This window comes from Polypterus senegalus, chromosome 13 (genome assembly GCF_016835505.1).
Source record: "Polypterus senegalus isolate Bchr_013 chromosome 13, ASM1683550v1, whole genome shotgun sequence".
Lineage (NCBI taxonomy): Eukaryota > Metazoa > Chordata > Cladistia > Polypteriformes > Polypteridae > Polypterus > Polypterus senegalus.
In genome coordinates, this window is record NC_053166.1 from 84,454,149 (window position 1) to 85,030,864 (window position 576,716).

The 576,716-nt window shown below is 38.6% G+C and overlaps 1 protein-coding gene and 1 pseudogene across 10 annotated transcripts; both read left to right on the top strand.

Annotated features, from left to right (window-relative positions):
- The first annotated feature begins 13,278 nt into the window (after positions 1-13,278).
- cxxc5a (CXXC finger protein 5a) lies at positions 13,279-330,245 on the top strand. Of its 10 annotated transcripts, none has more exons than XM_039773817.1 (3): positions 13,279-13,589; positions 26,079-26,992; positions 190,675-191,351. In XM_039773817.1, exons 2-3 carry the CDS (start codon positions 26,213-26,215, stop codon positions 190,717-190,719), a joined length of 825 nt encoding a protein of 274 aa, XP_039629751.1. In that variant the 5' UTR covers positions 13,279-13,589; positions 26,079-26,212; the 3' UTR covers positions 190,720-191,351. The 10 variants fall into 10 exon arrangements, with proteins under 10 accessions (XP_039629751.1, XP_039629753.1, XP_039629754.1 ...); XM_039773819.1 differs by lacking the exon at positions 13,279-13,589 and adding an exon at positions 13,651-13,689; XM_039773820.1 differs by lacking the exon at positions 13,279-13,589 and adding an exon at positions 14,640-14,661.
- Positions 330,246-372,334: 42,089 nt separating this feature from the next.
- LOC120543312 lies at positions 372,335-461,110 on the top strand (annotated as a pseudogene).
- The last annotated feature ends 115,606 nt before the right edge of the window (positions 461,111-576,716 follow it).

Below are 576,716 nucleotides of genomic sequence, written 5' to 3' on the forward strand. Positions count from 1 at the left end.
TACTCGCCTGTGCTGTAGTTGCGTTCTTGTATTCAGAACTATTTGTGCCCCTTAAAGTATATTGAGAGAATGCAATCAGAGACAGTCACTGATAACGAGGCAGTCCATGCTTTATGCTTACAGTTGATGAGGATTGCCTGCTAACTCATTGTAAATATTTAGTGGTTTGTTGAATTTTTTTTTCTCTCGCCTGCCACCGAAATAGAAATGCAACCATCTGTAGAGGATGTGCTTCATCACTTGATGAAAATTTTATATTTTGTATAGATATATACACTATGGCCATGTGGCTCAATTCCCTGAGGGTATTCTGGCTTGCAGGCTCCTCATTGTTGACGACCCCAGTGGCCGGACCAGGTCAAGGAGATGCCCACATAACACCTGGCTGCGGCAGATAGATGGTCATTTCCGGAGGGTGGGACTGGACTGCATTTCTATCTGGGGGGTTGCCAACCAGGATCCCAATCTGTTTCATCATGTGGTGGGTGCGGCAATGCACTGTATCAGTGCATGCTCCCCAACCTGAGCTGACCTGACTCAGCAGTTGCTTTATGAAGTATACTGTCCAATTGACTCAAATAGACAACTGCTCCACTAAATAGCCAATCAAGCAGCTACAACTAAATATACAAGGCATACAGACAAGGTCAAGAGGTCCAGTTGTTATCTTGACACACATTGGCAAGAACATACAGTGCAAACAATTTTGACGATTGTGTGATTGTTGGTGCCTGATAGGTGTAAAATAACAAAGTATAACTACTTCATCATTTTCCTTAAGTACATTTTTCAACTGTTTGTGCTTTACTTATGTAAATTTACTTTAGGGCTAGTTTTACTTTTATCCCTCTACATTTTTAGGTCAAATAGCATACTTTTTGTCTTCCAGGTGATCCCCCTTGCTGATTACACAGACCACATTTTTATAAATTCATAAAAGAGACCTATCAGGTATGTTGTCAACTTAGGTTATAATTCAGCATTGCTCACACACAGCCAGTAGAATGCTGTTAATCATTTGAAAATAAAAGTATAATAGCCAATAGAATGCTGCAAATCTTTCAAAAATAAAAGAGCAGTAGTGAGCCTTTCACTGCTCATTTAGTAGGCTGTTCCCATGCTTCTCACACACTGTTGAGATACAGAAACGGAATGTGCACTTTCCCTACAGTTGTATTTGAAGACAGCACCTAAAGAAATCTCTGCTTTCAAGAATTTACCTTATAATTTAAAGAACCATGTTGAAGTAAGTGTATTTTCCACTTCTTAAGCTATTTCATATGGAGCCCTTGATATCCAAAATAACAGGGTATTTTTAGTCTTGTGCAAACAGGACTTTATAGGCGCAAGTAATATCTTGAAACCACAACTTATATATGCTGTGAACAATATCCATATGTTGATGTTGGACGCACAAGATATTATGGCTGATTCTTATGAGCCCAGTTACTGAAATGCTAGAGTGAGCTCGGCTGTAAAAGTAACTGGGTAACATCAGAAGACAGACTTAGGGTTAGTGGCCTGTGATGGGCAAAGGGAGTGCCACCAGGGTCTTGCTATCCTGTGACATGTGTGAGCTGCTAAAAGGGGTATCAGCTTTACTTCAAGCAGATGTTTTTTTTTTTTTTTTTTTTTGCTACCTTGTGGAATTTGAGCTCAGTGAAAGCTAACAGAACACTGCCCTGCTGACTGGAATTTACTAGAGCCACTGTGACTAAGGAAAATATTGCAAAGTGTGTAACTTACATTTTCTCTGGGCTCTCCTTTTTATTAGTCCTTTACATGATTCAGAAGAAAGCATTTACATTTAAAAGAATGGAACCATGTCGTGAACATTCTTCAGTAGAACATTGAGTGTCATATTTTACTTACTATTTTATTATGTTGTATTGAAGCTGGGCAGCACGGTGGCGCAGAGGTAGCGCTGCTGCCTCGCAGTTAGGAGACCCGGGTTCGCTTGCTGGGTCCTTCCTGTGTGGAGTTTGCATATTCTGCCTGTGTCTGCGTGGGTTTCCTCTCACAGTCCAAAGACATGCCGGTTAAGTAAATTGGTGATTCTAAATTGGCCCTAGTGTGTGGTGGGTGTGTTTGTGTGTACTCTGCGGTGGGTTGGCACCCTGCCCAGGATTGTTGGCTGGGATTGGCTCCAGCACACCCCTGTGAAACTGTGTTTGGATTCAGCGGGTTGGAAAATGGATGGATGCATATATTGAAGCTGAAGTATTGTAGTTTAATATTAATGGAAGTTGATTTAATGCTTATGCGTTGTGGGAAATGCTATTCTGTGTAAATTAAATAGTTTTTAGGAGTACATTCAAAATATGAATATATATTATGAGACAACCAGCTGGTATACAACTGGTTATTCTGGAGAGTTAATAACATGTCTTGAATTCAACTGTGGTTAATTCTATAGTCTACCTGAGTTATTGAATCGGTGAGTTAAAGATAAAATTGGGTACCAAACTGAGCAAACGAAACCATAGCTTTCTTAAGATAATTTGTGGTAAAGATAAACAGCAATTGTGAAATTATTGCATTACTATTTAACATAATAATTGCTCTTCAAAAATAAATCAGTATAATAGTATAATAAACTCAATCTGTGTTGATTTTCACTCAGTTTTTAAAAAATTGTGTATCTATTCAAGTGATAAGGTTGTGAACTCTTCACTTTATTTTTTATTTGTATTTTTATATATTATTTTATTACTATTTTTTCTGAATGAGTGGCACCTCATCTACTGCTGCCAGGTACCCTATCAGAGTAAACACAGTGCATAACATAGCCACACTCACTAGTACCACACTTCAGGTCGACACTGACTGCACTTTTGTACTGGTCAAAGACATGATTGCTTTTGCATGATTCATTTTTCTGTAGTGCATTTATGTGGCAAAAATATTGCTGCAGAAAAATAAAATAAATATATTGCTTTTCTGCGGTGGACTGGCACCCTGCCTGGGGTTTGTTCCTGCCTTGCGCCCTGTGCTGGCTGGGAATGGCTCCAGCAGACCCCCGTGACCCTGTGTTAGGATATAGCGGGTTGGAGAATGACTGACTGACTGACTGACTGTATTGTTTTCTTTTTGTCGTGTGGTGGGTGTGGGAACGGACTGTATAAGCGCATGCTCCCAACCTCTCTCTCTCTCTCTTTAGACAAAGCCTTTCAACTTCTCATTATTATAAAATGTACTTTTACTTTTAATACATGAATACTTTTGAAAGCATATACTTTTTGTTACTATTACTAAAGTATTTTAACTGAAATACTTCTTACTTCAGTGAAAGTCTTTGACTTTTACTCAAGTATAATTAGTACTTTCTATAACTCTGCTGACGAAGTTGTTCAAACAATGCAAAAAACTGCCTACCTAAAGTATTTACAGTTTACACAGAATTATACAGTAAATGAACATCTAGAAAATAGATGTTTTACAGATGAAAATTAGGTTATAAGAGAATGACCTGACTCTTTCAAACTAACAGAAAGTCCACAAATACTCAAATAATAGATTTTTAAAACAGTGATGTGAAGAACGGCCTCTCTGAACATACAATATTCAGACCATGCTATATTGCACTCTAGTTACCTAAGAACAGAAAGATAGAACAACAGTGGGCATATGGAGACCATCCTTGGATAGTAAAGATTAAAAAAAGGTGCAATGAATCTTGATTTCAGCTGGAATATGTAGATATTATAACAAAAAAGTGGTGTAGCTAGAATGAATCCTTCATCTGTCCTGTCATGTGGTAACGGTGTGGGTCTGAGGTGTCATAATCTATATGGGAATCGGTAGTATTGTTGTGAGACAAATTTTGCACACATTCATTTTTTTTTATTAATATTGCAGTCATTTCACGTTATTTTTATTACATCATTTCATCACCTCTTCTTTCGTCTTTTACGGCTATTGATATTGTTAGTTGTTTTATAATAGGGATGTTCATAAAATAAAAGCCCAAAAAGTGAAATAATTCAGATAACACTTTGCAGCACAAGTGTAATATTAGACTGGCTTCAGGAATAAAATGGTGACTCCAATGGACTAAACAGTCAATAGATCTCAGTCCAACAGTATTCCTTTGAAATTAACAGGAACACTTTACTGAACACCATGATGCAAGGCAGGTGTTTATGGGGTACAATTTAAGATAGGAAATAATGAGAGATGGAGCTAAGACTGAATTGTCTAGAGAAAAGGCAGAATGTAAATAATAAGTAAAAAACAAAACCGATAACCAGTGTCAAAACAAATGGAAAATGAGGTATTTTGTAACTAACTTGATTATTGTCCCCTAACTATCTGTACAAACTGCATTTTTAAGAGAATCCGCCACTTGGATAACACACTGGTAGGCACTGCCATCTTAAATACATGCCAGGACAGTTACAAAATGGCAGTCACCATACAAAAAAAAAAAAAAAAACACAAAGTAACACCTCCAACATGACAATTAAATAAATAATGAAGAAGAAATAAACATGCAATTATTCCAAAAATCAAATGAGTTGAGTAATGGAAGTCACCATAAATAAAAATGACTGGAACTTTGCAGCACAAATATATGCCTAAAACAATTTGTGGGAAGTGGGTTCTACTGAGTCAGTATGTCAATATGGACCAAATGACCTACAGAAAGTTTGCAGCATCTTACTAAACACATGCCTCAAAAAGTCAAGATGTATTGTAGGCAAAAAATGGCCCTACCTAGTACTAAATAGGTGCACCACTGGGTATACATTTTATGTAAAAGATTTTTAGGTAAATAATTGGCTTTCTTGTTTTGATAACTATATGTGTTCCATACACATTTTAGGTGTACTTGATTACTCTCATGATTGACACCTCAATCAGTGACAGCAACTAATGCACATATAATATACTGTATTTAAAGCAGGTAAACATCTATGAAAGAAAGGGCAAACATAAAAAACTGAAATGACTTTGAATGCAGCATAGCAGGACAAAAACATACTCCAGTGTAAGTATAAAAGTATTTGTAGCTTTTTTGATACTTTCCAGGATGGCAATATCATAGGTACAGTATATTGAAAATAAGCTGCCATCCAAACTAACCTCTAGTCAGCAATTGTCCTAAGGTCAAAAAAGACCATTGATGAAAGGGGCCAAAAAATACAGAAAGGGCTAGTACAGAGTTAACAGAAGAGCTTCTGACACTCACCTAACAAAGGAGTACAATAGTGGTGCGGAAAGAGGCATATCAGAATATGCAATGTATCTTAACTAGTGATGGATCCTGCAAGGAATCTGATCACCTAAAAAATATTTGCTTCTGTCAGAAAAAAGCAAAAAGCTGTAATTGCAGTAAGCTAAGGAACAAAAAAGTTAAACAATGGAGTACTGGAAACATATTGCCTTGTTTGATAAATCCTAATTCCTGATGATTCAAACTAATGGGAGAATCTGGGTCATTGCAAAAGCCAGATGAGTGCAAGGATCCATGATGTTGGTTCTCAATAATGCAAAGAAGTAGCCATGATGTACAGCCACCTAGTGTATTTTCATGGTGAACACTGAGCCCCTTTATATGAGCAGACTAATGTATAAATGGCACAACAAATGTGAACATCATTGCCAAGCAGGGTCATGACTTTATGACTACAGTACACCAATATGTGTGTGGGATTCTTAAGCAGTGAAAAGTCCTGGTTTGGTTCTAGGAACATGGAATTGCCTTCTACTTAATGCAGTAACTAAACTATACAGTTAGGTCCCACTACACAAATGAGTTCATACCATAAGCATCCATCTTCCAAACCAAGCATTTTTATAGGGGAAATTCCTAGGGCATTCCAGGGTCACTTCAAAAGAGGCTCATAACCCTCCCAGTCATTAATGATTATGTCACATTTGTTGAAGTGTCCTCTAGGAAAATCCTAACTGAGTGGATTCTGATCAATTAATAATTTTATTAGAAAAAGAAACTTACCTCAACAAATCCTTCTTATTTCCTATTCAACTAATGTTGCCAAAACATCAAACATCAACATTTGAAGATTACACAAAGTACTACTTTTAACTACTCTACTTGGTAACTTGTTTACCTTATCTACCGTTCTGTAAAGGAACAAATATTTTTCAGCATTTGTGGAAAATGTATGTCTTAACAACTTCCGTGTGTGCTTTTGTGGTATAGAATTCTAAAGTATCAACTGGCATACTTGCTGCTTATTCTCTTTATAACTGTAAACATTGATATCCTGCCATTCATTAATCTCTAAGTGCTTAAGCTGAAAAGATTCTGTTAGTTAACCTGAAGCCAGGAGCAAAACAGTAGCTCTTCTATTGCTATTGTGTCCTTTTTTGTAATGTGTAGACGAAAACAGAGCAGCAGTATGGCAAATATTACCTCAACCATGTGTTGCAAACTTAATTTGAACCTTTCTTAACTTGCACTCCAACATTGTACAGCCATTTTAATTTCTTTTGCACACTATCTAATTGAGGACTGGGATGAGTTCACCAGCAATCTCAAGTATTTCTTATAGAAAGTACTGGGGGGCTTCACCCCCTGCTTGCTTCGCTTGCCAACCCCACCTGCCTGTGCAACATGTCAGCAACTTCGCATCTCTGCCACTCGCAAACAACAGAACTTTTAATTCTCGCGGATAGGCCTCTTCATTGGGAAGAAACACTACTTTTCCCTGATGGCAACGCGAATTAGATGATCTACAGTTTAAAGTCAAACAATATCTACATACTTCTGTCATATCACCTATGTCCATATATTCAATCTCATTTTGTTTTTACCTTCTCGTCAATATTGCATTGAATTTTGATTTCATGTTTGGAATTACATCGTGATAACACAACGTATAACTGCTCGTGAGTGAATATTGTTTCTTTCTCTCTACACGAGCTGTGTCTGACAATAGCATTCACACATTTGAGAAATGATTGAACCGTGTGCATGGTTGTAAGTGTTTTAGATGTGGGTGGGACTTTTTCAAATCTCTTTGCATAAAGTCTTGTCTCGTGGGACTTGAAATTTTCTCTTGAGGGATTTCACTTTCACCAAACAACCAATCTTTTAACTCTCGCAGATATGCCTCTTCATTGGGAAGAAACACTACTTGTCCCTGGTGGCAACACGAATTAGATGATCTACAGTTTAAAGTCAAACAATATCTATACTTCTGTCATATCACCTATGTCCATATATTCAATCTCATTTTGTTTTTACCTTCTCGTCAATATCGCATTGAATTTTGATTCCATGTTTGAAATTACATTGTGATAACACAACGTATAACTGCTCGTGAGTGAATATTGTTTCTTTCTCTCTAAACGAGCTGTGTCTGACAATAGCATTCACACATTTGAGAAATGATTGAACCGTGTGCGTGGTTGTAAGTGTTTTAGATGTGGGTGGGACTTTTCCAAATCATAACGTCTTGTCTCGTGGGACTTGAAATTTTCTCTTGAGGGATTTCACTTTCACCAAACAACCAATCTTTTAACTCTCGCAGATATGCCTCTTCATTGGGAAGAAACACTACTTGTCCCTGGTGGCAACAGTAATTAGACGATCTACAAGTCTCCAACTTAAAGTTTAAATCCGAACAATATATTCGATCACTTTTCGCTGTTCCGTTATTTCACCGAGTAATAATTTCCGTTTGTTTGCGCTAATGCGACTGCACATAAGACTGCACATTTATTTACATTAAAATGAATTTGCTACACAAATTTTCAGCACATATATTATTTTTAGGAAATTCTGTGTGCATTTTGCTCATTCTAAGATATCTGATGATCAGTCTCATATGTAGTATTGCCATCTGTAAACACTGCTTAATTACTGGGTGCATACGAATAATTTTAATAAACGGAAAAAGCAACTGCTTCTCTTTGTTGAAGTCCAGTTTGACCTCAACTAAACAGGTTCCTCATGCAATTAAAGTTTTTTTTTCTTTGCTTATGACAATCTGTTATAAAATCAAGGTATATAATATGACACAAGCCACTTACATTAAAAGCTTGCATATCTAACATGTTAATGAAACATAATCTTACCAAATTAAGAACTAATATACCTGTACTGGACAGTTGAAATTTTATCATGTTCCATTAATTTGGCTCTGAAGTAAGTTACACTGCTTATTATGTGTCATTTTTGTGCATATGTGCAGAGCAATCATGAACAACCTGTCGGAGTCTTCAACTTATTGTTTTTGTGACACTTCCAGAAACCCCATTAGGTGGGCAATTAAAATTGTTAACCATAGCAAAAGATGCATGTAATGGGAAGCAATTAACTTTATTTTAAAGGTAAACAGGCTTGTGTTAAATTTAACATGACTAAACTCCTGTATTTAAAAGTATTTAAATTTAAATACTTTCTGTCAGGTATGATTACCTACTGGTTTACCTTCAAGTGAAAATCCCAAATCTTATAATATTAGCTTTAAAAATATATCTTAAAGGAATTTGCTTCCTAGTAAACAATTATTAGAATATGTTGGTAATTTTTCATTTAGAATGTGTTTACCTATAGATTTGAATCTTATAAAATGACATCAACAAATCTATAGTGTTTAATTAAGGTAACATTCTATGTGGGTTTATTTGCTGTAGTGATCTGTTCTGCATGCAAAGGAAAGGTCAGCTTCTCTTCTCTGTGAAAAGTAAAAGAAAACCCTACTCGCCCCTGGTTATCAGATCGGCTGGCTCTGTGGGGAGACTGCAGAGGGATTTTGTGTAAAACAGGAAGAATGCAGTAGCTTGGAGAGAAGAAAGGTTGCTGGGGGTCATTGTGTAAAAAACAGGAATGCAGACAAGCTGTGAGAGGACAGGAAGAATGTGGTCAGTCTGGACTGTGTAAAAAACAGGAGCAGTCACTGTGAAAAATATGCAGGCCTTCGGAAAGAAGATGAGGATGGGGTCTGGGCGCTTTATGGACTTATGGTACAAAGGCCAAAGAAAGTGGCAGATTGACTTAAGAGTGATAGAAATGGTTATCTGTCTGTGTATATATGTATCAATCAATCAATCAATCAATCTATCTATCTATCTATCTATCTATCTATCTATCTATCTATCTATCTATCTATCTATCTATCTATCTATCTACAGTGTATGCAGTGTCAAAGCTGAGAATAAGGCAGCATCCTACTCATCTTGAGTAGTTCAGTTCCTCACACAGACACCCTGTCTCATTTTCTCATGCAGCGACTTGGGGAGTCACGGCTCTTGGCAGTTGTTCTTGCTTTGCTGCAATACTTTCCGCAGATCTAGAGGGAGGATTGCCGACTATTTTTGGCAAGATCGTCTCTGAACCATAGTTTATAGCAGGAAACTGATTTTGGGAGTAAAGGTGCTGGTAGCAATAGTGTTGGGGGGTTTTGGGACACAGTCTGGATAACACGAGATACGGCTAAACCAGGCACTTTGCCAGTACAAAAGAGGCAGCCTTTCCCTCTCAGGGATTAACGAGCAATGCGTGTCAAAACTATTCATGGCAGCGCTGTGAGGGAGTGAAGCGACCATTGTGTGGCGTTATCTTTCTGCCTGCGTTTTTTTCTTTCTTCCTTTAACTAGCCGCGGCCACGAACCGCGCTGGTCATAAAATGTGTCACCGCCGTTGTGCGTTCAGTGAAGCTGCACGTAGCCACTGCTCAAGATTTAATATGCAAGACAGAACGACGTCAGTCTTCGCGGTGCTTGGACACACTGATGTATTCTCACATCGAAGCGCCGATCCGTTACTTTAACCAGATGACACTAATTTAATAAGCCATTCATACATGTCCTGAAAAGGGAGACGTGGTATATTATTAGCGTCTATTTTTCAATCCTCCTAACAATGACGACATAAGCGAACTTTTTCTTGGTTTGTGGGAACTTTGCTTAGACGCCGATGAATGAGAAGCATGTATGAGCAGTTAGTGTGCAATACGCCACAAACTCACTAGATGGCGCCATATCAGGATGAGAACCAAAACGCAATGGAACGATTTGGGAAACCTCGTGCCTCTATTGAAATGTCAACCTGTTCACCTTACTAAAGTAGCAATAAGAAAATAGTGTGGAAACGAAAAATTGTACAACAACGCAATATAGGTTTACCCGTTATAGATTAATCCGGGTAAACTGACTACACTGACGGATGATTAAAGTAGTTGCATGTGGGATGATTTGTTGTAACAGAAATGGGGTGATTAAAGAAGTCTAAAATATACCAAATCGATTATCATGAAGCTTGTTTAACTTGCGATAGAATGACTGACACAACAAATATATTTCTTGGTTTTCGTAACCGCATGTATTATCTCATATCTTGTCAACAGCCATAATTACTCTTTCTTTTTCGTGTTAGTTTTCATATTCACGTTGATTAATTGTCGTAATGGAATGCAATTGTTTCTATGTCTGTTTTAATTGTAGTATATCAGCTGATAACCTGGGATTTGGTAGTTGTTTGCGTCGCAGCACATGCACACTCGGCTAATACCACCTTATGCGGGTCACAAAACCACCAATGCTGGGTTTGGAAGGCCTTTATTACACTGCCTGCAAATTTAACTTGTAAAACTGAACAAGCAACTAGATTTGTTTTTAACTGTGCATTGCAGCTCCCATACAATAAATAGCCACCCATTGTATGAATGGCCACAACACGTTTTGGGATGTGAGAGGAAACTCATTAAAAAAGTGAATATGGTACTGCTTTTGCGCTGACGAGATTTGGATCCGATATTCAGAGGAAAGGTGTGAAGCAGCAGCAGCACCAATCGATGGCGCCAGTCGATTTGTCCTCATTGTCATTAACCCATATTTATGCTGATTTCGGAATGATTTCAACGAAACAAACAAAGTTAGGTGTAGAAAGTCTGCGTCACCCAGAAAACATATGCCTACCGCGGGTAATTTTTTATTATTAAAAGAATATTACTTTACATATACGGGAGCACAGAAGTGAAACGGCTGATAATCATGTAATCACGATATACACAGTGACAGCAACGGATTTTCAAAGCTAGTCTTGACACATTAATTTAGAGATGGATACAACATAATTTTAGAAAGTTCGGAAATATCAACTTACAAATGTGCTATAAGCAAATAATTTGACATTAAGGTTTAAAATGTGACGAATTTAAGAAAACGAATCTGCGTGCAGCAAGGTAGCTAAGGGGGGAACTGGAAAAGCCTACCTGGACATGAACAGGGCTGGGATTTTTGTGGGGCAAAGCCGATTACAATATTAGCCAAGTGCATTTGAGCTGTAAACTAATGAGTGCTTCCCTACGGATGCAACCCCCACTCCCCTAGGACTTCCTGCTGATCAATCAGCAGTTGAAGTGTAAACTTCGTAAATCCAACAAATCCACAGGCCATATTGCCAAAAAGCCCCTTCTTGTTTCAGGGTCCTAATCACTACCCAACCGCGCACTTCGTTGCTGCTGTATCTGAAGTAAACTGCAATGAACATAAAAGAAGAGTTGACAGAGTTCTCTATGGTTTGCTTTAGAAAAAAAAATAAAATGCCAAAGACGACGTTTCAGTTGCGGGTACAGTGGGTTTGTTTACCTTCAAAAGCTAGAAGAATATATAACGCTTTTATTCCCGGTCACTAAACTAAATCCAGAATTATTTAGCATTGAACATCCCAGTAACCTCACAATAACAAATTAACTGTTTTCCGAGTTAGAAAACATTAGCTCCCCAGCTAGCTGTCTATTGTGCCATCACGTTTTAGGAAGCCTTCATAGAAATTACACTTTATTAATGCACACTGCTGCCAGGGACGACGCGTAGTCAAGACAAATAAGTCGCTTTAAGGGACAGGTTTTAAATAATTCAAGAAGCCATACACTTGAAATTACGTGACCGGTAAATCGTGTGTTCGCTGGGGATTGGAAAGTGACTCCAATACGGCCATTTGAAATTAGCTGCGGCGTCGGTGAGCACGGGAAAAAAAACGGTTTTACCAACGGCGTCTTTCACTTGGAAACTCAATTAAAAATCCAGCCACCTCACGGAGTGCGGACGAGACGCTGTATTAAAAGATAATGTCGCTTATTTTTAAAGCCCTCGCTGTCCATTCTGATTGGATTGACAGTCTTACCCTGTTTTCTCATTAATTTTATTCTACACTGCCTGATTTTATTTTTATTAAAATATTCACCATTCAGTTCAGTGGATTTTAAAATAGCTTTCATAATTGGGGCATGATCATATTATCATTTATAATCTGTGACCGATTTATCTTTGTGAAACAAATCCCTGAAAGACGACTAAATGAACAACAGAGGCTCTCCTAATGAGTTTGCAAAGCCATCGTGCCATTGCAGTAATGGGATATCGCGTACTACTTGCCAGATTATTCGCACTTTAATTTTTCAAAAAAAAAAAAGTAATGTGAGTGGTTTAAAAGTATTCCTTTCTTTTCGAAATAAAGCCAGAACTGCGCGCTGACTGAAGACTTTCATTACGTCTCCGGTTTTTAGCAGCTATGCAGGATATTTGCTGGTTAAATGAACCTGGCCACTTCCTCTAATACTGATTGATGCGCCGCCAGGGTTACAGAAGAATCCTTCTTTTCCCAGCAAACTTCACAGATCACTCATGCGCCAGACTTCGTATTGTCCCGATTCAGTTATGTAGCCAAACCTGCAAGGAGGTATTAAAAGTGAAGAAAACGAAACGACGTGATTTAAGTCTGTAAACAAGAACGACAGACTTCTAGAACTAATTATAGCACGGAATACATTTTTCTGCACGAGCAAGACAAACTATTTTGATAGCCACCCTAAATTTCGGGCATTCACCCAGTTGGATATTTACGTAACGAACCACATTCGACAGTATTTCCATCTTCCCATCCTTCAGTCTTTTCAATATTGACATCAGCGTCATCCTTGAAAACGGATTACAGGTTTAAGCAGATAAAATTTTCCGAAAGTTTTTTTTTCGCACTAGCTTGGTTAATTATTTGAGATATTCTTGCGTTGTGCGCCTCAAAAATCACTTGGTCTATGCTTAAACCATAAATGCTAATATCGCAGCAGCAGAAAGTAAACTTGATGCCGATAATAATAATTGTCACTATGAATCGGTAACTGTACGACTACACAATAAAACAGTGTGACCTACTGTGAGCAGAGCCGGTGTCAGCTAGAGAGAGAGAGATTGACATAAGTGTGTGCGTCTGTGTGTGTGTGTGAGTGCGTGCCGCCTGGCTGGTGGTGCTGCTCTGTGCTGTTTGTTATATTTCCAGCTCGGAGCCTCAGTCTGTGCAGCTCGATCGATTCTCATTGATTGTCCCTGACGAGCTGCTCCACTTTCCAGCCAATGTCAGCCTGTCTGCGATCGGGAAGGAGAGAAATGAAGGAAAATCTCTGCCGCCCTGGCGGTGTCATTTCCACACACTTCAATTGGCAGCCTGCCAGCACACAGGGCAGCGGCAAGAGGTGGACTGGACTCTAATGGGAGGGAGAGGGGAGCTGGACGAGCCCTGCGTATCTATATGGCACACTGACCAGTGGCATCATTTTTTTTATTGGGACCTCATGGAAAGCATAACTGCGCGATCCCCGATACCCAGGGAATGCAATGTAGGGACAATTGCCACTTCATATACAAATACTGCTAAGTATTTTTTATGTTGTTTCGTGTCTGAATTGATCAAGGTATCCTTTAACTATTTTCAAATCGGTAGGTAAATATGACGCAAGACAAATTTGCCGATGTTTCGGGGACTGTTACAAAATACAGCGGTGTCAACGTAATGACACTAGGACAAGTGTTTGTGCTTTAAAAATAAACTAGATCGAATAATTTAGCTGCTTTCGGAGGTAGTAGCAACAGCTAGCTAGGTATTCAAGTATTGATGTCTCATGAATTAAAAAAATGTCAGTTTAGGTATGTGTTAATTATAAAGAGCAATAAGGGACGGTCGCTACAAAACAACAAGAGTACTTTCTGAAACTTTTTTTTATTTTATTTTTAGTGCTAGTATAACGTGGTGCACGTTAAAGTATAAGTGAAACCCGCACAATAGCAGAACATTTTAATTTTGGTCATTCTTCATTGTAAAAGTGACACCTGCGTTTAGATAATGTGTAGTTTACACAGCCCGGTGCTGAATATTTAAATGCCAAAAGATTTATATTCATAGTTAAAAGTTGCCGATTGACGGAAGATGCTTATGTGAGAAGTTGCGTAGGCACAATGCTGCAGAAGAGCCGAATATTACCGTTTAACCTAAGCTTTGTAGTATACTCATTGCGTATTCTTAAACTGTTGCATAATTCTGCATAATCAGGCATTTAAAGTGTGTATTAAAATTGCGCAAACAGAACAATATACCGATTCAAAATAACAGTAGTTGAATACACGCAATAAAAAACACATTATTAATATTTTCGATTTTTATAATTATCTGCAAATCGTTTGACAGATTTTGCCTGTCGCGTTGTCCTTTCAGGTCCAAGCAGCCCCGATATTTCTGCTTTGTAATTCATTATCAACAACAATGTGTTAACTCCAACTTTGTTCTTAAAGAGGTATGACAAACTATTCAGTCTGATTTGTAGGGAAAAAAAATCAGTATCATTGATAAAACGGCGTGGAAAAGAAACAGACGGAATCCCGGGGAAAACTCGTGGTCAAGGAACTGTAAGTCAGGTGAGCAAAACACAAAAGCAATATAAACACGCACATACACCCATCGTTTTTTAATGTTATTACCTTTAAATAACACTTTTAGATGATCAAGAACACAAAATTATATAAAGATGTTTCTTATCGAGCTGCTTTTTTTTAATGCCCCCCGGCCCCCCCAGCTGGCGGAAAGTCCAGTTCGGTTTTTACGTGAAGCTCCAAAAATCTATGAAATGTGTTTGCATGTACTTCCAGAGCGATCAGGGATGTAGAGGTGGGTTTGCAAGAACCGAAAGGTTGGAACCCACTCGCTTTGCCTTCAAGAAGTGCGTTTTACGTTATTTTCTCATTCCAAACTCCTCGCGTTGGCTTTGTGCGAGGGTTTGAATATCTCCGTGGGGCGACAAGCTTTTTTCTGTCTTTTTGACATCAGTCTTCGTAGCTGCAGCTGTGAGCGACGGACTGGACTGGCAGATCCCTCCCCTCCGCCTGAATCGCCTTTGGTAGGTGCGAAAGAAAAGGCCCATGTTTGCAAATATGCAGATACATTGAAAGGGGGAATCACAGTTTGTTGAAGTCTGCGGAAAGTTGGGATGTCATGTTCATAACGAGCAAGTTTTGAGAGAACGGCTTCATGGTTTTTTTGCTCAACCAAAGGAGCCGTGGTGCTGCAAATATTGACAGGGCACTGCAGACATACTGGTTTCAGATCACTGAGTCTAGACAAAGGTATTATGATTATTTGCTTAAATGTTTATTGTTTCACGCGCCCGGCGAACTGCACCGAGTGCGTTCATTCCAAAGAGAATGGCAAAAAGCCGCGCTGTTATTTCGAACCATTGTTATGTGCATGACTGCATGTTATCTCCTTTACTTACGGTCCTTATTTGATACTTACAGTGCTTATTCGAATGACGCTTTTTTTGGAATAGGTGCTAACATTACCTTGTTCGGCTTGAGAGTGAATGCAAGTTTTAATGAGTTAAAGTATGTGCTTCTGTAAAGTTAACAGTTGTTTGTGACACGTACTGGAGTGAAAACATTAATTTTAGTAAGCGCGTAATGATGTGATGACACCGAACAATGAAGAAGCACGCTTTGAACCACAATAAGCAGAAATCCCTAACGTCCCGATTAAGAAAAGGGACCCGATCCGATCTGTACGTATACAATTTGTTGCATTATTTTATTTTTTCCTTTGCCTGCATTTTCTTGATTTGTGTTGTGGAGGAGCGGCTAAATCCCCGTTGCGCTTAGAAAGCCGAGGTCAGGAGTGATTGATGACTGAAACGCTCAGCGACCCCTCATTATTGCCGCAATCTGGTGCTGGTAGCGGCGCTGGCAGAGATGCTACGGGCACCTCACTATTAGAAGTAGCGCTATTATTATATCCAGTACGAGACACTGCGGTGTTTCGTCACGTTATGATGGATGGCAGAAGAGCGGAGAAGTTGCTGGTTGAACAGTTTGGTTAATCAGAAAGTTGCTACGAGCCTCCGTGTCTCTAGTCATCCGGCGCTTTTCTCTCCACTTTTTTTTCCTAATGAATCGTAGTTCAGATTGAGGAACGCGAATTAGAGGCGAGCAACTGCAGCATTCTTTGTGGTACCTTAGACAAACAAAAAATGAACCCCTGCTGTAAAGACTCAGGTGTTCTTTCATCAAAGTCTTGTGAAACGGGAAAAGCTAACAGAACCCAGCAGACAGTGTAGAGGTTTCTTATTGCCGCCGTGATAGATTTTTGAATTGGGTGGGGCGAGTGAACCCGGTGTAAAGCTCACCTTTCACATCGGCAAGCAACCCCCCCCCCCCAGTCCCGACACCGCCGCCTGCCCACTGTGCGTTGCCGCCCCTCCCCCTCCCCGAGGCCCTGTGGTCAGTTGTCATCTGGGGGGGTATGGGAGGGGGTCGACGAGAACTCGATCTTTGCAGCATGCTGAGCCGAGATAACCATAGCACTGAACAAAAGAGACCCCGATTTGGAGTAAACAGATTGCAAGAAGCCAGCGATTAGAGTAGCATTAGCTTGGAACGGTCACCCTCCCTCCCTTCTGCACCCCCCCCTCCCCACACCTCCCTCCCGCAGACTCTTGTGACACACACGCACACCGTGAGACTCGACGGCTGTAAAGCCGTAGGGGCTGCTCTTCCAGAAGGAACTGATCCGTGACACGACCCGAGAAGTGACAAATAAGGCCCTTTCAAACGACACTCGGGGTTCCTGAGCAGTTGCATTACAATAACACCACTAGAGCGATTTTAAAGATAGCGTTTCATTTTTCTCAACGCAGAAATATTTTAAAATTAGGTAAAATAATGTACACCTGCTGGATTTACTTGGCAGTCATCGGGCAGTAATAGTATTAGTAATAAAAACTTGATCTTTTGGGCAGCGTTATTAAACCCTGGAATTTCCATTTGAATGGATGATCAGAAAACAAAACAGAGTAGTGCCAGAAGCTGCTGACTTTTGGCTCAGTTTGTAAAACTTCATACAGTGCAGATAGATAACATATACTGAAGTATCAGTACGTATAATGTATGTAATATAGGAAAAGAAACAAATATCATAGGATTTTTGAAATCAAACACAGCCTGAGTTATAGATGGAGAACCCAATTCAGGGATTCATGTAAACGTATGGTAATATATTTTGTACAAAAAGTATATTATTAGGTAAAAAAGTGATGAAACAGGTAGAACTTTGACCCCATGACTCATGTGTGTCAATGTGCTGTTTACCTGTCAAGTCACTGGAAGACCAATAGTATCCAGGCTGTATTTGATGTAAGGCAGGAACCAGTCCTAAACATGGTACCAGTCTGTCACATGGCACACTTTTGGGCTCACTTACTCTTACTTGCTGTGTTGCAGTTTAGAGTCAGCAGTCAATCTAACCTCATCTCCAAATCTAGGGGGAACACCTGAGTAGGCAGGGAAATCCCACACAGAAACAAAGAGAACATGCAAAGTTCATGTAGGCAGTGACCATGCCAGAATTTAAACCTGATTTCTTGGATCTGTGGGGCTGCAGCAGAGTTTTTCTGGCCCCAACAACATTCATATTCCTCACATTTCATCCAGCAGTTCAGAAACATATGTTTGGGTTGATTTGCAAATTTTAAAGTTCCCTGGTTTGATTGAGAGGTTCCATCAAGTGAGCGGTCCTGCCTTCTCCCATTGCTGCTGGATTAGTCCTTGGTTTCCTGCGTCTCTGAATGGGATAAGCGTTTATGATAAAGGATGTAATGAACATTGTGATATTGATGCTGTTGATTAATTTAGATTCATTGATTTTCTGAATTTGTTGTAGCCATTGTGGAGTTAGTGGTAGCTGACAGCAACAGGTGCAAACCAGGATCCAGCTGTAGACAGGGCACCAGTCCATCACAGGGAATACACATATAGACATATAGTCACTCACACAGAGCAAATTCTGTACTAGCAGTTATCTTGACACGTGGGAGAAAAGATGTATACTGAGAAAAAAACCTTCAGACATGGGCTGCATATGCAGACACCACATAGACAGTGGCCATGCTGGGAATTAAACTGTAGTACCTGTATCTACTGTATGTTGCATCGGTGTAAATAAGTGCGTTACCATGGTGCCCTGAATAGATAATGAGTTCAATTTAAAACAATACTTTAGGATGTTAACATTTGCTTCCCCAAAACACAGTACTGCAAAACAAATTTGAATTGGCTAGTTCTGTTGATAGCATATTTCTGTATTACATACTTAAGTTTGTGCATACTTTAAAAGCTGAAATGGTTTCCCAAATTCTGGACGAGGAATAAAATTGAACTTGCAGGAAAATGCAAATGTTTAAAGTTTAACTCTTGTTTTGCTTTTCTAGGGGTTGCATGGTGGCACATTAGTTAGTGTAGCAGCCTTACAGGTACAGAGACCTAAGTTCAATTCTTGGCCTGGTCACCAAGTTGATTTTAAACATCCCCCCATCTCTGTGTATGCTGTCTTTGTGTACTTAGACTTCTTAGACTACATTCCAAAAATGTGCTTGTATCTTGCTGGCTCTAACATATTTGAGCCAGTATGACTTTCTGTGTGATAATGACAGATTGCTGTGCCATTCATATTTTATTCCTGCTTTAACGCTGATGCAGTCAGGAAATTCTTTCCAGGTCCAAACAGAAAAAAGTAGAATTTGAAAGTTGGTGGATGAATATGAATTGCTTTGTATATTTGTTTGCATCAAAGGAAATGCCTTTCATTGTTTCTTTGCAGTTGCTGTTTTCAGATATTTTCTTAGGAGCAGTTACAAATAAATTAGTTTGTCTCGAACAATATTGCAAAACATAATTTACAAAAGCACTAATTTTGAATAGATTAAGGAATGACTCAGTTCATCATCCTTACACTTTTTGTCTGGTACTGCACTCTACAGTGTGTTAATTTAACGCTGTCCTGCACTGTCTTTGAAAACACACCAAATGTGAAGTAATGTGTTTAATAACAACAACAACAACATTCATTTTTCAAGTGTTGTAAATTTTGCTTAATCTAAATAAGTCTTTGTGTTTTCATAATATTAAAGACAGGTTGTTGCACAATATAATTCATTTGTGTTTATCAGAAGAACAATCTTGATTCACCAAAACAAGGGGATCTATGTAACTTACTTCCTGGAGGGCAGCAAGTTCTTCTGTTTCTCATTAAAATCGGAACTGTCAATTAGCCCAGTTGTTTGGTATTTCTTGTACTTCTTCAGGTCAGAAATACCTTAAGAATCTGGATTTCTTTTTTGTACATATAATCAAAGTAATCTTCTGCAGGAGTCTGTAGTAAAAGTGTTGCATGAATATTATTTCAACACAGAGTGGCGTAGTGTTGCAATGGTAGTGCTTCTGTGTGATAGCTACAGGGACCCGTGTTCAATTCTTGATCCTGTTTGTGTCTGTGTGGAGTTACCACATTCTCCCTTGAGTTAGTATGGGTTCTCAACAGGTACTCTTACAGTTAGGTGAAGTAATTTTTGGGGTTGTTTGTGAGCGAGCCCTGTAATGGTGTGTTAACTTGGTAAGGGCTGGTTTCTGTGTAGCATTTAGTACTGTGAGAATAGGCTACGACATTCCAACATTCCGTAATGGAAGAGACGGGTTCTGAAACACTTTGCTTGGATAATTCATCATTTATCTGGGTATCTGAGAAAGTCCACTATAATGAAGCTGTAAAGCATCTTCCGTCCATTTTTTAAATGCTACTCCATTTCAGAGTTAGAGGGACCTGTTGATTGATCGGGGTCAGGTCAGGTGTCTGTAGCTGTGTGAGTACTGAACTCAGCTGATGTCCTTTACTTTGCTTTCTGCCTCACCTGAAGTGAGGATGGATGAGTAAAATTAACTCTAAAGATGACATGTGACTTAGCTTTAGGCATGTTAGATATACAAGGAGATCATTATTTAGAATAATTCTTTATCTAGAGCAATGTAATAGTGCAACAAATATGACAAGAACCATACAAACACTTCTATTCAAACACTTCAGAAGAGTCTAAAGATATTATAGTGTTTATTTGTTTGATGCTTAGTCCATTTTTAAAGTACTAGTAGTTTTATACCATATGTACCAAGACTGGTTATAACATTCTAGACCCATTTTATTCTATTTGAGAGCTTGGAACAACGCACTCAGTTAAGTAAAAAGTAAATAGAATTAAATATTACAAAAGCACAAGTTAAAAAATCAGCCCTGGCTGGGACACCATTTTCAGGAACACTCCTGCACATAGTTGTTTGGAAAATATAGTGTCATCATCAACAGTCAGAGTAACAAAATGTCTTTGGATTGTGGATGGAAATCAGAATCTTTATAGCATGGACAAAGGGATCCTAGATAAGAATCATACTGATTAGGCACGAGAATTAGAACTGATTTTACGCATGAAATCTGACTTCTTTTACTACTACTGTATAAAGTAATTTGCACTTCTCTAAAAAATGTGCTTTCAGGTTTTTTTTTGGGTATGGCTTGATGCACGTAACTTGTTTTCTTGAACTTTATTAGTCTTCACATCAAGATTCAGATAAACTGGATTCTTCTCATGAAGGTTAAAGATACTGAAATAAAATATCAGTTTGCTTTTATCAAGCCTCTTCTAACACAATTAATAAATGAACAAAATCCTATTTTAACTTTCCCTATCTTGCGACAGGAAGAGATGTAGCTTGCCATCATTACCCTTGGGCAAGCTCTGCCGCCCTGAAAGAACACATTTCTAGACGCCTACCTCGGATGGCTTAACTCCCACGACTGCGGCCTTCCTTTCTTTCCGTTGACTTTTTTTTTCTCAGTTTTTTTTCTATATCAGGCAACCAATAATTCACTAAGCCTTTTTAGGCATTGTAGGAAATCCCAAGAAATGAAAAGAAAAGTAGCTTTTGTAGCTTTTGTCCATTGATGAGCTTTATTTGATTTATTTAACAATGCATTAATAAATTAGGAATTTTTAAAATAATACGAGGAAGGTGATTTTTTTATATTGTGTTGTCATAGTTCTTTAGTATTTCACCTGTTGAAGATCATGTATATCAAAGGTGGAAAGAGAGCATCACTTCCAGTAACATTTTTGGAAGCATACTGTACATATGATTAAAGTATAACATCCCTGTGCCTGGCTCATTGCACCATTCGTAATACGTTACTGCTTTAGTGACATCATCTGAAATGATTGTTGTGATTTGTGCTGACGCATCAGGGAATCACAATGAAGTCATATGCAGTCAGGTGTTTTATTAATCGGCGCCACTGAGCAGCTCAAAAAATTTGACATGCAGGGAGACAGATTTTGCCGCTGTCAGTAAAGATTCACGGCCCTGCACAGACTTGAACAGATGTCAACATCTTTCCTGTTTACAATCATGCCAAGGTGTTTTTACGTTAAAATCATCCAAAGCTATCAAAGCATCTGCTGTCATTTTCTGCTGTGATGCAGTTGTGTTGATTAGACTATTAATCTGCCATTCTTACTTAGGCTCGGTACATCCTAAAAGGTGAGACAGGCTGGATTAAAATGTTGTAGTGGTATTAAACGCTTAAAGTGTTAGCAATATTTTTCATGAAGGGGAGCTGTTTATTGATTGTGATAAAACACCCAATATAATTTGAGAATCTCTGCAGATACTACGTACAGTATATAAAGGTTGCAAAGTTTTCTTAGGTAGTTTTGTGTACAGCGTGTTCGCAAGCCAGACTAAACAAGTACCATAAAGTGACTTCGCTCTGAAATGTGCCATTGTACAATATCCTTTCACAGCTGATTTTTATATGTTTGCATATTGCCGGTTAAATATTTGAAAACCTGCCACGAACTGGGTGCTGGGTTAGTTCTTACCCTGTGGCCAAAGCTGCTGGGATAGCCTCCAGCTCCTAGAAATCCTGTGGTGAATGGAAGGAGTTCAGAAAAGACAGATGGATTTGAAATCTAATATAATAAAGTAAAATACTAATATATTAGAAAAATAAGTAAAAAGTTGTAATTTCATTGTTGTCTCAAATGTAATATCTTAGTGATGTAGGCACGGATTTGAAAAATGTGATCAATATTTTAAAATCAATGTTTGAGTATGAAACGGAACTTAGTTTTTCAGATTTTTAGATAACAATGAGAAAATCTCAGTATGTATATTTCACTTTCATACTTTATGTCTGTATGTAAGAACGGTTGTAGATCTTCAAGCACTTGTGTTGACAAATCAACATGCATGAGTGGGCTTGTTGGAGTGGTGGGGCAAGAGGTGGAGTAGAATTTGTCCCCATTAACTTTTTGGAGGTGCTATGTTGTGATCCGTTTTAGTGTGCCGTGGCCTTGTATCATTTTTATCGTGACTTCAAACGCTGCCCTACTTCCCCCTGGTGATTCAGCACTCTCTAATTGCAAATCTGGCAACGCCACAGCTTTTAGAGCTAAAAAGGTGCTCACAACAAGTTTTGTGGTGCGGCACTTCATTCTTGATTTATTTTGTAAATCATTATCTGAAAGAAATAATTGAAGCTCTGCTCTGAATTTAAAAGATATTGTATTTTCAAATTCCGATCACCTTTTTCAGTGACCCTTTATAATGAAAAGTTATTTAAAAGAACAGTGAAGATGAGGTTAATGAAACTGGTAACAGCTTCCCAGATGGTTCAAGTTTTTGGTGCACTGAGTGCTTCACAAGTACTTACGCTATTTCACTATACTATATGTAGATCAACATGCATGTAGATGTCTTTAAAATAATGAAATCTGAACATAAATAACAACTTAGGAGCATTAATGGGATAATGTGGTGATGGAGAAATGACTCTGTATTAATGGAACAGAATCTGTAACATTTGGTTGTTAACTTTGGAGAGTTGTGAACAGTGACTACTAACTAGTGCATAAAAACACTTGTAGAGAAAGATATGCATTAGAGTTGATATGTAAAATGGCAACAACCTTTTAGAAATGTGGATAAAAATGTTTAGCAAAACATTGTGTCCAATAAAGTATGTCTGAACTTAAAGACTTCCATCCATCCATTACCCAACCCGCTATATCCTAACTACAGGGTCACAGGGGTCTTCTGGAACCAATCCCAGCCAACACAGGGCGCAAGGCAGGAAACAAACCCCGGGCAGGGTGCCAGCCCACACACTAGGGACAATTTAGAATCACCAATGCACATCTTTGGACTGTGGGAGGTAACTGGAGCACCTGGAAGAAACCCACACAGACACAGGGAGAACGTGCAAACTCCACGCATGGAGGACCCAGGAAGTGAACCCACAGTGCCACCATTCCGCTCTTGAACACATCAAGGTAGAAATAATTAGGAGTGAATCAAATGAGGCCAATAGAAGACAATATGCACAGATGCAATATATTATTACATTGGCAGATCAGAAAATAGAAAGAAGAGCCTAAGTAAAAGCTTTGTTAAGAACAGGTCCTTCAACTGCAGATTGTCTTTTCAGTTCCTGCCCACATTCTGTGTCCTGCTTATTGAGGTCACATTGAAATGTACAATAAAAGCAGGCAACACAAAACAATGTTTTCTGATGTTTAAGGGTTTAAGATGTTTAATTCCAATAAGTAGCTTCTGCTACTAAGTTACTTCAACTTAATTTACTGTTGTTACGTTTCTAACCATACCATCAGATCTTTTAGGTTTTTCTTACGTAAAGTGAAAATATTAAACCATTTAAATCTTTTTAGCTCATAACTGTCAATCCTGGAAGAAGTCAAAGGTATGCACACCTGGTTTAATATAGTAAGAAGACTAAGTATAGTGTGCCTAAGTAGGAAGAAACAAGAAAGGCAGCGAGTACACTTTGTTCACTGTGAGTGTAAAGATGATCAAAACCTTATAGATCTTTAGACTCAATCAGCATCAGCAACTAATGCAAATTGGTATATCCAAAATGCTTTGCACTTGATAATTGTAGTGCTAATAGTGATAAAGAGTAATTAAAATGTGCACTACCTGACAACACTAATTTATTTTTTCTTCTAAATGTCAATCCAAAGAGTACAAATTGGTCAAGCAGTACAAGCACGTTTCAGCATATACAGTATATTCTGCTTTTATCTACTGTAAGTTGGAGCACTCTGGTGTCAAGTAAGGACAAAGGCCTATAAACATGAATGAACTGCAAAGTACAGGATGTGTTCAAGAGTGTAAGAAATAAATAATCTTTAAAGACAGAACTAGGATCTAAACAGGTTATAATGTAAAAGGCATTGTGGTTGGATTACATTTTAAGGTTTTAACAAGTTTCAGTTCCTAACAAATTGAGTACTGTTCATAAGAGAAATTAGGAGAAATGTTAAACCCTTTCCCAATGTCTACTGTATGTCTGATGTCTTCTACTTTTGTTTCATTTAATTCAGATTATTTTATATTGTAATGTGTATTGCCATGCAGTAGTGCTTATTTTGAAAGTCACTATACAGATACCCTTTTTTCAAAACCCCAAAAAGTATATCTTTCACTTTGCCGCGGTAACTATATTCTGTTTTTGATTATTTCTGCACATTTAATTTTTTTTTTTGTCTTCCATTGTTCATAGTCCTTTTTTTTTTTTTGGAAAGCGCAGAGTGACTATCAATGTGTGTTTCCACAGCTGTAGGGGTTGACGACACAACGCTCGGTTGATGTGGTACTCACTGTGCCATGAATAATTACTTGAAACATGCTAAAAAGGCAGAATTTGTCTGCCAAACGTCTTTCTTTTCCAAATCTCGGAATAATTATACATAGATGTTAGTTTGCATGTCATTAAAAAAATGTCCACCCCAAGAAAAGGCTGTTGTGGATTCTTTGTAAGGGTTAACGTCTTCCTCAGAAAGCACACTCCTTGCTATGCTTGTTCTCACCAGAGCAACAAGAAGCGGTAAAAAGAGAGAGAGAGAGAGAGAGAGCCTTCTGTCACAGCTCAGTTATCTTGCAACATGGGTATATCGATTCAAATGATGTGTAGAATTAGAATAATTTCTGCCCAGAATTGGCTGCATTAATTTTAGTCCCGTAGTCGGAAAATAGTTTTATCAACCAGCCAAAAGCTAACCTGAAAAGGATAGTTTCTACATTGAGCGCAAAAAAAAAAAATCTGAAAAGGTTAAATAAAGGGGGAGCATGCATTCTTGTGCATTCATGCGCACTTTATTCACTGTGCTTGAGTGCTTGACCAGTTGGCTCACTCTTGTCCCTCTCACTCTTGCCCAGCTTTTTTCATTGCTGGTGAATGTTGTAGCTTTCAGTTAAAAAAAACAAAAAACTGCTCTTGGTGTTTAGCAACATTTACCTTTTTCAAGACAAAATGGACAGGGTTTTATTTATTGTGTTTTGAGGTAAGTTTTGAACTTACACCCTGGTTTTACCTTTGTCAGTTGTTTTAGCAGCTGGGCCGGCGATCATAGTTGTAACATTATTTTCTTTTATGGGATGTCCGTTCAGCAGCTTTGACAATGTTAGCCCATTGTCCTGTTGGCACGCGCATCATAATGCACCTGTGTGTAACACTGAATCTTTGTCCGAACAGTTTCTGTTGAAGAGTTTCTTAAAATTTGTAGTAAATTATGAAAACGACATTCTCGACTTATGTTTTTCTATGCCAAAATTGTCTTTTGCATTTTATGCATGAAGTATGGCCATCTGTCAAATTCATATCCTAGAAAGGTAGAGATTCGTCTTAGCTGGTTTTCGTCTGGCGGCTGTTACTCCAGGTCAGATCCGTTGAGTGGGTTGCAAGTTGCTAGACTTTAGTCACGGTCACATTATCTTTTCATACTGCTTTCATTTAAACAGACTGTGCTGTAAGAAAAATAGCTCCTCTGTGTCTCACGATGGCTTTATCAACCCCAAGCCTGTTGCTAAGTGTCCCCAAACTCTCATACAATAATATGATTTACACGCAGAGCATTAAGAACTGTTTCTTTTCTTTCATTTTCCAGCTCCTTGGATAAAGGATGCCCATTATGTCCGACATTTAAACTGGAACCGAGGGCTTTCCATTTAAGAGAGCAATTTGTCAAAAGCAGCCATTGTTTTACCTGCAGTTTGAATTACTTGCCTCGAGTGTTGTAACATGTCTAACGGTCATCAAGAAGAAAGCAAAAAAGCAGATGCATTGGACAAAAGCAACGGCGAAGACGATCAGACCACCACCACAGAAAGGAGAAACCGGAGTGGCATAATTAGCGAGCCTTTAAGCAAAAGTCTTAAGAAGTCCCGTACGTTGTCACAGTATTCCACAGTTGGCACTGCCAGTTCTCTAAATGGACAGCTACAGAATGGAATGACTGTAGGTAATGGAAGCGAGACAACCTCGGCTAAAAGTAACTCTACCTCCTCGACACACAAAAACATCTCTCAAGTGCTGAACAAATTGGACAGGGCTGTAGAAGTACCTTCAGAAGGACAGAATGGTTTACACTTTGCCCAGGCTGCGGAGCTTCTCAAAAGGGCAGGGGCAGAACATGTCCTTCTGCCTAACGAGCAAGGAGCGGGTATCGGTGACATCGAGTCTGTCGGTGTGACAGAAGCAATGAACAGTCCTGCTGATTTTCCTTACATGGGTGGCTTTCCTTTTAATCCCGGCCTTTTCATCATGACTCCCGCTGGCGTGTTTTTGGCAGACAGCGCACTGCACATGGCTAGTTTGGCAGAGTACCCGATGCAGAATGAATTGGCATCTGCCATTAATTCTGGGAAAAAGAAAAGGAAAAGATGTGGGATGTGCCCTCCTTGCCGCAGACGGATAAATTGTGAGCAATGCAGCAGTTGTCGGAATCGCAAAACAGGCCACCAGATTTGCAAATTTCGAAAGTGTGAGGAACTTAAAAAGAAGCCTTCGGCTGCGCTGGAGGTAAGCATCTTAGAGCAGCTAAAGTTTCACTCTAGCTGACCCCCAAAAAGGTGACCTTGTAAAAAGACAACAATGACTTCTTACTGTCCACAAAACAGTGCCTACTTTTGTCTGCTTTGCAATCAGCTGATCACATTTCTTTTATTTTTCTTTTTCACATTTTAGCAAGAACTCTTTTCTTTTGGCTAACTTTTAAATATTTCTCAAAGAATTTGAACCGTTCACTCCCTGTATGTGGTTGGTTTTTTTTTATTGCCGTGTGTACCAGCTGGTTATAATTTTCCAGACCTATACATGATGTATGTGTATGTGTTAACGTTGTTAATATTATGGAGTTAGAGTATGACATGTAGAAGTCTGGACCTTTGCACTTTGTTAGAGTCATTAATGCTGATTTGATGCCAAGTGATTTTCATAATTTCATCTTGTTGCTACTGAAGCAAATACAGGACCTGAGACGAAATGATGAAAATTTATGCTCAACTTGTTTGTCTGTACTGAAAGCATTTCTCTCCAGTGTGTGCCTGCTTTTTTATTTTAAAAATTATATATATTTTCACATGTATTTTTACAAAACTGAAAGGAAAATGAGATTTAAAGAGTGGTATTTGATCAAGAGCTGATTTTGATTAGAACATAAGCCAAAAATGTGGTGCTCATCCCAGAGACCCAATACATTCTACAATGCCAGTGGCTTGCTCATTAAAACCAATTACATACATTTGAACCCTAGGGCAAATACATGTTTAGTACGGAGAAGTCTGTGGTCTTTGGAGGTGGTGGTGATATAGGGGGAAGTAAAATAGAAAACTAATACCCAGGGAGTCTCAGATCTACACAGATGGCTTAAAACTTGTTTTGGTTGCTTACATGCAAGCAGATGGCAAAAAGAAAAAAAAAAAACCTCGGCACTTTTAAAATAAATGATTTGGCTTTCCTCACTAGCCCCCTCCGCCCCCCTCTGGTTCTTGTGAAATCACTGGGTTACAGTGCTGTCTTAGAGCTCAAACAGATAGCCTGTAGAGGGAAATAATGACTGCTCTTGGCCATTAGTTTTAAATCCTGTTAATTCTCACAGCAGACCCTTCTTAACATACTGCCCAAGAGGAAATGGTTCAGAGATCCACCAACTGCCATCATTTTTATTCCTGTGGGAAGTGGTCATTTATGCCTGGATATTTAAAACATTTTTCATTTATTCCATCCATTTGATTACATATACAGTACAGTATATGCTTTGAAATGTGTAATGTGCACGTACAATTTAAGCAAGGTGGCCCACTGAGGGACTGCACTAATAAATGGCCATTGGTGGTGAAAATAAATAACGGAAAAGCCTAAAAACTAGCTAGCAAACAGCTAGGTAAACAGGCTTCTTAAGTCTTAACGAAAGGACTGCAGCAGATTTGCACTGTTGGCACCCAATATGCACATTTCTTGGATACTGAAATAGTATGTAAGGTTTGTGTATGATCCATGGCTACATCATACATTTTCATGGCAGTATTTTGCACCACTTGTACCTACTTGTTGTGCTTTCAGTAAAAGCCACACTTAGCATCCATTTAACCTATGCTAAGTACATTCCACACATTTGTTGCTTATGCCAGCATACTTGCCCTTCGTATTGTATTATATATTACAGGACAGAATGATTCTTTCTGAAGTGGTTATGCTTTCTATGTATATATATATATATATATATATATATATATATATATATATATATATATATATATATATATATATATATATATATATATATATATATATATATATATATATATATGTACAGTGTATAATATATATCCAACTATTACATTGATAGATTGTGAAAAAGCTTATATGTAAAGTGCAAATCAAGTTTCATGTATTTTCTAATAGTTTGGGTGCCAGAAGGAAATTCTTATAGCCAGTGTATTTGGTTACAAATGTTCGGTTTATCATGATTGTGTAATAGTAATTGATGTGGAAGTTAACTTGGCTTTTTAAAAATCATTAGGTGATTATATGTACATTTCTAGCAGTTTCTTTTTTTAATAGTTTTAGAATCATTAAGTGCATTCAGGATCAGTTTTTACCACAATAAATACTTTGTTCCATTTTTGTTGATGTTGCATATTGTTCTCCTAGTCTACAGCTATGGAAAAAGAATTGAGATTGTTTAAAGTAAAAACAAAGCATTAACTTCCAATTTCTGCTCAGTTCGCTGATTTTGATGTAGTGAATGAATTGGTGCAAGGGTGCAAACTTGATCCTGGAGGAGTTTAACTGCTACAAGTTTTCATTGCTGTTAGACTCTACCAGAAGCTGATTGCTTTTCCTTTATAACTCATTAAATGATTTCTGTACAACTAAAATTATAGTGGAGTGTGCAATTCATTGTCCAATGGATTTGCGAGTGAAGGATTTAAGTAGTTTCTAAAATGGTGGTCATGCCAGAAGGTAAAAGTTATAGGGTGCCTCCTTCCAAAAACAAATCATGGTAAAACATAACAGAAGACTGTTAACAATTACGACTTCTTCTTCTTCTTTCGGCTGTTCCCATTAGGGGTCACCACAGTGGATCATCTTCTTCCATATCTGTCTGTCCTCTGCATCTTGCTCTGTTACACCCATCATCTGCATATCCTCTCTCACCACATTCATAAACTTTCGCTTAGGCCTTCCTGTTTTCCTCTTCCTTGGCAGCTCTGTCTTTAACATCCTTCTCCCAATATGCTCAGCATCTCTCCTCTGCACATGTCCAAACCAACGCAATTTCGCCTCTCTGAATTTGTCTCCCAACCATCCCAACTTGAGCTGACCCTCTAATGTACTCATTTCTAATCCTATCCATCATCGTCACACCCAGTGCAAATCTTAGCATCTTAAACTCTGCTACCTCCTGATACACTAAAAATGTGGATTTACAATTTAATGTGTCATATTTCATTTCGATCATACTCCTGGTCTCGGTGTTAGAGGCATACATACCTGTAAGAATCTTGTAGGATTGGCAGTACCCAACTCAAACTGTTGAAGCTTAAGATGGAATTTTACCACTTTGGCCAGGAATGAGGCAGATTCTGGATGAGAGCAGGATGATTCAGGAAGTGGGTAGGAACAATATTGAAATTTATATGCACTGCTCTCTATTTGATATTTTATTCATGTGTATATGCAAATGTTTGATCTTCACAGATTTGATTACCTATTTACAGTATATACACTACCACTATTCGGGTCACTCAACATCACAGACGTAAAACAGTAGCATTTCATACAAGGGTTGTTCAGTGCAGCTGCATCATGTTTGGGGATTGTGTGTCTCAGATAATTTGTGACTCTCCCTGATGTAGAGCATTTGATAATACATTCTAAACCTAATGCAGATAAGTAGTGATCTACCTGAGGCATTTGTAGAAAGCAGACTTTTCAAATAAAATGTATTTTATTGGAAAATAATCTCGACACTATCTGAACAACAAAAATTAAAAGAAAACACTGAGCCATTTTTTTGCAGGAATTGCACAAATGATATTAAATGATCTCCCAGCTTATACAATAAATACTTTTTTGCAAGAATTATTGTTTTTTAAAATGGCACTAGTCAAAATTGTAATTAAGAAGGAAAAATGAAATAATAACTAAAAATAAAAGTCACTGTTTTGTTTACTGAAAAGTGATTCAGGCTCTGTTAAATGGATTGCACTTTGAAGCATTGGAATGATTTCTTCCTGCATATGCAGTAATCATTGTGACAGAATATGAAGTGTCCATGATATGAACTTTAGGTTTCTGCTTTTACGGTTTCTCAGTAGCTAACTTTTGTTTTAATCGCCTTGTAAATCTGTAAATAGCTTTAGGCTATTTTTTAATCGCAAGAGATGTCCTTTCAGCCATTGAATTCTCCATAATCAAAATTCTTCAAGGACTAAATATTAATTTTCTTTTTTTTTTGTCCCTACAGAATTGTTAGCTTGTAATAAAATAAGTTTAGTTGTGGTCGCATGACTGAGGTTGGTTTTGATTGGAAGCAATCTGGTTGTGCAAATTCATTCATACAACTTTCACAGAAACAAAATAAAATTTTATGAGAAATAATATTACGAATTTGTTAGATGTTTTTCTGTGCTATGTTGCACAGCTTCTTCATTTTTAAATCAGAAGCAAACATTTTAAGTGCAGTTGTGTCTGTTTTCTTTTTTTTTTCCAAAAGTTATTTATTTTTTCTGTGTGCTCATGAAAAGTATGATTTGGTGTCTACACTAAAAACCTAAGAGAGGATCAGAAAACAACATATTATATAGAAAGAAACACAAATTATTGTTTTTATTACTGCAAATGTTTGAAACTTTCCCTACACCACAAACAATAATAAATCGTAAAGTTCTTCCGTTAGCCACAAAACTGAGCCACATTTTTCATGGGTAGCTGACAAGATTCTTTTTTTCACTTTTGCTGCTTGTTGCTTTCTTGAATGTCACTTCACGGTCTTTGATCCAGACCTGTGTTCTTTCTTTTTAATGTAAGAAAACTTCTTTCCAATACAAGGCAATATATTTTAAATAATCTATATGCAGGTGCCTCATTTATGTCTCTCATCTTGAGCTTTGAACAGTTCATCATGTCAGGCTACTATCACTAAATTTTATTAAACATAGAGAAAATTGAAAATTTAAGGTGCCTGAATGAGATTTTCAGCTCTACCACATATAATTTATTGATCACTAGTATGTAAAGAAAGTTCTTTGTGGTGTCCATATTGTCCACGCTACATAAATCTCTAAGTAACCTGATAGTGAACAAAATAGGACAGGCATGTGTTTTAGCTTTATGGCTTAGACCTCATGAAGCAAGTGAGTTGCATCATGGTCACTTTGAGGATTTACTTTGAACTGGGAAGTGTCAAGAAGATTTTCATGGCCTCAATGTTTTCCACAGATGGACAAAGAGTGAAGCAACACAGTTTATTGTAGTGACCAAGACTTCAACTATCTGTCGGAAATTGTTTTGCTGGAGCCATAAAAACATGTACTATACATAAGTTCTTTTTACAAGATAATTTTCACATTATAAGCTATTTTGCATAGAAGTGTTGTTATTCAGTAATAGTATTCATATGAATGTTAGCTTTTATCAAGTCCAAGAAAATAAGAAAACAGAAGAAAAACAGAATGAGTCATTACAGTTGTATACAAAGACAGATTTCAAATACAAAGCTTCGACTGAAAAAGCTGAACACCTGTCAATCTGGTGTTGTGCCTAGTTGGCAGGTTTAAATCTATTTGCCTCCAAAGTTTTTCTTTTCTTTTGGCTTATGTTGCGCTGACACTAGAGGCATTGTTTCAGATTGTTTCTTGTTTTGTCTTTTAAACCGCACCATTTCAGAAATGGCATTAATGTTGGTGTGAAGGCTAAAGCAAGTCAGGCTAATGTTGCCAACTTGTCTTGTCTGCATGACAGTCTAAAATATTATAGTCATGATTCATGAGTAGCATGGCCTGATTATGCAGACGACAAACACAAAAAGTGGAAAGTTAACCTGGTATGATTCCAGGATGTTGCCAGACATTTTTAGTTCAAAAAAGTTGTCTGCTGTTCTTAACTCTGTGGATAACTGCTGCATGTGTCCTGCCATAGTTGTGCATTTAATATAATTAAAGCAATTATTATTCTTATTATGAGAAACTAATGTTATGTGCTATAGTATAGTATTTGTTCCTAAGGGTCCTATAAAAATTACTTATTTGTTTATTTTTTGTTGTTTGTTACAAACTTCTTGCAGCTACTGATTGCCTGCAGTGATAAATTTCCTAGCTTAGCCTTGAATCGTGTCCTGCTCCCCAGATTCGTTTTTTTGTAATTGCGGAAACTCAATGGAAAAATCACATTTGATGAGCAGATTTCTATCTGCTAATATGGGAGACATATATATATATTCTTGTTTGGCATCCTCTTCTCGATTGTTTGCCAGAAGCAATTGGGAAATTGGGCTTATTTTATTTTCTGTTATTTTGGTAAGCTGATATAGCATCACGCCATTACGCTTTTCATTCCTTAAGCCTTCCGTTAACATAACAGGGTTTTAATTTCTCACACTACAAGCGTGTGGTTCCAGTTCATGGACATTGCAGACTCCACTTTATTGCAACCTGCCTCACTACAATGTTTTTATAGATCTGTCAGACAGTCTGTTATAAATGGCCTCTCTTTTACACTGAGGGATACAACCGAACTATGCTATCCTGCATCGGTAAAATTAAATAACTAATATGCTGGGCATCCTGGTATACTTAAGTATTAAAATCCTGAGCTGAGCTGATCATACTCATTTACAAAGCTGCTTTTATCCGGTGCTAACTGAAGCTAAAAATAAAAAAAAAGTCAAAACATAAGCTCCTTTCATAGCGACATGCTGTAGTGCGGTTGCGACCTGGTGTGATGTGGGTTGAGTTAGCACTTTTACTTTCGCACTGCAATTTGAAGAAGTGGGTCACTCTGTGAGTGAAACAGGCCATATACAGCTGGAGGACACAGAATAATAAGTGGAGGAGCCCCATGAGTAAAGGCTCCTAAATCCTTGTCATTAGGGTTTAATATTTGGAGGATCATGGATAAGACATTTCCCTTTCAGTGTTTGCTATGTAGGCATCCATCTCAACAGCAGCTCCTTCTCTTCCTCTGCACCTGCCGCAATACTAATAGACCATCATCTGGACCCACTTAAGGAGTGTGTCAACATGTTCAGGTGAAGGACAACCAACTGGGTAACCTGTTTCTCAATTCTCAGAAATTATTAAAGATACCATCTTAGTGTTTTGGTGGAACTTTTTCCATTTTCCAATTAAATTTGAACTTATGACCTCTCTTTTTTAGTCCTGTGTGTATTGTCATATTAATTGGCATCACATAAAACTTACTTCAGGAAAGAAGAAAACTTGTCTCTTAATCACAGAAGATTACTGGCTCCTACCTACCTTGTGTTCTCCCTTGATAGAATTAAAAGTAAAAAAAAGTATGCTTTTTAGGGGGCTGCACTCATTACTCACAACGTATAAATTATAGCAGCTATTTTAAGGGCTGAAGGAGAGCTCCAGTGCCACTGAGGAAATCGTGTAAGCTGCTGAAAGGTTTATCTTTTGTGAACTGTGTCTGGTTAAGGATGATGGTCACTGATATCACCATTTCAGCTTCATCTCTTCACCTGAAGACTGCTTTTCAAACCTAAGCACAAGAAGAACACTTTCAAAGACTAAGATGGCTTTAAATAAAGATAAACCTATACTGAGTTTTTTTTTTGTTTACTGTTGAGTGTCTTTATACTTTAGGGCAACCTTCTGGTATAGAGTACCTCAGTGTACTTTTGTTTATGCAGTACTATTATAAAGTGTATACTCGAACCATAGTTTAACTTCAGGTTAAGTTGCCATGTTCTTTTCATCTAGTTCTTCCAGTTAAAGGATGTACTGTATCATCAACTTATAGATGAAAATGATTCCATTATTAACTCTTTGAGGGCTGAATATTTTTTTTCCAAAAAAACAGTTTCTGAAAAGCAATGGTTTCACACAGAAATCAACATAAAATGTCTGTTGCTGCATGCTGTGGCAATCAGTTGGACAAGAATGTGCGGTAGGCTTGCTGCCAAACTGTCTTCATGTGGCTGAGGCATTGCAATCTAGTTTATACCTCTTATCATTGTTAATTGGCACTCCTCCCTGGCAAACATTGCCATAGGTGTATCAGCTACATGAACCCGTTCAACACCATAATTAGCTGGGGACCACTCAACTGAAGCTGGAACTGCACATTCATTTTCAATCACTTTTATCAAAATTGGAATCCGACAACTCATAGTCCAGTTCAGAGATAATTGGCAAAATGTCGTCCACGCAGTAGCTTGCTTTATGTATTCACTTTGATCTCTCGCTAGAGGTCAGTGCCATTTTTGCTGTTGTTTGCCCCTTGCTACTCGGTCTCGGTCACACCAATGAAGCTAACTTTCCTTCAAGCAACGAGAGTCCAGCTAAAACATAACAGTTTGTTTTGTCACAGTTTACAGTCAACTACCATCGTCAACTCCTCCTTTTGACAAAGGTCGACATCAGCCCTGAAAGACTTAATGCAATAGTATGACTTTTCTTGGGCCTGTGCTGCAATAGACTGGTGTTCCTTCCAGGATTGGTGGTTCTTGGCTTGGGTCTTTTGCTGGAATTCTGAGATGGTTAAGCAGGTTGGTGGATTAATGCATGGTTTTAGTGCAGCTTCTACAAAGTATAAAGTGGTTTTGGAATGTTGAGCAAGAAACAGAGAATGATTGGGAGAAAAGGTAAACCAAGATGGAGGTCAAGTGGATGGGACTAGGACTTGCCCTAAAGGAGGCCCAGGACCTCGGACATTGGAAGAAAGCAAATTGAGTGCAACCAACTAAACCTGGTAAATGGCTGTTAAACCAGTGATGACGATGATGATTATATACACTGGTACACTCCCTGGAGCCCTTGAGACTTCCTGCCAGTCCACAATATATTAAAAGCTGTTTCTTACGTTTATAGACAGAATTTATGGACTTATTTCCAAATGCCAGAGGGTCAATAAAAATGGGGAACTCTAAAATAAAATAAACACCTGTGTTTTAGTTGAAGTAAAACTCCATATTTTTGGTCTACCAGTGGTAAAGTGAAAACTTAGACTTAAATCAAACAGTAGGATTCTGCAGGTGTAACCACTTGTCAGTTTCTTTTACATAATGCGATGCCTTTCATGTTTCTCACCATTCAAAAGCAATTAAAGTCTGGGGAATTTAATGACTTTCTGAGGGTCACAAAGTGAAAAAGGGATTAGGTTTGAACCTGAAAGTTTGCTTTTTGTTAAGGTTACTGGAAATCTTAATAAACTGGAAGTGTGTGTATGTGTGTGTGTGTGCGTGTGAGAGGGGGTGGTCAGTAGTGAGATCTCAGAAAACAGGAGGCAAAAAACACAACTGTCCATCCATCCAGCCCAGTTATCTCATTCAGGATGACAAGAAATCAATGCCTATTTCAGCATCACTGGGAACAAAGCAGGAACCTAATGTGGATGGGACACCAGTCCATCTCATGGTACGCTTATACACACACATAAACTGACTCTGGGACAAGTTAGGATTGAAGCTTTATCTATCAAGCACACCTTTATGGTGCAGTGGGAAAAGAAAATAACCCGAGGAAAAATCCTGCACACATGGAGGGAATGTGCAATGTGCAGTAACCAAGTCTGGGATTTGAAGCCCTCCTTAGATTTAGTTGAAACAGATAGCACAAGTTTCAAAGAGGAAGTGGACATAAAAAGTGAAAGAATGGTTATTAATGAAGGTGGATCCTCTGCATATGGTGCTAAAGGCTGATATACTGTATGTAGCCTAGGACCTTGAAGTGTGCACATCATTAGAAATCATTTGTGTAACTTTCATGTGAGTGGCTATGTTGGGTGACAGTGTAGATATTAGAATGACTCCGTTTTGATCATGTTATTGTGTTTTCACATATAAACATAACAAAAAACAGTACCTCCTAAAAATAGATCAGTTAGAAAAATATAGTATGTATGTAAATTGTCCAAATTCTGCACTGAAATGCTTTTTAAGGCTTTCAGATTTTTGTTGGAACTGATCTCTTTAAATGGAGACTTTGAGTAATTTTTTAATTTCTAGCACTTAAACCTGCTAATATGTGGTTGTGCATAACATAGGTAACTAAATGACCAAATTAGCTTTGGCAAACATATTTTGAGGAATTACTTTTTGATACACTACTAACAAACTATCAAAGTGTTTAAATCTGGAGCATTCGCTAAAATTGAGCAAAACAGCAGTGACAGTTACCCTAAAGAAGACTGGTGAAGAGTGAGGGAACAGCAAGGAACAGCACCCACTCCTCCAAGTACAAACACATATTGCCACTGCCAGCCACACTTCTTTGTTAAATCGTTAACATCACTGCAGAAGTTGACTTGTATAAGTCAATGCAAAAACACTAGTTGCTAGAGTAAGTGATAAGTACAATGAAAGAAGTAAGAAAGAAAGAAGTAAGTTTGAGAACTGATTATTTCAATTGTCTCAGTTGGCACTTTTCTTATTATCAAAGTTTATTTAATTTAAAGTCAGAAGTAGTCATCCATTTTTAGTTTTGCTCAAACTAATTCTCAACACTGGGCACAAGGCCAGTCCAGGGTGTCCAGGTTATCTTACCTGAATTTTTTTTGTAAAATTCTGAAGATAAACAACAATAAAAGTATCCATCTGCCTAGTATATCCTATCTTCTTAAATGTTGAGACTCTAATAGATGCAAAGTTCATTTGTCCTTTGAAGGAATACTATACCCAAAAATGATATATTTTTTTATATGTTACCACAATGGGCGGCATGGTGACGCAGTGGTAGCGCTGCTGCCTCGCAGTAAGAAGACCTGAGTTCACTTCTTGGGTCCTCCCTGCGTGGTGTTTGCATGTTCTCCCCGTGTCTGTGTGGGTTTCCTCCGGATGCTCTGGTTTCCTCCCACTGTCCAGAAACATGCAGATTAGGTGCATTGCAATCCTATATTGTCCCTAGTGTGTGCTTGGTGTGTGGGTGTGTGCCCTGTGGTGGGCTGGCGCCCTGCCCAGGGTTTGTTTCCTACCTTATGCTCTGTGTTGGCTGGGATTGGCTCCAGCAGACCCCTGTGATCCTGTAGTTAGGATATAGTGGGTTGGATAATGGATGGATGGATGGATGGAAGTTACCGCATTTGGCTTGTAGTGATGATTGAGAAAAAGTTTTAATGTCATGTTTTCATCAAGTGGATGACTTGACTTGTGGATTACGCAACATAAATAACATGAGATTTTTTCATGGAGGTTCTTGATATTGCTTGCTGTTGGTCTCTGTAGCTGCCCATTCTATTAGAAAGTTTTTGTCCATTCTCCATGAAAACTTGAGATTACAAACTACATGTGTTAAGTAACATATAAATACATTTCATTTTTGGGTGAAGTATTCCTTTCATACTCTACAATCATGTAGACTTAGTAATGTTCGTGGGGTTTCTGCACAACTTGTATATTTAATTTGCTGCCTGAAGCACATAGATAGTCACCATTTTGATTTTGCTCTGTAAATCTAGATTGAAATGTAAATAGGACTGCCTTATATAGGAAATACATTTAAACCTGTAGATCAATACATATGCTGTCTTGTGATGGGAAGTTGCAGAAGTGGCACAGAACTGTCACTGCTTGTCAGGTGGCGCCTATGGACTGCTCTGCTGGCTGAACCCTGAATGCGTCTGTTGGGTCAGTCCCCTGTGACTTGCAACAGGCTGTTTACAAAGGAACTGGAGAAGCACCAATGTCCAGCTGTTGTCAGAGACTGGAAACTTTTTGTTACATCTTCGTGTGAGCAGAAAAGGTCAGTTCACTTGAAAAAGAGCCAGTGGGGTCTTTAAAGTGACGTTTGATTCACAAATAAATATGTTTGACTTTTGTCACACAGGTGGTTAGAAATTCATATGTATATATGTAAGTTTGATGGCAAAATACATCTACTGTAAATATCAAATGAATTGTGAAACCTTCAGTTGAGTTTTTCAGGGTGTAATATTCTTCAAGTCATTGCACAGATTTAAAAATAGAAAAAAAGTATTCAAATGCAAATCCATACAACCTTACCTACACATACTGTATCTTTATAAATAACTAATAATTGTAAAAATATTTATAGAATATGCTTCAGCTGCACCTAGACAGATGAAAACATTAATTTAGTAAACATAACCAAAAATTACCAATATGAGAGTAATTAAGATAACAATAGATATGAACAGTTGGTAATAGAAAAGAGGAAAGCAAAAACTGCTGTTGTGAAAAGTGCAATATCAAGGATTGGCTGACCTTAGCCAAATAAACAACTTTCCCATTGCTGGTTATTCTACAACATAGTACAGAAATGGCTACCTTTCAACCGGTTTTGTCATTTTTGTTCATCTTTTATTACGACCGACCACAGCAATACATTTAAAGTATAATTTAGCATATTAAGGTAAAAATGGAGGTCATTAGTGATTATTATTTTTGGCTTATTTTCATTTTTGTCTACCTGTCACTTTTGATGGTTTGTGGAGCCTGATTCTACTAAAGTGGCACCTTTTAGTCCATTATCAGATTTTCAGTTTATGCTTCCCACAAATTAACTCAATGCTTTTTCTTTAGTCTATCTAACAGTTTCATGGTCTCTCTGACACCCTCCACGCTTTGTTTTCAGCCCCCTAAACTGAGCAGTGCAGTCCGGGGTAATAAAGCTGTTAAAGTCTGAGGTGCGCATTACTCTGGGGCACTGATAAATTTAACGCAGGGGATAATGATAAGGTGGGAGCCATTCATTTGGAGCTTTATGACAGGGAAACTAGTGCAGGAGAGGATGACATAATGAGACTCTGTCATGTGTTGTAGGCTTATTCATTTGCCCCCCTTGTTTATTAGAAAACTCTGCATTCATGTATTTTTTTTTTCTTTTTAATAAGTTAAGCATTCCAGTTTATGGTCTGTCAGAGCAGAACTAAATGATTCCCCTGGGACCACGGAGAGGTTACATCCACATAACTGCTGAAAGCCTTGAAATGAGCTGAAGTCCTCTGCATGCACAGACGTGCATCCGCTCTGCAAATGTGACCCCGCAGCAAGGGGGAGAGAAACGTGATAGCGTTTACTCCAAGCGCCTGATCTGCAAAAAAGAGAGAGAAAAAACGCCCTCCCTAGTTGACCACATAACCTTCACGAACAACAGCTTGCTTTGCTCGGCATCTGCCGCTCTCTTGGTATTCTTCTCTTCTGTCCCTGGCAACATTGAGTTGTTTGGACTAAAATTAATCTTGGCTATTAAAAGCTAGTGGTTTACATTGTGCCCAATACACGCATTTCAGATCCTGTAGATCCCAGGCAATTTTTGAAAGTGTTATTTTGAATTTTCTTGTGTCATTTAAGGGGACATAGCAGTCTACTGGATTTGCACCCCTCCCCCTCTGTCTTAAGGTGAGGTCTTGTGCCAACCTGAAACCCCCATTTTAGGGAATGTTGGTTGCTCTATCATGCGGGAACGGATAAACATGTCAGCAGCTTTCAATGTAGGATAGCTAATATGTGCAAGAAGCAAACTTCCTCCTGCCTCGGGCACTGTAGCATACCACAGACGTCTTTATTCATGTGTTGACCCCCCTTCCTTCCGTTACTTAATGGGTGATGCTTGTTTGCCACCAATGAGAGGCGGGGGCACTGTGACAAAATTCCATCAACTCAAGATGCCCATGTAGGCATGTTAGCAGATAAATCTGTAGTAAATGTGTAAACCTGGAAAGTCTGTTTATCAAGTGTTCTTGGCTAATACATTGATCTATAATACACAATTGAGCCATAGATGTGTTTGGCCACTCCAGAAGTGCAAGTTCATGGATGCTGGCCGTATTGACATGAGGAAAATGCCCTGACCACAGTTCAGGTGGTTTTTCAAGAGCAACTTCAAGCTTTCTGTACTCGTGTGCAGTGGAGGCAGTGTTCATGTAGAGTCATAGAGGTCAACAGCCAAAGTTGGGCTGCTTCTGCCGCGGATGGTATGCAGATGGCCTGGGGAAAGTGACAGGAAGATTTATAGTCACCGTGGCAAAGGTATTCCTACTGGGATTGTGTGCTAGTGGGCCGTGCATCATTCCTGTAGAATTTATATCTCCCACAGAATGTACAAAATTATGAATTTGAAGATAGTTGAGCCACTTCCCTTTTTCATTAACGCATTACCACACATCTTCATATGTGTGTGTACTGATCTGCTGCTTCTGATCAATGTAGCATTACTCTGTTACGTAAGTATTGATTTCTGACTGACATAAATGTCAGAAGAGCCTAAAAGCCAGGTGGACAATCATATCTTCTTTAAGCATGCTCAGCCAGATGAAGAAAGATGTTTTTTTTTTTTAATTCCGGAATGACTTGGAGCCTTATTGTCTTCTCTAATATAACTGAAATGACCTCAAATTCCTATTATAAATTAACCCAATAAGGTTACCGACGGTTATTTAAAGGGGCCTTTGCTGACTATGAGTGTACGTGTGGCCCCAGTGGTCTGCTGTGTTTTTCTCTGGGCGTTCTGCTTCCCCCTCACTTCCAAGTCCATATGTTGCTGGGTTACCACATGTTATTATAGGGGACTTTTAAGTGACATCAAGTTTTTCTGAACTAACAACACTCATTTCCTAAAAGTCAACTTCAAAATAAGCTTCCTTTGAGAAACTTAACTGTTTAAAAATTGATTGTTTCAAACATCACCTTAAATGATTGATTTAATGTATAGAAAATCTTTTCAGCAAAGTGATTTTTCAAATGTACCCAATATAATCATGTTTAAAAGCACTTGCGTGGAGCAAGGTTCCATGAAAGCAAACATATCTTTTACCTGTAAGACAGATTTATAGGCTCAGTTTGGTTATGAGGCCTATCGGTGTCCCATTGAGTGATAATTTAGGTTACACTATTAAACTTTAATACCATTTTCAGTTCATTAAAGTACTCTTTGATAACCCTACTGTATACTGTACAGTATATATATGCAAAATCCAATGTCTGTCTGGCTGTCTGTATATTTGTCTGCTTTTCGGATTTGATCGTTTTTTTTTTATATAATTTGCTTGAACATTCATTTATTTTGCGACTTCTCTCATTGCTCTAAGTATCATAGTTCATTTGCTGTATCGATTTATTTGTGTGAATCCGAGAGAGACACTTCGGGCCCTGGGGGTGGGACTCTCCTCACTCACACACCAGCCTCGGTTTGAGTCGGTCTACCTCTTGGCACGTGTTGGAGTGTATGTACCTTGCCTCCGCTAGTGTTGTTCTGTTCTGTTCTGTTCTGTTCTGCAAATATTATCATCTACAGATTGTTAAGGAGTAACATTTGTTGTTTTTGAGAGAGAGCGATATCAGAGCTAGGTATGTTTTAAAGGGTAGCTGATGCTTGGCAGAGATATCACGGCCACATGCTTTTCTCCCCATGTTGGGGACTCTCTCCCATGAGAGCTGAACACAATCAGATACAGTGCCAATGTTTGATGCTGGAGCGTACCTACCTTCCGCTTGGCCAGAGTTAAATTTTTTTTAAATTGATTTTTAAAGATGGTGCTGTTTCACTTCTATGTGGGCAGAGCTGCAAGGGATAGCTAGTTTTAAATATAAAACAATAAAAATAATCCTTTCCAACACTTATTGCTGAAATATTTAAAACTAGTCACATTACCTGTGGAAGACAGGTAACAGAATACATTTTAAAAATTTTGATATTTCATATGTTATGTCCTTCATGTATCTTCACAGTTTGTCATATGCCTTTCCTCGGTATCCTCTTGTTTCTGACCCTCTCTTGCCTGCCCCCCCAACCCCCCTCCGCCAGAGTTCATTCCTATAAAGCATGTTTCTTATACTCTTATCATTTTGAGGCATCTTGCCTTCTGTCCTTTTTTTATCTACTACCAATGGTAGATGAGCTCTCCATTACCTTCTGTGAAAACATCATTCATATATCTCAAATGCTTCCTGTCTTTGAAGGTGACTCTCAGCATGCCTCCTACACCTTTACTCCTCCTTGTGTGTCTGAACTTTTCTTAGCTGGCACTTCTTTTGTTAAATGCACCATGAAAGCCAAAAATTACCAATCAGAACAAAACCAAACTGACCAATTTGATTGGTCAGAGAGACTGATCACACACAAACACACACAAAGACAGTAGTGCTTTATTATATAGTAGTTATTTTTTGGTATACAAAAAGTAACCACTATATTTGAAAGCTCTCGTCTTTCTTTATAATTGACCCCCTTTTCAGTGACAGTATTATGAACTTTTTATATTTTATGATCTTTTTATATTTGTATTAGGTAGTCTGGGTTTTGAAGCATGGAGAATTTGATTTTTGAAAATTATTTAACAGTGTTAAAATAACTTTGAATCGCTTTTGATGCCGTCTTTATTTTTTTGGGGGGCGGCTGTAAATTTTGGAATATCTGTTGTAGCAATATCTAGGAAATGTCCTAGAGATGAGTGGTGTGTGACGTAACTAGTGTGATGGAATAAAAAGGTACACTGGAGGCCCACCCGTGTTGAAGATTGCAGACATCCTCAGTACAAATGTGTCAATCCTTTTTGAAAAAGATTCCCTGACTTATGAACTTAGATTTTGTGTTTAGGGACTTTAATTTCTGATTAACAATTTATATTATAACATGGTTTGCTTGTTTACTACACCTTATATCCTGGTCCTATGAGTCAGTATAGACAGCATATGTCAAGACAGCAATACTTAGAGCAGGTAGGTGCATACCACATGAATTGTAATATTAAGTGAATGTACCAGAATTAAGTAGCTTTGAGCAAAGTATAGTAGTGGGCACCATTCACTACATCATTAGCGCATCAGTCACAGCAGTCCTACTGAAGCTTTTATGTGAGACAGCATCTATGGTACGTATCCAAAAAACTCCAGCCAAAAGTGGTCCTATGGTTAAAACAGAGCATTGAGGCAATGGACTTATGCAAGATGATATGAGTTTTATAGGATAACAGACTTTGTTACAGACAACCAGCTAACAGTTGAGTACAACTGTGTTGGTGAAAGAGGCCTATAAGTGTACACAACTCATTATATACTGCCACAGATGGGATGTGGCTGCTGGTGACCCAACAAATGTTAATTTCCTATAATCTAAAACAAGAGGGTACTGTTTCCTTGCGCTAAGACACATAGACCCTACACATAGAAGAAAAATTCTATAGATTGAAAAATTATTGGCTAGTTTGCACATAGTATTAGATTAAGGTATGGTAAAAACTCAGTGAGTCTATTGAACCACCCAGCCAGCTTTCAGTAATGCATGCTGTAAGGGAATACTATGTGGCTTCTTCGCTTGCAAACATTGAGTCCTTTAGTATGAATAGACCAACACTGCAATCCCTGAGGATGTTATTTCTAATTAGGTGCACTCTTTTATGGTAGTAGAAGAACACACTTCTATGAATGGGCTTTTGTAACAAGATAACTCTCAATAAAATAAGTCTATAAAGTTCTTGGAAAGTTTTTAGGAATACGACAGTCAGTTCATCTTAATGGAGTGGCCTCCCCAGTGAGAATATCTAAATCTAGCGGAGTATCTGTAGATTAAGGTGGACTATGCTCTTCAGAATAGAGATGTACTATCTAATTTTCAGTAACTATGAGACATTTTGCAGTCCAAATACTGTAGGTGAGCAATATATTAAAGTAAACATCCAGTACATGTATTCCTTCAGCATATCATGATTCTGTCACATTATAGCCTGAACCAAGAAATTGGATGGATGTGTGGATAAGTTGTTTGTCCTTTAAATAATAAACTCTCTGGATTTGAATGAATTTGTACACTTTCAGCACTCAAGGGTTCCATTCTCCAGGTTTAGCCTTTTGAAATTTTGTTGAGTGTCTAATATCTTCATCTCTTAGTTAATGGATAAACATCAAATTGGAATCTTTCTATTGCTACTTTATTAAAAAAAGGCTTTGAAAAAAAAAATTAGGTACATTTTTTGTGGAAACCGGTGAGCTTCATATTTTGCTAATTATTTTTTATGGTGACTTAGTAATTTTTATCTAAGAAAGATTAGTACATTTTAGCGATAAACAAGCTTATTTTCCATAATATGACTGGAAGTGGGGATGTTAGACCTTGGCAAATATTTATGCATTGCATTGAGGACTGACACCGGTGGAAGGCCGTGCTCCTCCACTTAGAAATCTGAAAGCATTACAGGAAAACAACAAGCTTGCCTGTAGAATTAGTCAAATCTATTCTAGGGTGAACACTTAGCTCTAATTCATGGTGTTTAATAAATAATTGAGAATAACACTTCATATTATAAAAATGACTCCATATGAAATGATTTTCATTGTGTTTTTGTAACACTATTTGTAATATTTTCTGTTTGCTGATAAAATGAAATGCTGAATTCAGAATTAGCTTCATAAGAATCAAATGGGGGCGGTACGGTGGCGCAGTGGGTAGCACTTCTGCCTCACACTTAGGAGACCTGGGTTTGCTTCGCTGTGTGGAGTTTGCATGTACCCCCCATGTCTGCAAGGGTTTCCTCCGGGTACTCCGGTTTCCTCCGACAGTCCAAAGACATGCAGGTTAGGTGCATTGGCGATTCTAAATTGTCCCTAGTATGTGGGTGGGTGCGCGTGTGTGTGCCCTGTGGTGGGCTGGCGCCCCGTGTCTCTGTAGTTAGAATATAGCGGGTTGGATAATGGATGGATGGATGGAGAATCAAATGGAAGTTGATTTTGAGTGATATTTACTATAACACCTGTTTTATGTTCTTATAATTGTGAGGAATTTTAACAATGAATTTGTGTCATATGAGACCTTTAGGAGCACATCAGCTATGATAAGTATAAAGAAATAACAAGGACACAATAGTAAAATGATGTTTAAATTAATTTGCATTTGTTACATATGTAGAGTAGATGACTAATACTTGCACTCACCATGTATTTTTCCAGTGGTTTCCTGTATCCTGGGTTGTATTCCTATGCCCAGTTCTTATTGTATGTGTGAACTTTGTATTTTTCCGCCATGCCTACATAGATTTCCATCTGGTTACTTCAGTTCCTGCCACATCTCCCAAGATGTGAGGTTAGGCTAACTAGTGATTCCATTTGAATGTGAGCATGGGTAAGTAGGCCCTGCAATAAGTTGGTACCCTGTAAAGGTTGTAGCAGATAGGGGCCGCTATCGCTCCCTTGAACCCCTGTCCAAGACTCCAGACGCCAAGTAAAAGTCCAAATATTGAATTTATTCTTATGCAACAGTGCACAAAGCACTCTCTCCTCCACAATACTCATTCAATACACTAATCAATAATCACAATAAACTCTCCACCACTCCCAGATGCGTTGCCCTCCTACCACCCAGCTCAGCTCGCCGTCTGGGAGCTCCCACAATCCTTTTATAGTCCCTGACCCAGAAGTGTTCCAATCCTTCAGTCCATGATTCCTTATTACTTCCGGGTCAGATAAAAAGTCCTTCTTCACCCTGGAAGTACGTCACTTCTGCTGAGCTTTGTCTATCACGCACTTCTGGGTTATAGGGCACATATGACTCTCTGGTCCTCCCTGCAGCGTCCTCTGTTGGCCCCTGGGGTATCCAGCAGGTTTGTAGGGGAAAACTCCATAGTCCATGATTCCCTGCTGGTATCCGGGCACCTCCATGCTGCAGGGAGAGCTCCATCTGGCGGCCTGGGGGTATTGGCTGTGATGACAAGCAGGCCATAGACCACATGGTCTATTTCCTGCTTTGTGTACAGGACTGCCAGGATAGACTTAGGCCCCTGAAACACTAAATTGGCTTAAGGGAGTTTGCCACGGTTGTGTTATGTAAATTAGATTAAGAAATGTATACACTTACTTCAGATGACACCAGTATATCTGGTTGGAATTAGACATGGAAATTATTTGGAAATTCGAACAGAAACGTACATTGATGGATGGACATATTCTCCAGGTAATGTGATAGATTTGTGTTAGTACTTTCTTTTTGACTTGCATCATTGTCTGACACATGAGATTATTTCATTGCTCAAACGTTAGCACATTAAACATAAACAACTTACAGGTAGCAGATTGAGATGTCAGCTGTGTGTAATTTTGTTCTCCTCGTTCCACAATAATTTTGCTGTATTTATTCACATTTTTAAGTGATAGAATGGTTTGATTTCAGGAAGAAAAAGTATTTAGTTACTTCTGACCTGAATAGGAGAATAGTTTTGAATAACAGCAATTTGGGCTCTGTATGTATCTGTCTATGTGTGATTATTTCACTTGTGCCGCTTATAGAGCAAGCACTAGTGTTTGATTTAAGCCTTATCTTATCTACACCATATAAATGACCACAAAATAAAAGCAAGCAATATATCACAAAATAAATGAATAAGGAACACATTTTAAAATAAAATATGTGGCTAAATAAAGTGCAGTTAGTTTGATAGTGATTACATAACAATTATACAGTCAATGCCAGTATTTCCCTAGATTTTTTAAAAATTTCACTCTTTCCTGTCAATGCGTCCTAGAAACATAATAATAAGCTGGGAATAGGTACATGAGAAAAACTGTAGCTTAGGCAGATACATTTGAAGACAAATTGAAAATATTCCTGTTTTCCTTATATTCAGCACCAGTAATGAGTGAAAATAGCACTCCAAGAAAAGAAATTGAGATGGCGGACACAGTCAGCCATATTGTACCTCTTAGGCTGGGGTTATACTTCACACGATGCGACGCATGCCGCAACGGGCGCTCCTGCTACGCAAGCATTGTGCTGTTTATACTTGCGCTTGTACTTTACGTAAATCTGGAGGAATCCACCAGGTGTCAGTGTGAGATATTATCACGGTCAGAACAGGTTCGGCTTCGCTGTGTTGTGAATTGCCTGGAACCCCCATTAAATTCCAATGACACCTTACCGCAATGTCTCTGAAAAGGATTTTTAATGATTAAATCCATCAGTCCAGGGATTTGTCCATTTCAGCTAGCATTGGGCACAAGGCAGAAACAATCCCTGGACAAGGCATCAGCTCATCGCAAGGTGAATACAAGCACTCACATACACTAGCGTCATTTTAGTGTAACCAAATCTGCATATCTTTGGAAGGAAACTGGAGCACACTGAGGAAACCCAGCAGGAAAACATGTAAACTCCAGGCAGGGAATATTAGTGATGTGACTCCCTGCAAGACAGCTGCGCTAACGCTCCGCCACCGTGTTACTCCCATGTGTGTGATTATTAATAGTATTCATTATTTAAACAAAATTACCGATTTATCTGTAACATGTAACATACATACTGTACTTTAATGCATTTCATCATGAAAGTGATATCAAGTATAAATCTAAGATTCTAAATGTGCAGAGAGTTGGAATATCATACATTTAATGTGCTCAATGTGGCGATCTATAGCTGGCGATCCGCTGCTGTCAGGACTGGATGGAAGCCCTAGAAAAAAAGACGGCACAGAAGACGGCATGTGAGACTTTTAAAATGTATCATGTCTTTACGATCGGAAATATGTGACCCTTGAATATAAAAGCACCACGAATACATCTGTATGTCGGCATTTTGCCTCACCACATCGAACCATTCATCAAACATCGAAGCACGCACACCGATCTCGTAGGATCCGCAAAGCTTTCTGTCACATGTAGATAGTAAACAGAGACTCTGACGTCACATTCCAACTTTTAGCACACTGCGCTTCCTGACTTTTAGCTGGTACCGCAACTCGCGCACGCGCATTTCTGAGGACCTGCACAGAGGACGCATCAAATGAATGCTAAGAACGCGTGGCAACCATGATGCGGGTGTGTACGTGTTCTGAGCGTGAAATATAAACGAGCCCTTAAGCAATTTCCACACTACTATATATTTATTTGTAAACAGCATTTTTAAACTAAAGCAATCTCCATCCACACTATAGCGTTCACAGCATTTACTAAAACACCTGAAAAGGGATATGACGTAAATCTTTGTCTGTGCTGGGCATGCATACATCGGCAGAAAACTCCATGTAGTGAAAAATTTAGAGCCCTGTGAAAACTGGATTCCTTTGTGATTCTGATACAGTTCTTTATGGAGCTGTAGCAAATTGGCCTAATGTCACATTAATGCGCTGATCACATTTGAAAGTAACACTAAAAACACCAAAATGTTAAAGCGACACTTTAAAAAAAAGTGTTCTGCTCTGCACTCATTTGCAAGAGGACTGATTATAAGCAGTCCATAGCAATCAGAGTATACTTGTACCAAACAACATTTGTAAAACTAACTCACTAGAGAAAATAAATAAATAAACCAACAAACAAATAAATACATGAATGTATCTATATTATCACTTTAATGCATTGTGCTTTTGTGTCTCTGTTTTATATTCTTCTGAGCTCAGCTGCGTTCTCCACCCATTCACTTTGTTAACTGCCTTATTGATAAGTTTGTTGTGGAAAACTCCCCTCCTTATCAAACTGACAAAGTATAAGTAATAAACATTGATAAGAGGCTGTCAAACTGATTTTCACGGGGCTCTGATTTTTTTTCTACAATTGTAATGCCACTAACAAAGGGATTAATTGCGAAGATGTGCTAACTGGTAAATTATTTGCCTTTTGTGTATGTTTGCAGCATTCAAAATGTACAGAAGGCAGTTTAGATGCATACAACTAAGCAATGCAACAAACACCACGGAAAGCAACTCTTCTGTGTCCGCTGTGTTGGAATTTGGTTTTCTTCCATTGATAGTTATAAGTCAGTGAATGAGACATTGTAATGAGTAGGATCCAATCGGGGAAGAGCCATGTAATAAGCATTTAGCCTACCAGAGTGCTTATGGAGTCAGCGTTCTCATAAATGTTTGCTTTTGGCTGTCTTCACTGAAGCGCTGCTCAGTCATTTTCAAAAGTCTCTGGGTTAGGAGAACATTTCAAAAGTATTTGCTTTCACTGGTTGAGTGCGGAGAAAAGATGAAATGTCTGAGTTTTTAATTGAAAACATAGTCATGTGGACAGGGCCTTAGTTCTACAACCAAAGTCATTCAACAACAAGGCCCTAACAATTTCAGTAAGCTAAATGACAGTGTCCCTGTACAACCCAGACTGGGAAAGTGTGTAAGATATGTGAGTATTAATATTCCATATTAAATGTTTATCAATTTTTCAAGAAATCTTTATTTAATTTCCATATCAATTTCTGTATGTATATTTTTCATCAGACTTAAATTTGGTAAAGTAGCATTAAAAACCAAGGCCCTTTGGTACAAGCAATATTCAGTTAAGAAGTCTAGCCACTTCCACTAGGCCATATGTCATGTAGATTCATTCCAGTCTTATCAGAGAACATTTTCCAGCACCACCCCAACACTTACATGTAATGTCTTTGCAGAGATAGGAAGTTAATCAATATCAGCTTTGTTAGCTTAACTTTAATGTATCTGGCCTGAATTACCACAGGTTGTGTGCCATCTGTGCCACTGTCCAAAAGCCTTTGAAAAAGATAATAATATAAAATAATAAAAAGACTATAACGTTACACTCTCAAACCCACTTAACGTGCTGTTAATTTGGAATTTATATTTATATTTTCTACTAGTTTACACATGATGATTTACTTCACATCTCATTGGTAAAATGAACAAAATAGCTAAAAAAATGGAAAAAACAGGTAACACAATCGACTTAACATATCCTCTCAACCCAAGATACAAGACAAATTGGACTGGACTGCCAATACTGATGCTCTATGTAAGAAAGGTCAGAGCAGAATATACTTTCTGAGAAGGTTGGCATCCTTCAACATCTGCAGTAAGATGCTGCAGATGTTCTACCAGACGGTTGTGGCGAGTGCCCTCTTCTACGCGGTGGTGTGCTGGGGTGGCAGCATAAAGATGAAAGACACCTCATGCCTGGATAAACTTGTTAAGAAGGCAGGCTCTATTGTAGGAGTAAAGTTGGACAGTTGTGGCAGAGCGATGACTCCTGTCAATCATGAAGAATCCACTGAATCCACTTAACAGTGTCATCTCCAGGCAGAGGAGTAGCTTCAGTGACAGACTTTTGTCACTGTCCTGCTCCACTGACAGACTGAGGAGGTCGTTCCTCCCCCACGCTATGCGACTCTTCAGTTCCACCCGGGGGAGTAAATGCTAACATTAATTTTATTTTAATTTTTTTCATTTTTTTTCATTTTTATTACTATTTAATTTAATATTGTTTCTTTGTATCAGTATACTGCTGTTGGATTATGTGAATTTCCCCTTGGGATTAATAAAGTATCTATCTATCTATCTATCTATCTATCTATCTATCTATCTATCTATCTATCTATCTATCTATCTATCTAGCCAAAGAAAAGACTGGAAACTCAGGATTTTGACTGCTGGATTTATTGCTTTGCAGGTTTTGTGTTTTGTTTAATAATATAAACCTGAGTTGTTTGAAATTATAACAGATGGAGGTAATTAACTGAAAAATAGAGATAATAAATACGCTAATGTTATTTAAGAAGTAAAATATCTTACTGTAAGTTTACTGCAACTCTTTTTCCTCGCTCAATTTTGAATTTTGATTTTGGTGAGGATGACTTTTATGAAGGCGCCAGTTGCATCTACCATCTCAAGTGAAAGGAGGGAAAGACGGAATTCAGCCAGTTATTGGTATTCAAAACAAGCTATACATTATTTTAAACAAGTTTAATGGCAATATGCAGCCTCTTATTTGACAATTTTTAAGATTTAATTCAAAAACCTCCATTACAAATCAAGAATCATGTTTTGTAGAGATAGATCAGGAGGTATGTTTTAATAGAGTTTTTTTCAATAAAGGACATGAAAGGGTGAACTTTCTTTTGATAATATTTTTTCACCGCTTATATTTTAATTATATTTTGCCATGTGAAAATGAGGCATACATAGAACATTACTGTTAGGTCACATGGCTCAGCTGATGTCTATGTGCTTGCATATCAGTGCCAAAATCTCCCTCTGCTTCATGTCTGTTGTTCGATTGATGCTTGGAGGATGAAATTAAATGTTTGTAAGTGATATGATTTACCCTCTGTGGACATCAGAATTGGATTTGCTAGTCTGATGCATATGCTTGTTGTGTCTCGTGCGTTAGTCTCGTTTGGCCACTTGGTTCACCATTAAGAAGGCTTATTCTAATTGGTCTTTGGATCATGCTGTAGAGCAGCAATGAGGACAGATGTTTTATGTGCATTATGTGCTCACTGTGGGCATCACTGTTGCTTTTGTTTCTTGTGATTTGTTGACTGTGCCCATCACTCCTATGGTGTAGGCAGCATTTACTTGTTTATGTGATTATGTTCGTGCTTGTCTCGCCTTAGGCTGTTGAGTCTAATGTGAGAAAACCTTTCTGCAAATGAATGTTTGGTGTGTGCTATTAAACAATAACAACTGAGCATATCATTCTAATGTGAAAACTTATACAATACCGAAAAAATAAACCTCCAAAAGAGTTGCATGACCTTAGTTCACAGTCATTACAATTGGGCATGCCATGCCAGTCTAATGATGTATATATGTTATACCTAGGTACCCCTCCTCCAGAGATCTTCAGTCAAGCAGTCTTAATTAATTTTATCTTCAGACCATCACATACTAAAATTTAAAGACATTTGTTGTGTTCCATGGTAGGCTTGCTCTGGGCATCTTTGTAGATTTCAGACACTATTTAAAGGATATAATTGCAAGACTGTTGATAAAATAATAGGTTTACTTGAAAGGAAGTATATCACAATTTTTAAAGGTAATACCCAAAGCAGACCTGTCATGATGGCACAGTAGTTGGCACTGTGGCCTCACTGCTACAAGGGCATGGCCTCCATTCCAGTACCTCTCACATTTTCTCTCTCCCTCCTGTTGTGTGTATGGGTCTTCTCTGGCATCTGTTGTATCCTGTCATAACCCAAAGATGTGCCAATAAGCATGTTGTTGGTATTGAATTGACATAATCCTACAAATGGACTGGCTGGGATAAGCATCTGTTTCATACAACCCCTATTTCTAAAATAAAAAGCATAATTAGAAAATGGGTCAATGGGCTTAGCCTAACTACTCTTGGGTCATCAATTAATTACACAACCATAGCATTTCTCTTGTATATCCAGCATCATCATTAACATCATTGCAATGTTAATAATAATATTATATAGGTAAACATGTTTTATTTTCTGCACTTCGTAATTTTGTGAGCTATACTTAATTTGTGAAGAACAGATGCATTCTCACCCTGCATTGCCCTCATTCAAAGCTGTTGATGGAGAAATTGTTTCTTTGTAATAGGGTGTCCGTGACAAGCATGGACTTAGCTAGTAGAGAAATGCTACCTCTTCTGAATACCAGAAAACGATTTTTAAAGCTGATTCCCGTACCTTAACTGTCTAAAGTAACTAATCCTAAAACTCTCGCCTTATTTTACATTAAGAGAACAATCAGTTTATCACATCAGCAAAGCAGAAATATATAGGAAATGTCAATGAGCTGGTGAAAAATAGTACGCAAGAATAATAAGAGGATATTAGGTCAACTAATCAGTACTAAAATGTTACCATTTTTCACAAAGTTTTAGAATATACTCAGTTCAAATAAAGCATCTATTCTTTGTCATAGCCTGCTGAATTCATTTATAGGGGCATGGAAGTCTAGGGCTTATCCCAGTAGTGTTGTGTGCAAGGCAGGAATTAACCCTGGATGGGACGCCTATTCATTGTGAGGTACAATCTCAAACATTCCATACAAGATCAATTTAGAGATGCTACTTAATCTGCAATGCATGTTTTTGAGATGAGAAGAAAAGTGGAGTACCCAGAGATAAACCTACATAGATATGGGGAGAACATGTAAAGTCCACACAGTGAATTGGAGAATTTGAAGCCAGTCATCTGAAGCTGTGTTCAAATTATCTTTATAAAGAAGGGTTGTAATGTGGTTTATTGTTAAGAATGGCTATTAACAAATTTTCATTGACCACTCCTTTTCCATTTTTAATTTTGAAAGGCACTCAATTATTGGACAGTGTATGCTAAAATATTTTGGCATCTTCCTGCAACACCAATGGGATTACAGTTTTGGAGGGATTATTATGGTGGATAAACTGTCACTAGGATTAAATGACCAGAAGTGTGTGCCACTTGACGTCATTTGCGTGATAAGATAAAAGTTGGCACCAGGCATTTCTGTGTTATCCATGTTTGTGGAGAACTAGAAAGTGTTTTAGGGTGTGCATCTCTTGTTTTGAATGCCCTTGTAAAGAATCTTGTGTTTGAACTTTCATCATGATTCACCTCACTGCTTTAGGCTATAAGAAAGACAGGATTGCTTTTTTGGTTCATAAACTTGGCTTGCTTTTTTGATCACATTTAACATTCTGCTCCTTCCATTAAAACAATCTTTATTCCTTCCTCAGTATGAATAGATTAGTTTATAAAGCGTTGGATAACTTGTTTCATTCCCAACCCCAAAAAATGACAAGCAGGTGAAATTCTACAAAAAAAAGTTAAAAAATGATAATACCAGAAGGAAAGACTTCTGGAAGAACAAGCTGCAAAATAAACTACAGAACTAATTAAACAAAGAAAAACTAATGGTACTCTGAGTGTCATGAACTAGGACTCACAAAGTGTGTAAGTTCCCAAAACACTTCTAGAAATGCTCACTAGAGTGGGAAATCCCTTCAAAAACCCCAGCTAGCTACAAGAAGGGCCATGTAGTATATTTATAAAATAAAACTGCCCTTAGGCACAAAAGAAAGCTCTGTAGGGCACAAAAGGCAAAATGGAATTACCCATGACACAGAGGCAATCCAAAACTAACAAGGCCCAAAACAGATTCCAATAGCAATGTCAAAGCATAGAGCAGAAGGCCGAAAAAATCCAGAATTTTATAAAAAGTATTAAGACGCACAAATTCACCAATTCCAGAGTTTATTCACAATGAACCACTAGGAACTGTCTGGGAAACCCACCAGATTTACAGTATATCCTGGCAGTGATTGGCAGGTAGTCCCACCTCTGTGGGGACCACCCACAGCATACATGGAACATCACCAAGGCACTGAAACATAAACACAATCAGTAGCAAATGAACATAACTAAAATTAATAGATTCAGAGGAATAAAAAATGAACAATGAAAATATAAAACATGAATCTGAACCTGAGCCAGTAAAGGAATCCTGGCTGAGATATGACATTGAGGCTTCCTACATGGGCTTATCCATGACTGTTAGGTTGGTTCCTGTAAATACCTCTGGCTCAGGTCTACTAACTTTTGCTCCTTCCTCTTCTTATCCTCACCACTCTTCACTCTGCCTGTCAAGTGCTTTTCTGTAGCTCTCTTCCTAGATTTACACTCTGTATTAGGATGACCATAATGAGTTTTTTAAGACTCAACTAGGAGTCACTTCCTCGACTGATTCTATGATTAGTTCTAGGCTTATGGAACATTTGGAGCCTTTTGGCTAAAACTCTGTCTAGTGGGTCCAGGTGTATCTGCAATCCTAAATACTCAGTACATGTTTTAAAAACCAGGCAGGGTCACCTGACCATTACAATAAGTGACAGGAATCCATACTATATATCGTATAAAGAAGTTCTACTGCTGTCATGAACTGGAATGGACAACTCAGACACCAACCTGTATGACCCCTACTTTCCTTCTTTTATCCTCGCTACCACCCCTTGGTGGCATCCTCCTAGCTAACAGATGGTCTGCAAGCCCAATTAAATACTGGGTCAATTGCCCTCTGGCATTTCAAGCATCCTGTATCATTTTGAGGCATAGCGCTCCCTACATTTGGTAGTCCAGTTTTCCTGGCATGACTACAATGGTTGTCAACGCCAGGAAATTTCCCTCTGAGTCCTTTGTGACAAACCAAACAATAATTAAAGAGCAGCAGCAGGACAAAAAAATAAATTACAAGAAAATTTAACCTCATGATAAATGAAAGAAAAACAATTGTGACAGTGGGAAAAAGTGGAAATAATGATAAACTGAATGCATAATGGAGCTGACAAACAGTGGGAGCTGAATGTCTGCTTTCACATTTAAAAAACTTTTTTGATGAGAAGCCAAAACACAGTAGACTTAGTACCCAAATATTACTACCTTAATGTGAGTAAGGCAGGTGAAATTAACCAAATTGAAAATGAACACCAGAGTTTCACAGTTATGAGACTGTTTGATCTGCTTGGCCCTCTGAGATTACTAAGTGACAAGAGGCTGTTATTGTCAGTCTGCTTCTATTGACAATCCACTCTTTTTATGTTTTGTATGTAAGATTTATCATTCTTTTGACTTATCTTATATTGCACTTGTTATCTGGTAGTTTTGCATTTTTTTTTCTTCTGTACTTTGTAAAAAATCTTCTAGCAGTGGGCTCTGTGAAACAGTTATATAAAATAAAAACTGATTGATCTGATTGATATCACATTTGTTGCGTTTATTAATTTATCACTTCACAGGCTGCCAAGAACCCTTGAGAAAATAGCATGTATGTCTGCTAGGCCCATGTAGCAAAGCATTTCGACATTTGGTAGCTGATGTTTTATAAACAGACTCATACCTCTGTAACCAGATTAATTCAATTCACTTCATTTAATGCCATCATTTCTTAGTAAACTGCATGTGTCACAGTTGTGAATTATCCCTTAGTAAAGAAGTACAGCTCAACAGCACACTAAAACAGTAGGAATTATTTAGAACTTTTTAATTCAACCCCTGCATTTTAATGGGTTCCAAGCGTAGCTCCAATAATTGCATTAGATGGCCATTCCTATTTTTAATTGCGTAAAATCAACAGTTACTGAGGTTACTTAAGCATTCAGATATGCAACATGGTCTAACAAATAGATATTTTTGTTAGATGTGACACTAATGAAACATATAATACTGTTCTGTTCCTTACAATATTGAATTTTACCACCTCAGACTCTGCTAGTAGCATTAATTGTCCATGTGGCATTTCTAGAAGGAGTACATTCTGAAATTAGAAGACAAAAGTCAAGTGGCTTTATTATCATACCATCCATTTTGTGCAACATACAGTAGCACAAAATAATGTTCCCTAGAACTGAGGTGGAAATATGCATACAGTAAACATAGCACCAGTGCAAGACAGGTGAAGAATTATACTATAGTATAATAAATAAATAAATAATTGAAAGTATATAATTTGGCTCCAGCAGGCCCCTGTGACCCTGTAGTTAGGATATAGTGGGTTGGATAATGGATGGATGGATGGATGAATAGAGTATTAATTTGATATAGGTAATAAAACTAAAACAGTAAAACTAATAAGAAATACTGTAGTACTGACATATGCAACAAATGTACTGCATATAAACTTATTAGGGGCAGGTCTGAGGGCAGGGGGCCAGCACAGACTTCAGAGCCCAGGCAGCTAAGGGGTAGAAGCTGTTCAGATGGCTACACTTATGTACAGGATGGAGATACCACCTTCAGCGCATCTCAGATGCAGACATTGAAGGACTTTTTCACATGTGAAGCACCTTCCTTTTCACAAAAGCGAAACATAATGAGAACTTTGGTAAATGTTTTTTTTTATTTTAAATCAGAATAGAGTAAGACAAGAAATTGCCACTATCCAAAAGGCTATTCAGTTTATGTGCAGCATGGTGGTACATTGGTTAAAGCTGCTGCCACGCAGTTACAGAAAAATTAGTTGGATTCAGATTTTGAATTTTACACATTTTTCCTGGATCTTCGCTTTTTAAGCAAGTTAAAAATGAAAGCAAGGGTGGACTAAGGATGAGAATGCGTACCAATACACAGTCTGGCACCCCATCCAGGGTTGGTTTCTGTATTGCAAGCAGCCCTGTCAGGATAAGTCACTGATCTCGTAACTCTGAGTTGGATTAATCTGGTATAGAGGATGGATAAAAGTGTAAAATAAAATAAAATTTACAGTTTATTTCTTTACTTTGTATAATGAAAAATATTTAGCTTTATCATAGTAATTTGAGAGATTTTGTTCTCGACAAAGCCAGCGAGACAGACTGTGGGGTACAAGGCAAGCTATTGGAAAGGGTGGTGTACAGACACTAAAGCACAGGGGGAAAGAAAGTGACACAAATTTGGAGTTTTAGGTAGACTTTATTATCCAAGAGAGAAATTGGTTTGATTATTTTTACCATGAAAGGTACTGTTTGTACAATAATTACTGCTATTGTCATATTGTCCACTTATACTTTGGAGGTCCTCATTGAGTATCAAAGGAGCAAACAGACAAGTCCTTCAAAAATCAATAGTGATAAGAATATCAAGATTATTCACTGAATGGACTTGATGAGGTAGTGCTGTGCTCTTTTCTAAATGTTTTTTATTCCTCAGTGCTCTCCTTTCACAGTTGGAGGACAGATGCTGTCACCACGTGCTCTCCAGCTTCATGAGGTGTCCAAGTAAGGAAGCAGTCTTCACAATGGCTCTTAATTTATATTTTTGACATGCACGTTTATCTGTTTTGTTTTTTTTTTTTTTACTTATGCCATTTTTCACTTTAACATAAGCATTAAGTTATTTTCTAGGTTTTCACTGAGCTTCGAATTGGAAGGAAATGAAGCAGTGGATGGCATACAAAGATTATAAAAAGAGTGACCATGAAAAAGAGGCAAAATTGCCGGCTTAGGTGTGGTGATTGTATCTGTCTTTCCAAATCTTTTTTGGCCCATTTAGCTATACTAGACTTGAAAGGCGTGTGATGGCATTAGAAGATGTTTACACCATAAACTGAAGTGTATTTTGTTTATTCTTACTTTGAAAACTTGGCACTTGTACTTGTCTAGGCATTTTGAAATGCCTGATTGTATTCTTTATTGAACTTCATCATTACCCCTCCTTACACATACAGAATAGTAATTCTGTTTTATTTACATTCTGCTCAAAAACGATCGTTATGTGAGAAAATGAGCTTACCTGGTGGTTCATTTAAAGCTTTTCCTTTTAATCTATAGACAGGCAAGTTTTGAATTCTTGTGCAAATGGCATTTATGGCTGTGATAATTCTTATTGTAATTACTCCTTGGGCACCACGGTAGCACAATGGCTAGCACTGCCACATCACAGGTTCAGGAACCTGAAATAGACAATCCAACAAATAGAATTCTACATCAAGTTTGCATATTTTCCCCCAGTTTACATGTATTACAAGTGTTTAATTCTAAGTCCAGGGGACCAGCAGTAGGCTGGTACCCTATCCAGGGTTAGTTCTTGCCTTGGTTGATGTTGATGTGATAGATTTAGGTTCCTCTGGGTAGCCTATACAGTGGTTTCCAACCTTTTTTATGCCCTGCACCACTAGAAACTTTTTGATTTATGTTTGCACCCACTACAAAAGTAAATTCACATTTGAAGATGAAGAAGTCAAACTTCTAATTTTTGAATCACAAGTTGAACCACATACGGTATTGCAGGTGAACAAATTAAAATACAAATTAAGTTTACAAATGAAATATGTCCTAGACTCTCGATTGACGATCCAGGGGTTGGGGTATCCACAATGAAATGACACACCTTCAACAGTCGAGGAGTTTGGGCAAATGGAGGACCCCGCGAAACAATTGGTGTCTGTATGCCAATAAGTAATGAAACACAGTCGACGAGCTTTGTCCCCCGATAACACCTGCACTGCAGCTCAAAAACAGACGTGCCGCACAGTTAAAATTGCTGCACTACTCACAGGACCGCCAGTAGGAGAGATGGACTGAGTGTAAGCAGCAGCTATTGCATCCAATTAAGTCCCCCTTGCACCCCACTGGCAAAAATGTCAATCAGACCTCAAGCTCAGTGATGTTTTACGAACAGGGCTTGCACAGAAATCAATACTAGACCTCACCCTTCTCTATGTATCATTGCAAGGTCCAAATTCCATTCTCTTATTTGCCTTTACAAACGCTTCGCCTGTAGCAGGGAACCTGCGAGAAAGTGTAGGTGACAATTGCATGCGCAATATTTGTTTCTTTTCATATCATAGAACAGGAGCACAATAATGACATACTGCAAGACACCAGTTATACCACAATAAAGTTGGACAACGCAACTCACTCATCTTTGGTGAACTGTGATGTAACCTGCCTCTTTGTCACACCCCCTGAAATGTCATCTTGTACTCCCTGGGGGTGTGGGCACCCAAGATTGGGAACCCATGCCCTAATAGAACAATTTAGTTCAGAAAAGGATGTATAATCTCTTTTTTATTTATGATTAAGTTTAACATAACAAAGTAAATGGTTCTGCACATTTTTTCTTCATTTTGTATATAACACTTGAGTCACAGAATTGCCAGAACAATCATTTTGCTGCTTATCTTTTATTATTTTTTACTTTTTAGATTTATTTTTATAATTTTGTTCCGTCACTCTGTAAATTTGCCATCATTGTAGAAAATGCGAAGTAATAATTGAGTATGTTTGGGAAAATAACAGTGATAAGTTACCATGGTCATTATTTTGCTGTTTTTCATTAACAGCTTACAGAAGCAATTGTGATATTTGGTTTGCAGGTAACTCTTGGTACCATTATATATTACAATTAAAGTTCTTCCCTTACTAACTCAATAAATTGTAACAGTAAAGGAATACATGTATGATCGTGCCATAAAATCAAATATTGTAGAATACAGGCCATTTAGACTAGTGTTTTCTTTGTGAAACTGTGCTAATTAAACACTTTTATCTTTAGTTAGTTTTCTCATGATGCCTAATTTTAGGAAAAGAAGGATAAAAATAAATTTGAACTGAAAGTGTACATGTGACCCTGAGATGTTCCTTCACAAAACCTTTTTCTAAGCTTGAGACTTTCTCATAAAGCATGAGCACAAAGTAAGCCACTACTGTATATAATAATTTATTTGAAATGGAGTGTGACATTTTTTTAAAAAGTCACACTTTATTTCAATTAATCCACATATAGCTGTCATCTGAAATTTTGTCCATATGAAACTAGCATGATGGCAAGCAACTTGTAATAAGGAGAAGTGTATATGCCATGTGGTATGACTACCATTTTTCATGCAAACCTAATGATGCTTTGCTTGTATATAACATGTGTTGATTAGTTACATTTTGACAACATTTAAAGTGGACTGGCATCTGATTATTGAGTTGCATATTTTTTAGATATCAGAATGCAATAGGATAATTACATTTGTCCATCATATATTGGGATATCCAGTGAACCGACTCTTTGTCTTTGAGGGCAAATACAGTGTAGGGGTCCTAGGAATCTGCCATTCCTGACTAGACATGTTTGTGCGCTAAGGAAAGACTTCTGACCTTGTACTTCATGGTATCTTACAGGAGGTGCTGAAAGATTGTGGGGTTCTGGGACTGCTCTGTGCCATTTCCTTCCTGTATTATGCAATGAGAATTGAATTCATTTACATGGCATTAAGTGAAAGTTGTTTAAAGTGTGCATGCAAAGTCTTTTCACCATTTTCATAAAATGGGCATTGCATTAAAGTCAAGACTGAAAGAATATCTAGTCCTGAAACCTGAGGACTGCATCTTTTCTTTTACAAGATATATTCTTGACATCATCATGCAGTCTTTACTGGGGTCTTCATCACATACTTGACCAGTTTGCAGGGTGGTGTTCAACACCACAAAATCTTAGATTATGGTCCCCTTATGAAAGAGAAGTTCTTTCTATTTGCAGGTGTTTGAGATGGGAGGAGCTGAAGGGCACATGTCTCAGGTAGAGGAGTTTTATGCATCTTGGGCTTCATGAGCCGTATAGCAGTACAGTAGGTATAGTGGACATTGGTGGTGACTTTAAATTGGTAAAGTGACCCTATAATGGAATAGTTTGCTACCTAACATCTCCCTTTGTTTCTTAAATAGACTATACATCACTATATAAAGGGTAAATGCATTCAGATAAATTGATGTGTTCTATCAATATGAGGTGTTGCTGAATTTACTGGAGTCAAATTGCTTTAAATTATGTGCACCTCTATTAGAGGCAGGCTCTCTGTATGGGGCAGGGGGACACCTCAAGCTGATCAAGACTGCAGTGCACTTATATGGGTGAACCAACCCCATATCTGGGATAACATGAGAACCTGTAAATATAACTTGGCAGTCTGGAAAAAAGTGAGGGACAAAAGAAGTATTTTCTAGGTAGAGTGAGATGATGATTTGAGTACCTCAGAAGATTTGTGTTTCAAGGCTATAATCTATAACAGTAGCTCAGAAGAACTGGATGATTCACAAGGGTGCCAGTTTCAGGATTTATTTGTTTTTATGTTATGTTGACATGTATCAGGTTGGAAGGTGCTGAAGTAAAAATGAACTGAATGAGTTATGCCTCAGTAGGACACTTGGTGATCTTTACCTGCCTCATCATTATCACTTTAGACGTGTCTCACACAGACCTCTTTCAAGTCAGCCACAGCATCTGTAGGTGTTCTTCTCAACCAATTTTTATTAAAAAGGCAAATTATTTTCTATTTTTATATAAGTTCCTTGCTTAATTACGTATTGAAATATCACTAGAAGTTTGCCTATGAATTTGTCTCCTGCAATATAGGACTTTCTTTCGAGTGCCCTATTAGAGAGCCCAAGAGACAGAGCAAGGAGTCTGAGTGTCTGGGCTTGTGAGTGTCCTGGATAAAAAACAAAATCCAGGCTTTTAATGACCTCTTGGGTACAGCCATCAGCAGTGTGTCTATCTGTGGAGAGAGTGTCAACCTTTTCGAGAGGTTTACTTACTTAGGCAGTGACATTCATGTCTCTGGTGACTCTTTCTATGAAGTCAGTAGACGGATTGGGAGAGCCTGGGGGGTCATGATTTCGCTGGAAAGGGGTGTGTGGCGCTTCTGATATCTACGCAAAAGGATGAAGGTCCAAGTCTTTAGAGTCCTGGTGCTCCCTGTCTTGCTATATGGTTGTGAGACATGGACGCTCTCCAGACCTGAGACAAAGACTGGACTCCTTTGGTACTCTGTCTCTCCGGAAAATCCTTGGGTACCATTGGTGTGACTTTGTGTTGAATGAGCGGTTGCTCATGGAGTCCCGAATGAGGCACATTACCTGCATTGTGAGGGAGCGTCAGTTACAGCACTACTGCCTTGTGGCGCGTTTTCCAGAGGGTGATCCAGCTCATCAGATCCTCATTGTTGGGGACCTGAGTGGCTGGACCAGGCCAAGAGGTTGCCCCACGTAACACCCAGCTGTGACAGATAGCGGGTCATTTCCGGAAGGTGGGACTGGACCAGGTGTCTACCTGGGGGGTTGCCAACTGGGATCCCAAGCTTTTTCTTCACGTAGTGGGTGTGGCAACACACTGTACCAGTACATGCTCCCTAACTTGACTTGACTTGAATATAGGACTTTGCCCGGTAGCCAGTCATATATTACAGTGTTATGTTAATAAAGATGTCTTCTTTTGGTTTCTGTATTAAAATAAATGCGTACTTACTTACTTAAACAAGTATTCATGTAAATGGGCATTACAGAATCACTTGACAGAATGTGTTTCAGCTACAGAAGGAAGTGGGAGTTAAAAAAGCACACACACACATAACACAGGAATGGCACCCATACTAAACACAGAAAGCTTCCTAGTGTAGAAGTGAAGATAACCCTTGGCATCTTTCAGACAGCTTTTCTCAGAGTTTGTTGGTTGATAGTTTGTAATTAAATATTGCACATTGCAGTTTAAAAGCAGGAGTTGTCATTACTGTTCTACGGGAATGTGGAGTTTTTGTAGCTTCAGGCCTATTAATGTGCTCAGACCTTTAAAGGTGGCTCAGAAAAGGTACACAGAGAGGTAAATTAGTTCAATGCCTATAATGAGAATTTCTAGCGACCATTGCTAATTTCCACCAAATGCAAATTTGAATATTACAGGATATGTGAGAGATTAAATCATATATTGTATACCTAAACTAAATACTGCAAAAAGACAAAAAATATTTATTGGACTATATCTGGAAAAAAAGTAAAAACCACATAAATATAGTACAGTTTTTTTACTGATAGAATTAGTCCGTTGGGAACAAAATTCCAACATGAATCCCGGGACAGGGCCTTGAAAGGGAGAAAATAATCCTCATTGGAGAATAAGCACGGTTTCCCTCAAAAGAAATTCACAGCAAGATTGCAATTGGACAAACATCTATAGATATTGAAGCAGCGGGCTTACAGAAATTGCATCCTGAGCCGAGGGAAATGGGAAGGTTCAAAGGGAGCTCACGCAATGAACGACCTTTGTGGGTGGGTGGGGGGGTGGATGCAGATCGGAAAGTTCAGAGCAAGCTAATGCCATGATCCAGGAGAACTCAGACTGCGGCCAATTGTGTGACATTGCTGACTGGAGCAGAGAATAATCTGTGCATGCCTGTTAGAGAAGAATGGGAAGAATGCTGAGGCTTCTTTGGGGGCACTCCGACTTGGCAGTAACCTTCAACAAGGAAAAGTCATTCACAAATGTGACAAAATTAAAGTAAAAAAATCACGTATATGGACGTCTCTCATTTCATCCAGATATAAAGCGTCTTGCAATGTTAGCCTTCTTGTTTGTGCATGTTTTTATTTCTACTCCTGTAACTGTTGTGATGTCATCCTTTACCCCAAAATATTGGCTTTTTGTCTGGTCTGGGATGTCCTGAAGGGAATATATTTCTTCCTGATCTGACATGTGACCTGTCTTTGCAGGAGTCCTTTCAAGGCATGAATCTATTGACAAAGGCCACAAAAACCTGAATGATTTGAAGGATGACATTTGCCTTAAAGTACTCACGTTTCCTGTGGATTTAATGTGTTCTTTTCTATGAAAAAATGGTGGCACATTGAGCACCTACGAACGCCCCTTGACAGCACACCCTATGGGGTTATAGTTTCGGCTGAACCATTCATCTTAGTCTCCTGTTGCTTGAACATAACATTTTTTAAAGTTTAGGACAGTAAGATGCCCATTTGTTTTCAATTAAACCCCTGAGTAGGATTTTATGCATTAGTTATTATTTTGATTGTTATTTTATTGTTATGGGAAATTCAACATTTAGACCCAGAGGGACACATTTATATCATTAAACAAGTATCACAGTAAGTAAAACAATATTTTAAAAATCTTATTATTGGAACTCAATGCATTTATGTAAAGAGATAAAAATAAGTAAATGTTGATTTGGCTTGAAGTAAAACAGGAAGAATGTGCAAAGCACCTTTTTATCTGGGTGAGTAAGTTCTTTCTGTCTGTTTGTCTGCCTGGTGACATACGAAGAGAAAGATTCTGTTGAGAAAACCAAAGTGATATAGAAAATACAGGCTATTATATTGCAGCAAATCTCAACTTATGTCACAAACTTGCATACTGCAATTTTCTAAACATTGATTATGAATTTGATTGTGTTAAGAGATGCGCTTCAAGCACTGTGCCATAAATAGCAAATTAACCTAATTGCTGTTTCATCCTGATTGGTTACAAATACATGGATGCACTGTAATTTTTTGAAGTAATATAAAGCTATACTGAGGTAGGTTTTCTATATCTGCTGTATGTATAGTAATACTGACTTCTTTGGTTCTGTTTTTAAAAACTTTACAAAAAGCAGACAGGTAGTGTGGACTGAGTATCCCTAATCCAAAACTGCAAAACAGGAAATGCTCCAAATTCAAAACTTTTTAAGTGACAACATGATGCCACAAGTGAAAAATTCCACACCAGGTGTCTGTTTATAAGATTTCTTGAGTGTGAAAATATGCTTATGCCAAAAAGTGGATGTGAATACCATATGTTTAGATTCAAAATGGATTGTTTCAGTGTAGGATGGAAGTGTAGGGGGCTCTCAATAAAAGTTTAGAGCACTACAAAGCAACTACACACAATTGACGATCTGGGAGTGGAGAGAGTGGGAGCTCCTATGAAGCATCAAGCGCTGTGAGATATTGATGTACAATCAGCGATGCAGGGTATATGTGAAGTATCGATTGCCACTAAGCAACGGAACATAGTTGACCAGCTTTGTCAGCTAAGTGGCACTAGTAAAATTACAGATGACTGGAATGTTACTGCTTGCTGTTAACAAAAGGAGCTTTATTTTCTCTAGATGCCCTTATTGCAGTATGGGTGCAGTAAAATGCTCTGATTACATTAGGAGAACAGGACACTGCTGCAAATTGCCTTTTATGCTGCCAGTTTTTTGTTTTTTTTTACGCTGGCAAAACCATGTTATGTTTTATGTATGTACACCCACACCATGCAAAAAATGAATGTAGCGACTCGGCGGTCGATCAATGACTTTCATCACAGCAGGCATGATAAAATGAAAGTTGGCTGAGATATTCCTGACCTTTCAGCCAGTTCCCTGAGAAGTGACAGCAAGTAGCCGATATAAACTGACGAAAAACAAATGAAGTTCTTCAGTGCAAATACGTGACATTTTCTGTCATGAAGGAGAACAAAAATACAGTCTGTACATCATATTTATCACTTTAAGGTTTAATGTGTTTGTCAGGTCAATACACGATATATCATTGATATGAATTATTATATTCGTGAGTCATCAGTTGGGTGGTTTGGCTGCTTTTCCCTCCCTGATCAGGGGTGTCCCCAGGATATCTCATTATGTATATGTAAAAATTTGAAATCTGAAAATATCCAAAATACATCTGGTCCCAGGCATTTCAGATTCGGGATTCTCTACTTCGACTAAATATTTGAAATGATTTCTTTATTAAAGTATTAACAAAGGGTATAACAGATTTGAAATGACTCATTAGGGCCAGCAGATATGCTGCCACATTTATTAAATGACACCTTTTAATTTCTTTACAGTCAAGGGGGTATTTTAAAGAACTGAGACACCCCAGTTAGGAAATGGTATATAAATATTGCTTTTTGTGGAATACTACCTTGTTTAGCTGGTGGCCTACACTCTGTGTTTGTGTGAATGTTGAAACCTGGACTCGTGATAATCTATTGTGAGTGACCCCCTGCTTATAAACTGAGGCCGGCTTTGGTATCCAGAGCAGTCGGATTCCCCAGCAACTGACTCTGCTTTGTCTAAACCTGTTTTTAATGCCGCTTGCTTTATAGCAGCTTCTGGCTACAATAAAGGTCCTGATCTTTGGGTCTTTTTTACTTCTTATTCACTGCCTGTACTCTGATGGTGTGCAGTCTGGTTACAGCACGTGTTTTGTTTCTCAAACTAGGTTTTTTATAGAAGTGTGCTGTAAAAACCGAAGCAATATTAAAGCAAACATACATTACTTCAGCAAAAACATGTCACTTAGGGTATTTGTGCTCTAATAGACCAGAAAGAAATCCTGGTGTAGTTTGGGATTCAGACGATGCTTGTGTTTCCAGTGAGCCTTTATGTGCATCAGGGGGTGTGACCATGTGACTGGCTTAGATGCCCAAAAGGCCCCCTTACCTGAGCGGGTCTTGAGGATTAGAAATATGCGCCCTCCAGCTGAGAAGTTCAAAAACGCAGAGTCAAACAGAAACGCTGTCAGATCTTAAAAGAAGGCCCATTGTAGGGTTCTGGCAATTGCCTCACTGAGATGGGCAAACACAAGGCCTCTGTGACAGAGATGCATAGAGCGTGGTAAACAGATTGAAGGTCAGAGTTGGGAGTTTAAAAATTCCAGCCAGCAAAGGAAAGGACAGTGAAAAAAAGAGAGATAACAGACAGAGCAGACCGTATAGAATGTGAACAGCTGTGCTAAAGTGGGGCTTGCTTGCGATTGGATGCATTGTTCTCGCTTATTTCCTCAGATTGCTTTAAAGTGGCACAGTAAATTGTGGCAGGCGCTACATTTTAAGGCCAGTGAGTTTATTTTATATTCAAATGATTAACTGTTTTAGAATGATAATTGAAAGTTTACTTGGTTGTTTTGTTTACTCTGAATGAACTCAGTTGAATGTATCGAGAAAATCAATGGGTTTAAAATGAATGTAGGTTATATTATATAGCTTATATTCCCAATTACATGGGGAATAGATGATACAGAAATGTATTTGAAGCACAACCTCTGCAGCAGCTTTCTTGAAATGGACAAAATGGAAAACTTCCATTGGAACTGGAGAAGGCAGTCAACTTGATTAGGCTCACACTTTAATGAAAGCTTGTACAAATTTAGGTTTAAGAGTTTTCTCGTTATTCTATCTAGCTACCTAGCAATGTTCAAAATGCTGTCAACTGGTCAGTAAGGACAGCTTTATTAGGAAAATTGAGGTCTGTTTGTCACTTTTTTCTGTCAATTTCAAGTGATTTTGTGTACATGTGTGATTCTATCTTCTTTGTGTCTGCATTGCTAGCCCCATCAATTGAAGAATCTAAAAAAAGGCTTTTCTAAATAATCTTTTCATAATTAAATTTAATTTTTAAAGTCATTGCTCATCAAAGGCGTGCATATATGTTTTTTAGTGTGGAATGAACAAATATACATACCATGCTGGAAATCCCGCTCACCGGTGGCTTATGAAGATAACATTCAGGGAACAGAAGCAAATGCCAGAAGGACACATGTGGGTGTTTTCCTTTTGCAATGTCAGCCCGGCTTGTTTGCATGCCTGGTCTTCAAAAGCATCCTGCCTGGTGGAAATCTATCATTTACATCAGCCTTGCCCTTCAGCTTGCTGTTGCCAGTTTAAATAGTTTGCAATCCCAGGTCAACTTAGGATGTGTGTCTTGGGTTCATTTCATCTGTTGTCACAGATGTTTTGTGATGTCTCCAGAGTTGGCTGTAACGTATTTAACAAAGAAGAGGACAATAACCTGGGTGTTATAAGTGAAAAATTCATCCAAAAATGCATTTCAGTCAGCTCATTTTACAGAGGTGGTTTGATAAGAAAAAGGCTTCTGCTGCTTTCAATTTCTTGGTGTTTTCTGCCTGATGTTCTTTGTAGGGTAGGCATGATGTTGGAAGAATGTCTACCTGTCAGTCATCTAAGCTAGTTATGTTTGTTGATGTATCAATATTTTTTGATGAAATTTACATTTTCCTTCTTGCCTGGGTTTTTTGCAAATGTTATCATGAAGTAAAACAATTTTTCTGTAGTTCTCATAAAATGAATCACCTTAATTTCTCCTGTGCAGGTTTTTCTTTTGTTGCAAGAAAATCACATTGAACTGTTTTGCCCCCAAAGGTTATTTTGCATTTTTTCAGAGGAGTAAAGATGATGAGGGATGGTCCATGTCAACAATCTTTATTTGCTTGTTGCACTGGAAATATTTTTTCTCAATAGGAGTGCAATTTTTATTATCTGGTAGCACATCGTTTAATCTGCCTTTGTGCAGTTGAGAAAGTCTATTCTAGACACCAAGGAATTTTCATTTATAATTCCTTACTAGGCCCTGACCCTGAATTGGATTGGAAGGGTTTGGTAGTGGGTGAATGGGTGCTATTTGTCGGTGCATACATTTAGTTTTATAATTTGCTTTCTATTACTGTCATCTTTACAAGTAATCTAACCTTTCTAGCAGGCTATTAAAATAATTACAAATACGCTCACTAAGTTGCACTTTTTATTCTTGAGTAAATTCACACTCTTACACTAAGAAGTAACTCTTACACTAAAATGTAGCCTGACCTATTTGTAGATGTTTTCTATCTATTATGTAAACTAACTTTATTTTATTGGCACCTTTCTTTCATCCTAAAACACTTAAAATATACAGACACATAATATAATTATTGACATATTTTTATTGCAGGAGCAAACACAGGTTAAGCTGATGTCATATTACGCATCTTCTGTTTGTGGGGTACGTCAGATTTGCCTAACACTGTCATTGACCTTGTTGCCATGTTAACTAACTGAAAATCAATGGCCGTGTTGCGTTTCGGCTTATGTGCCAAGTTTCTGGTGCAGTTGTGCTCACCCCTTTTTTCTGACAGCCAGTAGCAGGGTTGCCTGATGGAGCCAACGGTGTGCAAAGATTTAACATCAACGGTGGGTTCAGCTTTAATGCGCAGAGTTAACATCTATGGTGGGTTCAGCTTCAGTGTTAGTAGGTTTTTGCTTTTTTACGTTCTGTCATGGTATTTAAAACATGAGACACCAGACAGATGAGCTTCTGTTCTGTTTGTGATTCCTCAATGCTAGTTTAAATGCATTGTACTTCTACATGAGCACTGGTTGTCAGCTCTCATGCACAGAGACCCCGCCCTTATGACTAATGATTAAATCAAACCTGTTTGATTTTATCAGATTGAGTCACACACTAATTGGAGTGAGTTGCTTGGCATGTTTCATTAGGTGACTGGGTTTGTGCGAGTCCCCTGCCAATTCACTGAGATTATTTAAATGAAGGCAACAACTGAAAAATGCTGCAAAAGTCATGTAATATGAAACAGCCTTTAAATGAATTGCTCAGGAGTTTCATCCATCCATTCATTATCCAACCCGCTATATCCTAACTAATAGGATAATCCAAGCCAACACAGGGCGCAAGTAGGGAACAAATCCCGGGCAGGGCACCAGCCCACCGCAGTTGCTCAGGAGTTGATAGTGGGTATTGAGTAAGACATGCTTCTGGTTAGCTCTTTAAACTCGAAGCTGTACTATATGTACACCATCCTTCCAGATGCTGCCTGCTGTTGACCATGCGCCCCACATGTGGCTTGCACTTGCCTCCATCTTTTATTCTGAATTGCCTGTAAGTAATATCAGTTATTGACATATGATGTGACACTGGTGGATGTGGTCATAGGTGGTCCCTGCATCTGTGTAACATTTAAGCAGTGAACCCTTTTACTTGAGGATTACATCTCTTCTGAATGTTTACTTGTTTTAGTTTAATACTTCAGCATTTTGATGTTTGGACTTAAACATTCTTTGTTTCAAGTGTCAAGCTACCATGTTCCACGTTTACTTAAAAGCTGAACTTTGTTCACTTTAACATATTGGTCTGTTCTACTAATACTTCGAACCATGCTTTGACATAGTTCCTGCATTTTAATTATGTGAAATCCACCTTAACCTAGGTCATCAATCGTTTGACACTGCCATGTTCTCCATCCTCATGAATGGCCCTACTCTCACACAGGATCATATTAGGGACGTGTATGGACAAGGGAAGCAGTAACAACTGAGCTGAGAAGCTTTAAGTAATTTTAAACAGACAGGTGGTGCGCATGGTTTGCACAGACATCATATCTTTACCAATGTTTTAAAGAATACAAGCTAAAATATGCACTTAAAGCAGTTAGTCTGACTGTCACACAGGATTTTGGATTTGAGATAAGATAGTAATGCTGGCGACACTGCTTCTTTTTACTCCAAGTTAATGTTTGTTTTTGCTTTGTGTTGTTATCGTCTATTTCTTAAAGGTAATAAAACTAACAAGTTGCCTTATGCAAACTCCTTTGATGCTTGTTTTTCATGGCAATCATTATCACTTCTACTATAGTGTATACTTACTAGAGTGAGGTCAGCTCAACTGAGCTTTACTGAGTACAGATGGCTGTGATACAACACAAAATAATGACACAAAAAATTCACTCAAAATAATCCAAGAAACTAACCAACTGTGCATATTTTGATGTTTTCTGCCTGAAATTTAATGTTCTACCTTTATTTGAAAATTATATTTTTATTTTTAAAATTCAGTGTTTATTGTAGTCCAGTTTTCAGGAAGGCAATTGGCAAACTTTAGAGGAGTCTGAAACAAATATTATATAGGCAACCAGCCCCATACTCAACCTAACTACACATTGATTCATTTTTTTCCAGCAGACGGCTGTAGAAGAATCAACTCTCCTCCCTTTAGGTAGTCCCTTACTCAACTGCGTATTCACTGTGTACTGGAATTCAGCTCTCTCTGAAATGCACTCGTAGCAACACTGCCAGATGTACAACTAAAAAAGATGCTTACATGAGACCTTTTAAGGTACAATATATGTCAGTCAGTCATTTTCCAACCCACTATATACTAAAAAAGGGTCACGGGGGTCTGCTGGAGCCAGTCCCAGCCAGCACAGGGCACAAGGTAGGAACAAACCTGGGCAGGGCACACACACACCAAGCACAATTTAGGATCAGCAATGCACCTAACCTGCATGTCTTCGGACTATGGGAGGAAACCCACGCAGACACGGGAAGAACATGCAAACTCAATGCAGGGAGGACCCGGAAAGCGAACCCAGGTCTCCTTACTGCAAGGCAGCAGCACTATCACTGTGCCACCGTGCTGCCCTACAATATATGTGGTGATTTTAAATTATCTAGAAAATTTAACTAAATTTCATCTGTATCTTTAAGTCTTGGACATCTCCCACATACTATAGTTATGGAATTATATACAGTATATAAAGGTATTGTAGTGGAGAATTATAGTAAATAAGATAAAAATAAAAATGTATCTGGTAGAATTAAGACAATATGTATACATTATTTGCAAGAGTTTATAAGCTCGAACAAAAAATAGTCACCCCTGGCTAAATCTTTTCTAATAGCTTGTAACTCCTCTGTGAGACTGAAGAACATATGCAATTCTTTCTAGAATGGATGCCACCAGTTTGCAGGTGTATCAATCAATCAATCAATCAACATTTATTTATATAGCACATATTCATACAAAAAAAATGTAGCTCAAAGTGCTTTACAAAATGAATAGAGAAATAGAAGACACAATAAAAGATAAACATAAGTCAACATTAATTAACATAGAATAAGAGTAAGGTCCGATGGCCAGGGTGGACAGAAAAAACAAAAAAACTCCAAAGGCTGGAGAAAAAAATAAAATCTGTAGGGGTTCCAGACCAAGAGACCGCCCAGTCCCCTCTGGGCATTCTACCTAACATAAATCAAACAGTCCTCTTTGTATTTAGCGTTTTCATGGAAGGACCTGATGATGATGGTCACGTAGACTTCTGGCTTTCAGTCCATCATTGTTGGTGCATCATGATGCTTTGAGTAGGTGGTGGTGGCGCAGGCCGCCACCACAAAGAAACCGGAAAAAGAAACAGAAGAGAGAGTAGGGGTCAGTACGGATTTTAGAGCCACCATGAATAGTTATTATGAAGAATTGAACATACAGAGTATCAGGATTAAGTTAAAGTGAAGTTATAAAAAGGCCATGTTAAAGTAATGTGTTTTCAGCAGTGTTTTAAAGTGCTCCACTGTATTTGCCTGGCGAATTCCTATTGGCAGGCTATTCCAGATTTTGGGTGCATAACAGCAGAAGGCCGCCTCACCACTTCTTTTAAGTTTAGCTTTTGGAATTATAAGGAGACACTCATTTGAGGATCTAAGGTTACGATTTGGAATATAACGTGTCAGGCATTCCGATATATAAGATGGAGCAAGATTATTTAAGGCTTTATAAACCATAAGCAGTATTTTAAAGTCAATCTTGAATGACACAGGCAACCAGTGTAGTGACATCAAAACTGGAGAAATGTGTTCGGATTTTCTTTTCCCAGTTAGGATTCTAGCAGCTGCATTCTGCACTCGTTGCAAGTGCTTTATGTCTTTTTTGGGTAGTCCTGAGAGGAGTGCGTTACAGTAATCTAGTCTACTGAAAACAAAAGCATGAATTAATTTCTCAGCATCTTTCAATGATATAAGAGGTCTAACTTTAGCTATGTTTCTTAAGTGAAAAAATGCTGTCCTAGTGGTCTGATGAATATGCGATTTAAAATTCAGATTACAGTCAACGGTTACCCCTAAATTTTTTACTTCCGTCTTAACTTTTAATCCTAGTGCATTAAGTTTATTTCTGATAACCTCGCTGAATCCATTATTGCCAATTACCAAAATTTCAGTTTTCTCTTTATTTAGTTTGAGAAAATTACTATTCATCCATTCAGAAATACCAGTAAGACATTGTGTTAGTGTATCGAAAGAGTCGGAGTCATCAGGTGCTATAGATAAGTACAGCTGTGTGTCATCAGCATAGCTGTGGTAGCTCACATTGTAACCTGAGATAATCTGACCTAACGGAAGCATGTAGATTGAGAATAACAGCGGACCCAGGATAGAGCCTTGTGGAACACCATATCGGATATCATGTGTGTATCAGGTGTAGGTGACATCAATATTCATCTCCTCTTCCAACACCAAATCATGCTGTTTGGTAAGATTGGTTGGATGGCCGTGCCGGTGTTTCACTTGTTGTTCCAAATAGATCCATAGACATTCTATGGGATTTACATTTAGGGATTTTGTGGGACAGTCGAGATATGAGACTGCTTCAGAATGTACTTGGTGCCAGTTGTCATATGGAAGACTGAGGTAGCCATTCTGTGTTTACTCTGGAGATGAAGTACAAAAGGTAACACATGGTTTTCAAGAAGTTCAGTAAAGCCCTTCTGGTTCATGTGTGTCATCACCTTATAATTGAAACACCCCTAGAACATCAGAGAACAGCATCTTGCACACAGCCCTCATGGAAGGCTTCATGACATTTTCAATGTACCTGTCATCTCACTTCATTTGAGAACAAGCCAAAACATGATTCATCAGACCAGATAACACATTTTCAAGCATCAGCAGTCCAGTGTTTGTTGCACTACACCCACTGTAACCATGCAACTTTGTGAACAACTGTTAGCAAGGGCCTCTTCCTCGCTATTCTGATCCAGATATTCACGGAATACAGTTCACTTCTGAGTTTGGAAATGGCGTGTTGTGGGCCTGCTGTGACTGTCTGCAGCAGTTCTTGCCTGGTGGCAGAGCTGTTTACCATCACAATGTGAGACACACAGCAACGGACACTTTCTGTGAGTACCATCTTTCAGCCGCAGTTCTGGTGACAATTTGCAGTTGACTGTGATGTATGTCACTGCTGGAAATAGGCTTTAACACTTCTGCAACTTATTGCACACTAAGTCCTTTGGCACAGCCAATTACAATGACCACTTTTTACCAATCATTCAGGTCTGTCATGCAACCCATTTTTCACAGAGAGAACCAAACGCACATGGCACACCACTACTCCTCGTCACACTCCCAACACCATAGCATACAACAGAGCTATTTATAGGACGGTATTCAGAGCGGGTTGCCCTGTGTTGGCATCTGAAGTATGTATCACCTCTTACACGGGCAGTGACTAATTTTTTGTCCGGTGAGTTTATTTTAATAATACTTTCTGTGAGTCAAGCTAACAAGATGATATCTAAGCACCCAGGGCCTCCATTTGGCTCCCGTAATTAAATAAATTAAATGTATTTCTGTTCACAAAACGTATAAAAAGCATTTTTTGGCAATACTTGCCAACATCTTTTTTTAAATTGACAAGGTGAAAACATTGGCCTTAAAGAATAAAAATTAAAGGCCCTCCTAAGAAAGTTAGACTTGATGCTGTTTTTGGGTGGAATACTGAAATTAAATATTGAATGCAAATTTAGCTCTTGTAAATTCAATTTAAACTAAATATCTACAATTTACAGGTATGAGTACTTTGTTTACATGAATATGAATTACTTGAACAAATAATATTGTTTTAATAGTAATTAATTGTGATTTTTCATATCTGCACAGCTGCTTATCAATTTCTTTGCCAACTTTTAGTTTCAGTAATAATGAGTTGAGAGGACCATGAGCACATCCTTACAGTATTGTGCACAAGCAGGGTCCAGTTCAGGAAAAATCACCAGTTATTTACAAAATAACATAATAACATCCATCCATTATCCAACCCGCTATATCCTAACTACAGGGTCATGGGGGTCTGCTGGAGCCAATCCCAGCCAACACAGGGCGTAATGCAGGTAACATAACATTTCTAAATCCACCTAAACCATTCATTATAGGCAGCTGGGGAAAAGCAGCATCCTTTACCTAGCCTGGCAGCATTGGGAGTGCATCAGTAATCAATCCTAGACAGAGCCCCCACAATTTTGCAATGCCTCTTCTGTCAGTTTGTCTATCTGCTTGTTTTGTCCATATGTCTGTTAAAGCTGTTATATACATTTTTGGAGAAAAAAAAATTATTATAAAGTAAAAGCTATAACATTGCTTTTGTCAAAGCTATTAACTTTATATAGCTGTGGTAAAAACGTGGACAAATCTGCACTGATATGCCTTTTCTCTTGTTTGTCTGACAAAGCTAATCATGATGTCAGCAAGTTGTAGTGGACCTAGAAGAACTGGTTTATGATGAAGTCACAAAATTCACAATGACAGCTGGCTGGAAAAAAGAAAAATAATGTAACCACTCTCTAAGGGTTGTCTAGTAGGGCCACAAACAGCTGTGTCATTCCTCTAAATATTTCTGTGCAGCCCCCGGTCTCAGTCATAAGGTGCTGGGAGAGAGGGTGAGGTTGGTTGTGATTGCCTCTGCAATTGACTAGACCATCACCTCATGATCTCCTGGGTTTCCAGCATAGTTGAAGTTTCCTCTATAACTTATTGTATAAATCCTGAACTGTTAGAATTATTAGTTAACCGGGGCTATAATTTGCACTTTGATATATAAATGTTTGAGCAGTTTTTAAGTTTATTGGAAAGTTTATCCTTTTGGGCAAAACACAATAGTACTTTCAGATATACCAAACTAGGGTAGGGATGGGCTATATAGCAAAAAAAAAAGAACTTGATTTATTTTTTAACTTATGGACAATTCATGATATATTTTAATATGTCGTCATAGAAATCACTTTTAACTATTCTTGAGAAAAACAAAAAAATACAAAATGAAAAGGTTGTCCACATTTTGCTAACTGCAAACACAAAGATATCTTTCTTAGAAGTTTAAAAACATATTTTTATTTTCATTGTGTAAGAGAACTTGTTTCTGTGCAGACTTTTACGTACTTTCTTTTTGTAATTTGTTTTAAATTTGCAGCCCACATTCTTCTTCCTTTGTAAATTTTCCCTAGTGCGTGCTTGGTGTCTGTGGGTGTGTGTATGTGTGCGCGCGTCCTGCAGTGGGCTGGCGCCCTGCCCAGGGCTTGTTTCCTGCCTTGCGCCCTGTGTTGGCTGGGATTGGCTCCAGCAGCCCCCTGTGACCCTGAAGTTAGGATATAGCAGGTTAGATAATGAATGGATGGATGGATGGGTTCTTCTTCCTTGTGACTTTGACAGGTCGTTTCTCATCGCTTGCATGGATCTTTCCCTAAACTTGGCGGTTTCTTTACAACTTTTTCTTTTTTTTGCAGCCTACACTGCTCTTCCCTAAACATTCTGCATACCTTCACATCAGGAAGTTCTTTTTTTTAATACAATTATAGGCAGGGCTGGCCCTATCATTTTGTGGCCCTAGGCAAGGGTTTGCTGTGGGGCCTCAAGTAGCATAATGCAGTCATGCATTTTGTTATTTATATGTTTCATAAAAAATAGTCCACCTTTGAGGTGCAGGTAAAGAGGAGCTATAAAGCTGTCCAAAGTAGGAAACAGCATCTCTTTAGCTTCTGGCTGCATCTGCTACCACTAAATTTAGGGTTTGGGCAGAACACAGCACAAAGAAACCTTGAAGATTCTTTTGTAGTAGTCTTGACATGCACACCTTTGTTGTCACCAGTGTCGAATGATTGTCCTCTCAAATCATCAAAAGGAATATTTAGCTTCTCAAGTCTGTTCAAGGCAAGAGAACACAAAATTTCTTCTATTGTCTCTATTGCTAGAAGGAATCCCATAAAGTGCTGTGTAATCCTGGGTACTTCCTCCATCATGACAATTTTTTAATTAGTGTTGCTTGTGCCTCATGGCTAACACCAGGTGTACAATCCAAAACAATGGAGTAATATTTGGACTGCTTGATGCCACTCACTATACTGTATGTTCAATTACCTTCTCATTTATGGAATTAATGAGCAACATTTTGAATTGTTCCACCAGTGGGTGCTGGTGCAACTCTCAACGTGTTCTGTATGCTGTTTCATAAATGCTTTTTTCTTGAAACGAACAATGATAATCAGACTCATTAGACAGTGAATGAAAAAAGTGTGCTACAAGGATTGAATACAACAAACTTCCTATATATGTGGGAACAAACTTTATTATTATTATTATTATTATTATTATTATTATTATTATTATTATTATTACCTGAGAAATAAGTATTAGCAGTCCTAGCCCTGTTTTGTTTCTCATATGCAACGAGTCGTAGAGATTTCCAATTGATTGTTTGATACATAATTTGCAGATGAGTTGTCTTTCATGTGAAATGATTGTTGTGGAATATTCCATAGTGTAGAGAAATCCCTTGTGTGGATTACCAAACAAAAAATTTAATAATTAGCAAGTACAGATAAATATTATTAATCTGGCCCCACCTTTCTAAGTATGTGTGCTTTATATTTTATTGCAACATTTTCTCAAAGATAGGTAAGCACGTGCCACTAGTTATTAATCATAGTTGAAAGTTTCCTACCCGCCAACCCATAATGAACAGATAAGCTTCCTAAACCAATGTCACTCTGTTCTGTCTACACACCTCTAATATAAATGAACATTTTTTTTCTTTTATATACAGTGAGGATATATTTCCAAGAAAATCTTTGACGTGCAATTTGGGCCTCTCACGTAGTCTCTGCTTGTAAGAATATACAGTACCATTGTGTTCTAATGGTCTTGAATGTGACTGACTAAAAATTCACAAAGAAAGGAGCCATGTAAGGAAAGTTTCATTGATCATAATATTGAAGTGGTGTATTCATAAAGTATTGCCATAGTCACAATGCTCTAGAATCAGTGCATTTAGTATTTGTGTGCATGTTTGGAAGCTATATTACCCAAGGCATACTATTGTTTAAGAATATCAACAATTTAAATTTTAGTTGCACAATCCTAATTGAGGCTCTGTGTAAAATCTCCTTGTTTGTGCTATGTGAATATGTTTGTTATTCTCTTTAGTGCCATATATAAACACAAAGCATATTGGGGACATCCATCCATCCATTATCTAACCCGCTATATCCTAACTACAGGGTCACGGGGGTCTGCTGGAGCCGATCCCAGCCAACACAGGGCGCAATATTGGGGAAAGCGCCTGTCAAAAACGGTTGTGGCTAAACTGAAAAAGGCACAAAAATATTGATACTCTGTTACTAGTTCTACTTGAAATTGATATTAAAATATGAAACAAGCACAGTGGAAATCTTATTCATCTTTGCTCTCTTAGCAACAGTTATAAGTGTAAAAAACTGAAATGGCATCATAGTATAAAATAACAGACAGTATTAAAGTTAAAAGTATATCATTAATCAGTCCTTTTAAGAAGATATTTTTACTGTATGCCTCCTGTGTCTCAAGATTCAGAGTCCAACACATCCCAAGGAAGTCTGGAAGTCCAAGGAACCAAAACAGCCAGTTGAGGGCCAGCTGTCTCCTGAGTTTTAAAGAATAGTTTTTCTAGTTTTAGGTCATTTTCTGAAAGTGAGGAAGCCAAATCAGTTGAGGACATCTTCATCACCTCTCAATGAAACTTCTTTTTCAAATTTGGAGATCTGATTCTCAGGTTGCAAGGTCAGGGGTGGTTGTCCTTGGTCCAAAAACAACATGATTATTACAAGTACACACTTTCCTCAGCCATGTCTCACCTTCAAAGCAGTTGCAAGTACCTTTTTCCCTACTACTAAATCTGAACGTAATTAACTATGCCCGTGTACACCAGAAAATGTTGAACTGCATGCAGGTTTTGATTATTTTAAGAGAAAACGTAACACAGAAAGCAGATATTTACACTGAAAACAGTGATCCATTTACAAGATGGCTACTTAAGTTTGCTATTATCTTTTATTTAAATGTAACTAAGAATATTTTACAGTTAGACGTGTTGATGGTAGAAGATGAGAGAAGTGGCAATGTTGTAATGTTTATTTATTATTACTATCAGTCCTGCTTAATTATCTACTGCAACTGTACCATTTGTTTTGATATCAGGCCTTTTACATTAAGGGCTTTTTCAATTTTGGTTTAACCCTGCTGCTATTAAGAATACAGCATGAACAATAAAGTTTACTCTGCAAACATGCCAAGCAGATACCACCTGAAGAAGTGTTTGCTTAGCAAATCAAGTAAATGTTTGGTTCTTTTGTTAAATTTCACAGGGAAAACAGATGAAACTTCTTCATTCTCAAACTACATTTTGACCAAATGATCAGAAACCTACCTTGAAAAATGATTTTCTTTTACGCTGCTGCTATATTTCTACTGTAAATTTAGTCTGTCAACTTTGAAAATATCTGTTTTCATGATAAAACATATCATTTGTTCATTTATTCCTCTATTCATCTGTCTTCTTAAACCCAGTTTTCCATTATAGGATCACAGCGAGACAGATTAATGCAAGCAAGTCAATTATACATTAAGAAAAAAGATATATGTTGCATTTCCCCTTAATTGGAATATCCCAACAATGTATCAGTTATTGTTTCTCTTGCATTAACTATGTGTTAAACAAATTTAGTTTGTGGCATAACTGATGGTATAGGTGTAGACATCAAGTCTAGAACTAAACTCCAAAATCCATACCTATGTGGCAGCACTGGCTGGGCGCCTTCAAAAGTTGCGTTATCTTTCTGTATAGTAAAGTGTTTTCAGTTTTACCCCTTAGGTGTGTTTCTATAATATACATTCCTGTCCTGAAGATGAACATTTCAGAAACATTGATTTTTCAGTCACTCCAGAAGTGATATAAAACAAGTGGATTTTCTTGGCTAGTGCTGCCTCACATATCACCCGTTCTGGAAAAAGAAAACAAAGCGGCACACTGGAACTTCACTCCTGCTCTCCTTTCATGGATCTGTGATGGTCCAAATCTGCTCCATTCTCCCTGTTGTGTCCGCAGAGTCTCTTGAACCCAGAACTGTCGATAGTCATAGACCTAGATGAGCCAGGCAAATGAGGACACATACATTCAGCCCACTGTAGGGGCAAAGGTGACAAGTGCTTTCGTTAAAATTCAAACAAAACATCAAAGTGCAAATAGTGCAGTGCATAATCCGTAAATACATAAACCATAAAAAACAAACATGGTGTCCATGTGGAGGTTAAAATATGCATAATAAGTATGTCCTTAAAAAGAGGTTAAAAAACATGGCAGGAAACGTTTCTAAAAAGTTAGCCCTCAGGGCATCTTTTTAAAATCAACTTCTACTCTACTTAGACCATGCATGTTCCTGCAGTCAGAGGAGACGTCCCTTCAACAAGCACATCCAACCTTCTTCTATAAGCTCGGGTCACGGCTATCAGCCTGGGCTTCCAGCACTGTACCGCACCAAGCCTCATCTCGCTCCTTCCAACTCACACTGCCACTCCCCGGCCTTATGTGGGAGCAAGTATTGGGTTACTCCAGCAATCCTCAGAATTACACAGTTGGAGTGGCCCGCTTCAGTCCCTTGAGAGCCAGCCTTACTCACCTAGAGCCAATCCTCCCGGCTGCCTGCCTCCTTTCCGCTATACTCTGGCGACCCCCAATCCTGCCATTTCCATTATCTTTTTTCTTTTGTTTCCTCTTAACCTCCTACACATTTTTTCTTCCTTTCTCTATCTCTCTCTCTCTCAGCCATGCAGACTCCTCTTATATAGGCTTGATTGGGCGTGTATGTGACCCTCTGCCCCCTCCAAGGTGTGAATGCAGCACCTGACTAATCTGCTCGCATTTGCACGTGACTTGTGTGATCAGCCAAGTACCACAGTCTATCCTGGTGCAGCACCGTCATGCGCACATCTGCAGTCATTCTAAGCCTGCACACTCTCGGGACTCAAGTATTTATTTGCCCACCTGTTCTACACCACTGGCCACTTATCACACTCCTCTCCCCTTAAGGCCGCCAGCTGCATGAGAATGCCCCACACTCCTAACCCAGTGCAACTGGTGGCCCAGTTCCGTGATATGGCCCTGTCACTCAACTAAAAAGCACTAAAAAGCCCCTGCCCCTATGATAAAACAAAAACAAAGCCCCTGTTCTAAAAAACAGGACATTATCAGAACAAGAACTTTAAAAGACAATAAAATAAGCAATAAATAAACAGCCAAGTAAAAAGTTAAAAATTCTAAAATGTCCTTTTCTGGCTTGAGTCTGTGGGATCCTTAAAAACAGTATGGTTGCTGTTCTTCCTCTGCTCTTTGTTCCTCACAGCCACAGCTCATTCCACCACAGCTACCATTTGTGACGGTCCAGGTTGAAGAGGATTTCAGTAGCTACAGGGGAGTGTATTCACCAGAGCTGTTAGATGGTGATGTCATTGTATCCATTAATAATAGTTTGTGTGTGTATATATATAAAAAATGATAAGTGTCTGTGGCTGTATGTCCATCCAGGTGCTAAGGCTTTGAAGAAATATTTAAAAATAGACAAAATACTTAAAAGAAGGGTCAAAAGACAACAGTATGCACTGCTATGTGTTGGTAGCAACTTTCTTGCACTTGATCAGGCCACATGAGCAAGGTTTGTAACTGTAATGCTAATGACTATTAACTTTGCATGGTGGATAATTGATGAGTGAAAATAACAAAAAATCAACATGCATGTCGGGAAACCAAAGCCTTGACATGACTAGACTAGAGTTGCTAAACCAGACCAATGTGGTACCGACCATCACTGCGTTTTCCCTGCAAAACACTTTGACAATAAGAGTGGTCAATTCAATGAGCAGTGAAAACGGGCAGCTCTATCCAAATTGGAAAAGTCTGCTGCAAGTGAAAGCAATTGGGCGTCTGTTATTACACCAGTATAACTAGGAAACTCAGGCACAAAATAAAAAAAATTAGGTCTGCATTGACTACTTAGATTTCAACCTCATATACAGTAGCTACTATACATAAATACATTCAGTTCTTCTTGGAGTAGAATCCGCAAGATGTTGGAAACATTGCTTTGGTATTCTGATCCATTTATATACATTTATTTTTTGGAGAAGGGTTGCCTGGGCAGTAATACATCCTACAGAAAGCCTCCAGGGAAGACAAACAGACTATACTCACTTGAAGACAAGAATGTCTGGTCCTCTTTCCAAAGAGAGTAAGTGACTCTGAGGGGAGAAAGTGTGAAACGTCAACACTTGCTAACCAATATAACAGAATTATATAGGACCATGCTAATCCCCTAATAAAGCAGGAACCTGGGTCCTGCCTTGGAGACCTCATCCTTAAAGGAATACTAAAAACTCTGGATACTAGAGGTGGCCTGGTGTCCCTGAAGAAAAAAATTGGACTCCAAGATGATTCCTGGGCCTAGTTAGAAGTGAGTGAGTGGCTAGAAGAAAGTTAACCTTTCTGGTATTGATCTTTACGGAATGATTTTACCTCCCTATTTCCAGACTGTGGGAGCCTTACTTATGGTATTTAGGTTTATGTTTTTGTTCCACTTGTGTTCTTTTTTTCTGGCTTTGAGTGCTACTGAACAAAACACATTTGTGCGGGGAAATATTCAAATAATGGGCATTTTTCTACACTTTATCTTTGCACCATCAGGTTAAAATGTAATATGTTCATTAATCCTTCATTATATCCATCTTCTCAAACCCCATTTTCTATTATAGGGCCACCATGAGTAAGATGTTTATAAGCCTAGAGAGTACTAGATGAGCAACAACCCCTGCAGTACTTGGGTATGTTTTATTATATATTAGCTTGTTATATATGACTTAGCTATTAAATGGTGATACTCCACATCTATAAGCCATTCTTAAAGACTGCTTAGTGCACTAGTGAACTTTCTTTCTTTTTTTTTTTAATTTTTTTTGTGCTTACTCCATTGTGCCAAAGTTAGCGGCACTGGGCTGAAACTCCTAACCTGCTGTCAATGAGGCACTTAAGTTTAAGGTGAAGGGGATGTCCTTGGGAAATTTAATTAAATATGGTTCTGCGTTTGTGTGCTGCCTTTTTAAAAGTCTCAGGCTGTTTATCAGAAAAAAACAGTGTGGATTTGTCTCTACAGTTTCCTGTTCTTGTTCCTCTATGCTCCTAAGCAGGTATAGTTTTAGAATGTTTAAGGCTCAGTCCACACTAGTACATTTTTCTTTATAAACGAAGACATTTATCTTCATTTTTACCTTTCGTCAAGGCTTCCTGGGCATTTACTACAAATAAATATGAATACTTTTGAAAACACTCTCTTTTGAAAAAAACGGCATGGTGTTTCAGTGTGGACAGACAAAAACAAAGATTTCTGAAAACTAGCCTCTGCTTGGCTCATGCTTATTATGTAGCTCTTCCCTGATTGGATCCTGTTCATTACAATGATTACTGGATCTCATTACCAGATTGGTCACCCTTCATGGAAGAAAAACATATTCCAATATAGCAAGCATAGAAAAGTTGCTTTCCATGGTACTTGTTGCGTTGCTTACTTGTATATGTCTAAATCCCTTTTTGTGCGATATTTATAAATCATTGTCAAGTGACTACTCGTACTGCATAATAAGAGTCATTGGTCATATACTGTATATGCTTGAATCTGATTGACATACTACAATGTGAGTGATCAGACTGTGTTGTACTAACTGCTGTCGTGGCATAATGAATTTTGGGATATTTGATGGCAACATCAGAAACTCAGCTTGTGAGACTGCTCACAAAATAACTAAAATATTTGACATAACAGAACTTTTTCCAATAACGTGACAGTGAGAGGCAATTGGACATTGTAACCACCCTCATGCTTCCTGGGAAAAGACAACCAATGAAGCCAAAATTCAGGCGGACTCAAAAAATCATTTGACAACTGCAAATCGTGCACAAATTGTGCAGTGTATGCCCGATTTAAGGCATCAATGCTGTGTTGGTGGGTGATAACGTCAAATGTGTTTTCGGTCGTTTTAGTATGCATGAAAATAATTTTGCAAACGATATGAAAATACCGTGGACAGAGCTTTCATTCAAAGATAACATCTACACTATGCTTCTAAAATTTAAATTAAAAAGGCATTTCCAAAGATGAAGAAATATTTGGTGTAGAATCACAAGTGATGCTAGTGTTGCAACACATCCAATGGAAGAAAGCATATACATATTGATACTAGAGCTTTATGTTTCATTCCCTCAATGCATAAGTTTGTTTTACATTTTGCATGTGATTTTTTCTAGTACAGTATATCAAATACCAGGTTAGAATATCCAAATATAAAATTACTCAAGCTGCACAGTTCTTCTAGAGATTCCAATGTAAGCTAGCAGTCAAGCTTACCAAATCACTTACTTAAGCACACATAAGAAACATTATTTTAAAACCCTGTTTTTGTAAATGATGACAATTTAATCTTTTTTTTTTTATTGTGTCTTACACTGCCTTTGAATAAGCAGTATACAAAGAACATTAATAGTATTCCAGTATTCGGCCTGTCATGTGCATCGTTGCCTTACAGTCCACAGCTGGTTCCTGCTTTGTGACAATGCTGTGAAGATAGGCCCCTGCTCCAGGCCACCCTCAGCTGGGTAAAAAAGGTAAATTAAACAGATTGAAGTGACATAAAACTAACCTGAAGAAACTTTCGATTAGAATGTACTCAATTCTTTGTGTAGACATGGGAGTCGATGCTTTGTGTACCTTGGAGCTAGCTTTTCCTGGAGGCCAAAATGAAATTCTGTGCTAAATGCCCATGTGAAAAGCAGCAGGATGCTGTAGGTTTTACTGACTCCTCTTATAGAGAAATTAAAAGAATCAGACATGAATAAACAACTCTAAAATATTATTGCCAGCAGAGATCCGTCTGTTGCTTTGCTGCTTGAACTGCAGCATGGAGAGTCCAGCCTGCTGCCCCTCGGCAAGTGCAGCCCCATGGGCTGATTGCGACAGCTCCGGCATTCCCCAGTGACAAATGTTATTTTTATTCTCTTTTTTTTTTCTTCCAGCTGCCACCCATCAGTCATTTCTGCCATGGCTGCCAAGCTTAGACCATCTTTGTAGGGCGGCTCTTGTTTTTCAGTCTGCGTCTTGGTTAGGTGCTACAGAAAAAGGAATGAAAGAGGGAAAGAAAAAGAAAGCATAATGGTCCCAAATCCCAGGGCTCTGGCTTTCTGAAAGTCAACGAAGGCTCCATGCCTGCTGGTTGCGGGGGTGGAACTTTATTTTAAAGGCCTTCTCAACAAATTGCAGTCATGCCTGACGGGAAAAACGGTGGTGCGTTAAGGGGAAAGGAAGGAGTGTAGAGGTTAGAAATTAAAAGGTGCCTTGCTGGTTATCTGCTGGAAAATATGTGAATACAGGCAAAGCAGCTCTATAATGGAAGTAATGTCTACTAAATTTAGTAAATAGGTTGTCCTTCATCACTCAGGTGTGACTTTGGAAATGGTTAATAATAGATGCTTTGTCTTTCTTTCTTTGACATTTCTTCATTGGGCTGGTTTTTTTATGTTGCTTAGCTGATTTGCAAGTTTTGTATGCATGTCATAGCTCATTTTTCCAATGCTATATCTGTACTAGTGTCTATATAAACACAGGAAACTCCAGTTTCTGTATTACATCTTGCATGAAGAAGGGGTCTGAGTTACCTCGAACGTTTGCATATTGTAATCTTTTTAGTTAGCCAATAAAAGGTGTCATTTTGCTTGACTTCTCACTACATCCATAATGGCTAACAGGGTACAACCCCCTAGTACTATCTCATAACAGAAAACATAATGATCACTTGGTTCAACAGGCATATGTGCCTATGTGGTGACTTTTTATGCCTTATCTATTGTGACTCAGTGATGTAAATGTTAACACAAGAATTTGAACACAAAGGACTTAACTAACTGAGTTCTCCTTGTACCATGATATAGTGTGGCATGCTTTGAACACAACACTATCTCTCACTTAAGTTTGCTATCCCTAGCAAGGACATCCCATTACTGACACCACTGTAACCAAGATCGGGTTCACCTTCATGAACCTGATGGCCATCTTGCTTACATTCCTACCATGTATTGGACAGAGAAGTAGCCTAGACAGCTGAACTAAAAAGATCTACAACTCAAGCTGCTAACAGTAAGTGTGGTGCTGTCATCATTACCTCACATCACAGCAGGCTTGCCCGTTGAACAGTGTTACTATATATAAACCGTATGTGTGTGTATATGTATATATATATATATATGTGTGTGTGTGTGTGGGTGTATGTTTATAGATAGATAGATAGATAGATAGATAGATAGATAGATAGATAGATAGATAGATAGATAGATAGAATTTTATGTATATATATATGTATTTATTTATGCACATATAATATAATTTAGGATATGTCAGGGGTCCTCAATCACAGTCCTGGAGAGCCGCAGTGGCTGCAGGTTTTTGCTCCAACCCAGTTGCTTAATAAAAAGCACTTATTGCTAAAGTAACACTTCTGCTTCACTTTAGTGATTTTGAGCCCTTATTGCTTAATTTTGTCTTAAACAGCTATTTTAATTACTCCTTATTATCAATAACATGCAAATGACAAGAGAGAGCAGCATTTCTCCATTTAGCTTATTTACATTTACACCTGTGTGTATTTATCTGCACTATTGGGTTTAATTAAATACTTGGAAGAAAAATGAAGAGAAAAAAGTGAAGGACTGAGAATTACTCGTCCATTTTAGCCTTCAAATCATTTGCATGATAGAAAGGGAAAGAAAATCTAGGATATGAGAATGACCTGACATAGCAGAGTTAATTTAATTTCATAGCTTGTTAGTGCTTTATTGGCAAGAATTGCTTTCTAATTAAGCAACCAGGTCAGAACAAAAACCTGCAGCCACTGCGGCTCTCCAGGACTGGGATTGAGGACCCCTGGTATATGTGACTAGATGTGTGCATTTTTGTACAAATGTGGAAATGCACATTGCAATTACCCTTTAGTTCTTTTACTGTACTTGAATTATTAATATTTATTGTGGAGCTGTGGAGCCTTCTTCAGCAGCACTGGATAAAAAACAAGAAGCAACTTTGGACAGGTTGGTAGCACATCACAGAGTAAATCCACATACACTCACGCACTCATTCATGACCAGTTTGGAATCGTCAATTAATATAACAAACATATTTTTGGGATAATCAAGGAAAATGGGAATACTTATACCTGCAAACTCCACACAGTTACTAGACTAACTTTAAAACCCAGTCTCCTAGAGTAATACGACATCATTACCAACTGTTACACTACCATGCCTCCCCTCACATAACAAGTACCTTACAGTATCTAGGTTTTGTGTACAAATGTCATATTTCATGTTTTAAAACACATTACCAGATTTTATGAAAATGAGAATTATTTAGAAGATAACCTTCATTAAAATATCCCTACGTTATCAAACACCTTCCTTTCATTAGCAAACATGTTTAATCCACTTCAGGATAACGGGTTGGACTACTGCCTAGCAGCAGTGGATGAAAGACAAAATACATATGCCAGATGGGTCACCATTTCTTCTCTGGGAAGACTGATGCCCTCACCCACAGTCATTCATATGAGTCATAATTTTAAATATCTCTTATAAGAAAAACCCTTGAAGTTTTGGACTTCAAGTCCTTGATATATAGTTAGGGGCTTTGCATTTTTCTAATGGAATTCAATGGTTCCGCTATAACTGTTTCACATGTCAGTCATCTGACTCGTTTAAAATTCCCACTTTTCAGCCAAGGTGAAAGAAAGAAAATTGAATGAAAAAATGATATGCATAGGTAGTAAAAATATTTGCCATGTATAAGTCTAAACAGAAATTCTGATGTACAGAATCAATGAATGTCAAGTAGACATTGTGGTAAATGTTATTTCCTGAGACATGGGTTAAAGTGCTAATACTAATGTTTCTTAAATGATTTATTCTGCTGAGTAAGGCATTTGTCTAGACACAATATTCTTATCAAGAGAAAAAAGAGCCACTGGAAGGCACTTTTATTCTAGTAAAAATCCTACATCTAAGGATACAAAGCGGTACTAATAATACAGATATTTACCCTAAATGAAAATGCTTTCTTTTTGAAAGGTTTATACATGCTGAAGAGCTAAATGAAATAAGTTGACATAAAATAAGAGAACGGATGGGTTACAATAAAGCCCTTTGTAAACTGACACCCCCTTCACACACTTCTTTAATCAATAGGCCTTCTGGCTTTGCGTTTTTCTTGTCTCTCTGCTGAGTTGAGTTCAACATGCTACGACTATGTAAGAGTTGAGTTATTTTGGAAGGTTTTGGAGGTTGAGGATACTAGAAATGCATTCTGCAGATGTTGTTTAATTGCAGATAACTATCTCTTTTTCACATGTTAACAGGATTGGGAAATGGCATTTACTTATATTGTAAATAAAAACAACAGGTTACATTAAATTAGAATATATTTGGTGCATCTGCGTACATTTTTCAAATGTGCAGAGGTTGTTCAGGGGAAAAAATGTAATCAATAGATGTGTTTTTTGTGCTTCTTATTTAGGATCCATATAAAATGTAAGGTCACTGGAATAGTGACACCAATCCATGACAGGATGGGTGATGGGGATCAAAATTTTGTTCTTATTATAAGGATATGTTTGAAATTATGCATTTTACTAGAGTGGATTTATACGGTTACATTATAAGCAGCAAGGTGGTGCACTGGTTAGCACAGGGGCCTCATGGATCAAGTCTCCTAGGTTTGACTCCTACAAGCAGTCCCTGTTTTGGGGTGTTTGTACATTCCCTGTGTTTTTTGCGCTGGGTTTTTCAGCAGGTAGCTTAGTTTTCCTCTCATACTCTAAAGTTAGTGTTTGTATTAGGCTAGTCAGTGATTCCGATTTGGCCCCTGTGGGTTCAACAACGGAGTGGCCCTCTGCCCAGGGCTGGTAGACATCCTGTGGCTAATTTTACTGGGATAATTATCCAGCTGCCCACTACATTGAACTGATTTAAATAGGTTTCAGAACATAAAGTAATTAATATGCTATATTTCTGTAATTGTGTTTAAGCACTTTACTCCAGCATGAGGTGATTATCAGTGTTTTACACTATACTTCTCTCCTAAATAAGTGGTGACTCTACGGTCACATATTGCATATACTGTAACTGCAAAGTGCACTATAGTGGAGGTACAGTGCTGTTTTACAGGACCCTCTGTATATTAACAGGTATGGTTACCACATCAAACAGTGGTGCGCATATTTAGCAGTTTACCTCCACCACCTTCCAGATTTCCAGTTAAAACAGCTTGACTCTTTAGCAAGTCAGATGTTTTAAACATTTTGACTATCAACAAGTTTCATCTACTGTATATGATACATGTTTTATGGCATTTTGCATATAGTTTATAGATATATTTAATCATATAGCTGCATGAATTGTTAACTAATGAGCACATAGCATCGAGTCATGTTGCACTGCAGACCAGGTAATAGTCCCATAGGTTAGGAACCTGGAGCTGGATCTCATTTTAGGACAGCTCTGAGCACAAGTCTCAGAAAAGACTAAGAGTACTGGATTTATTATAGTCTGCAGAAGTATTGTCTAACAGGATACAGCCACTTGGTGCTTCTCCAAACCCAGAATAAGACCAAAAAGACGCATGTTTCATCAAATGTGTTTTTTATTCACCAGTAAATAAATATTAAATGGGAGAACATAATGTAACAAAGGAGCTACAAATACTAAAGCAGGTCCTGCTAACCCAATGGCAAGATGTTGTCCTGGCATTCTAGTAGTACGGCTTCTAAGTTTCCAACTTTTCAGAACTAAATAAACACAATCACACACACCTACTATATCTCTGTGTATTTCTGTTCAGATCTTAGTCTATCCTCCTCATATCAGTGAACTTTTAACCAGATGGGACTTGTAGGATTTCTAGCAGTGGGCAGTATTTAAATCTCCATCCTGTGGGTAGATGCATATCAAACTTTGGAATCACTTATGAGATTAAGGATGGGTCTGTAAAACTGTAGAGCTACCAAATGTTGGTATTCTGTGGTTTCCCTTGGTATCCCTGTGAATTCTTATAGACTTTTAGAGAGTGAGGCCATGAAGTCAGCTTCTGGAGCTGCCTGTCCTTTTTTTAGGGTAGCATGGCTCCTAGTGGGCTCTCTCTGCTCACTCCTCTCAGGCTGTGGAAGTATTTCTGGCCAGGCCTTTACTCTCTTTACCGAAGACTCAGGCATCCTTATTATGCATTGAAGACCCCTTCATTCAGAACAAAGCCATTTAGCCTTCGTTGGGTTTACCTGTTGCCATGCAGTGTCTTGGGAATGTCATCAGGCTCTACTGGTTCTTCTTTCCACTCTGGTGTTCTGCCAGCGTAGGTTCTTCTATCTCCAAGAAGCCCCTTTTCAGACAGTCTTAATTCTTATTTGATTCTGGCGACAGCTTTACCTTTGGCCACATCCATCATTAGGAAAATATTCTGGAACAAGCATATGTGTCAGTTTTACTAAAATATACCAGAACATGAATGTGAAGGCCACAATTTAAACAAATCCTTACTGTGGACACATTGCACCTTCACCCCTACTCCCATTCTACTATCTTGAAGGCATCATTGAAATAAATGCTAGAATTTTGTGATAAAAATGCTGGCTAGCAGGTACATCACTTCTGATCCTGGTTAAAAAGTAATTTAAGTACAGTATATTTATTTTGCTTTCCAAATGCTGTTAATTTTGGATTGCAATTTTTAAATTAAATTAAATTTTTAAAATCTGCACTGGTATCTCGAAGAACATATAATCAGGAACTAGCATCCTGCAACTAAATATTGTATCAAAGATGCATGTACCTCAGTACATGTACGTAAGGTAATTTTATTAAGGTTCCTTTATATTATTTATAATTTTTACGATACTTGATGCACTACTAAGAAACAGAATTTCCATTAGTTTTAACATTATTTCTATCTCTTGATTAAATCAAAGGGTTAATAAATATGTCTCATTAAGACTGCTTTGTCTAACGCTGGCTGCATCCGAAATAATGTGGGCATAGCTTACAAACTGAGCAGGTGTACTAGCTCTTCTCTGTGGATCACAGAAAGCAGAGTGTCTTGTTCAAGGCAGCATCTAAACAAGGACACTCCAGAATCTTTTAGAACGATGTCAGCATGCTTTTGAAAGCAGAAACTGAGTTGCAGGTTATAAATATCGACAGGGCCCAACATGCAGGCGTCACAACAAATGCTGATGACAGCAGCAGTTGATCAGGTGACCGGGATTTCAGTCCTGTTGGTTTCAGCCTGAACAGCATCAGGGCACGGACGGCATGGCAGGTTGAATTTCATCTGGCGCGTTAGTACAAGCACATTAAATTAAATGTAAGTGTAATGTTAAGGATTTACGTTACACTGAGGTCTTTCACGCTGTATGGTGAGGGTGTGTATCATCCCTCCTTTCTCTATTAAGTGCACTTCCAGACTGATCTCCAACCAGTAAAAAAATGCATTATAAACGCCGTAGTAAATAGTTTAAGCAGGAAATAATAATAACAGGAATGAAAACATATTAGGCTGACTTTTGCACTGTATTTTCCTATGCATTGAAGCACTCCTTTTTTGTGTAGTGTAAGCTAATGTAAGCATGCTAATATCTTGAATTTAAGTTATCTTGCTTTATTGACCAGCTATTTTATCATTTATAGGAAAGAGATGTCTTTTGCACTGCTTGGCCCCCCCACCTGTAGCTTTCCTTCTATATTAGACACCAAGACCATCCATAAATATTCATTTTCTATGGCAGTGTACATTAAGTGTATCAGATGAGGGATTTGGCACTTGGATGGTGCTAGTGGGCTTGAGCTTAATTCCTTTGGATTAAGTGTGGCATGCACTTGGGTGACTGGCATCCTGTTTAACTCTGGTTCAAACATTATGCGTGTGTTGATAGGACAGTGGTAGGGTTCAGGTTCAAAACATATTCAGATGGATGAATAGGATGCATGTGTAGATAATAAATACATTCCAAATATAAGGTGTGATGCATTTACAGACATTACAGTAAGCAAGTAACTTGAATACCAGAGGACTAAGACATTGACTGCAATGAAAGTTGTTTTCACTTGCCTTTCCCTCTGTAGTCCACTGACATTCTATCAGGCCAGTGTGTTCCTCTAAATCTGCCTGCTTTGAAAGTATGTAAATGGGTTGGTTGGTGTCCATCCGGCTTGGGTTCCTGTTTTGCAGCCAGGTTTGTCTTCCATTTCCGCAATCGTATGTAGGCTTTAAAGTAGATGAATGTATGTCACTATGACTTGGGATCAACTCAGAATATTTAAGAAACATGCTGGTATGCTGTGACTTATCCCACCCACATGTATTTAACCATTCATCCATCCATTATTGAATCTGATTTTCCAATTCACTGAGCAGCAGGTTGTAGACAGGTGTTAACTCTAGATATACTGTAGTGGCTGATCATCATAGACAGGGCGGCACGGTGGCGCAGTGGTTGCGCTGCTGCCTCGCAGTTAGGAGACCCGGGTTTGCTTCCTGGGTCCTCCCTGCGTGGAGTTTGCATGTTCTCCCCGTGTCTGCGTGGGTTTCCTCCGGGCGCTCCGGTTTCCTCCCACAATCCAAAGACATGCAGGTTAAGTGGATTGGCGATTCTAAATTGGCCCTAGTGTGTGCTTGGTGTGTGTGGGTGTGTTTGTGTGTGTGTCCTGTGGTGGGTTGGCACCCTGCCCAGGATTGGTTCCTGCCTTGTGCACGGTGTTGGCTGGAATTGGCTCCAGCAGACCCCCGTAACCCTGTATTCGGATTCAGCGGGTTAGAAAATGGATGGATGGATGGATCATCATAGACACACTCACACAATTCAGAGTGACTAATTGACCTGACACTTAAATCACTATAAACTGGAATATCAGAGGAAAACAGGGAGACTGTGTCTAGGGGAAAAGTGAACAGGCTGGGAACTGAACCTAGGATTTTTGAGTTTTCTCATCACCATGTTAAAAAATGAAAAACTTTAAAGCCAATAATGAGTAGCATGATAGTACAGTGTTCAGCACTGCCACTTCATAGATCTAGCATCAAAGGTTCAGATCCCATGCTGGTTCTCCCTCTGTCTGTGTGGGTTTTCCTCCAGCTATTTTGGTCTCATTCTCAAATTCCCAAGGATGTGTACATTAAGTTAATTGGCAAATGTGCAGGTACTATGATGGAATGGTGTCCTATCCAGGGATTGTTCATGTCCCTGATTGCATTAAGTAGGCTTGAGAGTTTTGTTATAGTAAAGCAGAAATACGTATTAAATGATCAAATTAAGGGACAGGATGGACAATATTATTTTTTTTTTATTTCATACATCATTTGGATGTCAGAATCGTGTACTTTAAAAAGGCAAAATCAGTTTGTTTTTTTTTTTTTTCAAATAGCCAAGTTTTCCTACAACTCCTTCAGTTGCAGACATTTTGTTGTGTGTTTACAGCTCAATTTAATGTATCCTCCTGGTCAATTTTCCTGTTGTAGTTCACTTGCGGATTAGCCTCAACTTTGATCTGAAACTGAAGTGTTACTGGTGGGTGCTTTTTGTTATTCAGGTCATCAAAAAAAATAAAAAGAGATGATAATTTTGCTTTGTCATGAGGGACTATGGCTTGGCAGTATTGGAGGACTGCAGTTGGAATAAGCTTTAAGCCGAGCCGTCCCTGGCAGCTTACCTTGCTTGCCCCCAGGCTGATCCTACTGTTATCTGGCGCCATCCCAGAGCTGACTGTCCTTAAGCTACAAAAAGGCACAGATGGGGATATACAAAGAATGCCCTGCGTGCAAAGTATTAATTGGCCTTTTTAAAAATATAATAACTAATGTTAAACATCAAATACATTATGCTGTTCTTCCAGGCTGAACACAAAATAGAGCTGCTTGTGTATGGCTAACTGGACGATAGCTACTGATTTCAGCTAGAGTGACCTACAACATGCAATGCTAGATGAACTAATATTCAGTGCCACAAGGGGTTAATGTTTTGCAGCAAAGCCCTTAGCTGGGTTGTGGGGCTCAGGTGCACGCAGCTGGACTTGGTGCTTTAAGGATGTGAGAGTGCGAAGGGAGAAAACAGTGAGCAATAAAAGCGAGGCGTCTTGCAACGTCCTGCAGGTTATTAGTCACGGCAGAAGGCGAGGTAGCCTGCTAGGCTTAGGAGACACTTGTGGTTGTCTGGACAGGAAGCAGCGACGAGAACAGTGCATTCCACACATGTGCCCTCCTCGGTGCCAGACACTGGGGCTGCGGCTTTGGAGGATGTTTTCTGTGTTTTGTTTCCTGTGGCCATGAGGCAAGACTTTAATGATGTTAGCTTGTTTGCTTCACCCTGAAATGTGAGCCGGACGTTAATAAGGCACACTAACTGCATACTAAATGCTCTGGGCTCAGCTGCTAAAAGTCAGGCTTGACTAAATCATTGAGAGAAGGCTTCTTCACAGCAGGGCTGGAAAGTTTCAGCCATTGATTGGTGTCTCGGGTGAAGCTGCTTTCGTCAAAGACATGGACATGCCTCGTATATGGGAGGATAATTCAGTGCACTATAAATCTGTCATGGCTCAGGCGATTTCGCATTCTGGCTGGCCTAGGCTCTTTATTTTGAGTCACGGAACTCCCCTTCTGATGTTCATAGTAGCTGAATGGTATGACTGGAGGAAACAAACATTGTTTAGGCATGCCATGGATAAACTGAGCCCCATTATTGGACATCTGTAATGCAGACAGATCCATATTGCCGTCTGAGTAAACAAATGTTTATTGTATGTTGCACCTTTTTGTAGTGAATGCTAAATTAAAAGGTATAGTACAGTTGTTAATACAGTAAATATATTTCTACGTTTAAAACACTTGCAAAGTAAGTGATCGGCTAAGAGTAAAACAGTGCAGCAGAGGTGGGGACTGAACTGATAATCTTCTGGTTTTATAGACCATCACCTTATCCACTAGATAAGACAACATGCCAAGGCCACTGTGGGGATACAAACCAGAAAATCTCCTGAGTGTGCTGTGTAGATGGGTCCCCGCAAGGAATGAGTGTGCCACTTATAAAACAAGCAGCGACATCAGCAAAGTGTAAAAATGACTTGCTTTTGTAGCTGCCTATTTTCCTAAAATGTCTTTAAATTGCATTTTCTTCTCTTGTTGTATATATTGCACCTCATTCTGAGTGTGCAAGCTTAACATTTAAAAATCCCATTAAAATGTGCGATTTTTATACTTATAAATGTTGGGCAAGTAGGCTTCTTTCATTTTTAATGAAAATTTTAAGACGGCTGATCAACATGTGCAGAGTATCTTTGGTCATATTTGCTGCTAGGGGGCACTCCCACACAAGCCAGTAGGGTGCCAGTCAGCTAAATGACAAGCAGAAGCCGTTGCTGCGCTTGCTAAGAGAGAGCCACAGCACACATTGATCCAAGCAGTCGCTTTTGTTTACATTGATTATATTTTTGACTTGCATTCGTATGAAATCACTAAACTTTCAACACTTTTTGACTTGATCTGATGAAGAGTCCTCTGCCCAGTGTTTTCTATACAGCAGGGCAGGAATTGGCCTTCCTGTTAAATTGTGTCAGCATTATTTATCTATTTAGTTGTGTCCAAAGCTCCCTGAAAGACATGTGCATGTGAGTACAGTATTTATACACTTGGTTTATGTGTTTCCATAAAAAATGTTTCATAGCATGCCCTATGGAAGGACAAAATGTACGTATGTATGTATGGAAGGACAAAATGTATGTGACCTAAAGCTCATATATTTTGCAGTGTATGGAAACATTTAATATGATACCTGTAATTTCTGGGTACTGTCTAGCCGAAGAGTGACAGCATATGGTTAGTTCTTGTAATATTCAGCAGATTCCTGTTCGCCTTATTTTCAATATTGATAGTTTGCGCTAGAAACAAACCTGAATCATTCTCATTGGTATGGAGAGACAGTAAGGCGCAGGTCCTGCCCTCTTTCTTTGCAATCCAACACACGTACAAGGCCTTGTTACTCGGCTTGAATCATTGGCAGAAAAAAAGCAATGCATTAAACCATCATTCTTTATTTTATATGGTGCCTTTTATAGAGTGCACTTTTGTACAGAATTGTACAGGAGCTAGAGTATTGAATATACAGTAATTAAACAGAAGAGCTGTTCCTGCTTGTGATTTTCGCTTGGCTGGTGTAGCTTGTAACCTGAACTACTTAAAAGCAGCATGCGTATGCCAGTAACTTTGACTGGGAGTTGGAAATGAACACCATTATCTAGCTGAATCTCTTGAATAATGCTGATTTGTCTACAAAAACCTTGTTTGCTCACTCTAAGCTGGCAGCATTTACTTTTTACACCCGCTTTTTTATTGTCTACATTTGGTTCCAAAATTAGTGGCCAAATAAGATGTTCTTAGTTTATTACCATTATATGAGATTATCCACACAATGGGATGAATTAGTCTTTTAGGATTAGATCATATGTAGCAAAGTTACCTGTCAGTCAAGGTAAACTAGAGAAGCTGGTAGTTTTATTAGTTTTTTTTGTTAACTGCTACTTCAGGGTTTATTGGTTTCTTTTATTAAATTACACATGCATTCAGAATACTTTTATGCCAGGAGTTATTTTTTGAAAATTGTTAATGTAACCTGGCTGAGGGTGTCTGTCTGAGCTATGTTCTAATTGTCCATCTTTGTGTGCTGAGGGGATCATAATCTTGATGCCCACAATAGCAGTCGTAGCTCAGTAAATCACTAAAGTTAACTACTGTATCTGGCTATGAGAGCCCCACATAATACAGACACAGACCAAAGGTCATAAGGCCACCTTCCTTATCCAACACATCTTTCAACATGTATTCATGTAAACCACAAACTTTGTTTTCCTTTGTTGCAGAGACCTAGGGTGGAGGTTATTGCCAGGAAAAAAAATGAAGATGCACTCTGACCTGTTATCACAATGACGTTCACCAGTGCTTTATATTTACCATTTGTTCCTCATTGAAATTGCTAGCTAGATGCCACTCCAGCGAGTGTTAATTTAATGGCAGAAAATGTGGAATTTCTATGTTTTTACTATAGTGTTCACCCTTTGGGTGGCACAGTGGTAGCGCTGCTGCCTCACAGTAAGGGGACCTGGGTTCGCTACCTGGGTCCTTCCTGAGTGGAGTTTGCATGTTCTCCCCATGTCTGCGTGGATTTCCTCTGGGTGCTCCTCCCACAGTCCAAAGACATGCAGGTTAGGTGCATTGGTGATCCTAAATTGTCCCTAGTCTGTGCTTGGTGTGCGTGTGCCTAGCTGGGGCCCTGCCCGGGGTTTGTTTCTGCCTTGCGCCCTGTCTTGGTTGGGATTGGCTCCAGCAGACCCCCCCGTTACCCTGTGTTAGGATATAGCAGGTTGGATAATGGCTGACCGTTCACCCTTTTGTTCATTTGTATTCCCGTAAATAGCATAGGGTTGACAACATTGATGTCAGACTTTCGTAATCCTACGTATATATCTGTAAAGAATAAATCTACAGGTGGAAGCCTGATCCTGAGTTGCTTTAGAACTCTTTTAGAGGTAGCTTACTGTTTTTTGTATGTGATAATTGGTTACCTGTCATGAGTGTAAAAGGGTGTATGTGCAAAATTTCTGTGGAACGTGTATTTGAATGTCTATAAAGTACACAAAATGCCACATCTTGCCTTCAGTGCAGGTAGGAATAACCTATGGTTGCATGTGACTCTACAATTGGATTAAGTAGGTTTAGTCAGTGGATGGATGTAAGGATGGATGAGATACACAGACAATACTGCCAAAATGTTAACAGTTATATACACCAGAACGTGTTTTGTTTAATTTGTTTAGTTACCATAAAGGTGTGAGCTTTAATTAACCATTCAACCTATTTGCTTAATGGTCACAAGGCAAATGTATCCACAGCAACAGTTCTAAAAGTCTGTTTGCAATTTTTGTCACTGTGGTTCTAATTTACTTGTAAGATATTTCAGACACAGGTCGTGTCTTTTTCACTTTGTCACATTGCATGTTAAACCTCGAGTGACATCATTGGACGTGCTTATTCATTATTCTGATAATGTGGCCCCCTTTTTATACATTTCCCACTTCTTACCTATTTTGTGCTGTATGCTGGGATAATTTGGGGATAGCCTTTTTTGACTGCACCTCTGTCACCAACTTTGCTTTGCCATAATGTATTCAGACAGCAGAAGCTGACGTCTGTCCCAGTGGTTATGATAAATTAAGAGCTTTGACGTCTTTTGACTCTCAAGCCCTACAATGATAAATACTTTGAATGCACTTGAAAGGCTGGATTTCTCTGATTGTGCATTATGCCAGGATGTGATCGTGGCTGGTAGCTTTGGGTTCTCTTAATGAACTAGGGACCAGCCATCTAATTAATCAATTATGACGCATGGTTTTATAAGCAATTTAGTCCCATCCCTTTAATGTCTGTAGACACTATTAAAAAAAAGAAATGATTGGTAACTCACTATATTTTATTTATCATATTAATGCACAAAGGAGAGGTAAACATTAGAATGTACACAATACAAATGGGGTCTGTCCCGCTAGTCCCTTTCTAATACACTGGTGGGGGATTCTTTCTGTATATGCAGAGAATGGTTACCATAGATCTTCAAACTCGGGTAGTCTTTTTGTTTCCCTTGATGCTGATTTTTCTTTGCTTCCAGCTCTCCATTCAATTCTGTGATTAAGATCAGGGTACATCCTGATGTGAAGATTAATCCCCCAAGACTTGGGGTTATAATATCATCACTATTTCACTGCATGTGATTAAAGGCCATTTAAAGCGGCTTGCATCAAGAAGGGCATCCTGTCTTAAACATTCTTCCCTAGTACTGCCAAATTGAGAAGTATAAAGCACATTCCGAGCATTTGTTGGAGCAGCCTGAAAAACTGGCTAAACCCCGGTAACAGCTATTAAATCCAGAGCATTTTTACAGGGATTGTACTCCCCTGGCCAGGTAGCATCCTGTTCTGTGATAAAAGAAAAATAATACTGTTAAATGAAAAAACAGCATCTCACAGTTTTGACGTGCCTTTATCCCTCTTCCATCTCAGCCCACAGAGGTATAATATGCCATTGCTGATGTCTCACAAGAGCTTCAGGGCCTGCATGTTGCTGCTGTACAAGCTCAGCTGTTTGGGATGCAGCAGTTGGAGCAGGGGCATCTCCACGCTCATCAAGGCGGCGTATCTGTTGTGGTCCTGCATGAATGAGCAGTCCATCACCCTGTGCAAGCGGATGATGAATTATAATGAAAGGTCTCTGATCAACGTTGGCCATTCTATTCAAACTTTTTAGCAATTAAAAAATACATAGAATGCAAGCATAGGTGTATCTATGCTTGATTTCTAGCACCACTGAATTTTTAGGAGTATCCTATCTTGCACCAAAACCCCGAACCAAACACGAGTGCTGACTGAATTTCATTTGGCTGATACATGCATTTTATAATAATTTGATTGATCAGTATTATCAAATCTCGTGAGAAAGCAAATCTCAGGCTGTTACTCGGGGATTAGAAGGAGTCGGAGAAGAGAGGAGGGCGCAAACATTTAGCTCTTCAGCCAATGAAACAATACAAGCATGATCAATTTCCATTTGACACAATGATTGGCTATTTATCTTTCATTTTATAACCTCTTTTTCATTTAAATGCTCCTCTGAGATGAGAGTAACAATCAAATAATGATAACGCTGGAATGGTGCATGCTGAAAGCACAAATCATCTAACGGATCAATAAAGAGAAAGCACTCGCTGTTTTGTGAATACAAGTGATAAATAGAAAAGACAAGGCATGGCTTTTCATAACCAAGTCTGGTGCACTTGCATTAACATTATATCATTATGATAGTTTATTATTATTAACTCTTTTTCTATTCCAGCAAGCTTTCACCAGTTTTAGCTGTTGATAATCATTTTGTGGTCATTAATATCACACCAGCTAGAGTGATGTCAACTTGTCACATGAATGCCTCTTTTAAAATGTGAGGAATTTAATTTTGACAGCCAATTGTTACACACAAAGTGTTAAAAACACTGACACTGTGTTCTTGAGCTCAGTGACCTACATTATATAGAGGATTTCACTTAATTTTAATAAACTATGTAAAATATATTTAGTAAAGAGTAAAATGGTGACACAGTGGTTAGCTTTGTTGCCTCACAATGGAAAGTCAAACAAAATGACACCTTTTATTGTTAACTAAAAAGATTATAATATGCAAGCTTTCAAGGCAGAATATTGTAATCTTTTTATTTAGTCAATAAAAGGTGTCATTTTGCTTGACTTCTCATTACATCCATAACGGCTAACATGGTACAATACCCTATTGCCTCACAATAAAATTCCTGGCCTGGACATTCTCTGTATGGAGTTTGGCATTTTTTTTGTACAAATTGGTTTTCTCCAGGTACTTTAGTTTAATCACTCATCCCAAAGACCAGCATGTTATGTTACTGAGTAACTCCAAACTGGCACAGTGTGAGTGAGTGTAGGCGTATGTGTGGCCTGCAATTGACTGGCATCCTATCCAATTTTAGTTTCACCCATCCATCCATTTTCTAAACCTGCTTTATCCTAAGCAGGGTTATGGGAAAACTGAAGCCCAATACTACTGTACTGATGCCTCATTATGCTAAGAACTCAGCTCAGGTTAAAGTTACTCACTGCTATTTCTTAAGATAATGGGGTCTTACTCACTGCCACCCTGGTTTACCCTTTCTGTGACAAAAACAAAACACCATACTTAAAATAGACAGTTAAATGCTCTGATTATGTTGAAACTAAACCAAAATCGACCCACACATGCACAATTCACAAACACAAGGAGAGCATGTAAACAACTCAACAGACAGTTATCAATCAAACTAATGCAACTCTCTGCTGGCAGGAGCATCGGCATGTGTCACCAAGCCACTGCGGATGATTCAAAATGCAGCAGGACATCTGATGTTCAGCTGATCATGGTGGGCACATTTCACTCCTCTGATCAGATTACTACACTGGCTTCCTGTAGTAGCACAGATTAAGTTCAGATCCTTGATGCTTACCTACAGAGTAATTAGTGGGTCTGCACCTATATATATATATATATATATATATATATATATATATATATATATATATATATATATATATATATATATATATATATATATATATGGAGACACTTGTGAGGTCCTGTGCTCCTTCTCAAACACTTAAGTCTGCTGTTGAATGGAGTCTGGTGATGGCACCTCTGCGTGGTATCAAATCTCAGTCCAGACTGTTTTCATCTGTAGCTCCTGGCTGGTGTAATGAGCTGCCGACCTCCATCTGAACTGCTGACTCCCACACTGTGTTTAAGAAGCATGTGAAGACTCTGTTGTTTGGTGAATTTCTGTCTCACTGATACTAGCTGTCAGGTTTTGTAATCTAAGAATTGTAGCTAGCTTGTATTTTGTTTTTTGTGTTCTTCACTTGTGATGTTCAATTTTGTACCCTTGTTCTGTAACACTTGTTTACCAAACAGCCCTCAGACTTATGTTTACAGAGTTCTGTTAACCTCCTTTGTAATGTCTGCTAAGAAAATAAATGTAAATATAAATGTTAATCCAGATGATGTGAAAGTTCCCTCATTAATCAGATGAAGCTCAGTTAAATGCCATAAGCAAGACGGAGAAGCGTTAAAGTTAAAAAATAACAATTTACTCCTACCGACTTTTTCATTACCTTCACACATCTTACTCCTTCAGTATTACCCTTCCCAGCTTGTTACACTGTGATAGGTAAACAATCCACCTCTGTGTGGCGCAGAACAGGCTTCTCATCTAAAGGTTGTATTTCCTTTGACCAAAATGTTTCTTACCTCCATTTTGGACAAGTGAACATTGTCAAATGAACAGACAAACAATAACGGTAGACAGCAACACTAAAAAGAACTCTGCAATCCTTTTGGCGCTATATGTGTAGATAGGCCATGTTTGCCCTGCCAAGTCTTCATCTCTGAATCAGGATTAATGAAAAAATCTAATCTGATGTGTGCGGTGTTTACATTAAATAGTCAAAGTGTTTGCAGAGTGTTTACCAGCTCACTTTGCTTATGTGGAATCCCTGCACTGTGCATATGTTTTGATATAGTGACATAGGTAAGGCATAAACATGGCACCCTTCATGTTTTTTCCCGCTGATGTTCTCAAATTTTTTTGTTTTAGTAGTAGAAATTGATTTTAAATATGGTGAGTCAGCACAATAGTGAAATTTAATCGTTTTTCCTGGTGCTCCATTGACTGTTCATCTGCATTGACTGTTTTAATGTATTGCATGATGTACAAAAATCCAATCAGACTATTCAAACTCAGAATGGATAAGGGCAATCAGAACTGAATTTGAATTCAGTGTCGCAAGAGAAGGCGGCCTGTATCCGATTTCAAACGTCTTTTTAAACTCAGATTGGATATGGGCAATCAGAACTTAATTAAAATTGAATACTGCATGTGAAAGAGGCCCATATCTGATCCCAAAAAGTCGGACACAGTGTAATTTTGGGTATTTACATAATCTGTGTCAAATATGTGCAAAAATTAGATGCAGATCATGTCAGCGTGGTAGTGTAAATGCAGTCTTGATGGCATTATCCAGAAGTGGAGGTGCTCAACGACTCGTTGTTTATTATTGAACTCGATTCCTCAATGTTAAAACTACACTTGAGTTTCCATGTCTTTCCCAATTGCATTACAAACAGGTGACCCCATTGTCCTACATCTTTAATCTACAACCATGTGCAGCCCATCATATGACCAGAAATATTATGTAATTTGTCTTACGCTTTTTTTATTGGTCAATTTGGGTGCTATGTACTTTTGGGTATTACCTACACATCATGATCTACAATAAGTTGTCTATCTACAGCATCAAATCTTCTTCAGTCATATAGGTTTGGTTGAACATGTGTGACTGTTAACGTGGCTTTGAAGAGACTCTTAAAGCTTCAGTGGGATGGCAGTGTAGCTGTCTATAGAACTCTGAAGCAAGAGTTGGACAGCTGTGCTGTGGGCAACCCCAAATATAAATTATATTGAAGGCTGTAGTTAAGATTTGAAATAGGTCATCAAAAGATGTGGCATGTATAAAGAGCTGATGTGATGAAAAGAAAGCAATATCAAATCCACAGGAGGAGTATAGGACCCTCCTAGCAATCAGTAGTAAAATGAAATAGACAAAACAATGGAAAACAAATGTCATTTTTAGGGCCTGAAATGAGTCATGGTCATACTACCTTATACACTCTAATGCCCTACAAACCCAAGATCCATGACTCTGGCTATTCATAAAGTTTTGAGAACTTGACAAAGTTATTCTGTATCCTTAGTCAGGGAATAAAATACACAGTACACAGTTGAAGAAGCTTTGTTCTTTTTTACCACCTTTACTGAAGACCTCTTTGCCAAGAAACTCAAAATCAATACACACTTCATTAAAATATTTATTAACATGTTCATTGTTCATGACTTTCTATAATCCAAAGTGATTGTTATATGTTGGCAATGTGCCCCATTCATTAAGGTGGAGGATTAAATCAAAGTACTTTCCATAGCCATTTATTTATTATTAAGAGTTTCAGAGTTTGATTGTTGCCCAACTGCTTTTCTTGGAGTTAGATCCTGTGCCTCACAGTCATTAGTCCCCAAATATAATCAGTGAAAGGATAATCATTTAGAACCTTGTCCCTCTGTTATACAAGATTTTTAAGGATAAAGAATCAAAAAGGAATGATATTTCTAGCCTCACAAGCAGCACTTGCTTGCATCCTTGACAACTTCTCTGTTGAAACTAAGAAAGTAATATGAAAACTATACCGAGTGAGTGAGAGTAACCCGTTTGACTCTGTTCCCATGTCTGCTTCCAGCTGAAACACTGGGCTGACAGCAGTCATCACTAAAGGACACAGCAGGATTGCCTCTCCTCCTTTTTCTCCTCCTGCACTGCCAAACAGGTAAAGAAACCAAGCTGTGTCTGATCCTGTGTCCTGTCCTGCACTGATAGTTTCCCGAATGAGAACTGTTTGGTGCTCTGTGTGCGCTTGATGATACAAAACACTGATTTTCCTGACTTTCTGTCAGTCAGTTTGTGCATAGGCAGCACAATGCATTTTTTCCCTCTGTCAGTCACTGCACATTGATGACCATTCTCTTCACAGGTATACCACTGCTGTCTCACTGAAAGTATCCTGTTTTTCAGTTGCTTGTGAATCTTTTGTGTGTTTGTGTTATCTTCTATTAAAAACATGATTAATGCCTGTTTATTTTAGTATTTGTATTTCTAAAGATTTTTAAATTAATGTGTTATTGGTTTGTGCCATAGAAAACCTAAGTTTTGGGAGTTTATATTTCTTGATTATGACTGCATGTTTCATTGGGGTTGTCGGGGAAACTGTGGCTATCCGTTGTGTCTCACAGCTCTTTGGACATGAGTGTGAACCATATCCTGTTTTTGTGGCATTTCCCTCACATGTCAGTGGAATTTTACATGTATTGCTGCTTCTAAAAACATGCCAGGGAGATGCACATTAGGTTCACTGGCCTGGCATATATAATTGTCAATACAAGTATGGCTTCTGCTTTGTACCTAGGAAATTCTTCAGCTGCCCATGATCCTCTCCAATAGCTGAACAGATTGATGGTATAATAAGTTGCTTCATAAAGACTGCATATGCTTTAAAGGGGTGCAGACAGGATCTGATTATGACTGCACAAATGAATATGAAGAGCTCAGAATGACACTTTGTATTGAAACAAGTCATACTGCTGTGAAATTAGACTCCGTCTTACAGGATGACATATTTTCCCCACCACTGGACACATCTCTCCCACTGCATACGCTTTTTCCAGGTGTTATGAGGTGGCAGAAACCGGAAAAGCATGTTGCATTGCAGGAAAACATTATATTTTTGGGGGGTAAAGTTATCAAATGAAAAGAACAAGAGTAGAGAAACAAATGGAGTTGCTCAAAGATTGAACTAGACAGCATAGTATTCTGAATTGAGTCAGTTTTAAAGCTTCATTGTTTTCATTTCAGGTAAGAAAGTTAGCCAGGAGCAAACTCGCAAAGCTTGGCCCGTAAATTGATTCTGGGCTGGCTGTAGTTTTCCTGTTCCCCCCATGTTCATTGCATTTTTTACATAACTTCTGTTCCCTCCCATACCCCAAAGAATATGATCAAATCTCATGTCATGTTTAAATTGTCCTTGTGTTCTTCAAATGACTGTTGACCCATCCGTAGCTGGATTTTGCTTTGTGCGTGTTGCTTCTGAGATTGAATCAACCTCCCCATGAGTCTGATTTTGATTAAGCAGGTATGAAAACTAAAGACTAGACGGATACCTCCCCTCAAGCCCTTGCATGCCAGGATTTTATATGAGGAACAAATTTTGCTGGTGCTTATGATGCCATTCAAAGTCAGTAATGGGTGTCTCAGCTGAAAAGAGATCAAATAAATAGTAGCAGGCAAATTAAACAATGACAGCAAATTTATAAGCAATGTCATATATGATTATTATTTTGATCTTTTTATTTTGCTGTTTTTATTAAATAATTAAGAGTTAATTTTAGTTAAATAATCACTTTTAATGTAGTTTAATTACATTAAACCAGTGTGTTTCTTCATCCCGGTCCCAAGCCCAGATAAATGGGGAGGGTTACATCAGGAAGGGCATCCGGTGTAAAATTTTGCCAAAGCAATATGTGGACAACAATACAAATTTCCATACCGGATTGGTCGTGCCCCAGGTTAACAACGATCACCACCAGTACTGTTAGCCAACAGGGTGCTGGCAGAAATTGGGCTACTGTTGGCCGAAGAAGAAGAAGGAGAAGAAGAGGGGGGAGACGTGTCCGGAGGCAGGAGGAGAGGAGGAAAGTAAAGAGAGTGGAACTGAGGGTAGGAACGTTGAATGTTGGCAGTATGACTGGTAAGGGGAGAGAGAGCAGATATGATTGAGAGAAGGAAGGCTGATATATTGTGTGCAAGAGACTAAATGGAAGGGGAGTAAGACCAGGTGGATCGGAGGTGGATTCAAATTGTTCTATCATGGTGTTGATGGGAGGAGAAATGGAGTAGGGATTATTTTGTAGGAACAGTATGTCAAGAGTGTTTTGGAAGTGAAAAGAGTGTCAGACAGAGTAATTATTATGAAGCTGGAAATTGGAGGTGTGATGATGAATGTTCTTAGTGCATATGCACCGCAAGTTGGGTGTGCAATGGGTGAGAAAGAAGAATTTTTGAGTGAGTTGGATGAAGTGATGAACAGTGTACCCAAGGGTCAGAAAGTGGAGATTGGAGCGGATTTCAATGGGCATGTTGGTGAAGGGAACAGTGGAGACGAGGATGTGATGGGTAGGTATGGTGTCAAGGAGAGAAATGAAGAAGGTCAGAGGATAGTTGATTTTGCCAAAGGATGGACATGGCTGTGGTGAATATGCATTTTAAGAAAAGGGAGGAACATAGGGTTTACGTAGAAGAGTGGAGGAAGATGCACACAGGTAGATTACATCCTATGCAGAAGAGTTGATCTGAAGGTGATTGAACACTGCAAAGTGGTGGCAGGGGAAAGTGTAGTTAAGCAGCATAGGATGGTGGTCTGTAGGATGACGTTGGAGATCAAGAAGAGGAGAGAGTGAGCGCAGAGCCAAGGATCAAATGGTGGAAGTTGAAAAAGGAAGACTGCAAGGTTGAGTTTAGGGAGGAGGTGAGACAGGTGGCAGTGGAGAGTTACCAGACAGCTGGGAAACTACAGCAGATGTGGTAAGGGTGACAGCAAGAAGGGTGCTTGACGTGACATCTGGAAATAGGAAGGAGGAAAAGGAAACCTGGTGGTGGAAAGAGGAAATACAGGAGAGTATACAGAGGAAGAGGATGGCAAAGAAGAAGTGGGATAGTCAGGGAGATGCAGAAAGTAGACAAGAGTACAAGGAGATAAGGCGCAATGTGAAGAGAGAGGTGGCGAAGGCTAAAGAAAAGGCATAATGATGAGTTTGTTTAATGGAATCTTGAAAAGTGAGAGAATGCCTGAGGAGTGGAGAAGAAGTGTACTGGTGACGATATTTAAGAATAAGGGGGATGTGCAGGACTGCAGTAACTACAGGGGAATAAAATTGATGAGCCACAGCATGAAGTTATGGGAAAGAGTAGTGGAAGCCAGGTTAAGAAGTGAGGTGATGATTATTGAGCAGCAGTATGGTTTCATGCCAAGAACGAGCACCACAGATGCAATGTTTGCTCAAAGGATGTTGATAGAGAAGTTTAGAGAAGGCCAGAAGGAGCTGCATTGCGTCTTTGTGTACCTGGAGAAAGCATATGACAGGGTGCCTCGAGATGAGCTGTGGTATTGTATGAGAAAGTCGGGAGTGACAGAGAAGTACGTAACAGTTGTACAGGATATGTACAAGGGAAGTGTGACAGTGGTGAGGTCAGCGGTAGGAATGACGGATGCATTCAGGTTGGAGGTGGGATTGCATCAGGGATCGGCTCAGAGCCCTTTCTTATTTGCAATGGTGATGGACAGGTTGACAGACGAGATTAGACAGGAAACCCTTTGGACTGTGATGTTTGCTGATGACATTGTGATCTGTAGTGATAGTAGGGAGCAGGTTGAGGAGACCCTGGAGAGGTGGAGATATGCTCTAGAGAGGAGAGGAATGAAGGTCAGCAGGAACAATACAGAATACATGTGTGTAAATGAGAGGGAGGTCAGTGGAATGGTGAGGATGCAGGGAGTAAAGTTGGCAAAGGTGGATGAGTTTAAATACTTGGGATCAACAGTACAGAGTAATGGAGATTGTGGAAGAGAGGTGAAGAAGAGAGTGCAGGCAGGGTGGAATGAGTGGCAAAGAGTGTCAGGAGTAATTTGTGACAGACGGGTATCAGCAAGAGTGAAAGGGAAGGTCTACAGGACAGTAGTGAGACCAGCTATGTTATATGGGTTGGGGACGGTGGCACTGACCAGAAAGCAGGGGACAGAGCTGGAGGTGGCAGAGTTAAAGATGCTAAGATTTGCATTTGGTGTGACGAGGATAAACAGGATTAGAAATGAGTACATTAGAGGGTCAGCTGAAGTTGGATGGTTGGGAGACAAAGTCAGAGAGGCGAGATTGCATTGGTTTGGACATGTGCAGAGGATAGATGCTGGGTATGTTGGGAGAAGGATGCTAAGGATAGAGCTGCCAGGGAAGAGGAAAAGAGGAAGGCCTAAGCGAAGGTTTATGGATGTGGTGAGAGAGGACATGCAGATGATGGGTGTAACAGAACAAGATGCAGAGGACAGAAAGATATGGAAGAAGATGATCCGCTGTGTTGACCCCTAATGGGAGCACCCGAAAGAAGAAGGAGAATGTAGTTTAATTACAGTTGGTCCATATTGGTTCTGTGATACACTAATCAAATAAAAATTCTGTTCATATTTTGGGATGCAATTCCCCTTAAAATCTAAATTTAATTAAAGATGAATAAAATCGGATTACATTTAAAAGCATAATTTTTGGGAGTCACAAAATGTTGAGCCCCTCCCTGTACCATTAGGTAGAAAGCAGGCTTACAAATTCCATTACAGGGCACCATTATACACACTGGGCCAATTCAGTAATTGCAAGACTTTAGAGTGACAGACAAAATGCATGTAGACAAAGGAAGAATGTGAAAAGTTCACACTGATGGTGACTACTTTGGAGTTTGAGGCTAGGATCCTAGAGTTGTCAAGCAGCAGTGCAAACTACTACACTATCATAATTCACTTATCAATTTAAGAAATAAATAATTATGCAGTGGATAGATAAGTAGGCAGACATATAAATAAATGAAGATATGAAATATTAACAATACAAAGTTGCATGTGCGTAACCTACTAGTCAAAAGCAAAGTTCTGGTGTGGTCTGCATAGCTCTTATATTAACCACAGTAATTGAATTTGCTCATTTGTACAAAGGTCATCATAACTCCTATATGTTTTACAGCAATGCAAATTACTTTTTCTATAAGCTAAAAGTGGTACAGCAGCCATCCAACCACTCTTGGAAATTATTTTCAACTGAAATCATAATACAAGTAGTCCCCAGGTTATGGACATCTGACCTACGACTTAAGAAAGAGGCCGCAGCTGTGATGCATGTGCCTCAGTAACTGCCACTCCGTCATCTTCAGCCTGCGGTTGCGGCAAGCAGTGGCTGGAGGGGGGCGATTTCGCTGCTCGCGCAGTGTAGTGTCCCTCAAGCGGCTTCCGCTGGCAAGCAATGACCCGTGGTCCATAGTCACCAGGGCCACAGCTACCGCTCATGTGCAGGACAATGGTTCGCTGCCCGCCCACTATGCCACCGCAGCTACAGCTCCTGACTGGGCTCAGGCTGGATGGAGCCAAGGGGGGACGTTTCACTGCCCGCCCAGCACACACGGCTGATAATGCTGCAAGCGGTGACCCAGTTGTGGCTGAACGGAGGCCATTGAGGGTGAACAGGGTGGGGGGGTAGCATTGTAATGTGCCTCAGATGGCTGCCTGTTGAATTGGGGTTGGGCGATTCACTACCCGCCTTTGGCCGCACCGTGTTCGTTTTTGTTGGGTGGACGCTGCAGGCAGCATACTGTAGTGGAAGTGACTGTGTGGTGGGCGAGTGATGAACCCCCCCTCGCCACCCTCAGTCATTCTCAATAGTAAGCCTGCTTGTACTGTTACACACATAGCAGGAAGTTGTCTCTTGTCAGTACATCAGACGTGTTGACAGGTTCCTTCCTGCTGTGATAGCATGTATAGTGCTGTGCAGAAGAGCTCATCTTAACCTTTTGTCTTCACCCTTCAAGAATGTCTCTGAAACACAAATCTGATGCAAGTGCTGGTGATACAGTAAAGAAGAGAAAAACCATCACCATTGAAAATAAAGTAGAAATAATAAAAATGTCAGAGGGGGTGAAACTCCATCATTCATTGGCAGAGCACTTGGTTACAGTCGGTCAACAATAGCATTTATTTAAAAAATGTACCTGTTCCGCCTTACATACAAATTCAACTTAAGTACAAACCTACAGTCCCTATCTCGTACGTAACCCGGGGACTGCCTATATACGATTACATGCACAAAATACTGGACAATCAAATACAAATTTACAATTAAATGTTGTTGGTATAAACACAAGTGTTCTATCAGTAAATAAAACTTTTTTTAGAATAACATGCCTAATATACATTTTCACAAGGTATTTTACTTCATTGTGTCTGAGCTAATCGACCATTGCCAACACTGGATAACATATCTGCTGTCCATTACTCTACATTTAAATAAATGAACCTATGGAAAATGAAGTGAAGTAGACCTTTGATAACCATTTGCAAAATATTTGTAAAGACGCATTTGTTAGAAATGTAAGAAAAGCTTATTTAGTCGTGGAAAAGAGCAAAATAAGCCCAGAATAGGAAATCTTACAAATTACTGATAAAACGTTGAATTTCATGAACTCATTTCTGGTTTTAAAAGTTATGTAATAAATGGTTTTTGTTCATAAACTCGGTTATAAACTTACCAGGTTAGATATCAAAAATTTAATCATTTAATGTTTTTGCAGTTTCTACTCTTTTCGTTAAAAAATATGAAACCTTCCTGTGTTGCAATTGGGAAAACATTGCATTTACAGTCAGTCACAAAGGAATCAAACAGATGGACAATAGTAATAAAGTGCAGAAGAGAGTGTGAGGTGAAATCCAAGTAAAAGCGGAAACATTCAGATGGCTGCCCAAAATCTGGACTGTAGCATTCAGCCTTCAGAATATGCATGAGGTTTTTTTTTAGTATTGGCATAGTTCGTTTCACTGTTTAAATTAAATTTCCAATGTTTCCATAGTTGCTTCAGTTTTTAATTAGCTTTATTACTCTGATTAGTTGAAACCGATTAAATCCCATTTGTTTTTGCTCTAATTTTTCCTGCTGTATTTTAAGATGTTACGGGCTATGGGACAGAAAGAGTCAACCATAATACAATTTTGGGTTAACAACCCATAAAAAATGTGTATAGGGGAGAAAAGCATGCTCAGTATACAGATAAACTAAAACGAAAGGGAGCAACAACGTCCCAGCAGCTGGAGAAATGTGTTCCGCTAGAGACAACTCCTGCAGTACCCCGCGTGATCACGACCAGCCTGCATCAGATCAGGGTAGTCGTCTGCAACGAGAACACTGCATTCTACACATGTGCCCTTGTCTGTGCCAGGCACAGCAGCTGTGCCTTTGGAGCGTGGCTCCATTTGCCATGAGGCAAAACTGTGAGGATTTTTTTTCCCTTTTTCGGTTAACCCTTACATGTAAGCTGGACATTATTAAGAATCTGTCATTGAATATATTAAACATTCTGATGCTGGCATCTAAAAGAGAGGGGTGATTTTGGTACTTCCCAGTGGATGGAAAGTCAGATTTGGATCATAATATTGCACGTATACTTATAAATTACAAATGTATTTTTAAGTAAAACTGATAATACATTGTAGTGCTTTGTTACCCAAGACATTCTAAGGAATCATCATGATAGCACCTTTGATAAAGCTACTGCTGCACAGTCAAAGGAAAGTTCAAATCCCATGACTGGGCACTGTCTCAGCGGAGTTTTTCACTAAATGATCTGTTTTTACTCCTACTCAGGTTAATGGGTGACTCTGAATTGGCAGTGCCTATGCGGATGTGCTTCACCCAGGGCTGGCTCAAACCTTGCACCTCATTTTGATGGAATACACTCTTTTTCCTTCTGATTCTGGGAAGATCCTGAATTTAGCTCATTTTTATTTGCCAGACATTGCTGGCACATTTTTATTGTGCTAATGTAAAATAGGTCCAAGATATCAATCAAAAAATCTCTTTGAAAAAATAGAAGGCATCACTTCTGAGACACATGTTGTCTTTGTTTGCACCTAATGTGTGTTGATTTGACTTGATGTAGATTTTTTTAAACATTGTAATCCTGACAAAGAGAAAACATAGGAAATGGATTGAATTTTTATATGAAAATGTCAGTTTTGTGATATGAAAAAGCTGATTGCTGTACTAAATAATACTTTCATGGCTTTTGATTTAATTATAAGGCATTATATTGCTGTTATGTCTCCGAGAGTATCTGGAACACAGTCCAGTGGTTTCTCGTAATGGATGGATAATTATGATTTGCTTTGTATCTATACTAATAAAAGGCAAAGCCCTCACTCACTCACTCACTCACTCACTGACTCACTCACTCACTCACTCACTCACTCACTCACTGACTCATCACTAATTCTCCAACTTCCCGTGTGGGTGGAAGGCTGAAATTTGGCAGGTTGATTCCTTACAGCTTCCTTACAAAAGTTGGGCAGGTTTTATATCGAAATTCTACGCGTAATGGTCATAACTGGAAGCAGTTTTTCTCCATTTACTGTAATGGAGATGAGCTTCAACGCCGTGGGGGCGGAGTTTCGTGTGACATCATCACGCCTCCCACGTAATCACGCAGTACATAGAAAACCAGGAAGACCTCAAAAAAGCGCTCAAGAAAACATGCATTATATAATTGAGAAGGCAGCGAAACAATAAGAAGCGAGTTCTGCTACTTCGGAAACAAAGCACGATGTAAACCTACACTTTAAATTAAGTTCATAGACAGGCTACGCTGGCGTTTGTAATTTAGTGCCTGCCCATAGAAGGCCGTCCGTCAGCGGCAATCCAATAGCAAACTGCCACGGGTAAATATTCACGGGTGAAGGACTGTGCTTATGGAGAGGAAGATGAGATGGTCAGGGTGGTGTTTGACACAAACTCAGCGAAACTGCGAGAGAAAGTTTTAAGTGCCAGGACTAAGGTAACATTAAATAAAGCTATGGACATAGCACGAGATGGCACCAGCACAGCTGGGAACCTTCGATGCAAGTACACCGAGTGGCTCACGTGAACTGACGCAGTGCACAGATAAAAGCAACAGTTCCAAAGAGCTGAACAAAACCGAATTACACAATTGAAAAGGCAGCAAAAATATGAAGCGCCTGATAAGCATATTCATAAATGCAGCTACTGTGGAAACAAAGCACACGGTAGAAAAAGTCAATGTCCCGCTAAAGGAAGACAGTGTAAAAAAACCCGTGCATGCAGTGTGTCAGGTCTCAGATAAAGAAGAAGACGAGCTGTTTATTGATGCAGTAAGAAACGAATCGATGAATGAAACCTGTCATCTTTACAACGATTGACAAACACGGAATGTAACTTGAACACAACACATCCTACAAATACGACCTGATTGAAAGAAATAATGATAATCAAATCCTTGATGACAGCAACATTCAATAACACTCACAAAACAATTACTGTATATTGACAATCATGTTACGTTATTTTTAAAATGTTCCCTTTTCTTTTTCATAACTTCTACTTCTCCACTGCGATACGCGGGTATATATTTAAATGTATATATATACCCTATCTACAGTACATACTCGCATAGACAAGCCACATGCTGTGGCTAATTGTAGAGTCTTAAGCCTCTAATGCCGACATTCGAGGTTCGATTCGAGAGGGATGCACTGAGTATGTACGCGCTACTGATTCATTTTACCTTGCATCTCCTTGGTTTGGGACGTATGAAAAATATTAGGTTAACGCAGAATCATGTTACGTTATTTTTAAAATGTTTCCCTTTATTAGCACAAGCACAGCTGAGAAGCTTCGATGCATGTACTCCATACGCGTTAAAAATAACGCATTTAATCACACTTTCAATTCCAAGCAAACGGGAACTTTTGTCAATGCATGATTTCCTGGTACATCCATTACACTGATGCACACATCACAGCTACAAAAATGTTAGAGTCGGAATAAAGCGCGTTCCTACGACTGATCATTTCGACTTCCCAAGTGAAGCCTTGATAAAAGCATGGTTTTGTGCACAATGAAAAGCAAGCAAAATTAGATGCATTACAGAAAGCAGACTTTGTGGCTCTTACTGGGGATCATTGGACTTCCGTGACCGTTAGTAATTCTAATTACATCTAATTACAAAATGTTCAATGATCACACTGTTTTAGCCTAATGTACAAAATAATTTTGGCTAAGGTTACTCAGAGTTTAAAGATTAAGTTGGTCAAATTACCTTTTATGTTTCTGACTTATTTTTTTAAGAAGAAAACTGCACTTTATGTTGAAATTTTGGTTATTATTATTTAAAGACAATACTATTCTGAAAATCTACTTAAAGTACTTAAACTACCACTTTATTTTTAAGTCTGCCCAATTTTAACCAGGGATGATATTTTTGTTTCTGTTTTGAATTCAAATGCAGTTTAAAGGCTTTTTTTTTTCAGAAATTAAAACAGCTTCAGTTTACAATATTCATGTGCATGTCTATTATTTGATTCTGTCGCCCACTAAAACACTTTTAAATTAAAAAAAAAAAACATTTGCGATTTGGGGCAAATTTACGTGTGCGATTACATACGATTAATCAAGATTAATTCTTACACAGCCTCTAATTAATTGGATTAATTTTTTTAATCGAGTCCCACCCCTAATATATATATATATGTGGATACAGTGGTGTGAAAAACTATTTGCCCCCTTCCTGATTTCTTATTCTTTTGCATGTTTGTCACACAAAATGTTTCTGATCATCAAAACACATTTAACCATTAGTCAAATATAACACAAGTAAACACAAAATGCAGTTTTTAAATGATGGTTTTTATTATTTAGGGAGAAACAAAATCCAAACCTACATGGCCCTGTGTGAAAAAGTAAATGCCCCCTTGTTAAAAAATAACTTAACTGTGGTGTCACACACCTGAGTTCAATTTCCGTAGCCACCCCAGGCCTGATTACTGACACACCTGTTTCAATCAAGAAATCACTTAAATAGGAGCTGCCTGACACAGAGAAGTAGACCAAAAGCACCTCAAAAGCTAGACATCATGCCAAGATCCAAAGAAATTCAGGAACAAATGAGAACAGAAGTAATTGAGATCTATCAGTCTGGTAAAGGTTATAAAGCCATTTCTAAAGCTTTGGGACTCCAGCGAACCACAGTGAGAGCCATTATCCACAAATGGCAAAAACATGGAACAGTGGTGAACCTTCCCAGGAGTGGCCGGCCGACCAAAATTACCCCAAGAGCGCAGAGACGACTCATCCGAGAGGTCACAAAAGACCCCAGGACAACGTCTGAAGAACTGCAGGCCTCACTTGCCTCAATTTAGGTCAGTGTTCACGACTCCACCATAAGAAAGAGACTGGGCAAAAACGGCCTGCATGGCAGATTTCCAAGACGCAAACCACTGTTAAGCAAAAAGAACATTAGGGCTCGTCTCAATTTTGCTAAGAAACATCTCAATGATTGCCAAGACTTTTGGGAAAATACCTTGTGGACTGATGAGACAAAAGTTGAACTTTTTGGAAGGCAAATATCCCGTTACATCTGGCGTAAAAGGAACACAGCATTTCAGAAAAAGAACATCATGCTAACAGTAAAATATGGTGGTGGTAGTGTGATGGTCTGGGGTCGTTTTGCTGCTTCAGGACCTGGAAGGCTTGCTGTGATAGATGGAACCATGAATTCTACTGTCTACCAAAAAATCCTGAAGGAGAATGTCCGGCCATCTGTTTGTCAACTCAAGCTGAAGCGATCTTGGGTGCTGCAACAGGACAATGACCCAAAACACACCAGCAAATCCACCTCTGAATGGCTGAAGAAAAACAAAATGAAGACTTTGGAGTGGCCTAGTCAAAGTCCTGACCTGAATCCAATTGAGATGCTATGGCATGACCTTAAAAAGGCGGTTCATGCTAGAAAACCCTCAAATAAAGCTGAATTACAACAATTCTGCAAAGATGAGTGGGCCAAAATTCCTCCAGAGCGCTGTAAAAGACTCATTGCAAGTTATCGCAAACGCTTGATTGCAGTTATTGCTGCTAAGGTTGGTACAATCAGTAATTAGGTTCAGGGGGCAATTACTTTTTAACACAGGGCCATGTAGGTTTGGATTTTTTTCTCCCTAAATAATAAAAACCATCATTTAAAAACTGCATTTTGTGTTTACTTGTGTTATATTTGACTAATGGTTAAATGTGTTTGATGATCAGAAACATTTTGTGTGACAAACATGCAAAAGAATAAGAAATCAGGAAGGGGGCAAATAGTTTTTCACACCACTGTATATATATGTAGATTTGTATATATAAATGTGTATATACAGTATATATGTAGATATGTATATGTGTATATACAGTATGTATATATATGTATGTGTGTATATGTATATATATATAACTGTGTATATATATGTGTATAGATGTATATATATATATATATTTATATATATATGTATGCCAGCAACACTCATGACAATGACAAAACAATTACATTGTCAATCATGTTACGTTATTATTAAAATGTTTCCTTTTCTTTTTACTTCTCCGCTGCCAATCGCAGGTATTTTGCTATATATATATATATATATATATATATATATATACAGATATATACAGATATATATATATATATATATATATATACAGATATATATAAATATATATATACAGATATAAATATATATATATATATATAAATAGATAGATATGACAACAACACTCAATATCAATGACAAAACAATTACATTAACAATCATCTTACGTTATTTTTAAAATGTTTGCTTTTCATTTTCATAACTTCTTTAACACACTACTTCTCCGCTGCGAAGCGCAGGTATTTTGCTAGTAATGAATATTATTGCTATTGCTTCCCAGCAGTTGCAGGCCTAGTGTTAAGGATAGGCTTTGCTTGAAGGTGTTTTTCATTATTGATATCACTTCATTCAAACTATAAATTGACTACACTTCTCAATATGTGTCAAATCAAGCTGTTATTGTAAGACAACAATTTCTATTTAGTAATGCACCAGTTTTATGAACCCGAGTGTTCCATTTTAGGAAAGCCAGTCCATCCTCAGTAACACATGTACATACCGACACAGAGGCAAATTGTCATCACCATTCCACCTACCATGCACTTCAATGGGAAATGGGAGAAAATATGAATACTGAAAACATGCGAAAAATGAACCCAATCTAGAGGCAAACAGGCAAAGTGACAGGGATTTGAAAGCAGGTCAACAGTGGCACTAGTCAGTATACTATAGCTCTGTTAATCACAATTCAGTTCAAATTATTCTTACTCAATGCCCTTTCCATTATATGGTTCAAAATATGTTACACCTGGGGGCACACAGCGCCCCAAACACCTTACACAACAGTCACACACACAATGCAGCACAGTCTTTTATTATTTACGTGGTGAATCACTTTCCTTTGCGCCCCACTTTAGCCCAGTACAAACAGTACACAACACTAAGACATCAGTACACACTCCCATTCTACTCCTTGCCTCTTCTTTCTCTCTAAATTCCACCTACACTCCTCCCTCAAGCTTCGTCCCCTTCTTCCCGACTCTGGCTCATTGAGTGAAGTGAGGCAGCTCCCTTTATGCTGCACCTGGGAGCACTTCAGGTGGCTCATCAGCGTTACATGGAAGTACTCGCAGGTGTGATGGAAACCGAAAGTAGGTCTCTGCAGCTCCCCCTGGTTGCCCCCACAGAACCCAACAGGGTGGAACCAAACTGCAACTCCCATGGAGCCCTGCAGGATTCCAAGGTGCCGCTGCACCCAAGGGGGGCTGCCATCTAGTGCTTCAGGGGAGACAGTGTCCTGTGCACATCTGCTCCCCCAGTCCTTCCCGTATATCAGCCTCATGGCCGGGAAACAGCCACAGCCATCCTTCACAGCAGTTACAGTAAAGCATAAAATTATCAGATAATACAGTACACACCTACAAATGCACACACGTGTACAAATAGAATATGTTCTTAAAACTTCCTACAATAATAATGTAAATAATTGGTAATACAGTGTACAGTAAGGTAAAGTGAGGTACTGTGACATAGAAACAGAAGAAAGCAAAATAAAACTGAAATGTGTATAGACACCAACAAAGTAGTGTGAATTTGGATCTTTTAATGGGGATGCCATGGTTTACCATTCGCTCTGAGTTTCCATTCCATTATGAGTCTAAACAGCAGTGGCGCCACACACTACTAGAGACACAGACAGAGAGAGAGGTAGCAAGAGTGGGAGAAACTTTATTGCAGAAGGCTACAATGAGCTCCACAATGTCTGGCCAGATAGATAAAGCACTTGCAGGTGTCCTGAAACAGTTATCACATTTTGTAACATTTTTGAAAATAGTGTCCTTGTTTAGTGTCTATTTAGACCTAGATGCTCAGATGTTTTTTTTTTTTTACTGTAGCTGAAGCGTTTTCCGCAGGAGTAAACTATTCAATCCACAGGCAACTGCACAAATCTAAGAACAGTTTTTGGACAGTGTCATATTTTGGCAGTATTCTCATTGCTGATATTCAATGAAAATGCAAATAAAATATTAGATTATACTGTAAAAACATTTTGAGAGTAAATTAAGGGATATTATGGTCAAATAATTTGCTAATGATACCATATATACTTCTGCTCATCATTCTACAAAAAAGACATAGCAGCTCTAGAAGTTGAGCAGAATAGTGCCCAGGACTAAAGGGTCTGTCCTTCTCTGACAGGAACAGGCTGAAGAAATTAAACCTATTCTGTTTAGAAGTGGGTATCAAATGTATGTCTTAGAAGAATTCATAGGCACCAGTAAAGCTGGTCCAAAGGAATTGTATGGTTACCCAGTGAATCACAAACAATGTGTTCAAGGCCAGGGAGCTTACAAAGGGCTGTAGAAATCTGGAATAAATTACTGAGTTATGTAAATTATAATGAAAATCTGGATGACGTCTAAAATATATCTAGACAAGATTTTGGGACACCGTAGCTAATTTAACAAATTGAATGGTCATCTCTCATTTGCCAAATTTTTTATGTTCTCTTTTCCCTGTGATTTCTGGTTCTGACAATGGACCTCTGCTGACACCGACAGATAGTTTCTGCTGCACCTTGAACAAGACCAAACCTTTGATTATTAAAAACATACTAAGCATACACTGTAGAGCTGAAATTCTCCTTAATTGTTATTTGACTTCCTAGATTGGCATAGAAATAATTTCTGTTAGATTAAAAATTTTTTATATTTTTGAGCTGACAGTATTTCTGAATTTAAATGGCGCAGTGGCCTAGTGGCTAGTGCAGCCATTTTACAACACTTAGACCCCAATTTGACTCTTGACTTTCCCCAGTCTTAATTTGTTTAAATCATAGTGTTCTCTAGTAGCCTGGAGAGATGCTCTTGATTTAAATGAAATGCCTGAACTAGCCTGGTATGACTAAATACACTATGTGTGTGCATGTGTGTGGGTATGTGTGCATATGTGCATGTGTATGTGTATGTAAATTCTGCAGTGGACCTGTGACCCATTTGAGATAAGTTCCTACTAATCATCTGATTATTTAGGCTCTGCTTCTTAGGTTTACTGCACTGCCTTGCTGCATTTACATTTTTCTTTATGTTTCTTTGCTGTTTCTTAGCCACCATCCTGTTTACATTTTATTTTGAGTTTTACATTCCTCTTGGTTCCTTATCCTCAGTTCTGTTTTCTGTCTTCAGGTCTCTTAGGTGTCAAGGTCTTCCACAGTACCAAACAAAAATATAATTGTATTCAAGCTATTTTAGTTTTCTCTGATACCAAAGTTTTGCTTAATGATGACTTCCTCCTCATTACAAATGAAGATACTCTCTTTTTTAGAACAACCAGCAATTTTTTAAGGATGCCTATTTGAGATCATTGTAACATTGTTTATGTTTGCTCACAATTTATTTCTCAAGAATAACACACACCTTATTAAAATAGCTGATATCACACTATAGTCTGCCTATTTAACTTTAGAAAGAAATAGTGAAGTAGAAAAGTTCAAATAAAGTAGAAGTGGTCAGTTGAACCCACTAGTGTCAACATCTATAGACATCATGTTACCATTGCCTGATATTGTAGGTAAAGCTTCTTCTACTTTAAGCTCTTGAAAAATTGACATTGATATCTACATTTTCAATAGAAATTAACTTTGTACTAAGTTCTAATGTTTGTGTTTATTATAAGTTTTTATTTAAACTGCACTAAGCCAAGAAAAACAGTTGAATACTTCAAAATATAGAGTAATCATTTTAAATTAGTGAAGTGATGTGACTTGATGTTTAAAGCAAAGTTTTGTTGAGATTCTTCATAAATGATACAGAAATTCTAATTCGTTTGCCAATTGAAACATGAACTATGTGTGTAGTGGTTCAAGGGGTGTGTATGTTCCTTGTTATTCCTTCATAGTCATAAGCATTGTCATCTCGTTGAGCTAAGTTAGTATTCCTTTAAAAAAACTCAGTACTAGTGTTTTTCTCTGAGTGAAGTGCTAGAGCTACAGAGGAGTGACATGTCCTCTAAACTATCTAGCTATTTAATATATATGTACCACCCAGGCAAGATGAGCCTTTATGCGGATTTTCACCAAGTGTATATTTGCTGTCATCTATTATCTTTAAGTTCAAATACATTTTGGTGTCTTTGCAAGTAGTTCATTTATTAGAGTTTATTATTTACAGTACTTCTTTTATTTTTGCGAGTTTTTTTTGTGACAATTTTATTTTTTTTATTTGTACAGGTAAATTGAAATAATAGCAGTAAAAGGCTGAGAATAATTCCAGGCATGGGAGCAGCATGGGGCAACAGTAGTTAGTTCTCCTTCCTCCTGGTTTCTGGGACCTGAGGTCAATATACCTATGGAGTTGCAATTTTATCCTGGTGTCTGCTTGGGTTTTTTCCCAGGTATTCTGCTTTCCTCTCAGATCATGCATGTTAGGTTAATGGACGACTCTAAATTAGTTTGATGTAAGTCAATGTGTTTTGTGAACAAATTGTGCATTATAGTGGACTGGATTTTTATCCAGGAATGGCTCCTGTCAGTCGCCTAATACTGGCTTTGGATGACTCTCTAATGGAATAACAGGCTCTGAAAATAAATTAATAGCTGAATACAGTGGAACCTCGGTTCACGAACGTCTTGGAATACATACAAACTGGTTTACAACCAAAAAGTTCGCCAAACTTTTGCATCTGTTCACGGCCACACACTCGGTATACGAACAAGCCAGTTTCCCTTTCGGTTTGTGCGCGCCAATGATTTCCACATGTGTTCAGTCTCTCCCTGTGCATTCCCTGTTCAGTGAGCGAGAGAGACACACACATACACGCGCACAAGAGGGAGAGAGACACACACAGACAGATGCGTGCGAGAGAGAGACACACACAGACAGACGCGTGCGAGAGAGAGACACACACAGACATGCGCACGAGAGAGACACACAGAGACGCGCGAGAGACACACACAGACACGCAAGAGAGAGAGACACACACACACACACGAGAGAGACACACACGCACACACACACACAGACGCGCACGTAACAGAGAGAGACAGCTGGATGCATAAGGCCGAGAAGGCAGTTAAAGAATGGACCAGGCTTGTTTTTAAAGAGACAGACCCGAGCATTGTTTTAACCTCATTGTATTTAATGAAGACTTTTTTCTATTGGATTTTAACCTCCACTTCACTTCTGTTTACAGCGATCGGTTCGTAGCGTGTATTGTTGCAATGTTACTTTTCTTGGTGGTTTATTAAATTACAGATTTTTCAAATGTTCATTTTTTTCCCTGTACTTAAAACTCATTCGGTTCGTAGCGCTATAGCGCAAACTCTTGCAGTGTTAGTTTTCTCTGTTGTTCAAGGTTTTCTCAGTGTTATTCAATGTTTTTACATTTAGTTTACTATTATGTTGTGCATTCTATGGTGTAATTAACTATATTTGTGCTTAAAAATCTTTAAAAAATATATATTTACATACAGTTCGTAAAGTCTGGAACGGATTAATTGTATTTACATACAATCCTATGGGGGAAATTACTTTAGTTCATGACCAAATCGGGTTACAACCAGAGTTTTGGAACGAATTATGGCCATGAACCAAGGTTCCACTGTACTTTGTATTTGTATTAAAGCTATTTTAAAACATTTGAAAAGTGTCATAATTTATTAAACCATTGGTTGTTGTCTTGCACTAGACAGAGACCATATTGGAATAAATGAAATGAAAAATTACTGAATGAATAAAAATGTTCTGCTTGATTTACAAGATTTATAAGAAAAAATAGATAGTTATAAATACATAGTTTTTATCAAGATTGTCAAAAACAATTGATATTTCCATAGATACAAATATTGCTGGTGTATATTTTAGTCCTAGGTCAGAATTGGGCTTTGTTGTTTTGTAAACAAAATAAACAGTGAAGTGCCCTTGCACTAAAGATTTCAAAAACATCATATTTATTCATTTTGAATTATTACAAATATGCTTTATTTTTGCTCTCCATCCTCCCCCATCATAACCTATTGTCTATGGAGGAGGAGCGAAAGTTTTAGATTGGTCAAAAATTTCGATCTCCAGTTTTCAATGGATCTCGTCATTTTAGGGTCCCGGATAACGAAAACATTGATATCTCAATGATGGGTGTGTGTCTGTGTGTGTGTGTATGTGAGTCTGCGTGTCACAGTTTCATGAAGACAGTCTAAAGGTAGAACAGCTGAATGGAAACATACCAAACTCGAAACTTAAGCCTGTTACAAGATGACAATGTGCTGATTAGTTTTTGAGCTAAATCATGCAAGAGAAAGAGGCACTCTAGAGGAACCCTCAAATTAATTTTTAATAGTATCTCAAGAATTATGGCAAATACTGTAATTCTGCAATTAATTATGAATTCCTCTTGTCAATTGCTATTGTAATAACCTATTTTATGATCAGAAAGATAAGCATCAGAGCGGTAAATAATTACTGTAATGTTATAGAATAGTTCGGGTAACTTGGTTCCTAGGGTGCAAAGCCTACTGATGCTCTTTCCAAAGTTTTCTGTGTTTTGCTAGTGAATACAGGAAAATGTAACAAAGCAGCACATTATTGACAAGACATAGAAAAAAATTATTTTTTAATATTTTTCAGAGTGGGCTGAGTGGAAATAAAATGACTTTTCTGAGCTCCCTTTTAACCCAATGCCGCAGAAAGTTAAACATATACTCTGTGACAAAGTTAAAGCAAAATGCAGTCCCTATGTTCTTAAAAACAACTGTGCTATGCTACTACTTTACTCTCCGGGTTCTTCTTAATAATAAGCTTACTGAAGCACTACACAACTGCCTAATATTTACTTAGCAAATGGTATTGAATTAAAATAATGATGGCTGAATGAAGCATAACATGGTTTCTCATCTGTAATTGCTAATGACATTTAGTGTTTCTGTAGCATGTTGTATTATTCAAACTGAATACAGGTAAATTTACTTAAGTTGTACCCATGTGAAAGACTAAAGGTGAGACCATACTTGCACTAGTATTCTGCCTTCCAAATTCAACTTGGAGAACCTATGCCATCTGATCTATTTTTATTTGTAGTGGGGGCAAAATGTGACTGCCAGATTCTCACAAGTTTTCAACATCCAGGCCATTAAACTCTTAATTCCAATATAATCATTTGCTTGACCTGTGGCCGAGACTCCATTATGTAAGCACCAGCACTACCATTCATTGTGAGATAGTCTTTCAGTTTTACTCTCTTACTTGTTTTGTCTAAGTCAAGTTGCATGTCAAATAAGTATCATGTATTTTTCTTAATTTTTGATTTGGAATGGTTGCATGTTTTTTATTAATTAATAACTGTCACTGCCCTACTTTTGTCCTTGTGATAGTTTCCTTTGCTTTATTGTTGTTGTATGTTCCTGTCTCAATGAAAGTAGCATCAAATGCTTTTCATTGTCCTATAAAGTCAGTCAGTCAGTCATTTTCCATCCCACTATATTCTAATACAGGGTCACGGGGGTCTGCTGAAGCCAATCCCAGCCAGCACAGGGCACAAGACAGGAACAAATCCCGGGCAGGGCGCCAGCCCACTGCAGGGCACACACACACACCAAGGACAATTTAAGGATTTCCAATACACCTAACCTTCATGTCTTTGGACAGTGGGAGGAAACCCATGCACACATGGGGAGAACATGCAAACTCCACGCAGGGAGGACCCGGGAAACAAACCCAGCTCTCCTTACTGGGAGGCAGTAGCACTACCACTGCGCCACCATGCCACCCTGTGCTATAAAGTAATATTAACAAAAATATTAATAATAAATAATAATAATTGTTTACTGTTACATGTTAAGAAGACCCTCTGACTCCAAATCAAAACCTGCAGGCATCTGATAAAATGTAGCAGGTACCTATTTTAAACATGTTAATAGTGTGATGGGCCACTCAGAGCCACCAGATCATCTTTATCACACCATGGCGTAGATTTGAGAGGTTTCTGAAGGAGTATGGAAGGAGTGTGATTCCATCTTTTAATGAAACATTGCATTATTTGGTGTTTTGATTATTGTTATGGAAAACACTGACTCCAGGGCCGTTGCAGAAGTTCCAATCAGTGCACAGTTGGGATACTTGAGACCATTGTGTAGGCGTATTGTCATTTTGAAAGATTTCCTTGTGATTAGGGTATAAATGGTTCACCATCATATGAATATGGTCACTCAGATTTTCTTTATATTTGATTGGTATTTGCCTTGCTTTCTGCGGAAATTGTTACACTAATCTGATGTCAGGAAAATGCACCACAGTCTACAGCATTACCAAGAAAACTATGTATTGTGGAAAATAGGTACTGTATTTGAGTCTGTAGATATTTTTAGGAATTATAGGCACTGCAAGGAGTTTACGCATAACAACCCAAAAAGCAATATCCATCTCTGTGAAGCTCCTGACAGGCTATTCTTGAATAACCATATTGGTTCATCATAGATAAACATTTGCATTTGTAGCACAAGTCAGGCATTTAATATAATAAATGCTCATGCCTTTATGGAGTCATATAAGTAAAATTTATTACAAACAACAGATAAATACATATAATATGATTTGTCAAGGCTTCCATTAAAACGTGAATAAAATTGAACTTCGTAATATGCAATAAAACCCCACAAACCTCCCCAGAACTAGTGAAATGATAATAAAACAAAACCAAAAAAAATCTGTAAGCAATCAGTGCATCAGTAATGCATGGCAAAATCAATCTAACAATATTGTGTAAAGAGTAAAGAGGAATACAACAAGCTCTATTTTATCTACAAAACTAAACTTAAAATTAGTTAAAATACCTTGAGACCCTTAAAAATATATCCATATATACAAAATTTCTTAAAATACCAATAAGAAATAAATAATTAAAACCGACCACATAAAAGAGAACATTTGAGGCACATAGATTTTACTTCCTCACTGCAACACCCACTTAGCCATTGGTCTCCTCAAACACCTGGCTTGAGACCTTTTCGAAGCCACTTGATACAGGTGGGTGAATTAGTCTCACAACACCCACCTTATTCATGGACCAGGTTTTACTATTTGGGCCATACATTCATGTTTATCAATCCTACACATTCAAATGATTGAGAGTTAGACATCTTATTTTACTAACTTGTCAATTCAACACACAGATATGATATTCAAGGAGTATACACTTTCTCTGCCTGATTATGACTGATCTCCTTGCCAGAATCACCTTAACCACAGTTCCTCATGAAACATCTTCACATTCAGCAGTTGTTTCTCAAGGCTTTTGCCTAACATGCCTCAGAAGTCAGCCGTCACTTAAAGACCCTTGTTGTAGGCATGGTAGCAAACATAATGAGCAGCTGGGCCTCCCCTAGTTTTGTATACGTGACCTTAAGGATGATGGGACATTTAACCCTTAAATATGGCAATGACCACATTTGCACTTGTTGTTAATGTCATTTGTATCTCTTGTTTAATTAGATATTCATTTTGTCATTTTTTGTTAGGATATGGTATACTATGTTGCACTATATATAATTAAAAAATGAACTATTTACCAAAATATGTCATCATTTATCTGTATTGGCAAATAGTTTGCCAAGTGTTTCAAATCAATTAGCCATTTAAAATATTTAAAATGTTTTGGTTAAGCAGACTTTGAGTAAAAATACAGTACTTTTGTCATTTATTTATACATAAAGACGTTCATTCTGCTTCTGCACAAAACAGTTTCAGACATTCTATACTTGAGGCTGCCTGAATATAAGACCTATCCTTAATATTTTCTACTTATCCAGTTTTGGAGCTGAAGCCTATTCTGCCATTACCAACCATATAGCAGAAATCAAGCCTATTTGGGTCTCTAGACTACCATAATACACACTCCACTTACACACCTGCATTAACTCACAATCTAGAGTAGCCAATCAACCTAATACAGTAAGATGTAGGGAGTGAAACAGAATTCTTACAGAGAAAACCCGAAGAATACACTGGAAGAGTAACCCCCTGGGATTTGAACCCAGTCTCCTAGGACTGTGAAACTGTAGCGCTTAGCATTACATCATCTGGCCACCCTGAACATAAAAGAAAAAGACATACATTTTCAAAGCTATTTGAAATAATAAAAACATGATGTAATGGGGGCCTTGCCTTGTTAAAATAATTAATTTTTCATGTACAAGGCGCTAATTGATTTATGATCTGATATTAAAAAAGATAAATGTGTTTTCCTGTATTTGTAGAACAACTTTTTTTACATCCAGTTGGTTTTAGTACATGCCATGTACTATAGTAGTTTGCATTTAAAACTAGATAAAGGCCCAATCATGCACAAAATGTGGCATGTTTATATGTTTGTCATGTTTTATTTGTGGTAGTGCCTTTCTTGAAATTTCTGGAGCATCTTGAAATTATTTCTATTAATGCCCACCGCCAAAAAAAATTAGAAGAATGCAATGCAGCACTCACATACTTTTAAGAGTTTTAGTTGATATCACTTGAGATATCTCACCATCCCATCTCATTGCATTCTTGTGAATTCTGGGAAAAACACAAAGTCGCTTGTAAGTGGCTATGTGATCTTTACAAAAATCAGTTAAGGACTACCTCTCATTTTTTTCAGAAAATTAAAAAGCAAACTGAAGGTTTTGAACATGTATTATTTCAACTCAAATACAATGTGATTAGAAAACTGTAATTTCTGGCTTTCCTGGTTATTGTTATTTTATTTTATGTTATTTGAATGAGGTGAGAGGTCAATATGTCATAGGTCAGCTAATTTGGATACAGTTGCTTTCTCTGAATTGTATCACTGCCAGCTACCTCATCAAAGGATGCCCAAATGAAATCTCCCACAGGGAAAATAATATATAGAATGTGAACCAGAAAAATGGAGAGGCTTAACAGATGGAAGGTATACACTTGTGATCAGTGTAAACTTCCATTATAAATACTGTGTGTAAATCCAGTAATAGTTGATCATTTATTGTTTTTCTTATGTATAAGTACAAGGCGCATCCAGGTATTAACTAGATTTTAACAAAAAAAAATTATTCAGAAATGTTTAAAAAAAAATATATATATACATACAGTGCATCCGGAAAGTATTCACAGCACATCACTTTTTTCACATTTTGTTATATTACAGCCTTATTCCAAAATGGATTAAATTCATTTTTTTCCCTCAGAATTCTACACACAACATTCCATAATGACAACGTGAAAAAAGTTTGCAAATTTATTAAAAATAAAAAAATTGAGAAAGCACATGTACATAAGTATTCACAACTTTTGCATCGTAGCTCAAAATTGAGCTCAGGTGCATCTTGTCTCCCCTGATCATCCTTGAGATGTTTCTGCAGCTTAATTGGAGTCCACCTGTGGTAAATTCAGTTGATTGGACATGATTTGGAAAGGCACACACCTGTCTATATAAGGTCCCACAGTTGACAGTTCATGTCAGAGCACAAACCAAGCATGAAGTCAAAGGAATTGTCTGTAGACCTCCTAGACAGGATTGACTCGAGGCATAAATCTGGGGAAGGCTACAGAAAAATGTCTGCTACTTTGAAGGTCCCAATGAGCACAGTGGCCTCCATCGTCCGTAAGTGGAAGAAGTTCAAAACCAACAGGACTCTTCCTAGAGCTGGCCGGCCATCTAAACAGAGCGCTCGGGGGAGAAGGGCCTTAGTCAGGGAGGTGACCAAGAACCCAATGGTCACTCTGTCAGAGCTCCAGAGGTCCTCTGTGGAGACAGGAGAACCTTCCAGAAGGACAACCATCTCTGCAGCAATCCACCAATCAGGCCTGTATGGTAGAATGGCCAGATGGAAGCCACTCCTTAGTAAAAGGCACATGGCAGCCCACCTGGAGTTTGCCAAAAGGCACCTGAAGGACTCTCAGACCATGAGAAACAAAATTCTCTGGTCTGATGAGGCAAAGATTGAACTCTTTGGTGTGAATGCCAGGCGTCATGTTTGGAGGAAACCAGGCACCATCCCTACAGTGAAGCATGTTGGTGGCAGCATCATGCTGTGCAGATGTTTATCGGCAACAGGAACTGGGAGACTAGTCAAGATAAAGGGAAAGATGACTGCAGCAATGTACAGAGACATCCAGGATGAAAACCTGCTCCAGAGCGCTCTTGACCTCAGACTGGAACGACGGTTCATCTTTCAGCAGGACAACAACCCTAAGCACACAGCCAAGATATCAAAGGAATGGCTTCAGGACAACTCTGTGAATGTCCTTGAGTGGCCCAGCCAGAGCCCAGACTTGAATCCAATTGAACATCTCTGGAGATATCTTAAAATGGCTGTGCACTGATGCTTCCCATCCAACCTGATGGAGCTTGAGAGGTGCTGCAAAGAGGAATGGGCAAAACTGGCCAAGGATAGGTGTGCCAAGCTTGTGGCATCATATTCAAAAAGACATGAGGCTGTAATTTCTGCCAAAGGTGCATCGACAAGGTATTGAGAAAAGGCTGTGAATACTTATGTACATGTGATTTCTCAGTTTTTTTATTTTTAATAAATTTGCAAAAACCTCAAGTAAACGTTTTTCACGTTGTCATTATGGGGTGTTGTGTGTAGAATTCTGAGGAAAAAAATGAATTTAATCAATTTTGGAATAAGGCTGTAACATAAGAAAATGTGGAAAAAGTGATGCGCTGTGAATACTTTCCGGATGCACTATATATATACATACATATATATATATATATATGTATATGTATATAGACCCAGCCGGGATGCCTGGAAGGACCGGGAGGCAGTGTGTACGTCCCCCGGGCCACGAGGGGGCAACCGCCCTGGATAAGGAGGGGACCACAGGGACAGAGCCAGGAGGCTCAAACCTATAGGGCCCCATGGCCACCGCCAAGGGGTGCCCTGAGCATCGTAGAGCCTGGGAAACCTGCACTTCCGCCACACCTGGGAAGGTGCAGGAAGGACCTTCCATGGACGCCCAGAGTGCTTCTGGGTGCAAGGGCAGCACTTCCGCCACACCAGGAAGAGCATCATCAAGCACCTGGAGCACATCCAGGTGGAAATAAAAGGGGCCACCTCACTCCGAGAGCTAGAGTCAAGAGTGGGAATGGGAGCAGGACGAAGCTCCCGGATGCAGAGGAAAGGCAGTCCAAGGACATTGGGAAGAAGGGCCGTGTTAACAGTGATTGGTTCTGGAGCACTGTGTGTTGTGTGGACTTTATTGAATAAACGTGTGTTTTATAAAGTGTTGGTGTCTGTCTGGTGCTGTTCGGACCCATGTCTCACATATATATATATATATATATATATATATATATATATATATATATATATATATATATATATATATATATATATATATATGTATGTATGTATATATATATATATGTATGTATATACAGTGGGTACGGATAGTATTCAGACCCCCTTCAATTTTCTGCAACAATTTCAAAAATTCTTTTTTTTGTCTGTCAATATGGGGTGCATTAATGAGGAAAAAAATTAATTTAAATGATTTTAGCAAATGGCTGCAATATAACAAAGAGTGAAAAATTGAAGGGGGTCTGAATACTTTCCGTACCCACTGTATATACACAAAGCGAGACACAAAAATAACCAGACTGGGCTTTGGGCTTTCCTAGAAAACTGTCTGGAGTTTGGCCAGACATGAATCATAGAACTATATCCCCTCCTACACACCCTCTCAAACCGCCTTATTAACTTATATTATATATATATATATATATGTGTATATATATATATATATATATATGTATATATTTACATATATATATGCTCTGTGACTAACTCTGTGGTTCTGAAAACCTCATCATACAACCTTTAAATAATTAGTGATTGTTTCATATTTTTCATTCACTTTTTTTAAAACTTGTTACATCTTGAATGACTGTTTGACATTACTGACAATTATTTCTGCTGTTTCAGTCTATTATTATAGACTATACAATAAATTATAAGTATAATTATAGTTTATACGCTGATATATTTTTAGAAGATTCATTTGATTAACAGATATTCACAATATGTTCACATATCGCCTCTTTTCAGCTTCTGTCTGATATTCTGTAAATCAGTTACCATTTCATCTTTGATCTGTGCACCAAGTAAATTTTATTACATTTCAAAATTTAATTCAAAATAAATTTAACATAAACATACCATATATGAGTAGAAAGAGACACTTGTTCACTCTTCATTCTTACTACTGATCAAAATGGAGAAACAGGCAGTGACAATTTACAGTAGGCAATGATATACCTGTAATTACAGGAAGATCTTGCTAAAGGTTATAATTGCCATTTACACTTGAACAGCTTTCCTAGTTCTGAGAAGCTGTTAATGTCAAGTACAGCAGGTTAACTAGCTGTAGATTTTCCTGTATTACCTGTGTTCGTCATTGTTGTCTTTTATAACTCATCCCATGTATTTGTTCATCTTCAATCCTGTGTAATTTATCTCCAAACTGCAGGTCTTTGTTGGCCTTGTCCATCCTAAAATTCAGTCCAGTACTCCAAACATGTCATTTGATATGTTTGGCTTCATATCATTTTTTATATTGGAAAGGCAGTACTCTTCACTTACCATCCAAAAGGTTTTTCCATAAGTTTTAATTGTATAAAACTACAGTCCTAAGCTACAAGAAAGCAGTCTGTGTATTGGAACAATTTTGAATATCAGGTTATTTTAAAAAACTATTTTCAGTTTTACACAGTCTGACAGTACCTGTCTACACAAGCAAATTTAGTTTTCGCATGAAATATCACCATTTGTGAATTTCGGGCTACTTCACAGTCTGTGTATGCTTTATTCAGTCAGTCATTATTATCTGCTCTTTGTAAGACTCTATGGTCTTCCTGTTAGACAGTTCCTTAAATGGGCTTTCTGCCATTATTAAGGCATGCGCTAATGGACAGCACTGCAGCCACAAAGCTCCCGGGTTTATATCCTGAACTGGGTACTGCCCATGGTACAACTACATATTCTCCCCATGGCTGCATGAGTTATACTTCAGACACTTAGGTTTTCATTCCACATCCTAAAGACATGTAGATTTTTAAATTAACAAGTAACTCTAAATTTGGTCCATTATCCTTGAGTGTGCTCTGTGATGGACTGATAACCCCATCTGGAGTTAGTTGTTGCTTTGTGCTCAGAACTGCCAGGAGAGGCACTGGTTTCCCTTGACCCTGAACTAGATATTCAGGTTATGGAAATTGGTAGATGGATGGAAGTTTAAATATAGTAAAATATCCTAGATTTGCTATTTTGAGAACCAGCTAATCCACTTTAACATTTAACATCACATTTGTTTTCTAGAGATTAAAAAAATAATGGCTTGTCTTAATTCTTACTTGTATCATTTTCGTTATCTGCCTTTACCAGTTATTTTTATTTTTCCACTCCAAACACAGTCTTATTGTGTGTATTCTGGGTTTAGAACTTTTATCAATTCGACTGACATTATTTCTGGAGTCTCCTTTTTTATTATAATGTTCTACTTTTGTCCCTCTCTAAGTCACAAACAACTCATGCATTTACAATCATAGATTACAATCACTAAAACAATTACACTTAAACAAATTAACCAAGAGTATAAAATATCACATATCAATTAGACAGATATTCACAGAACAGATGGGTCTTCCATCGTGTCTTAAATACATTGAGAAAATCACCAGCATGGATGGAGGTGAGCAGACTGTTCTACCAACTAAGATCTACACAGGAAAAGAATCCAGATTGAGATTTGACGCCAGGTAGAAGTGTCATCACCAGACGCTGTTGCCTGGTAGACCTGAGTGGGCAAGAATAAACATAGCACTTCACCAGTTTCTCCATTTACACAGGTGCTGACCCATTGACTACTCTGTGGGCAAGCATTAGGGATTTGAACATAATGCGCATTAATACGCATTAGATATTGTGATGGATTATTGTAATTGTAAATCATCTTCATCTTGTTCACTGGCTCATTTTTTATAAGTACTGTATTTCATCTGTCAATTAAAGAAATAGCACCAGTAGGCAGTCGGGTCACTGAGGCTTCAACATCCCAAGGAACCTACTTCAGAAGGAGCTCTGTCTCTGTTGAGGTTCAAGTTCAGTGTAAATGCCTCCTTTCAGAGACCTCCTGTTTTTATTATATCATACAGGAGGAAGGGGCAGAGCCTTCTCTCGGTATTGTGGGCAGGGCAAGGCATCATCCTGGGAGGTCTTCTTTGAAATGTGGTGGAAAGAGAAGAAATTGTCACTGCCGGCACCCCCTCTTGTCCCAAGATGGTATTGCTTACCTTTTCATAGCCTGCAAGGTGGTTCCCAAGTATGCATGCATAGCACGATATACATTTGAACAAAGTGAAAAAAGATGGAAAATACAACATACGCTGTGCTAAATCAATCAGGAGTACCCAAAGTTTCTGGATATTGTGAAGAAAACAAATGGGAGCTATACAAATTTAAGTCTTTAAAATTATTTTTTCCTATTTCTGCATAAGTCTTATTCATTGTTTTTAAGCTACACTTTCATATTTTATGCCACAACATTCTTGTCACAAAATGAAAAAAATGTTGTTTGTTAAAAAGCTTTGCACTTTGCACAACACAATGTTGCACCCCGTTGTCGTTTGCACTGTGACAGCACCTGTTTTTGTTCCATGAACCATCACATGCTCACACCAAAGAAGTTTAACCTCCGACAGAGACAGTAGGCCATGAAAAGTGCCGTCATTTTGGTTTCAAAGTGTACACAATTCCACCTTCTACCATAATAGATGTTTTTCACTAAGCAGTAATAGTGCTAGAGACAGTGTTTAATTACAGTTTATTATTTTTGACACATTTAATTGTGTTAATAAAACTGCCCTGAATTAGCATGCTTTAAGTGAAAGCAGAATTAAAACAGATACCATGCATATACTGTATATTTGTTTAAAAACATAGTAAAATGGTTTATCTGAATATTCAATACAGACTTCTACATATTTTTTTATTGTGTCTTGTAATGTGGCCGGGAAGCAGACAAGAATCAGAGAAAAGATTGGGATACTTACTGGTTCATCCCTTTTTCACGAAATAGATGGCTGTTTGGGCCTAGAAACAAAACTAATAAAATAATGTAGCTTGAGGAGTTGGAGTACTGTGCTCCTCGAATGCCAGGTCAGTCTGTAACACTACCTTCTGGGCGAGGCTTAGTTTTATTGCGTTGGTGCAAGAAGGGGCAGGACCTTCTCTTGCATTGTGGGTGGGGTTAGGCATTGTTTTTGAGCGGATTTTTGGTGCTATGGGCAAAAGAGAAGGTAGTGGAACTGCTTACCATTTTAGAGCCCAGAAGGTTGTCCCCAGACACACATCCGTGACAGTCTGTATGATTGATTTTCTTGCCCCAGTGGTAATCTCGTATTTTGGTACTTTTATCTCACAAAATGCAAAAAGCTATAATATAAACATAACTGTCTCTGTATTATATAAAAAAAAATCTTGGCAGGGAGACCAGGGAGATGAGACGTGATCATCTCGGAAGACAATTTGATGTCCCGCGAGAGACACTTTAACGTCACGCGAGACAAGGCAGTGAGACAGAAGGACAGCTGCTGTATAGGCTTTTAAAAGATTGACGCACAGCGCGACAAGCAGAACACGCACCTCGGCAGCACCAGCACAAAGCCAGCAGCTGATCCTCCTGCATCTCCTTAGCATGCGTTTAGCCCACCTCCCCCACAACATGAACAGCGTAATACGTCCCGCGAGAAAGAGATGCAACCATGCCCTGGGGCAGGAAATAAAGGAAAAATATTGTTTTTACAAAAGTTTTAAAGTAAAAGTGAAAATAATGAATATGTTACAATTCCCATGAAAATAACAATATCTTTAAATTGTATATCCGGTAAACCAAACACGGGGGAGGGCGAGCGAAACAAGCAGGGGGCGGAGCCCCCTATTTTATAATAAATCAATAAATGTTTGTAGTATTGAAAGTGGCACAGTGGATAGCAATGTGGAGAATGTCTTTATCTGAGTACTCTGGTTTTCTTGTCACATCCCAAAGATGTTAGATTCTCAAGTTTTCTTGTGGGAGTGTGTGCTTGGACCCAGCAATGACCAAAACTACCAGGAATTAAATGTTTTATTGTGTTTTGTTGTAGTATTGTTAAATTTGAATTATCCAATCCATTATCCAACCCGCTATATCCTAACTGCAGGGTCAGGGCGACTGCTGGAGCCAATTCCAGCCAACACAGGGCACAAGGCAGGAAACAAACCCCAGGCAGGGCATGCACACACACACACACTAGAGACAATTAAGAATCACCAATGCACTTAACCTGCATGTCATTGGACTGTAGGAGGAAACATGCATGTCCGAAGGAAACCCATGCAGACATGGGGAGAACATGCAAACTCCACACAGGGAGGACCCGGGAAGCAAACCCAGGTCTCCTAACTGTGAGGCAGCAGCGCTACCCACTGCGCCACCATGCCACCCCAATTTGAATTATGGTTATGATTAAAGTTTCCTTGTCACCACACCTTTTGAAATTCAAGAGTGCAGCTGTCACAAATAATTCAAGCAATGCCTAGGGTAACTAACCTTTTTCTGTGTGCATAAAGATATGTACAGAATCATTTTTTCAAAATAAAAGAGACATGATTTTTTTTACATCTGCTCTTATTTGAAGACTTATAGTAATACATATAAAAGTGTGGGAAACATCCTGTGTTGCATATTTTTTTTTTGCATTAGTTCATTGAAACGTTCATTGTCTAGCTCAAATGGCTATAGCTGATGGAGCTGGTTTTGGGATGCACGCACAAAATGTCTAGCATTTGTGGAGTAATCATTTTTCTCATTTGTCAGCTCTTCCGCCTAAAGATTCTGCTGAGTCAACAGTGGTCATCTTTGAGCTTGGGAATTATTTTTAGTGTCATTGTTTTTCATCAGTAAATGTGGGTATCCTCTCAAAAACAATATGTAATTTCTGGTACAAACTCGACTTTCTAGCAGTTTTCTTTTTTCAGAAAAGCAACATTTTTTTTGGAATTTCTAGTTGTTACTTTTCATTCTTAACCTACCACCACACTTTTTTAGAGGTCTAGACATCCAAAGATCTTAATATATTTTTACCTTGCTAAAGAAAACTGAAGGAGCAAACAGCTTGGGTGGTTTTAATATGTAAGTAAAAGACATATTTTAGCTGAACTAATTTCATTTTTTTCTTTTTCTCCTAGTAAAGTAAATAACAGGCTCACATTTTTCACATCTGTAACTTAAGGATGCTTCTGATTTGATAAGACTGTTTCTGCTATGTCAAGTAAAAGCTGCAACTGACTTTCTAAATTATATAACTATCTTTTTTACTGACTTTTGTTATTTTTTGTCAAGCTTACCCTTACAGTTTCCACTGTGCTATTGTTAAAAGTTATAACAGAAATCTAGTACTGCGTTATTCAGATGTGAAGCATTCACAATTTATTGAACATGTTGTCCACAATTTTTGTTAATATCAACAAAGTTCCTAGATTTCCATAGGCTTGAGTTTCCAAAATATTTTTTCCTTGTGTTCTAAATTAATTATGATGCTACGATAGACCCCAGGGGGAAATTTGGCTTTTTACAGAAGCTCTTTAAAATAAATAAATAAATACACACACTTTGGTCTGAACATACACCAGAATGACTTTAAAGCAAGAAAATTACAAAGAAAAAAAAAGTTCTGACGTGGCAGTCCTAGTCCCAGTGAGGCATTATGCGGGCGCATTGCTGTTGGGATAAAGGAGCCACCATAGCATTTCTTGACACACTTCAGCTGAATAATTCATTAACTGAAAGTCCGCAGTATTAGCCTGTCATAGAGAGGATGTGTAGCATTGTTCAAAATGGCACTCAGTTTTGTTTTAATATTCCCCTTCGCTACTATATCACCAGGGGGTGCGGAGTGCACCCTATAACTCATCTTGAACTTTTAATTAGCTTAATGATTTGGTGGGACTCTTTTGAAGTGATTTTACCAGTGCAGCACACTGCAGTGTAGACAACATTTCTGACATAATTATAACTGTCACATCTTACTTTGTATGCTTACTCAGCTGAGCTCCCACACACAATATACAGTCTATGAAGTACAGTTTTATACTGTATCTGCTAATTGTCTAACCTATTTCAGAATAATGGTAACCAGAGCTTATTCGGACAGCATTGGGCCCAAGGCAGCAGAGTCTTGCCAGTCTGTTGCAGGGTATAAGACACTTCCCTGTATGAACTCAAGCTTACTTTTACAGGGCCAATTTGGGATCACCAGTTAATTTAACATTTACTATTCTCGGATGTTTCAGAAAAAGCAGAGAACACAGAGAGTGCCTAGACTAACAATTTTAAAAGCTTAGAGACAGAAGAGCTAACCACTGTACTACCAGGTTCCTCCATATGAAATACAGTACAAATTAATTTAAAGTTTGCTTTGTGTGCCACATAGGCTATAGCTATATCAAGAAAATTCTTTTAGGATGTTCATTGTAGATGTCTAAAATATTTGGAAAATGTTGGCAGAAGAACGTCAATATTTACCATTCGATCACAGGGAGAATACACTGTGAGCAGCAGACAAGCAGAAGACTGTCTATATGTGCTATGAGGTAATAAAAATCATACAGAATATTGTGAGCGGTGGATACTTTTTACTAAGAAGTGGTTGGATTCAAGTAAACAAACTGAAAACAAATATCAATGAAAATAAGACAAATTGAAGATAAACTTGCAAAGCACACTACACAAGATGTCAGACTAGTCAAGAAATAGTTGCAGGGAAAATGTAGATTGAAAACATGAGATTCACTTGAAGATCTGCTACCTCTTTAATAGTTCAGGACCAGCTGCTCCTCTTCAACTAGTGTGTTGTCGGGGATGCCAGGGGCAACGACCCGGCCGGGACGCCTTGAGGGACCGGAAGAGGGTCAATGCCCACCCTGGATCATGTGGGGGCTGCCTTCCTGGTTGCTTTGGGGCCACGGGTAAAGGACTTGAAAGCCCAACCCTGTAGGGACCCGTGGTCACCGGCAGGGGGCGCCCCAATGCCTTGGGGACCCCGGACCTCAGCACTTCTGCCACACCAGGAAGTGCCGGGGGGAAGAAGAGAAGGGACACCCGGAGAGCTTCCAGGAGAACAGCCGGCATTTCTGCCACACAGGGGCGTGTCCAGGGAGGAATGCCGGGACACACCTGGAGCTCATCCGGGATGATATAAAAGAGGCCGTCTCCCTTCATTCGAGGCAGGAGTCGGGTGGAGGCAGGACAAGGCAGGAGAAGTGAAAGTGGAGGCGGCCTGAAGAGAAGGCATTGTGTGGCCAGGACTGTGTTGGGGTTCGTGTGTGCACTTTGACTTTGTAAATATTGTTGTAAATAAACGTGTGGTGGTGGAAAACAACATGTCCGCCTGTCTGTGTCCGGGCCGCGTCCACAGTGTCCAACATATTATCAAGTTGAGATTAAAATTTGCTACTACTGTTGTCAGTGTGAAGAAATATTTTATAATCTTTGGCAAAAATCGACTCTTTTTCAAGTTTCTGAATAATTTGACCCATAATGTAGAAGGTTAATAACATTTTTATTTTATTCTAGTCATTTTCCTGGAGCATTCCGCAATTTTAGATGGAATAATTCATCTTATTTGTCTTCTCCGACCTCCAGGATTTGCACCACTTGTTCCATCTATTGAAGTGAACTTACTTTTTTATGGATAGCACCCTTTATTCACAGTAAACTCTCTCCAGTATTGTCTTTCATATACAGTACATTGCAGTACAACCTTTATTCATAATTTTGTGTAAATACATCAAACAGCTTGCTTTGAATGATACAGCAACACCGTTTTGTAATGCATTAATGTTGTTACAGTTGTTATTTTTTATTCACTTATAAAGTATGTTTGCTGTTAACTTAGGTAAGTTTGTCTTCTCTTCATCATTGACTACTATGGAATAAAATGGTTACAGAAAATCAATAGATGAATATTATTAATTGACAAAAGGCTTCTTTACTTTTTCATAATTAAATAAAGAGTACAGTTCATCTTGTTAAAGTAAAGGTTTTTCAAGTTAGGTTTCGCTCCAGCACCTTGAGCACCATCTTATCTTCTCTCAGTGGTTATAAAAAGAGTGAGAAATCATGGCAAGACATATCTTGCCAAAACAGCCTACTCATCTCTCTCACTTTTCGTTATATGAAATGACCCCTGTGGTTCTACAGCACATTCCAAGAAATCTATAATTCTTCTTTTATAAAACTAGTTAGAATTTCAATTTTGGATACAGCATTAACAGTTAACATTTGAGTTGTTGTACCAGCAAAACAGGTTCAACTTGTAATAATGGTTTACTGGATAAACATTTTTCTTTACTAGGTGTGATTTATTTTTGCATATTGATGCTTATACCTCTAATTCAGTTTGACTGTCATCAGGTTTGAAGCAGATTATATAATGAAGATATTATTTTACTTGTAGCTTCAAGCTTATATCTAGTAATATATATATATATATTCACTAACTTCAAGTAACAAAGCAAGACTGCCGCGTAATAGAACGTTATCTTTACTTGCCTATTTAAATATTAGCTGCTTGTTGTGTATTTGTTAACATTTATGAACCCATTTTATTAAATTCTTTTTGTTCTGTAATTTATTTGGAAACAGTTATTTGGCAAAATGTTTGCAGATTTCAATGAACTAAAATGAACAAGGAACTGTTGAGGGGGGTCAAGGTAATTTTTCATTCCTATCTCTGAGTGCTTTGAGGATTTAGCAAAAGCTCATTATAATGAACCCTGTAATATGTTGTGAAAGGTGCGATCAGAGTATCGCAGTATGCCATTTGGTCTCCCTATTTGTGGAGCAAGAGTTGTGTTTGGTGGCACTTGTTCAATGTGAGGGTTTGATTCTATAAAGAGTGTGTTTTGCCTCCTTTTCTATTCATATAACCAGTTTTATTTTATTTTGTAAAGCTTTAAGTAATTGTCAGAAATGAAGATATATTGAGCAAATTTGCAAATGGAAATAAGGGTCTTCTTTAGGGAGTTGGTGTGGATGTGTTATTTGAGAAGTGTCATACTACCATTTTCTGTGTGTCTTTTTACTTTTTTTGAGGGTTATAATTAGATTCTGTGTGTCTGAATTTAGCTGACTTAGAGAGAATGAAAACACTAACCTGAAGCTTCCTTTAATGAATGGCTTGAATTGCTTTCTGTTTTTTTTCTGTATAGTAGTGTTCTGTTTGTATTTCTATTCATAATACCATGTTAATGTTAGTAATGCCACCTGCTGAGCACTGAAATAAACTACATTATGTTAAATTAGTGTTGTTTAAATATATTGCAGTCAAGCTGCATCCACCATTTGCCCACATTAGAAATAGTAATTTTTGCACAATAATTATGTTGAGGACAGGGTAGTGTCTTCTACCTTAAATCTGAAGAATGTTGTTGGTATTAAAAGCATACATATATGCAATTGAAAGTAAGTTTATTTTGTCAGTAACTGAAGTTATGATAATTGTTTTTAGATCTGTAGTGAGAAAATGAGGATTGTTTAGATATGAAAAAAGAAGTTTATTTACACACATATTTATAGTCCAATCATTGATATCCAGAAATCAAAGTATTCTTAGTGGGAACTGGATGTTTAACCTGGAATTTCAACAGTTGAGTTGTTAAACCGGAATCACTCCTTGTCATGTCTAAAATATGATTATGTTGAATAAGAGTCAGGTATTTAACTGTTAATGACAATAATGTTAATGATAAATGTCTTAAAAATGAAGTCAAAACTGTTTGCCATAGAACATGTTATATTTTCCTATGTTATATCAAATTGTTAGCTATTTTGCTTGTACTTCCCTAGATTATAAAATACTAGCTGTGTAAGCCCATTCTGTAAAAAGCCTGTGTCCTAGAAACTATTGAAATCATCAGAAAAAAAACTGTAATTTGGAGATGTCAGGTAAATGAAAGGAACTACTCTATGCATCTCTCTCCTAGGAGGATTCATTTTGCCAACGTGCTCGCATCGCTTTTGCATTACAAGCGAGAAGAAAAGTAAAAGGATGTCAGTGGCTAAGCAACTTTGTCTTTCTTCTGAGGTTTCATTTTGCTGACGTGCTGGCACCGCTTGTGTTATTAGCAGCTAAGCGAGCTTTCTGTTTCCTTGGAGGCGGAGCCCTTACCCCGACTCCACCTGTCATTTCCAGGCCAGACAGAGACGTACGCTTCCATGCGTAGACATTTATACATAAGACAAAGAGGGCTGTTCACATTGCTTCTTAACTTCTTAAATTTATCTTTTAAACTAGATCAATTTATCCGGGTAAAATGAAATACTTTTTTAGAGGTCTTGAATCATGGAAACTATTTTGACATTATTATTTTCCTTTCATATACATTTTAAACACAATTAAATGTTTAATAGAGCCAAATTTTTGTATTAATGCAATATCAGTTTGCTTTCGTTATGGCTGCTGCCGTTTTGAGAATTCATTGCATACATACAACAAATTGTTGAGGACATGTCCTGGGCGCTTGCACACCGTGATTACTTTAAGAGACGCTAATTAAGAGCAAAAACAGGTCACTAATTGAGTAAAGGGTTAGAATGAAAACCTGCAGCCCACCAGGACTGGAGTTGGAGACCCCTGCTTTATTTGAACACTTATTTAAAAGCATAAATTTAGACTGTGCTCCAGATGATTGTTAATCAGAACAAAAGTTAAAGAAATGGTGTCTAAAAAGGTGGAAGTTATGCCTGTCTGTGGGTATGCTTAACAGTAAAAAAAAAAAAAGAAAAAAAGCTAAACCATGTTGACACCAGATCCAGAAGAAGAACTCAAGGAAAAGTTTCTTTTTCAGTTATTTTTCAGTCAGTTTGCATTTGTATTAAATTAGATTCTAAAAACCAAAACTAAGCATCAGCTCCATTTCTTTAGCTTCATATAACCAGAGCTGTAGAGCATACAGCTAACTAAAAAATGTCACAAAGAAAATTGCTTCTTGAAGTTACTGCCAGTGACTATGCTAAATTTATTCACATGCTCAGGTGAAAGGATAATCAAGAAAACTTAGATCTCTTTTCAGAAATAGCCTTGTTTTGGACTGATCTAGTAGGTGTTCCCAGACATGCCAAATAATTACCATTAACAGTATGTGTTTTATATATAGTGCTTTGCACATTATTGCATTTTCTCAGAACACTAAACCACAGGATGAAAAGCCATCAGCCTTACATCTATCTTTTTCATTATTGTCACCGGTACATGTACAGTAAGTATACACACATGCATATAGCTAGCATGGTAAATGTTTGGTTGGAAGCAGAGAAGAGGAAAACAACAGCTTTAGCATGGCTCAGTTCCTGAATAAAACATTCCACTAGTTACCAATATTTTTGGACTAAGTGCATGTCTAGGCCTGGCATCTATGATATAACAAAGCTATCCCTGCAAATGTTGGTGTATTTAGTAGTGATATATGAAGTAGCAGAGCAGGTTTGTCTGTCTAAAGACTCCATTTTCGTATTTGCAGTGAGGTTGAAGTGGCACCCAGATGACCCAGTAGACATAGTATCTATAGATTATCATAATAAACCAAACTCGTGAAATACAAGAAACAGTGTTTTATTCACTGTTCCACCAGCAGGTCGTGTAGAGGGTGATTATTTTGGTGTAGCAAGGAAAGTTGCATGATTGAGATGCGATTGACTGACAATGTCACAGGTATTTTATTTAATGTTCAGTCATAAACAAGTGACCTTTGGATGCTTCACAGCAAACATTGGTTGTAGGATGTTGATAATGAAGGCTAGAAAGGGTGCATTGTCCAATATAGTATATCGTTTGGTGTAAATCAGATACATGTTGTCATTAATTAGAATATAGTTAATCTAGAGCCAGCCTAACATGTACGGTATATGCACAAATGTCTCTGGCCCTCCTTTTCCTGTACTCCAGGAAGTGATAAACACATTTGGAAAAAATATATCAAAAAAACATATTTCATATCTTGCTGGAGATATTTAATAATCTGCTGAGTAAATGGTAAATGGCTACGTGTTAACATACTAATGTTGTATTATATAGGTGACTGAATTTCAAGACACAAAGATGGTATAGCATGTTGACATTGGACTGAAGAGACCAACTGTTGAAAAGTGCTTTTATTAACTCTTTTAGGGCTCTTTTTTTTCCTTTACTCCCAGGGCTGAATATTTAAAAAAAAAAACTAAACTAAAAAGCACACAAAGCAATGGTTTTAACACATTGATCAACATAAAATGCTTATTTATGACAAATGGTCCTCCGTTTTTATGTTCCATGAGCCTTAACAGTGCGTAAATTCACATACTTATTATGTATTTATTAGATACCTGTTAGTCTCAACACTCAAAAAAAATTGCCATCTGTCTTTCATTTTAGATTTCCAAAGCACATACATCCAAATCAGAGTCCAACTCAGCAATAGTACACAAAAAAATCTTTATATATAATACGCTACCGTGGCTGTGTGTTTGTCTTTCCAGGATTTTAAATCACTTGTAGCTCGCAAACCGTTTAAATTATTGATCTGAAATTTGGTACACATATTCTACGTGATGTCTACTATCCGCTTTAGGGGTGATGATTGACTTCCAAGGTTATTCCTCTTTTTATTTTTATTTTATTGTCGAATGAACCCTCGGCCGTGGCCAGCAGGGCAGTCGTGCGGCGCATGCGTATTGGTGCCATTCTCATCATTACCACCTTCACCGTCACTTCCCCTACCTTCATATCTTAAATCATTCTTGAGGCAGATTGAAGACTTAAGTGCCAGCTTAAGTGAAAAATTAACGTAACCGTAATAAGTAACTGCAACACAAACACTAACTTAATCTGTTTTAACGCGAAAAGATGTCAACAGAAAAAGAGGAAGAGCGGGCCACTAGGGTGAAGAAAACAAGAGCTGCTCAGGAAGCAGCAAGAGCATCAACCTCTGAACAAACGAATGCTAAACATACAGAGAAAGAGGATGAAAACTAGGAATGCTCAAGTCAAGTGTATTCACTTCACGTTATCGCGCAGTGCACCATTACTGGTAAATAAATAATGCACACCGAGTATTTTGCTTTGTGCGTTCGCTTCACTCTCTCACAAGATGTCGATGCCATTCCAGACGTTGTTTACGCTACTCACACACATGCAGGTAGTCAATGTTAAGTCTACAGTAAGTCTAACAGTCCTCTTAGAAAAGGTGGTCTGCCGATAACTAAACGGTGAATTTTATTGACGTTTACAGCTGATTATTGTTCTCTACATCCGCCTTCAACCCCTGCCGTCGACATCTGCCCTAAAAGAGTTAATCAGCTTTATGTAGCTCAGAAATAGCTGGGATGAATTTTGATAAGTAGACTTTGTGCTCTGGGCAAACATAAGTGGTTCAGAAAGAATCGGGTGACTTAAGAGGTGTGTGAAAAATACAATACACTATATCATCAACACATTTAGGACAACTATTCCGATTTTTTCTTTCATTTCTTGTGTTTTCCATACTGTATTATCTATCGCAGAGTAGGAGCAATGGATTTTATTGTTACCTGTCTAACAAAATGTATTCCAAAAGTGGGCACACTACTAATATTAACACTGCTGCAGAGATTCTCATAACAAATGCTTTAGGATAAGCATTTGCTTTCTTTCTTTTACGCAATATCACAAAGAAGAAAGAGATAAATATGAAATATGCAGTTTGCAAGTATTTTCACATTAAAATCAAGGTCTCTAACACACTGTAAACTGCCTTTGTAACACCAGTTGACAGGAGCACTTAAAGGTTGATTTACACTGAATTTAGGATTCCCAAACTGATATAATCAATGAGAATGCACAGAAGAAATCTGTGCTGAAATTTCTTGTCAAATGTGCATTCTCTTGCAGACGCTATGTTTGTTCCAGTATTGATTGGCCAAAGTTCATCCAAAACAAAGCACCAAGCAAAAAAAAAATAAGGAGATGTTAGGCATCACAGGATGCTTGGAGTGCATTTAATAAAGAAGTCAGAAAGAACTTTTTTGCACAAAGAGTCATCTGACTCTGAAACAAACCACCAAGTCATGCATTTAAAGTGGAAACCTTGACAGCTTTAGGATGGGATTCTGGGACAACTTAGATATTAGCTAACCAAAAAAACATATTTAACTGAATGGGCTCCTGCAATTTGCCAAACTTCTTATGTCCCCCATGCTTATTTTTCCATGATTAATCAGCAGGAACATTTTTTTTAATATTTGAGAATGGAATATTGTTCACCCCCTTGGTTAGTGCATGAAAGTTTAATAATCTATTGTGAAAATAATGCAATAACAATATTTGAATGTGAACATTCTAACCTCAGTTATTGGTTCACAGCATTACTGTAAACAAAGAGCTCACCTGACAATAATTAGCTCAGATGACACACCGATCTGTTTGCAATGTATCATTCCCAGTCTTGCTATGGATGCTGCAGAGTTATTTGAAATCTACTGTATCTTAATAGGATTATTGAGTCAGAAGTGTTTCTTATTATGTGTAACTAACCGATTTCTTTGCCCTTCTGATTTCCTCTTTAACTTAATTCAAATAAAAAGGAATAATAAAATATAATATACCATAAAATAGAATCACAATACTTAATATTTTGAAACATAAAAAAATCACAGTACTATCATATCAAGGCCCAAGCATCAGGTAATATTGCATCATGGAGACATTCTGTGTACATAATACTAGTGCAAGAGCAGTGACCAATTTCATAATATGGGGAGACAATAGTGTTGCTGTTCACTTGAAGCTTAAAACTAAAACGCTAAAGCAGACTTAATTAAAATCAGAAGAGGAATATCTTATTTCTTTAGACAACTGATCCAAACACCAAGCATCTGCCCAGAGGCGACACCAGCAGACAATTAATTTATATGTAAGACAGATGGTAGTGTGAAAATGTCAAGTAGGCTTAAATCTCAGGGAGTGGAGTAGGGGCTCAAAAAAGTTAACCTAATTTATTAGGTCTACCTAATTGCCAAGTAAGCAACTCATAACTGCTTCACTTTGAGTGCAGTTATAAGAATCAGTGTACCACAAACTTTACTGGTTGCCTATCTATGAATGGTTCCTGCCTCAGAGACATTGCTGCAAGTAGACACCATAGCTTAACATGATCCTGTATCAGAAGTTAATGGGCTGAGAAAATGGATAGTTGGACCCTATTCTGAATAAGTGGATTAGAAAGATAGATGGATTGATGGATGGCTGGATAGATGAACCAGGTTATTTATGGTTCGACCAATTGGCATCCTTTCTCTACAGCTCTTTTTTTTGTTTTCTTGTGGTGGCGATCTGCGCCACAACCTGATCAAGGCACCATGCCTACATTGATAGATTGAAGACCAGATGTCCACATGACCATCATCATTTAATTCTTCCATGTGAAGCCTGAAAACCATGAGGACTGATTTAGATCATTTATGTTAGGTAGAATGCCCAGTGGGGGTTGGATAGTCTCATGGCCATGGAACCCCTGCAGATTTTGTTTTTTTCCTCCAGCCTTCTGGCCATCAGACCTTACTTTATTCTTTGTTACTTAGTATAGCCTAATCTTATTTTTTTATTTTTCTTTTTTCTTTCTTCATCTTGTAAAGCACTTTGAACTACATCATTTGATGATAACGTGCTATATAAATAAATGTTGTTGTTGTTGGGATTCTGTAATATTTGTGAATCTTAAGAAAAAGAAATCCTTGTGACTTAGGCTTGTATTTCCTTAAACAGTCTGTAGTAAGAAAAAAATAATTTTTAATAAATATACTTATAATAGATAGATAGATAGATAGATAGATAGATAGATAGATAGATAGATAGATAGATACTTTATTAATCCCAAGAGGAATCTTAGTTATATGTTATATGTACAATAACATCAATGTGTTTGTAATAGATCTATTATACAGTAACCCGTTTGCATGGTGCAGCGTGAAAAAAACTAGCAAATACACTAATGGAAACCGGCAGCGAAGTCAAAGTGAAACATGAAATGACAACTCCTTTTTATCTAGGTAGTGCCTGCTGAGAAATGGCCAGCATTTGCTTTGATGACAGAGGAAGGAGGAGGTGGTTTGTTGATGCTGCTGAGACTGGACGTCAGCATTACTATTCATAGGAAGAATAACTCCCCATACAGAGCAAAATGCATGTACTTCTATTAAATATTGCCCTCAGCATATTATTGCTGACAAATTATAGATTTCAAAGTATTTACTCGGTTAATACATTTGTGTTTTAATAGTTGCTATTCAAATAATAGTTGATGTGAATAATGAAAAATCAATGAAGGCTGACGGAAAATTAAGTTTTTATTTTGGCGTGTATTAACACCTTGAATTAAAAGATCTCAGTTGATTACACCTTGCTGACCACTTTGCTGGGATTGGCAAAGACAAGTTAATTAAGTGTGCCTCATTTGTTAATCTGCTTCACTTCTATTTTGAGATTATACTACATTGACTACATAAATTATTGCTACAGTAGCACTGGAAAAAGCTGGATGCGCACAGGCAGAAGAGATGTTCTTTGTTGGCTCCATGCCTCCTCATCAAGGAAAGGAAAGCAGGCGTTATCAACACTCACAGTATCAAAGCTGGGGTGCATGAAGTGGACCTTAAATGTTAGGGCATCTGTTAGAATGTTATGACTGTCTGTAAATTAGTGCACAGATGACAGCCTTCATTTTTGTGCTACTTGCAACCTTAGTAGTTATTCGGAAAATGAGCAGGATTCCATCACTCAGCTTGATGACAGCATGAAATCTAAGTGAGCATTGTAGTCTTCAGCATTAACATTTGCAATGCACCATGAAATGTGTATATGTCTTTTATATATCATTTGATATGGGAATTATGTTAAAAGAAGTGTTAATGTTTGTGAGGCTCCATCTATTCCAATGACAAATACAATGCTTTTTATTACTGAAAATGTTTGTGATGCACCATCTTTTGAAATGGCAGAGATCTAGCAACCGGACTGACACACACTGACACTTATCCTTTCATTAAGGTGTATAGGAGTTTGGTAGTAACAAGAGATTTTCTGAGAAGCTGGGCAGGAATTATTGGAGACAACAACATCTCAAAGAAATACTTGTGTGCATAAATAGCTGATCTGAGATAGTTAGTATATATCTAGACCAAAGACTTCCTTTTTCTGAAAACCATGTTTTTCAGTACAAAATTGCAGGAAGACAAAGTCCATGCCTGGATTAACCGCTACAAAGCAGGAAACAAGCATTGATAGGATGTCACAAAGAGCAAGACATCCTTAGCACTCACAGTTTGTTACTTTGAACCGGTTTAGTGGGGCCATCAGCCTAAAATTATACCTTTGATTTTCCTGAAGAAAATCTGTGTGTACTCAGATGTAACATTTTAATTTACAGGGCAGTGCTACTTACTAAAATGCCCTGTTGGTCCACATGGACACATAAGTTTTCCTTAAAATGTATTTTTTATTTTTTTAAACTCTTTACAATACAAAATATACCTTATTTACTTTTCTTAAAAAGAAACAAAAATATGTGATTATTTAGGGTGGTAAACTTGAAATTGGCCTTTCTGATTGAGTGAAATGTCAATGAGATGTAAAGTGTTGTTAACCAGACGGTGTGCAGATGTTTGTTGTAAGTGGCTGAGTATGATAAAAAATACATAATTATAAGAAACGCTGTGTTAAGTGCATGGTCTGCTGCTTCAGATATTAACAGTAATTGCCATCCACTTTCATAATAGCATTTCATCTGTACATAAGTTGAACAAATTAACTGAATAACATCAATCAGTATGTTATTATATGATTTATCTCTCACAGGAATCATTTTTTATCATGCAGTAACAAAAGAAGAATGTATATTACGTCCTCTCCTTATGTAATGTCATAGGCAATAGTCAAACCAAAACAAATATAGTAATCTAGTTAAATGTTTAAACAAACTATCCCAGCACAATCAGTAAACAGAAAAACAATGGCATTTCACAGTTTTGAGCAATTCCATAATGATCCAGTGATCTAGTGAGTTGCAAAATTGGCTTGTAAGCACTGTTCATGTCATCAGTTCATTGAACACTGTGAAACTAACTCTTCTGCAGTCTATGAAGACTACTAGTTATATCATTTTTTTCTGTCAAGAGAGCATTGCTGGAGCAATACAGTGATTAGCACAGTGAAGAAGGTCACTACTCCTTACCATGCTTAGCTTACCCATCAATATCAACCCTCCAAATTGACAGCTGCAAGGAAAAATAGAGTAATAGTTGTGTCTGCTGGAATTTCTTGAACCCACTTTATCCATTCTAGAATCACAGGGAGTTAGAGCCTGCACAGACAAGACCTAACTCTAACAAAACATTCAACCATAGTATACAGTACTTAGACACTTCAAAGATGTCAAAAAAAAGGTAAAAAATGTGTGTCCTTGGAATGTGGAAGAGACACAAATAGAGCATGTAAACTTCACATAGACAGTGACCTAGCTGGGAAATGAACACAGTAGCCATGAAATAAAATTACTAACAAGTGCTCTACGCCATATTAAAACAGGATAATGGAAGGCAACCATTTGGAGTATGTTGGGTAAACTGTTATTGTGGTGTCATATTGTTGGGCTTGCTCCTGACCTGTCATAAATTATAATTCATAGCCCATCTTATTTTTGATATTCTATTAAATCAATTTTGTAAAAGTCTGACAAGAGAATGTGAATTGTTGAATTTGAAAAAGACAAATAAGATCTGTTGTAATTCTGATTTTACCAGCACTTGGCTGGGGGTTACAAATATTCTGATTCATCTGAAAAGAACTTCACTGATTGCTTTCATTTTCCAAAGTAGTTGCTATTTCATCAAGAATGATACATTATAGTGTTTTTTTCAGAGACTACTCAATCAGTCTAACATTTATGTTGGAATTTTCATTTTGTAAGAACAAGCTTAATAAGTAAATGCCCATTTCAGATATACAAAATCAGTAACATGAGCATTGTAACTACAGTATACTGTAGATAGACTCTTAAGGTTAAAGGAAACTGGAACTGGCATCATCACTGGTTTGGGGCATCAGTCCATCGTTGTTATGATTAGTTGGGCTCATTCCACAACGGTGTGCTAAGAAGTCCTGTGGGGGTCTTTTCTGCCCACTGCTATCAGGCAATTCAGTCCTTCCACCCAATGTACTTGTTAAGTTTTATTTTTAGTTATTTATTTACTTATCGATTGATTGGCCATATTATCTGTCCTGTGAGTTTTTATCATTGGGTTTTATGCTTCTGCTGCTGTATTCATGTGAATTTCTCCATGGAATTAACATAAAGTTTAATCTAATCTATACTTGATGTATACGTAAATATAGTTTTTTTTGACCAATTTTTTAACATGTTGCTGCAATGCCATCTTTGTTTTCATTTGGGCACAGCCATTTTTGGACCTCTATCATCCTCCATACCATTAGTGACATACCCATAATCCCTCAGAGTGTGCAACGCTTCTAACATCGGGACAGCAATAGTTGACCCAGGCATTTCTGGGTTATTTGATTTTGCAGATAAAATGGTCTTTTGCTGTTGACATCCTGGTTAACAAATTTTTGCTCCTCCCCTGATTTTTGATTTGGATTAGTTTTTGTGGTACTGACGAAAGAAGGCTTGATTTTCGGTTCTGACCTTGGCTTGTTTCTATTTTTATTTAACAACGAGTATCTCTCAGTTATTATCATCCCTTTTACTGTCTCCTGCGAGTCATTATAATTGCGGAGAATACTCAGACACTGTTTGAATTCTAGCCTGGTTACTATCTGTTTGAAGTTTACACCTTCCCTGATGCCTGCGTGAATGGGGGACATGAATGTTACATCTAAAAAAGTTAACTATTTAATGTATTATAGCTTGTTTAATATATCTGTCACTTCATTATGTTGTGTTTTATGGTTTTTAATATATTTATGTGTAATTTCTTTTGGCGTTGACATGTTTTTTTATTTAGTATTTTCTTGTTTATTAATTATTTTTTGTTATCTTTTTGTCCTCAATTTATTTTAATTTAGTTTGTTACATCTTTTATGTTTTATATCATGAACCTAAGAGTTTCTAAGCACAATACATTCCCAAAATGACTCAGTAATGCCCACTAAAACACACCAATGCCAGCGAATTCAGTAAACCACAAGAAACTGTGGGTTTTCAGGCAGTCCCTTTACAGTGATGGGTAGGTGGCTCTTCCTCTTGGGGGTCCACCTACAAAATACATGGCACCCAAAAAAGATACATAAATACATATAGCTATTAAATGATCAACAATGTTAACCAAAAATGAACAAAAAAGACATAGGTGATAAATTTAAGTCCTAGCTGGGATGGAAGCCTGACTAAAATGTAAGTTTTACAGTATATATTGAGCCAAAGAGGGATGGGACCCACAACACTGCAGTCGTGGTTTACTGCAGCCTATTTAAGGACATGAATGGTGGCGTCTAGTGCTGAGACATTATCTATACTGCTTGTGTTATTCAGCTCTTCTTCATTCTTGGAATTAGAAGTTTTGAGTATTCTTGATTGTTTTTGAATGACAGTTTCATCTGCCCCCTTCCAATTTTTAAAAATCTTTTGCTATTGGCATTTATCTTTTGTAGTCTTCGTTCAGTGTGGATTTTTTTTGTTGTTAAATAAACTTTACATATTTGTATATTTTGCCATCCATTTATTATGAAAATAATTCAAAATACAAAAGACAGCTGCAACTTGGCACACACAGAACCATACTAAAATGTATCTCTTTTGCTTGAGAGAAATGTGAAAATGGGTTTGTAGAGCAGAGCGTCTGGGGTCCCTTGCACTCTGGAGATTGTGCATGTCAAAAATACTGATATTGTTTAAGCTGATGAGATGGCTGATATCTTTAAAATAAATTAGACTGAGTCTCATGACCATAAGATAATTAAGTTCGATCAAGGCTTGCCTTCACCTTGGGTATATTGTATGCTTAATCATTTTAATATGAATGGGGCAGCAGGTACTCAAGGTTAAATATAAAGTATCTATCTATCTATCTATCTATCTATCTATCTATCTATCTATCTATCTATCTATCTATCTGTCTGCCTGTCTTAATGGCCTAGTAAAACAAACCCAAATCCCCATATATTCCTACTCTTCACTGATGGTGAGAGCTGCTTGTCAAAGCCTTGGCAACATCACATTTTCCACTAAACCTACCCATAGCTGTGGCTAGTTCTTCTGGGAATTTGCAAAATCTGCCTGCCAGATTGGTGTAGAGCAGAAAATTGCACATTTACCAAGTGTGTCGCCTAGAAACTAAAACATTTGTTTAATAAGCTAGATGTAGTAGTGTAATACCTCTTAAAAGAATTCTGTAGACAGACAGGAATCCACAATGGGACTGCTCAATAAAATGTTGTGCCTGCAAGATAAAGGTGACTCATACCTTTAGAGATTTCATTTCCAGGTGCTCTCCTGACAACAGTTGGTGAAGGTCTCCAGACAGTGCCCTTAATTTACCCAGGAGAGCCTCGGAGGCAAGGTTCGGGTAGCCATTACAGCATGTTCAACCCAGCACCTGGCAAGTTATACTTCAGGAAATCCACTAAAAGTGAATGACATGATTATGGGCGGAAAATAGCTGTTGCTAAGGTTTGCAATTGGTCTTTAGCCACTTTCTAACAGAACAGGAAGGAGCACAAGCATCCTGTGGGATTCAACAAAGTTACCTGAATTGTAGAATCTATTGCGGGCTTCACATTACCTGTAATTCATTACTAGGAGTTGAGCTGAAACCAATTCAAAATTGATTTTGAAACATTCCCATGTCTCAGATGCTGTCATGAGGCATCCGTTATACAGGTTTGTTTCTCCATCGTATAATGAAGCTCTTTCATCTCTTCCAAAGTATTGCCCATTGTAACTGCCCTCCCCTCATTCTGGACTTTGATGTGTATAATCCTGGATACTTTAAATGTTTGGCTTTCCTAAAGTGAAAGTATCAGTTGTTTCATTCTGGAAGCCACTCCTCTAGTGCTGTGACCTCTCTTGTTTCAGGAGAACCTTTGCACAATCTTAGATTTCACTATCAATTAGTCATCTTTTTTCTTTTATCAAGCTAAGCAGCAGGTGACTCCAGACTCTGAAGGACAAGGTTGAGCAGAGCCTTTTTTGCTAGAATCTTTTGTGATTCGAATAAGGGCTGATCTATCTCATCCCAGGTTTGCACACTTGGTAACTGAGAGGAGTGCTATTGTTATTAACAGCACTTGCAGTGGCCCTGTTGATCTTTTACTTTTTATTATACACATCTGCTAATTATTAGCTGGTTAATTTGCAACATAAAATTAAATTGATTAATGATTATGAAGGGAAGACTCCATTCCAGAAAACTATCAAAAGAAACAGTTTATCAATAGACAAAAAATGCAACAAAACAAAATGAAGCTACATGTGTTATGAGTATCTTGGCAGTGTTATGTGTTGTCTGGCAACATTCTGAGATCATACCATTTAATTCTGAGGTCAGTCTATATCTATATAAGATAGATGGCACTATAATACTCTAGCCTGACACAAACAGACACTAGAGGCACAAGTCCAAAAAGCACACGTGAATTTATTTACTATACATACAGTGTCCCCAACAGCCCAATCACACACTTTCCTTTCTTTACTTTATCTTTGTCTCTCAGTCCTTTTCTTTTCTCCTCCACTCCTCCTCATCAAGCTTTGTCCTCCTCCTTCCGACTAGCTCATGGAATACTGCTTGCTGGCCCCTTATATAGGTCACTCAGAAGTGCTCCAGGTGCTCGTTGACCTACTTCCGGCAGCACTTCTGGGTATGGTGGAAGAGCTGCTCTCCAAGGCTCAGCACCTCCTATCTCAGCTGCAGCACTCCCTGGCGGCACCCACAGGGCAGCACCAAACTCCAACTTCCATGAAGCCTTGCGGAAGTCTGAGGCACCACTGCAACCCAGTAGGGCTGCCATCTAGCGTTCCGGGGGAGGTAATATTCTTGCCACAATTGCTCCCCCGGTCCTTCCAGATTGGAGGAGTCCCACCGGGCAAGGGCCTCGGCTGTCCTCCACACTATATATATATAACGTTTTTAAGAGAGAGATACATGTGTTTTAGAGGGTAGCTTCTGATTGCCAGAGATATCACGGTCACGTGCTTTTCTCCCCACGATCAGATACAGTGCTGTTTGACGTTGGTGTGTACTTACTTTCTACTTGACCAGAATTACTTTTTTTTTTTTAAATTGATTTTTAAAGTTTGTCCTGTTTCATTACTACGTAGGCAGAACCACTTGTATATATCAAATGAGGAATTCATGCAATTTCTGGTACTATCTACGGATTTCTTCCTGAAAACAGAATGATGCACATTATTTAGTACCTTACTAAGTGGAAGGCCTGTGTGGAGTTATTGAATTTAGGGGTAAAGGTGGAATGTATTAAATGAAAAATGTGTAAAATACTGTATTCAAAATGATTAATGCCATATGCATATATTTTCTGAATTTGCTTTGCCCATTACAGGGATTTAGGGAATCAGTGTCTTTCACTCCCAGGGGTTTCAGTCACAAGCCAGGAACCAGTCCTAGATATGATACTAGCTTATCAAGGGGCACATTGATCTGCACACCAGTACTCACCTGCATTGTTCTGGATTAGATTTGACAAGTACATTACATAAATGTTTATGGGTTAAAATCAGAAGAATGTGTAAACTCATCAAAGACAATGACCAGGAAACAGTCGGGTCTCCGAGGCTAAAAGGCCATAGTGCTAACTGCTGTGGCTGCACTGTGATACCCACAATCAAATAAATTTTCAATCCCATCTATCCTTTCTTCATCAGCCCTAATTGGTCTAGGCACCATAGTCTATCCTGGGAGCATTGGACACAAAGCAGGAACCAACCACAGCAGAACACATTCACAATGCACACATTTACAATACCAGTAGTGATTATCTAATAAGCCTCACACACATGACTTGGAGATATAAGTAAAAGAAATCCTGGAGTACGTGGTGAAAACCCCATGGAAGAACATGAAAACTTAACACAGACATAACCTGCTGTGAATCTGAACCTAGTCTGCTGAAGCTGTTAGATGCCATACTATCACAATTATAGGAAGACAACTCATAATTAGTAACAGTACTATATATACTTTCATATAAGTCAGGTCTTGAAACCCGAAAAATCAGTCTTAAAAATCTTATGGACTTATACGTCCATTCAAAAATGCGAAACGTTTTTTTTTTTAATATCTCCTTGCCTCCTCCAATCTTGCATCAGTTTCTCAGACACATCAAATTTTGTTGCAGCAGCGCAGTTACCAATTTCTTTTGCAACTTCAACAACTTTTAATTTAAAACCAGCTTCATATTTTCTTCTAATCGTATGCTGCATCGTAGATAAGGGATGCTCTTACGATAAAGGTGTATGAGGGTGTGAGATACAAAAAATACAAAACAGTGCAAACGTTGTCTTCAGAATAGTTCAGGTATTACCGTGTGGTCACGTAGGCACAATACATAGAAAAAATGGTAAAATCAAGCCCTGACTTATCCACGGGAGAACTTATCCGCGAGTATATATGGTAATCTGAAAGTTATTTTCTTGTTCTTTTGATACTTTTCACACTGTTTGCATCATTGATGCATCTTGCAACCCAAAGACAACAACTTGTGACCCATCCGGTGGATGAGAAACACTATTGTAAAGGACTTTGGTCCTTTTGCTCTATTTACTAAATCCAGTTTGTCCAGTTTAGGGTCAGTTAGATGGAGACAATCCCAGCAGCATCAGGACTCCAGTTCATTGCAAAGTGGAGACTCTACTATAATCCCACAGATTAGTTAATTGGGAATTGAGCGTTTCAGGTGTTTTTTTTAGTCTATACATCAGCATTTTTGCTTTGCTCCCTCCCCCACAATAACGTATTGTCTTTGGGGGATAAGTGAAAGCTTTAGATTTGTCAAAAATTTTTGACAGATACCGATGTTTTAGGGTCTCTGATACCGAAAACATTGATATCTCGATGATGGGTGTGTGTCTGTATGTGTGTGTATCTGTGTATCACAGTTTCTTCAGGTCAACCTATAGCTAAAATGGCTGGATGGAAAAATACCAAACTTGAAACTTAAGCCTGTTATGAGATGACGATGAGCTGATTAGTTTTTGAGCCAAATCATGCAAGTGAAAGATGTGCTCTAGAGGAACCCTAAAATACTCTAATTCTGCAATTAATTATGAATTCTATCCGTCGATTGGTATCATAATAACCTGTTTTATGATCAAAATGATCAGCATCAGAGCGGTAAATCCATCCATCCATCCATCCATCCATTTTCTAACCCGCTGAATCCGAATACAGGGTCATGGGGGTCTGCTGGAGCCAATCTCAGCCAACACAGGGCACAAGGCAGGAACCAATCCTGGGCAGGGTGCCAACCCAAGAGCGGTAAATAATTGCTGAAATGTTATAGAATAGTTTAGGTAACTTGGCTCCTAGGATGCAAAGCCTACTGACACTAAAGTCCAAATTTTTTTAAATGTCAGTTCATTACAGGGGACCATCATGCACATGACTTACTTAAACTGGATCAACACAAATTCCCTGATAATCCTAACTTGATTATCATGGGGTGGTGCGAGGAAACTGTGAACCTGGAGAACTCCCATTTAGAAATGGAGTGACCTGAAAGCTGGTCCAAGTCTTTAGAGCTCTGTGAAGCAGATGCACTAACCACTACGTCAGCCTGCAGACCTGCTTTACAAGTCTTCCTTGTAAAATCCTAATACTTATTTTAATACTCTAATGTAAATAATGTGCTATATCACAGCCTTATCCAATTACAGGTGATTGGCAGTTAATTGTCGGCTTTGTAAGGGTATGCTTTCTTGTGAACATTATCTCCAAAAAGTCTTGCCGTTATCACATACAATAAATCTGTGATTCTTAACTCATGAAAGAATTACAAAATGGCATATGGTGGATTAGTTTAAATACCATTTGTTTGGTGAATAGATGATAGACAGCAAGTTAGGCAAAGACAAGTGTCCTAAATCGGGGGCTGTCTGCTCTTACTGTAATTTCAGTCTTGTTTGGATTGTGGCTAATGCCTTTGCCACTTGCATCTTTGTAGATTATAAGCGCATTTTCTTCACTGATCCTGAAATGTGTGCAGGGTGACTACAGTTTTTCTAAGCATTTACACAAATCTAAAATAGACTAAGGCTCAGCCATCAACTCGATGTATGCCGCTGTCTGAGTGTGAAACGTTTTAAAAATGTTTAACAGGTAGATAGTGGTCTGTGTTTCTTACACTGACATGTTCATCTATTATGTTTGAACTGCTTTTTAATGTTCCATTTAAGAGTTTTTTGGAGGACTACTACCTCTCGTCTGTGCCTTTAAGGCACTAACCTTCCCTTTTTCCTTTAAATAGATAGACACTCAGTGGAAAATTAAAAAGGATAAGAGTGTCCACATACCCTACACCCCCCAAAATTTTAGGTGGTGGTTCTTGTCCAGTCAATAAATGGAGCATGTCGTCATCTGAAAATGTTTGCCAGGGGAGAAAAGAAACTTCAGTTCATAACTCACTGTTTATTTTAGATCAAATTCAGATTCCTTTAAACTAATTTTCTTTTTTTTTAACTGATTGGTGGAAAAGGATCAGTTTTGATGGCTAAAGGAGGAGATGATGGCATGTACTTTTTTTCAACATTATTACAGTCTAGTAATGGCCAGTAACTTTCGTTACAACATTGTTGCTGCAATTTTTACTCCTTTAATGGATTCATTATTACTTTACTGCTTATACTTCAAAATGTAGGAAGCCAAATTTTGCATTGTAACCTGAGACTCCCTACTTTAGGCTGGGATAGCATGGTGGTGCAGTGGTTACCAGGGCTGCCTCACCAATCCAGCATTTTGTTTTCAAATCTTTCTCTGGTCATGGTCTCTGTGGAGTCTGCATATTTTCTCACACCATCTTTCTATATATAAAATCCAACATCTGTCTCTCTGTCTGTCCGCTTTTCATGAGAGAACTACTTAACGGATTTAGTTTGGGTTTTTTTCTAAAATTTGCTTGAACATTCTGGTTGATTTTGTGACTTATTGACATAGTTTGCTTGCAGGAGCAATATATTTGCGCTAATCCGAGACAGAGGCTGCGGGCTGAGAGGAGGGGGAAGTGTCTCATCAGGAGTGGGGAGCCAGGTGGGGCCCTCCTCACTCACGGCCTACCGGTCTACTTCTGGCCACGTTTTGGAATGTACCTTGCCTCCACTTAGCTAGCGATACCTATTTGTTTATTGAATTTTAAAGTTTGTCTTGTGTCACTACTACGTGGGGGACAGCTAGTAGAGTATAATGAGGAAAAGATTAAGTAAGTAAGCAACTCAGATTTTCCTCCAACCTTCTTAAACGGGTATAGTGGTGGCTCTGAGGCTAGGGATCTGTGCCGGCAATTGGAAGGTTGCCAGTTCGAATCCCGTAAATTCCAGAAGTGACTCTACTCTTTTGGCCATTGAGCAACACCCTTAACCTGCAATTGCTTTGTCCAGGTTATGATGTTAATCTACATCCAGCCCTGCAAGCAGGTCCTCCAACTTACAGGGAAAACCTGGGGGTTGGTGGCAGATTGGCACTCCAGACACTGTAAAAAACTTTATACTGTTCCAGTGTGGTGCTGAGGTGTCACCATAATCCAGGTGGTTCATTGTGTGGTGGCTCATGCTCCCAAGCTCACTTTTCCTAAATATGTATCCTTACCACTGCGCCCTTTCAGCCAGGGTTTCTGCCAGCATTGTACCTGATGCTGCCAGAACTGGTTGCAGTCCTCTGATGCCCTGATTTAGAGTAATCAGGTCTGATAATATTATATTATGTTGTGGGTTACCTTGAGCTGCCTTGTGTAGGTAGACTAGGTTCACTACTGTTACTCACATGTAAGTGATTTTGCCGTTGTTATATAACTAACTTCTCAATAGCACTATTGTTTTATTATACTTTGAGATTGCTGCGCATTATGAGAGTAACACCAGCTTTTATATTTTTATTAACAACTAATCAGTCATACTCCAGGTATCTCCAGAGCACAGCTGCCAAGTTGGCTAGCTGCTGGCTCAAAGTCTGAGTTGCACATCCTTTTCCAATACAAAGTCACTTTAACCTTTGACCTGAATGATGGGAAGCAGTGAGATTAATGTCAGTTTATTATTGTTGAAAGGAGCACTAACAGCTTGTTTTATAGTGCTGTTTGCATTGGTGAACGTTTGAGAAGTTTAAGCCCATCTTCATTTGTCATTTTTACAAGCAGAATTGTTCTCACTGTTATTACATGTTTTGATTTGTGCTGATTTGTGCCTTATAACAGAATAGAAGGCTCAGAGTTTAATAGCCTTTCTAATTTGATTTAAAAAGCTCTCATATGTTTCTATGTTAATCTTAAGAAATGTTTGAAAGTACTTTTGCCCCAAAACAGTCATAATGTGATTATTGAAAATAGTGAATGCAGCCAGGGCCTTTGTTTTGTCATTTTCCAGTCAGCTGTTGTAGACTTTGTGAAAAGTCAACACAGGAAAGAGGTTTGGGGGCAGCCGCCCTTTTACTTGAAATTGGCTGTCAAATAGTTGGAAGAAAACATGGTTTCCAGTTGGTACAGTCCAGTCCATAACACAAGAACAAACAGTAAAGCAAACATGACGGGTATATATGTGGCAGGCGGGAAATTACGTTATCAGGTAGGAAGTGGCATCCTTTTGGCCGGAACCGGAAGTGAAGTCCTTGGGGGAGTAGCGGGGTGGGGTTGGGGGAAGTTGGAACTGGATGTGACGTCATCAGACTTAAGTGGAATTTCCTGTGATCTGTCTTTCATTGGAAAACAGCAAGAATTGATGCACTCTGCCATCACCTGGTCTGGCGAGAAATTACCGTCTTTTTAGCCTTTTAGGTGTCTCCCATGTGCACACGTGTGACAACTTACATTTACATTTACACTTATTTTCTTGGCAGATGCTTTTATCCAAAGCACCTTACAAAAGAGGTATACATAATCAAGTAACATTAGGCTAGGGCCTGTTTTGTTCAGTAAATGTAATAGGACAGGTAACAAAAGTTTATTGCCACAAGTGAAAAGATGTGGTAACTAATAATTTACTATCATAGTTTATAATCGATGAAACAATTGAACTTAAACAACAATATAAAAGAACACAGAGCATAGTTTTTTTTTCCTTTCAATAAATTAGAAACATATTCACAGAACAGATGTGTCTTCATTTGCTTCTTAAATACATTAAGGAAGTCAGCAGTATGGATGGAGGTGGGCATCTCGTTCCACCAACTGGAAACTACGCAGGAAAAGAGTCTGGATTGAGACTTGATAGCACACAGAGGTGGCATCACCTGGCGCTGTTCATTGGCAAACCTGAGTGGGCGAGACGTGTATAGCACATCACCAGTATCTCCATATACACAGGTGCTGATCCAGTAACTACTTTGTAGGCAGGCATCAGGAATTGAATTTAATGTGTGTGCTATAGGGAGCCAACGTATCGACCAGAAGAGGGGGTGACATTTACTCGTCTCGGCTGGTTAAATACAAGATGGGCTGCTGCATTCTGGATCATCTGCAGCGGCTTGATAGCACATGCAGGTACTCCTGCCAGAAGCAAGATGCAGTAGTCCAAACTCAACAAGACCAGAGCCTGGACCAGAACATGTGCTGCATACTCTGTCAGATAACACTAACACTGGATCACACTAGCAACCACTGTTTATTCTAAGCTATTTTTGAAGCTTATAGATTGTGATTTGGATAACTCTTTCTGAAACTGGATAATGGATTTCCTAAACAGACACACCATAGGTGGTAAAGATGGGCAACAAAGCCTTATCTACATGAGCCTCTGAAGGGCTCTTCAGAAACAGTCACGTCATCATAAGACACTATAAAAATCTATCGTAAAATCAGACCTTGACTTATATGCCCATTCAAAAATGTGACACTTAATTTTTTTTACATCTTCTTGCTTCCTCCAATCTCGCATCAGTTTCTCAGACACATCGAATTTTGTTGCAGCAGCACAGTTACCAATTTTTTTCGCTACTTTTACAAGTTTTATTTTAAAACCAGCTCATATTTTCTTCTGATCGAACGCTCCATCATAGATAAGGGGTGCTCTTACAATAAAGGTGTATGAGGGCGTGAGATACAAAAAACACAAAACAGTGCAAACATTGCTTCGGATTATTACCGTGTGGTCACGTAGGCACAATACATAGAAAAAAAGACAGTGTGCTCCGTAGTTAATCTCTCAGGTGTACATTATCATATCATAATCTCTTGGACCAATAGCGTGAGTTTTCTGCATTCAACTTTTGTGATCGACATTATAAAATACCGGTTATTATATAGTAAAATCAAGCCCTGACTTATCTGCTGGAGAATTTAAATGCGGGTATATACGGTAAAAGGATATTTACAAATTTGTAACTATTTGACACCTCACTAATGGACAGAAAGCCATCAATCAGTACTGCAGAGCCATAAACCAGTCCAGCAAGTTCAAAGTCTGCTTTACCTCCAAGAAGTACAGCTCTTGCAGAATTAAAAGAATATTGACTGTCTGACTGCTTTCCTTTAGCATCTGGAATATCAAATGAAACACTTTGCACTATATAGGCTGGGTGTTGAGTCATGCAGTGGTTAGCACGGCAACATCTCTAAATACGTCTTGGATGAGTAGACATAGAGAGGCATGGCAGCACAGTGGTAACCAAAGCTGCTACACAACTCTGGAGTTTTGGGTTTGAATCCCAGCCATGTCACTAATCTGCATCTGGTTCCGGCCTTGTACCCAGAGCTTACCAGAATAGCCTCTGGTTCCTGTGGTTCTGTTAAGGATTTTAGTGACTTTCAAAATGAAGGAATGTGTGAGTGTGCGTCCTGTGATAGTGTCAATGTTATATCCAGAGTTGGTGCATACTATGCAAGTGGCTTGGGGTCCTTGGAATTTTACAATGGAAAAAATATAACCCTGCACCAGTGCACATTTACCCTTAGGGGTAAATCAAATCTCTATTAACCCTAACCTAACTGAATGAACAGAGCGATATTATAAATACCAGTGCATAATAGTGGAAGTTTTCTTTTTCTTTGTTTATGCTTGATGACATACTGTATGACTGAATTACCCCATGAAGACTCTTTTTATGCGTTTCTCTTTTATGTGTTTAGTTTACTGAAAAAATAAGCTTGAACTTAAATTCACATGTTCTTATTACACCTAGCAAATTAAACTTGACCTTTCTATGCAGTCTGCTTACACTAGCCAAGTAGTTTTTTTTTTTTTAACTATACACCAAGGCAATTAAAAATGTGCCTTAAAATGGTATTTACTAACACGGGTTTACTCATATTCCCTAATAATATGCTGACAGGTTGATTGGCAACTCTAAATTACCTCAGCGTGAGTGGTTTTTGTGTCCTGGGATGAACTGCTGTCTCTTTTGCAGATGTCTTGCTGTCTTACTTCTGAGGTTGCTGAGGTAGACTTCAGCTCTTCTTGATGGTAAATTGCGTAAGAGGGTGAGAAAATAAATACATTCGTTGTTCTACACAGTTTGCACTGAAATCAGGCACCTTTCACTAAAAATATTTCCTCTTTATGTACTCACCTTGAGCTAAAAATAATCACTTGTTTGGATGCAATCTTTATTTTTCATTTATCAACACACAAAACAATTATTTGGGGGAGATTATTACATCTCTTAAGCCATTATAAATAGTGTATGCCTTTGTTTATTTTGTGTTTACCTGTACACAAGAAGGCCCATTCTCATATTTGATGTAACCAAAAGAGACACAAAGCCTTTCAGCTTTTCCCATGTTGTCTCAGGCAGAAACGTAAAGCATTCAGTGCCATATGTCGGGAAATAGATTTTATTGAACTCCTTACTTCCAATAGACCCATGCACAGAACATAGTTTGAAGTCCTTTGCTGTGATACAAGATATTCTTGTTTAATCACTGGATGAAGGGCAATAATTTCATATTATTTTAGTGTTTAAGGACCTTGGAGCCTGGTGAGGCAGAAATTGTATATAGTATTGTAAGTATTGTATAGCTGTGTATTGTATGCAATTTGTTTTCATTCATGATAATTATATAGCCAAGCTTATAAAAGGCTGACAAAAAAGTGTTTGGTGATTTTATATTTAAAACTTCTGTGTTTAAGAACAACCAAATTAGATGATGAAAAGAACTGTCAGGAAAATGAATGTACAGTAGGTAATGTATTTGTAATGACTCAACATGCGTTACATACTTTGCAAGCAATGTAATGATTTAGTTACTATAAAGCTTAATTCCGCATAAAAGACAACATAAGGAGGCATGGCATAAATGAATGACATTGGGCATAATCCACAATTATGCTCATATTTTCTGCCGTTGTTTTGGCCATATATGATTCTTAACCAGCTCTTTCCCAAAGAAGCAATTTCAAACACCAGTGTAAGAGATATGTGTGGTTAGTCTTGTTATGTCAATATGTGAGTTAAAGAAAGGCTTCTTATGCACCAGTTGGTGCAAGGTAGGAGCTAACCTCGGAAGGGGCGCTAGTTTATCAAGGGTATATTACTATTATTACTATTATTATTTACTCACTATTTGTGAAGATTTTACACATTCTGCCAGCATCGTCATGGGTTTTTCTGCATTGTTTTCCATCCACAACCCAAAGATATGCGTGCTAGACTAACTGGCATTTTAAAATTGACCCCACTATAAAACAGTGTAGATGTATGCCCTATGATGGACTGGTGATCCAGGTCTGGTTCCTGCCTTTTGCTCAATGCTGCCAGTGTGGGATCTAGCTACCTGAAATCCTGAGTTGAATTAACTGGGCTTTCCAACTAGGTAAATTATTATTAGTATTATTAGTTATACACACTTTGACAGTTGTTATCTCGGGACTTTTCCGAAGTTGAATCAAATTATGGCAATGATGTGTAGTATGAAGTTATCTCAGAAGATGTCTTTACTTACATGAATGAAACCAGCTACCCTGGCTGCTCTTCGAGAAGAAATTGAAACGTCATGTGCATCAATCTCATTGGACACTTTGTAGTAGATCACCGTAATCAGAAGTGCCTGGATGCTCATGCTAACCATTTTGTGAACCTGTTGTAAATGTAGAATTCAAAAGTGACTTAAATTCATTCCTTGATATCTGATAAATTTAATATCACAACTTTTGTTGAAGTGTGTATAATGTTTTTGATCCCCTCTGTATATATATATTTTTTAAACATCATCCATATTTCTTTTGTGCATCTTTTATAACAAATTAACAGAATGTGCACATTTTGTGTCATATTGAAATTAATCTAAGGAAAAGATTGCATTTTGTATTCTTAAAAATTAGCATTGCTTTAAATGGCCCAATATGCAGTTACACTATGGCTGCTGTAATTTATAAAGAATTAAAAGAGCAAGCAATAATTTATATGAAAATTAAAAACATAACAAATTGTGTCACCATCTCCGCCTTGTAGGCTACCAATTAAAAGTTATTAAGTGTACAGTATCATCTGAAGGCCAATTCATTATAAGCTTAGGTCTTATGGTATTACAGCAGAAAATGTTGTGGCAGCTTCAGGATACAAATGCACACCACTTCATTGTCTTTACATGTCAACACAAAACAGTTTAGTTGAGATTAGATGCGTCTTGAGCTATTTTTATGCCTTTAAGGAAGATTTTTCTTGTGTTGCCTGCTTAATTTCATTATTATTTATAACATTTGCATCTGTTTTCAGTATATTTTCAGTCATTTTAATAATTTTTCACTGTAGTAAACTTGCTTTGGTGTGTCTGTGAGTGTATCCTTGATAAACTCTTGAACAAATTTCTATTTGGGCTTCAAATTGAATGAAGGGGTCTTAGTAAATTAATTTTTCGGGTCTCTTCTGTTTTCTTGTGTCATTTTGGGTATTCTTTTTTTTGCTACATTCACATTTACTGTACTCAATAAACTAGTATATGATTCAGTAATTAAATCTTGCTTTTCAGGGTGCAGTGTTTCACTGCTCTATTTATTATTTCCTAATTAACAAGAGGGCTAAGTAAAAGGCTGTAACTGTCAAATTTCTTAACCGAGCACAGCAAGAATTGCTAGCGAATGGTCTGAAATGTCATGGACTACAAATTTGATATTAGTTTTTCCTTAATTAAGTTTTTTCTTGAGGTTGTGTTTTTTTGGGACCTTAAAAGTTGCTGCTACTCATTGATTTCAAATGGAATGATAAATACCTCTCATAAGAGAAGCACCCAGTGACTTTTCACATTTCATTTAAGAATAAATTACACCAGATTCAAAAATGTCAAATACCAAAAAAAAATATGGAACTCATGAGTTTCATTGCTTTTTAACTTTGAAAGCAGATATATTTCAGTTTAGCTTCTCCTAACATAACTAGTTCAATACTGACGCGATTTTATTTCATGTCAGTGCTGACCCACATCATGGACAAGTCAGGCACCAGCTCTGAATGGGATACCAGTCCATCAATGAGCATACTCATCCACGTAGCCACATTCTCTCATATTAGTGTGTGTTTCTGTATCTTCCACCACTGATCAATTAGAGTATGTATCCAGAAGCCCGTATTCTCAGATAATGTGTAAGGCAGAAGGCATCACAGGCTTATTATCAGAACCCATGTATCATTGGGATGTAAGATGAATTCACAAAAAAACTCACAACAAAGGAATGGACTAATTCCACATAGCATCTGCTTGGTCCAAAAATCCTCTTTCCTTAAGCTTTGATACAATACTAACTGCTCAGTGTGCTACCAAGTAAAAATACTTGTAATTTCTAATTGTAGCTCACTACTTACTTTTTAAAGTAAACCTGCTTATAAATAACTGGCTTGAGCAGTCCTGTGGACAGAAATCAATATATACTGCATATATGCTAAACATAGCATGCAGACATAATCAAGACATATGGTTTATCAGAATGGTCAAGATAACCCTGACCGTGATATGGGTGTTGATGCCAGACATGGTGGCTCCAGCATCACAAACACAGCAGTCTACCTTACATTTTCTCATGTTACAGTATCAAGAGTATACAGAGAATTGTGGGTTAAACAAAAATGACCAGTGAGCGGTAGGTCCATGGACAAAATCACCGTGTTAATTAGAAAGGTCAGAAGGGAATGTCAAGACATATAGCAGGAAGAGTGCAAATACTGAGATAAGAGCTTTTTACAACAGCGGTCTACAGAAGGGCATCCCTGAACACACGACATGTTGGCTCTTGAAGTGGATGGACCACAGCAGGTGAAGACCATACTGGGTTCATTTTCCTTCTAGCTAAGAACAGTGAGACGAGGCTACAGTGATCACAAGCTTACCTTAAAGCAGATGATTAAAAAATGGAAAAATGTCACCTAGTTTAATGCATCATAGTGACTGTTGTGGTATACAGATATAGAGTCATGGTTTAAAATGGCATGAATCCACGGATGTATTTTACTTTCTGTCAATAATACAGGTTGACAGTGGAAGTTTAATGGTTTGAGAATGATTTCTTGGCACACCCTAATGACAAATGTGGGTCATTTAAATCACATATCACACCTAAATATTGTTGCTAACCATGTGTATCCCTTCAGTGCTACAGTGTACCCCTTTTGAAGTGGATACTTGCAGCAGAATTATCTGTCATGTCACAAAACATGAATTATTTCGAGATTGTTGGATGAACAACACATTGACTTATGTTTGCTTCAGTGGCCTGCACAATGCATAGATCTCGAACTCAAGGGAGCTTCTTTAAGAATAGGAGTAATGCAAGGTTGATAACATTAATGTGTGGCTGTAAAAAATTTGTTGGAACTGCATGATACTATCAAGTCATCATGGACAGAAAAGTGTAATGGATATTTCTAGCATCTTGTTTAACCCACGCTTCAAAGAACTCCAGATGTTCTGGAAGCTAAATTGTTTGGTCAAGTACTAGATAGGTATACCTTATAAAATGGGAATACGTTATAAAATGGACATTAGCTAATTTAATTAGAAGAATAAAGCAGTGGGTTGTGATTTATGGATTCTAGTTTGTTTCAAAGGATTGCAGGTATCTTGGCTTATAGTGTTATGGAAGAAGTACTGTACTTGATTCCATTCCGCATGCTATGACAGCTGTCATATTTTGCAGCAGAAAGCTATGTATCAAAAATCATCTAAATCACTCTCCCCAAATTATATAATGCGAAAAAGGTCTTCTCTCCTTAGTTTTCTGTCAGCACCATTCATAATAATGGAATGCTTCTAGTATGTTTTATTTTCCTTACCGTGACATAGATTTGTGTTGACAATAGACAATACATTAACCTAATACATTTCTAAAAATCCTTGATCATTGGGAGTTAAACTGATCACAGCCAAAAAGTCACCAAAGGAACTTCTGATATTTAAAATAATGCAATTCATGACTGAATGAATAAATGTAAATGCTTGAGAAAAAACCAAGCATTCCAGTTTTACTTGATTATACTTCTAATTGTTCCACAAGGTGGAGCTGTTTCATAAACAGGATGTTGAAGTGCAGTCAGGTACAGTATATGTGAGGACATCAATTAAATCTTTTTTATTTTCCACATGGTATTTGAATAGATGTGTCTGTCTTATAATATTAATGAAACCTCTGTATACCATTCCTGACAGCAACAAGTTTGTGGCACAGTCAACTATGAATGGTATACCAGTGCACCATAAGGTACACTCCTGCACACAATAACCATACTAACTTACAAAAGAACAACACAGAATTACCAATTAACCTACCAAACAGAGATATCAGAGTAACTGGAAATAACCACACAGATACAAAGTCAAGGTGCAAATTCCATATAGACAGTGGCCTGGTCAATAAAAGAACCTAGGCCTGTGTCTTATAGGCAGCTGCAAGCAATTCTCACCATTGCACCACTATGCTTCCATTAATTATTCTACACTATGGTATATGAATGGTGATGAAAACAATATTTGACTACCAATGTTTTTAACGTTTTCAAAGAAATTTTATTTTTTTCTTTCAGCGGAATAAAGCAATTAAAACCACACACAGGACTTCATCCCTTGTTGTAACTAGCACTATGAGACCTGAATTAATTTATTATACTAAAATGCTTTTGTTTTATTTAAAAAATTGTAATTGTTTTTCATGACTTGTATTTCTGCAACATTGGCACTTATAATAACTTTTTTAATAAGTGAAGTCCGGACAGGATTTTAAGAAACAGTGATTGGCTCCTATAAGCTAGTTGTATAAATACAGGGTTTTAAGTCTTGTGGGTGGAAAAACAAAATGCTGATCAATGTTAGTCCTCATTTGCCTTTCGAATAAGTCTGATAATTCTTAGTGATTATTTTAAATTAAAGCAGTGATCAAAGAATTTAACATGATGTGAAACAGTGTATATTTGGATCTTTGTATGGATTTTGGAAGGTCCATGTGAAAGCTAAAGATCATAACAAAGTAATTTTTTGTTCTACAAATCACTCCACCAGGTTATTGGTTTAGATTTTTTCCAGGGGTCCCAAACTCTAGTCCTGGAGGGCTTAGGTTGCTGCAGGTTTTCATTCTAACCCTTTTCTTAATTAGTGAGCTGTTTTTGCTGCTAATTAACTTTTATTGAATTCATTTTATTTGGCTTGCTCTTGACGACTCAAACCCCTTAAATGTTTCTTTTTCCTTAATTAGCAGCCAAACAATAATGAGATGCAAAATGAACCAAAGCATGACCAGCAAACTGTGTCCCATCATACAATCTCTGAAAGTAAAGAAAGATGAAGGTCTCAGGAATGCTGATCTGCTCAGGTCCCCAAAACATTTTAATAGTACTATTAGAAAAGAGAAAATCAACAATGTACAATGAGAGCAGCAATTCCAAACCATGGAATTAAAACACGGGATTAATTAACAACACAAATCAGAGCCTAATTAAGCAATTGGTTAGAGTGAAACAGGAAGGAGTTTCAGGCCCTGACTTAGTTGGTCTTCTGTTGGCTTACTCATTTCACATTTCATGTATGTTTGGGTGCCGTTTCAGGAAAGAAAGGAAGCAATTCAGAGGAATAATGAAGAAATTCAGGGGAACAAAAAAAACAATTCAATTAAAATTAATTTAAAAGATGTTAATTAGCAGCAAAAACAGTGCACTAATTAAGAAAAAGGTACAGCTACAGGACCGTAGTTGGGGAACCCCTGGTATTCCATGTAAGGCTGAGGAGGGTGCTTATCTATCTATCTATCTATCTATCTATCTATCTATCTATCTATCTATCTATCTATCATGCCACTCTTCACTTAATACAGGCCCACAATGCTGTAAAAAGTTTGCAAGTAAACTATTGCAAACTTAACAAATTATTACTTTCATAAGGTTTCCTCCAGGGGCTCTGGTTTCCTCATATAGTACATATACATGCAGGTTAGGTGGACCGGTGATGCTAAATTGGCCCTGGTATGTGTATGTTCAGCCTGTGATGGTCTGCCTCCCTGTCCAAGTGTTATTCCTATCTTATGCCCAATGCTTCATAGGCATATGTTCCAGTTGCCCCATTACCCTGCCCTGGATAGGCACAATAGGAGGATGGATGGATGGATAATGCATACACATAAAGGTACAGATTAGTTTAACATACTGAAAAAGAAAGCAATTTCAAACTGATTAACATAAATGAGACCTAATAATATATTTCCATTAACATTATTTATGGTCAGTTGTATAGCAGTGTACAAAAAGTCAAGAATAGACAGCATAGCCGGCACATTCTTTGCCATGCACTGGAGTGTAAGAGTAAACCCCAATTTCACAAAGAAGGAACCCCAGATATGCACAAGTACAGTATGGCAAATAGTTCTTGTTTTTATTTAATTTTTAGCTTTATTCTTTTCATTAATATGCTGTCTACTTTTTGCTTTTATATTGTTTTAAACACAAAACAATTCATGAAGTCCACAAGTGCCTGTATACCTCTCCCCACTTTGTAATACCTGTGACACAATGTGCACAGAGGCAGCAAATAAAGCATTAAATTTTAGTTCTTATACTTGGACTCAGCAAAGAAAAAAATTAGCTGAAAGGTTGCATTCTGAATTTTTAATGTAAGTAGCTTAGGAACATGTACATGGTTAAATAATAACCTCGTGTAAGCGGACTGTGAAAGCAGTCATGTGTATTGCACCCCTTTTCTCAAATGCAAATGTGGAGTTAGCCATTCTAAAACAATGTGTCCCATCAAAACGAATGCCTCTGCCTTAAAGTGGGGTCTGCTAATCAAAGGCATCCCACCCCTAATATCATACACATTGTATACCCTCTGCTTTGTCCCATGTTATCATTTAGTCAGAATGTTTTTGAAAAGAGCATAAGCATATATGTAGCCCTTTGTTCGCACAGGCGATGAACAAGACCCAGAATGCTCTATTGTCTGTTTTTGAAACTGCTTATTCTGAGCAGGTCATCAGAGTCAATCCTGGCAGCAGTGGACGCAAGGCGGATTTTATCCTGATTGCGACACCAGTCTGTCACACAGACTCTCACAGACACACACACACACTATCTCTTCCTCGCAAGCATATGCACACACACACACACACAGAGAAGCAGTTTAATGATTCCAGTTCGACTGACTGCCTCCTCTGCCGTCTATTCTAGACTGAGTGTGCTCTTGCCCTTAATTGTGTGGCTTTCCTCCAGGGGTGCCATTCTCTTTACATAGATGAAAGGCATGGGGTCAGGCTGTCTGTTTGACACTTTATTGAAATTATTACCTGAAATAAAAAAGTCATTTTTTTCTTTGGTAAAGGACTCCACCTTTTTTTTCTGTGTGAATGTATTTTTCACTATAGAACTTGCAGAAGAGAAAACTAATGGCCACCTTTGTCTTACCAAGCAATGTCACCAGCATTTTTTTCACCTCCCTGCAGATCCGTCACACTCTTTGCTTGCTGCATGGTCAGCAAATCATGTTGAAGAGCCGTCCCTCCCTCTTTCCTCGGCCTCCTCTCTGGGCACCAACCAGCTAATTAAGTGTTGTTTCCCATTCCAAACACCCCCCCCACTAACCCCCCACCACCACCACACACACACCGACACCCGCAGCTTCCAGCCATCAAGAAACACAAGAGGAATTTGAAACCTGGCTGTGCATCTTGACATAGTGTGACACATTCAGTGCCTTTATTAAAAAAGACACCCTATAGAGGATTTTTTCCATTTTCTTGTATCTTCTGTCAGGTAGAGGACTTTGGTGATGCCACACACAGTAGGCACACCTTGGGTAGCTCGTGACGAGTGCCAGGGGACCAACTGGATTGGGAAAGTAATAATCATCATGCCCAGGAGCCATGAAGCAGTTATTCCCACTCTCATCCTGAGATGGACTTTACTCTAACCCCCCCCCTCGATTCAGTTTCTAGCAATTTCCTTAGTCCGCAGTGAGCTTGAAAGAGGAGGTGCAGTGATGAGTAGCCGCCTCTGCTCTCCACTATTGGCATTTTTTTTTCCTGTGGCCCCTGCTATCTCTGGTCATGGTCAGTGAAGCGATCCCAGCAGACATTTGAAATCCAGCTGTGAGGCTCACAACTGCAGTGTGCTCACATGGAGAGAGTCCCCCGGTAGGAATTTATAATTGAGCATTGTAGTTATGTGTCTCAAATACAAGAATATTTATAATCTTTATTTTTAGAAAGTTTTTATCCACCTCCCTAGGAAAAAGTCCCTAATTATGTGAAGTACAAATGAACCATATGACATATAGGGATTCATATATTTTTGGTCATTTATGGCTAACTGTGAAGACTGGGAGGAATACGCCAGCTTTTCATGACAGGCATGTCCCCAGGAAGGGATGTCATTATGTTCTTAAAAAAGAGAGAAAGAGAGAGGTGAGGGAGGAGTGAGGTGAATCTCTTTGTAACTTCTGCCAGATTCATCCCTAGTCCTTTTCTCAAAGGCGGACTTTTTAATGATTACCATCTGGTGCCATGGGGCTTCTGCTCACGGCTGGCCATCTACTAATGATGACTGGCCTCGAATTGCAGGCTGATCAAAGGTCACTACTATGTCTGGCTGTGCCACTTTTCTAATCATATAAGAAGAACAGTCAAAAAATAAATGGAAATCGTTTGTTTGTTCGATTTTACATTTGGTGTTAAAAAAAAATGAAGTGACCAATGATTTTATTTTCTCCTAGTAATATTACTTTTTGTGATGTCAATATTAAACTTAATGATGATGCTGTGAGAAGAAAAAAAGAAGAAAAAAAAAAAAAAGAATTTGCTGATTTAGCCAATCCTTTGGGAAGGGCGCTCTGTCTTTAATGTTTTTTCAAGAATTCTGCGGGGAGAGAAAGGCCAGCTTTTTTTTTTTTTTTTTTTTTTTCCAGCTCTACGTTGACTGTTGAAACTTGCTTGAAAACAGTTCCTATTCCCTCGCTGTCTGGAGAATCCTGCATTCTTGAGCACACAGACACACGTTGTTAAGAATTCATCGGCCTGCGCTTGCATATTCCCTCAGTACCAGCAGGGTTAATCCCTGAACAGTTCCTGCTGTTCTAAAGCAACTATTCCAACCACCAAAGTTCACAAAAACAAGACCAAATGTGATGCTGTTGCAGCAGGCAGAAGCTTTTATTTCTTCTCAGAACCCCACCTTCCTTTTCCTCCTCCCCATCTCTTCCTGTCTCTTCCCACACTCTGTGTGGTTGGCCTTTGATTGAAGTTTCTCACATTCCCACTGCTCTGCCTGGGGGCTGTTCTGCCAACATCTTGTACTCCCTCTGCTGTGGGCTGGTGGCTGTTATTCTAGTCGGACACATTCCCAGGGCCGTGGCTGTCCAAGCTGAAGACATTGCCTCCGCTGTTGACCAGGGACTTGCAAGCACGCCCTCGTCTCTGTGCTGCTGTTACGCTCAGTTTCCTGTCTGACAGAAATTAGTGCTGCTATCCAAGAGAGGTCAGCATCGCGCTGGAGGCCACTTCTGTCAGAAAGCCACACTAAACTGTATCACACCAAATGGCTGATTTTGGCAATTAATGCTGAATGCGTTTTAGAAATTTTTAGCGTGTCCGCATGTGGGCATGTCAAGTGTTAATGTACAGAAATGCTTGTACAAAGAAGGTAATTGGTGAAATCAAGAGAATTATTTTTTAACTGCTATATCTTGTTTTCTGTATGGAATTTATATATTCACCCCATATATATATTTTTTTTCAATGCTACACCTACACAATAAACTCCCCACACACACATCCTGAAGATGTGTATTTTAGATGATTTGTTAATTCCAAATTGGCCGTTTCTTTCAAGCAATCAAAAGAGGAAGAAAGAGCAAGTGTACGAGGAGGAGTAAAGGCATAGGAGGCATGCTGAGAGTCACCTTTAAAGACAGGAAGTATAAAAGCGGACAGGAGGCAAACAACACACCTTGATATGATAGGGTATAAGAAACAGACTTTAATGTAAACATGTTCGAGAGAGAGAGCCCCGGTCATGAGAGGTTCTGACACACAAGGATACCAAGGAAAAGAGCTGCAGGTACAGATAAATCAAGAGTTATCAAATATTTTTACATTTATTCTATTGTCTGTAATTGGGCTAGTAACAATAATTAAAGAATATGCTGTTTTTCCATATAGCTTTGACCTAGTATAGCGAGAAGTCAAGAAATACATTCATATATCACCTCTGTTACCATTCATCCATCCATTATCCATCCATCCATTATCCAACCCGCTATATCCTAACTACAGGGTCACAGAGGTCTGCTGGAGCCAATCCCAGCCAACACAGGGACAAGGCAGGAAACAAACCCCCGGCAGGGTGCCAGCCCACCGCAGGGCGTCTGTTACCAAAGAATGATCTAAAATATTTCAGGATGGTATATGGATCCTTAGTTCTTTTTTTAATAAAGTTTACCTTCCTGACTTCTGTTGTGTGCAGTAAAACCTCTAAATCCACACCTTCTAAAATGAAGGACTCTTAAAGTCTTCACACTTGCTTGTATACCTGTTTTGCTCCCTAGACAGTGCCGATATACCTAAAATGGCTTTTAGAAGGATTCTGTTTGGTATATCCCACTGTCACCTTTGTGTCCCTTTGTATCCCTTCTTTGGCTGAGCCATTTTCACAGTAGGAACACTTTTGAGAAAATAGCCCCATACAACAACGTTGGGCAGCCATCTTTTCATAAAATATTTTCTTCATAAATATCTAGTCATTTACCATACATGTGTGAAAGTTATCTCTCTACAGAAGCCAAAAGAAAATTTAAAGTTATACATTAGAATTAGAAATGGTAGCTGATTAACTGATCTTGACTACTTATTGGTGATTTAGTGGTTATGAATACCACCTGGTAGATCCTGTAATGTCAGATCAGTTCTTTGTCAGGTCATTATGTGTGTAGATTTTTCACATTCTCAAGCAAGTCTATCAGTGTAGGTGTGTGCATGACTGATTTGCAATCCAGTGTTCATTACTAGCCTGCGTTGAATCTTGCTAAGATAGACTCCGGCTAATCACCTGTGCTGTTAAAAAACAGGTTTAGAAATTAGATACATGGTGGAATGTTTACATCGGTAGGTTTCCCAGTTTCTTCTGGTTTAAAGAAGAAATTTGAAGCAAATTGTGGCACTAGTTTCTAAAAATAGTTTTTGAGTCGATAAATGATAAGAAGGGAAAACAGACTGAGCCAAACAGACATGAGGTAAGGTTTTGTTTACAAAGCTTAATGGTGGTGTCACCTAAAGGCCATCAGGCAGTGGATGGGCAAGCTTTATGAAGGCTATTACTTTGCCTTTAGGTCTCTGCTATGCCTTGGTGGCTGTCGAAAATGTTTGGGCTTTTATGACATAATTGGTACATGCCTGAAGAGAAGGATGTGGTTAATTAGGAAGAAATATTCAAAGATTGTTTTCATAGCAGTGGTTGTAAAGAGCGTTGTTCAGTGAAAGAAACGAGTGATTTTGTGCCGACAGCAGTAGTAGTAGAAATCTTACAGAGCAGGACCTTTTTAATTGCATGACTTCAGCTAAATTATATTAAAAGGGATCAACCTCCCTTGCAACTGATACTTTAATTTATTTATTTATTTTACACAAAATGTATTTTGCAGGTTTGTGAGAGTGTTTGTGTATCATTTTAAAACCCTAGTCACATTTTTGCCTGTCATTGTGTCCTGACTTTGGAAGGCTATGCATAAAAAAGAAGTTTCCTTTTTGTGCTTCTGTTCACCTGCTGAAGAGTGAAATTCCCTGAAGCAGATGAAAGAAGCAGGCCGTCACATGACACTGAACAAACTCACCCCCAAAGTCCCCCTGCATGCACAGAAACACACACACACACACACCGGCTGTTGGGTTCCTGGTTGAGGCCCAAGAAAGGAGAGGAAGGGGACTAAATTAGAAGCAGCTATAAATTTACCTCAGGTCCGCAAATCATTAACAAGATAACTCCCCTTTGAAACATTCCTCAGCTTGAGGAGGCTGTTAGCGCTGGCTGTCATTAAAGCTGTTCTCGGCATTAGTTTGACACAGCAGTGAGTATCCTACACTTTCAGTAATCAAAAAAAAGAAATCTGAACGCTTTGTTAATTTCCCACCTTGCTGACTAACATGCGTCAGGGTGGAGTGTAGCAACGCTGCACTGGATTGTGCAGCTGAAATGGATTCAGGCTGGGAGTCGATTTGGAGGGACTGGTTTGAAGAATATGCTGCAGGCTTTGTTTTGCTTTGCCAGGCTCAGACTTGCAACCTTTCCTCCTCATCTCACACTGTGCTGCCCATGTGCTCCTCCTCAGGTTTACTTGTATGGTATTTTGAACATTTTGTCTCTCAGTTTCCCTTTCTTAATCGCAAAACATTTTAATATTTCAACAGGCTCAGTTCCTGTAATTTATTTTTTCCAATCCTATCTGAGTTTTCAGTACTTGGCTGATGCCAGAATAGAGAGTCCCATCTTGCTTGAGTGTAACTTGAAGTGATTTCTTTCAAAATGGTATAGTCTCTGTAGATATAGTAAGTAACCCTAGTATTTTAGGGTTGGTGCTCTCCATTGCAGTTAAGAGGTGTATGTTACACATACTGTACATATTGTCTCAATGTCACCGCATCTGCGATTGGGACTTGCTCTTATTCCTGCAACACCAGAAAGGAGAAACATGGTCAAAAATCTCCTTCGGCTCCACCTACACACCAGCCTACTAAGCTATAGGAACACTTCTCCCACTTGATAAGCGATTGGTTGTTTGCCTTATTTAGGTAGGCCACTTGGCTGCCATCAGCATCGGCTCCAATATGAGTCATGCTGACTGATTGCATCCATATTGGCTAGTTTCCTTTACCTTTCTTGGCTGCAGATTTTAACCAACTGTCTGTAAGAAATTTACAGCAGAATAATCACTGAAGTCTCAGCAGGCGATGAGCAAGACAAAGTGTTTAAATCACTGGCATAATCCAATTTTGAGTTCTGCGAGGCGTGAAAAATGCAGATTATTTCAGTGCTGTTTCGACACCTTGACTTGTTTGTGCTCTTCAAAATCTGTCTAATTGACATTGGCTGACCACCGACGCAGCTGAAGACTTTATTCTTACAGGTGCTTTGGTAAATCATACTCTGTCAAAATTTTGCATCAAAGGTGAAGTGCCATGTAATACATATTAGTCATTACCTTGATTTCTTTTTATGCTGTTCTCTGTAATAAGAATGCTCTTTACAGATGTGCTGTGTGTATGTATTTTTATGTGTTCTGGCAGGATGAGGTACACTGGTAGCAGGGAAAACCCCAGAAATTCTAGCCTCATTAATCAGAAGACAGGGACTAGCTTGCGATGGGACTCCAAAATGTCATGCAGCATACTCAGTGCTTGAAGTGGGCCAATGCTCAGTGGAACACAGTATTACAATTTCTACATTGATTACTTTCTTAAAGTTTCACAGGGACCCGACCCACCAGTGCTCTTTAATTGAATGTTGATGTATCCTGACAATCGACACTTCATGGTGAATGTCCACCCTGCTCTTCGATCAAATATAAGTGTGATGGAGGGACCTGCCTAGAGAATTGGCGCCTTTTCTTAGGGTACCACCACAGTTCTTGAAGTGTTTGAAGGTTCACGGGGACCTTGGCACCCTTCCCACCAATGCTCTTCAATCGAATGATGATGTATCTTGGCACTCAGTGCTTCAAGGGGGGCCTCCACCCCACTCTTCAATCAAATGTCATTGTACAGGGAACCTACCTAGAGTACAGTTACCTTTTCTGACCATACCAATAAGTACCAGCATCTTTTCTTAACGTTACATAACAGGACTGGAAGCTTCACGGGGGACAACACCCTATACACCCACTTTTCTTATATTGAGTTATTTTATTGCTATATACAGGGTACCAGTAATTTGATTTCACTTCAGGAACTGTGAACACTCATACTCTGTCAATATTGTCAGTTCACCTAATGTTCATGGTTATAAAATGTAGAAAGAATTAGATTACCAGAAGAAATCATCAAAAAATACAAGAAGAATTATTAAATTCTACACAGGCAGGTACTACAAAACCTGTGCTAGCTGGAGCTGTGAGTCTGTGCGATTGTGCCACCCAAGTTAATTTGTGATGTTTTGCAAAATAATATTGTCCTTATTCCTTCCTTTTTTCTTAACTAGCTTAATGCAGTAAAGATTCACAATGAGTTCAAGTGCATCAGGTTCAAAGCAGGAAGTAATCCAAGATGAGACTTCAGTCCATCCAAGGCATATAGAATAGTCAAATATTTGTGCAAATATGAAATATCCATCAATCCATCCATCCATTTTCTAACCCGCTGAATCCGAATACAGGGTCACGGGGGTCTGCTGGAGCCAATCCCAGCCAACACAGTGGACAAGGCAGGAAACAAACCCTGGGCAGGGTGCCAGCCCACTGCAGAATAAGAAATATAATGTATATATTTTTTGTTAAAAATAATCACAAGAAACCACATCCAATAGTGTTGTTTATAGCGAGAGAAAGTAGTACTGTGATTTAGTATTTTTTTTAGAATAGCTTAACTTCATTTATGTTCATTTATGGTCCAAAGTGTGAATTAAGGTGAGAGTTGACACAAATTAGGAAAAGAATTTAAGTAAATGCCTACAGCCGTAGCGGCTTGGCCATATCAGTATAAAAAGCACAAGATCTGTCTCACAACTGACCTTTTTCAAACCTGGTGCCATGTTTGTCAGTTTGCACTCTCGTTTTCTTTTTGCTCAGGCTCTGGCCCCTATGACACCTGAGTTTAAGTGGGTGGATGAATTTTTTTTATTCCTTTTGTGGAACTTTGTTTACCAAATCGGTCTCAATTAATTTTAGTATTTTATTTTTCTTTAATTCTTGATGTATTATTAATGTCACATACACCTTCAAATGCAGCTCATGCAGGAATTAAAATAGGACTGCATCAGCATGCACCTGCAAAAGGAAAAAAAAAACAGGTGGAAGTAAATTTCATTCCAAAGAGCAAAATTAGGAACATACAGAGTTATTCTGCATTTTCTTCATAACTATACTATATAAATATACTATAAAGTATGATAAACAATGATGGCTATTTGTGAAGGGAAATTTGACATGAAATATTTAAAAACCTCAGTTATGAGGAAACAACAATAAAATATAACAAGGTAGTTTCAGGTATCACAAGTATAAAACACAGAGCTACAGTAAAATAGAAATATTTATGAATACCATTCTCAGTTTAAAAGTATTTTTGTTTAGCCTGAAAAATTTTTTTTAAACTAAAAGACCTATAAAATTATGAAATTAATTGCATGTTTTCCTCAATGATTCATAGCGAATTTAAGAATTCATTTTCAAGATCCGTTCACTATGCTGAGGATAAACCTAAAAGCCAAAGATATCACATAAATCAACACGGAGCCACAAGGCACCCCTATGTTTTTGGTTTCAGCACTTATTTATTAGCCACAATTTTCAGCCACACTTTTTCTTTGGTTTGCCATGTACAGCTGCAGTAATATACTATTAGGTAAGTGCCAAGCATATTTAAAGTTTATTATTTTGGTGAGTTTCTTGAATCGGACTTTCTCTACTGTGTGAATGGCCAGTACATTTTTTGCAATAAAAATTGCGTTTTCATTGTTATACATTTTGGTCAGGTGTTCACATCTGTGGAGGATCATGTAGCAGCCAAAGAGTGCATGTCAGGCTTTCCACATGCTTAACAGGCTGTTAGTGTTGTTTTAAATAATAAAAAAAGGATTTGTGGGTTTGCCTGGATTTCATGACACTAACTTTGGGCAGGGAGCTCCAATAAATATGGTTTTGTTATTCATCTGACCTTTTAAGACACCTTCCTTTTTTTAGTGTGCTGTAAAATCCTTCTCAGAATGAATCATTTATGTTTAGTACCTGAATCTTCCTCAGTATTGCTGCTCATTGTTTTCTTTCTCAGCGCTTCCCTTTAGACAAAGAAGGATGCAATAGTGGGACATCTTTGGAAATGTTCTAGTAAAAGTGTGAGGGGCTGTCTTTTCTTTCACATGAATGAATATATTTTGTCTCTTGGCAAGGGAGCAGATGTAGTGAACAGGGAAGTTTCCTGGTGGTGCTGTGCTTGACTGCCAGTAAGGTTGCATGTACCTGTTGTGGTATGCAGTGCTTCAGCTTAGACAGCATGATAGCAGTAATTTGCGCTGGACAGTAGAGAAGTCGTCTATCTAATCTTGAAGAAGGAACACGGCCTGTAGTGTACATTTTGCATGCAGTTTGCAAATGTATTTGTCCTGGTTTGTACAGAGCCATTAGACACCCTTTTTCAGTCTGAGCTTTAGTGAATAACCCCCTGCATGTGTGCTGCATTGGATGGATTGTTTATTCCCTTCGGGAGAAAACCCAGTGGTTGTTGAGAGGATGATAAACTACATATGAAATGTATGTAATTGTGGAATTGCTCATGATACCAATATCATTATCAGTACCATTAGATATTTCATAATTACTGTTATTTTATTAGCACTCAGTCTTTTCCATGTTATAGTAATTTTAGACAAACTGAGCTGATGGATGACTCACAAATTCCACTTTAAAAATGACTCCCTTTATACTGTCACAAGTGGCATAGATTCTTTATGTGTTGTTGCTTTGAAATGCTCCAAGTGTCAGATGCCACTCCTTCATATGATAAAAGTTCCGCTAATGTTTGTTGTATAGCTTTTATATTATCCGTTTATCAATTTGTGTTTAGTAAAGGCTTTCAACAAGACCAGATTAGATTTGATAGAGACTGAATTTATTAGAGTTGATCTGGAATGGGGATCATTGCCTTACACAGATTATACAAGTTGTCCATGCAGATGTATCTAGAACATTGTCGGGCAGGAATTTTCTAGGGGCGCCGTGAAAACTTTTGTAAAACATTTAAAATTGCTAGTGTTTTTGAACTTTTGGTTGATTAAAAAGATAATGTTTAAAAAAATATATTTTATGTTGGAAAAACAGATAACGGAACACTTACGGAAATGAAGTCTAAGAAACGTGAGAGACTTCAAATGATCGATAAGGAAATGCGCGTCTGTCTTTCGAAAATTGATCCTCGCATTAATCTCATATGTGCTGAAAAACAATCTCAACGTTCACATTAATTAAATTTAAGATTTATCCTTTGATTCCTTTATTAATAAAATGTCTTTCAAACTTGTAAAATGAACTGTTTTTATTGGCGATTGTCCATAGATTGTGTAGTCAGTCCCTCAGGTGCAGCGTAAAAGAAAATTTTTGGACTTAGTGCGCTGCAACTAGAAAAAGGTTGCCTTTCACTGATCTAGAATGTTGACTGAAAACCACATTGCTGAATATGACACAGTTTTGCAGCTCTTTGCACGAAATACAGTACACCATGAGAAGTAATGGATAGGATTGAAGAAGCTGTTATCTTATGATATTTTATCCATCCATTATCCAACCCACTATATCTTAACTACAGGGTCATGGGGGTCTGCTGGAGCCAATCCTAGCCAACACAGGGCAGGAAACAAACCCCAGGCAGGGCGCCAGCCCACCCACACTAGGGACAATTTAGAATTGCCAATGCACCTAACCTGCATGTCTTTGGAAGGAAACCAGAACACCCAGAGGAAACCCACGCAGAGAACATGCAAACTCCACGCAGGGAGGACCCAGGAAGCGAACCTGGGTCTCCTAACTGCGAGGCAGCAGCACTGCCCACTGCGCCACCGTGCCGCCACATGTTATTTATAGTCATTTTAATTGTAATAATAATTTTAATTTTTCATTTTAATAAAATGTAGTAAGAAATCATAGAAGTAACTAATTACCAAATACTAGAAAGACGAGTGTCATATTGAAAAAGTGGCAGCCTCTAACGGGAGCAGTGAATGAAGAAGAAGAAAGACGATGTTAGCTTTGCATAAACTGAAGTGGAAAGAAGCAATCCTGAAATTCACTCATCATTGCGTGTGATTATTTTAGTTTTTAGCAAACTTACTAATTTTGATTTCAAGTACAAGTATGCATAAGTGCAGGTATCCATCTGAGTTTAAGAAATTGGCTTGTGTTTTCCTTTCATTGCCCAACTGTTCTAAATACATCTTGTCGCCCATCCTTGTGTCACTGTATTATGGGATCATAGGTATAGCTTATAGCTTGTAGGTCTATTTCTCTGCACTGTTTCAGGGTTAGGCTCCAGCTTTACTGTGACCCTGCTTAGGATAAGTTTGAAATTGTATGGGTGGATTTCTCAGACCTTATTAAGTCAGAACACCTACAAATATTCTATTGCCCCCACTCCTCCCATAGTAGCTTACGCAGTAGTATAAAGAACTTACCAGAGGTGGTTCAGGCTGTGTTACTCTTGTGCTCACATTGTCCAACGAGAGGAACACTTGATCATGTTTTCAGCAGTTCCTGTTAAACCCAGAGAGAAGAGGGGCATCGTTGGTGTCATGAGCAGGTGCTGAAATTTATTTCAAACCCCATCAGTAAAAACATTGTCCACAACAAGCATCTGCATCTTCTTGGTCAAATATATTTATCAAGGCAGAGGAGAGGCCACAAACCTTAAAGAACACACCGACAGGTCTCCTGAGAAACTGGCAGCTCAAGGTCCAGGAAAGAAATTCAGACTTCCAGCCAGAATCGTACAAACCACAGATAGACCAGATATTGCTTTGTGTTCTGAAACAGTAAAGCACATCATTTTACTTCTGCTGAATGTCCCCTGGAAAAACCAAGGAAAAGAACAGGGCCAAATATGAAGACTTTGTTCCTGAATGGCATAGGCATGCTTGGAATGCTTGCTATATACTAATAGAGGCAGCCAGTAGAGTAATACAGGTGTTAATAAGAGCAGGGCTGTGGCCTCAGGATGATGATAAATCAAGAGAAATGATTCATGGACAGCAGTAGGCACAGGATGATTACCCAGCGAGCTACAGATAGCATGCCTGTTAGTCTGCATGTTAAGTTGTCAGCCTGCACAGAGTTTACACATACTCAGAAGAAAGGTTAACTGAAAGATCTGGTTAGCTGGGGATTGTAAGGTGCACGTTTGCAGGCTGCTCACAATGCTCACCACAGAAAGAAGAGTTCAAGCAGCCCTGGATGAGCATTGGAACACACCGTGACCCCAGGTTGCATCACAGATGATGTATCTGAGTGTACCATGAGATGAATTACTATATATATATATATATACAGTATATATTTCTTTTTTAAATTCCTTGTGAACAGGTAAAGTAATTATAACCAGGTTGAGACCTGAAGAGGTTTTAAGCGCTGTCCATCAGGCATTTTGTCTGTTTGTATTATTGTGAAATCCAAGCACACAGAAGTAAGACAAAATCACAAAAAAAGGTTTTGTCCTTCTTTTACTGTTCTCTGGTTCTAGTAGCCACTCTCAGTCAGTGCCAAAAGCTGTCTATACTTCATCTAGAGAAACTGTGGCATTCGCTGCTCAGGTGGCAAGCCAGCTGCACCTTCTCTTAACACATTTCACACACGTTGAAATGTTAGATGAAGTCAATAAATAAAAATAAAGAAACACTTTGGATGAAACAGTGCACTTGTCATAAGGCACTCTTATTTAATACTCGTCAAGCAGTGCACAATTCATGCAGGAAGGACTATAGGGAAGTTTTTTGACAAGGCTCTTTTGCATTATCATTTATTGAAATTGTGACATCTTAAGTAGCAAAGATTTGCTCTGCAGTCTCCTAGCCTCAGAGAAGCATTACATTGAAGTGTGACACCTAGTGGAACTTGAAGGTGATAAGTTTGAAACTTTTAATATTATAATGGCAATGTACTACTGTAGAGATTTAGGGCCACATTTTCAGTTTGAACATAATTTTGCATTTTTCATTTATCAAAGTATTATACAGTATAAGAAAGACATTTATTGTCTTTAATGTATTGTCAACTGAATTTAATATGATGTTTTCTGAAAAGAAAGTGAAGTTACAACAATGTAGTGAATGTATAATTAAAATACAGGAGTATGGTGTTTGCATTGAAAACTTTTCTATTGCTGTAGAATGATAGAAACCCACAAAAAATGAGTTATTCAACCACTTACTGCAATATTTCTACATAGATGCTGTATAAATAACATTATATATGATTATCATATTTATAGATTCATATGCTTTGTATATGTGTGCATGTGTGTATTCATGTTCTGTTTGGAATTCCTTTCTACATGACATTTGCTTGTTCTGCTCACTGTTCATATGGTTTTCCATCCACAGTTCAAACACACAGAGTTATGATTGATAGGGAACTCTAAATTGTCCTGATATTGTATAAGTGAGGTTTGACTCATGCACTTCAATGAAAATGAAACAAATTACATCGACTAAGTAAAATGGAATGGGCATTAATGATTTATTGTATGTGTAAGAAATTTTATATAATTTTAAAATATATATACAGTAAATATAAAATATAATGAAATTTTAATATAATGGTACGCAGAATTTATGAAATTCCATTTTAATGCATTTTTAGTAATTATTTTTTCAATACGCAGTGCTGGGAAGTACAAAAATATAGCGGGAATAACGGGCTCACGGAAAGGACTGACTTTAACTGGGATGCCAGTCAATCACAGGACACTCCCACACTCCCACTTATTTAAACTGGATGTTACCGATGTTGTAATAGCATGTTCTTAAACACTATGAGGAAACTGCTTTCCTGGAAAATAGCTTGTACAAGCTTAGGAAGAACATCCGCAGTGCATATAGAAGGCATCTCAACTAGAAATTAAACCACCATTCAGGAATTGTGAGGCAGTGTCAACAACCACTAGGCCACTGCTAATAATGAAACAAAATTCTAATATTTTCAAAGCTGCTTTATCCAATTCAAGGTCATGGGGAGACAAAATCTATCAAGAGAATGTTGAGTTCTGGACAGGGTGTTAGTCCATCATAGACAAAATCTTATCATTTGTAATTAGTTGAAAATCAAAGAGTATGTCCTAGTAGCAAGTGAACTAAACCAAGTTTGTCAACTCAATTTCTGTCTCTAACTGACTGTATGACCCTGAGCTGGTCACTTAACTTGTCTGTGCTCCAACTGACAAAGATATAAACAGTTATAATATACGGTTCAGTGCCCAATATAATTTTTGGGACAAAGACACATTTTTTTCATTGATATACCCCTCTTCTCCACTGTTTATAATTACAAGTCAGATAATTCAGATGTGATTAAAGTGTAGATTTTAATTTAAGGGTATTGGCATGCATTTTGGTCACAGCATGTAGAAATGACACTTTTTTGTGCATACTATATACTGATCTTGTAAAGTGAATAAAAGTGTGTTTCAAATAAAAAATAAATAATATTAACATGCTTGCAAAATAGGGCGGTGTGGTGGCTCATTGGAAGTGCTGCTGCCTCGCAGTTAGGAGACCCAGGTTCACCTCCCGGGCCCTCCCTGCATGGAGTTTGCATGTTCTCCCCATGTATGCGTGTGTTTCCTCCAAGTGCTCCGGTTTTTTCCCACAGTCCAAAAGCATGAAGGTTAGGTGCATTGGTGATTCTAAATTGTCCCTGGTGTGCGTGCACCCTGTGGTGGACTGGCACCCTGCCTGTGGTTTGTTTCCTGCCTTGCACCCTGTGTTGGCTGGGATTGGCTCCAGCAGGCCCCCGTGACCCTGTAGTTAGGATATAGCGGGTTGGATAATGGATGGATGGATAGATGCTTGCAAAATTCAAGTAGATTCCACAAGTATATAATATATGTTTCTGTATACAGTAATCCCTCGTTATATCACGCTTCGACTTTCGCGGCTTCACTCTATCGCGGATTTTATATGTAAGCATAACTAAATATTTAACATGGATTTTTCGCTGCTTCGTGGGTTCTGCGGACAATGGATCTGTTTACTTCCTGTACATGCTACCTCAGTTGGTTTGCCCAGATGATTTCATACAAGGGACGCTATTGGCGGATGACTGAGAAGCTAACCAATCAGAGCACGCAGTTTAGTTCCTGTGTGCTGAATGCGGTGTTAACCAGGAAGTCTCATCTCGCTCATTCCGCATCAACGTGTTTCGCTGTGTAAAGAGTTAACTTTTGTGCTGTTTTGTGTTTATCTTTGTGCGTAGTCAAGCCCTTCATTATGGCTCCAAAACGATCTGCTCCTGCTACTGCTTCAGGGGCCGTGCATCTACCGGCAACGGAAGATGTTAACGATTGCTGAAAAGGTAAACGTTTTGGATTTGTTGAAGGAAGGGAAAAGCTACAACGCTGTAGGACGCCATTACAGCATCAATGAGGCTGCATTTTTATTTAAAAAGTAGGAAAGGAATATAAGATCTACGGCCACAGTGTCCTTTTAACCAGGGTGCAAAACGAGTTGTAAGTGGATGTAATAAGGCAGTAGTCCGGATCGAATCTGCTTTAGAGATTTGGATTGAAGACTGCCGGAAGAAGAACAACGGTGGTGCTACATAGTCGCCTGAAGAGGCTCCTTTAGAAGAGCTGTAACGCTGTCATTTGTTGTGCAGTAAAATTAAACTCATTGTTATCGGACAAGTCATTGTGTCATTGTTGGTGAGTAACCATAATTAATTTTCTACTTACAGTACTTAGTACATGTACATACGTTTAGTGTCACTGTACACACATTTACTGTATACAATTTTTCTTGCATTGTACGTATTTATTGCTGGTGGCCTGTCTATCATAATGGCTGTAACATGTGATATTAGAGACGCTCGATATCTTTAAAATAATATTTAGGTTTTACTGTATATAAACAGTGTGTTTACATACATAATTTCAATGAATCTTACCTAATATCTAAGAGAATACAAAGGGATTATGCTGTATAACTCTGCAGGGAATATTTATAAACAGTGTGGGAGAGTTTATAAGGGCTTAAAATATATAAAAATAACCATAGAAACATATGGTTTCTACTTCGCGGATTTTCACCTATCGCGGGTAGGGGGGTCTGGAACGCAACCCCCGCGATCGAGGAGGGATTACTATACACGTATCCATGCAGACGACATTTCCCTTAGTAGTACACTATTATGTGAAAGATGTCTATGACAGAATATTTTATCTTTGACAAGGTTATGGTTCTAATGCCAAATTGCCTGTATACATTGTTAAAATTCAGAAAGAATAGATATGTGTTTGTTATTTGAGCTCAACAGTTCTATGTGGAGTTTGCATGTTCTTCTCTTATTTGCATGGGACAATAGGATCCTTTCATATAATCCTGGGACAGCCGAAACGTCTAGTTACCCCATTGTGTGTTTGTGCATCTTGTTATGGGTTACCGTCATTGTAACTGGTGGAACTGGACAAAACTTTTGACTCTTTGAGAACGTGAAAGGGTAATGTTAATGAACCATAAAAACAGAAAGATTAACAAGTGTAGTAATTTGCCTTTATAGATATTACGCTGTGCTACCTGTCTAAGACAGGTTGAAATCTAAGTAATCTACGTAGGCCTCAGCAGTAACGTTTGCTTTGTAACCTGTCTCATTTTTATGCCATTTGGTGTGAGATTCGTTAAAGATTTGTTAATGTTTATGATGCGCCATCTGTTGGAATGACAGAGACATTGCATTTTCTCCTGAACTACCTGTACAAACCTTTTTTATATCTTTTTTTTTTCCTCTCAAGCAGAGAGCACAAGCAGTAAAATAGAGTAGATTTACACAAAGGTGCCACTGAAAACGAGATGCTCCACAATGCTTGATACTTATTTCCTAACACTGGCAGGTTAAGGAAATCAGTGCATTACAAACTAGTGCTCTACCCTGTACAACATGATTGCATATACATGACATAAATATTCAGTAATTGATTATAAAGTATTAATCCACCTTACTGAAAGGATAAGTGTCTGTGTGTCTGTCTTTGCATACGTCTAGTTGCTATGTCTCTGTCATTCCAGCAGATGGTGCTTCACAAACATCAGCACTGCTTTTATAAATCCTATACCAAATGGCGTATAACAGAGACATAAGCATTGCATGGTGAGCTGCAAACATTAATGCTGAGGTTTACATTGATTACTTAGATTTCAACCTGATATAGACAGGTAGCACAGCTAGTTACATTATATTTTAAAAGTTCAATTGTATATTTGTAATCATATTGGTCAAGGGTTCTTTTCTAATGTATAGCATTTTACTTTTATTCTTGCTACTCTCTGAGAGTTTGCAAACATAAAAAATGTTTTACGCTTGTTCAGGGTCATAAACATTCCTTCTTTATTTTCCCCATTTTCATTTGAATATAAATTTTGTCTTGAATTAACTGATCTAATTAATTGCTGGGGTGAAAAATAGTTATCTGTCATGAAAAGGTTTCAATTTTTGTGTATAATATATTTTTAGAACTGAGAAGAGAAGTGGTAACTTTTAATCTGAACAGAATAAAATCAGGAAATTTTGTGCCCGTCTCATTTACTTAACTGTTAATGTCTATTATACTCTTGCTGTTTTCTTTTTTTTCTTTCCCTACTCAAAACAAATATGACTTCCTTCGGAAGTGTTCTTATTTAATGCTAGACCTCAAACACATTTGCTCCCTCACTTGATGCACTCTTGCTTTTAGGTACACCCTTTAGAGTCTCAGAGAAAGAAATGACATTGGTGCTTTTGAAAGAGCGAACAAGCAGTCTTCTCCCTGATTAAATAAAAACAGGTTAAAAGAAATCCAGACATCTGGACAAAAGCCAGATAACAGGCGGCTTTTACTGAAGCACATCAAATTCTGAATAGTTCACTTAAGGTTAAACCCTAATGACTTTAAGCTCAGCATGAGAATGATATTAGAGGGAAGAAATAGAATCTGAGGAGAAAGAGAAAATGGACTGGAACTGATAATAAATTCTCATGTTTTTGCTTAATTTCTGTAAGTTATATGGAATATCGTACCAGGTGCTAAAACACAGCAGTCTTTCACAGAACAAGTTGATTATACCCAGGGGTTAAGGAAACGAGCATGCCTCCAGGAAATGAATGAGTCTCGCTTGGCTGAATGGGCTTTTCTCATGCCAGTCACTTCTTATCACTCTTTGTTCTTAAAGAAGTGGGCGGGGCCAGAGTTAAAGGGAGCTTGGAAACACAGGTCAGCACAAAGACCAGGGGAAAACAAGCAGCTTGGAGATGCCGATAAAGTGAGTTTCACAAAGGGAGTATGATGCTTAAGACATGTTGTCACAAATCGCCCTACCAGCTATAATTTCTGTCTTGTGTTCCTTCCAAGTTTGGTTTCAAATGGTATATGCCATAGTGAGCTCATGTTCACAAGTTTGAAAGGTGATCATAACGATTTGTGCAGCCCCTATCTGGCACTGTTGATTTTCTTTAAGCCTTAATAATCATATATTCATTTATATACTGCCTTACAGAGTGAGCAGTTAGTTAAAGATGCTTTCAGTGAACAATATTGCAGAGCAAACCAATAGCCTGGAGCTTCACTTTTTTTTAATTATACTTGTGTCTACTTGGGTGGCAGTGTGGCACAGAGATTAGTGCTGCTGTCTTACAGCTCCAAAGGCTTACAATTATTATGTGAGAGCTTTGCATCTGCATTGGTTTCTTCCTCTTCCCACACACGTTGTTAATATCCATTTATTAATGGAAATAATGAAAGTATATGTGTGTGAGTGCCTTGCAGTGAGCTGCTTCTCATCCAGTGTTGTTTTTTCCTTCAGGCTGCCACAATGGACTAGATTCTTGCAACTCCATATGTCAGGAAGAAACTTAACAATTTTATTTTTGATCTTGATTTGATATACTTTGTTAATCCTAAGATGGATATGCGTTATCTGACGTCTTGTCCAGGGTTTGTTCCTGCCTTGCGACCTATGCTAGTTGGGGTAGGCTCTAGCAACCCCCACAAACCTGTTCAGGGCTGAGTGGTTTAGAAATTGAATGACTGACTGGCATGTATTTTTGATTAAATGCCAGATTTGTGTTTTAATGTTTTTTAAAGTAAATAAAATTGATTAAACTCTGCCAGCAGGATGTCTTTGTAAATGAACCGCTCACCTATGTAACACCTCGCTTCTTTATATGGCATGATTTCTACAAAAGTAGTACAACGTGCTTAAGGTTAGCCATTTATGCAATTTAATTATTTGTTTAACATGTGGGGACAGGACGTTGTAGTAGGTGAGCACAAATTGAAAAATACGGCAGAAGTCAAGGTAGGCCTCGGCAATGCAACACAAAATGAAAATCAGAAGGAGTGATGTTAAACTCCAGCTTGTAGTAGTAGTAGTAGTACAGTGGTATTGTCACAGAGTACCCTGATATTCTCAACTGCAATCAACATATGGGGTACTATGATAAATAAGAATAGATAAAAAGACATAACTCCAAATCTAAAAGAAAGTGCAACTGTCCTCATATTGTTTCAAAATCCATATCCTTACTTATATTATCATCTAGCCGCCTTTGGGCACTAAAATCGTACAGTTTTCATACTGTCAAATGTTGGTGTCACTGTTTGAAAGATTTAGCTATGCTGGCATTCTCATCTATCTATCTATCTATCTATCTATCTATCTATCTATCTATCTATCTATCTATCTATCTATCTATCTATCTATCTATCATGTTCAATACACGTTACAGACCCTTAATTGCTTTATTTAATTACTTACATTTTCCTCTCTATTAAATACTGCCTATTCCAGAAAAATTATGAATTTTTTTACATTTTTAATTTCATTAGTTCAGTTAACAAATTATAGGGCAAAAAGGTCACCTCTTGTCCAGCGCTTCCAGATAACAGAGTGCAGTTTCCTTGATATCTCCTTTAGATTTGGGTTTGTTGTTTCACCAACGTGTTTGCATCATCCCTCTGCTTTTAATATTTGAAAACTTTTCTGCCTTTTAAAGGTATTTGCTCTCTTTAATGCTTCAGTGGCTTGCTTTGACAGTGCTTGATAAAATGCTCAACAGGCTTCTGTTTGCCCTCTTCCAATGCTGCCTGTTTGTCTACTATTGATTTGAAAAATTGAGTCTCTGTCTTTTGTTTTATTTTATCCTTTATTCACGTGTGGAACAAAGGCTTCTCAGATAAGCTCCGGTCACACAATCCTTCATCACAGCTTTAATAACGCCTTTATTTCTTTCTTTGTTTCTGTTCCAGAAGGTGATGCTACCCACAGGAGCTGCATTTCGGTGGTTCCAGTAGGAGAATAATTCCAAAGCTGTCATCAAGTGCAATGCCATCTCTTGCTTGTATTGTTTCAGGCAAGGATATTTGGCTGAAACGAATGGATGCACCTACTTTTCCTGAACCAAAAATAAACAGAAGTCTATGGCAACTCATTCCTTTTTTTATATGTTCTGTTTGGTACCCTTTTTTTGTCTTTTTCCAGCAGTGATTTTGAGATGGATCTGTACATTGCCAAACTTGAGAAATAACAGACTGAGTATGGACAATCAAATCATTTCTGTGTTTGGTGTTAATGTTGTTTATGTGTGGAAAGATACAGTACTTGTGTAGAGAATGTAAATTTACAGCTATATTTTAAAACTAGTGGCTAATGACAAGCACTATTGTAAATGAGCACCATTATTACTACTTACCACATGCTCTGTATTTTTAATTTTTTTTTTTTTTTTTTAATGGGGTGGGATGGGTTCTTTTTTGTTACACCAGAAAGCTATAATTTTATACCATCCAATGAAATGTTTGTAATTAAAAGAGAAAGTAACCTAAATACAGTATGTAGTTTCCCCTTTTCTGATAGCAAAAATTTGTCAAATATTACCCTTGCATTATTCATCCAGAAAAAGTTACCTTTCTATACAGTATATATATATATATATATATATATATATATATATATATATATATATATATATATATATATATATATATATATATATAGTTTGTTTTTAAAAAATGCTGGAAAAATATTTGTGGACTGTCTTTAATTTGACATTTTCAAGTGTTGCCAGAGAAAACGATTACAACTTTAATTTGTAGGCATCACTTTTAATGCATATTGACAGATGCAGTGCAGTAATGGGTTAGAAACAGGATACAGGGTCTCTTGTTCAAAAGTTACCAGTTACATCCTTAAAACGGTGATGTTTGTAATATTTTAGCAGTTTGGGCTGTTTTTGTGAATAAACTGAATGCATGTACTTGTGTCAAGATTTACAGTTTTGAAGTCTATGTCTACTTTTGCATGGTGTATTTTTTAAAGACAAGTGTTTTATTCTGTTAAAAATAGCACAGTATGACAAAACGTAATGGAAACAGGTTGTTTTTTTTTTTTTTTCTTTTTCTTTTTCAGTTTTTTTCCCTTCCCATTTGAGCATTTCTGGTTTTACTTCACATCAGTGAATTCATTGAAGTGGTAAACACAGTATCAGAATATGTAATAACAATATTTCTTTGGGTGCTTACTATAATTTTATATTTTAATAATATAAAAATGTGAAAATAGATAGGATGTTTTAAAAACCATAATGTGAGAGTGATTGCAATTTAATTTCTATAAAAATAAAATTTGTTTCAAAAAGCGTGACAAAAAGGGTAGTATTTTTCACAAGTCAACACCGTTACACCAATTGGTCCATTGCTGCAGGTCCAGACAGCTGTGAAAGACACGTAAAACTTTATTGAACAATCTCTATCAATAATGAATGTTAACATATAGCAAGTAATGTACTTTGATTATAGAGCAGGAAAATTCAAAGAAGTAAATCAAAAATAACCGATCACACAATCTTTGATCATTCTGAAGTATTGGTAAGTCTGGATGTGTTAACATTTAAACAATAAGCAAACCAAATAACATAATGTCAAATTATTAGAAAAGTAAGTAAGTAATTTAGAAATTTAAAAACTTGTAACGCTTTGGAATTGTCCTCTATGCTGTATCCACATCTTGTATATCCGCAGGTCCTTCTCTTCTCTAGTAGGTCTCCAACAGAGATGCATCTCCTCTCCTGTTTTCCCCCTACAGGTCATGTACTTGACACCCAGCCGAGATCTGTGGTCTGTCTGAGGTCTAACTGGAGGTTTTTCCATTGCTGGTTTTACCACTACATCGGGTAGAAAGTGATAATTGAGGTCATTTCCTGTATAATGCAGCTTGCCTTCTCAAATCATGCGTCTGAAATATCTAGTATAGTAGGTCAAAACAATGATTTGTAGTTAAATTAAAATGATCTTTAACAGATATAGTATTTAAATAGTTTAAAATTATAACACCTGTACATGTTTCACACAGAAAAAATAAGCTAATACGCAAACAAATTTATATTAAAAGTATAAGTAACAACATAGTTATTCAAAATTAAATAGTTTTTAAATCAGATCCAGTCAAGCCTAGTTTTTCCAACTTAACCATATGTGGTATAGTAAGGTAGTTACATACTATATAATTATATCCTCTCTCAAGCAATGAACTGTACCAGTGCCGTGCAGCACTCACTATATAATATAAATAAGGTTGTTTAAAAAAACTCTGAAAAATGTATTTTATGTGTAGCCAGAATATGTGTTCCTCTGAATTCTTTAAGTTAGTGTTATAATACGTTAAAATTATTTTCAAGACATACAGTATAATGGAGTGTAAGGGTAAGGCAAAACTTTTTTGTGTATCAGTTTCTCTGTAAACACAAACGTTATTACTGCACTGTCTTAGTGTTGTGATTATAACTGTAAGCAGGCATATCATTCCCTATTCAAAATCTAGGAAAACATAAGGATATGCAGCATAGAGTTATGGTCAATTAATTTTAGTGTATTTTTAGATGATACATTTGTTCTGTTTTATTAAAATACTAGCAGAAATTCTCTCCCAGGTGCATTTCATAGTTTAATTTTTACCTTAGCAAATAGAAGAAGGTGTAGTAATTAATCTCATATTTATTAGTCAATATTATTAATAAACAGTATTGCTTTTTGTCTATGCATAAATAAACTATGTAATATACAGCATGTTTATTCTCCATTCTGGAGTAATATTTATGTAATTGTAGGAAAAAGCATTACTCTGTTTCTTCTGTATTTAAATCTTAATCTGAACTTTTATTAATTATCATTGCTAATGTTATTTTAATTAGAAATTGCAGCTTTTAAAGCTTAACTGAAAATTCAATTGGTACATTAGATATCTGGAGAGTAAAAATATTTTGGTTGGTCATTTTTCCAGTTATCATGATGACATCAATTACTACATTTCAGAATTTTTTAAATTATGGATCTTTTGCAGATGAATCAGGAGTTTTAATTTTCACAAATGTACAAAAGGTCTTCTGGTTTTACATGTTGCTGACACCATGAAATATGCAGAGTATTCTGAAGTTCTGCGTGGAATTTAAGAGGATTCTTCAATGCTTTCCACACTATCAGAAGATTTGGATTCTTTTGAAATCCTTTGATTGATACTACCTGTTTTGTTTTAACTGTTTATTGAAGATATTAGGAGAGTGACATTATGAAAAATGTATATTGTATGAGAGAGATTTTAGTAATATAAGTCACAATTATATAAAAATAACTTAAGGCACCACAGATCATGTAGTATTAGGTGGACTGATATGAAAACTTCTTTTATTTTTATATACAGATTAACATTTGATCCTAGAGAAATACTTTAAGCTGTAACCTCTCAACCACCTTATTTCTCCAAGTGCAGTCTCAATGTGTCACTGCTATCTCCTATCATCTAAATGTGTCACTGCTGTCACCTGTAAAAACCTCTAAAGAGACTCTTGTCCACCCCACGCATCTCAAGCCTCATAGTCGCTTTTCCACTCACCTTGTCATCCATCTACTGCTGAGAAAGCCACCCACAATAACATATTGCAGAACTGGCAGTTCTGGTCAAGACCAGGCTACTTCCAAAGAATCAATCATGCGTCTTTGTCTCTGTTACACAGGTGAAATACAAACTTTTAGGAACCTTGGCCGAAGGCTGGATATCAAATGACAATCATCTGGACTCACTCCTCACAAACAAATCTATTCCTCTGAACTCCGACATTTCTTGCATGCATCTCCTGCTGCAAGGTTAAAATACTTCTCGCTGGTGATCAGTGAGGGGTAATCCTTGTGTGTTAACTTAGATGATTGACCAGATTCTGCACATGTGGAAAAAAGCAAATTTTCATCTTCTCTGCTCTCAGTCTTCCATCTAATATGTTAAGATCAACATGCCTTCTTCTTTTCATTTTGTCATTTCACCAAATTCTTGCACTTTTCTACTCTGTTCCTATCTCTAATGTTTCAGAATTTTTGGGTACGTCCCTACACTTCTTCCTGGTCTTAAAACGACCTTCAGCATTGACCATAAAACTTGCTACATCACTTTAGCAATTGCTTATTTTTAGTAATGAAGCAAGCTATCTCCAGCCACTGTCTCCTGCGGTATTCCTCAAGGTTCACTGCTTGTGCAATATTTACATACTGTCTGTTGGCTACTTGGTTTTTCAGTTTAATGTGTCTCTTCTATACTGACAATACCTCAACCTACAGGTAAAATTCCGTTACAACAAACTCCCAGGGACCGAAAAAATATTTTGTTGTAATGACATTCTGTATTTGTTACTATAGTGCTTTCTTTAACTTTTGTCCAGGTGTTTGCAATTATTTCAATAGCTTCTTTCGCGTTCATTTTAATCTCCTCCTGCCTACAAGTTATTCTGACAAGAATTTTTCTTAGCATCTCCTTGCGATAATACACTTTTAGGGTGCGAATGATGCCCAAATCCAATGGCTGAAGCACTGCTGTGAAATTGGGTGGGAGGAATTCAATGTTAACATTATCTAAATGTCGTAGCATGTTGTGTGCAGCACAGTTATCAATCAGAAGCCGATTCATCCTTTTCTTCTTCATATTGTGACGTTTCTGAACACTTTTGGGATCCCACCCAACCGTAACGACACGCTGAAGTGCATCCCAAAGCGTGATTTCAGCGTCTGTGGAAGATTATGTGTCCGTTGCTGAGCAGGGCAATAGCAGGCACAGAAGCAAATCCTAAAAGATCGTTGTCGCGCTATAAGTCCCTGTCTTGCACCCCAAAACACGAGGCTTAGTCTCAGTACTTTAGCAAAACCATCTTTATTCAGCTGGAAACAGGAACGGCACAGTTATTTATTGTAGTGTGATCTGCCACTCTGCTATATACAGACACAGCAGTTAGGCAGGGTCCTGGCCAGGTCAGTGACCAGGTAATCCTGTTATCTGCATTTACAATGTACGTGTTCCTAACCATGCACCACCCATCGAGATCTTTTCTGTTTACTTTGGCGGAGAGATGCAGCATAGCTGTGAGCCTGCTATTGCCCTGTACAGACGCGGAGATCGCACTTCAGGACGCTCTTCACCATGCTGTCTAGCTGGGGGAGGTCCCAAGAGAGTTTACAAACCTCACATTTTCTTGAATGAGTGCCGAATTAATAGGAATATTTCTTGAATGAACATCACTGAACCATATAAATTTCGACATCTTCAAATGCAGCAGTTCACATACATTTGCAACCCGAGATTTTTCTTCTTTTTTTTTTGCTCAGTCTTTCAAAAAAGTTGACAGTGTCGATGCCGAAATTCCGAATTCACTGGCAATGTCTTTTTTCTTTTTGCCACAATCAAGAGCTGCAAAAAATTTTTTTTTTTTTTTCTAATATGAACTGTTATCGTTTTTTCGTGTCTGCTGTTTCTATAGGAGGGTGACAATGAGTTAAATTCTAATGTATGTTTTTCAAATGTTGACGAGCAATAAGCAAAAGGTATCACTGAAAACCGCAGGAAACAAAAAAGGCAAAAAAAAAAAAAAGCAGTACAAGGAAAGTTCGAAGAAAGAAAAAAATTACAGTGTTTTTGTTTGGGGATCGTTGTGCACAACTGAGCTGCAGCCACAGAACTAGCTGCTCCGTGGATGATTCATTCAGGCATTTCAAGGTCTTTTGTGCACTTCGTTGTAATGAAAATATCTGCTGAATGTACTTCACAGTAACGAGATTTCTGTAGACTCTTGTCATATGGAGAAACTGTAAGGACCATAAAAATACTTCGTTGTAATGAAAATTTTATTGTAAAGATATTTGTTGCAATGAAATTTTACCTTTATTTCTCCTAGGGTCTTCTGAAAGGTGCAAAACAAATTTTGTCAAGTTCATTGCCTGCATAAACAACATATATCCATGAATCCCCAATAAATTCATAGAAAGAATTTCTTCAGTTCAGTCAGCTTTGCAAATTCTAACTCAGTTTTGGCTCCTCCAAACTTCTACTCATTGTCACCAGTCCTGGGATTGATTTCAGTTTTACAAATAGCATCTCTGCAGATATCTGGTCGTCATTTTACAATTTGATAGAGTCTAATCCTTGTCTCCTTCTGTATTGTAGAAATAACTCTCCTCATTCTCCTCATCGCTTCAACTTTTGCTAACTGTATTACCATAATACACATTTTAATGGATTTCCTGTTTCAGGTATTGATTGACTGCATAGAGTTTAAAATGTTGCAGCTGGAGTTCTGACTCAAAGCAAACATTAAGTGCTCACCTCCACCTCATCTGACCACACTGGATAGCTTTGTAGTATCACATTTCTTTAAAATTCTCCTTCTTAAAAAGCTGTTAATCTCCAAATCCCATAGTACCGTTCATCATTACTTCCATTTTATCAACCTGCAAAACAACTGAGATCCTCTGATGCAAGGCCATCTCACAATTCCAAAGAGCAATTCTGCAGCCCTTTCAGCTGTATAGTCCCTGCTTTTTAGTACTTGCTTTCAAGGTTTGTTCATGAACCTGAATGGACAAACTTATTCATATTCCATTTAAAGACTTGCTTCTTTTAGCGCACACATAAATCATTTTAAGTGAAAACACGTGTTTCACTTTTCTGTACCCACTATAATAATCCTAATACTGCCAACCTATCATCTCAGGTTAATAATCTTTTCCATGTAAAGTTTATTCTACAAAAGTGACAAGCATTTTAAAGCTTGTTTGTTAACTGTTTAATTTTAGCTTGTTAGGTATGTAAAGCACCTTGTGACATCCTAATCTGTGAAAGGCACTATATAAAATAGAAATTGATTGATTGATTGACTGACTGGCTGGCAAGTGAATACAGTAAGGTCTGATATGTCCATTATTTTGTCTGTACTAATTATTACAGAAAAACCTGCCATTTCCTAAGTAAATTTATTAATATACGAATGAACTGGTTTTGCCCTAATAAGCAACTTTGAAAAACTTGCTCTGTGTTCAGCGATGTTTGGTTGACTTCAGCAATCTCTGAATATTCCATTTTTCGCAAGCTTTGCACTGCACTGTCCAAAGACTTGCTGAATATAGTTGAAAAATGTGAAATAAGTATCTAAGCGTTTGCAAGTAATTGCTGCCACTAATATACATACATTGACAGTTACTTTAATCTGTAAACTTTTTTGTAGTTTACTAAAACATCTTATTGCCAATTTAATTACTATATTTGGGAGTGCACTGTACTTTTTGGGCAGCACAGTGGCTAAAGTATATAGCAAGGCTGGCTGTCAGCTCCACATACCAGGGTTTTGTTCACAGCCCACTACTTGTTTCCAGGTATTCTGGTTTAATCCCACATATTAAAAATATGCATCTTAGTTTGATAGTCAACAGTAAACTGGACCAATGTGATGTAGTGTGGTTAGATGTGAACATACCCTGAGGTGAACAACCCTGAGTCCCATCTGAGCCTGTTCGCAGCCTTTCGACCAGTAAACATGGCAAGACCATACAGTGGCAAACTGTAAATCAGGCTGTATTACCATACTCATTTATGACTTGTCTGTCTTTATGGATAAAAATTCCAGTTGATTAAATGTAAGTGTAATTAAATATTTAACTCTCTTGAGGTACTGGTGACGAGGACACTTGATTTTTTCTATGGAAATATGCGTGTGAGTGTATCCAGGGATTGAACAACATCCTATTCAGGAATGGGACCTACTTAGAGATTGGAATTGCTACAATATTGTACATTTGTGATAATGTAGCTGGTAAGACCACTTCAGAAAAAGATGAAGGGGTTTAATTTATACTCTGGGCAAATATTGCCTTGTTCAGTGGCATGGACTTGTTTACTGTATTTGTGCTTTCAATGCAATGTAAATGTGTAAATATAACTATTCCATTGAAATCATGTCAACAATTGCCTTTAGGTATACCATTTCACTTTTAAAACGGATAAGTTAAGATGAAAGATATTAACAAATGTTGGATTTTTTTAGTATTTTATTGATTTTATTAAAATCAAATAACATTCCATGAAAGCAAGTCAAGTTTAACAAAACTAGGTTTAACGCAAATCAACGCCACCCATGAGAAAGAGAGCTAGGCCAGCAGAGAAAAAATTTAAACTAGTAAAAATAAGTAAACAGATACCGGTAAATTAATAAATAAATAAATAAATAAATAGAATAAAAAAGAGGGGAGAGAATCCGCTTCCTCAGTTAAAATTCTTATTCTAAAATGTTGATCCTGCCAGGTTTTGAAAGGTTTTGTACAGATCCTCTAAGTGAAAATTCGATTTTTTCCAATTTCAAATATTATACATCAGTTACCCACTGACTGAAAAAAGATGAATTAGGATTCTTCCAGCTGAGCAAGATAAGCCTGCGTGCCAAAAGTGGAGTAAAGGCAATCACAGTTTGTTTGTCCTTCTCCACTTTAAGCTCATCTGGAAGTACACCAAACACAGCTGTTAATGAGTTAGAAGGGATTGTGACACCAAGGCTGTCTGAAAGGCATTTAAAGATTTTGGTCCAAAATGATGTTAATTTGATGCAGGCACAAAACATGTGGCCTAGTAAGGCTGGAACTTGATTGTAACGTTCTTATATTGGATCTTGCACTGGAAACATTTTGGACAATTTTAAACAAGAAGTTGAATAATTGTATGCGTTGTGCATATGAAGCTCTAGTGAATTCTGTGCATTGCTGCCTTTCACTCCTTTTCTGAGATGTTGAGTGAGAGATCTTTTTCCCACTGTACTCTGGGATGTTTGAAAGGGAGGGACTGTAATATGGTTTTATATATTACGGAGATGCTGTCTGAGTCCTCAAGACTGATCAATAGTTTTTCCGGCAAAGATGTAGGTGCAAGGTGTGGAAAATTGGACAGGTTATGTCTAACAAAGTTTCTAATTTGAAGGTGAAGTAAAGGTGAAGTGAAAGAAATGTGTTGCTGGAAAGTTAAAGGAGGAGGAAAATTATACAGGTTTTGTTGGACTTTTTTTTATTATATACTAATCACTGGTAACTCTAAATATAAGCACAGTTAAGACTTCAAAATGAAAACTATTAAAGAACAGGTGGCTTATGTTGTTGGTTATGATATTTCAAAATATATATCACATTATATTTCAGTTCTTTACTTGGTTTAAACGGTACAACCTTCCAGCAATGGAAAATATGTCAAGTGTTACCATATTTTAAGACCTGGATCATTCAATAGCACAGTATTCAGCAAGAAGTTCCTTTATTTTTATCATAAGGTTCTCTGTACATTCATAGATCTGAGTCAATCAAAGAAAAGAAACATTTCCTAATGTTACCCATGCACATTCAATAATATTAATTTCAAATTTCTGTCAAAAAAGCCCAGGATTTTGTCCCAGCTGTCTGACCACAGTCTTGTCCTGCCTGCGAGCTCCTGCCCCAAATCCCACCTCTACACTATTGTTGATTACACGCTAATGCAGCCTAGTGGCAGCTCCAGTGTAGGCCATGTCTCTGTCTTGATAATAACCTTCCCTCACTGGATGCTGTAGGGCAAACACCCCACAGGGAACCTTAGACATGCATTAATCTCATTACCAAGGAGCTCAGCTTTCACATGTGTGGTTTAGTGTGAAAATCACAGTGCTGGAGTTGGTTATAACCTTCCATTGCATTAGAAAAATAAAAAAAATAGCATAGTTTCTTTCCCTAAATGTTTAAAGAAACTGTCATATTTTTGTTGATCTCTAATTTAAAATGTCATGTTGGACAAGCATTATGTCCAAAGGACAATGTTTTAATCGTGTAAATATTTAAAAACTCCGCTCTGCAAAGCAAAATTAACATATTTAATATTTTAAATGCTTCTGAATTGCTGTATTTGTAAGCCTGCTGTGTCTACTTAGGTTTTTATTTCCATTATAGTGGCATTGTTCAAGGAATTACTAGAAAAACACACATCTGTTAGGTGTTTTAGTGACAGGAAAGCATAAATTTCATCTAATTTAAATCCTTTGTGTGGTCGCTCATTATTAAAACCTAAAGATGTGCACATGGCAACAACTTATGCACAGACAGTGTTGCTTTCAGATATGCCCATGGGGGCCGGCAAACCCAAGCTCTTTTGTTTTCGGATTTTTTCCCTAGTGCTGACACTTCATCCCTCCATCAGGAACCATGCATGTCGAGACAGGCTAGATGGTGGTGATCACCTGTGAAACACACACCGCTTGCCAGCTCGTCGCATAGGCTAGCCCAGAATTGACAGAAGCTCTGCAGGGGCTGTATGATCCAAAAATATTCCCTTGTTCCAACATGGGAGACTGGCATCACACCCAAAGTTTTCACATGTTCTGAACATTCACCAAAGATGTGAGGTTAATTGTAGAGAAAAAGCTCAAAGATTACTGGCATCTTTTTCACGTTTCGGCACTCATGAATTTGCATATGTCTAAATGGTGATTTGCCTCAAGGAAGGAAAAAAAAAATCTTTTCATTAGCAGTTTTTAGTTTTACTTAAATTTGAGTCCTTCACACATCTGCAGTCTAGTGACATGAAGGGGATTAATCAAGATAAAATGTTCTAACCCACATTGACCTTTATGCGTTTTGTGTGCTCTAACATGCCTTTGATTAAAACTTTGCTCCATTTTCTTTGCAAATGACCTTATTTGCCTGATGAAACCGGCAGGAATTTGCCCCCCAAACTTAAATGTTGCAGAAATCTCTGACGAAGCAGCTCTTTACAATCCACAGAGGCTTGTTCCACGACCTGCACTAATAAATATATTCTAAGACAGGAAGATATATGCTGCAAAGCAACCTGACGCCAACATTCCTTTTTTCTTCTTCTTTATTAAAGGGACACATTATTGTATTCGCCTGTGACTGCTTTTGGCTTCTGTTGTGACATCTAGGTAGGCAGGCTTTGGCAGACAGATGGCACCATCTGGATTGTGGGCATCATTCTCCGCTGCAGGAATATAGAAGACAGAACCTCTGCCACACAGAGATTGACATGTGGAAGCAGATTGGCAGGGCGAGACTCCCTCTTTGTGGTCCCTGAATGATTCTCTGCATGAGCCGGTTGCCCACCTCCTGAAGGAAGCTGTCAGTGCCAGGCTGAGAGCAGATCCTGGGCATAATCTGTAGACGAAAGCTGTGCAATTCACATTTATGTGTTTCTTTGTGAAATGAATGTTCTTCATTTCTCATTTTTGCAAGAGTTTCAATGTTTATCAAAATATTATAAAATGTTTCATGTACACTCTCTAACAGGGTGCTGAAAAATAAATCATACTCCAACCTTCATATCATATCAGGGTCCAGGCTTTTATTTCAGATTGTATGATGGGTGATAAAGTGTTTGTTGATGGGAGAGACTAAGACACGTGAAGCATGAACCAAAACCCCAGAGAAAGACTAGTAAGGACAACGGCCTGTGTGCCTTCTTCTACCTGCTGAGCCGTTCTGTAGGAAAAGTAAGGTGATCTGGTATTGATGCCTGACTGATGAACACTGTTTACACTTGGATTTGTTTTTATTTTTAACCAAAGTAATCAAGGGCAGCTAATCTGGCATCTCCAAACACCTACAGTAATGCCAAGGTGACGCAGATTTCTTCAGTGTTTTCACAACTGCATTGCTATTGAAATGTTCAAGCAGTAAGTATAATGCATAACACATGAAATCCTAATGTCCACTTAAGGAGAATTTCAACAAAAAACATAAACAAAAAGGACTTCTTCTCTATGATGTTGCAGTTTTAGACTTCTGTATCCATGTTATATCCCATGCCAGTCAGTTACATGGTTTAGAATTAGAAACACTTATGCTCTTATACCTTACATTCTGCATAACTTACCGATTGCACTTATTGTAGAAAGATTTAGTGAGGTATGGAAGTTTCCATTTACATGTCAGCCTTACAAACCTATCCATAATATCTTCTTATAGTTATCTATTTGTACATGTTCTAAAGACAAACATTTCTATTGAAAGCATGCAAATGTATGTGTGTACAGCATGAACATTATATTTTTAAAGACATGTTTATTTTATCTTAAAGGAGAGCCACACAAATTAATAAAGGAAATAATAATGGAATGGGAACCCTCACAGCCCCTTAGTGGAGCACAACTATCACAGGGGTGTATATCCAGTGGTTCAGGTCATCCTATTGCTCATGTCCCAAGTACCCTCAAAGCCTCCTCCCTAAGCTCTTCACATTTCTGCCTTGAACCTTGACTCTCTACCTCCCACCAGTGAGCTTTCATCCCCACTATCCTTCAGAGGTGACATTGGAGGCAAGCCCCAAAGAAAAGTTCCTGAACTTAGCTTGAGATGACAGGCACCAGTTCCTTCTAGAAGCCCCTGGTGTCCCTGCCTCCATGAGCCCTTTGTAGTCTCAAATGGCTCCGTCCTTCAGAAAGGGTCCGGTCTGCTTACTTTCTTAAAGGGGAAGCACAGTGTGCTGCTATCTAGCTAACTGGAGGTCTTCTATCCATTTACCTCTGTTTTATTTCTTCTCTCTGACTTTCCAAAAGAGACACCTTGGCCTCAATTTTTCCAGAATGTGCCTACAAGTCTCCACTATCTCTGTGTGTCGGGAGTAATGCTTGTTGTGTCATCCACCGGCTAGAGATGTTGAAGACACTCTCAACCTTTTAACACTGCCTCCCCTCTGGTATCCTCATAGCATATGTATCTGGGACACTCTGGCAATTAAAAAAGCACATTTTCACACACACGCGCACACACCCAACCCCCACCCATTCACACCAGGGTTTACTATAAATGCTATTTGCCAACTCAGTGGCATTCATGTCCCTGGCAACTTCTTATTAGCTGGGCAACCCTTCACACATGCCAGTTTGAAACATGCCACATTTTTCAGAGAAGTATCTGACTGATCTTTTATTACTACTGTGTTATTCAAGGTAAGGTTGTGTCTTGTAGCATTTGCATTAAAATGACAAATGCCTTTAAAAATCTAGACTTTTGAATAAATCTTAGCAGTTTGAATAAATGATTATGAGTGTGTGTGTGTGTGTGTGTGTGTGCCCTTCGGTGGGCTGGCGCCCCGCCCGGGGTTTGTTTCCTGCCTTGCACCCTGTGTTGGCTGGGATTGGCTCTAGCAGACTCCCGTGACCCTGTAGTTAGGATATAGCGGGTTGGATAATGGATGGATGGATGGATAGTTATGGACAATAAAGAGTTAACTGTTAGGTTTCAAACAGATAATGAGCACTTTGGAGAAAGAAACTATTTATAATCTGGTAACACTTTAGTTCAGGTGCTGTAAAAATGCATTTATTACTCATTTTCTCTAATGTAACAGACCTTAACAAAGGTTTCTTTTGGTCTTCAGAACACATAAAATACCAGTAGACAGGTTATTCATCCCTGTCCAATGTATCATATTGGCATGATGGTAAAATGACTTGTCAATATGGGGGAATCACAGGTTTTATACTAAGTATAATATCAAGAGAAATGTTATCTAAGTTAAGCCACCTATACAAAGTGAAGTTTTATTAGTAGGTCACACTGCAGAGATGAATACACGCTGATGATGTGTAAGTGTTATGAAGACCCAAAGAAGTGTTTGTTAAGGTCTTGTTACACAGTAATAAATGAGTAATAGATGCAGTACGTAAAATAAAATAGAATTAATAAAAAAGAAGTTAATAAATATGTTACAAATAATTCATCATTATTCTACTGCAAACATCAGTACAATACCAAATCCGCTTAATCCCATTAAGGGTTACAGGTGACTTGAGCTATGCTGGTGTCATCAGGCACAATGCAATAACCTCAGGTTTATTGTACAGCACACTCGGGCATACTTCCAGAATTGACCAGTATGCCTATTATTTAGATGTAAAGGTGCAGCATACTTGGACAAAAACACAAACAAACTTGCAGAGATTGTGCAAACTCTAATGTTGGAGGAACCCTAGCACCTTGGGAGGGACTTTGGTTCACAAGCATCGTTGTAAGTCTCCATATTTTTACAGGAGAAAGTAACAGTGGCGGTATTAAAAATTGTTTTAAGTATTATTCAAATTTGATTTAAAATTGCTGATGCTGGATTGACATTAATGCCTAAATTTATAACTGCCTCATCATAAAATGGAAAGTTGTGAAGCATTTGTAGACACACAAAAGGAAGAGTGACTGGTTGAGTTTTGGCAAGAAAACCAAAAGTATTTGATATTTCTTTTGAAAAAATCATGACATGGTCTTCAAAGAAGAAATTCAAAGGAAAACTAGTGGTCAGGTACAAATTCCTGCCAAAATTACAGATTTTTACAGATTAACAGAAGTAATCCACTCGTTGTAAGAAAAAACCTAGTCAAGTGAACTTGGCCTACTATAAAAACAGAGAGACATCGAAATATCACAGTATTCTTCACAATATCAAAACCTTTGGGCACTGTAAAGATTCATCTGATGCTCTCAACATGCAATTACACACAGCTTGTTTGAAAGTGACATTCGTAAAGTTGCATAGTTTATGCCTGTCCTTTGTTGATGCCCATTTGGCACTACCAAAGATAATGCAGAGCCTGGGTGGCTGGCAGTTCAACACCCACATGGGAACTTATTATTATAATTTTTTCTAGAGGCTTTTTTTTTAACTTTTTTTTTGTGTGACGCCACTGGTTAATACAGATGTTCTCATGCAGCCATCAACATTCTTGTGAAATGTACGTCCCTTGTTTCGTGTTTAGGTTTTTTGGTGGCCATGTCCATATGATTACTCCAGCCGTGGCCACTGGGCACTACTTTTGGACCCATAAATTTCTCATAATAATTAATTTGCACATCGTAATGAGTGCTGCAATCGTGAAGACAGAGAGACAGACACACACATTTGGACCACCACAGCTACCAGGCTCCACATGTTTGAGAAGTTCCTCTGTGTACTATGATTTTTTTTCTGTCATTTTAACTATTACATCATTATAGGACATAACAACAGCAAACAGAGTTTAGATAAGCATTGTGGTCTATGAATTTACAATGTGTTAAAACGATGTAGTTATTTTGTCAAGGCACATTTGCATTTGCAATTAGCCAAGTAGTGTTAAATTTCTTCAGTTATTTGTTTAATTGTGCAGTCAGAAGGTGGATGTTTTGCCATCTAATTTGGGCATCTTCTGGTGTTGTAAGACAGCTTTGTTGAATCGGGTGTTTTGAGCAGGGCCGTCTTAATTTATGGTTAAAATGGACACTAGCTGGGGGCCCCAGGAGCAAAGGGGCCCACGATATTTCTGATGCCTATGCATGTTTCTGTTTTGCTATCAAAATAGGGGCCTCAGCACACTACTTTTCCTAGGGGCCTATGATGTTATGAAGACAGCCCTAGTTTTGAGTACTGAAATGTGCATCTCGTGCGGCTCTTCTTTTATCAGCTCTCATAACAGCAGTCCTTTTGATGGTGTGTGACACACTGTTTACTTCAAGTGCATATTTTGCAGTTCATTTCTTTTATGAATATAGCTGCCAGTTCTTTCAAGCTTACTTTCTTTACTATCGTCATAACACTGAACAACAGAGAGCACACAAAGCACCTGCAACGTCATGTTATTCACATGTACCATTCTTCCATTGAAATCTTAGAATGCCAATTATAATCTGATAATACAGAAAGGTTTTTCCCCTGCATCAGGTTATGTTTATTTTTAAAATGTACAATGTGCTGTCTGCTCACATGACACCCATTTATATGTCTTATAGTTTGATTGTTTTTAAGGATACTTTTCAACTGTAGATGGTTTATCATTAACAGAAACTTGCTGTCTGTAAGACCGGGTTCAAAAATCACTGCCCCTACTTTGACCATCGCCTTCATGAGGCGTTGGATTTGTTTGAAATGTGACACTAAGCGAGCCGTTTAATTCTTCCCACTGTAAAAGAATACACAAGTTAAAGAAAGTGAAATGTTTGGGGATCTAACCCATATACTTGAAAATGGTTTGGTAGGTAGGTCTTTACAGATGTAAGCTCAAAACAGAACAGAAGAAAAAAGAAAGATGGTTGCCATATACAGTATAGTTGGTAAACGGGAAATGACGTAATGGGATGGTGGAATTCTGAGAACTGGAAATTACATCAGGTGTAGGTGGGATCTTGAGGATAGGAAGAGGAAGTGATGTTAGTTCTCTTCTGTCGTTTTAAGGTTAAGGGTTTGTCAGCTGGTCTGGCGGGATCATAAAGGTATTTGAGCCCATAAATCCCAAGCACATGTGTATGACACCACCTAGTTTTAAGCAAAATATTTTATATGTATGGCTTCAGTGAAACTACTTTGCACTTTTATTTTTTTTGTTTATTTAATTCAAAAAGTATATTGGAAAATGTATATACAGTATGTATGTAAAAACTGGTTTTGTTAAAAATCTTGAAAAGGGGATTTAAGTTTTGAATGGCTTTTTGTTTACTTATTTTCTTATTATTATCTGCATTTTGAGGTTTTTCAGATAAGGAATTCAGATGTTTCAAGGTAAGGTAGTTACTGCTTAATCATGGTGCTGGACAGTGCCAGTGTGTTGCAAGTTGATTAGCATATGCAAGTAAGAATTTTGCTATACTCTATACATGTGACAAAAATGACTTTATAAACTTATAAACCTAAATAAATTTCATGTTTTATATTCTACAGACTCCATTGCAGCCCTAAATTCAGTACACAATGATTCCAAATGGAGGACACTTGCCAACAAGCAGCATGTGAAAAACATTCCCACCACACAAAGCTGTAGACCTCAGAAATACTCAGTCTTATAGAATATTTATTTTGGTAATGTCAGTTACAAAAGTGATAATAAAAGTTCAGTTTCATCACTGATTTTTTCAGTTCTTTTTCAGTTTTTCTCAATTATTGCCTTATTTTTTTATACACTGAAACCACCAAACTTAATATATAAAAGAATTCCATATCATTTGCATTATTTAGTACATGTTTATGTGGAGCCACATAAGGTACAGTGCAAGAACTGGCTTTAAATGGGATATGAGTTTAGCATGGGTAACAATAAGCAAACACATACATTCACTTACTAAATGGGATGTACCTTGTTTAAAATGTGAAAAGTGACATGTTTGCCCCGGGAATATGCTCACTAACATGTGCACACTTCACACCTGCAGTGGCTCAGTCAGGAAGTGAAGTTTGGTCCTTGGAGATATGCAGTAACAACTCTAACCACTGCATGACATCACAGCTTATTTAAAAAAAATCAAATGAAATGTATATAGAGTACATTAAACATACGTTATTTTGTTACTGAAATGTATATTTACTCTGACCACAAAGTGTGAGAACAAAAAGATTTGTGAACCAGTGAATTGGTTTCTCATTTTCATATTCAAACAAAAGTATTGTGAACCTCTATCCAGCTACTGTAAATGGGGTGTGTTATGTATATTATCAGAGTACAATATAAAGTTTTTTAAATAACATATGATTTCTGTTTAAAGAATGCAGAAAAAATACTATCCAAAGTACCTCTTTCCAAAGTGTTTCAGGGTCACAGTAGAACTTGGAGTTTATTGTGGCACCACTAGAAGAAAGCTGGTAACTCTCTTTGAGAAGACATTTCTAACTTTATTATGTTCAATACTATATGATTGATGAGAAATTCAATAAGACTCTTTGTATATTTCCATGTACACCAGGCATGTTTTCATCCAAAGTGACTTACACGTCTCGTTGCTTAAAACACTAGCACATTCAGTAGTCACAAAGGGAATCAAAAGCAGTGGCTGAATTGGCCATCTTGTGGTTTACAGCCAGACCTTAATACACGATGCAAGGCTGTTCTGAAAACAGTTATATATTTGGGGTACAGACATTACACTTTGAGTGACATGACCTTATTTAAACAGTGCATCTGCCCACAGTATTCATGGTTTTGAATTGGCAGCACTTCGCTAAACAAATGCAACTGTGAAGCCGGTTTATAGTTTCACAGTACTACTAGCTTTCGCTCTGAAACATGACAGAACCAGTTCCTAAAGGAAAAACAATGTGCAAAATCAGCACAAACCAGCAGCAAACACCATTAAGATGTTTCTAAAATAGCATTCACTTAAATCAAAGTTTGGAGGTTCTGCCAGCTGCATTTGCTGAGCCCTTGTTGAAGTAATTTGGAATGTTTTTGAAGGATTCTTCTAGAGCCCATGTTGTCACTACTTCCCCATTAGCTGACAAGTGTTTTGAGACAAAACAAGTTTATTTGCCATATCTAGCCAGTATGTTTTAATTCTTATGTGCTTGTGTGTTTTTAGTAATAGTAAAATCAAAGTGTAAAAAAGTAAAAAAAAAAAAACACTCTGGATTGGATATAATTAATTAATTAATTGATTGATTGCTTGATTGATCGATTAATTAATTAATTAGGCTTGGATAGATGAATAGTGTAGAAAGGCAATACTATATATGACAATATATAAAATATATAATACATAGTGCAAAAAGTATGATTTTTCATGATAGGCAATCAGGATGACGCAACCATTCACAACATGTACAACTTGGAAGCAATAACTGGCCTTAAATCTGCTGGTCTGGGCTTTCATTCTGCAGTACCATCTGCCCAACTGTAGAGGACTGGTAGTTGGATTCTCATACTACAGCACAGGCTTTATTATGACTGCATGAATCTCTATAATTAACAAAATCATATCCCATGATTTTATTTTATTTTTTTCTGTCCAGATGACACCATTTTCTGGATGGCCTTTCTGTCTTGTGTGGATGTGTTAACCACCAGTCAAGATACTTTCTGTGGTGCAAAAAGCAGTTTCAAAACTGCTTCTAAGAAAAGTGGTAGGCAGATTGTGTGAAGAGAAAAGGGTTTCTGTTGGAATCTGCAGCGAAAATATTACTCATCTTCATACTGATCTTCCCTCTCTGATACATTGATTAATATACTTTTGTCTGCATGGCATTTGGTAGATAGATAGATAGATAGATAGATAGATAGATAGATAGATAGATAGATAGATACCGTGGAGTATGGGATGATTGATTTTGTTTTTCCCGTATCCACGGACAAATTGTCTATGTATTTTTTTCTTTTTTTTTTTCTTTCCCAAACCTCCCAATTTATAGCTGGAGCCCCACATCCAACTAACGACACTAATAAGAATCCGGAGCTCCTGCATTACGAGCTGCCACTGTAGTTTTAGTGCATCCATGGTGACAGCACTGCAGACGACCCAGCGTGTGTCATTAAGAATTACTTCAGCGCAGTCTTCACAGCCGCTGACAGCGTGGTGCAGCTGGACGCTGAGCGAGTGTGTAGGTGGAGAGAGAGCGAGAGAGATGGAGGTGGGGGAGGAGGCATGTGCGCTTGTGGGGATCAAGCAAGTTGCAAGGGTAGGGGCAAAGCAGGATAAACGAGGTGTGCAGGCTTTCGCCTAGAGCCTATTGAGTAGAAAGAAACGAGAGCAAAGCCTGTAGGCAGGTGCCTTAATTCACATGGGTTTTTGTTCGTTCAAAAATATTTGTATGTGTTTCACTGTTGCAAACCAGAAAGAAAGCAGTTTCTTTTTCAGGTTTGTGGTTAAATATTTCTACAGTTGAAAATATAAATAATACAACTAGAGCGTCTTGGCGGTAAGGTATTTAAAAACCGTATAACAAAAGATGACATAATCTTTTCCACACAACTGGCTGCCCATTGGACAGATGAGGTCAGAATTACATGCACCAGTTTCAAATTGTGCTATGACGTCCAAGTCACAATGGAGTTCCATGTCCATAATGTGAAGGTTGGGGAGGAGTTTCAAAATAGTGATAGGTTTGGGGAAGCCCCATACACAGTGTCATGGATGCGTGTCAGTGGGCTCTGTTGAAGTATGTAGTACCACCCTAAAGCGAGAGGGGGCACTGTCACTAACTTTGTCACTTGTTTCTGCCTCCATGGCTCAGAGAAAATGCCCTCTGACTCAACTGACCCCACCCCTTCTGGGACATTTCCTATAAAGCCTCACACTTTAAGTTGAGCTAACCTGAAAGATAGAGCTCCACAAAAAGACATGACCTGCTCAGCCAAGCAATGACAACATTAGACAAAGGCAACTGTCTGTATTTTCAGTTTTGTAGTATCATCATGCTTTTATTTTATTTTCTGTTAAAAGAATTACAGTATGTGTCCCAACATTTCCTCCTTGAATGCAGGTTTCACTTCCATTCAACCATAGCCACCTATTATTGAAGGAGAATGATTTTTAAGCTTTTATGAAATTTTCTGATTCTTAACATGTCTTGACGGGACATCAAAGGGAAGCATAAGGCTTATGGCCCAAACCATAATACATTTTTGTATAGAGCTGGTCACTTCCACCTTAATAAAATGACAAGTGTCTGGTCTGTGTGAGTGTGTCTGTGTATCTGTGTGACTGTCTGGTTGCTAGGGTTAGGAAGAAAAATGTAAAAAAAGGAAAACGTAGAAGAAGAGTGAAAAAAATCAAAATGATAATAAAAATACCAAGTGTTTAATAAACAAAAGAAGAACATTGGTCTTGTTTGCCTATTCTGTTGTCCAGTGTTATACTCCGGCAACAGCAGCATGGTAGTAAATTTCTTGCACCCACCTGGACCATTTGAACAAGGTTTATAACTCTAAAGCTAATGACTGATAACGTCAAGTGGTGAACAATGGATGAGTGAAAATAATGATAAATGCAAATCAGGAAACCAATGCCCAGACGTGATTTGGCTAAAGTCGCTAAACAAGCCAATGCAGTAGTAATCATCAGCACATTTTCCCAGCAAAACATTTGATCATAAGTGTGTACAGTTCGATGAGTAACGCTGAGAAGAAGTGACAAAAGCAGGTGACTCTATACAAAGAAGAAAAGGGAAAGGAATTGGGTGTGTATCATTATGGTAGACCAAATGGACAACACACCTATCAAATAAAAAACATGAGGTCTACATTGAGCACTTCAATTTCAACATGTCTTAGATGAGTAGCACTGTGGTTTCTTAGATGGGCAGTTCTTAGATAATCAGAAGAGCATCAACATTTTTGAAAGTTTATTCATGAAATGCACAACATATGAATAGGGGAACAAAATCACCAAAAAAAAAAAGTACCTTATAAAAGACTTAAAATAATTGGCTTTTTAAAACCAGGCTCTGTTCAATCGAGTGACTGTAATTTTTATGATTGCTGGAAAAGTAAGGCAGTCAGCTTCAAAATACTCTCCTAGAGATGCAATACACCTGTCCCAGAGCTTCTTCCCAGAGGTTCTTCCTGGGAACCTTTCTTGCACTCATCTTTTGTTACCATGTCTAGATCCATCAGTGTTCTGTTCTGTCCTTCTGTTTGAATTTCAGGACCAAAATGAAGTCGCAAGGAGTGAGATCTGACAAATATGGGTAGTCCAAAGCAACAACCCCATTGATTGTTGGTCAACAACTCTTTGACTGACAATGTGGTGTGCACATGTGCATTGTCACTGCACAAAATCCTGTTTTGGGTCTGCCACTTCTCTGGATGTTTTTTTCTGATGCTTTCCTGTAGGTGCCTCAGCGCCTCAATGCACGAATAATCCATGTCAAGAGGAGTATTTTGAAGATAACTAAATGGGAATTGTTGTAGGTTTTATAATAAAGGTTTCTTTTTGGCAGTTCTGTTTGGCACAGGTTAGGGGGCCTAAAGATTAGGAGGTACAATGAAAATTAAATTGTGTTTCTGAAGCTGAAACCATAGAGAATTGTAATGATTTTTGGCCCCTTGAAAGGAGGCTTAGTTTTTGAGTAGGGAAGAAACAAGACATGACAGAAACCTCTGTAAAGTACGACTATTTTATTATTTACTATTTATTTGTTTCTTCTGTAGTTGTGTTATTTACTGTATTTAAGCCTAATGATTGGTATTAGCCAATTATTTATTTCAATTACAATATTAAACACAGAAAAGTTAATGGTTATAACATTGCTGCTTGTAGGTCTACTGAAATCAATCAGTCAGGTACATCTCAATGCGGGTTACAGTGCTGAATGTTTAGGGCACAGCTCATCAGTGTCCACAAAATATAGCACAGCACCATTCATTTGGCAATAGCGAAAACAGTCTCAGTCCGATCGAAAGAGTATTTTATAATTGAACGCAATAGGTGCATAGACTATTGGGCTTTTCCTATTTTCCAGTTCTCCACTTAAAGACTGCTATCCCAATTCAAATTATTCTTGTGTAAAATATTAAGTGAGTTCTATCTACCCAGCTAATATAATGGCATTATTACTTTGTGTTTGGTATCCCATTAAAAAAAATAAATATTGGCATTTAGCTTAATAATGAACTTTTTTTAATCTCTGTAGGCTGGTTCAGGCTGGGGGTTAGGATTGTGAAGGGCGCGATGCCTTGTCACTTTCAGGGGCCTGTAGACTTAGCATCCATCCATGATTTTTTTGAAAAGGTGGGACAACCTGTATAATTAGAAGGCATTGTTTAATAAAGGTACAGCTAAGGAACTTCCCTCCCATATTCTATACGCATATAAACTAGGTTGATTGACCTGGAATAAGTGAGAGGTATTGTAATGATGTTCCAACTAGAGATGGTTCTGACTTTGCATTGCTGATCGTCTTAATTTAGATCCTAACCTGATATCCTCTTGTGAAATAAGAGTAGAAAAATATTAATGAATCAATCAAGAGCTCCCAGCCTGATGTATGAAGATTATTGTATGTTTTAAATAAAATTATGTAATTGCACTGTATGTGATGATCATTAGCACCTTCTTTACTTAGTAAATCCTCAATGTACTTTGGAAACATAAACACAGAGCATAACTTATGAGAACATTAAGAAAGATGAGAGTGAAAGCAGAGCATACTGGGTTCAGCCTTTCTTAAGAGGGCACTTGAAAGAGCAAATGTAACTGAGTTTTTAGAGAACATGTTGAACTGAAAGAAAAAGCACAGTACTTAATGTGTGTAAAGGTATAACTGGTGGCAACATTAGAAATAAGTGGTAGGGTAGTAAAGCCTAACAAGAGTACAGGGACAACAGCCAGTCTGGCTCTTTCAGTACAACTTGATAGTATGGAGAACTTGCTGAAAAACTGGATACTGTTTGGAGAAGTTTCTCAAGGGTACCACCAAGTACCGCCTTGAAATACTTCAGAAGAGGTGCCCAGAAGTAATCTAGGCACAATATTTAAAGTCACTTCCAGACAGATTCCTTTTGATCTTAGAGATGGGAGTAACTGGTGGACAAGAGCTCACTTGGAGGAAGAAAGGTAGGCCAGAAAAGAGAGAGTGATCTGTGGTGAGGGTGAGCAGAAGAAATGGTTAGCAGTGGATAGTAATCAACCACCCTATGGGGTAATTAAGTTGTTTAGTTAGGCCTGAAAACTTTTTCGCTACTTTAATACTTATGTAATATACTGTATTATAACCATTTTACCTGTTCAAATGAATCCTTCATTTGTTAATAAATGTAATTTTATGTTATACTTTGGTCTCCTGGGTTATTGTTTGGATTCAGGGTTGACTCTAAAATGCTACTTAAAGTTCACAAATTAAATATCTAAAGTAGAATGGGCACCTTTCACGATCAATTCAATTAATAATTTCAGCCAATGTTTTCAAGAATGATGAACATTTCAAAAAACTAAATAGTGTTCATTCAATCATAGTTATAGCCCAAAAGATCAGGAAGGACTGGGTCACAGGCCAGGTGCACTTAAACCCTAAACACCTGGTTTGAAGGTCTATTTTTTAGACTGATGATTGCCTTACTTTAACTACAGAGAGAGGAAATGCACATAATGGCTATGACCAAAGAATTTTTTGAGATTGTCAATTAGAGAACAGAAATCAGACATTTATGGCTTGCTGACTCTTTTGTGTTGAGTACCAAAAACGAAATACACAGGCAAGAGAAGTATGAAGAAACAGTTGCACACACTTAGAGAGAAAGAAGCTGCTCAGCACCTTTTGAAAAAGGTATTATAGGATATATTGAGTGATATATGGAACGAAAGCTTCAGTTCTTGTTTCCTATATGACATTAAAAAGCTATAACAGGGAAGGGTTATCTATCTATTTTCAACAAAAAGAGTTTAAAAAAAGAATATGGTTACATGGTGTTGCCATGTGACTGAAGGAATAAGTTTAATTTCTGGTCCAGTTACTGCCTGTGTGTAGTTTCCTTAGTTATCTCCAAAATATCTGTGTTAAGGTAATAGGTGACTTCAAGTTAGCCAAGATTGAGTGAATGAACTGGCTATCCATTATGGCAAAGTTACAATCCTCAGTCCAAAGGTGCTGGGATAGGTGCCTGTTAGCAATGTTTTTGTAATAGATAAGTGAAAAACTAAATGAATAAAAACTTTATATGTGAAATTAATATTAATAGAATAATATTAAAAAGTAGGAACAGATTATAGCAGATAACAGAAAGAAAAAAACTAAGAACCTTTATTTTATATAGTACGAGGGTAAAACAAAAACTAAAGGCAATTTGAAAATGATGTGATAACTGCAACAGATAGAAGCTGATGCAATACAACACTTTAACAATGGCTTATGGATAGTTTGAACATGCACAATGTAGTGCTCTGCTGTAGGAGTTGAAGCCAAAGTCAAATGAACATGTACACTCCAATGCAGGATTGCAACATTGTTAAACAAAGCCTGGTAGTTGAGCAGATGATTGAAACCTGCTGCAAGTCACCTAAGGAGGTGGACTTGTGTAGATCAGTAAGATATTTGGATACTCATCTTACACAAACTTTACGGTACTCTAGGCCATCATGCACAACGGCATGTGCAGATCCATAACCGATACTCAAATGTGCAGCAATATCAGAAAACGTAATCCATCAGTCTTTTCTGATGAAGGAATTATTCTCTGTATAAACAGTGCTGATGATCAGCTCTGTCAGTTACACTTGTTCTTCCAGTTTTAACCCTTTCTACCCATTCATAAACTTTTCGTTGAGTCATCCTGTTCTAATTTCCATACTGAGCCAATATCTTTTGGTAAATTTCAACAAGTTTCACTCCCTCCACACAAAGAAATCTCACTATGATATGTTGTTCAACCATTGTGCAATTCCACAGCAGAGTGTGCATATTCATTTGACCTTGGCTTCAACTAAACTAATGGCAGAGTGCTGCGTTGTACATGTTTGAATTACCCATAAGCCATTGCAAACACGTTATATTGCATCAACTCCTATCTGTTGCAGTTACGGCATAATTTAAATTTGCCATTACTTTTTGATTTACCCTTATACCTTCCCAAATCACTTTGTATGTACAGATCCATGTTGCAATTGTTTACAGATATTGTTTACCCTAAAAGGATTAAGATGCTACACAAGGTCAGCGCATCACTTTTTCCACATTTTGTTATGTTACAGCCTTATTCCAAAATGGATTAAATTCATTTTTTTTTCTGAGAATTCTACACACAACACCCCATAATGACAATGTGAAGAAAGTCTACTTGAGATTTTTGCAATTTATTAAAAATAAAAAAATTGAGAAAGCGCATGTACATAAGTATTCATAGCCTTTGCCATGAAGCACAAAATTGAGCTCAGGTGTATCCTGTTTCCCCTGATCATCCTTGAGATGTTTCTGCAGCTTAACTGGAGTCCACCTGTGGTAAATTCAGTTGATTGGACATGATTTGGAAAGGCACACACCTGTCTATATAAGGTCCCACAGTTGACAGTTCATGTCAGAGCACAAACCAAGCATGAAGTCAAAGGAATTGTCTGTAGACCTCCGAGACAGGATTGTCTCGAGGCACAAATCTGGGGAATGTTAAAGAAAATTTTCTGCTGCTTTGAAGGTCCCAATGAGCATAGTGGCCTCCATCATCCATAAGTGGAAGAAGTTCGAAACCATCAGGACTCTTCCTAGAGCTGGCCGGCCATCTAAACTGAGCAATCGGGAGAGAAGGGCCTTAGTCAGGGAGGTGACCAAAAATCTGATGGTCACTCTGTCACAGCTCCAGAGGTCCTCTGTGGAGAGAGGAGAACCTTCCAGAAGAACAATCTCTGCAGCAATCCACCAATCAGGACTGTATGGTAGAGTGGCCAGACGGAAGCTACTCCTTAGTAAAAGGCACATAGCAGCCCGCCTGGAGTTAGCCAAAAGGCACCTGAAGGACTCTCAGACCAAGAGAAACAAAATTCTCTGGTCTGATGAGACAATGATTGAACTCTTTGGTGTGAATGCCAGGCATCACGTTTGGAGGAAACCAGGCACTGCTCGTCACCAGGCCAATACCATACCTACAGTGAAGCATGGTAGTGGCAGCATCATGCTGTGGGGATGTTTTTCAGCGGCAGGAACTGGGAGACTAGTCAGGATAAAGGGAAAGATGACTGCAGCAATGTACAGAGACATCCAGGATGAAAACCTGCTCCAGAGCGCTCTTGACCTCAGACTGGGGCGACGGTTCATCTTTCAACAGGACAACGACCCTAAGCACACAGCCAACATATCAAAGAAGTGGCTTCAGAACAACTCTGTGAATGTCCTTGAGTGGCCCAGCCAGAGCCCAGACTTCAATCTGATTGAATATCTCTGGAGAGATCTTAAAATGGCTGTGCACTGACGCTTCCCATCCAACCTGATGGAGTTGAGAGGTGCTGCAAAGAGGAATGGGTGAAACTGGCCAAGGATAGGTGTGCCAAGCTTGTGGCATCATATTCAAAAAGACTTGAGGCTGTAATTGCTGCCAAAGGTGCACCGACAAAGTATTGAGCAAAGGCTGTGAATACTTATATACATGTGATTTCTCAGTTTTTTTATTTTTAATAAATTTGCAAAAACCTCAATTAAACTTTTTTCACATTGTCATTATGGGGTGTTGTGTGTAGAATTCTGAGGAAAAAAATGAATTTAATCCATTTTGGAATAAGGCTGTAACATAACAAAATATGGAAAAAGTGATGCGCTGTGAATACTTTCCGGATGCACTGTAAACCACAAATATAAAGTCTCTATATTAAGCAGACCATACTGGTGGTTGGGTGCACAGCCACCAGTATGATTTACATGTCCACTTCTAACTAACATACACTCTAACCCTGTACCATTGTGAGGTAGAAATGGTTGAAAAATAGTAGAAAAAAATCTAGTGTGATTAATAAACTTTCACGATTTCCAGCCCTCAGTAATTCAAATCATGTTATCTCTCCATTTTAGCACTGTTAAGTTAACCCTTGAAACTAATCAAGGAAGTAATGATTCTGCGAAAATGAAGTAAACTCAAATTCTAGTTTACCATCTTACTCCCTTACAAAGCTACTTCGAAACCCAATTGATAATATCCTAATGTCCAAAGGAGCTCTTGAATGCTGCAACAAAACACAGAATAAGGCATTAGAGAACACTGCTACAACGTTATTGCATTTAGTTAAAATGGAGACAGAATTGACCACATTGCACACTGCAGGATTCAGTGGATGTTTTCTGCAGCCTAGTTTCTACATCAATTACAGTTACAGTAGGAACATAAATAAAACTCTGCTTCAGATACCTCCAGGTGTGGCCTTCGATAGCTCACCATCTGGTTTTGGTTACATCCCTGTCTCTGTTTTCACTCCCTCACTAAAAGGTTAAGACCCAACAGGTGGAAATCTACAAAAAAAATAGTCACATCTGTTTCAGCTTTATTTTCAGAGTTTTTTTTAATTTTTGTAACACTTGCTAGACTCTAGATGAGTCTTACAGACCTCCCTGAAAACTCTATACACATCATTTAAAATGATCTCATAAACTTCCGAATTAAAAAATACTGCATGTCAATAGGTTAGTGATGGAAAAAATAGGAAAGTGGCATCCAAATCATTATCATAAGGTTAATTACACTTTTATGAAAAGGTAATTAGAAGATTAAAAAGAAAAGAGAAAGATTCCGTTTGGTTTAACTCATTTCTTGTGCCACTCGCAATTTTAATATACTGTAATGTGGTAGACAGTGTACTACAAAGGTTTAGGCTGAGGATTTTAGAAGCATCAGCCAGAACCTATAACCTAAGTGGGCACAAGTAATGCCATGTTAAACTGATATGTACAGTCAGGTTTCAGCTTTGGCAAGAGATGTTAGTGATTGTTATTTTAAATCCAAGAACATAATGTAGCTCTTCTCAAAGGTGTAGAATAATAATATCAAACTCAGATCCTGCAGGGCCACAGTGGGTGCAGGTTTTCATTATGGCCACTTTCTTAATTAGTAACCAATCGCTGTTGGTAACAGAACACATGGATTGTTTGATTCCTTAATTTTAATTGACTTGCTTTTTAAGATTTCAAACCCTTAATTCTTTCTTTTTTTCCATAGGCATAAGCAAAACAATAGAAAGGTGCAAAGAGAGGTATCCAATGACCAGCCAACTCAGCAGTCTCAAATTCAGTTCCTGGAGGTCACCATTTTTACTGTAACCAATTACTTAATTAGAAGCCAATTCCTGTGGTTACTACAACCCATTATTTAGTTTTATGACTTTTTAGCACTCTCATTCTGGAACACAAAAGATTTCTAATACTGTTAAATTTCATTTTTTTCTGAGTGTACTACCAAAATGTATTGCATTTAGCACTAGATATTGTATAATTGGTACACAAATACGAAGAGGATCAGGTAGCTGGTCACCTGTTGGTTCACTTTGCATCTCATTATCCTTTAACTGCTGTTAAGGGTAAAAAAACAAGGTTTCTGAACTTATAAAGCAAGCAAATAAAAATTAAGGCAAAAGATCTGCATTCCATTAGCAGCAGTAATTGGCAACTAATTAAGGAAGTGGTTAGAATGTGAACCTGTCCTCCAGGATCAAAGTTTGAATCTCTGATACAGAAGGTGCTTGTCAAAATAAAATGTCAGCACTAGATAAATCAACTAATGACTTGCATTCTACTGTAGTTTACTGATAGATATATCATAGAGCAAAGAGGTTGAAATGAAGTGTGGCATTGAAGAACAGGAATGGCACTTGTAAAATGTCCATGGATAATGTATGTGTATATGTTGGCTATAAGTTTAATGTTACAATTATGCTAAAATTATCAGTGGACTTTGTCACATTGTTCAATAGGTGAGCACATTCATGGGTGTGGCACATGACTTTGGAGTAGCAAGATGAAGAGTATCAGAACATCTAAGATCAAATGTAATTTGATGGACTGTTTATTCTAGTGGGAGTAACAACCATGAAATAAATAAGGCCAGCTAAACTTTTCTTCTCTAAACCTCTGAACAGCAGTCTATTGAGTCCCCTTGAAAACCTCCATGTTTCTGGTGTGAGATATAATCTAACCAACATGTTAATGCCGTTTCACTTTAATAGTTTTTTTTCTGTCTCGAGCCATAGTGGTTCTGCTTTACACTCCTCCCAGACTTGCAAACTCCTTAGCCTGTCATTGAGAACAATATCACTTCAGGTTCATCTAATTGTGTTTTTATTCTTTTGGTCACTACATGAAGTTCGCAACCATATAAGGATGAGAATATGAATTAGCCTGTAATGTAAAAGCTTCATCAGGGGACTTAGCTGTCTGGTTCTCCTATGTCAGCTTAACTGTGATTTAATACCTACCTTTAAAAGATTCAACTTTACCTTGACAATTGATGGACCAAGTGCTCTCAACAGTTGCCAATAACCCTATACTCGATCACCAGGGTGCTAGGCTATAAACATTATTCAGATTATCAAAGCAGATGCACACAGAATTGGTATACTCCTGTAACCTTTCAAATATAAAGGATAAACAGTTGCTTCACTGTTCAGTAGACGGCACAGAATATGCATTGGTTCCCCTGAAAAAATTCTCTGAAGGGTACCTTCAAACTTCTGGGTTTCCCCAAGGAGGGTAAAAAGCTGAATCACACCATCATTTTTTAACTTTAGAAATATTAGACTCACTTTTGCCAAACCAAAGTTAACATTCTCTCCTTCTAATCAACTTCAAGGAGTTAACCAAATTAAAAAAAACAACAGTTTCCATAACCAGTAGCATTTCCAGTCACCTGTCAATGTTTTAACTGAGAAACTAATCATTTATACTGGAATTTGTAGTTTTCAAAATTGCTGCTTTCACCTCCCAACAAAGAGATTTAAACAAGAACTGGCAGGGGAACGTTTCTCCTTTAGCCTACTCATAGCTACTCTTATCTTGGTCATGGCCAAGTACAGTACCTCACATTCAGATTCAGAGACCTTCCAGATAACATTGCACAGAATGTTCATTTCTAAGTTAATGATCATGTCTTCTAACAGACCTTGGTTAGTGCTTATGACAAGAACCAACCACTGTTTGGCTCCTGATAGTACAGTTATAAAAATCCTTTAAGCACACATGAATCCATGCTAATCTAAGGTGAAGATCCTATGGTTGCTTTAAAATCTTTCGAAAATTACATTGGGAGCAAACAGTTCAAGAATATCATACACATGTAAAGATGGCATGGTAGTTCAGTGGTTACTGATGCTGAGTCACAATTCCAGGAGGCTGTGATTCTGTCAATGTCTGTGTGGATTTCCATTTTCTTCTACAGTATGTCTGTATGGATTTATGTGCCACTTCTCATCTCTGCATATTAGGTTAATTGGTGATGGGTATGTAATTATTAAGCTTGGGTAGGCTTTTGTGTCCCATAAACATAAAATTGGATTACTCAAGTATAGAAACTGATTAACAGTCATAATTCTATATCGAAATGTGAGGACTGGGCAATAAGTTAAAAATGTGTACTGTGTCACACATCAGCACACAGTGCATTGGTAAAATCTGACAGATTTAATAGAGGACACTTCAAATTCAAAGCTCTAGAATTATACATAGTACAAATTTTGGACATCATAAGTAGTGACTTTAGATGAGGACTATCCCTCATTAGTCAGTTTGCCTTTGAAACCAAGTAAAGGCATTTTACATCAGCATAACAATAGTATTAGAAAGAAGAATACTGCTACATGACCAGAGGAAGTTGAAGAGATTGTCCATGGGTGATATATTGAGTCAGAGGTGAGCATTGAACCAGTGACCTGGCTGTTTTGCATTCAATTTTCCAGCCTTTAGGTCTCAATGTGTACCAAAGGCATATTCTTTTAGAAGACAGATGCTTTACCCTTATACTCTAAGCCAGGGGTCCCCGACTTCAGTCCTGGAGGTCCCCAGTGTCTGCAGGTTTTCATTCTAACCCTTTTCTTAATTAGTGACCTGTTTTTCCTGCTAATTAACTTCTATTGAATTAATTTTATTTGACTTGCTTGTAAAGACTCAGACTCCTTAATTGTTTCTTTTTCCTTAATTAGCAGCCAAACAATAATGAGATATAAAATGAACCAAAACATGACCAGCAAACTGTGTGGATCATACAATATCTGAAAATAAACAAAGGTGAATGTCTCAGGGATGTTGATCTGCTCAGGTCACCAATACATTTTTACAGTGCTCTTAGAAAAGAGAAAATCAACAATTTCGGAAATGTATGCTATTGCACAATGAGAGCAGCAACAAGCCATGGAATTAAAGAGCGGGTTTAATTAACAACACGAATCAGAGCCTATTTAAACAACTGGTTGGAGTGAAATTGCTTGGAGTTTGAGGCTCTGGCTTAAATGGTCTTCTGTTGGCTCACTCACTTCACATTTCATTTCTACTTGGGCGCCATTTAAGGAAAGAAATGAAGCAATTCAGAGGAATAAATCTTAAAAAAAAAGTCAATTAAAATGAATACAGAAGAAGTTAATTAGCAGCAAAAACTGTGCACTAATTAAGAAAAGGGTTAGAATGAAAACCTGCAGTCACTGGGGCCCTCCAGGACCAGAGTTGGGGACCCCTGCTCTATATGATCCAATGCTTAGTTTAAAAAGTTCCTTAACATTAGGAGGACTGTGTGTACAGTAATGACTGACAAGACCAAATGCAATATCAGTTTGGCTACTAGTAATGTAGTTATGATTTTTACAATAATTTAGGAAACTTAGTCTGACACTCTTAAACAAATGAAATGCATGATATTTTATTCAGCAGGTGCATGAGCCAATAATATGCAAAGTAATGGTACTGATGGTGAAAAGGAGGACAAATGTGCATCTGTCCGGACATTGCTCCAGATGGAGGACGTTGGAGTTGAGCAACATTGAGTCAGACATCTGGCCATTCTAATTGACATGGTATCGGAAAAAAAAAAAACAAAGATCCAGAGACATACACCTATTTACCACCACATAGGCTTCTATTGAAGGGATAAGCAAGCTGTTCCAAAAAATACATTCAAATAGATTCAGGTTCTTGCCGTTCACATCAAGTCATTTTTGGAATACTCTGCTTTATGAAGATATGCCAAAACTCATGGGAGACTGAATGATAGGGCTGGATGAAGCTGGGCTGAAGGTTGCTTTGGGCAGCATGTAGAGTTAGCAGTGTAAAAAATGAAAAATATTAAGAATTAAATAGCTTTCTTTCATAAAGTCCAGTTTTAGTCACTTTTCATAGTTCAGATCTAAAGCACTTCATATCCCCTTCCTTTTAGAAAACTGAGGATCTGTTTCACAAAATAGCAAATTTAAATGGAGGCTTGGGAAGTGCTTTAGAGACACAAAGCCTGTTTTGCGCTTTTGCTAGCAGCTCCATGGAGAGACTGCACTGATTGCAGTTCCTACATGTTTTAGCTAAAGGCCTTGAACAAAAAAAAAAAAAAACGAAGGAAAGAATGAACCACTTTTGAGCCACTTTTAATTTAAGCCTTCCACTCCCTGTCATGAGGGAATGTAGATTTAGGTTTAAACGCAAAATAACTGTGTCATGTATTTGGTGGGTGATGGCAAAGTAAATTAATAAGCAGATTCTGTTTTGATAATTGTACATAATTACCAGTTAAATGCCATCTTAATGGGAGTGAAAGTAATAGACAACAGAAAAACATATTAGGCACAAATCAATGGTACAGCTCACACAGGAGAGAGATTTCACCCCAGGTTCTTGTTAAGGTTTGACGCACACAGCTGAAGCTCGGGGGAGTGTTATTACCGGGGTGATGGTTGACAAGATGCTAGTTCCTACACTGATGGTCTCAGGGGATGGATGCATTGCGAAGCCATGGAAACGGTAAGGCTAGGTGTTACGCTATAATTGGGCCACTGCTTTTAACATCACAGCTGCACAGGCAGGTGTGCTGTCTTTTTCAAATTAGAAATTATGGTGCACTGCGAAAAAAAAGACACAGCGGTCAGCTCTTAATATTTCTGCGTATTTTTGCAGCGTGTTCAGATTTAGGCTTAACAAAGCATTGCAGGGTAAAATTAAGAAGGCATAACCTTATTTGTCTTGAATGCGTTCGGTGAATTTAAACAATGAAAACAGACTGAAGAAATGTAAAAACTATATTTTTTTTCTGAAGACAAGAGGAAAGCTCTGCTTGGAAGAAAGAAGCCCCTGGTTTTGAAGTTAATTAATGTATTGTATGTATCAAAATAACAAAGCTAGTACAAATTCTCACCACCAGTTGGTGCTGTAAACAAAGTTACCATTCCTCAGGAAACTGAAAAAAATTCTGTGTGTTTCAGACAATCATATGTCACTGGTTACACTAAGTACTGTAAATGCTCCAAAAGCATTTCTCTTCATTTTTATAGTCACACACTTTACACGTGCATGAATAAGTCAAGCTGAAATGCACTAATGAAGCAACATGGCAGTTTAATGGTTAATACTGCTGCCTAATATTGCAAGTTTCAGGTTCAACTCTGTAAACTGTCTGTGGATCTTGTACAAGGGCATATACTATTAAACTAAAAATACTCTGGTTTTCATAACTCATCCCACTTCTCAATTTCTTATTTAATCATGCAGATTATTCTGATCACTGACATCTGTGATAGTTCCTGCTTTGCATCTCATACTGCTGTGGTACCGTCCAGTTCCAGCATCACTGCACTTGGTTAAGTTGGTCTAAAAATGGATGTTGTTCCATGTGTTTTCATGCATGGGTTATTTTTCCAGGTACTCTAGATTTGCTCCCACATCTCCAAAGATTTGTAGATTAGGTTGAATGGAGATACTAACAAATTAATTATATGATAGCTTTGTGCCCTGCCCAGAGCTGATTTCTGCCTTGGGTCCAAAGCTGCCAGGATAGGCTCTAGCACTCCATGTCTCTAAAATGGATTAAATAACTCTGAGAATGTTGTCTATTAAAATTACAAATCTTTTACAAAGGTTCACATCAGTTCATGCTGTAAACACAGTTACCATTCATCTAGAATTAAAAAATGTGTTTTTAATTTTCATAAATGATTCGGACTGACATATACTAACTGAATGAAACAATGTTGTAGTGTTTAGTATTGCTGTGCCCAGTCCAGCTCCTTTCTGTGTAGGGTTTGCATGCTCTGTCCATGTTTACATGACCTCTTTCTCCATGTGCTCTGGTTCTCAATGATGTACATGCTGGGTTTAACTGATGTCATGAGTGTTCCCTGCAATAGACTGGCAACCTTTAAAAATGGCGTATAGCCAGTAATACAAGGACACACTCCAGCACCATACAACCATATACTGTAGCTGGATAATTAAAGTTTAAAAAATGCGTCCATGAATGCAAAAATACATTGCATGCATTGTCCACTACCAATTAAGAGCCTACTTTTCCTTTTATCCCATTATACTTTATACTTTTTCAGTTGTTTTCATGTTGTAACTATATAGACTCCCAAGAGGGGTATTTAGTAAATACATTATTTACATCATAAAAAGGTAAGACTTGCCAGCTGTAGTTTGCTTCCTTTATCTGAAACATCCCATAGGCCTGTTTAAAACTGGCATTTGCCAGCACATGGAGATAGCAGTTGAAGAGTGACAGAAACCACTAATGGTTATAAGTATTCCTCATGGAGTCTGGTTCAACAGGTCATAAAGTATGCAGTGGGCCTCATCTTCTGCTGCAAAGTTGTGAAAGGAAAGATAGAGTAGGACAGCTGAAGAATGCTTCCCTAGACTTCCTTTTTGTGCTGTTTAGTCAAGATTGGCTACATGTAAAATGTCATATTTCTCCAGAAATAATCCAAAGTTCTTATTCTGCAAAGCAAAGATGGCAAGAGTGACCATACAAATAGCCACAAGATATCCAGCAAACAGATTTCATTGTGTCTCTCATGGATAAGCATGTACTGCGTGATGACCAAAGGAAGTTATAAGACACAGTTTGCCCAGCCAGTGACAAGAAGACAAGCGGTTCCAGTGTAGACTTTGAAGATTTTATATGGTAAACAGAACATAAATCTTTAGCTTTCCAAGTTACTTTTAGAGTGTTGTTTAGAGGCTGGATTCTTGTTTGTGAAAATGTATTACTACAGTATATCAATTATTATTGTGCTTGTGTGTTTTCCCATTTAATTTCAAAATTGCAATTTTATCTACTCTCAGCACATGCTCTCAAACCTCCTCCAATGAAGAACCTTCTGCGGCAGGCACTACAGAAACCAAATTCTATAGATTCTGTGAAAGACACTAAAGAAAGCAAAGAGATCTGTTCCTTACCACAGGAGTTCTGCACCTGCCAATTTCTATCCTGAATTCCATTATTTTGTCAACTATCTGCCTCCTTGGGCACATCTCCTGCAAATAACAGTTGACATACTAATGGCAGGAACATAAGATTTTAGGAACAAAATGTGAAAACACTTTCTCTAATACAACTCCATGACAATAATCTCACATTTTGTGAAGCAGTGCCACTTGCATGGGAGCACTTCCCAGACAAGTCTGCTCATTCTAACCATTCTAACCAAGAGATGGCTCCCTATCCTTTATTTTACTTGATTTTGAATATTTCATCATTCCTCTTTAAATCACTTGTGTACTAAGCGGCTGATAAAAACGACTGGTTAGGAGCTGAGCTAGAATTGTGGGCCAGCTGCCTGTAGGATTACAGAGAACAGGTTGGGCCTGCATCCTGGATTCTCCACACGCTATGCTTCTGTCTAATCCCAACACATCCTGGTCTGTGAATTTCTGTTGTTATCTGTAATGTCTGTCTACTGCCCATGCCATGCCTTCTTGAGTTTTCAATCTTAGTTTGAAATCTGGTTTATATTACTTTTAAATGAGCAGTGTAAAATTATTATCTAAATATGCCACTCTGTTTTGGGGATTCGGCATATTTAGAAAAAGCTTGTAACACACATTATAGTGAACACATTTTACTCTTCTTGTCAAAGATGCAGTAACACAATTACATTTTCAGAATTTAATACATCTGATTGTTCCTTTAATCATTCATCTATTTTCTACACCTATTTTTCCAGGTCAAGGTTACAAGGAGGATGAGTCTATGCAGGCATTAATACATGTAGGCCAAGAACCAGCTCTGAACAGGATGCCAGTCTTTCCATAGGTCAGAATTGTGTCTATACCCATGCTCACTAAGTTAAACAAGCAACCTAATAACATGCCTTAGAGAGGAAATTGGAAAATCCAAAGAAACCCTGGGAAACATGCAAGGTTGACACGGGTAACATCTCAGCTTTGAACTGAGCCAAGGTGTTACGCTCCTTGCGGTGATGATACCCTGCATTATTGCTCATCTTGTTTTATCATTTTCTTTAATTAACACATTTATTTTAAAAATTGGTTTCTTAAACCAAATCCATCATTATGTTCTCAAAAAATGTGTGTGAACTGATAATGACTTATTCTAGACAGGTTAATTGCAGAAAGACAAAAAAAAATACATTTTTTGACTAGGTTGTGAAACCTGGATTATGAGGTTGTCAAATGCATACAAATATTAATGACAATTTTAATTTTCACATTAATCGTGAGCAACTAGGATGAACTGGAACTGAATATAGCTAGGGACTAGACTAAGGTTATTAGGCACACATGTTGATATCAACAAACTTGGCAATGATGAACAAAATATCTTAGATAAAAAACAAGTCACATGAACATACTGTGGCCAGGCAGCCAGACTCTTCTGTACAGAGGCACTGATGCACAGAGAGAGAGCGAGAGAGAGATGAGAGGTCATCCTATCATTTCACTCCGAAGCCTCTGCAGTGTTTATCTCAGGGTTTGGAAGTCAGCCTCTAGCTGCATAATTATTACACTCTGCTTCTGTTTTGCCCAAGGGGGTGACATATTCCAGCATTTAGGTTTCACATTTTCTTGAAATATAACCTTGCAAGGTTACATTTTTGTCAGTCTAAATAATCAGTTATCAATTACTTAAGTACTACACGCACACACACACACACACAGACACATACACAATGCGTGACTCATTAGAAGCTTCTGGATAAAACGACAGTGATTCTTTAGGTAATGAGCTAATTGTCACACAGCTGAACGCACCCTAACACTTGCACAATGGCAATCTGGGCCAATCAGAGCTGCACTCCTGATGAAAGCGCCCCCGAGTTAACACAGAAAATGCCTGCCTGACATTAATGTGGCCATAATTTCAATACATAACCCAAATTAAAAGGTTGCTGGCGACCCTCGGAGGCCTGTCAGTGCTCTTGGACTCATTTTCGACAAGACAGAGAAGCTTAGCTGCTAACAATTATTTGAACGTATGCTTTATTATCTTTACAAAACAATTTCCCAGAGAAGTGGAGCTTCTTTACCACCTGTTATTAACATATTCTCTTTAACCTGTGGCACATATTTAATGGTGCTTCATGTCAAAAACAGAAATCTAGTGCATCATGATCTTGACCATGTTTCTGTAAACATTGACCATGGCCATTCAGTTTGAAGACTCTCAGGCAGCCAGGAGCTTCCCTTCTTACTTAATAACCCTAAAAAATCAAGAGCTTTACATCCAGTTTTATTCTATTTTAATAACAATATCTGATATTAATTGTTACAGTCATGCGCAGTCACCTCTTTTTGTGTTGCATACTGCAGGTCCTCAAATCCATGGCTCTTCACAATATATTTGTTAATTTAAAGATCTCTTTTTAGCCCTTTAACAAGTATATAAAAAATGTAGTAACTTATTTTAATAAGGAAACAGAAGACACTCTGGCACTTGCAGTAATAATGCAAAATAGTCAGAACACACACTGACTACTGGAAATGTTTTGTTACTGTTTATTCTTGTGAATCCAGAAGGTGGTAGCATACTATTTCAGTTCCCAAATAAATGTCTGAATGTTTTTTAATGGCACATTTTGAAGATAAATAGCATGCTTACTGTATATTAAATATTTATAGCGCTAATACAATATTATTTTGGGTGAAGTTAAAGTTTAAAAATATGATATTAAATAGTAGGTCAATTTTTCCTTTAACACCTTCATAATTTTTGATCACTTCAATTGTCTTCTATCTCTGAGCTTTTTTAAACTGTTTTTTCTGTATAATACACAAATCTCAATGTGATGCATATACGTATATAAATTAAAATCTATCCAAAGGGCAGCACATTGGTACAATGAGTAGTGAAGCTGCCTTAAGAATTCAGTGTCTTGAGTTTGGATCCTGGACCATGTGTGAAGTATACATGATCTCTCCTTGTCTATGTGGCTTTTTCACTGCATCTTTTAGTTTTTCTCCCACATGCCCCAAAAACATGCTGGATAAGTTGATTGGTGATTTCCAATCTACATGAGTGTGAGCGGTGCCTGAGATGGGCTGGCATAATGTCCAAGGCTGTTTACTCCCTTGTTACCATTCTTGATGGGAGAAGCTGTGGTCCCCATGACCTTTTGAATATGAAAATATTATATCTATCTATTTTTTCATTTTCAATGCCCTGCTCTTACAGATCATGCTGATAAGGGGGTTTTAGCATATTGTGGAAAACATCAGAGTTAAGGCTAGAGCTTGCCCTGCACTTACACACACACACATACACTATTGCCAATTAATCTAACATGATGAAGAAGTGGGGAAAAGCAAGATATTACATCTGAAAATATTAAAATTCCTAATCATATTCAAAAGACACATTTTTTGGGTATTAGTGGCAAAATAACATAAAGGGGGGCAGCATGGTGGCACAGTGGTAGCACTGCTGCCTCGCAATTAGGAGACCCAGGTTTGCTTCCCGGGTCTTCTCTGCGTGGAGTTTGCATGTTCTGCCCGTGTCTGTGTGGGTTTCCTCCGGGTACTCCGGTTTCCTCCCACAGTCCAAAGGCATGCCGGTTAGGTGCATTGGTGATCCTAAATTGTCCTTAGTGTGTGCTTGGTGCGTGTGTGTGTGCCCTGCGGTGGGCTGGCACCCTGCCCAGGGTTTGTTTCCTGCCTTGCGCCCTGTGTTGGCTGGGATTGGCTCCAGCAGACCCCCGTGACCCTGTAGTTAGGATATAGCGGGTTGGATAATGGATGGATGGATAACATAAGGGTCAACTTTTCTGCATCACAATTTCAATACTTTGAGTGAAACTCCTGGCATTGTCACTATGTTTATTCAGTTTGCATATTTCCCACCAAATCTGTGTTGGTTTTCTGTAGTTCTTCAGGTTGCTCTCTTATATTAAAGACATGCATTTTAAGTTTAATGCCACTCTAAATAGTCTTGGTAACGGATTGGCATCTAATATAGGGGTTGGTTTAGAATCTTCTGGGATTACGGTGCCACACTACACAACACTACAAAGTAACTTATAAAATACCCACTATAAGCCCCCCAAGAATCAAAGTGACTACTACAGCCTATGATGCTTGAAGTTTCTGTTAAATTATTCCTTTCATTTTTTTTTTTTAGTTTTTTTTTTTGGTGTCACTTAGCATCTCAATAGTGTATTCACGTTTCAGAACAGAATATAAATTTTAAAGTAAGGAAAGGAATATTAAAGCTGGTCTTCCATAGTGCTACGATTCATCTCAGATGTGATTTCCCACCTGTTAATTGGCAGTTTTTGAGGTCAATAGGCAGTAACTTAAAATGTCCTTGATTTATTTTAATAGGTTTAAATTAAATAACCTTAGCTTAACACAAAAATGTAGATTTTAATTAATTGGCCAAAATAGAAATATAAGTAATTTACTTTCTTTATTTCACACAGCCTCTGAAACTACACAGTATTTTGTATAAGATTATGTTAATAAACATTTATATTTTATTTTTGTGTTAAAAAAAGATTATATACTGTATAAAGATAATTCTGAGAGAGAAAGGAACATAGTTCAAGTATAAACATTATTATCAATTAATAAATACATTAATTAAAACTAAGTCACAGGGGTACATGATTTGGTAGGATTGAGTGTATAGCAGAATGTGTATAGCAGAAACCTACCCTGCCAATCAATATTTGAGCACACTCACACACACAAACCCAACCCATGGGTCAATTTAGAATCAATTAATGTAAAATGGACATCTATAAGAAGTTGTGAAGAAAACCCAGAAAAACCACTGCAAATATGAAAAGAGCAGGCAAATGTTACACAAATAGTGAGCACAACACTGAACTGTACAATGTGGTTACATCAATAAACTGAGGTATTAACTGAAATTAAGCCTATGTATTAGCATTTCATTTTATAATAAGAATAAATGACTTGTTCTCTATTAGAACATTAGAACAATCTACACAAGAACAGGGCATTCAGCCCAACAAAGCTTGCCAGTCCTATCCACTTAATTCTTCTAAAGAAACATTAAGTATAGTTTTGAAAGTCTCTAAAATCTTACTGTCCACCGCACTACTTGGTAGCTTATTCCATGTGTTTATGATTCTCTGTGTAAAGAAAACCTTTGTAATGTTAATGCGAAATTTACCTTTAACAGGTTTCCAACTGTGTCTCTGTGTTCTTGATGAACTCTTTTTAAATAACAGTTTCGATCCACTGGACAAATTTCCACCATTATTTTAAATACTTCAATCAAGTCACCTTTTAATCTTCTTTTGTTTAAACTGAAAAGGATCAATTCTTTTAATCTTCCTTCACAATTCATCCTTTGTAGCCCTGGAATCATCCTAGTTGCTCTTCCCTGGACCTTTTCTAACTGCTATGTCCTTTTTGCAGACTGGAGACTAAAACTGCACACAGTACTCCAGATGAGGCCTCACCGGTGCATTATAAAGCTTGAGCATAACCTTTTTGGGCTTGTACTCTACACATTGTGCTATATAATCTAAAACTCCCATTGTGTATTCAATCTAACAGTTTTACTTCCTATGTGTGATGCTTTACATTTTCTGACATTAAATTTCATCTGCCACAAATCTGTCCAAACCTGTATGCTATCCAAGTCCTTCTGTAATGATTTAATGGATTCCAAATTATGTGCCAATCCACCTATCTTGGCATCATTTGCATACTTAACCATCTTGTTACTTATATTCTTATATAAATCATTTATAGTACATATATTAAAAATAGCAGCAGCCCTAGCACTGACCCCTGTGAAGCACCACCTTTAACATTAGCCAGTTCTGACGAGGTTCCTCACACCATCACCCTCTGCTTTCTGTGTCTGAGCCAATTCTGCACCCATTGAAAAACCTCATCCTGAACTCCCACTTCTTTTAGTTTGATTCTCAACCACTCACAATGCCTTATCATAAGTCCAGATAAATAATATCATATGTTCCACTTCGAGTATATCCTTTTGTTGCTTCCTTATAGAATTCCAGCATGTTAGAAAAATATGACCTCACACTTCTGAACCCATGTTGACTGTTCAGAAAAACCCATTTACTTGCCATGTACTGCTCAATCGTACCTTTAATAATTCTTTCCATCAATTTTCCTGTGATGCATATTAAGCTTACTGGCCTATAGTTGCTTGGATCTGCCCGGTCACCTTTTTATATAAAGGGATAATATTTGCCATTTTCCAGTCCTTCCAGTTCTTTGGAATCTCCCCAGTGCGCAGTGATTTCCTAAAAATATGCGTCAAAGGCTTATTCTGAGTGTGATATTTTTGTATTAACATTCTATAAACTCTTGTCACACTAATCAATTTTCTGGTAATTTTTATCTTAGTGAGTCACAGACAGTTGTGGTAGATGCCTGTAACCACAAGATGTATAATGTGCGAGAGCTGACAACTAGTGCTTTTCCAGAAGTACAACGCATACAATACCCAGAAACAATCCAATCAAATCTACAAGAAAAACTAATAACAGAGAAGAGCAATGTCAGATCCAAGAAATGAAGGAAAACAGGTGTTCAGGTCCACACAAAAAGGAGAACATTGTAGAATTTCTGACCCAGCACAGATATCCATACCACATCTCATCTTTGTTGTAGCACTACAGAGTAAACAAAAAAAAAATGGATGTTGCATTTTGATTGGCTGCCAAAGTTGATCAACCTTGCAATTAGTTCATGGCACAGAAGGAAATTTGAAACTATGCTGAGTAATCATGTGAATGTCATGTAATTCACCATCTCCTATGACCCCTAGTTGTGTAATTTGATATCCTCAAGGTAACAGATTCTAACAACTGCTGCCAATCAATGCAACTTCTCCAAAGTCATGTAGTGTCATGCTGGCCTTATTTGGACTTCTAATTTATTAATTGTATTAATGAAACCAAACTGTTTTAAGTTGACTGTGTGAATAAAGAGTAAGCCACAAAATTGTGAGAAAACTGGCATGAGTTGACCTTTTATCAATTGAACAGATCTACACCAAACCATAATGCCTGCAACTATTTGAAAGATTCTAAACCCCACAGACATAGTCTGTGTTAAGACATATCATCTGGCAGACAATATCACAACACAAAAGATAGAATAACTAGATTTAGGAAGAGATTTTACATATGAGTGGCACTTGTCATGAATACTTTGAATGCTTCCTGCTCATTACAGTTGTAACTGCTGAATGTCATTTTTGCATTGTATTGGGTACTACTATGTTACATAATGATTCAGATTGCTTTTAATAGTACTTAGTATACTGTAAGATTTATACCATGTTTAGATGCTTTTATTCACTATTTTTTGTTTGGAAATCTGTTAATAAACATTTAAAAAACATAACATCTTGGAGCGGAGTTTGTGGATCTGAGACTAAGGATCTGTGCTGGTATCCAGAAGGTTGCCGGTTTGAATCCCTGTCATTTCCAAAAGAGATCCTATTCTACTGGGCCCTTGAGAAATACCCTTAACCTTCAATTGCTCCAGGGGCTGTACAAAGGCTGACCCTGTGCTCTGACCCCAAGGGGTATGCAAAAACTAACAATTCCCTACTACTAGAAATTGTATAAGGCTAAATAAAGAACAAAAAAAAATCTTCTATACGTTTGTTACAAATCACATTGGATCGTCAATGAACCACAATTTTAATAATTTGTATTTGTTGAAGAAAAAACTACAGGCTGCAAGTAAAATTTTTCTGACAGTTCTTACCTGTCAATCACAAAACAATATTACAACATTATCAGTTAATCAGATAGTCCTAGCACTTATGGATCAGTTAAGTTCCATTATTGGTTTATCCTGTGCCTGTGAGTCAAGAGGGTGATGTTAGTAGCAAAAGTCCCTGAGCCAAGGGATGTTAACCTTCCTCTCCATTCCTGAAGATCATAACTTAAAATTTAAAGGCAATGTCCATATTCCTTGTGGGCATTAAAAGGAGGCTACCATGGGATACGATTACTTTAGTGAGACTGTGAAGGACTTAACAGAAAATCTAATAAACTACTCACGAGTTGCGGGCTTCAGTAAAGACTCTTTCAGAAGGCATGAAGGGCTACAGTATGCCTCTCAAACATAAAAAGGTGTTAGTATGATTATTCCATGAGTATTTATATGCGAGAAACATACCACTTGTTTCTGAGATTAAGTCTCGGTACAGGACTGTGCCCCACCATCCTTAAACTGTAAAATTAGATTTTTTTCCCTTATTCCCCAGTTCAGACCATCAATAGACCTTGTGATGGCCATATACACATTTAAGAAAACAAGCCTGGGGCATTTTCAGAGTTTTCAGAATATCCTAGAGTTAAGCATACAGACAAACCAAAAAAGTGTGAAGAACTGGATTAAGAATCTAAGGTTTAAACCCTACTTCGAAGTCATTTCATGTCTATGAAAGATTAACTTAGCTAAGAATACATACATGGACAAAAAGTTTTACTTTGTCAGCACAGAGCAGTTGGGGAAGTATCACAATGATTATCTCAAATGCTACACAAATAGTGTTCTATAATAATGTCCTGAACCAGGCAAAATTGTTTGATGTCACTTGCTGATCACATTTCAGCAACCTGTCCACTTAAACATATTTTTCTTTTCACTGTGTATACACCTAAAATAATGGAGCAAACATATTATACTGACTACTATGTAATATACTCTGAATACTTGATGTTTCAATTCTCTTATCATCTACAATTTAACGATTTTCTTTCCAAATAAGATGTTGTAACCAAGCCAAGTGAAATGACTTTGTTAAGCGTCGGTGAAATTGAAATTATGCTTATTTTTAGCTAAGCCAAAGAAATCAAAGTAGAAGAGCAGCATCAACCAAATCATTCACAGCTAATGGAAAAAAGACAAAAAAACAGTGTCCATCTTATTAATAGGACAGAACTGCCTGCCCTCTGCACTGTAAATGGAAGAGAAGAAAAGTTGTTTAAGGTCATTATGTTGTTCACATACTGTAGAAGGAAGGAAAACATAATCCATAGGATGTGCCTTTGTAGCACTTGACAGTAACCTGTGGTTACTCTTTCATATAGAATTATTGCAGACACAGCAGCTAAATTTGATTAACTTGGCAAAGCTAAAGTGTTCTGACCTATATTATTTAATAGTGCAATATCTTGAAATGATCGGTAATGTTAAAGTAATACAAGTACAACTTATTGGTAACAAGATCAATTTATTTCCTCCCATGCTGTGCACCTTTTTTTTCAATTTCAACCATTTGCTTGTAATCTCATTCTTTCCTTCATTTTCCAGAGCTCATGACCATAGATGAGAAAGTGGAAGTAAACTAAATTATAAGTTTAAAGTTTCCTACACTGTGGTGGGCTGGCACCCTGCCTGGGGTTTGTTTTCTGCCTTGCGCCCTGTGCTGGCTGGGATTGGCTCCAGCAGACCCCCTGACCCTGTAGTTAGGATATAGCGGTTTGGATAGTGGATGGATGGAAGTTTCATACAGGGACTTAGATTCTTCTGCACTACCAGTGCCCACAAAAGTGCTGTGGTGTTATTAATTAGTTGGTCAATCTCACAATGATCTTTTCCCTCACTAGTGAAGAAGGTCATGATGCATTTGAATTCAAACACTCAGGACAGTTGCCCATTTCTTATATGAAGCAAAAAAAAAATCATGACATGCATGACCTCAGGTGAGGAGGTGCTGGTTCTCAGCCTAAATACATCACACTCTCTGTCCTCACTGGCTTTTGCTTTGGCCACTACTATAGCTGCTGCCTTTTTGAACTGCCAGCACCTACTAATCAGAAGTTTGAGGCCCTCCTGCTAACATTGAATAGAAGTCCTCTTTCGTCATCTTGACAGGTTCGCTTATTCCCTGACATGCACCATCATACTGCTGGTTATTGCTCCTTACAGCTACTTCAACTACTTCTTCAAAACAGTGCATTTAGATCATATGCGTGACCTCTTGATATATGATATGCTGTGTAAAGTTCTTCCACTAGTGACAGCTGAACTCATTATGAACAGAGCCTGTCTTTCCCAGAAAACCCCTCACTAACCATTTACATTTTCCAGGTCTGTCCAATGGACAGACTATTCACCAGAGTCAGATGTCACAACTTAGAGGTCAATCACTGACCTTTGGACCAAGGTGCTCTGGTACCAGATATACCTATACATTTGTCTCTTCAGAAATGGTGTCTTAATTAAAACCCATGGCTACTACAGAAATGAAACATTATTTTACCACTTAGATTCACACCAGACAAGCCACTTCTCCTAAGTGGAGCACTAAATACACTCAAATAGGACTACTGAGTTGGTAGATGGTACCCTCAAAATCAAAGAGTTCTAAGTCCCTAAAAAGAAGGCATATTGTGAATAGTTATTTGGTCCATACATTCAAATGATGGTCAGCATTTCCCTGCCTTTTTTTTAAATTGCATGAAGGCTGCCATCTCCTCTACTGAAATAGACTCCGATTCAAGAGTATACAGCTTGGAACTTAATAATATTCCTACACCAACTACATGTCTTTCCCATTAGTCAGATCTAGAGAAGACCATCTTTGATGAAAAGTCTGATTTCAGAGCTAATGGTGTGTATAAAGGTGTGTCCAAGTATAACTAACTAGTACTTTCAACCCCTTGCATGAGATGTGGCTACTTCTCAGCCGAAGAGGTTACATATCAATCCTCAAGATCCAGTGCTTACTGCCAAAGTTTAGCAACATTGGAACTGGCCAATGCTAGTCTTATGCCTGATAAGCATTGCACCTAACCCTAATTCTTCACCTTTTCAGTGACAATCTCCCATGACAGCTTCATGGACTGATCTTGACTGAGTTATGTGGGTCATCCAGCCATCAGGTGTTCATTAGCAAAAGCTGTTCCCAGGACTGGCTCAATGAATGGGCCCCCATATTCTTATTCTGGGCAACACTTTCATTAATTTAATTGAGACATGAGGGTTATTACCAACTGTTCTTTGTCTGGCCCCTCTCTTTAGCTCAATCTGCCAGAATCATATAACTGAGACAATATACTGTAGTTCTAAAGGCTCATAATTCTAAAAGATGTAGATAAAATTATGTTCCATTTAGATGTCAGGAGATAATGAATCTTCTAATGTCCTCACAAATACTTTCAGATGTATTACTTACTACACATTAGAAGTGAATCAATCTGTTATCTACACATTTTTATTCACTCATTTTCCAAAACTAATTCAGCTATGCAAGGTGAATTAGTAATAATTCTTGTAATATATAATTTGTTTTTCATACCAGTGAAACTTCTTCATTCAAGAAGATTTATTCAATAGGATGCCTAGCATGGAAATGAATGAGACAATGTTTAGCAGAAATGTCTGTCTTGAATAAAAGGAAGAAAAAGCAGACAACCCGATAATTAGGGATTTAAAGAATTATATTTCTTTTGTTGAGATGAGGAAGGGGTGTGTACGTTTCAAAGATGAATGCCAAAAACACAACCCTGATATATATATATATATATATATATATACAGTATATATATATATATATATATATATATATATATATATATATATATGGAATTTATTTGTATATTTGATTGATTTAAATAGTTCCTTTATCCTCTTGGACAATGTGTTGATTGTGTGTTGTTAGTTAATATTGTTCAATGCATTAAAATTGTTTCTCACATGTATAGAAGGAAAGCATTTTGAAAATGGTTGGAGGGTCACAGTTTAAAAATGCTCCTGAGCTGCTGTTAACATCTCATCTGTAATCAAGTGCCTTCATTCTGAAACTTACATTCTGAAACTGTACTGAATAGCAATATGTATTTTTTACTTGAAAACTAACAATCAAATAACCAGTATCAATTCCATCTACATTTGGAAAAACACAGGATCCACAACTTGAGCAGATAACCCACCAATTCAGATATGAACTGTGATTTAAGCACTTTTTAAATGTTATAGAAAAGTGTGAACTTACAAGAACAGAACATGGGGAAAACACGAAATCTTACATAATAGGATATGTTACAGGCCTGGTGGAGCTATAATAGAGAAAACAAAACTTACAGTGAAATACCAATATTGTAGATAATAGACCTCATTTTTTCCTTAATTTTGCTGTGGACACTCATGATTGTTAAGTTAATTGCTGTATGGTAGGGTAAATGATTTGCAGAGTATTATGCTGTTCGTATAGATCTCCACATGTATATTTTTTGATTAATTTAATTACAAGTCATAATGTTATCTACTATCTATCTATCTATCTAATATTATACACCAGTGTTTCATAAACTACAGTATGGGTTGCAACCCATTTTGGGTTACAAGATGTCTGAACTTGGTCATGAATTACAACAATACTGAACGAGAAGTTTTTGTGGACACCTTGCAATGGGCCACTGCTTGCAATAAGAAAATAATTCCCTTGGAGACATTTCATGGCAATTCCCCAAGGGTGATCCCAACTGGGACAATGATCGGCAGTGATTCTCCAAGAGGACCCCATATGGACAATGATTGGTGGCAATTATACAAGGGGGAAGGATCCCCTGGATGATGCTCTGCAGCATTTATAGGTTGCAAAGACATGCAAAAGGCAAAACATGCCTAAGAACCACTGCTATAGACAATATAAATAGTACCAAAGAGCTGCAATGTGTTGAGTAACAAAAGCACATCGAGTGTTGGACACTGTTTTCCGGGGGAAAAAAAGTTGCACTGTATATATAGATAATAAAACTCATTTTTTTGCTTCTGGCTTTTAAAACGTTTTTTGCCTTACAGTTTGAAAATGCTGTTTCTTTGGATTCAATTAAACATTTACTGTTTTACTGATTAAACATTTAATGTTTTGTTGGTGATCTTTGATGGATTTAGCTCTAAAATTAGATAATTCTCCCATTTATGGTCATTTATGCTACTATGGTAGTTTTTGGCCTTTCTTAGTGAAGGAATACAAAAGAATAATCCAGCAATTGATGGATTAAAAGATGGAGTAAAAACTCAGTTTGGCAATACAAGATTTGATATAGAAATGTTCAGTCTGGGTCTTTATTAATGCAGGCTTGAACAGAAACATCTCTCTATATATAAAGTGAAAATACATCTGTCCACTGCTGCCCTTGCTGGGTGTAAGGCAAGAAACTGCCGTAAGACAGTAAACTGTGCGCCATATTTTACTTTGTCTGGGCATCACACTGTCTAAAACAGGGTTGGAATGTCCAATGAAGAAAGGCAGTAAGAAGCACAAAGAAAGTGTGATGTAAGGGTTGGCATACCAAGTGAAAAGAGGTTAATAAATGCAGGAGGCAATTGAAACAGATCCCATAAATGCCAAAAGGGACTCTGTTCTGTCGGGACCTTGAGCAAGGCCCTAAACCTGCAATTGCTGAGCGCTTTGAGTAATGAGAACAGCACTACATAAATGCAAAGAATTATTATTATTATTATTACTTACCTTTGTACCATTAAGCTTGTTTAATAAAAGGGCTTTTTGCTCTACTAGTTACCGTATATACTCGCGTTTAAGTTCTCCCGCGGATAAGTCAGGGCTTGATTTTATTGTATAATTTTAAAACTTATACTATTGGTCCAAGAGAATATGATATGCTAATGCCCACCTGAGAGAGTAACCATGAAGCACACTGCCTTTTTTCTATGTATTGTGCCTACATGACCACATGGTAATACCTGAACTATTGCAAGTGATGTTTGCACTGTTTTGTGTTTTTTGTATCTCACACCCTCATACACCTTTATCATAAGAGCATCCCTTATCTACGATGGAGCGTTCGATCAGAAGAAAATATGAAACTGGTTTTGAAATAAAAGTCATTAAAGTGTCGAAAAAAATTGGTAACTGCACTGCTGCAACACAATTTGATGTGTCTGAGAAACTGATGCGAGATTGGAGGAAGCAAGAAGATGTAAAAAAGAATTAAGTGTTGCATTTTTGAATAGGCATATAAGTCAGGGTCTAATTTTATGATCAATTTTTCAGGTTTCAAGACCTGACTTATACGCAAGTATATACGGTAGTTATAACACACTGATATTCAAGACTTGTGTGATTTAGCTAAAGCTGATATTGTACAGGATGGTCCAGATCTAATTATGCAGATCCAGATCATCTGGATGACTTTGATTTATGCAGGGACGATTCCAGTTCGGTGCGAAGACAATTCTTCATGTCGTCAGTTCACACACTTCTCGATGGTCCGGAATTTTTTGGGTGATTCTCTATGTAATAAACTTAATAAGTTATAGCGTAATGAAAATTGCATAATTAGATCTGGACCACCCTATACAAGTGATACTTTGTGTTGTGGAAGATCAGCCCCGAGACAGACAGACTCAGACTCACAAGTCCCAAAGCACACATTTATTGCTCGAAAATCTTTTTGCACAACACACAATGTGCACAAATCACCAATCAAATGCTCACAGTCCTTTTCTTTCTTTTGTTCTCCTTTCTCTTCTGCCACCTTCAGACCTCTTCCGCAAGCACTGTCCTCTGCCTCCCGCCTCTGGCTCCTCAAATGGAGTGAGGCAGCCCCTTTTATGTTGCATCCAGATGTGCTCCAGGTGCTCCCTGACAATCTTCCAACAGCACTGTCTGGTGTGGCGGAAGTGCTGCAGTCCAGGGTTCTGGGATTGTCCAGATGCCTCTTGGTGTTGGTCACGGACCCCCACAGGGTTGAGCTTCTAAGCTCTGCTCCCCTGGCCCTAACACCAACCAGGGCAACTGCCCTCTCGTGTTCCGGGGAGATATTGTTTCTCTCCCAGCCCTTCCACTTTTCAGACATCCTGGCTTGGCAAGGGTCCCAGCTGTCCACCACAGTGTAAATATTATGTTCATGCAAAAATATTGCATACACAAATAAATATACATGCATTTTATTTTATGTGCTTAATTACAGCAGAAAAAACTTACAGTGATCATTTGTTTAATGATATGTTACCATAACTGTGTAGTGGCAGCATACAGACTGAGATATGAAAAAGTCAAGTAAATCCACATTATATTACTATATACGCTTGAGTGCCTATGTACAGTAGTTGCCCAGCCTTGTTCCTTGTTTTCTCATTAGACAAGATTAATAGTATTTTTTATCAATGCACCCCATTTGCACTATGTTGGACATACAAGATGAATATTCATAATATGTTTTAATAAACCTCAATAGGCACATGGGGTATTACTGAAGTGCTCAGTATGTATCAAAATAATGAATGCTGAATAATTCATGAACTGTAGTCTAGAATGGCTTTTAGAACCCGCTGAGTCACATTGTGAATTGTTTTAAATTTACACAATTAAACAAACCTGTACAATTGTGAAATTAAGGGGCCTATAAACTGCTTGGAAACAATAAAACAGCCAAAGAAACTGTTAAACGGCACTTTTGACAGCAAACATTCTGTGACAGGCTTAATAAAAAATAATCATCTGTAAACCACAGAAGGTAAAGCAAGATAAATATAACATTTCAAAAATGATACATTTCCCTAGCATTGCTTTTTGCTTCAAAGTAACCCTGTAATTGTAGTTATGTTCTTCCTTTCAACTGTTTAGACATTTACTCTAAGGCACCTTAACTCCAGCACTCATTGGTGTCACTTTTCAGGCATCTATCTTATTATTCCATCAACCAGTTTTCATGCAGCTTCTAATATTAACAGAAGGCTATACTGGATGTATACTGAAGCACTAACCCTAGTTCTCAGTTTTGTAAAACTATTGCAATGATAAAGCCAATGTACGCAGAGACTAAAATGACAGACCTGATGTTGAGGCCTAATCCAGGATAAACCTTTAACGTAGTTTTAGCAAAACATGGGTAGATGCACACAAATAAACCAAATAAGACTTTAAAAAGATTGAAACAGCAGTCCTGAGAACACCTGTGTGCCTAAGGCCAGATCTACCATAAGAATGACTCGAGTGCATACCTTGGGGCCCTGCACACCAAGGAGCCTTAGCATATATGAGAAAAAAGCTTAATAATAGGAAAAGTCTACACTATCACCATTCTTACCGAACTTGGATCCTCAATCCACAATTATAAACTTACCCAATAAAAATTAAATAAAATGCTTTCAAATAAAAACAAAAGTGGATAGGGTATGTTCAGAGTAGATGTCTAATAGGTCATTTTTATGAGGTGGAACATTTGCCGTGTTACCATGCAAAAGAGGGAAAGACAAAATGAATGGTCATTCCAAACGAGAGCCCAGTGGTACAGCGGAAGGAACAATTATAGAGAAGCTCTGATAATGTTTTGCCCAAAATTATACTTGAGATCTGAAACTTAAAAAAAAATTATGATTTGAACCAGCGATTAATACCATTGACATTAACAAGACAGACCTTACAAATAATTAAGAAATGGTTAATATTGTTGCTTCCATCAACTTTAGCAGCAATGTGCAGTCCGATAGCACCGACATACAGTAGATGTGAAGAACAACATGGTAGACAACAAGGCTGCTGTGGGAGATGTAACGCAACAAACAATGTCAAACCTAAACACAGGATAACCTTTGCGATCTTTCATTTTATTTGGGTGTAAATCTGCAACATCAAATAGTTTCAGTTATGTATAGCCTTTTTGCCACGAAGTGGAATAAGACTTTTTTTAAAAAAATGTTTAATTAAGGTTTGCTAACTGTGCTATCAGAAGAAAGTTGATTTCCGGTAAATGTGATGTTGCAATAATCAGTCCAGTTGTTAACATTCATCTCAATTAGGTTAGATTAGATAAATTTAATTAATCCACAAGGGGCATTTAGATGCATACAGCAGAAGTAACATAAAAACAATAAAAATGCTGACTCACAGGACAAATGATACAATTAATCAATAGATAAATAAATAAAAGATCATAAATGTATATTGTGTAGAAACAGCAAATTAGAGTATAAATATTTAGTCTGGGGTTTTAGGAGGAAGCATTGAATTACCTGATAGTAGTGGGTATAAAAGACCCCTAGAAGTACTTTTTATTACACCTTTCTGGAATGAGCTTGTGGCTAATAGTGATCCTAGATAGCACCTCCTGGAGGGGACGGAGGGGATTTTTCATGGTGGCATCCAATTGTGCCACGATCTTCTTTTCCACAGCAGCTTCCAGCGTGTCCTGGGTTAGCCCCATGATGGAGAAGGTTTTTCTGATAAGTTTATTTTGCATCATTTGAATTCAAGTTGCTTACCAAGGAGACCAAAGCATGAAACAATACCCTGGCTACTACCGTCTGGTAAAGCATATCCAGCAGTATGTTGTGTACATCAAATGACCAGAGACTCCATAGGAAGTACAGTCTGTTCTGGCCCTTCTCATACAGAGCCACTGTCTTGTCAGACCAGTCTAGTCTGGTGCTTATGGGAACCCTCAGGTACTTGTAGCTCTGCACCTCTTCCACATTCTCCCCCTGAATGCTGACTGGTGTCAAAGGCTTTATGGCACAATAGAAGTCACTTCTAAGTCTGTCTTGCTGATGTTGAGCAGCAGGTGGTTCTCCCTGAACCACAAGATGAAGTAATCCACAAGCTTCCTGTATACTGACTGTTCTCCATTATTAATGCAACCTGTGATGGAGAAGTCATCAGAGAATTTCTGTACATGGCAAGCTCTGGAATTATACTGGAAGTCTGTAGTGTAGAGGGTGAACAGGAATGTAGGACAGTTCTCTGAGGAATGCAGAAATTAACTAAAAAGAAAGGTGAAGTTGACCCAATGTAAGGTTTCCAATTTTTTTCCTCTTCAATCACTTTTCCTGATTTATTATTGACATATGTGAGCCTTATAGAGTGGAAGCATATGAATGTTTCTGATGGGGGCAGTGAGGTGAGGGGAAGCCTTTTGAGCTGGAACCCATTGATCTCTGGGGGTTCTTTTCTGGCCTTGTGTGTGCATTTTACTCATAGTGGGTTGAAACTGGACATTGTGTATATTCATTTGAGATGGGATGCTGATATGGTGCTCTCCAATTTTTTCCCATTTCTCTGCTTTTAGAATGCTGAGGGGCACGCAACCAGCTACAAAACAAACTTATGGAACAAGCGTCCATGTTGCATTTAAAATGTTTAGTACATAACAGATTCCATTTAGACAGTATTTGAAAGCAAATTGTTTATAAGTCAGAGTCTCTTTCATAAAGCCATTAATTGTGCACTCTAAAGTCACTCTAGACCCTTTTAAACATTACTTGTTCTTTACAAAGTGCAGTTAACTTGATAACTTGTGGACATTTCTAGGGTGGGTCCGCCTTTCACGGCTGCAGCTTAAAAGACCTATAGGCCTTTTTCCGTTCTTTAAATGTAATTTCACTACTTTAACTAAAAAATGGCACCTGTGAGTGAAATTACCATTGCTTAAAATAACATCATATTAGAAAGTGTGCACACAGAGGTGTAATAATGTGCATTGTAAATGCAGATTCTGGAGGATGCAAACTATTTTAATGCATTAGTCAGCTTTAGAAGTAGCATGCAGTGACATACAGAGATCTTTTGGTCTGCAGTGGCTCAGAAGCAGTTGTTTTCAACAGGTACTTTAAATGTACATTCAGATACATTGCAATATTCACAATCAGGAATCTGTACAAGCATGAAATGAAAGCTCAAACCCTTATGATATGACCAAGCCCAAATGACAGTGGCAAACTTGAAACCCAAACGCAAAATTGGTCACTCTGTTTTCATTTCATAAGAAGTAAATACATATATCTGGGACAGTTTGCAACTGAGGGTGAAGCAGCAGGAATGAGGATCAGACCCTCCAAATCTGACATCATGGTCCTCAGTAGAAAAAAGGTGGACTGTCCTCTTTGAGTGGGAGGTGAGTTACTGCTTTAAGTAGAAGAGTTTGTTCATGAGTGACGGAGGAAAGGGATGGTGAGATCAACAGATGGACTGGGCTGGCGAGCACAGTTATACAGTCACTATACTGTTCTGTAGTGGTAAAGAAGGAGCTGAGTAAACAGGCGAAACTCTCGATTTATTAGTTGGTCTGTGTCCCTACCCTTACTTATGGTCATGGGCTTAACCAAAAATTGACATTGCAGGTATGGGTGGTCAGAATGAGCTGTGGAGGACCGACTGGGAGGAGACCCTGGGGAAGACCCAGGACTCACTGGGAGAATTACTGTATATACATGGTGGCCAGAGAATGCCTTGGGATTCTACAGTATGAGTTGACAAGTGTGGCTGGGGAAAGGGACTTATGGGCCTCACTGCGAAGACTGCTGCCCCAGTGACCCGGCTTCAGATCTTTGGTGGAAAGGAATGAATGAATGATAAACACACTTACACACATGGATATGGAAGAGTGGCGCTAGCATTTTCCTCATTGATGATTATCTATACTAATAAAAGGCAAAGCCCTCACTGACTGACTGACTGACTGACTGACTGACTCACTCATCACTAATTCTCCAACTTCCCGTGTAGGTAGAAGGCTGAAATTTGGCAGGCTCATTCTTTACAACTTACTTACAAAAGTTAGGCAGGTTTCATTTCGAAATTCTATGCGTAACAGTCATAACTGGAACCTACTTATGTACATATATACAGGTCATAGCCTGCAGCTCCGTTGCCGTGTGAGCCGGAGTTGTGTCTCTCATTGTCACGCCTCCCACGTAATTGAGTGCCTGCCCATATAAGGCCGTCCATCACCGGCAATCCAATAGAAACACTTTACCGATAAATATTCCCGGGTTTAGGGCTATGTTTATGGAAACCAAGATGAGATGTTCAGGGTGGTGTTTGGCACAAACTCAGCGAAACTGCGAGAGAAACTTTTAAGTGCTGGGTCTTAGCTAACATTAAATAAAGCCATGGACATTACACGAGATAGCACAAGCATAGCTCAGAACCTTCGATGCACGTAGTCCGAGCGGCTCACGTGAACTGAATGTGAACGCAATACACAGACAAAAAGCAAGAGCTCTAAAGAGCGCTGAACAAAAAAGCATTACACAATTAAGAAGGCAGCAAAAGAATATGAAGCGAGTGACGCATACAAGCATATACATAAGTGCAGCTACTGCAGAAACAAAGCACATGGTGGAAAAAGTCAATGTCCAGCTAAAGGAAGACAGTGTAAAAAAAAACCCGTGCATGCAGTGTGTGATGTCTCAAATGAAGAGGAAGATGAGCTGTTTATTGATGCAGTAAGAAAAGAATCGATGAATGAAACTTGATATCTTTACAATGGTTGACAAACACGGAATGTAACTTGAACACAACACATCCTTCAAATATGAACCTGATTGAAAGAAATAATGATAATCAAATCCTTGATGACAGCAACACTCATAACAGTCACAAAACAATTACATTGACAATCATTTTACGTTATTTTTAAAATGTTTCCTTTTCTTTTTCATAACTTCTTTAACACACTACTTCTCCGCTGCGAAGCACGGGTATTTTGCTATATATATATATACACACACACACACACATATATATATATACCCCGATCTACATACTGTCAAATAAACGAACCACACACCGTGGCGCAACGCAAGAGACGCTGACATCCAAGGTTTGATTCCATAGAGGGGGAGCAGTGCGTGTGTACGCCTGATGAGCCCAGAATTAGGGCGAAACACGTGCCGCGTACTCTTTGCATTATTTGGCACTACCAACCCCAGTGCCTCCTGCACCGATCCCCCAAAGTCCAGGCCACACAGTCCTTTTGTCTTTCTCTCCTGGCCGCCTCCAGTCCTCACTCCAGCTCCGTCTTCCTTCCTCCCGACTCGCCAATGACTGGAGGGAGGCGGCCCCTTTTATGGGAACCCGGATGGGCTCCAGCTGCTTCCCGGCACTCCTCCGCAGACACGCCTTGTGTGGCGGAAGTGCCGGCTGCGCACCCGAAGCCATCCGGTGTCCCTGTCGTTTCCCCAGCACTTCCTGGTGTGGCGGAAGTGCTGGGCTCCAGGGCTGTTCAGGCAGCGGGGCGCCGCCTGGTGGTGGTCACGGGCCCCTACAGGGCTGGGCTTCCATGCCCCTTACCCGAGGCCACCAACATAACCAGGGCAGACACCCCCTTGTGGTCTGGTGGAGGTACAGGCCCTCCTCTGGTCCTCCTGGGCGCCCCGGCCGGGCTCCTGCCTCGGCCGGATGTGGCAGATAATGGTCTGGAAGTGGGGCGCCGCCTGGCGGTGACCACGGGCCCCTACAGGGCTGGGCTTCCATGCCCTCTACCCGAGGCCACCAGCGTAACCAGGACGGACGCCTCGGTCTGGAGGAGGTACAAGCCCTCCTCTGGTCCTCCTGGGCGTCGGTGCCACAATATATACACATATATTATATACTAGCAAAATACCCGCGCTTAGCAGCGGAGAAGTAGTGTGTTAAAGAAGCAATGAAAAGAAAAGGAAACATTTTGAAAATAACGTAACATGATTGTCAATGTAATTGTTTTGTCACTGTTGTGAGTGATGAGTGTTGTTGTCATATATATATATATATATATATATATATATATATATATATATATTTACACACACACACACATAAACATATATATATATACATATCTATACATATACACATACAGTATATACATACATATATATATCTACATATATACACATACATATACACACACACATAAATACATACACACACATATATACACACAAATACATATATATATATACATACATACACACACACATATATAAACATATATATATATACATATACATACATATCTACATATATACACACACAGCTATTTCGTATCAGTGCAATACGCTGCTTGTTAAAACGGATGACTCCCGCTCTTACGCAAGTCTGCGTGGATATTATGAACTATCGATTTGTTCAAGTTCTATTTAAATTTTAAATAGAAGGAATTTTTATTTAGTCGACAGAAATATCTTTGGTAGGAATGGTAAAAACAGACAGGAATATTATTCGTGAATAAATCAACTCAAACCTTAAACAACTTATAATATTTTGCTCTCCATAAAAATATATCCTGTCTAAATTATACAAGTTAGAAATAAAGTAAACGTTAAAAGAACAAACATTCAAATTTCTTTACTCTTATGTAATTTTATATAAAAATAAACTTAGATTTTAAATATCCCAAAAGATTTTGCTCTCCATAAAAATATATCCTGTCAAAATTATACAAATTCAAATATGAACATGCTGCATAACAAAACCTGGAAATATAAATAAAATGTGTTCCTTTCAGCAATAACAAATCAAATCATTCAGTTGTCTTTGCTCATATGTCATTTTAGAGCTGGACGCCTGGCATCTTTTTTTGGCCACAGGTTCGTTTCTGTTTGCTGTGAGGTTCTGTGTTGTGGAGATTCTCAGGATGGATTGCAGGTGCTCATCAGTGAGGCGACTCCTGTGTGCTGTTTTGTTAGTCTTTATCACTGAGAAGAGCTTCTCACACAGATATGTGGTACCAAACATGCACAAGGTTCGAGCCGCATGTAGACGGACTTTTTTTTCTTCAAAGTCACCAAAGCGCCGTGCAAACTCAGTGCGCCAGTTTATCAGCAAAGTGCGATTTGGGAACACCGTAGTGACGACTTGGTTTAACATTACTTGGCAACAGGGAAAGTGGGGCAAGTTGCACTGGTGCATTTGTATCTCCCATAAAAGCAGCTTCACTTGAAATCACTTTGTGATTGTGCACGGTAAAACGTCCGCTGAAGTGTCAGATTCTTATTTAATTCTTCTGCTTTCTGTATCTTCTGCATTGCATTCAGGTTACCCTGATGTTTTGTTTCATAGTGCCGTCTTAGATTAAATTCTGTAATTACAGCCACATTAGCTCCACAAATGAGACACACGGGTTCAGTAAACATATACTCAGCCTCCCATCGCTTTTAAAGGCTCTATTTTCAGAATGAACTTTTCTCTCCAGCATCGTGTGAGCTAGCTTCGCAATAACTTGCAGCATCATAAGCTAGACTTGATTAACGCGTAAGTGTTCGGCAAGGCAGCTGAAGCGCTGCATTATGGGATCTGTAGTTTATTGTGTTACCAGCGCTTCATATACCTGGGCCATTAATAACAATAATACAGTATATAAAATGATCTTGCGGGCCGGATATAATTACACGCCGGGTCGGATGTGGCCCGTGGCCCTTGAGTTTGACAAATATGGACTAAATAGAACTTGAAAAGATATATTTTTGAAATGTGATCGCAATTCAGATAGAGTTGACGCAAGCACTACAGCCTGCATCCTCCCTCGCTCTTACTTTTTACCGCTCATCTAATGAATACACTGAGTATGGCTTTACCAAAACAATCATTGATGGCGAATAAAGTATCCATTAATCGAGTATGTAGATCGAGTTATATATATATATACATATATATATACCCGCGTATCGCAGCGGAGAAGTAGTGTGTTAAAAAAGCTAGAAAAAGAAAAGGGAACATTTTAAAAATAACGTAACATGACTGTCAATATACAGTATTTGTTTTGTGAGTGTTACTGAGTGTTGCTGTCATCAAGGATTTGATTATCATTATTTCTTTCAATCAGGCTCGTATTTGTAGGATGTGTTGTGTTCAAGTTACATTCCGTGTTTGTCAATCGCTGTAAAGATGACAGGTTTCTTTCATCGATTCGTTTCTTACTGCATCAATAAACAGCTCGCCTTCTTCTTTATCTGAGACCTGACACACTGCATGCACGGGGTTTTTTTACACTGTCTTCCTTTAGCGGGACATTGACTTTTTCCACCGTGTGCTTTGTTTCCGCAGTAGCTGGATTTATGAATATGCTTATCAGACGCTTCATATTTTTGCTGCCTTTTCAATTGTGTAATTCGGTTTTGTTCAGCTCTTTGGAACTGTTGCCTTTTATCTGTGCACGCGCCAGTTCACGTGAGCCGCCGGTGTACATGCATCGAAGGTTCCCAGCTGTGCTGGTGCCATCTCGTGCTATGTCCGTGGCTGTATTTAATGTTACCTTAGTCCTGGCACTCAAAACTTTCTCTCGCAGTTTCGCTGAGTTTGTGTCAAACACCACCCTGACCATCTCATCTTCCTCTCCATAAACACAGTCCTTCACCCGTGAATATTTAGTGGGAGTTTGCTATTGGATTGCCGCTGACGGACGGCCTTATATGGGCAGGCACTAAATTACAAACGCCAGCGCAGCCTGTCTATGAACTTAATTTAAAGTGTAGGTTTACATCGTGCTTTGTTTCCGAAGTAGCAGAACTCATGAACATGGTTGTATATGTCACTCGCTCGCTTCTTATTGTTTCGCTGCCTTCTCAATTATATAATGCATGTTTTCTTCAGCGCTTTTTGGAGGTCTTCCTGGTTTTCTATGTACTGCGTGATTACGTGAGAGGCGTGATGATGTCACACGAAACTCCGCCCCCACGGCGTTCAAGCTCATCTCCATTACAGTAAATGGAGAAAAACAGCTTCCAGTTATGACCATTACGCGTAGAATTTCGATATAAAACCTGCCCAACTTTTGTAAGGAAGCTGTAAGGAATGAACCTGCCAAATTTCAGCCTTCCACCCACACGGGAAGTTGGAGAATTAGTGATGAGTGAGTGAGTGAGTGAGTGAGTGAGTGAGGGCTTTGCCTTTTATTAGTATAGATATATATATGTATATATGTCAATGTATGTATATATATATGTATACAGTATATGTATGTGTATATATATGTAGATATGTATGTATATGTATGTGTGTGTATGTATGTATGTGTGTAGATATGTTTATATATGTATATATATGTATATATGGATATATATGTGTAAGTATGTGTGTGTATATATATATGTATGTGTATATATATTGTAACAAACGAATCAACACACAGCATAAAGGTTTGGGGTTTCCAGCCCCGTATACTGTAAAGTTATCCACAACAAAATTAAAGTAAAGGTCAAATATATGAACATAAAGTCTTCACATATGCACGACACCAAAGATGGCGTCGGCGGACATTTTATGGAGGAGGAGCCGGAAGTGGAGGAATGCTGGGAAGGAACCATGGGGGAAGATGGGATCGATGACGTCAGGAACAATGGACGTAGGAAGGGCGGAAGTAACGTGCTGCCGGAAGAATGAGGCTTATGGCGGAGCGTCTTTTTTTCTGCAAGAAAGAAATGGAGAAAGGTTAGTACCCCGCCACTCCCTGCCGGCGAATGTCTTCCCAAGCGTATTAAGGTCCGTCCACAGTCCCCTACTCGCATGTGTGTGACAATATATATGTGTATATGTATATATGTACATATGTATGTATATGTATATATGTATATGTGTATATGTATATATAAGTTTATGTGTGTGTGTGTGTGTGTATAAATATATATATATATATATATATATATATATATATATATATATATATATATGACAGCAACACTCATAACAGTGACAGAACAATTACATTGACAATCATGTTATGTTATTTTCAAAATGTTTCATTTTCTTTTTCATTACTTCTTTAACACACTACTTCTCCGCTGCGAAGCGTGGGTATTTTGCTAGTACTATAAATAAAGCCATCAGTATTTTTCATTCAAATCAAAATGTGCCTAAGAGTGTATAAGCAGTTACAACAGAACTTCATCCTGCACAACACAGCACCACAGGTATACACCACAAGAATGCAAATGCAGATTGTACTGATGAAATAGGTGTAAGATGGCACTAGTAAGCACATGGCTTCACACATGCAGGGAAACAGCACACATCACTGAATATACATAATTTAAATTGTGATGTATATGCCACTTGTGAAAGGTGATTTTACCATTGAATTATTTACTAGAAAGTTATTAACATTTTTTAAAGTGATAAAAGAAAAACCAAACATATAACACAAGGAGAAACATTATTACGCATATGGAGGACCTTACTCATGTCCCACAAAGACGCAAGATGGAATTACCAATTAACCTATCCTGCCCATCTTTGGGAATATGTGGGGGATTCAGAACTCCTAAGAACTTGCAAACTCCACATAGAGATGAACATTGAACCCAGGACACTGAATCCATGAGGCAGCCATGCTACCCAATTCAGTCAGTCATTTTTCTTAGTCCTGAACAGGGTCCCAAGAGTCTGTTGGAGCCTATTCCCAGTGATCATAGGGCACAATGCAGGAACAAAGGCAGGGCAAACACACACACACACCCCAACCACACAACGGAGCCAATTAAGATCGCTAATTCACCAAACCTGCATGTCTTTAGACAGTGGGAGGAAAATGGAGCACCCAGAGGAAACACACACAGACATAGGGAGAATATGCAAACTCCACACAAGGAGGACCTGGGATGTAAACCCTGGTCTCCTTATTGCGAAGCAGCAGCGCTACCACTGCACCACCATGTCTCCCCTACTCAATTCAAACTTCAATTATGATCATTATTGTTGTCATATCATTTTCTTAATCTAGACCTGCTAGCACAGAGCGCAATGCAGGAACAAACCCGGGAGAGGGTGTCAGTCCATCGCTGGGTGAACACACACACACACACACCAAATACACACTAGGGCCAATTTAGCATTGCCAATTCACGTAACATGCATATCCTTGGACAGTGGGAGGAAACTGGAGCACCCAAAGGAAACCCATGCAGACACGGAGAGAACTCCACACAGGAAGGAAACAGGATGTGAACTCTAGTCTCCTGACTGTGATGCAGAAGTGCTACCACTGTGCCACCATCATTATTATTTTTCTGTGTTTAACAAAAACCTTTAGAGTAAGATGACTTAAAAAAGATTACACAAATATACAATACATCTTAATTGCACATGTATGAAATTTGCCATTGAGACTTTCCAAGGGAAGGAATATATATTTCTCAAGAGACCTGACTCAAATGTGTGTTTAGGGCTGTTTAGGGAGTTAGTAGAGTACTGCTTAAAGTAGAAAAAGAAAAGCACACTGGGCAGATAGATGGGACGTCAGCCAGTCTGGCAAGATTAATGCATTTTTTAATTTTATTTTCTTGTGAGAGTATCATGAATAGCATTAGTTCCTTGTGCTTTTGATCCTCTGATTTTTTTTTCTGTAGACATACCCCCTAAACATTAAATGAAACATAATGTGTGTAACATTACAGTACACGTAAAATGTAAATAAAGGAGCTGAACTGGATTTAGCCTGCCAAGTAAAGTGTGAATGTGTAAACTAATTAAAATATCATTAAGAAAATATTCTTCTTTAATCATTAGTTTATTGCATTGCTTTGATATTGAACAAACTGACTTTCTTTATAGGAGATTTCATTTTTATTGCCTCTAACTTAACTGGCTTATGTTTAACTAACCACCGTGGATTTCTGTTTCTTACGATTAACATTTTGATCATTTGAAATTGCAAGCTTATTTTCGTAAAATCTATTGACGTAAACGGATTAAGTGATTTTGCTGTTTGATACAGTATTATCAGTAACTTTATAGCAGAAATCTAATAGATATTTCCATTTTTCTTTGCACGTGTGGCAAGTGTCACAAAGACAAGACATACTCAGAAGAAGGTTTGGGGCAGCCACCTGTATATTCTGGTACCCTGGCTGCAAATGTCGTTATTTTTTACAATAAACAGCACTGATGTGCATACCATTGAGTAAAAAACATGACTGAGGGAAAAGGGAAAAGGGGCAGGCTTTTAAAGGGGAAGACAGGAAGTGAGGTCATAAGGATCGAGCACGTGTTCTGCAATCATTGGATCAAGCCCGGATGTGACAACAGAGGGGCCGGAGCTGGTAAGGTCTACTTCCATTGGCTCGGTCCCGGAAGTGACGTCAAGAGAGCCAGGTGGAATCTCCCGGGAATGGTCTACAGGAAAGGGAGAAAAAGAGTCAGTGCACTCTGCCACATCCCGGCATGCCTCAGAACTGCCTTCACTCAAGTCCTTTAGCTGCCTCCCATGCGCACGTGTGTGACACAAGTTACATAGCTCTGCAGAATTGTATGAACAATATCACAATGCACAAATACCGTTTTTAATGGATTTTGATGATCTCTCTTCTAAATCCATCTTGGTTACTAATTAAATGAACAATGTAAGAGTAATACAATTACACAAATCTGTCCTTTCTTTCACTCATCTGTTTATTCCTTTTCTGTACTTAATTTGTCCAGTTAATAAATGCAAGGCTTGGACATTATGCTGACTGGCAGCATTAGGTGGTAATGCAGGATCCAACTGTGAGTAGGGCACCAGCTCATTGCACTATGCACTCAGTGTACTGTATGTTGTGGGGATATGCAGTTTCCTTTCTTATTGTTTGGGACAAAGACAAATTACTCCTCTGCTCCAAAGTTTAAAATTACAAATCAAACAATTTAGATTAAAATGTTTATTACAGATCGTCATGTAAGGGTATTTGCATACATTTCAGTCGCACCGTGTAGAAATGATAATACTTTTTTATACATGGCCCCAACAATTTCAGGGCAGCATAATGTTTGGGACATAGCAATGGTAGGTATATTAAAGCAGTCATATTTAGTACTTTGTTCCATATCCCATGTATGCAATGATTGCTTGATATCTGCGATTCACAGACATCAACAGGTGCTAAATATCTTCTCTGGTGATGCTCTGCCAAACCTTTAATGCAGCCATCTTTAGCTCTACTGTCCACCTTAATGGAAGGACAAGGTTCCAGTGTGTGTCTGTCCAGTTACTATGTTTATTATACAGGTATATGCTACTTGGTATGGCAGTCATAAAAGCAGTGCTAATGTTTGTGCTGCACCATCTGTTGGAATGAAAAATGTGATACATTTTATTACTACATAAATTATAAAATACATTCCAATATGTGGCGCACTGCAAACATTAACACTGAATTTTTCAATAGAGACTACCTTCCAGACAGACAAAAATCAGGTTATTAGGTTTCATGTCATTTTACATGGGTAACACAGCTAGTGATCAAATGAACAAAACATTCTTATTTTTCATGGATGCACTTTATTTTTATGGACAGACTCTTTTTCAAAAATGTTACTTAAGGACAAGTAACTTATTTAATAGCTCTGCTCTATCCTGTTGATGGAAAAAAAAATTGTCAAGCAAATAAATGGAAGAAAAGCTGCAGCCTCGGAATATCATCTGACTTGACCTCATCTCGCACATTGTCATGTTGCTGGTACTGTAATTATAAACTGTAGTCTACTGCATGTACTAAATATCAGGGTTAAGGCCTCTTTTCTAAAAAAAGCACATTGGTTCAGGTGGAGTTCCTTCTATCTGCACTGTAAAAAGGGATCTGAGGACCGTATTTCTAGGATCTCCTTTCATTTCCATCTTTTGCAAAATGGAACTGGAAGGGATTGGACTCTGGGAATCTTTCTTGACTTTAATGGGTTTTATGAGTTGCTTTTATTTTAAAATTCTTACACATTTTTAAGCCTTTATTTGGAACTTTATATTTGCAACTTTGTTGTTCTAAACATGATGTTTGTATAGTTTTGGGATTTTGGTGAAAGATAGGACTGATTTTGGGCTTGGCATGTAGAGTTTGTCTCTTCTCTTGGCCCCATTATAAACATTTTGCATTATTTCATCGGGCTAAACAATTGTCACACACGCGCGCATGGGAGGCAGCTAAAGGGCTCGAGTGAAGGCAGTTCTGAGCCATGCCGGGATGTGGCAGAGCGCACTAACTCTCTTTCTCACTTCCCTGTAGACCTAACCCGGGAGGTTCCACCTGTCTCTCTGGACGTCACTTCTGGGACCGAGCCAATGGAGACAGACCTTGCCAGCTCCGGCCCCCCTGATGTCACATCCGGGACTGAACCAATGAACGATGAACACGTGCCCGACCCTTATGACCTCACTTCCTGTCTCCCCCTTTAAAAGCCTTCCCTTTTCCCTTCTGTGTCAGTCTTGTTTTGGACTCTGTTGTAAGCACTTCAGTGCTGGTATTAGAAAGAAAACAAAGTTGCAGCCAGGATACCAAATTACATGGGTGGCTGCCCCAAACCTTTTTCTGTCTTTGACTCGTTTTGTGACAGTGGCGTAGTCGGCAGGATGGAGAAGTCCCAGAAGAGAAGGGGACAGGACCTGCAAAACACCCAGGTGGGAGCGTACCGGGGCCGAGTATTCAGGCGGGGAGGGTGCCCCGTGGTTCGGCGAGACCGGTGCGGGCTCCGCTCCCAGCACGCAGAACTAGGCCATCTAGAGAGGCCAGGGAGTGTGCGGGTGGGGCTCACCGAATTGGGCTGCCCTGGAGGGGGGAGACAAGAGGGACTCAGTATGCTCTCTTGGGGGAGAGTGCCTGCCCCCCAGTGAAACCACAGCCCCTTTTACCACCTTGGGGTGCCCCAGACTGGCAGGTGAGTAAAATAACGAAGTGGAGGTTGGACCCTGAGAGGCCGACCAGTAAACAAGCCTGGTCCTTATGGGCAAAAGTATGGCAGTGGCTACGGCCCTTGGAAAACAAGCCCCACCAGGTCATTGAGCAGGTAGCGTGCTATCTGCTCCTGAAAGCACTTCCCCAGGGCTTCACCCAGCCGGTCTGGGGCGTGCAGTTTAAGAACATGTCTGAGCTCATAGAGCTTCTGGAAACACAGAGGCGGCCTCACACTCTGGGAGAGCGGAACCGTCCTTCTGCCAAACTCAGCCGGGGTATGTCCCAAGACCTAGCCCCTCCCTGTATAACCCGGAGCTTGCATCGGCGTCCGCGGCGGCGCGGGCACGCAAACCGCTTGGAGGCGAGGAGGAATGCAGGTGGAGGGAGGAGGGCTTGGTGTGCTCTGACAAACCCGTTGGCGGTCCCGCATACAGGCGTGGTGATCGTTAACGGGTTTAAAACTTCCGCTCTGCTCGATTCCGGCAGCAACATTTCCATTGTTGCCCGCCGTTTGTGCTACGCGACAATGGCTAAAATTCAAGACCAGTATAACCTGTGTCCACGGGAAACCGCTGGTACAGCACCGCCGCTTGTGTCATTAGCTACGGAGGATCAGTCCAGAAAGTAACCGTGGCAATCCTTCCTGATCCTCCGCACCCGGTGATACTAGGGCGGGACTGGTCTGACATTAAAAGCGGCGAGACACATACCACTCCCGGGGTTAAGTTGGGCCTCGTTATGGACGGAGATGAACCGTCTCAAGCTGCCTCCACGCCGTGTAATCAGCCGGCAGAGAGGTGAAGCAGCCGTCCTGGCTGGCGTGGCAACTCCGGGCCGTCGCAGGCTGACCGTCATCCACCAGCGCCGCGGCGGGCGGGAGAAACCACGCCCATTGAGGTCGGCGCTGACCCTCTCTCCGTGTTGCGGTTTCAATTTAAAAGACGCCGGCTTCTTTCAAAGGGAGCAATGGAATGACGACTCCCTGAAGTTTGTAAAAATGCAGTGGTCCTTGTCAATGGCCAGCGCACTAGTCAGTCGATGCCACAGGGCCCCTACTTTGTGTTAGATAATGACCTCCTTTACCGTGTAGCAATGCATGACGGGCAGGAGACGAGGCTGCTGCTAGTGCCGCGTACCTTCCGGCGGCAGGTCTGCGAGCTAGCACACGCCCACCTCCTAGGTGGCCACCTGGGCACCGAAAAAACTCTGGAGCGGATCAAGCTCCGGTTTTACTGGCCAGGAATTAATGAGGAGGTTCGCCGCTTTGGCGCTTCCTGCCCGGAGTGTCAACTGCGACAGATTCCTAGGAGGGACCGTGCTCCTCTTGTTCCTATTCCCTTGATTGGCGTTCCCTTCCACAGAATCGGGGTCGACCTGGTGGGACCTCTAGAGCCCTCAGCCCGAGGACACAAGTACATTTTAGTCCTCGTGGATTATGCTACACGATACCCCGAAGCTGTTCCGTTGCGCTCAGCTACCTCTAAAGCCATCGCGCGGGAATTACTAGGGGTATTGCGCGTGGGGATCCCCAAAGAAGTCTTGACAGACCAGGGGACCCCTTCACCTCGGAGACGTTCAAGGAGACTGCCAGATTACTGAAAATAAAGCATTTAAAAACCTCGGTGTATCATCCTCAAACCGACGGATTAGTAGAGAGGTTTAATCAAACTCTCAAGCAAATGCTACGTAAGGTGGTCAGCGAGGATGGAAGGAACTGGGATCAGCTCCTCCCCCTCGTCCTTTTTGCCTATCGGAAGTCCCACAAGCCTCCACGGGGTTCTCCCCTTTGAACTACTGTATGAGGCGACAACCTCGGGGCATATTGGATATTTTGAAAGAAGGCTGGGAAGAAGAGGCTCTTCCCACCACTAACATACTGGAGTATATCGCGCAGTTCTGCGATAGATTTGGAAAGATTCGCCTGTCCTTAAAAGTCACATGGAGGAGGCTCAAGCAGCACAGGTTCGCTACTACAACCGCACGCCTCTCTTGGGAGTTCCACCCGGAGATCGGGTCATGGTCCTAGTGCCTACCTCCCACTCTAAGTTGCTTGCCCACTGGCAGGGCCCCTCTGAAGTTAAGGAGAGGAAGGGACTGGTCGACTATTTGGTGAGTCAACCCAATGCGCCGGCCAAAGGAGCGGTATATCATGTGAACCTGCTGAAACCGTGGAAGGACAGGGACCCTGATCCCTCCTCCGGCCAGCCCGCTCACTCTTCGCTCACACACACGACCTTAACTTTGGCGCAGACTTGAGACCCAGGCAGCGGCAGGAGCTGGAAACAGTTATCCGGACCGTTCGAGAGGTAGTCAGTGAACACCCCGGAAGGACCTCTCTGATTGAGCACAACATTGTGACAGAGCCCGGGGTTGTTGTCCGAGAACGCCCGTACCGTCTTCCCGAGGCAAAAAAGGCTGAAGTGGAACTGAGATCAAGCGCATGCTGGAACTAGGTGTAATTGAGGAGAGTTATAGTCCCTGGTCCAGCCCCATTGTGCTCGTCGGTAAGCCTGGCGGAGTTGGAGGTTCTGCAATGACTTCCGTCGGCAACCAAGTCTCCCAATTTGATGCCTATCCAATGCCACGCGTGGGCGACCTCCTCGAGAGGCTTGGACAGGCTCAATACCTGACCACACTTGACATGACAAAGGGTACTGGCAGGTTCCTTTAACGGACTCCGAAGGAAAAACGCGTTTAGTACCCCTAGCGGACACTGGCAGTATCGTGTCCTTCCATTTGGGTTACACGGGCTCCAGCAACCTTTCAGCGTCTGGTGGACAAAGTGCTTCGGCCTCATAACTCATACAGTGCTGCCTACCTAGATGACGTGGTCATCTATTCCAGCACATGGAAGGAACACCTACAGCATGTCCAAGCGGTATTACGGACACTTGGTGAGGCCGGGCTCCGGATTAATCCCAAGAAATGTTTCTTTGGATTAAGCGAGGCCAAATATTTAGGCTACCTGGTGGGTCGGGTACCGTAAGGCCACAGTGCTCCAAAATTGATGCCATTCTGAAATGGCCCGTCCATGAACCAAGCGGCAGGTCCAAGCCTTTCGGTTAGCGGGTACTACCGCCGGTTTGTACCCGGTTTTGGAGAAAGCGCCCTTGACTGATTTAACAAAGAAGAGGGCCCCGAACATTGTGGTATGGACTGCAAAAACAGACGCTGCATTTGGTGACTTGAAGAAGGCCCTTACGTCCGCACCTATTTTGATGGCACCTAACTTTTCTTTGCCTTTCATCCTCCAGACGGACGCCGGACACAGGCCTGGGAGCCGTGCTGAGCCAAAGTGTCGATGGTGTGAACACCCGTCATGTTCCTGAGCGGAAACTGTTGGACCGGGAGACCAGGTATGCGGCGGTGGAGAGGGAGGCTCTGGCGATTAAATGGGCGATCACTCAGCTGAGGTACTACCTGTTGGGCCGTGAGTTCACCCTTGTCACGGACCATGCACCTCTACAGTGGATGGCCCTGCACAAGGAGTCGAATCCGCGGGTCACCCGGTGGTTTCTTGACCTGCAGCCGTACAAGTTTTCGCTCGTTCATCGTCGGGGTGCTCTCCATGCCAACGCCGATGCTCTCTCTCGGGTTTACGACCTCTCGGTTAAGGTCGCCCGACGACGGGTCTGGGCTGAGGGGGCCTTGTCACACACGCGCATGGGAGGCAGCTAAAGGGCTCGAGTGAAGGCAGTTCTGAGCCATGCCGGGATGTGGCAGAGCGCACTAACTCTCTTTCTCACTTCCCTGTAGACCTAACCCGGGAGGTTCCACCTGTCTCTCTGGACGTCACTTCTGGGACCGAGCCAATGGAGACAGACCTTGCCAGCTCCGGCCCCCCTGATGTCACATCCGGGACTGAACCAATGAACGATGAACACGTGCCCGACCCTTATGACCTCACTTCCTGTCTCCCCCTTTAAAAGCCTTCCCTTTTCCCTTCTGTGTCAGTCTTGTTTTGGACTCTGTTGTAAGCACTTCAGTGCTGGTATTAGAAAGAAAACAAAGTTGCAGCCAGGATACCAAATTACATGGGTGGCTGCCCCAAACCTTTTTCTGTCTTTGACTCGTTTTGTGACACAATGGACTTTTCTTTTCTCCTTATATGTCCAGTGTCCTTAATGAACATTACCTTCATAAACTGTTATCCATATTTCTAATAAAAAAGATGATCCATTGAGCTATTGGAAGGTTTTACCCCCATCCCACTCCCAGTATTCACTGTGCTAAAGACAACAGCAAGAATAAAGGTTTGGGGAAACTATCCTTGCTTACTTTAAAATGCAAATGATTAATGACAGTCTTTAAAGACTGGAGTCCAAAACAGAACTGAGTATGTTAGCAAAAAAATGATGGATTTATAGCTGGGGAGCAGGAAGAGGTGGAATCTTGGGGCTGGAACAATAAAGGATGTTATCACGCTGCAACTTCTCGGGAGGTAGAAATTACGTCATTAGGAGGTGGGTTCTTCGCAGAGGGAGAAAAGGGTGAAGCGTCAGAGAACAGCAGCAACCCCTGGCTCAGTGGAGAAATAAATTTGAGCCTGCAAACCGTCTCCCACGTGTGTGACAGCTCCTTAATATGTTTATATGGAATTTTTAAATGATTTCAAGCTTGTTTTATTTGTTATACACATTATATCTATGTATTTAGGGATTTTAACCCCTGGATAATTAAATTCTATTGCTATTTTTCACTTCTGAAGTTGTTTTGTAGAGGTTGAAAAGGTTTTATCACATATTTTGTTTGTTGTGTGCCACCATTTTATTTCGGTGCTCAATCATTTATTAACTGTTTGTTTTTGGTTGCTATCTTTGTTGCTATTGTGGAACAGAGGTACACAGTACATACAGAACAGTGCAATTCTTCCTAAGAATCTTGTAATTAATCGTGCTGTTTATTCAACATAGTTCAAAACAAGAAGGCATGCTGACATTTCTTTCACAAATCAAGTGCAAAGTTAATCTACTGTAGTGACATGTAAGGATTTCCTTAGCCGATATTGGAGAAATACAATTAATATATTGTTTGTTTACCTGTTGAAAGACATTAAAAAGCAGCTTTAAATATTTCCAAACATCCACCAAGTACTGTAAGTGATGTTGGAGTTACAAGACGTTATTTATACATCAGTACATTATGTATGACTATTCACAAATAGCCACAGTAAGAGACGGCCAGCAGCTCAACCCGGCCGGGACACCCCTGAGATAGATGGATGGGGGAAAACAGCTTTTGTAGGACACTGCCTCCCCCAAAACACTAGATGGCGGATACCCTGGACTGCAGTGGTGCCCCGGATTCCCGCAGGACACTATGGAACTTGAGGCAAGCAACACAATAGTGCTGGTTACCGTGGGTGCCTCCAGGGGACACTGTGGGAAGATGGTGGGAGAACAAATTCTTACCTAGCCTGGAAGTACTAATGGATTACGACAACGGAAGCCCCAAAGTACTTCCGGGCTAGTTAAAGAACTTTAATTCTCCGTCTGACTGGAGTCCAAAACAGAACTGAGTATGTTAGCAAAAAAATTATGGATTTATAGCTGGGGAGCAGGAAGAGGTAGAATCTTGGGGCTGGAACAATAAAGGATGTTATCACGCTGCAACTTCTCGGGAGGTAGAAATTACGTCATTAGGAGGTGGGTTCTTCGCAGAGGGAGAAAAGGGTGAAGCGTCAGAGAACAGCAGCAACCCCTGGCTCAGTGGAGAAATAAATTTGAGCCTGCAAACCGTCTCCCATGTGTGTGACAGCTCCTTAATATGTTTATATGGAATTTTTAAATGATTTCAAGCTTGTTTTATTTGTTATACACATTATATCTATGTATTTAGGGATTTTAACCCCTGGATAATTAAATTCTATTGCTATTTTTCACTTCTGAAGTTGTTTTGTAGAGGTTGAAAAGGTTTTATCACATATTTTGTTTGTTGTGTGCCACCATTTTATTTCGGTGCTCAATCATTTATTAACTGTTTGTTTTTGGTTGCTATCTTTGTTGCTATTGTGGAACAGAGGTACACAGTACATATCGTCATCATTAGAGCAGTTATATACATTGGCATTGGCCATTTATAGTTTGTCCAAGATTGTGTATAAAGCATTAACCAGTCCCTTTTGCTTTTTCTGTCTGATAATTTAGATCCCAATAAACTTCTGACTATAATTTTGTTTAGTGTTTTGGATTTTGGAGATTTTCTTTTAACCAAAGGGTTGACCTACTGAATTTGCACTACAATTTGCACCAAGCTTGAAGGTCGTAAAGAGAAACAGCAAACTCTGAAAGTCTATATTGTCATTTAACTAAACTGTCCAGGACAATTATAGTAGGCATTGTGGCTCAGTTTTCTTATGTCTTGATGTTTCATGAAATTCTTGGAGACAAGATAAAAGAAAATGCCTGTAGTGTCCTGCACCAAAGCCTTAAAAAAGAAATTATGGTCATTAACTAAAGTAATTAGCTTTCACTGGACTTACAAACGTGTATGTATTTTATGGGCAGTGCCAGTGCTGGGTTATATTGGGCCCCAAGCCAAGCTTATTAGTGCGCCAACCAACTGTTCAGTAGCTAACCCGTGTGGCTGGGTATTCCTTCCTTATGATCTGCACCCTAGTCGAATGCCTAATTCACCTTAATGATGGCTCCAGTCCTGGTTATGGGAGAACAACACTGATCCCTGGAACAATCTTTCTAACTAGTGGCCACTAGTGGTTTCTTAGTTTAGTCTGTTTAACTTAAACAAAAAATGCTATTGTACAGAATGCTTAAAAAAAGGTATGGTACATATATCATTATGATACAGATATAATTGTAAGAAGAGGATCAGAGTTATATAGCTGATTTCAGAGATGACAAGTTTTGGTCTCTACATGACAAATGTCAAGCTTATTAATCAGGTGTGTACTGTAATTGCACAATTGGACAATCATTTTGTTAAGAGTTGATTTGAACACTCCACCCACTGAATCGTGTGCAAATCCTTCAGGCAAACCAGGAGCTGTAACCGATCACATTCTAGATTGTAAACCTTACTTTTGCCAGGGTCATGCAGGTGTTTCATCCCTGATTTTTGCCTTGTTTTATTTTTTCAATTTTTTCCATTTTCTTTGATAATTTCAATCGGTTTATATTTGTTTTTTTACTCTCCTTAGGTATTTTTAATTGTATTCAATGTTGTACACTATGGAGCCAAAAGGATTGGAACTCCACACTCAAATGAGGGAAATACTACACTGTAAAAAAATAATGTTAAATTTACGGTGAAGTACTGGCAGCTGGGTTGCCAGAATTTTACCGTAAGAAAAAAAAAGTGCCAATATTTTTAGGTCTATAAAAAAGTTATTTTTACTATTAAAAAACTGGCAGTTGGGTTACCAAAATTGTACTGTAATAAATAAGGTGACAATATTTTTAGGTCTACAGTATAACTTTGTAGAAAATAACTGCTTTTTCGTTACAACACATTCCAACAGAAGGGAATGTTTAACCATAAGCAGAAATTCATACAGTGTAACTATGCTAATAAATAAATCATTAGAAAGTATTGTCAGAGTCAAACTCCAGTACACAGTTTACATTAGTAAAGTAACAGCCAATAGCAAACATATACCATTTAATTATACACATTGAAAACAATTCAGTGTTTAAGGAAGTTATGGCACATTGTCTGGTGGGGAAGTAAAGTTTGCTTTTGCGGTGTATGGTATCCTACAGGTGTGCCAGCTAATCGAATACAACCCACCATAAATCAGCTTCCATAACCTCAAAAAACCTTCAGCACGCAGGGAAAAATAAGTTTAACTTTGTTTAAGTTTTTTTCCCTACTATTCAAAGGTATTCAGTTCACCAGGAACAATATGGTAAAAGGGGGAGTGTCCTTATGCAAATATTGTTACTTCGGTGTTACTGAAACAGCACTTTACATTTTACAGTTGTTTACCTTCGCTATTTAACAGTTTTACACTGTAAAATTAACACATTTTTTCAGTGTAATCATAATGCATCAGTAAATGGTGTCGGAGATGGCTGGGATGGCGACCCGGCCGGGATGCCCAGGAGGACCGGAGGTGGGCTTGTGCCTTCCTCAGACCATGCGGGGGTAACCGCCTTGGTTGCTTTGGGGAGCATGGGTACAGAGCTTTGAAGCTCAACCCTGTAAGGGCCCATGGTCACCGCCAGGGGGTGCCCCGGTGCCTTTGGAGCCCTGTACCTCAGCACTTCCACCACACCCGGAAGTGCTGGGGGGGAAGAGGACCGGGAACACCCTAAGTGCTTCCGGGTGTGCAGCCAGTACTTCCACCACACAGGGGAGTGTCGAGAAGCACCTGAAGCCCATCCGGGCATGCATATAAGGGGCCGCCTCCTTCATTCGATGGCTGGAGTCGGAAGACAAGAAAGACAGAGCTCGGAGGAGAGGAGTGGAGGCAGTCAGAAGAAGAAAGGCATTTTGAAAGGCCAGGACTTAAGGGGTGATTGGTGCTGCGACACTGGGTTTGTGCACTTTATTAACTGTAAATAATTGTAAATAAAAGTGTGGTGGTGCAAAACATCATGTCTACCTGTCTGTGTCTGGGCTGTTCCCCACAATGGTATGCATATTTTAAAGGTAGATAAATATCGATTTTACAGAACTTGGCTGTAAAAAATAATGAAATGTATTGTTTAAGATATACCGGTAATTTTCAGTAGAACATAAGGCAACTTTCCTTTTTTCAGAAAAAATCTTTTACTTTCACCATTTACAATATTTTTACCATTAAATATACTGACATTTTTACAGTGATATAGTAGACATGTTTGTCACTGGTCTTTGCAGAAGTGTTAGTTAGTTTGCTTTGTTTACAGCTGCCCTCCTGCAGCTTTCCACCTAACTGTCTTTTTTATTGTTTAGTTAATATATTTTTTTTAACTCTGCTTTTGTTTCACCTTTGTGTTTTGAATTTGGCCTCTTTAACTTAGATATCATAGCTGGAGTTTGACCATTCTCATGGTTTCTTGTTGAGTTAATTTCTATATGTTTTTTACTTGGTAAGTTCTTGTCATTGTCATGCCCAGCACCTTTGTGTCTTTTCTTTAAATAAATTTATTATTGATTCCACATAAATTATTGTAATTAATTTTGAGTTTGGCAAATATTTTCACAGTTTTTGGATTCACCTTTCGAGCAATGTAATTATAATACTTTATAATAAGGCATTACTTTTTATGTTTTGTTTTTCATTTAAAAATAAATTTTTTTTTAGGAAATTGGGAAGAACAGTGCAATTCTTCCTAAGAATCTTGTAATTAATCGTGCTGTTTATTCAACATAGTTCAAAACAAGAAGGCATGCTGACATTTCTTTCACAAATTAAGTGCAAAGTTAATCTACTGTAGTGACATGTAAGGGTTGTTGACAAGTAAATTTCCTTAGCCGATATTGGAGAAATACAATTAATATATTGTTTGTTTACCTGTTGAAAGACATTAAAAAGCAGCTTTAAATATTTCCAAACATCCACCAAGTACTGTAAGTGATGTTGGAGTTACAAGACGTTATTTATACATCAGTACATTATGTATGACTATTCACAAATAGCCACAGTAAGAGACGGCCAGCAGCTCAACCCGGCCGGGACACCCCTGAGATAGATGGATGGGGGAAAGCAGCTTTTGTAGGACACTGCCTCCCCCAAAACACTAGATGGCGGATACCCTGGACTGCAGTGGTGCCCCAGATTCCCGCAGGACACTATGGAACTTGAGGCAAGCAACACAATAGTGCTGGTTACCGTTGGGTGCCTCCAGGGGACACTGTGGGAAGATGGTGGGAGAACAAATTCTCACCTAGCCTGGAAGTACTAATGGATTACGACAACGGAAGCCCCAAAGTACTTCCGGGCTAGTTAAAGAACTTTAATTCTCCGTCTGACTCGGAAGTGCTGGCAACTCACATGGACAGAACATCAAGATCACTCCTGGCTCAATAACTATATAAAAGACTGCTGAAGACCCAGCAAGGGAGCCAGAGCCAGGTGGAGGTGAACAAAGCTTGCTGGAAGGTGTAGAGGAGCTATATATATATAGAGAGAGAATTGTGCTGTATTGTGTTGATTATTGTGTTTATTTGCCTGTTTATGGTGGCTGTGGTGCCTTGGGCAACACTTTCAAGAAGACAAAATATTAAAATACATCTTGGTGCTTTTAATCTGTGTCCTGTACATCTGTCTGTTGGGTTAAAAGGGGCAACAGCGACCCCTAATGTCCACACCACTTTTATCTTTTTATTATATTGATGTAATTAATGCTGCACACCTTGCAGTTTTGGGTGTGTTAATAACAAAGAGGAAATCACTGAAACGTGTAAAGAATGTGAAAGATGCTATATAAGCGCCTGACCCGGTACAGACTGATGCAGAGGCACGTACAAAATGATAACACAGTTTATTAATTTTCTTCAGCTGTGGGACACGTCTTCACCGTGCCACACAGCCCAACACAGTCCCAAAGCACAAATACCACCAAAACACTCTCTTTCTCCTATTCCACCACTCCTCCACAAGCTTAGTCCTCCTCCTCCCGACTCTGGCTCCTTGAGTGGTGGTGGCTGGCCCTTTTTATAACCCACCCGGAAGTGTTCCAGGTGCTTGACCACCTGGTCCTGATTGCACCTCCGGGTGGGGCTGAAGAATCATCCAGCCGGGCTGCTGACTCCATGCAGCTTCCCCTATCGGCCATCCGAGCCCCCAACCAGGCTGTGGAGGACTCCATCTCCCATGGAGCCATGCGACAGGCTGGAGGATCACCGTCTGCCAGGGAGGCTGCCACCAAGCGTCCCGGGGGAGGTACTTAGCTGCCCATGGTTGCTCCCCCAGAACAGATGCAGCAGGGACGTCCCTGCCGGGCATGGGACCCAGCTGTCAGACACAAGAAATAATTTAAATTAAATATGCTAGTAGTAAAGATCTTAATATACAGTATGGATTATTTGACATGATTTGTTAAAGTTGCTGCAGTACACTGGCAGAAATAACATAATATTCTCAAAACCCTCTTAATCAAATTAAAGTTTATGGGTGCTGGAGTATATCCTGGCAGCACAGTATGCCATGCCATTGCAGGATCAACTGGAAAAAATGCCAGGCTGAAAAAGATAAAATTGACGCATGGTTAAAGGATACTAGCTGTAAATCTACAGCACTGACTGTGGTAACTATAATATATTTTACAACAAGATGGGTGTGGTTTTATAAAAACTTTCCTTTTTACATTAGCAAGAGGCCTTATGCACAAAATGTTCACTTTTTTGAGTGATGTATTTGGTAAAGGTGGGGTATTCATGAAATACTTCAATGAAAAACTGGTGAAACTCAGCAATATATAGATCAGACAGAGAAAATTATGCCTCATCTGCTGGATAATGAATGGCTTTCAGATCTTGCTGAAACAGAAGGTATTATAGTACATTGAGCTGTCTTAACACAAAGATTTAGAGATATGACATTCTGGTGACAACTATTTATGACACTCTTTGAGACTTTGGAATTAACCTTCATTTTTGGAGGAAGCAGCTTTAAGGAAATAACCTGAAGTCTTCTGGCCTTAAATCTATACAGTATATGATGATATTATCAAAAAAGCAACTACAACAATACTTTTAAAAATTTTATCAGAGAGTAGAATCAACATTTTAAAATGTTAAAGTAAACTTGTTTCAAACATTACAACATTGTCCTTAGTCTGTTAGTTATCTCCTAATAAGCTGTGTTTGGTACGCCTCCTGTCGGAAGTCCCCAATGAGCTTTTCAATAGATGGTTTCTTTTTCAGGCACAGATTTACATAAAAAAAACATTATGACATCTTTAAGCTATCTTAGAAAATAAACATGTAACCCTGCAAAAGAAATATTTTCAGCTACTACAATTTCATTTGTTTACTTTTTATTGAATCTTTATAGCCATAAATGAGTATTGTATAATGTACTGTAGATTGACCTGTCAATAAACAGATGTCCACCTCTTCACTACAGCTGCCCATCATAATACCCATTGTAACACATTTGTTTTGATCATTTTTATTATATCCTTGACCCTTAATTCTGAAGAATGCAAGAAAGCCTTTAAACTCATTTGACTTCTTCCTGCTTCTTCAACTTAACAATACAATCACAGATTAAAAGAGAAAATAACTCAAAAAACTCAAACTTAATTCAGAAGAACAATATAGATCAATTGATATACAAGTATACTGTGTCTCTGAAAGAGACCTTAGATATAGTAGGCCCTCTCAAATTAATTGATTAGAGCACAAAGAAACCAACCTTGGTTTAAAGATAGCAGACACACTCTTAAATCTGAATGACAAAAACTGTGTAGATGGAGGACAATGAAATTCAGTTCTTCTGAACAGCAAGGACTGCCAGTGTTAATGGGGATTTAAAAAACTCTTTCTGGTCCGCTCTGGATACAATTTAAGATTTTCAGATGAAAACAGATATAAGCATTGTGTACTGTTTAGAACTGATGCTAATATGATGCTATGTGAAATATGAACTGCCATGCAATATTGTACAAACAAGAGTACAATTCTGATATACAGAACTGAAAATGGTGTTGGGTTCTCACTTGCTTTCCTTGCGTCATTTAGTTTATACGAGAGGCATTCAAATATAAACAGGAATTTATGAGCTACACTTTGTTTATTGAATACAATGAAATGATTTATACATTATTTTTCTGTGTAGTTTCCTGGCACTGCAATACACTTGTTCCAGCGCTCAGGAAGCTTCTTAATCCCAGAAGAGTGGAAGTCTTTTGACTGCATGTTGACCAGTTCTTGCACAGTGTGAATAACCTCCTCATTCGACTTGAATTTCTTCCCTTCTAAAAATCCCTTAACTGGATTGAAGAGATGTCAGTCTCTGTCTGAGTGACTTACACCAATGAGACACTCATCCCAAAACTGTTTTTTAAGTCTTGAATAAATCTGAGCTGGAACTCCTTCATTTGTCAAAAATGTAATAATAATTTGCTGCGCAAAATTACTGTGTACCTCCTGCTCCGACATGTTGATTACAACTGGCAGGAAGGGGGAAAAGAGCAGCTAGCACTACTAATGATAAGTTCACACATGCATGTGTTTTGCCAATGAGTCATGTCTACCTTGCACTCTTTATAAAAACGGCATGACAATTCCTGTTTATAACTGAACGCCCCTCGTATTTATCATTGTTTTTAGTGTGTACAAAAATGTGATGATATACTCTGTAACTAAGTTTTGAAGTTACAATTGATACAATGTCCTTCATGGTTGAGTACTCAAACCACTATTATTTTAAAATAATATGCTGCTACTGGTAGAAATAACGAGAAAACCTAATATCTGCTTTCACTCCTATGCAGATGTTTTCAACTACACTTTTTTCTCCTGTTGTTTAGTTGTGTACACCAGTTAAAAGATTAGATGAGCAAGAACTACTTGCCTTTGAATACAAATAAATGTTACTAATCTGTAGAAATTAAATTGTTAAGAAGGCAGGCTCTATTGTAGGAATAAAGCTGGACAGTTTAACATCTGTAGCAGAGCGACGGGCACTAAGCAAACTCCTGTCAATCATGAAGAATCCACTGCATCCACTGAACAGGATCATCTCCAGACAGAGGAGCAGCTTCAGCAACAGACTGCTGTCACTGTCCTGCTCCACTGACAGACTGAGGAGATCGCTCCTCCACCACACTATGCGACTCATCAATTCCACCCAGGGGAGTAAATGCTAACATTATTCAAAGTTATTGTTTGTTTTTTACATGCATTTTTATTACTCTTTAATTTAATATTGTTTTTTGTATCAGTTTACTGCTGCTGGATTATGTGAATTTCCCCTTGGGATTAATAAAGTATCTATCTATCTATCTATCTATCTATCTATCTATCTAAATAATGCAGACAGCAGTAAGGTAAAGTCTTGTAACTCTTTAACTGAGAAATCATTTAAAGCATCCTCACTTCATCGTTAAGTGTTTGGTTTATCCACCTTCACTACTATGGAACTGCTGGAACAACAAGGAACACCTGTAAGCATTCAATTGCATTTCAATACTCTGTATCTACATTTTTAATTGTGTTAATAATTTCATCATATCTGTAAATAGTAAGGACAGTCGGAAGAAACACTGGAAGCCAATGGACTACCTTGAAAGGAGTACCTGACTCTGAGGCCAATAAGAGCTAAAAATGGGAGGGATTTACCATACATCAAAGAGTTAAAGAGTCATAGAGAAAGGGAAGAAGATACATGTAGATATCATCAAAAGGAACAGAAGGGAGTGAATTTGGGAAAGCTACCTCACATACAGGGAACCATGAGGTGAACCTGTGCTATTTTCTACATAAGGCAAATAATCTTAAGGAAATAGAAGATCTTTTTCCTTTTTGATTCTGAAATAGGGTAAGAACCTGGCAGTGTAAGTGACACTGATTAGAGGTATAGCTCAGAGAAACCCTTGCAATATCGAACATTAATGAAAACAGTAATTTTTCTGGTTGACATTTAAAGTACTTTTTTATTTACTGTTAATTCATTAGTATAATTGTGTATTAGAAGCTTATTTGTTGTATGTTTGGCATTGTAATCCTTGTGAGTGGGAGGGTGCAAAGCAGTGTGAGATTATGGCAAATAGCTGATTACATTGTTGTGTGTATTTTTCAGCATTTATAATAACATTTTTTTTCCATTCTTACATTTGCTTATTTTGGTATGCTGTGTACTTGATGTGGCTAGTAGGAACATAGTGGTGGTCACTCACATGTGGGATAATTTATTATTTTTATTTTTTTTGCTACTGTTATAAGGCTTGGCAGTGCATATTATCATCATACCATCTCATGGTGGGAGAAATGTTTCAAAGAGCGATACACTGATTGCTCAAAAATTTCATTAACGTGAGCGGTGCCTCTGAGGCTAGGGATCTGTGCCAGCATTTGGAAGGTTTCCGTTTTGAATCAAGTAAACACCAGAAGTGACTCTACTCCATTGGGCCCTTGAACAAGGCCCTTAATCTGCAACTGCTTCATCCTGGGTATGACGTTAATTTGCATCCAGCCCTGCAAGCCGGTCCTCAAATTTACAGGGAAATGTAAGGGGTTGGTGGCTGGACTGTATGATATATGGCCAGCAGTTTATCCCGGTCAATACCCCAACACTGCTAGGTGGAGTCGTCCCTGCAACATGGAGTGGCCCCAAATTCCAGCAGGGAATCATGGACATTGGAGTTTTACTTGACAGCCCTGCTGGATACCATGGGGGCCACCATGGGACACTGCCGGGAGGCACAGGGATTTGTATTTTCCATATAGCCCGGAAGTACTCTCTAGTCACGAGGACGGAAGAAATTAAGTACTTCCGGGCTGCAGAAAAAGTTTTCATTTGACCCAGAAGTGCTAGGAAATCACATGGACTGAGGGATATAAGCACTTCCAGGTCAAGGACTATAAAAGGACTATGGGAAATCCCAGCAGGGAGAGCGGAGTTGGGAGGAAGTGTGACGGAGCTGCTGGGTGTAGAGGATGATTTATTGATTATTATTGTGATTATTGTGGAGTATTGTGTAGGTGGAGGTGCTTTGTGCAGATTTTCAGAAATATTAAATTCATTTTTTAATTTTACCTGGTGTCTGAATGTATTGTCTGAGGGGTTCAGGGGTCAACAGCGACCCCTACTGCCACAACTGTCACTCCAGCCACTGTTAAAAAACTATCACTGCTCCAGTGTGGTGTTGAGGTGTCACCCGCTGCACTCAGGTCCCAATCCAAGTGTTCTTCTTGTGTGGTGGGTGTGGCTACGAACTATCAGCATATGCTCCCAACCTCTCCTCTCTGATGACGACGGTGACAACATCAATGTGCTGTCATGCGGTAACTCAGAAAGTCTAAACATTTTTTTCACTATATCAGCATCCAACTTAGGCTTTGACACCACTCCATCATAAAAGACTGTCTAAGCCTTGTTTTCCAGCTAAACATATATAAGAAACTAGCCGAAGCCAGCCGTAGTACAGCGGTGTAAGAATAGAAACGGAAAACAGTGAGAAAGGAATTCAGTATAACAAAGGCTTTGGAAACCACCGCTGCAATATAATGAAAATAGCAAGGAGCGAAACCAATGCCAATACTCGAGAGAGTACCTTCCTGTAGCAGGCTACGGAAAACATAGACATATATAGATAGACGCTGCATTCACTATGTTGCCCAGTTGACACGATAAGTCAGCGCGTCCGCCCTATTGTGAGTGGTAAAAGTGCCATTTAAACTAACACAGGTCGATGTGGAAACCGGGTTTTCTGATGAAAAAACAATAACGTTTTAAACAGTATCGCTTACATACAACAGATTTTGGCAAATTGTTTACATGCAATTATTTATATCCATTTATACACTAAATACATGCGTATCCCATGGTCTTAGAGTTGGCGGGCGGGGCTCTATGACTTGGCGGGCGGGGCTCTCTGTCTTGCTTGCTCTTAGTTAGAGTTGGTGGGTGGGGCTCTGTGAGTTGGAGATTGTGGCTCTCTGTCTTGCGTGCGGTGTAAAGTCAACGTGGCTCAGAGGTGCATGCGGACTTTTGCACAGACAAAAGCAACTGAGGCTGTGTTTGGTGAGTTGTTGCGTGCCTCGAGAGCGACGCTGGACTCGGGAGGAGGCTTACAGTTGGCGTGCGTGGCTCTGTCGTGAGTATCCCATGGTCTTAGAGTTGTCGGGCGGGGCTGTGTCTTGCTTGCGCTCACTGTCTTGCGTGCCCTTAGTAAATTATATATATAAAGATTTTTTACAGTTTTTTCACAGGTTGCTTGAATGGTTGTATTTGTAGCTTTCACTTAATTCAAAATTCTACGGTATTTCACATTCCTAGAACTAGGTAGTATAACCACATATGGTAACTACTTTTTTCAAGTCTTTAGCTTTACAGCTGATTTCAGAATCATTCTCACATTTAAAGCTTTAATAAGCATGGGTCTTATTTACTTAATGGAACTTGTCAGTTCCTACATATCTGAGCATCCATTACTTGTCTTCTATGTTGCAAAAATTATCTGTGGAATGATCAGCCTGTTTGATTAAGAAATACCACATCAGTATCAACATTTAAATCCTGGCTGAAGAACCAATTGCCTTAAGCACTTACTATGAGTGATGCCTGTATAGCCTATCACTCCTAAATACTCAACATAAGGAATTCACCAGCTTTAGTATAAACAACACACGGGTGTTGCTGGGTATAACCAGGTCTAAAGGCTGTGGTCCGCAAGAATAATCTAGACACATTCCATTCACCTCTTCATTGAGTGCAGGTACAGAGTACTGTGCAAGGTTTAAAAGTATATAAATAGTGAGATGCATAAAGGCTGACACACCTTCATAGTATGCTTACATATAACCTAGACCTAAGGCTGACAAACATTGGTCCCAAGAATTATCTACTGTAGACACAGGATGGCTGATTCACCATAGGTAATGACATTTACTAACCAATGATACATTAAATCCATGCCCCACTCAGCCTGCTAACCCTAAGAGAAAAAGAAAGTGGCAAACTCTGTATACATGGTGCCCTGTATCCATTTTATTTATTATCTACTAAATATGCACAGAGTATAGAAATTTAAAAGCAAATAGGTATTTATTAAGAATACAATAATAGTAAATTAACTAAATGAACTAAATGGTAAAAAATGGTGAAAAATAGTTAAGTCTGGATGTAAAGTCCGCTTCAAAGCAAAAAACATATACAAAGCTTTCCGTCAAGATAGGAAAATTGAATTAGCAGCAAAAGAAATATCAGCATTAGAGGAGGGACGTCATCCTAGGTGTCTTATTTAGATTCAGCAGTTGGTCAAATGCATGGATAGCATCTTTGACGTCCAGATGGATGGCGCCTCTCTCCCTAATTCTATCTTTTATCTCTCTCAGACAGGCCATTCTTTATGCCATGAGGCATGCATGGAATTCTGCACCTCGTGATGTTACATCCAGGTAACTGCCTAGTTACTCTAATAATGGATAGCTCTACCTAAACGCGTTGATCATAAAAGTATGCACCAGAACACTATCTTCTCTTACCTGTTATATCTTTACTACCCTTTACTCCTATCTAACATATAAATTACTGCCAGTAAATAATCAAAATACATACAATTCAAAATCAGAGTATTTCTCTTTGCAGGATTTTGCAGCACTGCTCTCTCCAAGAAAACTTCAGAAAGACTAGTTACTGGCCTTTCTGAGAAAAAAACTTTGAGGCAGATTGCAACTTGCTTTTAAAATAGTGCTTGCAGCCCCTAAATGATGATTGTTCACTTCACAACACAATTGATTGCCTAAAACTTGTCTGATTGAGTTACTGACAGTGCTATATACACACACTGGGGCATTTCTACAGTGGAAAAGGTGCCTATGTGTTTATAACTAAAAACACTTCATTACATTTAATATAAAGAGCAGAATATCTGTTTAGCAATACTATAACTGAAGTCCTTAGACAAACACAAACATACCCATCCCCTGACAGCTCAAACTGCCAGTTATAGAGAAAGTTCCTTATTTGCTTAATTCAATACTAAAAGAAATGCCTGAACAAATCGCACACACAAATTATCCTGAGAATCCAGACAGAGAGGTGAACTGAAAGAAGGGGCAGAATGTTAGGGTTAGGTAAAAGCCTTCCTGAACAGATGAGTTTTAAGTTGTTTTTTAAAGGAACGAATGGAGTCAGCTGATCTAATTAATTTTGGGTGCTATACAGCTGAAGGCCTTGTCACCCATAGAGTGCTGGTTAGTGTTGGTCACAACAAGATTGACAGAATCAGAGGACTTTAGTGGGCAAACAGGAGAACACTGATGGTGAAGGTCACTAATGTAGTCCGGTGCAAGGTCATTTAAAACTTTGTAGGTTATTAATAGAATTTTATACTCAATCCTGTAAGACACTGGGAGTCAGTGAAGGCAAAGCAGGATGGGTGTCATGTGTTTGCTGTTACTGGTTCATGTAAGGACTGTTGCAGCAGAGTTTTGAATTTACTGGAGATGTGATATAAAATTTGAAGGGGCACCTGCCAATAGGGAATTACAATAATCAATGTGGGCTATGATAAAAGTATGGACAAGTTTCTCAGCATTAGAAAAGAAGAAGAATGAGTGAACACGTGATATGTTACAGAGTTGGAAGTAAGAAAGATTCTTAATGTGGTTTATGTGGGTGGAGTAAGCAAGGAAGGAATTAAAGATGACACCAACATTCCATACATTAGAAGAAGGTCTAATGAGACCACAATCGAGAGTGTCTGAGAAGGAGCTCATTTTCTTAAGTTGTGCTTTAGTGCCAATTTGCAGGAGTTCAATTTTGTTGCAATTTAATTTTAAAAAGTTCTGCTCTACCATCCGGAGTCTCAGGAGGGGGAAGCAGTGCAGTGTCAACATCGTATATGGTGGGGATGGTGTGCTGCTGACCTCGACTCGGGACATTGTGGGTCGGTGGGGGGAGTACTTCGAAGACCTCCTCAATCCCACTAACATGTCTTCCAATGAGGAAGCAGAGCCTGGGGACTCTGTGGTGGGCTCTCCCATCTCTGAGACTGAGGACACCGAGGTGGTCAAAGGTGGTGGACGAGATACGCCCGGAGTTCCTCAAGGCTCTGGATGTTGTAGGACTGTCTTGGTTGACACGTCTCTGCAACATCGCATGGACATCGGGGACAGTGCCTCTGGATTGGCAGACAGGGGTGGTGGTCCCCCTTTTTAAAAAGGGGGACTGGAGGGTGTGTTCCAACTACAGAGGGATCACACTCCTCAGCCTCCCTGGAAAAGTCTTTTCAGGGGTTCAGGAGAGGAGGGTCCGTCAGATAGTCGAACCTCGGATTCAAGAGGAACAGTGTGGTTTTCGTCCTGGTCACGGAACAGTGGACCAGCTCTACACCCTTAGCAGAATCCTGGAGGGTGCATGGGAGTTTGCCCAACCAGTCTACATGTGTTTTGTGGACTTGGAAAAGGCATTCGACCGTGTCCCTCGGGGAATCCTGTGCTGTGAGGGGTGCTCCGGGAGTATGGGGTACCAGACCCCCTGATAAGAGCTGTTCAGTCCCTGTACAACCGGTGTCAGAGCTTGGTCCGCATTGCCGGCAGTAAGTCAAGCCCATTTCCAGTGAGAGTTGGACTCCGCCAGGGCTGCCCTTTGTCACCGATTCTGTTCATAACTTTTATGGACAGAATTTCTAGGCGCAGCCAGGGTGTTGAAGGGGTCCGGTTTGGTGGATTCAGGATTGGGTCACTGCTTTTTGCAGATGATGTTGTCCTGTTTGCTTCATCAGGCCGTGATCTTCAGCTCTCTCTGGAACGGTTCGCAGCTGAGTGTGAAGCGGCTGGGATGAGAATCAGCACCTCCAAATCCGAGACCATGGTCCTCAGCCGGAAAAGGGTGGAGTGCACTCTCAGGGTTGGAGGGGGGGAGATCCTGCCCCAAGTGGAGGAGTTCAAGTATCTCTGGGTCTTGTTCACGAGTGAGGGAAGAATGGACCATGCGATCAACAGGCGGATTGGTGCGGCATCCACAGTGATGCGGGCTCTGCATCGGTCTGTCGTGGTGAAAAAAGAGCTGAGCCGTAAGGCAAAGCTCTCAATTTACAAGTCGATCTATGTTCCTACCCTCACCTATGGTTATGAGCTATGTGTAGTGACCGAAATAACGAGAAATGAGTTTCCTCCGCACGGTGTCTGGGCTTTTCCTTAAAGATAGGGTAAGAAGCTCAGTCATCCGGGAGGGGCTCAGAGTAGAGCCGCTACTCCTCCGCATCGAGAGGAGTCAGATGAGGTGGCTCAGGCATCTGGTCAGGATGCCTCCTGGACGCCTCCCTGGTGAGGTGTTCCGGGCACGTCCAACCAGGAGGAGGCCCCGGGGAAGACCCAGGACACGGTGGAGGGACTATGTCTCCTGGCTGGCCTGGGAACGCCTTGGGACTCTCCCCGAAGAGCTGGAAGAAGTGGCTGGGGAGAGGGAAGTCTGAGCCTCTCTGCTTAATCTGCTGCCCCCGCAACCCAACCCCAGATAAGCGGAAGAGGATGGATGGATGGATGAAGTTCTGCTCTATTCAGGTTGTAATTTCATTGAGGCAAATTGCAAGCTGAGAAAGCTCTGTTAAAGTTTACTTTTAACATTGAAATAGAGTTGAGTATCATCTGCATAAAAATGATAACCCAGTCCAAAGGTAGAATAAATTGGCCATAGGGAAGCATATAGACAAAGAAGGGCAGAGGGCCAAGGACAGATCAATGAGGGTCTCCTTGTGTAGCTGGCTCTGAGCTCGATCCTTTGTTGCCAAGACTAACAAACTCTTGCCTGTCAGTTAGATAGAACTTAAACCACTAGAAAGCAATGCCTGAGCATGTTCTCCATTCTGGACAGTAAAATGTCATGTCTGACAGTATCAAATGCTGCACTAAGGTCAGACAGAATTAATATGCTGGTTTGTCCAGAATCTGCTGCCATAAGCAAATCATTGGTTACTTGAAGCAGGGTAGTTTCACATCTATGCTGCACATTGAAACCAGACTGAAAGGGTTCCATCAAATCATTAGAAGTAAAGTAATTGGTGAGTTGGGAGACTACACCATGCTCCAGAACCTTTGACTGAAAAGGTAAGTGAGAAATAGGCTGAAAATGATAAGACAGTCCACATTAAGACCACACTTTTTTAACATTGGAGTTATAGAAGCGATTTTACAGGTGGCTATCACAAAGCTCATGTCAAGGGATGTATTTTATTATTGTTGTAACAGTTGGGATCATGGCATGAAGACAGGATTTAAGAAGTGTGATTGGGATGGGGTTCAGTACACAGGTAGCCAGCCTCATCTTACAAAGCAGGTCATAAACAAATGCAAATGTGACTGGTAAAAATTTAATAAAGGAGCTGGATGGAGTGGGAAGACAAGGAATAATATAATGATGGATTTATGTTAGTTTAATTATTTAGATCTTTAATTTTATCTTGGAAAATTTTGGAGGAACTTTTCATGTACTTTGGTAGAGGAGGTAATTGGGCCAGATGATGGTTGAAATAGTTTATTAACTACAGAGAACAAAACCTTTGGGTTATCATGGCCACTTTCTATTACTTATTACTGCCATAATGTGTGTTCTTGGCTGCTGTTAGTGCATGTCTGTAAGCCCCTTTAATGGTCAGAGAAAGCCTAGATATGCACGGGGAGGCCAGTCTTACATGACAATCTCTCAAGGCATAGGCCATCTGCTTTCATAGACCATAATTCTGAATTATATCATGGAGCTGAACACTTAAAGGAAACTTTCTTATTTTTTAATGAAGCTGTTTGATCTAGTGCTGAATGAAGGGACTGAGTTGTAGAGATCATTAGAACACTCTAAACGAGAACAGGCCATTTAGCCCAACAAAGCTTGCCAGTCCTATCCACTTATTTATTCCAAAAAAACATCAAGTCAAGTTTTGAAAGTCCCTAACGTCTTACTGTCTACTTGGTAGCTTATTCCAAGTGTCTATTGTTCTTTGTGTAAAGAAAAACTTCCTAATGTTTGTGTGAAATGTACCCTTAACAAGTTTCCAACTTTATCCCAGTGTTCTTGATGAACTCACTTTAAATTTACAGTCTCAATCCACTGTACTGATTCCCTTCATAATTTTAAACACTTAAATCATGTCACCTCTTAATCTTCTTTTGCTTAAACTGTATAGGCTCAGCTCTTTTAATCTTTCCTCATAATTCAACCCCTGTAGCCCTGGAATCAGCCTAGTTGCTCTTCTCTGGACCTTTTCTAGCGCTGCTATGTCCTTTTTGTAGCCTGGAGACCAAAACTGCACACAGTACTCAAGATGAGGCCTCACCAGTGCATTATAAATGTTGAGCATAACATTGTACTCCACACATCGTGTTATATAACCTAACATTCTGTTAGCCTTCTTAATGGCATCTGAACACTGTCCACTATGACTCCTAAATCCCTTTCATAAGATGTACTCTCAATTTTCCGACCGCCCATTGTGTATTCTAACCTAACATATTTACTTCCTATGTGTAATACTTTACATTTACTGACATTAAATTTCATCTGCCACAAATCTGCCCAAGCCTGTATGCTATCCAAGTCCTTCTGTAGTGATATAATGGATTCCAAATTATCTGTTAATCTACCTATCTTGGTATCATTTGCAAACTTAACCAGCTTGTTACTTATATTTCTATCTAAATAATTTATATTATTAAAATAGCAGCGGCCCTAGCACTGACCCCTGTGGAACACCACTCTTAACATCGACCAATTCTGAAGAGGTTCCTCGCACCATCACCCTCTGCTTCCTGTGCCTGAGCCAATTCTGAACCCATCTAAAAACATCATCACCCTGAACTCCCACTTATTTTAATTTCATGCCCAACCTCTCATGTGGCACCTTATAAAATGCTTTCTGAAAGTCAAAATAAATAATATCATATGCTCCACTTTGATCGTATCCTTTTGTTGCCTCTTTATAGAATTCCAGCATGTTAGTAAAACACGACCTCTCTCTTCTAAACCCATGCTGACTGTTCAGAATAACTCCTGTCCTTGCCAGGTGTTGCTCAATCTTATCCTTAATAATTCCTTCCATTAATTTGCCCGTGATGCATGTTAAGCTTAATAGCCTATAGTTGCTTGGATCTGTCCTCTCACCTTTTTTATATAATGGGATGACATTTGCAATTTTCCAGTCCTTCGGAATCTCTCCAGTGCACAATGACTTCCTAAAAATATGTGTCAAGGGTTTATATATGTACTCACTAGCCTCCTTAAGAACTCAAGGACAGGGAATTGGTCTTGTCCGTTACGAGAGATGGACGTCTGAAGCAGAGCTCCGCTAGCAGTGGTGTTATTTTTCATATTATTGCTTATTATTCTGAGATATCCTGTATTTATCCGAGGTGAGGGGCACTACTCCAGTATATGCAAGCATATATAAACATGGCTAACAAGAATGGGGGTCCGAAAGAACCGAAAACTAAAGCTATATTCAAGCTAAGATCGGCAAGCCCAAGTTAAAGATACGGCCTTTCAGAGACTGACCTAGATTAGATGGGTAAAAGCCCAGACTCCTCTGGACCATGGTCTGCCAGATCGTTTTCGGCTGATAGCGAAATGGGGAGCGAATGTACGAGCGTGAGTGAAGCAGGTCTCGATAGCTTGACGATTGGAGAAGATCATCTGAAACTGGAAAAGGCCTTGCAGTCCGCGGCTTCAACTACTCCACGCGAGCCGGGAACAATGGGAACAATAGAGCCTGCCACCTCACCTACGGTGCACAAAAGCAGAATTGATCTGTCTGAGCTGAAGGTGATGATTGCTGAGCTCATGCAAGAGATAAAGAAAGATAAAGAAAAGCAAAAAGGGAAATGAGAAGCTGTGGGAGCAGGATAATAAAATCTTTAGAGATATGCTGGGTAAAATTGAAGAGCACATTCAGGAAACCTTGTTTAAACTGAGCTCGCTTGCTGATCAACTGGAGGATGTCAAGGAGACATACACGACTCGGACTGAAGCAGCCGAAAATCTAGCTGCCAGTGCTGAAGAAAAAGCAACAGCTGTCAGCTCCAAATGCAAAAAACTCAGAGACAGACTTGCTGCTTTGGAAGATGGAAGCAGAAGGAATAATATCAGAATTGAAGGACTGCCTGAGAATCGAGAAAGCCCAAACCCAGTGAAATTCGCAGCCAAACTGTTTTCTAAAATAATTGGAGAGGACTTTAAAGCAGATTCTGAGATAGCAGCAGCTTATCACGTGCGCGGATCAAATACCGTTAGACCTAGATCTTTTATTATTCGCTTTAAGAGATTATCATTTAAGATAGAGGTGATGGCACTCCTCAGACACAAGCAAGAGATTATATATGAAAATCTTCCATGATTTCTCTCCAGCAACAGCTACTAAACGTGCAGCTTTCTACAACATTAAACAGTGGTTACGGCAAGCCAATATCAAATACAGCCTCTTGTATCCTGCCAAACTGAAAGTGGAATAGCATGGTCAATTCTATGTCTTTGCCAGCAAGGAAGAAGCAGAAAAGGAATTAGGAAAGCTGATCCCGGCACTATTCTGAAACATAATAGAGAGTCATGATATGGCAAGGTTAAATAACCTACTGTCTGATCTATTTGTTAAGATTTGTTAAGATACAGGTTTTTATCATTATATATCCTCATTATTACTCAGACGCTATCTGTTTATGTTTTAATTACTGTTATAGACGTTTGTGGTTAACTACTTTTTTTTTAATCTAATTATTTTTTCTCTACCCTAAACGAGACTGTTCAACACCATACCCTTGGTTTATTGTTATTGCTATTATTGCATTAAGACTTATCATGCTTATTCTGGACCACTTTCTAACACCATTCCCTGGGTTTATTATACGGGTGTATTATCTTAATACATTAAGATTGCTGAAGATTATATATATTTTAAGTTCATAGTTTGTTAATAATTACATTTAAGGCATATAGTATTTAGACTATATTGGTAATAGATATCTCTATTTTTTAATCCTAAAACGCCGCTGCGTGGGGGCTTGTTTTGCTTTGGATGTGCTCTGTCTCTAGGTATGTCAGAACTGGGATTGTGTGAAGTGGGGTCTAGCCTCACGTGGGGAGGCAAAAAGGGAGGGTGGGGGGTTAAGGAGGGGAGAAAAAGAGAGCAGGCTATATCTATATCTAATCTATCCTTTTAATTTTTATAATTATAACTACCAATGTAATAATAGGCTGCATGGCAATAACTATTGGGGAAAATAGAAAATTAAGGCTGAAGCTGTCTCACTTCCAGTTAAGACTATAAAATGACATCAAAAATTCAGAATCAATGTCTCCATGATGGGACAGTTAACTTCGTGAGCTGGAATGTTAAAGGCCTGAATCACGAATTAAAGAGAAAGAAAGTACTCTCTCACCTAATAGGTTTAAACGCTAAAATAGTATTTTTACAGGAGACCCACTTACTAAACAAGGATCAGTTCCGGCTGCAAAAGGACTGGACTGGCCAATTGTTCCATTCTAGCTTTACAAACAAAACTAGAGGTGTGGGAATTCACATATTCCTCGGTTCACGAACGTCTCGGTTCACGTACAACTCGGTTCACGACAAAAAAAGTTTGCCAAACTTTTGCCTCAGTTCACGACCACACACTCGGTATACGAAGAAGCCAGTTTCCCTTTCAGTTTGTGCGCGCCGATGATTTCCGCATGTGTTGCATTGTTCTCGGTCAGACGTGCCTGCCTGCTGCTGAGAGAGAGCGGGAGGGGGAGGGTGCGTGCGTGCTTGCCTGGCTGGTTCATACGTGCTGATTACTGTGTTTAACACTAGAATTACCAGAGCCTACGAAAAAACTCGTAATTCCGTCCCACCTTAAACTGCTTCTTAAATCCCTTCACACCTCTCCGCCAGCGCCCTTTGTCTTCTAAATGTGCTGATAAAGAGAAGCCGGCTATTCCATCCCCCCACCAATTTAGAACGTGCACGAACTTCTCTCAGCTCATGCCTTGATTGAGTATCTGGGAGTGAAGTGGAGTTTTAGAGCGGAAATAATAGATCGTTGTTTGGAACACACGCATTTCATGTCTGTTCCGTTTCTACAGTAATCTGTGTCAACACATTGTTAAAACAGAAACTTTTTTATATTCTAGTAGTAGATGACAAAATGTAGGCATAAACTATATAATGTATGAAGCCTGAAGTCCAAATAGCAAAGAAACATTTTCACAAGAATAACACAATTGCACTTTTATTCAAACATATAACTGCAGAAACAAAAAGCCGCCTTAACATGCGACATTAACACCAGTTTACTGTAACTGACTCCGTGGCTCAATAGACTCAACCCCCGCTTGGGAATCAAGGGGTCGTGGGTTCGATCCTGCACCCCTCCGTTTTGAGAAGTAAACTGCTCTTGTCTTACTGTTTTACAATAAAAGCATACATTTGATTTCAGTCTGTAACAGCCGGTGCAGTTTATGATCCTTGTAAAGGTTAGCTTTTTTTTATTCACTTTTCACTCTCTCAGTCGCGTTCAGAATCAATCCATACAACCCCATCTGACACGGCTGTTTTCACTAAACCCCGGTTCTGACACACAAGCGCTGGCGAAGCTGCCTTCTTCGTATCTCACCGTCACTTGCTTTTCGTCTTATTGAGTGTTCCTGCCAGTCCCCGCATGTTGCTGTATGCTTTTTCTTTTGTACTACAGGACATGCAGAGGAAAGAATGGTAAAGACCAGTAACTTCGCGCTATATGCAATCATCAGACACTCCCCATCTGCCCGTGTCGTTCAAGCACAGGAACATATATTAGTGTAAAAGTATAACAAAAGTGCACTTTTATTCAAGTGCACTTTTCCATGCCTTTTCCTGTAAGAAGCAGTGTACACACTTCTCTCTATCCAGCATACAGCAACATGCGGGACTGGCAGGAACACTCAATAAAACTGAATAAAAAGAAAATCAAGTGACGGTGAGATACGAAGAAGGCAGCTTCACCAGCGTCTGTGTGTCAGAACTGGGTGGGGGGGCGTTAGTATGCATCGTGGTACAACGCAGAGCTATAGCGCGTCTGTATTCTGTTTCTTTTGTACTCGAGGGCGCAGAGGAGAGAATAGTAAAGAGCAGTAAGTTCGGCGCTATATGCAATCATCAGACACTCCCCATCTGCCCGTTGTTTTGTTATACTTTTCAATACTTTTATACTGCTCAAACTGGCATGCTCAAAAAATACACGTGTAATGCCACGAAAAGTGCACGCAGACACTTCATTTCTCAAACAAAACAAGTGCACTTTTATTCAAAACTACCTGTATAACCGAAGAAAAAGAAAGCAAGTTACAGTAGGCGATTGATCGACACCTTGCATGGTGCAATGCTAAGAAGTGCAGATTTTCATTCCGTGCTATATGAAATCATCACATTCAAATATTAACAGTTCCCACACACCCAAGGACCGTCCTTCCTACATTTACGACACGTGTACTTGTTGCCGTGTACACACCTCTCTGTGCTTATGGTTTCTATTACACTGAATGAGCACCTGACACTGTACTTTCTTCCCTGGGGAAGGTCCGCATCAGAGAATTTCCAGTTCTTGCATAAATTCACACCGATCTGGCGCTGTTCGTTTTCAAATAATATTGCATTAGTGCGATTATATTTTCACATATATTGTCTCTTTCTTTCAGGTGTGTAATAGAAACCACAGCATAGAGAAGTGTGTACATTGCTTCTTACAGGAAAAGCGATGGAAAAAGTGCACTTGAATAAAAGTGCACTTTTGTTATACTTTTACACTAATATATGTTCCTGTGCTTGAGCGACACGGGCAGATGGGGAGTGTCTGATGATTGCATATAGCGCCGAAGTTACTGGTCTTTACCATTCTTTCCTCTGCATGTCCTGTAGTACAAAAGAAAAAGCATACAGCAACATGCGGGGACTGGCAGGAACACTCAATAAGACGAAAAGCAAGTGACGGTGAGATCTGAAGAAGGCAGCTTCGCCAGCGTTTGTGTGGCAGAACCCTTTAGTGAAAACAGCCGTGTCAGATGGGGTTGTATGGATTAATTCTGAGCGCGACTGAGAGAGAGAAAAGTGAATAAAAAAAAAAAAAGCTAACCTTTACAAGGATCATAAACTGCACTGGCTGTTACAGACTGAAATCAAATGTATGCTTTTATTGTAAAACAGTAAGACAAGAGCAGTTTACTTCTCAAAACGGAGGGGCACAGGATCGAACCCACGACCCCTTGATTCCCAAGCGGGGGTTGAGTCTATTGAGCCACGGAGGCAGTTACAATAAACTGGTGTTAATGTCGCATGTTAAGGCGGCTTTTGTTTCTGCAGTTATATGTTTGAATAAAAGTGCAATTGTGTTATTCTTGTGAAAATGTTTCTTTGCTATTTGGACTTCAGGCTTCATACATTATATAGTTTATGCCTACATTTTGTCATCTACTACTAGAATATAAAAAAGTTTCTGTTTTAACAATGTGTTGACACAGATTACTGTAGAAACGGAACAGACATGAAATGCGTGTGTTCCAAACAACGATCTATTATTTCCGCTCTAAAACTCCACTTCACTCCCAGATACTCAATCAAGGCATGAGCTGAGAGAAGTTCGTGTACGTTCTAAATTGGTGGGGGATGGAATAGCGGCTTCTCTTTATCAGCACATTTAGAAGACAAAGGGCGCTGGAGGAGAGGTGTGAAGGGATTTAAGAAGCAGTTTAAGGTGGGACGGAATTACGAGTTTTTTCGTAGGCTCTGGTAATTCTAGTGTTAAGCAGAGCCGCTCCCTGTTCATTGTTCTCAGTCAGACGTGCGTGCTTTACCTGCGCTCTCTTTGTGCTCTACAGTATTTTGTGTGCTTTTGCAGTTAATTATGGCTTCTAAGCAAGTGAAGAGTGGTGAGAAGAAAGTTTTCAAGAAAATTGAAATTGAAGTAAAGAAAGAAATTATTGAAAAGTTTGAGCGTGGCGTTCGTGTTACTGATCTTGCCCCGAGTACAAGAATTCAAAATCTACAATTTCGACTATTCTAAAGTAGAAAGAATCTATTAAAGTAGCTGATGTTGCAAAAGGAGTTACAGCGTTAACCAGGCAGAGGCTTCAACTGCTGGAAGAGGTGGAAAAACTGTTTACCAGTTTACTCATTTACCAATTTGAAAACCCTCGTGCTTTCAAGCAGCACAATGTAGACAAAGCCAGACTGCCAGTAATGTGGAGGTCAAACATGAAGGGTTGGGTCACAAGGACTTTGTTTTTGGAATGGCTGCATGAGGCTTTCGCTCCCACCAGCTAAACAGCTAAAAACACCAGAAACCCAAGAAATCACAAGAGTGAAAACACCTGAAGAAAAACATCCCTCCATTGCGGAGCCAGACTCTCCCTTCTCTCTACCCAGTTCCTCCTCACTTCATGCCAGAACTCGACTCATGCAAGGTTAGTTTTCTTGGTGGTTTTTGTATTACGGATTTTTCAAAAGTTAATTTTTCAGTTCGTAGCATGAATTGTTGCAATGTTACTTATCTCTTTTTTCAAATGTTCGGTTTTTTCCCTGTGCTTAAAACTCATTTTAAAAAAAGTGTTTACAGCGATCGGGCTGTAGCATGAACTCCTGCAATGTTTTTGGTTGCTTGTGGTTGGTTTTTAAATTAAAGTTCAGATTTGTTCAAATGTTCCCCTCTGTTCAGAGAGAGAGAGAGAGAGCGCGTGCTGTTGACAGGGGGGTGTGTGTGCTACAGAGAGAGAGAGTGAGCATGTGCTGCTGACAGAGGAGGGGGGGGGTGTGTGCTACAGAGAAAGGGAGAGCTGGCTTGTGGCAGGCTGCATGCTGCTGAGGGGTGTGTGTGTGCTACAGAGAGAGAGAGAGCGAGTGTGTGCTGCTGACAGAGCAGGGGGGAGGGGGGTGTGTTCTACAGAGAGAGAGAGCGTGAGCGAGCCTGCTCGTGTAGCTGAGCAGGGAGCCTGGGTGTTTTGTGTCAGTGTTATTCAATGTTTTTACATTAGTTTACTATTACACTGTGCATTTTATGGTGTAATTAACTATATTTGTGCTTAATCTTTACATATATTTACATATTTACATACAGTTCATACGGTCTGGAACAGATTAATTGTATTTACATACAATCCTATGGGGGAAATTGCTTCGGTTCACAACCAACTCGGTTTACAACCAGAGTTTTGGAACGAATTATAGTTGTGAACCGAGGTTCCACTGTACATAGAACAGTCTCATTTGTAGCATCAGATGTAGTATTGGATCCTAAAGGGAGATATGTGATGGTAATGGGAGACTTATCTAACTGTAAAATGATTTTCATAAATGCTTATGCACCTAATGCTGATGATAAGGAATTTATTCAAAATTTATTTGCATCCATTCCCAATTTAAACACTCGTAAAATTATAATGGCTGGGGGCTTTAATTGTGTTTTAAATCCACTCTTAGATAAGACTTCTACCACAGGGAGGATGACATCTAACACTGCAAAGATAATTACAAAGTTTATAACTGATCATAACTTATCAGACCCCTGGAGGTTTTTAAGCCCAAACTCAAGAACATATTCTTTCTACTCACCAGTACATCATTGCTACTCAAGAATTGATTATTTCTTTATAGATAATATTTTCTTGCCTTTGATTAAATATTGCAAATACAATGCTATTGTTATTTCTGACCACGCACCTCTGATCTTGGACCTAAAGTTACTATGCCCAACACACTCATCTCGCAGATGGCGTCTCAACCCGCTTCTATTAGCAGACGAGAATTGTACAGAATTTATATCGAAACAAATCAGTTTCTTCCTAGAGACAAATACATCCTCAGAGATTTCTGCAGGAATACTCTGGGAAACTCTTAAGGCCTTCTTAAGAGGACAGATTATCTCATATCTTTCTCACAGAAATAAATTAGAAACCAAGAAAGTAGCAGAGCTAAAAAGTGAAATTAGTAGAATAGATGAAGAACATGCCAGGCTTCCAAGCAAGGCTCTACATAGGAAAAGACAGGCTTTGCATTCAGAACTAAACCTCTTGACAACTAAAGAAACTGAACAACTAATTTATAAATCCAGACATCATTACTATGAACATGGAGAGAAAGCTAATAAGCTTTTAGCTTAACAAAATCAAAAGCAAGAAGTCCGCAAAGCAATCCCAGTAATCACCAACACGAACGTAAACAAAATCATCGACCATAAAAATATAATGCACACATTCAGAGACTACTATAAATCCTTATATTCTACTGAGTTTAAAGACAATACACAATCTAATGCATTTCTGGATACATTACAGATACCACAAATAGACACTTTTAGTGTGGAGGAAATAGATAAACATCTGGCGTTATCAGAATTACTAGATGCTATAAAGGCACTTCAAGGCGGGAAAGCAGCAGGCCCTGGTGGCTTCCCTGCAGAATTTTATAAGAAATTCTCCGCTCAGTTGGCTCCCCTCCTATTGGCAACATTTACAGAAGCCAGAGATAATCAAACTCTTTCTCAAACTTTTTGCCAAGCATTAATCACAGTTTTTCCAAAACAAAATATGGACTTAATACAATGTGCTTCATACAGACCAATTTCACTTTTGAATAATGACGGTAAAATACTCTCAAAAATCATAGCTAGAAGGATAGAGAAGGTGCTCCCTTTCGTAATATCACAAGATCAAATTGGATTTATCAAAGGTCGACACTTATCTTCAAATCTTCAACGCCTGTTTAATGTAATATACTCACCAATTAAATCAAACATCCCAGAAATAGTATTATCAAATTACTGTATACCAATCCAGAAGCTTCAGCTTGTATTAACAACATTTGTTCAGACTACTTTAAACAAGAACGTGGTACCAGACAAGGATGCCCCTTGTCAACGCTACTGTTTGCAATCGCCATTGAACCACTGGCAATACACTGTCGAAACAATGATCAAATAAAGGGGATTATCAGAGAAAGACTGGAACAGAAAATTTAGATTAAAAGTATATATCAGACCCACAAAATTCTGTGCTAGCAGTCTTAACAGCACTCACAGAATTTCAAAAGATCTCTGGTCTCAGAATTAATCTGAATAAAAGTGTACTCTTTCCAGTGAATTCTCAAGCATATAATATTAGATTAGATACCCTACCTTTTATCATTGCAGAACAGTTTAAATACCTAGGGGTAAACATCACAAGTAAACATAAAGCTCTTTATCAACAAAATTTTGCCGTCTGCATGGAAAAAATTAAGCAAGACTAGCATAGATGGTTAACCCTTTATCTCACTCTAGCTGGAAGAATTAACACTGTTAAGATGAATATTCTTCCTAAGCTCCTTTTTTTATTTCAAAACATCCCAATATACATCAATACATCATTTTTTAAGCAATTAGATTCAACAATAACCTCATTTATTTGGAACTCAAAACATCCACGTATCCAAAGAGCAACCCTACAAAGACAAAAGGCAGAAGGTGGCATGGCTCTACCTAACTTCCAGTTTTATTACTGGGCAGCAAACATACAAGCTATAAAAACCTGGACACAAATAGAACAACATACACAGGCTTGGTCTGCAATAGAAGTAAAATCCTGCAGTACTTCTTTATATTCCCTGCTCTGTGCCCCAATTAATGCAAGTTATCGGCAATATAATAATAACCCAATTGTGCTGCACTCACTTAGAATATGGAACCAATGTAGAACCAATGTAGAAAGCATTTTAAGATGGAGAAGCTTCTATCTGTGGCACCTCTGCAAGAGAACCACCTCTTTCAACCTTCGCAAACATATGCAGTGTTTAATATCTGGAAAAAATTTGGTATTAACTTGCTTAGAGATCTTTATATAGACAACGTCTTTGCATCCTATGAACAATTACATTCCAAATTTAACATTCCAGCTACACATTTCTTTCACTATCTTCAAATTAGGAACTTTGTTAAACAGAACCTTCCCGATTTTCCTCATCTTGCACCCTCATCCATGCTGGAAAAAATCTTGCTCAATCTCAAGGACTCAGATGCCATTTCTGCAAAATATAAAATCATTTTACAGTCCCTCCCTTTCAAAGATCCAAGAGGACACTGGGAAAAAGATCTCTCAATTAATATATCAGAAAAGGAGTGGAAAATAGCAATGCAGAGAATTCACTCGAGCTCCATATGCGCAAAGCATACAATTATTCAACTCAAAATGATATATCGAGCACATCGCCTAAAACTCTCCAAAATGTTTCTAGGGCAAGATCCAACCTGCGAACGCTGCAATCAAGTCCCAGTCTCACTGGGTCACATGTTCTGGGCCTGCACCAAACTAACATTATTCTGGAGCAAAATTTTTAATTACCTTACAGACAGCCTTGGGGGCACAATCCCTCCTAACCCATTAACAGCTGTGTTTGGGGTTCTTCCAGATGGGTTTAAAGTAGAGAAAGACAAACAAACTGTGATTTCATTTACTACACTTTTGGCATGAAGACGTATTCTGCTAAATTGGAAGAATCCAAACTCTCCTCTTTTAAGTCAGTGGGAAGCCAATGTTTTATACTATTTGAAATTGGAAAAAATCAAATACTCAGTTAGAGGATCTGTACAGATTTTTTTTCAAGACATGGCAGGGTGTAATCAGTAATATTTTAAAATAAGCTCTTAAAACACAGAGGAAGCAGTTATTTCTGTATTTTTTTTTTCTTCTCCATTCATCTCTATTAACTTATCAAACTTATCAATTTAACTATGTTTACAAGCCTTAAATTTTACTCCGTTTGCCTTGCTCTCTCTCTCAGGGGTGGGGGTCAACTTGTACTCAGTTCTACTTTTTGTAAAAATGTCTTGATTTGTATGGAATGATTGCAATAAAATTAATAAAATTTCAAAAAAAAAAAAAGAACTTGAGGGTAAATATTATCTGGTCATGGTGATTTGTTCGATTTCAGCTTATTTAATCTGAGCAGCACTTCTCCCTCTACGATTTCCAAATCCCTCAGTACCTACTTAGTAGTCGCGTTTACCTCTAGGAGGTTGTCCACTTGCTCACTTGTGAACACCTCAGTGTAAGTTTAGGGCATCCACTATTTCATTGGCTGTATCTTTTAGTTCCCCTTTACTATTTCTGATGCATTTCACCTCCTCCTTGACTATTCTTTTACTGCTAAAATACTGAAAGAATCTCTTAGGGTCTTCTTTCGCTTTATCTGCTATATTCCTCTCCAACTGGGTTTAGCCTCCTTGATATCCTTCTTAATGGTTGCCCTCATATTCTCATACGTTCTACAATTCACTTTGCAGTCATTAGTCTTACATGCCTTATAAAGCAGTTTTTTTTTCTTTGCAGCTTCTTTTTTTAATTTTTTATTAATCCACCATGCAGTTTTTTTTTAATTTCTTATTAATTCCAAATGTAGGTATGTACCTGTCCTGCATCAACAAGACTATCTAGTGTTGATAGGAATAGGTGAAGACAGAACAAGATCAGAAATGGGTTCAGCAAGGACATAGGGACAGATAGTAGAAATTTGATGTTTACAGGTAAGAGGATGGAGAGGTAGTGAGACATTGAAAAGTACTGCTTTATGATCTGAGAGTCTAAAATCACTGCCATAAGTGTTGCCGACAGATAAGTCAAATGTGCGTATCAGGTCCAATATACTGTATGACCACCAGAATGGGTTGGAAAAAAAAAAAGACAGAAACATTTAAGCAGCATTTCAAGCTTTTTTAAAATGTATATAAAGCGGTGTAGATTTTTAAGCTCTTCAAATGAAAATGGTACCTTCTTCTCTGTGTTGCATTGCGTTTCTCTTTTTATTTTTCCTGTAAGATATTTTGAAAGCCTTGAAATCAGATACCTAATCTGTTATTTAATTATGTCAATTTGATTTTTCTTTTTTAAAGTAGATTTTTCAATTAATAATCAAAACATTCTGTACATTACTTGACTAATCTAATGTACAAGTCTTTGGGATATGGGAGTAAAAACCACATTACGAAGACAACAATCCATGCAAATAAAGACAGAACCTGTACAATGACTCAATCCCACCAGGTCACAGCACTACTGCCTGACCATTCCCTATAGAAAAATTTACTTAAGGCTCGAGACAGCTCTGAGGATGTCTGACCCACACAACCCTCTGATACCAAGGGTATTTATCTAGAAGGGTAAATTACTTATTGAGCATGGTGCATATGAGGTTACCATACAGCATTTAATGTACTATACTACTACAGTTAATGTACAGCTGGAATGCCAACAGTAAGTGTGCTATATGATACAGTATAGTAATGAGCATTGTGATATAACTCTAGAACAAAGCACACTGCAACACTGTTTAGCTATATACTGTAGTTGTATAAATATGAAATTACTAACCAAACATATTATTAACATAATGAATGAGAGTATATCCGGAATATTTTGAACATATGTGAGAATATCCCTCATTCTGTCTATATTTAAACCCACTTATGCAGGATGTTGACGGAGAAGTATAGAGAAGGCCAGAAGAAGTTGGATTGTGTCTTTGTGGACCTGGACAAAGCATATGACAGGGTGCCTCGAGAGGAGCTGTGGTATTGTATGAGGAAGTCGGAGTAGCAGAGAAGTACAGAAGAGTTGTACAGGATATTTACAAGGGAAGTGTGGCAGTGGTGAGGTCTGCAGTAGGAGTGACGGATGCATTCAACGTGGAGGTGGGATTACATCAGGGATTGGCTCTGAGCCCTTTCTTATTTGCAATGGTGATGGACAGGATGACAGACGAGATTAGACAGGAGGCCCTGTGGACTATGATGTTTGCTGGTGACATTGAGCCTTGGTGTGCAATCGGGGCGTAAATGCTGCTAATCTTCGCGCACTCACCCGTGCTCATCCTGCAATGAGATCTTCTACTTCTATCAAGGCTGCTCTCCTGAACGTGAGATCAGTGTCTAATAAAACTTTTATTCTGCAAGACTTTATTACATCAATCTGGATTTCTTCTTAATCACTGAGACTTGGATTTTAAATGGTGACTCTTCATGTTTTACTGACTTGGTTCCATCAGGTTATTCATTTTTAAACTCTCCTCGTTTGACTCGTCAAAGTATGTTCTTATGTCGGAGCCTTACAAGGGATCCATTTAGCAGCTTTGAACTTCAAGTTTTCGAAGTGTGCAGCTCCCCTTCTATGTTGTTTGTCATGGTTTATAGACCTCTTGTAATTAATGATACTTTCATTTCTGAATTCTCTGATCTCCTGGCTGATATCACCCTCTCCCATGACAAAATATTTATTGTTGGTGATTTCAACATTCACATTTGTTGTCAATCGAAACCTTTGGTCAAAGACTTTTCATCACTATTGGACTCATTTGATTTATTACAGCATATTAATACGCCAACTCACTCTCTCTGTCACACCCTTGATCTCATTCTTACTTGTGATATTTCAGTGAATAGTATTGATTTATGTGATGTTTCTTTCACTGATCACTTCTCTGGATCTGCATATTACTGTTGATCTCCTGACTAATAGCCGCCCACCACACTGCTCGCGCTTTTTAAATTCTTCCATTATATCTGATTTTAAAACCATTTTCTCTAGTCTTTATATGCATGACCAAAATAACGATATCGATGATTCTGTCGTAGAATTTAATCCCTCCTGTAAAACGGTTTTAGACGCAATTGCTCCGCCCAAGATACGCAGTATTAAGCTAAGACCTGCTCCCTGGCTAAATGAAACTACGCGATCACTGCGCCGCGCCTGTCAAACTGCTGAATGGCGTTGGAAAAAAGATGGACTGACTATCTCTAAACAGATATTCAGGTCTTCTCTTTTCAATTTCAGGCTAAGTTAAGAAATCGAAACATGACTTCTTTGCCGATTTAGTATCCCGCCATTCAAACAATCCTAGGGTTTTATTTAATTCAATTAATGCGGCCATTCACCCTCATTCTATGATGGGATTAAATAGTACTGTTCATTCATGTGAGCAGTTTCTATCATTCTTTGTCAGCAAAATTGATACTATCCGCCGTGGCATTGTTCAAACTGGTTATGAACTTCCTACTGTTAATCATGACATTGTTCTAGATTCCTTTGATCAAGTCTCACTTTCAATGCTAAAAAGAACTATTGACACCCTTAAACCAGCTTCCAGCCCCTCGATATTGTACCACCACATCTCTTAGTGGAAGCCTTTGATGTGTTGGGCCCATCTTTACTAGCCATTATAAATGATTCTATTAGTTCGGGGGTTGTGCCCTCATTTTTTAAACATGCTGCAGTCCGTCCCCATCTAAAAAAGGCAGGATTAGATCCTGGAGTTTTAACCAACTTTCATCCAATTTCCCAGCTCCCATTTCTGGCTAAAATTCTAGAAAAATTATTTATAATCAATTGGTCGATCACCTTAACTCCAATAATTTATTTGAGACCTACCAATCTGATTTTAGGCGCTATCATGGTGTTGAAACGGCACTCCTGAAAGTGTTCAATGACATCTCTCTTATTACTGACTCAGGTGATGCGGCAGTCCTTGTCCTCCTTGACCTGTCCGCTGCCTTTGACACCATTGACCATGAAATATTGCTGATGCGGCTTGAACATCTTGTTGGGATTAAAGGGGCTGCTCTTAACTGGTTCAGGTCATATTTAACTGGTAGACACTTTTCAGTGACTTTAAATTCCTCTTTTTCATCTACTGTTCCTCTTAAATATGGTGTTCCTCAGGGATCCATTTTGGGTCCTATTTTATTCTCTATATACCTTCACTGTATTGGAGCGATTTTTAGGAAATGTAACATTTCTTTTCACTGCTATGCTGATGATACTCAGGTTTACATTCCATCTGCAACTCTGCAACAAATCAACTCCACAACTGTCTTACTGAACTAAGATCCTGGATGGCTAATAATTTTCTTGATCTAAATCAAAATAAAATGGAGGTGCTTATAGTGGGTCCATCAAGTAAAGCCCAAATTGGTCTTGGACTTCTCGGCTCTTTCTCTGTCTTTTCCAAACCTCAAGTCCACAATCTTGGTGTTACCTTTGATAGTAACCTCTCTTTTGAGAAACAAGTAAATTCTGTAGTCAAGAGTTGCTTTTTCCAACTTCGTCTATTAGGTAAGATAAAGCCTTTTTTATCTTCTAAAGATCTTGAGAAAGCTACTCATGCTTTTATTTTTTCTCGCCTCGATTATTGCAATTCGCTGTATTCTGGGATTAACAAATCTCTGATACACAGGTTACAGCTGGTCCAAAATGCTGCCGCTCGCTTTCTGGTTGGGGCAAGGAAGTATGACTCTGTTTCTCCTATTTTAGCTTCTTTACACTGGCTGCCTGTCAGTTTTCAAATTGATTTTAAAATCTTGCTGCTAGTTTTAAATCTTTACATGGGCTTTCTTCTGCCTATTTATCTGAACTTGTGTTTTACACCAGCCATCCAGAGTGCTTAGATCTTCTGGTCAGTTGTCTCTTGTTGTCCCTCGTACCAAATGTAAAACCAAGGGGGACAGGGCCTTTGCAGCTGCTGCCTCTCACCTGTGGAACTCTCTACCTCATCATATTAAGGAGTCATGTACAATTGAACAGTTCAAAACAAGATTAAAAACTCACTTCTTTTCACTTGCATTCAGTGACCTTCAGTAATACTGATGGTTTCCTCTTTGTGATCATATAACATTATTTCTATTTATTATCTATCTTATTTTATGTTCATATATTTTATTACTCTTTATGTTTTATTGTGTTTGTTTTTTTTATTTTTCTTTTATTCTATTATTGTAAAGCACTTTGGCCACAGCATTACTATGTTGTTTTAAATGTGCTATATAAATAAATTGACATTGACATTGCCATTGACCTAACCCTAGATGGGGCATTAATTCATTACAATACTCCCACAATCAAAGCAGGTGAACCCAGAGTCACCACTTAACCTAACATGCATGCCTTTGGGACGAAGGAGAAAGACTGGAGTACACATAGGAAAAGACACAGTGGGAACAAGCGCTCTCCATAGAGACAGCCGCACTACTACGCACAATGGGTGTGAACTGTGAATCAAAATGTAAATGACATGCAAAAAAAGAAAGGGTTATGGACATGACATTGTTAAGCAGGTCTCATGTATGCCTAGCAACAATAAAACCCATGAAATTGGGTGTGAGTGATACTTTCTATGGAAGTGAAGGATTCTCAGATCTTGAAACATTGTTTGCTTGTGCAAAGACATAAGTACAGCTGACAGGTAGAGTTAACCTATTAATAAGTAATAATAATAATAATCTGTTTGATTAGAAATCTCCAACTAAAGGGTTTATCTAGGAAAATCTAACAATGGACTGCATGTAGCATATCACTTATTGAATATCTTTGAGTGACGTACTATTATATATTTAGAAGACAGTTAAGAATTTAAGAATTGAACATACTGGATAGAATGTGGGCACTCCAAAACTGAATGAGAAAGAGTTTCACTGTTATGAAAATGTCAACAGACTCAGAAAATAAAATAATTCTGTAAGATCCATCCATTTCTGTTTTGTAATCCTGCTTATCTAGAGTCACAGAGAATATTACAAGATTTTTAAGGAATTACAAAAAGAAAGAAACAGTCAATTTTAGCACAGCTAAGAATAATTCATAAAACAAATGTTTTTTTTTATAACAAAAGACACAAGGAAATTTCTCCAGCAACCTAAGTGTCTCTGTAAAGAGGCACTTTTCCCCTGCATTTTATCATCACTCCATTTTTCCACTCTACCCTTAGGAGCACTGCAGGAGGTGTTGCCTTGCAGATCGATGTCACATTGAGTTCCTGTCTGCTTTCTCCCTAAATGGACATAAAAGATCCCAAGGCTCTTTTTGAAGAAGAGCAAAAAAACACGCAATCCAAATCCATCAGTAACAATTTGGACGGTAACTGCTTAGGATAATAATCCCAAGGACATGAATGTCCTGCGATGTTCCACCCTATAAAAAAAAAAAAATATGGAATCAGAGTAATAGGCCACATGAAGTGGGAAGGTACTTTGGAAACAAAATGAAAACACATGAAGCAGGCCGGGGCTAAACAGGCATACTGTATCTGAAAAGAGGACTTCGCAAGCTACATTAAAACAAGCTCCAGCACCTTCAAATAGCATATCTGTCTTTTTAGTCAATGTAAGGCTTTGGTCTTGAATGGTGATGTACTGTATAATTGAGGTGGAAAAAAAAAGGAATGAATTTTGTACTTATTAAAGTAGCACAAGATAAAACATTGTACCCTATACACTTTAGCATTGTCATTATACATGTCTAATGAAAGTGACTGACTCTTAATGCAGGGAATGCTTGCCGCAGGCACTTGTTTTTAATGTAGGGAAACGCGCCTTCACAGGATGAAATTGATTGTCAATTTGTAAAGCTGAATCACACGTGTGCAAGGCCAAAATAAGAATGAGAGGGAATTTAAAAAGGTTAGGAGAAAGGAGGAGGGGAAACCTATTTTGTCAAGTCTGGGACAGAATGCCAATTCGTCTAATGTGAATTGACGTGAAACAGAACAGCGTAAAAGAAAAAAGTGGACCCCGGCAGATTTGCAGCGTTGCACTGCAGAGTCCCTGAGACCAAATGCACACTGAATCTGTAATAGCAATAAATCCATTGACTCTGGTAAATAAGGGCAGGTTTGTTTGGTGGGCTAAGTGCAATTTAAGTTGTCTTGTGTCTTATTCTTAGTTTAATATGTGCATTAATTTATTGCACTAATTTTATACATTATAAACTTAGTTCAAGTATTTTTGTATTACTATCAGTTTCTTTGATATTTTTGGGCCTCTCTGAACTACAGTAATAATGAAGCTGGCAACAAAACAGAAAGACCATTCTACCTTAAACTGGTGATAACAAGATGTTTGTAATGGAAATGAACAGAAAGCTTCACTTGGTCCTTGCTTTTTTTGTTTTAGGGCCCAACTGCTGCCAACCTTTTAGTTATTTTAGACTTTTTGAATGGTTCATTTGCTTTTTCTCAGTCTGCTCTCAGACATATGTGTCTTATTAATTGTAATAAAATCTCTTCAATCCTCCTGTCTTTTTTTTTAAATCATATGAATCAGTCCCTTCTATGGAAGTTTAATCCCACCACTCAAAAATAAGGTTTTATTGAGTTATTTTGTGATAGCGTTACATTATTTTGCAAAGATATTGCCTGCTGCTACCAGCATCATTGTGCACACACATGCTTTTGTCATCTGGTGAAAGCTTTGAGGGAGAGATTAAGTACATATGTAACATACAATTAAGTGGCAGACACTGAACAAAAGATACCGGTATACATTTATTTTTTTAATCAAGTTCAAGTTTAGTAAGTTTACTTAAGATTTTTCAACATGGGCAGAGTGGTTGGCTAGAGCTAGCAATAATGCATCATAGTGTCAGGGTCTACATGTGGTTTTCATGCTCTCTGTGTGCAAAGAGTGTGTTTAACCACAGATGATTACCTGTTTAAACACTAAATACTAGGAATAGGTCAGCTATACTTCTATAATAACAAAAAAAAATTTAGACCTTAATCAGTTGTAAAGTGAATAACATCCATTCCTTTTTCTATGTGTTACCTGAGCCCCCAAACAACAACACCAACATTTATTGATATAGCAACTTTCCATACAAACAATATAACTCAAAGTGCTTCACATGATGAAGTAAGAGAAAAAGACAAAATAAATAAGAATTAAAATTAGGGAACACTAATTAACATAGAATAAAAGTAAGGTCCAATGGCCAGGGAGGACAGAAAAAAAAAACTCCAGACGACTGGAGAAAAAAATAAAATCTGCAGGGGTTTCAGGCCACAAGACCACCCAGCCCCTTCCAGGCATTCTACCTAACATAAATGACCTCAATCAGTCCTCAAGAATTCCAAAAAATCCATAGTGTATGAACACTAGCCACAGAGCCACCAGATCACACTGTTTCAAAATATTTATAGCAAATAACACTAAATACACACTTTATTTATAGGTTTCTTCTACTAGACTGCATGCTGCATAAGCACTCAATGATTTTGTTAAGAAAACACCTCTCTCAAGATCGTGTTATTTGCCTGCACACAGTTGAACATACCTTAATGCTACTCATGCTGTAATCTTATTAGATTTAATGTACAAATCTCAGTCAATGCTTTATGACATCTACCACAAGGAACTCTCTGCCTTAATTGGTTCATATATGTTTTATACCCTCTAAAGAATAAAGGTTGTTTTTTTCAATATTTAGCTTATACACCTAATCCTTTTATGAGTATCCATCCATTATCCAACCCGCTATATCCTAACTACAGGGTGCAAGGCAGGAAACAAACCCCGGGCAGGGTGCCAGGCCCCCGTAGGGTGCACACACACACAAACCCACACACTAGGGACAAGTTAAAATTGCAAACATGCAAACTCCACGCAGTAAGCGAACCCGGTCTCTAACTATGAGGCAGCACATTACCCACTGCGCCACCGTGCCGCCCCCTTTTATGAGTATGTTACACTATTTTTACACTTGCACTACTCAGTAGCTGCATTTTTATAAATTTTATATTTTAGTTTTTCCTTGCATAATATTTATTTTATCATTTAGCCTTATAAAAGTTTTTTACAATGCACTGAAAGAATGCAGCACAAAAAATTGATGTTAACCAGTTCATGATGTACGGTTTGAGCTCTATGCACCTGTTTTTAAACAGAAGAAACTTCCCATCAGTTTTGCTTCTTTTCTTATTTTGATTCCACCTTGAGACAATCTGAATCAACCAGAACAAATCCTTAATAGCAATTATTTAGTAGGCGTATACTTAGGAAGCACTCTATAGAGAGGTTTGAAATGGATGGCGTGACAGTTGGTGAGTGCTGATGGCTTTGCACTGATGATGTAAGGCAATGATGGATGAAGCAGGCAGGCCGAAGCTCTTATAAAGAAGGAGAAGACAATGATGTCATCAATGGGTGTTTGTTGGATGAAGTGCTATTTTAGAGGCTGTCAGGTTCACTGATAGCAAGCATGTGTGTTGTTCACATTGTGCTTCATAAACAATGGTGATTTAAAATTATTTATTTTGCTAAAGATTATTATCATAATTTAGAACGTCTTATTACAAAATAATAAATAGCTTTATTATCTCAAAAACTTTAAAACTATTTCAGTAATAGGTTTATTTTTCCAAATTCTAAATCAATGTCTTAAGAATAAATATTTGCATTATTGCTTCAAATATGGAAATATGCACATATGCTGTATAAAATGTCAATATAAATATTGCCATTTATCTATCTATTTACTGAACCTGCTTATTTAACTGTTTATCACAGGCAGCCTGTGTCTGTTGTAGCAACCAGAAGCGCCAACCCTGTAATAAAGTGCAGCATGGCACACCAACTCATATACCCATACTTTCTCACAATGGACTAATTTATTTTCCCCTAATCAACCTAAAAGCATGATTTTGGATTGTGGGTATAAATCAGCACAAAATGCACTTGGACTGAGAAACTTATCCAAGATCCAGGCATTATAAGGTAGCACTTATTCCTATTGGGCTAGCATGCTTGACTGTGTTTATTATTTGTTGAGTTTTTTAAGCAAATACCATCACTTTTCAATTAGGAAATAATACGTGTTTATTACAGTTTTCACAAATATTAATTAATAATGAAAAGGGGATGGAGGGACATCGCTAGGTCAGAGACATTCCTTTCTTCCCTTTCCTTTCTCATTTGTTTGTTTCCCTTTTTCTTTAAAATTACTTAAAAAGGGTTTACAGAAGATAATAATACAAACTGATTAAAAAACACAAGCTATTACATATTCCTTTATTTTGCTGTTGTTTTATTCCTTCATATGTGCACATGATGGAGACATTATAGTGTAAAGGGGCAAGTCATTAAATAAGCGGAATTTATTGTCCAAGCTGGTATTTTGTTCCAGCCTATCACAATAAACAACGTCCGTTTGAGTGGTGCAGTAAATTAAAATCACTTCTCTAGTCTCAGTTGGATTGATCTTGAGTTAATACATTTTGACTTTTTTACAATTCCCAATGCTTATGGTCAATTACTGTTTGCAACAGTATAACCACAGTATATTTGATTAATGCTTAGAAGCAAAAAAAAGACCTGTTAATCTATCAAAACCTTTAGTTATTACTTAACTGATGGAAATGTTATAATTTTCCTATTAGTCTGCATGTCATCCCAGGCACGGCTCTATATTTTCATTATTTCTGTTAAAGCCATTTGCTCAAATATCCTCAAATAGGTCCTCCTTAATGATTGGCTCTTGCAGAGACTTGTCAGTTCTTTACATGCAACATTCTGGCATAAGGAATAAGACATATATTTCCTGTTAAATTTTTAAGTAAAAATCTTATGAATATAAAAATCAAAATGTATAAAAATAAAAGCAAATCAGTCCACAACAGACCTGCACTCACTAATACTATATATGATGACTAGATATTCCAAAGTTAATAGTCATGCATCTATGCATTTTCTGCTATTATGTCCATGTGTCTTCACAGAGAGTCAGAGCCTAGTTTTGTAAAATAAATCAAGAAATAGGAATTAAACACAAAAGCAGCACACATCAATTAAAAAGCACATTCACTCATACTAGTAGACAGAGAATCTGGAAAATCTAAGCAGAAAATGGTTGGTCTGCAAATTGAACCCAGGTTCTAGGGGCTGTAAAGTAGTATTGCTAACTACTACTGAGCCAGCAGTATTATGTGTATTTGTGAGGATTCTCCTGGGCAGACAATTTACTTTATATTCATTTTTCTTTCAATTGTACAACAGAGTTTTGGAAGAGCAAATCTGAGGGAAAAATATATCCACAGAAGGTGTGAATTGTTCCTTTTTTCTGCCATGAACGGGGCAAGCAGAAAGAAGAATAAAGGACAAGGAAAAGAATAAGAAGGGATCGTAACAGTGAGGAAAAGTACTAGTGACTAACTAAACAAGAGGCTGAATGTATGCGTAGTGTAAACAAAGCAAAGTTGTATTCAGAAAAAAGTACAAAGAAAGCTTATTCAACGTGCACAATAATCTTTTGAATCCAACAAGCTTAGACAATAAAGGCATCCAAGAGACGGATTTTTAAACTGCTGTGTTGATGACGATTTGGCATGACTTCTGTGGACATGCCTCTATCAACCTAGAAATGGTTTCACAACAATTAAGAAAAATAAAGACTGCAATTTTCTAACTTCTCAAAATTACTTGGAAAAAGTCCAAGTATGTTCATTCACACGTTCTGTGACATGAAGAACATTGAAACTAATGCACACAAAAATGTATGATTTCCAAAAAAAATTAGGTGAAACCAATTCATTACAGAATCCTTCTCCTAAGGTGTAAGTGTCATATGTGCATATTAGGGCTGTCAGATTGAAATATAATTTGAGTTTATTTAAAAAAGGTGTTATTCGTTGGCTGTAGCTGACATTAGACCTTTTTTTCTGCTGGCACAAATTTTGGCATCATATACCACCAAACGTGCTATGCAAAGCTGCAATATTTCACTGGTCTGTTTTTGCACTTTGTGACCAAGATCAGTCTTTTGGTATGTTTGAATGGTTATCTTGTTATCTTCACTAGTAAAACTTGTCCCAATTTCCTCACTCTGCACTTTGACCTATAAATGTACAAACAGTGGTTTTTCCAAATGCTCTCCTATGAACCACCCAATCTCACTGAGATTGCACAGGTGGTGAACCAGCTTGGGTTGGAAGGCTGCAGGGATACTGGTTTGACACATAATGCCTAAAACAACAAGGTGTAAACATTCTGGCTTGTTTTATTAAAATATTGCATATGTAAAGGAGAAAAACAAGTGGACAGATTGTGTAGACCGTGTGCTTTCCTGGGTTAGTCCACAGGTGGCAACCATCTTTTTTTTATCTGACTGGAATAATATAAATGGTGCACTGCTGCTATCTATTAGATACCTACTGAAAAATAAAACAATTCCGCCTTCCTTTTGTCTCCTCTTTTACTTTGCTTGCCATTCTCAGGGCTGTCTATGTGCTTTTTTGGCACAAAAGCACAATCCCTCACTCAAATGTTTCTGCAGAGGTGCCTTGTACCCTCTGAAAGTGCTTTCCTCTGGGCTGCACCTTAACCCTACTTCTCATTTCCCTAAGCTTTCCTTGCAGCACCAAGACATATAACAATACGTTTACATTGCAGGACACTGGGTGAGTGCTTCAAAGGTGAGCCACGCAACATTGTCATAAACGCTTCATGGTTTGCAGACGAATGAGTAAAAAAAAAGTAAAAATATTAATAACAATGCAGTGAAGTGTTGTGTCAGGGTGTGTGGTTCATAAGGATTTCAGCTCCTTTCATGGCTAGTTTTATGGCTTGATGTCCTGAGAAAGACTTGCGCATCCAGCTGTTAGAACTAGGCTGAAAGAAAAATGGCAGTACAGAAGCTAAAGATTCTGATGGCTCTTATATCTGAATAACATTTGCCCAAGTACTGCGAGGAATTTTTAGCGCTTGTTCTTTCTTGGCTGCCACTGCAGCCGTAACAGTATTAATAAAGCATAAAAAGAACAGTGAACCTAAGTTTGAAAGTATTATTTGGGATATTTGAACCTTCTTATAAGAATACTGAAGAATATTCAATACAATTTTTAAATGGTTATGGCAAAAATATAACATTTCATATAAAATTATGGACCTATGGCTAAACATTTGTGCTGGTATCTGGAAGGGTTGTGGTTCAAATCCCATTACTGTCAGAAGGGATTCTACTTCATTGGGCCCTTGAACAAGGCCCTTAACCTAAAAATTGCTCCAGGGGTGCTGTATAATGGCTACCCCTGCTCTCTGACCCCCAAAGGTCATGTAAAAGTCAATTTCCCCATGGGAATAACAAATTATATATATATGAAAAAAAATTAAACTAAAATTAAAAAAAAATGTTGTAATGTCAGTTCAGTTTATGTCATCCTCCCATGTTCAAAAGCGTTTTTTTAAAAGCATGCGGAGATATAATTAAAGGGGAATAAAACATGGATGGTAGAGAAAATGAACCCTAGGGAAGGCTACCATAAGTGTCAATGAATAAGTAAATTGAACAAATCACTGAAGAAAACACGTTATGGAAGTATGAAATACCTATTTACTAAATCAACACTTAATACTTAAAGTGGCTACCAGAATAAATAGATACTCCTAAGTAGATACATACATAAGTGTCTTTGTGTATTTGAGAATAATCATTGGTACATTTTAATATTTAATTGTGCTGCAAAGGTTCCACAGTTTATGTGAGTAGAATAAATATTTCTATTTACTACATTGTAAGAGCACACTTGTCAGTAATGTACATTAGTAGTAGTTAGTATTAAATATGTAAAAGTACCAGGCAGTTTAATATTGGCCCATTTGTGTACAATAATTAATAAATAAAAAGGTAAATCTGGTCTATATTCCTTTAGTCAGCAGAACATTTTAAATATAGAGATATTAGTAAGGCTGTCTGCTTAGAATATTTTCACACAATCAATAAATGACAGAAACTACAAAAGATTTCAATAGGGGATGATGTTACAAACACAATGCACAGATAAAATAAACAAAAAAATAACCAAAGAATATCACCCATACGGCTAAGTATGAAAGTCCTGGGGCCTCATGCATAAAGGCGTGCGTAGAATTCATACTATAACATGACGTAAGCACAAAAGCCAAAATGTGCTTACGCACAGAAAAATCTAGATGCAGGAATCCGTGCATACTCCAACTTCCACGTTCTTCCGCTACATAAATCCCGGTCAGCATGAAAAGTAATGCATGTGCACGCGCCTACTGTCCCGCCCCAATTCCTCCCACAATTACGCCTCTTTGAATATAACAATCAATATAAATAACCCTTAAGCTCAGCGTTCTGTGAAAAGACAATGGGAAAAGCACGGGGGAAAATATAAGAATTTCAGCGAATACCAAGTGGAGGCAAAGGAAAAACGTACTATTTGCTGATTTAAACAGTGGTATAATCAACAAAAGGAAGTTGATCGAGTGACATAGCGTGTCGGAGAAATTTGAAAGCTCAAGTTCACAAAGTCACACAGTGCCAAAATAAAAAAGAAGTCACATATTAATGTAGCCGTGAAAAGGCAAGTTGTAGCCCACCGTCTCAGTGTCATATGAAAGCTTATTAGGATACAGACAAAAAAAATAGGCACACAGTGGGGAAAAAGCATGAAATGTCAACTTTAATCACGAAATGTCCACTTTAATCACATAGTTTATTTTGTCATTAAAGTAGAACATCATAAACTTCATTTTAAAATCGTTTAATTTACTAGTTTCTCAAATCCCATCGTAACTAAAGTAGCACGTTAAATGCTTTGTTTTGTATTTGATCTTCAATGTGCTCTATGTGTGTGAATCACTACATGCTTACGTTCTTTCTCTTTCTCCGACAGGACACAGAATCCATTACATTCGTGATATTACAGCTCTCTGAATAATTAAAATACTGAAATGTATACGTGATATTTTCATGATGATTGGAATGAAGCATGTTATTAAACATGGGAACACGATGGCGCAGTGATTGTTCATGTCTCACACAAGATGCTGCTGCGCCATGCATGACCTTTGATAAAATAATTTATTGTTGCAGTACTGTCTCTTTCAAACATACTAACTTCCAATTCCTGTCCTTACTTTTCTTTCCCCAAATACCCAATCGCCACACAATCAGCTCTGTAATAGACGTTAAGCCATTTGTAAGCTTACAACGACGATTCTTCAAAACTTTTAAGGAACATTGAAATATATTCATAGTACGTGTTTAATTATTCTATCCATCTATCCTTCCAGTGTTGCACCCGCCTCAGCAAATATACAGCGCGAGGCAGGAATAATACGTGAACTTGCTAGCTCTGCAGCACCGTGTCCTCACATGTTTAATTATTAACAATACAGATTATTTAAATGAAGTTAAAGTTTTATCAGTATAATAAATCAACATATTTTGCTGCATTTCACCTTAAAAATGATATCGTCATCATATGTAAATACGCGCTTTATAAAGTGGCGCAGGTTGTGCAATATTATAACTGTAGTGCAAGTTTACAGCGGGGTAATTGTACTTATAAGTGCAAACAGTTCTACAAGGAGCAATTGATTGAGTGCGTTTATAGTTCTTGGGATAAAACTGTTTCTGAACCGCAAGGTCCGTACAGAAAAGGCTTTGAAACATTTTGCGTGACTGAGGCAGCGTGTGCTAGATGCTGAATACCGATAATTCTCTTTCCGATCAGCTGCTGCTGTGATTCCCCACTCAGATACAGTGATATAAATACTCCGAGTGGTGCAGTGAGAGTAATATGGAAAAAGATGATCCGCTGTGGCAACTCCTAACAGAAGCAGCTGAAAGAACAAGAAGAAGAAGAAGAAGGCGCAGTGAGAGTAACAATGCTAAAGCAGTTATGGTATTTGGAATACTATGGCTATTCCCTGGAAGTTATATTGTTATAAGTAATTTACAATCAGATGCATTACACCAATAAACAATATGCGATTAATTTCAGTGTATTTATAAAGCCGCATCAGGAAAAGAAAGGATAACCACACAGGAACAGTAGCACTGCTTTGATGCTGGGTTCCGCCAGTCTGCAAAACTGAACTTGCGTAGGACAGGGTATGAGGTAAGTTTAGGTTTTATACATCGCGATTTGAATGTGGAAACGTTCTTAAGCAACATTTCTGTGCATATGCACCGTTTATACATGAGGCCCATGATGTTCATCTTGATGTACACTTCACATCCACATATCTTGAAAAGCCCCTTTCAGTGACATGCGACATTTCTCCTTAACTTGAACTTTCTTGCACCATAATTGCCAACAGGCTTTGAGGATTAATGTATGTTGATTATACTTTTACCAATATGATTTTCTTGCAGCTTTGCCCATTATTTTTTTCTCTTCTTCCAACCTGTTTTGTGCAATATATGTCGTTATTTCTAAATCTTAGACATTGTTTTGCAGGAGTAGAATAGGAAAATATTGTTCCATGTCATTTTTCCACATTTTCTGGATTTGGACCACACCAAAGGTAAAGGCTCAGAAGTTTCTTATCTCATTTTACTATTACTTTTTTTAATTGTCATTAGGAGCTCAGCTGCAGTGGGCTGGCGCCCCGCCCGGGGTTTGTTTCCTGCCTTGCGCCCTGTGTTGGTTGGGACTGGCTCCAGCAGATCCCCGTGATCCTGTAGTTAGGATATAGCGGGTTGGATAATGGATGGATGGAGGAGCTCAGAAACAGTTGCCTGGATGAAGCAGTAGAATTCACTCTCATTTTGTCCATCAGATTGCAACAATTTTGAATATGACCAATATGACCAATCTTTCTATCCTTTCATACAACATACACATTAGAATTAACCTAACCCTTGCACACATCACTTAGGCACTGAGTCAACAGATACCACAGATGTGATAGCAAGACTAATAAAAGATGGAAAAGAAAACCAGAGGTTGCAAACACTATAACTGTGGACACAAACAGACCATTGGTTGTGGCTACAAAACCTTGCTTTGTCTAACTAACCATATGTGATCACAATGAGCACCTGATTAATATATCAATTTTCTAATTAGCAAAAATTAAAAAATTAAGATTTAAAAAAATGAGAATAATCTTAACCAAGCCATAGGTCTTTTATAAAGAAAAACTGGGAACAACTACATCACATGCTAATGTATGTTACCTTTCCTAGTGTCCTTATGGTAAATCAATCAGGTCAATAAATTGCTCTGGCCATCTTGGATCCCAGTAGTAAAGGAGTATTGACAACCAGTGAAAATAAAACTTAATGATAAAGAAACAAATGCTAAAATACAGAAACAGTGTGTTATGATTAATGTCTAATAGGGAAGGCAAAAAAGCAATAAAAAAACCTTGCCCAGTCAAAGCATTTTAATAGATAATTAATTAATTTATTGGAGAATTTCTAAATACAAGGTGTGAAATGATGCACACGATACTTCTAAAAAGGTCTGAGTGAGCCACCCTGCATACCTGAGAATTGGCTGCAAAAAAGACAAAGCTTACAGTATGAGTAATGGTCTTTACAGACATTAGTCCAAAACAGAAATGAGGTGACAGACAAAACATAGCAGGTTTAAAGCCAGACAGGGGAAATTATGTCATCTGGGCAGGAACCGGAAATGATGTCATTGGCCCCGGAACTGGAAATGACATCATCGGAGCCAGGCGGAATTTCCTGTGGTTGGTCTGCAGAGGAGAAAGAGAAGGGATCAGTGCACTCTGCCACCCCTTGGTCCAGAATGGAATTATCCTCTTTTGAGCCCTTTAGATGCCTCCCATCCACACGTGTGTGACAAAGGAAAAATCAAACTCTCTAAACAATCAACAATTCAAAAATCAAAATTCACAAATCACAAAGCTTAATTAAGAAATCCAAAAGAAAAATAACGAAAAAGCAAAAAAGCCCATAATCCAAATTACAAAGTCCTAAAGCTCAGAGCAATTGTCACAAATGAAGAATCTAAAAGCAAGAAAGGTAAAAAAAGCACAAACCAGTAAAAGGTAAAGAAGCAAATGGGAAAAAGTGCACAGTGTTCTGCTAAATTGGAAAGCCACAACAATTTTGGTTTCTTTTCAGAAGGGCTGGGAGATGGAGAGAGCAGAAACTGTAGTCAGAAGAGTAGCAGATTTTGAAACTGTAAATAAAAATAAAATCAATAAATGAAGTAAGCTAATACATAAATCAAAAATTGAAATAAAAATAGAAAAGAATGTGAATAAAATATTTAGCTCTAAATACTCCTTTAGAAAAATAACTTCTAACATCGCAAACAGTTATTTGTTTTGAGAATCCAAAAGTCTTAGATATCAGTAGGAGCACATAGTCTGCTCATATACTTCCCAGAAACAACATCACAACTTGCAACTTTCTGGCATTGCATGATGGCAACTGGGATGCATGCTTATTGACAGAAGCCAAAAGTAATTTACAAGTCTGTACTTTTTCCCTGTGCTTATTCCTTTAAAATTGAGAGGAATGTGTAGTACCAAATCGTTAATTGAGAGAGGGCAAGATATTAATTGCTTGTGTGCTGGGAAATCAGATGACTGGATGAGCATCGCAAAACGAAAACATGACTATCTGTGAATCTGTTAAACTTGGCACTGATTTTGTACCACTGTTTACTGTAACAACACGTAGATGTGAGGATCATCTTATCTTAATCACCATGCCACGCACTCTGGTCTTGGTCCACAGCTAGAATGGTACTATCTCAGGTACACTGCAACTGACCCTGGTGAACATCAAATCTGTTTGTCCGAATGAATCTTTAATGCAGTCCTCCTGAAAAATAAGTTATTTTTGTAACTGATTAGTTTGTATTATTAACATAAACCCTGTCTATAATGTTTTGTGATGATGTGATTAATTAGAAATTATTTAATTACCAGTAATGGCACACTGCACAATAACATGCAGTGAAAACACTTGACTAGTTTTCATCCTCTTTTCTCTGTATGTTTAGCATTCGTTTGCTCAGAGGTTGATGTACTTGCTGCTTCGTCAGCAGCTCTTCTTTTCTCCACCCTAGACGTCCATTTCTTTTCTTCTTTCATTGGCATCTTTTCACGTTAAAACTGATTAAGTCAGTGTTTATGTTGCAAGTACTTAGTATGCTTTTCTTAATTTTTCACTTAAGGCACTTAAGTCTTCAATCTGCCTCAAGAATGATTTAAGATATGAAGAGGTAGGTGAATGTGGTAGGGATGAGAATGGCGCCCGCCGCTGCTGAGAATTGATTCTACAATAAAATTAAAATAAAAATAGGAATAAGCTTGGAAGTCAATCATCACCCCGAAAGCAGATAGTCGATGTCACTGAGTACATGTGTACCAAATTTCAGGTCAATGGGTCAAACGGTTTTCTAGCTACAGGTGATTTAAAATCCTGGACAGACAAACGGACAGCCATGGTAGCATATTACATATTGTGACAGACAGGGGGCGCTGTCGTCCCCTTGAACCCTCGGATCAGACACCAGATAAAAGTCCAAATATATTTTTTATTTAGACTAATAAGTTCACAAAGCACCCTCCACTCCACTATATTCATATAATAAACAATAATCACTTCAATAATACAATCTTCCACTCTCCCAGACGCGTTGCCACCCTGCCACCCAGCTTAGCTCATCCGTCTGGGATTTCCCAAAGTCCTTTATAGTCCTTGACCCGGAAGTGTTTTGCTCTCTCTGTCCAGGTGACTGGCAACACTTCCAGGTCAGATAAAAACGGGTTGTAGGCAAAACCCTCGTGGCTCCTCCCTGCAGCGCCTTCTAGCGGCCCCTGTGGTATACAGCAGGGTTGTGGATGAAAACTCCAATGTCCATAATTCCCTGCTGGCATTTGGGGCACCTCCATGCTGCAGGGAGGGCTCCACCTGGCGGCCTGGGGGTATTCGCCGGGATGACTAGCCGGCCATAGTCCACAATATATAAAGATATCCATCCATTTTCCAACCTGCTGAATCCAAACACTGGGGTCTAATGGAGCCAATCCCAGCCAACAAGGCAGGAACCAATCCTGGGCAGGGTGCCAAACCACCGCAGGGCACACACAAACATATTAGGGCCAATTTAGAATCGCCAATCCACCTAACCTGCATTTCTTTGGGAGGAAACCCACGCAGACACAGGAGAACATGCAAACTCCACGCAGGAAGGACCCGGGAAGCGAACCCTGGTCTCCTAACTGCGAGGCAGCAGCACTACCACTGCGCCACCGTGCCGCCCTATATAAAGATATTCAACTCACAAAACAGTTACAATAACCTATCAAGGCTTCAATTGAATAGAATGTTTGGCTACCGGACCTGACTTTACATTCTTATTTTCTTCATTCTATGCATTGAATCTCTTGAGTCAAACAGTCAGACATGCATCCTATTTAAAAGTCATTTTGGATGACATTTCTTTGCATGGATTATAATTCATAACAGAATGAGTCAACATTCTCAATTTAGTACAAATACATATTAAGGACATGAAATGGTCTTTATGAAGATGGATTCTTTGCTTAATTTGAATATATAAAATATTTAATTTGCCAAAGCTGGACGTTCCAGTTATTTACAGTAAGTAGAAGTTTATTAGATGTAGTTTTGCCCACCTTTCTTTTACATCAGCTTCCTTTTATGGACTCTCTCTTCACTCTTGTGCCAGTTAACAAGGACATAACATTACAGATATACAATATACACTCATCTTGTTGTTAAACTGTAGCACACTATAGAGTTTCAAGAAAAAACTTGTTAACCAAACATGTTCCTCAGGGAGCAATTTCCTTTATAAGATGTTGACATTAAATAGCACATTTTCTTTGTTTTGTACTTTGTAGCAATGTATTCACAGTGGATTATAAATTTAAACCTTGAGTAAGATGGCACTTGGTGAGAGATATTTTTGAATTGCCTTCTTGCTCAATTTAGTGTGAAATCAACTACTAAAGAACAGCTAATAAAATATACAATGTGTTATATACTTTGTTGTTCCTAAAATGTTTGAATTCCATTCGGTTTCGTCAGCAATAAATTCAAGAGGAGTTATTTCATACCATGTTATATCAGAAGTGACATAATAACTCAGCTATGGTACAACATAAGCAATAGTCTTTTACAAAATACTGTAATTCACCTGAAGCATCAGTCTCTTGAATATATGCCATATTATAAATATATTATGTACTTTATATTTGGATTTATTGCTAGTGTTTTATATTGGGATGCATTTCTTATTTTTATCATATTTTCTTATCCATTTCAATTCATCTTGCAGAGCTTCATTTCAGATTAATAAGATTAGGTATATTTAATGCCTACTTTTCCTACATTTTGACAGTGAACATTTTAAATTTTGCCATTCTGATTTTTCCTTTTATGAAAGTACAATATGATGTTATACAGTCCATCTGCTATGTGGTAAAATAAGTAGCTTAAATAGTGGTACTAAAGAAATGCTCTTGTGGCTAAGCAACACCACAACTGTTTCAGTTTTACAAAAGAATAATCACTTTATTATGCGTTTGGTCTGCAAAACTGAAAAATATATCTATGCTATGAGTTCTTTGTTGCACCTGTAAATGGTTCCTCTATGCTTAACTGTTTGAATACCTTTATTCCTTCGCAAAGAATCTCAGGATTCATTTTGCATTTCCAGATTGGTGGATCCATTTCAGTGAACTGTATTTTATGCAACACTTTTGGGATAACTTAAATAGTTACATTATCAGAATAGGCTAACTATATGAAATTTAGTATGATGCTTTTTGTATTGCTCCCTAGAACCCATAATCTCACTGTGCTGTCTTTTCAACAAACAAAAAACTATTAATAGTCAGAGGCATTCCTTTGTCCATAATGCCAATAAGAACAAAGCATCCTTCACTGTGGTTTCTGTTATTCCCATATTTTGGTCCTCGTCTTTATATCGAACAGGAATGGTAAGATGACAGACATCTAAACAGAATTAGTGCACTTTAAATGTACATTTCATTCTCTTACCAAGAATATTCATTTTCTCTGTTTTTTTTCATACATATATTGTGGCAGCTGGCCAGATGCCTTCATAAAGAAAGGACTAGGTGGGGAACATGCACAGGGTATTATCTCCCCCAGAGCCCTAGACTGCAGCCCCTCCAGGGTTGCGCAGTACCTCTGATTCCACAGGGCTTCATGGGAGTTGGAGTTTGGTACAGCTCTGTTGGATTCCGTGGATGCCGGCAGGTGGCGCTGCAGGGATTGCAGACCCCTAATTTTTCAGGCTTCTGCCTCACTTGGAAGTGCTTCCGGACCACATTAATGGGCCTCCAGAAGTACTCCCGGGTGCAGGATGAAAGAAGCCCACTGTCACTGCTTCGGGAGCCAGAGTCGAGAGGAAGAGGGTGAAGCTTGCTAGAGGAGGAGTAGAAGTGGAAGGAGAGAAAAAGGCAGACAGAGAGAAAATGAAAAAGGCATTGCTGTGTACTGCTTGTATTACTGTGCTTCACTGTGCTTAGGTGAAACGTACAATGCTGTGGAAACAATTGAAAAGCGTTTTATATATATACATACGTATGTATATTATGTATGTATGTATATTATTCTCAGGAATATGTCTACACCGGGCGCGGAAGAAATAGGGGACGGAAATGGGACAATATTTTCCCTGGAGACCGCCAGGGGGCGCCAGGACATGCTTGAAACCTTGGATGACAACACTTCTGCCACACCAGGAAGTGCTGCCGGAAGAAATTCCAAGGTCACCCGGAGTGCTTCCGCCACACCAGGAAGTGACGTTAGGCGGTACACCTGGAGCCTATCCGGGTCATTATAAAAGGGCCCGCCTCCCTCAAGAACCTGAGCCGGAGTTGGGAGGAAGAAGACAAAGTCTATGAGGAGGAAAGAGGAGGTAATTGTATAGAGAAGAGAGAGAGAGAGAGAGAGATAAACTGTTAATATTGTGGTACTGTGGACTTAATTAAGTGTGCATTATGGACATTCTGATGTCTGTCAGTCTGTGTTTGGGGGCATGCTTTTCACTATATATATATATATATATATATATTGTCACACACGCACGAATAGGAGACTGCGGACGGACCTTAACATGCTTCGGAAGACGTTCGCCAGCAGGGAGTGGCGGGTACTAACCCTTCTCCTTTGCTTTCTTCCAGGAAAAAAGACGCTCCGCCACCATAAGCCTCATTTGCCCTCAGCACGTTACTTCCGCCCTTCCTCCGCCATTGTTCCTGACGTCATCAATACCATCTTCTCTCACGGTTCCTTCCCAGCATTCCTCCACTTCCGGCTCCTCCTACATAAAATGGCCGCCAACGGCATCTTCGGCGTCGCGCATATGAACCTGTTGTGTTTATATTTTGACCAAGTATTTTTTTTTGATTAATTGTGGATTGTCTGCAATATACGGGGCCGGAAAACCCCAAACCTTTATGCTGCTTATTGTTGCATCTTTTACAATCTATACTAATAAAAGGCAAAGCCCTCACTCACTTACTCACTCACTCACTCACTCACCGACTCATCACTAATTCTCCAACTTCCCGTGTAGGTAGAAGGCTGAAATTTGGCAGGCTCATTCCTTACAGCTTACTTACAAAAGTTGGGCAGGTTTCATTTCGAAATTCTACGCCTAATGGTCATAACTGGAAGGTATTTTTCTCCATTAACTGTAATGGAGTTTGCTGGAAAGACGTGGGGGCGGAGTTTCGTGTGACATCATCACGCCTCCCACGTAATCACGTGAACTGACTGTCAGCGCAGTGCGTAGAAAACCAGGAAGACCTCCAAAAAGCGCTTAAGAAAACATGCATTATATAATTGAGAAGGCAGCGAAACAATAAGAAGCGAGCGAGTGACATATACTACCATATTCATGAGTGCTGCTACCTCGGAAAGAAAGCAAGGTGTAAAGCTAAACTTTAAATTACGTTCATAGACAGGCTACCGCTGGCGTTTCACATGCCCACAGGTAATGCGGGATACAAGTTTAATGAGAGGGCGCGGGATATAAACGAGAGTTTTGATCACTTTGTAACTAAGTTAAAATTGTAGGTGAAGGGGTGTGCTTATGCAAAATCCGAGAGACTGTGTTTGTGGGGATTGACAGTTAAGGCGGGTTGGGGAGTCACATCATCATCACCCCTCCCATTTACCTCATTTCGCTCTGAGCTGAGCTCCGCGGCTAACGCCATCTTCCGAAGCAACTTCGTCACACTAAAACCAAATACAGAAAAATCCACAAGTTAATACACACGCTGTCTCTAGAGTTTCTACACACTGAATCCTCCAGGCACTACTTACAAAAGGTCACATTGACAATCGTGTTACGTTATTTTTAAAATCTTTCCTTTTCTTAGCACAAGCACAGCTGAGAAGCTTGATGCATGTGCTCCATAACGTTAAAAATAATGCATTTAATCACACTTTGCATTACAAGCAAAGGGGAGCTTTTGTCAATGCATGATTTCCTGGTACACCGATTACATTGATCAAGCATCCCGATTCATTTTACCCTCGCACCACCTTAGTTTGAGAAGTAGTATGAAAAAATATGAGGTTAACACAGAAAAACATCACCAATTCAAGCTTTATGAATAATCGATTCGCCTTCAATAATTGTTTTGGTAAAGCCATCCTCCTTCCATTTTATAATTTTTCCGCCACTAGCCATGATTAAATGAGCGGTAAAAAGTAAGAGCAAAGCGAGGGTGACTTATTTAGGCAGGCATATATATGACAGCAACACTCATGACAATGTCAATCATGTTACGTTATTATTTAAATGTTTCCCTTTCTTTTCATTACTTTTTAACACACTACTTCTCCGCTGCGGTAGCGGGTATTTTGCTATATATATAATATATGAATTACCTCCAAAGAGCGCTGAGACTTTTGATATCATCAAAATATCAAAAGTCGAGCAGCCAGCGTGCGTGCATAGCTGTGCCGGCCTTTGAGACGCTGACTGCGCTTCTGCCTTAAGTCAAAGTGAGCACTTTTAATTTTTTTCTTCCTCCCCCTGCGCTATAGCCCAGACAAGTGCAAACACGGGACCCCTTTTCTACACCACGGCAAAATAATATTAAGGCGATTCACACTTTCTTTTGCACGTATACGATTATAAGGGTCACTCGGATTATGAAGACACACACACGAGTGGAGGACTTACAGTGCCATCACAGCCGATTAATGGCGGGGACGTCTCACCAGTCTACACAAGACCCACCGCGACTGTCCCCAAAAGGCGATCATAACGTCAGCGAACACATCTCTATACTATATAAAAGAAAAAGGCAACTTTCCTTTCTTTACACTTTTTTTCCTTTTATCCCAAACCAAAGCCTTTCTCTCTTAACAGTGCAGAGGACACAAAAATAATTTTCTTTAATTGCCGGTAAGGCACATTACCAGAGGCACAAATTTGAGCGTTCACATAGAAAATGTAATTTCTATACCACAGCCGTCGTGTACGCCTTTCAAAAGGGATCTACTACCGAGAGATGATCCATATATATTTTAGCTGATGTTAGTTACTTACCTGTTGTGTTACACAGTCTTTAAAATGTAGTTTACCCGCAAACACTCCAGTAGTGCTCAATGTACCTGTACTTCTTAAAACGTTAATGTTTTACTGTTTAATAACTTATAGACTATATTTTATTATTTTTCCCTTGCACTCAGTGACCAAAGCTATACACACACATATAGACACATACAAACATACACACAAGTATATGTATGTGTATATATATACACACACACACCCCTATCTAGATTATATATATACATATATATACACACACACATACACACATACATACATATATACATACATACATACACACATATATATAATTTGTGTGTGTGTATGTATGTATGTGTGTATATATATATGTAGATAGGTATGTATATATATATATGTGTATATGTAGATATGTATATAGATATGAAGATATGTATGTGTATATATATATATGTATATATATATGTATGTATGTATGTGTGTGTGTGTGTGTGTGTGTGTGTGTGTGTGTGTGTGTGTGTGTATATATGACAGCAGCAATCCAAGCTGTGAGAAAACAGTAAAAAGGAGGCGTGTCAGACGTCGTGGTACATTTTCTGATGCAGCTAGACGAAAATAACTTTGTGACGCTGCCACCAAATACACAAAACAATTACTTTGACAATCATGTTACATTATTTTCAAAATGTTTCCTTTTCTTTTTCATAACTTCTTTAACACATGACATCGCAGGCGGGTATTTTGCTATATATATATATCACAGCGACACTCATAACAGTGACAAAACAATTACATTGACAATCATGTTACGTTATTTTCAAAATGTTTCCTTTTCTTTCTCTTTCCTTCTTTAACACACTACTTCTCGCTGCCAAGCGGGTATTTTTTATATATATATATATATATATATATATATATATATATATATATATATATATATATATATATATATATATATATAGAGTGAGAGAGAGATATGTAGATAGATAGAGATATATATATATAGATAGATAGATATCAGAACAACACTCATATCAATGACAAAACAATTACATTAACAATCATGTTACGTTATTTTTAAAATTTTTCCTTTTCTTTTTTGTACTTTCTTTAACACACTACTTCTCCGCTGCGAAGCGCGGGTATATATATATATATATACGAGGTGTGGCAGAAAAGTAACGAGACTGGCAACACTGCAAGCGATCTGGCAATGCTGCACTGTTGTCCTTGATAGAGCACATGTATCAGTACCCTCCCATAGCTCAGTGCGAGTTACAACTCCTTCCGTTAACTACGTGATTTTTGTGACTGCTATTAGCGAAGTTTGTTTTTGGTTGTGCGTCACAAAAGGGGAATCGTCCACAAAGAATTTGCTCCTCCAGGACAAACTGTCATCCAAGTTTTTTATAAAGACGTCCTTGAAAGGCTCAGAAAAAGGGTCATTCGCGTGAGACCAGACATTGCACGCAAATGGATGCTTTATCATGACAACGCCCCATGTCACACTGCCCTCTCCATAACAGAATTTTTGACCTCAAAAGGCATTCCTGTGGTTCCCCAGCCCCCTTATTCACACTCCTTTTTCCTAAACTGAAAAATGTCCTCAAAGGACGTCATTTGGGACTTTAGAAAACATCCAAAAGAGTGTAACAGACATGCTGAAGACCATACCGGTTGAAGACTTCCAGCGCTGCTACCAACAGTGGGAACAACGTCTCCATTGGTGTGCAGCTGCCCAAGGGAACTAATTTGAAGGGGATAACATTGATGTTTGAAAAAATAAAAACTTTGGTAAATAAAAATCAGTCTCATTACTTTTCTGCCACACCTCATATATATATATATATATATATATATATATATATATATATATAGTGACTGCTGCTGCAAGGGGATGCAGCCACCCTTCAGTAAATCCGTCTTAAGCAGTTTTTTCAATGAGAAACAAACACACTCTTACAGCTCCTCTTTGTGGGATCAGCTGCAGGCTTGCCGTGCAAGGGCTTCGTTCATTTAAAAGACTAAGCCGCGGCCATCCTGAGGTCTTACACTTTTGTCTCTCTTCCCCCAGACTCCCTCTGCTCCGGCCGCTGCTTCCAAACTGCTGTACCCCCTTGAAGAAGACTTTGTGTTCTTTTGAGCAGGAATTGGGACCGATGTGTCAAGTTTGAGAGCTGTTCCTTGTGAGGCCGGATCACCTCTGAAAGAGACTTGTGTTTGTATCTGCCTTAAGAGCAATACAGTTTCTACTCCTTGGAAAACCTTCTGTCCTGTCCTCTGCAACTTTGTGACCCAAGCTTGACAATATATGCACACACATATATCCATACATGCATATATATATATATATACATATACATACTGTACATATAGTATATGCATGTTATGATGCAACTTTCCATGTTCTATGTTTACCTGTCTTTCTTTATAAACAGACACGTATCCAAAATGTTAAGAAAGACAGATTGGGTCAGTTACAGTTTACCTGAGATAGTATTGTACTAGCTACAGAGTAATACCAGACTGCATAGTTCGGTACTACGCAGCTAGTCATCTTGTTGTTTTGTATTTCTCCTCAGTTTGCTTGGCTTGTTAACGGTGCCATGCCAGTAATTAATGCCTCACTCTGAATTAACAACTTGCAGCTGCACATTCTTCTCAATTTAAAGAAACAGAACACAGGGAAAAGTACATTTTCATTAAACTTAATAAAAATATTAGTTATTTAGCTACATTATCGAAATGAGTCTCGCTGTTGTTATTTAAAATGTTATTCATGTTGACTGCCTGAAAATGATATGAAATTTCATTCATTCATTTTCCACCACTTATCTGAAACCAGGTTGCAGGGATAACAGTCATAACAATTAGGCCCATACATCCATTTCCCCAGTCACACTTCCATCCATCCCGCTAAATCCGAACACAGGGTCATGGGGGTCTGCTGGAGCCAATCCCAGCCAACACTGGGCACAAGGCAGGAACCAATCCCGGGCAGGGTGCCAACCCACCACAAGACACACACAAAAACACCCACACACCAAGCACAATTTAGAATCGCCAATCCACCTAACCTGCATGTCTTTGGACTGTGGGAGGAAACCGGAGCACCCAGAGGAAACCCACGCAGACACGGGGAGAACATGCAAACTCCACGTAGGAAGCGAACCACTGCACCACCTCCCATTCACACCTGCTAACTCCTATTGTGGAATCCCAAGCCGTTACCAGGCCATGTGGGAGATATAATCCTCTCAGTGAGCCTTGGATCTTTCCTTGGGCCTCCCCCCAGCTGGTCATGCCCATAAAGCCTCTATAGGGAGAAGTCCAGATACGTCTGTATCTGATGCCCACCTCAACTGGATATGGAGTGTCAGTGCCTATACTCAGAGCCTCTCTCAAATGTGTGTACTTATCATCTCTGTCTCTAAGGGAGAGCCCAGCAACCCTTTAGTTGCTTGCTCGCATAAGTAAGGGTAGGGACATAGATCGACTAGTAAATCAGGAGCTTTGCCTTCTGACTCAGCTCTTTCTTCACCATTACATACCGGTATAGCAACCACATAACGGCACTCACTGCCCCAGTCCGTCTGTCAATCTCAATATCCCTTTTCCCCTCACTTGGGAACAAGACCCCAAGGTACTTATACCCCTACCACTTGAGGCAGTAGCTCACCTCACAGTCCATAATCCTCCTTTTTCCTATTGAGGACCATGGCCTCTGATTCAGAGGTTCTAGCCACATCCATGCCACTTCATACTCAGTTGCCAACTGTACCAATGAATGTGGGAGTTCACAGCCCAAAGAAGCCAACAAGGCCATGTCATCTGCAAAAAAGCAGTGACAAGATTCTAAGGCCACTGAACTGGACCCCCTCTGCTCCTCAGCTGCTCCTTGATATCTTGTCCATGAAAATCACAAACAGGACATGAAACAAAGCCAGCCCTGGCAGAGTCCCACATTTCCTGGAAATGATGCTGATGTTTTTCTGAGTATACAGACACAGCTCTTGCTGTGATTATACAGGGACCAAATAGCCCTTATTAGGTGCCACAGAACCCTATACTCTCCCAGCATGTCCCACAAAGAATCCTCCAAAGATCAAGGTCAAATGCCTTGTCTAGGTCCACAAAACATATGTAGACTATTAGACGTACTCCCATGCCCTCTGTCGAACCCTTATGAGGGTAAAGAACTGGTCCACAATCCCACAGCTTGGAGGGAATCCACATCGATCCTCCTGGATCTCAGGTTCCATAACTATGTGGAATCTCCTTTTTTGTACCCTGGCATAAACTTTTCTTGGCAGGCTGGGGAGTCTGATCTCCTGATAGTTGGAGCACACCCTCCTGTCCCCATTTTTAAAAATGAGGACCACTATACCAATCTGGTACTCCAGAGACACAGATCCTGATGACCATGCAACACTGAAAAAATGTTTCAGCCATGATAGCCCAACAATGTTCAGTGCCTTCAGCATTTCTGGGTGGGTCTCATTCATCCCAGGGCATTGACAGTGCAGAGTTGCTTAACTATCTCAGTGACCTCCCTCAGGGAAATGGGTATTGAACCCCAATCAGTTTCTGACTTTGCTTCCTACACAGAGAATATGTCCCTCGGGTTCAGAACCTCCTCAAAGTGTTTCTTCCACCGCCAAACAACATCCTCAGTTTGGTGCAGCACTTCTCCACCCTTGCTGAGAATAGCCTGGGTGAATCCCTGGCTTACTTTTCTGAGTCACCTGATGGTTTGCCAGAACCTCTTTGAGTCCAAATTATAGTCATTTTCCATGGTCATTCCAAACTCCTCCCAAACCTGGGTTTTTGCTTCCCTGACGATCAAGGCCACAGCCCTTTTGGTCTGTTAGTACCTCTAAGCTGCTTCATGAGTCTGCAGTGCTAACCATATATGGAAGGACTCCTTTTTCAGCTTGATAGCATCCCTCATTTCTGGTGTCCACCATTGGCTCCTTGGGTTGCCACCTCAAGATGCACTTATGGCCTTCAGGCCAGTGCTCTTTGCAGCCACTTCCACAATGAAGGCTTTGAACAAGGCTCATTTGAACTATATATATACATGCATTACCTGGGATTTGAGAAAAGCTGTTTCAGAGGTAGGAGTTGAATGTCTTCTGGACAGGGGCCTCCCCTAGACCTTTCCTGTCCAGCATCACTACTGCTTTCAAGGTCTGTCCAGGTGCCTTTCCCACCATCTGACCCAACTCACCACCAGGTGGTGATCAGTTGACAGCTCTGCTCCTCTCATCACTCGAGTGTCCAGAACATACGGCCACCAATTTGATGATGTAATTATAAAATCAATCATACTTCTTTGGCCTAGGGTATTCTAGTACCAAGTTCCCTTATGAGCAACCTTATGTTTGAACATAGTGTCAGTTATGGACAAACTATGCCTAACACAGAAGATCAATAAGAAAACACTGCTCAAGTTTAGATCAGGGAGGTAATTTCTCCCAATCACGCCTCTTCATGTGTCTCCATCATTACCTACATAGGCGTTGAAGTCTCTCAGCAGAATTGTGGGGTCCCCAGCTGCGACCCTTTACAGGATCCCCTCTGGTAACTCCAAAAAGGCTTGGGGCCTCATGTATAACGCCGTGCGTAGAACTCACACTATAACATGGCGTAAGCACAAAAGCCGAAATGTGTTTACGCACAGAAAAATCCAGATGCAGGAATCTGTGCGTACTCCAACTTCCACGTTCTTCCGTTACATAAATCCCGATCAGCGTGAAAACTAACGCTCGTGCACGCGCATTATGTAACGCCCCAAATCCTCCCAGAATTACGCCTATTTGAATATGCAAATCAATATAAATCGCCCTTAAGCGCAGCCTTCTGTGAAAAGACAATGGGAAAAGCACAGGGAAAATATAAGAATTTCAGCGAATACCAAGTGGAGGCAAAGGAAAAACATACTATTTGTTCAAATAAACCGTGGTATAATCAACAAAATGAAGTTGATCGAGTGACATAGCGTGTTGGAGAAACATGAAAGCTCACATTCACAAAATCGCACAGTGCCGGAAATAAAAAGAAGTCACATATCAAAGTTGCCGTGAAAAGAAGAGTTGTAAGCCCACTGTCTGAGTGTCATATGAAAGTTTATTAGGGTACAGAGAAAAAAGGCACACGGTGGGGAAAAAGCACGAAATGTCAACTTCAATCTCGACATTTCCACTTTAATCACGTAGTTTATTTTGTCATTTAGTAGAACATTATAAACTTCATCTTAAAATCGTTTAATTAACCAGTTTCTCAAATCACATCGTAATTAAAGTAGCACGTTAAATGCTTTGTTTTGTATTTGATCTTCTACTCGTATGTGATCTATGTGTGTGAATCACTACTTGCTTCTTAAACTGGCTCTCTTCCTCCAACTGGACACAGAGTCCATTACATTTGTGATATTACAGCTCTCTGAATAACTAAAATACTGAGATGTATATGTGATGTCATTTTCATGATGATAGGAGCTAAAGCACATTATTAAACATGTGTTTCATGAGCCTCGTGCTCATGACAAGCATTATCTTTTGTCGAAATTTGTCGCTGCGTTTTTAGCTGTGTTGTTATTTTCTCTTTCTGTTTTATATTCAATATATATTGGCGTGGCCGCCCCAAGAGTCCTTGCTTTTCTTTCCCCAAGTAACCGATCGCCATACAATCAGCTCTGTAATAGGCGTTAAGCCATCTGTAAGCTTAGCGCCGATTCTTCAAAGCGTTTAAAGAACATTGAAATATCTTAGTAGTACATGTTTAATTATTCTATCCTTCACGACACTCCCAGTGAAGAATATAGATTATTTAAATGAAGTTAAAGTTTTATGTGTATAATTTAACAAACATATTTTGCTGCATTTCACCTTAAAAATGATATCGTCATCATATGTAAATACGTGCTTTATAAAGTGGCCCAGGTTGTGAGATATTATAACTGTAGTGCAAGTTTACAGTGGGGTGATTGTACTTATAAGTACAAACCGTTCTACAAGGAGCAATTGATTGAGTGCATTTAAAGTTCTTGGGATTAAACTGTTTCTGAACCGCGAGGTCTGTACAGAAAAGGCTTTAAAACGTTTTGCAGTGGCTGAGACAGCGTGTCCTTAAAGCTGTATACCGATAATTCTCTTTCCGATCAGCTGCTGCTGTGATTCACACTCAGATACAGTGATATAAATACTCCAAGTCGTGCAGTGAGAGTAATATGGAAAAAGATGATCCGCTGTGGCAACTCCTAACGGGAGGAGCTGAAAGAAGAAGAAGAAGAAGAAGAAGAAGAAGAAGAAGGAGAAGTGAGAGCAGTTATGGTATTTGGAATACTATGGCTGTTCCCTGGACCATTATATTGTTATGAGTTAATTACAATCAGATGCATTACACTAATAAACAATATGCGGTTAGTTTCTGTGTATTTATAAAGCCGCGTCATGAAAATAATGAGTAATCACACAAGAACAGTACCATTGCTTTGACGCTGGTGCCGCCAGTTTGCAAAACCGGCGGAGAACTTGCGTCACGACAAGGCATGAGGTACCGTGGAAAAGTGCGTGGCTTTACGCCAAGTGTAGGTTTTATACATCGCGATTTGAACATGGAAAAGTTCTTACGCAACATTTCTGTGCGTACGCACCATTTATACATGAGGCCCCTGGTATTCTGAACTGACCTTTCATTCTCTGGTACAAACTCCAAGATGGCATCGACCAGGCTTGGATTGGATAAGAAGCCTACTCCAACTGACGTCTTTTCCTGTGGGAAACTCCAGAGTAAAGGAGAGTCCAGCCTCTTTTGAGGGGTTTGGTTTCAGAATCAAGCACGTGGCTGGACATGAGCCCACCTATATCTAGTTGGTAGCTCTCCACCTCACCCATCACCCCCAGCTCCCTCCCCCCAAGAGAATTGACATTGCCCATTCCAAATGTCAGATTTGTGTGTCTGGGTTCTAGTCCTCCAAGGCTTTTGCCTTCGACTGCTGCACAGGTCACATTGCACCAAGCCCCTATTTCCTCCTGCAGGTGGTGGGCCCACAGGATGATGAAATCTATGGAAAGTATACAGAAAGTAATGACAATGAAGGTGAAACATTAGTACAATTGCATGTGAAGCATAATTGTCTCTCTGTAATTCATAAGTGGATGATGATCTACCATCAGGGTGACCTGGGTATATACCTTGGCATATGCAAGAAAAAAATAATGCAGGTATTGTACCAAAAAACATAACCCCATGTACATGTGCATCACCTAAGACATGAGGTTTTATTTTTTATTTCTTCAGATAAATATGTAAGTGCTATTGATGAATTCTGTGAAATTATTAGGAGAGCCTGTAGTAACCGTAAGATCAAGATTATTTATATTTTGCATATTACTTACTGCATTAAACATTAGGCAGTTTCGGTTGACTGTAGCTGTAACAGGATTTTAGGATGTTAATACCGATGTTAAAGAAAATATACACATAGAAATATAGTAAAAATATAATGGAATGGCTGAGTCAAATACAAAATTTGTTCCTCCAAAAAATGGTGGTGCTAATGCGAGGCAGGTATTCTCACAAGAGCCTTGCAGAACCTCTGGGACGCAACCACATACTTTGCAGAGTAGAATGTAATTCTAGAGCTATGTGTGGAACTAGGGATAGTTCTGTACAGGAGAAAATAAAGTTTTACAAAATGGATGTAAGTTGTATTCAAAAAATATTAGACCCATGCAGCCCTCTAGTGTCAAGACATCAAACAAGCAGTTTATTTTGAATTTGAAATAAAATAAAAATAAAAGTTGAAGCATTCCACATAATAAGAAAGGGCCCAAACTGCACATCAACACATGATGAATTATATTTGTATTTAGAAACTGATCAGGAAATCTAAGAAGTAATCTTTTTTTCTTAATGTTAATATATTTATTTTTTTTTTGTCTCCTGGTCGCCGGAGTATAATCACTATGATTTAATCAAGAAAACTGTTCAAACAATTACACAAAACTAAACAGCAAATCAGAAAGGTGTAAGCACAAACCTACCAGAGTGCATTTCAACACAGTGGCAACTGCTGAATACTTTTGGACTGTACAATGTTAAACTTCCAGAAGAAGAGTTAGCCATCTACTTAATTTAATCTTCAAAACTGACATAAGCTGTTTTCACCAATTTTATATACCTTGAATTATATGCAACTTCATAATCTTTACATTTGCACTTGATTATTTTAATGAATGATTTGCATTTTGAGGTTACTTAGAGATTTACAGTGATCCCTCGCTATATCGCGCTTCGACTTTCGCGGCTTCACTCTATTGCAGATTTTAAATATAAGCATATCTAAATATACTGTATATCACAGATTTTTTGTTGGTTCGTGGATTTCTGCGGACAATGGGTCTTTTAATTTATGGTACATGCTTCCTCAGTTTGTTTGCCCAGTTGATTTCATGCAAGGAACGCTATTGGCGGATGGCTTAGAAGCTGCCCAATCAGAGCATGTATTACATATTAAATAAAACTCCTCAATGATATGCGATGTGCTTCCCGAGCAGTGTTTGATTGTCTGCTTTTCTCGGTCTCTCTCACCCTCTCTGATGTTCTCTGCTCCTGACGGAGGGGGTGTGAGCAGAGGGGCTGTTTGCACAGAGGCTGTTTGCCTAGAAGATACGGACGCTACTCTAAAAATGCTGAAAGACTACCTTCACATTGCTCCCTTCTGTTGTGGCTGCTTTATCGTGGTGCGCATACTTAAAAGCCCAACAGCACGTATTGATTTTTTGATTGTTTGCTTTTCTGTCACGCTCTCTCTCTCTCTCTCTCTCTCTCTGAAATTCTCTGCTCCTGACAGCGCTCCTTTGAAGAGAAGATATGTTTGCACTATTTAAATTCTGCGAAAGAACTGTCATCTCTGTCTTGTCATGGAGCACAGTTTAAACTTTTGACTAAAGGGCGTTATTTCATGTCTAGAGGGCTCTAATAATGTTAACAGTGTGGGAGAGTTTATAAGGGCTTAAAATATATAAAAATAACCATACAAACATATGGTTTCTACTTTGCGGATATTCACCTATCGCGTGTTCATCACCCAAAACTAATGTATTTCAAAGTGTAATATGTAAAATATGATGATCTTTCATTATTTGTTGAAAACATGCTTCACACACCTTACATTCTCACTTCCTCCCTAATTAACTCTCACAGATTTTATGTCTCATAGGTTGGGTATGCATCTCTCGTGTTGAGCTTCCCAAATGTTTTATATGGCTTTAATGGCCTTAACAGTATAAAAAATATTAATTCTTTGTGTAGCAATTTTATTTCTATGTGTTGTCACAAGACAGGACAGGAGACTGCAAAAAGGGTTGGATTTTGTGAGTTGTGTCTGGTTCAAAGTCCAAAACAGAACTAATAATATTTGGCAAAGATGGCAGTTTTAAAGGCCTGGACAGGAAGTGACGTCATTACGAGTGCCGGAACCGGAAGTGATTGATTGATTATGTTATGAATGAATGTTATGTTATGTTATGAATGTTTCTGTGGAAAATGTGGTAAACGTCTTGCAACATTTTTACTTTATTTCTTTACCTCCCAAAGCAACTGGAGATAATAATTTAATTTATACAGTACATTTAATTATAAAGTGTAATAGTTGTCACACATCAGAATCATGTCCCAGCCGGGTAAGACTCCCTATTTCAGTTTAATAGTAGGACGGGGGCAAACAACAAAATTTCAGTAGTTTATCCCCTCTCACATTAGATGGCATGTTGAAGTTTGAATATCCAGATGGATACATACAGGGCATCCTGAGAACTGGAGTCCAAGACAGCAGCCCTGTTTGGTTCCATGGGTGCTGCCACAGGGTACAATCCCTATTTTATGTGAGCTCTGCCTGACCTGGACGTGCTCCTGACAGACCATATCCTAGCACCGTAAGTACTCCTAAGTCTGAGGTAAAAGGAGTCACTCCGGCTCTCCCAGTTGAGTTGGTGTTGGGAGTGGAGGATGGACAAAGCTCAGATGACAGTAGTTGGGGAGAAGAGAGAGAGAGGCAAAGAGAAGACTTGGGTGATGGTTTGTGAAACTATACAGTATAAAAAAGCCTGGTTGGAGGTGTTTGTGTACAAAAAACCTTTTATTCAAAGTTGGACTTGCTGTGGTTGTGTCTTCGGTTCAGGGGGCTACAATGCCCCCTAGTGGTCACAAAAGCAACTAATATATACATTTTAAATTAGTAAGCATTGCAAAAAAAAGTAATGAGTTCTTCCAGGTTGGGTTTTTTTGGTAGAATCCTTATGATATCCAGAGATCAGCCTTTCCTTTGGGTACAATGTTTTTAAATTACAAGATTTATAACTCACTTTTTTCAATACTGTATTTCCTTTAAATGCATTACTTAATAGGCACTGTAAGAAATTTCCATATTTGTTTCATTTTGTATATATCACCTTTTACAATGATGCTTGATTTGAGCATCACTGTGAAAGAAAAGCGAATGTCTGTATTTTAGGATTAACTCATTGTAAATTAGAGCAATAATCCCTCATATTAATAATTTACAATGAGAATGGTTTCATTACTTACGGATTTCATTTTTACAAATGAAGGTTAATTTGAAGACATTTCATAATTCAGTATTATCTTCTTTATAGCTATTATGAAAGTAGCTAATGAATTAATTTGTGCAGTTGCAAAGACAAGTCCATAAGAATCAATTAATATAATTAGTTAAGATATTGATAATACGAAATGAAAACACTGAAGGAATAATAAAATGCCATCACAAATTACCACTGATTTGTTATTCATGCACAAAAAATTAAACATACAAATGAAGGCCCATTTTGTACAATGTAATATTTATGACTGGTTTATGAAATCAGAATTTGCAATTACAAAGTAGTATATACACACATTTGTTTTAAATGTGCAGTATTCATCTTAATTAAGGTTTTGTTTGGTTTTACTCGGGTATTAAAAAAGCTAAGGCAGTCCTTCAGAAGTGCCATTCACAACTCAAATACCTCTCATCATGCAATTTGCTTTGTACAGTATACCTTTTTAAATATAAGGTTTTAAAATATCTGAAATATTATAAAGATGTGAAGTATGGCTTCTTTCAGAAAGAAAATTAATAGGTTATATGGAGTTTTGTCCATCCATCCATCCATTTTCCAACCCACTGAATCCGAACACAGGGTCACGGGGGTCTGCTGGATCCAATCCTAGCCAACACAGGGCACAAGGCAGGAACTAATCCGAGGCAGGGTGCCAACCCACCGCAGTTTTGTTAGTTCCTTAATTTGAGTTTTATATTTTATTTATTATAACATTCAATTCCATGGATTTATAAAATACCCAACAGCCATCTAGTCCCCATCAAGTCCTAAAATTAGATCAACACAACTATACATAAGCCTTGTGTGAAAATGTTATGTACACCCTTACTGCTTCCATATCAGTTGAGACAGTATATATCACTACAGTATGTAGCTTTGATCACTACATTTATAATGACAATAATTACATTTACTTCCTATAAAAAAGATTCAAGTATTAATTTCTATTATATGTATCTCCTTCCCTGGCATCTTAGACAGATGAATCACCATGAAATAGAAAACAATTAATTTCAGGTTGAATCATATTCTCCATAATACATGCATACATATAGAAACATTCAATAAACATTACTCCATTACAAATATCCTTACCACCCCACCCTAACCCATAACCTAAATAAGCAAAGTCATAAGCAAATTAAATACCATATACATTCTGTTAAAATCTTAAGAGTCCATTTTTGGTTCCATCTCAATAATACACTGCAACATAGACAACCATTTCCTATTGTCACACATCCAAAATATGATAATATTGGAGAGACAAAGTATGTTTCTGCATAAGGCAACTTCTCATTCATCAGCCCACAACTGTCTGGTAACACAGTTCACTCATTGAAGCTGACAATGATAAAAACCTTTCCTTCCCAGGCCCGTCGCACAAGGCAGGCAAACCAAGCAATTGCTTGGGGCCCCGAGCCAACGACTGGTTAAGAATAAAATGCAGCGACAAACTGTGTGTGCGCCCCATTGATAGTGAATGCAGTAAAGTGCAATGACACTGTTATCGAGATCCCCCTCAAGGGGGCCCCCCTCGCTGACAGCAGCCAGCCAACCACGCGATCTCTGCTGCCGGCAAAATACAAAACTTCCTCGGCAGTCATGAAGCGGAATTATGCTTCAGGAAGCCAAAAAAGAAAGAAGAGAAAGGAAGAGGAGGATAAGAAAAAACAAGACAGTGGTAAGTGATAAATTACACACATAAAATAGCTCTACTTGTCTTGTACAAATGGTGCAATTTTGCAGCAGGTAGGCTAGCAGAAATATGTATGGCTATGCTGTGGTTCCTTTGCGTGCGTGCGTGCGGGGGGCATCCATGTCCATTTTGCTTGGGGCCCCCAAATTCCTTCAAACGGCCCTGCTCCTTCCTATCCTGTCAGTACAAATTCATAAATGCTGAAGAGGTTCGGAATGGCCCCTATGGACTGCTGAAAGTCTGGGAAGGCAGCCTCTTCCTTAGCATTGTCTATAAAAAGGCAAGCAAGCAATCCAGCTATCCATCTCCTCTTAACCCTGTCACTCCTCCATTCTATATAAGGCCTACACTCACTACACCGTCAAATTTACATTAAGATTAGACTTACAAAGTAGCATAAGAAATGCTTCATTAATGCAACAAATTAATCTTGTTACAATGCTTCCAATATGTTTACTTTACAGCTTACAAATGGTATGGATTGTCCATGAGTGAAAAGAAGGTAGCAGCCCTGACTGACATTTGGAAAGACTTCACTGGTATGTAATGAATCATTTACGTTCATAGCATTTGGAGCGGAAGCTGAGATGTTTGGAGTCTAACAATTTTTATAAACAAGGATTATAATTGATATGGGCAACAATGTAAGCCATAAGGGAAAACTGTACCCAAAAATTATATTTTTTAATGTTATTTACTTAATGAAATTTGTAGTGATGTGATGTCCAGGTTGCCCTCAGCTAGTATACTTCTCCTTAAATATGGGAATTGATAGACATAAACTAAAGATGTACAGGGGAATGAGGACACATAGCAACAAGAGGTTGGTGCATCTGCTCCCCGACTGCTTGCCTCCACTCTGCAGCACTGACTGTGCCTCAATCCTTACGCTTCTCCTTGTTTCTTTTTGTCTCTCCTTTTCTCTTTTGTGATCTTTTTTTTCCTTACCTTAGGCTTTCTTACACTAATGTAGGTGTAGGTGCCTTGATTACAAACCCCAGAGTGCTGATGTCGAACTGCATGAGAGGCCACGTCTGTACGTGAATGTGTGATTGGTCAGTTTTCTCATCAACAGTCTGGGGCTGCTCTGCTATGCAACTGCATGCACCTACATCTCTCCAAGCCTGAGCAGACTGTTTTTATTTAAAACCTGCACATTGCCACAGTCCCCTAAATATGTTTTCCCACAACTGATGGCCAATGTTCTCATGCAGGGCAGAGAAAATTGAGAGAATGGAGTGGAGGCCAATGGAGACCAATGCTGTACAAAAGCAAACGCTGTAAAAAATGTCTGTGGGTAAAATACAAATCTCAAATTGCGCATGTTACATAAGCCAAATGTCAGTTATTCAGTTGTGTGGTCAAAACAGGAAAAACATGAGTTTTTTGCTAAAATATTGTTAAATAGTTACTTCTGGAAAACTCGACACACATCATAAACAAGAAATGCAAGTCACATGAACTAAAGATCCACTACTCCCCCGATTCATAGGTCAAGAGTCTCATCATTAGTGTCAGTCACTATTGGCTTTTAATATATCATGCGCCCTTTTTTCTCCATTCTGCCTGAAAACATAAGAATATTTTTTTCTAGGCCATCACTACAAACTACAATGAATAAGTAACATAAAAAATATCAATTGGGGGAGGAGTATTCCTTTAATGTAAATGAACTCAAAATCACTTAGATACTTGGGAAAATGAAAGTATCTCTGCATAATGATTTGTTCAGATTTACAAGTTATTTTTAAGTAAATATATAAATACATTTTAAATATTTGCATTGTAGATAAATATTTGTTCTTTTTTGCAGAACTGGAATATTTGGGATCATAGCTGGTCAAAAAGCAAAGTAACAGTTTGACTCATACTGGATCAAGTCTTCTTAGCAGTCAATGCCAACCTATGCACAAACTGCACCTCTGGATTATATTCTTCTTACATTTACTGTTTGTGAATGTAGAAACGCAGTCTTACTAGTATTTACGTATAGCATTTATTTAGAATTCGTTATTATTTTGAACAATGCTGTGTTTAAACGTATTTATAGCTGATGTTAAGAGCTCCATTTTTTTCTACTTATGCAAGAGAACAATAATTAGCAGTTTAACTAAACTGCATTTCTTACTGCAGTTTAGTGAAAATTAATCACTTTGTTTTCCAGTTGTGTCTGCCTTAGTTGTACGATACTATGCTATTTTAAAAATCAACTTTAATTTGTAAAATATTCTTAATGAGATCTACAAAATTAGATGTGTTCAGAATAATAATGTCTGAGTGGCTGGAATTGAATTGATTTACTATTCTCTTTCTATAGATATCTTGTATTATCTGAATTTTTGTTGACTTGTTTATTTAAAAACAATGTTTCTGTATTTGTTTTTATTTACACTTAAATATTTTATCTTTTAATAAATTACAGTTGCATGTTTAGTGTCTGCCTTTTCAATGAGGAACTTAAGTTTGTTTTTCTTCAGAATTTGCTAATTCTAACCATATAAATCTCCACAAGGTTTTTCTTCCACTACTTGAAAGACGTTTGGTTACTTTTTTGATTCTTTATTCTGAGTATGTGTGAAATATACCCTGTTGAAAAGTAATAAATATTATAAACTAGCAAAATACCCGTGCTTCGCAGTGGAAAGTAGTGTGTTAAAGAAGTAATGAAAAAGAAAAGGAAACATTCTGAAAATAACGTAACATGATTGTCAATGTAATTGTTTTGTCACTGTTATGAGTGTTGCTGTCATATATATATACACACACATATAAACATATATATACACTAGCAGAATACCCGCGCTTCGCAGCGGAGAAGTAGTGTGTTAAAGAAGTTATGAAAAAGAAAAGCAAACATTTTAAAAATAACGTAAGATGATTGTTAATGTAATTGTTTTGTCATTGATATGAGTGTTGTTGTCATATCTATCTATTTATATATATATATATATATATATATATATATATATATATATATATATATATATAGCAAAATGCCTGCGATTGGCAGCGGAGAAATAAAAAGAAAAGGAAACATTTTAATAATAATGTAACATGATTGACAATGTAATTGTTTTGTCATTGTCATGAGTGTTGCTGGCATATATATATATATATATATATACACACACACACACACAGACACATATATAAACATATATATACATATAAACATATATATATAAATATATATATATATATATATACACATCTATACACATATATATACAGTTATATATATATACATATACACACATATATATATACATATACATATATATACAAATCTACATATATATATCTACATATATATATATATATTAGGGGTGGGACTCAATTAAAAAATTAATCCAATTAATTAGAGGCTGTGTAAGAATTAATCTTGATTAATCGTATGTAATCGCACGTAAATTTGCCCCAAATCGCAAATTTTTTTTTTTAATTTAAAACGGTTTTAGTGGGCGACAGAATCAAATAATAGACATGGACATGAATATTGTAAACTGAAGCTGTTTTAATTTCTGAAAAAAAAAGCTTTTAAACTGCATTTGAATTCAAAACAGAAACAAAAATATCATTCCTGGTTAAAATTGGGCAGACTTAAAAATAAAGTGGTAGTTTAAGTACTTTAAGTACATTTTCAGAATAGTATTGTCTTTAAATAATAATAACCAAAATTTCACCATAAAGTGCAGTTTTCTTCTTAAAAAAATAAGTCAGAAACATAAAAGGTAATTTGACCAGCTTACTCTTTAAACTCTGAGTAACATTAGCCAAAATTATTTTGTACATTAGGCTAAAACAGTGTGATCATTGAACATTTTGTAATTAGATGTATTTAGAATTACTAACGGTCACGGAAGTCCAATGATCCACAGTAAGTCCGCTTTCTGTAATGCATCTAATTTTGCTTGCTTTTCAGTGTGCACAAAACCATGCTTTTATCAAGGTTTCGCTCGGGTAGTCGAAATGATCAGTCGTAGGAACACGCTTTATTCCGACTGTAACATTTTTGTAGCTGTGATGTGTGCATCAGTGTAATGGATGTACCAGGAAATCATGCATTGACAAAAGTTCCCGTTTGCTTGGAATTGAAAGTGTGATTAAATGCGTTATTTTTAACGCGTTATGGAGTACATGCATCGAAGCTTCTCAGCTGTGCTTGTGCTAAGAAAGGGAAAATTTTAAAAATAACGTAACGTGATTCTGCGTTAACCTAATATTTTTTCATACGTCCCAAACCAAGGAGATGGGAAGGTAAAATGAATCGGTAGCAGCGTACATAATCAGTACATCCCTCTCGGGAATCGAACCTCGAATGTCGGCGTTAGAGGAAGACACTACAATTAGCCACAGCGTGTGGCTTGTCTATGCTAAAGTATGTATTGTAGATCGGGGTATATATATACATTTATATATATACCCGTGTATCGCAGTGGAGAAGTAGAAGTTATGAAAAAGAAAAGGGAACATTTTAAAAATAACGTAACATGATTGTCAATATACAGTAATTGTTTTGTGAGTGTTATTGAATGTTGCTGTCATCAAGGATTTGATTATCATTATTTCTTTCAATCAGGCTCGTATTTGTAGGATGTGTTCAAGTTACATTCCGTGTTTGTCAATCGTTGTAAAGATAAGAGGTTTCATTCATCGATTAGTTCCTTACTGCATCAATAAACAGCTCGTCTTCCTTTTTATCTGTGATGTGAGAAACTGCATGCACGGGTTTTTTTTTTTTTACACTGTCTTCCTTTAGCAGGACATTCACTTTTTCCACCGTGTGCTTTGTTTCCGCAGTAGCTGCACTTATGAATATGATTGTATGTTGTGAAACCTGGCCCGGACACAGACAGACGGACAGCATATTTTTGCCCAACACACTTTTATTTACACTATATTATTTACAATAATGGCTCACGTGCACCCCCAGTGCCTTCTCGCACCGAATCCCCCAAAGTCCAGGGCCCACAGTCTCTGTGCCTTTGTCCTGGCCGCCTCCTGTCCTCGCTCTCCAGCTCAGTCCTTCTGCCTCCCGACTTCCACCAGACGCTGAAAGGTTGCTGGAGCCCCGTGTAACCCAAATGGAAGGACACGATACTGCCAGTGTCCGCTAGGGGTACTAAACGCGGTTTTTCCTTCGCGGAGTCCGTTAAAGGAACCTGCCAGTACCCTTTCGTCATGTCAAGTGTGGTCAGGTATTGAGCCTGTCCAAGCCTCTCGAGGAGGTCGCCCACGCGTGGCATTGGATAAGCATCAAATTGGGAGACTTGATTAAGCCGACGGAAGTCATTGCAGAACCTCCAACTTCCGTCAGGCTTACCGACGAGCACAATGGGGCTGGACCAGGGACTATAACTTTCCTCAATCACACCTAGCTCCAGCATGCGCTTGATCTCAAGCTCCACTTCAGCCTTTTTGCCTCGGGAAGACGATCACGGCGTTCTCGGACAACAACCCCGGGCTCTGTCATGATGTTGTGCTCAATCAGAGAGGTCCTTCCGGGGTTCTCACTGACTACCTCCCGAACGGTCCGGATAACTGTTTCCAGCTCCTGCCGCTGTCTGGGACTTAAGTCCGTGCCGAAGTTAAGGTCGTGTGTGTGGCGAAGAGTGAGCGGGCTGGCGGAGGAGGGATCGGGGTCCCTGTCCTTCCACGGTTTCAGCAGGTTCACATGATAAACCCCGCTCCTTTGGCCGACGATTGGGTTGACTCACCAAATAGTCGACCAGTCCCTTCCTCTCCTTAACCGTAGGGGCCCTGCCAGTGGGCAAGCAATTTAGAGTGGGAGGTAGGCACTAGGACCATGACCCGATCTCCGGCGGAACTCCCGAAGAGACGTGCGCGTTGTAGTACCGGGCCTGCTGCTTGAGCCTCCTCCATGTGACTTTTAAGGACAGGCGAATTTTTCCAAATCTATCGCGTAACTGCGCGATATATTCCAGTATGTTTGTGGAGGGAAGAGCCTCTTCTTCCCAGCCTTCTTTCAAAATATCTAATATGCCCGAGGTTGTCGCCCGTATAGTAGTTCAAAGGGGAGAACCCGTGGAGGCTTGTGGGACTTCCGATAGGCAAAAGGACGAGGGGAGGAGCTGATCCCAGTTCCTTCCATCCTCGCTGACCACCTTACGCAGCATTTGCTTGAGAGTTTGATTAAACCTCTCTACTAATCCGTCGGTTTGAGGATGATACACCGAGGTCTTTAAATGCTTTATTTTCAGTAATCTGGCAGTCTCCTTGAACGTTTCCGAGGTGAAGGGGGTCCCCTGGTCTGTCAAGACTTCTTTGGGGATCCCCACGCGAATACCCCTAGTAATTCCGTGCGATGGCTTTAGAGGTAGCTGAGCGCAACGGAACAGCTTCGGGTATCGTGTAGCGTAATCCACGAGGACTAAAATGTACTTGTGTCCTCGGGCTGAGGGCTCCAGGGTCCCACCAGGTCGACCCGATTCTGTGGAAGGGAACGTCAATCAGTGGAATAGGAATGAGAGGAGCACGGTCCCTCCTAGGAATTTGTCGCAGTTGACACTCCGGGCAGGAAGCGCAAAAGCGACGAACCTCCTCATTAATTCCTGGCCAGTAGAAACGGAGCTTGATCCGCTCCAGAGTTTTTTCGGTGCCCAGGTGGCCACCTAGGAGGTGGGCGTGTGCTAGCTCACAGACCTGCCGCGGAAGGTACGTGGCACTAGCAGCAGCCTCGTCTCCTGCCCGTCATGCATTGCTACACGGTAAAGGAGGTCATTATCTAGCACAAAGTAGGGGCCCTGTGGCATCGACTGATTAGTGCGCTGGCCATTGACAAGGACCACTGCATTTTTTACAAACTTCAGGGAGTCATCATTCCATTGCTCCCTCCTAAAAGAAGCCGGCGTTTCTTTAAATTGGAACCGCAACACGGAGAGAGGGTCAGCGTCGACCTCACTGGGCGTGGTTTCCTCCCGGGAGTTGCCACGTCAGTCAGGGCGACTGCTTCGTCTCTCTCTGCCGGCTGATTACACGGCGTGGAGGCAGCTTGAGACGGGTTATCTCCGTCCATAACGAGGCCCAAATTAACCCCGGGAGTGGTATGTGTCTCACCGCTTTTGATTTTAGACCAGTCCCGCCCTAGTATCACCGGGTGTGGAGGATCAGGTAGGACGGCTACGGTGAGCTTACGAACTGACCCTCCGTAACTGATGACACAAGCGGCGGACCTGTACCAGCGGATGTCTCCGTGGACACAGGTTATACCGGTCTTAAAATTTAGCCACTGTTGCGGTTGCACAAAGCGGCGGGCAACAATTGAAATGTTGCTGCGGTCGAACAAACCTGTGGTCTTGTGTCCGTTGACGATCACCACGCCAGTATGTGGGACCGCCAACGGATTAGCCAGAGCACACCAACCCCTCCTCACCCTCCACCTGCATTCCTCCTTGCCTCCAAGCGGTTTGCGCGCCCGCGGCCCCGCGGACGCCAATACGGGCTCCGGATTGTACAGGGTGGGGCTAGGTCTTGGAACATGCCCCGGCTGAGTTTGACATGAGGACGGTTCTGCTCCCCTAGAGTGTGAGGCCGACCTCTGCGTCTCCATAAGCTCTATGAGCTCAGCCATGTTCTTGAACCGCTCGCCCCAAACCGGCTGGGTGAAGCCACGGGGAAGCGCTTCCAGGAGCAGCTCTATTATTTGGTAGGGCGTGTTTTCAAATGGCCGTAGCCAATGCCCTACCATTGCCCATAAGGACCAGGCTTGTTTGTTGGTTGGCCGTTCAGGGTCCAACCTCCATGCTTTTATTTTATTCACCTGCCAGTCTGGGGCACCCCTAGGTGGTAAATGGGGCTTTGGTTTCGCAGGAAGGCAGGCACTCTCCCCCAAGAGAGCATACTGAGTCCCTTTTGCCTCCCCCCTCCAGGGCAGCCCAATTCTGTGAGCCCCACCCGCACACTCCCTGGCCACTCCGGATGGGCTAGTTATGAGTGCCGGGAGCGGAGCCCGCACCGGGTCACGCCGAACCACGGGGCACCCTCCCCGCCTGAATACTCGGCCCCGGTACGCTCCCACCTGGGTATATTGCAGGTCCTGTCCCCTTCTCCTCCGGGACTTCTCCATCCTGCCGACTACGCCACTGTCACAAGAACGAGACATTGACAGATAAAGAGTTGGGGCAGCCACCCGTATATTGTGGTATCCTGGCTGCAAAAGTCGTTTTCTTTCAGCAAAATACAGAGCACTGAAGTGCACACAACCGAGTCCAAAACAAGACTAAAGAAACAAAGGAAAAGGGGCAGGTTTTAAAGGGGGAGACAGGAAGTGAGGTCGTATGGATCCGGCACGTGGTCTTCCACCATTGGCTCAGAGCCGGAGGTGACATCAGAGGGACTGGAGCTGGTGTGGCAGACTTCCATTGGCTCAGTACCCGAAGTGATGTCAGGTGATCCAGGTGAAATCCCGGGATGGTCTACAGGCAAGGGAGAAAAAGAGTCAGTGCACTCTGCCACACCCCGGCATGCCTCCGAACTGCCTTCACTCAAGCCCTTTAGCTGCCTCCCATGCGCACGTGTGTGACAATGTATAAGACGCTTCATATTTTTTTGCTGCCTTCTCAATTGTGTAATTCGGTTTTTGTTCAGCACTCTTTGGAACTGTTGCTTTTTGTCTGTGCACTGCGTCAGTTCACGTGAGCGCTTGGTGTTCTTGCATCGAAGGTTCCCAGCTGTACAGGTGCCATCTCGTGTAATGTCAGCTAAGACCCGGCGCTTAAAAGTTTCTCTCGCAGTTTCAATGAGTTTGTGCCAAACACCACCCTGACCATCTCATCTTCCTCTGCATAAGCACAGTCCTTCACACGTGAATATTTACCGGCAGTGTTTGTATTGCCGCTGATGGACGGCCTTATATGGGCAGGCACTAAATTACAAACGCTAGTGGCAGCCTGTCTATGAACTTAATTTAATATAAACTTACGGTTCACGCCGTGCTTTGTTTCTGCAGTAGCTGTACTTATGAATATGCTTGTATGCATCATTTGCTTCATAATGTTTTTCTGCCTTCTCAATTGTGAAATGGCGTTTTGTGCTCATCGCTGTTTGGAGTTCTTCCTTGTTCTCTACGTACTTACGTAGGAGGCGTGATGATGTCACACGAAACTCCGCCCCGCGCCATCTCCAACTCAAGACTCCATTACATTATATGGGGAAAAATAGCTTCCAGTTATGACCCTTATGCGTAGAATTTCGAAATGAAACCTGCCCAACTTTTGTAAGTAAGCTGTAAGGAATAAGCCTGCCAAATTTCAGCCTTCTACCTACACGGGAAGTTGGAGAATTAGTGATGAGTGAGTGAGTGAGTGAGTGAGGGCTTTGCCTTTTATTAGTATAGATATAAACATATACATATATACATACATATGTACATATATACATATACACATACAGTATATATATACATACATATATACAGTACAGGCCAAAAGTTTGGACACACCTTCTCATGCAATGTGTTTTCTTTATTTGCATGACCATTTACATTGGTAGATTCTCACTGAAGGCATCAAAACTATGAATGAACACGTGGAGTTATGTTCTTAACAAAAAAAGGTGAAATAACTGAAAACATGTTTTATATTCTAGTTTTTTCAAAATAGCCACCCTTTGCTCTGATTACTGCTTTGCACACTCTTGGCATTCTCTCGATGAGCTTCAATAGGTAGTCACCTGAAATGGTTTTATTTGCAAAGCAGTAATCAGAAAACGTGGACAGGAGGAATGACGTGCTTCCGGAGTGAAGAAAAGAACTTGTACCTGACCCGGAAGTGATTGAGAGTCACATGGACTGGGGATAGAGAACACTTCCGGGTCAGGAGATATAAAAGGACTATGGGAGCTCCCAGACGGCGAGCTGAGCTGGGTGGAAGGGTGGCAACGCGTTTGGGAGTGGAGGATTGTTTATTGTTAGTAATTGTGATTATTGTATGAGTATTGTGGAGGAGAGGGTGCTTTGTGTACTGTGGCAATTGAATAAAGTCGTATTTTGGACTTTTTACTGGTATCTGGAGACGTGGACAGGGGTTCAAGGGAGCGAGAGCGCCCCCTATGTCACAACACACATACATATACATACACATGTATATATATACACATACATACATTCAAACACACATATATATATATACACACACAATATATATACACATACATCCACATATATACATATATATATACATACCTACATATATACACTCATACATATACACACACACACACACATATATATACCCTTTGGGGTGCGAGCAGCTATTGCTGGGTGTGCCAGAATCCATCGAGGAAGAAAAATGAAAAACATTATTTGTACAAAATCTTAATTTATCTATCCATTCCTAAATAATTAAATGGGCAGGCTATTTCGTATCAGTGCAATATGTTGCTTGTTAATACGGATGACTTCCGCGCACTTAGTGCTGCCTGGGTATTACGAACTATCGTATCTGTTCAAGTTCTATTTAAATTTTAAATATAAGTAATTTTTATTTAGTCGACTGAAATATCTTTGGTAGGAATGTAAGTTAAATTTAGTCATCATTGCATAAATTTTTCTTCACCATAGAAATGTAAAGACTAAATTCAACTCAAAATAGAACCTACTTATATCCAAATAGAACTTGAAAAGATATATTTTTTTGAATCTGATCGCGCATTTTATATCAAGCTATTGTACTCTCGCCTGCCTGCCTCAATAAGTCACCGTCGCTTCGCTCTTACTTTTTTACTGTTCATTTAGTCATAGCTAATCACGATAAAATTAGAAAATGGAAGGAGGATTACACTGAGTATGGTTTTACCAAAACAATTATTGATGGCGAATAAAGTATCCATTATTCATAAAGCTTCAATTGGTGATCTGTTTTTCTGCGTTAACCTCATATTTTTTCATACTTCTTCACAAACCAAGGGGGTGCAAAATCAGCATCGTCCGTCACAGGGGGTGTGAGGGTAAAATGAATCGGGAAGCGCTGATATATATGTATGCGTGTGTGTATATATATATATATATATATATAGAAATAGTTTTACTGTCAAATAATGCAAAGAGTACGCGACACATATTTTTACCTAATTTTGGGCTTATCAGGCATGCACACTCACTGCACCCCCTCTCGGTAATCGAACCTCAGATGTCAGCACTAGAGGCTAAGCCTCTTACGTTGCGCCATGGCGTGTGGTTGATTTATTTAACAGTATGTAGATCAGGGTATATATATATCGCAGCGGAGAAGTAGTGTGTTTAAGAAGTTATGAAAAAGAGAAGGGAACGTTTTAAAAATAACGTAACATGATTGTCAATGTAATTGTTTTGCGACTGTTATGAGTCTTGCTGTCATCAAGGATTTGATTATCATTATTTCTTTCAATCAGGTTTGTATTTGGAGGATGTGTTGTGTTACATTCCGTGTTTGTCAACCGTTGTAAAGATATCAGGTTTCATTCATCGATTCCTTTCTTACTGCATCAATAAACAGCTCGTCCTCCTCTTTATTTGAGACATCACACAGTGCATGCACGTGTTTTTTTTTTACACTGTCTTCCGTTAGCTGGACATTGACTTTTTCCACCATGTGCTTTGTTTCCGCAGCAGCTGCACTAATGAATATGCTTGTATGCGTCACATTCTTCATATTCTTTTGCTGCCTTCTCAATTGTGTAATGCTTTTTTGTTCAGCGCTCTTTGGAGCTCTTGCTTTTTGTCTGCGTACTGCGTTCACAGTCAGTTCACATGAGCCGCTCAGACTACATGCATCGAAGGTTCTGAGCTGTGCTTGTGCTATCTCGTGCGATGTCCACGGCTTTATGTAATGTTAGCTAAGACCCGGCACTTAAAAGTTTCTCTTGCAGTTTCATTGAGTTTGTGCCAAACACCACCCTGACCATCTCATCTTCGTTTCCATAAGCACAGCCCTAAACCCGTGAATATTTAGTGGTAGAGTTTTTCTATTGGATTGCCGCTGACGGACGGCCTTATATGGGCAGGCACTCAATTACATGGGAGGCGTGACGATGAGAGACGCAACTCCGTCTGACACGGCAACGAAGCTTCAGGCTATGGCTGGTATATATGTACATAAGTAGGTTCCAGTTATGACTATTACGTGTAGAATTTCGAAATGAAACCTGCCTAAATTTTGTAAGTAAGCTGTAAAGAATGAGCCTGCCAAATTTCACCCTTCTACCTACACAGGAAGTTGGAGAATTAGTGATGAGTGAGTGAGTGAGTGAGTGAGTGAGTGAGTCAGTCAGTCAGTCAGTCAGTCAGTCAGTCAGTCAGTCAGTGAGTGAGGGCTTTGCCTTTTATTAGTATAGATTAACACAAACACCATTAGACAACAATTACAAAATAATAATTACACAAATAGTGGAAATGATCTATTATCTGTTATTTAAACCTTACATGTAGCTTTACATTGCTCCACACAAAGATATTAACGTTTTTCTTCACTAAGAAAAGAATTTTTGTTTGTTTTTTTCTACATGGGAGACTGCAAAAAAAAGTATCTCGATTATGGTTAAGTATCATAGCTTCAGAGTAATGTACAGTATTTGAATTCCCGTCTTACAAAACTGGATTTTTCTCAGAGTCCTCTGGATTTCCCAGCACATCACACAGATGTTTGTTATGTTAATTGGCAACACCTAGCTAGCCTGGTGTGGTGTATGCCTAATGCACCATCATCAGATGAAGAGTTTTGTTTTCATCTTAGTCACAATGGTACCAGAATATGTTACCCATTATCCTGTGCTGGATAAGTGGGTTAGAAAATACATGGATGGGCAATAAAGTAGGACACAGGTTGTCTTTATTGGGTTTTGGTAGGAGTTTCATTTTCAATTAAATCTCTACATGTAAAACAGCAAAACAATACATGTGCCTGGATGTAATCTCAGCTGGTGTCCACAAGAGGGCTGCAATGTCCAATGAACAAAGGTAACAAAAACCACAAAGAAAGAAGGATGTAAGGGCTAGCACAGCCAATGAACAAAGTTTCCCACATGCATGAAGTGATCGAAACAGACAAAACATTGTACCATTGTGCCTGTTTTACTAAGAGGGCATTTCACTCTGCTAGTTATTATATGATTTATTAAACTAACAAAATTATAATGAGATGTGGCTATCAGATGAACATTTAAAATCCAAAAGAACTGTTTCCCTTTGCTAAGAAAGTGGTTAAAGGTTTAAAGATCATTTCAATGGCAGTCATAAAGCAAAATTACTACATACAACAACAACAACAACATTTATTTATATAGCACATTTTCATACAAACAGTAGCTCAAAGTGCTTTACATATTAAAGAATAGAAAAATGAAAGACACAATTATAAAATAAAATAAATCAACATTAATTAACATCGAATAAGAGTAAGGTTCAATGGCCAGGGGGGACAGAAAAATACAGTATTTGTTAGTTAATCTGTCTCTTCTGATTTGAAGTTCACCAGCGCCAGCACCAACGTCCATTTCAGTATTTTAAATGTTTTGGATAAATTTTATGCAATATTTTGTTTATTTGTTTACCACTACTTTCATCATGCATTTATTCTGAGGTGGAATCTGTAATGCAGTATTTGTGCAGACTTGTGAATTTTCATAGAGAGACAGTGTTATTAAATTTGGTACAAAGCGAAGTATGGATAGAAGTGGCCAGCACAAACCTACTGGCATTAAAATAATTTATTTCCATCCCTACACCTTTTTTAACCACATTCAAACATTTTCTGTTTATGCCAGCTTTGAGCAAATATCGTAAACAACACACCAGCACTCAAAATTGTGCATCTTTTATTTTTGGATAAGGGGTTGTGGACCTTCATTGAGTCAGCATTCAGTGGATGTTTTTAGATTAAGTACTATAGTTCTAATCTTAAAACTGTGAGGACATCTGCCTGCTTAAGAAAAACAAGAAAAATCTCTCTTATAACAGGCATGTACTGTATGTGTCAGTGCTGAAAGGTTATGCCCTGATGCATTTGAGCTCTTTCAGAAACCTACTACACACCTTACATCATGCTCTTGAATGATGAAGAAAGTCAGGAAGCTCTCCACTATTTCTCAGACTGAAATATGTTTTTGGATCACATTTTGTGCATCAGGCCTCCAGGAAAACTTTACTTTCTCTTTAAAAAGCAAAAGGTCATTGGGGCCTAACAGTCAATAATTCTAGCCCTGGGTGTCTGGAAAGAATTCTGGATTGCTAACAAACAAAATGAACCACAAATATATATATAAAAGGCAGATGATCCAGAGGAAGGACCCTCATCTTATGTTCTCATCCAGTTTGCTGGGATGTCCCAGGTGAAACAACCATGATAACTGTACAGCAAGAATATCACCAGCAGGAATTCAAGATCTCTCTTCTTGACTACAATCTCACCAGTGGACAAGATAATACAATTGACTCGCAATCCTATGAGAGTTAAGGATCTTTTGTTCCTGGATGACCATGCACCAAAACTGATGTACTGAAGTGAATTTTAGGGCTAGTGGGCATGACAAGGTGATATGACACTGGATGGCATGTTTAATAATTTTATAAGGCCCAGATTACCATGGAGCTACTGTGGTTTCTAAATTGGAACTTTCAAAAATAGGTCCTAGGTGGAAAAACAATACCCACTTCCTTATCCTAATGCATAAGGAGACTTGGAGAAGGACCAATGTCAGTCAGCCAAGCTTTTGTAAATTAATGTAGGTTCCTTTGTCATTCAGCATACTGTAATATAAAAAAAGGTTGTTCCAGTGTAAATTACAGAAATATCTGAGGTTTGTAAGCATATTATCACAGAACAGAACACATATACATTATAGGAATGTTCTACCCAAGATACTGTAAGTACTCAAACCATGCAGAAGAAACATTTGAGACATAGTACAGAAGGTGCTATTTAAGCTCTTGGTCTGCTCTCTCTGTCTATCCATTTAATTTAGAAAAGGTTAACCTTAATGCAGTCATTAACAGACGGCTCTCTAAAAATCATGAAACAAACTTAGCTGCCAGAAAAAAATGATTCAAGAAGACCATGGAATACAAGGTATTTATACAGTAAATGAGACATTTGCTTGACTCTTCTTTTTATAGGCGGAGAGGCTAAATTTGACCAATCCAGTCTCTTCTGAACTGATTCCTGCTAGTAAAATATATCTCTTACAAAAATATTTTATTTCATCTCATGGAGCTGACATGTGAGAACACTGTCTTTCTTTTAAAGGGTACTGAGTGAACTTCTTTGGAGAACCAAACTGGATAGATACTTTCTTTTTGTTCTTCCATATAGCAAGACAAATACTAGGAAACAAAGACTATATAATTTTGATTTTACATTAAAGTTAGTAAAGTGAAATGCTGAAGGTTTCAATCATTGACAAGCGTCTACATCTCCAGACCTCCACAGCTCTGCGACTGAGGAGCTCTGCCGAACACCCAAAGGGATTACATGTTTATGTCATATGGTTTATGCAGCTGACATAATTCTAGTAGATAATATCCCCACTACTAGATAGACTTTATTATTCATAAGTTAGATAACTCTCCCAAAAACCTAATCTTAACCATAGTGTAAACATATTTTAAAATAATAAAGTGTGTTAAGATAGGTGTTTTGAGTAAACTGCAAATGACTTAGTGTGCCACAAAACTTTACTAACATGTAATGCAAACACTACTAAACATCACGTGTGCAACTTAATTGGTTCAACAGAGCGGAGCTCAAAAGAGTGTAGCTCTGGAGGTCTGCAGCTAGACTCTATTGCAGTCATGAGCCTAAAAGGAATCAGTTCTCAGTTTTGATTCTGAAGAGACTGGATTGGTCAAATGTTTCTATCCACCTTTAACAGGAAGAGTCAAATAGCGGGAATTGTGATATACAAGACAATCTTCTTCTTCATAGCGAAGATAAAAAAAAACTTTATGAAATAGTACAAGCCAACAGTGATATGAAAAATGAATCTGGGAAAAAGAAAACCTCACGTTATTCGTGTTGCATAATGCACACGTCAGTTATCCAGTCATTTGCTCACAACATGCAAAATACATGGATTTTTTGCTAAAATATGGTTAATAAGCCATTTCTGGAAAAATTATTGCACACAATAAATAGGAAACAAATCATTCACATAGGACTGTGTTTTTGAATTGAAGATCTATCTCTTCCTCTCATTCACTAGAATATAAAAAAACAAATTACGAAATAGAAAGGTTCAGATTATAAACGTGGATGAGATCAAATTTAGTGTACATAAAAAGTACTTAGTACATTTAAAGGGAAAAAATATATATTCTATATTACTTATTCCATGTAGATTGTAGTGATGGCCAAGAAAATTTTTTAATCTGTTTATTCAGAATGGAGATAACAGTGTTTCTGATTAAATAGATGTCTATAGAAAATCTCTGGAAAACACTACTGTTAGAGCATATGTTTTGGGAATGTCCAAAATTAATTTTTTTTTGGGTCAAGATATTTTTTTATCCGTCAGACAACATTGAATTTACAATCAACCCAAATCCTTTTACAGCGTTTGAAGTTAAATCAGACAGAACTAGACTAGTTTATCTAGTGATAAACTACATTACACTGTTACCACATTGACTAATCTTGCCCAACTATAAGGACTTCATTGAACCCTCCATAAATCAATTGGAAAATGATATATTACCTAAAAGTAGAAAAAATATATAACTTCCTTTGTATGGAAGAGATTCTTTACAGTCTGTCAGGAATTCATGAATGATTTCCGAAAATAGGTCTGCTGGGACCATATTTTTGCTTAACTCCTGTTGTAGTATAGTGAGCTTTACATTACTAATTAGCTCTCTGCATTGAGTTAGTTTGACATTTTTAGTGGGGTTTAAAGTTAGTAAATCTTAACTCTTTCTGTGATTTTCTGGACTGATTGCATTTTTGATTGGAATGACTTTTGTGCTGCGGTGGGCTGGCGCCCTGCCCAGGGTTTGTTTCCTGCCTTGCGCCCTGTGTTGGCTGGGATTGGCTTCAGCAGACCCCTGTGACCCTGTAGTTAGGATATACAGTAGGTTGGATAATTGATGGATGGATGACTTTTATGTTTAGTATATAGCAATGTGCTTTTGATTGCTGTATGGTAATGATTATATCTGAAAAAAAGTTACCATATGTCCTGCAGAACTTAACTTGGTAAATCACTGATAAAATTTACTGGTAAAATCTTCAGGGTCTCTTTTGTGCACACAGAGGCTGAAGTAGCTTTACTGGACAAGATCGACGGGCGCGTAACTTATTGCATATTTAAAAGACTTTAACATGAGGTTTAATGTCTGTAATGTAGTGAGCCATGGATACAACATTCAAAATACCTGTTTAAACTAATACAGGAAAAAACAATACCATTAGAGGAGTATTTTCAAGTGGTAACTCATTAGCTAGAGTGACCATGACACTCTTTGTTGGGTAACATTAAAGATGAGCAGCAAATAAAGTACTTTCAACCTCATACATGACTTCCTGTGTAACAAAGAGTACTACAAATCTATTTCCATTCAAGATCAAGGATCAAAACTGAAATCAGCAACATAAACCTTGCAAGAGAGAATTGACTGATTTATTATTTTACCTGTATGGTACAAAATAACAAAATCAGTACAGCTGAAAAATAAAACCGATCTGATTTCATGGGAGAGAACAAGTCCAACCATCATTATGACAAATTTCAGGAGTTATTATTATTAGTAGTACTCCAGTACTCACCTGTACAGAACATCGGCACCTCTTCCAATTTCATTGTAATGTTCCAGCAGCTTTTCCTAGCATACAGGAGAGTACCTTTTCACAAATCTTCATGGGGGACACCCACACCCAAAGCATCAACTGTGATCTCAAAGGGAAGATTGGGATTAGGGTGTTGTAAAGCATGAACTAATGAAAACAGAGTCTTCAAAAGTATAAAACCATATCAGCCTCAGGTTTCTGAAAGAATTTTTTGTTAAATATAAATGTGGAATGTTGTTTGTTATTGTTAAATCATCTTTATCTATAGATAGTGCTTAAATGAAGATTAAATCTTAATATGTCTACATACATTAAAAAAGAAAAAAAACTTTAATTGGGTGTAATTACTTTTTCATATAACTGCAGTACCTCATATCCAAGAAACAAAACTTAAACTTTGTAGAATTCACACTTCTTAAATTTACCAAACAGATTATTGTTCTATAGCATATGTATGTAATACATTCATAACAATTACATATTGTCAGTATGCACACACACAAAGATGTTTAAAAATATCATTGATAAATAATTGAAAACTGCATAAGAGTTTTCCAACCAATATGGCATAACAAGATATACATAAGCCAATTCACCCACTGTTTATGGCCTCAGATAGATCCTCATTAAAAACAGAAATAAGAGTACTCTTGCCCTCAGTCCAAGAAATTTCAGTAGTTAAGAGTTTTAAATTTCATTAAATAGTCTCCAGCGGTACAACTACCCTGTCTAAGATGTCAAATCTGACAATTTACCACAAATTTCCTCTCAAGGGATCAAATACTACTCAAAAATCAAGTAGAACCTTCACCAAAGAATATGCATTAGGGTGTATGATACAACAGTTTAACTATTAACAAATAATATAAAGAAATTGTATGCTTTGCTATTGAAAAAAGAAGCAGATTAAAAATTAAAGACTATCTGACACTGGATTCTGCTCAGATTGTTGCAAGTATTAACCAGTTCTGTCAGACTAGTAATCTCGTCAAACCAGAGGCCCAAATGCAGAAAAATACTATGGGTCTCCAGGTTACTCATAATGGTCAGTTCTTTTCTTATAATCATTCAGCACATAACAATAAAAATATTAATGATTGTACTGCTGAGGGGACTAGTTTTTAGAAATGACAGGGAGACAAAATTAAGGAGCAAAAGCACATGATGTAAAACTCTAATATGTGCTAACACTGGGTGGGGAAAATGCAGGAACCTAACAGCAGACCACAATGATCTCAAAGTTCCTGACTCGAATGTAGTTAACATGGGCATCCTAGCTGTAGCTTTTGAACACCACAGTGGTGAAAAAAGGTAACAGCCCTATATGAATGGAAAAAACAGGATCACTAAAAAAAAAGACATGCTAGAAGTATAAACAAAAGCTAATGCCCAAAGCGTGTGCACAGATGGTAAAATTACTTGAAAACAATTGTGAATTTTAATAAGAAAAAGACTGTCTAGCTTTTAGAAAAGGAAGAGCTGATGGTCTTACCATGCTTCTAGGTCACCTTATTGTATCCTAAAATGGCCGTCAAGCCTATTTGACTATGCCACTCAATATTAAATGTCCATCATGAAATCACATTAATTATAATATGTGACCACTGTCCATAATGTCATGATGTGGCTGCTATCTTCGTTTTGTGAGATTAAGATAGATCACCAACAAACGATAAAAAATTTAAATGACTAATGATTTGGATAGAGCCTCAAATTCAAGCACAATATTTGACCATGTAATCAATAATTACCTATTATTAGAAATTAGACTTATCTTGCTTAACTGGAAGACTCCTAACCCACCTTTTTTTAAGTTAGTGGGTAACTGGTGTTATATACTATTTGAAATTGGAAAAAATCTAATTCTCACTTAGCGGATCTGTTCAAAAGTTTTTTAAAACCTGGAAGGACCTAATCAATAATATTTTAGAATAAGCATTTATACTAAGGGAAAAGACTTCTTTCGCTCTTTACTTTTCTCAATAGTTTTATATTCAGCCTTATTCCTGTTTACTGGAATACTGGAATTCATATCAACTCCTTTTGGAAATATGCATTCTGCTTTAAAGCCCCATTTTAATTTTGCCAGTGTTGACCATGTTGCAGTTCACATACTGCATTTTATTTTCTGGCAATAACAAGTTTACAAAAGTATTTTACTTTAGTCACTTGAAATAATACTGATACATGCATGTATAGCACAGGTCTGCCATTTAATTTAATTAATGATTCCAATGAGTCTACAATGAGTTTTATTACAAATATATACAAAAAATACAACTTGTCAAGGCATCCTATAGTATTTAAATACAAGTGGAGTTCTATGAGTGCATAAAAACCAAACAAACTTTAAACTTTTAACATGTAATCATGTTAAAACAATGTAAAACAAATTGTGTAGCAACAACACGTAATCAATTATACAACACAATGAAAAGAGCAAAAAAAAGGCACATTTTTCTCTACAAAACAAATAACTTAAAATTATCCACAAAGTACCTTAAACATATAAATATTTACGTACATATTGTAAGTGCCCAAGGAGATGGACGGGCATCCAGGACAATTCCTTGCCCTAACGGGAGGCCAGAATAGAAGGACATATAAGCTTGCAGGCTGGACAAGGAAATAGCATTGTGCCTGGCTGAAGTAATATAAGTGATGGACCAGCGGAAGTCGTAGGCTGAGAGCAGTTCCATACCCCGTATTGCAGATGGCAGTGATCCTCTGGTAGCATCCCAATTTGGACACACACAGGGGTATTTTGTAATTGGGGACCGGAAGTTGGGACTCTCAGGGTCCATGGGTGCTGGTAGAGGGTACTATCAGGGGAGGACCTTCCTGCTTTCCATATCACCGGGAAGAGCTTCCCAGAGGACACACTGGGGCAACACTCTTAGAAGACTGAAAGAGGAAAAAACTGCTCTGTATTGTGTACTGTTTATTGATCTTTGCATGGGTGATTGCTAAAAGGTGTCTTGGATAAATAAATATCTTTCATTTGAATGTAAAATTGTGTTGAGCATTACTGTGTCTGAGGTTTGGGGCTCAGTGGTGCCCCTTGGTGGTTACAATATATAAACACCATTTAAAATCCCCATAAAAATTAAAACATACCATTTAAAAGTAAAATTTGAGGCATATGATGCTGCTCTGTAATCAAACAGCACATTAGCCCTTGATTTCCTCATACACCTGGCTTTAGACCTTTCCTTGGACATTTTATACAGGTGGGTGAATTAGCCTCTTAAAGAGACAAACCCCCCTTGTTTCCAGATCAAGTGTTGCTATTTTGTTTTCTATCCATGTTTACCCAACCTATATTTAATAACTTTCCCTTATATCTACTGGAAATTTGTCTATGTTATAGGCCATATCACAGATCACTTTGTGAAGGTATAATAACTTAACTATTTTTGTTAATTGTTGTATATATCCATCATGTGTCAATGCAGAGGAACTTTTTTGGCACACAAGCTATGCATTATACAACTTTAGGGATAGATGTTACAAGCCAATAACCATGTTGAGATACAGTCAAGTCATATCTAACTGTACATACCAGACATATCTCATTGCAACAGTACAGAAAAGCTATGGATCAGTTGAAGGAACACTGGAAAGTTTAGGCGAAGCTCAGAGAAAAGAACCCCAAAGAAGACATAGAAGTTCTAGGTAGTCTCACATAGGTAGCTCTATAATCAAGGTCTTCCACCTAGGATGAGGTGACAGCACTATTACAAGGGAAATGTTCAGATTTTATGAGAGCCCTTCACAAACCTAATTAATCAGACTTGCTGCTTAACTTAATTTAGAAGAAAAGAACACAAGGCCTTAAGCAGTGAACTAAATGCATTGTTTTCAGAATGCAGTACAATACTATGAATAGAAACATTAATTTTTAAAAATATTGCCATACAAGATGTGAAAGCTTCACTAGTACTACTATTGACTGCATTGCTTAATAATTTATGTACTGCTTATGTTGTTTTTAGTGTGAAGAATTATTGTCTACGGAGGAATATTTTTGACAAAATTAAATAAATAAATGCACAAATAAAAGTACTGTGAAATGTGAGCATAGATAAATAAATGTTTCATGAAATGTAAGCATAAATAAATAAAAGTGTCAAGAAATGTGACTATAAAAAATGTGTCACAAAATATGCTTATTTATTTATTTATTTAATTTTGTCCGTAATAGTTCTCCAAACACATCATGAACTGTGGCTTGAAATAAAATTGTCACTTTCACTCATCAAAGTTGAGAGGGTGGCCTGTAGCACATACTGTGTTTTGGTTGGTGAATCATCTTCTGTAGATTGCTCATGCCTAATTCAGTCGAAAAATGCTTACTATTGCTGATGAAATGTAGTCTGCCAAAATCATCACATATTTCAGAGAAATAATTGAAGATTTTTCAGAAGAACTTAAAATGTTGCCAACCCTTTTGGACTATGATATTGATGAAATTATTTTTGAAAACATCAAAGAACTGGTGCAACAGACTAGTCTACATGTCAATTCAGGTGATGAAGTTACCTGCTGTGGTTGCCCATCCTTTGACATGCTTTGGACTTTCCATGTCAAAGTGTCTAAAATGATAGAGGTGCAGCCTATCATATCTCACACTGGCTCATTCACCAATCATTCACAGTACATACAGCCCACCCTCTCAACCTTGATAAGTGAAAGTGACGGTTTTTAAAGCCATATTTCATGATGCATTTGGAGCAATATTATGTACAAAAATAAATAAGTAAATAAGTAACAAAAACATATCTTATGACACTTTTTTATTTATACTCACATTTCTTGACACATTTATTCATGCTTGCATTTCATGACACAGTATGTTTATTTATTTGCACATGTATCTATTTTTATCTGAAATATTCCTCCACAATTGTCTAAGGTTAGTGCAAAAATTAAAATTAACAAACCTCTTTTATTATTAATTTCAAAGACTGCACTTGAATGAGTAAGTCAGATGTCAGACTGACAAAGTATGATTCACCAAGTTATACCCATCTAGAAAACTAAGAGTAAACATTTTATTTCAATATTATCTAAGCAAGGGACACTTGCAAAATATTGGAGTAGGTGCCAGACCACACTGGTCACAATTAGTATTTTGATCAAGGTAAATTTTGAACAGCTTTCTTTATTCTGAAATTTCACCAATGAAGACTCTCAGGAAAACATTTGCCCAGTAAGATATGTGCTATTTCACTGTCCAGTTAAATCCTAATAGGGGGTATCAAAAATTGTGGTGTATAGAACCCGTGTATAAATTTGGTGAGGTTCTCCCCTTTCACTTTTTCAAGGATTCTAAAAATTCTAAGGTTCTTCTGACATTCCAATGTTCAAAAACTCTTACCTTTTCCAATAGTACCTGTCACTTGTACTGTGTATAAATGTGTTTTAATAAGGGATGTTACTAATTTTTTATTTTTTTTGCATTTTCCAACTAAGCACTAATTGCATTTATTTTATGCTCCAGTCTTCATTTTGTAAGTGTCATGTGATTTATCAGGCAGTTTTTCACCTTTGTTAGCCTGATAATAAAGACTTTTACTTCATTTTCCATGTTATTTTTGCATTGATTTCTAGTGGTGTTTCATATTGGAATTGAGTCATTGTTTCTGCTGAGCTTGGGGATGAACCACAGCTGTCAAGAGGACTGTCAGCTCATCTAGAATGAGAGAGATGTACTTGGTCTTCAGGTACTCTTTGGCCATGTGTAGTGATGGACTGACAAAGGCCATCCTGCATTCACTCCTTCAAAGTTTGCCTCTGATTATGATTGGTCAGTTCGAGTTACTACTGAGGCTCTGCCACCATAATAACACCCGGATGATCCAAATAGCCGCAGTACTTCTGGTTTCCTTTCTTCCCTCTGGTCCCCCAGTGATGACATCAGCTACCCATCTAGCACCACGATTTTCCAAGCATCCCACCATTTAACTTCCGTTCCGCCCCAATAAATTGTCTGTCTACCCCTCCTTCTATGTCTTTGAGTTATTTGAACTACTGACCTTGAAATTTTGTTACAGTATACTGGGCTAAAAAACCCAAACCTTTATATGACTCTGTTTTATTTATTATAATACAGTAATCCCTCCTCGATCGCGGGGGGTTGCGTTCCAGAATCCCCCGCGATAGGTGAAAATCCGCGAAGTAGAAAGCATATGTTTGTATGGTTATTTTTATATATTTTAAGCCCTTAGAAACTCTCGCACACTGTTTATAAATATTCTCCACACAGTTATGCAGTAAACCCTTGTTTATCGCTGTTAATCCGCTCCAGACAGATAAAGGAATTTCCATGAAGTAGGATTGTTTATTTATAACTCTAATATTTTCACAGTTAGAGTATAGAAAACCTGTTTACGACCTTCTAAATACGTTTTTTTAACATTATTAGAGCCTTCTAGACATGAAATAACACCCTTTAGTCAAAAGTTTAAAGTGTGCTCTATGACAAGAGAGACATGACAGTTCTTTCTCACAATTAAAAGAATGTAAACATATCTTCCTCTTCAAAAGAGTGCATGTCAGGAGCAGAGAATGTCAGAGATAGAGAGAAAAGTAAACAATCAAAAATCAATAGGGCTGTTGGGCTTTTAAGTATGCTTAGCACCGTGATAAAGCGGCCGCAATGAAGGGATTCAGCATTTTTTAGAGGAGTGTCCGTATCTTCTAAGCAAACAGCCACTGTGCAAACAGCCCCTCTGCTCACACCCTCTCCGTCAGGAGCAGAGAATTTCAGAGAGAGTGAGAAAGACAGAGAAAAGTAAACAATCAAAAATCAATACGGGCTGTTAGAGCTTTTAAGTGTGTGAAGCACCGCGCAGGAAGTGTATCGTATATCATTGAGGAGTTTTATTTAATACGTAATATGTGCTCTGATTGGGTAGCTTCTCAGCCATCCGCCAATAGCATCCCTTGTATGAAATCAACTGAGCAAACAAACTGAGGAAGCATGTACCATAAATTAAAAGACCCATTGTCCGCAGAAATCTGCGAACCAGTGTAAAATCTGTGATATATATTTAGATATGCTTACATTTAAAATCCGCGATGGAGTGAAGCCGCGAAAGTCGAAGCGCGATATAGCGAGGAATCACTGTATATATATTGTGTATATACACAATTTGATACTATCCGTATATATGGTGTTCGCTTCAATACCCTGTATGTATGGTGTTCCTGCCAATACCCCATATGTATGGTGTTCGTGTCAATACCTCGACTCAATACAAGTTAGAACCATGCAATGGGACTCTGGCTCTGTAATTAGAATATAACATGACAATCACGGATGCAGTATTGCATATTTGGCTAAGAATGTTTGAATGCTTCAGTGACGCCGCTGGACGGCCGAGTATAGTAAGTCGGTGTTGGTTCGAGCAGATAACAGTAAGTACGATTGGTTTTTGGAACGTTGGTTTGGTGGGGGGTACTTTCCAAGAATAACATCGTCGACTGACTTAAACCCTTCGACATGTACCATAAGTAATTTAGAATGTATCACCATTTGCTTGGTACGTTGAAATCAATCTTTGGGCAGTTCGGTTTTGGCATCCATCCTTCTGACATCTATTGTCAAACTGAGTAAAGACGGCTGGGTATTAACAATGGTCATTATTTAACTTTTAGCCGATCTCAGATCTAAAATGACTGCACCAACATAATTATTACTCTGACTCTGATTAGAGTTGTAAAATACGGTTTGTTTTGAAAATTTGTTTGCCGGAAAAAATCAAATGAGATGCGCCGAATAGCTGAGTTCATGTCTCGCAGCCCCGTTTAAACAGGAAGCTCTTCATTACGAAAAGGTCTATCTTAAGCACAAATCAGTGCCATGATAACAAAATCATTTCAAGGACTTAAAAAAACAAATAATTCTTTGCGGAGAAATTATGGATTTCACAAACGTAGAATTTGTAGCTTGATTCAATCAGTCGCTTATATACAGTATATATATATATTGTGGGGTACAGCCCGGACACAGAAAGGCAGACATGTTGGTTCACCACACACGTTTTATTTACAATAATATTTACAGTGCACAACCCAGTGCCGCAGCACCAATCACCCCTTAACGTCCTGGCCGCACAACAATGCCTTGCTCAGTCCTTCTGACCGCCTCAACTCCTCTCCTCCGAGCTCCGTCCTCTTCCACCCGACTCTTGCTCCCGATTGGAGGGAGGCGGTCCCTTTTATCCACACCCGGATGAGCTCCAGGTGCTCCCCAACAATCTTCCGCTGAGACGCCCCAGTGCCGGCTGTTCTCCCGGAAGCTCTCCGGGTGTCCCTGCTTCTCTTCCCCCCAGCACTTCCTGGTGTGGCGGAAGTACTGGGGTCCAGGGTTCCCAAGGCATTGGGGCGCCTCCTGGCGGTGACCACGGGCCCCTACAGGGAGGGGCTTCCATGCCCTGAACTCGTGGCCCCCAAAGCAACCAGGAAGGCGGCCCCCACGTGATCCCAGATGGGCGCACGCCCACTTCCATTCCTCCAAGGCGTGGCCCCTGGCATCCTTGACACTATATATATATATATATATATATATACATATATATAAAATCCCTTTGTCACCTCTCATTTTGCTTAAACTGTACACGTTCAACATCTTCCACCTATCCTCATAGTTTTTTAAGTATTGCTCTTGTGCTGAAAATCCATGTAATTTGTGCTAGTATTATACTTTCATATTGTACAATTATTTAGATTTTTTTCTCATTAGTTACCTTTTTAACATTATGAATTTTCAAGGGTTTCTTGTACATGTTCATTTGAAAACTTGTTGAGCATTGTATGTAAAATGCCTTTAAATCTATCCCAAATGGTCAATCATCTCCATAACTAAAAGTGTGTCTCAGTTTCTTTAAGACTTTGCCTCAGCTTTTTAAAATTAATCTGTTAATAATAATGAATGTACTGTACTAATTTCATATTTGTATAGTATAAATTTTCTGCCAAAATACACTTCAAGTTATATTATGAGCACTACCATATATTAGTAACGTGCATTCTGTCTTGATAAATATTGTGTAATAAATCAAAATTTGCCTCTTGTTTGTTTTTTAACTTAATATTCTGAACAAAACAAAAAAATAACAAACAGCGATTGAACAATAACAAGTGTTGCAATGTTTTTATCATACATGGATTCTGAAAAAAGCTGTATTCAGCAAACATTTAAAAAATAAAAACTTGCATTTAAAACAGTTCAATGACTGCTACATTGCCAGAAAGCTTGAATCATGTGTTGTTGTTTTTTTTGTTATTTCTACTATAGACATCTTATTAAGAATTACCTACAAATAACTAAAATGGTAAGTATACTGTAATTTGAATTTTACCACAAATGAGTGCAAATAGCAATTTTCAGCATAGAAGTGTTGTACTTCATTCATTTATGTGACTGTGGAAAAACAATACTTTAAGCTGCAAAGAAAAAACATAAATAATTGAGGTTAAACAGAAAAACAGTATTTCAATTAAAACTGATAAAAGTGTTGCAGATTAACCTTATATTTTAAATGAAATGTAAGGTATACTGAATAAATGTCTACTAATTAGAATTAAAAATAGTAATGTATATATAATATACATTTTTAAAGAAATATTCTAAGCATACACTTTCCTCAACTCTCTGAAAACAGTGCCATCTACAGGTAAAATTTCTAAAATGAAAAAGCAAAATTGCTTCACATGGATGGGAGAAGCATAATAAAAATGACATAATTCTACAAAAGTTAAAATTTACATTTTTAACATAGTCAGAATAAGCTAATATAAAACTTTCAATTTTATTGCCTGTTAAAACATATAGTTCTTCAGCCATAGCATTCTATGTGATTCACAGAGTGGGCCTAGTGTCTGGCATAGAGATATGGCAAATCCAGAATGCTGCAGGTACATTTTACCTGTCAGGAGGTAATGATCTTATGTCTCAATTGACAACTTTCAGATCATTCAGTTCCAGAAAAAAAAAGTCAGTTAAGTAATATTTTCATATTTTCCATGACTGTGTCAGTATTATGCAACCTTAAGACTACCTTTGTCATTCAGAAGAGTTACAGTAAAAACAAATTTTATAACGTGACAATAAGGTGTTGTGGGCTGAAACATTGATAATTTATTCACTATATGCTTTTGTGTTTAAGAACATTTAACAGTATTTACCTCTATTATATGAAAGATTACTACATTCATACCCCATAAACAGTAAATTAAAACATAGCTGCAGAATTATTAATATGATGTTGTGGACACCAATTGGAAACTTATTTTCAAGCTTAATAAAATGGGAAGCATATGTGTGGCTATCTGGTTGCTATGTGTCTGCTATTCCAAAAGATGGCACATCACAAATAATTGCATTGTATACACTGGATTTGTCATTCCAATAGATGACGCATTACAAACATTAACAGTACTTTTACGAACTCCATATTAAATCACCTATAACAGAGACATATACATTCCATGGAGCACTGCAAACGTTAACACTAAGGCCTACATTGACTACTTAGATTTCAATCCATCTTTGACAGGTAGCACACCTAGTTACTAAATAATCTGAACAAAAATCAAAATAATTAATTTTTCCCCACATAATATTATATTTTTACAATACCAGATATAACTTATGTCAGTAGTTAACTTAATTTTCATTAGTTTAATAATGGTGATAGAATTTTATTTGCCCACAAAGGCAAATTTGGCTATTTACAGAATCTCATTAAATCGTTCGATAGATACACACACACACACTTTGGTTTGAACACACACCAGAATAACTATAAAGAAAGAAATTTTAAAAGAAAGAAAACTTCTGACTTGGCTGTCACAGTCACAATAAGGCATTATGCAGACATACTGCTGTTGGTATAAAGTAGTTTTGCTGAATGATTCATTAGCTGAAAGTCTTCAGTGTTAGTGTGTCAGAAGAAAGATATGCAGCATTGGTCATAATGGCACTCAGTTTTGTTTGTCAATCTCAACAAACCAGAATTCAACTACCAGAAAAAGACAGGAGAGCCTATTGCAAGAGCAAATCTTTAAAAACAACAAAAAAGGGAGAATGTCCTTTCCTCAATATAAATGTCAATGTCATTTTATTTATAGAGAACATTTAAAACAACATCACTAATGCTGTACTTTACAATAAAATATACAATTAATATAAATACAATACCATACAATAAAACACAATACAAACCAGCAATAAATTGAAACTAACAAATGACTATGAGGAAGGAACCATCAGTATCACTGAAGGTCACAAAAACCTAGAGAATAGAAATGCGCCTTCAATCTCATTTTAAACAGTTCATTTTGAAGGTGACTCCTTAAGGTAATTAGGTAACGAATTCCACAGGCAAGGTGCTGCAGCTGCAAAAGTCCTGTCCCCCCCATAGTTTTGCACTTAGTACAAGGGATAACGAGAGCCATCTGACTGGTAGATTTAAGCTCTCTGGATGGCTGGTGTATAACACACAATTTATATAAATAACTTTGTGCATAAACATGTATTGATTAAGAAAAACAGCAGTAAAATTTTAAAATCAATTCTGAAATTAACAGCTAGCCAGTGTAAAAAGGCTAAAATTGGAGAAGCAGAATCAAACTTTCTTGACCCAACCAAAAAACAGGCAGAAGCATTCTGGACCAACTGCAACCTGCATATCAGGTGTAAGAGGCACTTATTTAGGTCATATTAAGTTGATATAAGTTTTTTCTTAGTTGTATTACATTTTTACCTATAAATTAATGCATAGAATATGGGAGGTTGTTATAACCCCCACAAGCTGAATTGAATTGGTATATTCTAATTATTTCTTGTCCCTTTGATCTTAGATTAGTTTCAGTTAGTGACCTGCCATGCTGTAGATAAGCCATAGAAGGCACATGGTTTCAAACTGTGCCTTAATGTGATCAGTTGTATGTGCAGAACCGTACGTTTAGAACATACGGAATGTGAAGTAAAGCATAGAAAAAATTGAAGTTTAACAAGAAGAAACATTTTTCCTTTTTTTGCCTTTTATTCTACACTAGCAAAATACCTGCACTTCGCAGCGGAGAAGTATTGTGTTAAAGAAGTAATGAAAAAGAAAAGGAAACATTTTGAAAATAACGTAACATGATTGTCAATGTAATTGTTTTTACATATATATATATATACACACACACACACATATATAAACATATATATACATATGCATACATATCTACATATATACATTGTGGAGACTGGCCCAGACACAGACAGGCAGACACGTTCATGTCACCCACAAACACATTTATTTACACTATTTACAACAGTCAAGTGCACCACAAACCCCCAAAGTCCCCAAAGTCCTGGCCACACAATGCCTTTCTCTTCAGACCGCCTCCTTCTCTCTTCTCCAGCTCAGTCCACTCCTGACTCTTGCCCTGAATGAAGGGAGGCGGCCCCTTTTATTATCACCCGGATGTGCTCCAGGTGGGTTTCCGGCAATCGCCCGCCGACACGCCCCTGTGTGGCGGAAGTGCCGGCTGCATCCCCGGAAGCACTCCGGGTGTCCCTGCTCTTCTTCCCCCAGCACTTCCTGGTGTGGTGGAAGTGCTGAGGTCCAGGGCTCCAAAGGCATGGGGACTCCCACTGGTGGTTTCAAAGCTCTGTACCCGTGGCCCCCAAAGGAACCAGGGCGGTCGACCCCAGATGGTCTGGGAAGGCGCAAGCCTTCCTCCGGTCTTCCTGGGCATCCCAGCCGGGTCGCCACCCCAGCCACCTCTGACAACATATACACATATATATATATATATACAGTATATACACACACAAACATATATACATATATATATACACACACATCCACATATATATACATATATATATATATATATATACTGTATATACATATACACATATACATATATACATATATCCAGAACCCATCAAGGAAGACAAATGAAAAACATTATTTGTAGAAAATCTTAATTTATCTATCCATTCCTAAATAATTAAATGGGCAGGGTATTTCGTATCAGTGCAATACGCTGCTTGTTAAAACGGATGACTCCCGCTCTTACGTGCAAGTCTGTGTGGGTATTATGAACTATTGTATCTGTTCAAGTTCTATTTAAATTTTAAATATAAGTAATTTTTATTTAGTCGACAGAAAAATCTTTGGTAGGAATGGAAGTTAAATGTAGTCATCATTGCATAAATTTTTCTTCACCATAGAAATTTAAAGACTAAATTCAACTTACATTCCAACCAAAGATATTTGTGTCGACTAAATAGAACTTGAAAAGATATAATTTTTTGAATCTGATCGCGCATTTCAGATCGACTTGACGCGCACTACATCGAGCTTGCGTGGTATTGTGCTTTCGCCTGCATGCCTCAATAAGTCTTTTTACCGTTCATCTAATCATGGCTAGTCGCGAAAAAATTAGAAAATGGAAGGAGGATTACACTGAGTATGGCTTTACCAAAACAATCATTGATGGCGAATAAAGTATCCATTATTCATAAAGCTTCAATTGGTGATCTGTCTTTCTGCATTAACCTCATATTTTTTCATACTTCTCAAACCAAGAGGGTGTGAGGGTAAAATGAATCGGGAAGCGCTGATATATATGTATATGTGTATATATATATATATATATATGTATATATTGAAATAGTTTTACTGTCAAGTAATGCAAAGAGTACGCAACACATGTTTCGCCCTAATTTTGGTCTCATCAGGCGTACACAATCAGTGCAACCCTCTCGGGAATCGAATCTCAGATGTCAGCACTAGAGGCGAAGCCTCTTCCATTGCGCCACGGCATGTGGTTTGTCTATTTGAGAGTATGTAGATCTGGGTATATATATATACTAGCAAAATACCCGCGCTTCGCAGCGGAGAAGTAGTGTGTTAAAGAAGTTATGAAAAAGAAAAGGAAACATTTTAAAAATAACGTAACATGATTGTCAATGTAGTTGTTTTGTCACTGTTATGAGTGTTGCTGTTATATATATATATATATATATATATATATATATATATATATATATATATATATATATATAGCAAAATACCCGCGCTTTGCAGCGGCAAAGTACTGCATTAAAATTAAACCTTTTTAAACTGAGGGAAAATATGCCAATAATTATTTGTTAAGGATCTCTTTGTATACCACATTGTCAGTTCAGCTCTCTGGTTGTAATATGACAAAGCTGTGCGCTCAGCTCACTCTTGAGCATGCAACTTACAGTTGGCCATGTGAACAGTAATCTTGCTGACAGCTTGGATTGCTGCTGTCATAATCGGTTTGAGTTTTATGGTTTGTTTCAATTACGACAGTATTTGCAGGACTTGTTGTGTTAAAGTGACATCCGGCATCTGTCAAGCGTTGTAAGCTGTGAACGGCACCCGGGCACAGACAGGCGGACATGTTGTTATCAAACCACCACACGTTTATTAACCACAATATTTACAATACTTAGGTCACACCGACCCAGTCACGTGCACAAACCCCAAAACAGTCACTCAGTCCTGGCCACAATGCCTTCTTCTCGGGCCGCCTCCACAACTCCTCTTGCCTCGTCCTTCTTCCACCCGACTCTAGCCCCGAATGAATGGAGACGGCCCCTTTATGGAGGACCGGATGAGCCCCAGGTGTTCCCGGCAATCTTCTGGCCACGCCCAAGTGTGGCGGAAGTGCCGGCTGTCCTCCCGCTGCTCTCCGGGCGCCGTCATAAATCTTCCCCCCAGCACTTCCTGGTGTGGCGGGAGTGCTGGGGAAACAAGTCCCCAAGGCATTGGGGCGCCTCCTGGCGGTGACCACGGGCCCCTACAGGGAAGGGCTTCCATGCCCTTGACCCGTGGCCCCCAAAGCAACCCGGAAGGCAAACCCCGTGGTCCAGGCAGGGCTCTGACCCTCTTCCGTCCCTCCTGGCGTCCCGGCGGGTCATGGCCCCTGGCATCCCTGACAGTGCCCCACAGCCAGCGAAGACCACTCGTGGGTAAGAGCGACCCGTCCCGCGAGGGCAGCAGAGCCCCGAAACGGGTCTCACTCGAGGATAGCCGGGGTCCGGCCCCGCACTCCTAGCAGGGACAGGGGCGGAGACACAATCCGAGCACCAGCCCTTGGTGCATCCCTGTGCCTCGCACAGGTTGTGCTCCCCCCTTTTACCGACACCCCGGGGCCTCCTCGATCGGCACCCCCTCCGAGACCTCCGCGCCCCTTTGGTCCGAGCCACTCGTTCCCCCGTAACATAAATTAAACAGTCCTCTTTGTATTTATGGTTTTCACGGAAGGACTTGATGATGATGATGATGATCACGTGGACTTCTGGCTTTTTGTCCATCAATGCTGGGGCATCATGGTGCTTTGAGTAGGTTGGTGGTGGCGCAGAGAAACCGGAAAAAGAAACAAGAGAGAGTAGAGCAGACTATCAATTGTAGAAAATAAGACTCTGGGATTACTAGCATTGTTATTTATAATCTAAGAGAAATAGCAGCGCCTCTCAAGACGGACTGTGTTATTGTATTCTGTTATTTTAACCTTTAGTTAGTTTAGTTTTCCTCCATTTACGCTCAGCTCTACTACATGTTCTCTTTAAATCAGACACTCTTCCAAGGTATAACAATGCTAGAAGATTTTTTAATTGTCTTTTCAGGTGCAACTATGTCAACAGCAGCTCTTACTTTAGAATTAAAGTTTTCCACTTTACTATTTACATCATCCTTGCTATTGTAGCTGGCACTATAACCGGACTGATTGCTTAGAATGTTTGTAAGTTTTACAGCTGCTGAGGAGTCAAAGAAGCGTTTTTTAACAATATGCTTCTCATGAATGTTTTCTATCATTATTTCTATACTGAATAGTAGAAGAAAATGGTCTGAAAGACCAATATCAACGATCTGCTTCACATCAACTGTTAGTCCTTTGGTGATAATTAAGTCTAACGTATGACCTGCTTTATGTGTAGGCTGATTAACGAGTTGTCTCAAATCAAAAGAGTCTAGGAGGTTCATAAATTCTTTTACTTTTAGGTCACACTGATTATCGAAATGAAAGTTAAAGTCACCTACAATTAAGAGTGTCATAATTCGTAATTAAAATTGACATTAGGTCTGAGAATTCCTCAATGAAAGACGCGTTAAATTTCACTCCATGAATAACAACGGCGAGATACTCAAAGGACTTAAATTTACCAAAATTAACATCTTTGCACTTTAACCGGCTTGAGTAAATGTTAGCCAAGCCTCCGCCCTTCTTTCCCTGGCGGTCTGCACGAGTAAAACTGTAATCCGGAGGCGCCGATTCGATTAAAACAGCTGCACCGTCTGAGCTGAGCCACGTTTCACTTAGTGCAATAAAATCAATGTTTCTATCACTAATAAGATCATTGATAAAAAACGTCTTGTTAGTTAAAGCTCTAACATTTAATAGCGCCATATTTAATGATTCGGGGGGGCAGAGCTGAATTCTATGCGCGTTATTAGTTATTGGAACAGAAACTAAATTATTTTTGTTAGTGCCGCTCTGTGTGTATTTTTTATGTAATCTACAATCTGTTTTTATAGTTTTAATGCATTGTTGATCTAAAGTAGTAATTGCAACTAAATTATTGGTGTTTATGCCGCACTGCCTAGACGTTTTACGTGCATTAAGACTGGTTATTAAAGTATTAATGTTGTGCACTTTTACAGAAGACTTTATTAAGCCATTATGTCCTAGCAAAGCAGTAGTATTACGGAGGGAGTTTAAAGTAGAAACAGACAGTCAATATAGACAAATTAACTTAGCGATGTTTTCGGAGAGGACCCGGGCGCCAAATCTATTCGGGTGCAAGCCATCCCGCTTGAAGAAACGCAGTCTTTCCCAAAAAAGGTCCTAATTATCGATGAACCCGATTTCTTGAGTCTCGCAGAAGTCTTTCAGCCAGTTGTTTAATCCCAGCAGACGACTATAGTATTCATTTGATCGTCTGACGAGAGGTAGTGGACCCGAGATGAAAATTTTTGCCGATGGGGTCCTCTCCTTCGTGTCTTTAATTAGTGCTGCGAAGTCAGCCTTGAGAATCTCAGACTGTCGGTGCCTTATGTCATTTACGCCGGCGTGTAAAATGATGGATCCAACTGCCCTCTTGTGTTTCTCGAAGATGGTCGGCGCCTGTCTCATCACGTCTCGGACTCGAGCACCGGGAAAACAAGAAACAAAAGATTTTTGATTAGGGCATGTGATATTAAGGTTTCGTACTATCGAATCACCTACCACGATTATATCACCCGGGGTTGAAGGCAAACTGGGGACGCGGAGAGGGTCGAACCGGTTCTGGATTGGGATGCTCGCCTGTGCCGATGGAGGTGTTTTAGCCTTGAACCCCCGCCTGCATGTCTGAAATACGCCAAAGTCTTCATCGGCGTCGTCGTCGCTCCTTCGAGGCGCGGGGGTGAAGCTTACTTGTCCTTGAAATTGGGCAGCACGAGGTGGGGTTAATATTGCATCGACATCAGATGTCGAGGATGGTTTATCCTGCAGCCGAGCCTTCAAACCTCTGAGGTACCTTCTTCTGGACAGGAGTTTCTGAATCTGCTTGTCTAGTGCCTGGAGTTCTTCGACGATGACAGCAACACGATTCGTCTCACTGTCGGCCATTGTGTGCTTGTACTTCCGCTTCTGCTTCGTGACCTAGGAAAGAAAGAAAGAGAGAGTGAGTGAGATAAGTGACGCTTGTGAGTTCTGCAGTCAAGGGAAACACAAAGTATCAAAAAATAAAATAGGTTAAAATATGAAAAAAGTCCAAGTTAGTCCAGTATGCAAGTATATGTAGATACCAAGGAGAAACTCAAATCTGGTTAGTCTGAAAAAGTATGTGTGTTTAGGTAATATGTAGTTTTAGCTTTCACCTCCTGAAAGCATTTGCTGGAGAGAAGTCTTTGGAATGGGTGGTACCCTGGGTGTTGGATCTGCAATGATCTTTGTGACATGCTTCCTTACCCTTAAAAAATGGACTCAGTGTTAGTGAATATGGGGGAGTGAATGTGTAATGCAATGGACTGGAATCCTATCTAGTGCTTCCCTTCTGAAGAAACTGGCCAAAATCTCAGTTAAGCTTTGATCTATCATGCCTGCTGTGCTGGGAGTATTAAACAACTGAAGAGTTCCTATATTAAGTATGGTCTGGGAGTACCTACAGTCACATACGTGTTCTTAGGAGGAAGCTGAATGGACCAAATGAAGGTATTTCCATGCCAGGCCAGGGGGTGGCGGGGTTCATTAAACCTTCCTCTGTTATTTCTGCAGACCGAATACGGGAAATTCTGCCTGATTCAACCTTGACAATGCCAATTCCGGTTCCAGCCCCAAGAAAGACGTCACTTCTGGTTCTGGCCTCAAGAAAGACATCACTTCCAGTTCCAGCCCTCAAGAATGATGTTTCTTCCAGTTTTAAACTTAATGACATCACTTCCTTTAAAGTCCTTTAAAGCCGACCATCTTTGGCTTAACAGTTCAGTTCAGTCTGGAACTTCAACTTATGCACATCAGTGCCAATTTTTATACCCTTTTGCAGCCAGGGACACTATACGGGTGGCTGCAACAAACCTTTTTGTGTGTGTCGAGGATGGTTCTTTCACAGTACATAAAACAAAACATGTACTAACATTAAAGGCAATATGCAGCAGTGTCTGTTTTTCCTAACATAAGTGAGCTATATTGCACTTATATTGCAATAAGATCACATAGCAAGAATAAAACTGCTGTTGTTAACTGTAGGCAGTAACAGTCCACTAACATAAAATTCATCTGCAATTTTAACAGAACTTTGAAAACAAGTGTGATTGCATCGCTTCACCGGGGACAAAACTATAAGCTTGTTGACTGTACTTTTTTGCTTAGCAGCACTAGATGCTTCACAAGGTATCCCCCCAAATCTCAACCCCTGCATCACTGATTGTGCGTCATTTGCTCATGACGCTCAATCGTCCATTGTTTGTAGTTGCTTTCTGACATGTTAACACTCACGATGGTCTCCCACCCAATCCCACACTGAAAGATAAAATTAATTTTGAATCAGTATACAGTATATATTTTTCACATCCACTGTTTGGTGTAAGCATATTTTCACACTCGAATCCAAGTAGAGTTTTATAAAAGAGAACCCTGGTGCAGATTTTTTCATTTGTGTTATCATGTTGGTGCACAAGATGCTTCTGATTTTGGATCTTTTCTTATTTTGGATTAGGGATAGTCAACTTGTATATTTATAAATATTGTAAAATAAGTAATGGAAAACAGAGATCATGAAGGGCTGGGGACCGTCTGGGTACCCTATTTAAAATAAGGAGATAAACAAAAGAGAAAATCCCAAATGAACTTGGGTGTGGATGTCTTGTGCCCTCTGTAGCCTATTGGTTCTCAAGGAGAATCTCACCTGTGCTCTGTGTTGTGGGTACCTGATTAAATGATGATTTCCAAAATACACTTTTGGATGAAAGCTTTCCTTGAATCTAGTAATGCAGATGCTTATGGTCCTATTTTTTAAAACAAAGAAGAACAAATCAGCTTACTCAGAGGATGGCCAAAGACAGTAAGGGAAACTCAGTGTCCTAGCAAGATTGTAAGATTGAGACCAAAGGCATGTTTAAATAAGAGAGCCTTAAGTGCCTCCCCTAATTGGCAGCACAACTGCTGTTGTATCTCGGTAAAAGACAGTGAAAGAGATTTTAATTAAAGGATCAGGAGAAATAAAAAGGTTTAAAGAAATACAAGCAGGGGTTGATACCAAAAAGACAAACCGATCTTTAGCAAAACCAGAAATGTATGACAGGAATTTATCAGTTTCTTCGAGATTGCAATTAACCCAGAAAAAAAAATTAAAGTATACCCCAATAATAAATCTTGGGGCACTCTGGAGTTGAAAATCCTAAACCATAAAAATGCCTGTTTCAATCTGGAGCCAAAGAAACGAGAGAAAACTGCTACAAAAGCAATTAAAGCAGAAAATAAAAGATTGCAAGAACACATACTGTATACGGGTATATTAGAAATGTATTTCAAGAATGGCACAAAGAAAATTTGGCAGGGTTTGCAAACAATGGCCAATTATGAATGAACTGAACTCAGTCTTTGCAGTTTTTACACATACAACATTACATCACTGCACACAGAAACTTAGAGCAAATGGAAAGCTAATTCATCTTGGACATGTACAGAAATCACTCTTGAGAATATTATTTCAAAGTTTACTTAAGTAAAGCAAGGTAAAGCCCATGGGCCAGATACTATCAGTTGTAAAATACTACAGGTATATTCTAATAAATTAGCAAAGCCTTTTTAAAAGTTGCTCCAATGGTCTCTTGCTAAGAGAGCATTTCCAGATCTCTGGAAACGAAATGTTATTTACCCGATGCCTAAGAGCAGTAAGCTAAAAGAAATGAATGAACTGCACCCACCAGAAATTAATGATCTGCAACCAATTGCATTAGCTTCGGCTCCAGCAAAATGTTCTGAAAGACTTATTTTTAAAGTGTCTACTTCAAAGGATTAACCTCCAACTTGATCCACACCAGTTTGCCTTTTGTGCTGGAAGGAGGTGGAAGATGCACCGTTGGTTTTTGCTAAACAGTGTCTTTGAACATCTGGAACAAAGTAAAAGTTTTGTTAAGATGATGTTTATAGATTTCAGCACTGCATTTAGTTATATCCAACCACGTCTATTAGTGAACACATTGTTAGAACTCGGGAGAAACTCTAAACTTATTTGGCTTTTCAATTTTCTTATAAATCACATCTAGCAATTGTTTGTATTTATCCATACAAACTGTTAACACTAGAATGCCCCAGAGCTGCAGGTTTCCTCCTGTACTGTACATTTTATATATAAAATAGTGCCAAGCTCTACCACCAGCCTGCATGTTTTATAAATAGGAAGGTGACAAGGCACTGGTGGGGTTCTTAAAGGCTGACACTTTGTCCAGTCAGTATTTTGACAGAGATGTAGAAGACTTTACCAAATGATGGTCTAAAAATTTCCTTGTAATAAATACAAAGAAAATTTATGAGACTGTCATTGATTTTAGGAAAACAAAGACAGAGGTCCCACCTACGGAAATAAATGGTGAACTAGTAGAACGAGTCACATCCTACAAATAATTAAGGGTGGAGTTTGTAAGCTAGTTTCAACTCAATGAAAGTGCTTTAGATACAGCTAAAAAAGACAGTTTCACTTGCATAAATTGAGTGACTTTAGTGTGAAAAGCCACATTCTCCATATGTTTTAGTTATCTGTTCTGCAAAGTGTTTTTTCTTTTCACTTAACCTGCACCTGCATGCCTCAAGACAATGTCAAACTCCTGTGCCTAATTAAAGTGGTGAATAGGGTCATTGGGGAGGAACCAAAATCAGTGCAACAGCTGTTTGAGAACCTGGGGCCTCATGTATAAATGGTGTGTATGCACAAAAATGTTGTGTATTTCCATTTCCATGCTCACATTGCGATGTATAAAAACTAGACTTGGTGTAAAGCCATGCACATTCTCATGCCAGCTCAAACCATTGCATATGCAAGTTTTCAGTTCGGTTTTGCAAACTGGTGGCACCCAGCATCAAAGCAGTGTTACTGTTCCTGTGTCGTTTCCCTTTATTTTTTAGAATCACATCCCTGATGCGGCTTTATCAAATACACTGAAATTAACCACTTATCATTTTTTTACGTAGTTTAAGGCATCTGATTGTAATCAACCTGTAACCATATAATGGTGCACAGAATGGCTAAACTATTCCAAATACCATAGCTGCTTTAGTGTTGCTACTCTCAGTGCACCACTCACAGTATTTTAACCCAGTGTGGAATCACAGCTATACAGCAGCTGATTGGAAAGCTGTACAGCAGACTGTGTCAAGAGCGGAGAGGATTATCAGGATACAGCTTCTGCACACACTGCCTCAGCCATGAGCACAGTCTATTTGAACTTTTCCATTTCGGCAAACGCTTCACAGCTTTTCCTGTAGGGACTTCAAGACTCAGAAAAAGTTTAATCACAAGAACTATAAACAAACTCAATCAGTCTATCAAGTGCTTCTGGTAGAACTATTTGTACTTATAAGTGCAATTACCTCACTGTAAACTTGCATTACAGTTGTAATATTGCACAACCTGAGCCTCTTATGCCTCCATATTGTATATTTTTCATTGTTTTCATCATATTATTATTATTATTATTGTTATTTTATAATTTTATAGGAAAATAAGTTTATGGAGGATTTGCACATTGAACCATACAATAACAATAAATGAATTCAATTCAATTCAAAAGAAGATAGCACATATTTACAGATGATGACAAGTGGCTTCTAAGTCGATTTAGATTTCCAAGTGCTATCTTCTTGGAGCTCTTGATATCTTTTTTAAGATGAAATGCAGTAAAGTATGTATATTACATTATACAATACAGATACATTTTTAACTTCTTTAAAATAATGTATACTGTTAATAATTAAATGTGGACACGGTGGACAGCGGGAATGTTCCTGTCTCGTGCTATATGCTTGCTGCGACTGGAGTGACCCTGGATGGAATATTTAAACATGTACTACGAAGATATTTCAATGTTTCTTAAAAGTTTTGAAGAATCTGCGTTCTAAACTTACAGATGGCTTGACATTTATTAAAGAGCTGATTGTGTGGTAATTTTGTTACTTGGAGAAAGAAAAGGAAGGACAGGAATTGGGGGTTAGTACGTTTGAAAGAGACAGTATTGCTGCAATAAATTATTTTATTTAGGGTTGCACATGGCGCAGCAAGCATCTTGCGGGAGGCGGGAACAATCTCTGGACGGGGAGCCTGCTCATCGTTACCACCGCGCCACTGTGCCCCCATGTTTAATACATTTTAATTTACAGCTTTAATTCCTATTATCGTAAAAATTATATCAAGTATACATCTTATTATTTAAATTGTTCAGAAAGGTGTAAAATCATGAATGTTACGTATTCTGTGTCTTATCGGCATAAGAGAAAGACTGTCCAAGAAGCGCGTAGTGATTCACACACTTAGAGGGCATAGAAGAACACATGGAATACGAAGCATTTAATGTGCTACTTTAGTTACAAAGGGATTTCAGAAATTAGTAAATTAAACAATTTTAATGACGTTTTACTGTAATGACAAAATAAAATAAACTATGTGATTAAAGTGGAAATTTGAACCTTTTTTCCACTGTGCCAATGTTTTTTTCTTTTCTCTGTACCCTAATATGCTTCTATATGACACTCAGACGGTGGGCTATAACTCACCTTTGCATAGCGACTTTGATATTTGATCTCTGTTTTTTTTATTTTGGGCACTGTGTGGCTTTCTGAACTTGATTTTTTGAGTTTCTCCGACACTCAATGTCACTCAATCAATTTTCTTTTGTTGTTTATATACCACTGCTTAAACTAACAAATGGCAAATTTTTCCTTGCCTCCACTTGGTATTTGCTGAAATTCTTCTTTTTTCCCAGAGCTTTTTCCATGTCTTTTCACAGAATGCTGATCTTAAGAGGTTATTTATTTTGATTTGCATATACAAAGAGGTGTTACTCTCGGAAAAGTCGGGGTGGGGTGGCAGGCACAAGTGTTACATTTCATACTAACCAGGATTTAAGTAGCGGAAGAACGTGAAGCTTGGCATAAGCACAGTTTTATGTATCTGGATTTTTTTGTGTGTATGAACATTTCTGTTTTGTCCGTGTGCCACGATTTAGTGTGAATTTTACGTACTGCCTTATACATGAGGCCCCTGATCCTTAAAAACTTCCATCAAATCCTTAACAATCCCACACAACCACTATATTGCAAATTTCAAAGATCTGTGGCATTAAACAGATTCATTCAATGTTGAATAAAAACTTTCAGATATAAGAGATCATTTGTACCCTCATTTAATGAGAACAGGTAATTGAAGTACATGTCCATCATTGAGATGGCAGATTAATAAGTGCCACTGTGTAGAGATACATAAAGTTTTTTAGCATAATTATTTGCATATGTGTATATTTATGTTTAATATATGCACTCATGTTGTTATTCAGTTATATGTGATTTCTTAGTGGAACCTCGGTTCACAACCATAATTCGTTCCAAACCTCTGGTCGTAAACCGATTTGGTCGTGATCTGAATCAATTTCCCCCATAGGATTGTATGTAAATACAATTAATCCATTCCAGACCGTACGAACTGTATGTAAATATATTTTTTTTAAAGATTAAGCACAAATATAGTTAATTACACCATAGAATGCACTGTGTAATAGTAAACTAATGTAAAAACATTGAATAACACTGACACAAAACACCCAGGCTCCCTGCTCAGTAGCAGGCGCCCTCTCTCTCTCTCTCTCAGCAGCACGCACCCTCTCTCTCTCTGTCTCTGTCTCAGCAGCATGCACCCTCTCTCTCTCTCTCTCTGTAACATTGCAGCAGTTCGCGCTATAGCCTTGCAAGCTGTATAAACACTTTATTTTAATGAGTTTTAAGCACTTTGTGGAGTGGAAAGGAACATTTGAACAAATCCGAACTTTATTTAAAAACCAACAACAAGCAACCAAGAAAATAACATTACAGGAGTTTGCGCTATAGACTTGCAACCGATCACTGTATAACTTCCTCTTGTGTTAGGGTCAGCACCGACCCTTTTTACTTTTTAAAATCATAAACACACTTTGAGGGGCTTCTCTCTTTGCCTGTGTGTCTCCTTACCTGAACAAACAAAACAAACAAACAAAGACAGACATGTAAGGCTTGCATAAGAGAAATTTAGTTTAGCGTTGGTGACTTGCAGAGTACACATCTCCTGTTTGCAGCAGTCAAAAATGAGAAGAAGATTTACAGTAACCCAAGCTCTGGATCATATCTTTTCTGAAAATGAGGCAGAGGACACAGAACAGCATAGTGATACAGATGAGCAGGTTTCCGAGGAGGAAGACATTGTAGAGTATTTACCAGAAGGCACAGACACATCTGATGAGTCTGATGAGGAGGTCACCGATGCTGAAATTGCACTCACTCCTGCTGAAATGTTCAAATCCAAAAGTGGTAACATCTGTTGGAGCTCAGTACCTCCTAATTTACACGGCAGGGCAGCTGCTGCAAATGTCATCAAAATGACCCCTGGAATCAAAAGGTTTGCTGTGACGAGAGTAAGTGACATCAAGACATGTTTTGATCTGTTTATGCCATTGTCACTAAAGAAAGTCATGATTGCTATGACAAACCTTGAAGGAAAAAAGGTTCATGGCGACATGTGGAATGACATTGATGAGGAATACCTGGATGCTTATATTGGTGTTCTTCTTCTTACTGGTGTTTACAAATCCAGCAATGAGGTCACTGATAGTCTCTGGGATGCGTCGACAGGCAGAAATATTTTCCGGGCAACAATGTCACTTCAGTCATTTTGAATGATATCAAGAGTTCTTAGATTTGACAACAGAGAAACTAGAGAAAAATCTGACAAGCTTGCTCCCATCAGGGATGTCTGGGAAAGGTGGGTGCAGCTCCTTCCACTGATGTTCAACCCAGGGCCAGAGGTAACAGTAGATGAACGTTTTGTCCCTTTCCGTGGGAAATGCCTTTTCCGGCAGTACATGCCTAGTAAGCCAGGGAAATATGGCATAAAAATTTGGGCAGACTGTGATGCAAAAACCAGCTATGCATTGAATCTGCAGATTTACACAGGCAAACATGCAAGTGGCATTCCTGAGAAAAATCAAGGAAAATATGTAGTCCTCGATATGACTACTGGACTGCGGGGTCACAATATCACATGTGACAATTTCTTTACCAGCTATGACTTTGGACAAGAACTTCTCAGGTGGAAACTTACCATGGTGGGCACAGTAAAAAAAATAAACCTGAGCTGCCTGCCGAAATTTTGCAGGTGAAGGACAGGGCTCCACTTTCTTCAAAATTTGCTTTTACAGACACCACCACGGTTGTTTCATATTGTCCAAAAAAACACCGGAGTGTGATACTTATGTCCACTTTTCACAAAGACGCAGCTGTGTCATCAGCAAGTGACAAAAAGCCCATAATTATCTTGGTCTATAGCAAAAACAAAGGTGAAGTGGACAACCTGGACAAGCTGACTGCCACCTACACTTGCCAGAGAATGACCAGGAGATGGCCAATGGTTGTGTTTTATAACATTCTAGATGTGTCTGCATACAATGCATTTGTGTTGTGGACCCACATTCACCTAGGGTGGAACTCAACCAGAAAAAACAAGCGGAGAATGTTTCTTGAGGAGTTAGGAAGTTCCGTTGTCAAGGCACACATTGAGCGAAGGGAACGGGTGACCTGGGACCCAGCCACTGCAGCCTTGGTTTGTTTGTTGGACAAATTGTTCGTTGTTTGTTTGACCTTGCAAATCCACATTTTGAGATTTACTTGTTTAGCTTTCCATTTATATTAAAGTTATTTTTGAAAATACTTTTTTTGCCTTTTTCTTTGAAATCTATACTAATAAAAGGCAAAGCCCTCACTGACTCACTGACTCACTCACCCACTCACTCACTCACTCACTCACTCACTCACTCACTCACTCACTCACTCACTCACTCATCACTAATCACCAACTTCCCGTGTAGGTAGAAGGCTGAAATTTGGCAGGCTCATTCCTTACAGTTTACTTACAAAAGTTGGGCAGGTTTCATTTCGAAATTCTACGCGTAATGGTCATAACTGGAACCTATTTTTCTCCATATACTGTAATGGACCAGCTCGATGGCCGTGGGGGGCGGAGTTGCGTGTCATATCATCACGCCTCCCACGTAATCACATGAACTGACTGTGAACGCAGTACGTAGAAAACAAGGAACAGCTCCAAAGAGCGCTGAAGAAAACGCATACAAGCTTATTCATAAGTGCAGCTAGTGCGGAAACAAAGCACGGTGTAAACCGTAAGTTTAAATTAAGCTTATGGACACGCTCCCGCTGCTGTTTGTCATGCCTTCGTCGAATACTTTATTCACGAGATACAAGTTTAATGAGAAGACACGAGGTATAAACGAGAATTTGGATCACTTTGTAACGGAGTTAAAATTGCTGTAGCGAGAAACATTTAAGTGCTGGGTCTTAGCTAACATTAAATAAAGCCGTGGACATCGCCACATCACACAAGAGAGCAGCTCACGTGAACTGACTGAACGTAGTACGAGTGATCACTTCCATGCATCAAACCTGTTCAAAAAACGCATTACACAATTGACAAGGTAGGAAAAGAATATGCTCCGAGCTGAGCTCCACAGCTAACGCGGTCTTGTGGAAGCAACTTTGTCACGCTGCCACCAAATACTCACAGAAAAATCCACAAGTTAATACACATGCTGTCTCTAGAGTTTCTCCACACTCAATTCCTCGCATCCCCGTTATACCCTCTGATCTCCCATTTCAATTCAAATGCTTCCAATTTCCAGTAAGGCTCTGCTTCATGATGATAAGTAGTAAGTTTCAGGGACAGACCCTACAAAAAGGTTGCCATTGATTTCAGGCAAGATTGCTTTTCTCCTGGACAACTATACGTTGCATTCTCAAGAGTAAGCTCACGCAGCTTCATCATATTACAACCGGAGTGCTGAACTGACAACGTGCTATATAAAGAGAACTATAACAATCGTAATAAACGAACAATAAAACAGCGGAGAACCCGTGGATTAAATAAAAAGGCAGCTTCCTTGGCGAAGCAAGGAAAAAGGATGGCCTTATATGTCGTTCGTTTATAAAACAGCGAAGAAGCTATGTAAAGACTGCTTCACAAAAATCCAGCGGAGTGCCTTATATGAGCAGGCAGTCAGCTAAAGAAGGGAATCAATAAATATCTATAATCGTAATAAACGAACAAAAAATAGTGTACAAGCCGCGGATTAAATAAAGGAAATGGGTACCTGAACAGTAGAGTAAGTCTCAAATAGCTACACAATAACTATAACAATCGTAATAAACGAACAATAAAACAGTACAGAACCGCGAAGCAAGGAGAAACAACGGCCTTATGGCGTTCGTATATAAAGCAGCAGAGAAGCTGTGTGAAGGCAGCTACACAAAAAACAGCAGAGCGCTACACTCTGAATGTATTCCTTGCATCACCGTTATACCCTCTGATCTCCCATTTCAATTCAAATGCCTCCAATTTCCAGTAAGGCTCTGCTTTGCGATGACAATTAATAAGTCTCAGGGATAGATCATACAAAAGGTTGCCATTGATTTGAGGCAACATTGCTTTTCTCCTGGACAACTATACGTTGCATTCTCAAGAGTAAACTCAGTGCACAGTTTGGTTATATTACAACCGGTAATGCTAAGAGTGCTGAACTGACAACGTGGTATACAAAGAGATCCTTAACAGATAGTTATTGGTATATTTTCACTCAGTTTAAAAAGGTTTTCTTTTCTTCTTAATAAAAATTTAAAAGCAGTATTTCGTCTCTGCGAAGCGGTGGGATTTTGCTATATAAAGTATATATATATATATGTAGATATGTATATATATATATATACTAGCAGAATACCCGCGCTTCGCAGCGGAGAAGAAGTGTGTTAAAGAAGTTATGAAAAGAAAAGCAAACATTTTAAAAATAACGTAAGATGATTGTTAATGTAATTGTTTTGTCATTGATATGAGTGTTGTTGTCATATCTATCTATTTATATATATATATATATATATAGCAAAATAGCTGCGATTGGCAGCGGAGAAGTAAAAAGAAAAGGAAACATTTTAATAATAACGTAACATGATTGACAATGTAATTGTTTTGTAATTGTCATGAGTGTTGCTGGCATATATATATATATATATATATATATATATATATATATATATATATATATACACACACACACAGACACATATATAAACATATATATACATATAAACATATATATATATATATATACACATATATATATACATATATATATATACATATACACACACACATATATACATACTGTATATACAACATATACATATCTACATATATACTGTATATACACATATATATACAAATCTACATATATATATCTACATATATATATTAGGGTGGGACTCGATTAAAAAATTAATCCAATTAATTAGAGGCTGTGTAAGAATTAATCTTGATTAATCGTATGTAATCGACGTAAATTTGCCCCAAATCGCAAATGTTTTTTTTTTTATTTAAAACGGTTTTAGTGGGCACAGAATCAAATAATAGACATGGACATGAATATTGTAAACTGAAGCTGTTTTAATTTCTGAAAAAAGCTTTAAACTGCATTTGAATTCAAAACAGAAACAAAAATATCATCCCTGGTTAAAATTGGGCAGACTTAAAAATAAAGTGGTAGTTTAAGTACTTTAAGTACATTTTCAGAATAGTATTGTCTTTAAATAATAATAACCAAAATTTCACCATAAAGTGCAGTTTTTCTTCTTAAAAAAATAAGTCAGAAACATAAAAGGTAATTTGACCAGCTTACTCTTTAAACTCTGAGTAACATTAGCCAAAATTATTTTGTACATTAGGCTAAAACAGTGTGATCATTGAACATTTTGTAATTAGATGTATTTAGAATTACTAACGGTCACGGAAGTCCAATGATCCCCAGTAAGAGCCACAAAGTCCGCTTTCTGTAATGCATCTAATTTTGCTTGCTTTTCAGTGTGCACAAAACCATGCTTTTATCAAGGCTTCATTTCGGGTAGTCGAAATGATCAGTCGTAGGAGCGCTTTATTCCGACTCTAACATTTTTGTAGCTGTGATGTGTGCATCAGTGTAATGGATGTACCAGGAAATCATGCATTGACAAAAGTTCCCGTTTGCTTGGAATTGAAAGTGTGATTAAATGCGTTATTTTTTAACGCGTTATGGAGTACATGCATCAAGCTTCTCAACTGTGCTTGTGCTAAGAAAGGGAAAATTTTAAAAATAACGTAACATGATTCTGCGTTAACCTAATATTTTTCATACGTCCCAAACCAAGGAGATGGGAAGGTAAAATGAATCGGTAGCGCGTACATAGTCAGTACATCCCTCTCGGGAATCGAACCTCGAATGTCGGCGTTAGAGGCGAAGACTCTACAATTGCGCCACCGCTTGTCTATGCTAAAGTATGTATTGTAGATCGGGCTATAGATATACATTTATATATATACCGTGTATCGCAGTGGAGAAGTAGAAGTTATGAAAAGAAAAGGGAACATTTTAAAAATAACGTAACATGATTGTCAATATACAGTAATTGTTTTGTGAGTGTTATTGAATGTTGCTGTCATCAAGGATTTGATTATCATTATTTCTTTCAATCAGGCTCGTATTTGTACGATGTGTTCAAGTTACATTCCGTGTTTGTCAATCGTTGTAAAGATAAGAGGTTTCATTCATCGATTAGTTCCTTACTGCATCAATAAACAGCTCGTCTTCCTTTTTATCTGTGATGTGACAAACTGCATGCACGGGTTTTTTTTTTTTTTTTTACGCTGTCTTCCTTTAGCGGGACATTGACTTTTCCACCGTGTGCTTTGTTTCCACAGTAGCTGCATTTATGAATATGCTTATCAGGCGCTTCATATTTTTGCTGCCTTTTCAATTGTGTAATTCGGTTTTGTTCAGCTCTTTGGAACTGTTGCTTTTATCTGTGCACTGCATCAGTTCACGTGAGCCACTCGGTGTACTTGCATCGAAGGTTCCCAGCTGTGCTGGTGCCATCTCGTGCTATGTCCATAGCTTTATTTAATGTTACCTTAGTCCTGGCACTTAAAACTTTCTCTGGCAGTTTCGCTGAGTTTGTGTCAAACACCACCCTGACCATCTCATCTTCCTCTCCATAAGCACAGTCCTTCACCCGTGAATATTTACCCGTGGCAGTTTGCTATTGGATTGCCGCTGACGGATGGCCTTATATGGGCAGGCACTAAATTACAAACGCCAGCGCAGCCTGTCTATGAACTTAATTTAAAGTGTAGGTTTACATCGTGCTTTGTTTCAAGTAGCAGAACTCGCTTCTTATTGTTTCACTGCCTTCTCAATTATATAATGCATGTTTTCTTGGCGCTTTTTGAGGTCTTCCTGGTTTTCTATGTACTGCGTGATTACGTGGAGGCGTGATGATGTCACACGAAACTCCGCCCCACGGCGTTGAAGCTCATCTCCATTACAGTAAATGGAGAAAACTGCTTCCAGTTATGACCATTACGCGTAGAATTTCGATATAAAACCTGTCCAACTTTTGTAAGGAAGCTGTAAGGAATCAACCTGCCAAATTTCAGCCTTCCACCCACACGGGAAGTTGGAGAATTAGTGATGAGTCAGTGAGTGAGTGAGTGAGTGAGTGAGTGAGTGAGGGCTTTGCCTTTTATTAGTATAGATATATATATATATATATATATATATATATATATATATATATATATATATATATATACAGTGGTGTGAAAACTATTTGCCCCCTTCCTGATTTCTTATTCTTTTGCATGTTTGTCACACAAAATGTTTCTGATCATCAAACACATTTAACCATTAGTCAAATATAACACAAGTAAACACAAAATGCAGTTTTTAAATGATGGTTTTATTATTTAGGGAGAAAAAAAATCCAAACCTACATGGTCCTGTGTGAAAAAGTAATTGCCCCCTGAACCTAATTATTGGTTGGGCCACCCTTAGCAGCAATAACTGCAATCAAGCGTTTGCGATAACTTGCAATGAGTCTTTACAGCTCTGGAGGAATTTTGGCCCACTCATCTTTGCAGAATTGTTGTAATTCAGCTTTATTTGAGGGTTTTCTAGCATGAACCGCCTTTTAAGGTCATACCATAGCATCTCAATTGGATTCAGGTCAGGACTTTGACTAGGCCACTCCAAAGTCTTCATTTTGTTTTTCTTCAGCCATTCAGAGGTGGATTTGCTGGTGTGTTTTGGGTCATTGTCCTGTTGCAGCACCCAAGATCGCTTCAGCTTGAGTTGACGAACAGATGGCCGGACATTCTCCTTCACGATTTTTTGGTAGACAGTAGAATTCATGGTTCCATCTATCACAGCAAGCCTTCCAGGTCCTGAAGCAGCAAAACAGCCCCAGACCATCACACTACCACCACCATATTTTACTGTTGGCATGATGTTCTTTTTCTGAAATGCTGTGTTGCTTTTACGCCAGATGTAACGGGACATTTGCCTTCAAAAAGTTCAACTTTTGTCTCATCAGTCCACAAGGTATTTTCCCAAAAGTCTTGGCAATCATTGAGATGTTTCTTAGCAAAATTGAGACAAGCCCTAATGTTCTTTTTGCTTAACAGTGGTTTGCGTCTTGGAAATCTGCCATGCAGGCCATTTTTGCGCAGTCTCTTTCTTATGGTGGAGTCATGAACACTGACCTTAATTGAGGCAAGTGAGGCCTGCAGTTCTTTAGACGTTGTCCTGGGGTCTTTTGTGACCTCTCGGACGAGTCGTCTCTGCGCTCTTGGGGTAATTTTGGTCGGCCGGCCACTCCTGGGAAGGTTTACCACTGTTCCATGTTTTTGCCATTTGTGGATAATGGCTCTCACTGTGGTTCACTGGAGTCCCAAAGCTTTAGAAATGGCTTTATAACCTTTACCAGACTGATAGATCTCAATTACTTCTGTTCTCATTTGTTCCTGAATTTCTTTGGATCTTGGCATGATGTCTAGCTTTTGAGGTGCTTTTGGTCTACTCTCTGTGTCAGGCAGCTCCTATTTAAGTGATTTCTTGATTGAAACAGGTGTGGCAGTAATCAGGCCTGGGGGTGGCTACGGAAATTGAACTCAGGTGTGATACACCACAGTTAGGTTATTTTTAACAAGGGGGCAATTACTTTTTCACACAGGGCCATGTAGGTTTGGATTTTTTCTCCCTAAATAATAAAACCATCATTTAAAAACTGCATTTTGTGTTTACTTGTGTTATATTTGACTAATGGTTAAATGTGTTTGATGATCAGAAACATTTTGTGTGACAAACATGCAAAAGAATAAGAAATCAGGAAGGGGGCAAATAGTTTTTCACACCACTGTGTATATATATATATATATATATATATATATATATATATATATATATATATGTATGTATGTATGTATGTATGTGTATATAAATATGTAGATATATGTGTATATATATATATATATATATATATATGTGTGTGTGTATATATGTAGATATGTATATATATATATGTAGATGTGTATATGTATATATATATATATAGATATGTGTATATGTAGATATGTATATATGTATATGTATATATGTTTATATCAGTGACAGACTTTTGTCACTGTCCTGTTCCACTGACAGACTAAAGAGATCGTTCCTCCCCCACACTATGCGACTCTTCAATTCCACCCGGGGGAGTAAATGCGAACATTAATTTTATTTTAATTTTTTTCATTTTTATTACTATTTAATTTAATACTGTTTCTTTGTATCAGTATACTGCTGCTGGATTATGTGAATTTCCCCTTGGGATTAATAAAGTATCTATCTATCTATCTATCTATGTGTGTGTGTGTGTGTATATATATATATATATATATATATATATATGACAGAAACACTCATAACAGTGACAAAACAATTAGATTGACAATCATGTTACGTTATTTTTAAAATGTTTCCTTTTCTTTTTCATAACTTCTTTAACATACTACTTCTCCGCTGCGAAGCACAGGTATTTTGCTAGTAAATATATATGGGTCAAATTTGACCCGTAACACCATAGATGTTACTATAGTAATTAATATTACAATAAAAATATATATAACAAATTTATTTAAGAGATGTGTTCTAATACCCCTCAGTAATATTTAGGTAACATAACAACCTTTTATTTATTTAAATAATTCTCTTGAGGTTCATTTAATCATTTTTTAAAATTGAAACGAGAGGTATGCTGTTAAAGTAAAAGCTCATGAGGTCACAGCAAAAATATTGAAAACAATATTTTAATGGACAAGGAAGCGTAACAAAGTAACCAAGAGGTAAGGAAAAAAATTGGATGATAAATAATTGTTTTGAGGGTAATATGGCTGATTAAAGACACGGGTCAAAACTGACCCGTTAACATAAGAGATAGTAACAGAAAGCTAACATAAGAGGAAGGATAAACACTTTTTTTTAATGAGTTTTAAGCACAGGGGAAAAAAATGAACATTTGAAAAAAGTGAAAAGTAACACCGCAACAATTCACGCTACAAACCAAAAAATGAACATTTGAAAAATCCGTAATACAAAAACTAACCATAAACCACCAAGAAAACTAACCTTGCATGAGTCGAGTTCTGGCATGAGGTGAGGAGGAACTGGGTGGAGAGGAGGTTACAGTTTTGAGGGAGAGTCTGGCTCCGCGATGGAGGGATGTTTTCCTTCAGGTGTTTTCTCTCGTGTGATTTCTTGGGTTTCTGGTGTTTTTAGCTGTTTAGCTGGTGGGACCGAAAGCCTCATGCAGCCATTCCAAAAACAAAGCCCTTGTGACCCAACCCTTCATGTTTGCCCTCCACATCACTGGTAGTCTGGCTTTGTTTACATTGTGCTGCTTGAAAGCACAAGGGTTCTCAAATTGGTAAATGAGTAAACTGGTAAACAGTTTTTCCACCTCTTCCAGCACAGAAGGACAACTGCTGCACAGGCTTTTAAATGATTGACGCGCAGAACGACAAGCAGAACACGCATCTTGGCAGAAGCAGCACAAAGCCAGTAGCTGATCCATCCGCTTCTCCTTAGTGTGCGTTCACCTCCCCCCTTTACAACGCGAGTGGGAAAGACGCAAAGTGGCAGGAGCGTAGAGCGAGACCAGATCATCTAGAAGAGACACTTTGACAACATGCGAGACTAGACATTACAACCTTAGGAAGCACAACCCGTGAGACGGTGACTTTTGTACGTCACCCTCTTTTTACAAACAATTTCAAACAAGGTCACAGACATCTAACCTAGCAGTTGTTGGAATGTTTTTGGCAGACACACTTCAGGTGCTCCCAGCTCTTAAAACAACAACAAGCAGCAGAACATGCAGCTCGCCAGCTGATGATCCGAGTGCATCTTCTTAGCGTGCATTCAGCCCTCACCCCATCCACCCCTTCAGAAGGCTAGCGGCAGAAACGCAAAGTGGCAGAAGGACAGCCGCTGTACAGGCTTTTAAATGATTGACGCAAAGTGCGACAAGCAGAACACATAGCTGGCCAGCAGCAAGACAGCAGCTGAACTGATCGCATCTCTTTAGCGTGCGATCAGAACCCTCTTTCACAATGGGAGCAGTATTAAAAGTCCCGCGAGAAAGAGATTTAACTACGCCCGGGGCAGGAAATAAAGGACAAATATTGTTTTTACAAAAGTTTTAAAGAAGAAATGAAAATAATGCATATGTAACAATTCCCATGAAAATAACAATCTCTTTAAATTGTTTATCCGGTAAACCAAACCTGGGGGTGGGTGAGCAAAGTGAGCAGGGGGCGGAGCCCCCTAGTAATAATAATAATAATAAATCTGTGATCTAGCAAGGGCATAATAGCTGAACCACGATATAGTGGGGGATCACTCTATTGTATTGTCTCCTTTCTTGTCTTTTTATATTTAAAATCTATGTGCTAGAAAAGCTTATTTTTAATACACAAACCAAATTAATTTTACTATATGGGATAATAAAGTTGAAGTTGAGCTGAGTAAAGTCATTGAGAAATGAACAAAAAGAATGTCAGAATACTAAGATAAGAAATATGCAGAGAATGCATGTAAATTATTTTTGCCCAAACATGGATAAATGAGAATAGGAGTCAGTATTTATAGAATAGAAAGATGTTTGTCTTGAAGGCAGTATATGTTACTCTAAAACCTCAATGTACTTTTCTCCATTAATGCTGACATCACAGAAGTACACATTACCGTTGCCAAGGGTACTAACACAGCCCCATAATATGACAGCCCCTTGCTTTTCGGACTTGTTGCTGATAACAATCTGGATGGTCCTTTTCATCTTTGATTCGGACAACACTGCTTTCATTTATGTTTTGATTTCCCATTCATCTGACCAAAATACATGTTTTCACTGTGTGATGGTCCATCCCAGATGCTTCTGAGCCAAGAGAGGTCAACTCCGCTTCTGGATATGGTTAACATAAAGTTTTTTTAGCACAGTAAAGTTTTATGTGGCACATGTGAATATAACTCTGTATTGTAGTGCATGACAAAGGTTTGCCAAAATAATCCCTTGCCTGTGTGATTATATCAGCTATTGATGAGTTACGGTTCTTTATGCAGTGCCATCTGAGGTGTCAGAAATGGCGGATCTTGAGATTTGGCTTGCGGTTATTGACATTTACACACTCAAATTCCTCCAGATTCCATGAATAGTTTAATGATATTATGCACTTACAGGGAGAAATATGCAGATCCCTTCCACTTTTTCTTTGAGAAACATTGTTTCTAAACATTTCAATAATCTTCTCACGCATTTCTTGAGAAACTGGAGATTCTGTGCCTATCTTTGCTCCTCAAAGGCTCAGCCTTTCTTAGATACTGCTTTTGTACCAAATCATGATTACAATCACCCATTGACATCACGTGTTTGAAATCACATAACTATTGAATTTTTTTTACCTCATTACTGACTCTAATTTGCCCATCCCAACTTTTTTTGGAATGTGTTGTAGGCCTGAAATGCAGGAATGAAAGTATATTAACAAATGAAGTGAAGCTGACCAGGCAAAACATGAAATATCTTGGGTTCATACTGTCTGCAATGAAATAAAAGTCAAAGTAAATTTAACATTTTTTTTATTTGCATTTTCCACACCATCCCAACTTTTTCTGATTTGGACTTATACATTTAATTGAAATGGCTTTAAAATTTCCTTGTCTTAATGTGCCGCATTTTTATACTTAAAAATCCTTTGTGTATGAGTTTGTTTTTCATAAAGATTATTTTCTTACACTTCTTCTGCAAAGGGTTGATTGATCATACCATTTATTAAATAGGTAAATCAAGAAAATGCATTTAAGTGTCAGGCAGCCAAAATCCTTAAACGAAAGTATAATTTTATTTCTTCAGCAAATCAGAGTCTTTACTTAAAAATACATTTCAGACTAGAGCTGAAAGCAACTACTGACTTTAACTAACATAGCTGTGGTTTTCCACAGTTATCTATCTATCTATCTATCTATCTACTTAAAAAGACAAACCTGGAAGCTTTGATGTCAGAGATGGCAATGATCAGGATGCAATTATAAAGAAAATAATGAATAAAAGAAATTTGTCATAAGAAAACTACAGAGTACAGTTATAGATAAATATAATTAATACTAGATTTTTGTAAAACCTTGTGATTTTAGTCAGTATACTCTTTAATCTTTAACTAATGGATGATTAGTTCAGTAAATGGATATAATCATTCTGTACAATAACACTTGTGCTTTTTATTTTTTGTATTAATACCTTCTAAGAATGAAAGTAGTTTAAGTAAGAGAGTGAATACTAAGAATGTTACAAAGTTAGAAACTACAAAAAATGAGATTTTTGTATGTTGTGAAAGTGAATGAAGGTGAGGACAAAAAGAAACTAACCTTCATGATGAAACCACGTACCAGTTCCACTCAACACATTTTTAAATGTTTGCCTTTATACCTTGTAATGTGTTTACTCATATCCCCCAATTTTTAATAAATGGCAGACAATAATGTGCGGAAACTGTGGGGAGGTATGTCATATCTAGACACTGTAAAACGGAGAAGAGTAAGGATTTATTCAATGAAGGCACACATATATATATATATATATATATATATATATATTATGGAGCCGACCCGGACACAGACAGGTGGACATGTTGTTCTTCACCACCACACGTTTATTATTTACAAAATATATACAATAAATGGTCACTCAGACCCAGAATAGTCCAAATAGTGCACAAACCCCAAACTCACACAGTCCTGGCCACAATCTTTCTTCTCTTGCCTTGTCCTGCCTCCACCCAACTCAAGCGCTAAATGAATGGAGACGGCCCCTTTTATACAGTCCCCGGATGAGCCCCAGGTGTTCCCGGCATTCCTCCCTTGGCCACGCCCCAGCGTGGCGGAAGTGCCGGCTGTCCTCCCGGCAGCTCTCCGGGTGCCGTCCTAAGTCTTCTCCCCAGCACTTCCTGGTGTGGCGGAAGAGCTGGGGTAACAGCTCCCAAGGTATTGGGGCGCCTCCTGGCGGTGACCACAGGCACCTACAGGGTGGAGCTTCCATGCCTTGTACCCGTGGACCCCAGAGCAACCAGGAAGGCGGCCCCCACGTGATCCAGGGTGGGCTTTGACCCTCTTCCGGTCCCTCACGGCGTCCCGGCCGGGTCGTTGCCCCTGGCATCCCTTACAATATATATATATATATATATATATATACACATTTAAGAATTATGAAGGTAACTGTGCTCTTGGGAATTTTATTGTGGCAATCCCGAGATCTGTGTTGAGACACGATCTTGTCTCTAAGCTGTGCATGTAATTCCTTTGACCTTATGGCTCTAATACATGTTTATCAGCTGTGGGACTTTATATAGACAAGTGTGTGCTGATACTAATCACATCCAACCAATTAAATTGACCACAAGAGGACTCCAAAGAAGGTGTAGAAACATCACAGTAATGAACAATAGAATTGGCTGTACCTGGGAGAAATTTCAAGTGTCATAGTAAATCATCTGAATACAGTCATGTGGCGATTTGCTGATGACCAAGTTGAGGCCATTTATAGTTACAGCTGAGGAAAACGATACAGTGAAAATGTTGTAAAAATTGCCAAAACCAACCACTACAGGCCACAAAAGGCCATATTCCTTTTGTTTATCAATTACTTGAGGCAGCACTGCCAGCCATAAAATGATCAACTCTGCATAGAAGCAGTGAGAGAAGCAGTGGCAGAGCTGCAGAAGTGACAGTATCTTAGCTGTATTGCTTCCTGTACTGACATTACTGTACAACTAACAAATTCCACAAACTAGCAGTAAGTAAAGAAATAAATATTGTGACAGTAGGGGGCGCTGACACTCCTCCAAACCCGCAGACAACACGTCCAGACACCAGGTAAAAGTATTAGAAGTAATTTTAATTTCTTCTATACTGTGCACAAAGCACCTCCACCCCCACAATACTCAATTATTAACAATAAATCAATAATAAACAATAATCAATCCTCCTCTCCACCCAGCAGCTCTGTCACACTCCCTCCCAACTCCTAGGTTGTGTTGGCTGGGATAAACTGCCGGCCATCTTTCACAATATTTATAACATTGCGCTCAAAGAGTTTCAAAGTTTGGAACTCTGTGTGGTACTGATTAGCCATGCCACATTTTTTGGAAGTCACACTTCACACAGCTGAAACTCCTTTATTGTTTCCCCTATGTACACCTGGTTGCACATTTCTTGCATTTTGAAGGTAAAAACACCTTTTGTTACTTATATATGTTTTCTGACTTTTGGAGAGCCCATTAAGGCTTTTTTTGCTTGACGCTGCTAAACATGGCTAATTGTTATGCATTTGGCCTGTATCGCCTTCCCTTACATGAATAAGGCATACAACCACCAATAACTGAAGATCAATTTGTACTCCTATGCACCAGCAGTCAATGTCTGTACCCACACCAGACCTTCAATGCTGAGCAAGTTAATGTGTACCTTGTTAATGACACTTCTTCCTTAGTGTGGCATAACAAAAGCCAGTAACCCCCACAACTGTAAGGGACACCCTGAAAGGTAATTCTGTTGGAAAACCAGAGTAATCAAAATGTCAAAAGAAGACTAGGAACAAGCCAATTCTGCCAGAATGTTGCGTAGTGTGGCTTGCAAAACTGCAAGGAATAAGTGAGTCCAAATGCCAAAACCAGCAAACATATAAAAATAAAAAAATGTATATATTCTAGTGGCAAGAAATAGGCTGATGTGAATAATTAAATATGTCATTAAATATGTTTTGTATGGCTTATTTTTGTGTTTATTTTTTATGCACCTTGAGCATGGGAAAGGCACTATATAAATACAATTTATTATTACTATTATTGTTATTATTTCAGGGACACTAATAGAAACATGTAAGATTCCCGGAAATTAAAACTATCATTAGCATCCTCAAATTTAAGGATGGATTCTGACAATTGCTCTTTGTTCTGGAATGCTCAGTAAATAGTCTTTTGGTTTATTTTATATTTTTAGCTTAAAGGTAAGTAGTTCTAGAGTGATCTTTTGAAAAATAATTTGTTCATGTCCAACAATGGCAAAAAAACATTGGAACTCTGGTGCAACAAAAAAATGAGAATTTATCAAAACAACAAAACTTATTTTTAATTTAATGGTTTTGTTTATCCTTTTGTTTGAAATTTCAGGTTTGTCTCCAGACTTCCTTTTTAACTTCATCTTAGAATATCATTTTTTGGCTTAGTCAATTTGGATTTCCTTTCTCTTAGATTTCAGTAATTTCTTTTGTCTCAAAAGATTTTTTTAAGGTAAGTTAAATAAGAAGGTCAATTGCTGTTAATTTATTGTACATACAGTATTATGTTTGCTTCATTAGAGTATTCAACTATTGTAGCAATACATTTAAATGTTTCCTTAAATTCTTGAACTTCAATTATTGTCTTGATTTTGAGAGGGTTTTTTCAGGTTTGGTTCATCCTTTTGGAATAAAGGATCACAGAAACAAAAGTGCAGAAGTAAAGACAAAAATAGCAAAACAAAATAGACTAGCTAGTGATTGTACTATGCTTCAAGGCTACTTTTATAGCTGAGAACATAGCTGCTATGACATACCTTGTTAACTCATCTGAAAGTGGAAAGTGACTCGCAAGGCCAGTAATGTCACAAACACTGTTAATCGACTAACAACCTTAAAACTTGCTGTCTAGAAATGATGGTAGACATCCTGGCAGCTGCAATAGATACTTGCTCCTTTAAAGTGGATTTGCTCAGAGATGGAGCATCTCCTGAAGAATCCAGAGTACACTGTCTGTATAAATGTATGCAGTAAAGTTCCTGATCTTAGAAACAGCTTTGGGGAATAGAGGTGTTGCCAGAACCATAAATATGACTAAAAGGAAACAATTAAAATGTTATTAGGATAAAAAAAAATAATCTGAGATTTCATTAAACATTCAAACAATCTTCAAGTTGTGGAAATGATTTTAAACAAACATATGTTAAACCTAGCTTGGCTCTCAATGCAGTTAACATTCTATAATTGCTAAGAATTAGAAAAGAAATCTTGTTTCTTAAACATCTTTTATTTATTTATTTTGGTCCAAGTAAATCACAAAATTTCACTTGGAGAAAAAGTTTGACTGATCAGGATAAGAAGAGTCCTTTTAAAGGGCGCACACACAAACTGGAGTTCTGTTGATGCTACTAATTACAGCAGCTCATGGACAAAAATCATTCATCATGACAACATGTTGCAGACTAACAATACAGATGGGACAAGAATGCTTCGCATGGTCAGGGGGGTTCCTCAGGTGTCTATCCTTGGACTGTTACTTTTTTGAAATTACAGTAATGACGATTGTGGTATCAGTAACCTTGTGAAATTGGCAGGTATTGAGGAAGTAGTAAAGAAGACTAGGACAATTTTCAGATCTTGGCAAATACTTGGAGAAATACACTTAATGTAGAAAAGTATAACTTACTACAGGCAAGCAAAATTAATATTGTTTATAAATACAAGCTCGGTGATGCTGTCTTACAGAATGAAATCGCTGAAAAAGATTGTGTGGTTGTTGTTGGCACAACATTCCAATTGTCTAGACGGTGTAAAAGCTATTAAAAAACAAAATGTGAGCCTACATTTTAAAAATTACTGAATACAAATTGAGGAACATTCTGACTAGACAGTACAATGTACTATTAAGATTCTATCTGGAGTACTGCATGCCATTCTGGTCACCATGCTACCAAAAAGACATAGCAGCACTAGAAGCTGTGCAGAAGAGAGCAAGCAAGTACATCCTGGACTACAAGACATGTTCTACTCAGGCTAAACATGTTACATGTGTTTACTGTTGAGCAGGAGACTTGCGTGGGGACATAATGCAGGACTTTAAAATTCTTGAAGGCATCAAGGCCACTGGTGGAAGTTAAGGGGAAGTTCATTTAAGACTTCTTTATGCAAAGAGAAATAGAAATAATGAAGAAATGACCAAGTCATGTGGTCAAAGTGAAATCTTAGACAACTTTTTAAAAGTATCTGGATGAGATATTATCAGTTAACCAAACAACCTGAAAGGACTGAATGGTCTCTTCTCATTTGTCAAAGATTTTATGTTGTGGTATGTTAAATTGTAAAATTTCTGAAACACAAAAAACTCACAGTGCCTTAATTTACTAAAAACCAAGACTGACATTGATATAATATATTCTAGCCTTTGGTAGCACATGGAGAGGCATACAGTAGCTATAAATAAGATTAAAGATTTTGTGTAACTTTTTGACCAAACACAAGTGATGCTTTAGGTGTTTGTTCTGCAGCAGATTCCTGTAGTTGTACCAGCTACAAAAAGTGTATTTTCCCATGATTACAGAATTTTATGCTCATTTAGTGTAAGAAATTCACATTCTTGTGACATATGAGTAGCTTTAATGCTTTTCACACCCACAAAGGAGCTATGCAAGGTGGGCCAAAATAGAAAAGGAGAAAAGGCGGGTTGAAAATCTGTGTTAGGTTCAAATGGATTTTAAAATCTTACTTTTCTTTAAATACATCATGTGTACTTTCTTTGATCTTTATTCCATGCATTCGATTTAATAAATTAATAACTTTTTTATACTTTTGAGTTATTTAGCTCATCCCTGGTTAGGAGAGCAAACAGAGAATTATTTTCATAACAAGTGTTTTATATGTGTATGTCCACATATTCCACTAAATTCAACACGCAGAATTGTAATAGTAACATCTATCTTTTGCTAAGTAGCTACATCTTACCCATGACTACCACGTTTGTATCACCAGTTCACCTCAAGCCCACCTCTTCAAAAACACTCTTGTACTTTCTTTGTGCAAATGTCTAGACACTCATCTATCACCCAAATGCTGCATTATATTCAATATAGAACTTCACAGAAAGAGTAGTACCTTCTTCCGCAGGTCATCAACTATTCTGGAAACCCAACTTTGATTTTTTTCTGGTTCCAGAGGCAAAAACACAAATAAAGAAAATCAGAAGTGACTTATTGCTAAGAAAAACTTGTTACTACTAAAAGTTGATAACATGGAGTTGTCAAATATGCTTGATCTACTCTTGTTAATAAGCAAATAATAAAGCATATGAAATGAAAGATGAGAATAGAGTTGTCAGTCTGTTAAGGTATTCAGTCATTCAATATACAAGTGCATCCAGAAAGTATTCACAGTGCATCACTTTTTCCACATTTTGTTATGTTACAGCCTTATTCCAAAATGGATTAAACTCATTTTTTTCCTTAGAATTCTACACACAACACCCCATAATGACAATGTGAAAAACGTTTACTTGAGGTTTTAGCAAATTTATTAAAAATAAAAAACTGAGAAATCACATGAACATAAGTATTCACAGCCTTTGCTCAATACTTTGTCAATGCACCTTTGGCAGCAATTACAGCCTCAAGTCTTTTTGAATATGATGCCACAAGCTTGGCATACCTATCCTTGGCCAGTTTCGCCCATTCCTTTTTACAGCACCTCTCAAGCTCCATCAGGTTGGATGGGAAGTGTCGGTACACAGCCATTTTAAGATCTTTCCAGAGATGTTCAATCGGATTCAAGTCTGTGCTCTGGCTGGGCCACTCAAGGACATTCGCAGAGTTGTCCTGAAGCCTCTCCTTTGATATCTTGGCTGTGTGCTTAGGGTTGTTGTCCTGCTGAAAGATGAACCGTCGCCCCAGTCTGAGGTCAAGAGTGCTCTGGTGCAGGTTTTCATCCAGGATATCTCTGTACATTGCTGCAGTCATCTTTCCCTTTATCCTGACTAGTCTATCAGTTCCTGCCACTGAAAAACATCCCCACAGCATGATGCTGTCACCACCATGCTTCACTGTAGGGATGGTATTGGCCTGGTGATGAGCGGTGCCTGGTTTCCTCCAAACGTGATGCCTGGCATTCACACCAAAGAGTTCAATCTTTGTCTCATCAGACCAGAGAATTTTGTTTCTCATGGTCTGAGAGTCCTTCAGGTGCCTTTTGGCAAACTCCAGGCAGGCTGCCATGTGCCTTTTACTAAGGAGTGGCTTGTCTGGCACTGCAGAGATGGTTGTCCTTCTGGAAGGTTCTCCTCTCTCCACAGAGGACCTCTGGAACTCTGACAATGTTCATCGGGTTCTTGGTCACCTCCCTGACTAAGGCCCTTCTCCCCCGATCGCTAAGTTTAGATGGCCGGCCAGCTCTAGGAAGAGTCCTGGTGGTTTCGAACTTCTTCCACTTACGGATGATGGAGGCCACTGTGCTCATTGGGACCTTCAAAGCAGCAGAAATTTTTCTGTAACCTTCCCCAGATTTGTGCATTGAGACAATCCTGTCTCGGAGGTCTACAGACAATTCCTTTGACTTCATGCTTGGTTTATGCTCTGACATGAACTGTCAACTGTGGGACCTTAGATAGACAGGTGTGTGTCTTTACAAATAATGTCCAATCAACTGAATTTACCACAGGTGGACTCCAATTAAGCTGCAGAAACATCTCAAGGATGATCAGGGGAAACAGGATGCACCTGAGCTCAATGTTTAGCTTCATGGCAAAAGCTGTGAATACTTATGTACATGTGCTTTCTCAATTTTTTAATTTTTAATAAATTTGCAAAAATCTCAAGTAAACTTTTTTCACGTTGTCATTATGGGGTTTTGTGTGTAGAATTCTGAGGAAAAAAATTAATTTAATCCATTTTGGAATAAGGCTGTAACATAACAAAATGTGGAAAAATGCACTGCAAGTTGACTATGAGGTCACCTAGATATCTAGGTATTTTACCCTCAGCAAAATAACAAAAAATGCAATTAACCTCCTTAGCATTAGAGCTGAGCATCACTCGGGCTGTAAAAACAGTGCTAAAATTGTTAGTCCCAAGTGTCACTCAGGCAACTGCATAGATTCATCTTGTGTAAGACCCGAGGTTTACCTGGGTGGTAAAACTGCCAACACTATTACTGCGTTTACAGGTGTATCTTGTGTAGGCTTCAGGCCCAGGCATTACACGGGCAACGGTGTAGATGCATCTTCTCCTAGCCTCATAATGGCATTTAATAAAAAACACCTCTCATCAGCAGGGATGACAGTAAAACCAAAAGTTATTCTGGTGTATCTGAAAGTGACACTTGCGTCACTCACACATGTGCAGTGTGCTGTTAATATTATTATTATTCATCATTATTATTATTTCTGTCATCATAATACTTTCTACACTTCTGACTTTGTACGTTAGGTGTTTTTTTTTCAAGCCAAAAAATGCAACACTTTTTAAATTTTTTTTTTTAGAAAAAATGTAACATTAGAGGATATATGATAAATAATAAATTATTCAATTATTCAAAATCAGTACACGTGTACTGGAACAAACCTGGAACAACAACTGGAAACAATAGCACCCAGCAGATTTGAAAAAAATGCAAAAATGTGAAAGATATTAAAATAAGGCAATTAATAAGGTACACAGTTAGGTGTCATTTGTATAGTGTGTTTGTGCTGTCATTTTCTATTTGTGTAAATAAAAAGGAAAAATACAATATGTTTTTATTTTAAGCATTTTCTTTTAAGATGACTTAAGTACTAAAAACAAAAAAACAGTCAAAAACAAATCAAGGAATCATTAAAACAAATCATATACACTGAAAATTATGAAACACTAGAGAGCAACCTGGACTTAATGTCAAGGGTATTCATATGTCAAAACAAGGCATCTTAAAACCAGAGAAAAACCCAAATCATATTTAAAAGGCATGTCAGGATCCAAACCAAGGATTTAAGATATCAGAATTCACAAATCAGGATGGTCGTCTGGAAAGACAAGACAGTTGCTATCCTTCTATTGGAAAATGTGGCAAACTGGCAACAAAAAATCGCCAATACATGGATCTTTTGGCTGTAATCTGTAAACTTTTGTTATCTGTATATGCATATAGAAATCAATTAAACTACTTAATATCTTTAATATTTAAACCATAAATATGAGATTGAAATATAAATTTAGTAATAACCATTACAATAAATTTAAAATTTGAAAATAATATTCAAAGAGGAGGACAGGAAGAAGACAGAAGCGATTGATGTGCTTTTGGGTTATTATTTGATGCATTAAAGCTAGCCTGTACAGGAACTGTTGTTAATAAATTGCTGTTCAGTTGAACTTAGAACTGTCTGTGGTTGAGTTGTGTCTGGAGCCGAGGCACTGAGATACCTGCTGGTGGTCACAGATGACTATCACTTGTTTTTACGATCAGTTTGCTACAAACACACAACCACAGGTCACTTTGCTTGTCATTTATTTATAAACTTTGATGACTGATGAACAATAAATGCAAGGCTTAGATTTGAGTTTGAGTTCTAAACATTTACGTATCGTGTCCTAGAAAATTATCAATAGAAGGGCTTGTGTTAACCATGCCTTTATTACAGTAAATGTTTCTGGCTTCCAGGTTGCTGTAACGTAACATTTTTTGAACTTCCAGAACATATCAGGCTACAGTATGTTCAGCACTACTTTTTGCTTGTCTATGTGTTTTAGTTTCTTGTCTTTCAATTTTTTCTTGTTCTTCATCACTCAATGACCTTTTGCAATATGCTTGATGCAGAGCTGATGTTGCTACTGTTCTTTTTCGTTTTGCCATTATCTTGGTTAACACTTGGTTTCTCAATCATCTTGCTGTAAACACATGATCACAAGTCATGGCCACTGCTACCTAAAATTTTTTACTTCTTTTAATTCGCTGTCGCTCTTGTATTCTTTGTCCTGCTCAGCAGATTCCACTGTTCTTCTTCTTCATATTATGGTGTTGTTCGTCACATAACCAGCTTTGGCAATTCGCTTGACATTCAGCAGATGTCACTGCTGTTCTTTTCCTTTCTGCTATGATACTGTTTTTTGTGTCACTTTTTCATTATAAACACAAAACCACAAGTCACTTTACTGACTTACCAATATCTAAATCTTTTTGACTTTCCAGGCTGTATAAGATTATACATTTTTGATTAAGACCAACATCAAAATTCTAGCATCAGTAGTTAGAATATAATTGCATGACTAACATAATATAGCATTTAGATAACAAAAAATACAAATTAAAAAACAATGTTCTACTATTTGTGAATGACAACCAATTATAATCTATATTAGATGCTGCAAACTTAGCTCATTAGTTATTTGCTGCAGATATTGTATATAAATTCATTCTGAAGAAACAATTACTTTGTTCCAATTTTTAACTTTACGTATAAGCAGATGTAAAATGTTGCCATTTTTATCGAGAATGTGATAATTATTTGATATGATTCTTAGTTATATTATTTCAAGAATTCAAGATCATAGAACATACTATCCAGTAGAATGTTGATTAAGAACAAAAGTACATTTTGACTCTTTAATTATATTTGCTTCACATTTAGAAATTACCTCAATCAGTATACAAAGATATTTTATTCACTGTGTTTAAAGCTGTAATTAAAGATTCTAAGCTGTAGGTTTATCTTTCTTTTTAGCAAAATCCACTTTATGAAGTTTAAATTACACATCCATAAAAAAGTGAGGAGAGTTTTAATTGATTATTTATCCATAGGCTCTTTGAACTAATCAATAAACTTAGTTCTGTCATGTACTTCTGTAGTTAAAATACATTAATATTTTTAACGCTACAAAATAAATATTGCAAATTCAAGGACCCCTAAAAAACAAGTTGCACAATTTACTTGGTTCATATTCAGTAGTGTCAGTTTTGATCTACGCTACTTCAGATGATGTAGAAATGTTTACTTTCTGTTAACATTTTATACATTTTATCAAGATAAATTGATGACCTTCAAAACCACATTTTTTTTTCATCAAATATATACCTGATACACTGCAGAATAGTTTCCCTATTCCCGTATTAAATTATTTATTTATAACTCTAGGGTAAGAGTGCTTTTTAGATGTTCTACACTCACCCAGCGGCTCTCAAACACAGTAAGCTCTTGAAGAACAGATTTGCACAGCTTAAATCTCTCCAGCCAGCTCTCTCTCCCCAGACATAATGGGGTCCGGTGCCTAGCAACACCTGTCCACTAGATTAACTCTTCACAAGCTGCTTCATACATTTTTAATGGACGCCAGCACATCTGATACCACTGCTTCAAAACAAAAGGACATGTGGATAAATGCAAATGCAAAAAGAATGGATACAGAAAGTTACAAGTCAAATACAATATTGTCACATGGTAATACCTTCAAAAAGCAGCTCCATGTTTTCTAAATGAAAAATAAACAGTTTAAGCTCAATGTGACATTTCCAATGGTAAAGTTTATTGGTAGGTGTCATGACTGATACTAGTCAGCATGCGTGTCTTTTGCTCTTTTCTTAGCCCAGTCATACTGCCATCTCATTTACTGCTATATCTCCAGGGGAGGGTCAGTTGATTCCATTATTTGACTTCTTCTGACCTTCAGCATTTGTCAGATGTGCCTCTTTCAACAGTGCAGCTCCATTTTGATGTGAATGTGAGAGGAGGATTGGCTCAAGAAAGAAGTTTTGTAATCTGGTCCCTCTATTTTTCTTTTTTAATATACTGCATATAAAAGCAATTGGTATCAATAAAACAAAACCTAGAAAATTATTGTTAAAATGTGATTTCTATATAGATACTTGATTTATAAGTAGAATTTTGTTCATTATTGTAAATGAATCCTCAGTGTCAGTCAGTCAGTAACATTGCAAATCTGTTGATAAATGCCAGAGGACAAGTCAAAATTCAAATGAGGAAAAAACTGCAACATCAACACATCATAAACTACGCTGTTATGGCAAAATAGACATGGGAGTATAAGGAGAAATGTAAGTATTGCAAATAAAGCAAAATGGTTACTTCTGATATGACGTGTAAAACATAATATTTATATTTCTAGTTCTATGAAATAACATAATCATGTTCAGTGTATACTGTGATATGCTTTACATCCTTTTTATTATATTCCTATTTTTTAGGAGCTGTAGTTCACACTAAGCATCTATTACTGAGCTATTATATTAGCACATTATGTATGAAGCATTTTTATGAATAGTATATCATCATGTAAATCTAAAATTACACACTGTAAATAGATTAGAGGACTTTCTGCCCCCCTAATCAAACACAAAAATAAAAAGTATATAAAATCATTAGTACTTCTATATTTACTTTAAAAAATGCCTGTCTTTACAAACTAAACATAACACAATCCTAAAAAAAATGCATTTATGTACCATTAATAATAAAATATGTTAATTATTCACCGCAAAGAACATAGCCATACATTTGTCAATTTTTATACCTGCTAATCCATTTGAGGTTTTTGGGGAACAGGTGACTAACTGGGCAATACGTTGAAAAAAGTGTAAAAGAACTTTAAATGTTACAATCAAAGGGATTTAAACTTTTGATCCAACTGGGCAAATTACAATGTCATTTTTTTATCCCTGTTGGGTTATAGCAGCTACCTTTGTGCAGTACACATCAAGTAGCCCAATAATGGTTTGTTAAGAATGAGACCTTATTTTTGTTTTTTTATTGGGGAAGTACTGTATATATTCGCAACAACATTTATTTATATAGCACATTTTCATACAAACAGTAGCTCAAAGTGCTTTACATAATAAAGAATAGAAAAATAAAAGACACAATAAGAAAACAAAGTAAATCAACATTAATTAACATCAAATAAAAGTAAGGTTCAATGGCCAGGGGGGACAGAAAAAACAAAAAAACTCCAGACGGCTGGAGAAAAAATAAAATCTGTAGGGAGTCCAGATCATGAGACCGCCCAGTCCCCTCTGGGCATTCTACCTAACATAAATGAAACAGTCCTCTTTGGATTTAGGGTTCTCACGGAAGGTCTTGATGAAGATGGTCACGTAGAATTCTGCCTTTTAATCCATCCATCATTGTTGGATAAGTTCTTCCACGGATAAGTCGGGACTTGATTTTACCATATAATTTCTGGTGTTTTATAATGTCGGTTGTATAAGTCAAATGCGGAAAACTCACGCTATTGGTACAAGGGATTATGATATGCTAATGCTAACCTGAGAGAGAGACCATGGAGCACACTGGCTTTTTTTTCTATGTGGGCGCAGCAATGCGCTATACTAACGTGTGCTCCTAACCTCTCTCTCTCTCGTGCCTATGTGACCACACGGTAATACCCGAACTATTCCGAAGAAACATTTGCACTGATTTGTGTTTTTTGTATCTCACACCCTCATACACCTTTATCGTAAGAGCATTCCTTATCTGCGATGGAGCATTCAATCAAAAGAAAATATGAAGCTGGTTGTAAATTAAGCGTTGTTGAAGTAGCGAAAGAAATTGGTAACTGCGCTGCTGCAACAATTCGTTGCATCTAAGAAACTGATGTGACATTGGAGGAGGCAAGAAGATGTAAAAAAAAAAAAACAGTTGCATTTTTGATAGGGTGTATAAGTCGGGGTCTGATTTTATGATCGATTTTTCGGGTTTCAAGTCCCAGCTTATACGTGAGTATATACGGTACATGATAATTTACTGTACTGTATGTTAAAAAAGGCAAATGTCAAAAAAGCAGGTGTGTTCACTAAGGTCTTTGCTGGCTGGAATGAAATACTGAAACTGCTTCCATGTCGTTGGATAGTTGGCCTAACAAGAGAAAAACATAGACTGCATTCAGCCAGCTCATTGGTACTTCACAGTGGCTGTTGAACAAGAAGTAGATGTCTTCACAGAGACTAGTTATTCACCACTCCACCAAACACAGATTGCTTCCAGAAACAAAAAAGTTACAAGTTGTATTTAGCCTATCAAATAAAACAATCTGGTTTTCTGGGATTCCTACTCAGGTCTTTCCTGATCAATAAAACAAAAAATATAAAAAGTATCAACATTTTTAAACAAATAGAAATACAAATTGAGAGTGTTTTATTTTGTTTGACACAAAAAGTCTTAATGTTATACTTATATTCCTTTAAACAAAATACAAATCTTTATTTTTTCATAGAAGCAATTTTTTTTTAAAAAAATTAAAATAATGCATCCTAATATTGCTGACAAGCATATTTCTATATATATAAAATCCAACATCTGCCTGTCTGTGTGTATGTCTGTCCGCTTTTCATGAGAGAACTACTTAACGAATTTAGATCTTTTTTTCTGTAATTTGCTTGAACTTTCCGGTTGATTTTGCAACTTCTTTCATTGCGCTAGGTATCAAAGTTCGCTTGCTTTATCCATTTAGTTGTGCGAATCCAAGAGACACGCAGTGGGCCAAGGGAAGGGGGGCAGGGTCATCCACACTTACGTGCTAGTCTTGGGGCATATATAACCTACCCTTAGCTAGTGAACGAGAAAACAACTTAACGGATTTAGATCAGGTTTTTTTTTATTCACTTGTTTGAATATTCTGAGTGATTTTGTGACTTCTCTCATAGCGCTAAGAATCATAGTTCGCGTGCAGGAGCGATATATCTGTGCTAATCCAAGACAGAGGCTGTGGGCCAAGGGTAGGGGCAAGTGTGACATGGGCCCTCCTTACTGTCCTGTTTCACTACTACGTGGGTGGATCCGCAAGAGACGGCTAGTATACACTAATTCATTGTCTAGATTTGCAGTGCCATTAAAAAGTATATTCCCCTTCCTTATTTCCTCTTTTTTTGTGAAACTTTTGAGGCTTGAAATTTTCATATCTTCAAAAAACTAATCTAATATTAATTGTTACACACCTGAGTGTCCAACGCCAGCTGGCACTGTGAAAAAAAGGTAGTTAAATACTTAGGGTCTCTTGATTGAGCACAGCCAGTCTCACCTTGCCATCAATGAAAACCATACTTATTTAGACCTTTGCCATCAGAGTCACATTGCCACCACAAAACTCTAGAAGCACATAAAAATATGGTTGAAAATAATTCCTGAAGAGATAATAAAAAATAAGTTGTTGATATTTGACAATTCTGCTGTTCTGGGATCTCAAAGAACCACAATGACAGCCATATCTACGAATGGAAAACACGTGGAACAGTGGTGAATTTTCTCAAGAAAGACCTGATGGCTTGAATTACTCCATGGGAGTGTAAGAAAATCATACCGGAAATCACATGTTTCTAAAATGTAAATAGATATAACTGTAGTCTACTATTGTCTCAGCAAGGAAAAGATTTATGTTCATGACTGTACCTTCGGAAATACATTGAGCAAAAAGAGGCTATATTTGAGAGTGTAAATGAGGAAACCACTGCTAAACAAGGTAAATATAAGTTCTCATGTTTCATTTGCCATGAAGCACCTGAATAATCCTTTGGAAAAATGTTTTATAGGGATTCAAGTGGGATTTTTTGATGGCATGTGTCCCATTATGACTAGCATTCCACTGTAAGAGCTTCATACCAACCATCAATTCTGGTGGCTGTAATATGATGGTGTGGGGATACTTTTTTAGCCTTAGAACCTGAATGTCTTTCAATAACTAATTCAGCCATTAATTTTACTTAAACAAAACCTTAAAATTCTTTAAAAAACTGTTTAGTCATCTGTCCATGAGCTAAAGCTGAAGTACAGCTGGGTCATGCAGCAAGACAGGGATCTAAAACACAAAACGGCAACTCCTAATCAGAATGGATGAAAAGAAACAATGTTTTGGACTGGCCTGTCTAATCAGGATATGCACGAGTCATTCATTCTCAATAGCCTACTAATGTTTCTGAATTAGATAGATAGATAGATAGATACTTTATTAATCCTAAGGGGAAATTCACATATTCCAGCAGCAGCATACTGATAAAAAACAATGTTAACTCTTGGGGAAATAGGAAATTAAGCTGTCTCACTTCCAGTTAAGACTATAAAATGATATCAAAAATTCAGAATCAATGTCTCCATGATGGGACAGTTAACTTTGTGAGCTGGAATGTTAAAGGCCTGAATCACGAATTAAAGAGAAAGAAAGTATTCTCTCACCTAACAGGTTTAAACACTAAAATAGTATTTTTACAGGAGACCCACTTACTAAGCAAGGATCAGTTCTGGCTGCAAAAGGACTGGACTGGCCAAATGTTCCATTCTAGCTTTACAAAGAAAACTAGGGGTGTGGGAATTCTCATACATAGAACAATCAAATTTGTAGCATCAAATGTCGTTTGTGATCCTGAAGGGAGATATGTGATGGTCATGGGCAACTTATTTAAGTGTAAACTGATTTTGATAAATGTTGATGCACCTAATGTCGATGATAAGGAATTCATACAAAATGTATTTGCATCCATTTCCAATGTGAGCACTCAGAAAATTATAATGGCTGGGGACTTTAATTGTGTTTTAAATCCACTCTTAGATAGGACTCCTGTCACAGGGGGGATGACATCTAACACTGCAAAGACAATTACACAGTTTGTAACTGACCACAACTTATCAGACCCCTGGAGGTTTCTAAACCCAAACTCAAGAACATATTCTTTCTACTCACCAGTACATCATTGCTACTCAAGAATTGATTATTTCTTTATAGATAATAATTTCCTGCCTACGATTAAATCTTGCAAGTATGATGCTATTGTTATTTCTGACCATGCACCTCTGATCTTAGAGCTAAAGTCACTATGCCCAACACACTTAACCTCCTCTTCTATTAGCAGATGAGAACTGTACAGAATTTATATCCAAATAAATCAGTTTCTTCCTACAGACAAATACATCCTCAGAGGTTTCTGCAGGAATACTCTGGGAAACTCTAAAGGCCTTCTTAAGAGGACAGATTATTTCAAATCTTTCCAACAGGAATAAATTAGAAACCAAGAAAGTATCAGAGCTAAAAAGGGAAATTACTAGAATAGATGAAGAACATTGCAGGCTTCCAAGCGAGGCTCTACATAGGAAAAGGCAGGCTCTGCATTCAGAACTCAACCTCCTGCCAACTAAAGAAACTGAACAACTAATTTATAAATCCAAACATCATTATTATGAGAGTATGGAGAGAAAGCTAATAAGCATTTAGCTCAACAAATCCACAAGCAAGAAGTTCGCAATGCAATCCCAGTAATCATCAACACAAACGGAGATGAAATCATTGACCATAAAAATATAATGCACACATTTAGAGACTACTATAAATCCTTGTATTCTACTGAGTTTAAAGAAGACAACTCACAATGTAATTCATTTCTGGATACATTGCAGATACTACAAATAGATACTTTTAGTGTGGAGGAACTGGATAAACCTCTGGTGCTATCAGAATTACTAGATGCTATAAAGTCACTTCAAGGCGGGAAAGCAGCAGGTCCTGATGGCTACCCTACAGAATTGTATAAGAAATTCTCTGCTCAGCTGGCTCCCCTCCTATTAGTAACATTTATAGAAGCTAGAGACAATCTAATTCTACCTCAAACTTTTCGCCAAGCATTAATTTTCTAAACAAAATAAGGACTTATTACAATGTGCATCATACAGACCAATTTCACCTCTGAATAGTGATGTTAAGATACTCTCCAAAGTCTTAGCTAGAAGAATGGAGAAAGTGCTGCCTTTGGTAATATCACAAGATCAAACTGGATTTATCAAGGGTTGACACTTACCCTCCAATCTTCAACACCTATTTAATGTAATATACTCGTCCAACAAAGTCAAACATCCTAGAAATATTATTATCATTTGGATGCAGAAAAAGCATCTGACATGATTAAATGTAAATACCTTTTAACTACATTAAAGAAATTTGGGTTTGGCCTGAACATTTGTGCATGGATCAAACTACTGTATACCAATCCAGAAGCTTCAGTTTATATTAACAACATTTGTTCAGACTCTTAAACTTTAACGTGGTACCAGACAAGGATGCCCCTTGTCACCACTGCTATTGGCAATCGCCATTGAACTACTGGCAGTTCACTGTCGAAATGCTAATCAGATAAAGGGGATTATCACAGAAGGACTGGAACAGAAAATTTCTCTATATGCAGATGATATGGTACTGTATATATCAGACCCACAAAATTCTGTGCCTGCAGTCTTAACAGCACTTACAGAATTTCAAAAGATCTCTGGTCTCAGAATTAATCTGAATAAAACTGTACTCTTTCCAATGAATTCTCAAGCATATAATATTAGATTAGATATCCTACCTTTTATCATTGCAGATCAGTTTAAATACCTAGGGGTAAACATCACAAGTAAACACAAAGCTCTTTATCAACAAAATTTCGCCGTCTGCATGGAAAAAATTAAACAAGACTTGAATAGATGGTCAACCCTTCATCTAACTCTAGCTGGAAGAATTAACGTTGTTAAGATGAATATTCTTCCTAAGCTTCTCTTTTTATTTCAAAACATTCCAATATGCATCAATAATTTTATAAGCAATTAGATTTAAGCATTTTCCAACCTGCTGAATCCGAACACAGGGGTCTGCTGGAGCCAATCCCAGCCAACACAAGGCACAAGGCAGGAACCAATCCCAGGCAGGGTGACAACCCACCGCAGGACACACACAAACACACCCGGGCTAATTTAGAATCGCCAATAACCTGCATGTCTTTGGACTGTGGGAGGAAACCCACGCAGACATGGGGAGAACATGCAAACTCCATGCAGGAAGGACCTGGGAAGCGAACCTGGGTCTCCTAACTGCGAGGCAGCAGCGCTACCACTGTACCACCGTGCCGCCTAACCTCATTTATTTGGAACTCAAAACATATCCAGAGCAAACAAAGACCTAAGGCATAAGGTGGCATGGCTCTATCCAACTTTCAGTTTTATTACTGGGCATCAAACATACAAGCTTCAAAAACCTGGATACAAATAGATGAACATACACAGGCTTGGTCCACAATAGAAGTAAAATTTTGCAGTACTTCTTTATATTCCCTGCTTTGTGCCCCAATAAATACAAGTTATCACCAATATACTAATAACCCAATTGTGCTTCACTCACTCAGAATATGGAACCAATATACAAAGCATTTTAAGATGGAGAAGCTTTTATCTGTGGCACCTCTGCAAGAGAACCACCTCTTTCAGCCCTCACAAACATATGCAGTTGTTAATACCTGGAAATAATTTGGGATTAATTTGCTTAGAGATCTTTATATAGACAACATCTTTGAATCCTATGAACAATTACATTCCAAATTTAACTTTCCAGCTACACATCTTCAAATTAGGAACTTTGTTAAACATAACCTGCCCGATTTTCCTCATCTTGCACCCTCGTCCATGCTAGAAAAAATATTGCTCAATTTCAAGGACTTAGACACCATCTCTGTAATATATAAAATCATTTTACAGTCCCTCCCTTTCGAAGATCCAAGAGGACAATGGATAAGATCTCTTAACCAATATACTGTATCAGAAAAGGAGTGGAAAATAGCAATGTAGAGACTTCATTCAAGCTCCATATGCACAAAACATAAAATTATTCAACTAAAACTGTCCAGAATGTTTCCAAGGTAAGATCCAACCTGTGAATGCTACAATCAAGTCCCAGCCTCACTGGGTCACATGTTTTGAGCCTGCACCAAATTAGCATCATTTTAGACCAAAAATTTTGGTGCCTTTCAGACAGCCTTGGCATCAAAATCCCTCCTAACCCATTAACAGCTGTGTTTGGGGTTCTTCCAGATGGGTTTAAAGTGGATAAGGACAAACAAACTGTGATTGCATTCACTACACTTTCGGCACGCAGACTTATTTTGCCAAACTGGAAGAATCTTAACTCTCCTGTTTTAAGTCAGTGGGAAACCGATGTTTTTTACTATTTGAAATTGGAAAAAATCAAATATTCAGTTAGAGGATCTGTACAGATTTTTTTTCAAAACCTGGCAGGATCTAATCAATAATATTTTAGAATAAGCTCTTAAAGCACAGAGGAAGCAGTTATCTCCACATTTCTTTTTCTTCTCCTTTCACCTCTATTGGCCTATTAAACTCATCAATTTAGATATGTTTACAAGCCTTAAGTTTTATCCCGTTGGCCGTGCTCTCTCTCTCAGGGGTGGGGGTCAACTTGTTTTCAATCCTATTTTTTGTAAAAATTGATCGATTTGTATGGAATGATTACAATAAAATTAATAAAATAAAAGAAAAAGCAATATTAAAGAATGATAAAAATGCAGGTAAAACAGACAATAACTTTGTATAATGTTAATGTTGGGTGGAATTGAAGAATAGCATAGTGTGGGGGAGTAACGATCCCTCAGTCTATCAGTCAAGCAGGATGGTGACAGCAGTCTGTTGCTGAAGCTGCTCCTCTGTCAGGAGATGATACTGTTTAGTGGATGCAGTGGATTCTCCATGATTGACAGGAGCCTGCTCAGCGCCCATCGCTCCGCCATAATAATATAATTATATTAATTCAGGATCTGCGATGAGTCAGTCATTCTCAATAACCTACAAATGTTTCTAAATTATAATAGCTCTACAATAAAGAGAAGGATAAACTTTTTCCACAGTGCCATGAAGCAGTAATAATGAATTGGTGGCACAGGCAATTATTAGATGTAAGGGGGGAAATACTTATTCACAAAGTGCACTTGGTGTTGGATAATTTTGTTACTTCAGTAAATGACAGAAGCAAAAAAAATATTATGTGGTCACTCAGGTGCATTTTTCTAAAATTAGATTTTGATTAAAGACCTGAAAATATTCACTATTGAAAATGTAAAATAAAAGGGCATTTGGCAAATACTTTTTCATGGCACTGCATGTCAGATTGTCTTGTCTGTCTTCAGTAATCTATCTTTCCGTACAGGGGCTTCAAATTCATGCATGACCTATACTAATTACATAGCATCCTTCTTTGCATATACTTATGAAAGCAAAGCCGATGATTAATGTTAGTATTTTTGGGGTGTTAGGATCTTCTTGTAAGTGTTCACTGTGTTTTGTAACCTTTTTTCTTTGTTTGGGTTAATTCATATTATACCCAACTACTATAGATTGTAACAATGCGAATCTCCTAAGACATAAAAATATACATCCAGTATTCTATTTACACATATTCAATACCTCATGATTATATGTTTATATTGCAGTATGGCACATATCCTTTCTGGGGGAGAATGGGTGAAGACGGTGCCATCTCAAAGATTTGGCAACACATCCACATACCATAGAGTAAGAAAAAAAAATCAGAAGAAGCGGTGGTATCAAGGAGGATCTATAAATTGAATTATATATCTCAGAGTGAGTGTGTGAGTTGAAATTATACAAAGTAAAAACAATCAAAGATTCTATTATGCCCAGCTATTGTTATTATGGGACATGAGGGTGGACATTGAAAGTAGGCTGCAGATTCCATAGGATATCTGAACAATATTAAAAATGTTGTGAAGTGGTCATCTGAAAGAAAGCTTTTTTCTTTTTTTATCTTCTTTCTTGTTTTCTGTCATGAAAAGAAAAATGTGAGGTTTTCAGATATGACTATGTTATGAATATGAAATAGTTTACAACGTTGTAGCTAACGTGTTGGTGTTACAATTTTTTCATAAAAAAGAAATAGGAATTTTTTAATGCCTTCATAATCAAAAAACTAATTTAATTAAGTTTTCAAAATCGAAGGTAAAGTATAGACCAAATATAGATATGATATTTAACTTACAATATTTATTCATATAGGAAAAATATTTAACCTTTAATTGATTGTAAAAGAATTTCAATTGGAACAGACTAATTGGAGATTCGTTCTTGTATGTCTGTTATCATCCACTTGATATTCGGAACATTAAGACAATCACTGAAAATTGCTGGAATCAATTTGGACACAACTTGTTTCTCACATGGACAACTTTAAGTGGCATGTTCAACAGTAGGAAGTCCTTAGAACATGTATATTATATATATTAGCTAAAGATATAAAAACTAAAACATATATAACAAACCATTTCAGTAAACAATACAAGCACATTAGTGAATTTTCACTGTTTGTTAATTTATTTTTATAGTTGTGTTTTTTATTGAATTAAATTTTTCTCAATTAAAAAAAAAAACTACTCTATGTTCTTACTGGGCAATGCCGGGTATTTCAGCTAGTGAACCAATAAAACTAAATTAAACTATTAAAGTACCTGAAAGGACTAACTAAAATAAAATAATAATTATCAAACAAGTTTTCATTTAACTGGTCTGCAGTAACCCAAAAATTAGCCAAAATACCAAGCCAAATTCATTCATTCATTAATTTTCCAACTCTTATCAGAAACCAGTCGCAGGGGCAAGAGTATTAGGAATGAGGCCCATACATCCCTTTCTTTTGCCAACTTATATTATGGGATCCCAAGACTTTCCAGGCACCCTGGGAGGTATAATCCTCCCAACTGGTCATGCCCATAAAACTTCCAGGAAGACATCTGTACGTCATGGTGACGTTTTAAAGCAGTTTTACCACTGCAAGGTAAACTGAACAAAATAAACAACATTTATTTAGCTTCAGGCATACATGCAACTTGTAAGCACTTTTCGGCAGCCCCAATCCTCTTTTTTATTACTTCCTTTCAGGAACGCTCCACCCGCTTAGTGATAACTTGTATCAATACCGTACTCAGTGACACCACTTTCAAAAGATAGATACCACAACTGGTTTCTCTCTATGCGGTGTATCTACTACTAGCCTCTCCCAGATGTCTGTGCTTCTCACCCTATCTCTAAGGTAAATTATATAAATGAATATTTGTTCTTTGTTTTTCATAAAAATAATTCTTGCCACTAGACTGGCAAAATCAAGTCTTCTTTAACACCCTTTAATATTTTTTCTAAGTTAACTCATCTAACACGAGCCACAGACACACATCATCCAGTGAACAGTAGTTACAGGGTAGGTTTTGACTCAGTGTTTGCAGTGTCAGGCCAAACTAAATACATTCACATGAATCCTTTGAAGAAGAAAGTGATTTACTGTGTGATAACTGATAATTTTTTAGAATTTGAGAGTGACAGTATGATAGATCCTAGTTCTAATATTAGTGTAGCATATTAAGGTGATAATTTTGCTCAACTGGTAAATGATGAAGCAGCTTAAGGGCACTGGGCAATTTTCAAAGCTGCTCTTTAGTGGATGTTAATAGCTTAAGGCTGATGTATCACATGCAGATAATCTCTTACTGAATTTTAGTTTTCACAAGTAATGGCTTGTCACCTGTAATTGTGACTGAGCCCAACATACCACTGAAATAAGTATGTACATTGGTTTCGGTTAGCGCAGGGAAGCCGCCTACCACATTTCGTGAAGATGGGGCCATGAATAAGAAAGTTCAACATGGCGGACGTTGTTGACCGTTATGACCGTTACGCATAGAATTTCGAAATGAAACCTGCTTAACTTTTGTAAGTAAGCTGTAAGAAATGAGCCTGCCAAATTTCAGCCTTCTACCTACACGGGAAGTTGGAGAATTAGTGACGTTGGAAAGTTCAATATGGAGGCTGACAGTGGCGTCATACCACCGAAATAAGTATACATTGGTTTCGTTAGCGAGGGAAGCCGCCTACCAAATTTCGTGAAGATGGGGCCATGAATAAGAAAGTTCAACATGGCGGACGTTGTTGACCGTTATGACCGTTACACGTAGAAATTCGAAATGAAACCTGCTTAACTTTTGTAAGTAAGCTGTAAGGAATGAGCCTGCCAAATTTCAGCCTTCTACCTACATGGGAAGTTGGAGAATTAGTGACGTTGGAAAGTTCAATATGGCAGCCGACAGTGCCGTCATAACATTGAAATAAGTACGTACATCGGTCTTGGTTAGCGCAGGGAAGCCGCCTACCAAATTTCGTGAAGATGGGGCCATAAATAAGAAAGTTCAACATGGCGGACGTTGTCGACCGTTATTGACCATTATAACCGTTACGTGTAGAATTTCAAAATGAAACATGCTTAACTTTTGTAAGTAAGCTGTAAGAAATAAGCCTGCCAAATTTCAGTTGGAGAATTAGTGATGAGTGAGTCAGTGAGGGCTTTTCCTTTTATTAGTATAGATTGGTATTGTTTATTGTAGGAATATATTGGAGTGTAGGGTGCTTTGTGCACTGGATTATTATAATAAATCATTTGGACTTTTACCTGGTGTCTGGAATCAACTCTGAGGGTTCAAGGGGATGACAGCGCTCCCTATCTACCACAATGCATTGTGTGTAAAAGCAGTACTAGTGGAATTCATGGATCTCTGATCGTCAATAAAAGGGAACTTGAAAAAATAAGATCAACATGAAGGATTAAAATGGATAGTTGTTAAGTTTTTTCTTCATTGCAGTAAATGACTTAATTGTTTTGTGATGGCGTTTGTCCATTGCTTATAGTGAAAATGGCAGCAATAGTATCTGATATTGAATGATTAAAACGTTGTTGGTTTTATATAAACTTCAATTGGAAGTACAGTACATTTTTACTAACCTGTCTTTGGTTTTTATTTTTCTTCTTCTTGAACTTATGTGTTAAATTTTTAAGCACTCAATGGGAAGGATTGTTAGCGTCAATTAAATTCTATAGTTTTTGAAGCAAATGAGGAGAGATGTGCTAATTTTCAGGCCTTGAAAGTCTTTGTGTAAGCGAATTATTAGGATTTATAATACAAAGATTGGTTTAGACTAGAGGTTGGTCTTTGTAGGGGTGTAGTCTACAATATAATGACAAAGTTGACTATGAATTCTGAACATGTAGGCATCATGTCCTGAAGGATTATGAACAGAGCCTCCCATGAATAGAAGGAACTGCTGATTTCACATACTGTATGTGCTGTAAATACTGGTGTCTTGTGCTCCGTGTGGAAGTTGTAATATTATTTACCAGTAAAGTAGACCTCTGCAAATGTATAAAGTACTGTGCATTATAGTGCCGCTGCTCTTGCAAAAAAGTGGTAATGAAGTATGTTTTAACATCTTGAACCTGTCTGTTGCCTGTCTGCACTTGTACATTGTAGTTTTCTTCTTATCTACCATGCAGTTCTGTTTCTAAAGGATTGGGCATAAGGGTTATCTGTGTAAATAAAATCCTTCTCTTTTCTAAGTAAATGAGGAGATATGTATGTATATTTAGGCCATAAAAATGTTATGTATGTTGTGAAAAGAACAGCCTCAACACACACAAAAAGGTTTGGGGCAGCTACCCATATATTGTCCCTGGCTGCAAATGGGTTTGCATAAGGCACTCCTATGCATTGTTTCGAGTCCTGAGTCTAACTGACTTGATTGGAAAAGATGACTGTGAAAGATGGAAGTGATGTCATCAAGTGCCAAAAACCAAAAGTGACAACAGTCTGGGTGCCGGAACTGGAAGTGACATCACTCTGGGCACCAGAACCAGAAGTGAGGTCAGTCTGGGTACTAAAAACTGGAAGTGGCATCAAGTTATTGAAGCTGACAGGCATGTGTGTGGTGTTTGTTTTTTTTCATCGTCAACTCATGTGAACACATATGCAGCATGTTCTTGGGGGATTTTCAAAAAAGGTTCTCATGGATGCAAAAGAAAAGGAACTATTGATACTCTAAATGTGTTCTAAATCATTTATTCTTGCAGTTATTTTTGGGATCAGAGTGTATTCTGTGTACTGTAGCTGACGTGTATGTCATTGGTGTATGCAATGTTCCTGACTGTGAGCGGTGGTCACACTTGATCTTGTAGGCATGATGGTGTGTACCTTGTGGAGCTGAATGTGGCCATATAGCTGTGCCGTCTGTTGCACTGAGGATCGTGTGCCTGCATTGCCACTTGAAATGAAAAGGACCCAAAGCGGCCCATGCCATGTGCTTCATAGAGTTGGTCATGGCTCCTGTCAGCAATATTGCATGCCTTGCGTACCTGTGCCTCCTTTATGATTTTATGCCAGTGATCTCTCAGCTATTATTTATGTGTCAGCTAAGGCACTATTGTGACAAAGAGTAGAAATGTAATTCTGGAGCCACAGTGGCTCAGACATCCAATTCATGAGTTGTGTCATATGTTTCACTGCATAAGCTGTTGAAATGAAAAGGACCCAAAGCGGCCCATGCCATGTGCTTCATAGAGTTGGTCATAGCTCCTGTCAGCAATATTGCATGCCTTGCGTACCTGTGCCTCCTTTATGATTTTATGCCAGTGATCCCTCAGCTATTATTTATGTGTCAGCTAAGGCACTATTGCCACATCTCCACTGGCTGTGACAAAGAGTAGAAATGTAATTCTGGAGCCACAGTGGCTCAGACATCCAATTCATGAGTTGTGTCATATGTTTCACTGCATAAGCTGTTGATTGAAGCTTCAAGAGCAACAAGTGTGCAAGTTTTTGCTTAACAGACAGATATCCCTTAGTAATTTATATATATGCTAGCTGTGCTACCCATTTAACATTGGTTGAAATTTAAGTAAATAACATAGACCTCAGCATTAACATTTGAAGTGCACCATGCAATGCATATGTCACTGTTATATGCCATTTGGGATGGGATTCATGAAAGCAATGTTACTTTTTGTGATATGCCATCTATGCCATATGCCATTTATTACAGGACTGTGAACGCTGGCCCGGACACAGACAGACGGACAACATAGTTTCACCCAACACACCGTTTATTTACAATATTTACAAAGTCTACCGTGCTCACAAACCCCAGTGCCTCTTGCACCGATCCCCCAATGTCCAGGCCACACAGTCCTGTGCCTCTCTTTCTCCTGGCCGCCTCCAGTCCTCACTCCAGCTCCGTCGTCTTTCCTCCCGACTCTCGCCTCGACTGCTAGGAAGCGGCCCCTTTTATGGGACCCCGGATGGGCTCCAGCTGCTTCCCGGCACTCCTCCGCCGACACGCCCTGGTACAAGCCCTCCTCTGGTCCTCCTGGGCGTGCCACAATATATACAGGTTGGGCCATTTATATGGATACACCTTAATAAAATGGGAATGGTTGGTGATATTAACTTCCTGTTTGTGGCACATTAGTATATGTGAGGGGGAAAACTTTTCAAGATGGGTGGTGACCATGTTGGCCATTTGGAAGTCGGCCATTTTGGATCCAACTTTTGTTTTTTCAATAGGAAGAGGGTCATGTGACACATCAAACCTATTGGGAATTTCACAAGAAAAACAATGGTGTGCTTGGTTTTAACGTAACTTTATTCTTTCATGAGTTATTTACAAGTTTCTCTTTGTTTACAGCCATTGACATGTCACAGAGGTTAACACGTGAGGAGCTGATAGAAATTGTGTTGATGCTTGGTGAATGCAGTAACCGGGTCATTGCAGCAGATTTCAATGCAAGACACCCTACGAGACCACCCATCTCCCATGCTACAGTTAGCAAACTGCTTGCTAAGTTTCGTGAAACTGGTTCAGTGTTGGATTTGCCAAAATGTGGATGCATGAAAACTATCACTAATGAAGAAACATCAGTGGCTGTCCTAGCTTCATTCAGCAAGAGCCCACAGCGTAGCACTCGCCGCATGTCATTGGAGAGTGGCATTAGTCGAACATCCCTTCGGCGGAAATTACCTACTCAAAAAAGGCACCCTTACAAACTCCAGCTACTGCAGCATCTCAAAGAGGATGACCCTGATCGGCGCACTGAATTTGCAGAATGGGCAAAACAAAAATTGGAACAGGACCCTCAGTTTACGCAGAAGATTTTGTTCAGTGATGAGGCAAACTTTTATGTGAATGGTGAAGTTAACAAACAAAACCACCGCTATTGGTCTGACACTAACCCACATTGGATAGATCCCTCCAAGACTGTTGGAACAAAAAATTGATGGTATGGTGTGGTATATGGGGTACAAAGATAGTGGGGCCATTCTTCATCAATGGAAACCTCAAGGCCACTGGATATGCAAAATTGCTACATGATGATGTGTTTCCCTCTTTATGCACTGAAGCTGGCACGTTCCCTGAGTTTTTCCAGCAAGATGGTGCACCACCACTTTATGGGTGTCAGGTCTGAGCATTCCTAGATGAACAGTTTCCTGGAAAGTGAATTGGTCTTCATGGGCCAGTTGAATAGCCCCCAAGGTCTCCCGATCTGACCCCCTTAGACTTTTATCTTTGGGGTCATCTGAAGGCAATTGTCTATGCTGTGAAGATACGAGATGTGCAGCACCTGAAACTATGGATACTGGAAGCCTGTGCTAGCATTCTCCTGCGGTGTTGCTATCAGTGTGTGAAGAGTGGGAGAAGAGGGTTGCATTGACAATCCAACACAATGGGCAGCACATTGAACACATTTTATAAGTGGTCAGAAGCCTGTAAATAACTCATGAAAGAATAAAGTTATGTTAAAACCAAGCACACTATTGTTTTTCTTGTGAAATTCCCAATAAGTTTGATGTGTCACATGACCCTCTTCCTATTGAAAAAACAAAAGTTGGATCCAAAATGGCTGACTTCAAAATGGCCACCATGGTCACCACCCATCTTGAAAAGTTTCCCCCCTCACATATACTAATGTGCCACAAACAGGAAGTTAATAGCACCAACCATTCCCATTTTATTAAGGTGTATCCATATAAATGGCCCACCCTGTATATATATATATATATATATATATAGATATTGCCTATAATCTCAGAAGAGGTTTCTGTTGTTTAGTGGGTGTCCTTACACCTGTTGCCTGCTCTTACTCTATGCTTATGGAGTACTTGATGTTTATGTGTAGTGGCTATTAAGTCTTGGCTACAACTAAGCCTTGACATTCCATACTAGTTTTTCTGTTTTCCTCAATACAGTTAATTGGGGCTTAATAATTCAAGCCCAGGGGCCCACTACCCCCTAAGTCCCCCATGGTTTTATGATCTTACGGTATCTGTCAAAACAGATGGAAATGTATTTTCTGATTTTTCATAATTTTTCAGGCCTGCAGGGTGGCAAAATTCTTTAAGTAAACTTTATGCGTTAGAGATGGCATCAGAGTTAAACATGGCTAGAAAAAAACAACAAAGTACAAACAGTATGGGAGTTTTTTCTTAATACAACATTGGAAGCATCAATTGTAAGTGCATTGCCTTGGAGCAGAATATGTTGTGTGCTGTAAACAATAAGTCTAAAAACACCACCATCCTTAAGATTCACCTACAGAGTCATCATAAATTGACCTATGACCTCTTTCTGGGGAAAGAAAAAAATGGATGAAAAGCACCAAAAATCTTAGCACAAATGAAAGTCCAAGCCCACATAATGCAAGACATTATGTCTGACAAGGGCAGCAGCTTGAGGAATGAACTCAATCGAACACAAAAAACCCAAAGAAGCCCAGGCTATTTTGTTCATTGAAACAGGCATGTCAGCAAGGTTATGTGATATGCCAAGGTTCAGAAAATTTCTACTTCTCTTATCCTCAAATTTAACATGCCATGTGTAGCACAAGTAAATGTTGAAGTAAGAATGTAGAAAACTGAATTGTGTAATGAAAAAAGAAGTAATCCTCTCCTCCACATTTTTTGCTGTATTAGTCTACTTCAACCATTTGTTATTTGCTTTATTACAGTTAAATTTGCATTGATAATTTGCATACAGAAGTGGTTTATTCTGCACAAATAAGCAAAACATATAAGCATCTTAAAAATGGCTTTTATTTATTATTTTGTTTTGTTTGTGTTTTTAACATGACATATTATATTTGTAGGCTTCTACTAACATTAAACAATACATGTATTATACCCAAACCCATTAAGTCCACAGTTCTGTATGATTGTTCCACAAAACTAAACTCCGTAATTTTATGCAGAATTTGATGTTTTAGAAGGCATATGTTAAAAACCAGGAGAATACAAAAAAAATTAAGGTATCTGCAATCTGAAGAGAAATCAGGATTTTAATCAAAACTTGCCAGTGTCACTACATTTCAGCAAAATCATTGCTTCCTGTCAAGCAGATCTTTTCTGTTCACTGTCTTTTGCTAGATGCCATAAATGTATTTAGCTTAGAATTTTAATAACGGCTTCCCCTATCCAACGGTTATGATATACTTTCCTTTGTATTTGTATCACTCCTTTGTGTTATTGTCAGTATTTCCAAGGGTTTTGATACTCAGAGAATTGACTGGACGCATAAATGCTACTGCTATGTAGTGCAGGTTGTTGATGGAATATTTTTAATGTCTTTCTTTGGATTCCTGTTGTTTACATTATGGGCATTGTCAGTTTGTCAATGTTGCTACAGCATTGCTTTCATAGATTGATTTGTCATCCATGTCAGGAGACAGCAGTCACATGCCAGTATAAAGTTTGGTCCCTTATCTTTTCTAGTCATTTAAGATAGTGGATTTCTACCACAAAGATTAATAACTTATTCTTCTTGTGATGGCATTACACCAATGCATTTTACTTACTGTTGCCAGTTTTTTAAGCCTGTATTATATGAATTACAGACAGACAAAAGGTTAATGAATATTTTTGTTAGAGATATTTTTTAATATCTTCCTTTTCCTGCATCCACCATCTTCGTTAGGATCACTGAATTCATATCTTGCTTCTGGCTTTTATTTTAATCCAAAACAGATCTTAGTGAATGTAAATTCTGGGTAATCGTCTTGAGTTGAAATGTCACATTGTAATAGGTAAGTTAGGATCAGAAATGAGACAGACAGATAGATAGAAAGAGAATCTGGAGAAAATCTAGAAAATGATTAAAGTATCCTTTTGCAGCAGTACTACACAATCCCTCAACATTGGCATATACTATTTTGAATGTACTTATAGACACAAATCTCTTACTAAGTTTGTTTCCCCAAATTTCTCCATATTTTCTATTGAAGGTGTTTATTGGTAATCAAGTAATTGTGTGTTCTGGAGTACACAAGAATGCTCAGTGTGCCAACAGTTGAAGGTAATGCTAAATGCAAACTAAGGCAATTTCACATATCGTAGATACTTGGGTATTAGTCGATCTCGCAGATATGTCGAGTGTTTTTTTAAGCCGAAAATTTCCGAAATTTGTTATGACCCGCATATAAGTCGAGGGTAAAACTTGGGTTTTTTCATGGCCCGTCTTAATAAGTACGGTCTTCTCACCAATACCTGCTACAGTTCGATTCCCTGGCATATCAAATGTCATTGCCGTTTCATCCATGTTACCAATGTTACTGAGATCAAAGTCATGCCTTTGTCTTTGCTTGATAATAAATTTATGAAATGAACTGACATTTTCTTCTAGATCTTTCGGCAGCTTCTGCGCGATTTTTGTTCGCTGACGAAGGCACAACCCATATCTCTTCATAAACCGCGTACACCAGCCAGCCGATGCTTGAAATTCTGACAAAGGCTTATGTGGTGTTATGGGTCCACAGCTCTCTTAGCAAAGGCCGTTTTTAAATTTTTAAATAAATAATCACCGCGCTCGTGACTTAGGGAGCCGCAGGGCGATCTGCAGTGTGGGCGTTTCTCATCTAGTGCACAAGTGAGGGACTGCCCACATCCGTGATTGTTCCTGTGGCTAATGTGCTGCAGCTGCTATGTCCTCTCTGCATATAAAGAGAAGCGCAAGTCAGTTAGAGAAGAAGGAAAAACGGAGTTAAAAAAAAACAAGGAAGAGACAGAAAGACGGAGGTGGCTGGAGAAAGCAGGAAAGAGAGAGAGAGACAGTGCGAGTAGGCAAACGAGCGCTCGCAGGCAGCTGTGTGGAAGCCAAAACGGAGTAAAAAAAAACAAGGAAGAGAAAGAAAGACGAAGGGGGCTAAAGAGAGAGAGAGAGAGACGGTGCGAGTGGGCGAGTGAGCGAACGAGCACTCGCAGGCAGCTGTCTGGAAGCCTGGGTGTTAGGCTGGGTTTTTAAAGAATTGTTTTTCTATTGTATTGATTTTTAAACCTCCACGTTTGCTTTATGTATTATTTATTTAATGAAGAGTTCTTTTGAGTCACTGCACTGTTTACTTTGAACACTGATTTTGATTGACTGTTTTAAATAAAAGCACTGTGCACTGTGCCATTCATTACCCAAATTCTATGGAAAATTGTGTTGCCCCGTGGATAAATCGACTCTGTTTTTTTTTAATGAATTTTAAGGCATAAATTTTTCGACTTATACGTGAGTATCTACGGTAAGTCAAAAGATGTGCCTCTCTGCTAGTAATTTTCCTGGAAGCCACAGTGCCTTCTTGTTCTTAACATCCTTAAAAATAAGAAGATCCAGTAACTTAAAGGCCGTCTCTATGAGACTTTTTTCATGACTTCTCTAATGTAATCTGTAAGCCTCATTACTAAAGTTTACAACTTCTTGTGGTTTCCATCTTCAAGGTCTTGTACTCTTGCTTGTGGTTGCTAATGGGTTTCTTGGGAATAAGATGTAGAGAGGTCTCAATTCTCACCAAATAGAAATAAATGACATTATTGAAAGTACTGTAAGGTTTATAGCCCTGGCAGTTAGAGTTTATTGTTCATTGTTTATGATTTGCATACAGCAGCTGTATAAAAATCAAGCAAGTACAAAAATGTAACATGAGCACAACAGAAGTTGGCTGGCTTAACAGGACCGGTCTCACAGCCTTGCTGTTTCAAACTGCTTAAGAGTCACTGGTCCAAACCACAGTAGTGGCAGTGCACTCACAAAAATGTTTATGTACAAATGAAAAGGTGGTCTCATTCCTATTAAGGAGCACTCAGTCTAAACCCCACTTTTTAATTCTCTTCTTGATTATGCTGTTCATTAATAATCTTTATCTCTTTTCTTAGTCTAGGGTTGGTCTCCATGCTGATTTTTTTTATTCTTTTGATAGTGCTAAGATAAAATTAACAGTTCATGTGTCCTCCCATCTGGCGAGTCTCAATATAGTAATAAAGTATACATAAAGGTACATTTAATGACTGAGAGGTGACCTTGCAAAACAGAAAAAGTCCTTACCTGGCTGAAAACAACCTAAGAATCAATGTGGTAAAAGATACTTAATGGCACCTTCTCTATAGAGAGTTTGTGTTATGTTGCAAATCAGCCAATGCTCTAACACTGTGTATGATGACAGGCTGTTTACTTTAATATTTTCAGATTAATTCAATTACTCATAAAACATCAATTAGTTGTTAATAGCCTGCTGCATATAGTAGGTAACTCCTGCCATGGCCCTCCCGAAGCAGGCGAATAAAAGGTGCATGAAGAATGTTCTTATTTTGCATGAGAATGTCAGCAAGGATAATGAAGAAAATGGCTTAACTGGATCATTAAGTGTGGGATCAGCCCACAGCAGGTCCAGATAATAAGAGGTATGCTGGGAGAACATGTGTGTTTATACTCCTGTCAAGGACAAAAAGAAGAGAAAGACGGGGGAAGGGAGCAATGCATCGCAATGAACTGTGAAAGCATTGCCTACAATTACTAGTCAAACGGTGCTTGTGGTTGTGTACTCGTTGGTGATAAAGCTATGTGGAACATAAATTAACAGCTTCCCGGAAAGTGACAAGTTTTCACTTTATGTGTTGTCCATTTTCACCTGATGGTGCTGTATAAAACAAGTGCAAAGAATTTTTGGGGTCATTGCAGCTGCAGTTAAGTCATCTTGCTAGCCATCTTATTTCATATATCTTACAACATTATTAAACATCTCCACAATTAATTGATTGGAAAGACACGTTTCTTCTTTTGAACGAATCGCATAACTGCATTTTAGTTTTGCTGCCCAGAAAACTACTGATGCAGCATTGCTCCTGGACAAAAAAATAACCATGGGTTTCATTGAAATGCTAGAAATAGCTCCAGTGACACAGCAACATGTTTCATTAATGTGCTACATGCTGTTCCTTTTTTCATTAATGCCACTTTTCACTCTTTCGATGACTTGGAGGTCAAGGAACATTCTGGTAAACATAACAAAAAAACATATTTAGTGAATAATTTTCTTTATAACGCAAGAGATAGGGTATGGGGGTAAAAGAAGAAAGCGTTTTGTTTTTTCAGTAAATTTTTTGCCTGTCTGATTTTAGTGTAGGGAGAAGGGCAAAGTAACATTGTGTCCCTGTGAATGTTAATAATTAAGAGCTGGCATGGCTGCTACCAGACTTGTGATTACAACAATTCTCTTTTTGTGAGATAAAAGGGCATTTGTGTGAAAAGCAGCTGGGAACAATATCTGTAGACAGAACTGTTTTTTATTGCTTGCAAAGACTTCTTTTTTGTTTGGCAATATTTTTACTGCCTCGTTTGTTGCCTGATGTAGTGATGTATAAGGTATTCATCTATTCTTGGTTTTACTCAATAATATAATTGAGCAAAAGCTACATATATTATTTTTACCTGCCTCATATCAGGTATTTTAGTTGCTCAGCCTCCCCATGAAAGGGAGGCTACAAAAAGGAACGATCCACAAACTCTGGATTCTAACTTTATAAAACAAAATTGCCAGATCCCAATAAAGTCTCAGTTAACTCCTAGAAATTGTGTTGGGTTTTCAGCAATCTAATGTTTCTTTTTATTTTTTGTTAGTTTTATTATCCCTCTCCCCTTTGTTTTGCCAAGTGAAAAACAGTGGATCTGGAGATGAGAGAAAATTAAGAAGGGGATACAAACCAAAATGTCAAAGATATTTGGTCACTTAATACCAGCATTACAAGGAAGCACCCGTAAGTAGCAGGCCATGACCATGAAAAATGCAAAAATTTGTGAAGTCAATGAACAAGAACAAAACACTAATTTTTGAAATAATCATAAACTGTATATGAAAAGGAAGTTACAAAAAATTGACTTATCACATTCAAAATCCCCAACTCATCATACTCTTTTGCTTGCACTTTGTTTTGGTTTTGCATTTTTAATTTATTTTCAAGTTTTTACTGTTTGTTGTGTTCATTGTTTGCAGGGATGTGGCTTCCAATTGATGCTGTGGTCATTAAGGTTTTGTTAACCCAAGGACTTTTTAAGACAAGTATTTGCTGTGATATTAGTTGTTAACCTGTGTTTGTGTTCTTCTGCTACCTTTTTGAGCTTTTTGTCTGTTTTTCCATGACTTGCTTTTGGTGGCTCTCATTTTCTGTAGATAGTTTTAGGTAGGAGATATACTTAATGCTATGCAATGCATGAGGTTGAGGATGCTCCTGCTATGCAAAACAGGGTACTATCTATACTTGTGCACATACAAGTCTGAAGAATTCCACCAGGTGTCATTGCATGAAATCATCACAGGGAGAAAACAACTTACCGTTTTGGTCCTGTCCTGTATTGTGAGTTGAGGGAAGAAAGATGTTAAAAATAAAAATTTTGTGCATTCTGATGCTGTTACTAAAGTGCAAAAAAAAAAAAAATGACAGCAACAGATACACAGAATTTCAAGACAGTATGTGATACCTTTAAGTGTCTCGCATCATTACGAAAAGGAATATGCAACGCTTGTATTGCCTATGTGAGAAATGGATGAAGAAAAACATCATAAAGGCATTAGTATGTCAGCAGTTAAGTTCGATGATTTGCTTCACCTCATCGAACCATTCATCAAACATTGAAGCACACAGATTGATCTTGTTATCACTGCAAGCCTGCTGTGGCATGATAGATAGTAAAACATGATGCCGGCGTCACATACCAAAACTTGCACACACATCCATCCATCCATTATCCAACCCGCTATATCCTAACTACAGGGTCACGGGGGTCTGCTGGAGCCAATCCCAGTTAACACAGGGTGCAAGGAAGGAAACAAACCCTGCCCACTGCAGCTTGCACACACATGCCACCCATATTTTTGCTGGCACTTTAACTCATGCACATGTCATGTTAATTTCTGAGGACATGCTCAGAGAATGCATCAAAGGAATGCTGGGAATGTGTGGCAGCCATGATTTATGTGCATATGCGTTCTAAGCGTGAAGTATAAATCGGCATTTGTGGCAGAACTCCTGAACTTTTGATTTTTGGATTTCCTGGGGCCTCATGCATAACGCTGTGTATAGAATTCACACTAAAACATGGCATACAAACAAAAGTTGAAATTTGCATATCCACAAAAAAATTTAGATGCAGAAAACTGTGCTTGAGCCAACTTCCATGAACTTCCACTACATAAATCCCAGTCTGCGTGAAATGTAATGCACATGCCTGTCACCCCCCCAGACTCCTCCCAGAGTTATGCCTTTTTGGATATGCAAATCAGTATAAATATTCCCTTAAGTTCAGCGTTCTGTGAAAAGACAATGGCAAACGCACAGGGAAAAAAGAAGAAAATCAGTGAATACCAAGTGGAGGCAATGAAAAACATACTATTTGTTGATTTAAGCAGTTGTATAGAGAACAAAAGGAAGCTAATCGAAAGTTCAAGTTCAGAAAGTCACACTGTGCCCGAAATAATAAAAGAAGTCAGATATCAAAGTCATTAAATAAATACAGTATATATATATATATATATATATATAAAAATAAATAAAATAAAAAGTCACTAAATATATCAGTTAAGGTCAAAATTGAAATCTGTGTTTTTTGTTTATCACTCTATACTTTCATTTGTATTGAATGAGTATGAATTGAGAAATTGCAGCAACAACTTTAGAACACAATGAGGGTGCGGAACAAATGGATAGAGATAGATAGATACTTTATTAATCCTCAAGGGGAAATCCACATACTCCAGCAGCAGCATACTGATAAAAACAATATTAATTAAAGAGCAATAAAACCGCGGTACATGTTAAAAAACGCAAGGTGGAAAGTGTGAGGCAGGCATAACAGTCTATAATCCTGTGTAGTGTTGATATTAACCCCCCAGGTGTAACTGAAGAGTCGCATAGTGTTGGGGAGGAACGATCTCCTCAGTCTGTCAGTGGAGCAGGACAGTGACAGCAATCTGTTGCTGAAGCTGCTCCTCTGTCTGGTGATGATATTGTTCAGTGGATGCATTGGATTCTTCATGATTGACAAGAGCCTGCTCAGTGCCCGTCGCTCCGCCACAGGTGTCAAACTGTCCAGTTCCAGCGCGTAGATGTAAGCGCTCGCCATAACCGTCTGATAGAACATCTGCAGCATCTTATAGCAGATGTTGAAGGACGCCAGCCTTCTAAGGAAGTATAGTCGGCTCTGTCCTCTCTTGAACATAGCATCAGTATTGGCAGTCCAGTCCAATTTATCATCCAGCTGCACTCCTAGGTATTTATAGGTCTGTATCCTCTGCACACAGTCACCTCTGATAATCACAGGGTCCGGGAGGGGCCTGGGCGTCCTAAAATCCACCACCAGTTCCTTGGTTTTGGTGTAGGTGTTTAGAGTCGCAGCATTTGACAAAGTTCTTTAGATTCCTATACTCCTCCTCCTGCCCACTCCTGATGCAGCCCATGATAGCAGTGTTGTTAGCGAACTTTTGCACGTGGCAGGACTCCGAGTTGTATTGGAAGTCTGATGTATATAGGCTGAACAGGACCGGATAAAGCACAATCCCCTGCAGCGCTCCTGTGCTGCTGACCACAATGTCAGACTTGCAGTTCCCAAGACGCATATACTGAGGTCTGTCTGTAAAATAGTCCACGATCCATGCCACCAGGTATGAATCTACTCCCATCTCTGTCAGCTTGTCCCTAAGGAGCAGAGGTTGGATGGTGTTGAAGGCACTAGAGAAGTCCAGAAACATAATTCTTACAGCACCACTGCCTCTGTCCAAGTAGGAGAGGGATCAGTGTAGCATATAGATGATGGCATCCTCCGCTCCCACCTTTTCCCGGTATGCGAACTGCAGAGGGTCAAGGGCGTGGTGGACCTGTGGCCTCAGGTGATGAAGCAGCAGCCACTCCATGGTCTTCATCACATGTGACATCAGAGCGACAGACCGGAAGTCGTCCAGCTCACCAGAACGTGATACCTTTGGGACTGGGGTGATGCAAGATGTTTTCCAAAGCCTAGGGACTCTCCCGCTCCAGGCTCAGGTTGAAGATGCGCTGTAGAGGACTCCCCAGCTCCAACGCACAGGCCTTCAGTAGTCGTTGTGATACTCCATCTGGACCCACTGCTTTGCTGGCACGAAGTCTCCTCAGCTCAAAGGCTTACCTGGGCTGCTGTAATTGTGGGTGGGGGGAAACTCTCTCCTATACTGGTATCAGTAAAAGGATGGGTGGAGGATGCAGTACTCCGAGGTGAGAGTGGGTTAGGGTGGTCAAACCTGTTAAAGAAGTTGTTCATTAGGTTTGCTCTCTCCACATCTCTTTCGATGGTGGTACTCTGCTTCAAGCTGCAGCCAGTGATGATCTTCATCCCATCCCACACTTCCTTCATGCTGTTGTTCTGCAACTTCTACTCCAGCTTTCTCCTATACTGCTCCTTCGCCTCCCTGAGCTGGACACGGAGTTCCTTCTGCATGCACTTGAGCTCATGCTGATTACCGCCTTTGAAAGCCCTTTTCTTCTGGTTCAAAAGGCCCTTGATGTCACTTGTAATCCATGGCTTGTTGTTAGCATAGTAGCGTACTGTTCTTACTGGAACTACAATGTCCATACAGAAGTTGACCTTATCAGTAATGCAGTCAATAACCTCCTCAATGTTCTTACTATATGATCCCTGCAGGATATCCCAGTCCGTAGTTCCAAAGCAGTCTCTCAGAGCCTACTCTGCCTCAGGGGCCACTTCCTGAATGAGCGTGTGGTTGTAGGTAGCTCCCTCACTCTTGGTTTGTAGTGAGGCTGAAGCAGAACCAGGTTATGATCTGCTTTCCCAAGCGTAGGCAGCGGGGTGGCGCTGTATGCATCTTTAACGTTTGCATACAGTAGGTCAATATTCTTATTTCCCCACAATCCACATACAGGAAGATGATAGGTAATGTTTTGTCCAGCGTCACATGGTAAAAGTCTCCAGAGATTAGCACAAGCGCCATGGGGGGCTGTGTTTGAAGTTTAGCAACAGCGGCATGAATGATGTCACCCACTATCTCCACGTCCGCCCAATGAGGGATGTAAACAATAACAGCAATGACATGTCCAAACTCTCTGGGCAAGTAGTATGGACGCAGACTTAAGGCCAACAGCTCGATGTTCCTACAGCAAGTGGAGATTTTGACGTTTATATGTCCAGAGTTGCACCACCTTGTGTTTATATAGAAAGCGAGTCCTCCTCCTTTCCACTTCCCGCAGATATTTGTGTCTCAGTCCGCTCTAACTGTGCTAAACCAGGGTAACTCCACGTTAGCATCTGGGATGCTAGTTGTTAGCCACGTTTCACAAAAACACATAAAACTGCATGTTCTTTAGGTCCTGACATTTTTCACCAGCGCAGCCAGTTCATCGATCTTATTTGGTAGTGAGTTCATATTTCTCAGGATCACAGAAGGCACCAAAGGCTTGTATCGCCACTTCCTCGCTAGCTGCTTAGCCTTTAGCTTATCGCCGGCTCTGCTGCCACGATATCGCCTTCTTACCTCATCAGGTAAATAGGGAACCACACCGACACGGGTCTTTGTTCTCAGTAGTAGAAGTTGACTACCTGAATAGACGAGTCTGGGTGTGTAAAAATCCATGTTCAAGTAGTAAAAAGTGTCCAGGAAACGAATCCACATAAAAGAAAGCGATACGAGTGATCAGAGAGAGAGAGAAAAAGGTGCAATATAAAGTTGTACACGGAGCTGCTTGAAAGGCTGCCACTCACGGCGGCGCACTCTTTCGCCGCTATAAATGTAACGTTCCTTTTTAGCCAAATATGTGCCTTATTTATATGTGTGTAAAGAATGCTGATGAGATTTGAAACATGACCAGTAGTTAATGCGCATGCTGCCGATTGAATAGTGAATAAGCTACTCTTTGGGGTTCATATATTTGTAAATCTGACTCTGAAGGAGTCAGTGTCTCACCAGCTTCAGTACTGGCAGCAGAAATCGTCAACATACAGTCTGCTGGTGCCAGTGGCCAAGGACCTTGTCTGTGCACCTGCATTACAGGCATTCGTCGAGCGAATATTTTTATTGTGTGACTATCTGTGCAACAAACGTCGCTGCAACATTGACAAATCTCTTGAAAGGCCTGCTTGTTTAAAGCTTAACGGTAATGTGCTTGAACAGACTGGTTTCTTGCGTTGAAACATTTGATCTTGATGAGTGTACTCATTAGGCTACTAATTTGTTTGATCATTGATAGTCAAGCTGTGTTTAACGGCATTATGAACTGTGAGTGTATTTTGTTAACTGAAACGTAACTTGCATTGAAATATGTGCAGGCCAGCATTTGTGGTCTTGCAACAGAAAAAAAAAATATATTATGTAGAAAGACCAGAACTAAATAAAATAAAAACTAAAATTTTAAACACAGAACTAAATAAAAAATAAAAATTGTTGACTCCACTGAAAACTAGAGCGAAATAAAAATAAAAATGAATTTTCTAAAATTTAAACTAAAACTACACACTGGTAGTATGTTAAATGCTTCATATTCTGTATGTTCTTCTATGTACTCTATGTGTGTGAATCACTACATGCTTCTTAAACAGGCTTTCTCTTACGCCGACAGGACACAGCATACATTACATTCATGATATTACAGCTCTATGAACAATTTAAATACTAAGATATATACTTGATATGATGAAATGAATTAAAGCATGTATTAAACATGGGGCCACAGTGGTGCAATGGTAGAGATGAGCTTGTGCCTCATCCAGCGATTGTTCCTGCCTCCCGCAAGATGCATGCTGTGCCGTACGTGACCCTCGATGTAATAATTTATTTCAGCAGTACTCTCTTTCAAAAGTACAAACCTCCAATTCCTGTCCTTCCTTTTCTTTCTCCAAGTAACCAATTGCCACACAATCAGTTCTTTAATAAATCTGTAAGCTTAGAACGATGATTCATAGTACATATTTAATAATTCCATTCATCTATCCATCCAGGGTCACGCCAGTCCCAGCAAGCATATAGTGAGAGGCAGGAACAATCCCTGAACGGTGGTGCCAGTTCATCGCTACCTCTGTACACCGTGTCCACACATTTAATAACAGTATACATGAATCTCAGTTAAAACAAATGGGTCATTTATTTAGTCTCTTAAAAATACTCATCGAGCATAGTGGACCTCAGTTTAACGGGAATACTCCAATCAGTAAGAGAGTAAATATTTTATTCTCATTTTATGATTTTTACTCCTTTAAATAATAATGAATTTTTCTTTTACATATTTATAGAATTTCGTGATTTTGAATAAATAATATTTTTTCTTTTCTGTATTTACAGATTTTACTAATATTTTGGCCACAGGGGACTTGCCCCCATAGTGTAATATATATACTTTACTGCATTTCATCTGAAAAATGATATCAAGAGCTCCAAGAAGATAGGGCCTGGAAATCTAAATCATCTTAGAAGCCAGTTGTCATCATCTATTAATATGCACTCTCTTCTATTGAATTGAATTGCTTTATTGTTATCGTATGGTACAATGAGATTCAATATGCAAATCCTCCAGAAACTTATTTTCCTATTAAATGGTAAGATAACAACAATAAAAAGATTAATAATATGATAAAAACGTTGAAAAATATACAATATGAAAGCATAAGTGGCTCCGGATGTGCAATATTAGAAATGTAATGCAAGTTTACAGTAATTGTACTTATAAGTACAAACAGTTCTACCGGGAGCACTTGATGGACTGATTGAGTGGGTTTAGAGCTCTTGGGATGAAACTGTTTCTGGACTGCAAGGTTTGTACAGGAAAGGCTTTGAAGCGTTTGCTGAATGGGAGAAGTTCAAATAGACTGTGCCCATGGCTGAAACAGTGAGTGCTAGAAGCTGTACCACGATAATTCTCTTTGCTCTTGACACAATCTGCTGCTTTAGAGCTGTGATTCCACACTCAGATACAGTGGGTTAAAATACTGGTGCACTGACAGGTAGCAACGCTAAAGCAGCTATAGTTTTTGGAATATTTTGGCCATCGTTATATGGTTACAGGATGATTACAATCAGTTACCTTAAACTAAAATACGATATGCGCGTAATGTCAGTGTATTTGATAAAGCCACATCAGGGATGTGAACCTAAAAAATAAAGGGAAGTCACCCAGGAGCAGTAGCACCACTTTGACATTGGGTGCCTCCAGTTTTCAAAACCAAACCGAAAAGTTGTGTACACTACGGTTTGAGCTGGCGTGAGAATGTGCATAGTTTTATGTCAAGTTTAGTTTTTATACATCGCGATGTGTGTGTGGAAATGGGCGTATGCAACATTTTTGTGTGTACGCACCGTTTATACATGAGGCCCCTGCTGTTTTTTCCTTTTGTGGCTGTTTATTAAAATTTTACATTTTTTATTTAAATTTGTGTATTTTGACATTTTAAAAATTAATTTAATACATTTAAATTAATTAATTTGTGTTACATTTGCAAGGTATTTCTGTTGAAGTTTGGCCTCCACTTCAATGCCCATTTACAAGAGCACAAACTTACTGTATTACAACTGATGTCTGGTGGATTTATTTAACTGGGCGAAACATTTTTATGAACAATGAGGAAGACTACACCACCACTGTTGGAATCTTTGTTCTGAAATCTCTTATTCTCAATTTTGCTCATTGTCTACACTTATTCTTTGTTTTTGATCTATCACATTCATTTATTTTCCAAATATGTGATCTATGTTTGGGTCTTTGCCTCCATTTTGTGGATGTCTCTTGTTAAGTATGGCCATATTTTTTACCATCTCTGAGCTAATTTTGTGTTTTTGTGTAGAGACCTGGGTGTTCTAGACTGAGTAAATGCTCCAAAGAACATAATAATGTGTTTTGAAATATTAAAATAAAAATATGTACAGTAATCCCTCGCTATATCGCGCTTTGACTTTCGCGGTTTCGCTCTATCGCGATTTTATATGAAAGCATAACTAAATATATAACGCAGATTTTTTGCTGCTTCGCGGGTTCTGCGGACAATGTGTCTTTTTACTTCCTGTACATGCTTCCTCAGTTGGTTTGCCCAGTTGATTTCATACAAGGGACGCTATTGGCGGATGACTGAGAAGCTAACCAATCAGAGCACGCAGTGAAGTTCCTGCTTGCTGAATGCAGTGTTAACCAGGAAGTTTCGTCTCGCTCATTCAGCATCAACGTGTTTCGCTGTGTAAAGAGTTGTGCTCTTTTGTGTTTATCTTTGTGCATAGTCAAGCCCTTCATTATGGCTCCAAAACGATCTGCTACTGCTTCAGGGGCCGTGCCCAAGCGCAAACTGAAGATGTTAACGATTGCCGAAAAGGTAAACGTTTTGGATTTGTTGAAGGCTACGATTCTTTTTATTTAAAAAGTAGGAAAGGAATATAAGATCTACGGCCGCATTGTCCTTTTAACCAGGGTGCAAAACAAGTTGTAAGTGGATGTAATAAGGCAGTAGTCTGGATGGAATCTGCTTTAGGGATTTGGATTGAAGACTGCCAGAAGAAGAACAACGGCAGTGCTACACAATCGCCTGAAGTGGCTCCTTTAAGGGCTGTAACGCTCTCCTTTGTTGTGCAGTAAAATAAAACTCATTGTTATCGGACAAGTCATCGTGTCATTGTTGGTGAGTAACCATGATTAATTTTCTACTTACAGTACTTAGTACATGTACGTATGTTTAGTGTCACTGTACACACATTTACTGTATACTATTTTTGTTGCATTGTATGTATTTATTGCTGGTGGCCTGTCTATCGTAATGGCTGTAACATGTGATATCGGAGACACTCAATATCTTTAAAATAATATTTAGGTTTTACTGTATATAAACAGTGTGTTTATATACATAATTTCAATGAATCTTACCTAATATCTAAGAGAATACAAATGGATTATGCTGTATAACTCTGCGGGGAATATTTATAAACAGTGTGGGAGAGTTTATAAGGGCTTAAAATATATAAAAATAACCATAGAAACATATGGTTTCTACTTCGCGGATTTTCACCTATCGCGGGGTCTGGAACGCAACCCCCGCGATCGAGGAGGGATTACTGTATTTTAAAATCATTCAAATGAACAAAGATCACATGCTGTCCTTTTATTGCGAAGTGATTCACTCTGTTGTCACTTTCTTCTGCAGTGTCTGGTTTGGTGGTCTGATGGATAAAATTTTTAAAAACTGCAGCAGGTTGCTAGACATGTATCCACAATTACTGGAGCTGATATGGATGACTGGATAAGCACGTGTAAGAAGATGATGAAGAAGACATTTGAAATCAACTAAGCTGATGACAGAAACCCATTACAGTGAACCCTCGTGTATCGCGGTTAATCCGTTCCAGACTCTACCGTGATAAATGAATTTTCGCGAAGTAGGATTCTTTATTTATAAATCAAATATTTTCATAGTTAGAGTATAGAAAACCTGTTTACGACCTTCTAAATAAGGTTTTTAACATTATTAGAGCCCTCTAGACATGAAACAACACCCTTTAGTCACCATTACACTCGTATTACTCAATATATTAGACAAAATAAGAGAAAATAAGACATATTAGATGTTACAAATATCATATTACTAGGCGCACTCGCCTTTTAAGGCGACTGACTTTTATCTTCAATTATTGTGCGCTCCATGTGTACATCAGGCATGTAAGTGTAGAGAATGAGAACATCAAAGTGTCCATTCATAACATCTTTTTTTTTTTATCCCTCAAGTGCCTGTCCAAAGTCGTACAATGTCAGCCCGAATCTGTACCGCTAAAGATGGAGTTTCATGCACTAAATAAGCTATAGATGAGAATAAGCAAGCACCATCTCCCCTGATATTTACTACGCGGTGAGGCATTTGTACTCCATCAACATTAATTATTTCCAGAGACATAATTTTTTCTATTTTTCCAGCGCATCACACACAAAAGCAAGGGAACGATGAGAGCACCAGAACTCTGCTCACATCGCGTCGCTTCATACCTCAAGCCGCAAGTAGTAAGTCTGTAATAAGCGGAATACCACTACGCTTTGCACTCATGGGACAGAAGGACAATCCCGAACGCTTTTCTATAGTAGATTATTGTACTGTACATTTAATTGCACACAACCACTAACCTATGAAGGCACGACCTCAGTAGGAGAGTCTTCAGAGGTGGTGCAGTATCTTCAGCAGGTGCGTTGTTGTCTTCTTCCGCTAAAGAAGTACTAGGAGTAGGCAGTGGGTGTCTGGGTGCGCGGCTGAAGAACATCTTGATAGGCAGTTGCTGGCGCTGTCTTTTCACATGCGTGAGGAGGCTTTTGTAGGGTATTGCCATCTTTAATCATATACAAGAGTTTCACCTTCTTCTGGATAGTATGCATCTTCCTCCGGCGCTTAGTTTTATTCTCAGAAGGCTTAGAAAAAGCAGCACGTTTAGGAGCCATCGTAGGGCTTAGATAAAAATTCTCAGAAAGCACATGCGTAGTGACGTAAGCGTGTATGAGAAAAAAATCGCGATAGAGTGAAGCCACGAAAGTCGAAGCGCGATATAGCGAGGGATTACTGTATATGCAAAATTTCCTATAAATGAAATATTTGCTTTAATGATCCACACAAACCAATCTAGATATTGTTTTCCACAATATGGCCTTTTAACATTTAAAAAAAAAGACATTAGCACCCCCATTTATACAGATGCTGAACTCTGCTCTCTTCTGTACCATAATGAAATGTTAACATGATCAAGGCACTGCAGTCCTCCCTATGGTGGTAATTCTCATCAATTTTACTATCCCACGACCTTTTTAGATTCATAAAGGTACTAGGAAAGTCTATCTTCTATCACCTTATTTTTAGTCTCCCCATTTAGTCTCCCTGCCTTCTTCATATGATCACTTCTATTGCTGCTTATAGTTTCCATAATATAATTTCTATGTGTAGATAACACTTTGCATTTTCACAGCAGTGCCATCCCTCATCTCACTCATATACTTTGCCTGTTCATTTCTTTTGAGAACTTGTTTAGATAAAATATTAAATGGTCTAAATCTGTCCCCTTTCCATTAAACTGCCTCCTACTTATAAAACAGCCAAGATTGAGGCCTATTTTGTGGGGTAGATTACTGGTCTAATTTTGAGGCCTTATCACCCTTTTGACCATTTTGTGTGCAGCAATTCATAATACCCCTCAGTATATGTACACATTTGGCATGTGTCTGTGTTTTGGTTGGATATGCTGTGGTCCTGGCAAACCTTTTATTTATTTATTTATTGATTTAATTTTATTGAATTTATTAAAAGCAAGTAACATTCCCAACAAACAAGTTAAACTTGACAAAACTAAATTCAACTCCCACAACCCATGAGAAAGAGAGGAAGGCTAACAGCCAGAGTAAAACTTTAAGACTTGGAAAGAGGGGAGAGAATCCTTTTCTTCAATATAAAGGCTTATTCTAAAATATTATTAATTATATCCTGACATTTCTTAAAAGTTTTGAACAGATCCTGTATGTGAGAATTTGATTTTTTCCAATTTCAAATAGTATATACTGTAACATCACTTACCCACTGACTTAAAAAAGGTGAGCTAGGATTCTTCCAGTTGAGCAAGATAAGTCTACAGTACCTGCTAATAATGAAGTAAAGGCAATTACAGTTTGTTTGTCCTTCTCCACTTTGAGCACATGTGGAAGTACACCAAACACGGCTATTAGTGGATTAGGAGGGATTGTGACACCAAGGCTGTCTGATAAGCATTTAAAGATTGTTGTGCACAATGATGTTAATTTGGTACACACCCAAAATATTTGGCCAAGTGAGGCTGGAGCTCAGTTGCAAAGTTTGCAGGTTGGATCTTGCCCCAAAAACATTTTGGACAATTTTGAACGAGATTGATGTGCTCCATAAAAGATTTTAAGTTGAATGATTGCATGCTTTGCGCATATGGAGCTCGAGTGAATTCTCTGCATGGCTGCCTTCCACTCCTTTTCTGAAATGTTGAGTAAGAGATCCTTTTCCCACTGTACTCCGGGATGTTGGAAAGGAAGGGGCTTTAAAATGTTTTTAAATATTATAGAAATTCTGTCTGAGTCCTCAAGACTCATCAATATTTCTTCCGAGAATAGAAGTAGGTGGGAGGTGAGGAAAATTGGGCAGATTTTGTTCAGCAAAGTTTCTAATTTGGAAATAGCCAAAAATTGTGTTGATGGGAAGCTAAGTTTAGAGTGTAATTGTTTGTAGAATGCAAAGATGTTACTAATGTACAGATCTCTAAGTGATTTAATCTCATATGTTTTACAAACATTAAAAACTGTATTAAGTTTGAGAGGGTGGAAAAAAACGGCTATCGTGCAGAGTTGCCACAGATTAAAGCTTCTCTATCTTGAATTGCCTCCCTCATTGGTTACTAATTCTAAATGAATGAAGCACAATTGGGTTGTTAATATTTTGACGATAATTTGTATTTACTGGACCACAAAGCCAGTAATATAAAGAGGTACTGCAGGAAGACCCGACAAACCTAAATTAGTCTAGTTTGGTTAAGGATGGATGGATGCAAAATTAAAGCAAGCAAATAAAGTCCAAGCAATTGAAAAAAAATTTATATTTTAAGTCATTAAATCTCATTTTGCTTGTTTTAAAATGTATTATGTTTGTATTTAAGAAATTTATATTTAAGGTTATCAGACATATTTTAAGAAATCTTGTCAAATAAATTTTCCTTAACCTATTGTCAGATTTCTCTGCTAAATAAAAGCAATCAACTGTTTTATTTATTTATTTAATAATAGGGTAAGCAAAATTTTTTTGACAAGGTCTGTTAAAATAAACTAAATTTAAGCTTAAATAATCATAAATACACATGTTTTTATAAGTCAGTTGATCTTACAATAAAGAAAAGAAAATGTAATGGATTAATATGAAAAGTTTTCACCTGCTTAGATATTTTTACAGTGTTAAAACTGTTTATTTTACAGTATTATTAGGAAAACAGTAGGCTGGTGTACATTTACAATATAGTGATGTCTACTACCTGCAGATTTTGCCATTACTCACAATAAACATGTTTCTTTTAATACTGTGATCAATATAAAATAATTCCAGTTTGCTGATTCAGTGAAGATGTACTGTTTAAGACTCATTGGAAACAAATTAAATTACCGGACACATTAATAGATAAAGGAGAGCACACAATGATAATCTGATGCCTTTTTGCTGAGACACAAACCAGGCAAGTTTGTTGTGAACTAATGCACCGAGGCTATCTCCTATGTAATTAACTACAAGGCTCAGGAAGTGTCTGAAGGTTATAGCCACAAGATGCAATCTACAGCAGTTCATGGTCGACAAGGCTGGGTCTGAACTACAGCTGAAAAAGTTAAGTGAATAATTAAAACCATTTAGTAGAAAAAAAAAGTAAGTGATCATAATAAAATATAAAAGAAGTATACAGTTTATGGTAGATCCCTTCTCAATGACAGCTCTCCAAGTGCCACTTTATTGGGGACCACACTCTGTCAGAACATCAGTAGGATTTCATTTATAATACACATAGTTCAATTTTGAGGACAGATGGCTACAGTGAATGGGAGATGGTAGTGTCACAGAATATTTTGGTTTGAGTGCTAAGTGCACCTGAACTAATAAATATCATTGTGTTTTCAAGGTGCATATCGAAAACCACAACTCCAGAGGTGTGTGTTAATTAATTGATTCAAAGTGACAAGTGTTTTATAAGTGAACTTAAGAGGTAGGTTAGATTTCTGACTGAAAATTTTCTCATGGAAATTGCATTGAAAGTGTGTTTAATTAACTGTAAACAGTTTTTTTATTTAGTTCCTTTCTCTCTGTTGGTGTTGATCCATTCTTTCCAGGGATTCAGATTGGCCAATAAAATGATTTCACAAGTGCGCATTTTGCGTGGTCAGCTGGTGAATATTAGATTCCTTGAGGAGTGGATCAGTGGCTGTCCTAACCATTTTGTAATTCTATTAAAAGCATGTTTGGGATGTCAGCTCTTCTGTTTTTTTTCTGACATTCAATTACCTACAGTTATCAACAGACCTTCCTAGGGCATACCAAAATTGTTGCTGGATAATCAAGATATATAATCCTTCCTGTATATCCTTGATCTGTCCTTGGGAAATGCCTTGGACTTTTCCTATGGGAGACACATAGAAGGACACTCTAATTACATGCTCAAACTACTTCATATGGCTTCATTTGATGTACAAGCAGTGATTCTATTCCATGGTCCTCCCATATTACCTGTAGTGATACACACTGAGAAGAAACAGAATGCACACTAGACATTCTGAGAAATAAGAACCAAGAGATGAAATGTAGAAGGCAGAATTGCAGCCAAAACAAAAAGAAGAGGTTTTTTTTTTATGCAAGAGAGATATTTGACAAAGCCAAAACTTAGCAACATTTATTGAAGCCAGAGGCAATAATATTCTACCTCAAGCTTTTCGCCATGCATTAATTTCCATATTTCCTAAGAAAAATAAGTACTTATTACAATGTGCATCATACAGACTAGTCTCACTTCTGAATAATGATGTTAAGATAATTTCCAAAATTCTAGCTAGAAGGATTGAGAAAGTGCTTCTTTGGTAATATCACAAGACTATACCGGATTTTTTAAAGGCAGACACTTAGCTTCCAATCTTCAAATCTGTTTAATGTAATATATTCACCCACAAAGTCTACCACCTCGGAGATCGTATTATTGTTGGGTGCAGAAAAACATTTGATATGGTTGAATGGGGCTAACTTTGGGTTTGGCATGAACATATGTGCATGGATCAAGCTACAGTATACCAGGCCAGAGGCTTCAGTTTGTATTAACAACATTGTTTCAGACTACTTCAAACTAGAATGAGGTACTACAAAAGGATGTCCCATTCATCGGCACTGAGCCATTGGCAGTTCACTTTCAAAATGCTTCTGAGATAAAGGAGATTATCAGAGAAGGACTTGAACTGAAAGTGTTACTGTATTCTTATGATATGGTACTATATATATCAGATCCACGAAATACTGTGCCGGCTGCACTATCAGGATTTCAAAAGATATCTGGACTCAAAATTAATTTCAATAAAAGTGTGCTTTATCTAGTGAACTTTCTAACACATAACATTAGATTGGACACCATCTCTTTTATCATTGCAGATCAATTTAAATACCTAGGGGTAAACATCACAAGTAAACATAAAGCTCCTTTTCAACAAAATTTTGCTGTTTACATGGAAAAACTTAATCAATACATGTATAGATGGTCTACCCTCCATTTCACATTAGCAGGGAGAATTAACAATGTGAAGTTGAATATCCTTCTTAAGCTTCTTTTTCTATTTCAAAGCTTCCCCATGTACATTAACAAATCATTTTTTAAGAAAATAGATTTAATCATAACCTCATTTAACCTCATTCAAAACACCCACGCATCCAAAGTGCATCCCTACCACTACCTAAAGCAGAAAGTGACATGGCTCTAGCTAACTTTCAATTTTATTACTGGGTGGCAAATATACAAGCTTTTAAAACCACACATATAAATGACACAAATAGATGAACACACACAAACTTGGTCTGCAATAGAAATAAAATTCTACAATACTTCTTTATATTCCTTGCTTTGTACCCCAGTAAATGCAAGGTGTCGTCAATATACTATCAACCCAGTTGTGCTTCATTCACTTAGAATATGGAACTCATTTATGAAGTACTTCAAGATTGAGAAGCTTTTATCTGTGGAACCTTTACACAATAACCACCTTTTTCCACCCTCTCAAACTTACATAGTTTTTAATGATTAGAAAACGTTCGGGATTAAATCACTTAGAGATTTGTTCATAGATAATGTCTTTGCATCCTATGAACAATTACACTCCAAATTTAGCTTAGCATTAACACAATTTTTTGGTTATTTCCAAATTAGAAGCTTTGCTAAACAAAATCTGCCCAATTTTCCTCACCTCCCACCTACTTATATTCCAGAAGAAATACTGATCAGTCTTGAGGACTCAAACAGCATTTCCATAATATAATAAATCATTTTAAAGTCCCTTCCTTTTAAATATCCCAGATACAGTAGGAAAAGGATCTCTTACTCAACATTTCAGAAAAGGAGTGGAAGGCAGCCACACACAAAATTCACACAGCTCCTTATACGTAAAGTATAAAATTATTCAACTTAAAATATTTTCTTGAGCACATCTGTCTCATTTGAAATTGTGCAAAATGTTTCCAAGGCAAGATCCAACCTGCAAACGTTGAAATCGAGCTCCAGCATTATTGGGGTAAATGTTTTGGGCATGTACCAAATTAACATCGTTCAGAAACAAAATCTTTAAATGCCTTTCGGACAGCCTTGGTGTCGCAATTCCTCCTAATCCATTAACAGCTGTGTTTGGTGTACTCCATCGTGGGCTTAAATTAGGGAAGGACAAACAAACTGTAATTGCCTTTACTTCACTTTTTGCACGTAGACTTATCTTGCTCAACTAGAAAAATCCTAGCCCACCTCTTTTAAATCAGTGGGTAACTGAAGTTATATACTATTTGAAATTGAAAAAAATCAAATTCTCACTTAGAGGATCTGTTCAAAACTTTTTTTAAAACCTGGCAGGATCTAATCAATAACATTGTAGAATAAGCTTTTAAAATGGGCGAAAGGATTCTCTTCCCTCTTTTCTACTCTTAAAGTTTTACTCTGGCTGTTGAATTTGGTTTTGTTAAGTTTGACTTGTTTGTATGGAATGTTACTTGCTTTTAATAAATTGAATAAAAAATAATGATAATAAAAAAAGAAAACACAAATCATTTAAACTGTCTGTTTTATATCCAGAAACTAGTATGACCAAGGTATTCTGATCTCCGGGCAATGACATCATAAATCATATGGTAACAATAACATGGTAGTGTAACAGTGCTGACAATCAGTGCTGATAGGTTGCATGAACCTGGGGATGACTTCATCACAGCAGCAGTATCGGATGGCATTTCATCATTCAAGTTGTAGCAGCCGCAGGGAAGACTATAAAAATGGCAAGACTGTCACAATCACACAATATCCATTCTAGTGCAGCTAAGCAAGCCATCTGTGTAAAGATACTAAGCTACAGTACCTAAAAGAGAAATGAAATAAGAAGATTCTATTGGACTGATGCTGGCAACCAGCACTTAAACAGCATAGGAACTGTCAAGAAAGAGAGGCAAGACTTTAATAATGGAGGTGACCAGGAGAAGAAATGTAAAAAAAAAAACCAAAAACATACAAATGATTGTTACCTTAATCTTGGTCTGGAATGAAAGCTTATGACTTGATACACATGGTAGTGCAAAATATGTAAAGTAGCAGCAACCTCACCTAACCGACATGTGCTTGTGTGCTTCTTCAGGCAAAGTGAATGGCCAATGAAGTGGCATGACATCTGCTGAGCATCAAAATAGTGAGGAAATTTTGGTGGAGATATGATAACTGGATGCCAGAATGATGAACAGAGGACTGAATATGACACAATATCAAAGCTAAAGGAAGACATGCAAAAAATGTTTTAAGTGTATCTCTTATTAATAATAATAATAATATATTTTATTTATTGGTAGGCGCCTTTTTAAACACACAAGGACACCGAACAATAGATGAAACACACATTCTAAACAAAACTAAAATACAAAATTTAAAATCCGACAGAGCAATTGTAGTCAAAGAGAAAAAGCAGTCTTAAACAAATGAGTTTTAAGTTTAGATTTAAAGAGTGAGAATGATGCAATATTTCTAAGCTCAGATATCAATGAGTTCCAGAGCTGGGGAGCAGAGCAACTGAATGCTCTGCTTCCCATGGTGGTAAGACGGACGAAGTGGACAGTCAAGTGGATTTATGAAGAGGATCTAAGGGTGCAGAAGGGAATTGCTACATGGAGGAGCTTGGACAGATATGGAGGGGCAAAGTTGTGGATAGCCTTAAAAGTTAACAGAAACATTTTCAATTGAATAAGGAACTTAACAGGAAGCCAGTGAAGCTGCTGCAAGATTGCTGCAAAAGTGGATTGTGACAGGTCACTGCTCTGACAATAACCAAGGAAGATCCTCCTGCTATGAGAATTGCACTAGACTCACCAAGGGGGATGCTCACCCACCAGTGGGTTGCAAAGAGACATACATGGGAAAAAGTAGGTTGCAACAACAAAAAGGTTGTAAAACACTAATGTATGTCACCCATTCACAAGAATATTATGCTTTCCCTTCCTTTGCTGCTTTTGGTTAATGGGTCTGATACTCCACCTTCTCCTTTCTTTTTATAAAGCCAGTAATAGCAGGCACTGTCCCTACCCAATCTGCCTGCTATTGTCGACATCTTGCACTGGTGTTAACAATTCACTTTCTTTGCTGTTAAACTGAAACACATGAATAACTAACCAAACACAGTCACATAACAGACAAGGAGAATATTGCCACAGCAATCGAAAGGGCCACCAAGCTTATGACCTGATATACACTAGTAATTTAACAAATTTAAGGTAGCATCAGCCTTTGCAAACTGAGGTGGATTTGTGTGTGACTGAGAAGGTGACATAGCAAAAAAGAAAAAAAAACAGCAGCAACATCTGCTGAGCATTAACCTAATTTCAAAAGTTGATTACAGGGTAGGAAGAAGAACAATAACAGCTATGGCGTCCACTGAGTGTCAGACACCTACAGCATGGCAACCTGCTTGTACTAGTGAACTACTGTGTCTAGAATCTTGATCTTAGTCTTAATTGAAAGTATATGATCTGATACACTTCAAAACATTTCATGTAATGGCAACCTTTGAAAAGTAAAGTGATTGACAAAGTGACATGGCAAAAAGAAAAGTAGCGCCATGTCCCGAGCATCTCCTTGTTGGGCAGACAAGTTTATTATGATAAAAATGAAAATATATTATTATTATTATTATTATTAATAGTAAATAATAATAATATTAATTATTATTATTATTATTATTATATATAATGATATAAAAAATATTGATGAACCCCCAGGACATGCTACGTACATATAGTATGTCTTCTGGATTCATAGTCAACTTTAAGTATTGTGTTTATTAATCATGGAATATGATGAAGAACTTAATAATAGTAAGATGGATACAGAAGAGCAGTGACGTGGTCTGTGTGTTTCTTATCCAGTTTGTCTGTCACATCTCTGCCGGTGCCCTTGGGTCAGCTTGAGTTTGATTTTCTACTTAAACATTTCCTCCTTGAGACAAATACAGTACAATCTATTGTCACACACGTGTGAGAAAGAATATATAGAATTAAGGAGTTTCAGAGTTCCTGAATAATCAAGTGTGGTGCTAATAGAATTATAAGAGTATGTCACTTATGTATTAAATAAGGATGTATTAAGCTAACCAAACAAATGTAATCTAATGCAGATACTAAAGCAATAAGAATGTAATTTCTGTGTAATTAATGTAATGTACTGAACTAACTTTTATTTGACCTTTGATATTGTATAAGCTATGTGCAAAGAATAAGGAAATAAGTATTGTCTGGTCTGCTGAAGTTGCACACACCCTGTGACAGTTAGGGGTCTTGTGTGTGTGTTGCTGACAGGGGCGTATTGCTCAAGGCTGTGGGTGTACTGATAACTACTTTATCTATAAGAAACACTGTTCGCTCCTGAATGTACCAATCCAGGGTGTGACCACAAGCTATAGCAATCTATGTATGACCTCCAAATGAGCTGCCACGCTTCCTCTTTTTATTGAAGAATACAAGCTGGGTATAAAAGAGGGAAACTCCCTGCTGACTGCAGGCTGCCTGTAGCAAACTGAGCTGACAGCTGCTGCAGCCTCCTACTCGCCAAGAATAAAGAAAGTGCTTTTTACTCTACATCCTGTTGTTCCTGACTTTCAGTGACCACATGTGCAACTAGGAATGGAGCTGAGAGGACCAAATGGAGGTAATTACTGGCCAGGCCAGCGGGTGGCATGGTGCACTAAACCTACCTCTGTTATTTCTACAGACGAAATATGGAAAAACCTGCCTGATTTGTTAACATTTTTTGCAGCTAGGGACAATATACTGATGGCTGCCTCAAACCTTTCCAGTGTGTTGAGACTCATTCTTTCACTCTATCTATCTATCTATCTATCTATCTATCTATCTATCTATCTATCTATCTATCTATCTATCTATCTATCTATCATGACAATCCTATTATTAGAGTTTGGCTTCTCCTTTTGTTTAGGGGCACCAATTTTAGTAAATACTCCTGGTCTTCATCCTACTCTTTTGATGATCCTTAGTTTAGGTTTCTCCCCATATTAACGTTTATTGATTGTGAAAGTCGTACAGGTTATAATCTCTAGGAATGTCTAGGAATTGGGCATTTGACCTCAACCACTCCAATATAATAAATTAATTTGACAGGTCTAAAATAAAGAACATATAGCTTTGACTTATTTTTTTATTCATCGGTGTGGATCATGACATCTGTGTGTGGTTGTGCAATTTCCTGATCCACAGCCAATAAACAGCTGCCGTATTTTTCTTGACCAGCCAATCCAATCTGCTGTTTTTATTTTTTTGCCTGTCCATACCTGATACTGAATGGTTCTTTATTATAAATAACACTATATTTTATGTGTTTGTAGTATTCTCCAGATACAACCCATTGCTTTGTTATTTGATACAATTTCTTTCAGCTCTTATTCACTTACTTTAACTTAAAAATAATAACAGTGATCCAGTGGAAATAAGGAAAAATGTCATCCTAACAACAAAGGACATAACAAGGTGCTAGTCTGAAGTGACCATACTTTTTGGTTTTGGCCCGTGTCCTCTGTTTTCATTCTGGTGCTGGAGGTCTTTATCTAAATAGATTCCGACTGACTTAGTACCAAATTCGAGCTGAAGGGCTCATGTCCGAATAGGCCTATTGTTGTCTGCGCAGCTTTTCAATCTAAATAGTAGCTGCCATATTTGTGTCTCATGTGCATAGCCGAGACTTCCTACTAGGATGGCAGTTGTCTTATTTTTTGTTCAATTCTCATGAATGGAAGCTGTTTGTTCATGCCACTCCAATCAGTTACACAAAACAATCCTGTATATTTGGTTCTGAACCCTATTTTTTGTGACTGTAATTTTTGTAATTCTGCAAGATTGCAGATGTTATTTTTGGAGTGGCTAAGGTCAGGTACTTATATGACAGATGGTATTATCATTGGAAAACAAGGAATAGTTTGTCAACCAGTAATTTGTGCACAGTGACAATGTCACACCTTGACACCTAGGGTTCACATGCTGGACAATGGTTGGTTTTAAAATGAGGTTGAGAAAGAAGCGGCTATTGTTATACTTTGCACTAGGAATGGCATACAGAATCTGTGCAAGTGAGACCAGCAGCAAACCAGAAGTCATAACCAAGAATTAAGCATACATTTCATCTCATCAAAAATCATAAGCCAAAAATCAAGTAAGAAACGTAAGCCAAAAGTTACGAACCAGGAAATCTAAATAGGACTACTACATACCATCTCCTGGGAAGAAGGCATGACAGCAACCAGATGGAAGGCTAGGGTATAAGCCATGTAGGTCAGATGCAAGGGCTTTGCTAGCAAATCAGTAGTTCAACTGCTCCATGGTACTGGCATGATGGGCTCTCCTCAAACCTATGAAAAGCAAAAATGGAGCTAGGAGAAGAGGCAGAGAAAACCAATTACTGGCTATGGCTTTTGAGGAAGGACAACATTTGGGGGTCAACACCCCTGTGAAGGCAGCGGCGGAGAGTGGTGGGGAGATGTCCCCAGTATGCCAATCGAAGGATGAATCAATTGTGAATGTTGGCCTGCAGCTGACCCAAGGGCACCAGGTGAGATGTGACAGGCAGAAATGCCAATATAGTAATCAACATCTAACCTGTACAATGGTCTGAATACACACATAAAGGATTTTTATTTTGTTATCCACAAAATTTAGATGCTGATGCATCTAAAGCACTTCTTTATACTGGATCAGTGCTACAATGACATTAATTGCATGATGTCCGGACTCCATAGCGACTGTTGTTATGTCAGGATGACAGCAGCACAAAATGGGGGTGCTTTGAGAAAAACAATATAGTGATGAAAATCTCTCTGTATATACAATCCAACATCTCTCTGTCTGTCTGTATGTCTGTCCGCTTTTCTTGAGAGGACTACTTAACGGATTTAGATCGGGTTTTTTTCTATAATTTGCTTGGACATTCTGGTTGATTTTGAGACTTCTCTCGTTGCGCTAAGAATCATAGTTTGCTTGCAGGAGTGATATATTCGCGCTAATCCCAGACAGAGGCTTCAAGCTGAGAGGAGGGGGAAGTGTGATATCAGGAGTAGGGAGCCAGGCAGGGTCCTTCTCACTCTCCTGCTTTACGCCAGGGATGGTTAGTACGGAATATATGGAATATAAAGTGCAGAAGACAAATAAAAACCAGAATATGAATCTGTGCTGCTAAAAAAATGGGACTTTAACACTGAGAAAGGTGCTACTTCCCAAATCATGACAGTTATGCATTGCCATACTTGCTTAAACAACTAGTCATTAGGGCAATATCTTTTTTTCCAAGATTTACAATAAGACAAATAGGTAAAGCATAGAAAATGAAAAAAATCCATAATTCAGAAAATGAAGAAAATTATGACCACTAGAGGGTGCTCTGTAAATGAAAAGATGCAACTTTTACTATTTCTTTCAGCCCAGGAATTCTGCCACATTTTTAACACACTTCCTGTGTTTCTCAGTACTGTTCTTTTATTTTCCCACCGGACACCTTGATTTTTATTCTTTTGCAGAGTACTTGTCCTTTTTGATAAAGTCAAATGAACTGTTGTTGACCCTGATGTTTAGCCTTCTATAGCCCATGCACATGGCACAACCCAAAGCCTTCCTTCTTGGGCATGTCATGGTGCTTGCATTTCCAGTAACTGGGCCCTCCTTTTAGTGCCCTAAGGTACAGTGACCAGACATCCCGGTTTACCCAGGACAGTCCCTATTTTTGGATCACCCGTCCCGGTGTCCCCGAAAGATCAGGAACTGTCCCGGCCTGTGGCGTTTTCCAACAAAATGCGTACTTTTCCCTAGAGGTCTAGACCCCATTCAGTCTTTCTGATTCCAAATCATACCTTCTACCCATCATGACGTCAGACGGTTAGTCAACCTTCTTCTGAGTCTGATACCTACCTGCTGGTGGCCATTGTTTGCAGTATGGAAACGCACAGAAGGTGAGAAGGCGGAAGCGGACGCATCGTCGGATAGTATCGGCCGTGCCTTGTGAGACGACATGTTTTGGCTATGCTACGCTCTGAGCCAGGAATTATCTTATTATTCCTGCTCTGAGTCTGATATAAGAGCTGATGCCTGATTAAGTCATTCATTCGTCAATACGGCGTTCGAGGTAAGCCGTTTTCACTGAAGTTAAAGCTTAAACTTAAAAGAGTTAAACTTGCCAATTTATTTTGTAGGACAAAATTGAAAGAGCCGACAAAGTTTATTTTTTTTAACTTTAATTTTAGCTCTTTATTCTTTAAGTAAGTACTGCTGAACACACTTTACTGTATAGTCTCAAGTCTGCAGACTGTACTCTGTAAATTTCTTCATAGTTGTAAATCTGATAATATTAATTTATATATTAATAGTGAATGAATATTTGACACAAGTCACAACAACATTTGCGGATGCTTGCCTGTTCCTTACACTTACAGCTGTATTTTACTTTGTTTTCCTTTAGTTTAGAGTGCAGAGTGACATTGTTTCTTCCCTTGCCTCTTTGGAATTTGGTTTGCTGTTTCTTCTTTTGAAGTCGGGACATGCACTAGCAGTAGCACATGTACATGGGATGCAATATTGTGAATGAAGCATGTTTATCCTGTAAGTATAACTGACCTAATAATGTACACTAATCAGTTTATTTGCTCTTCAGGAAAGCGTGTCTTTCAGTCAATTTTCACGAACTGTTTTTGGCAAGATCTAGCCTGTAATTTCACAAAAAATAACATACAATGGTATAGAACCCTACTTTGAAAATGGGTATATGTTTGTGGTTTAATTATATGAGTGTTTCAAATGGAAGAAACTCATACAGAATAAGATGCAGGAAACACGAAAATAGGCATTTCCATTATTAAAGTCTATCTGGCTTCTGGGGGGCTCTGCCCCCCTGGCCCCCCGCCTGGTGTCCCAGGTTGCCCCCAGAAAAATCTGGTCACTGTACCTAAGGGCAAGTGACGACAAGACAAATCCTCTTCTGGACTGCTATTAAAAGCAGATTTTTCATACAAGGTCAATTGCAATTGTTAATTAAGAAAAAGTAAATATTAAGATTAAGGGGTGCTACTTACCCTTGCTTCACTTACTGTATGTTGTTAAAAAGTAAATAAATACTGTTGGACATGAAAGGAAAAAAAAATATGAAGCCAATAATTAAATGCTTCATTTTCCAATAAAAAAAGAAGTAGATTCCACCTAAGAAACTGGTTGGAATTAATGTAAATTGCAGTCTGACATCAGAGATATCAAAAACTGAACAAAATGTATAAGACCAAGAGAATTATGTGTGTATACTCATTCCTTCCATAACATTGCACAAAGAAGATTTTATTTCCTGAACACTTTGGGTACAGCTTATGGATCTGGGCTTGCTAATCACAAAAATCACCTTCAACTTTTTGTCACATACAGTTTTTTGTGATTTCCTGTCATGTTACAAGTACACATATACAGTACAAGAACATCTGTGATGATCTAAACATGTTCACACTGCTACTAGAAATGATGTTTAGATATAGCAGGCACTATTGTTTCATTTGCAAATGGGACAGCCAGAGTGAAGAGTTTCATTACATTAATAAGAACTGGCTGCTCCATAAGCATTTGGATCCAGGGCAAATAAGTGCAGCACATAAACTACTGTACATGTTGTCCCAAGAAGTTTTTGCTTCTTTCTCATATAAAACTTGGGCTAATGAAAAACTTCATTAAAGCAATGGAAAAGAAAGAAAAAAAATTTGATATCTCAGACAGATGTTTCCACAATGTATTTATATGTGTTGTCACACACGTGTGAGTAGGAGGCAGCTAAAGGGTCTGAATAATTGTAATAAAACATCCGACCATGGGTCGGTGGACTGCACTGACTGTCTTTCTCAGTTCCCTACAGACTTTTCCCGGGAAATACTGCAAGGTTCCGGCGCCTCAGAAGACATGACATCCGGAGCCAGCCCCTGTGCTGACTTCACTTCTGAAGCCGCCCCCCGTGCTAACATCACTTCCGAAGCCGGCCCCTGTGCTGATGTCATTTCTGGTTCTGGCCATTTTGATTGACATCATTTCCTCTACGGGCCTTTAAAGCCTCCATCTTGGGCTATTGTAACCAGTTCTGTTTTGGACTCTGATATGCACATCGTGCTTCTGATTTAAAAACCTTTTGCAGCTGGAAAAAACAATATACGGGTGGCTGCCCCAAACCTTTATGATGTCTTGGACTCTTAATTTTTACAGTATATATTGAAAGTATACATGTACTTTAATAACCTAGTTATTTACAGAATCCTGGTTTCAAAAATGCCATGTATACTTTTGTTCCAGTTAAAGAAGCCATTGGGTATTCTTTACAAGCAACCCGGTTATATGGCCATGTAAACCCTTAACTGGGTTACAATAAAGGATTTTGTAGTCTGCACATGTCCTTATTATTCATTTTCAACACCATGCCTTTACAGAACATGCACACAACTTTTTTCTAGTAAATTTGTGTACACCAAAATTGGCGATCAGTCTGTACTCTCCATAACTACCTAGCCTATAATGAGCGATGGCAATGCACATTTCTAAAGACAGAGGTGCAAGCACCATCTCTTGATCCAGGCTCATCATATTGTTCAACTTACTGCACAATTTTACAAATGAACTTCTTGACATCCTGAACATTTTCTTCCATTCAGCTCTGTCATAAGAAAAATCTGTTCCACCAGTCTTTGTGTGGGATGAGTGAATACTTATAGTAAAATAATGAGTTAACTCCTCTTTGTTTTTTGTGAATAAGCTGGGTTTTGTCTTGTTAAGAGACTCATTTACAGAGCAATATAAAATGGCCTTGGAAAGGTCTGTAGCCTGGTGTGTTGTTGAGATAATGAAGAGCCAACTTCAGTCGGTGTCTGCAGGTCAGAGGGGAACAAAGAAAATCCATTGACTTCAAGTAAGAACTTTAATTCGCTTTATATGATGAACCGGTGCATCTTTAGCCCTTTTATTTTCACTTATTTTTAATTTACAGTGTATGTCGTTGTTCCACAGTTATATTTGGTGTGTATTCATTTTGTTTCATAAAATGTAATTTGATACAATTGCACTGATTATATTTATTTAGTATATTTATGAGAATACAGTTTTCTTTTAGACATATTAATAACATCACCTTTGCCATATTCTAACTTTATACCTTGAAGAGTTATCATTTTTATTTTACTTGTATATGTACATATCAGGCAGCATGGTGGTGCAGTGGGTAGCGCTGCTGCCTTGCAGTTAGGAGACCCTGGTTCGCTTCCCGGGTCCTCCCTGCGTGGCGTTTGCATGTTCTCCCCATGTCTGGGTGCTCCAGTTTCCTCCCACAGTCCAAAGACATACAGGTTAGGTGCACTGACCATTCTAAATTGTCCCTAGTGTGTGCTTGGTATGTGGGTGTGTGCCTTGTGGTGGGCTGGTGCCATGCCCAGGGTTTCTTTCCTGCCTTGCACCCTATGTTGCTTGGAATTGACTCCAGCAGACCCTCGTGACCCTGTAGTTAGGATATAGTAGGTTGGATAATGGATGGATGTATATATGATTAGTTTAAAGGCATGAGCATATTTAATGAATTAATATTTATTTAAACCAAACCTTTGCTACATATGCTTCGCACATTCATCCAGCAGCCACGAGTAGAAAATGGTTGAAGAATCTACAAAGATTAATTTCTTGAGGCAATTGCTCAGGTGGTCATTGTATTCCTTCTGTTGGATGAAATAATCTGTCTCAGCATTTCAGAAACCACTAAATTTATCATGATGATCTGAACGTACAGTGCTAAACCCAGCAGCAAGACCTTCGAAATCTTGGGAGATATAGCTTCATGATTGTTTTTGGATTCATGGCTTCTATTGAAGGGATCATTATTCAGTGCGTTTTTATAACATCGGAGTGTTTTTCATAGAAAAACTCCTTAAATAGACTCATGCATGTAAACAGGTTTTTTTTTTTTTTTTAAATAAATCAGTTTTCTGCCTTAGCCAGGTTTACACAACATTTGAAAAATGCACAATGGCATTAAAGGATATTTCTGAGAATTTTTTTGGCAACTACAGGGTACAAAACTACATCCAGCTGGTTGTGAATGTGCTTCATGCATACAAAACCACAATGTGCAACGTGTCGCTAAAGGTTCACTTTCTGCATTCACACTTGAACTTTTTCCCCTTTAATCCTGGTGCAATCAGTAACGAACATGGTGAGTGATTTCACGAGGACGTTGCAATGATTAAAAAGCAGTATCATGGAAAGTGGAAACCATCAATGTGTGCTGAATATTGTTGGGCACTGAAATGAGAGGCTTTAGATGCTAAGTACAAATGAAAATCTGCAGCAAAAAATTTTAGCTGAATTGAACTAATGTGTCAGCATCAATGAGTGATTAAATATATTAAATTCCATAAAAGTTCATTTAATGTCTTTCCAAATTCCTACATAATATAGTCAAGCTGAAATTATGTTTGCCTTTAGCTTGAAACTATCTATCATAACCAAAACATTTTTTTCAATATACTGTTTGAAAAAAAAAGTATTGTCCAATGATAATTCTTGTTTGTGAATACATGGGATGTGTTTGCCTTAAAATAACCATGAATTTGAGTTCCTTTTAACTGAAATGTTCAATCGGCTTTAAACTCTCCATAATTTAACTAAGCTAAACATAAATTCAAAAGAAAAGGAAATTACTCATATTTTAACTTAAACAAATGTCCCTGTGTAGATAATGGATATGTAGATGATCATTTTGATGTTGTGGGGGCTTGTGCACATTAGTGGTCCTCAGAGTCCAGGTCGTCTGGAGCTTTGTGCTCCTAGTAGGGTATGCCTTGTCAAACAGACATGGGTTGAAAGGTCATTGAACAGTTCACAATGACCCTCATGAAGGTACAAGATGAAAACAGTGTACACTGCCTGGGTTAGAGATTTATGGGAAACACTTCTGGAGCCAGGTCTGGTGAGTGCCTAGTGGTTAGGAAACCCACATTTGTAGATAGTGTAACAAAGGCACTATATAGGCACCTGACCCGACACAGATGGACATGGAGGCACATATAAAAATAAACCAAACTTTTATTTTTCTTCACCCATGGGCGCAAGTCTTCCCCGTGACCCACAGGCAATACACAGTCCCCAAGCACTAATAAGCACAGCAAACACACCAAAAATCTCCTCTACCACCACTCCTTCTGAAGCTTAGTCCTCCTCCTCCCAACTCTGGCCCCTTGAGTGGGGGTGGCTTGCCCTTTTTTAACCCATCTGGAAGTATTCCAGGTGCTTGATCTCCTAATCCTGATTGCACCTCCAGGTGGGGCTGAAGAATCGTCCAGCCAGGCTGCTAACTCCATGAAGCTCCCCCTAGCGGCCATCCAAGTCTCCAACCAGGCTGTGGAGGACTCCATCTCCCATGGAGCCATGCGACAGGCTGGGGTATCACCGTCCGCTAGGGAGGCTGCTACCAAGTGTCCTGGGGGAGGTACTGAGCTGCCCATGGTTGCTCCCCCGGAACAGATGCAGCAGGGGCGTCCCTGCTGGGCCTGGGACCCAGCTGTCTGCCACAATAGTTAAAACTCAAAATGGTTGCATCACTATAAAAAAGTATAGCATGTACTGCTGTGGGGCACATACAACTGCAGTGTTTGAGTTTGGAAATTATTTAAATTACAAATTAAGTTTAAAAAAATGGCATAGCAAACCTGCAAAGGGGTTGTAAATAGTTTGCTGTAATGGATTCTCTTGTTGAATTGGATTTTATTAAATAATCTAAGCTATTTGAGATGCATACAAAGCTTTTTTTTAAAAAAAGCATTTATTACCTAAATGGTAATAAACTACTGGGAAAGCAGACATATAAAGGATGAAAAGTGCAGTTGGTGGATTTAGGAAAAACTTTGAAAGCAATTTCAGCTTTAAATGTGAAACATCATTCAGTATTAATGTATGCTGATAGAGAAAAGAAGGAGCAAGTTTAGCTGGGATATAAAAACTAATAGACAAGGCAGCTGCAGCAAGCTTATTTGAAAAGTACTCTGCTGGGAAATGACAGGAGAGAAAGACTTGATATGCCCAAAATCCCAGTTTGAAAATGTGCTACTTGGAGTTACAAATGAGGAAAAAATTACAGAAACTAAAAATATTGCTGTGAAAGTAAGGTTAAGATTCACGGAAAGAGACAGAGAGAAGATTGCCTGACTGGGAGTGTTGTAGAAAGTGAACAGTTGTAGGAACAAGTAAGTGGAGCATGCTTAACCAACAAAGGGACACCAGGGGCCTAAAACCTGCTTACGCTTAGAAACGTGCGTAAGCCATTTCTTACGCAAAAGTCATGATTTATAAAACATGAACTCAACGTGGAAATTGGCTTAACATCATGAAAAGATTTGACCATCTGTAAATCCTACACAGACTTTTTTGGTGTTGGCATTTTAGCAACTCCAGGCAGTAGAACAATGAAGTGAACAGGAAACATTATTTCTTTGTACATTTCAATGATGTGTTGATCAAATTTTGATGTTCATCGATCCATTTTCTAAACCTGCTTTATTCTTAGCAGAATTCTTTTATTCTTTTTTCTTACGAAAAAGTAGCCCGCCTTCCTGTCAGAGTGGCGCGACGATTAACTACCCTCATCACGAAAGCTGTGTAGACGTAGTGCAAACGTGTGAGTACGAGTTGAGCGACATGTATTCCATTCCACAAAGAATCGCAATAGTGGAGGCGTACATTCTCATGGATTCCATTAAGGAAATGCGGGACATTTTTGCAACAAAGTTTCCTGCTGCTGGTGTCCCAACAAAGTGCGCAATACAGCAGTTGGTGAGAAAGTAGCATACGACAGGGTCAGTTGCAAACTCCAAAAAGAATCGTGCCCCGCCCGTTCGCACACCTGATGCGATCGCCGATGTTTTCACACGGATGGAGAGAAGTCCTAGGAAGTCTACACGTAAGTTGTCTCAGCAGGCGGACATTTCGCGCACTTCTTACCAACGCATTTTACACGACCGACGGATGAAACCATACAAAGTGTCATGTGTGCAAGAACTGAAGCAACCCGACAAGGAAAAACATGTGCATTACTACACGTGGCTATTTGAAACAATTGCGAGTGGGTTGATGGATCCACTGCTGTATTTCATGAGTGAAGAAGCCTGGTTCCATCTGTCAGGATATGTGAACTCACAGAATAGCAGATATTGGTCAGTAGTCAATCTGCATGCGATTCATGAGCAACCTCTTCACGATCAGAAAGTCAGAGTCTGGTGTGCTGTGTCTGCAACTCGGATTGTGGGTCCCATATTTTTTGAGACAACAGTAAACACGAACGTGTATATGGGAATTTTTGAGGAATTTTACGGACAGTTGACGCTGGAAGAACACGAGTACGCCTTCTTCCAACAGGACGGCGCGACTTGTGACACGTCACACGTGTCACTGTCACGAATTCAGGAGACATTTACAGAAGACAGGATTGTCACCAAAGGATTGTGGCCGCCGAGATTGCCGGACTTAAGCACTTGTGACTTTTATCTGTGGGGCAATTTGAAGGGAAAAATGTACGCTAATAACCCGAGAACTTTACACCAGTTGAAAGACAATATTCGTAATGCAATTCGGAGAATTGGCGCCCCAGAGTTGCATCGCGTATATGACAACATGTTAAGGCGCGCCCAAAAATGCATTGACGCACAAGGAGATCATTTTCAGCACTTTCTGTAAAGAGTGAGTAAAGATTTTTCAATTTCAAGTTCTTTCTTTCTTTACGGAAGGGAGCCTTTTTTCGCCAGGGAGGCGGGCTACTTTTTCGTGGGCCACCCTGTATTATTTCTATCAATACAGCAGTGTTTAATGTTGGTAATACTTAATATGCTTAATAAGCATATGCTTTATGTTAATTGCCTTAGTGTGTAGAATATCTATTTTGTCTATTGAAAAGGGTGTGCTGAGTGTTGTATGACATAACTAGTGATGATAGTGTTACCAACCTCCACAAATGTTCTTTCTTTCTTTCTTTCTTTAGGCTGCTCCTGTTAAGAGTTGACACAGCGGATCATCTTGTTCCATATCTTCCTGTCCTCTACATCTTGCTCTGTCACACCCATCACCTGCATGTCCTCTTTCACCACATATATACACTTTCTCTTAGGCTTTCCTCTTTTCCTCTTGCCTGGTCAGTGCCACCATCTCCAACCCATATAACAAAGCTGACCTCACTACTGTCCTGTAGATGTTCTCTTTCTCTCTTGCTAATAACCGTCTGTCACAAATTACTCCAGATGCTCTTCTCCACCCATTCCACCCTGCTTGTACTCCTTTTCACCTCTCTTCCACAAACCCCATTAATTTGTACTGTTGATCCCAAGAATTTAAACTCATCCACCTTCACCAACTCTACTCCATTACTCCATGCATCCTCACCATTCCACTGACCTCCCTCTCATTCACACACATGTATTCTGTCATGTTCCTACTGACCTTCATTCCTCTCCTCTCTAGAGCATATCTCCACCACTCCAGGGTCTCCTCAGCCTGCTCCCAACTCTTGCTTAAGATCACAATGTCATTAGCAAAGACCATAGTTCACAGGGACTCCTGTCTAATCTCGTCTGTCAACCTGTCCATCACCATTGCAAATAAGAAATGGCACAGAGCCGATCCCTGATGTAATCCAATCTCCACGCTGAATGCATTTGTCATTCTTACTGCAGACCTCACCACTGTCACACTTCCCTCGTACATATCCTGTACAACTCTTACATACTTCTCTGTTTCTCCCCACTTCCTCATACAATACCACAGCTCCTCTTGAGGCACCCTGTCATATGCTTTCGCCAGGTCCACAAAGACACAATGCAACTCCTTCTGTCCTTCTGTAAACTTCTTCATCAACACCCTCAGAGCAAAAATTGCATCTGTGGTGCTATTTCTTGGCATGAAACCATACTGCTGCTCACTAATCATCACCTCCCTCCTTAACCTAGATACCACTACTCTTTCCCATAATTTCATGCTATGGCTCATCAGTTTTATCCCCCTGTAGTTACTAAAGCTCTGCACATCCCCCTTATTCTTAAAAATCGGTACCAGTACACTTCTTCTCCACTCTTCAGGCATCCTCTCACTTTCCAAAATTCCATTAAACAATCTGGTTAAAACCTCCACTGCCATCTCTCCTAAACACCTCCATGGTTACACAGGTATGTCATCTGAACCAACACCCTTTCCATTCTTCACCCTCTTCATAGCCGTACTTACTTCCTCCTTGCCAATCTGTTACATTACCTGATTTACTATCTCTACATCATCCAAGCTTTTCTCTTTCTAATTTTCTTCATTCATCAGCCTCTCAAAGTACTCTTACCATCTTCTCAAGACAACCTCCTCACTGTCGAGTACATTTCCATCTTTATCTTTTATGACCCTAACCTGCTGCACATCTTTCCCACCTTGGTTCCTCTGTCTAGCCAATCGGTACAAGTCCTTTTCTCCCTCCTTAGTGCCCAGCCTCTCATACAACATACACTTTTTCTTTAGTCTTTGCCATGCCTCTCTTCACCTTGCACCTTATCTCCTTGTACTGTTGTCTACTTTCTGCATCTCTCTGAATGTCCCACTTCTTCGCCATCCTCTACCTCTGTATATTCTCCTTTACTTCCTTATTCCACCACCAGGTTTCCTTTTCCTCTTTCCTCTGTCCAGATGTCACGCCAAGCACCCTTCTTGCTATCACCATTATTACTTCTTCTGTAGTTGCCCAGCTGTCTGATAACTCTTCATTGCCTTCCTGTGTCTGTCTTACCTCCTCACTAAACTCTACCTTGCAGTCTTTCTTTTTATCAGCTTCCACCATTTGATCCCTGGATTTGCCCTCACTCTCCTCCTGTTCTTGATCTCCAGAATTATCCTGCATACCACCATCCTACGCTGTCTAACTACGCTTTCCCATGCTACCACTTTGCAGTCTTTAATCTCCTTCAGATTGACTCTTATGCATAGGATACAATCTACCTGTGTGCATATTTTTCCACTCTTTAACATCACCCCATGTTCCTCCCTCTTCTTAAAATATGTATTCACCACAGCCATGCCCATCCTTTTTGCAAAATCCATTATCATATGACATTCTTCTTTCCTCTCCTTGACACCATACCTACCCTTTACAACCTTGTCTCCTCTGTTCCTTTCACCAACATGTCCATTGAAATCAGCTCTAATCACCACTTTCTGTCCCTTGGGTACAATGTCCATCACTTTACCCACCTCACTCCAGAAATCTTCTTTCTCAACTATTATACACCCAACTTGCAGTACATATACAGTAACAACAGTCATCATCACACTTCCAGCTTCATAATCATTACTCTGACACTCTTTTCACTTCCAAAACACTCTTGACATACTGTTCCTTCAGAATAACCCCTACCCCATTTCCCATCCCATCCATCCCATGACAGAACAATTTAAATCCACCTCTGATTCACCTGGACTTACTCCCCTTGCATTTAGTCTCTTGCATGCACAATATATCAACCATTCCTTCTCTCCATCACATCAGCTAACTCTCTTCCCTTACTAGTCATACTGCAAAAACTCAAAGTTCCTACCCTCAGTCCCACTCACTTCCTTCCTCCTCTCCTCTTTTCTCTAGACACATCTTCCCCCTCTTCTTCTCCTTCTTCGGCCAACAGTAGCCCAATTTCCGCTGGTATTGGAGGTCGCTGTTAACCCGGGACTCAACTGATCCGGTATGGAAATCTGTATTGTTTATCACATGTTGATCTGCCAATATTTTACACTGGATGCCCTTCCTGACATAACTCTCCCCATTTATCTGGGCTTGGGACTGGCACGAAGAAAGACACTGGTTTGTGCATCCCATGTGGCTTGGTTGTTCTTTAGATTTAATGTTAATAAATATTGAAACAACCAATATTGAAACCATATATCTACAGGCTCTGATAGATGAGTTAAAACACAATATTAAAATATTCCACATACCACCAAGTTTGATGAAGTCAACAGGAAACAGAGCTTCATACACACAAACAAAAGAAATCAGATTAAAGTAGTTGGGAATCCAACTCAGGTTTCATGTATAAATGGCTTGCACATCCAAGAAACACACAAGCTTCTGAAAAATACAACCCCAGCTTGATTTTAATTCTTCATCTGCCTGCTCCTCTTCCTCCTGTATAGAGTATGGTTCTTTGCAAAAACCTACGATGTCTCTTTTTTCAGAAAGACATGTCACCCAATTGGACAGAACACAACATGCCCCTTTATCTCAGAATGGTTCAAGTGATTAATATCCAAAACCTTGACTACTGATGAGCTTTCTGTCCTATCCAAGAGTCTGTTCTGTATTCTGACCCATAATTAAAGTCTGTTTAAAGCACACATTATTTAATTTCTTCAGAAAAATGTGTTAGAATCACATACACGTCCCTTTTAATCTACCTTTATTCCTCCTTATCTTACTACTGCCCTCAAGATTGACACTTTTTGCAAACTAGTGTACTAGAATGTGGCTAACATAGAATCCTGTATTAAGAAACCATTTTTCAATCTAACTAGGAATGAACACAACCCTCTATAACAGTATTCAAACATCTCTATTAGACCTGCAGATAAAGGGGGAGCTATTGTTGTAATGAACACCTGCACTTACATTAACAAAGATTTAAAAAAATGGAATGACTTTTCCTGTTACAAAAGACCCCACTACCCACAATATTGCTTTCATTAAACTCATTATTTATTAATTATGCTCCTTAATTTAGACACCTTTGGGCAAACCAGCCCAACTTGGTGATAGTCCTTGGTGCTATTCTAAAAATCATTCTTTTTCTAACTCTTTTGTCTCCAATTTTTTATACCCCTCCACTAAAGCCTTTGCTGATGACATTGTGTTGTGTAGCACCAGAAAGAGGAAGTGGAGAGAAAGTTGGAAGAATGGAAAAGGGCTTTGGAAGAGAGAGGACTGAAGATAAATCGGAAGAAGACAGAATATATGAGGTTTAATGTTGATCGGGATTCAAAAGTCAGCCTTCAGGGAGCACTAGTGGTTACATTTGAATATCTAGGATCGCTGTAGCCCAAGGTGAAAATTCGATAGACATTACCCAGAAAGTACAGTATGGATGGAACACTTGGAAGAAGGTATCAGGAGTATTGTGTGATTGAAGATTAAAGGTAAGATTTTTAAGACAGTGGTAACACCACCAATGATGTATGGAGCTGAGACACAGGCAGGGAATGCTGGAGAAAGTAGTTGGATGTGGTGGAAATGAAAATGTTGAGAAGGATGTGCGAAATTACAACAAAAGACAAAATAGGAAATGAGACAGTCAGAGATACACAAAATTAGGATAGATATCTAAGTAAGCACAGGACAGTAGGTTGAAGTGGTATAACTATGTGATGAGACAGACAATGATTAGGTGGACAAATGAGTGATGGGAATGGAAGTACAGGGGAAAAAAAGAAAGGGAGGCCAAAGCAGATTGATAAAGTAAAAGTAGATCTGAAGGAAAATCGTTTGACTGAGGAGGGGGTGCATGACCGAGCTGTATCAAGAATGTTGATCAAGTACATTGATCCCATATAGAAGTGAAAAAAGATGATGACGAAGAAGAAGAATTAATCAGGTTCCTTCTGTTGAACTAATTGATATCAAGAATGAAACATTCTTATTCAATCCACATTCCCATTTTCTTATTTTTTTATGTTATATCCAAAGATATACAAGAATCTTTTGATTTCAAGCAGCACTCTTGCTATTAGAAAAAGAATGACATGTTCCAGAACACAGATTTTTCAAAAGGCATTAGTTGTTTAAATATACACTTTATTTATTTAGGGAAAATACTGAATGACTTCACACTCTTATAAGTCAAGAAATATATTTTCAGGAGATCAGTCATTTGGAAATTATAGTAAAAAAATGTGAGGTCCTGTAAATTTGACTGATAGTTTACTCTGTGCCATGCATTCAAATGATGAAAGTGTTTATTTTTATTCCTTGCACAAGGAATGGCAGAATGAGGAATGGGTGTAAATGGGAGAAGAAATTTTAACTAAAGCCAAAGTCAAAACCAAAGATCTGTCCTGTGAAAGGCCACTACCAAAACACTAATCAAAGAAACTCTGTAAAGAAACACAAGCAAAGAATAGGGAACCTTGGGATATTAAAGCAGGATAGTGACAGTTCTGATGTGCTGCTTTTTATATTGTCACCTCAATGAACTGACTCGAAATGCCAGTGCCCATAAAAACACAATACTTACAAAAACACAACAGTTATTCTTATTAATAACTGAATATGATAACAATACTAATAAGTGCAAAATTGTGATGCAGTGTTTCTGAAAACCCAAAATGGGATAGCTGAGAACAGCGTATAGGAATTCTTTAAAGTACACTGTGACTGATAGGGGCCTTCTTTACCCCTTGAACCCTCAGACCACTCGTCAGACACCAGGTAAAAGTCCAAATACTTGATTTATTAGGACAATAAAGTGCACAAAGCACCCTCTCCTCCACAATACTCATAAACCAATACAATACTGAATAATAATACAATCCTCCACTCCCAGACGCGTTGCCCTCCTACCACCCAGCTCAGCTCAACGCTCTGGTGTTTCATTGTCCTTTTTATAGTCCACGACCCGGAAGTGCTCCTTGACCTGCAGTCCATGTGACTTCCTAGCACTTCCGGGTCAAATCAACACTCTTCTTTCTTTGTCAGCCCGGAAGCACTTTATTCCTTCCGTCCTCGCGACCAGCAAGTACTTCCGGGCTGTAGGAAAACCCAACGTCTCTGTGTCTCCCTGCAGCATCCCCTGGCGGCCCTGATGTTATCCAGCAGGGCTGTGCACTACAACTCCAAAGTCCATGATGCCCTGTTGGAATTCGGGGCATCTCCACATTGCTGGGAGGGCTCCATCTGGCGGCTTGGGGGACTTGGCCGTGATAAACTGCCGGGCATAGTCCACAACACATAATCATAAGTTATACACATTACTATAGATTATAAAAGAAATTATTTATTTTTGGAATGTTTTGAGGGGTTGTTATTAGTCTGATTGTGTCTTTGAACTCAAGTCTATAGAGAAAACAATATGAATAAATATATCTGGTATGTTTAAAGGGCCATGACAAGATGTGGCCAGAGGTTTTGATCAGTTGATGCTTGCGTAATCATGAGTGTGCTAATAATCACAAATTATATGTTGTATTGTGCTAGTGTTACATTTTCTGTGCTGTGTTCTGAATGGATTTATATAGTAAATAAATCAAAGTATGTTTTGTTAATTAATGTATGTGAATGGTCAGCAATTGCACTCAAATAGTTATCAGCTATACCAGTACAGTATGTGCTTCTGTGTGTGCAGTTATATTCTGTTTGCATAGCACAATAATATAAAATATACTGGTGGATGTTTAGGATATTAGCTCTTGCCCACCTTGAGCAATATTACTGTTTTTCAATATAACAAGGACAAAGTCATGTAAAAGATACTTTTAAATTTAAAGGCAATACCTACTTCAGAAAAGTAATGTTACATTGAACTAATTGTTTCTTAGAAAATGGCATAATTATTTTGTCTTATCTGTTGTGTTAGAAATAATTGGTTAGTATGTTTTTCGGTATAATTGCAGCAATTTGAATTTAATACATCAAGGTTGACTAAACATTATAAACCAAATCCATAATTGTACAAATTGGTAAAGGCCTGCACTGAAACAAATACTCTACCATTAAAAGCCCCTTTTCATTCTCAATGTGAATAATTACTACGTAGAGAGTGATTAATTAGAAGAGTAACTAGGAATTATGATGATAATTACATTGCATTTATTATAAAATATTATTTTTTGTTATTCACCTTACACTAAACAATTCTGAAAATGACTTGAGAATGATTTCTGTTTTTCTTCCAGTGATAGTGCAGAGAAATATCCTTGCATTTTTGGTGATTACCTACCAGAAAAGAAAGATGTATCAAAGAATGGCTGCAGCTGGCAGGTGATATGTGAGAAGAAAGAAAGAAATTAAAAACAGAACATCAATATACAGTAATATAGAGTGAGAAATATATTATGATATGTTAATTGTACATTTTACAAAATGTATTCAGGGAAGATGTTTTTAATTCTAAATGTCATGTCATTTTCTAACCCGCTTAATTGAGACCAAGGGTTGCTGGAGCCTATCCCAGCTAGCACAGAGCGCAAGGTAGGAAGAAATCCTAGACAGGGTGTCAGTCCATCACAGGGCAAACACACACACACTTGGGTCAATTTAGTGTTGCAAGTTCACCTCACCTGAGTGTCTGTGGGAGGAAACTAAAACTCCTGGAGGAAACCCACACAGACACGGGGAGAACGTGCAAACTCCAGGCATGGAGGACCCAGCATGCAAATCCTGGTCTCCTTACTGCAAGATAGCAGCTCTACCACTGTGCCACCCTTCAACAGTTCAAACTGTTTTACACAAAATCCCCTTGATTGAACTTTCATGAATAGTGTTTTCAACCTTTTTCTGAGTTAATATCACTAAACGTTGGCTTCAGTGGACTTGGGCATAGAATTTTTTGGTACTCACAAAGACACGATTGCAATAAACTAATATTGTTTGCTAAACATTGCATATTTTGGTGTGCTGCAATAAAGTGTCTCACATTCCTGGGCTGGTTTCTGTCTTGAACCTGATGCTTCAAGGATAGGCTTTTCCTCACTGAGAACCAAATTGAATTAAGTGGGTTTAGAAACTCTGTGAATATAATAGGTGTAATATTTCAGTTATCTGTATAAGTCTACAAAAACATAATGTGCAGCACATCACAACACATTACATGACCTAACATTGGAGCAGAAGAGTGGGAATGGAGGAGCTGGTTCAAATAAATGACCTCTGGGCCAGTTCTGTCCCCTATTTGGCTTGATACCAATTACTCTCTGCCTTTTGTGTGCTAAGTCTGGCTTTGTGACAGCATTTATGGTCTGAATCTGGCAACCAGATCTGGGCCAGGCCACTTGGGCTATGAAGGCATCTGGATTCAATCTCATAGTGACCCAAATAGGACTAAACAGAGAAATCTGGTCCTGCATGCTCCATTTGGTTCCCAGCCATTTCAGAAATATTTGGCTACCTGGGTATAGAAACCTAAGTGTTTCTAATTTAAGTTGCCTAGCACACATTTGTTTTGGAAACGCATGTGAAGATGTCTGTGCATGGTATAGTTTTAGAATATTATTTTATGTTACAAAACATATGGTGGACAATCCTACTGCAAATGAAGATAACTATGTATAATAACTGCTCATTGTCTGCCTGTCCTCCCTACAGAATATGTCCTTGGATGAAAGGGAGCAGGATTGGGCACCCTAAACACATGCACCTGATAAACTAAAATATTTACTGATATGACAAAAGTTAATCTACTAAGTTATCTGAACAAATCTCTGTTTATCAGACATGATGAGGGTCATCACTCCATATAAAAACAGGAATGGAGTAGCATTAAATAGCCTAAATAAACAGGGCTTCAGCAATAGCAGGTGAAATCATAAAACACTTTGGGAGCAAAGCTCTTTTACAACATTTCTAAACCAAAAAGACAATGTTAATGTTCCTGAATTTAATTTGCTTTTTTGCATTGAAACTCTATGCTTTGCTTTCTTCTTTTGCTGTTGCCTTGAAAGCATCTAGATCTATTGAGATATGTGATCTACAGTATAATTCAAATATTTTCACAATATCTGATATAGAGTGGCAATAAATTGTCAGAAAGGACTGACAGACTACCTATTTAATGATAAAATATTCTTTTTTTTGTTTTTAAATTGAGCTTTAAAAGTCAGACTTCAAATTAAAAAATTCCAGACATGTCATGTTTTTCCCTCATTCTTGTTACAAATAAAGTTGTTGGTTAAAGTTGGATTTAGATGCAGGGCTAGGATTATGTCAGGGCTCATTCAATGCATTTACTTCTTGTTGGCTTTACAACACATGCTGGTGACAGTCTATGCCCACATATATGACACAAGGCCCCCTTAGCCCTGCCTTTGAGGTCATATCATATCTTCCTATGATGTCATAGACCCTAGAGATGGCAGCCAAGCTGGAGTGGAAGAAACAACGTTTATGTACGAGTTTGCATTAGTTTTGTTGAAATACAAGGAATGACTACACTACATGACTTGAGAATTTACTTCTTTGTGAGCCACCATTCACTGTAATATTCAATAAGGAAAACTCAAACCCAGTTGGCAGTTCTTTAGTTGGCTTACTGCCACTTTAATAGTGATGGCCTTCCCCTCCATGACAACATGCCTGATTTCTTGATCCAAACAATTTCCAGTATAGATACGTATGTTATTGAGTGTTTTTGCTGCTGAAGAGGACAAGTGAGGAGATGAAAAAATAGGGCCCATCATGAGGCCATGCTTTAAGTTAGCCTGCTCTATGCCAGAGTACCATTACACATATAATATATGTGTCATTATCTGTCAAAGGTGAGGTTTATTTGGAGAAGCAGGGCACAAACCATTAATTATGCTAATAAAGCGTATAGCCTCTTGTATTTTTGAAGTGGTCAACACTAAATGCAATAGAATAGAATAGATTCAGCATTTGATATCACGAACAATGACCAGCTTACTTTTATTATATACTATTTGCAACACAATATATGGTAGCTATTATTGTTCTGTGCATAAACAATTAGGTTATGCAATGTCAACTATTGAGAGTTTTGGTATCCGGGGATCAGTCCGCAAAGGCACTTGTCTTCGACTGCTGTTTGAACCACAATGCCATGGACCTTTATCACTTTGCTTGCAGGTGGCGGGCCCACTGGACAATGGTCCCAGGTTGCTCATTTGAGATGCTAGCCACGGGTACAGACCTTACACAGACATAGTACATAGTCCTTAGAGGAAAAAGCCCAACCACCAGGTGCTTGCTGACCAGCTCTGAGACCTGGCTCCAGGACAGAGCATTGATTTCCCTTTTTTGGATAAGATTACTCTGTTCCTGTACAACCAGAGCGAAAGCTTGCTTTGCATTGCTGGCAGAAGTTCCCAGTGAGTGTGGAACTATGTCAGGGCTGCTCTCTGTCACCGATTCTGTTCTTAATTTTTTATAGACAGAATTTCTAAGCTGAGCCAAGGAGTGAAGGATGTCCAGTGGTTTGTAGCCAAGTATGAAGCAACCAGGATGAGGATCAGCCCCACCAAGTCTGAGGTCATGGTTCTTAGCTGGACAATGGAAGACTACCCTCTCCAAATTGGGGATGTAGTGTTTTCTCAAGCAGAGTTAATGAAGGAGGGAGTTGGCGATCGAGTGGCAGATTGGAGTAGTGTCCGCAGTCATTTGTGGTGAAGAAAGAACTGAACTGAAAAGCAAAACAAATATTGATATACTGGATATGTGGAGGGTTCCTGTCCTCACCTATGGTCATGAGTTTAGAGTAATGAATAAAAGAACTAAATTGCAGGTACAAGTGGCAGACATGAATTTCCTCTGCAAGGTGCCTGGGCTCGGCCTTAAAGATAGGGTAAAGAGTGCAGACATTCAAGAGAAACTCAAAGTTAGTGCCACTGCTCCTATGCATTTCAAGGAGCCACGTGAGATGGTTTGGTCATCTGATTATAGTCCTCCTGGATGCCTCCCTGGGGAGATGTTTTGAGCATGTCTGGAAGGATGCCTCAAGGATGATCCAGGACACACTGGAGAGAATATATCTCTCAGCAGCGTCTGGAACACCTCAGTATTGTCCGGAAAAGTTGAAGGAGGTGGTGGGGAAAAGGGTTATATGGGCATCTTTACTCAGACTACGGCACCCATGACTCAGACCTGGATAACAGGTAAGAATCATCTCCAGACAGAGGAGCAGCTTCAGTGACAGACTGCTGTTACTGTCCTGCTCCGCTGACAGATTGAGGAGATTGTTCATCCCACACACTATGCAACACTTGGACAGAGGCAGTGGTGCAGTAAGAATTATGTTTCTGGACTTCTCTGGCACCTTTAACACCATCCAACCTCGGCTCCTTAGTGAAAAGCTGACGGAGATGGGAGCAGATTCATACCTGGTGGCATGGAATGTGGACTATCTTGCAGACAGACCTCAGTATGTGCATCTCGGGAACTGCACGTCTGACATTGTGGTCAGCAGCACAGGAGCGCCGCAGAGGACTGTACTTTCTCCGGTCCTGTTCAGCCTATATATCTCGGACTTCCAATACAACTCAGAGTACTGCCACATGCAAACGTTCGCTGATGACACTGCTATCGTGGGCTGCATCAGGAGTGGGCAGTAGGGGGGAGTATAGGAACCTAATCAAGGACTTTGTTAAATGGTGTGACTCACCACTTACACCTGAACACCAGCAAAATCAAGGAGCTGGTGGTGGATTTTAGGAGGCCCAGGCCCCTCCCGGACCCTGTGATTATCAGAGGTGACTGTGTGCAGAGGGTAGAGATCTATACATACCTGGGAGTGCAGCTGGATGATAAACTGGACTGGACTGCCAATACTGATGCTCTGTGCAAGAGAGGACAGAGCCGACTATACTTACTTTGAAGGCTGGCATCCTTCAACATCTGTAGTAAGATGCTGCAGATACTCTATCAGACGGTTGTGGCAAGTGCCCTCTTCTACACGGCGGTGTGCTGGGGAGGCAGCATAAATAAAAGGGATGCCTCATGCCTGGACAAACTGGTGAGGAAATCAGGCTCTATTGTAAGCAAGGAGCTGGACAGTTTGACATCTGTGGCGGAGCGATGGGCACTGAGCAGGCTCCTGTCAATAATGGAGAATCCACTGCATCCACTGAACAATATCATCTCCAGACAGAGGAGCAGCTTCAGTGTAAAAAGATAGATGTCAACAATAAACAAAGGAGGCAAATGACAGACAGAGGGACATTTCCCCTCTGACTACAAAAGAAGAAGTAACTGCACCTGGATGGCAGTCAAAGATCTATGGTGATTATTATCAATGAACCTAGAGAAAACCAACAATAAAAAAGAATACAGACAATAAAACTAACCATAGACAAAATGTCAAGTGTCAATCAGATTTAATTTTTATATGTTACTAATTTTATAAGTTACATTACAACAAATTAGACAGAACAAGGATACAATCAATACTACTGTAAATTTATGTTACATATGAAATCAAATCCAGCTAATCTCAGCATCCTTCTCCTACCGTATTCAAAGACTGTAATGAACAAAGAGTCCAATATAAACTTGTTCTTACTATAGGTTGAGGTAACATAATGATTAGCAGAAGAAATAGATTGTTTATTTTAGCGCAGCATTAAAAAATTCTTGCAAAATTCTGACAATTTGATCTTTTCTACTTTTAAGTAAAATAAAATGTCCTTCCTCAAATTTATGGAGGGTACAGTAGAAATCTTCCAACTGAGCAAGACGAGACGACTAGATAGAAAGACTTTCTTTATACAGAGCATGATACAAAACCAGGGATTACCAGAAAAATCAAAGCTCAGAAACATCTCTACTGGAGGAAATGTTGAGTGCTAACCTCAAAGATTCAGTCGATGAAACGAGTGCCTGTCACTCAAACCTTGATTTATAATGAAGATAAACAAGAGAAAACAAAACAAGTCGGATCTGCTGGCTATTTTGTGTCTGGATGTCTGGATGTTACAATCATATACATGAATGTTTTCCAGGACACATTAAGACCAGGGAGACAATTATATTGAGAAAACTACACATATTGTCGTACACTTCAATATGGTAATGCAATTTAGTGTTTCATAAAAAAGAAAACTACATAACTTAGTGGAGTCTGAATGTACATGCCAACCATTGAGACAGAAAGGTTTCAACTACAAGGGTATAACACATAACTCAAGAAGTAAAGTGGGACTTTCATTAAACAGATAAAAATGGAACATGGAACAATTTTACAGCTTAGTGTACAGCAATGAGACATGTTTACAGAAGGATGTATGTTGTTTGTTCAAGCTGTTGATATAAGTACAAAGTTTTACAAACAGAAGGAAACCATTGAGTCGATCAGGCTGTTATGATTAGCTAAACTGTTTCATTATGTCAACCAGACACTTTTTAAGAGCAGCAAAGGTATCCATTTCAACAACATGACACTGCAGCTTCTTCTGATTTCCACAATTTATGTTAGGTTTCATTTCCACTGGTATCCAACTATGTGATTCAATATTTCATTGAAAGGATTCTGCTGCACCAACTTTTTTAATGACCCTAAGAATTTCAAAGACCTGGAGTAGTTCTTCTCTTTTCTGCCCAGGGGATACATTTGGTGTATCTTCTTTGCACAGTTTATAGGGGCACTATGAGAGACATAACATTTCAGCTGTATAGTCTTCATCATGTGTTACTGAAATGTTGTGTTTACCTTCTTTCCTTTTCAGCATAATAACAACCTTGACTGTTTTTCCTTAACAGAAAGTTATGACACCACTAAAACCAATCACCACAATTACAAAGTTAATGGAGAAACACAACACATTTTGTTCACACAGGGACCATCTTTTTATAACAAATATGGTATCAAATGCATAAATGTATTTTATAGGTTAATGTTTTATTAAAATTGTATGCTTTCAAATATAGAAAGGATAATTTACAAGCCTTTTTGCTGGCTTTAACCTTCGTATTGCCAAAAAGTACAGAAAATATTAATAGTTTTAGGTTGGAACTATCTTCCTATATCTTCCTATACATTAAAAATATTTTTTAAAATATTGTTACATTTTTACCATGTTTTGAAAACACAGTCTGAGAGTAGTAGAGTTTCTCCAAAAATGCTGTTTGTCCTGCATTTTTCCAATGCCACCACATTCCTGTTGACTTTTGTCAGCTGTAATTGGGTAATTCCTACTGCAAAGCTCAATTTTATTTTTATAAGAGTAGCTGTGACTGCAAGGTCACTGGTTGATTGAACTCAGTGGTTGCTGGTGAAAACAAAATTTGGGTGGGGTGCAGTTTTTGGGGGGACAAACTGAAGCAGTACTTATTTATTATATAGTGCTTTTCATATCTACTTATCTGATTATGCCACATGCTCTCGTGGTCCTCATCATATTGTCAATGCATATCTTGGCCTGTTGAGTATCAGATCCATTGGACAAATCCAGGCTAAAATGTATTACACCCTTTCTGCCAAGTGGCCCAATCTGTTGCCAACTTACTCATTTCTACTGTGTTCCAAAACATCAGTCTGTGACATCCACAGTCCATTTATTCTTCCCATACCTTTCTATAGATGTGGAAAGGAACAGGTGCACCTGCCACCATAATTTTATACTACACCTGTCTCTAAATTGCCCAGTCCTCTGCCAACTTGCCTAGTTCCTCTTTCTTCCAAACCTACCCCATAACGTCCACACCCCTTCCTCCATAATCTTCCAGTAACATGTACTTCTGTCTGTACTATAACACATCCATAGCATAAGTCCAATCTAAATCTTATGCTGTCTCCACTAACAGAGAGCCCAGTCCTTGAACATTTCCACTGTATTCCATAAATCCACATCATAGAATCACTAATCCTCTGTTTTTTTTTAAGTCTTGAATCCCAGTTTGTCATTTACCCCACCCACAGAGTCATTTCCACCCTCATTTTATTCCACACTTGCTGACAGTCTGCTCAGTCTTATGCATGGTTGCCAAGCTTACCTCACCTGAGCACAAATTCACATTGTAAGATCAATAGACCCCTACATTTTAAAACATAACTCCCACCGCCAGCTTGCCTTGTACTACACCCACAGGACAAGTCTAACCTAAATGTTATTCTGCCTTTATGATCAGGATATCTATATTTCCTTGAACATAAATTTTGCCCCCCTTTCCTTCAGGCTTGAAAATTTCTCAATTACTTTCTGATTAAATTGAATGATTTCACTAGGTCTGCCAAAGAAATTAGCCTCATGCTATTGTCTAGGTTTCACAACCTTTTTGGTGGCACACATTTTGTAATTAAAACCAGACATACCACATTTCATAAACTACAAAAAGATATACAATTTGTATCTCATACATTTGCTCAACTCTCCGAAGAAGTGGGACTACCTGAGAAACCAGTAAAAAGCAGCTCTAAGATTAGCATTCACAGACACTGCACTTAGTGATCACTTTGCTGGTATCTTCCAGCTGCATCATCCCTTTGCCCATCCCTCTCTGCTTCAGTGGAAACTCATATGCCCACTATCTACTGGTCCTGAGAGACTAACTAGCAACCACACACCCATATGGCATATAGACTCTATCGGCCTGGAGATGTGTGTAAAGTTCTCAAAGTGCTGTATATGCAAATCGTGATTATTAATTTACACTGTTATTTACACGGCACACCTGGGTAGCTCTCACAGAGCATCACTGTGCCGCAGCATACTGGTTGAAGAACGCTGCTCTAGATGACTGCGACTACTTCAATGCTGCTTGCATTTTTCAAAAAGATGTTTTAGGTCTTTCAGTACAGACACTTTGAAACAACAAACAGGGAAAACTAAAAAGGGCATTACTTACACAACATCCAGTTAGCCAACTCCATTTGTCATAACAAAAGTCAGTGTGTAAGCTCGTCCTCGATCACTTGGCCGCTGCTATTATTAAATTAGTTCCCTTATAAATTTGCAAGATACTGAAAAATTAGTTCACGCTTTTGTTTTTAGTCAACTAGATTACTGTAATGCACTCCTCTCAGGGCTACCCAAAAAAGACATCAGTTGATTGCACATATTGCAGAATGCAGCTGCCAGAATCTTAACTAGGAAAAGAAAAGCTGAGCACATCTTACCAGTTCTGCTGTCAATACACTGGTTACCTGTGCCATTTAGAATTGACTTTAAAATACTGCTTATGGTTTACAAAGCCTTAAATAATCTCGCTCCATCCTATATTTCAGAATGCCTCTCACCTTACACTACAAATCTTCAAATGAGGGTCTACTTATAATTCCAAGAACTAAACTTAAAAGAAATGGTGGGGCAGCCTTCTGTTGTTATGCACCTAAAATCTGGAATATCTTACTGATAGAAATGTGCCAGGCTAATATGGTGGAGCACTTTCAAAAACTGCTAAAAAGCCATTATTTTATTTAAGCTTCATTTTAGTATAACCCTGATATTCTGTATATACATTTAATTATCATTTTTATCATGGCTCTGCAATCTGTGCTAACCCCTACTTTTCTCTGCTGTTCTTTTTCTGGTTTTCTGTTGTGTCGATCTGTGCCACCACCACCTGATCAAGGTACCATGCAGTCTTTACATTGATTGATTAAAGGCCAGATGTCCACATGACCATCATCATCTAATTCTTCCATGTGAACCCTGAAAACCAAGAAGACTGATTTAGATCATTTATGTTAGGTAGAATGCCCAGTTGGGAGCTAGGCGGTCTTGTGGCCTTGCAACCCCTGCAGATTTTGTTTTTTCCTCCAGCCCTTTGGAGTTTTTTTTTCTATCCTCCCTGGCTATCAGACCTTACTTTATTCTTTGTTACTTAGTATTGCCTAACCAAATTTTCTTTGATTTCTGAAATTCCACTTATAGTCGCCATCTCTCTTAAGCCATGCTCGCTCATCTGTAGTTACGTTAATGGTGGGTTTAAACTGTGAGCAATTAATGTGAGCATGAAATAGTGTGTCAACGATTGTCCAATCACATTACAATATATACTCTGCGTTTAAGTTCTCCTGCGGATAAGTCGGGCTTGATTTTACCATATAATTTCCGGTATTTTATAATGTCGGTCGTATAAATCCAATGCAGAAAACTCACGCTATTGGTTGAAAAGATTATGATATGCTAACACCCACCTGAGAGAATAACCACGGCACACCTTTTTTTCTATGTATTGGGCCTACACGACCACACGGTAATACCCAAACTATTCCGAAGCGACGTTTGCATGGTTTTGTGTTTTTTGTATCTCACACCCTCATACACCTTTATCGTAAGAGCATCCACGATGAAGCATTTGATCAGAAGAAAATATGAAGCTGGTTTTAATTAAAAGCCATTGAAGTGGCAGAAAAAAATTGGTAACTGCACTGCTGCAACAAAATTCGATGTATCTGAGAAACTAATGTGAGATTGCAGAAGGCAAGAAGATGTAAAAAAAAAAAAAAAATGAAGTGTCATATTTTTGAACAGGTGTATAAATCAGGGTCTGATTTTATGATCGATTTTTCGAGTTTTAAGACTTAACTTATACAAGAATATATGCTGTAAGTTTAAAAAAACTTAAAACAAGCCTAATTCACTGCCGGAAAATGTGGGAGTGTCTGGAGTGCAGAGAGGTGTGACTTCTGAAAAATCTGAAAGCAACAAATTGAAGGGAAGCCTCAGGTAACCTGCTTACTAAAAGATCAAGTACTTACATACACTTTTATTTGGAAGGCACCCTTCACTCCAAAAATATAGGAATTCGCACAGAAATAAAATACAAGTTGGAACCAATTTTTAATAGATGCTGACATTCTGTGACACCATACAAGGCTGTGCAAATAAACAAATTTATTTCATGATTATTTTACATTACCTAAGTAATTTAAATAAGCAAGCACAATTTCAGGAAAAACAGCCCAAAATGAAGTGTCACACCCAAACCATTTTTCACAGCTTTAAAAGTAGCTCAGTTGGGCATGAAACCACTGTGATGCCCCATACAATGGCATCTTGCACATACAGTAGCTCAGACTAGGGTCCCCTGTAAGTCATACAGTAGCTGGATAACCAGAGTTAGAGAATGGAGAGACGGTGATACAAGCTTCTTACGAAAAATTACAAAAGCTGTTTATTATATACTAGCAAAATACCCTCACTTCGCAGCAGAGATGTAGTGCATTAAAGAAGTTATGAAAAAGAAAAGGAAACTTTTAAAAGTAACGTAACATGATTGTCAATGTAATTGTTTTGTCACTGTTATGAGTGTTGCTGATTTGATTATCATTATTTCTTTCAATCAGGTTCGTATTTGGAGGATGTGTTGTGTTCAATTTATATTCCGTGTTTGTCAACCATTGTAAAGATAACAGGTTTCATTCATCGAAGTGTTCATTACCCAAATCGGTACTCGTGAATCTAAGATGTTTAACAGGCATTCCAGGTATTAAGTTGTGGATTTGCCTGTGAATATTTAGCATCAGTGTGTCTATGAACTTAATTTAAACGTAAGCTTTACACCTTGCTTTCCTATTGATATGTCTACAAAGGATTGTTCAGATTCAGAGGGTTGTTCCTTTCTTACTTCATAAATAAACAGCTCGTCTTCCTCTTTATCTGAGACATCACATACTACATGCACAGGTTTACCTTTCCCAGTCCTGCAAAGTCAGTTCACATGAGCCGCTCGGAGTACATGCATCGAAGGTTCTCAGCTGTGCTTGTGCTATCTCGTACGATGTTGCGATGTCCACGACTTTATTTAATGTTAGCTCAGACCCGGCTCTTAAAAGTTTCTCTCGCACTTTTGCTGAGTTTGTGCCAAACACTATTCTATCCCTGACCATCTCATCTTTTTTGCATAAGCACAGTCCTTCACCAGCAATTTTAACTTTGTTACAAAGTGATCAAAAGTCTCGTTTATACCCTGCGTCTTCTCATTAAACTTGTATCTCGCAAATAGCATATTCGTCGTAGGCATGACAAATGCCAGCGGCAGCCTGTCTATGAACTTAATTTAAACTTAAGGTTTACACCGTGCCTTGTTTCCGCAGTAGCTGCACTTATGAATATGCTTGAATGCGTCACTCGCGTCATATTCTTTTGCTGAGGTCTCAATTTTGTAATGCATTTTTTGAACAGGTTTCATTCTTTGAAGTGATCACTACCCAGATCGGTACTCGTGAATCTAAGATGTTTAACAGGCATTCCCGGTATTAAGTTGTGGATTTACCTGCGAATATTTAGCAGCAGTGTGTCTATGAACTTAATTTAAACGTAAGCTTTACACCTTGCTTTCCTATTGATATGTCTACAAAGGATTGTTCAGATTCAGAGGGTTGTTCCTTTCTTACTTCATCAATAAACAGCTCGTCTTCCTCTTTATCTGAGACATCACATACTACATGCACAGGTTTACCTTTCCCAGTCCTGCAAAGTCAGTTCACGTGAGCTGCTCGGAATACATGCATCGAAGGCTCTCAGCTGTGCTTGATGTTATCTTGTGTGATCTTGCGATGCCCACGGCTTTATTTAATGTTAGCTCAGACCCCGCAATGCGTCTTCTCATTAAACTTGTATCTCGCGAATATCGTATTCGTCGTAGGCATGACAAACGCCAGCGGCAGCGTGTCTATGAACTTAATTTAAACTTAAGGTTTACACTGTGCTTTGTTTCCACGCTAGCTGCACTTATGAATATGCTTGTATGCGTCACTCGCTTCATAATCTTTTGCTGCCTTCTTAATTGTGTAATGTGTTTTTTGTTCAGCGCTCTTTGGAGCTCTTCCTTGTTCTCTGTGTACTGCGTTCACAGTCAGTTCACGTGAGCTGCTCGGAGTACATGCATCGCAGGTTCTCAGCTGTGCTTGTGCTATCTCGTGCGATCTTGCGATGTCCACGGCTTTATTTAATGTTAGCTAAGACCCGGCACTTAAAAGTTTCTCTCACACTTTCGCTGAGTTTGTGCCAAACACTCATCTTCGTTTGCATAAGCACAGTCCTTCACCCACGAATACCCACGTGTTTTCTATTGGATTGCTGCCGAAGGACGGCCTTATATGGGCAGGCACTCAATTACGTGGGAGGCATGACGATAAGGGACGCAACTCCGCCTTACACGGCGACCGAGCTGCTGGCTATGGCCATATATATGTACATAAGTAGGTTTCAGTTATGACCGTTACGCGTAGAATTTCGAAATGAAACCTGCCAAACTTTTCTAAGTAAGCTGTAATTTCAGCCTTCTACCTACACGAGAAGTTGGATAATTAGTGATGAGTCAGTGAGTCAGTGAGTGAGTGAGTCAGTCAGTCAATCAGTCAGTGAGGGCTTTGCCTTTTATTAGTATAGATATGCCAATTCACAGACTTGTGCCACACAATAAATCTATACTAATAAAAGGCAAAGCCCTCACTGACTGACTGACTCATCACTAATTCTCCAACTTCCCGTGTAGGTAGAAGGCTGAAATTTGGCAGGCTCATTCCTTACAGCTTCCTTACAAAAGTTGGGCAGGTTTCATTTTGAAATTCTAAGCGTAATGGTCATAACTGGAACCTATTTTTCTCCATATAATGTAACGGAGTTGAGCTCGATGGCCGTGGGGGGGGCGGAGTTTCGTGTGACATCATCACGCCTCCCACGTAATCACATTAACTGACTGTCAACGCAATACGTAGAAAACAAGGAAGAGCTCCAAAAAGCGCTGAAGAAAACATGCATTATACAATTGAGAAGGCAGCGAAACAATAAGAAGTGACTGAGTCACACATACAACCATATTCATTAGTACAGCTACTTCGGAAACAAGGCACGGTGTAAACCTAAAGTTTAAATTAAGTTCATAGACAGGCTGCCGCTGGCGTTTGTCATGCCCATGGCTAATACAAGTTTAATGAGAGGAGGCAGGATATAAACGAGAGTTTTGATCACTTTGTAACTAAGTTAAAATTACTGGTGAAGGGCTGTGCTTATGCAAATTCCGAGAGACTGACTTTGTGGGGGGATTGACAGTTAAGGCGGGTGGGAGAGTCACGTCATCATCTCCCCTCCCATTCACCTCATTTCGCTGTGAGCTGAGCTCTGCAACGCAGTCTTGAGGAACCAACTTTGTGACGCTGCCACCAAATACTCACAGAAAAATCCACAAGTTAATACACACGCTGTCTTTAAAGTTTCTCCACACTCTAAATCCTCCAGGCACTACTTACAAAAGGTTACATTGACAATTGTGTTACGTTATTTTTAAAATGTTTCCTTTTCTTAGCATGCATGTTCTCCATAACGCATTAAAAAATAACGCATTTAATCACACTTTGCATTCCAAGCAAAGGGGAACTTCTGGCAATGCAGGATTTCCTGGTACACTGATTACATTGATGTACACATCAGATCTACAAAAATGTAACAGTCGGAAGAAAGCACGTTGCTACCACTGATTGGAGGAAAATTTCATTTCAAAAGACTACCCGACGGAAGCCTTGATAAAAGCGTGGTTTTGTGCACATATATATATGTATATATATGTGGATGTATATGTATATAAACTGTATATATGTGTGTATATATATATATATATATATATATATATATATATATATCCTCTTTAATAAAACCCTTGTGTCAGTCCAGTGTCCGTGTGTGTGTCTTTTGGTGAAGTGTGCATGCGCGGGGCCACACAGCACGTGTTCAGTCTCTTCCTGTGCATTCCTGTGCAGAGAGAGAGAGAGAGACAGATACACACACAGGCGCGCGCGAGTCACACACACACACACACACACACGAGTCACCCACACACACAGGCACGCGCGAGTCACACACACACACACACACGCACACGCGAGACAGACACACACACACACACACAGGCACACGCGACAGACAGACACACACAAACACACAGACGAGAGACAGACAGACACACACACAGGCAAGAGACAGACGGACACACACACAGACACAGAGACGTGCGCTTAAGAGACACACACGCGAGAGACACACACAAAGTCACGCAAGAGAGAGACACACACAGAGGCGCGCGCATGCATTGTTGCAATGTTACTTTTCTTGGTTGTTTATTAAATTACAGATTTTTAAAATGTTAATTTTTTCCCCTGTGCTTAAAACTCATTAAAAAAAGAGTTTTTAGCGAGCGGGTCATAAGGCTATAGCGCAAATTCTTGCCGTGTTAGTTTTCTCTGTTGTTCAAGGTTTTCTTAGTGTTATTCAATGTTTTTACATTTAGTTTACTATTACGCTGTGCTTTCTATGATATAGTTAACTATATTTGTGCTTAAAAACTTAAAAAAATATATATTTACATACAGTTCATACAGTCTGGAACGAATTAATTGTATTTACATACAATCCTATGGGGGAAATTACTTCAGTTCACGACCAAATCGGGTTACAACCAGAGTTTTGGAACAAATTATGGCCGTGAACCGAGGTTCCACTGTATTACTGTCAGACAAAATTACAGGCATTTCACGGAAATACAAACCAGTATTGCTGAGTGAGAAAATTAAAGGCACAATATACAGTGACACATATTACAGCCACATACAAGGTCCCTTGCCATTTAATATAGACTGTTCATACAAATGTTTATGTACTACTGTTCTAGCTTTAGTTATTTTAACGGGCTTGATGTCTAGTATACATATATATATGACAGCAACACTCATGACAATGACAATGTCAATCATGTTACATTATTATTAAAATGTTTCCTTTTCTTTTTCATTACTTCTTTAACACACTACTTTTCCAAATTCCAAATTCCAAATGTAATTTCTATACCACAGCTGTCGTGTAGCGCCTTTCAAAAGGGATCTACTACCGAGAGATGATCCATATACGTTTTAGCTGCTGTTAGTACTACTTACCTGTTGTGTTACACCGTCTTTAAAATGTAGTTTACCCAAAACCACTCCAGTAGTGCTCAATGTAGCTTTACTTCTTAAAATGTTAATGTTTAACTGTTTAATAACTTACAGACTACATTTTATTATTTTTCCCTTCCACTCAGTGACCAAAGCTATACACACACATATAGACACATACATATATTTTATATACACATATATATACCTGTGTGTATGTTTGTATGTATGTGTATATATATATATATATATATATATATATATATATATATATACACACACACACCTATCTACATTATATATATATACACACACACACACACACATATATATAATTTGTGCGTGTGTATGTATGTATGTATGTGTGTGTACTGTATATATATATATATATATATATATATCAAAATACCTACCTGCCGCAGCTTAAGTCGTGTGTTAAAGAAGTTATGAAAATGAAAAGGAAACATTTTAAAAATAACGTAACATGATTGTCATAGTAATTGTTTTGTGTATTTGGCGGCAGCGTGACGAAGTTGTTTTCGTCTAGCTGCATCAGAAAATGTACCACGACGTCTGACACGCCTCCTTTTTACTGTTTTCTCACAGCTTGGATTGCTGCTGTCATAACTGGTTTGAGTCTACATATATATATATATATATATATATATATATATATATATATATACATATATATATATATCTACAGTATATACATATCTACATATACACATATATATATACAGTGGGATGCAAAAGTTTGGGCAACCTTGTTAATAGTCATTATTTTCCTGTATAAATCGTTGGTTGTTACGATAAGAAATGTCAGTTAAATATATCATATAGGAGACACACACAGTGATATTTGAGAAGTGAAATGAAGTTTATTGGATTTACAGAAAGTGTGCAATAATTGTTCAAACAAAATCAGGCAGGTGCATAAATTTGGGCACCACAAAAAAGAAATGAAATCAATATTTAGTAGATCCGCCTTTTGCAGAAATTACAGCCTCTAAACCCTTCCTGTAGGTTCCAATGAGAGTCTGGATTGTGGTTGAAGGTATTTTGGACCATTCCTCTTTACAAAACATCTCTAGTTCATTCAGGTTTGATGGCTTCCGAGCATGGACAGCTCTCTTTAACTCACACCACAGATTTTCAATTATATTCAGGTCTGGGGACTGAGATGGCCATTCCAGAACGTTGTACTTGTTCCTCTGCATGAATGCCTTAGTGGATTTTGAGCAGTGTCTCGAGCCCCGGTGCAGCTTCAGCTTTGTCACTGATTCCTGGACATTGGTCTCCAGAATCTGCTGATACTGAGTGGAATCCATGTGTCCCTCAACTTTGACAAGATTCCCAGTCCCTGCACTGGCCACACAGCCCCACAGCATGATGGAACCACCACCATATTTTACTGTAGGTAGCAGGTGTTTTTCTTGGAATGCTGTGTTCTTTTTCCTCCATGCATAACACCCCTTGTTATGCCCAAATAACTTAGTTTCATCAATCCACAGCACCTTATTCCAAAATGAAGCTGGCTTGTCCAAATGTGCTTGAGCATACCTCAAGCAGCTCTGTTTGTGCTGTGGGCGGAGAAAAGGCTTTCTCTGCATCACTCTCGCATACAGCATCTCCTTGTGTAAAGTGCGGCGAATGGTTGAGCGATGCACAGTGACTCCATCTGCTGCAAGATGATGTTGTAGGTCTTTGGTGCTGGTCTGTGGGTTGACTCTGACTGTTCTCACCATTCGCCGCTTCTGTCTATCCGAAATCTTTCTTGGTCTGCCACTTCAAGCCTTAACTTGAACTGAGCCTGTGGTCTTCCATTTCCTCAATATGTTCCTAACTGTGGAAACAGACAGCTTAAATCTCTGGGACAGCTTTCTGTATCCTTCCCTAAACCATGATGGTGAACAATCTTTGTCTTCAGGTCATTTGAGAGTTGTTTTGTGACCCCCATGTTGCTACTCTTCAGAGAAAATTAAAGGAGGAGGGAAACTTACAATTGACCCCCTTAAATACTCGTTCTCATTATAGGATTCACCTGTGTATGTAGGTCAGGGCTCACTGAGCTTACCAAGCCAATTTGAGTTCCAATAATTAGTTCTAAAAGTTTTGGAATCAATAAAATGACAACGGTGCCCAAATTTATGCACCTGCCTGATTTTGTTTGAACAATTATTGCACACTTTCTGTAAATCCAATAAACTTCATTTCACTTCTCAAATATCACTCTGTGTGTCTCCTATATGATATATTTAACTGACATTTTTTATCATAACAAGCAACGATTTATACAGGAAAATAATGACTATTAACAAGGTTGCCCAAACTTTTGCATCCCACTGTATATATGACAGCAACACTCATAACAGTGACAAAACAATTACATTGACAATCATGTTACGTTATTTTCAAAATGTTTCCTTTTCTTTTTCTTTACTTCTTTAACACACTACTTCTCCGCTGCGCTGGTATTTTGCTAGTTATTAATAAAACCCGTCTTTGTGAACTGACACAATCAAAAGTCATTTAAGTGCAATTATAAATAAGACAACAGAATTACTTAAGGCCAAGAGACTTCACTGAGCTTCTCCTCAGGTTAACAGTCGCTCACATCACCAGTTCACCACACTGCCTCAGTTCCCAGAACTTTCAGGGGACTTCATTTTGCAGACACTGCAATACCTTCTTTCCCCTACAAGACATGTTAGAAGTACACAAGCAGTTCCAAGCGATTCACAGTAGCCACTGTAGTGTCTGTTCTTCCCAGGTTTTTGCCTCCACCTCAGTACATAAGTGGTGAATTTAACCCCAGAGCACTGTATCACCTTCTGCCTCTGTCATAGACCTCACAGAAGGTTGCTATACCTCATTCTCTATCCACACCAATAGCAGCTGACCCCTTTATAGGCCCTTGCAATGTTTAAGTATCATCACAGGATGTTTGCAGCCCATCCCAGTTGTTCAACTCTCCAACCCCACCCACAGACTCTTATGATGCTAAGTTCACACAGCTGTGATCAGTCTCCTAATCACTGCTCCTGTATCATTGGGGTCTTTAATCCTCCTTCATGCACTGGCACTCATGCAGAATGAAGGCATGGTGCAGTCTCCTCTTTTGAACCTCACTCAAGCAAAACCACTCTCTGAACTTTCCCTGGGCCCTCGTATGACTTTTCACTAGCCAGTACCTCACCTGTTGTACTCTTTCAACAAGCAATTTAGCACTGCCAGGATGTCATCACCTCCCATAGGTCTCTTGCACTTACACGCACTAGTCTGCCACCTCTGCTCTTGGAGCACTCCAATGCAACACTCAACCTCACATGCTAGCACCCCACACCACACCCTTGCAGCCATCCAGCCTCCTTCACATCCCAAAAAGCACCTTACGTCCTCCTTCCATCAGTATAAGTACAAACCTTTTTTTTTGCTTTCCATTACACAGAAGAGTAAACTAATCCACAAATTCATGCTATACTAGCCTCCAACCTAGCTCTACAACACAGCCTTACCACAACCACCTAATCCGGTAGTGAATGTGCTGACGCAGGATTGTTAAAAAAAGAGTGGACATTGTGATCAACGGAGGCACCAGAGAGCCCTAAAACCCAGACATGAATGCACTGACACAGTCCTGGGACCAAAACGCAAACTTTAATTTACCAGAATACCACAGCACAGCAATATATTTTTTCTTCTTCTTCTTCTCCATTGCTCCTCCCAAACAACTGTAGCCTGTCTCCTTTCCCAGCTCCAACTCACCAGGAACAGGAGGAGCAGTTCCTTTTATTGAAGACTCTGTAGTACTTCCCGTGCCAGGGTATTGCCCATTGGAATCACTTTCGTCAGGAAGTCCCTGGTTGACCCCAAAAGGGCTGCCCCGCTGGACTATAATTCCCAGTATACCTTGCAGGTGTCCCAATGGATAATGAAGCCCAAGTATTCTGCCCTCTAGCAGGTCAGGAGAGCATAAAGCCTTGATATGGAGCTTCCACTAATTTTTCCATTGTATTGACCTCCTAGCCTGTTAAGGAGGACAGTCCTGGCAGGGACACCAGCCCATGCACGCCGTCCAGTACAATATGCTTTTGGTTTGTTAAGTCCAAATAAGCCTACTTTTTGATGATAACTATTGAAAAGTTTTGTCCATCATGGTTGACAAAGATTAATTTATGATCATTTCCCTCATTGAACAAGGCAATAAATACTACCAGACTTGAACATGTCCATATCTGAATATTCCAGGAAAAGTGGGATTGATTCAGTCTTATTACATAAAAACCAAGATATTGCATGTGAAGGAGGCTGCTGTAGCAGTTCAACTCAGAAGCTCACACTTGTCTTAAGTTAAGTAAACGGGGGGAGTTTGGAGAGGTACATCTTAGGTTTGCAATTGCCACTGAAGTTTCATGTGTCAAAGAAAAGAGAGCAACGCCACTTTGAACAACATCAAACAGTATTTACATAAATCAACACACAAATCAAATATTTAATTTTCCATCCATTCATCCATCCGCTTCCATTTATACGAGATTGGGTTGTGGGGGTAGCAGCTTGAGTAGAGAGGCCCAGACTTCCCTCTCCCCTGCCACTTCTTCTAGCTCTTCCGGGAGAATCCCAAGGCGTTCCCAGGCCAACCGGGAGACATAGTCCCTCCAGTGTGTCCTGGGTATCCTCCCGGTTAGATGTGCCCGGAACACCTCACCAGGGAGGGGTCCAGGAGGCATCCTGATCAGATGCCCGAGCCACCTCATCTGACTCCTCTCGATGCGGAGGAGCAGCGGCTCTAGTCTGAGCCCCTCCCGGATGACTGAGCTTCTCACCCTATCTTTAAGGGAAAGCCCAGACACCCTGCAGAGGAAACTCATTTCAGCCGCTTGTATTCTCAATCTCGTTCTTTCGGTCACTACCCATAGCTCATGACCATAGGTGAGGGTAGGAACGTAGATCGACTGGTAAATTGAGAGCTTTGCCTTACAGCTCAGCTCCTTTTTCACCACGACAGACTGATGCAGAGCCCGCATCACTGCGGATGCCACACCGATCCGCCTGCCGATCTTACGCTCCATTCTTCCCTCACTTGTGAACAAGACCCTGAGATACTTGAACTCCTCCACATGGGGCAGGATCTCTCCCCCAACCCTGAGAGGGCACTCCACCCTTTTCTGGCCGAGGACCATGGTCTCGGATTTGGAGGTGCTGATTCCCATCCCAGCCGCTTCACACTCAGCTGCAAACCGATTCAGAGAGAGCTGAAGATCACGGCCCGATGAAGCAAACAGGACAACATCATCTGCAAAAAGCAGTGACCCAATCCTGAGCCCACCAAACCAGACCCCCTCAACACCCTGGCTACACCTAGAAATTCTGTCAATAAAAGTCATGAACAGACAAAGGGCAGCCCTGGCAGAGTCCAACTCTCACTGGGAATGGGTTTGACTTACTGCCAGCAATGCGGACCAAGCTCTGACACTGGTTGTACAGGGACCAAACAGCTCTTATCAGGGGGTCCAGTACCCCATACTCACGGAGCACCACCCATAGGATCCTCCGAGGGACACGGTCAAATGCCTTTTCCAAGTCCACAAAACACATGTAGACTGGTTGGGCAAATTCCCATGCACCCTCCAGGATTCTGCTAAGGGTGTAGAGCTGGTCCACTGTTCCGCGACCAGGACGAAAACCACACTGTTCCTCCTGAATCCAAGGTTCGACTATCCGACAGACCCTCCTCTCCAGAACCCTCGAATAGACTTTTCCAGGGAGGCTGAGGAGTGTGATCCCTCTGTAGTTGGAACACTTTTAAACCCTTTTTAAAGAGGGGGACCACCACCCCGGTCTGCCAATCCAGAGACACTGTCCCCAATGTCCATGTGATGTTGCAGAGACATGTCAACCAAGACAGTCTTTATTAAGATATTTAATTTTGATAAATGTTAATGAACCATGACAATTTAAGTCCAATCACATTTAAATTGAGATATAGCCAGTTCAACAGAGGAGAGGAAAATAAAAAGGTTGTCATCCTTTGAACTTAAACTTCACTTTAAGGACCGTAGACTAATTTTGCAATATTGCAATTTCCTTTTGCTGTTAATGTGGAGAATATTCTAGAAGTCTTGCAACTGAAAGTAACTGAATCTCAATGCAATTGTAAACTTAAATAAGTTTACTTTTTTTTGCTAAATTTCTATAGACTTTAGATTACTCAGGATTTTTTTCCAAGGCTTTGCAAGTATGTGCAGGGCATCATTTGGTGGTACATGCACTTATGAGCAGGACTTTTCACAAATTATCCATCCATTTTCCAACCTGCTGAATCCAAACACAAGGTCACGGGGGTCTGCTGGAGCCAATCCCAGCCAACACAGGGCACAAGGTAGGAACCAATCCTGGGCAGGGTGCCAACCCACCACAGGACACACACAAACTATTTAGAACTGCCAATCCACCTAACCTGTATGTCTTTGGACTGTGGGAGGAAACCGGAGCACCCGGAGAAAACCCATGCAGACACAGGGAGAACATGCAAACTTCACGCAGAGAAGACCTGGGAAGTGAACCCAGGTCTCCTAACTGCGAGGCAGCAGCGCTACCACTGCACCACCATGCTGCCCCCCTTTTCACAAATTAAACATACTAAAAGACATAAAAGTCTACTAATAGATGCAAATCTTTACTATTAATTAATTGTTGGAGTGTACAATCTCAGTTGATATTAACTTTGTGCAGAAGCAAGCAGTTTCATGTTCATGACTACAACAATGAGAAAGTGAAATGACTTTACTTTAAAGTACTCTCTTATTGATTTTAGAGCATTGCTAATCATTGATCATGATTATATAGCCTGTTTGTGTATGTGCGTGTGTGTTCCCCTACAAAGGTCCTAGGATTATTCCTGTCTTGCTCATGATGCTTGCTGAGAAAGGCTCCAGCTAACCCTGCTCCGAACAAGCAGTTTTAAGAAATGGCTATACATATATTAATAGCTTTTAATTAAAAGTTTTATTGTTAAACTTTTTCTTTGCTTGTCTTTAACACTCATGCTAAACTACCTAGTTTCAAAGGTTCACCTTCACTTTAAAAGTATATGGCCCACTGTTTAAGTTGTTATTGACTTCGGAAATCTATATTGAAAACGTTTGCCCATTTCTGTTCTAAGCAATTAAAGAGGAACCTTCAGTTACAAATGTGAGTAGCTGTAGTTGGGCTGTAGTGCCATAGGACTGCCAGTGAGCTGTTGATCTGCTTTCATAAAAACTATGGTGTCTTTGTTAACCTCCACAGTGCTTATTGCTACAGCCAGGATGAGATGCCTTGCTATACAAAGTAGTAATTTCCCACATGATAGATAGAACTTTTTTGCCCCCAGGGGGAAATTTGCCTTTTTACAGAAGCTCTTTAAATGGATAGTGTGAAGTCTGGGGTGCATGCACCCCCCAACCCTGACACAGACAGGCTGGATACAAGTTTGCCACATGGCACACAGTTTATTTACACATTGGGGCTCTTTCTTCACTCCCCACAGCACAGTACAGCACCAAATGGCACACAATGCTATAGCAGTGCTACCGTGGGGAGAACTTCACTTCCCAGCAGCCCAAGGGGGTTACCCACATAGGATGATGGGAATGGAAGTAGTGGCTGCTGGGGACAAAAGTGGCCAGCGGGAAAGTTTAAAAGGGAGGCCTGACGGAACAAAAGGAGATCCTTTTGTGTATCCTGCCCAACGTGTCATCTATTCAGTCAATTGTGCCCTGGATCGTTTCACATTGAATGAATGGACTGTCTCGTGTCTGCCTGTCGTGTTATAGTGGTGGATTAATTGTCGTGTGTCTTCAAAAGGAGAGCTCCTGGAAATTTCAACCCTCACTACTCAGGGCTACCGGTAGGACTGTTTCATTCATTTTCTACAGAAGCTATTCTCAGAATTCTCATCTTCACACCATATCATTTCACCTACTTTTGCTGTGTTGGATTGTATAAGGACATTGTCTTGAGTGTTTATTGTTGTTGTTTGTTTGTGGTTATTGTACATCGCCGTAAGGGGAACTAGGGTGGGATCATTTAGCATTTAATTATACTTCGTTTATCAGTGTTTAATACATTCTTTAATTGTTTTATTACCAGTTGCTTTTTTTTGTCTCTGTTTGTGAGTGTGTGTGGGTCAGGCTAATGCTGGGTGCGTCCCTGGAATCCCCATCAAAAAAATGAATAAATTACCTTCTCTTCGACGGTGTGAATCTTAGCAGCACCAGACCACTACAATGTTCAGTCACTTCTTTTCCTTTCTTCTCTTCTTGTCGGCCTTTACTCCTCCTGGCAAGTTTTGTCCTCCACCTCGCGACTCTGGCTTACTGAGTAGTGGCTGCTGGCTCCTTTTATAAGGCACTGGAAGTGCTCCAGGTGCTCGTTGACCTACTTCCAGCAGCACCCCCTGGAGACTCCCACGGAACCCAAAAGGGCCGCATCAAACTTCAGCTACCATGGAGCCCTGCTGGAGTTCTAGGCACCGCTACAACTCTAGGGGGCTGCCACCTAGTGCTCTGGGGGAGGTAATGCTCTGAATGGGTTCCCTCCCCCTGTCCCTCCCAACAGGGCAAAGGCCCCGGCCATGTGCCACAACAAATAGAATATGGCCATTGTGTTGTCACATGACTGACTCATGATCACAACCCTGTGTTTACACAATGCTGTGGTCATCGGAAGTCACTGGAGGGATCAGAAGGATGTGAAAGAGTAAAATATGAATAATAAAGAAAACAATACTTTTGCAATAAATATCTTGCTTAACTGATTGGAGAAACTGATTTCCTTTGTGTGTTAGTAGAACTGAAATGCAGTAAGCCCAAAATGAAATGGAAGGTCTTCTAATAATTTGTAATTATCCATGGATCTATTTTTGAACCAATAAATAAAATAAAATAAAACCAATTAAAATGAGGAGGCGATAGGTGCAGTCATCCATTAAAAAGTCTGTCGGTAGAACTCCCTACCAATCCCCACACGTCTCCCTCTGCCAGTTTGTCAGCGTTAAGAGGGAGACGCTGTACAAAGGAGCCACTTCTACCCATCTGGATTGTTCTAAGGAGTGCCCTCTTCTCAAATCTTGCAACTCAAGTGCAGGCCTGCTGCTCACTTAACTTGGGGCATTGTCCTAACCACCGCCTTTTTTTCTGATTAAACAGGTTCCTCACTGTCCTGCTTCTTTCTCCTCTCTCAACCTCTATTCTCTCTTTTATGTTCTCTCTCCCCCTTCTAAGATCTGATTTTTTCAATCTTCTTTTCTGATTTGATCTTTTGTTCCCCTCTCTGCCATACAGACTCTCTATATGCTGCCTGATTGGGGGCGGGTGTTGTCTTCCACCTACTTTGAGGTGTGAATAAGACACCTCACTGACCTGCTTGCATGTGAATGCACGGTCAGGCAAGCACCCCAATCAATCTTGGAGTGGAGCCAGTATGCTTACACCAGCACCAGTTCAGAGCCTGCACGCTCTGAAATACGATTATTTATTTTAAAGTTACGCTTTGCCATTTGCCTTTTATCACATGTTTGTTAGAGTATAGGGAATAGGAGCCCCAGCTGAACAAGGAGTAGATACAAACGAATCCAAACTTTTTGGAGCTAACAACCAGGCCCAGCAGGCTAGTACTTCAGCAGTGGTAACTTCCACTAAAGCCAAAGAAGCCACTGAACCACCAAACAACCTTGACATAGATATCATTGCACTGGTGAAATTGCAGAAATACCCAACTTCTTTATTTCAGGGAAAGAAATGCTTATTCATGAGCTCATTGTTTCACAGCAAAGACTAGGTTGAAAATTTAGTTAAAGCTGACATGGCATTCTGTTCCCCATGATGAAAGTTTACCGCAATGCAGGGCTTCAATTCAGCTTTTACAATAAAGAGAGAGAGAGAGGGTGAGAGCGTGAACTGATACAGTGCGTTGCTGGACCCACAGGAGTATTGTAATTGGGAACATGCTATGGAGTCAAACAGAGGTTTCCACAACCTTGTGCAACCTCAAAGGAATATCTGGCCTGTCATGCTATGTAGAAAGAATGAGAGACATGCAGTGAATCAGGAAAATATATACAATCTTGTGAATGTAGAACAGTTAAAAGAGAATAGATACTATATCTCAAATATTATTGACATTATTGACTTTCTTATATCTAATCAGCTGACTCTTAGAGGAAAGGTTGAGGCATTTCATAAAATGTCAGCAGGAGGTAACAGACTTTTTCTGTCAATGTTTGGTTAAACTTTGACATGATAGTGAGTTAGCCAGAATTGTGTCAACTAACCCACATAATGCTACTTACATGTGTTATGATGTGCAGAATAAGTTCACGGGAGTTATGAGTTGTATTGTCACCAAAGCAATAGTCAGCAAAATAGGGGAGTGGATGGCACAAATAAGGCAGGGGCTTCTTTTCTAATGACTGCAGACCAGTGGTTCTAATGTCTCACATCATGAAGACCTTTGAAAGGCTGTTCCTGGACTATATCAGTCCTCTTGTGGTAGACCGCCTGGACCCGCTGCAGTTTATCTATCAAACAAAGATTTTTGAGGGGAGGATACAATTATCTATCTGCTTCTCAAGGCTTATTCTCACCTTAGCAAAGCTGGCAGGAATGTGAGGATTCTGTTTTTTTGATTTCTCAAGCGTCTTCAGTACAATCCAGCCATCCGGTTAAGGAGTAAACTAAGAAATATGCAGGAGGTTGAGCCTATGGGGTCCTGGATAGTAGATTATCTGTTGGGAAGACCACAGTTTGTGAGACTCAAGACTTTGTTTGGGATATGAGATGTGAGCAACATTGGAGCACCACAAGGAACACACATGGAACAGTCCTATTTCCTTTTCTCTTCACTCTGTACACCTCTGACTACAAATATAAAACCAGGTCACATCACTTGAAGAAATTCTCAGATGATTCGATGCTTATGGGATGTATTGATAAGGGGGATGAGAAAGAGTATAGGAGTCAGGTGGAGAGCTTTGCCTCTTGGTGCAGAAAAAATCATCTGCAACTTAACAGCAAAACCAAGAAACTGTTTTTTGACTTTGGCAACACCAAAAATCCCCTCTCTGCACATTATTCAGGGAGTGGAGGTAGAGGTGGAACACTCCTACAAGTACTCTGGATCTACATCAATTACATGGCAGACTGGTCACATACAGTAACACAGAGGAACTACAGTATATTAGAAAGGGCAGAGCATGCTCTTTTTTCTTAGAAGACTGCATTCCTTTAATGTGAGTAGAGACATCCTTCACATCTTCTACAACTCTGTGATGGCCAGTGCTATTTTCTATGCTGTAGTGTGCTGGGCAGGTAACATCACTTCAAAAGAAGCCCACCAAATGAACACCCTAATTAAAAGGGCAGGCTCAGTTGTGGGACACAATCTGGACTCCATGGAGGTAGTGTCAAAGAGAGAGAATGAAAACAAAACTAAGTGCCATTACGAAGAATTTCTTCTGTTTTAGTCATTTCTGATGTATGGCCGGCTGTTCATCCCGGCCAATACCCCCACGCCACCAGGTGGAGCCCTCCCTGCAGTATGGAGGTGCCCCGAAGACCAGCAGTGCATTATGGACATTGGAGTCTTTATTCACAGCCCTGCTGGATACCATGGGGGCTGGCAGGAGTTGCTGCAGGGAGGCCCAGAGACTATTTGTCTTACGCCCAGGAAGTACGTCATAGTCACATGGATAAAGAGAACGATGTGCTTCCTGGGTGAAGAAAAAAAGTATTTTTTATCTGACCCTGAAGTGTTCCAGGTCACATGGACAGAGAGGGTGAAATGCTTCCAGGTCAAGGAATATAAAGGACTGTGAGAAATCCCAGATGGACGAGCTGAGTTGGGAGGCAGGGTGGCTAAGCGTCTGGGAGTTTGGAGGATTGGTTTATTGTGTATTTCTTTATTGAGTATTGTGGAGAGGAGCGTGCTTTGTGCACTTTATTATTATAATAAATCCTACAGTATATTTGGACTTTTATCTGGTGTCTGGCGTGGTGTCTTATGGTACAAGGGTGCGAGAAAGCCCTTATCTGTCACAGTTGGCGTAGTCTCGGCAGGATTCTCTGGCCATCGGTTTGGCAGAGGACCTGTATTTAAAAAATTTTACTGTGGACAGAACCCTAAGAAGGCAGCGTCACGACAGGCAGAGAAAAATCAGCAAAACTCACCTTTATCAAATCTGTCATGGGGAAGAAGAAGACAAAGCAGAGCGCCAGCAACAGCAGAGGTCTAGCGCTCGACATTGCCTGTGCTCAAGACAAGCCATGGAGAGGCTACACGTTTCAGGAGAAGACGATGTCTCCGACGAGGTATGTGCCGGGAATGTGCTTGAGAATCTTTTTAAATTAACAAATGTTATCCCGTGTACATACCTCCCAGATGTACATCCGAAAGCTCTGCGGGAGGCAGAAGACAAACCTGAAGGCGATGGCATGCTCTCGTTCAGGCAAACGAGTAACCCGAAGGACTTCCGCATGTCGGGTGCCAGCGAAGGATGGATGAGCTGAGTTGGGAGGCAGGGTGGCTAAGCATCTGGGAGTTTAGAGGATTGGTTTATTGTGTGTTTTTTTATTGAGTATTGTGGAGAGGAGCGTGCTTTGTGCACTTTATTATTATAATAAATCCTATAATTGGACTTTTATCTGGTGTCTGACATGGTGTCTGAGGGTACAAGGGTGCAAGAAAGCCCTTATCTGTCACTCATTCTAGTGTGTGTTCAGACCATAGTGTGTGTATATATATATATATATATATATATATATATATATATATATATATATATATATATATTGTCACTCACGAGCGCATGGGGAGCAGTTTAAAGACTCAGAACTCATCGCGACAACCCATGCCGAGGGACAGCGGCGGCGCACTAACCTTGCTCTTTTTATCTCATCAGCCAGAACAAGGACTCACCGCCATAATAAGCACGATGTAAATAAAAGACGCCAGGTTCCCGTCTGCACTCCAGTTACAAGATGATGACATCTATCTCCCATCATCCATCTCACCATTTCTTTCAATTTCCTGTTCCCCCGTATAAATGTTTCCCCATTTGTTTGTTACTTTGTCCATTGTGACCATTTGTTGTACTGTGGAGACATTACTCACTTTTTGTTGCAGTATACTGGGGCAGAAACCCCAAAAAGTTATACTCTCTCATTTGCTTCCTTCACAATATATATATATATATATATATATATATATATATATATATATATATATATATATATATATATAAACATACACACATACACACTTACTGGCCAATTTGTTAGGTACACCTTGCAAGTACTGGGTTTGACTCCCTTTTGCATTCAGAACTGCTGTAATTCTTCATGGCATGGACTCAACAAATTGCTGGAAACATTCCTCAGGGATTTTGCTCCATATTGACATGATAGCATTAAGCAGATGATGCAGATTTGTTGGCTGCACATCCACAATGCGAATCTCCTGTTCCATCACATCCCCAAGGTGCTCTATTGGATTGACATCTGATAACTGTGGAGGACATTTATGTATAGAGAACTCATTGCCATGTTTTTAAAAACAGTTTTAGATGATTTCATCTTTGTGACATGGTGCAGTATCCTGTTGGAAGTAGCCATCAGAAAATGAGTACACTGTGGTCATAAAGGGATTGACATGGTCAGCAACAATACTCAACAATAAATGCTGAAGCATTTAACTGATGCTCAGTTGGTACTAAAGAGCCCAAAGTGTACCAAGAAATTATCCCCCACACCATTACACCACCATCACCACAAGCCTGGACTGCTGATACAAAATAGGATTGATCCATGCTTTCAAGTTGCTGACACCAAATTCCGACCCTATTATCCGAATATCACAGCAGAAACCAAGAATCATCAGACCAGGCAACGTTTTTCCAATCTTCTATTGTTCAATTTTGGTTAGCCTGCGTGAACTGTAGCCTCAGATGATGGATCTTAGCAGACAGGAGTGGCACCTAATGTTGTGCATTCAGAGATGCTCTTCTGCATACCTTGGTTGTAACGAGTGGTTATTTGAGTTACTGTTGCCTTTCTATCAGCTCTAACCAGTTCTATTTATCTACAAGAGATCCCACTACAACTGAGAATCTATCCATAGTCGCAGCTCATCTGCGCCACACCACCCCACCCCACCCAACCTGTTTCATTTTCTCTGCTGTGCTGCTTAAGTGTGCACTACTGCTGCAAGATAAGTATTGGCTTTCTACTAATGCTGAAATACTTTTGCGATAAACTCCTGCATATTAAACAGTTTGTCCAGAGCAAATAGTCAGACTGGAATGTCCTAAAAGATATTGGTACTGTGTGGTGCCCAAAATATTTTAATCGTAGGTCAAGTCAACACCACTGCCAGGCTACGAATGAAAAGTTCACCAGCAGCATTTGTTTAGGAATATGCCATCCTACTCTTGGCTTTGGAAATAAGCGTGTCAGTGTGCTAAATCTGCAATATGTTGAAATAAACTCTGGTTACAGATCTGTGTATCATGAACCATCATTAGCCAATATTACATCGTTTAACATAAGATCTCTAATTAGTAAAAATTAGTGGTGCTATCAGAATTCATTACAGATTCCATCCTTGATATGCTATGCTCAACACAAACTTTACCAAAACCAGACTAATTTACATATCTTTCAGTGGCAACAACATTCAGATTTGTTTACTTCACAGAGGCTTGCAGTTCAAGACAATGCAGAGGAGTTTCAGTAATTGTTTGATCTGAGTTAAACATCAAAAGAATCCCAAATGACGGTCCGTTGTCTTTCGAGTGTCTGGCTCTTAAACTAATAATGAAATCTGGTCATGTCTTACTTGTTGTTCTCTATTGTCCCCCAATATACAATGAGACTTTATCTGACCTGACAGAATTATTAACCCACTTAAGTTCCCTTTCCCAGACAGTCATTCTTCTTGGCGATTTCAACATCCATATTAATACATGTAAACTAAAAAATGAGTTCCTGTCCTTGATGGACTGTTTTGATTTGGTGCAACATGTTGATTTTCCTACTCACTCTGGTAGTCATATGTTAGACTTGATCTGCACATCTGGCTTATCTGTCGGCAACACTTACAGCAGTGATTTGAGCCTAACTGAAACCAAGAACACATTATGGCAGAGTAGTAGAATCATCTACCGAAGTCTGAAAAATTCTTCCACTTTTTCCATACTAAAATCAAAAATCTAAATAACTCAATTAACATAAATCCATCATCCATCAGTATCTTTCCCTGTTTTCCCACTCCATCCAGCTCCTTTTCTAAATTTTCACCAGCCACATCTGCATTTTTTAATGACCTGCTTTGTAAAATAAGGCCGACTACCAGTGTACTGGAACCTTTCCCCACCACACTTCTTAAATCCTGCCTTCATGCCATAATCCCAGTTGTTACAAGAATAATAAATACATCCCTTGATACTAGCTTTTTTCCAGCCACTTTTAAAATCACTTCTGTAACTTCAGTGTTAATAAGTCTGCTCTTGATGCTAACAATCTTAACCATTTTCTGCCTATTTCACGCTTACCTTTCCTGTCAAAAGTTCTTGTTCATGTTTTAGCCTCCCAACTTACCAATTATTTTACTTCTAATAAATTGATGGAACCCTTTCAGTTTTGTTTCATAGCATAGCACAGCTGTAAAACTGCTCTGCTTTGGATAAGTAATGATTTGCTTATGGCAGCAGACTCTGGACAAATCAGCATATTAATTCTGCTAGACCAGCATTTGAAACTGTCAGACATGACATGTTAAAAGTGAAACTTCATCAGAGCTTTCTCAGCTCACAACTTTCCTCAGTGAAATTAAAACCAGGATGGAGCATAATTCGTTAAAATTAAATTTTAATAAAACTGAACTCCAGAAAATTGGCACTAAAGCGCAACTTAAGAAAATGAGCTCCTTTTCAATCACTCTTAACAATGATCTCATCAGACCTTTTTCTAATGCAAGGAATCTTGGTGTCATTTTTGATTCCTTCCTTTTGTATTCCACCCACATAAACCACATTAAGAAACTTTCTTACTTCCACCTCTGTAACATATTCCATGTCTGCACATTCCTCTCCTTTTCTATTGGTGAGAAACTTGCCCATGTTTTTATCAAATCCCACATCAATTATTGTAATTCCCTACTGGTAAGTGCCCCTTCAGTTATATCACAGCTCCAGTTGATTCAAAACTGTGGTGCAATAGTCCTTACATGAATCATCAACAGCAAGCACATACCACCCATCCTGCTTCACCTTCACTGGCTCCCTGTGTCTTAACAGGATTGAACATAAAATTCTATTAATAACCTACTTTGCTTTAAATGGCTTTGTACTGGACTACATCAGTGACCTTCTCCATTACTGTGCTCCTGTTCATTCACTAAGGTTCTCTAATTCTGGCAGTCTTTTGCCCAACACTAACCTGAACTCTGTGGGTAACAGGGCCTTTAGCTTTATAGCGCCCAGACTTTTTAACCTACCAAAATTAATTAGACCACCTGATTCTCTTAAAGAACAACTTAAAACTCATCTGTACATGAAGGTTTTTGAATTAACCTAACATTCTGCCCCTTCATTCAGTTTACCTAATTTGTGCATATGTTATATCACAAATCATGTTATTTGTTCAGGCTTTTCTTCTAGTATTGAATTTAGTATTTTAGTATTTTAGTATTTTACTCTGATCTACTGTATTGTCTTTGATTCTGTTTAATGTTTTGTATATCCTGTATGTATCCATTTTAGTGCTCAATTCGAAAAATATTTGTATCCAAAGTTACATATACCCGGCTGTGCTTTCTGAGAGTCTGTGAAGTGCCTTGAGCATAGGAAAGACACTATATAAATAAAATGTATTATTCGTCTCCTTCTTACTATTATTACTTTGTATACGAAGATACTAAACAAGTTACTGAGTGTTAGATTTCAATGTCTTCTGCCAGTGCAGGTGATGCAAAATTAATGTCAGATACTGTTACCATAATGGCCAAACTGCAGAAGGTTGGACTAAGAACATATAAAAATGTTTAAAAAGTTTTACAAGATGAACTACAGCTACATCTTGTTGTTATGCATGCACTGTCAACTGAAAAAACAGTGGAGGATTTGGTACTCAAGATACATTTGTTGCTGGATGCCCCTAACAGACTACTCCAGAGTAAAAGAGACAGACCTGTTGATGTCAAGTGCAACTGAGTGTGTATGCAAGCTGGGTTGTGAAGAAAAGCTAAGAAAGTTACGTGGTACAGTCACTAATGCTGCAGTGTTCTCAGCGGCTAAAAAAAGATGAGCAGACAACAGGATGCTAGAATGTTACAAGGTTGAAGAAACAGTCGGTTCCAGTAAAATAATGCAGAGGTCTTCAAACTTTACTTCAGCACTGTAGACTCTATGGTATTAGACATTTCAGTCACCATAACACTGTGTTGTAAAGGTGCTCAATGCTCTCAATCCAGATAACAAGACCCATCTGGATACATAAATTGTACAACCGATTATGAACTTAACTAATGTGACTATTGCTGAATCTAGTTGAGTTTATTGTTGCAAAATAGTTCATATTTATTCAAATGGAAAGTGAAGTGGAGAGTTAAAATACTGCTATTAACACAGCATAAAACCTTGGCAGACATCCCAATATTTTGATGGCAACAATAACAAAAGTTATTTCTATAGCACACTATTGTACAGAGGACATAGCTCAAAGTGCTTTACAAGATGTCAAAGAAAAAGCTGCAAGAAAAGAAGATCAAATTAAAATTAGGTAGGTGTAATAATGAATAAGTAACAAAAATAAATCAATACAGACACATGTTAGATAAATAAATAATTAGTAGAAAAGGTCTTTATATAGTACATATGCCGATAACACACAGCTGTATTTATCAATAGCACCTGATGACCTCGACACTCTTGATTCACTAACACAATGTCTCACTTGTGTTTCCAAATGGATGAGTAGTAATTTTCTGAAACTAAATAAAGAGAAAACAGAAATTTTAGTGATTGGCAATAATGGATATAATGAGGTTATTAGAAATAAACTTGATGGAATAGGATTAAAAGTCAAGATGGAGGTAAAGAATTTAGGGGTAACTATTGACTCCGACCTGAATTTTAAATCATATATTAATCAGATTACTAGGACAGCATTTTTTCACTTAAGAAATAGAGCAAAAGTTAGACCTCTTATAACATTGCAAGATGCTGAAAAATTAGTTCACGCTGTTATTTTCAGTCGACTAGATTACTGTAATAGCACTCCTCTCAGAACTACACAAAAAAGACATCAATCAATTGCAACTAGTGAAGAATCTGCTAGAATCTTAACTCGGAAGCAAAAATCCGACCACATCACCCAAGTTTTGATGTCACTGCATTTGTTACCTGTGTCATTTAGAACTGACCTGAAAATACTGCTTATGGTTTAAAAAGCCTTAAATAATCTCACTCCATTTTATATTTCAGAATGTCTTACACCTTACACTCCAATCTTCAGATCTTCAGATCTTTTAGATCTTCAAATGAGTGTCTGCTTATTATTCCAAGAGCTAAACTTAAAAGAAGTGGTGAGGCGGCCTTCTGCTGTTATGCACCTGAAATCTGGAATAACTTGCCAATAGCAATTCACCAGGCTAATACTGTACGGTGGAACACTTTAAAACACTGCTGAAAACATATTACTTTAACATGGCTTTCTCATAGCTTCATCTTAGTTAATCCTTATGCTCTATATATTCAATTAATTATCATCATTATTCATGATGGCTCCAAATCTGTACTAACCCCTACTTTCTCTTCTGTTCTTTTTCCGATTTTCTGTGGTGGCGATCTGCGCTGCTGCCACCACCACCTAATCCTGCACTGTGATTTCCTTACATTGATGGATTAAAGGCCAGAAGTACACATGACCATCATCATCAAACTCTTCCATGAGAACCCTGAATACAATGATGACTGATTGAGGTCATTTACAGTCATATGAAAAAGTTTGGGAACCCCTCTCAACCTGCATAATAAGTTACTCTACTTTCAACAAAAAAGATAACAGTGGTATGTTTTTTATTTCCTAGGAACATCTGAGTACTGTGGTGTTTTCCGAACACAGATTTTTAGTGAAGCAGTATTTAGTTGTATGAAATTAAATCAAATGTGAAAAACTGGCTGTGCAAAAATGTGGGTCCCCTTGTAATTTTTCTGATTTGAATACATGTAACTGACTTGCAACACCAAATTGGTTGGATTAGCTCGTTAAGCCTTGAACTTCAAAGACAGGTGTGTGCAATCATGAGAAAAAGTATTTAAGGCGGTCAATTGCAAGTTGTGCTTCCCTTTGACAGCATGGGATCCTCAAAGCAACTCTCAAAAGATCTGAAAGCAAAGACTGTTCAGTATCATGGTTTAGAGTAAGGTTACAAAAAGCTATCTCAGAGGTTTAAACTGTCAGTTTCAACTGTAAGGAATGTAATCAGGAAACGGAAGGCCACAGGCACAGTTGCTGTTAAAACCAGGTCTGGCAGGCCAAGAAAAATACAGGAGCGGCATATGCGCAGGATTGTGGGAATGGTTACAGACAACTCACAGGTCACCTCCAAAGACTTGCTGCAGATGGTGTATCTGTACATTGTTCTACAATTCAGTGCAATTTGCACAAAGAACATCTGTATGGCAGGGTGATGAGAAAGAAACCCTTTCTGCACTCATGCCACAAACAGAGTCGCTTGTTGTATGCAAATGCTCATTTAGACAAGCCAAATTCATTTTGGAACAAAGTGTTTTGGACTAATGAGACAAAAATTGAGTGATTTGGTCATAACAAAAAGCGCTTTTCATGGCGGAAGAAGAACACCGCATTCCAAGAAAAACACCTGCTACCCACTGTCAAATTTGGTGGAGGTTCCATCAAGCTGTAAGCTGTGTGGCTAGTTCTGGGATTGGGGCCCTTGTTAAAGTCGAGGGTCAGATGAATTCAATCCAATATTAACAAATTCTTCAGGATAATGTTCAAGCGTCACTCACAAAGTTGAAGTTATGCAGGGGTTGGATATTCCAACAAGACAATGCCCCAAAATACAGTTCGAAATCTACAAAGGCATTCATGCAGAGGGAGAAGTACAATGTTCTGGAATGGCCGTCACAGTCCCCTGACTTGAATATCATCGATAATCTGTGGGATGATTTGAAGCAGGCTGTCCATGCTCAGCAGCCATCAAATTTAACTGAACTGGAGAGATTTTATATGAAAGAATGGTTAAAAATACCTGCATCCAGAATCCAGACACTCATCAAAGGCTATTGGAGGTGTCTAGAGGCTGTTATATTTGCAAAAAGAGGCTCAACTAAGTATTGATGTAATATCTCTGTTGGGGTGCCCAAATTTATGCACCTCTTTAATTTTGTTATGATGCATATTGCATATTTTCTGTTTATCCAATAACCTTAATGTCACTTCTGAAATACTACTGTTTCCATAAGGCATGTCATATATTAAAAGGAAGTTGCTACTTTGAAAGCTCAGCCAATGATAAACAAAAATCCAAAGAATTAACTTTTTCAAACGACTATATGTTAGGTAGAATGCCTAGAGGGGGCTGGGCGGTCTCATGGCCTGGAACCCCTGCATGAAATCCTCTAGGAAATGACTTAAGAATGTTTATGATAGGTAAAATGCCCAATAGGAGCTGGGCAGTCTTTTGGCTTTGGAGCCCCTTTTCATGGTACTTATCTTTAGAGACTTAGAATACGATACTACAACAACAACAACATTTATTTATATAGCTCATTTTCATACAAACAATGTAGTTCAAAGTGCTTTAAATGATGAAGAAAGAGAAGAAAGGCAAAATAAATAATTAAAATTAGGGAACGCTAATTAACATAGAATAAAAGTATGGTACGATGGCCAGGAAGGACAGAAAAAACAGAAAAACTCCAGACGGCTGGAGAAAAAATAAAATCTGTAGGGATTCCAGACCATGAGACCGCCCAGTTCCCTCTGGGCATTCTACGTAACATAAATGAAACAGTCCTCTTTGGATTTCGGGTTCTCACGGAAGGGCTTGATGATGATGGTCATGTAGACTTCTGCCTTTCAATCCATCCATCATTGTTGGAGCATCATGACGCCTTGAGTAGGTGGAGGTGGCGCAGGCCACCACCACAAAGAAACCGGAAAAAGAAACAGAAAAGAGAGTAGGGCTCAGTACGGATTTTAGAGCCACCATGAATAGTTATTATGAGGAAATTGAACATATAGAGTATCAGGATTAAGTTAAATTAAGTTAAATTGAAGTTATTGAAAGGCCATGTTAAAGTAATATGTTTTCAGCAGTGTTTTAAACTGCTCTACTGTATTAGCCTGGCGAATTCCTATTGGCAGGCTATTCCAGATTTTAGGTGCATAACAGCAGAAGGCCACCTCACCACTTCTTTTAAGTTTTGTTCTTGGAATTCTAAGGAGACACTCATTTGAGGATCTGAGGTTACAATTTGGAATATAAGGTGTCAGACATTCCAAAATATATGATGGGGCGAGATTATTTAAGGCTTTATAAACCATAAGCAGAATTTTAAAGTCAATCCTGAATGACACAGGTAACCAGTGTAGTGACATTAAAACTGGAGAAATGTGTTCGGATTTTCTTTTCCTAGTTAGGATTCTAGCAGCTGCATTCTGCACTCGTTGCAAGTGATTTATGTCTTTTTTGGGTAGTCCTAAGAGGAGTGCGTTACAGTAATCTAGTCGACTGAAAACAAACGCGTGAACTAATTTCTCAGCATCTTTCAGTAATATAAGAGGTCTAACTTTACTTATGTTTCTTAAGTGAAAAAATGCTGTCCTAATGATCTGATTAATATGCGATTTAAAATTCAGATTACAGTCAACAATTACACAATCTGCCATTAATTTTTACTCCTTTTGAAATCATTAAATCCTGCATTTGTTCTCCGTTAGTTATTGACTGACTGATGAGCTGGAAAAGATCAAAGGAGTACAGTAAACTAATACATTCTCTTGCTTTAGGGTCACATTAGCTATCCATATGAAAATTGAAATCGCCTACAATTAGGAACCTGTCATAGTCAGTTATTATTATGGATACAAACTCTGAGAATTCCTCTATAAAATACAATTTATATTGTTGGAGGCCTAAAAAAACAGTCAATACATGTGACTGCAACACTCCTTGAATAACTACAGCATCGAAAGACATGAAAGCACAAAAAAGGATATCTGTACATTTTTAATTACCAGAGCAAAGAATCGGTTCAAATGCAGGCCATCAAATTTGAAGAATGTGGTCTCTACTAAAAACGATCACAGCTGTCCATGAAGCTGATGTTTTGCCTCTTGAAGAAGGCCCACTTACTAAGAAAGGATCAGTTCCGGCTGCAAAAAGACTGGACTGGCGAAATGTTCCATTCTAGTTTTACAAAGAAAACTAGAGGGGTGGGAATTCTCATACATAGAACAGTACCATTTGTAGCATCAGATGTAGTATTGGATCCTGAAGGGAGATATGTGATGGTCATGGGAGACTTATCTAACTGTAAAATGATTTTGATAAATGTTTATGCACCTAATGTTGATGATAAGGAATTTATACAAAATTTATTTGCATCCATTCCCAATCTGAACACTCATAAACTTATAATGGCTGGGGACTTTAATTGTGTTCTAAATCCACTTTTAGATAAGACTTCCTCCACAGGGGAACGGCAACTAACACCGCAAAGATAATTACAAAGTTTATAACTGATCACAACTTATCAGATCCCTGGAGGTTTTTAAACCCAAATTCAAGAACATATTCTTTCTACTCACCAGTACATCATTGCTACTCAAGGATTGATTACTTCTTTATAGATAATAACTTCTTGCCTAAGATTAAATCTTGTAAATACGATGCTATTGTTATTTCAGACCATGCTCCGATGATCTTGGAGCTGAAATTACTAAGCCCCATACACTCACCCCGCAGATGGCGCCTCAATCCGCTTCTATTGTATTCTATTGTACTGAATTTATATCCAAACAAATCGAATTCTTTCTAGAGACAAATACATCCCCTGAGATCTCTGCAGGAATACTCTGGGAAACTCTTAAGGCCTTCTTAAGAGGACAGATTATCTCATATCTTTCCCACAGAAATAAATCCGCAAGAAAGTAGCAGAGATAAAAAGCGAAATTACTAAAATAGATGAAGAACATGCCAGACTACCAAGCGAGACTCTACATAAGAGGAGGCAGGCTCTACATTCAGAATTAAACCTCTTGACAACTAAAGAAACCGAACAACTAATTTACAAATCCAGACATCATTATTATGAACATGGAGAGAAAGCTAATAAGCTTTTAGCGCAACAAATTCACAAGCAAGATGTACGCAACGCAATCTCGGTAATTACTAACACGAACGGAGATAAAATCATCGAACACAAAAATATAATGTACACTTTTAGAGACTACTATAAATCCCTATATACTACTGAGTTTAAAGAAGACAATATACAATCTAATGCATTTCTGGATACATTACAGATACCACAAATTGACGCTTTTAGTGTGGAGGAACTCGATAAACCTCTGTCATTATCAGAATTACTGGATGCTATAAAGTCACTCCAAGGTGGAAAAGCAGCAGGCCCTGACGGCTACCCTGCAGAGTTTTACAAGAAATTCTCCGCTCAGCTAGCTCCCTCCTATTAGCAACATTTACAGAAGCCAGAGATAACCAATCTCTTCCACAAACCTTTCGCCAAGCACTAATCACTGTCTTTCCAAAACAAAATAAGGACTTATTACAATGTGCATCATACAGACCAATTTCACTTCTGAATAACGACGTTAAAATACTCTCTAAAATCATAGCTAGAAGGATGGAGAAAGTGCTCCCCTCGGTAATATCACAAGACCAAACTGGATTTATTAGGGGCCGACACTTATCTTCAAATCTTCGACGCCTCATCCATCCATCCATCCATCCATCCATTCTCTTCCGCTTATCCGAGGTCGGGTCGCGGGGGCAGCAGCTTAAGCAGAGAGGCCCAGACTTCCCTCTCCCCGGCCACTTCTTCCAGCTCTTCCGGGAGAATCCCAAAGGCTCCCAGGCCAGCCGGGAGACATAGTCCCTCCAGCGTGTCCTGGGTCTTCCCCGGGCCTCCTCCCGGTTGGACGTGCCGAACACCTCACCAGGGAGGCGCCCAGGAGGCATCCTGATCAGATGCCCGAGCCACCTCATCTGACTCCTCTCGATGCGGAGGAGCAGCGGCTCTACTCTGAGCCCCTCCCGGATGACTGAGCTTCTCACCCTATCTTTAAGGGAAAGCCCAGACACCCTGCGGAGGAAACTCATTTCAGCCGCTTGTATTCGCGATCTCGTTCTTTCGGTCACTACCCATAGCTCATGACCATAGGTGAGGGTAGGAAGGTAGATCGACTGGTAAATTGAGAGCTTTGCCTTACGGCTCAGCTCCTTTTCACCACGACAGACCGATGCAGAGCCGCATCACTGCGGATGCCGCACCGATCCGCCTGTCGATCTCACTTCGCCCATTCTTCCCTCACTCGTGAACAAGACCCCGAGATACTTGAACTCCTCCACTTGGGGCAGGATCTCTCCCCCAACCCTGAGAGGGCACTCCACCCTTTTCCGGCTGAGGACCATGCTCTCGGATTTGGAGGTGCTGATTCTCATCCCAGCCGCTTCACACTCAGCTGCGAACCGATCCAGAGAGCTGAAGATCACGGCCTGATGAAGCAAACAGGACAACATCATCTGCAAAAGCAGTGACCCAATCCTGAGTCCACCAAACCGACCCCTTCAACACCCTGGTTGCGCTTAGAAATTCTGTCCATAAAAGTTATGAACAGAATCGGTGACAAAGGGCAGCCCTGGCGGAGTCCAACTCTCACTGGAAACGGGCTCGACTTACTGCCGGCAATGCGGACCAAGCTCTGACACCGGTTGTACAGAGACCGAACAGCTCTTATCAGGGGTCCGTACCCCATACTCCCGAGCACCCCCACAGGATTCCCGAGGGACACGGTCGAATGCCTTTTCCAAGTCCACAAAACACATGTAGACCGGTCGGGCAAACTCCCATGCACCCTCCAGAACTCTGCTAAGGGTGAAGAGCTGGTCCACTGTTCCGCGACCAGGACGAAAACCACACTGTTCCTCCTGAATCAGAGGTTCGACTATCGGACGGACCCTCCTCTCCAGAACCCCCGAATAGACTTTTCCAGGGAGGCTGAGGAGTGTGATCCCTCTATAGTTGGAACACACCCTCCGGTCCCCCTTTTTAAAGAGGGGGACCACCACCCCGGTCTGCCAATCCAGAGGCACTGTCCCGATGTCCATGCGATGTTGCAGAGACGTGTCAACCAAGACAGTCCTACAACATCCAGAGCCTTAAGGAACTCCGGCGATCTCATCCACCCCGGGCCCGCCACCAAGGAGTTTTTGACCACCTCGGTGACTTCAGTCCCAGAGATGGGAGAGCCCACCTCAGAGTCCCCAGGCTCTGCTTCCTCATTGGAAGGCATGTTAGTGGGATTGAGGAGGTCTTCGAAGTACTCCTCCCACCGACCCACAACGTCCCAAGTCGAGGTCAGCAGCGCACCATCCCCACTATATACGGTGTTGACACTGCACTGCTTCCCCCTCCTGAGACGCCGGACGGTGGACCAGAATCTCCTCGAAGCCGTCCGAAAGTCGTTCTCCATGGCCTCCCTGGATAAATCAAATGTTATAATATTATTTGCTCTATGATGCATCACATAGTAGTAACACATACATTAACTGAAAGGCTGGTAAAGAATCCGAAGAATTCTGGGGAAGCAGCCAGAGTCAAGTCTTATTTAAATTGACTAGATATATTTTTGCAACAAGACATAAGCACAACACATACTGTAGGTATTTATTGCCAATCCTATTCCTTATTCACCAATAAACAAACACATGCATAGTCACCTAGACTTGCTGTAACCTGAATACAATATTTCAGTGGAAGCAGTGATGAGGCACAGGGTGCAAGAAGAAGGGAGGTTTTTTTTTCTTTTTTAGTTCAGGTCAATGCACCTTTACACAAAAACATTCTTGCAACTCCAAAATATGACCATTGATACTTCAAATTTGAACAATCTTGAAAAGACATGTGGATCAGTTTTTTCTAGTATGCATTTGTCAAAGGACTTGAGTTGCATACCAATGAGAAGTTCTCAAGATAGTTCACATGAGGCTCATTTACCTGTTCCAGCAACTCTAGACTAAAATATACCTCTGTACATATCAACCTCAAAATTGCACAAAGGCTGTTGGCGTCTGTGCTCACTGTGGGTATCATTAAAGGTCTAAATGCAATGTAGGTTAAGGTAAGACACTGAACACTATGACTTCTGTCAGGGGAGATCCACAGCATAAAAAACTTCCAAATGTATTCACTGACTGTTATCATTTACTCACAGCATTAAAACACCTTTCAAACTTGTTAAAGCAGTTTTCCCTCTCTCCAACCACAGAAATGGTTTTTCCATTAAAAGAGAGGGGGGGATATGTTAAGTATTTTGGGCAAATGGGGTTTACATTGTTTTTTACATGAGGTTTTCCAGCACTCTGTGCAAAATTTAAAAAATGTAGTATTTAGTTCAGTATTCAAGTATGCATGTTTTTGTTGTCTCTGTGAGTTTTCCTGATACAGTTCACCATAGAAATCACATCTTCAATATACAGAGATATACTGTCAAGCTGTTCGGTGACACTAAATTGTCCTGCTGTGTTTGTGCCTTTGTTTGGATGTGCTTGGCAGACAGCGTAGCCTGGTTGCTAAGGCACAGGACTTTTAACTGCCGAATTGCTGGTTCAGTCCCAGCCTCTGACTCACTTCGTGACCTTCAGCAAGTCATTTAATCTGCCCGTGATCCAGTTGTAAAAAATCCATGTAAACAATTTCATGGATGGTTATTGTGGTCAAAAATCAGTATGTGCAGGGTGACTTAAGATGGAGTCTACTGTATACAGTAAGGAGCTGTAGAAAATTAAGGTTGGCAGTAAGTTCTTTGAAGTTACATTCTACTTATTCTCCTTTAACTGTTGGATAGGATTTGGCTTCCCACACTTCTTAAGTGAAAACAGATATGGACAGAAAAACAAAGCTGCAGGTCTTTCAAGTTGCATGGACAGAGAGCTTGCTCACACTACTATTCTAAAATAATAGATAACAATAATAAAAATCCTCAGGTACTGTTTACAACAGTGGCTAATTTAACAAATGGGAATTCAGATCTACAGTGCAAAATACCAACAGATATTAGCAGTACAGACATTATGAACTTCTTTATGAGAAAATTAAAAATATAAGATCCCAGATCTATGTGCAAACCACATAGTAGCTTGGCAAACCCTGTCTCACATTGCATTCAACACTTTAGAAATTTTAATTCTGTAATAGAGCAAAAAGTCTTGACTTTAATTTCTAAAATGATACCTACTACATGTTCCCTAGATCCAGTGCCAACAAAATTAGTAAAAACTTCAATGGATGTTATTCTTAACATTATTAATAGTTAATTATTGAATGGCACAGTACCTTATGCACTAAAAGTGTCAGTCATCAAACCATTACTTAAAAAGTCAGACCTAGACCCACACAAACCTAATAATAGACCCATTTCAAATTTATCCTCTTTCTCTAAAATACTTGAAAAAGTAGTCACCAATCAGCATCAGTCATACCTTACATATCAAAATTGATTTGAGAAATTCCAGTCTGGCTTCCGCACTGGTCATGGTACAGAAATGGCACTAACACATGTTGTAAACAACATTCTGATATCCTCTGATGAAGGAAACTCCATTGTAATTATGTTGTTAGACTTAAGCAGAGTGTTTGACACCATTGACCATTCTATTTTACTGCAGATGCTAGAAAATGATGTTGGGCTTATAGGCACTGTCCTTGCCTGGTTTAGTTCTTATTTATCTAATCGATTCCAGTATGTACAGAAATGTGCTGACAGTACTCCATCATTATACACAGAACTGAGATATTGTGCCCCGCAAGGCTCAGTACTGGGACCTTTTTCTATTTTCACTTCCACATGCTTCCACTTGGATCTATCATTAGAAAACATCATGTTAATTTTCACTCATATGCAGATGACACCCAGTTATACCTTTCTTTTAGACCAAATGAAGTTTGTCTGATTTTGTCTTTAGTTAGTTGTGTTAGAGAATTAAAGGAGTGGATGGAACTACATGTCTTTAAACACAGATAAAACAGAGATGTTAATTATTGGAGGGAATGATGCTGATCGCAACAATATTTTGTCATCATTTAACTCATTTGGAATCACCATTAATTTTACTGAATCAGCCCGCAATCTAGGAGTTATTTTTGATTCTAGCATGTCATTTAAAACATCCATCCATCCATTATCCAACCTGCTACAGTGGGATGCAAAAGTTTGGGCAACCTTGTTAATAGTCATTATTTTCCTGTATAAATCGTTGGTTGTTCCGATAAAAAATGTCAGTTAAATATATCATATAGGAGACACACACAGTAATATTTGAGAAGTAAAATGAAGTTTATTGGATTTACAGAAAGTGTGCAATAATTGTTCAAACAAAATCAGGCAGGTGCATAAATGTGGGCACCATTGTCATTTTATTGATTCCAAAACTTTTAGAACTAATTATTGGAACTCAGATTGGCTTGGTAAGCTCAGTGACCCCTGACCTACATACACAGGTGAATCCTATAATGAGAAAGAGTATTTAAGGGGGTCAATTGTAAGTTTCCCTCCTCCTTTAATTTTCTCTGAAGAGTAGCAACATGGGGATCACAAAACAACTCTCAAATGACCTGAAGACAAAGATTGTTCCCCATCATGGTTTAGGGGAAGGATACAGAAAGCTGTCCCAGAGATTTAAGCTGTCTGTTTCCACAGTTAGGAACATATTGAGGAAATGGAAGTTAAGGCTCGAAGTGGCAGACCAAGAAAGATTTCGGATAGACAGAAGCGAAGAATGGTGAGAACAGTCAGAGTCAACTCACAGACCAGCACCAAAGACCTACAACATCATCTTGCAGCAGATGGAGTCACTGTGCATCGCTCAACCATTCGGCGCACTTTACACAAGGAGATGCTGTATGCGAGAGTGATGCAGAGGAAGCCTTTTCTCCGCCCACAGCACAAACAGAGCCGCTTGAGGTATGCTCAAGCACATTTGGACAAGCCAGCTTCATTTTGGAATAAGGTGCTGTGGACTGATGAAACTAAGTTACAAGGGGTGTTATGCATGGAGGAAAAAGAACACAGCATTCCAAGAAAAACACCTGCTACCTACAGTAAAATATGGGTGTGGTTCCATCATGCTGTGGGGCTGTGTGGCCAGTGCAGGGACTGGGAATCTTGTCAAAGTTGAGGGACGCATGGATTCCACTCAGTATCAGCAGATTTGGAGAACAATGTCCAGGAATCAGTGATAAAGCTGAAGCTGTGCCGGGGCTGGATCTTTCAACAAGACAACGACCCGAAACACTGCTCAAAATCCACTAAGGCATTCATGCAGAGGAACAAGTACAACGTTCTGGAATGGCCATCTCAGTCCCCAGACCTGAATATAATTGAAAATCTGTGGTGTGAGTTAAAGAGAGCTGTCCATGCTCGGAAGCCATCAAACCTGAATGAACTAGAGATGTTTTGTAAAGAGGAATGGTCCAAAATACCTTCAACCACAATCCAGACTCTCATTGGAACCTACAGGAAGCGTTTAGAGGCTGTAATTTCTGCAAAAGGCGGATCTACTAAATATTGATTTCATTTCTTTTTTGTGGTGCCCAAATTTATGCACCTGCCTGATTTTGTTTGAACAATTATTGCACACTTTCTGTAAATCCAATAAACTTCATTTCACTTCTCAAATATCACTGTGTGTGTCTTCTATATGATATATTTAACTGACATTTTTTATCGTAACAACCAACGATTTATACAGGAAAATAATGACTATTAACAAGGTTGCCCAAACCTTTACATCCCACTGTATATCCTAACTACAGGGTCACAGAGGTCTGCTGGAGCCAATCCCAGCCAACACAATGCACAAGGCAGGAAACAAACCTCAGGTAGGGCACACACACACACACCAAGCACACACTAGTGACAATTTAGAATCGCCAATGCACCTAACCTGCATGTCTTTGGACTATGGGAGGAAACCGGAGTACCCGGAGGGAACCCACACAAGACACGGGGAGAACATGCAAACTCCACGCAGGGAGGACCTAGGAAGCGAACCCGGGTCTCCTAACTGCAAGGTGGCAGCGCTATTCTCTGCGCCACTGTGCCGCCCCTCATTTAAAACACACATTACAAATGTGTCTAAATCATGTTTCTTTCATCTTAAAAATGTTGGGGAATTAAGGCATTTTCTGATTAAACGGGATTCTGAGAAATTAATTCATGCATTTATTTCTAGTAGGATTGACTTCTGTAATTCAGTTTTCACTGGATGTTCAAACTGCTCTTTATACAGTTTCCAGTTAATCTAAAATGTCAGTGCAAGAATTATTACAAGAATAAGGCAATACAAACACGTAACTCCAGTTCTTAAATCCTTACACTGGCTCCCAGTTAAGTTTAGGGCAGATTTCAAAAACCTTCTTTTAATATATAAAGCCTTAAATGGCCAAGGTCCAGCTTACTTATCTGAACTTATCATGACTTACAAACCAGAATGTACATTAATATCTCAAGATGCCGGTCTGCTTATGATTTCAAGGATTAATAAAATAACATTGGGAGGTCGAGTTTTAGTTACAGGGCCCCTAAACTGTGGAATGATCTACCTGCTACTATAATAGATGCCCCTTAGGTCTCAGTTTTCAAATCCCGGCTGAAGACTCACTACTTCAGTTGAGCATATCCTGACTAGAGCTGCTGATTAACTGTACAGACTGCATCTCTGTTGTTAGTCATTAGCACTAAAATGTAAGTAATATGATAGTTCTAATTTGTTATTAACCCTTACATATTCTGTTTCTCTTCTGGATACTCAAATGTGGCACTTGGTGCCACTGCCCTTCTGCAAAGTTGTTTTGCTTGCCTAAGGTAAAGTCATCTCTGATGGAGGATTGCAGCAATCGTCGGGTAGAAGGGTCCTTTCATCAGATTGGCTGACCTAGCACTGACTCAGGTGTGGAATGGCCAAAAGAGGGAGGCAGCTTGATGACCAAGGTCTCCAGGACTCTGAACAAATCCAAATCATATTATAGAATATCATCTTCCTTTGAATTCTGCTTTGTACTTGTACTATTTCTATTCCACTATTATATTGATAATTACTTGTGTTCTGTTCTGTGTATTATATTGTAATTACCCCTTTTTTGACACCCACTGCATGCCCAACCTACCTGGAAAGGGCTCTCTCTCTGAATTGCCTTTCCCAAGGTTTCTTCCATTTTTTATCCCTACAAGGGTTTTTTTTGGAAGTTTTTTCTTGTCTTCTTAGACAGTCATGGCTGGTTTTCTGTCAAAATGTAGGGCCTGATAAAGCCCATTGGGCAATACAAAAATAAATTGTATTGTATTGTATTCTATATATTATATACAGTAGTAGGCTCAGGCCCTCCATGACTCTGAACCTGATTATACAGATTTGATAGTGTTAGGTTAAATTTGACACTTTTTAGGTTAATTAACATTAGTTTCTTGTTGCAATTTAATACATACCCATCCATTAATTCATTTAATATCATGATTTTCTTTTATATTTCAGAGGTACAAGGATTCAAAAACAAGGTAGCTTATTTGCTTCCTTAAGAGAAACTATTTTTTAAATTAAACTATACATTAAAAATGAAAAAGATTGAATTTATTTCAGTCCATTTAAAGCAATTTAAATAATACACCTTACTAAATAAGTTACAAGCAGGATTTGATCCCAAGTCTGCAATGCTGCTCATGCTCACCCATTTACAATAAAAGCAAACACTTACTTAATAAAAGTAAAGGAGCGTTCCTTCAGCCTTGGTGGCGGCAAAAACGTATGATCATGGGAGGCACAGCTTCTCTTTCACACAAACAATATCATTAAAAAAGAAATTCAATTAACATCAATCGTTGTACTTTGCTTAAAAAGACTAGTTGCAACCAAAACTGCATATAATAGTAGGCTCCCTAGACTACAGTTGTTGATCCTGTGGGCTATATGTCAGTAATCAACAAAATGTAGCTGCCCATTTAATCAAATCAGTAATCAGTATATTACCATAATATTTTATTTTTGCTTTAAGCCAAACATTAAAACCATCTACAGGGAATACAAATACATATGCAGTTTAGCAAAAACATTAAAAGCAAACATTTGCAACACATATTTAATCAAATATATTATGCAATAGCATAATATTTAATTACCTAATGGTAAAAAAAAAAAACTGTTAATGGTGTTTGATCAAAAGAAGGATAAAATAAGCTGCAACTTCAGTATTTTATAATAATTTTGCTCTGTAAGTAAGTCTTTATATAAAATGTTTATGGCTTATTAGGCAGAGAGACATGTTTGCAAAACTTTCATTTGACAGGCTGAAAACTAATGTTTTTGGTAACACAGTAAAATTAATTGCATTTGCTTGTGTGTTTCATTTTCCTCTTTGTTTCGTGTCTCCAATTCTAACAGCATATGCTAGCCCCAGCTCTCACACTATCTGATGGGGCCTGATGATGATTGGCTCCTTTCCATTTTTATCTACTGACATCATCTTTCCACTCCACAGATGTCTGGCGCCGCAGGTCATGTCTCTGCAGGGAGTTTTACCGGTCAGAGGAGTTAGTGCTGCTCATTCAGAGAGTGCTGAAAAATCCGGCATCCCTGACCTTCTTCAATGACAGAATCCTGGATACATTTTCATTGCTCCTTTGACACTGGTTTTAAACTAGGTGCCAAATAACATCTTAAAATTATCCTTGCAAAAAAAAAGTCTCACTGTGTATTTCATTTTTTCCATTATTAATTTAACAGCTTTTATTTTAATGTCTATATCATATGCAGAACGTATCCTTATTTTTGCACCTGCCAATGAGTATGACAATAGATATCACTTAAAAATCACTTTAACTAACAGCTTTAAAATTCTATCTATCTATCTATCTATCTATCTATCTATCTATCTATCTATCTATCTATCTATCTATCTATCTATCTATCTATCTATAATAAAATTCTTATTTCCATATGCATACATTTATTTGTTAAGGATAAAAAAGACAAATCAAAGGAAGAAGGAAAAAAATGACATCATGCCCTGTGTTATTTGAAAGTCCCTGGCATAAAGAAAGCAGAATCTGCAAAAGGAGTTTCTGGGAGGATCAAGAGCAGTGATGCTTACAGTGGTTTTTTTTCAAAGAAACCAGATTGGCAGGAGAAAATTAATTAAGGACACACATTACACAAATGACATTTAGGAAGTGTGTCACATTTTGTTTTTCTACACCAAGCAATATTTGGCCTATTTACTGTATATTTGCTACTGCACAATACTACATGCTTATCTAGCAGACAGCATCAACGAAAGCTGAAACAGTTCCATCTTAATGGGGTCACGAGTAGAAGTCTGTGTCTTCTTCACAGTTGCAAATCTGTGTTTGAAGTCTGTTATGACAACTCCCGCTACTCTGTCCAAGTAAGTCTGTTCCTATGTTTTGTATTTGTCCTATTTATTAAGGAATTTGTAGATTTATTCCTACAATGAATTCAGAAGTATTCAGACCCATTCACTTTTTTCACATGGTGCAGGCTTATGCTAAAACCACTTAAATGTATTTTTCAAACATCAAGTAACACTCAATACAACCCCAATGACAAAATGAAACCACAACTTAAAATATTTTTGCAAATTTATTAAAAATAAATATCATATTTGCATAAGTATAAGTATTCAAAGCCTTTGCAAATTCCCTTGATGCCTAGCTAACGTAATATCACTGAGATGTTTCTAATGTTTGTACATCTTTTTATAAATCCACCTTTGGACAATTCAATCAATTGGACACGATTTGGATAGGTACACTCCTATTTATACTGATATAAGACCTTAGAGTTGAGCAGAAAACAAGCCATGAGGTTAAAAGAATTGCCTGCAGAGTGTAGAGAGACAAGATTGTGTCAAGGCACAGATCTGCAGAAGGCTACAAAATATTCCTGCTGCAGTGAAGGTTCCCAAGAGCACAGTTTTCCTTAATAATTCTTAAATGACAGAAGTTTAGACCAACCATGACTCCTTCAAAAACTGGCTGCCCAGCCAAACTGAGAAGTCATGGGAGAAGGGCCAAAGTAAGAGAGATGATCAAGAGCCCAATGGACACTCTAGCTGAGCATCCAGAGAACCTGTGGTAAGAAACCTTCAGAAGGACAACCATAGTCACCAAACTCGAACGACCTGGGATTTATGACAGAGTGGCCAGACAGAAGCATCTCCTCAGTAAAAGACAAAAGAGTTTGTTTGCAATTTGCAAAAATGTGCCTAAAAGACTCTCAGACTGTGAGAAACAAGTATCTCCAGTCTGATGAAACCAAAACTAGCAGCATGTCTGGATGAAACCAGGCACTGCTCATCACCTGTACAATACCATCCCAATGATGAAACATGCTGTAGCTGCAGGTGCCAGTGTCATGCTGTGGGATTGCTTTTCAGTGGCAAGGACTGGGAGACTAAGCAGGGTTAAAGGAAAGCCGTATGTTAACTACTACTTTCTTTAATGAAAACCAGCACTCTGTACTTCAGACTAGGCCAAAGGTTTGTCTTCCAATGGAACAATGACCATGAGCACAAAGAAAAGAGAATACAGGAGTAGCTTAAGGACAACAATATCTTTCAGTTGCTCAGCCAGAGCCAAGACTTGAACCCATTCGAACATCTCCAGAAAGACCTGAAAATAGCTGTAAAATGACAGTCTCCATCCAACTTAACAGAGCTTGAGAGGATCTGCAGAGAAGAACGGAAGAAAAACCCAATATCAAGGGGTGCAAAGCTTCTCACATTAGACCCAAGAAGACTCCAGAATGTAATTGATGCCAAAGGTGCTTCAACTAAGCACTGACAAAAAGGTCTGAATACTTGTGCCAATGTGATATTTCTGTTTTTAAATTTGTAAAAAGTTCTGAAATCCAGGTTTTGCTTTAGCATTATTGTTGCTTGAATTGTGGAAAAATTACTTAAAAATGACGTGAAAAAGTAAAGGATTTGAATATTTTCTGAATTCACTGTATATGTGTGGAGATTAAAGGAAATCACATTTTCCTCAAATTGTTTTACATTAGGAAAGATTATCTTATAGAAGTGATCAACAACTGTGGTGAGTTCATCTTTCAGTATCATTCATCTGTAGTTTAACAATTTCACTCTGTTAAGGAAGACAAATGATGAAATGGAAAAACTGCTTGTACTCCATCACTTTTTGCAACTTCAAATTTTAAATCATCCATTCACACGTTCACAAATGCACTATAACTGATGTGCTTCATCAGTTCTAGGTTATCTGCGGTCATGGTTTTCTGTCTTTGAAACTGAACATTTTCCTTATCAGATATACTGTATACAGTTGTGATTTTGTTTTGTAATTCTTGCTTGATACACAACAGGTTACCTGGATGTCTCCCTTTCCTTCGGGAATCAGGGGGCTCAGGGGATATGTCATTCTGAACTTTCCAGACCTGGTTTCTCTCTCCACTTTCATTGAATTAATGTGCATAGCTCTAAGAGACGGCTGAGGAAACCATTTAAATACTCTGCAGTGAGACAACCATTTCAGACGGCTGTAAATTGCTCCCTACTCTCAGACGCCACACATAAAGACTCCATGGCACCTAATATGCAAAATATAAATCGGCCTTCAGCCAACGCTGTTAACAGAGCAGCAGGAGATTTTTGCTTGGCTGTAGGAATTCTTAGATACTGGCCATGCTGCCGTCAAATGGACAATAAAGCCGTTGACTTGAATTATTAAACTGATGCTGGCTTTTGTTTTTTTCAAGCCATTTCATGTAATACTGAAGTCAGATTGACATAATATTGTAAGCCTAGTACTGTAGAAGATGTGAATTTTGAGGAATTGAAGCACCAATATCAGAAAGAGAAGTTGTAGTACTGAATTGTAAGTTAAGGCTGCAGGACTCAAGAGGAGAGCAAGTGAAAGAAAATGAAAGGTTAGGAAAAAATGGAATTTAATAAAATTAAGTGAGAGTATAAATGAATGGTTTAGAAAAGTGATATCAAATTGGAAACAAGAGCTGTTGAGAAATAATAGCTGAAGATGGGAGACACGTACAGTAAAAATAAAATAGCAGTGGCAATAGGATTTTAGAGCAAAGGGTATGGGGAGGTTGAGACAAAAGAGAATAAGAAAAAAATATTGAAAATTGGTTTTTGGTGCATGTCCTGTCATTTTTCACACACACAATAAAAATATAATTACATATGTGTTGTATTTTAATATTTTGTATTAAACTGACACACTAAACTCATATGTTTGACATCCATCTAACACAGGGCCTTCGCTCATGCCTTTATAGTGTATGTTCACTTAGAAATATATATGCATTTTAATTTGTGAGTAGGGGCAGCACAGTGACGCAGTGGGTAGTGGTGCTGATTTGCAGTTAGGAGACCTGGGTTTGCTTCCCGGGTCCTCCCTGTGTGGAGTTTGCATGTTCTCCCTGTGGCTGCATAGGTTTCCTCTGGGTGCTCCAGTTTTATCCCACAGTCCAAAGGCCTACAGGTTAGGTGCATTGGTGATTCTACATTGTGATTGGTGTGTGCGCGCACCCTGCAGTGGGCTGGTGCCCTGTCCAGGGTTTGTTTCCTGCCTTGTGCCCTGGGATTGGCTCCAGCGTGACCCTGTAGTTAGGATATAGTGGGTTGGATAATGGATGGATGGATTTGCGAGTATTTAAAGTTAGATAATATGATTAACCCTTTTATACAATTATTTTTATTAGTTTATAAATTATTAGCAGCAATACCTGTCAAAGACAGGTAATCGAATAATTTAAAAATATTTCCTTAGTCTGTCTGAACCTCTCTTCACCAGCACTGTTTCTCAAGGGTGTTACCATAATGTCTGCTTCTCATATTGTGAATTTCCCCTTGGGATTAATAAAGTATCTATCTATCTATCTATCTATCTATCTATCTATCTATCTATCTATCTATCTATCTATCTATCTATCTATCCATCTGCCATTATTTTCAAGGTTCCTTTCTCACCTCCCGGGTAATTTTATACTTTCCGTCTTTAAAGGCGACTCTCTCAGTGTGTGCCTTTATTCTTCCTTTTGTCATTAACTAACCAAACCAAAAACAAATTAACCAAACAGATTGCTCTGAGGGGCTGGGCACACAGACCTTAGTGTTTATTATATAGTAGACAAACATAGATCGAAAAAGCTTGGGAGTGTACATCTGTTCTTCAAGAAAGACAGAGTGACCCATACATCAGAATTAGATATGGGTGACTAATTATAATGTTACAAATGTATACTTCAGTTCAGTTTATTCTTATAAAGTGCACTTTGATTTTAAACATCAACACTCTAAACAACGGAAACTATAATGAAAATAAAATGCATAAGATAATGTTGAAAATCCAACAGAACAAAAATGCCATGTAATGCATACAAAGAAAGATACATAAAAGTATTTTTTTAAAGTGTTGCATGTTTTTCTTTCTTTTATTAGTCTTAAATTCTATTGTTCTATGTCAGGTGCACCCTGTATTTGATCACAGTGCAAGTAACAACCAAAGCTACCACAGAACACCACAAAGTTTCACTCACTGAAAGAGATCTACTCCATGGCACACTATTTACTGCTGCTACAGCTACTAAGCAGCAATATAAAGAAGCCATATGTATAGCCTCAGCGGCAGCTCTAAGGTGCTATAGAGACCAAAGGCTAAACTAGCAAAATCTAGCAAAAATGAAAGACCTAAACCTTAAATGGTAAACTGATCACTTTTTTGGACTTTCTAGATGCATAAATGCGAAACCCTGAAACCACAGGTTATCTTCGTGCATGCACACCTCATGACCATGTACTGATATGGTCTGTCGAAATGACATTGGACAGAGTGAGGCTAGGGGTGTTCACCTTCACCCTGACAAGCTTTAAAAAGTCATCAGCTTACAGTGAAAGAATTTAAGAGAAGAACCAGGAAGGAGAAGAGTCTGCAATGTAACCTTAACACTAGAATTACCAGAGCCAACCATCTCCCCTGCAAATTTACCTTTTGAGTAGTGAGCTACTCTTATTGTTAATATTATACAATAAAATATACATTTGATTTGTGTCTGTAACAGCCGGTGTAAATTTATGGCACTTGTAAAAGTTAGCAATATTAACAATAAGAGTAACTCAATACTCAAAATGGTAAATCTGCAGTGGAGACAGTTTCAAATTCACAACCTCTGGATTATAAATCAGCAGATCTAACTGTTGCACCACGGAAGCTGTCGTATAGTACTTGCACCTTTCGTAAAAGTGTTTATTTGATATTTGCCCATCAGCCTTCACGTATTATACAGTTCACGTCTACATTTTGTCATTTATTACTAAAACATGAAAAAACATCTGCGGTGGGCTGGCATCCTGCCCGGGTTTTGTTGCCTGCCTTGCGCCCTGTGTTGGCTGGGACTGGCTCCAGCAGACCCCCGTGACCCTGTAGTTAGGATATAGCGGGTTGGATAATGGATGAAAAAACATTTCTGTTTTAATGATGCGTTTACATAGATTGTTGTAGACACAAAACACACAACAAATTGTTTCCCCTTACAATTCTGGGTAGCTCACACCCAGATAATCAATCAAGACAGAAACTGGGTGAACTTCTTGTCTGTTCTTAGGCGGTGGGGGGATGGTATAACAGTCTGCTTGCTGCTTGGGCTTATCAACACATTTAGAAGACAAAAGAGGCTGACGGAGAGTTGCGAAGGGTGGGCCTGATTTATGAGTTTTTTCATTGGCTCTGGTAATTCTAGTGTTAAGAGGTATGAATGCCACACACATTGGGTGGCTGGCGGGCAAGAATCATCTAAGACAGCTCCTGAAATAGCCAGGTTATATTATTGTTAATTTGCCTCACTCATTTCATCTATTTGCTTTTGCTTTTTGTCACATTATGAATATTTAAGAATATTAAAGACTAAATAAAAGACTGAATAAAAGGTTATGTCCTGCTCCCCTTGTTTGCATTTAATATTTGCTCTATCATGCCATCTTGGGTATAAAGGAATAAAGAGATGGCCTCTAACAGGAGAAGTAAAACAACGTAGCAGTCAGTTCTGGGTGCGGAACGTGTCCATTTAGTCCCTGGTGAAAGTGTATTGTAGCTGTGACTTCATTTATATTGGCAGGTAATTCACACCAGGGATTGGGGGTTTATTGGGTTTGTACTCCGCATTTCCTTATTGTCTATTATTTAAGACATGAAATTTATTTATTATGTTTTTTAATAGATTAGTTGCAGGACTGATAACAGTGTTGATATGGAACTGAGTTAGGAAGCATAACGTAGCATCCTGAGAACACTCTGCATTAAAACTGGGCTGAAGAATGCTAGGTCACAAGTCTGACTTGGAAATGGATTATCAAAATATTGTTCCAATATAAATAAAGATGAATGGATTTGCTTGATCACATACATCACATCACATTATATATAATCTCTTGGAACTAGTCTCTTTATAATGTTGGGTGTATTGTACCATATCATTCTAACATTCACCGGTGTCTATGTATTACATGCAGCAATATATATTGTAATAGTTATCAAAGTACTAAGAAACTTGCAAAATGTTCACATATTGTTGAACTAAGATATGTTCCAATTTTTACATATACATTTAATCAGAAGTCACATTTTTACAATCTTTTAAGTGTGCTAAATTTACTGAAGCAAATGAATGAAGAATGAAGAGAAACTACTGCAATAAAAAGCTTTTAGACACTTTACAACACACTCTTCTGAATAAGTGTGCACCGAGTTTGCTGAAGTATTTTTTTGATTAATTCTTAGCCATTTATTTTAGAGGATTTGCTGTGAGTCTAACAGACTGAATAGGTATTGTTTATGAAACACAAATCTTGAATTATCTCTTGTAAAAAGTATATATATGCAATATATACAATATGTATGTGTATATGTAAAAATGTTTTTGCATATATTGCATGTTATCAACTCAAACAAAAACTAGTTTTAGGTACAATGGGTTCCTGGCTAAATGAATATACAATACTAACATACCAGTGCTTCACAACCTGTGATCCATCTGAAACTAAGCATATTCGGGCCAGGCCAGTACTTGGATGGGAAACCATCTAGGAAAAGCTAGGGTTGCTGCTGGAAGAGGTGTTGGCTGTGTGTGGATCCCAATGCTGTAGTGCAGTGACAAGAACACTGTGCTGTAAATATGGCATGATTCTTCTGATGAGATGTAAAACTGCTTATTAAAGTTTCCTGGGCATCATTCAAAAAGAGTAGGGTTTATGCAAATGTCCTGGGTAAATCACCCATCATGGCCTCAGTCCCATAATCGTCCCCTGTCTCCTTCACCACCTAATAGCTAACGTGTGGTGAGCATATTGGTGCAATAATGGCTGCTTTCACATCATGCAGGTGGTGGTTGACGTGGTTCCGCGATGTGTATGTAAAGCACTCTGAGCAGCAAGAAGAATGCTATATAAATGTAAAAATTATTATAACTTTTATTATTATTATTACTTATTTATTGTGGAAAGTTCTGAAATACCTGACATTCTACTTAAAATGTGGACTCACATGATTCCGTTACCTTGATCAAGTGTTAAAGGTAACCCTAACTGCTCTGTGGTGAATCATGAGGCTCTCACAAATAGTTTGGTTTACAGTTTACAGTTCAGTAACATCTATGGAAAATCAAACATGAGCTATTAATTTCAGGCACTGCCACAATACTGCACCAGGGTTTAGGTCAGGAAACTTTACTCAGTCATTCTGTAACTTTAAAATAGATTTTTTCCTTCATTGTAATGAAGACCTTAGGTATTTGGAATATGGTTGTGAAGAATAACTCAAAGGCACTTATGGGAAGATACTTTGAAAGTACAGTAAATGATTAAAGAATTAACGGTACATTCATGTTTATGCCATTGTCCTTGCCACTGAATAGCTAAAATAAAGAACATAAAATGTTGCATGAATATTACATTTCCAGCTATTGCATCATGTCTCTGTGAGTCTCTTCATTCTACTTTATCTAAAACATTGAAAATCTATTCAAGTTAGATTTGTGTTAGATTTATTGCTATTATGGTGGTTGTATGGTTGTATTATGGTGGAAAATATATTTTTTTACAGTTTGTTAAAAATATCCTTTTTTGTGTGAGGAATATAGGATTTTGTAGATATGTTGCAGCTTATAAATAAATAAATAGTGTAAGAAAGACTGCATTATAAAGCTCATAAGGGAAAGTTAGCATTTTTTGACTGTGTGTATTTAAACAGGAGTTTAACAAGCAAGTGTCTTTTTGGATAGACAATTTGCTCAGCATGCACATAACAATGACCTCACAGGAAAAAAATAAGTGTTTTTTGAGAGGAAGAGGATATTGGGATATTTGCATATAGATTGATGGGTATTTGTTTTGTCTTGGTAGCATCCTATGTTACTCTACTTTCCCCTTTTATACTCTTTATTTAGTAGACTTTATCAGAATGTTTCAAATCCCTTTAACACTTCTCCCCACCTACCCTTTTACATCTATAACCTCAGGCAATTGGCTACAGTAAAAGGACAAGTAAAAGTTAAGATGCACATTTTAATAACGAATGGTTCATAATATTCCTAAAATAATAATGAAGAAAAGTACAGGTGAATATTGGCAACCGTACAACCTGATAAATGCTGGATGTATAGTTTCAGGTGGCACACAGGATTGTAGTTACTCAGATATCAAATACGGTGAAATCATCATTTCTAGTTAGCTTTCTTCAGGACAGGTCCCATGCCTGTCTCAATATGGCTGCCAAGATGTGCTCCTCATTGTGTTCTCTTCATGTCCATGGTGTGAACGACACAGAGAGAGGTAAGGGTAAAGCGACCAACTTTATACATTCCTGTCCACATCCTTAGTCCAATAGGGCATTGTGGTACAGAATGGCCTCTGATTCAGAACCAATCCCAGACAGCCATACTTCTGACCAATGGGTGTACACAATACTTTTTCATGCCTGCCCTGAAGTAGTGGATACTATTTGTTTAGCTGAAGCTTGTCAGCTAGGTAGTTTTATAGCCTTCCTGTGGTGGATGTCTCATAGAATGTCCAGCACAGAATCCCCCTTGCCAAACCAGCTTGACACACCTCCCCCAACCCTGCAATAAAATTCACATCCTGAGTCAGTCCTAAAGTCAGGGGTTGGTTAGCTAGATATGAAAGCAAAACAAGCGTAAAGAAAAACTAAAATTACAATTGGTATGTATAGCTAACAAATAAAGACATACAAAATATTTATCAACTTATATACCAAATATCACTCCACCGCAGTATTGGAAGATATGCAAATTCTAATATGGTGTTCAAACTTTTGCATAAGATTTAGACCAAGACAAACTAACCAGTGTGTGTATATTTGTGAAGATAGGAAATAGGTGCTTAGGACCTTTAAGTCAGTAAGTTATTGACAATTAACCACAATATTGTTCTTTTTGCATAATCAGCCACAAAGGAATTCTGTAAAGGAAAGGATTTGGAAGCACTTATTTGACATTATTGTCAGGGTAGCCTCTTGCAAAAGCATTACATCTGCATCCTAACTGGCCTTACAGGAAAAAGATAGTTCAATGCTTTGCTCTTTAAAGGAGCACCATATTTAGATTAAGAAAATGAAAACTGAAACAGCTTTAAAGCCAAATGAACTGAGGATGAGGGATTGAGATATTAATAGAGATTCTGTAGTATATTGACCCAGATCATATTCCTGTTCAGGTTACGGTTCATCCTTGCAGTAGGAGGGAACTAAGACCAAGATTGGTCTCAACCATTGTTATGAATTCTATAGTGCCCTCCATAATGTTTGGGACAAAGCGACATTTTTTCCTTAATTTCCTTGATTTCCCCCTCTGTTCCACAGTTTAAAAATAAAAATCAAACAATTTAGATGTGATTAAAGTGCACATTGCAGATTTTCATTTGAGGGTATTTGCATACCTTCCAGTCACCGCATGTAGAAATGACAATAATTCCTATGCATAGTCTCCCCATTTCAGAGCACCATATTGTCTGAGACAATTGGCGTGATAGGTGTTTTACCCCGGTGTGTTTCATTGCTTCATTCATGCAGGCATAAGATGAATCTGTAGTTGCTATTGTTCAACATCAGGACAAGAGCAGTGCCAATGAAAGTCAAAGAAGCCGCTATAATACTGAAAAACAAGAATAAAACCATTAGATTAATTAATTAATTTTCCTCTCCTTATCACGGGGGCAACAGTTTTAGCAGTGAGGCCTATATGTCCTTTTCCCCAGCCACAGTTGCCAACTGATCCTCCCAGATATATTTCTCCTAGTGAGCCATTGATCTTCTCTGGGGTATCCTCCCAGCTGATCGTGCCCATAAAATCTCCAAGGTGAGGTGTCCAGGAGGTATCCATATTAGTTGCCCAAATTGCCTCTACTGGCATCTCTTGATGTGGAGGGTCAGCAGTTCCGAGCCTCTCCCTGATGTCTGCGTTTCTTATTCTATCTCTAAGGGACAGCCTAGCTGCCCCACGGATAAAGCTCATTTTGACCACTTGTACCTGAAATCTTATTCTTTTGTCATTACCCAAAGCCCATGACCATAGGTGTGTGCAGGGCGTAGATCCACTGGAAAATCAAGAGAATCTTCTTCTAACTTAGCTCCTTCTTCACCACCACAGACCATTGTAGCATCCACATAACTCCACTCGCTGCCCTGATCCAATTGTCAATCTCACCATCCCCTTTCCCCTCACTTATGAACAAGACCCTGAGTTACTTAAACCTTTTTCCTACTGAGGAGGTGCTGATCCTCATCCCTGCCACTTCACACTCAGTCAGAAAGCATCACAATTCCGGCTGGATTTTCACAGCCTGATGAAGCCAACAGGACCATGTCATGTGCAAAAAAGCAGTGACGTGATTCTAAGGCCTCGATATCCTGTCCATGAAACTCACAAACAGAATATGAGACAAAGCACAGCCCTGGCAGAATTTCACATGACCCACTGGAAACGTTGCTGATGTTTTTCTGAGTATTTGGACACAGCTCTCACTGTGATTATCAGGGACCAAATATCCCTTAGCAGGGGCCCCGGAAACCCATACTACCCCAGCACCCCCCACAGAATCTCTAAAGGAACACGGTAATTCACCTTCTCTAAGTCCACCAAACACATGTAGACTGATTAGCAATCCTCATGAGGATAAAGAGCTAGTCCACGATTCCATAGCCTGAACAAAATCCACATTGCTCTTCTTGTATCTGAGCTGCCATGATTGGGCAGAGTCTCCTTTCTAATACCTTAGCATAAACTATTCAAAGGGGAGCTGAGGAGCCTGTTCCCCTATTAATTGGAGCACACCGTATTGCCACCCTTTTTAAAATTGGGGACCACCACCCTGTTCTGAAACTCCAAAGGCACAACTCCCGATGGCCATGTGTGGAATGGAAGGTCAACAGCTTAAAAATCAGAGGCCCATTTTTGTTAATTCAATAAATAATGGATGCATTTATCCTGGGAAAGGGAACAGTTGTGAGTGATCTGCAGAGACGGCAGCTCGTCTCTGGGTTGGTATGAGGTGGTTGGCTGACTGTGTGTTGCCTGGCTGATTGTCTTTTTATCATCCAGGGACGGCAATTGGGTGATCACACCTGCAACTCTCACCAGCATATAAAAAGGGAGAAGAAATGTAAGGAGAAGGGCAATAGAGCAAAGGTTAAAAGAAGGAACGAGAAGGAGGCAGGACGTCGGGAGAGAGAGCCAGTGCAGGAGTGAACAAGAGAGATAGAGAACAAAAGAGGAGGCAGGCAGCACTGCTCAGGGGCTGTTGTGGAGGATCACTCCAGCTGGGCAACTCAGGGAGCTGGAGTGATCAGGTGGTGCAGGCAACTCGCCACAGAAGTCCAGGAAGGCAGCAGGGTCAGCGAGGCTAAGACTGGGAGCCCCATTGTGTATGCCATGGCATTTGGGGACCAGATTGGGGTGCCCTTTTGTAGCCATAGAGAAGCAGGAACCCATAGAATGATGGCGGTGCCTGTTGGATAGCTGTCTCTTTGACTGCAAAGTCTATTCAGGATATGCTGAGGAAACATTTTAAGAGATGCCTCCAGGATTCATGGTTTTTAAGTACAGCTTCCTGCACTGAGTTCCTTTTAACCTCATTTTAATGGATTTATTTAATATAACTTTCACCCTTCACCAGCACCTTTTTATTTTAAGGACTATTTATTTATTTATTTGATGAAGTAAATTTTGCACTGCACTGTTTTGAACAGTTTTTGATTGCTGTTAATAAAAGCACTGGAGCACTTATGCACCTTCCCCTTGCATTGTGGGGTTTGTCCTCATCTGCTGGTTCACCCCAGGCGGTGGTTGGTTGAAAAGGCTCCAGGAGGGAAGTGGTAGTGTGGAGACAACCCACACCATCAGACTATGCAACATTGAAAAGCCATGTCAGCCATGCTGCCCACCCAATGTCCAGAGTCTTCAGCATTTTTAAGGGGGATTCCATTCACCCCCAGGGACTTGCCACTACAGGGTTGCTTAACTACCTCAGTGACCTAATTCAGGGAAATGGCCATTGATCTCCCATCAGCTTCTGGGTTTGCCTCCTCCTTTGAGGGTGTGTCCATTGGGTTCAGGGGCTCCTCAAAGTGTTCCTTCCACTTCCAGACGTCTTCTGTCCGAGTTAGTACTTGGGTTTTCCAGGCCTGTTCAAGACCTCCACCACCATCTGACCCAACTCACCACCAGGTAGTGATCAGCTGATAGCTCTGCCCCTGTCTTCACCAGATTGTCCAAAACATATAGGCACAAATCTAATGATATGATTATGAATTGATCATAGATCTTTGGCTTGTGGTGCTCTGGTTCCAAGTACAAGTATGAATCATCCTATGTTTGAACATGGTGTTCATTATGGGCAAACCATGCCTAGCACAGAAGTCCAATAACAAAACAATGCTCAAGTTTAGATCAGAGAGGCCATTCCTCCCAATCACGCCTCTTCAGGTGTATCCATCATTACCAAAGTGGGCATTAAAGTCTCCTTGCAGAACTATGGAGTCCCCCATTGGGATCTCTTCCAGGATCCCCTCCAGTGACTCCAAGAAGGCCTGGAACTCCGAACTGACATCTGGTGAATAGGCACATATGGCAATCAGAGTCCTCCTCTCCACAACCTTCAGCCACACAGAGTCAGCCCTCATGTTCTCTGGGACAAACTTCAACATGGCATCAAGCAGGGACTCAATAAGAAGCCCTCTACCACCTGACACCTTTCCCCTTGGCCAACTCTAGAGTAAAGCAGAGTCAAGCCTTTTTCGAGGGGTTTGTTTCAGAGCCAAGCAAGTGGGTGGATGTGAGCCCAACTATATCTAGTTGGTAGCTCTCTGCCTCACCCACAAACTTCAGCTTCTTCCCCCCAAGTGAGGTGACATTCCACGTACCAAAAGTCAGTTCATGTGTCGGGGTTCCATTCGGCCATGGCCTCTGACCTCTGTTCCTCCTGAAGGTGTGGGGCCCACAGGAGGAAAACCATTAGAAACCCCAGTAAATCCATAGGAATGCCTTAGAGACATTGGCAAAACCATAGGAATACCTAAATCAATAGTCTGGAATATCATTAAGAAGAAAGAACGCACTGGTGAGCTCAGTAATCACAAAGGGACTGGTAGGCCAAAGAGGCAGATGTGTATGTGTCAGAGACTAGAACATTAGAACATCAGAACACAGATAAGAAAAGGCCATTCAGCCCAACAATGCTCGCTAGTCCTATCCACTTATTTTCTCCAAGAAAACATCAAGTCGAGTTTTGAAAGTCCCTAACGTCTTACTGTCTACCACACTACTTGGTAGCTTATTCCAAGTGTCTATCGTTCTTTGTGTAAAGAAAAACTTCCTAATGTTTGTGAAAAATTTACCCTTAACAAGTTTCCAACTGTGTCCCCCTGTTCTTGATGAACTCATTTTAAAATACAAGTCTCAATCCACTGTACTGATTCCCTTCATAATTTTAAACACTTCAAATCATGTCACCTCTTAATCTTCTTTTGATTAAACTCTATAGGCTTAGCTCTTTTAATCTTTCCTCATAATTCAACCCATGTAGCCCTGGAATCAGCCTATTCGCTCTTCTCTGGACCTTTTCTAGTGCTGCTATGTCCTATTTGTAGCCTGGAGACCAAAACTGCACATAGTACTCAAGATGAGGCCTCACCAGTGCATTATAAAGGTTGAGCATAACCTCCTTGGACTTGTACTCCACACATCGTGCTATATATCCTAACATTCTATTAGCCTTCTTAATGGCTTCTGAACACTGTTGGGAAGTTGATAGCTTAGAGTCCACTATGACTCCTAAATCCTTCTCATAAGGTGTACTCTCAATTTTCCGACTGCCCATTGTGTATTCAAACCTAATATTTTTACTTCCTATGTGTAATACTTTAAATTTACTGACATTAAATTTCATCTGCCACAAATCTGCCCGAGCCTGTATGCTATCCAAGTTCTTCTGTAATGATATAACGGATTCCAAATTATCTGCTAATCCACCTATCTTGGTATCATCTGCAAACTTAACCAGCTTGTTACTTATATTCCTATCTAAATCATTTATATATATTAAAAATAGCAGCGCCCTAGCACTGACCCCTGTGGAACACCACTCTTAACATCGGCCAGTTCTGATGAGGTTCCTCGCACCATCACCCTCTGCTTCCTGTGTCTGAGCCAATTCTGCACCCATCTAAAAACATCACCCTGAGCACCCACTTCTTTTAACTTGATGCTCAACCTCTCATGTCGCATCTTATCAAATGCTTTCTGAAAGTCCAGATACATAATATCATAAGCTCCACTTTGATCGTATTCTTTTGTTGCCTCCTTATTGAATTCCACCATGTTAGTAAAACACAACCTTCCTCTTCTGTACCCATGCTGACTGTTCAGAATAACTCCTGTCCTTGTCATGTGTTGCTCAATCTTATCCTTAATAATTCCTTCCATTAATTTTCCTGTGATGCATGTTAAGCTTACTGGCCTATAGTTGCTTGGATCTGCCCTGTCACCCTTTTTATATAATGGGATGATATTTGCCATTTTCCTGTCCTTCAGAATCTCTCCAGTGCGCAGTGACTTCCTAAAAATATGTGTCAAGGGTTTATATATGTACTTACTATAGCCTCCTTAAGAACACAAGGATAAATATTATCTGTCCCTGGTGATTTATTTGATTTCATCTTATTTAATCTGAGCAGTTCTTCTCCTCCTACAATTTCCAAATCCCTCAGTACCTCCTTAGTAGTCGTGTTTACCTCTGGGAGGTTATCCACTTGCTCACTTGTAAACACCTCAGAAAAATGTAAGTTTAGGGTATCTGCTAATTTCACTGTCTGTATCTTTTAATTCCCCTTTACTATTCCTGATGAACTTGACCTCCTCCTTAACTGTTCTTTTACTAATAAAATACTGAAAGACTCTCTTGGGGTCTTCTTTTGCCTTTTCTGCTATATTCCACTCCAACTGTCTTTTAGCCTCCCTGATATCCTTCTTAGAGGTTGCCCTCATGTTCTCATATGCTCTATGATTCACTTTGCAGTTATTAGTCATTATATGCCTTATACAGCAGTTTTTTCCTTTGCAGCTTCTTTTTTAAATCTTTATTAATCCACCGTGGAGTTTTTTTTAGTTTCCTATTAATTCCAAATTTAGGTATGTCCTGCATTACATGTAAAACATTTTTAAACCTGTTCCACTGCTCCTCGACTGTCTCCACATTTAAAAGCTTATCCCAGTCTATCCTACTTAGACTTTGTCTCATCTGCTCAAAATTAGCCCTACCAAAGTTTAGCTTAACTATGCACAGAAGACCTCAGGAACAGAAATACAGGGGTCACACTGCAAGATGCAAATCACTAGTTAGTCACAAAAATAGTATGGCCATATTATAGTTTGTGAAAAAATACTTATAAGAGCCAGCAGAATTCCTTGAAAAGGGTCTTGTGGACAGACAAGACAAAGATAGACATGAAACAGAGTGATGGAAAGAGTAAAGTGTGGAGGCAAAAAGAATTGTTCAAGATCCAAAACATACGACTTCATCTATTCAATATGGTGGAGGGGATGTCATGGCTTGAGCATGTTTGAGTGCCACAATAACTGGTACACTTATTTTCATTGATGAATTCTGAGGTGTACAGAAATATATTATCTGCCTAAGTTCCAATAAATGCCTCCAAACTCATTGAACAGCACTTCATCCTACAACAAGATAATGATAATTATAAAGTCATCCATCCATTATCCAATCTGCTATATCCTAACTACAGGGTCACGGGGGTCTGCAGGAGCCAATCCCAGCCAACACAGGGTGCAAGGCAGGAAACAAACCCCGGGCAGGTTGTCAGCCCACTGCAGATGATGAAGACACCTGACTTGAATCCAGTTAAGCAAAACTTCCATATGCTGAGCAGAAAACCTAAGGAGACAAGCCTCGAAACAAGCAAGAGCTTAATATGGCTGCATTAGAAGCTTGGCAAAGCATCACCAGAGAATATCCTCAGCACCTGGTGATGTCTATGAATCAAGCAGTCAAAGGATATGCAGCAAAGTACTGAATATGACTGCTTTAATATACTTACCATTGCCATGTCCCAAACATTATGGTGCCCTGACATGGAGAGACATTGTAGAAAAAGTGTTGTCATTTCTACAAGATGTGACTAAAATGTATGCAAATACCCTTAAATGAAAGTCTGCAATGTGCAGTTTAATCACATCTGAATTTGATTGATTTGCATTTTTGAACTGTAGAGCACTTCAAGAAAATCAAGTAAAAATGTGTTTTTGTCCCAAAAATTATGGAGGGGACTGTAGAGGTTAAGTATTATGGGGTGCACTAGTGAAAAAAGATTTAAATGTTTAGGCACAGTATTTAGGCATTTCTGTGATTAATCTTGTTCTCGAATAAAAAACAGTATTTGAAGGCTGAGCTGCCATTTGTGGATATTCTCATTATAAAAAACCTATTTTTATACCTTTTTGGAAATTTGTGGTCATTAATCAGTGAATTAGTGGATCATGACCACAAGCCCAAATGTCTTCTTGAATTGAGGCTGGCATGTGCAACAGATACATATGCTTGTTTTTAAAGGTGACATATTTACAGAGTGGTCAATCAGCTACCTGCAGAGGATCCAGGATCAAGTGCAGAAAGCAAATCAACCTCCTGCTGAAACTCATCTGATTCTAGAATAGATACAAAGCCAAATATGTCACTTGGTAAAACTCACTCTGGATCAGGCTCAACTCAGACATGACACATTGTCTTCATAAGGAATTGGATTTCTTATTCTTCTCCCCTGTAGGGTAGGAAATCACAAAGTTAAAATGGATAAAAAATATCCCCAAGCAAACTTGCTGGGATTTAAGTCCCTTAGCTGTTTTCAGACAAATTCAATTCATGTGGTCAGTAAAGTCTACAAAAAGATGCTGTATTCCTTAAAATGTGAGATGCTATTCCTCTAAAGCAGTTTAATTGTTGACAGTTCCTTTTAGCAGGCAACAATTTCCTATACAAAATACACAAAGGTAAATCTTTTTTGTGTTGGAACATTTCTGCAACTGTCTTCCAGCACTTTTTCCAACAGAATTTCAAAGCTGGCAGTGGCATCATTTTTTTTTGTTACTAACCCTGCTTTGTTTGTAGTAATGGTGAAGAAAAATGTTTTATCTCGCGTTTTCTTGGACAACAAAGATGTGATTCAGTACAATGGGGAACTTGAACAACAGCAAAGATTATCAAAATATCCATTAAAATGTCAAATTACTTGATTCATATGCTCATAATGTTACAAGTACACATATTTTAGCTAAAATATTGTTAAATAAGAGAAGCATGCTCAAATAGGTTCAAGCTTTCAAATTTAAGATCATTCTATCTCATCATATATTAGTCAGTAGTCCTGCAAGGTAACAACTCATTCCTCAGCTATCATGGTGCTTCAAATGAAAACAGCATTGCAGAGCATGGTCAGAGAGAGATTTACATTTAAAGAGATTAAAAAGGAAAGAAATGTAAGTGAAATCATAATCAAGTGGAAGGTATTTCTCGCATTTGTACATATCTGAAGTTCTTCAATAAGAAGACATCTTTGTTGACTTGTGTATACTGGCTTCCTTTCAAATACTGAACTGTCTTCTAAATTGTTTGTCTGATCCAATAAATTTGTAGTAGAGTTTTTAAAGTGAGCAGACTAAGGCAATGCCACAGAATGTGACAGTAACTCTGTAACTGTTGTGACAGATAGGGGGTGCTATCGCTCCCTTGAACCCTTGTCCAAGACGCCAGACACCAGGTAAAAGTCCAAATAGTTGACTTTTTATTAACACAAAGTGCACAAAGCATCCTCCTCTCCACAATACTCATTAAATAAATCACAATTCTCAATAATACACTATCCACCACTCCCAGACGCTTTGCCACCCTTCCACCCAGCTCAGCTTCCTGTCTGGGAGTTCCCACAGTCCTTTATAGTCCTTGACCCATAGTTGGCATACTCAGAAAAATGGGGAACCCAGTCAGGTTATGGATATGGTGAGTAAAAAGCATAATAACATCAGTAACATCAGATGTGTTTAGTAATAATGCATGAATTCTATTTATGAAATTGTCTGGCACTAGAATGCATTGAGGAATAACTGTTCATTACATCGTGTCCATTTTGTAAGCTAATAGCCACAATGACATGCTCAACCATTACATGTAAAAAATCTCTCTATTATAAAAAAAAAATCTTGCGACAATACATGACTTTTTTTCCTGCAACGAGACATGATCTTTTGAAGAGAGACAGAGAGACACTTTCACTTCCTGAGAGAAGGACAAGTCATGTCATGCTTACAACCTTTAGAATTAAGCAAGTCCCCATAATACACATGCAGAGCAGGTTAGAAATAAAGGAAGTAGGAAAATTCGAAAGTTTGGAAAAAATGAGAGTAAATATCGTATTAGTACAAACAAACTGAAAATATTACTCGGTGAAATAATGGAACAGCAGAATGAGATCGAATAGTGTTTGAGGATGTCTGGGGGAGAAGAGAGACAAGGCAGTGATTTTAAAATGTTTGAAGCACCACATGAAATGCAGATCACGCGGCATGGGAGCAGCAACAAGCCAGCAGCTGATTGACCAAAAAGGAGGTAAAAAAAAAAACGACTGTTATTTGTTTCCCATTGTACCTCCGTTTAAGAGGGATTTCGGAGGAGCGAACGCGTTCCCTTGGGGCACGTAGCCCCTTGGGGTGCGTTCAGCCCCCTGTTCACAATGGCACGTAGCTGTAGAGTAAATATCGCATTAGCACAAACAAACAGAAAATACTTTTTGGTGAAATAATAGAACAGCGAAAAGAGATTGAATAGTGTTTGAGGATGTCTGGGGGAAAAGTGAAACATGCAGTGATTTTAAAATGTTCAAAGCGCCACACGAAATTCAGATCACGTGGTATGGGAGCAATAGCAAGCCAGCAGCTGATCAAGCAAAGAGGAGGTAAAAAACAACAGTTATTTGACTCCCATTGTATCAACGTTAAAGAGGGGTTTCGGAGGAGCAAACGCGTACCCTTGGGATGTGTTCAGTCCCCCTCTTCACAACCACGTGTAAATAAAAAGCAATTGTCCCATGTATACCTGTATGCCTTTGATATGTCATTGAGTAAAGCAAAGGAAGTGTGAAAAGAGTTAAAGTATCACTTATTCTAAAAAGATATGCTGACACATTTGCTGGTACCTCTAGGAAAGATTATAAATAACTGAACTAGAGTGATTTGTCAAACTAGATCTTTTCTTTAATTAGTATTTCACATGTCTCCAATCATGCAATCAGTCATTCAGCCTTTTTAAATGAAGAAAAGTAAACATTCTGCTGTTTGGTATCATCATGTGTCCCTCAATGAACATGGACCAGAGAAAACAAAGGAGAGAGTTGTGTGAGGGGATTGGAAAGAAAACTATAGACAAGTATGTTAAAGGCAAAGGCTATAAAGATCATCTCAAAGCAGCTTGATGTTCCTGTGACAACAGTTTTAAATATTATTAAGAAGTTTAAGGTCCATGGGACTGTAGCCAGCCTTCCTGGAAAAGGAAAGCCAACCCCAGAACAGGCAGGAGTATAGTGAAAATGGTAGACAAATTTAAGAACTACTTCCAAAGAGATACAAACTGAACTCCAAGGTGGTGGTCCATCAGTGTCTGGTGACACCCTCCATCGCTTTTTGAGTGACAGTGAATTTAATGCAAGAAGACCCAGGAGGACTCCACTGTTGAAAGGAAAAACATAAAATAGCCAGACTGGAATTTGCTAAAGTGAATATTGACAAGCCACATGCTTCTAGGAGAATGTCCTTTGGAAAGATGAGACAAAATTGGAGCTTTTTGGCAAGTCACACTATCTCAGTGTCCACAGACAAAAAAAATAAGTTTTTAAAGAACAGAACACAATGCCTGTGGAATATGTTTTGGGGATGCTTTGCAGCATCTGGTGCGGGATGCCTTGAGTCTGTGAAACCTTATGAAACCAATGAAACCTTAAGAATATAAACACATTCTGGAGTAAAATGTACCGACCAGTGTCAGAAGCCTTTGTCTCCGTTGCAGGTCTTGGATCCTCCAATGGGATAGTGACCTTAATCACACAGCTAAAAACACCCGGGAATGGCTAAGAACAAAGTTTTGAACTTTTCTTAAGTGGCCTTTTATGAGTCCTATTGAACATATACAAAAAGAACTGAAGAAGGCACCCTTCAAACCTGACACAGATGGCTCAGGAAGAGTGGGCCAAACTACCTGTCTACAGGTGCAGAAGTCTCATTGAAAGCTGCAGTGTTTGCCCTTAAAGGTTGTGTAACAAAATATTAGGTTATGGGTCCCTTCATTTTTGTCAATGCCATTTTATTTGTGTTATTATCTGAAATATTCTGTTCAATCAAAACTGTAAAGCAAAATCTATGATCTGTTAAATACAGAATGAAAAATGATATTTTTTTTCAGAGACAATTGTGGGTTCTTATTTTTCCACGGAGGGGTACCAACAAATTTATCTATGTCAGTACAAAAAAGAAAGGAAAGACTGAAATAAGTCTCTCTGTAGGATACATTAAGTACTGCCTCCTGACAAGAAGTATGAACACAAAGGCAGTGGCCTCTTCAGCTCACTCCCTCATTGGTTCAATCATCATTTTTATGTCACTTTAATGTTTTCATCTTTTAAAATAACTAAACAATTAAAACATATGTTATACTGATCCCATGTCATGTTTATACTTAGACATGTCTTGTAATGGGTGCCACAGAGTGCACCAACATATATTGCTGGCATTAGGTCATTTGGTGACCCCACTGTATAATTAATCTGCTCACAGTTTATTCTGAATAATGTCTTGATTTCTAAATTAAATAGCATAATTCAGAAATTTTTCTGTAAGAAATGTGATTTAAGGTGTTGTTAATACTGAATTCCTGATAGCCGAGCAAAAGAAACATTTATAGAAAAAATATGTATTAGCTTAAAATGATTTAAAAGGATGAAATTCTGGAAAATTAAAGTCTAAAAATAATCTTGATAGTATTTGGAAGTCAGGCTAGCAGACAATTCACAACAACCAAACTGAGAGGTTTCATGTAATCCTCAAACCCACCTAATCCAATTCAAGGGTTTTAAGGGCTGAAGCCAGTCTTGGCAGCCAGACAGGAAACATCCTTAAACAGAGTGCTGCCAGTTTATCACAGCACCCAATCACACCCTTGTCTACACTCATACTTACATGTGGCCAGTTATTAAGTGCCAACTAACCTAACCATCACAGCTTGAAGAGATATAGCCATGGAGGGGATTTGTAAACGACAGATGGTCAACATCCAGAAAGAGAAGACAAACCAAGAAATCTGGATCAATGAGATTGCAGCACTACCCAATGCACCAACATGACTCCCAATCTGAAAGGTGATGTTGGCAATAGTTATATCTTTATGTAGATAATCCAAGGGAACAAAAAACAGAAAAACAGCAAATTAAAAAAGTTACTCATGAGTATGAGAAAGTAAAAGAAAACATAACTCAAAACAAAAAGTATAAATTTATCATCTTGGCTTCAGAACAATGAAAATTGTGCAGACAATTTCAATCTCATTATTTAGCAAAATATACCTTCACTTTCACATAAGGTTATTTTGACTTTTTCGTATGCACTATTTCAGACAGTGTAGATTCCTATCATTATCGACCAACTGTATTTTATATATAGAATAATTTCTCTAAACCCAGTCTACTCCTTACTAAATTAATTAATGTCAATCTGTGAAGTGAGCTACACACGCACACACACACACATACTTGTAATTAGTACATAGTGAGGACACATGACTGGAACATAGCTTGTGGGGACACTACTTTCCTGAGTTTTTTGGGAAAAAATAATTATAAAAATGAGCTCTATGCTAGAGTGCTATCCCACTGGTCATCTTAAAGTTTCAGTTTCATGTTAAATAAGCAACCTGACATTTCACCACATTGTGAGGACAATTTCATGTTTATGTATATTATGAGGACAGTCACCACCGCCCTGTCATTTTACTATATCATGGGGACAATTTTAGTCTACTTTCATGAATACCCTGAAAATGAGGACTTTGCCCCCACATTATAGGAAAACCTGAAATACACATTTGTGTATTACTATTTCATGTACATATAGAATGTGAAGACTTCCACAATACACAAAGTTCAGACTTAGCAGTATTGTGTGGACCTCTGACAACCAATACCAACCTACATTTTTACAACAGTATGGGGTCCATTGCAGTCTCATTGAAATTAGAAAATGGGGACTTTGCCTTTAAAAAGAGAAAACCCTGAAATACAACCTTCTTTATTAAAGTTTTAAGCAAGGATTTTCTTGATAAAATTTTGAAATTCTGAAGCATTTTTGCAAACCAGGTATGGCAACAGCTGTGGGTTGTTTAGTAACAACTGCAAGAAACAGAGAACAATTCTCACTTTACTATATTAATATGGAAATTTCTTTTTTTTTTTGAAGTGTGGGATTGTGGCCTTCATTTAAAGATATAGTTATCCACTCTGAAACTGTGTGGTGATTCAGGGATGGCATCAACTTAAACTGTCCTTCGAAAATAAATCAAAATTTTAAAGAAAAACTAATGTCTTATCAGAAACTAAATATTAAAACTGAAACAATAGCTTCATCACTTTCCACCTCATTACAAAGCTGACTGCTGTAAATGTTTCCACACTTATGATAGTAGAAAACTTTTGCAAAATATGGCACCACTCTATTGACCCTGTTCTGTGACCTGCCTAACCCTGGTTATTGTAACAAGTAACTACAGTCAATCCTGGCAACACTGAAGAACTAACCATAAATGGGGAATCAGCTGGGATGGAAAGAGTTCTGAAAGATTTTACTCAAATGGCAGTGCGGTTACTTTTCACAAAATATACTCTGAGTAATGTTCATTGTCTTACAGCTACTTAGGAGGAAAAAAACTCAATTGTAAGTGCTCAAAAAAGTAGGCATTTTGTGTTTACTTTTTGTAAATTGTTACTTGTAAATGAACAATTAGCCAACACATTTTATATAATGTTCTGCTCTATAGACATAATAGCCATATGAGAATAAAAAGAAAGTAATCACATTTTTAGTTTTGTCTTGTCAAAGGTACAACTATAATCCAAGCCTCAAATGTGAAACTTGGGCCAACATATCATAAACAATATAACTCATTAGTAAAACAGAAAGCAATTTTCATAAAATATTCCAAAACCCAAAATGCTTTAAATGTTTAAAAAGAAAATGATAATAATTAACAGGTTCTCCGATCATTGTGTTTTTACAAACAAAAGATTTTCTAATTTTTTTTTGCATGAACCATTAACAATCAGTCAAAATGATACATTTTGAACAAGCTATTTAGTTTCAGAAGGTGTGGCTACTCAAATTTTGTAACATCTTGGGTGGGTAATACATGCTATATCACAACCAAAAGTAACTCATGCAGTAATACAATAACCATAACTAGCCTATTAAATGATAATCTATGGTGTGTAAAAAAGAAGTAGTTTAAAACAGGAACATACATTCCAACTTTGCAAACTGAGCAGAGTTGTTGTTTTAAACCATAACATATGTCATCATTTTGTAGTTACAAATGCACTGCTGTGATTTAAAGGACCCTTGGTCTTCATTGCTTTTTAACAATGGTATATAAGTATCAATAACTAGACCAGGTGTAACTGCTACAATATATTATTGACAAGAATCAGTCACATTTACAAAACATCCTAAAACAAATAAAGTAAAAAATATATATATATGAGGGCGGCACGGTGGCTCAGTGGTAGCGCTACTGCCTCGCAGTTAGGAGACCCGGGTTCGCTTCCCGGATCCTCCCTGCGTGGAGTTTGCATGTTCTCCCCGTGTCTGCGTGGGTTTCCTCCGGGCGCTCCGGTTTCCTCCCACACTCCAAAGACATGCAGGTTAGGTGCATTGGCGATTCTAAATTGGCCTTGGTGTTTTTGTGTGTCCTGTGGTGGGTTGGCACCCTGCCCAGGATTGGTTCCTGCCTTGTGCCCTGTGTTGGCTGGGATTGGCTCCAGCAGACCCCCGTGACCCTGTATTCGGATTCAGCGGGTTGGAAAATGGATGGATGGAATATATATATAATTTTAAAAATAATCTTAAAATTCATATAAAATAAATAGACAAGTTTTGTGAAAATTTTGAATAAACATAAACTTGGAAACTGGGAAATAGCACCTTATTGAGATAATCTGTTCAATTAAATGCAGCAATTAACAAACACAAACTTGTAGCTCTGTAGGACCGAGATTATGTCCTTACTGGAGTATTTCTTTAATCACTGTATCATGGTAGCAGCAATGCTAACCCAGTCAATATCTTCATTTCATATTCCACTCTCTCTCTTGATTTGCCATTCCTGTTTTATTTTTTTCTATGAGTTAAAAATCACTCCCTACAACTGCTGTTAATGTTACTTTCACAATTGTTCTTGTTCAGTTTACCCTAATATGAAAACTTCAGCCTCAAAACACCTGCATGTGTGAAAAAAATGAAACTGTCCAGCACCAAAGAGTTTTGTTCTTCTTTGTGGATAAAAATGAACTTACGGCACAAAATGGGGCATTCATTCCTAGATGCTACAATATACTAGAAGGTTATGGGATTAAACTTTTAATTACTACAAAGAACAAACAAATCAGGTTTCTCTGGCTGTAACAGCAGTTTAAAAATGTCATCTGTATTTTGTTTTTTATTTCTTAAAAATATTCAAATGAATTATTGACTTTGCCACAAGATTTCTCCAAATTCACCACAGGTGACAATTGGCAGAAATACTGTATATGCAGTTTAATAAAATTCACACAAAGTAAAATAAAAAAATTTATTAACAAAAATAAAACTTTTTACAGAAAATGTACAGAAAATTCCTATTTACATAAATGAGGCAGACTTTCTAGTAGCACTAGATACAAATACAAATTCTATTTACACAAATGAGGTAAATTTTTGAGAGAAAAAACATAAAAAACTCTTGTTTACACAAATTAAATATATTTTCTAGTGCCAGATAAAATAAAATTGCAATCAACAAAAATGAGTCAGACTTTCTCTAGTTCCAGATACAAATCCCATTTACAAAAATTAGGTAGATTTTGTAGTAAAGAAAACTTGTTCACACAAATTAAATATATTTTCTAGTAGTGCCAGCCAGATACATACAAATGAAATTCCAATCAACACAAATGAGGCAGGACTTCTCTAGTTTCAGATACAAATACTGTACAATGTATGTACACAAATGAGACATTTTCTAATAATGCCAAGTACAATTACAGTTCCTATAACAGAAATTAGACAGATTTTCTAGTAGTGCCAGATACTTTTCCAAAATTGTAAAATTTGTCAAACATTAAACTTTAAATAAAAAACAAGTTTGAACACTGATGCTTAATTAAAATCCAGGTCTGTGGCATCACACTACTGGAGTGTTTCTGACTGAACTTAAGAAGAATTCCTGTAGCTGGGGAAGCAACATCCATGTTATGCTCTCAAGTGGCTCACATACAGTTAGACAGTGGCAGGTTCTTACATTGTTGTGCCTCAAGTGGTCAGCTGACCCAGTGACTCTATCCTGAGCTATCCCAAACACTACTGAAACCAGGATAATGATTTCAGGTTCCAGAAGGTTTCTGTTCATTCCAAGGTTTGTGCCTGGGTCTTTAACATTCCATCACAAATATCTCATGCAATGTCAAAACCAAGCTTCAATCCATGGTAAGGGTAGAAATCTTAAGTAACTTGAGACAATAAGATTGGTACCAGGAGTGAACCAAGTAGCCCATGATAGGGTCATTGGGACAGCTGACTGCAAAGAGGGTTAGCAGTGTAATGAATGTGTAAGATTCCCCAAATTAATTGTCTGTACAACAGGAATGCTATCTTCCTGGGATATAGGTGATCTCCTTTAGCTCAAACAGTTTAGTCCCTGTGGTGGAACGTCATAGACCCAGGTTCAGCACCAGACAGAAGCAGAAAATCTCAAGGAACAAAAGGTTTGTTTCAATACTTCAGTAGAAATGTAACTTTTATAACCTATTCAAACGATCAAATATAAAATACCTAAAACTGAATCTTTTGAAATTCTAAATATATCTCCAACTCCTTGATATACAAGTGCATAGAGTTTTGTTTTTCAAAGTTTTCTCTTTAACGTAGTAATTCTATTCTTAACAAAAAATTTAATTCCCATCCAGTCTCTGTTTTTCAGTACTTCCGACTCAGCACTGAGACACTGCTCACATTCCCTCTTTCCTGGCACTTTACACATGCGTATAAACTTTCCTAAATGTTTTCAACAGCTTTCACCTCAGAGTCATCCCATTTTTCTTCTTGACGTTTTACGAGAGTTATTGCATTTTCTCTTGTGTTTTTCCAGACCTAAGAGATAAAAATGCACTTGATCAGTAGAATGACATTTATTTTAACATTGGAGTAGAGTTGGATTTATGACATTACCTTGAGAAACACTAGTAATGTTTGCATCCTGTTCTTGCTGTGGAGGATTGTCTTCTCTAACTAAAAACAAAATTGACTGAAATTAATATATTTTGTATTGATTACTGTGGGGCATGTCAGCAATTTACAAACACACAAGTCAAGCTCTGTCTGCAGCATTAACAAAGCTGTCATTGTCTGAAGGAAAGAGTTCTTACCTTTTTCCTTGACATCTTCCAGTTCATCCTCACTTCCTGAATAGTCAGTATGTACTTGAATTTGTTCTTTAAAAAATATATAATAAACAATAAAATCAACTATATATATTATATATATACATATAAATATATACACACACATATACATAAACATACAGTATATATATATATATATATATATATATATATATATATATATATATATATATATATATATATATATATTTTTATACACACACACATCTGGATAGGAATGGAAAAATGCACAATCTATACCATACCATCCGGGTCAATGTCAATCTCCTCCATTTTTTTTCCTTTGAATTCTCCTAGCCGTCCTTTTTCAAGAGCCATTAGCAATTTACTTATTTTAGCCAGCTGTAACGTTCCCTCTGGAAGACGATAATATTGTCTGTGGACTCGTATATCATGCCCCAGGAAGTCAGCTAACTGGTCCAGTTCTGTATCACTTAAGTTTAGAACTTTGGATAATGTTGCGACATGCTTACGAAGCTTTGTTGATGACAAAGCGTTGGGGTTTTTTGCTCCACATTCATTGGCAAGTATTCGGATGCAATCAGATCCTCTAAGATGTGACAATGCAGCTGGCCTTGCAAACATGTAAATGTTCTCTTGGGAAACACCACAGCTTTGCCTCTTGTCTACAAGAAGTTCCATTGCTTTCAGTACTGCAGGAGTCAGTAGAATTGGCACCTTTCTTCCCCTCTTACCTTGGATTTCAATTGAGTGAAGTGGTGACACAGTTTCTTCTCTATCTCTGAAAGAGCTAGAGCAATATCTTCATGCAATGCTGCCTTTCCCCTGCAAGAAAATGTGGACAGCAGCATCCTGGAAACTTCACCCTCCAATCTTCGATTAAATAAAATGATCTGAGCAAGTGTAACCTTTGCAAGCATTGCCCAGTTGCTTCCAGAATCTTCCTTCATCAGTTTCTGATAATATTCTTCTTGCTTGTCATCTAAATATACATGCATCTTCCTAACATCTTCAGTAAAAGGTAAGACCTGTGGCACATTCCACTTGACTTCTCGTAGCGTCTTCAAAGCATTTGATGAAATCATTTCACTCCACCTAGTTTTATACATCTGTCTGAAATTTTGTGCTGTCTTTGCCATTGTCTTGTTGCTTTGCATCATTGCCTGACATTCCAGAAGACAAGAAATTTTCTGTAAGCTATGACCAAGCTTTAGTGCAAGGGATGGAATTTTAAATGTGCATGTATCTTCATTATAACCACAAACATTTCTGACAGAATGAACTACATGAAGAAAATTTGATGGATTGACAAAGTCTTCCATTTTACATAGAGGAGTCATTTTTCTTGCTTGAAATAATAGTCTTCCAACTTCTCTTAATTTCTGACGAATATATTCGTGCTTGCTAGCATCTGAACCTACCTTGTTATAAAGATGCTCACCTAGCTGTATAATGACAGGGTCTGATTTTATTACCAGTAAAATTTCATCATGTGTCATAACACTCAAGAGCTTCCATAATCCACTGCTGACTCCAGCTGGTATTGGACTTGCAAATGCACAAAGGGCCTGCACTTTGTTCTTTCCCGTTTTGATGTGGCTTTACTTATTGTGTTAAATTTACACTGTTTCATATGGCACCAAAGAAACTTTCTTGAGAAAAATCCCTGGCAGCTGACACAGTGCATGTAGTCTTTGGAATCCATCAGTTTCTGGGGTTGCTTGCATGGGATAAGATCTCCACTTCCACTTTGGATTACTTCACTGTTATGTGCAAAATTGCCCCTGTTTCTCAGATACTCTAATTGTATTTTCCTCTCTTTGGAGTTTTTCGGAATTGCAGAACTTTTGCAACTTCTTTCTCATTAGAATGAACTTGTTCCAAATGTCTGGCTATTTTTGAAACAGGCTTACTACAATACAGGCAGTATTGTTTTTTATTATACACTCTTCTCCCAATTGAATTTTTGAAACAGCTTTGATGGAAAGAGATTGTGGTTCTACATTAAATTTTGTTGTATTCCCAGAGGATTGTGGTTCTGCATTAGATTTTGTTGTATACCCAGAGCTACATATACTAGGGACAATATCAGAAGAAGAACATTTCTTAATGGCTTCCCAACACTTGCTTTGTCTTTTATGTTTAGGTGGCATACCTCCACCACAACTGCTGTATTCAGAACTACTGTCTTCTGAAGAATTGGGAATACAATCCTCATCGCTGCTTACTGAACTGAACAAGTTAAGATTCTTGTCAGTGAGCTGAAAATAAATAAATAAATAAAAAACTTAGAACTAGAATATCTAATTGGATTTCAATGCTCAAAAAAACATATGGAGGACATACTATAATACTGTTGGTCCTCTGCAATGGTTCCACTGACGACTCTACCTCTATTTCATGAGAGACCAATATGTCAGTGTCTGATCCACTAGTGTCTATGTCCTCCTAAATTAAAAAAATATGCACAGTGGTTAGTGTTTATTATTACTTTTATTATATATATATATATTTTTATTTTAGTATATATGTTTAATGGGCAGAATATTGAGGAACTGGATTAACAATGACAAATAGTTAACACCATGATCTTTATTATCTAAACTGATAAAATACTTTCACTTTTACTACTAAATATAATGTCAAACAACTGGAACCAGGCTAGTTGTTTTGCATTCACCAACACTCAAGACTTTTAAAATGCTGAAAAATGTAATGCTCTACAACCGAGCACAATCTAGCACACCCTTTACAGGCAGCAAAAAAATCTCCAAATACAGAACTGTATTAATATGAAAGACGTACTATTCTATAGCAGACAAATACTCTGAAAATTGTTCCATTTAATCCCCCTGTCAATAAAATTCTGAATTCTCACATAAAACTATAGAACTGCACATGTATAAATTGTTAACATCCACACATACCACATTGGATACCTCATGGATATGATGTGGGTGTGGGAAAAACATAGATTAGTATAGCTACATTAGGCTCCAGACTCCGTGGCTAGAGAATGTTGTGAGTACAGACACAGATTTCAGGTCAGACACATACAGGGGACCATGCAAAAATAATATGTGCACACATTTCTGGTGCCACTTATCATGGGGACAGTGTGGGGGTGGGGAGATGAGCCATAAGCTTGGCTCCAGACTCCATGGCAGAGGATGTTGTGAGTACAGACACAGATCTCAGGTCAGACACATAGAGGGGCCATAATTACATATGTACAGCTGGAACACCCTGTGAGGGCAGTGAAATAACATAACACTCACACTTCTATGACTACGGGCTGAAGAGCTACTACAAATAGTTACCATTTTTGCAGGATGCTAATCTGGATACCTCATATTCTTTAATATACAGTAAGATAAAATGAAGATTTTTTTACCTGCTTGTCATGTGATAAGCCTGAATTAACACATTGCTTATCAACTTTTTTTTCATTCACCTCCAGTGTTCCCTTTTCATTAGGAACAGCCCAGTAATAGACATTTTAACCTTTGTCATATAATGTTCATATCATAAAAAAACTTAAGGTAGAAAACTACAAAAAAGACAAACAGCAATTAGTTTACCTGAATGATGGACAAGCCACTTGCTGAATAATATTCATCCATACTATTCTTAGGTGACTCTACAGTCCTTTCTTTATTTGGATGATTCTCAGTTTCATCAGTCACCTAGACAGAATACAACACATTGATTTTTAATATCGGAAGCCTTCACTTGTGAAATTAGATATGATATACTTGTGTTTTCTTTAAAACTGTATCATTATTACCTTACATCTCCAAGGCCAATCACCACTTCCATAATCATATGTAATTTCCTCTCCAGGAGATATGTCTCTAATTGCAAAGAGACACAAGTGTGGCTTTCCTTTCACAGTGATTCTCTTCACTTTACAATTAGGATTAATATGATTGTCATTTACTAATCTTCCCAGTGAATCATCTTCTTTTGCAGCATCAATGCTGTAATTTTTAATAACGGAAAATGACACAAATACTTGTGATAACATTTAGAGAAAAATACAGCATATTTCATATTCAACAAGTAAAACATTAACTTTAAAAAATCAAATACATACCACCAATATTTTCCATTCCATTTGAAATCATACATGAATCCCTTAAGTGCATCAGGGTATACATTTTGTCGTCTGTGACACTCATCAATGCTTATTAGGTCTCCTCTATACTCCACCACAAAGTCCCCTTTTCGTAAAGCTAAACTTGCAAACACACCTCTACCTACTCACATGCAGGAAGGAAAAAAGGAATTAATACAGAGCTTTGAAAACAGGTGTCTGTTGAAAACCTGGATGATCATCTACAATCTCACCTATAAAGGTGTTGATGTACTGCACATGTAATGCAGCTTTGTCTGTGCAGGTGGTTATATAATCAACAGCTTCTTTTTCTGGGTTAATCCTATGCCTTTTCATCTTAAAACAACTATAGAACACAAAAACAGTATTTCATGAATTAAAATGCTAAATATAAATAAATAAATAAAATACATCTAAGACTTTTTGTGTTCTGCAGTCAAGATACAAATCTATTGACATTTATGCATCTATGTGACATTTTATCACAGAAGTATCTGATAGATATATGGAATTCTGTCACAACTAATGAATTTAAATACTGTAATAATTTCTGTTTAAAATGCCAGGATTTGAACTGTTCGCATAACTTTTATTACAGTTATGCTATTCATGATTTTGTACTAAATAGCTTAAAATATCAGATTTTCTTTAAATGCAAAATTGTATGTATGGCATTCTTTCACAGAATCCTTCACATGTACAGGATTGTACAAAATCTTATATATTCTTTAAATGTTCATTTTTTCTACATTTTTTGTTCCAATGTTTAGCTAAGCCTTTTTTGTACAGTGCTGCATGTAAAAATATTTTAAATATGCAAATAAATAAAACTGTCACATACCACGGTTCATATTAACTAGTGCAAATATAGATTCATTGGAACCTCTAGAAAAATAAATCCATCCATCCAAATCCAAATGGGTGTAAGATAGAAATCAAACCAAAATTAGACCAGGACACACTCATGCATCATTCACACTTACCCATGTGGAGTTCAATTTGAATGGTATTTTAGCATAACCACTATTGTCCTTCTCAAGTGTGTAAAAAGACTGGGAAAGCTCTATAAAAGACAAACTGAGCCTAAGAGGAACATGGCAGTGATAAGCTGAGATGTGAACACAGATGGCTGGAGCTCTGACAGCAGTGCAAAGTACTCCTCAACTGTGCTACTGTGAACTATTAATTAAAATTTAGAATATGAGTTCTCAGTAGGCCGTGAGTACATAAGTAAACAACAAATTCAACATTTTCACTACTGGGCAAAGGCATTAGGCACATGTAAAAAAATGCAGAATAAAAAAAATCGAATGTGGCCAAGACTTTTTCACAGTACTGTATATAGACAGCTATATATAGTTTTTATAATGGTTGTTGCATATTAACTTTTCTACAATGCAGTGACACAGAATTGAAAGGTAACTTGTTGTTTGTGTAACATTTAACCAATGTTACTATTTGTAAGGTGCACTGAAAACTATCATACAATTTTTTTTTTTTTTACACAAAACTATCAGTTAATAGAGATGGGTCTTTGAGAATTTCTGACATTTACACCTAGCTAAAATTTCCTGCATATTTTGTTATGGCATAATCATATATAAAAATCTCATATACACGAATTGAATGCTTAGTTTTGCCACAGATCAGAACTGCCATACTGATAAAACAATGGGTTCATACCTGAAACCCAATGTGACACACTGTGATACAGCTTTTGAAAAAGTAACACTTTAACCTTTTTTGTTAACTCAAAGGTTTCCAAAATATTGCCTAAAGCTTTGGTTTACATGGACCTACAACATGTAAAATATATTACATAAACAGCACACAAAACTTAACAGAACCAAAGAAAATACAGTTATTTTCACTTTTCATATTGAGCTTAGATGTACATATATTTTTTAGATGGATCATAATGGGATGGTGAGCCAAGCCAAACCAGAAATATTGTATTTTATTGTATTTTTGTATTGTATTGTATTTTTTTTTGTTATATTTTCAGTTTTTTTCCAGAATAAAAATTCAGAGTTTATTCTTGGTTTCAATTTTCAAGAATACACTAGGAACAACATCTTTTCATTTGACACATCTATATTTATTTATTTAGCAACAGTTAATTTATCAGTGCATACACACATTAGTGCCCTTCAATAGCAGTATTATGAAACCCTTTTAATAATGTAGTTATAAAATTATTCAGCCTATCAATGAAAATTCTATATATTGCCTTTTAAAAAAGAGTACAGTTGTAAACTTCTTAAAATTTTTATATGCTTCAAGTCTGAACAGCTATTTAATATGCATATTAACATTTCATATAACTCAAGAAGTTTGCTTGACACTTGGCTTTAATTAACTTTTTAATTAATATGCCCTATAATGTCTGTTTTACATTACTTACATTTACATTTATATAAAATATTCTTCTTAAGAATGAGGATTTTGTACACTGCCTTCCAAAACCAGTCATAAAGTATGTTAAATTTGGTTACAGAACAGTTTTATTAGACAGATATTTTAAAATCACAATTGATAATGGGGCAAGGAACTCTGAACCTCAACTAAGTGTGATTTTTTTCAGAAAGGCACACGTTTCATGTGTCTGTTTTCCAAACCAGGTTAATTCTAGGCAGCACGTGTTAAATGCTTAAAATATGAATGTAAGTATCGCGTTTTAATTAAAGACTCATACTGCGTAAAAGAAAAGGAAATGTAAAGGAACACAATCGCAATATAAATGCAGCATTTGAAATTGAGGCCCTGATTTTTCTTATTTAGGTTTTTAAGGCAATGAAGGCTTACTGTCGAAAAAAAATGTACAGTAATTCTGCAGAGGCGGCTACTACGAGGAGCAACTGAGTGTCATATAATTAGTTCAATACATGAAAATAAAATGCACATTTGTCGAGGAATACTTTTATTTAGTTTCACTTTCACAACGCTCTCACAGTAAAATGAAGGCAAACATTTCAACAACTTGGGAATTCAATCAAAGTTGTTTAATATTCAAAGATCTATCAGACATATTTTTTTTTACATTATCTTGTGCTTCCTACATCAATTACAGCAGGTTTCTGTTTAGTTTGCTTAAGAAAAGAAAGTAAAAGACCATGAAACCAGATATTATTATGACAAAATCACAGCAAAACAAAACTACATTTACTACATTACTCAAGCATGATACAGTATAAACAATATAAACATTATGATGACTTATAAAATATGAGGTTACATCAAATTTTCATACTTACTTTTTTACTTCCCTCTCCTCTCTCTATTAGTTTTCAGCTTCAGCCGCTCTCTCCAATTGCATGCAGGAACTGCACGTGGAAACTGAAAATACACTGCTTCCTGGGGACTCAGCCAATAGTATTACAAGAACTCATACCATGTGATCAGGAAGCTTTCCAACTGTTTGCAGCCCAATTGGATGGCAGCAATTATACCACATGACCGAAAAGTGTGTATTCTATTCTGCTATTCCATTTTTAGCCAGAGAGGGAGTGTACACACAGTGAGTCATTCTCTCTTACACACACACACAATTTTTTCCATTAAAGCCCGATTCTGGGGACTATGCAGATTTTAATGCAGGGTAGGTCTACAGAACCTCCTTATCACTGTACAATAGTTACTTTCGTGGGGACTCAATTTTTGGTCCCCATGACCGCTGACGTCCCCATCTTATTGGTGTGCATCCTGTCAAAGGTCCTAAGTTTAATAGAATTACGAGAACACGCACACACACACGCACACACACACACACACACACACACACACAGATTATAAGCCTGGGCCATGAACAATTTACAGGTACCTCTCAAGAATCGGTGTCCAAGGTCCCAGACAGTGTGTAAAATGTGTGGGATTTCACTTTCAGAACTCCTTCTATCAGTCTCATACCAAATATGGGGCCTGTACGAGTCCACCTATATTGCATCGAGACTCCATCCTGGACCCTGGTATCTTGTGAAACTCCAAAAATACCCCTACTATTGTTTACTTAAATGTATGACTTATACAGCCTTGTACTGGCCTTTTATTGCCTCCTGTTGGCTATAAACAGGGTCACTATCAGCCATTCTATTGAATTAGTTTTAAGAGTGGACTTCTATCAGTGTGCTTTAGTTTTAGGAATTGTGTTTTGGTTTACAGTATTTCTTCTACTTTTACTTGGATGCCTTGTTTTTGTAGTTGGATTGTTGGATTTTGGAACAGTTTTGTTTACTTGACACTGAACTGTTTATTGAAGAGTTTACCTCCACTCTCTCTTTACTCTATTAAAGAAAGAATAAAGTAAATGATTCAATAAGAAGAAAGAATACAGATTAAAAAAACACATTCAAATGTGTGGGCACATAAATAGACTGTGCTAAACAGTAATACATTTTCAAAGGACTAACTTTCTTTTAGCACAAGGAGATGGAGAGTTTTATTTAATAAAATAATTGCCTTATAACTAAATATGATAAAAATGAGTACTATGACCACAAGTTTAGCAAAAATAACTGTATATAATGTGTCTTTATTAGCTTTCATAATTTGTTCAAATTAAATGCTCATAAAAAATATCAAAAAATAAATGTTACTGAATAAAAAACTGACTACCAGAAATGTCACCTCCTATTCCTGCAAGTCACATTTTTTGTTTACTTATCAAAGTTTCTCCTGGCATGCATTTATAGCTTCAATAGATTCTTTTCTGCTTTCCATACTTGACATTTTGAGCCTGTTTGATTGCTACTGTGTAGTTATCCTTACCTTTATAAAACTGATTCTACTGGTCTCTTCCTCATTCTAACTTCTTTCAGCTTTCTCAAACTTGCCTGTGTACTGTATCAGATTTACACTTAGGGTCACAGTTAGCTTTTATTTTGCCCACTGTGTTCAGCTAAGTAATTCAGTATTGAAAGTTTAACTGACAGTGAATCATAGGTGTTCTCAGCAGGAATATATTAAGTTATAGATGAGCAACATTTTGCAAGCCTTTGTCATTGGAGTATTTTTTGAATTAAATGTATCAATACAATACCAACACTGTAAAATTTGAAGTTATGAATACAATACCAGCTTGCAGGTAAATAATGGATATGTCCACAATTCACTTGTAAATTTCCCATTCTCAACAAAAAGACATGTATAATATATTTGGCATGTAATCAATTAAATACAAAGTGGTGCAAAATAAATAAACAAAGGTAAAGCAAATAAAAACATAAGAAATAAAGGTAGATGTCCCAAGGGCTTGCTGTAATTTTGGAATGGTCAACAATTACTATTTTAAGGAGACTGTCAGCAAAGAGCAACATTAACGAAATCATGCAATATACTATTTTTTTCAGTTTTTATACATCTTACAGTGAATATATTTTTTCTTTTTAAGTATATAAAAGTTCATTTTCTTGTAGTGCGGAAGGCAGGTTATGAATCCTTCAACTGAGCAGAAACAGGAGATAAGCTTGAAGCACTGTGAAAGCTATCATGGCTAAATGTTTATTAAGCTGTGGTGGTCATCTGATATTACCATCAAAAGGGACAATAAAGTATATGGATTTACAAAGAACTCCACACCAGCTGATTGGTAAGGAAAACTGTTGGCAATAAATATTGAAAATGAAGGAAGTGGGCTGTTGTGTTAAAGAATCCTGGAATTGACAGGCCACAAAACCAAGTGAAAACCAAAAACAAATCAGTGTCGATACCTTAAGGATAGACAATGTTCAACAAAGGACCATATGCATATAGAGAAATACATTCAGAATAGCCTGACTAAAAGAGTTTTGTACTTAAAGTTCTTTTACATTTAATGATCTTGAAAGGACATTACTGCCTCACAGTAAGGAAACTAGGGTTTGCTTCTCATGTCCCTTCTTGCATGGAGTGTCCATGTTCTCTCTGTGCCTGCATGGGTGTCCTCTGAGTGCTCCGGTTTCCTTCCACTGTCCAAAGACATTTAGGTTAGGTGAACTGGGGACACTAAATTGGCCTTAATGTGTGTTTGGTGTGTTTTTGTGTTTGTGCTGTCCAGGTTTTGATCCTGCCTTGCACCCTACGCTAACTAGGATAGGTGGGTTAGAAAATGAAATGACATGACTCTTGAAAGGTTTTTGAATTGTACCCACCAACATGGCCAAAGACTGTAGCATGTCACCATCTTAAAGAACACTGTCCTGGTGATATCACATCTAACATCTTCTAGAAGATGTGATCCCTTCAATGAACAACAGTATCCTGACAACCAGATCACCAGCAAACAAGATGGTGATGTAACAAAAAAAATATAATGGTAAAACATCAGTTTTAGTCTTAATACAATATAGTACACTGAAATGAAAATTAATCTAAACTCAGCATAGCCCAGAGTAACTAAAGAAAATTTCAGAGTTTCGTGGAAAAATAACAAAAGTACTGGAGAGCATAATCTAGCGCCCTTCTAAGTCGTGAACTCTGGGCATTCCTATCAGACTTGCAGAGGGGATGAATATAAAACAAACAAATCAAACTAAGTGTATAAATATCACAATAAGAAACGTAGGAATTGTGCCTGGGATAAAAGCCAACACCAATGAAGAACATAACATACAGCAGGACCCTTATGACTGAAGTCTAACAATTTCTGAATTTTAAATTTCCATTCACCATTCACTTGAACTGAGGGAGTCGTGGACAAGTGGCAAGTATGAGATGGTTTCAATTAGGAATCTCAAAACAGAAAAGGTTAACGGTCAAGCTAGGAACCAACAAACACTCAAAAGGAGACAATCTAATAATAAAATGATAGGAAACATTGCAGGGAAATTCTGCCAAAAGTAAGATTAACTTCCAATTGTTCTGAAAGATATCAAGGCATTAAATAATAGTAGAAATGACTCCTTCCTATTAACTGCTAAATTGTGGACAAATTGTCCGAAACATAATACAAATTGTAGACCCCTGTCAAAGTTGATAGAATAAGGCAGACCATAAAGGAAGAAAATCTCAGCAATGAAGATATCCACAAATTCTTTAGAGGTGGGTAATTTTTTAAAAGACTGAAATTAGCATAATGTTAGAAACAATATAAAGCTAACACATTTTTGTACATTGCTGCGAAGGTAAAAGATTGGTGATGAAGCCTAGTTATAGCTTTCAAGGGTCCTCTAGCAGGTGGAATAGGCTGTAATATCCCCACAGGGACACCTTGAACGGGTTTGGCTCTAGCACAATTCTCTTATGCCAAAACATAGTCACAAATATCCTGGTACCTGTTTTGCCAACATAAATCTCTTTTTAATAACTCCTGCATCTGAATGATACTAGAATGATCAAATAACTTAGATTGATGAGCTCATCTTAAATGGTCTTCTCTGAGTTCTGATGGGATAATAAAAAACTTAATGTCAGGTACATTGTTAGAGAGTTGTTGTGTGGTCGGAGAATTCAAAATTCCACTAATAAAATCTTTGGGTTTTCCAAAATAGCAATGGAGACCAGAATCTTGACAACTAGACCACAAATTAGAGGTACACACTAAAAAACAAGATGATGACATGACAGACATAAAAAAACATAATGGCAAATATTTTTTTTTTATCCTAATAATAAATGAGACACTAAATGCATTGTTATTAAAGAAACATAGTCACCAGGAAATATACAATTAATCAAAGTAAAAACAACAAAAGTACTGGAATTCATAACATAGGCACATACTAATATCTCACACAGATATGGTAGAGACAGACACAGTACTTAATATTAAGCTGAATTATGATAGAAAAATAATGCTTTCAGTTTGATTTCCATTCACTTCCTAAATCCTATTATATGACATGGCTCCCAGCACACTCTCCTGTTACCTAAGGCTACTTTTATAATGGCCCTTGTATAATTTGTCGATACTGAGTCAGTATCAATACCTTGTAGTAATATGTTTGTTAGTGATGAACGAAACAGGCAAGTTTTGATTTATTAAGAGTTTTGCAAAACTGACATTATGTTTTGTTTCACAGACAATTTTGCAATCAGGAAATGTGAAACTCATTAAAATTATTTGTTTGTGGTGGAAAACAAGAAATAGTGCTCCCAAGAGGCTCATTCACACTACCATATTTACTGGTGTTTTTTTACTGATACTCTGTTGCACACCAGTAAAATCTGTTAATGTTTATGTCACTCATTCACATGGCTGCAGAGAAGAACAGTGCATTTTTTAGAAAATGTGATATGCTGCTTGTGTTCCACACAAACAAACATCAAAACACACCATCATGTATATTATTTTGTTTTCTTCATAGAAAAACTCACTATATGGAAATTCTCCTCGGGAGATTCATGGTCGATCATCAAGGATGATCATTGGACCAATGTCGATTGCTTAATCAACCCACAGCAACCCATTTAGCAAACCGTCTCTTACCTATTACCCTTTCATACAAGAGTAAATCATGACCCAAAGACCCTTAAGAAACACTGTTTTAAAGAGATCTGGAGAATCTGGTTTTGTGTATCCCTTGCTTGTTTTCAAAATTGGCTTCTATAATTATACTATCTTTGTGGTTGGTAATACCCTTTTTGTAAACAGTAACATTTTCTGGCACCTTAAATTATTTTTAATTCCCTTAATAGAGTTGGTTTCATCAAAAACTCAGGGATTATACATTTTCAAAAAAAACAGACTCAGCTAGAAGGAATGCAATGACTTTCCATTTGCTCAATGGAATTAGAAGAAAATATTATGAACAGGTCCAGCAGAAGTGCGTCAAGAAATGCTACTACTGGGGCTCCTTTAAACAATCAGCAATACACCTGCATAATGCTTCATACAAAACTGTAAATGCCAATTCAGAAGTTTTCTTTATTTTCATTCCAGTTGTAAAATAAACATAAAAACACTGTCAATGGTTTGGGGACGATCCCCCATATATTGTCGCACTGTATTTACAGACTAAGTTCAAATCGGAACTTATGTAAGAGAAAATGAGGGTGGTATAAATAGTAAAGTTTGCAGGAAGTGATGCTATGAAGAGGTGGGATCTTAAGGGTTCAAACTGGAAGTGGCATCATTTGGAAGTGGGTCTTGAGGATGGGAACTGGAAGTGATGTTACTAGGTCAGGGGTCCTCAATCCCAGTCCTGGAGAGCCGCAGTGGCTGCAGGTTTTTGTTCTGACCTGGTTGCTTAATTAGAAAGCAATTCTTGCCAATAAAGCACTAACAAGCTATGAAATTACATTAACTCTGCTATGTCAGGTCATTTTAAAATCCTAGATTTTCTTTCCCTTTCTATCATGCAAATGATTTGAAGGCTAAAATGGACGAGTAATTCTCAGTCCTTCACTTTTTTCTCTTCATTTTTCTTCCAAGTATTTAATTAAACCCAATAGTGCAGATAAATACACACAGGTGTAAATGTAAATAAGCTAAATGGAGAAATGCTGCTCTCTCTTGTCATTTGCATGTTATTGATAATAAGGAGCAATTCAAAAAGCTGTTTAACACAAAATTAAGCAATAAGGGCTCAAAATCACTAAAGTGAAGCAGAAGTGTTACTTTAGCAATAAGTGTTTTTTATTAAGCAACTGGGTTGGAGCAAAAACCTGCAGCCACTGCGGCTCTCCAGGACCGTGATTGAGGACCCCTGTACTAGGTGGATTTTTCAGTTGTTCTGCCAGGACAGAGGAAAGAAGAGTTAGAGGGTTTCTGCAGGTAACTGCATCCCGTAAACTGTCTCCCAAACACATGTTTGTGACAGTTTGAGGATGGTACATTATGGTTTTTAAATGCTTAACTCAAAGTAATTTGGCAGCTACCCTGAATGTATCTGAGGTAAAAGGCTTCCCTTGATCTGTTAAGATTTCTTTAGGGATGCCTAATTACGCAGAGACCCCTACCAGTCCCGTACGATATTCTTAGAATTAGCTGTCTGTAATGGGACAGCTTCGGGAAAAATTAGTAGTGTAGTCCATGAGGACCAGTATATATTTTTGTCCTTGGGCTGAAGGTTCGAGGGGTTCCACAATATTCAAATAGAATGTCAAAAGGGGGAATGGGAATTAAAGGAGCACAGTTCCTCCTAGGAATCTGTCATAACTGACATTCTGGGCAGGAATTACATAAACGACGGACCTCCTCATTAATTCCAGGCCAATAGAATCGGAGCTTAATTCTCTCCAAGGTCTTGTTGGCTCCCAAGTGGGTACCCAGGAGGTGGGTGTGAGCTAGTTCAAAAATTTGCCGCCAGAAGATCTGTGGTACTAATAACAGTGACCTTATCTCTCCTTTGTGTTCATCTACTCTATATACATTGTTAATGACAAAGTGAGGTCCATTAGGTATGGGAAGGTTAATGCGTTGGCCATCTACAGAGACTACTGCATTTCTAGCAAATTTCAATGAGTTGTCACTCCACTGCTCCCATTTAAAGGAGGCCAGCATTTTTTCTAAACTAAAAAGTTAGTGAAATTAGCGAATCAGTGGTCAACTCAATGGGCGGAGTTTCTGGGCAAGACAAGTTGTTGCCGGAAGATGATGTACTTGGCTGTTCCATCTTGGTTTACACTCTGTCACATTGAATTCCCACATGATCCCGTAATGCCATAATGCATGGAGACAGTTTGGGACGGTGATTCTCCATCCATAACCAGGCCCAAATTTTCTTCAGGAGTGAGGGGTGTGTTACCGCTTTTTCTGTTAGACCAGTCTCTTCCTAATATCACAGTGTGGAAGCCAGCCCCGGACAAAGACAGACCAGACGCCTGAACGTCTACAAAAAGCACACTTTTTTTTTTACATACAGTCAACACAGCATACCACACACCTTCTTCAAGTGCCCTCTAATGGTCCTTCTCCACCTCCACTCCTCTCCACTGAGCTCTGTCTTCTTCCTCCCAACTGCAGCTGTCAACGAGAGGGAGGCGGCCCCTTTTATTCTCATCCACACGTGCTCCAGTTACTTTCCGATGGACTTTCTACAGCACTTCCAGGTGTGGCAGAAGCGCTAACATCCAAGGCTCCACAGTCATCTGGGTACCCCCTGGCAGTGGCTACGGGCCCTTACAGGGTTGAGCTTCCATGCTCAAACCCCATGGCCTCCAAACCAGGCAGGGCGGCTGGCCTCTCGTGGTCCTGGGAAGGCACAGTCCCTCTCCTGGTCTGTCCAGGTGTCGCAAATGGGCACAGCCCCCAGTTGACCACCACATTGCCCCTCCATCAGAGACCTGCAGGGGCCAGAGGCCTGTCTCATGAGGTCAGGTCTCCCATGGAAGGGAGCCGACACACTCCTGTCAAGAGTCCGGTCCTAAAAGACAGAAGCTGGAAAAAGTGGCGGAGCTGTTGCCTTGACGCCACCATCTGGTGTATCTCTATGTCCCGGTCAGGCAACACTCCCCCCTTCGACCAGCACCCTGGCACTTTTCACTTGACACCCCTTCTGAGGTCTCCTTGCCCCAAAACCCAGGACATCCGACAGGGACGCTCACACCCCCATCTCCCTAGCTGATTTCGGAGCTTCTCTCTGACATGGCAAAGAGTGGCCCATCACAAGACAGGAGCTTCTAGTCTTACGTCCTCCTTTGTTGCAGGAGCCGGCTTTCTTTCTCCAGGTCCTTTTCTTATTCTGGGGTGTCCTGACAGTCTGAGTCTCCCTATGGTAAAAAAAGGAGACCCTGCACCGTCTGCGTCCCTGTAGAGCTGTGTGAGACTGACGCTGGCCCTGGGAGCAGGGCATCTAGCCCGCAGCACACAACAGCCGGTGTCTTACCTGCCCTCTTGCTCGTTCCATCCTGCCACACGATTGGTCCTCACCTCTGCGTCCACTGTCGGAGCCCCTGCTTCTTGAGTCCGATCAGAAACATCATGACTGCTATCACTAGGTTCTCCCTTTCCCTTTATGGCATAGGTTACACTTACCTGCACCGCCACATCATTCCAGCTAGAGTACCCAACGCCACGCCGTTCCGCCCACTGTCGTAGCGACTTCAAAGACGTGATCGCATTTTCCTCCAGCTTCTCCAGTAGCTCACAGAGGACACGTATGACCTGGAGCAATCCTAGCAAACGCTAACAAAGACGGAACATCAGCTGGCAGAGGATTTACCCCATGTTCAGCCATATGCGCCGGCTGCATGCTGTGGAGCCTCCTCTTCAGCTCAGTTGGGTCCTCCCCTGGCTCAGGACGGACATTCGTTGGACCCGCCTCTAACCTATCATTGGCGGGCATGCAACACACACCGTCCAATCCTTTGCTAGACTCAGGGAGGGACTTCTGGATCTCCACCATCTCCTTCTTCCTGCACCCGATGTGGTGGCGAGCCTCCAGGCAGCTCCTCTGCTGCCGTGGCTTCTTGAGCATCAGCTGTTCCTCTTTCCCAGTTGTTTCTGCTGTCACCGCACTGGTGTTGCCCCTCGACTCACACGCGTCGGCCCCTGACACGGATCCAGGCAGCCCCTGCCTAAGACGCAAAAACAAGGTCTGGCCAGCCCTTGCTGTTGGGCCAGGGACTTACTTCCTGGATCCTGTCTGCCAGAGGCAACCTCCTCTGTGCGGCCTTCCTCGTCGTATTGCTGACCCGGGACTCTGCAGCGACGGCATGCTCCAGGGTGTCCGCCGCTCCTGTGCCTCGCCAGGAGTTCCGTTCCCAGATCGGGTAAAGATGATGTTTCCCGCAACCACAGGCAGTCTTCGGATGAGTCGCCTTCTCTCGGTGTGTGTGCCGCTATCTCCCATAAACTGTCACACCAGAAAAGGAAATGACATCTTTACAGACTTCAAACTGAGACTCAAATCAGACTGAGTTCAAATCAGAACCGATATAAGAGAGAATGAGGGCAGTATACATAGTCAACTTTGCAGGAAGTGATGCTGTGAAGAGGTGGGATCTTGAGGATGGGAACCGGAAGTGATGTTAATAAAGAGGTGGGATCTCCAGGGTTGGAACCAGAAGTGACATCTTGAAGAGGTGGGTCTTGAAGATGAGAACTGGAAGTGATGCTACTGGGTGGCTTTTTCAGTTGTTCTATAAGGAGAGAGGATAAAGAATTAGAGGGCAGCACCAACCATTGGTTCAGTGGGTAACTACATCTATTTGAGCCTGTAAAGTGTCTCCCAAATGGATGTGTGTGAAACAGCATATATTTGAGAGGAGTTTGTTTGTTGTTATAATATAATAATATTATTTATTTATTTAGTGAGCTTCTGCAAAAACCCAAAGATCTATCTATCTATTTATATGGTAAATGAAGCATGAATACAGATTAATATAGCATTTCAGAAAGTATATTATTTTAAAGATGTAATCATTTTTTAGATAGCAGTGATGCACATACAAGAAAAGGGAACACTGTCCAAAGTATGAAGGTGGGAACCTCTATAAATCTGATATTTTATATTTTAAATAAATCTAAAATTATTAAGGCAGTTTTGGATAGTAAAGTCACAGCTGAAGACAAACAGGTCCATAACCAGGTTTTAGACACAGTTTAACCCTCCTGCCAGTGTAGGTTTATAGTTACACAAGTTAAGAAGTTACATAGAAATTCATTATTGTTCTGACAGTGAGTATATACATCTGCAAGCATCAAATTTGTTTTTTGCAATTTGATGACTACAATAATATCATCAAAATTACTTCAAATGCAACAAAAAGAATAATGTTAGTATATAACTGTTCCAGTTCGTATAGTTTTATTGTTAAATTTAAGTCTAGCTCGGTCTTTGATGTACAAATACAGCTAAAGTAAAAAAAAATCATTATCTGCCTTTACAAAACTCAGTTAGTACTGGGCCTTAATTTAATATGAATTTGTCACTCAGACCCTCAAACATTACAAATAGTAAAATTCAATGGTCAGCTAAAGGCTAAAGGTAACTGGGGGCCTCATTTATAATGGCATGTATAGAATTCACACTAAAACATGGTGTAAAGGGCAAAATTGGAAATGTGCATAAGGCCAAAAAAATTCATATGCACAAAACCATGTTTAAGCCAACTTACATGCACTTCTGTTCCATACATCCCAGTCAACATGAAATGTACAGGTAAGGCATGTGCATGAACCTCCTGCCCCACCCTGACTCCTCACAGAATTTTGCATATTGTAATATTCAAATCAATATAAAGATCACCTTCCGTTCATCGTTTAAAAGACAATGGCAAAAGCATGTGAAAATACAAATGTGAAGTGGAGGCAAGCAAAATGTACTATTTGTTGGCTTACACATTGGTACAAGCAACAAAAGTCTGTTGGAGACACTTAAAAGTTCAAGTTCAGAAAATCGCACAGTGCCCAAAATAAAAAAGAATTGGTCAGATATCACAGTCAACCATCTCTTTATTCTGTTTCAGACAATATCACAAAAGCTGAACCCAGTCAGATGGTCAGGCTGTGATGGTGCTGCTCTGCTGAGCATGTCTTCAGGCACTGGTTGCAAACATACACACCTCTGCCTCAGAAATCGCTGGGTAAACATGTGGCTGTGTACCAATAGACGCTGTTCTGGAGTCACAAAATGCAATAGTGGATGCTGTACTATGTGATATTGACCACAAATTAAATTCATTGGTTAAAAAATAATGCTGCATCCAATTGCCTGTTTTTACATTCTGTTAATTACATTTAAATAAAGTTTTAACACTGTCCGATTTGGGTGATCATTTGGTGGGTCAGGTTCATCATACCGCATCTCTTCAGGTATGGGCAAGCTACAATTTTGTGCCACATTATGCAGCACACTACATGCTTGCACAATGTGACACACAATCTGTGCACTATACAGCAGCACATTAATACAATGGAAATGCTTTCTATTTACATAAATTCATTTTCCAAATGTGCCTTTATAGTGTAGTGTTGGCACCGATCACCACAACGGATCAGTTCTCTGCTGTTTATCCTTAAAAGCACTGCTAGCCTTTTGCCGCATTAGTTGGAAAAAGCACCTGCGACTGTGCAGAGCTGTCATTTTTATAAGCTCTCCCAGTTTTATATGATGTAATGCCAGCTCATTGTTTTGCTGATTCATCCCTGGCTGATGCAACTTGTCCAGCGTCGTTGCAATAGCAGTGTGTGTGCAGTTGACCGTTCTGATTACATTTAGAAAAACTGACATGGCTGCGAATTGCTCTTTAGTGTTTCTCAGTTCAAACACTGTGTAAGGAAATCTTATCTATCTGGATGACAATGGATAATACCATCCTATAGAGCTGGCATGGCGTGACTAAGTGATGACTGAGAAATACTAGATCAATCAGCAAATTCACGTTGAAAAGTTCCTGTGGCTAAAAAGCCAAGAGTGGTCAGAATTTGCAAAGGAGCAGGTAGAGCATAATTCCTCAAAGTCTGCCTTTGTAAAGCCGGCCCCAGTTCAGCACACAGCTCCAAAAGGATAGCTCTTGAAAATCGAAATCGACTGAGAAGCCAGTCATCATCATTTATATATATGTGCTCTCTTCTAATTCTTTCATGTGTGATATCTTCTAACAACACAAAAGCAGCCATGGTAGTTGTAATAGTTTGGCCATTTTGTGCACTGTTATATTGTTACAGAATGATTGCAATCAAGTGAATTAAATTTGTAAACAATATGCAATTCATTTTGTTGTATTTGATAAATCCAGCATCAATTATACGAATCTAAAAAAATGGAGACCACACAGAAACAGTAGCACTGCTTTGACACTGGGTGCTGTCAGTTTGCAAAAATAAGCAGAAACTAGCGTATGCAAGGGGGAGGTTGACATGAAAATGTGCACGACTTTACACCAAGTTTAGCTTTTATACATCTCGGAATGAGCATGAAAACGAGCATACGCAACCATTTATACATGAGATCTTCTGGTAATTCCTGGATGTGTTTTGGCTCCTTGTAGCTAAAAAGTGTCTAGTTAACATTAACCGGTGATATTTGCTCCTGCTCATACTCATGTAATAATTCCTAAAACAGAACAATGTCCAATAGCCCAACATGCATTTTAGGTGGTATCATAGCAATAAATTGTCTTGTCTGCTAAAAATACAAGAATCTGTAAATGTGTGAATTTCTTTTAATTGTAACTGGAAATTCTAATAATCCAAATTTTAATTTAGGAGTTGGGGCAAGTAGAAAAAATCAGTGGGGAGCCATAATCTAACCTTGAAAACTTACAGAGGAAGTAGAAAATCTTTTCTTGTTCCCTGGGTATGTAATGTGATTGATTACCTTGAGCAAGACGCTCAGGATGCTTTGTCCCCTATTAATCACTTTAAAGGAATACCTCACCCTGGGAACATCGAGTAAATACTTAAAGTGGCGTATGACAAGCGCCAATTGTTTCTTATAAACTGCAAAACCTAAATTTAGTGTATTTAGAGGTACCACTCTGTAAAACCTGTCTAGTTTTTAATGCAACAAATCTTTGATTTTGGTGTGGGAGTCAGGAGTCAAACTGGTAAAAATAATAGAGACAGGAATGACACTATAAAATGAAATCTGTTATGATGATAGGTGAAAGTACTGCAAGACAACGACAGCCATACTTGTGTGATGGCCAGAAGGGATGAAAAAGGGGTCAGCAGGTTTAAAATCAACATCAGAGATGTATATAGTTTCAACCATTTTTCCTTGTTCTTTATATTTATCAGGACAGTCTAGTTTCACCTCTCACCCTAAATTAGATTAAGTTGGTTCAAGTGATAGATGGGGGTTGCAGTGAAACTTTCTGCAATCACTTTTAGGAAAAGGCAGTTGTGGTCTATCAACAGTTTAGGATATCTACTCTGGGATATACAGTTTCATTTTCATTTATCATTTTGTCACCTTACATTGGACATTCACAATTAATAACATTGTTTAATTTATTGTATTAAGTCTAAATAATGAATTGCTTTAATTCTTTAATATTCTACTGATACATACTAACGTCCTTTTTTAAAATGTTTGAGCAACATTTTGCTATTCTTGTTAATCAGCTAGAGTTAAAAAATAGAGCCAGTTTGATCATTTTTAATGAGACACCCTAATTTTGCTTAAGGCCAGTTTTAGTTTAGCATAATGACTTTGCAGGTGCAGTGAGAATTAGTTCTGACATCGAATAATGATCTGACAGGTAGAATAATGAGGGCTGGGTGTGCGCTTAGCTGTTCGTGCCAATCTCAAAATGTCAGTTTTAGGGAGGTGGGGGCGGGGAAAGCTCCCTGAGCAGCAGAGACACTGATGGAGAGCTGAGCCGTGACCATCCTCTTGAGTATTGTCATCAACTTGCCCTCTAAGGCTGAGTCTCAGAAGAACAGCCCCTGCATGCACCTGTGAAGTAAAATGGAGTCAACTGCCAGTTTTCTTTAGATTTTCACCTTGCTTCATATATAACTTATTTATAAAAATGTGTTTACTTATGCCACCTATTTGATACAAAGGATTGTTTACTTTTATGATTTGCTCAGCAATTAATTTAATTTGTCTATCAGTTACTTTTTCTATATACAGTAGTTCATTCCATAAGAGGACTGTGGGGTGCCACCACTTCATCAACTGTAAGAAACGTATAGTTGTTTCTCCTGTTTTGAAATGTCTGATTTATTCACTATGCTTTGTTAACTGGAGAAGTATATATATATAATACACTGTAGCATTGCCCTCTGACACACATCAAATCATCTACATCAGCCATAGTAACTTTAGCTGCATGTTTGGTAATCTTCTGGTTCCTTTTTAAATTTTGGTTTGTCAGGCCACTAAACCAGGCAATGAAGATGAACGTGATGACAGACTGAGTGACATTGTGTTAAAGGGACAACATGAGGCCCTTGTCCACTTTAAACTTTCTGTGTTTATAGAGGTGAAACAAGTGCTGTTTGCATTTAAAATATAGATATTTTTTTGTATTTGTATTCCAATTATGTTTATTATGTAGGGTAATTCCTAAGTAAATAATAGCTATAGTTGTACTTTTTGGATCTTTCTTCTTTGTAATTTAATTGCTTGTCCTTTCTCTTGAGCATGGGAAAGGCGCTATATAAATAAAATGTATTATTATTATTATAAACATCTTGGCTCTTTCTCCATTGTCTACTTTTATTTTGCATCACCATCTGTTGTATTTTTTAAATACCTTGCCTGATTACCAATTATTGTTTTGCATATTTTCACTAATAAATCAGTGAAATGAATGCTAAAAATGGCTTTGGATGTCATAGTTTCCCTTTGTCGTTGATTCTCTATTATGAGAAAGTATAACCTCTTCAAGGACAAATCTTCAAGAGAAAGCATAATATCATCGAGTCTGTGGTTGACCAGTTTGTCGCATGACAACTTCCATACCACTCAGTTTTCATGAAAACCTTTGTGCACTTCGTAGTGACATAAATTTGGTCAGAAACTGAGCCAGAAAACATCAAAAAGGTGTTTAGGTTGTTAAAAAATTGATTGGTCACCATGAAAATTAGAGTATAGCACTGGAACACCAAGGAGTGACCTTGACTTCTAAATTAACAGATGTAGAGAACAGGAATCATATTTGTTTAGCTTTGGAACCGCTACATATTTTTTCTCCAGCCTAACTGGATTTTTTTTTCTGTCCTCCCAGCCATCTAACTTACCTTTTCTTTGTTACTTATTCTTTAAAAGTATTCTCTAATCTTAATGTATTTCATCTCATATAACTGTTGTTTTGTCATCTTGTAAAGCACTTTGAGCTATAGTGTTTGTATGAAAATATGCTATAGTGTATAATAACATTTTTTTTTAAATTCTGCTTTATAAGAGTTAAAGAAATTCCCAAGAATGGTAATCGTACAGTGTTTTAGAAAAAGCTGTGGCCAATTATATTACCCAGCATACATGACCTTTTCCCTATTGGTTGGAAGATTTCACAGAGTTTATGCACCCAGAGGAATTTTATTATATCCAAGACCTGTTATAATGAGGTTTCTTTACTATGCTGACCATCAAATAGTTTTCCAGGTTATGACAATTCCTAATTTGTCCTTCGAGGGCCACTGAATACATCTTTTCCCCAATTTTGTCTTAATCAGTGCTCAAGCCAGGATTACAGTGACACCTATGATCTTGATGGCAGGCCAAGTCAGCATTCAGCCATTTTTTGTACCTACCTCATGCCAAGATAACTGATGCCTTAGAAAATATAATTTACAATGATTTGAAGCAACTTCTCACACAATGATTATTTTCGCTCTCTCCCATTTGGCACTTCAAACTCGGTATAATGGTTATATCAGGCTCTGTCCTTGGCTTTAGGTTCTTTTCCTATTCTTTCTTTATTTTGCTGTTTTTTTTAAATATTCTTTTTAATTTATGTTTTTGAATAAGTGTTTTCTTTTTATAATTTTTCATAATGAGTATGATCTTCTTTATTTATTCATGTGCTCTGTTTTCTTACTTTGACTGTGTATTAATTAGTTATTTTTTTGTGCCTTGTGACCTCTATTTTGAACCTAAGGAGGCAGGGCCCCCACATGCATCCGAGGGACAACCCTCAGCCTTTATAAAGAGCTGAGAGGCTGCAGCACTTTTCTGAGGCAATGGCTGTCTTATCAGCTTAAGATGTTCAACTCCTGCACAGTTTTTTGAGTTCTACATTTTACTTGTCTGGTTTCTGAAATGTCACTGTTTTATGATTAATGATTTTGGATTATGGATTTTATTATGGGGTAGCACGGTGGCGCAGTGGTTAGCGCTGCTGCCTCGCTGTTAGGAGACCTGGGTTCACTCCCGGGTCCTCCCTGCATGGAGTTTGCATATTCTCCCCGTGTCTGCGTGGGTTTCCTCCAGGTACTCCGTTTTCCTTCCACAGTCCAAAGACATGCAGGTTAGGTATATCGGTGATCCTAAACTGTCCCTAGTGTGTGCTTGGTGTGTGTGTGCATGCCCTGCAGTGGGCTGGCGCCCTGCCAGGGATTTGTTTCCTGACTTGCGCCCTGTGTTGGCTGGGATTGACTCCTGTGACCCTGTAGTTAGGATATAGTGGGTTGGATAATGGATGGACTTTATTATGTTTGGTTAATGTACTTTGTACTTTATTATCATTGAATTAATATTATGTCATTTCTGGAACCAGGGGTTTTACAGTTCCCCTTTCCTTTTTCTATTATACATTCTTTGTCTCCTACTGGCTTGTGCAGGTCGGATGTTTGCTTTGAATTTGGGATTCAGGTTCACTTGGTGTTTTGCAATGGCCACCTTATGTTTTCAGGCCTCACTGGATTCTTGAGGCCTGTTTTTTTGAAGGTAAAGCTGTTGTGGAACTCATAACATTCAGCTTCTATAGATGTCTCTGATCACTCTTCTGGATGAGTTTCACTTTTAACAGTTTGTCCCACTTTGTGTCTTAGTGCTTATTTGTTAACTTTGTCAACAAAGACATTTATCATGCCTCTATACTTAAAAATTTGTGTTGCTCCTATACAAGTTAATATTTTGTGATATTTGTTCCTAGGTTATTTTGCATTAGGCTTATGCAAATGGTCTGTTGTTGCTATTATCAATGTTTCCGGTTATAGTTTCTTGCTTTTTCCCATTTGGACTTGTGAATATGCACATTATAATCAGCAGTTCTCATTTACCATTTAAGTTTGACCTAGACAGGTTATTTCTTTCTGTGTCACTGAAGCTTTTGCAGCACAGTACAGCCCTATAAAGTCAGGCCCATATGTATTTGGACAGTGACTCAATTTTCATAATTTTCTGTTTGTATGCCACCACAATGGATTTGAAATAAAGCAATCACTATGTGATTGAAGTGTAAACTTTCAGCTTTAATTCAAGGAATTTACTAAAACTATCCCATGAGCCATTTAGGAATGAAAGATATTTTTATACATGTTCCCCCTATTTTAAGGGGCTGAAAAGTATTTAGACAAACTAAGATAACATCATGAATATAATGGTCACTTTCAATATTTCATTTAAAATCCTTTACAGACAATGACAGTCTGAAGTCTGGAACTGCTGGGTTTCCACTCTAGTGATATTTTGCCAGGTCTTTGCTGCAGCTGTCTTCAGTTTCTGATTCTTCTTTAAACTTTCTGCCATCAGTTTTGTCTTCAGCAAGTGAAATGCAGGCCCAATTGGGTTGAGGTCAGTTAAGTGACTTGGCCATTAAAGATTATCCCACTTCTTTGCCTTGAAAGCAATCATTGTCTATCTGTACCGTGAAGCACTGTTCAGTTTTGCAGCATGTGGCTGAATCTGTGCCAAAAGTATAACCATTTACACTTCAGAATTCATCCTGCTACTTCTTTCAGCATCTATATCATCAATAAACACTAGTGACTGACTGCCTCCACCATGTTTCACAGATGATGAGATATTCATCAGATCTTGAGCTGTTTATTCTCTTCTCCATGTTCTTCTCTTCCCACCATTCTGGTACACATTGATCTTAGTTTCCTTTGTCCACAGTAAATTGTTCCAGAACTGGTCAAGCTTTAAATAAATGTTTTCTGGCAAAGTCTAATCTGTTCTTCCTACGATTGAGGTTTACCACTGGTTTGCACCTTGTGATAAACTCTCTGTTTTTACTTTCATAAAATCCTTTCTTGATTGTAGGCTAGGTCTACCTCCCAGAGAGTGGTCTTGGTTTAGCTAAATGTGAAGTTTTTTTTTTCCACTAAGGATAGAATTCTACAATCATCTAGCATAGTTGTCTTCTGTGGTTTTTCAGACCTTATGGTGTTGCTGAATTCACCAGTGTGTTCCTTCTTTTTATGAATGTACCAAATGGCTATTTTGACAACTCCTCAGGTTTCTGCTATCTTTCAGAAGGGTTTGTTTTGTTTTCTTAGCCCAATAGTGGACTGTTTATACTTGCAAGGACAGCTCTTTGCACCTCATATTGAGAGTTCACAGTGACAGGTTCGAAATGCAGATTCCACACTTGGAATCAATTCCAATTCATTAATCTTCTTAATACTTGTCCCACATGCCTAAGGAGCAGCTTGCCAATCAAATGTCCAAATACTTTTGAGCCCCTGAAAAAATGTATAAAAATATATAGTAATAAATAGTCTGTCATTCCTGCAGGTCAGACAATATTATTGGTAAACCCCTTCAATTAAACCTGAAAGTCTACACTTCATTCACATAATCATTCTTTTATTTCAAATCCGTTGTTGTTGGATACAGAGCCAAAATTATGAAATTTTTTATAAAATACTTATGGACCTGACTGCATTTGGTAAGCTACATCTTTCATCTGTGCTGCTTGTCCTAACTCTGCTGGTCTGATGGATCAACCGCAGGAATCAGGTGCATCAACTTTTTCCTGTTCGTTATGTGTTGTGTCAATCTTTGAAAATATTATGCTGTTCCATGTACTTATTGTGTAGCACGGTTCCCAATTTTACATTTCCTGTTCTGGACTTTATTTCAAACAGTTCCTTTATGTTCTTCAATGATGTATTTTGAAGAAGGTGAAGGTGGGTGCCACTTATGACCTGTAACAGGGAAATAACAGAAAAATATTTAGTACAAGGATCAAGAGTGCATGTTAGGTCAAAAACAAAGCATGTGTGGAAACTCAGAAAGACAAAAATGAAGCCAAATGCAGGAACCTAAAATCTGAACCAAAGTTAAAATAAACACATGATATGTCCTGGATTATTACATTTTTACAAATAATTAACAGAAAAGAATTTGTTTGTGATTATTCAGGGACTTGGTTGCTGAGAGAGGTTCACCACTTTATTGAACTGTTATACATAGGTGGGTGAATGATGACATAGTACATTACCTGCCTGGCAACAATCATATGGACCATAAAAAATATGGCCAAGACCATGAAAAAAAACACAAAATGGAAAATATACACAAAAGTACAAAACAGCAACATTATTAAGTTATGGAAATTACAAAAGTATTAATGTAATTGCAATATTACAAATTTGATGGACAAAGATGGCAGTAGGGATCTGCAGTCAGACTCATAGCATGATACTCATACTTGCAGCGAGTATGATATAAATGATTTAAATATTTAAAATGGATTGGCTAGTAGTTTAAAAATTTTGAAGAGAAGAATATGTTTTAAAAACATATTTCCAATACACAGGATGGACAGAAAAGAGAGTCTTAAATATGACAGAGAATAAAGAAGAAATTTAAAAGCATGTTCTTTTCATTGTGCAATAAAACTGTTTAAGTAAAATAAAAATAAAACTAAAACTATTACCACCTGCACCAGTGTCTCTAGTCTTCACATCGAAGTTTGCAGTCTTTGCTATAGTCTCTATCAAGCCAATACATACAATACAATACAATAAAGTTTATTTTTGTATAGCCCAAAATCAAATACAGGGAGTGCAGAATTATTAGGCAAGTGAGTATTTTGACCATATCATCATTTTTAATGCGTATATTCCAACTCCAAGCTGTATTAACTTGAATGCTTATTGGATTTAAGCACGTCAGGCGATGTGTATTTGTGTAATGAGAGAGGTGTGGCCTAAGGAGATCGACACCCTATATCAAGGTGTGCAGAATTATTAGGCAGCTAGTTTTCCTCGGGCAAAATGGGCCAAAAAAGAGATTTAACTGACTCTGAAAAGTCAAAAATTGTAAAAAGTCTTTCAGAGGGATGCAGCACTTTTGGAATTGCTAAGATATTGGTGTGTGATCACAGAACCATCAAACATTTTGTTGCAAATAGTCAACAGGGTCGCAAGAAACGTGTTGAGAACAAAAGACGCAAATTAGCTGCCAAAGATTTGAGAAGAATCAAACGTGAAGCTACCAGGAGCCCATTATCCTCCAGTACTTTCATATTCCAGAGCTGCAACCTACCTGGAGTGCCCAGAAGTACAAGGTGTTCAGTGCTCAAAGACATGGCCAAGGTAAGGAGGGCTGAAACCCAACCACCACTGAACAAGAAACATAAATTGAAATGTCAAAACTGGGCCAAGAAATATCTGAAGACAGATTTTTTTCAAAGGCTTAATGGACCGATGAGATGAGAGTGACTCTTGATGGACCAGATGGATGGACCTGTGGATCAGTAATGGGCACAGAGCTCCACTCCAACGTGGAGGTGGGGTACTGGTATGAGCTGGTATTTTTAAAGATGAGCTAGTTGGACCTTTTGCATTGAAGATGAACTCAAAATCAACTCCCAAACCTACTGCCAGTTTTTCGAAGACACTTTCTTCAAACAGTGATACAGGAAAGAGACCATGATTTTTATGCAGGCCAATGCTCCATCACTTGCATCGAAGTTCTCCACTGCGTGGCCAGCCAGTAAAGGCCTTAAAGATGAAGGAATAATGACATGGCCCCCCTTCCTCATCTGACCTAAACCCTATTGAGAACTTGTGGGCACTTCTTAAATGCTAGATTTACGGGGGAGAAAAACAATACACCTCTCTGAAGAGTGTCTGGGAGGCTGTAGTCACTGCTCCACAAAAAGCTGATCGTCAACAGATCAAGAAACTGACAGACTCCATGAATGGAAAGGCTTATGACTGTTATTGGAAAGAAGGGTGGCTATATTGGTCATTGATTGATTGATTTATTTTTTTTGAAATGTCAGAGATGTTTATTTGTAAATTTTGAGGTGTTTGTTTATTATTCTCACTATAACAGATGAAAATAAACAAGTGAGATGGGAAAATTTTCATTTTTCCTTTAGTTGCATAATAAATCTGCACACTAATAGTTGCCTAATAATTGTGCGCACATATGTATTCCCCTGATGATGTTCACACTCACATTTCCGTTGTGAAACATTTAGGTTTCAGGTTTATTAACATTTTGGATTGACTGATAGCACTGTGTTTGTTTCATATTAAAATTAATCCTCAAAAATACAACTTGCCTAATAATTCTGCACTCCCTGTAGGAAGTGCCGCAATGGGCTTTAACAGGCCCTGCCTCTTGACAGCCCCCCAGCCTTGACTCTCTGAGAAGACAAGGAAAAACTCCCAAAAAAAAAAACCTGTAGGGAAAAATGGAAGAAATCTTGCGAAACGCAATTCAAAGAGAGACCCCTTTCCAGGTAGGTTGGGCGTGCAGTGGGTGTCAAAAGAAGGGGGTCAATGCAATACAATACACAGAACAGAACAAATCCTTAATACAGCATAATAATAAAAATTTTACAAGTACGGAGCAGAATTTAACAGTAGATGATATCACATAATAAGATTTGGATATTTTTAGAGTCCTGGAGACCTCATCCCTCAAGCTGCCTCCCCATTTGGCAATTCCACGGCTGAAACGTTGCTCGGCCAGCCAATCCGAAGAAAGGACCCCTTTTTCCCATGCTTCCTGTGATTCTCCATCAGGGATGACTTTACCACAGGCAGGCAAACAACTTGGCAGGTGGGCCGTGGCACCAATTGCCACATTTGAGTACCGAGAACAGAAACAGAATAGGTGAGGGTTAGTAACAAATTATAACAATCATGTTACTTATGTTTTAGTGCTAATGACTAACAACAGAGATGCAGTATGTACAGTTAATCAGCAGCTCTAGTCAGAATATGCTAAACTGAAGTAGTGAGTCTTCAGCCGAGATTTAAAGGCTGGGACTGAAGGGGCATCTCTTATAGAAGCAGGAAGACCATTCCATAGTTTAGGGGCCCTGTAACTAAAAGCTCGACCTCCCACTGTTATTTTATTAATCCTTGGAATCATAAGCAGACCGGCATCTTGAGATCTTAATGTGCGCTCAGGTTTGTAAGTCATAAGTTCAGACAAGTAAACCGGACCTTGGCCATTTAATGCTTTATATGTTAAAAGGAGGATTTTGAAATCTGCCCTAAACCTAACCGGGAGCCAGTGTAAGGATTTAAGAACTGGAGTTATGTGTTCATATTTTCTTATTCTTGTAATAATTCTTGCAGCCGCATTTTGGATTAACTGGAGGCTGTATAAGGAACAGTTTGAACAGCCAGTGAACACCACATTGCAGTAGTCAATCCTACTAGAGATAAATGCATGAATTAATTTCTCAGAATCCTGTTTATTTAGAAAGTGCCTTAATTTCCTAACATTTTTAAGATGGAAGAAACATGTTTTGGACAACTTTGTAATATGTGCTTTAAATGACATACTAGAATCAAAGATAACTCCTAGATTGCGGGCTGATTCAGTAAAATTAATTGGGATTTTAACTGAGTTAAATGATGACAAAATATTGGTGTGATCAGCGTCATTCCCTCCAACAATTAACATCTCTGTTTTATCTGTATTTAAAGATAAGTAGTTCTCATTCATCCACTCCTTTAATTCACTAACACAACTAATTAAAGACAACATCGGAGAAACTTCATTTGATTTAAATGAAAGGTATAACTGGGTGTTATCTGCATACGAGTGAAAATTAACATTATGTTTCCTAATGAGAGATCCCAGTGGAAGCGTGTAAAGTGAAAACAGTAAAGGTCCCAGTACTGAGCCCTGCGGGACACCATATTGAACTTTGGTGTATAATGATGGAGTACTGTTAGCACATTTCTGTACATATTGGAATCGATTTGATAAATAAGAACTAAACCAAGCGAGCACGGGGCCTGTAAGCCCAACATCGTTTTCTAGCCTGTGCAGTAAAATAGAATGGTCAATGGTGTCAAAGGCTGCACTTAAGTCTAACAACATAATTACAGTGGAGTTTCCTTCATCAGAGGATATCAGAATGTCATTTACAACCCGTGTTAGTGCAGTTTCTGTACTATGACCAGTGCGAAAACCAGACTGGAATTTCTCAAATAAATTGTAATGCGTAAGGTGTGACTGAAGCTGACTGGCGACTACTTTTTCTAGTATTTTAGAGAGAAATGGTAAATTTGAAATAGGCCTATAATTATTTAGTATGTGTGGGTCTAGGTCTGACTTTTTAAGTAAAGGTTTAATGACTGACACTTTTAGTGCATCAGGTACGGTGCCATGCAGTAATGAATTATTGATAATGGTTAAAATAGGCGTGCAAGAACATCCATGGCACTTTTTACTAGTTTTGTTGGCACTGGATCTAGGGAACAAGTAGTGGGCTTCATTTTAGTAATTAAAGTTAAGACTTCCTGCTCAGTTACAGGATTAAAATTACTAAAGTGCTGAATGCAATGTGTGGCAGGGTCTGCTAAGCTAGTATTTGGTTTGTACTGTGATGCTGAGATCTGGGATCTTATATTTTATAACTTTCTCATTGAAGAAGTTCATAAAGTCTGTACTGCTAATATCTGTTGGTATTTTGCACTGTTGATCTGAATTCCCATTTGTTAATTTAGCCACTGTTCTAAACAGTACCCGAGGATTTTTATTAGATAGATAGATAGATAGATAGATAGATAGATAGATAGATAGATAGATAGATAGATAGATAGATACTTTATTAATCCCAAGGGGAAATTCACATAATCCAGCAGCAGTATACTGATAAAAAAAAATATTAAATTAAATAGTAATGAAAAAGCATGTAAAAGCAGACAATAACTGTGAGTAATGTTAGCATTTACTCCCCCGGATGGAATTGAAGAGTCGCATAGTGTGGGGGAGGAACAATCTCCTCAGTCTGTCACTGAAGCTACTCCTCTGCCTGGAAATGACACTGTTCAGTGGATGCAGTGGATTCTTCATGATTGACAGGAGTTTGCTTAATGCCCGTCGCTCTGACATAGATGTTAAACTGTCCAACTTTACTCCTACAATAGAGCCTGCTTTCTTAACAAGTTTGTCCAGGCGTGAGGCGTCTTTCATCTTTATGCTGCCTCCCCAGCACACCACCGCGTAGAAGAGGGCACTTGCTACAATTGTCTGGTAGAACATCTGCAGCATCTTATTGCAGATGTTGAAGGATGCCAACCTTCTAAGAAAGTATAGTTGGCTCTGACCTTTCTTACAAAGAGCATCAGTATTGGCAGTCCAGTCCTATTTGTCATCTAGCTGCACTCCCAGATATTTATAGGTCTGCACCCTCTGCACACAGTCTCCTCTGATGATCACGGGGTCCATGAGGCGCCTGGGCCTCCTAATATCCACCACCAGCTCCTTGGTCTTGTTGGTGTTAAGGTGTAAGTGGTTTGAGTCGCACAATTTAACAAAGTCTTTGATTAGCTTCCTGTACTCCTCCGCCTTGCCCACTCCTGATGCAGCCTACAATAGCAGTGTCATCAGCAAACTTTTGCACGTGGCAGGACTCCTTGTCATATTGGAAGTCTGATGTATATAGGTTGAACAGGACCAGAGAAAGTACAGTCCCCTGCGGCGCCCCTGTGTTGCTGACCACAATGTCAGATCTGCAGTTCCCAAGACGCACATATTGAGGTCTGTCTGTAAGATAGTCCACGATCCATGCCACCAGGTTTGAGTCTACTCCCATCTCAGTCAGCTTGTCTCTAAGGAGCAGAGGTTGGATGGTGTTGAAGGCGCTAGAGAAGTCCAAAAACATAATTCTTACAGCACCACTGCCTCTGTCCAAGTGGGAGAGGGATCGGTGTAGCATATAGATTATGGCATCCTCCGCTCCCATCTTCTCCTGGTATGCGAACTGCAGAGGGTCGAGGGTGTGGCGGACCTGTAACCTCAGGCAGTGAAGCAGCAGCCACTCCATGGTCTTCATCACATGTGATGTCAGAGCAACAGGCCGGAAGTCATTCAGCTCACTAGGACGTGATATCTTTGGGACAGGGGTGATACAAGATGTTTTCCAAAGCCTTGGGACTCTCCCCTGTTCCAGGATCAGGTTGAAGATGCGCTGTAGAGGACTCCCCAGTTCCAACGCACAGGCCTTCAGCAGTCGTGGCAATACACCATCTGGACCCGCTGCTTTGCTGGCACGAAGTCTTCTCAGCTCTCTGCTCACATGGGCTGCTGTAATTGTGGGTGGGGATGTCTCATCTATGCTGGTATCAGCAGAAGGATGGTTGGAGGATGCAGTACTCCGAGGTGAGAGTGGGTTAGGGTGATCAAACCTATTAAAGAAGTTGTTCATTTGGTTTGCTCTCTCCTCGTCTGTCTCGATGGTGGGACCCCGCTTCGAGCTGCAGCCAGTAATAATCTTCATCCCATCCCACACTTCCTTCATGCTGTTGTTCTGCAACTTCTGCTCCAACTTTCTCCTGTACTGCTCTTTCACAGCCCTGAGCTGGACTCGGAGTTCCTTCTGCATGCACTTGAGCTCATGCTGATCACCATCTTTAAAAGCCCTTTTCTTCTGGTTCAAAAGGCCTTTGATGTCACTTGTAATCCATGGCTTGTTGTTAGCAGCGCAGCGTACTGTTCTTACTGGAACTACAATGTCCATAGAGAAGTTGATGTAATCAGTTGTGCATTCAACAGCGTCTTCAATGTTCTCACTATGTGACCCCAGCAGGATATCCCAGTCTGTAGTTCCAAAGCAGTCTCTCAGAGCCTGCTCTGCCTCAGGGGACCACTTCCCGAATAAGCGTGTGGTTGTAGGTAGCGCCCTCACTCTTGGTTTGTATTGAGGCTGAAGCAGAACCAGGTTATGAACTGCTTTCCCAAGCGCAGGCAGCGGGGTGGCGCTGTATGCGTCTTTAACGTTTGCATACAGTAGGTCGATAGTCCTATTTCCCCGGGCGTTACAATCCACATACTGGGAGAAGGCAGGTAATGTTTTGTCCAGTGTCACATGGTAGCTCCACGTTAGCATCTGGGATGGTAGCTTTTAGCCATATTTCACTAAAACACAGCAAGCTGCATTCTCTGTAGGTTCTGACATTTTTCACCAGCACAGCCAGTTCGTCGATCTTATTTGGTAGCGAGTTCACATTTCCCAGGATCACAGAAGGCACCGAAGGTTTATAACACCATTTTCTCTCAAATTGCCTGGCTTTTATCTTATCTTTTATCTTTGCGCCGGCTCGGCTGCCCCGATATCGTCTTCTTACCTCGTCAGGTAAATAAGGAACCACACCGGCATGAGCATTTCTTCTCAGTGCTTTAAGTTGACTACTTGAATAGGCGAGTCTCGGAGTGTAAAAATCCATGTCAAGTAGTAAAAATAGTAAAAAGTGTCCAGGGAGCGATTCCACATAAAAGAAAGTGGTAGAAGTGATCAGTGAATTGAGAAAAAAAATAGAAAAAAAGGTAAAAAGATAAAGTCATACACGGAGCTACTGGAAAGGCTGCCACTCGGATGCGGCGCCGGAAATTATATCGCTATATTATTGCTATCTATTAATGTAGAATAGTATTCTGAGCGAGCTTTAAAGAGGGCTTTTTTATATTTATTAACACTCTCTGTCCATGCAATTTGAAAGACATGTAGCTTTGTTGTTCTCCATCTGCGCTCCAGTTTTTCACACTCTAATTTAAGAGCTCGAGTATTTTCATTAAACCAGGGAGAGTTTCTATGTGCTTTAATCACTTTTGTTTTAAGGGGAGCCACTGTGTCTAGAGCATCTCTCAAGGTCACATTATAATGTGATGTTAGCTGATCTAAATTGTTTTCCACGTTTACATTTTATGTTAACTGATCTAAATGGTTTTCCACAATTACACTCGACTTACTCAAGGTAGCTATAAATTTTGAAGCAGAATTACAATCTAGATGTTGCACTGTCTTTTTTTAATCTGTGAGTGCGTTGGCATGGGCAGAACTAAATCAAATGTAATTAAGAAGTGATCGGAAATAACTTCATTTAATGGAGTAATATTTGAATTTTGAATTTCATCTTTGTAAGTTATAATTAAATCTAATGTGTGGTTATGATTGATTTGGACCTTTGACAATCTGACAAAATCCTACTGAATTTAACAAATAAGTACAACATTTGCTAAAAGTGTCAGTTTCCACAACAATGTGTACATTAAAATCCCACATCAGAACTATGTGATCATAATTTATAGCCAAATCAGATAGAAGGTTGCTAAATTCAGTCATGAACAATGAATATGGCCCTGGTGGTCTGTAGACTGGCACTATAATTGTGTTGGAATCTGTTTTAATATTTAAAATGAATACCTCAAAGGATGTAAAGTTGCCTAAATTTTTAGAAGTGATTTGCCACAGCCTTTGGAAATAAACAAACAATGTAATCAAATAATAAACAATGGTGAAAAAATAAGCACATTAATAACATCAGAACATTCTTTAACACTCTTTAAAGCCTTGTGGTATTTGGAAATTAGGATGTCCTGCAGTAAGGGTGAGATGTCAATGCTAATATACTTAACCATACTGGCCAATAGAATGAAGAGAGGGAAAACACATTAATGGCAATGGTTATACTATGGAATGACCACTTTAATTTTATAACGCAAAATATTCTCGAAGTAGTACATAAACTAACAATTTGGGGAATAATATCAAGAGAGAACAAGACATTATCTGCATACATGTAAGTTTGCGTATGGGAGCTATGACCAATAGCTATGACCATGACTATAAAAAAAGGGGATAGGAGCCAACCTTACCTGGCACCTTCAAAAATCTGCAAGATTAAACAATATAAAGGTGGAGTAAAATATTTTATTCATGTTAATATAAAGCTCCCCGAAACCAATTAAGTGCATAACCTGTCAAAGAAAGTCCTAGATCATGTGGTCAAAGTCTTCCCCTATGTCAAGCATAAAAGATCAACTGGATGAGACAGAGTAGGGACGACTCGATCTATAATATGCAAGAGGCATAAGACATCACTATAATAATATCTTACACTTACTGTATATAGCAACTTCTCTAAGCTTAAATCACTTCAAAAATTGTAAAAAAGGATATTGTAAAAATAAATGCACATAAAAAGATGGAATAAACAAAACTGGATTCAAAGTAATACAAACATTAAGCCTTCAATTAAATACATGAAGCACAAAGTTCTGAGAAACAGTAAACAGGAATAAAAATATAAAATGCTATAAGTGTATGAACAATTATTATTTTCCAATAACCACTTATTATCATGAGCACCTATCCAGAGAGGGTGAATAGAGGTAATGGGTAACTTTGTCAGTATAAGTTAAATGTCTTCCTGAACAAATGTGTTTTAAGTTGTGTTTTACAAAAATCAATTAAATAAGCGCATCTATTTTTTTAGGGAGCCTGGGTGCAACAGAGTAAAAAGGTTCTGTTACTGGAGCCAGAGTGGGTGAACAAAGCTGTAGTGTTGCAAGAAGTTACTGATGTAATCTGTTGCAAGGCCATTTATAACTTATAGGTTAGCAATGGAATATTATATTCAACCAAGTAAGACACAGGGAGCCAGTGAAGACAGAACAGAACAGGAGTTATGTGCTCACTGTTGCGGATTTTTGAACAAGCTGCAGCTGAGATAACACATTAAAAGGGACACCTGCCAACAGAGTGTTACAGTAGTTTATGTAGGATGTCATGAAAGGTTAAACAAGCTTCCCAGTTTCAGAAAATGATAGGAACAAGTAAACATGGGATATATGGTAGTAAGAAACCTCCTTAATTTAATTTATGTGGATTGAATAAAGAAGCAAGGAATCAACAATAACAGCATCATTTTTTGCAGAAAATGAAGATGGCAATCTCATCACAGAGTGAATGAAAATAAGGTAATTTTCTTAACATGGCTTTAGTGCCTATTAGTGTGACCTCTGTTTTCTTGTAGTTTAATTTTGTGATCCATTTAGCATTTAACTTCTAGAACAGCTATGAGATCTTGGATGAACATGCATTATTTAACACTGAATTAGTTCTGAATACCATCTACATAAAAGTGCTCACCCAGTCCAAAGCAATGAATAATAGGTCCAAGGGGAAGCATGTATAAACAAAAAAGTAAAGGGCTTTGGGGAACTTTTTTGTGACTGGCACTAAGCTGTACCTTCTATTACCAAGACTGACAAATTCTTACCGGTCAGTTACTGTAGACAGGACTTTAAACGCTTGAGAGCAGTGCCTGAAATACACGGGATTCTCTCCATTCTAGACAGCAAAGTATTGTGACTAACAGTATCATTGCACCTAGGAAATAATTAACATGCTGATTTCACCAGAGCCTGCTGTCCTCATTCATTAGCTATGTGGAGTAACATAGATGAATCATGTCTGGAAGTTAGATCCATCAGGTTTTTAGAAGTTAGTGTGGTTTATGATTACAAATCGTGATTGTTTCTGTGGGTGGTATGGTGGCGCAGTGGTAGCACTGCTGCCTCACAGTTAGGAGACCTGGGTTCACTTCCCAGGTCCTCCCTGTGTGGAGTTTGCATGTTCTCCCCGTGTCTGCGTGGGTTTCTTCTGGGTGCTTCGGTTTCCTCCCAAAGTCATGCAAGTTAGGTGCATTGGTGATCCTAAATTGTCCCTAATGTGTGCTTGGTGTGTGTGTGTGTGCCCTGCCTGGGGTTTTTTTTCTGCCTTGCGCCCTGTGTTGGCTGGGATTGGCTTATAGGCCCCTGTGACCCTGTAGTTCTGTGATGTATGTGATTGTATTTCTTATTGAACAGACTTTTAAATTTCTAGTTATGTTTCAATTAAGTATTTGACTGTAAAATTTTAACACCTCTTTTCCTCCCAGGTTCAGAGATAAAATATGTAAGAAATGTGAGATTTTTTTTAGCTATATAATTTTCTGGGGTTTTTTTTTGGTAAAGCTCTTTTTTTTTTCTTACCCTTTTCTGTATGAGGTGAGTCTCCAATCATTAGGTCAAGGTAACTGATGCACACTCGCTTTAACAAATACAATAATACAATTTATTGATAAACACAAGGATCATAGAAGTACAACTGCACACACACACACACACGCCCACACACACACACACATATATATATGTGTAAGCAAATACATAAACAATGTTAAAACACATATTATATATCTGTGTGTGTGTAAGACTGGGCACAAAATAGACAAGCGGGATAAACATATGTTTACTTGATATATACAGTTCTAATTTATCTTGATACAGGTAAACTGTTTTATGATACCATGTCTTTAATAATGAAGCCTGATTTTGTATGGTGTTGTTGCTGTAGTTGCTCCAAGATCAAGTGAAGGGTATATTAAAAGAACATTACGAGCAGGTAATTGAAGGCTTTTGTAAGCAGATGAGTTAGCACAAGCCAAGGCAATTTCTTCGGCTAAGAAAAAATATAGGACAAAGTTGACTTCTTCTTCTTTGGTTTCTTTTAGGCAGTATGTATACATATCTATACTAATAAACGGCAAAGCCCTCACTGACTCACTCACTGACTGACTGACTGACTGACTCATCACTAATCCTCCAACTTCCCGTGTAGGTAGAAGGCTGAAATTTGGTAGGGTTATTCCTTACAGCTTCCTTACAAAAGTTGGGCAGGTTTCATATCGAAATTCTACGCGTAATGGTCATAACTGGAAGCGGTTTTTCTCCATTTACTGTAATGGAGATGAGCTTGAAACCCGTGGGGGCGGAGTTTCGTGTGACATCATCACGCCTTCCACGTAATCGCGAGTGCGTAGAAAACCAGGAAGAGGCCCAAAAAGCGCTGAAGAAAACATGCATTATATAATTGAGAAGGCAGCGAAACAATAAGAAGCGAGCGAGTGACATATACAACCATATTCATGAGTTCTGCTACTTCGGAAACAAAGCACGATGTAAACCTAAACTTTAAATTAAGTTCATAGACAGGCTGCCGCTGGCGTTTGTAATTTAGTGTCTACCCATATAAGGCCGTCCGTCAGCGGCAATCCAATAGCAAACTGCCACGGGTAAATATTCACGGGTGAAGGACTGTGCTTAGGCAGAGGAAGATGAGATGGTCAGGGTGGTGTTTGGCACAAACTCAGTGAAACTGCGAGAGAAAGTTTTAAGTGCCGGGACTTCGGTAACATTAGATACAGCCATGGACATAGCACAACATGGCACCAGCACAGCTGGGAAACTTCGATGCATGTACACCGAGCGGCTCACGTGAACTGACGCAGTGCACAGACAAAAAGCAACAGTTCCAAATAGCGCTGAATAAAAAAAAAACGTATTACACAATTGAAAAGGCAGCAAAAAAATATGAAGCGTCTGATACATACAAGCATATTCATAAATGCAGCTACTGTGGAAACAAAGCACACGGTGGAAAAAGTCAATGTCCCGCTAAAGGAAGACAGTGTAAAAAAAAACCCGTGCATGCAGTGTGTCGGGTCTCAGATAAAGAAGACGAAAAGCTGTTTATTGATGCAGTAAGAAACGAATCGATAAATGAAACCTGTCATCTTTACAACGATTGACAAACACGGAATGTAACTTGAACACAACACATCCTACAAATACTAACCTGATTGAAAGAAATAATGATAATCAAATCCTTGATGACAGCAACACTCAGTAAAACTCACAAAACAAGCTTCAGTTTGCATCAATAACATTTGCTCAGACTACTTTAAACTAGAACGTGGCAAAAGACAAGGATGCCCTTTGTCACCACTGCTGTTTGCAATTGCCATTGAACCACTGGCAATACATTGTCGAAATACTGATCAGATAAAGGGGATTAGCAGAGAAGGACTGGAACAGAAAATCTCATTATATGCAGATGACATGGTACTGTATATATCGGACCCAGAAAATTCTGTGCCTGCAGTCTTAGCAGCACTCACAGAATTTCAAAAGCTCTCTGGTCTCAGAATTAATCTGAATAAAAGTGTACTCTTTCCGGTGAATTCGCAAGCATATAATATTAGATTAGACACCCTACCTTTTATCATTGCAGAACAGTTTAAATACCTCGGGGTAAACATCACAAGTAAACATAAAGTTCTATATCAACAAAATTTCGTCTGCATGGAAAAAATTAAACAAGACTTGCATAGATGGTCAACCCTTCATCTCACACTAGCTGGAAGAATTAACACTGTTAAGATGAATATTCTTCCTAAGCTCCTTTTTTTATTTCAAACCATACCAATATACATTAATAAATCGTTCTTTAAGCAATTAGATTCAACAATAACCTCATTTATTTGGAATTCTAAACATCCACGCATCAAAAGAGCGACCCTACAAAGACAAAAGGCAGAAGGCGGCATGGCTCTACCTAACTTCCAGTTTTATTACTGGGCGGCAAATATACAGTCGATAAGAACCTGGACACAAATAGAAGAACATATACAGGCATGGACCGCAATAGAAGTAAAATCCTGCAGTACTTCTTTGTATTCCCTGCTCTGCGCTCCAATAAACACACGTTATCGGCAATACACTAATAACCCAATTGTGCTCCACTCACTGAGAATCTGGAACCAATGTAAAAAGCATTTTAAGACGGAGCAGCTTCTTTCTGTGGCACCCCTGCAAAAGAACCACCTCTTTCAACCTTCACAAACATATGCAGTTTTTAATATCTGGAAAAATTTGGAATTAACTTGCTTAGAGATCTTTATATAGACAACGTCTTTGCATCCTATGAACAATTACATTCCAAATTTAACATTCCAGCTACAAATTTCTTTCACTATCTTCAAATCAGGAACTTTGTTAAACAGAACCTTCCAGATTTTCCTCATCTTGCACCCTCATCCACGCTGGAAAAATTATTGCTCAATTTTGAGGAATTAGACTCCATCTCTACAATATATAAAATCATTTTACAATCCCTTCCTTTCAAAGATCCAAGAGGACACTGGGAAAATGACCTCTCAATTAATATATCAGAAAAGGAGTGGAAAGTAGCAATGCAGAGAATTCACTCAAGCTCCATATGCTAAAGCATACAATTATACAACTCAAAATTATATATCGAGCACATCTGTCTCGACTAAAACTCTCCAAAATGTTTCCAGGGCATGATCCAACCTGCGAACGTTGCAACCAAGCCCCAGCCTCACTAGGTCACATGTTCTGGGCCTGCACCAAATTAACATTATTCTGGACAAAAATTTTTAATTACCTCTCAGACAGCCTTGGACTCACAATCCCTCCTAACCCATTAACAGCTGTGTTTGGGGTTCTTCCAGAGGGTCTTAAAGTGGAGAAGGACAAACAAATTGTGATTGCATTCACTACACTGTTGGCACGCAGACTTATTCTGATAAACTGGAAGAACCCAAACTCTCTCTTTTAAGTCAGTGGGAAACTGATGTGTTATATTATTTAAAATTGGAAAAAATCAAATACTCAGTTAGAGGATCTGTACAGACTTTTTTCAAAACATGGCAGGATCTAATCTATACTAATAAAAGGCAAAGCCCTCACTCACTCACTCACTCACTCACTGACTCATCACTAATTCTCCAACTTCCCGTGTGGGTGGAAGGCTGAAATTTGGCAGGTTCATTCCTTACAGCTTCCTTACAAAAGTTGGGCAGGTTTTATATCGAAATTCTACGCGTAATGGTCATAACTGGAAGCAGTTTTTCTCCATTTACTGTAATGGAGATGAGCTTCAACACCGTGGGGGCGGGGTTTCGTGTGACATCATCACGCCTCCCACGTAATCACGCAGTACATAGAAAACCAGGAAGACCTCAAAAAAGCGCTGAAGAAAACATGCATTATATAATTGAGAAGGCAGCGAAACAATAAGAAGCGCGAGTGACATATACAACCATATTCATGAGTTCTGCTACTTCGGAAACAAAGCACGATGTAAACCTACACTTTAAATTAAGTTCATAGACAGGCTGCCGCTGGCATTTGTAATTTAGTGCCTGCCCATATAAGGTCGTCCGTCAGCGGCAATCCAATAGCAAACTGCCACGGGTAAATATTCACGGGTGAAGGACTGTCTGTGCTTATGGAGAGGAAGATGAGATGGTCAGGGTGGTGTTTGGCACAAACTCAGTGAAACTGCGAGAGAAAGTTTTAAGTGCCAGGACTAAGGTAACATTAAATACAGCCATGGACATAGCGCGAGATGGCACCAGCACAGCTGGGAACCTTCGATGCATGTACACGAGTGGCTCACGTGAACGTGACGCAGTGCACAGATAAAAGCAACAGTTCCAAAGAGCTGAACAAAACCAATTACACAATTGAAAAGGCAGCAAAAAATATGAAGCGTCTGATACTTACAAGCATATTCATAAATCCAGCTACTGCGGAAACAAAGCACACGTTGGAAAAAGTCAATGTCCCGCTAAAGGAAGACAGTGTAAAAAAAACCCGTGCATGCAGTGTGTCAGGTCTCAGATAAAGAAGAAGACGAGCTGTTTATTGATGCAGTAAGAAACGAATCGATAAATGAAACCTGTCATCTTTACAACGATTGACAAACACGGAATGTAACTTGAACACAACACATCCTACAAATACGAACCTGATTGAAAGAAATAATGATAATCAAATCCTTGATGACAGCAACACTCAATAACACTCATAAAACAAATACTGTATATTAACAGTCATGTTACGTTATTTTTAAAATGTTCCCTTTTCTTTTTCTAGCTTTTTTAACACACTACTTCTCTGCTGCGATACGCGGGTATATATATATGTATATATATATTCCGATCTACATACTCGAATAATGGATACTTTATTCGCCATCAATGATTGTTTTGGTAAAGCCATACTCGGTGTATTCATTAGATGAACGGTAAAAAAGTAAGAGCGAGGGAAAGATGACTCATTGAGGCATGCAGGCTGTAGTGCGCGTCAACTCTATATGAATTGCGCGATCACATTTGAAAAAAATATCTTTTCAAGTTCTATTCAGTCCATATGTGTCAAACTCAAGGGGTCATGGGCCACATCCGCCCGGCGTGTAATTATATCCGCCCGCGAGATCATTTTATATACTGTATTATTGTTATTAATGGCCCGGGTATATGAAGCGCTGGTA

Bases quoted from the DNA above. Each gene is read 5' to 3' on its own strand.
- cxxc5a (XM_039773817.1), top strand. From the start codon at position 26,213: ATGTCTAACGGTCATCAAGAAGAAAGCAAAAAAGCAGATGCATTGGAC. The intron at 26,993-190,674 runs GTAAGCATCTTA...TTTCTGTTCCAG, and splicing joins AGCCTTCGGCTGCGCTGGAG to AAGGTGATGCTACCCACAGG.